At 42.7% G+C, this 492,823-nt stretch overlaps 5 protein-coding genes and 1 long non-coding RNA gene across 18 annotated transcripts; 3 read left to right on the top strand and 3 right to left on the bottom strand.

Annotated features, from left to right (window-relative positions):
- The first annotated feature begins 40,381 nt into the window (after nucleotides 1–40,381).
- On the top strand, nucleotides 40,382–130,336 carry PRKAR2B (protein kinase cAMP-dependent type II regulatory subunit beta). 3 transcript variants are annotated; one of them, XM_053255361.1, is made up of 12 exons: nucleotides 40,384–41,060; nucleotides 72,497–72,532; nucleotides 98,585–98,637; nucleotides 102,165–102,248; nucleotides 109,296–109,402; nucleotides 110,025–110,178; nucleotides 110,920–111,021; nucleotides 115,222–115,296; nucleotides 121,393–121,458; nucleotides 121,639–121,777; nucleotides 125,427–125,566; nucleotides 126,786–130,336. In XM_053255361.1, the coding sequence occupies exons 1-11, from the start codon at nucleotides 40,682–40,684 to the stop codon at nucleotides 125,558–125,560; spliced, it is 1,329 nt and encodes a 442-aa protein (XP_053111336.1). In that variant the 5' UTR covers nucleotides 40,384–40,681; the 3' UTR covers nucleotides 125,561–125,566; nucleotides 126,786–130,336. The 3 variants fall into 3 exon arrangements, with proteins under 3 accessions (XP_053111337.1, XP_053111336.1, XP_053111335.1); XM_053255360.1 differs by having other exon boundaries at nucleotides 40,385–41,060; nucleotides 125,427–130,336; XM_053255362.1 differs by lacking the exon at nucleotides 72,497–72,532 and having other exon boundaries at nucleotides 40,382–41,060; nucleotides 125,427–130,336.
- LOC128327107 (uncharacterized) lies at nucleotides 128,568–134,895 on the bottom strand. The gene is made up of 3 exons (XR_008308471.1): nucleotides 134,766–134,895; nucleotides 130,915–131,070; nucleotides 128,568–128,700 (listed from the first exon to the last, which is right to left on the bottom strand). It is a non-coding gene; the product is annotated as an uncharacterized LOC128327107 (long non-coding RNA).
- HBP1 (HMG-box transcription factor 1) lies at nucleotides 134,355–161,499 on the top strand. 6 transcript variants are annotated; one of them, XR_008308470.1, is made up of 12 exons: nucleotides 134,355–134,492; nucleotides 137,505–137,697; nucleotides 138,848–139,082; nucleotides 142,531–142,663; nucleotides 143,526–143,637; nucleotides 143,723–143,835; nucleotides 144,447–144,603; nucleotides 148,233–148,377; nucleotides 149,451–149,777; nucleotides 152,519–152,660; nucleotides 160,567–160,643; nucleotides 160,783–161,499. XR_008308470.1 is itself a non-coding variant. In XM_053255356.1 (12 exons), exons 3-12 carry the CDS (start codon nucleotides 137,529–137,531, stop codon nucleotides 160,576–160,578), a joined length of 1,545 nt encoding a protein of 514 aa, XP_053111331.1. In that variant the 5' UTR covers nucleotides 134,476–134,492; nucleotides 135,997–136,120; nucleotides 137,505–137,528; the 3' UTR covers nucleotides 160,579–161,499. The 6 variants fall into 6 exon arrangements, 5 of the variants coding, with proteins under 5 accessions (XP_053111329.1, XP_053111330.1, XP_053111331.1 ...); XM_053255356.1 differs by adding an exon at nucleotides 135,997–136,120 and having other exon boundaries at nucleotides 134,476–134,492; nucleotides 160,567–161,499; XM_053255354.1 differs by having other exon boundaries at nucleotides 160,567–161,499.
- A 187-nt stretch (nucleotides 161,500–161,686) lies between these two features.
- COG5 (component of oligomeric golgi complex 5) lies at nucleotides 161,687–432,252 on the bottom strand. 4 transcript variants are annotated; one of them, XM_053255351.1, is made up of 24 exons: nucleotides 432,077–432,252; nucleotides 431,329–431,528; nucleotides 430,669–430,808; nucleotides 420,420–420,477; nucleotides 408,311–408,365; nucleotides 408,157–408,226; nucleotides 402,023–402,143; nucleotides 312,157–312,287; nucleotides 254,090–254,255; nucleotides 252,297–252,409; nucleotides 252,127–252,204; nucleotides 232,369–232,450; nucleotides 228,059–228,263; nucleotides 226,453–226,614; nucleotides 220,418–220,517; nucleotides 191,859–191,969; nucleotides 189,894–189,956; nucleotides 189,034–189,137; nucleotides 183,928–184,165; nucleotides 173,789–173,865; nucleotides 171,065–171,191; nucleotides 170,205–170,284; nucleotides 163,572–163,671; nucleotides 161,687–162,245 (listed from the first exon to the last, which is right to left on the bottom strand). In XM_053255351.1, exons 2-24 carry the CDS (start codon nucleotides 431,414–431,416, stop codon nucleotides 162,207–162,209), a joined length of 2,508 nt encoding a protein of 835 aa, XP_053111326.1. In that variant the 5' UTR covers nucleotides 431,417–431,528; nucleotides 432,077–432,252; the 3' UTR covers nucleotides 161,687–162,206. The 4 variants fall into 4 exon arrangements, with proteins under 4 accessions (XP_053111326.1, XP_053111325.1, XP_053111327.1 ...); XM_053255350.1 differs by lacking the exon at nucleotides 432,077–432,252 and having other exon boundaries at nucleotides 431,329–432,017; XM_053255352.1 differs by lacking the exons at nucleotides 163,572–163,671; nucleotides 432,077–432,252 and having other exon boundaries at nucleotides 431,329–432,015.
- On the top strand, nucleotides 376,131–382,039 carry GPR22 (G protein-coupled receptor 22). Of its 3 annotated transcripts, none has more exons than XM_053255363.1 (3): nucleotides 376,131–376,578; nucleotides 377,584–378,615; nucleotides 380,368–382,039. In XM_053255363.1, the coding sequence occupies exon 3, from the start codon at nucleotides 380,393–380,395 to the stop codon at nucleotides 381,695–381,697; it is 1,305 nt and encodes a 434-aa protein (XP_053111338.1). In that variant the 5' UTR covers nucleotides 376,131–376,578; nucleotides 377,584–378,615; nucleotides 380,368–380,392; the 3' UTR covers nucleotides 381,698–382,039. The 3 variants fall into 3 exon arrangements, with proteins under 3 accessions (XP_053111338.1, XP_053111340.1, XP_053111339.1); XM_053255365.1 differs by having other exon boundaries at nucleotides 377,584–378,288; XM_053255364.1 differs by having other exon boundaries at nucleotides 376,136–376,273.
- A 2,995-nt stretch (nucleotides 432,253–435,247) lies between the features above and the next one.
- Nucleotides 435,248–477,973, bottom strand: SLC26A4 (solute carrier family 26 member 4). Its single transcript, XM_053251632.1, has 21 exons — nucleotides 477,926–477,973; nucleotides 476,773–476,935; nucleotides 476,501–476,640; nucleotides 475,746–475,856; nucleotides 473,824–474,008; nucleotides 472,926–473,090; nucleotides 468,789–468,941; nucleotides 468,611–468,693; nucleotides 465,506–465,653; nucleotides 462,478–462,591; nucleotides 461,134–461,211; nucleotides 460,758–460,853; nucleotides 457,939–458,045; nucleotides 455,866–455,935; nucleotides 452,814–452,906; nucleotides 451,169–451,264; nucleotides 448,680–448,910; nucleotides 445,871–445,925; nucleotides 441,162–441,307; nucleotides 439,018–439,098; nucleotides 435,248–438,158 (listed from the first exon to the last, which is right to left on the bottom strand). Exons 2-21 carry the CDS (start codon nucleotides 476,925–476,927, stop codon nucleotides 438,135–438,137), a joined length of 2,331 nt encoding a protein of 776 aa, XP_053107607.1. The 5' UTR covers nucleotides 476,928–476,935; nucleotides 477,926–477,973; the 3' UTR covers nucleotides 435,248–438,134.
- Nucleotides 477,974–492,823: the final 14,850 nt, after the last annotated feature.

Genomic DNA, 492,823 nt, shown 5'->3' on the forward strand with positions numbered 1-492,823 from the left:
ACAGACATAACAACTGTACACGATAAAAACACACAGAAGCAGCAATAAAACAACCATTTAAAGGCCGGAATAAAAAGCCAAGATGTAACAAGCTTTCTAAAAACTGTGACTCCAGTCTGAGGAGCGAATGACCACTGGGAGAGCATTCCAAAAGTCTGGGGGCAGCAATGGAGAATGCCCTGTCCTGTGTGCATGACAACCGACCCTCCCTCATTGTCGACAGCCAGAGTTGTCTTTCGCTAGTCAGTGTTGAATTACTTGGTTCCTGTGATAAAGATTCCTGAGAGGTATCAAGGCTTGCTGCCACTGCAGGGAACTGGTGTGTCTGAGTTGCCAAATTACTATTCTAGAGGATTGAACCAGAAGAGGGCATGCTTCTGCCCTCACAACTCTTTCCCTATTGTTAATTACATGTATATCCCACTCTTCCTCCAAGGAGCCCAGAGCGATGTGCTACATACTTGAGTTTCTCTTTCACAACAACCCTGTGAAGTAGGTTAGACTGAGAGAGAAGTGACTTGCCCAGAGTCACCCAGTTAGTTTCATGGCTGAATGAGGATTTGAACTCGGGTCTCCCCGGTCCTAGTCCAGCACTCTAACCACTACACCACGCTGGCTCACTTGAGCTGAAATCACCAGGCTGCTGAGCCTCAAGTTGGAACTCCGGATGGTGAGAAACAGATTCACCGAGCTGTATCACTAGCTTTGTGCATGCCTCATGTGCGAAAACTGCTGTGCTGCCCTGGTCATTCTCAGCATGGCAACCCAATTACTCCACCTTCCCAGGAGTCCTGAAAGACCAGTGTGCCCTGAAAGAAAGGCATGAAAGGAAGCGCACAGGCCAGGGGAGAGCATAACATCAGCCCCCATAGAGACTGGCCTGTGAGGTCTGTTGGGGCAGCCCTCACACACCCTGACACACACCCTGCCCCGCCCTGCTACCTTCCCAGGAATACTGCAAGACCAGTGTGCCCTGAGAGGAAGGCAAGAGAAGATGCACCCAGGCCAGGGAGCTCTTGTCCTCAGCTCCTGAAAAGACCAACAGCCTGAGACATTTTTATTAATCTTCTGTAATTTGCTTCTTTTAATATTGTAAACCACTTTGGGTGCCTTTGTCAAGGCAGAAAGGTAGTATAAAATGTAGTAAATGAATCTTTGAGATACTCTGTATTGGATTCATATAAGATTGTTCTTATGCTTTGACTACCTGAGAGCCCAGAGACTCCCTGAGTGGAGAGCCTAGAGAGAATCCCTGAGTGCAACCCGCAGATAGAAACCTTGGAGGCTAAAGCGTCCCCAAAGTGGGCCTTGGGCCTTCTGTAGAGAACCAGGCCTGATTTGTATGCTAAATATGCTTATGAGCTAGCATACAAAATTAGGCCTGTTTCATCAGTGTCACAAAGTGACCAGTTCTTTTATACGGTGACCATGTAGGATCTGGGTGCAAGGAAGAAAGGAGATCAAAGCAATCCTAAATGATTCAATGGGCTTTATCCTTCTATAATAAAAGCCTTGGTGTCCGTCTGTGTCGCCCAGGCATGTGTCCGTGTCTCCCTCAGCTGTTCTGGGCATGCGCGGAGCGCATGCCCAGAACACGCCGAGGGAGACATGACCAGGTGGCCATGTTGGAAGGAAGGCCAGAGGCGGTGGCCGCGGCGGGGCGACTGACCCTGATGGCGGCCGCGGCAGTGCGGGCAAGGCGGTGGTGGCCGTGCTGGGGCGACTGGACCTGATGGCAGCGGCCGCCGCGGCGGGAGTGCAGACGCGGCGACGGTGGCCACGGCGGCCCGGCTGGCCCAGCTGGCGGCAGCTGCCACGGCGGGACAACTGGCCCCGATGGTGGCGGAAGTGGCCGCAAGGAGACTGGGCCTGCTGGCGGCAACCGCCACGGTGGGAGACTGGGCCCGCTGGCAGCGTTGGCCGCGGTGGGAGGACTGGGCCTGTTGGTGGTGGCGGCCGCCGCGGGAAGCCCGGATGCGGCAGCTGTGGAACCGGACCGCCTGTGGGAAGGGTAAGGGAGCCCTGAGGTGGCGGGGGGCCTGAGGTGGCGGGGGGCCTGAGGTGGGAGGCCTGAGGTGGCGGGGGGCTTGGCCCGGCCGGGGAGGCTGGCGGCGGCCCCGGATGGCGCCGGCCCTGGCCAAAGGAGGCGGTGGGAGGAGGCGGTGGTTGAGGGCGCAGACTAGCACCCGTTAAATTAACAGGCTGAAAAATACTTGTTGAGTATAAAAGAGTAACAACATCAATCTAACTGAGCAGAAAACAGAACAAGCTATCAACATTACTAACCATATTTCAACCCTGGCCAGCAACAACATTCACCCAGTGTTCCTAACTAACATATGTGTGTGTATTAAATCTTCCTAGATCCTAATATAATTCAGATATAGGCAGGAAAGGGGGCTTAATCTTAATCCCATCTTCTGTTAGCTGCTATCTTGGGGAGAGGACCCAAGCAAATCTGCCTCTCTGAGCTGCAAATGGGCATCTTCTCTTGTCCCCAGATTTCCCGGCCTGGTCCCAGAAAGTGTTAAAAGGTGTTAGTACAAGGACTAGGGGTGTGCATTTTGGAATTTTCTTGTTTTGATTTGTATCCAAATCGAAACATCCCCGTTTTGTTTTGTACCCAAATTTTCTGAATCTAAATCAGCCCTGTTCTGTTTTGTAGCCAAATTTTCCGAATCCGAATCCGAATCGATTTGGATTTTTAAAAAGGGTCCCAGGGCAAAAAGAGTGGGTGGTGGTGGTAGTGTCCAATGGGTGGAAGCTACCACCCAAATTTCAAAGGGATTAGGCAAAGGGCTGATTTTTTTGTGTGATTTTTTTTTTAAGTTTACACATCTTTAAGAATTTCCCCATAGGGAATAATGGGGATTCCAGCAAATGTATCACTTCAAATCAAGGGGAAAGGGATGACCCAGAGCAGAGTGTGGTGGGTGGTAGTGCCCAATGGGGGCAAGGAAACTTCCAGAATTATTTCAAAGGAATTGGGCAAAGGGCTGATCTTTTGTGATTTGTTGAAGTTTACGTGTCTTTAAGATTTCTCCCATGGGGAATAATGGAGGTTTCAGCAGCCCCATAATTCCACTTGGGGGGCACTGGTGTTGCCCAGAGCAAGGGGTTGTGTAGTGCACATAGGGTGCCAACCAACCCCATACCCACAAGCCTGTGGGGTACTGGGTTTTGTTGTTTCTGAGGTGTTCATTGTAAATTCTCTGGTAGCATATGAGATTTTCAGTGAAAAACAAGAATCCACTCTCATATGCTACCAGAGAATCTACACTCAGAACACCACAGAAACAGCAAAACCCAGCACCCCATAGGTTAGCAACCCTTTCCCTGGCCAATGTGGGGTCAGTAAAGAGTGGGAAGAAGCAAAAGAGCCAATGAGGAACAAGGAGGGAATTGTCAGCAGGTCAGCCCATGATTTAGGTCACTGATCAGAAGGCTGGAAGGGTGGGAAATTCAAAGAGATGTCAAACACAAAATGGAGACTGACTCAGAGATCACCACAAAATGGAGGTCCGAAACAACAAAACATTTTGTAGCCGAAACAGGGACGTTTTGTTTTGTATACAAAACTTTTGGATCTGGAAAATGGGTGTTTTGTTTTGTCTACAAAACACCCGAAAGAGGCTGTTTTGGGTATAAAACGTTTTGTATCCGAAACGTTTCGCACATCCCTAACAAGGACTAAATCTACAGGTGTTTTCCTAGAGTGGAATTTCTATGGACAGCAACTGAGTATCCCCTTTGGGCATAGCAGAGCAATCACTGACAAGGATTAACATAGACTTCTTGCAACAGGGAAGGGGAGCTCAGCCTCTGACCTGTTCCACAGACATTTTCTGATAGTGAGTTACATTTTAGTATATTGATAGCTCAGGCCTAGCCCTGTGTTTCTGTGAGTGCCCATTTCACAATACAATGCTGCCTCACAATACAATGCTGCCTCACAAAGCAGTTAGCAGAGGCAGTCATGAGACCTGGGTGTCAGTTCACCTTGAGTTCAGGCTTTTAATTGAACTCTTAATAAAATGGAATCAGACACAGGCCTGAATCCTACACAACTCTGGGTTGGTATTCTGGGTTTAATGTTGGGGGGGTGGTCCTCAACACTTCCACAAGCTAACCCCCCTGTGCTTAACCGCCTGGGGACTTTAGTGTTTTCCTAGCTTGCTGAGAGCTTGCATAGAGCCATAGTCTTGGATGGTGTGCCAGCACCATGCTGCACCAGCAGAGCCTAACAAGGGACCCCAGTTTTCCCTTCCCCATGGTGGGAAATGTCTTTTTTGGCATCACACACAACAAAAGACTAAGGAAAGGTAATAAGGTTTATATATAATAGAAGTACAGTGCAAACAGAAGTATTTGCCAACACAAGAAATAGAACAATTCTCAGGGACTTTTCTGAGAGGAGAAGCAGGCCTAAAACAATAGTTACGCAGGCCTAAAATAAAATGGAACAGGGGAGAGAGGGGAGTAGAGGCCACCGTTTGGAAGAGGAAAGAAAGTTCAGCGGTTTTGTGTTTTGTTTCAAAAAGCCTTATCTCTGAGTTTGTCGCTTCTCTGAGGTACTCTAACATTGGTGTTTGTCTGTGTCCAGACTTACAGTATGATAATGATGCCTAATCCTTTGTTATGCATCCTTTCAAGTTTAGTTTCTAGAGCTAATTTCCCCCAACTCTTTTTTAAAAATAGATTCACACATGAGTAGTGCACATGCACATGTGTCTTAACAACTGTAGTAACAGTACGGGACACTGGGACTCTGCTCCTGACTAGTAGAAATCCTATTCATTTCCTCTGATTTATTTGACCCCTGAGAGGCACCTTTTCAACATGATTCTCTTTATTTAGCAGGGGGAGAGTAACTGGCCCTCTCCACCCCCAGCACAGTACTTCCAGTGACTGTTGCTGGTGTCTATCTTACATTTCTTTTTAGCTTGTGAGCCCTTTGGGGACAGGGAGCCATCTTATTTATTATTTCTCTATGTGGTTTTTAATCTGACTTTTTAAAAAAGTTAATTTTATTACTTTTATTGTATCTATCTTATTGTTGTGAGCCACCCTGAGCAGTAGTGCACTGGACGGGCAGGGTATAAATATTTTAAATAAATAAATAAATAAATAAAATAAACTCAATCAATCTCTTTATTTCGGTCAACGACCAGCATGGAATTAAAACAAATGTAAAAGAGAGGACAATCAAACTTCTATTGCAAACAATAACACCAGATAAATTTTTAAAAGTCCTCAGCATACTAAAAATACTACTAAAATAATTGGAAATAAAAGAGGCAGCAGTATTTCCTACTTATGAGGCTATTACACAAAATCAAAACTCAGCCAGTTGCCTTCTCGACTCCTAAATCTGAGGGGGGTTAAACAATACAGGAGCTCTGAGAAATATTGTTATTAAATTTACAGCCGATATACAGGTGAAACCAGTACCTTCGTGCCCACCTGCAGCTAGCCACATTATGGCTACAAGTTGCTCTGGCCTAAGATCCATCGCCTATTTTCCCATTACTAAGTTCTTCCGCAAGCGAAGGGCTGCACTGCAAAATTTAGCTACCTGTCTGGTAGCGCAGGAATTGCTTCCTTCCAACAGCCTGTCAGTCATCTGAGGAGAATCAAGACCTGGGCATTTAGCTATCAAAGGGTAAATAAGATCCCGGCGCAGGTCTCTATAGAACAAACATTCCAATAGCACATGGGTGACTGTTTCCACTTGACCCTCAATCTTTGTAACCCTATGGCCTAAATGCTAGAAACTTGGATTATACACACACACACACACACACACACACATTCTGATACTCTAGTGGTAAAATTTGGTTTCGTAGGAGTAGTGACTCCATGTGATTGCTCCCTCTTACATAGTTGCATCATATACATTCTGACTACACCCATATGGGTTTATACCGCAGAAAAGCAGTTAATGTGCCATTAGCGACATATGAAAAGGTCTTTGACTAAATTTAAAGTGAAACCATCTAAGAAACCAAAAAGAATGGAATAGTTTTAAAACAGGAGGAAATGGCAAAGCAGGAGATAGCCAACAACAGTAACAGCTCTGCTGCAGAGCTGCGAAAGCAAATTTTGCATAGAAATAAAGAGTTTTGCATATGCGCTCACTGGGTGGTCTTAAGTAAGTCTCTCTCTGCTGTACAGAGACATACACGTCACAGGGAGGTTTAAAATGTATTCAAATAAATATTTAACAATACATTTGCTAAGTATTATTATTTAGTTCCATACATGGCTACTCCATATCTGGCAAATAATTAAGGTAAGAAAAGATAATGGAAATTGGGTCAAAAACAAGAACCATCAACTACTGTGTTTTGAGTTTGATATCACAAATCTAAGTGCTCAGACATATTGTCAAATCTATTATATCCCAACAACAAAGGAGGCTGTCTTTTAAGGGACTGAGCAGGTGTTCATGGCAAGAAATTTAGGCAGGGAAAATTGCTGCTTTGTATAAAGAAAATCTGTCTTCAGGAAGGAAGCCATGTTATTTTTAACAGCATTTCTACTGTTTGACGTGTCTGTGTGACTGAGGGACTGACACTACGTATCTAGGAAATCTACAAAAACTGTAAGATGCAACAACTCCAGACAGATTACCTGGGGAAAACAAAAGAAGACAAAGGCAGTTTGGAATTGGTCTGAGCTGAGACAGGGTATGCTTTTGATTATAAAAAGATGTCTTAGTGTAGTACAATGTGTCTTCTCTGGTAAACACAAAGCAGGCACTGAGCTGATTTACATAAACAATAAAGCACAGATGTGCAAATGCTTCCAGGGCAGCACTGAGCAAAATTTTCCCAACTGTTCTTGTTTTATACATGTATGAGAAAAGTGCTTTGGGGCGGAGGGGAACGTGTCTCAACAGATCCTTTTCTGCTATCTGGCTTTTCAACCATTGTATATGGGTCTAACCAATAATATGGTTAGTAGTGTAGTACCTAACTATCTGGGGAGGCCATGTAACTAAAAGCCATCTAAATATCAATGCATCTGCCTTAACCTGTTGTTTGTGCTCTTAACACTGCTCCTGGCCCAAGGGTGGAGCCCCCATTGCTCAAATGGGTTCAAAGAACCCAGGCTGCCACCTTTCAGGGGTTGCGCCTCACCCCCCAACTATGCCCCCCTGTATCTGACACCAGACACAGGGGTGTAGTTTAGCTTGTAAAAGGAGCCACACAGCCCCCTTTGCGAGCTAAACTAAACCCCCTGCATCTGAAGTCAGATGCAGGGGGCATGATTAACCTCCGCTCCCTCTGTCTGACATCAGACACTTATATCTGATGCAGGGGGTGGGGCTCGGGAGGTGGCAGTGGGCTGAACCGAGGCTGCCTCTGGCCTCCTTCCATACCTGTCCTGGCCTGCCCCAGTTGTTGTGACTGGTCCATGTGCCCGTATGCTCAAAGGCCTAATGATTGATTGATTGATTGATTGATTGATTGATGAATTATCTTTATTTGTTAGCCACCCCATAACAAATTGTTCTCTGCAATGAAAGCCTAAAGTATTTGGGGCTTTCCCCCCCTTTTTAAGAGGAAAGACAACTACATAGAGACAGGATAGGGGTTGTATGCAGAGTGTGGAGAAAGCAGAGGGGAACTTTCTCTCTCAGGACTACAGGGCATTCAATAGGAATGATCGGCAGTAGATTCAGGACAGATGAAATGAAGTACTTAATGAAATACTTCCTTAATTTATGGAATTTGCTGCCACAGAATAGGATGATTGCCGCTTGATTTAGATGGTTTTCAAAGAGGATTAGACAGATTAACTGTGGACAGATTGATCAACCACTAGTATGAACTATAATAGATAAAGGGAACCTCCAGTTGCAGAGGCAGTATATATCTGAATATCTGCTGTTAGGGGGCAAACGTTGGGACAGGGCTTTTGCCTTCATGCTATCCCTATGGGCTTTCCAGAAGCATCTAACTGAATGCTGTTGAAAACAGAATGCTGAACTAATGCCTTTTAAATTCAGATTTTTAAATTCAGGTTTTCAAGTTTATTCTGATTTTAAACTAATTTTAAAATGAGTTTTTAAGCTGTTTTGTATTGTGTGTTTTTTAACCTTTTGTTTTGGTCTGTTATGATTTAATGTGTTATGTGTGTTTTTATTGTATGTTTTAATCCTCTGTTGTGAGCCACCAAGAGAACATTTTGTTATGAGACAGCTAAAAAATAAAGTTGTTAATGTTGTTTATTTGTTTGTTTGTTTGTTTGTTTACACAGTCAGACAGGTGTTATTGACTGCTTTGTTTTATCCAGACACCGAGTCCTTCCCAAGGACCTGGGATGTCAGAATTTTATTGTCAATTGTTATAGATATCATTGCAGAATATAGGCTGTTCCCAGTAAAGCTGCTTTTTGTAATTGGCTGATGGTGATTTCTCTGGCCCCTATGGTGTTGAGGTGTTCTTCAAGGTCTTCTGGAACTGCACCCAATTACCACTGGGATTATTTTGGTCTTTTCTGCCACAGCCTTTCAAATTCAATTTGTAGATCTTTGTATTTTGTCATTTTTTCTATTTCTTTTTCTTCTATTCTGCTATCCCCTGGTATTGCTATGTTGATTATTTTGACTTGTTTTTCTTTCTTCTCAACTACAGTTATATCTGGTGTATTGTGTGGCAGATGTTTGTCTGTTTGTAGTCGGAAGTCCCATAATCTTTTTACATCTTCATTTTCTTCAACTTTTTCAATTTGATGGTGCCACCAATTTTTGGCTATAGGTAGCTTGTATTTTTTGCAGATGTTCCTGTGTATCATACCTGCAACCTTGTCAACAAGCCTAGTGGCAGAGTGTGGTGAGTTGCTGCTTGGGACATCAAAGGTTGGGAGTTTGATTCCCTGCCGGGGTAGTGAAAAATTAATATTATTATTTAACTAGAGGGACCCTTGGTCTGATCCAGCAGGATTTTTCTTTGTTGTTTAATTCTAAAGCTGACAACTCTAGTATCTAAGGAAATCTTGGTAATTGTATTGACTCTAAAATGTGGAATGTTAATTACAAGTGCTGTATGTTGGCCACAGTCTAGCACAGAGTTAAGCATGTTCACAACCAAAATAATGTGGATCTTCTAGGGTGCAGATGCGATTCTGGCTCATTTATCAAGCTCTGGTAACTCTGTCCCTGTGCTGTTCGAAAGCTCGGAGCTTACAAATATGAAGAAAAATAATGCCAGGGGGTCAAATCTGGCAGCCACATTCAATAATACCCTGCAATTCTATCCCAGTTGCTGAGTTTCCAGGGTATGTGCAGAGTGGGGGGAACACAAGTAAAAAAAGTGGGGGAATGTCCCTTCCTTCATTTCAGATTCTCATTTGGGATGCCCCAACTTGCAATTCCAATTTCCAAGCCTGGAACTACTCTGTCACTGAAAACTCACCTTTGAGAAATCCCCCTTTCTCCTATCCTCCTCCTCTTCCTCACCCTATGTTTTGTTTTTGCAAATTTAATTTAATTTAAATTTATTGGTATGTGTTCCACATGGAAAAGTAAACTGCTTTAGCTTATGCACTGTTTCTCTTCATTTTGCCAGGAGCAGTTTAAGGCTGTATAGGCCCTAGCCAATTATTTTCTGCCTCCCTGAACGAACGTGTGAAAGAAGAAGAAAGAAGAAGAAGGTCGAAAGGGTGGGGGGTGAGTAGAAAATGTAGCATGAAGCAACATGGGCCACAAATATCTAGAGATTGAGGTACTGAAAATGAACTTTTAGAAAATGAGGGTAGTGGGAAGGATATTTAGAGCCATGCAATTCTGTTATGCAAAATAGTCCTCTGTCTTTAAGGTTTTTTTAAGCTTCATACTTGCTGAATTCCAAGCTTCTGGAATATGCAATGCACTTCTGCCTTCGTACCAAACTATAAGGTAAAGGTAAGGTGTGCCATCAAGTTGATTTTGACTCCTGGCACCCACAGAGCCCTGTGGTTTTCTTTTGGTAGAATACAGGAGGGGCTTACCATTGCTTCCTCCCTCGCAGTGTGAGGTGATGCTTTTCGGCATCTTCCTATATTGCTGCTACCTGATACAGTAGCAGCAGGAATTCGAACCAGCAGCCTTCTGCTTGTGAGTCAAGCATTTCCCCACTGTGCCTCTTAAGGTGGCTTTATGTTAAAAGATATGTGTCATTGGAACAGCTGCAGAGGACCAAATCTTGATCAGGACAATGGTGTGAGGGAAGAAGCTTCCCTCCTGGGGCAATTTGTACTAGCCTCCTGCTGATGCTAATGGGAGCTTCCCTCTTAAGGCAAATAGCTGCCCTGCGTGGTGGGGACATGATTTGGAACAGGATTATGGTTGGGGCAGAAGGTTAAAGCTTCTCTCCTCCCATGCTATGGTCCTGATCTGGATTACCACACGACTCTGTAACTGCATTTAGCTTTTGTTTGTGTTTAAGTTAAGAGCATCAGGGTCAATTAGGCATTTAATGTAACATGTAGCTTGGCCCTTAGGAGGTTTACTTAAATAATTTGTGCAACTTGAATTTGACCAGGACAAGATAGTAGTTTGGTGGCTGGTAGACAGAAGCAGTGTAAGGAATTCAAAGCTGCTGCTCTTGCTACTCATCTGATGCTCGTACCAAACCTGTGTGCCTGCTTGCCCAGTACTTGCTTAACCTGTATATCTGTAAGGAAACAGATATTACAAAACTTGGAAAGTCTCCAGAGTTCTCTTCTCCAAATGAAACGGTTCCCATAAAACTGCCCCTGGAAATCCCCACTGTGAGTTACAGAAAAGGTAGTAAGAGCAGAAAGTACAGATCACATATACAGGTGAAACTCGGAAAATTAGAATATCGTGCAAAAGTCCATTAATTTCAGTAATGCAAATTAAAAGGTGAAACTGATATATGAGACAGACGCATTACATGCAAAGCGAGATAAGTCAAGCCTTAATTTGTTTTAATTGTGATGATCATGGCGTACAGCTCATGAAAACCCCAAATCCACAATCTCAGAAAATTAGAATATTACATGGAACCAAGAAGACAAGGATTGAAGAATAGAACAATATCGGACCTCTGAAAAGTATAAGCATGCATATGTATTCAGTACTTGGTTTGGGCCCCTTTTGCAGCAATTACTGCCTCAATGCGGCGTGGCATGGATGCTATCAGCCTGTGGCACTGATGAGATATTATGGAAGACCAGGATGCTTCATTAGCGGCCTTCAGCTCTTCTGCATTGTTTGGTCTCATGTCTCTCACCCTTCTCTTGGCAATGCCCCGTAGATTCTCTATGGGGTCAGGTCAGGCGAGTTTGCTGGCCAATCAAGCACAGTACACTGTATACTTTTCAGAGGTCCGATATTGTTCTATTCTTCAATCCTTGTCTTCTTGGTTCCATGTAATATTCTAATTTTCTGAGATTGTGGATTTGGGGTTTTCATGAGCTGTACGCCATGATCATCACAATTATAACAAATTAAGGCTTGACTTATCTCGCTTTGCATGTAATGCGTCTGTCTCATATATCAGTTTCACCTTTTAATTTGCATTAATGAAATTAATGGACTTTTGCACGATATTCTAATTTTCCGAGTTTCACCTGTATGGTAGGGGAGCCCCAGAGGAGCCAACCCAGTTAAACATGAGACAAGGTTGTCAGTCGAAGTTAAGGAAGTATTTATTCCTGGTGTTGCTCCTCTCTTTCTGCTGGCACCATGGTAATTGCATCATCCTTCTTCTCAAGCCACTGCTGATGTGTTTTGATCCCCCATTACAACAGAGTAACAACTACACTTCCCTGTAGAGCAAACCACTTCCTGAAAAGGCCCACAGATATAGTTCCTGATGGAATTAATCAGAATGTCCTTCGACACAAAGCTGAAAGCAGAACTGTATATATGAGCAAATGCAGAATTTGAGATGTTCTCTGGCTTTATATTATTTGCATTCTTTAAATCCATTTATAATATAATGCTGCATTATTTTTATGGCTTTAAGGAGCCCTTCTCTTTCTTTGGAAAGCTGGGGGGAAATGTAGGTTGTCACAGTGACAGTAATGTCTGTTTTCATTACCTTGGAAAGTGCAGGTGTATACTAATTCTGCTGTGTAAAATAAACTGGCTTTAACAATGTTCATCTCCATCGCTGAGAAACAGGAATATGCTGGTTTACAATCTCTTTCAGATGAAGAACCTCTATACAAAATATTCCATTACATGATTTAATCATCCATACATATCTTTCTACGGAAGAGTGTGTTTGCTTACTTAAACACTGTGGGCAACATCCAAAGTTCTTTGGTGGGGAACTTTGTCAAAAGCTTTTTGGAAGTCCAAGTATACTATGTCAACTGGATCACCCTTATCTACATGTCTGTTGTCACTCTTAAAGAACTCCACAAAGTTAGTGAGGCAAGACTTACCCTTGCAGAAGCCATGCTGGTTCTCCTTCAGTAAAGCCTGTTCTTTTATGTGTATAACAATTTTGTCTGCAAAAATTTTGTCTGCAAAACAAATTGTCCCTGTTTTGGCTTCGAAAGTTTTGTTGTTTCGGACCTCCGTTTTGTGGCGATCTCTGAGTCACGCTCCATTGTGTGTTTGATGTCGATTTTAATTTCCTGCCTTCCAGCTTTCAGATTGGTATAGGAAAGCATGGGCTGATCTGCTGAGAATTGTCTCCTCATTCCTGGATGGCTTTTTTGGCTCTGCAAACTGCAAAATGACCCCTTATTGGCCAGGGGAAGGTCGAAGAAGGGGCAATGGTGGGGGCCAGTTCATGGAGGGGTTTTCTCAAGGGTATTTAAAGGGGCAGCGGGCAGCCATTCTTTCTTTCTGTCTCATGGGAGAAGAGAGAGAGCTTTGCTTTTTGCTTTGCTGCATTGCTGCCTATTGTGTTCTGCCTTGCTGCCATTGTTCAGCCTTGCTGCCAGCCTGCCTTGTGCCACCCACCCAGTCTGCCTGTGCCATCGTGGGGTGGATTCTTTCCTGCATTAATTGCTTCCCTCCCCCCTTTTTTTCTTTTTGAGAAAAAGAGAATTGGAAGAAAAGATTTATTATTTTTATTATTTTTTCTGGGCTTTTCACCCTTCTTCCTGCTACTGAAAGAATCACTGCCTGCCTGTGCCCAGCAGCAGCCACCACCAGCCCCAGAGCGCCTATAGCCACTGGCAACTTGGCCAGCCAGCAGCCACCCCCTCCCCCTCCACCAGATTTTCCAGGTTTTTGAGGATTTTGCCCCATCTGAAGACTGAAGAAGAAAGACTCTCAGAGACCAGACCACAGAAGTGGAATACCAGACCCAATGTGGGCGAAGACCTAGACTGAGTGAGTACCCAATTTATTTTAACACACACACACACACACACCCCTCTGGAATGGTGTATTCTATTCTTGGGTGTGTGTTTTTCCTGTTTGGAGGGAGGTTTTGGGTTCCAACTGAATTTAAAAAGTTGTGTGCTATTTAGAAGAAGTTTAAATAGAGGTTCTGTTTAAAGTTTAAATAGGGATCCCCGTTAGCTAGCTAGGTGGTTAGAAGGGTAGCGTAGCCTTGTGGTTTAATTTAAAAAACAACAACACACAATTCTTTCCCCCCATTCCAACTTTTTGTGTGTGCATTTTTTTTTAAAAAAGAAGCCTCTCCTCCAGTGCCCATAATAGATAGTATTATTGATATTCTCTGCCGAGCAGCAGCCTACAGGCTCTGCCTGTGAGCTCACGCTCTTTTAGTGTTTTTTAAAAACAGAAGCCTGCTCTGCTCCATCCAGCCCTCTCTTCCCATATAGATCAGAATCTCTGACCATTCTCCGAGTGGGCACACGCTCTAGCCTAGCCTCCTCCCTGTGCCCATTATTTGCAGCCCTTAAGAACAAGGCCTTCATAAGTCCAGCAGCTGCCTATATTGTATCTTGTTCCGTAGTTCCCTATTGTATCTATTCTGATACCATTCTCAATCCCTAGTTACAGTGTATCTGTTATTTTATTTATATATTTATTTTATTGTTAAATTTTATACCACCTTTTATTAAAAACAATCCCAAGGTGGTTTTCAAAAGTTTTTTTTTTTTTTTAAATGACAAAAATATTAAGCAAGAAATATGAAACAAATCTGATTTAAAATATATAAAATACAAACATAAAAATGATACATGGGTAAAACACACAAAAGCAGCAATAAAAACAATCCTGGATAAAAAGCCAAGATTTAACAAGCTTTCTGAAAACTGTGATGGAGTCCAAGGAGCGAATGGCCACTGGGAAAGCATTCCAAAGTCTGTCTTATTGTATCTATCTGGTCCCCAGTTACTGACATTGTATCTGTTCCCTAATTACATTGTATCTGCTGTTCCCTACTTCCCAGCCTACAGGCTCTGAGTGGGCAGCACACACTCCAACCTAGTCCTCACTGTGTAGTGCGCATTTATTTAGTTTACCCCACCACCCACCCCCAACTGCAGCCTTAAAGAAAACCGCAGCAAAGCAGCACCACAGACCATTGGCACTGGGTAGGGGGGCACACTCTGCTGAAGTCAGCCCAGCCTCTGTTCCTGGCCCTTCTCCCGACTGAGTGTCCCCTGCCCTGAGACACTCACTCCTCTTCTGCCCCTCGCCCCCCAATTCTTTTTAAAAAGATTTTTTTAAGCCAGGGTTTTAAAAAGAAGTCCCCAAAGAGATGGCTGGGAGGGGTGGAAGAGTGCCAGGTAGAAGGAGGCCCCTTTTTTGCTGGTTGTGGTGGGGGCCGTGACAGGGGCCTATTCCCTGAGTCCCCCTGCCCCGCCCCTACTTCAGCACACAGGCTGGACTTCTCTCGTCTGCCTGGCCCTACGCCAAGGCCTGCGGCCGGGCAGCAGTTAGGGGGGAGGGCCTCCCCTGCCAGTGAAGAGGTTTTTCCCGTGGCAGATGTGGAGGTAGTGCAGGTGGAGCCAGCTGCCAGTCCAGCCAGATCTACCTTGCTGACCTACCCACTGGTCCCTGTGGGGGGTGGGGGCCCCAAGGTTGCATCTGAGGAGGCCCAGGAGGAAGCTCCCGTGTTTCCTGTCCCTGGGACTTCCCAGGCCAGCTCTGAGGGCAGTGGTGGTGGCGTGCCCCAGAAGCAACCAGCAAAAGCACCACCACCCAAGTGGCCCCGTGTCACAGGAGAGTCTAGCAGTGTGGTGTGGGATCACTTTGAGCTTTGCCCTGGTAATCCCCACCATGCTGCTTGAATCCACTGCAAGGCACTCGTTAGCAGGGGCAAAGACCCGAAGCACTTCAGCACACCAGGTCTGCTGTTGCACCTGTGGCGGTGGCACCCAGGTGTCCAAACCTCTGCTGGCAGCGGCACTAGGCCAAGTGCCTCCACTAGTAACAGTAGCAGCAAGTAGCCAGTGGTTCCTACTCCTAGGCAGGAAAAGCTGACTGAGCGGTGGGTGCACCCTCTGGAAAGTGGTCTTATAGCCCAAAAAACACATTTCATTACCCGGGCCATTGGGGAGATGATGGCTTTGGACGATCAGCCTTTTAATATTGTGGAGAATGTCAGCTTCCGCCCTTTGCTCCAGTTACTTGCTCCAGAGTACAAAATCTCCTCACGCACCACCTTCAGTAGGAGGGTGGTGCCCTCCCTGTACCTGTGTGCAGGGAGGCTATGTTGGCCCGGTTGCATGCAGCTGGGCCCAGCATCAATGTGCACTTCACTGCAGATCTCTAGTTGAGCTGCAGTGGGCTGCACATGGCCTTCATATCATGACAACCCACTGGTGGGGGCATGGGGGTGAGGGGACATCAGGCTCCACTGGAGCTGTATCCATCTTCTCCCATGCAGGCAAGCCTTCTAGGGCAGTGTTGAATATGGAGGTGATGGACACAGACCACAGGTCGGATGAGTTGTTGGCAGTCATGGACCAACAGGTGGGGAGTTGGCTAGCCGGGGAGCCAAACCTCTGCCGAGGCTTCATAGTCACTGACAACGCAGACAACATTAGTAAGGTGGCCAGGCAGGTTCAATTTGTGCACATCACTTGCATTGCACACACTTTGAAGCTGGTGGTGCAGGATGAGCTTGGGCTTAAGGAGGTGAAGTCCAAGCACCAGCAGAGGTTAGGTTTAGTTCCCACCCCAGATCCTGCTGCTTCCATGGCTGCTCTTGTGGACCAGTGCTGCAAGATTGCTGGCCACTTCCACCAGAGTGAAAAGGCAAGGCACCTGCTCAAGGCCAGGCAGATTGAGCTGGGCCTGCCTGAACACCTGATCCCCCAGGATGTTCCTACCTGGTGGAACTCCACCTATCTCTTGCTCCAGTGCCTGCAGGAGCAAGAGGAAGCCATCTGCAGCCTGGCAAGGCGTAATGGCTTGGATGTGTGCAAGCTGTCCACTGCAAACTAACAGCTCATTTCTGAGCTGGTCTTAGTACTCGAGCTGTTCTATGCTGCCACAAACAGCTTGTGTCAGTACACAAGCTGTTTGTGGCAGCATAGAACAGCTCGAGTTCAGTAGGCAGCTCTCCTCAGTAGGCAGCTATGCTGAGCCAGGCTTTGCCCACCGGTCTTCTCCTCATGAAGACCATGGGTAATCTCCAGGCCACTCTGACCACTGGGGACACAATTGCCCTGGCAGGTTAGCTGAGGGCTGGGTATTGGAACGACTCACGACACCCTTGGGTGTATCTGCATGGCATGTCCTGGCATACATCTGTGACCCAAGGATGAAGGGCAGAGCTGTCACCCTGACCTGCTGCCCAGGTGGAGGGACTTCCTGGTCGAGCATCTTAGGCATGCAGAGCAGAAGAGTCTAGGTGTAGGTGCAGACGACCAGGAGGAGAGGGCTGGTGTGCAGCCTGGCAGTGCGCATTCCACCCCCACCAGCACTGCCACTATCATCACTTCTTCCCAGTCCAGCAGCGTGGTTTTTTCTGGCAGTAGCACCAATGGAGCAGCCAGTGCCACCTCTGTGTTCCACCCATCGGTGGTTCATGGAGGGCTTCCTTGGTATCTTGCCAGGGAGACAGGAGGAGCCTGACGCTCCCTGCAGCTGTGCTGAGCAGTCTGTTCTGCTCTACCTGCAGGAGCTGAGGGGCAGCCAGGAGATGAACCCATGTCAGTTTTGGGCAACGCATTGCCAAGTCTGGCCAGACTTGGCAACCGTTGCTGTACGGTTTTTCTCATGCCCGCCAACCAGTGTCTCGAGCGAGAGGTTGTTCTCCATGGCCGGGGACGTGGTGACCCATCTATGCTCGTGTCCAGATGCTGAGTTGGTTGAGCAGCTGGTCTTCTTGAAGGCCAACCTCCCCCTGCTGGGCTACCCTGAGCTGGCTGTGGAGGGTGAGTGACTCGCGTCATTGCACAACGCAGCACCTCCCGCACCAAGGCAGCTCATCCTGACCAAGATGGGTCACAGCTGCTGATACATCCAACAGACACGCACACAGGTACTGCCACACTGCCAAACCGAGAATGGTGAGATGGGGCACTGCTGCTGTCTGCAGTGTACACTTTGTATTTGCCCAGAAACATATTGGCAGCCAGTGTAACTCCTTCAATACAGGAGTTATATGGTCTCTCCGAGATGACCCAGAGACCAGCCTGGCTGCCACATTCTGGACCAACTGTAGTTTCCGGACTACGTACAAGGGCAGCCCCACGTAGAGCACATTGCAGTAATCCAGTGTGGAGGTTACCAGCAGATGTACCACTGCTTTGAGGTCATTCACCGCAAGAAACAGATGTAGCTGGCATATCTGCCGAAAGTGATAGAAGGCACTTCTGGCCACTGCCTCAACCTTGGAGACCAGGGAGAGGCTCGGATCCAGAAGCACCCCTAGACTGCGTACCTGTTCCTTCTGGGGAAGTGTGACCCCATCCAGAACAGGCAGAGCAAAATTGTCTCTCAAGTTCCGAACCTGCACAATGAGAACCTCCGTCTTATCTAGATTCAGTCTCAGTTTGTTAGTCCTCATCCAGCCCATTACCGCCTCTAGACAGGCATTTTTAGGAGGTTATGCCTTCTCCCGATGATGCTGACATGGAGAAATAGATTTGGGTGTCATCAACATATTGATAGCACCCTGCACCAAATCTCCTGATGATCTTTCCCACTGGTTTCATGTAGATGTTAAACAACATCGGAGACAATATGGAGCCCTGATGCACACCATACAAAAGTTCAGATTTTGAAGAACAGCAGTTTCCACCATATGGAACCTGCCCGAGAGGTAGGAGTGGAACCACTGCAAAGCAGTGCCTCTCACTCGATAGTATGGTCACTATGGTCGATAGTACTGAAAGCTGCCGAGAGGTTCAAAAGAACCAACAGAGTCACACTTCCTCTGTCCATTCCCAATTGGAGATCATCCATCAGGCCGACCAAGGCAGTCTCCACCCCATAGCCAGCCTGAAAGCCAGTTTGAAATGGGTCAAGATAATCAGTTTCATCCAAGACTCTCTGGAGCTGGGAGGCCACCACTCTCTCAATTACCTTGCCCAGCCACGGGAGGTTGGAGACAGGCCTGTAATTGCTCAAGTCCGAGGGATCCAAGGTAGGCTTCTTCAGAAGCAGTCTAATAATTGCTTCCTTAAGACAAAGAGGCATCCTACCTTCCCTCAGAGATGCATTTATAATCTCTACCAGGCCTTCTACAACAACCCCCCTGCCAGATAATATAATCCATGTCAGGCAAGGGTCAAGAGAACAGGTGGTAGGCTGCACCATTCCAATCAGCTTGTCCACATCCTCAGGAGTCATAAACTGGAACTGTTCCAACCTAATCACACAAGAGGAGTTGCTGGACACCTCCACATCACACTTACTGTGCTTGCTTGTTGCTGGCTGCTGCTGTTACCCTGCATTGGGAGGGGGTGCGTGGGGCAGTGCATTTCATTGTTGTTGTTTTACACTGTTGTGTGTGTAGATCAATTGCATTTCTGGGTGGGGAAGATGGTAGGACACAGTGGATATGGTGAGTAACACAGTGGATGTATGTGACCTTTAGAAACTTTGTTCTTTGCAAAGCTCTGGTTGTTGTTGTTGTTGATGATGATGATGTGTGCTGCTGCACCCACCCTACGGGACAATGGAGACAGACAGTGCCCATTTCTGCCTGTGGGTGCCTCCTAGAAGTGGCACAGTGGGTCAGGCTACCACCCAGATTTGCCAGGAATTGGGCAAAGTGTTGATTTTTAAAGAATTTCTGAAATTTACATGTCTTTGGGGCAGATTCAGGGCAGAAATGGGGCTTTAGGGCAGAAGAGTGGGTTGGGCAGTAGTGCCCCAATGGATGCCTGCCACCACCCAGATTTGAAAGGAATTGGGCAAAGGGCTGATTTTTAAAGAATTTTTGAAGTTTGAGCATCTTTTGGGCAAATTAGGGGCAGAAAAGGGGCTTTGGGGCCGAGGAGTGGGTTGGGTGGTAATGCCCCAATGAGTGCCTGATTCATCCAGATTCCAAAGGAATTGGGCAAAGAGCTGATTTTAAAAGAATTTCTGAAGTTTGTGTGTCTTTAAGCTTTCCCCCATAGGGAATAATGGGGGTTTCAGCAGCCCCATAACTCCACTTGGGGGGCACTGGAGTGGCCCAGAGTGAGTGGTGGCATAGTGTACATAGGGTGCCAACCACCCCCATACCCACAAGCCCATGGGATACTAGGTTTTGTTATTTCGGAGGTATTCTGAGTGTAGTTTCGCTGGTAGCAAATGAGAGTGGATTCATGGTTTGTCACTGAAAAGGAGGAGTGTTTTGATTCAGGTACAAATTAAAATGAAAAAAATTTGTGCACACCCCTATTGGTTATCCTCTATAATAAAGAGCCTGTGTGTGTGCCCGTGTCTCTGCGCCCATGTCTTCCCTGGCCGTTCTGGGCATGCGCAGAGCGCATGCCCAGAATGTCCGAGGAAGATACGGCCGCCGGCACCAGGCAGCCATGTTGGCCGGATGATCGGCCCAGCCGCAGGGAGGGGAAAGACGGTGGCGGCGGGTAGGCGAGACGACGCCAGCCGAGCCGTTGCTGAATTCAACTCACCATTTTGCAGCGTGTGGTGCAGCAGCAGCAGCCTGAGTAAGAGCCACGGCTTCTTGCCGGGAGGGGTGAGCCGCTCACGGCCAGGGGAAAAGTTTGCTGCAAAGTGGGGGGTGGGCTGGAGAAGAAGAGGTGGCAGCAGCAGCCCCGTCTGCCAACTTTCTCGGGCGAGAGACAGCCAAGGGGGTCTTGCAGCTGAAGGAAAACTACTTGGCTGGCGGGATCGCACCCAGCCAGTCTCCGCGAAGGTGGTGGGAAAAACCGGCGGAAATTTTCCTTGCCCACCCTCGGGCCCCCTTCGGCGCTGTCAGTCAGTCTAGCTCATTAATAATAAGGCTGTGGGCGGCCCCCCTCCGCAGCCGCCCTGAGTTGCCATCCCCGGTGGTTTTGTCAGTAAGAGCGAGGGGGATCAGTCAGTCACCCCTTATAGAGGTTGGGGTGGGGGGAGCCAGCAAAAGCCAGGCCTTCCCTCAGAAGACAACCACCGCAGGAGAAGGGCAAGAGGGAGTGGGGCAGGGGGAGGGGGAAGGGCAAGAGGGAGTGGGGCAGGGGGAGGGGGAAGGGCAAGAGGGAGTGGGGCAGGGGGAGGGGGAAGGGCAAGAGGGAGTGGGGCAGGGGGAGGGGGAAAGGCAAGAGGGAGTGGGCAAGAGGGGGTGGGGCAGGGGGGAGTGGGAAGGGCAGGAGTGAGTGGGGCAGGGGGGAGGGGGAAGGGCAGGGGGAAGGGCCAGAGGGAGTGGGGCAGGAGGAGGGGGAAGGGCAGGAGGGAGTGGGGCAGGGGGGAGGGGGAAGGGCAGGAGGGAGTAGGGTGGGGGGAGGGCAGGATGGACTGGGGCAGGAGGCTGAGAGGGAGGGGAGGGTAAGAGAGAGGGGTAGAAAGGGGGAGGGAGGGCAAGAGAGTGGGGTGAGAGGGAGGGGAAGCCGCCACCTCGCCCAGAGGAGGACCAGAGGACGCGGTGCGGGTGAAGCGGCGGCAGAGCCCAGAGGAGGGCCAGAGAACGCAATAGCGGTCTACTAGTGCCCGTTAATTTAACGGGCTTAAAATTACTAGTAACCTATAAAGCCCTAAACTTCTTAGGCCCTGGGTATTTAAGAGAACGTTTTCTTTGCCATGAGTCCTACCGCCCATTGAGATCATCTGGAGAGTTTCATCTGCAGTTGCCACTGGCTTGTCTTCTGGCCGCACAGGGAAGGGCCTTCTCTGTTGCTGCCCCAAGACTCTGGAATGTGCTCCCTGCTGAAATAAGAGCCTCCACATCTCTGATAACTTTAAAGAAGGGAATTAAGACATATTTGTTCACCAGGCTTTTAATTAGAGTTAAAGTTTTTAACATTGTGTTAAATTTTAATTAGTTTAATGTTTTAACATTTTGATTTTGGTTTTATTTGTATTGTTTTATTGTAAACCACCCAGAGTTTTGGGTGGTATGTAAATATGCTAAATAAATTAAATAAGTCCTATTGAATTTAATGAGATTTATATTTGTCATGACTAACTTTTCTCATTGATTTCAATGTTGCTTACAATGAATGTAACATGCAGGGGCACCCAGTGTGTATCCTGTGTGCTTATAGATACGTCTTCCATTCAAATCAGAACACATACTGTGAATCAGTGGGAGCATGATGCACCTGCCCCTAAAGTAACCTAACTAGTCTAGATGCTAGCCATCAGGGGTGTAGCGAGGTTCCCGGTGGCTGGGGGACAAAGTTGAGCCAGGGGGCCACATTTGTGTACGTAAAACATCCGTGCGCCCCAGGCCATGCCCCTGCATCTGACATCAGAAGCAAGGTGGGGGGGCAACGTAGCCCACCCAAGTCTTCCCCTCTCCTTCCCATTTCACTGAACTCACCAACACTGTTTGGTGAAGAGTGGGAGGGTGGCTGCCACCACCGTGGCCAGCAGCAGCGCTGGCTTGATGGCACAGAGCTCCGTGTTCAATGGCACAGAGCCACCAGGAGCCGCCATCCTCCTCCGTTGGGGCACGGTGGCAGATCAGGGCGGAACAGTCCCTCCTCCAGCGGCTAGGGGGCAGAGCAGCAGCAAGAGGGAGGAGGAGGAAGCGCAGGAGAAGAGAAAGCGCCGCATGCCCCAGCTGCAGGGCACCACAGCCCGGCATGGTAAGGGCGACGGTGGCAGCAAGGCGCATGCACCCCAAACCTTTTTGGCCCCTTGTGGGCCCCCTAACCCTCCATGCCAGGCAACTTTTGTCGTCCCCCCCCCCTTGTCCAATGGACACTACACCCATGCTATCCATTATTATTTAAGCATACAGTTCTTATGTTTTGGGACCTTATGTTCAGTCTAAATGGAAGAAAGAATCCCTAACACACACACAAAAACCTCCAAACCCGACCAATTCACATATTATCAATATCAACTTTGCCACTTATCCACTGAGTGTCCCCAGTAAACTCTCATAATGGTTGAAAGGAAGATTAATATTTGTAAACAGATTGTAGACAGATGTCAGAAAACCATTTGTATCAGATATGTATCAATGGGAGCTTCCCTCCTGGGGCAAATTAAAGCAGCCATGGGGGCCTTAATGAGATCAGGAATGTGGCTGGAGCAAAGGGTTCTGGACCCCCTTTCTCATTGCTGTAGTCCAAATCCAGATCAGGGCCGCTACACCTAGCAAGAAAAACAAGCACATCAGGGCTAATAACAGAATGAATGTAATATGCAGGGACATCTGTTTATAAATCTCTTTTCCACTTCAAACATTACTCTGTTTTACCAGAGCACATACTGTGGATCAGAGGGTGCATCTGCTAGCTAAAGTATGACTTGGCCCTGAGATTCTGCCAAACAGGTCGTCTTCAACTCATGAAAACTGCTCTAGGGAAGGGAAAAAAAAGATTACCCCATCACAGCCATTTTCCCAGCAAGTCAGCTCCACAGTGTGAGTACTAAAAATAACCTAACATTGCCATGCCAGCTGGAGCTTCTTAAATGATAAAATAATGTGCCCTTCATGAAAAGCGATGGGTGCTATGTTCAGGCAACAAGCCAGGAAAATATCCGCAACATAATGATGTATGTCCACTACCAGCAAATGAGTTTTTCAGCTGAAGCTTGCTAAAGAATATTTTGGCAAGCAGGGCATTGATATAAGTATTCTAACTGTCTGGGAATACATGGCACCTGTTGGTTATCATAGTCTTGTTTTTCTTCTGTAAAAGAACAACAAAGTGTCTTGGGGTACCTTAAAGGTTCTTATTCTTGCTGCAATTGACAAATATAGCTATTCCTCTGAAAGTCCCCCGTCCCCTCACTTTTGATTCTTGGTGCATCTCTGCTTCTCTCATCTTTGCTCTGCCTCTTTACTTCCTTACCTCACATCTGCGTCTCTATCTTGGTGGTCACATAGCTGCATGGAGCTGGAATGGTCCTAGGCTTGAGGAACACTCCTCAGCTGCAGCCAGTCTGAACAGCTTTCAAACTTCTTCAAAATTGGGGAGCAGATTAAGAATACATAAGGTATAGCCATTCACCTGATGGACTCCATATCCATCTAGTCTCCATATGACTGGATATTTGCCCTCCCAGTACCTGGTGGTTGAAAGGCAATGGTCCACACCATAACATACTGGTTTGTATGCACAAAGCAGTTAATTAACTTATCAGTGATAAGACCCAAGTAATAGGAAATCATTCTTTGTTAACAGCAGATTTCTTTTTAATTTGTAAACAAGGGACTGGATATGCCAGTCTTAGTTTTATGTTAATTGTACAGAATTAACTTGAAGAAGAAAGGTTTGGAATAAGCAGTCGGCATTGGGAAATAAAGTTCTGGCAAATACACAAAATGGGCGGGCATTTCCCATAAAACTGCATAAAAATAGATCTTGCTGGCAACAACACTAAGATAACTCGGGACCTGACCAACTCAATATAGCTGGCCCTGTTTACATTCTGTTATACAAAAGTTAAAGTCAGAATCTGAGGAAAGCAGTGTGATTTTTTTAAAAGTATGTACTATACACTCAAATTATATACTATAACACACAGTACTTTTAATATGAAAGTACTGAAATCAACTTAATAACAATGAGCACAATCCTATCCTTTATGCATGCAGAACAGGATGCAAAGACTCTGCTCATGGAGGCTTAAACATGTGAAATCCACATTGCGTGGAGCAATACATGAGCAGTTGTAGAAAGGAAAGGAGTCGGGCTGTCTGGTTTTTTGTGCCTATTTAAATATGCAGTGTCCAAGGATATTATGGTGCAAGCTGATCAAATGTGTGGGCTGTCTTGAACAGAAGCTTTCTTGCTCTATTCCCTGAGGTGCTGGTCTGCCCATACCAGTGTGTTGACCTTGCAAGCAGATCCCTATATAGGGGGTGGGGGTGCAACCACAAAAAGGAATTCACAGCCTACCTGGCAAAAGCTGTGCTGGCTGGTCTGGGCAGAGGGTCTGCTGCAGAACTCTGCCTGCCTCCTCCTTCCTGGCTTGCTTGGCCTGCCGAGTTCAGGCTTCAGGGAGGCCTACTCGGAAGCCCTGCCCACCCGCCAATCAGCTGAGAGGCGGGGAAAGAAAGCTCTGCAGTTTGCAAGCCGCTCTCATCCTAGGCCTTGTTGCCGATTCTAGGCGCCAGTTGAAGGCAAATGGCTGAGGAGCCCTGGGGCTGGGCAGGTGGGCAGTGTGGGGGGGGGGCAGGAACTGGCATGGCGCCCCCTCCTCAGTGGCACCTAGGGCATGTGCACTGCCTGCCCCCCCCCCCAGTTCCACCTATGCCCTTAGGTTGCCATGCTGTGGCTGGTACATTTCAACATGCCCAACATGACTGCTGTAGGGAGGAGTGACGTGCACAAGAATTGTAGCCTCTGCTCCCCACTCTCTGTGCAGTCCAGTTTAGGCTGGAATCCTACATACACTTACCTGGGAATAGGTCCCATTGAACCCACTGGACTTACTTCTGCATAGGTTTGCACTCTGATAGATGGCAGGAGCCGAACATAAAGTTTTGCATACCATTATTCAGATTATCTTGAAAAGGTTTCCAGTCATGTGCTATTATTTTTGCTTAGGTTTGCAAGCTTTAATCCATGGATTAATCAGCTAACGCTTTATTTCACAGGGCTCATTTTAATTGTAGATAAAAATATTTAATTAACAGGACTGCTAATTAAGAACACGTAACTAGCACATGCTGCCTTATTTTTATTAGGTTATTTTTTATGTCATGTGTAGCAATAAGGAATGAAAATAAAATATTAAAAATGGTCTTTCATTCCAGCAAAAGGTACCTTAAATTTATTAAACTATATTTGACTTTAGACTTTCTTGAGGATTGAAAAAAAAAGCTACAGTGAAGTTCCAATAATATGTAATAACTGAACTTACTGGAGGGAGAGAAAAGAAAATAAACACTGTCAGACAGCAAACACTGCCTGAAAAGACAGGGGGAGAGCTTGCTTGGCTTCGGAGCCCGAGTCCCACCCCTGTGCGTGGGATGTTATTGGAAGGGCCACCGGCGGGGCCAGAGACAGACCACCACCACTCCTGGTGCTTTAAAAGGTTAAAAAAGGAGGTACTCTGCCCTCCTCACCCCCCCTGCAGCCAGCTGCCAACACCGCACCCCATCCTGTCGCCAGCAGCGGTGATATTTATAGGCACATTTCCCCCCTCTTCCCCCACTGCAGCTTCTGCCTCCCCCAGAAAAGCACAGCAAAATTTGAGGGGTGGCATGTTTTGCCACTCAGATTTTGCCACCATAGGCAGATGCCTTCTCTGCCTCTGCCTTAATCCGCCCCTGACACCACTGCACTACCAGGAGCAATTGCCCCACATTCTGTTGCCTCCTCATGACAGAGGTCAGGATTTCTGGCATCCTCTCCTGATTTTGCTGACTTGCACAGCCTTGCTTGGTCTGTCACAGATGCATGAAATAAGACATTTTTAATCCACTTCTACAGTGTCAGAGAGATTCCAGTTGCTATCCCCAAAATCTCCCTGCTAAAGCCATAAAACAATCTCAGATCTGCCAAGGAGCAAGTGACACAAGCAATGAGAATTGCCTTTCACCAGGGAAAGGTCGGGAGGGCCCATTAGCCTGGCTGAGGTATGTGCACTTCTGTGCTGTTTCAAACTGAAAGCTGAAGGCAGACATTTTTGGCTGTTCCCATGAGTGAATCACCAGAGTATTCTGATCAGTTAATCTGGAGACTTGTTATGTTCAACTGTTCCAACTCCGACATCTTTTATTGGTTTGTTTGTTTGTTTGTTTGATTGATTGATTGATTTCAAATAAATGGCTTCCAAAATGGCTCAGAGCAGTTTACAACATGGCAAAAACAATTAAAACAAGTTAACAGTTAAAATCAAACTATAAATACAAATAAAACCAATTAAACAATTCAAACAGCTAAAAAACCCTCGTAAATCAGGGCAACAATTTAAAACAGTTTTTCAGTCATTTAAAAACCCTGGAAGGCCAGGCCAAACAGATAGGTTTTAAGGGTTCTCCTGAAGGACAGTAATGATCTCAAATTATGGATTTCTGCCGGGAGTGCATTTCACAGCCCAGGAGAGCTACAGAGAAGGCTCGCCTCTGAGTCGCCACCAGACAAACCGGTGGTAACTGGAGACAGACCTCCTCAGATGACCTTAATGTGCGGTGGGGATCATGTAGAAGAAGGCGCTCAGACCTAAACCGTTAAGTGCATTAAAGGTACTAACCAGCACTTTGCATTTTGCCCAGAAACATATTGGCAGCCAGTGTAACTGTTTCAAAACAGGCATAATGTGGTCTCTCTGGGTTACCCCAGAGACCAATCTGGCTGCCGCATTCTGAACTAACTGAAGTTTCCGGACTATGTACAAAGGCAGCCCAACATAGAGCGCATTGCAGTAGTCAAGCCAGGAGGTTACCAGCTGATGCACCACTGTTTTGAGGTAATCCTCTTCAAGGAATGGGAGCAGCTGTCGCATCAGCCGAAGCTGATAGAAAGCACTCCTGGCCATGGCCTCCACCTGAGATACCAGGGTGAGGCCTGGGTCCAGGAGTACTCCCAAGCTGCACACCTGCTCCTTCTGGGGGATTATAACCCCATCCAGCACAGGAAGATCTAACTCACCCCTCAGATTCTGAGCCCCCACAATGAGCACCTCCGTCTTGCTTGGATTGAGCTTCAATTTGTTCTCCCTCATCCAGCACATTACGGCCTGTAGGCAGGCATTTAGAGAATGAGTGCCATTTCCTGAAGATGAAAAGGAGAAGTACAGGTGAAACTCGGAAAATTAAAATATCGTGCAAAAGTCCATTAATTTCAGTAATGCAAATTAAAAGGTGAAACTGATATATGAGACAGACGCATTACATGCAAAGCGAGATAAGTCAAGCCTTAATTTGTTATAATTGTGATGATCATGGCATACAGCTCATGAAAACCCCAAATCCACAATCCCAGAAAATTAGAATATTACATGGAACCAAGAAGACAAGGATTGTAGAATAGAACAATATCGGACCTCTGAAAAGTATACAGTGTACTGCGCTTGATTGGCCAGCAAACTCGCCTGACCTGACCCCATAGAGAATCTATGGGGCATTGCCAAGAGAAGGATGAGAGACATGAGACCAAACAATGCAGAAGAGCTGAAGGCCGCTAATGAAGCATCCTGGTCTTCCATAATACCTCATCAGTGCCACAGGCTGATAGCATCCATGCCATGCCGCATTGAGGCAGTAATTGCTGCAAAAGGGACCCAAACCAAGTACTGAATACATATGCATGCTTATACTTTTCAGAGGTCCGATATTGTTCTATTCTACAATCCTTGTCTTATTGGTTCCATGTAATATTCTAATTTTCTGGGATTGTGGATTTGGGGTTTTCATGAGCTGTACGCCATGATCATCACAATTATAACAAATTAAGGCTTGACTTATCTTGCTTTGCGTGTAATGCGTCTGTCTCATATATCAGTTTCACCTTTTAATTTGCATTACTGAAATTAATGGACTTTTGCACGATATTCTAATTTTCCGAGTTTCACCTGTAGATTTGGGTGTCATGGCATACTGATAGCACACAGCACCAAATCTCCTGATGACCTTATCCAGTGGTTTCATGTAAATATTTAAAAGCATTGGTGACAGAATGAAACCCTGGGGGACTCCATATAACAGCTCCCATTTTAAGGATCAACTGTCACCAAGATCCACCATCTGGAATCTACCCGAGAGATAGGAGCGGAACCACTGCAAAGCAGTGACCCCTATCCCCAACTCCCCCAGGCGATCCAGGATACCATGGTCGATGGTATTGAACGCCGCCATGATATCCAGAAGAACCAGCAGATCCTCACTCCCTCTGACGATTCCCCAGTAAAGGTCATCCATCAGGCCGACCAAGGCTGTCTCAATCCCATAACCAGCTCTAAAGCCAGTTTGAAATGGGTCTAGATAATCAGTTTCCTCCAAGACTGCTTGGAGCTGGTTGGCCACCACCCTCTCAATAGCCTTGCCCAACCAAGGGAGATTGGAGATTGGCCTGTAACTGTCCATCAATCCAGGAAAGGATTCTTTAGGAGTGGAAGCAATGCATTGGTTAGCAAAAGCACTAACCAATGCCTCCTTCAGACAAGGGGGCACTCTCCCCTCCCTCAGTGATGCATTTATGTTATTAACTAGGCCATGTCCAACAATCTCCCTGATAGATAGAAGCAGCCAAGTCGGGCAAGGATCCAGAGAACAGGTGGTTGGTCGCACCGCCCCAAGCAGCTTGTCAACATCCTCAGGAGTCACAGATTTAAACTGATCTAATCTAATACTGCAAAAATTTGCTTTGAATTTCTCTTTCCTTTGGAGTGAAATTCTCTTTGTGCATTCATTGTTGCTTTCCTGAGAGCAGTGTGGCTGGCAAACCACCAATGTTCCTCCGATTGGCAGATTGCAGCCAGTAGCTATGGAGATTGCCTTTTCACCAGGGAATCACTGGGAGAGTCCATTGCCCAGGTGGTGGCAGGCTCAGGCCTCAATTGTGCTCTGTCCAAACAGCCAACTACGCTGCGGCACAGCTATTGCCTGTTGTTTTGTTTGGCAAAAGCCAATGTCAGAGCTGGGAGAGGTCAAGCTCTGACCCGATTCCCTGTCTCTCTTAGCTCAGTTTACCTGCTATTTGCCTGTTTCAGACTGAGGTGGGGGGCAGGTTGCCTGATTTACTTCCAGAGACAAAAGTATGGAGTGCTGTACAAATAAATATAATATAATAAATTTTATGTGCAGGTGATTTCTTGTTGCACCTGGTAGCTGGTGCACCACTGGGAGGAGGGAGGGAGGGTGGTCCTAGCCCCACCCATTGGACCCAGGTGCAGCAAGGGCCACACTTGGATAGCCCTCTGCAGGCTGCTGCCCTCCATAACTCTTTGGCTGTCAGATGCATGTGCTGGTAGCCTCTGGGCTTGACTATTGCAATGCGCTCTGCATAGGGCTGCCTCTGTATGTAGTCTGGAGACTTCAGTTAGTGTAAAATTAGGCAGCCAGGCTAATCTCTGGAATAACTTGAAGATACCATGTTACCCTGGTTTAAAAACAGTACACCGGCTGCTAACATGCTTCTGGGTGAAATATAAAGCGCAGCTAATCTATAGATACATATAATTGGATGTCTGTTTGTCTGTCTGTTCCCTATAGATTCCCACACCCTTTGTGTTATCAGGACCAATCTTTGCAAAGTGACTTCATAGGACCCTATGAGTAACATAGGGTACCCGGGAACCCCGACAACCTCCCTGCATATACAGACAGATGGATATACAGCAGGTATATCCATAAAACAATGGATGCAATAACAAAGAGTCATATTTATGGTGAAACTCACATTATAAGCCCGAGCAATGCCGAGCACTTGGTTTTCATTTGGTAGAATACAGGAGGGATTCGCCATTGCCTCCTCCCTTACAGTATGAGATGAAGTATGAGATGGTGCCTTATTATTATTATTATTATTATTATTATTATTATTATTACATTTATATCCCGCTCTTCCTCCAAGGAGCCCAGAGCGGTGTACTACATACTTGAGTTTCTCTTTCACAACAACCCTGTGAAGTAGGTTAGGCTGAGAGAGAAGTGACTGGCCCAGAGTCACCCAGCTAGTATCATGGCTGAATGGGGATTTGAACTCAGGTCTCCCTGGTCCTAGTCCAGCACTCTAACCACTACACCACGCTGGCTCTCAATATGAGTGTTTCCCATAGTCTGGGAAACATACCAGCAGGGATTTGCACCAGCAACCTTCTGCTTGTTAGTCAAGCATTTCCCCGCTGTACCTAGTTACCTATAAAGAGTGAGACCATTAATATCTAAGAAAACGCCACCTTCTATATCAGGGGTGGGCAAACTTGGCCCAACTGTTGTTGAACTTCAAATTCCATCATTCCCAGCCACAATTTATTGTAGCTGGGAATAATGGGAGTTATAATTCAATAACAGCTGGACAGCCAAATTTGCCCACCTCTGTCATATCTATTAGGGATGTGCATCCCTCCGAACCAGTTCGGATGGGCATGGGGTGTGTGTAGCTTTAAGGGCGGGGGGGTAGTACTTAACCCCGCCCCCCCGTCGCTCTTCCCCCTCCGGCGCTGTAGTTTTCGTAAAAGTTTCTGGGGCGACAGCGTTCCTCCCTGCCGCCCCTGGCCCAGTACGCTACATGCATGCGCCCGTTCTGCCATGCGTGCGCACTTGCCGCCGCCACATGCATGCTCTGTACACATCACACGTTGACGTGTGACGTGTACAGAGCGCACGCGGCGGCGGCGAGTGTGCACGTGCGCCAGAACAGGCGCATGCGTGTAGCGTACTTGAGCTATGGAAGGCTAACGACGGGGCCAGGGGCGGCAGGGAGGAACGCTGCCGCCGCAGAAACTTTTACGAAAACTACAGCGCCGGAGAGGGAAGAGAAGCGGGGGGGGGGGTAAGTACTACCCCCCCGCCCTTAAAGCTACAACCCCCCTCCGTGCCGAGCCGCCGGACCAGCTCGGAACCGGACCAGTTCGGAGGCCTCCAGCATGGCCTCCGAACCGGTCCGGGCACACTCCTAATATCTATCTATCTATCTATCTATCTATCTATCTATCTATCTATCTATCTATCTATAACATATGTGTATACCACCCACTACTGGTGGTTTACAACAATAAAACAAACTAAGAAATTTTAAAACAATGAAAGCATATCAAAAGTTCAAATAAAATATCCATAAAAGCTGCTAAACAGCTAAAAAGCTTGGCTGAAGAGATGTGTCTTTAGTTGTTTCCTAAAAGCCAACAGAAATGGGGCAGCTCTAATCTCAGCAGGAAGTGCGTTCCACAGCTCTGGGGCAACTACAGAAAAGGCTTAACTCTGAGTTGTCACCAGCCGAGCTGGCAGCACCCTCAGATATAAACTCCACTGATTATTGAGGTCATCTGGAGAGGCCTATCCACAGTTGCTGCCAGTTTGGCTGGCAGCCCCTCAGAGTTGGGCCTTTCATGTAGCTGCTCCTGAATTCTGGAATGCACTCCCCACCAAGATGCAGGCTATGACTTTTTCAGCCTTTCAGAGGGCCTTAAAATGGACATTTGGCCATATGTTTGTTTTAACTGTTTTAATTTTATTTGTTAGTTTAATCACTTGTATACTGCCCAGAAGAGACTAATATAAGAGGTGGGGATAAATGTAATAGAATGTCCTGTAGGTAGTGGCTCAGAGGTCCCCCCCATAGCTTGCTTTTTCCTTGGGTCTCCCCAGTTGGTGTGTTGCACCCACACACCCTCTTCTCTGGAGATAGAAAGGCAGTTGCCTACAGGACTGGCTGCTTGCATGGTTGGCTGTTTCCAGGACTGAATCACCCTTAGCCCAATCCATTCACTAAGTTCAGAGATGTGAAAGTTCAACCATTCCTTTTAAACATGGGACGGACCTTGTCTGAGCACAGAGTCCCAGCATTCCAGAGCGCGCCCAGAAGTACTGCCCTGGGTGCCCCCAGCACTGATGTGCCCGAAAGTATTACTCTCCTTGCACTCTTCCTGCTTAAGGCATTTGTCCAAAGAGGCAAACACCATCAACATGATGGCAGGCATTTCTGCCCAGCCTTGTGATCACAGAAATGCCTGCCATCATGCTTATGTCGTTTGCCTCTTTTGCAGAAAATTGTAAGCAGGAAGAGTGCGAGGAGGGTGATGGTTTCAGGCACATCAGTGCCAGGGACAGAACTTCTATGCATGCTCTGGGAGGTTGTGCACGAGTTCAGTGTCCCCCTTTCCCCCCAACCTCTGAAGAGGGCTCCTATCTTTCATTTATCTGCTTTGAAAAGTGCCTCAGTTAGCTGTATGAAAGCCTGCTGCAGGAACTAAATTCGAGTCCTACCAAGAAGGATTTCAGAGGGGACACTCAAGGGAGAGAACAGGAGACCCTGAAAATGCATGCTTCCTTTGGATGTGTGCAGAACAGCAGCCTGAGGAGTACTAAGTGCTTCTCTCCCAAAAGTACTTGGGGAAAGGGGTTGGAGGTATTCCACTCTTCCCCCAGATGGTGCAATGGAGCATCCTTTTACTGTTGCAGTCTACCACCCTTTATCAGAAGACTGTGGGTAGGATTAGGCCTATCCACTCCCCAAGTCTCTCTTTTTTTTGTGGGGGGGGGCAGATATTTTTACCAATATTCCCAATTCTGGATGGTTCCAGATGGGATAGTTTGAGGGTGCAGGGCCAAGGTAACCCCACACTAAGCACCCCCAGTGTATGGTTGCTGGGGGGTTGGCCCCCCAAATGCTGATTTGGGTGTACATCACTTAAAAATTGGGTCTGGAGGCAGATTGGAGACAAAGTGGACCTGTTTTGACACAGCGTGAAACCTCAGGTAGATGAACCTGTGGTTAATCTGTGAACCCAGGAATCATTCCACAGATTATCGTTCAACCATGGTTTTGCAACCCCTGGCTTCTGGGCAGAGGGATCCCTCCCTTTTCCTGGTCCATCAAGGCTGTATCCCAGCAAGCTCCATTCTGTGCATGTTGCCAGACAAGACAAGGCATCAGGATGTCAGTAAAGCGGCAGCGATTGGCTGATCTTCAAAGAGGCGTGCCCAGTGTGATTGTGCCTTTCCTGCATCGATCACCCTCCCTTGGCAGTGAAAAGGCATTTTAACCCTTTCCTCACAGCATTTGCACCACTGCCCTTGCAAGAGCCCTGGAGCCATACAGTCCCTCACAAGCACATTTACTGGTACCAGAGAATGAAGAGGGGCACTAGTTTTCTGTTATTCTGGGAGGGATCATGATGACTTCCTAGGAGGGAAAATGTATATGAGAGCAGGCAAAGGATCCTGGGGTTTGGTCCACTGTGATAAAGAATGCTCTTGGACGAATAGACCTGGGCCAAGCAGTCTAGGAAGCCCATACACACTCCTGCCCCCATGTCGACTTCCCAACATGGGGAAGATTTCTCCATTCTTCAAAAAAGGCTAGGGCCAGCTAGGGAGACAGATCCGCACCTCCGAAACTCTTCCTGATAGGGCAATGTCATCAGAAGCAGCAATACATCAAAAGCAAGGACAATAGTTAATATCAGTAAATGGGGCGGGCTGTGTGTGAGAGAGAAATATTTGCTATCCAGGGACAATGTGATTCCACATTGTGTCATCTTACCTTCACAAAGCAGAGCAGATAATTGGTGGAGGGGTTCCCCTTCAGCCAGCCTTTCAGCATGATCTCCAATTCTTCTGCAGCATTTCCCCTGAGATGCCAAAAGGAAAAAGGCACATAGAATGGAGTTGCTCTCGCTAGCCTCTTCTAGCCTTGTCCACAGCCACAGTTCCACCCACCCACCTACCCAGCCACCCACAGTGTTCCTGAGCTGGATGAGAATGTACCTGGTTGATGTAGCTGTCCCTCTTCCCCTCCACCAAACTGGTCAGGAATTTTGTGAGGAGGCTGTCGTCTATGTTGGGCTTGAGATGCCTGTCAGATTGAAGAAAAAAGATGATGGCAGGTGAGGAAGGGAAAGTGAACCGGACAAGCTTGCTCCTGACAGAAGGCCAGGGATCTGCAAAAGCCCTGCAGAAAGGCTGCACTTGGACACAGTCCCTTCAGACTCCCAAATCAGAAAGTCGGGGAGATCAACACAGAACTCACTGCCAAGGTGAAGATTCCCCACTCTGGGTGGAAGGAAATCACAACTGGGTCTTACTAGGCACTCATGACAAGTTGCTCAAGGTGCTGAGCTACCTATGAGAAATTGCTAACAGAGGGGGGAATGGAATGCTCCTCTCTGCCCCCTCACAACCAAGGCTTTCCCCTTCTTTCTCCAAGGCTTGTTGAGTTGACCACTGGCTGGGCCACTGGGGCACTCCTGTCTCTTCTCCCTTTTTGCTTTGTTTTGGTTTTCCTCTCCTGGCCCTTCCTTATACCTCCCTACCCTGCCATTGCCCGATTGCAGCACAAAGCAATTCCCCTCACACCCTGTGCTCCCTCTAAAGGAGAAGTCCCATCCTATTTTGTACATGGCCACCATGATGGCTGTTATGATCTCTACACCATCAACACTGGCTGAGGCTGCCTCTATCAGTGCTTGCGAGAGAGCAATGGAACAAGGGAGCAGGTGAAAGTCAGTGCTCCACAAAGTCCAGTTGGGCTGCTCCAGTCTTTCTCTTACACTTCCTTCCCACCCTCCCCATCCAGTGGCAGCAGGCTTTCTTGGCACTCTTTTTAGAATAGGAAATAGAACGCCCCAATCAATTCAGCTTTCTTGAAAATGGGTTCAGGCCATTTCCTTCCCTTCCCTCCTCAGCCACATCCATCCATATACTTCTCTACTGGGGGACTTTCCCCAAATCCACTGCCAGGACTCCCTTCTTACTGGCATTTGGCACTTCACTCACTGTGATGGCCTCAGGGGCGTTGCTCGGGGAGAGGGGGCCTGTGTTCACCCCCTCCCTGGCGGCCCCTCAGAGTGAGGGAGATAATGAAGGAAATAGGGAGGGGTCGAGCTGGGGGGGCCCTCAGGAGCTGGGGGGCCTGGGTTCTTTGAACCCATCAACTCAATTACAGCTACACCCCTGGATGGTCTTGAAGAATTTTCTTTTTAAAAAAATCCTCGGGCTCTTTTTCCACTTTCATCAAATTTTTGATGAAATTTTTTTTTCTCAATGAGAAAAACTCAGTTATCAGCACAAGGCTGATGTCATATGCATCCCAAAAATCTCAAGGGATAAGCTGTTAGTTTGGGAAGGACGTTTCCCTTTTGTATAACACCCCTTCCTCAGTATGAGGCTTTCAAGCACTTCTTCAGTGCTTGGAAGGGCTCCCCTCCCAGTGCTCCCCTCCATACAGCTCTCCCCACATCCGGTGTGCCACCCTGGAAGTCACTGGGGTGGTGCAGTGCTGCTTCTGTGTGGTGCTGTTCATTTGGTGCAGATTACTCGGCTCTAGCTACTGTACACTGAAGCAAGGCCTGGTTACCATCTTCTCTTGAGACACTGACCTGTTCTGAAATGTTTTGTATTTCTGCCACTGCTGTTCCACCTTCACTTTATCAGGTTCTACTATGACGACAAATATTTATATACCGCTCTCTTCAACCAATGCTGTTTGCTTTTCCTGTGGGTGGGAGGGAGGGATAGAAGAGGACACGAGGGAGCAAAGAGAGATTAATAGTACCTTCTTTATGCAAAAGTGACCCAACTTCTCACCAAAGCCCTCTTCAGAATTGGAGAACTGACACAGTACAGTGGCCAAGAAACTGTGCTAATAAGACGGAAGATCCACCTGGAGAACATGGGCTATGCAACCAGATGGATAATGTGAGGCATCTTTGCTAGTGCCAGGCACTTCATCCTCACCACCTTGAGCTGGGCCGTAAAGACCAAGAAAATTGGGGGTGCATAGAAGGTGAGCACAATTGTAACAGTTGTTGTAAGCAAGGACAATTTGTGACACATTGCACATCATCAAATAAACAAACAAACAAATAATCACATGGTCTGTCCGTTAAAGCATCAGCCTTAGGTTCCAATTTCCCAGCTTTGTGGAGCTTGGATCAAAATGAAGAAGCTTTTTCTCTGACCATAAGCTGGCAGATTTTTTCTCAAAACATAAAATGTCCATAGTTTGTTAAAAGAAAACCTATCGTTGCAGTGCTGTCAATTCAATACCCTCTCCCAAAGTAATATTTAGTGCTGATTCTAAAAAGACAGTAAATTGCATTATATAATATATATTTCTTAAACAGTTGTAGTATATTCTGCATTATAGTACAGCTAGGTAATTTTGGAGTCTGGACCTAGTGAGCTTATGGGTGGGTGGAGGGTTGCAAAATAAGCATCGTCTCCATGCATGCACGGACACTAGCCCCATGGTTCCACACAGCATTTTTGAGTGCACACAAAGCCCACTGGAATATATTAGTGCATCTGTGCACATGGGAGAGAGAGCTTCCTATTGGCACAGGCAGGCAGGAAGGCAGGCATAGCAGGTGTAGAGCCTGACCGCTGGTGGCCCGTGTGCGGCCGTGGCGGCGGCCCCGCTGACCCCGCCCCCGCATCTGAGGTCAGACATGGGGGGGCGTGGTCTTGAGGCTCCCTTCAGGAGTTGGAGTTCAACTCCTGAAGCTAAACTAAGGCTGGCGCAGCTTTTGCAGCACAGCCAGGAGCGGCTCTTGCCTGCAGGGAAGAGCCGCTCCTGGGTGCACTGCAAACGCAGCACCAGCCTTTTAACTCCTGAAGGGGCCGCACAGGAAGAGCCGCTCCTGGCTGTGCTGCAAAAGCAGTGCCAGCCTTTGTTTAGCTCCTGAAGGGGCCGCGCAGCCCTCGCTTGGGAGCTAAACCAGCACCCCCGCATCTGACATCGGACGCAGGGGGCGTGTTGGGGCTGCGAGGCGTGGCCCCTGATTGGGCGCGGCCTGGGATCTTTGAACCTGTTGGCCCAGTGGTGGCATCACCCCTGAGGCACAGACTGAAGCAGCAACAGCACACAGAGCGCTCTGCCTCAGCCAGCCCCTCCCATCTGTCGAACAGATGAAAGATCCACACATGTTCTTGATCATTGTCATAAACCAAACCAAGCATGTCCTTGCTCCACAGTTCACATACACACCTGGATCACAAACCAACTTGGACAAATAGTGCATTTATAAGGGAAAGCATTCAAATCACAACGCATGCCCCTTGCTTCACAGTTCTCACACAGACCTTCTGGATCATAAACCAACTTGAGCATAGTGCATATATATATATATATATATTTAAATGGGTGTTTATTTGGATGTTCACTCTTAGTTCCACTTTCACTATGTTTGAAGTAGTTTATGGATATACTTTCTGGCAGCTTTACTGCAGTAGGGAAACATTCATTAGAAACCACAGGATTGATTCCACATGGGGTGGAATGGTAGTCCAAGGGGGGTCTTCAGTTCCAGAAGTTTTTGTAATTTTGTGCCATGAAACAAGCCACCTACACATCTAACAATAATAATTAATAAATGAATTGACTGATCCACTTCAAATTCAATACACAGAGTCCCCCCACTACTGCCCTACATCTGTGCCCAATATAACAGCTCTGTGCCAAGCCATTTCAGGAGATCTAAAGGTTTAGGCAGAAAGGTGAGGAGCTTTACGCTTTTTTATGAAGGCAAAGGGCAGATTCCGCAACATGGGGGGTGGAATGATGGTCCAAGGGAGAGCTTCAGTTCCAGAAGTTTTTTTTAAATTTTCTGCCATGAAATAAGCCATTTGTAGGACTGTTTTGAAATTATACACACACTCAAAAGATTGAACAATGGGCTTCAAATTAAAGACAGAGTCCCCTCATACAACTATGCCCCATATCAAAGCCCTTTGCCATGCCAATCAGGAACTGGAAAATTGGAAACTGGAATATCAGGAAAGGGGTAGGGTAGAGAGAAATAACCCACACAAGCCCCATATTTCCATTCCTGGGCAGCACACTGCAAAGAGGCAGTGGTGGCAGCAGAAGGGCAGGGCAGAGATCCTGCACAGTACTCTGACCTGGGGCAGCCAGCGCTAGCCGCTCTGCCTCCTTCCTTTTGGCTGCCTGCAGGCAGCCTACCAGCCCATGCTGCAGAGCTTCATGGAGACAGGCAGAGAGGCCTCAGCAAGTCCTGCCCAGTTGCTGGACAGCTGATTGTTGGGTGGGGGGAGCTGCAGCAGGCAGCCTGCCCCAGTGCGCAGGGAGCCTCCCGGTGGCCAGTGCCATGCTGCTGGCATGCCAGTGCCCACACCCAGTTGCGGGGTGAGGAGGAAATTCCCGGCATTGGTGTGGAGCTGGCAGTTGCACTGGGCCCTGCAGGAGAGCAGGTGGCAGGGCCTCAGTCCTATGATGCAAGGACCAGGCCTAACAGCACCCCTGAGTCTTACAATCATCATTGTGGTATACTACAGTATATACAACAGTATCTGGGAAGGTACACGCTGGCGAGGCTGGCGGGGGGGGGGGAAGCCCAGTCAGCCAGTGTTTCAATGAAATGCTGACTGGGGAGGATGGGAGAGGGTCCAAATGGACCTCTCCCGGGCAGTGGCCATGCCCCCTGCATCAACGTTAGATGCAGGGGGTGTGGCCAGTACCCGGATGGGGCCAGTCGTCCCCTGCAGAGCTTCCACAGTCAGTGGTTTCTATGGAAGCTCTGCAGGAGCTGACTGGCCCCGTCCCGGCACTGCCACACCCCCTGCCTCTGACATCAGATACAGGGTGTGTGACTTAGGATGCACACATACTTTGCATGCATGCTTGGCAGTCACAGCTGAACAAGTACTCCCTATGCCCCCACTCCTGATCATTGTAGGTGTACTTCAGGGCTTTAAAAAAAGAAAATTCAGAGCTGCACAATGGTACGTGCATGTAATTCACAGGCATATTGTGCACCACTACACCACCCACCTGGGCATTTCCCTTATCCATCCATACATCTTTTGATGCCTAGAGTCACATTCTGTGACTTTGAGAAGCCTACACAGATCGGAGAAGTTCATAGCTGAGAATTTGGCAGGACTATTACAAAATAGGGGTGTGCAGGGAACCGGTTTGAAATGCTGGCATTTGAGGTGGTTTGGAGGCTGGGGGGGGGCGTTAATTTAATAGGCAGAGAGGGTGTGCCTCTTACCTGTCCATGCCTGCTCGCTGCTTTCTCCCTGCTGACCCTCTCCCAAACAGGGTGGGTGTGGTTCCTCCTTGCAGCCCCATTCAGTGTCTCACGCATTGGCCATCTGTATGGCGATGCTAAATGGGGCTGCAAGGAGGAATGCTGCAGCCTCACACCCATGCTTTTTTGGGAGAGTGCCAGTGGGGGGAAAGGGGCGGGTCAGGGATGGGCAGGTAAGAGGCACCCTCCCTGCCCCTTAAAGTAACATCCCTGCCCTCCCGGTAGTGCACAGAATCAGTTCCATGCACATCCCTATTACAAAAGAGTGTTATACTCATTGAGGAAGATTCTGTGGGGAGTAGCAGTGGAGTCTGCAAGAACTCTAGCCCCTGTACCCATCCCTGCAAGTGTGCATGAGGTAACCACCTTACCCTGCCTCAAGGAAAGGGCTACGCCACCCCTAGGAGAGGGATTTTTCAGGGCTTTATTTGAACGAGGCTGGTCCAAAACATGCCCCGCTTTGAGAGGTGTGTCTTAAGATCTTTTAAGATGCTGCTTTCTACTCCTCCCTCACATCCTCATGCACCTAGTGCTTCATTTATATGCACAAATACACCCAATGCCAGCCCTTTCTCCTAATCTGGCACGGGGGTGGGCTATATGTAATGGTAGCCAACTAAACAGAATAAAAACAGGCTTGGGGCTGCTCCCCTGCCTTTAAGAGCAGTTTGATTTGCAATGCAGAAACCAGCAGACGGAGTTTTTCAAGGCCCTTGCACTTGCAGACAAAAGGGCGGGGAGCACTGAAACAGCACAGTGCAATTACGGGTGCGCGAGCTGTGTCCTACTCCCACATCATGTTAGATTTCTGAAACAGAAATGGGAGGGCAGGGCAGGCAGGCTAGGGGGCAAACTACAGGTCTGAGGGGGCTCTCCCCGCTCCTACCCCAAGCCACCCTGAACTGCTTTTAAAGGAATGATGACAAGGACCTGCGCTCTCTTTTATTTTATTTTATTAAAGTGGGCAAGCCTAAAGCTGAGGGGCAAGAAAGGTACGTTGCTGCAGTGCACATACTCAAAAGGGACACTGGATTCTAGCGCTGAGAACCGGTTGCAGGGCGAAGCCCTGCCGCACAGCCCGAGCGCGGCTTCCTTTCTCTTTCTTTGTTCCGTTCAGTGAGGTGGGGTTTAAGGTTCCCCACTGCTGCCTGCCTGCCTGCCTGCCTGCCTGCCTGCCTGCAGCCCAAGACCGGGCGGGCCTTGTGTTCGCCAGACTGCGAATCCCGCAGCAGCTCGCGTGGCGGAAGGTTGTCATGGTTTCCCAGGTCACATGCGCGCGAGGTTTCCCCCAGCGTTGGGGGCGGGAGATGCGCGGCTGCAGTCACCGGCAGGGCTGGCTTTTTCCTTGCTGCCGCTGCTGCGCCTCCGAGCCGGGGAAAGACCGGGAGGGAAACAGCCGCGACTGCACAGTGCTGCGTGGTTTGATCGGATCTATTGGTGTGTAACTCGCGCTGGGCATTATCCCCGGGCCGAAGCGGAGGGGAAGGGGGAGCTTCGGGACCCTGCTGGGCTCCCCCCTTCCGCCTGAGCCCTGTCCTGCCTCCTCCCCACCCCGTCTCCGGGATGAGCATCTCCATCCCGGAGGGGCTGACGGAGCTGCTGCAAGGCTTCACCGTGGAGGTGCTGCGGAGCCAGCCGGGGGACCTGCTGGAATTCGCCCTCCAGTACTTCGGGCGCCTCAAAGCAGAGGCGGCGGCTGTTGCTGCGGGTCAGGGGGCGGGTGAAGGAGCCGGAGGAGAGGAGCCGGGCGAAGACGAGGAGGAAGCAAGCGGCCGCCAGCCCCGCTTCAATGCAGTGTCGCCTGGCCGCGAGAGGGGGAGCCGCCTGCAGCTCCGGAGGGCCCCCTCGGAGAGCAGAGGGGTCAACTTCGCCGAGGAGCCCATGCAGACCGACTCTGAGAGCGGGGAAGGGGATGACGACGACGAGGCTGAAGAATTCACGGGTAAGCCCAGCCCAGCCTCCACCTGAATGCTGCCCCCGCCCCCGGTTGAAGGCTGCTCTCTTAGCACCATTTGCTAGAGAGAAAAGAGACGGCGTCGCCCTTCAGAGGTATAAGAGGAACCTTGCCCCCCCCCCGCCCCTTCGAGTAGGGCGCCTACTGTCCTATGCCTCTATCTAACGGCTGCATAACACGGAGGAAAGGGAGAGCTTTGTCCGCGGATTTTCTACCAATGAATCCATGCGTGCACATGTGGCACCTTCAAGATGAATGGATTCATGGTGGCATCTCCCATCCCACTTAGTCAGATGTTTGCCAGTAAGCAGACGCCCAGCTGCTGATTTCTGACGGTGCTGTAGCTATAGTACAGGCACAATAATCCTGTTAGGGGGGAAAGTTGACAACAACATTGGGAGGCTCTAGCAGTGCATCAACCAGGTAGTCAGGACCACAGAGTACTAAGGATTTCACTGTGATGGGACACTAGTAGGGTTGCCAAGTTTTTGGACCAGCTCCTGATCCATGCCGTTAGCAGTTTGATCTGCAGACGTTAGCAGGTGGTGACATTTCCATGCTGTGAGAAGCTTCACCTGCAGGTCAAGTAGCTATTAAAAGTACAGAAGGAGGCTAGGGCAGTTATTTTCTAATCAGTTAATAATCCTAGGTTATGAGCATTTGGGCATGCCTAAGCAGTAATTTCCCCAGAACTTAATATTGGGTTTATGTGTGTTATTTTCAGGGGATATCAGGTGAGATTTGTTCTGAAGCTCCCCTTGCCCCTCCCCCAAGTCCACCTCAAGTGGCAAACATTTTCCTGGACTGCACCACCTAAATGTTTTCCCTCTAAAAATATTCCTGCCCACAGAAAAGTATTGTGAAAGGGAGAGTTGTTCAGGCCACACACTTTATTCCTGACACACTTTATTCCTATGTGCACGGGGGAAGCTCCTGCTTTTGTCTGTGTTTGGGTTGTGCGGGGAGGAATATTCAAACCTGGAACCCTGTCTCAGCCTGAAATGATGAAATCCAGGAAAAGCTTCACAGGCCCCAACCCTCATCTGTTGTTGGGCTTCTGCAACTCAGTAGCCTTTTGTTGTTGCTAGTGGATGGAAGTCACCAATCTACATAAATATTTCTAATTTTAAGATAGTAAAATCCATCTCCTGTTGTTAAAGCTTTTACATACACACACACTCACTCTCTCTCTCTCATACACACACACACACACCACAGCATCTTCAATCCCTGGCATCACCAGGGAGCACTGGGAAATATTTATGCCTGAAACCTTGGTGAGCCACTGCCAGTGAGTGTAGATGATACTGAGTTAGATGGATGAATGTCTGTTTCATTGACAAAACACCTTCCTCAAAGAACCATAATTCCCTTGCTGTCAGGTCCATCCAAGGACACACCTACACCCAATTTAGTACATTTTAGAAAATTTAAAAGCGGATTGGACAAATTCATAGAGAAATTGAGGCCTGTCACTAGCTGTTAGTCATGATGGCTATAATGTGAATCCTTCAGATTCAGTGGCAATATGCTTTTGAATAGCACTAGTTGTAGCCAAGAAGTTATTCATATTCTCTCTCAGGCAAGTGGGCAAATAGAACTTACTCCTACCAAATTGCAAACAATACAGGCAAATAACTACCACCAAATTGATTTCAAACTATACCTGGAATCACCTCAGTTTTTTAGCATTTAAGGGCTTCTGTGGTAAGGCATATAGGCATCTTTAAAAACAATTCCACATGATTCATATTACAAGATCTTATTTTGATGCAAGTATATAAGAACAGACCACAAAATAATATATTTTGATGAGGGAGGGGGAAATGCTTAATTCTTAGTTTTGCAGTCTGTAACCCCTTTGCAAAAGAGTGAAATACGGTGGGTATTTTATTCTACTATGAGTTTATAAAAACAAACAATATGTAAATGCTATCTATATGCACAGTTATAAATGTAGCACTTTAAAGAGAAGACTTTTTTATTTTTAGGAGAGCCATTTAGGGACAGCCAACCATTTTCTCATTCCTTTGGCTGTCTAAACTGCTCTGAGAAGGGTTTAGTGTGTGTGTGACAGAGAAAAGCAGTATATAAGTATATTAATAATAGTGATATAATAAGTAAAAAGAAATGGGCGTGGGAACAGACCAGTTTAAAACCCGTAGACATGGGATTCACTCTAACCTTCATATACTTGCATGTGATAGACAAGGCAGGAGAACTAAAATAACAACAACAAACAACTTTGCTAGCTGCAGTGTTTTCCTTCTCCATGCACACACTTTGAATCCACAGGGGAAGGAGTTTTAAAGAGACACTAGAGCAGACAACTTTACTATAGGAATTACTCTCCTCCCCACAAAAACCCCATAAAAGAAGAATACGCAAAATGGAATATCCCCCCCCTGCAAAAACAACAACAACAAATAATAATAATAATCCTCAACAACCGAGGCAGCTGCTGGCTGGGAGTCAGACTTTGAGTTCCAAGTCCAGCCAGCCTGCCCAGTGTCTAAGATTTTTTTTTTAAAGGTTTTTTTAAAAACCCAACTATCTCATGCTCTCCTGTAGTGGTGACTTGGTATGGATCAAGGAAGGGCAGTGTGGATCAGAGAAGGGCAGTGTGTGGCCAAAACTGTCTCAAAATTTGTCTGGCATAAAAATGTCTGAGTTCATTGCTTCCCATGATGTTTAGTCCAACAGAATGGCTGGAATCCCACATATAGGGGAAGGGGGGAAATGAGGAAATTAGTATCTCAATTCAGGTGTTCATTGGCCATTAAAAGCCATTAGCCTAACACAGAGGTTCCCAGCGGGGGTACTAGTATCCCTTGAGGTACTTAAAGGGCTCTCAGTTAGTATTCAGAGCCCTCATGCCTCTACATGCTGCAGCCATGCTATTTGCTACACAAGGGAAGGAAAGAGGGTGAACACCCTCCTCCTTTGCTCATAACTGGCTGGCAACATGTAGGGATGTGCATGGAACTGTGCCTCCGCTGTTAGAGAAGGTGGCAAAGGTAGCGCTCTAAGGGTGGGGGAAGGTGCACTCACCCCTCCTGCCGCTTTCCCCTCACCGGCGCTTGTTACTTACCAAAACCTTCGGGGTGGCAGCCTACCTCCCGGCTGCCCCTTCCCTGTCCTTGGACGGAAGTGGATGGAAGTACCGGGTGTGTGCATGTAACGGGTGCATGCGCGCCTGGTACTTCCGGCCACTTCTGGCTGAAAACGGGGAAGGGGCGGCAGGGAGGTATGCTGCCACCCTGAAGGTTTTGTAAAGTTACGAGCACCAGTGGGGAAAAAGTAGCAGGAGGGGTGAGTGTACCCTCCCCTGCCCTTAAAGCAGTACCCCCGGGGCCTTCAAACCAGCCCCGGGGTTCAAACCTGTTTGGAGGCCCGTAAAAGGGCCTCCGAACAGGTTTGTGCACATCCCTAGCTACATGCTGAAGCTCAGCATAACCCTCCCCTCATTCTGACCAACAGGTTTAAAACAATTAGCACCTAGTACTCCCATTGAGAACCACCTAATAGCACAGCGGGGAAGTAATTTGCCTAGGGAGCAAGAGGTTACTGACTCAAATCCCCACTGGTATATTTCCCAGACTATGGGAAACGCTTATATCGGGCAGCAGCGATATAGGAAGATGCTGAAAGGCATCATCAGATGGCAATGGTAAACCCCTCCTGTATTCTACCAAAGCAAACCACATAGCTCTGTGGTCGCCAGGAGTCGACACTGACCTGAGGGCACAACTTTACTTTACTTTACTCCCATTGAAATCAATGGGAACTTGTTCTATTAATTTCCATGGAAGTACTCATGAGTAACTTAGTCTGGATGTAAACCAGTGGCTGGAGTAGCCTGCCTAATAACTGTAACATTTAAAATGTGTGTGTGTGTGTGTGTGCACAGAAAAATATCTTTGGGGTACCTGAGTTGAAGGTTTGCATCAGAAGAGGTACACTTATTTTAAAAGGTTTGAAACCCCTGGCCTAACACAATAGAAATCTGCCAGGCTAAACTTGGCCAGCTGGTTTGCTAGTTCTTCTCCTTGTTATAATCACAAAGTGAAAGGACATTCAGTCCAACTACTCAAACACATGACACTTTGTGACAGTGTGAATTGGCAGTCTGTTGGGCCTAGCTGAGGCCCTGTCCCACAGCCCCAGAGTATCATAGGATTTCAGAGGGTTGGGTTTTGTTTTCTTTTTGGACCAAATTCAAGAGGTATTTTTAATGTGGTCATAGAGAAATTCACTGTGCCTAAGCTACTGCATACAAAACCCAGAGAGAGAGAGGTGTAACGTACATTTGTGGACATCTCTATCGTTCCCTACTTCTGAAAACAGCTTTATGAATAAAACTGTCGGCAAGTGCTTTATCATACCATGATAAACATTTTGGTACAGTTGTCAAGAAGAGCCAGATAAAAGTGCTTCAAGGGCTGGTTTTAACCTGTTGGCCATCCATGAACATCGGCATGGTGCCCCTCAGAACTCTGTATTGTCTCTGATGTTGTTTAACATCTACATGAAACTGCTGGGAGAGATCATCAGGAAATTTGGTGCAGGGTGTTATCAATATGCTGATGACACCCAAATCTTTTTCTCCATGTCAGCATCATCAGAAGAAGGCATAACTTCCCTAAATGCCTGCCTGGAGGCAGTGATAGGCTGGATGAGAGGTAGCAAGCTGATGCTGAATCTAGATAAGATGAAGGTACTTATTGTTCAGGGTCGGAATTCAGGAGATGATTTTGATCTGCCCGTTCTGGGGTCACACTTCCCCAGAAGGAACAGGTACGCAGTCTGGGGGTGCTTCTAGACACAAACTTCTCCCTGATGTCCCAAGTTGAGGCAGTGGCCAGAGGTGCCTTTTATCAGCTTCGGCTGATACGCCAGCTGCGTCCGTTTCTTGATATAAATGACCTGAGAATAGTAGTACATCTGTTGGTCACCTCCAGACTTGATTACTGCAATGCACTCTATGTGGGGCTGCCTTTGTCCGTAGTCCGGAAACTGCAGTTGGTCCAGAATGCGGCAGCCAGGTTGGTCTCTGGGTCATTTTGGAGAGACCATATCAATCCTATCTTAAAAGATCTACATTCATTGCTGATAAGTTTCCGGACAAAATACAAGGTTTTGGCTATAATCTATAAAGCCATGAACAGCTTGCATCCTGGGTATTTAAGAGAACGTCTTCTGTGCTACGAATCACACCGCCCATTGAGAGCATCTGGAGAGGTTTGTCCGCAGTTGCCACTGGCTTTTCTGGTGGCTACTCGAGGACGGGCCTTCTCCTTTGCTGCCCCGAGGCTTTGGAACACACTTCCTGCTGAAATAAGAGCTTCCCCCATCTCTTACAACACCCAGGCTTTTAATTAGATACTGTTTTGTTTTTTTAATAGTTTTAATGTGTTAAATTTCAATTGTTGTAATGTTGTAATCTTTTTATCTGTTTTTATTGTTTTGTTGTAAGCCACCCAGAGACTTGTATTTTAGGCGGTGTATGTATGTGTGTGTGTGTGTGTGTGTGTGTGTGTGTGTATATATATATATATATATATCGCCTAAAATACAAGTCTCTGGGTGGCTCTGTAGGCAGGTTTGACCCCAACATCTAATTTCTAAAGCTTAGTCACTAGTTAGCCTTTTGCCTGCCTAAATATTGAGATGGTAGTTGTATACTCCTTGACATCGTACCAACATTATGAAAAGTATAGGGAAGTACTTCTTCCTTTGAGTAACCATGGTTAGCATCAAGTTGACAATTATACAAGCAGTCTTCTTAGGAGATAATGCAAAAAACTCAATTGTTTTCTTCTTGGAAACACAGGAGTTCATCATGTGTAGTAAACTTCTTAGAAACAAATACCTGATAGGTTACCACTTCATTATCCATTTTTATAAACTTATTACTGTAATCATTTTGTTACTGTGAAAATGGACAATAGAAGCCTAAAAAGAGGCTTGGGCTTTGAAAGGCAAATGACATGCAAAAGTAGAGACCATAATGAAAAAGCTGAATTGCTGTGTGGGAGTGGGTGGGCAGGGTGTGTGTGTGTGTGTGTGTGGGAGGGCTTCCCGTCAAGTTGCTAGAGAGCTTCAGTTGACTACAGGAGAATGAGGCAATATTTGGCATATGACTTGTCTTGTCCTGTTACTCATCCAAAAATGATTAATTTGGTGACTCTTTATCTGGAGTTAAACATCCTTTGTTCCATACAGTTGCAGGTACCATGGCTGTTTGAAAATTAATTCTCACTTGAACAGGGTAATATTGGAGCAATTGATTCATGTAAGATTGCTGCTCCTGTTCCATTTACTGGAAAAATGGCAAAATGAGACTTTCCACTTAATGGGATTGGAGCCAAACGTTTTTATGAGATTGCAGCTCTTGATATTGAACTGCTCACTCAAGTTAGACCACTTGCATGAGCAGTTGTTTGTGAAAATGGGCTGGTGGCTGATTGTGGGGATAAACTTCTATTGTATTGGATGGGGCTATAACTCAGTGGTAGAACACATGCTTTGCATGCAAAAGGTCCCAGGTTCATTCCCTAGCATCTCCAGGTAGTCCTGGAAAAGACTCCTGCCTGGAACCTTGGAGAGCTGCTGCCAGTTAGTGTAGACCAGTGGTGCACAACTCCTGAAAATAGACCCTTTCCTTGCTCAGTCACTGGGGCACCTAGAGTGTGTGCCAGTCCCAAACAAATGCCCAGTCCTCTCCTCTCCCTAAATCATTACTGGTGGCGCAGTGGTAAAACTGCCGCCCTGTAACCAGAAGGTTACAAGTTTGATCCTGACCAGGGGCTCAAGGTTGACTCAGCCTTCCATCCTTCCGAGGTCGGTAAAATGAGTACCCAGAATGTTGGGGGCAATATGCTAAATCATTGTAAACCGCTTAGAGAGCTTCAGCTATAGAGCGGTATATAAATGTAAGTGCTATTGCTATTGCTATTATTGCTTTCAGGCTGCAATCCTAGGCATGCTTACTTGGGTACACTGTCAGGTATCTTTTTTAGTAAACATGCATAGGATGGTGTTATAAGGCAGTTTCCAGAGAGGATGGCCCTCCTCAGAGAAGAGGGAACTAACTAAAAGGGTTAGTCTCTGCCTTTCTGGGCTGTGCTCTGCCTGTGCCCACTTGATGCCACTATTGCTGCTGTTTCAACCCACTCCATGCATCACCACCACTGCTGCTCAAGAAGCAGCAGCTGACTCACGTGCTCATCAGTCCATTGCGGCCATATGCATCTTGTCTGGTCTTAAAATCCCAGCTGCATTGAGCTGCTGCTGCTCATCAACTGGACAAGCCAGGAGCTCTTCATGGCTTCTGCTGTTGCTACAGGTTATTCCTACCTGGGGGCCAGCAAAAAAGTCCCTGCCAGCCAGATCCGGCCCCCAGGCCTTACGTTGTGCAGCCCTGGTGTATGCAATACTGAGCTAGATGGGCCAATGGTCTGACACGATATAAGGTTGCCTCCTGTGTTCCTATTCATGTTTCACATCATGTCAAATTCAGGTTTGTCCCCAACAAACCTGTTCTCTGGCTCCATGACAAAGATACTCTTATGATACTCATGTTTGTTGCAGTCACACGTTTATATTTTTAAGTGGATAAACGAACTTCCATTATACAGTACACCTAAAACGTATCAAGCAGCATATAGCTTGTGAGGCAACAAGGTAACATCTTTAGAATCCTGCAAACTGGTGGATGAGGGAGAGTGGGCTCATTGATGTTTCCTTTGACTCATCCACCTTGCACTGTGGGCTCCTTGAAGCACAAAGCCTTGCTTTCCATACCCAGTACAATCTACTAGATGGGAGGAAGGGTGGGACCAACATTTGTTTAATTCCATATATAAAAGAAGCCTCACTGTAAATAGAAAATTAAGACAGCAGGGAGTGAGCTAGGTTAAAATAATATTTCTTTCTGATCTGCTGGTGCTTTGACTTGCAGAAAAGTTTTTTTACATGAGGAAGCATTCAAAAACGGTATTCTCTGCCTACCGTCAGATGTGGGGTAATGTCTACTCTACCAACTCAGGGCTTTATCACCTCATTATCTTCCACAGGTAATGTAGACTAGGCCTAAGAGCCATTCTATGCATTTCATAGAATGAGAGGGTAAAAGATTCTGGGCTGTACTACTGCAGGTGAGGTAATACCTTTTATTGATATTTTCTTACATGAAAGCTTCCTGAATGTTGTTAACTATCACATTTGCTAAACCACCCCACCCTGCAACTTCAAGAGAGAGGCGGGGGCAAGGGTTCCCTCTCATCATCCTTGCAAGAGGGCGGTGGAACATCTGCCATGGTAAGGGGGGGTGAGTGGAATCATGGCATTTTACGATGTAAACAGACTTGATATTGAAGGAATACTGCATTCTTGGAATAAGTGATCATGGAAAAACTCCAGTGAACTATAAGATTAAGACCTAAGCAATGCTTTCCTTTAAAAAAAAAAAAAATCAAGTACAAAAACTACTTGTTGCAAAATAATACCTGAAGTCAACTGTGGATTGCATGTGGTGTGCATTTTTGTAACCAGATTTCACCTCAAAACCACCAAAGCAAGAACTGTATCTTTTCCTGATTAGTGTTTCTGCTTTTACTTAGGGAAGTGTAGAACTGTCCGTGGGAAGAAATTGGCTGTCTTGGGTGCAGAAGATGGGAGTGGGAGGAGGATTCTTGGTTGAGAAATTTGTCATTGTTACAAAAATGCATTCTGTAGAATGACTGGGAGAGGTACAAAGAGCTGAAATACAAAAATAGTTATAATCCTTCAAGGGTGAACCAAAGAGGAAGAAAGAACTGTTCATATTTTCTGGCATTCTGCAGTGGCTTAGAATGGGTTAATAGTATTTTCCCAAAACATTTCTAACCAGAAGGCTCCCTTCTTAAAACATAGTCTGCTTCTCCCGTTCCATAGGATGAGACAGCATATAGATTTGACTGCAATTTCCTTTATGTTTAAGTTTAAAGCAGAATTGCAAATAAATATTCAGGCCCCATTGCTGGTGTCTTTTGGCATCTCTCTGTTCCTGATAGGAACTGGCTTTATGCAGGCATTCTTTTAATGCCTATATAAGCAACATATACACACATGGACAAATGTGCTGGTACCCCTCCACGAAAAAAGAAGAACCCACAATTGTCTCTGAAATAACTTGAAACTGATAAATGTAATTGGCACCCATTATTGTTTATTCTGCATTTAATAAAAATCAGACTTTGCTTTAGAGTTTTTATGCAACAGATTATTTCAAATAATAACACAAATGAAAATGGCATAGACAAAAATGATGGGACCCTTAACCTAATATTTTATTGCACAACCTTTAGAGGCAATTATTGCAGACAAGCGATTCCTGTAGCTCTCTATGAGACTTCTGCACCTGTCAAAAGGCAGTTTGGCCCACTCTTCCTGAGCAAACTGCTCCAGCTGTGTCAGGTTTGAAGGGTGCCTTCTCCAGACTGCATATTTCAGTTCTTTCCATAGATGTTTGATAGGATTCCAATCAGGGCTCATAGAAGGCCACTTCAGAATAGTCCAATGTTTTGTCCTTAGCCATTCTTGGGTGCTTTTAGCTGCGAGCTTTGGGTCATTATCCTGTTGGAGGATTGACCTGTGACTGAGACAGAGCTTTCTGACACTGGGCATTATGTTTTGCTCCAGAATGTCTTGATAGTCTTGAGATTTCATTGTTTCCTGCACAGACTCGAGGCACCCCATGCCAGATGCAGCAAAGCAGCCCCAAAACATAACCGAGCCTCCTCCATGTTTCACAGTAGGTATGGTGTTCCTTTCTTTGAAAGCTTCATTTTTTCATTTGTGGACATAGAGCTGATGTGACTTGCCAGAAAGCTCCAGTTTTGTCTCATCTGTCCAAAGGACATTCTCCCAGAAGCATTGTGGCTTGTCAATATGCATTTTAGCAAATTCCAGTCTGGCTTTTTTTAAAATCACAAAACTGGAGCTTTTTGTGGACATAGAGCAGATGTGACTTGCCAAAAAGCAAACACCATACCTACTGTGAAACATGGAGGAGCCCTAACCCTAACCCCCTGCGCTCGCAGTTTCAAACCGCTGCCTCATTCCGTTACACTTTGCAACACTTTAAGCGTTTCAAATCTCGTAGTCCGGAAAATGCCAGGGGGAGCAGCAGAGCATGGTAAGAAGCCCCCTCCCCCTGAAAGTTGGCCAATTTTCAGCCAACTGGGAACCTAAGTCCGTGATTCCATAGCCCCCAGTGACTTGATATTCATGGTTTTCATTTCTGCGGCTGCAGCCCGGGATAGAACCCCTGCAAATATCGAGGTTCTCCTGTACTGTGCCTGCTTATCTTGAAGAAGATATATCAGGAGGAGAAATTAAAGGAGGTTTGATTTTGTTGTTTTCTTTTCTTAGCACTGAGGATAATATGCTGTGCTGTTGCTTCTGTAACTGTCTGGTGGTTTTCCTGGATCTCAGATTGGCAAAGGCAGAACTTGGATGCCTGCCTTCCTTCAGTTGTGGTTTGTTAGTGAGAATGGTGTTTTGGCAAGAAATTGACAGTGGTAGCTGTGTGTGTTTAATATTTCTTGGTGATTGCTGTGATGAGCTCCATGCCTGGCCTTGAGTCAAAATGTGGCTGAAATTGCTCTAGTTGAGCTTATAGATATGCTTGCTGCTAAGTAAGGGTGCTGGTGTGGCAGCTGGTGCAATGGCTAGGAAGTAACATAAGAGTCATAATTGTGTGTGAGAGAGCAACTTGTGCCAATGATGTTTCTGCAGCACAGGCAATGCAGCTGGCAGTGGATTCTGGGTCCATGATTCTTTTTTGGTCATTTTTGGACTGTGTTTGAAATATGTGTTCTGTATTGGGAGGCACAAGTTCCCTTTTACTGTGTGCTTCTGTAGTGTTTTTCAAGCCAGGTTTGCAAAATGCATTGCAAATTGCAATGCAAAATAGTGTGTGCACTCTGTGAGTTCAGCTTGTTCTGACCACAGGGAACAATGAGGAAACCTGGAAAACCCCATTGTTCCCCTTGAGTATGTCTTAGGGACACGAAAATGAGTTGTATGGTAGGGCATAATGTGTGCTACTTACCACCCAACCTACAAAAGAAATGGGCAAGTGGGTGATTTTAAACTAATTTTTAACCTTTCCCCCAAACCCTCATAGGATCCTACCATGCAACCCACTTCGGTGTCCCTAGGACCTACCCATGGGGAACAATGGGGTGTTTCAAGTTGCCCCATTGTTCTCTATGGCCGAAACACTCAAAATGTTTTCAGTTTGTTGTGTTGAAACAACTGGTTGTGCCGGTTGTCTTGACAAAACAATTTCTTTTGGCCATTTTTTGTTTTTTTGTTTTGAGCTTGAAACAGAACGCAAAATCCATTTCATGCACATCCCTACTGGAAAGGAGAATGGGGATGCATTTGGGATACAGGCAACCATGCAAATGGCTAGTTGCAAGCTTGAGTCTTCAAAACATATGTAATGAAATAAGGATAAAATATCACATGACTTTCTGATTGCTATTGCTATTTGGTAAGGCAAGTCATATGCTTTATTATTGTTCCAGTTTGTATGTTATAGCTAATGGTTGCATGGAGAGTGCAATCAGTGAAAATGTGTAGGTCTTGATTGGACAGTGCAAATGTACACAGCAGCTTTTAACTCTCATGAAGCCAGTTATATCGTGTGGGGATATGCCTCTACTTTCACAGTGCTTACAAGCTGAGAGGGAGAGAGTTAATAGGAATGGATTAAAATATCCTTCAATCTTTGATCCTGAACATTATGGCTGTCAAGCTTGGGACTTGCTGTAATTTTCAGTCAGTTCATTTAACTACTGGTGAGTGAAACCCTGTCACATTGTATTTGCGATAGTGGATTTTATTTCATTTATATGTTAATATCGTCCTGTAGGAGTTTATGAGAGAGCTATCTAAGAATTGCAAGTTTGTAGCCCTGAGTTAATACTTTAGAAGGTCAAAATTTTAGAGAACGGTTGTAAATAATGCATTCATGTTTCACAACTATTTTAAAAATAAAATGTTAAAATGATGTTTGAAATAATTTGTTTTTATTGTTTTGCTGTAAACCGTCCAGAAACTTGTGTTTTGGGTGTTATAGAAATATGTTACATAAGTAAGTAAATAAATAAATAGCTTCCCTATAGACTTCGAATATTGTATCAGTATTTCTATTGTGGAACAAGTGAATTTGTTAAGCATCACAGGAATGTGAATGCCTTTTGGAACTGTCTTAATCAAATCCCCAATTTCTTTAAAGCGTTTTATTATAGAAACTAGTGACCTGAGCGTGTGTGAGAGTTAAGCCTGTAGATTTGTAGACAGCCTATAACAAAATAATGCTTATGGAATGCTTATTCAGGAATGCTTAGGTATAGAATACAGGATTGTTTTATGGGGCCATAATGAAGGGTTATAATACAAATTGCAACAGTGCAACTATGGCTACTTGGTATATATTTATCTTCATTGGTGTATTAGGAGTCATACAGAAGCCTTTTTATGACAATTTATGCCTTTCCCATTTTTAAAAAAAAGCCTTTTGTTTTGCAGTGAGTGCGCACGCTCTCTCTCTCTCTCTCTCTCTCATCTCCAGATCCAGTTCCTATTATTCTTGGATATATTTTATGCCCCCTTCTAGTTTCTCACTGCATTGCTTTATTCAGTAAACATAGTATAATTAATTCTTTATGTTGTGTTCGAGAGATCCCAATATTGGATTCTTCCCCCCACCACACAAACACTTTTAAATGATTGGATTCAAATGAGAGAGTATTATACTGTACTTAGTTTTACAATTTAATGCTTACTATCTCATAGATACATAAAACAGCGAGCTGAAACTCCAGAAAAAGAAATAACTTGATTAATATTACAATAAAGTTCTATTGTTGAGAGAAAAAGAAATTAAACCTAGGATCCCTAGTATGTAACCATACTTTTAGTTACAAAAACAATGCCAAAATTATTATACATCGAACTGGCATTTTATTCTGAATGGGTATATGATCCTCAATCCAGCCTGGAAAACCCATATTCATAAGCATTCTTTCATGCTTGCGCATCTTCATCAGTTATAATTAGATATGCACCCCTATCCACATCACAGGGCCCCATTAAAATGCTCATATGTGTCTTGCAGGTATTTTACAGATTACTAATAATTATAAAATAGGTTGTAAACATTAGTGACAGTGCTCCCTGTTAATGATGGTAACACATTGCACCAAAACTGTTAGGATATCTGTCCTAGTAGATTAATGAAGTTCCAATATATCATAAAACAAAATGTTTAAAAAACAACCACCAACAACCTAGAGAGAAGAGTTGGATGGAATAGAGTTCTGCAAATTGCCCCCCATGGGATTTATAATGCTACAAATGAAGCAATATTGGGAGAAGGCTACAAAGAGATTGAGTATTCACCACCACAAAGGGCATAATAAATGGAAAAATTTCCTCTGGAATAATTCTGCCATAACTAATATCCTAGGAAATACCCTTTTCCTTGAAAAGCTACTGAGGGAAAACCATGCTTGTGGCTGATAAGTGAAGGTGCAGTAATTATAAGTATGAATTATAAAACAGAACAGTTTTCTTTTGAGTGTTTGGATCATGGATTGCTGTGCCTTAATTATTTCAGTGTTTACAGTAAGTGGTGAGAAGCAGAACATAAGGCAGTGACGTTAACAGAGCTAAATGTTAGCGATGGGTACAGCTGAAGTTGTACTGTTCCTGCATCTGTTCCTGCATCTTTCTATATGTCTAGAAAGGCTTGTGTGAGGCTCTGTCAAAAGGACAAATAGTACAGTAATTACTGTTTCTTGCTTAATGGAAAGGTAGGGAAATTGTTACCAAATATGTATGGTTCTATTTTTTTCTTTTTCTTTTTAAGAGAATACTGTAACTGGTTTGCCACTCATAACTGTCCCAAGTATTTTTTAATAATTACTTTTTCCATCATGCTGCATGTCTTAAAAACATATTGCTTAATTTCAAGGAAAACATTTTTGAAAGATTTTAAGTACAGGCAATAAATAAAACATCTGAAGAATGAAGGGGAGCTGGTCTTGTGGTAGTACACATGAATTTTCTAAGCAGGGTCTGCCCTGGTTTGCATTTGAATAAGAAACAATGTGTGAGCACTGTAAAATATTCCCCTTAGGAGATGGGGTTGCTCTGGGAAGAGCATCTGCATGCGTGCATGCAGAAGGTTCCAATATTATTTATTATTATTATTATTATTATTATTTATTTGTTAGCCACTCCATAACAAATTGGTCTCTGCGTGGCGCACAATGGAGGATTAAAACATACAATAAAGATTCATACACATTAAATCATAACCGACAAAAAAGAAAAGAAAGTACAATACAAAGCAGTTTAAGAACTCGTTTTAAAATTAGTTAAAAATCAGATCAAAACTAAAAACCAAAGTTTAAAAGACCTGGGTGAACAAAAAGGTCTTTACCTGGTGTCTAAAAAAAACAAAGTGATGAAGCCAGGTGAACCACACTGAGGAGGCTATTCCATAAATGGGGTGCAACCACCGAAAAGGCCCTCTCCCTGGTAGCCACCCACCTCACCTTGTTCGGCATGGGCATTCAGAGGAGGGCCTCCGAAGAAGATCTTAGGATTTGGGTAGGGACATATGGGACAAGGCACTCTTTCAGGTAAGCCGCTCTCAAGCCATTTAGGGCTTTAAAGATTAAAATCCATGTTCCCTCTCTGACATCTCCAGATACGGCTGGGAGAGACTACTTCTTGTAACCTTGGAGAAGCTGCTGTCAGTCTGTGTAGACCAGGCTTCCCCAAACTGCGGCCCTCCAGATGTTGCTGAACTACAATTCCCATCATCCCAGCCACAATAAGTTGTAGCGGGGGGTGATGGGAATTGTAGTTCGGCAACATCTGCAGGGCCGCAGTTTGGGGAAGCCTGGTGTAGACAATACTGAATTAGATGGTCTAATAGTCTGACTTGGTATATGGCAGCTTCCTATGATCCTAATGATCTCATTTGAAAGAAGCCATCTTCTCAGATGTGCATCTGATTCTATTTGTTCTGACTCAAAACGTTGATTTTTCTAAGTACTAAATTTTCACCAGAGCTATACTGATCCATTGTAAATACAAAGATTTGGCCCTCTTCAAGGAGCTTCTAGGTTGTTGTCCAGCCATGTGGCAGTCTCTTGGGCATGGCCCAATCCCATTTAGGCACTGATCACAATTCATTGATTTCAGTGGGGGAGCTGAGCATCTCTCCCGTGTTAATTGTGAATGTAAGTGGTTATTTGTGGACAGATTGGTCTCTTTTCTAGGGAACATATTTATTTATCTATCATATGTCTATACCACTTGATATGTACATCTCTAGGCAGTGTACAAAATCTAAAATATTTAAAAATTACTAATTAAAATACATGACAATAAAAACAACAGAATAAGACAGATATTAAAACAAGGTTTTAAAATTATTAAAATTAATCTAATTAAAAGCCTTCGAAAACAGGAGAGTCTTGAGGTTCTTCCTGAAAACAAACAGAGAAGGAAATGCTCTTATTTCAGTAGGGAGCATATTCCAAAGCCCTGAGGCAGCAACAGAGAAAGCCCAGTCATGGGTCACCACCAAATGAGCCGGTGGCATCCAGTGTTCTGTCTAATTTTTTTTCATATGTGTGCGGAATTTTGTTCTGGGCAGTGGTATCAAGGCAGTGTGTGCACACATAATTTTGTTCTGGGCAGTGGTATCAAGGCAGTGTGTGCACACATGCACACAGAATTTTGTTCTGGGCAGTGGTATCAAGGCAGTGTGTGCACACATGCGTTCAGGGTAGGATCTTCCTGATTCAATCTGAGTGGAATCTAAAATTAACTGAGTGGACATCAAGAAACGTGTGAGCACATGCACACTTGCACACCTTAGAGGGAACACTGGTGGCATCCATAACTGGACCTCTCCAGAAGATCGGAGCAGGTGGCAGGGTTTATGACAAAGCTCTCTCTTAAATAGCCTGGACCTAAGCCATTAAGGGCTTTATAGGTAGGAACCAGCAGTTTGTCTTTCACCCAGAAACACAGCGACAGCCAGTGCCATTCTTTCAAAACCGGTGTTATGTGGTCCCTTCATGTTGTCCCAGAGAACAATCTGGCTGCATTCTGTACCAATTGTAGTTTCTGGACTACGTACAAAGGCAGCCCCATGTAAAGCGTATCACAGTAGTCAAGCTTGGAGGTTATCAGCATATGTACCACTGTTTGAAGATCATTCGCCTCTAGACTCTGCAGTAACTGTGGAATCCTGCTTGGCCCAAATTTGAGATATTTTATCTGCAAAAAAAGTCATTAAAAATGTCACAGTGACTGACTGATGGTAATTTAAATTCACGGGGGAGGGGTACATACTAGCCCTCTCACAACCCTAGATAACTCAGCTGGACATGAATTTGTGGAAACAATGCAGGCAGAAAAGAGCTGCTTCTTTGCCACCCACACTGCCAGAGCACAAGTCTTCAAATGTGCTCTATGTTGTGCCCGATCAGTCTTGCGCCAAGCCTTCCTCCACTTGTACTCCAATTGTCTTCCTCACTGCTTCAGCTCCCATAACTCATCCGAATACCACGGGGCTGTCTTTAAGGAAAGTTGGAGAGGATGCTTTGGAGCTATTGTGTCTACTACTGTAGTGAGTTCATTATTCCATTTTTGTACCAGAGCATCGACAGAATCATTAGCAGAGCCAACCCTAAACCCTTCCAAGACTTCTTGGAATCCTATTGGATCCAATAACCTCTTTGGGCGGACCAATCTAACAGATTCTTCAGCCCTGCAGAGATGGGTCATGGTTGTAAGTTATACCTTAACCAGATGGTGATCCGTCCATGACAGTGGGGAGATGATAGGAGTCCCCACCCACTGAACACCACCCTGATCAGAACAAAAGACCAAATCAAGTGTGTGACCAGCATCATGTGTTAGACCAGAGACTAACTGGGATAGGCCCACAGTCGTCATGGTCGCAATGAACTCTTGAGCCACCCCTGACAACCCAGTCCTAAAAGGAACATTAAAGTCCCCCACCACCAACAACCTGGGTGACTTCAATGCCAACTCAGCAACCAGGTCTGTCAGCTCAGTTAGGGACTCCACTGGACAGTGTGGAGTCCACCAACAGAAGTCCCAGTCTATCCCTGGTCCCTAGGCTTAAGTACACACATTCAGTATAAGCCAAATCCCTGACAGGGATCCTGGTAAGGGAGATGGTATTCTTATAGACCACAGCCACCTCGCTTCCCCGACCACATCCTCTCACCTGCTCTCACATTGAAAGTGTGGGGATCCTTTGTTTGGACTGAAAAGCATACTGCTACTACTAGTAATCTTTATTACAGTCACAGACCAGAAAAACCACAATGCAAACAGCTGATAAATACATTGTGGAAGAGCAATCGACTCTTGCTGAGTCCTACAAGCAATCAAGCAAAACTTGGCAACGTTTGAAGAAATTACATGGTTTTGATCAGAGAGTAGATGCTGAAGATAGAAGAGGTTCGTATGGCCTGGAAAGTTAGTTAATAAGGTTGTTATATACTAAACATGACTATTTTTATAAAAGTCACAACATAGTAAAGCCTGAGCCGTTGTTTCAATGGCACCCACGCCACATGGGCAAAGGTGATCAACATAAGGAATTTTCTTAAATTTTCCTTCCAAAACAACTGTGGTAAAATATTATAATGAGCTTATGTTAAAGCCCTTGGATGTTTCAGCACCATGATTGGGTTTAAATATCTGGCTAGCCTAAATAAAAAAGATTGCCCAAAAAGACATCTCTAGGTGTGAAGGACTGCTTTATTTGCTTTTCCATGTCTACAATTTGTTGTCTGAGTGGTGTTTTAGCCCAGTTAAAACCCAGTGCTAGTAAGACATCCAATGTAAATCCATAGGAATGCAACTTCATTTGGAGAGATATTTTCCAGCTTGTGTCAAAAGTATCAGTTAGAACCAATGGCGCTATTACTGGCTGGGGAGGGGTGTGTGTGAATTGGCCTTAACGAGTAATCAAAATACTTATCCACAATCCAGTCATCTTAACTGCACCTGCTTACTGATGGAGAACTGCATTGGGTGCACAATGGGCCACTTAAAATATATTTCTCAAAAATTTGGATAGAACAAGGTTCATTTCTCAGGAGTGAGTTTTTTGCAGCTGTATACAGGTAATAGTTTTTTTATAAACTTGGAAGAGGTAATGTACAGCCTTTGCCTATAGTCTACATGCTAACTTTTCATGCTCATGGTCTCTGGTCAAACTAGTTATGAAGATGGTCATTGCAATTCAAGCTGTACTCCAGAAAAGGCAAAATTTTCTTCTGGAAGGATAGCCTTGTTGCAACAGATGTGTATGTTTTGATGTGATTATTGCAGGAATCTCTTGCAAGAGTTTCTTGCTGACTCTTTACCAAGGTTGCTGGTCAGAGGAAGGAATTCCAGAGAGTTCAAGACAAAACACTGTCACCACAGCCCAGCATTCTCCTGGCCCTCCAAATCAGGTGACAATAGAAAACTAGCAATATGCTACTGACTACTATATCCTCTCAGAACTGCTGCTCTGAACAACCACTTGCTTGAAGCCAGCCAGCTTTTCTCCTAGGCCAAAAGGCTAGCTGACCACATGCCTGCCTGCCTGCCTTCCTTCCTTCCTGTCATCTTCCTAATAAGCAACCATTTACAGGTAACTAGGGGTGTGCATGAACAGTTCAATAGCAAACGATCCACTGCAAACCGGGCCAGTTCAAGGGTCTGATCATGAATCGGACCAGCCTTCAGGAATGATGGGCCAGTCTGAGATAAAATCGAATAGGCCCTGGTTCAACACGAACTGGTTTTCCAGTTTGAGTGGTTATAAAATTGCTTGTAAAGGGGATAAAGCTTAGGGCAGTCTCTGTGCATGGAGGCCAGGTAAGTGTGTGTCAGGAGCTGCTCTGGCTGCTGAAGGCGGTGGGGGGAGCACTGCTGAAGCTTCCAGGAGCAGCACTGCACTGGTAAGCAGCACCTTCTTATTTACTTTTAAAGGTGCCTTTCGCTGCCACACCCCTGGCACTGCTGCCCTCACCAGCCACCCTAAGCTTATTCCCTTTACAAGCAACTTTATAGTTGCTGGAACCGGCCTGCTGCAGGGATGTGCATGGAACTGACTGGCCTGGTACCCCCTTGAACCCCCTTCACCCGGTCCGGAGCAGTCCAAGGGGGGTTCGTGATCTTCTTTATTTTTTAACTGGAATTTTTTTTAAGGCACTTACTCCCTCTGGGGTAGTTGTTGGAGGCTGGCTGGGGAAGGGGGAACCTCCGCAGACCCCACCCCCCGCTGCCTTCAACAACTACTCCAGAGGGGGTAAGTGCCTTAAAAATTTTTTTAGGTTAAAAAAAAAAGAGATCACAAACCCCCGAACAGTCGAGGGTGGGGGGATTCGGTCTGGGGTTGGTCCAGAGTTGGACCAAACAGGGGATGGTTTGGTTCAACCACAAACCAAACCAGTTCAACATCGAACTGGCTCAATGTCAAGCCAGTTCGCACATCCCTAGCCTAATGGTTCAAGCTGGGCTGGTCAGTTCAACAAAACCAGTTTGTGGACTGGCAGGTTGGTCCAAATTCGGCCTGAATTTGGACCGAACCACGGTCCGTGCACACCCCTACAAGATGTACTCTTGTTTTCCTGAATTGCCTGGAGCTACTTAAAAAAAATCTATTTTACTTTGCAGTGCCCCCCCACACCCCACCCAGGTATACAAGAGAGTGTTATCTAGTAAGCAGGCCAAAGGTTTTTGGTTTTTTAAAAATACATTTGAAAAGGGTCACACAGAGGTCCCAGTCTAATAAAAGTTAGTCTCACTTAAGTCATATTGAACTTAATAGGACAGGTCAGTTATGACTGGCTGAGTTCAAAAGGACCTAAGCACAACTTTGACTGGATTTGACAGACTGAATCAACTGTCTTATCTGCTTATTGCCTGAATAAAGGTGAAATTGAGGGAGGCTCACCAAAGGATGAAAACCTGTGGAAAAACCCATCCTACTATGGAAGATTGAGCTTGGGCAGAATTTGTTTACCAGTCAAACAAGAGACCTTATAAATCTGGGAATCTTTCATTGAAATTGATGCTCTGCGATACCATGAATAATGGGGAGCTCAGTTGACGATCTTGTAGCAAGTCACTGTCTCTCTACCTAACTTTATTGTTGTGGCTTATTTTTAGACTGCCAGTCCAGTTACTCAATATGGTGCCTTGTATGTGGATCAGACATATAGAAAATATATAATAAAAAGGTAGTAGAACCATCAGACAACTAATAGTGGAGGCATCCAACTTGTATAGAGTGGAGGCATCGGCATCTTCCTCATAAATGACCACTAAAAGCAAGTAACAGACTGAAACTGATCAAGTCCTGTTTAGGAAAAAGCTAAACTTCTGGCAAGCCTGAATACATTCAAAAAACCACATGACCCAAAATACATTGTGCCGGGTCTTAAAGCTTTCTGATTAGAAGGTGTGGGGGGAAAGCATTTTAAAAACACAAACTGGGAGAGGGGAATGCTGCTGCTTATCCTTTCATCCACCACTCCATAGGGAGCGAAGAGGAGGGCATTGTGCTTGCTGCCCCTAGGGAACCTGAGTAAACAAGGGAGAGGGCAAGGAGAAAGGGTAGGGGGAAGGAATCGGGTGGGATGCCGACATATTGTTGGTAAACTTTCCCTTCTCTTTTTTTGACCCCCTGATCCTTGGGAGAGGCCCATGTCAGCCTTCCCAACAATTTTCATTTTCCCTTTGATCTGAGCAGATCTGACTGTGCACTGGCCCAATAGATAACACAACCTTTGTATGGAGAATAACCAGGTATGTGCTACCAGGCATAGTTTCAGTGGGCTGGAAAGATGAAATGGCAGCATGGAAGAAATTAATTCTGTGCAGTGTTCTTGAGTACAGTGTAATCAGTCAGCTTTGAAATAATTTGAATACCATTATGCTCTATCTGCCAGTCCTCATACTATATTATACTATATCTAAGCCTACGTACATGAACATGAAATAATCACGTATTTCATCCCCATTTTATCTCTGTTTCCACTTCCTCTACTGTCTCCCTTGTGTCAGTTTTAGATTGTGAGCCCACTGGGGCAGGGATGTGTTTTCTCATTAATTGTAAAGTGCCATGATATTCCTGAGTAGCACTATATAGATAATGATAGCTAGTGTCCTGCTTTGGAAGCACTATTCTTGGAATGAATGCAAAACAAACAAAAAGGTAGCTACAGTTGCTTTTGAAGTTCTGTGTTGTCAGACCCTTTGACAAATGTGCTAATATTACACATGAATACTGTGTACTTTCAAGGTGTGTAGCATGTTTATGGTTAAGAGCATAAGAACAGCCCTGCTGAATCAAGCCCAAGGCCCATCTAGTCCAGCGTCCTGTTTCACACAGTGGCCCACCAGGTGCTGCTGGGAAGCCCACGGGCAGGAGCTAACGGTATGTCCTTTCTCCTGCTGTTACTCCCCTGCAACTGGGGGAGTGGCAAGTGATGGGCAAACTGCAATAGTACAGTTCAGCTTTGCAAATGTCAGCAAAAGTTATTAGCCCATAAATGTTTTTACTAGCCAGCCAATTTGCACAAATCTGTGACTCTTCCCCTACCCCCACCTCACCTTGTAGCTCCAAAGAACTAACTCCACCCCGCCTCCCGGGGCTTGGTCACTTGAAGGTTATTCTGAGCCATTAGCCTGGTGACCTCTGGTAAATATTTTCTGACCTTATATAACACCATGTGACTCCGAAGGAATTCGGAGAAAAATAATGCTGTGGTGATGGTTGAGCTCTCCTCAGCTCCCCTTTTAATTAATTTGCTTTTTTCCCCCTGAGCTTTTGTGGAGGAAGGTCCAGTCAGTCTTTCTTGTTTCCCCCCCTGAGAGAGCTTAGAAAAGTCATGCATCAGGAAGCTTTTTCCTCGGCTCTTCCTACTAGTTATCACCCCAAGCAAATACCATTCCAAAGTGGGTGGGAAGGGTCACTGCAGACAAGAGAGAGCCTTAATCTTTAAGGCCTGGGACATTTCTTGCAGTGGTATAATGGATTTGTAACTTTCTCTGCCTCTTGGCCTAACTTATTGAATGAGGAGGCAGAGGAAACTACAACTCCCATGCATTCCAGGAGAAAACGTTTCTCCCAAGTAGGGATGTGCTGAAACGCAATTTGGCATCCCAATGGTCGGCACAATCCCTTTAAACATCAGGGTTTCTACAGCCCGTTTAACAAGGAGGAGAGCAGGTCCATACCTGCCCTTCCTCCCACTCACAGCCACTTCAGCAATCCTTGCGCTCCTCCTGGATATCTTTACGTGCTGGCGGGGCATCTCCCAGCTACCCCTGTGCAAGACTCCAGCATGCATGGTGGCCATTCGCATGGTCAGCAAACCATTTGTGTGGTCAGCAACCATTCTGACCACGCAAATGGCCACTGCGCATGTGCGGAGGCCATGTGCGCACAGGGGCAGCTGGGAGATGCCCCACCAGCACGCAAAGATATCCAGGATGGGTGCCGGCATTACAGAGATGGTGGTGAGTGGGAAGAGGAGCAGGTGTGGACCTGCTTTCCTCCTTGTTAAAGGGGCCATGGAAGCCCTCATTTTTAAAGGGACTGTGGTGGCGATTTGGATACCAAATCGCGTTTTGGCACATCCCTACTCCCAAGTCTGGCCTAGAAGGCCTCTCCTGTCACCAGAAAACATGCCCTGCCACTGATTTTCCTGTTTTGCATGGGTAAATTTGCTTGGAAAGGGAAGAGAGGGAGACAACAGGCAGAAAGGGCTGGTTGGTGGTGAATTCGATATGAGCCAGGCCCAAACTCCAGAGGGAGTTTCAAGATATTTAGAATGTATAGGATGACCATCTATTAATTAATTAATTATTTTTATTTATTATATTTATATCCCGCTCTTCCTCAGAGGAGTTCAGAGTACATGCTTATTTTTACCCTCACAACAACCCTGTGAGGTAGGATAGGCTGAGAGATACATGACTGGCCCAGAGTCACCCAGTGAGTTTCGTGGTTGAATTGGGGATTTGAACTCAGGTCTTCCCGGTCCTAGTCCAACACTCTAACCACTATACTATGCTGGCTCCCCCATAATCTAGAGGGATTATGATGCATACATGATATTTAATATTGGTTTTCAAAGTCAACAAAGCCTTTGTATGCAGATCCACCATTGTGGGATTAGGGAACTACTGCTCGAATTCATGAGTAATATCATTTATATTTTAAAAAATGCTTTCTGTTTGAAATAATCACTCTTAGATCCAGAAGCCCTATCATATGGCAAAACCAAGCTGTAGGAACTTATAAGAATTAAGACTGATATAATAAAAAGCTGCATTAATACTTACATCCTTAATATATTCATATTCGCTAATTGCCTATTAATTATGCTCATAGAGTGTTTCTCTGCAAGAGTTCCAGTTTCTCTCTCTCCAGTTGCCTCACTTTTGCTCTGACCCACTCCTGCCGCCTTTGCTATTGTCCTAGCCATTGCTAACAATAGTCTTCAAGAATGCACTGGTTGCCTGATATTTCTAGTTTGGTCCTTTTACTTGGGTGCTGTCATGTTTAAGGTGGTACCAATCTAGATGAATTGAAGTGGTGGCCACTGTTGTCTGATAAAGGTTGTTGGTCTGGCACTAGGGATGTGCATGGAACTGGCAGGGGCCGGTTCAATGGTGGGTATGTGTGCAGCTTTAAGGGCGGGGGAGGATGCACCTACACCCCCCACCCCACGACGTGCACACATGTACAGGCGCATCCGGTACTTCCGGGTACTTCCAGAAAATGTAGCGAAGGGGGCAGCAGGAAGGTACGCCTCCGCCCCGATGGATGTTTAAGAAACCGAGCGTAGGCAGGGGAAACACAGCAGAGGGGGGGGGAGTGCATCCTCTCCCGCCCTTAAAGCTGCACCCCCAGCGGCAATCTGGTGGAACCACCTGCCGTTCGAACCGGTTTGGAGGCCCATAAAGGGCCTCTGAACCGGTTCCATGCACATCCCTATCTGGCACAATATGACTTATCTCTTTCTATTCATTCCGTGTCGATCAAGGAGGAAAAATTACATTTGTGCTAGGTATGTTAAACACTAAATGGTTAAATACTTAACTGTTAAAATGAACTTCACTGATTAACAATTTCATGTTCAACCAAACTAGAGTAATCGATAGTGCTCATACAGTGTTGCTGCCTTCTACCTGAGGACTGCCATCATGGTTAATTTTCAGAAATTACAGTAGTGTATGGGGTGTTCCTACGTGACATAATTTCTATAGTGATGGCAGCAGAACAGAATTGATAGAAGCTAGTGCTCTATTCATTTTTAATGTTCTCAGGAGAGGTGCTTCTTAATGTTGACATAACTGAAATGCGTGGGCTCCCCCCATCCCCCCACAATTGGAGGCTGCAGGATTCTCCACCCCAATCCCAGTGGGGGTTGGTGGCTTTTTTAAATTGCAGCTGTCCATATTAACAGTTAAACAAACAGTAAGACTTCAGTTTTAAACATTTGATTTATTGAATGGATGATATTTACATCCTTAATGTGTGCAGCCTGAGTGGGGGAACCCCCCTCCTGTGTGTTCTGCAGAGCAGAAGGATGCTCCATCCATGTACAGACGCATGCCACCCAGGATGGACACTTTTTCTGTCTTGGAGCAGTTTGTGAGAAGTGCTTCCTCCTCCTTCCAGATAAATCCAAACAAAGATGGTCTTATCTTGTCAAAAGAGTGAAGAATTAATAAAATAATTTGGAGCACTATTAAACCAAGACGTTGAAGCTCTTTACAATTAATAAAGACTTGTAAAGGTCAGGAATAGCCTCTGTGGGCTGTTGGTATTTTAATGGCTTGCAAATTGACAACTTTGAAATTGGCAATTGTAGATAAGTATTTTTCTTGGGTTTTAGAAATGTCTGGTATAGAAGCGAAACTTTGGGGAACAGCCAGTAATTGTCTTTTTCTTTTTCTTTTTAAGGGTCACATATGAATTTCCCAATTCAGGAAAATTGCTTCTTTTAAAAAGGCTGTGGGAGGCTGTGACTGCATCCATTTCGATTTTTTTTTTAAATATATGCTCTCTGTAGGACAATAACAAGTAGTAAAGTACTCTAGCCATGTATAAAACTCAGTGAAGGCAGGCTGGATAATCTTTCAGGTTGAAAGTTTATTCAGAGTAAAGAGCAGTAGGATAAAAGTATGCATATCAAATAACATACAGTGATAGTTGCTGAAAGATATTTCAGTTTTGTGTGTGTGTTTGTGGAGGTGGGGGGGCAGGGGTTAGTTAAAGTTCCAAATACATCTAATATTACACTGTGCAAATGATATCATTTAAGATTCTGGCCATTAGTTTCTATGTTTCTGCCAAATTTCAACTTACATTTAGCATTACAGCTGTAGAAATTGAGTGGAAATTTCCCTGACAAATAGGTAGACTTAAGCACTATAGCATTATTAACCTTTTATCAAGCAATAGTGATACTTCCACTCTAAATGAAAGAAAACTGGGATGACAACCCAGTGACAAAAACTTAGCTACAGCTACTACCACCAATTGTACTTTGACAGGAGAAGTGGCAGAAAGTATTCTTCAGTGGCAGTGCTTATCTCTCTCATTCCATCTTGACAGTAGTGCTGTCTGTGCTTCCACCCTGGATGTAGTTGTGTGGCCTCTTGGATATCTGGCAGAACAGCTGATGTCATTAAAGAGGAAGGGATATCCTTAGTTTTCTTCCCAGTTATGAAGTACCTCAAATGTAGAAAGAAAACCTTGCTGCTGCTGATATAATGTTGAAAACCTAATATTTGCCCTAAACAAACTGGATTGCCCAAAATGTGTTGAAGTGCAGATTAAAAGTAGCTTCAGAAATGTCAGTTACTACTTCAGACTGTACATCCTGGTATACATTCTGCTTTCTCTAAGTAGTGTATGTCCAAATTACATGTTTCTGGATATTTCCCGTATAAAGATAATATACGGCTAAAAGAAAAGCCTGCACACAGAGATAGAGCTGTGGGCTCTAATGTACTAGAAATACATCTGGAGCTTCTAGAATTTCAAAGATGCATCTTTATAAATTAGTTTTCCTCAAAACATACTGTTACTACACTAGACCTCATCGCTCCTGTTGTCTTTAGGAAGAGAAGCTGGATGCAAAGAATTCTGAACACCTGACCCCCTTCATTTAGATGCTGCTTGGGTGCATAAGTCTTAAGGAAAACATGGCATATTCATAGGTACAGAGTACTTCTGATGACGTCAGTCAGTCTCCCTAGCAACGAAACAATAGCTTCTCTTTATCCCTTTTACAAGCAACATACTTATAATAGAAACAGGGCTGCTGGGACAAAAAGATTTTCTAGGCACAATGGTTAAATTTCGAGGTGCCATGGCTCCTTGGTGGTGCCTGAGACTTGTCAAGTCCAGCACAGGGAAAAGGAGAACAGCAGCCATCTTTAGTGACGGTAAAATAATACTGCTGAGAAAAATCAATCAAATCATATGACGTGTGCTACAGTGAATGCCATGATTTGATTGCCCTATTATAATGGGAACTTCAAAGACTAATAGTTCAAGAAATAATATACTTTTCTAAAACAAAGAATCCGTACTCCTCTATGGATCTGAATGTTGGGATACTTAAAAAAAAAGAAAAGAATGTTGTGCTCAGCTGAATATAGGTTGCTTACATTTGAAAACAGCTTCCTAGGAGCTCATTATCAAACTCGGCCATTTCTCAACAAATCTTCATTAAATTTAGATAGGTGGTGGTGCTTCTCACCTAGTTGCTCAGGGCCAAATTTCAGGCAGATTGACAGATGGCTTGGATTTTGACTGAGAAATATTCAGAGTCTTTAATTATAAACAGTTCATCTTAACTATGTAGGCAATACTTTACCTGTATAATTTCCAGGTCATCATCTTATCTATTCTGAAATTCCTAGGAAAACTGTAATATGTAAAAAGTTCCTTTCTACAAAAGAGCATCAATCTTCTCTGGTTAACAGATTCTATCCAGTACAGTCACTGACAGTTTGCTTGAAAACACAACTTGCTGTGACAAATGGGGGAGTATTTTGGTCCAGAGGGAGCTACTTTCTGTCCTGCCTGAAAGGAACCATGACATCTTGCAGCATAAGACAGAGATATGGATGGCAACAAGGGAATATGCATGGTAGTCAAACCATCCTCTGCCGTCGCAGCTTCGCCTCTAAACAAAATCATTCCCAACATTATAAGAGAGAAAAATTCTGTAACATTAGTACTATATTAATTTAGAAACCTTGGAAGATTATTAGATTATATATTAGATATAAATACAAAATAAATAAAGAGGCTTCCAAGTATTCTGATAATGTCAGAGCAGTCCCGAAAAAGTGACCACACAGACAACTTAGTGGGCAGAGAACGTCAGCCATCTCAGAATGGGGAAAGGCAAGGAAGCAATTGACTGCTTTAGATACTGGTGCTTGATAGCAACTTGGGCTTGATTTTGTTTTAATAATTGTTGACTGCAGCTAATTTTATAAGAGTGACTGCTATGATGGACTAGAGCCCTTAAGATGGACTGATGGCAAGTTACATTGCCACAACCACCACTCCCTTCATCACTCTTGCCTCTGGATTGATAACTGGAAGCCAACTGATATTTCTTCAGGGGGCTAGATTCAGCCCTGGGGCCTATAACTTCTGATGCCTGCTTTAGACTAGAGGGAGGATTCTTTGCCACCTGGTGAAGGATACAACAACAAAAGGAAGACCTGTTTCATGTACAAGAGTTCAGCACTACACAAGGCTGGCTGCAAACATCTGCTGCCATACAAAACACCTGGCAGGCAATCCCAGGGTTCTTTGTGATATTTCAAGGGATACTGTATTGCACCTCTTCAGACTGTATGTTGATTCACTGGTACTCACCCCACCCCACAGTATTACTGCCTCAAGCACAGCTTGAATCACACCAGGATCAAACTGTTTGTGCAGTTCAGCCCTGATCCAACACATGATACAATTCTATATGAAATCAAGTTTTTTGTCTGAACATAAATTTACATAGGAAAATAGCACATTATGCTTAATTCACTAATTAGCATAATCCATATTGTAAACCATTTTCTTTTAACACAGCATGAACCCTCTTATTTTGATTCTTAGAAGTCTTCATGAATACAATATGGCATGGATATGAGGAGGAGAGCTGGTCTTGTGGTGGAAAGCATGAACTGGCCCCTTTGCTAAGCAGGGTTCACCATGGTTTGCAATTGGATGGGAGATTACATGTGAACACTAAGATATTTCTCTTGGGGGTTGGAAGAGCATCTGCTTTGCATGCAGAAGATCCCAGGTTCAATCCCTGCCAGCATCTCCAGATAGAATTGGGAGAGGCTCCTGCTTGTAATCTTGGAGAGCTGCTGCCAGCCAGTGCAGACAATACTGAGCTAGATGAACCAATGATCTGTTATTGGAATTGAGCTGGCGTGCTGCTTCAGCCTCTGTAAGTTTCTGCTGGGTTCTAATGAATGCCTGTCTCTTCCTAGGTTGAATGAACTCATTTTTCAAGTCTTTTAAAAATCTTTAAAAATGTGTACTCGTTTAGTACACTTCTTACTGATACAGCTGATCTTACAGTTAAATGTGTAGTATTTTATATTTCTAAGCTATAGCAAGTGATTCAGGAAGCTGTACCTTTTGAATTTCTATTTGGACTCATCCCTTCCCATCCCAATGTTGAACTGAAAGACCAAGGCAAAGCATAGGTGCCTGCTGTAACTTTGCAAAGACAGCATGATATGAAACTCTACCAAATCTTTAGTGCATGTATAGCACACAAGTTAAGGTGACCATCTTAACTTGAAATTTCCACGTTGCTTAGAGCATGAGTGAAAATTGTAAACACCTTTACCCTCATCTTAAATCCTTAGCTTTTGCCTTAATCATGTAAATTTATACTCTGCATTTATGGCGGCTGTAAACTGGGAAGTATTAATAAATTAGGAGTTGAAAAAGACTCTGTGATTGTATGAACTTGGAGTTTAGTGTATATTTTAATGGGTTTTCTGATCCTTACTTAATTCTATTTGTTGCAATGTTGTTGCAGCTGTCTATGTTCTGACTCTCAGCCTTGAAGGACTGAGAAGTAGCTTGGCCAGCTTGTGATCATATGTGTCTCTTCCCAGCCTGGGGTGTTCTTTCTCAGTATTCAGCCTGCATTGGCAAACAAATAGCTGATCACATTCCTGTGTGTACATATTCCAGCTATGAGAATGAAATAATTGTACAGTATAGGCAGAGAACAGGCAGGGGAACTTTGGAGGCTGAGCTAGAGGGTCAAAAGCGAAGTGAGGTCAAAGTAGCAGCATATGGGATTACTATGAATGTGTGAAAGTCAACTAACTTGAGCTCTAACCCCTGGAAACTTTGGCTGCTTAACTCTACAGGTGAAACTCGGAAAATTAGAATATCGTGCAAAAGTCCATTAATTTCAGTAATGCAAATTAAAAGGTGAAACTGATATATGAGACAGACACATTACATGCAAAGCGAGATAAGTCAAGCCTTAATCCTCTCTAATAAAACGCTTGGTGTCTGTCCGTGGACGGACACCAAGCGTGCGTTCGTGCCTGCCTGTTCTGGGCATGCCCAGAACAGGGCAAGGGAGGCACGAACGGCAGAACCCGGCGGCCATGTTGGGGCCGGGAGAAGGAGAAGTGGCCGCCGCCTACGCCAGGAGGAGAGTGCGGGAGAGGCGGCGGCGCAGCCGTGGCCACGGCCAGAGGTGGCGGTGGCCGCGACGGGGCAACTGGTGGCGGGAGTGCGGGTGAGGCAGCGGCGGGGCCAGAAGCGGCCGCCGCAAATAAAGGAGAGAGGCGCCGGGGGAAGAGGCAGCGGGGAAGCTGGCCGAGGTGGTGGCGGAGCCGCCGCCGAGGCCTGGCGCCGCCAGTAAAGCCGGGCGGGGGGGGAAACTTTGGGGCCCGATCCCACCATTCCCGTCCCCCCGCCAAATTACTAAGGGCCAAATTGGCCCTGAAAAATGCCGCCGCCGAACCGCCCTCCCAGCTGCCCGATCCCACCATTTGTACAGGAAAGAGGAGCTCGCTAGCAGAGCTCCTCTTTCTGCAAAGGCTCTTCTCAAACTGGCGCTTTGAGCGGAAAGGGCGTCCTTTCCGATCAAAGCGCCAGTTTGAGAAGAGCCTTTGCAGAAAGAGGAGCTCTGCTGGCGAGCTCCTCTTTCCTGTACAAATGGTGGGATCGGGCAGCTGGGAGGTTCGGCGGCGGGGGCTGAAAGCATTACTAGCGCCCGTTTTTCAACGGGCTAAAATTCACTTGTTTGTTATAATTGTGATGATCATGGCGTACAGCTCATGAAAACCCCAAATCCACAATCTCAGAAAATTAGAATATTACATGGAACCAAGAAGACAAGGATTGTAGAATAGAACAATATCGGACCTCTGAAAAGTATACAGTGTACTGTGCTTGATTGGCCAGCAAACTCGCCTGACCTGACCCCATAGAGAATCTATGGGGCATTGCTAAGAGAAGGATGAGAGACATGAGACCAAACAATGCAGAATTGCTGAAGGCCGCTAATGAAGCATCCTGGTCTTCCATAATACCTCATCAGTGCCACAGGCTGATAGCATCCATGCCACGCCGCATTGAGGCAGTAATTGCTGCAAAAGGGGCCCAAACCAAGTACTGAATACATATGCATGCTTATACTTTTCAGAGGTCCGATATTGTTCTATTCTTCAATCCTTGTCTTCCTGGTTCCATGTAATATTCTAATTTTCTGAGATTGTGGATTTGTGGTTTTCATGAGCTGTACGCCATGATCATCACAATTATAACAAATTAAGGCTTGACTTATTTCACTTTGCATGTAATACGTCTGTCTCATATATCAGTTTCACCTTTTAATTTGCATTACTGAAATTAATGGACTTTTGCACGATATTCTAATTTTCCGAGTTTCACCTGTAGTTCCATTCTGTTTCATTATGAAGTTTTGATGGTTTTATTTTGCATTTTTATATTGCCTATTGAAAAATTCTCTAGATGGTTTTACAAAATAAAACATACCATTAAAATATCAAAATTAAAACCATTTGAAAACATTAAAGTAGACACCATTGACTATTGTATCCATGTACAACTTCAGAATTCCGCAGATCTTTGTGTAAACTAATGGTGTAAATGTAACATATTAATGATCTGGTTCAAATATTTATTATGTTATATATTATGTGTTTTCTTTTAAAATTGAGACTTCTCTAATAAGATCTCTTTTCCCCCCCACTCTTAGCTCCAGTGATAAATCGCTTCACTAGACGGGCTTCAGGTTAGTATGCTGATTTGCATGTTTTCATTGGCTTCTAACTGTTCAGTTATTATTTTGAGTTTGCTAATATTGGGGAAGGCTCAAAGGTTCCCTTCATCCCAAGAAAGGGAAACTTTTGGATCAAAACTATTGTTATACTCCTACAGCTCTCCAATATGGTTCCCTAGATGTTGGACTGCAGCTCCCATAATCCCAAGCCACAATGGCCGTGTGGATAAGGATGTGCCCGGACCGGCAGAGGCAGCTGCGGGTGGGGCAGGAATTGGTTCCTTTGTAAACCAGATGAGCAGGTTCTTACCTGCTCCTCCGCCACCCCACCACTTTTCCAGGTGGTATGTGCACTGTCCAAAAGGCTGGGTGTGGCTGCAGCTCTGCTCCCAAGCAGCCTGTGTGTGGCATCAGTACGAATATGGCCACTGCCACGCACAGGCTGCTGGGAGTGTTTAATTGGTTTTTTAAGGAAGTGATCCCCACCCTGCCCGTGGTGGCCCTGTGCATGCTGATGCCTCACACAGGCTGCTGAGAGCAGCCCTACAGCTGCCCTCGGGCTTTTGGACAGCGAGCGCCACACCTGGAAAAGCAGTGGGGTTGCAGAGGCGCAGGTAAGGACCTGCTTATCTGGCTTTTAAAGGAACTGAACCCTGCCCCGTCAAACTGGTTTGGATGCGGGCACCCGAGCTGGTTCAGTGCTTCCCTAATTGTGGATGAAGGGAGCTGTAGTCTAATTACATCTGGAGTCCCAAGTTTGAGAGCCCCTCTCTCACCAGTTTAATTAGCATTTTTTTAACTAATTATAGCCTGCAATAATTATTAATAGTTTCTAGTAATTTTATAGAATTTCTATAGTACTCATCTTGCAGTAACTGTAGATTGCAGTAATTTTAATGTAACATGACTTCATAATTTCTATTATGACCATAGCGCTTCATAAATGCTTTTAATCATGCTCTACTGTACTATCTTCTGCTGTTCTTGGACCGTAATAAAATGATTGATTGATCATACAGTTTAATTCTGAGATTAGTAGCTTAATCTATGGTGCTTTTTAAAAAGAAAACTTTGAAACAGTTATGTGATGACAAACACTTGTGTACTTTGTAAACATGGAGGTAGAAAGCCGTTCTTGTCTGAGAATCATTAAGAGTTTTGCCTTGGCTGTTGGTGGATCTTGCACAGAACCTCATATATATGCCCTTTGTCTCACATAGGTATTCATCCCCCCCTACACACACACCCTCCCTCTAACATACACAGAAATGCAAACACATTTTGCATATGTGCTTTCATATACAAGATTAAAAATTCTCTTTAAACACTTGACATAGCTAGCTGTGTTCTTGGACAGCTTTAATGGTCACTAACAAAGCTTTTGGGGGGAAAGTGCAATGGCAGACTCCACACCTGACTAAGCACATCTGTTATAATACCTGAGAGAGTTTGGGTGTTACAGTGATCACACATAGGCTGGAATGAAACCTGCTGCTACAGTGTCACTCCCTACCTCCACAACGGGTTTGTTTGTTTGTTTGTTTATACATTTTATATCCCACTCTTCCTCCAAGGAGCCCAGAGTGGTGTACTACATACTTAGGTTTCTCCTCACAACAACCCTGTGAAGTAGGTTAGGCTGAGAGAAAATGACTGGCCCAGAGTCACCCAGCTAGTATCATGGCTGAATGGGGATTTGAACTTGGGTCTCCCTGGTCCTAGTCCAGCACTACACCACACTGACTGCCCTGCATGCCTTTATCATATCCAGGCTGAACATCTGTGAAGGACTGAAGGTGAAATTGACCACAACAGAAGCAAAAATGAGAGTTTTCTAGGGTAGGAAGGATAGAGCTATACCTTAAAATCCACACCTCTCCTAAAATTGGGACTGTGTTGGGACTTTTGGCTGGGAACCATGCATAGAAACTTCGCAGAGGAAGTTAAAAAAAAAAGTCCTTGCATATAGAAAATTAGAACTTTAGATTACCTAATGATTACCTCAAATTATCCACTTTCCTTTCTGTCTTTTGTCTTTGATCTTTCTATTGTTTTCAAGGCACTTAAAGGTGTCTTGCTTTTTCTTGGCAGAGCTACCAATTAAATAGCCAGAGGTTAATTGGAGAAGCACCTGCTGTCAATAATGTGGGCTGTTAATTATTTAGCAGCTATTCCAGCCAACATGCTGTGACTATTAACATTTTTTATCTATTTATTCTGCATAGCCATAATTGGTCACAGCAGCTGTGATGGCACATTTCCACACAAATCAATCTTCTGCAAATCTATATCTTTCACTCAAGCTGCTTTCTTTTCAGCAGCTCTCGTGTCAACCCCAGCGCCTCTGAAAATGCTTTCTGAATTAATAATAAAAAATAGGGATGGGACTCAGAGGGAGGATCTGCTGATAGGGAAGTATTTAAAAGTAACTCTGGAGCATTGTATCATAGCCCTGGGTTACGCCTGCCAATGTTGAGATTTTTCCAATAACTGGCCAGGTCTTTCATGTATATGTATCCACTTCAGAAGAAATATATTGTTGAATAAATGTGGTTTGCTTATAAGTTGTGCTTTTAATATCATGTTTATGAAAATAACATGGTCTAGTGAAGATTTAATGCTTCCAGTCCCTGATCATGGTTAAGAGATTGGGGCATGGGAAAGTGTGCTCCTTTTGCCCTGCCCTCCCCCTTTCTTGCACAAATTCCAACTGCACTTCCCCCAAGGACCTGAACTGTGGTTAAGGATCATGTCTATACTGATCACGATCATGAGCACACTAATCAACTCAACATATAACCAGGGTCAGCCAACTCTTGTTGCTAAGGAACTTGGGTAGCATTAACCATGCTCAAGACTGGTGCAGATATAATCGCTAACTATCAGAAGAAGGGCAGGGAAAGGGGAGGAACTGGGGGAAAGTCCATGAACCTGCTCCCAGTCTCTTAATCATGGTTAGAGATTGAAAAAATTATATATGACACTAGTCACCATACTTTAGGCAGGGCCCTCAAAACTGCATTGTATTTTCTGTGGTTTGCATGCTGAAAAAGTTGCTTGCAGTTACTGTAGACTCCAGAACCCTTGTGTCAATGTCAATGTTTTCCTCTCCTAATCACTTTTTGATTGCAAAGGAAGCTGCACACTATTTAATGGTGGAATATTTCTCAGCCTGCATCCACACAAACTAAGGTGAAAAACAGTTGGTACTTCTGAAAAAGGAAATTTTAACGTACTTTATTTTTGTAGTATTCAGGTGATCATTATGTGTAGTGGCACATTATTCACAGTAAGAGCTGTGCTCATGTAATTTCTGTGAGGATACTGAAGGCCACACTAACCACACTCCTTGACCCATAGTGCACTCTACCAGTGTACTAGTTATATCATACTACTATGGGAACAAATATTTCTGCATTGGGCTAGTATAACCTTTCATCTTATTTGCAATATAATACAGTGAGTTGTATCAGTCTGACTTCTAATGTATAACTAATAAGCTATATGCACCCTTCAGAATTCCTTTGACCTGGGGCCTCAGGAATTGTTAGTTCTTGAGGACATCATAGATTCTCCTCTGCTATAGTTGCTAGCTGAGTGGTCTTTAGTGCTTAATTATGTAGTACTATAACAAACAGTTCAGAAATAGAGGTATGTTTTCTCCTGTAGCTCCTCTTGCACTCACTGTTATCTCAGTGAGGATAAAATTGAAATGTGTTAAGAATTTGTTAAAATGAAGTGCTTGTTAAAGAGCTGCTTTCTACAGGTTTGGATACTTTATGATGCTCAGTAGGCTTGTTCATTGGCAGTGCTAAAGCAAGATAATCTGCACACTCGCATTAGTACTGCGCAGAGGTGGCTGCTTGCAGTGTAGTAGTCTTCACATGCAGTGCAGTGCACTTCTGGTGCAGGCAGGCCTTCTTTACAAGAAGCAGAGCCTTGTACTGCCCCTGTGATGGTTGGGATGGCACACAGGAAGTGGTGGGAGGTGTGCGCAGTGAGTGTTGGCAGCCTGGGTGCCCTTCAAAGTAGTCCTTCAAATAGGAAAGCACTTGGAAGGACTAACCCTTCCAGAGCTCTCTGCACACACCCCTTGCCATGCACTGTCCCTGCTGTTGCTGGGGTGGTAGGGGGCTCTGCTTCCTATAAAGGACTAAATAAAGGACTTCCCATAAAGGACTCCACTAAAAGCATCCAGTACTGTGCAGAGACAACCATGCTGTGAGTGGCCACCTCTGTGCAGTACCACTGCAATGGTGCAGAGTACTTGGCTTTGGTGCCACTGAAGCACAGGCCTAGTGCTCACAAATTCTTCTCCCAGAACCTCTGCCCTGGCTGTCTGCTTGCTCTGAGACTGGAAAGGAGTCCATGGGAAGTTAGCTGCAAAAGATAAGTAGTGGGCAGGAGAAGGGTTAAACACTATGTCTGCACTTTGGGATTGCCCCCCCTGCACACATGCCACATTAACTGTTTGCTGGCAAAAAAAAAAAAAGTATACTTTTCCCTAAAGGATTATCATTGCTTTCTTCCTCTATGCGATGATTCCATTTTTGTTTGTGTGAGCAATAGAGTGTGTGAAGCAGATCAATTGATCTGATCTGTAGACTGATATATATATTTTGAACCCTCCTGTTTTGGATGGGATTGAAAAGAACAGAACTGATTCAATCTATATTATTATTTCTCCTGGGGGAGCCTTCAGATGTGCGTCCCGGCACCCAGCCTGATTGGCTGGGTGGCGGAGGTGCCTGATTGGCTGGCGAACCCAGGAGAATTGGCTGGCGGCGGGCCCGGCCGCAGAGGCGGCACTCCGCCCAGCAGCCTGGGCCAGTCCCTGCCCGGAGACTGGGGCAGAAGGTGAGGGTGGGGGGAGAGGTAGCTGGCCCCAAAGAGGCCGGCTGCAGAGGATGGCAAGTGGCAGCAGTGGGCCTGGCGGGCTGTGGAGGCAGCACTTGGTGCGGTTGGCCCATCCGCAAAGGTGGCACTCGGCCTGGCAGCGGAGGAGGGACTGGCCACTGAGGCCAGGTGCCCGTGGGAGGCTGGGGTGGGAGGGAAACGGGCGGCGGGACTTCCCTGTTCGCGCCCAGGAGAAGGAGCAGCAGCGGGGCCCTTTTTCACTTCCTGCTCCCCAGTAAGGAGAGTAAAATGGGGAGGAGGGAAGGGGGAGGAGAGAGAGGGGGGCAGGGGGCGAGGGCAAGAGAGCGGGGGCGAGGGCAAGAGAGCGGGGGGCAGGGGGCGAGGGCAAGAGAGCGGGGGGCAGGGGGCGAGGGCAAGAGAGCGGGGGCGAGGGCAAGAGAGCGGGGGGCAGGGGGCGAGGGCAAGAGAGCGGGGGGCAGGGGGCGAGGGCAAGAGAGCGGGGGCAGGGGGCGAGGGCAAGAGAGCGGGGGGCAGGGGGTGAGGGCAAGAGAGCAGGGTGGAGGGCAAGAGAGTGGGGGAAAAGAGAGAGTGGGGCAGGAGAGAGGTGGAGGGGGAGGGAGGGCAGGAGAGACTGGGGCAGAGGGGAGGGAGGGCAGGAGAGACTGGGGCAGGAGGGTGAGAGAGAGGGGTGGGAGAGAGGGCAAGAGAGTGGGGAGGGAGAGAGGGGAGGGGGCAAGAGACTGGGGAGGGAGAGAGGCAAGAGTGTGGGGCAGAAGGGAGGGGGAACAGCCGGCCCCAAAGAGTGCACAGATGTTCTGTGCGGGTTGGCTAGTTAATCAGTTAAAACTGAACATGTTTGCAGGTAGGGGGAAGTGGGCTAATCTGATATTAAAAAGCAGAGAAGAATGGTGTAATACAAAATAGAGTAAAAAAGCACAGCAGTGTTGGTAGCTGAAGAGGAGGGAGAGTGTTCCAGGTAAATTATTCCAGAAGCCTCTTCCCTGTAAATCACAAATTTAGCTTGAGACTACATCGAGAGATGTCGTGCCCTAACATTCTGCAAAAGTTCAGAGGTGTCACTTAAAAAAACAACCCCCAAAACTCTCTACTTTGATGACTTTACCAGTTTTGACATAGTAGATGGACTTGCAGGATAGGTCTAGGCTTATTGGATATCCATTCAAAGAGCCCCTGAGTGGCTGCCTTCAGAAAATTCATGGCAGAGGCAATCTAAGATCCAAGGGCATCTGATATTGCTAATTGGGGTCAGATCCTGGATGGGCGATAGCATGGAAGCCCCATTCTGCACTATCCTGAAGGAAGTATAGGAAGTAAACCAAAAACAGCAATTATTTGTTGATTATTTTCTAAAAGATATTCCCTTTTCCAAAGAGTGGAAAGTATAATCAAGAGAGAAATTCACTGATCAGATCAACTTCTATAGATGTGTTAGCCAAAAGGCAAAATTTGTAGACAGCTTTAAAAAAATTACTTACTATCTATCCCTCATAAAAATACTACTTTCATTCTATTGTCTGTTTTGATAAAATTCTGTCTTGGATACTTAATTGCACATAGAAGTAACTGAAGCTGATGTGATTCAAATAAAGTGTATCCAGTCAGGTGGATAAATAGTGCATGTGATTTGTAAAGGGAGAAATTCTCAAGATCAGTTAGCAAGCTGGTCTGTCAAATTGTATCTCAGTTGTGAAACCTAGAAAGGTTTTCTGGTATACTTTTATTTTTATCTGCCTTGTATTAGAACCAGGAAAGGAAGGGAGAAATCCTTATCTGAGTGTTCTAATGACAAAAAGTGAAATCTGTGCAGCAGGAGGCTTTTCTCTCTCTCTCCAGTTCTATTTCTCTAGTAGAAAATAAAAAACCTAATTAAACAGGATGAGTGTGAACAGCTTTTGAGGAAAAACTCTGAAATCAAAACAAACAAGAAATGGAAGCCAACATTTCTGACACAGTAAATATAGTTGCTATTTCCCATCAGTATTTGGTTTGCAAGTGTGTGTCAGTACTATTCAGCAATTCATTTATTCTAACTAATGTTCAGATACTAATAATTTGCTACATGAGCACTGTGTACGTTTATATATTTACATTTCCCCTTTACCTTAATGAGCTTCCATGTAATCACCTCAAATCTATTTGTGTTCCATAACAGTGGGCACTCAACCTTCTGTGATTACTAGCCCTTCTGCCCATCAAGTAATTTCTTATGACTTAAAAAAAATCAAAAATCTCTAATGTATTATATACTAGGAAGCTTAATTATTTTCCTTTAGATTTCCTGAAAAGCATATATTTGTGGTGGTTAAAGCTGAGCTATACAGAAGTAGAGCATATGCTTCAATCCCAGATTCAGTCTCTAGAGAATCTTCATTTAAATGGAGCTTGAATAGCAGGGCTCTCCTGGGCCTTGAATAGCTGCTGCTTGAGTAGATGGTACCAGGTTGAATGCCAGTGGTCTGACTCAATATAACCAATCCCCCCCCTTGATTGGCTCTCCAGCTGCACAACTTTGGCCCTCCAGCTGTTATTGGACTACAGTATCCCCAACTACAGTGGCCAATAGGGATGATGGGAGTTGTAGTCCAGCAACAGCTGCAGGCCAAAGTTGTGTAGCCTTGCAATAAAAGGCATATATATTTTTTCATATTTACATATCTATATTTCTTAGCATGTGTCCTCATTTAGTATACAACTTTCAGGATTTGTTTTTCCATCACTGAAAGAAGGACATTTCTACTTTTGCTCAGACCCTTGTCCCATACATTTGCACACTTTGGTTGTATGTGCCCATGGCTGCAAAACCAACTCTGTTTTCTGGAAACAATACTTTGAAGGTGGGGGAATTTCTCAAATACTAGGAGACCTCTTTACAGCAGCCAGTTCTGACCACTCTCTCTCTCCATTAGAGTGAGCACCAACTAGCAAGTGGGAATATTTATGGATCAGTTCTGAGCAGTGAAGCATCACCCTAGAGTGCCCCATAGGGGCAAACAGAACCAGGAGGCAATAACCTTTCCAAAAAAAAAGAGGAGAAATTATTTTACAAATGTACAACTCAATAACTGGGTATTCATTACTGGCTGCAGTACCAAGATTAAAGACTTGTCCTGAGAGAAAGAGGGAAGCAAGGAATGACCTAGTCAAGCCACTTGCTGGAAGAATGAAAGCAAGAATGCAAAAAGGAGGAGGGGGCGGAAGAGAGAAAAAGAGAGTGGTGGGTATCTCTCCTGGTCTGTTGCAGTTGAGTTGAAGAAGGGGATGGATTTTAAGTGGGGAGATCTTTGGTCCATGCCACAGTAAGACCTTTTCTGAGACCTTGATCTAGTCGTCCAAAGCATTTGGGTTCCAGTTTCCATTCTGGCCTTAGGCAAAGCATGTGCCACAAGCCACACTGAAGGAGTAGGGGTGAGTGCAAAGGCAGACACTCAGCTTGGAGGTTCCAGACAGGAATGGGCAAAATGTCCAACAGCAGTCCCATGCAGTGTTCTCTCTTAAAAAAAAATTTCATCTGTGTGTGGAATGAATTTTGTTCTGGATGGCAGTATCTCAAGGCAGTCTGTGTGCACATGCATTCAGAGTGGGACCTTCCTGCTTCAACCTGAGCGGGATCTAAAATTGACTGAATGGACATTTAAAAAGTGTGAGTACATGCACACGCACCTGCCAGAGGGAACACTGGCCCCATGTCTGCAACTGCACTGGGCTCTTGATGGCTTGAGTGGGTATGGGGTTTTGAATGAAAGAGAGCAAAAGGACACGAGTAACTTCTGACTGGGGAAATTCAGCAGCTAGGAGTTGCTGTGATCATATTAGTGTGTAACTGGTTGATCTATTGGAACTTGTCCATTGTCCTAAGACCCTTCCCTGCCAGGCTGGCAGTTCAGCCTCATCAAAAATGCAAGAACACTAAGTGCAGTTCCCTCCTTTCCCAGGCTCAAAGCTCAAGTCCCTGCCTACATGACTGTCTCATGTGCCTGAAATGGAGTTACTCTCAAAGCACAAGTACCAATTCATGAAGCAATTTGTCAGGCTGAGATGGAGGCTAAAATCCCAAGATTGAGGGGAGGGGTGTGCTGACAACAAGGGGGATTTGAAATGAACAATATAAACTAACTGGAGATATTAAAGAAGAGTAACTGGTCTTTAGTGTTCAGAGGAACACTTTATGGTGATGAAAGCAGTTCTTTTGATTATGTAGGCAGTCTGCTATACAAAACATGTCCTCTAATAACATAAAGATGCTATATGCTTGTATAGCATGTACTGAAAACTTCCATTTCTTGAAACAAACCATTTCCTATCATCTGAGAAGATGAATCTGCCTCTCTGATTGCTTGGCAAAATGGCAGCAGTCATTTTTCATAATCAAACTGTTTCTATCCAAGTAACCTAATTACTCTACTAGATATTTATAACAAATGAGCATGTTGGTCTGGGAACATCTCCAGTGGAAATGAATGGGAGCCTTCAAAAAGCATATCCGCTATGTGTCCTTGTACCATTCCCATTCTATTGAAAGATGCTTGTATGCTTGTTCAGGAGTGGGGCGTGTGCACGGCTGCTGTCCATTCCTGATCAATTAAACATGGTTAAGAGATTAGCTGCATTATGTTTGCACTGTGCCTAAAAGTGAGAAGTCTAGCTACCATCTATTGTCTGACTTTTCTGTTGTAGACTCTGTGCCAAAGATTTGCAACTTGACATTGCAAATACATGTTGGAGGAAATGTAGTGCTTGCCAGTTTGGAATTTATTTACTACTCTGTTCTTTATCCTACCTCGCTAAATTACAATTATGGCAACTCACAACACCCTAAAGCAGCAAGTAACAAATAAATTACAGACGTCTGAGAAGTTGTTGCATTTATTTGCAGACATGGTTGTTTCTTGAAACCTGAAGGTTGACAAGAGTGCTAGTGAAGATGGGAAACATATGGAATTGTATAGTAATCTGGTAACTTTCAAACTACTTTTTCTATTAAGCTTTAGACTCTGATTTCTAACACCTGGAACCAGTGTCATTTAAGTTACACATATGCAGGCCTTGAAAATCTGTATGGGCCGGTAGGAAAATGAAGGGATGGATCAATACATCTCTAGGTCCCCTCCTACATGATGTGCTGCAGTTTGTCACATAACGTTTGTCCTCTTACCAAAAGTGGGCATGTATTTCAGTAGTTTGCAAGAATAAAAATGTTGCCTAGCCCTACTATCCGTAGGGATGGGCCCGGACTGGTCCGGACCTGGGTGGTTCGGTTCGGGGGTGGAGGGTAGCTTTAAGAGCGGCGGGAGGGTTTACTTACCCCTCCCGCCGCTTTCCTGCTCTGGCGCCGTAAAGTTACGAGTAATTGGGGTGGCAGGATACCTCCCTGCCGCCCCTTCCCCGATGTTGCTTTAAAAAAACCTCCCAGTAGTCCTTTGCATGCGTGTACGTCAGAGACGCAAAGGACTACTGGGAGTTTTTTTTAGAGCAACAGCGGGGAAGGGGCGGCAGGGAGGTATCCTGCCGCCCCAATTCAGGGGCGTAACTATAATAGGGCAAGGGGAGATAGTTGTCTGTGGGCCCACTGCCTTGGGGGGCCCCCCCAGAGGCAAGTTACATGACTGACTCCCCCAGCCACGCACCTGCCCAGGCTTCCTTCAGTTGTATTCATCTTCCGAAACTGATGTGAGTGTTAAGACCTGGAGCTACCAGAACAGCATGTCTTTATCTAGTACCATTACATGACTTGCATCGTCCACAATTTACAAAGCCTTTAAAAATAATTTAGGATGATGTTCTGTTGTGGTACATAGGGTGTGTGTGTGTGTGTGTGTGTGTATTATTTTATTTATTTTATTTACTTCAGTGAGTGGGGGCCCATTTTAAAATCTTGTCTCTGGGCCCACTCCAACCTTGCTATGCCCCTGCCCCGATTACTCGTAACTTTACGGAGCCAGAGCAGGAAAGCGGTGGGAGGGGTAAGTAAACCCTCCCGCCGCTCTTAAAGCTGCCCCCCACCCCAGTGCCGGACCACAGTGTGGTGGTTCTGTGCATACTCCTAACTATCCGAGGTTTCAGAGGACTGCCTGTATTGAATTCAGAGTTCCCCTTGCATCTTTTCAATTATGTGTGCACTCTAATAGAGGTTTCTAAAGAGATATAAAAAAATGTTGTAAACCAAAAATGATGGTGCGGGGATTTACTGGAAAACTCAGCAAAATGTATTTTCTGCATGCATTTCTTAAGTGGAATATTTTAGACACAAGGTATACCTGAAAATCCCCACACAAGATGTTCCAGTTAAGAAATGTATACAGAAAACACATTTTGCTGAGGTTGTCATTTTCAGGCATGCCATGGGTCTGAGGTGGTACAAGTGGCCCTCGTTATTTGCAGGGATTCCGTTCTTGCCTATAGGTGCGAATACTGAAACTGTGAATAATGAGACCTTGTGTCGTTGGTAATTGGTGGGGTTAGGTTCCTGGCCAAAAAAAGCAAGGAGGCAGAAATAAGATAAGGACAGTACCCGATTCTCCAGCAATCACTGCCAAACCCCTCAAAATGCAGATTCAAACCCCCCCCATTTTTTAAAAAGAGAGAGTGATAAAATGGCTCTCTGCTGGAAAATGGTGCCTGGAAATGATATTGGAAGTCATTTCCGGCCACTCAAAACCACAAATAGGCAAATTTAACCTATTTTTCTACCTGTGGATAAGAGAAATTGGGAAATCTCTAAGACCCATACGTGAAACAGCGAATACGGAGTCCATGGATAACAAGGGCCATCTGTATGTACCTTTCATTTCGATTTATAAGACTGAAACAATTGTAAGCATGGAAAGTCATGCCATCAAGCGAAAAGTATTTGATTCCCTGGGTCATAGGGGCTCTCTATGAGATGGCATCCATCAATTTGATAAGGTCTTCTATGCATTACATAGGAAACTGCCATATACTGAGTCAGACCATTGGTCTATCTAGCTCAGTATTGTCTTCACAGACTGGCAGCAGCTTCTCCAAGGTTGCAGGTAGGAATCTCTCTCAGCCCTATCTTGGAGAAGCCAGGGAGGGAACTTGAAACCTTCTGCTCTTCCCAGAGCGGCTTCATCCTCTGAGGGGAATATCTTGCAGCGCTCACACATCAAGTCTCCCATTCAGATGCAACCAGGGCAGACCCTGCTTAGCTATGGGGGCATAGGAACATAGGAAGCTGCCATATACTGAGTCAGACCTTTGGTCTATCTAGCTCAGTATTTTCTTCACAGACTGGCAGCGGCTTCTTCAAGGTTGCAGGCAGGAATGTCTCTCAGCCCTATCTTGGAGAAGCCAGGGCGGGAACTTGAAGCCTTCTGCTCTTCCCAGAGCGGCTCCATCCCCTGAGGGGAATATCTCACAGTGCTCACACATCAAGTCTCCCTTTCATATGCAACCAGGGCGGAACCTGCTTAGCTAGGGGGACAAGTCATGCTTGCTACCACAAGACCAGCTCACCCTCCATTAGAGTTGGAGGGTGGTTGGAGAGAGAGAGTCTCATAGGGAAACCATTTTTGGCAGCATTATTATGAGACACGATGTGCTCTGGTTCTTAGACCTAGGCTCAAGTATACTCATGACTAAAGAAAGCTTCCCATCAAAGAAATGGAAAGACATACGATTATAGGCTTAACACATATTCTGAATAAATAACAGGGAGGAGAGGTTTGAAGACTCTGATGGAGGAACAGTTGCCCATAAAAATTACCTAGATGTGTCGTACAAAGGAGGAAGGGATTATAGTGCAGAAGATATCTCTTCACACCTGCAGTAATGTGGTGTTTTGGTAGGATTGCTTTGAGTCTACAGTATAATATGTTTCTTTTTGTTATGCAGGTGAATTCATCTGCCCAGTTTAGGTTGAGAGGAGACTGGACATGATGTCTCCAATACCTCCAATTATAGTTTCAGCTATATGTTTGCAGTAAAAATGATTGCAGAAACCAGATGCTCAAAATCTACCTGTCTGGTGCAAATAGGTCAGCTTCTTATTAACTCAAGCAGTACGGCATGGGGCACAGTGGGAGAGGGAAATTTCCCTAAGTTGAGTGCACACCACCATGAGTGCAGAAAATGCCTACATGTAAATCTTAAAATGGGCTGACTTCTTCCTTCTTGCAGAGCCATTTCCCTTAAAATAAATTTTACAAAATATGACTACCCTAGAGAGGACTGTGTAGGAAATAGAAGTAAATTGTTTTGCTTGGGTCTCAAGGGAATTCTTACAAGAAATTTAATGATGTTTGTTTTTTGCTTACATCATCGATAAAACATTTTGTTGATTTCTTCTGAGCCATTGTTTCTGTTTTTAAGGGTTTCCCTATATATGACATAGTTTGGAGTAACTCTACTGTGTAAAGTTTTGCAATGAATTATTGCAGTAGTAATAAGATTCTTCTAAGGGCTGTGAATACCAATTAGTCTTGTGTTTCTGAGCAGGCAGTAAGGACTATGTATGTACAAATATCTGCTTAATCAAAATGAAATCACAAAACTGATATGCATATAACACATTATGTGGAAAATTACAAGATGCTGCTCATTTAGAGTAGAAAACATGTTAAAAGTTACCAAAACTACTGATTCCCCACTCCACCAAATGTGTACTTAATACTATACAAATGATGAGATGCTTATTGACTAGATTTCTGTTCCTATATTTGTAGACTAATGAATCTTCTGATTATGCAAGTGATCTCATACATTATTTATTGGGCATTGTAATTACCTTAATTTTTCATTCCATTGAGAAGATGAGTTACAGTATGAATAACATTACCTTTTTTGTGACCTTAAAGCCATTTATTTCCATCTTGATTAGATTCTAAGTAATCTAATCTTATTTCCATTTGTTTTTGCAGCAGAAGACCTATTGTATTACATTGATTGATGTAGTTGTTTCTGAATTTCAGCTTACACAAATCATGTCTGCTAAAACCCCAACTATATATACACCTTTGCTCTCAGCTTTGCATCTTTGGTTTGTAATAAATATTAACACACACCCCTCCCCCGCCGCCCCCAATATTTAGAATAACAGAATGTTAGAGTTCAGAGGGACCCTGGAGGTCTTCTAGTTTGACCACCCGCTCAGTGCAGGAATCTGCTACAGCATCCCTGACAGATGGCTGTCCAGCCTCTGTTTGGAAACCTCCAGTGAAGAGGAGCCCACCGCTTCATGAGGCAGACTGTTCTGCTGCCTACATTATCCTATATTTATAACTTCAGCAGTTGCCTACATTAGATTTCCAAAATGTGATTTGTTTAAATAGACTTTTATGTATGCAACAAAAACAAGGGGGGAAAGTAATTGGCGGTTTGCTTGTGGCTGGGCAGGGCAGGATCCATACTGAGTCCCATTGAAATTAATGGGACTTAAGTTAGTCCTGATCAACTTGATTTCAATGGATGTTGCCCATTGTATTACTTGAAGACTGCCCTCAAACAAGTACTGTCCTCTCTAGCTCTCTTTAGTGGGCCAACTGGCAATTCTGCCTTAGGCAAGGCACAGAAAATCTTCCAAATTTTTCCTTCTGGAAACAACAGTCTGTAAGATGCTATTTAGGCTAATATTTTCTAGGGCTGTGCATGTGGGAAATAGTCGGAATTCCAGTTGGGAATTCCCAGCCCCACCATCAGGCAGTGCCTCATGGGGCAAGTGCTCCAGGGTAGGAGCAGGGTGGTGGGGGCTTTTAAAAAGCCACCAGCACAGATGTGGAGGTGGCTGGCCAGCACATCAAAGTATTGGTGCTTCAGCGGGTGGGAGAGAGAGTGCTGCAGGGCAGCCTGCTGGGGATGGTAGCTCTAAGCAAAACTACCATTCCCTGGCCCGCATGCAGCTTCCTGTCAGCCCTGGGCACTTCCTAGGCTACAATGTGGCACTCTCTCCCCACCCCACTGAAGCACTCATACTTGGCTTCTCACACCAGTGCTGGGCGGCTTTTAAAGAGCCCCCACCACCCTGTTCCTACCCTGGGGAAATTGCCCCATGAGACACTGCCTCCTGGTGGTGGAGGCTGGGAATTCCAAACTGGAATTCTGACTATTTCCCATGTGCACAGCCCTGTGGTGTTATGTAGTTACAAGTGTGGCTTACTGAGCACAACATTGAACACTGTGTTCAGGGTTTACATCTCAGCTCTGCACATTGGCCAGATATGGTCTCCACTTAAGCATCTGGTGGGCCACTGTGCGAAACAGGATGCTGGACTAAATTGGCCCGATCCAGCAGGGCTGTTCTTATGTTCTTGATTTATTTCAGTACTTCAGCTAGAATAAGTTAGATCATCAGGTTTGGATATTCTGACAGATCCTGGCTTGCTGTAAATCAGTGTCAGAAGTAGAATCATTTTCCAAACATATATGCAAAGGTGAGAGCAAGCACAAGCATCCAAGGCTAGAGGACATTGTGTGAAATTAAGATTAAATCCTGGTTTGAGAGGATGGTAAAATGTATGCATCCCCATGTGTAAAATACCCAGTCCTGCATATGGTCAAGAATTTCAATAACTAGAAATAGAGCATTTCTGTAGCAAGTAACTTTTTTTTTTAACCGAGATGGTCCTGATTCAGTGTTATCCAGATACAAAGTGGTTTTTTTTGTCAACGTGGAAAATTGCTGGCTGAACTTCTATGTTATGATGTATTTGTAGTCAGCTACCAGATGTGAGATATAAGCAAAGGATGACAATTCTGGCTAATAACTCAGGCAAGTCAAAACAGTTTGAGTAACATGAAATTTGGTATAGTTTCCAAAATGGTGATTCTTCTATAAGAAAATGATTGGTTAGAGCAAACCATTATGACTTTAAACCACAGGCACGGTTACGGGGTCCCATTTTTTGACTGTCCGCACCCCTGGAGCATTCCTACTAGAGGTGCTGGGCATGACTAGACCTGTGTCTGAGAGCAACAGAGTCCTGGAAAGAAGCTGTGTTCGGCACTGACGGTAAAGAGCAGCCTAGGGAATCAGATATAGAAGGAAACATGTCTATTGCATCTGATCTCTATGGAAGTCTGTAAAAGGCTACCCGACACCCTAAACCCACATTCCCACATGGCCACTCTAAGGCATTTCCAAGCTGCACATGCCAGGTCTCCAAAGCCTTTCAGTTCCCCAACACACTTTTCACATTCTGCCTTTAGGTGCTACTGCCGCTGAGTCATCTCCTCTGGATCCTCCCAAGCCCGAAGGCTAACAGAATAACTGCCTGGAACCAGTATTTTGTTATCTAGATAAGCCTATCTTTTTGTCTAGCTTGCTTTTTGAAACCATTTTTCTATTGTTGCATATGGGAAGCACTTCAGGTAATGAATAACTCACCAGAGAAATAATTTAGTGGCCTTTTTTTACCCTATAAATTGCTGCTAAGGCCCTCCCAAAACACACAATTTTTGGGATCTATTCTAGAGATCATTAGCCCCTCTTCTCCAACATTGCACCCCATTTTAGGAGGAGGAGGATGTGACTTCTGAGGATGTGGACAAGCTGATTGGAATGGTGTGGCCTACCACCTGTTCTCTTGACCCTTGTCCGACATGGCTTATATTATCTGGCGTGGGGTTGTTGTAGAAGGCCTGGTAGAGACCATAAATGCATCTCTGAGGGAAGGTAGGATGCCTCTTTGTCTTAAGGAGGCAATTATTAGACCGCTTCTGAAGAAGCCTACCCTGGATCCCTTGGACTTGAACAACTACAGACCTTTCTCCAACCTCCCGTGGCTGGGCAAGGTAATTGAGAGGGTGGTGGCTTCCCAGCTCCAGACAGTCTTGGAGGAAACTGACTATCTTGACCCATTTCAAACTGGCTTTCGGGCAGGCTATGCGGTGGAGACTGCTTTGGTCAGCCTGATGGATGGTCTCCAATTGGCAATTGACAGAGGAAGTGTGACTCTGTTGGTCCTTCTGGACCTCTCGGTGGCTTTCGATACTATCAACCATAGTGTCCTTCTGGAGTGTCTGAGGGGGTTGGGAGTTGGAGGCACTGCTTTGCAGTGGTTCCGCTCCTACCTCTTGGGCAGGTTCCAGATGGTGTCCCTTGGAGACTGCTGTTCTTCAAAATCTGAACTTTTGTATGGTGTTCCCCAGTGCTCCATACTATCTCCAATGTTGTGTAATATCTACATGAAACCGTTGGGAGAGATTATCAGGAGATTTGGTGCGGGGTGCTACCAGTATGCTGATGATACCCAAATCCATTTCTCCATGTCAGCATCATTGGGAGAGGGCATAACCTCCCTAAATGCCTGCCTGGAGTCGGTGATGGGCTGGATGAGGGATAACAAACTGAGACTGAATCCGGCTAAGATGGAGGTACTCATTGTGCGGGGTCGGAACTCAAGATATGATTTTGCTCTTCCTGTTCTGGATGGGGTCACACTTCCCCAGAAGGAACAGCTATGCAGTCTAGGGGTGCTTCTGGATCCGAGCCTCTCCCTGGTGTCCCAGGTTGAGGCGGTGGCCAGAAGTGCCTTCTATCAGCTTCGGCTGATACGCCAGCTGCGTCCGTTTCTTGAGATGAATGCCCTCAAAACAGTGGTACATCTTCTGGTAACCTCCAGACTGGATTACTGTAATGCGCTCTATGTGGGGCTGTCCTTGTACGTAGTCCGGAAACTACAGCTGGTCCAGAATGTGGCAGCCAGGCTGGTCTCTGGGACATCTCGGAGAGACCATATAACTCCTGTATTGAAGGAGCTACACTGGCAGCCGATATGTTTCTGGGCAAAATACAAGGTGCTGGTTATAACCTATAAAGCCCTAAACAGTTTGGGCCCTGGGTATTTAAGGGAACACCTTCTTCTGCATGAACCCCACCGCCCACTGAGATCTGCTGGAGAGGTCCGTCTGCAGCTGCTACCGGCTCGTCTGGTGGCCACTCAGGGACGGGCCTTCTTTGCTGCTGCCCTGAGGCTTTGGAATGCGCTCCCTAGTGAAATAAGAGCCTCCCCATCTCTGACAGCTTTTAAAAAGTCTTTAAAAACACATTTCTTCACCCAGGCTTTTAATTAATGTGGTTTTAATGGTTTTAATGCTGTTTTAAAATATTACTTTAAAATTTAAAAATTGTTGTAATATGTGTGTTCTCCCCCCCCCCTTTTGTCTTAACGAATGTTTTACTTTGTTTTTATTCTGTTGTAAACCGCCCAGAGACGTAAGTTTTGGGCGGTATAAAAATATTTTAATAAATAAATAAATAAATAAATTTTATTCTCCACTTGAAACCCTGGCTTACTTCTCTCCACATCAGATAGGTTATAGGGAGCACACCCTGCTTGCTTCCTGCTTCTGAAGATTTTCTCTTTCATCCCCCAACCTAAGCTTCTCATCCTGAGTGTATGTGTGTGTTAGTGAATGCAAGAAGGCAAGATTCCAACTAGCTGGCTGCTTTTCAACAAGAGTGTTGGGTAAGGGGTCCTGCCCCTTTCCTTGTGGGGACAGCTGTCAACTCCTCTCTGGAATACATAGAGGATCCCCTTAGGGACCCTTGACCAAATGGTCAGTCCCAAATGAACATAGCCTCATGAGAATTGGATCCATACAGTCAAACTCCAAAGTTGAAAAACATCCATGCCAGCTGGATCAATTCCTAGAGTTCAGCCCTGTGATGATAAGCTCTCCAATGGACTGACCATTCTCTCATGAGAGTGCAAACTGTGGTCGTTTAGGTTAGAGGGCTAAAAGCCTGGATAGAATGGATTCTGGACAATTTTTAAGCCAGAAGTGTTGATTTGATGCCTTTATTGGTTAAAGTGACTTTAGCTGCTGGAACCCCTTTGCCATCCCATTGTTTAAATCTCCATAGTTTCAAGCCTGTCATTCATTTCCCCCCCTAGGTCCCTGTGTCCCTGGCGACACAGGGACCACAAATTCCTCAAATTTCATCTTCCAAGATGCAATGTTCCCCTGTCATTTGCATAATTCTGCCACGAAGTTCATCCTGTCGCAGGGAAGCTGTGCTGCAGCCTTCCCTCAGTAGAGCAAAGCTGAGTCTCACTGACCTTTTCTAGTCCCTTATACCCAAGTCTATTTGGGTTTCCTTTCCAAATTTGCTCGGTTGTTCTGACCAGATGGGTTTGATCTGCTTTCTCTCCCTAAATTCATTCAGACGTTTGCTTGTTCTGTCCCCCGCTTCCTTCTCCAGTCTCAGGGACTGATTTAAAACCCTTCCTTCTCCCTGATTCTGCCTGGATCCCCTTGTCTCTATCCCCTGCTGGTCCTTAGACCGACCCCAGTTTGCCTTCTCTTCCCAGACTTGTTTGGGTCTGTCCCCATCCATTCTTTACCCCCTCTGTGGGTCCTTTTGCCAATCCTGCTTTTCCTCTTAACCTGATTTTTTCTGGATCTGTGTCTGTCCCTCTCCCCCTTTCACACATGCTGGATAACATCACAAACTCTGCCATTGAAGTGTCCCTATGTGTCCCTACAACTGTACCCAATTTGGTTCATATTGGTCCAGGCATTGCAAAGTTGATAGGAGAGAAACACGGACTGACATTTCCACCCCCCTGCTCTCCTAGATGATTTCATAAGCTTACTTTCCTTAAGGAAAGTGGATTAAAAATGAATTACTAAAAGTTGGATGGCAGGTGTAATTGTACAAGACACCCAGTCTCTCTTGCGCAGGGGGGAATTCCTCTTAAGATGGTGCCTATTGCAATGAGTGCTAGTTATCTAAAGACAGTGTGCTTTTTTTCTTCATTATTATCTTTGTATGCAAATTTGTGCAGATTTCATTGGTCAAAACCCTTCAACTGATGGTTTAACTGGATAAGCCTGTGTTACTTTTAATACTGCCATACTAATTATTTAATGTAAGATGCTGAATAGATATTTTTTGATGGGATCTCTTCTCCATTCCTTTCATTTTATATTGATGATTTTTAAAACAAACAAACCATTAATCTTAGCTGTAAAAAGATGTTTAAGGTGAGTTTCACTCATACCCTGTATAACCTATGCACACTTTTCACACTATCCTCTATTATTATTCTTTTATTATTCTATCCATCTGCCCACATTTTGCCTTTATCTTTTTACTTTCACATTTATTTTCAGACTTGTATGCAACTGAATGCTTTCAGCAGGTATACAAAAAAAACCTCTTCCTATACATCATGGTTGTGAATTTCTGACCACCATGATGCCATGTCTGCTAACTTGGCAAAGAGGCACCTTTTAATGTGGTGATTCTCGTTATTTAGCAGGGGGACAGTAACTGGCCCTCTCCACCCCCAGCACAGTACCTCCAGTGACTGTTGCTAGTGTCTATCTTATGTTCCTTTTTAGATTGAGAGCCCTTTGGGGACATGAATCCATCTTATTTATTTATTATTTCGCAGTGTAAACCACCCTGATCTAGGGCGGTATAGAAATCAAATAAGTATTCAATGTCTTCCTCTGCTGTCACTACATTGGTTCCTTATTTCTGCTTGCTCCTCTCTAGAGATGCTGAGCCATTAATTCTGTCACCTCCCCTCTCTTCCTAATCTGTCGGAAATAGAATCTGACATTGTCAGCAACCACACGGTCCCTCAGTCAAATGTTGGGTGAGATGCCCAAGTAACTGAGAGAGTGTACCCTTCCTCAACCATACTTGATCAGATTTTTGACTAAAATGTTGCTGTAGGCTCTATAGTACAATGGGTAGCTTCACATGTAATGCAGCAAGTACAATTGCACAAACTGCTGGTTCCTAGAGCACATATGGAAGCCCAGCTTCCAATGTTGTGTAAGCTCTGCTGATACTGAGCATGTCATCTGAACCTGTCTATGCTGGTATATTCTACCATACGTTCCAAACCCATCTATAACCTAGATTTGAAGTCTGTTATAGATGCCAGGTTTGGAACTGCAAGTAGGATAGAATTTGCTGACATTGGTGGATTTAGAAGACACACCCATTGTTGGCGTTGCCTTCCTGACACTGGAAGTCAGGCTCCCACATTCATTCTGGAAACCAGCAGTTTGTGGCAACCTTACTTGTCACATGGCATATGAAGCCACCTGATGCGACAGAAGTAGGAGAGTGCACAGAATGGCAAGTGCCATGTATGGCTATGGGCAGAAGACTGACCTCAGTAAAATCAGCTTGCTGAACTAGCCATGTGCAGAATACTTCCAAGGAGTAAAATAGGATGTTATAATGACCATTTCAAAGACCAAACAAAATGAAATGACAACACCATGTTGTGACAGAATCACATAGTTGATTATGGACTCGAATTATAGGGAAATTGTTGAATTACATTTCTCTCATGAATCATAACCAAACTTGAAAATTGAATAGTGATTGTAACCTACCAGCTAGTTAAGACATTTTGAGGATAATTGGTCAAACAGAATTGGGGAAACAGGAATTTTACATAGGAAAACAGCCAATTTTCTTTCTTTCTTTCTTTCTTTCTTTCTTTCTTTCTTTCTTTCTTTCTTTCTTTCTTTCTTTCTTTCTTTCTTTCTCTGAAGCATTTAATATACTGCCCATTCTGAAGACTCTGGGCGGTGTACAAAAACGTACAGAGCAAGACAGCATTAAAATTACATTCTAAATTAAAAATGAAAGTAACTAACAAAAAGAAAAAAACCAAATAGGTAAACTACAGGGTAAAAGCCTGGCGAAAAAGAAAAGTCTTCAACAGAGATTTAAAAATCAATAAGGAAGGAGCTAAATGAATCTGAAGGGGAATTTTTGTATCTCATGTTAAATATAGAGGCACTTGTGCCTCTGTTAAATTTGTAGACATAACCTTTTTCTTCCCACTCAAAGTAATCTTTGGAAGGTGATGTGATAAAATGCCTAGTTGCTATCCTGTTAATGTCTGTAAGAAATTAAAAGAAAGGAGGAGGAAATGCATGCTATCAAGGATAGATCTTGGGAGGCCTTTTAGGAATACATACTACAAGAAACTGGTAGCATCACAATTCTTATGCACTCTTGGTATTCTTGCTCACACAGAGAGGTAGAAACCAGCTGCAGAAAGTGAAGTTGTAATATTTACAGTATACTACGATGTGCTAACTGTTTAAACTGCAGCATTCTTGCTGGTGGAGTAAAGTGCTTACTCCCATTGGAGATTAGAGACTTCCTTGGAAAGCCATCATCCTTTCTTCACTAAACTTAAGTCTCTAAAGGTCAGGACTCCAGGCTAAATTTGCTAGAACCAGTTCAGTGTGTATGAGGATTTGACTTGGCACATAAACACAGTGGTTTCGAAGTGAAGGCAAGAATGCCCTGGCAGGAACGTGGGTGGGTGTTCTCATTTTTTTGTGAGGAGCAGGGTGGCAGCAGCTTTTCCAAGCAAGATAGGCAAGATTATATGTTAGTAGACAATGAGGCTGTTCACACAACCAGCCCAGCCCAGCCTGGGTTGGGCTTCTCTTCTGGAGTGCCAGGATTGCTCCCGATCCCAGTGCTTCCACCCCCGCTAGCCCTATTTTAAACCCCAGTCATTTAACTGGGGTTACATGAGCGTGCCCTCAACCCCAGGTCATGTGTATCCTTGGGCTGCAGGCAGCCCAAGCATACACAGAGTCAGGCACCTAGAGCATCTTGCTAGAGGGGAAATCCCTCAATGCACCGCACTGCTCACATGATGTATCTTGAGATCCCATGAGGCTGGGACTCATTTCCCCAGCCTCCAGAGATCTGCGCTGTTCAGAGAAGATAACACAGAAGAGGATCAATCGTCTGGGGGCGGGGAGGTAAGCTCGGTCTTGCCTTCCCTCTGCCAAAAATGGCCATGTGCACACCCTCAATCAGGCGCGGATCCAGGACGCGAGCGGCCCATGCCCAGCTGCGGCACAGAGGCCCCTCTCACTCCACTCCTGTGTCTGATGTCAGACGTGGGGGCTAGCCATGCCCCCATGTCAAATGCAGGGGGCGTGGTCTGGCTTCCGAACAGAGCTGCACGACTCCGTTCGGGAGTTAGAGCCAGGCAGCGCTGTGTTCGCAGCGCGGCCAGGAGCAGCTCTTTCCTGCCCTAAAGGCAGGGAAGAGCTGCTCCTGGCCACGTCACGGACGCAGTGCCGGCCATTTAATTCCTGAACGGGGCCTCATGGCCCTGCTCGAGAGCTAAACCAGCAACCCCCCCCCCGCATCTGATGTCAGGTGCGGGGGGCGTGTCAGGGCCGCGAGGCATGGCCCCTGATTGGTGGCGGCCCGGGTTCTTTGAACCCGTTCACCCAATGGTGGCTCCGCCCCTGACCTCAATATATGTTGAGGTACAACGCAGGAAGCTTTGCATTACACAGAACTCTTTATTAGACAGGGTTAAAAGACAGTTAAATATTGTAAGGCAGAGGTTCTCAAACTTGGGTCCCCAGGCTGGGAATGGTGGGAGTTGTGGTCCAATAACACTTGGGGGGTAAAGTCTGAGAACTCTAGTCTTAAGGGGTTCATGACTGACACTCCAAATCCTTTCTAGTGTGGCATTTTCTGCTTTGCCTTGGTTAGGAGTTCAGACTGCAAAGCAAAGTAAAACACAGTACATGGTCATAAGTCACTACTGCAGAATGTGTCTGTGTTTTGCAAGAATCCCAGCAAGCAGCAGATGCTAGGTATTCCAGCAGAAATTGTTTGGACAGAGATTTGGTGGACCACAGTCTATCTTCTATCCGCCTTGGGTTCAGAACATTAGACATTTGAACAATATTGGTTTTTCATTTGAGTTATTGGCCCAAAAAAGCAAAAGCAAGCACCTCATGCATAAATGGTCCTAATAGCCTCTGTAGCTTTTAGCATCTAGATGGAATTAGCCACAAGGGGGTTGCAGATTACTGTAATGCTACAAGTGTACCAAATGGTTTGGTGTTTCAGTTCAAGACTCTCTCTTTTGGCCTGTTCATGGTATGTTTTACCATTTCTGCTACTGAGAGCCAATGTAGGGTTTCTATCCCCCTAAAAATTGGAGCTTTCAGTATGGTGCTGATACACTGAGGCAAAAGGCTGTCACTAATAAGACCAGGATAGGCAATCTTTTGCTCTCCAGTTGTTGTTGAACTAAAATTCCCATCATCCCCAGGCACAATAACTTGTGGTTGGGGATGATGGGAGTTTTCAATAACTGGAATGCGCAGTAATGATAGAAAAAGTTTGAGGGGAGGGCACAGAAGGGGGGAAAGTGCTGGGTGGGTAAGCTGTGTGCCATGTATTAAATCTCTAAAGCAGAAATGGGGAACAGGTGGGGGGGCAAATGCCTTGACTGGGGGGGCACGATCACCCTTACTGCCCCCCCCAGCCACCCCGGGAGTGGCAAAGGTTGTTTACCCCTGAACTCGGCCATATTAGCAGAAAAACCACATATGAAATTCATAAATTCATAGAGAACTCTGCCTAGCACTGCTTAAAGCATTGGTTGGCATCCAGACTAATGTAGCACAATTAAGAGGGGAGGGGTAATTTTTTCAGATCTCCCCTTCCCTCTGCAACTGATGGTGCTTTCCAAAAATATGTCCTTGAGGATTGCAGGACCCTTGGGGACATATTTTCAGGAGGCACAGAAGGAAGAGAGGATTGACAAAACCTCCCCCTTCCCTGCACATTTAAAATGTTTTTTTGGTGTGTGCAATTTTAGTCATTTATACGAATGTCTGCCATTGTATAACTTTTAATAAATAATAAACTATTAGGAGTGCTGTGTCCAGTTCTGGGTGCCAAAATTTAGTTGGATAACTTTGTTTAAGCAAAGATCATTGGTATAAAGTTGTGCAGAAGAAGAAAAACAAAATACAGATGGACCAACATAAGTACATGGGCAATGTTCTTTATGGGCAAGAATATTAGTTTTAACTGCTGCCATGCCAAATGATGCTGCCTTCCTGTTGAATTTATCAGTAACTAGAAGAATAATTTATGGAAAAAGCACAGTGAAAAGCCATTCTCTTAAGACTACCAGAGAACAGTATTATGTATGCTACAATTAAGGCAGAGGTGTTTTGTTTTGTTTTTTGGGTTTGTTTGTTTTTTTGTAATAGAAGGGCTTCCTAAGAGAGTTAGAGGCTTGTTTCATAATAAGTTGAGGCTGCCACCATGCTCTCCATTTTGTGATAACAGGCATGTGCAGTGCAAAATATGTGCAATTATGGCACCCCAGATTTTGTATTGGATGCATCATGGCAGTTGTGTGAATAGCCTCACAAAAAAGAGGCCTTGGCAGAACCCTCTCTTGAGGCACCTACAGATCCACTTGCCAGCTCATCAGTGGCAAGTGCTCCCAGCCCTCTGGCAAGCAGGGCACATAGCACCATACAAATCTCCTTCCTAGTGGTCTCATTTCCACTGCCATTTTTGAGAAGGTAGGAAACATCAGGAATCCTTTCTGGGCAGTAGGAGAGGGCTCCCACTTTTTCTTACCATCTCCATATCCTAATGCAAATGACAAAAGTTGTGCTTCTCTCCTAAGACCTCTGTCTTCATGCCAGAAAAGAATCTGAGGGAAGAGAGTGGACTGATGGTGACCATACATAATGTCTGGCTAGTGAGCTAAGCGTAAATTTGTGGATCCCTGCCTTTATGAATTAACTGTTAATTCCCATCTGTCAAGATGCAAGGCAAATGATAGTGAGGTACCTAACAGAGAAACTTCCTTTTCCGAAAAAGGGTTAAAGAGGCCTTTGCTTGTGTCTTGGGTTGTATGTGAGGGATTCAGCTGGGAAAACCAATGCTGCTGGCAAACGGCTCTTCCACATGAGCATTATTGGGCAGTGGCCTGGCACACTCTTAAGGTACTTGCATGAAGACCTGGATTTGTGTGAGCCAGGCCAGAGAAATCAAATCTAGAAAACAAATTGTGTAGAGAAGGATTCAAACAGTTGAGTATGTGGACTTAATGAAAGGAAGAAGCTCTATTTGCATAAAGGCATTCCTTTTTCTACTGATACTTCTGGAGTTTGTTTATTTTGTTTGTTTCAAATGCTTATATTCTGTCTTTCTGTTGGGATACTCAAGATGGCGAACAGTAGCATTATAAAGGGAAACCAATATTGTTTAACAATTTTATTTGTATTTAACTGTGTTGTGTTTTGGTCATGGACCATAAATAAAAATATGTATGTATGTAAAGTGAAACCAAATAAAATAATAATTTAAAAAAAACCATTGAAAGTTAATCTGAAGTGAGAATACTGAAATCACATGGCTATTTGAAAATCAGTTCATATTTTAATTGTTTTTAGTATGCGCAGAAGCTTACAATCCTGATGAAGAAGAGGATGACACTGAATCAAGGGTATGTTTTCGGTAGATGAAGTACATTTTTATTATTAAAAAACATATTTTAATAATGCAATAATTGAGTGTAATTTTTATGTTATATATTCACACTGTATATTTTTATAAATTAAAAATAAAACACACTTCTCAAAATAACCCTTATTGCATGTTACTTTAATAGCAATGGAACTATTCTTTTTAGATTTTCTTTCCCTTATTTCTGTGCTAGGTGTTTTTAGATGTGAGATTTAAAATACTGGAGTCCTCAGTTATTCCCTTGGCAGTATATAATAGCTTCTTGAGACATCTTTGAGGATGAAGCTTGAGAGTTGGGGAAAAATGAATAATTGTATATTCATCAAAGACCATGGGCTGACAAATTATGGTAGATTAGGTACAGTTTTAGAATAGCTTCAAATAACTTTAGGTAGAGTGGAAGATCTAGAAAATACAGCACAGGTTGTGCCCACAGTCACAGGACATTGATGCACATGCATATTAGTTACATTGATAGAAACGTTATTCAGGTGCTTCATTGGAACTACCTTGGGATGGTTCAGGGCAGCAACATTTCAGCTCTTCAGAATCTTTCTCAAAATCTCCAACTCGTGGTTTTCTTCTTCAGAATATCTTTTAGTCTTCTCAGAATCTCCTCTCACAAACCCCCCCCTCAAAACCCCACCCTTCTCTCCAGGGCCAAAAAGGATTGCTAGGGGCCTATTATTAATTAATTAGTTAGTTAGTTAGTTACATTTACAAACCGCCCCATCCAGAGGCTCTGGGCGGTGTATAAAAACTTTTTTTAAAGACATAAAACCCACAATTCAAACACAATACTAAAAATATATATAAAAACAATTCAAAAATGATTAAAAACAATTAAAACCAATTAAAATACTTTAAAAAACAACAACACTTTACAAGTCTTGGAAGGCCAGGCCAAACAAATAGGTTTTTAGGGCTCTCTTAAAGGCACCTACACTGCTCCATAAGATTACATTTTGTTAATGCCCCTGTCATGACCCTGGTCTCTCCACAGCCATTCTCTTGTTTTTCTTCTCCCTCTAACCTCCCCCAGGCAGGGCCTCAGAGTTTTTGAGGGGAGGGGGTTTAGTTCACCCGAGTTCTCCTCCTCTAGGCTCCTTGGGGTCACTGTGGCAGTCTCTCTCTGGAGGCCTCCACCACTCATCCTCCAACTGTTCCTCATCACTGGCCGAGCCTGCCTTAATGCCCTCCTGACAACTGATGCATCCCACGGCCCCACTGATTGGACCTCCACCCTGCCATATCAGGTTGCTCTCACCCTTATCCCCCTCAGCCTCTGTCTGCTACTGCCTCCTCCCTCACTCGCCCCCACCCTTCCCCTGGACTCTCTAGCCCAGCTCCTTGTTCTTGCAGCGTCTCAGCTGGCTGCTTGTCAGGCTGCTCTGCCTGGCTGCCTGCCCCACCCGGGGCCTCTCTAGCCTTGGCTGCCAAGGGAACATCGGAGCCGGTAAGCCTGGTGGTGGTGGGGAGGGGTGCCAGACAGCTCTCAATCTTCTTTAAACAGATGAAAATCTATGTGTAGAGCACCCCAGCTCCAATACCAAGGATCAGGGTTGGAAACACTTGTGCACAAGCACCTTCTTTCCAACTAGCCATTCACATTCATGCATGCATTCATTATGTTCCTCCCACCATCCACACTCCCCAGCTATTACCTGATGCTGGATAAGACGAGGCTTAAGGTGTATGGGCCAAGTGGTCCAAACTATCATGTGGTTTTGGCACCCTATTGCTTCTGCCACTGCCTGTGACTGGCCACCACAAAATGTGATGCAAGCAACTGGTAGTTAGGCACTCTTTTCCTGCCTTCTGCTATTCTCCCAGAGGCTTGCCCAAGGGGTGGGTGGGTGGCACTGTTGGGAAGCTACATGCTGCCGTGTAGCTCTATCAATTTGCTGCCATATCACCATTCTACCTTTTCCTATTTTTCCAAGCCAATTGGAAGGAGAGGAGGAGATGGAACAAAGGGGCTGCCAGGGAAGGGAAGGCAACAAACAAAGCAGCGTGGTGGTGCCATTGCCTTCTGCCTCATTGCCTGTGGATGGTGTCTGGGGCTCAGGGACTTGGCAACCCTAGTCTTCTCCATGGTGTTGGTAGCAGCAGCAGTACCCCCCTGAGTCAGGTACCACTAATTTAAGACCTCTGATCTAGAGACTCCTCCAGAGGTGAACCTCTGCTTCTCTGTAGTAGTGACTCAATCCATCTTATTTGAGTTATTATTAGAATACATCTAAGAGAACTCCCACCCAGCCTACTCAGGTTGGATGCTCATTCCTGTGGAGTCTGGCTGGGATGTTTGTTGCTAGAGAAAGCTTTAACACAGGGAGCTATTCTCCCTTGGTTCCTGTATAACTCCAGCTACACAGCTGGAGACTGAGTGGCTACAGCTTCTCTACTCTGGTCTCACAGAAGGGGTAGTACAGACCATGTTTTCATAATGCCACCTGTCTACCACAAAGATATTGAAGCCGATGTGGAAACTTTTCAAGCATTGGTATAAGCAAAGTCCCTGACACTTGTCTTTTTATCTAGAACTTAGTCTAGAACTTAGCTCACAACATGCTTCAGAGGCAAGTCTGCCTACCCACTGTACATAGATACCTTATATGGGACTTATTATTGGTACTCGAAATCCTCACCAGTCCTCTATTCAAACTTTTCAGAACCATCCCACTCAAGGAGATCATTTTGAATATGGTATTCCTTTAGACTTGACTTCACCAAAAGGATGGGAGAGACTGGAGTGCTCTCAGTCAAGAAGAAAACTGTGCTTTTTTCACTATAATGGGGACATTTTACACTCTAATCGTGACCAAGATCATTTCCATTTTCCATACTGTCTGGGAAATTGCCCCTGTCCAACTTTTGCCCATCCTAAGGAGATATTCATCCTAAGGAGATACAGTGATGCAAACTGGATTTATGTGGGCACTTTTGTGTTATGTTGGATAGGCTACTCATGCGTGAGTGCATATGCATCTTGAATAAAACAAAGTGGTATTGATACGATTGCATCAAGAATCCATTTTGTACTGTTTCTATAAATTACATATGCACTCATGTGCATTGGTAGCCTATAAGGCAGAAATCTGTGGTTAATTGCAGATGTGCTGAGTTTCAAAATTTATTTTAGAAATTTTAAAGTAGAACTGGAAGACCTGTGGTGGCACATGAGGCAGAGTCAACTTGCAGGACATCTGTTTATCCCTATTTACAATATTGAAGTGTAAATTATTGTGAAAGACTTCTTGATGTAACAATTTATGGCATAACAAAGTAATTTGTGGGTCATTTTACCATAATATAATCTGGGATAACTTCAAATAGAGCAAGATGATTTATGTGACTGTAGCCAAGTCAGCCAATTTGCTAGTGTGTAAAACTTCTCAGTAGTGTTAATTTGCATTGTCCTTTTGTGAATGGGTCCTTCTGTGCTAATGCTTTTCTGAATACTACCCTAAGAAAAGAGAAAATATAAATTGTAATGATTTTCTCCAGATTATTCACCCCAAAACAGATGATCAAAGAAACAGACTACAAGAAGCTTGCAAAGACATCCTTCTGTTTAAGAACCTAGATCCGGTAAGAAGTGGCTATTGCTTGCCTAAGTTGGTAGAGAGACCAGTAACCCCTTTTTGTCTACCTACAGATATTTTTCCTCTCTTGCAGATGAGAATGTCAAATTGCTATCAGAGTTTGAGGAGTGGTGTGTTCAGGAGATGCTCAACCTTGTGCATTGCTCCTGACTGCCTCAACACCAGATACCAATTTGTTGTGGAAATTTGGCACAGGGCAGAGTTCTGTTACAATTTGTGGGTGGTGCTAGTAACAGTGGCTTCTTACTCATTATACTCCTGTAATGTTTATGACCACCAGACATTGAAGATGCATCACCATTAGGCCATATACCCATTCAAAGATATTTAACAGCACATCTGTTTTACAGAAAATACTTTCTGCATTATCTTCTTGCTTGAAAAACTGTGCACAGAATGTAGCTTCAGATTATTGTGTGTGTGCATGTGCAGTCATTTTTATGTAGTACTGTATGGCATTTTGAAATTAGCTTGTGTGAAGATGAATTCTTTATAAACAAAATGCTGAAGGTAATTGCCTTCTTCCATGCTGAGACCAAATCTTGTTTAATTTGAAGCAAGCAAGCAAACAATGCTGCTTTGTATAAGATGTTTCTTGGAAAGCAAACAAATGGTGACTTCCGGATCAGTCAGAACTATTTTGCTTCAGTGTGCAGTGTATTTGCATAATATGGGAACAAAGCATCCTTTATACTGAAAATGTGCTAAAGGATTTTGTGGTAGCAGCAGGAATGATAAAGCTTCTGGCACAATTTCGTTGAGCTGAGGAAGTATTTACAAAGTGCTGTGAGGGTGAAACTGGCAAGGTAGAATGTTTGCAGATGATCTACAACAGTCTGTGAAGAAAATGGAAGGTTAGTTTGGCTGGCACTAAACCTCACATTGCCTGGAGATATAGAAGGAGTTGTGTGGGCAAGGTCTGGAGGAATGAGAATTGATCCCAGGAGACAGGGAAGCTAAGCAGCAGCAAGGTGGTCAGGAGGGAAGTGGAAATACCAGGATTTGGGGGCAAAAGGTCAAGGGGGCATAAGATGCCTGGGTCAACCCCTTGAGGGCTCCTGTACTTTTAAGAAATCCAGGGAAGAGAAAAATCTGTCAAGCACAGCCTTTCCTATCACTGTACCACTCTGATAGGACAACCCTTGGAGACATAATTCTTAGGGATATAGTTAACTGGCCTACATTTGATGGCAAAACCTGACGCAGGGCAACCTAGCATCCAAATTGGATGAATACAGTGGATAGAAAAATCAGTCCTTGTAGAAAAGTGGATACATCTGGCATGTGGGTGGAGGTGTGTGTGTGTGTGTGTGTTTTGTTTGTAAAATTCCGTGGCTAGTCTACCAGAAGGTTAAGCTAAAAGGACAAAGTATCTGATCTAACATTGCAGTTCTTACATTCTTAATTCCAAACTCTAAACTAATGAATAATTAAGTATGATCTTATTGAGAGAGTAATTATTAAGTATTTTATCTTAAGTGCCTTATTGCAAGAAACTGCTTTTCTTTTTAGTCATGGCTCATATGTTGCTAGGCCCCTCAAGTTCCTTTCACTGCTGGTGGAGCAGGCATATGCTTCTCTTTTCCTTTGCAATCCTTCTGTCATGTGACAAAAGGTGTGGGTGTATGGTCATATGAATGGTGGCACAACCTTTAAGATTTTTCTCCCCCCGCCAAAATAAAATAAAATAAAATAAAATAAAATAAAATAAAATAAAATATGGCAGCAGTGGGGAGAGAGTGCTAATTGGGCCATTGTGCATATGTCTGGATGCACAATTACCTTGTGTCATACGTTATAGGAGGTACATAGTGCTGCTACCTTGGAAGTAGGAATGAAGTTCTGTTTCTCTGTGCCATTCTCCCCTCTACTCATATATAATGTCAATAATAATGTACAATCTTTTTTGATCAAATATCAAATACAGAGGTTAAGAACAATAAAAAGAAAAAAGTTTACAACCAAATAAATAATGACTGAACCAATTGTTGTGTTTTCTTTAATTCTACACAAAACTTAGCTACTCTATAGATTGTGGTTTGATTATGTTAGAGAGCAGTAGATTGGTATAGAAACCCTCCCATCTATCCAGAAATCTCTGCAGTAGAGGTGGGTAAATATATCTTGTAAAGCAGTCCTTATAAAAAGGGCAATATATAATGTCTTGGGCTCCCAGCCTTGGTTCAGTGTACCTTGTGGGGTATCTGGGAAGTATCCAGTGATTGGTGGAACTTTATTCAGTCCACTCAAGAAGGACCACGATGGACCACTGACTGGCTGAAAACCACATTTAAGTGTATGAATAGTGTACTGCATGGATCTGAAATTTACTGTGGTATTGGAATAAAAGCTTTAGTGAACAATTTTACTACATTTTAAGCTCCCACAACATTACTTGTTTTTTATTTCATTAAAAAGTGAATTTTGATGTTAGTTTTGAAATTTAGCTAAGGGAATGGATGTACTTTTCATTTGGCTTAAATAGATAAATCTCAAGGAGACAAGGTTTAATGAGTGCTGAAAGCTTTGGCAAATGTTAGTATTAGAGCATTAGAAAACCTGACCATCAATAGCATTGCTTCTCAGGATGTATTGTTGCGGTTTGAGCAGAATGGAAATAAACGTTTAGAACAAAGTGGTGAAATTGATGAAGATTGATATTTTAAATAGTTTTTAGATGTCCATTCTTTAAAAATAAAGCCTTCTAGTTGTGAATTGTTACAATTGATAATTTAGGAAACAAAAATTGAGTGCTATATGTCAAAAAGAGGAGACCTATAAATGTTACATAATCTTAGCTTAGGTTTTTGTTTTCAAAAGTATAGTGATGGTAGAGAATATTTCAGGTGTGTTCCTATAAAGCAAGTCAAAGACTGAGGTGTGATCTGGACACAACACTGTTTGTCAGCTGTGGTTAAGTGATCAGGAGCAGTCCTCACCCCTCTCTAGTGTGAATTTCCCCCTCCCTTCCCTTGTAATGATATACCATGATTAATTCTGACACTTGCATTGGTACTAACAAAGTTTAGCTTTAACCAAGGCTTGTATTAGAGATGTGCCCTTAATAATCATATTTTGCAATTGGATTTGAGCTCTAATCAAATCACAAAATACTCACCGGCTGTTTTGATTAATCAACCTCATATCAATTTGAGTGATTTGGCCATAGGGAACAATGAGGAACTTGAATCACCCCATTGTTCCCCAAGGGTAAGTCCAAGGGCCACCAAAGTGGGTTGGGTGGTAGAGCATGATGGGTGCAACATACCACCCAACCTACAAAAGAAATGAGCAAGCAGAGCCAGCATAGTTTAGGGGTTAGAGTGTTGGACTAGGATTGGGAAGACAAGCATGAAACTCACTGGGTGACTTTAGGCCAGTCATGTATCTCTTAGCCTAACCTACCTCATAGGGTTGTTGTGAGGATAAAAATAAGTAGGTACATGGCTCTGAGATCCTCGGAGGAAGAGTGGGAAATTAAATTAAATAAAATAAATAAATAAATATTTTTTTTGGTAATCTTTCTCCAAAAAAACCATAGGAATCTTTGGGGGTTTTTTTGGGGGGGGGAGGTTAAAATTTATTTAAAAATCACCCCCATTTCTTTTGTGTGCTGGGTGGTAGATAGATAATAGTACTGTGGTGGTACTGCCAGGGCTGCTGGTTCATTCGGCAGGTGGGGAGGTACTGCCACCACTGCTGTCCTCAGTCCGGGGCTGGGAAGGTCCAGGAAGTGGAAGTACATCCTTCTGCTCCGATCTCAGATGGGGGTGGGTGTGTGTGTGTTGCACTGCCAATGGGGATTGGGGAGGATGGAGAGAATGATCTGGCTGGGCTAGCAGCCAATGACACCTCCTCCTCTACTGCCACAGGAAGAGCTTCTTCCCTGACAAGGGAGGCCCTCCCCACTAATTCTACCTCAGCTGCCACAGGCAGCTGCGCTGCATGATCAGGCTCCTGCAGATGGGCACCACAGCAGTGGGGATGACTTGGGGAGTAGGCCCGTCTTGCTTTCACTCACAATGACCAGCAGCATCAGCCACCCTCTGCCTGGCAATCTGCTCCTGGCTCTGCCTTGCACCCTCCCAGACATATTGTGGTTTTTAAAATTGAAGGGGTGTGTGTGTGTGTGTGTGTGTGTGTAGTGGGGGGGAGAGAAGCCCCTTTAAAGTGTGTATTTAAAATGGATGCGGGGTCAGGGGTGGTCTATTTATGCTGTGTGTGCCACACACAGTGCAATCTATAGCACTGTAGTTCACACACAGAAGCTAGAAAGAATAAATCCCCCCCCAATAAATAAAGCAGGCTTTATTGGGGGTTGGAGGGGAGTGAGCAACAATGGGGCAAGTCGTAGGGAAGGGAAGGCAAATGGCAGGGGATTACTATGGCCTCTAACTCAAATCCACCCCTCTTGTCCTACTTCCTCCCTTCCCCAAACTAGGCCTATTTAAAGAGCTCTGTTTTATACCCTGTCCTAGGCATGGCAAAGTGGGGCGCTCATTTTATGGCATCTTCTTCAGTTGGGAGCTTCTGGTGTCTTTAGCTGGAGTCTGCCAGGTGTTGCTCTTGCAGACACTCTTGGGCCGAGCAGGCACCAGGACTCCATAGCTGGGGGTAGGCACCCACCCAACCCCCAAAATCTAACCCCCCCCATAAAAAGGGAGACTGAGAGATCCTGGCAGGCTGAGCATCAGGCAGAAGTCAACATACTAGCCTACAAAAACAAACAATGAATCCAGGTAGGCACACAGCAGCAGCAAAGGTGCAGTTTGGGGTTGCAAAAGGGGTGAGGGGGAAATCAGCACAGCACCCCAGTTATTAAAGCCACTGGGGCTGGCTACAAGTAAGAAGAAAACAATTAAAATAAGTGCGGAAATGCAAAGCAGTATTTATTTATTATTATTTTATTTTATTTTACATTCATAGCCTGCTTTTCCTCTGAGGAGCTCATAGCAGTGTACATGCTTATTTTTATCCTCACAACAACCCTGTGAGGTAGGTTAGGCTGAGAGATAAGCGACTGGCCCAGAGTCACCCAGTAAGTTTTGTGGTTGAATGGGGATTAGAACTCGGGTCTTCGCGGTCCTAGTCCAACACTCTAACCACTAACAAATATAATAAGAAGTTGGGTTAAGGAAAGAAAAAACAGATAAGCCATAGGCAAAAAAACCCACAATAAGCCAGCCACAGGCCACCACCATTGCTGAGATTCTGCAGTCTCTCTCTCGTCCTTCTTCTGTCCTGAGGCACAAAATGACTCTCTGTCTTTCCAAGCAGTCCCTTAAATACATTTTGAAAATCCCGTCTTTGCCCCCCCCTCCTGCTTCCCCCCAGTCAATGGGAATACAGCTGCCCATTACAACACTTGATTTGTACAGTAACAAGCCAACCAAGAAGCAAGGAGATCTCAAGCCAATTGGAAGTCAGTGCCAGAAAACCAATCAGTAAGGCAAAATGAGAGACAAAATGGTGCTTAAATCACTCAAATCTATTTGAGCTTGAATCGGGATCAATTTATTCTAAGGGCAATTTGATTAGAGTTTGAATCACTCAGATTTCCCCAATTCAAGCTCAGAATATTATTCATATTATTCATAGTAAAGGAAAGTGTGAAAAAGTGAAAGTGGGGTCATGAGAGTTGTTTAATTGAAAAAAATCTCATTTGCTATGACAGAATGAGAATTCACACCTGAGGTATGATATGATAATAATATGAGGAAGTAATCAATTTAGCACACTTCACCTTATGAAGACAAACCTCATAAAAATAAATTCACCAAAATTCACCCCCTGCCCAATCACTCTTAAATTGGGGATGGGTGGTAGCCTCCACCTATTAGACACTATCTACCAGCCCACCCCACTCCTTTGGGGCAGATCCACTTTCTGCCCCCAATCTGCCCCAAAGACACCCAAACTTCAAAAATTCTCAAAAAATCAGCCCGCTGCCCAATCCCCCTGAAATTGGGGTGGTAGCCTCCACCCATTAGGCACTACCACCCCACCCCACTATTTTGGGGCAGATCCACTTTCTGCCCCCAAACTGCCCCAAAGTCACTAAAATTTCAAAAATTCTCAAAAAATCACCCCTTTGTCCAAACCCCCTGAAATTGGGGTGGTAGCCTCCACCCATTAGGCACTACCACCCCACCCCACTATTCTGCCCCAGGCCCCACTTTCTGCCCCAATATGCCCCAATCTGCCCCAAAGACATGAAAATTTCAGAAATTTACCAAAAATCAGCCCTTTGCCCAATCCCCCTGAAATTGGGGTGGTAGCCTGCACCCATTAGGCACTACCACCCCACCCCACTCCTTTTGCCCATATCCCATGCTATGCCCCCAAACTGCCCCAAAGTCACTAAAACTTTAAAAAATTGCCAAAAATCAGGATTTTCCCCAATCCCCCTGAAATTGGGGTGGTAGACTCTACCCATTGGGCACTACCACCCCACCCCAAAATTTTGCCCCTGGGCCCCTTTTTACCCCCCGAATCGATTCGGATTAAATCCGAATCCAAACCGAATCAAGGGTGATTCGGGTGACCCAGATTCGGGCACAAAACAGAACAGGGGTGATTCGGTTCGGGTCCGAGCCGAATCACCCGAAAACCCGAATTGCACACCCTAGTAGTTTCTTCTGTATATCTACAATTGATCTAAGAACCTAACAAAAAAAGCACAGTCTGCATATATAGCTGCTTACTTTATACTGACTTGGACTTGATTGCAAGTCAAATAATAAAGGAAAAGCCTCAAAATTATGTCACAGTGAAACTATTTATTGGAAGATTCCCAATGTGTATCACCACCTTCAGGGACACTTATTGTACTAGTTCATTCTCTTTTTTGTTTTCCAGTCTCCGTGGTGCTTCCTTTCTCTTTTTCTGTAGAGACTAGTTTGACCATAAAAAGTTAGCCTAGTTTAAAAAATAACAATAAAAGCCAAACCAATGGTCATGTAAATCAGCCCTTAGTAGTTTGAGCAACACTTAAAAAATATAGGAAATAACTTTTGTATTCTTAATTTAACAGGAACAGATGTCTCAAGTACTGGATGCCATGTTTGAAAAACAGGTTGAAGGAGGGGAGCATGTCATTGATCAAGGTGATGATGGTGACAACTTCTATGTAATTGATCGGTAAGTTATGTATAGAAGTAATGGGGTGGAGGATTGAGAGGTTGCAGCCTTACAATGGAGAGAATCTACACTATTGGTATTATGTACACATGTGTATGGCAGAAATCCAATGCGAAACAGATATTTTCTATGAAGGAGGTAGTGGACACAATCCTTTGAATTGAGGGTGCCATTGAGCTCTTGATTCATTCATTTCAAAAGATTGTGTCTAGTAATGGACACACAGACACACAAACCCCATGAACATGCATCGGTGCATGAACCACTTGGAATGGCTTTAGTCAGTGTAGTATGGTAGATGGTAGAGAATAAACTCAGGGCATAGATTTAAATCCGTGCTTTGCTGTGGATGAGCTTGCACATGTTGACATTTCTGCTGGAGTTATGCATTGCATAGTAGAAACAAAACTAAGCAAGAATGTTTGAGGATAAAAAGGTAAATATTGCAAAAGTGGTAAATGTTTCAGCCTGTTTGGAAAGGTTGGCTTTATTATTATTTGTCGGCTTGTGTGGAATGAATTTTTAATTCGTGTTATAAAACATATTCAGTGTTAAGCTTCTGAACATTTCATCTTTCAAAAGATGGTTTACCCAGTCTTTCTTCACTTCATGTATTTTACAGAGGGACTTATGACATCTATGTGAAATGTGATGGTGTTGGAAGGTGTGTGGGGACCTATGACAACCGTGGGAGCTTTGGTGAATTGGCTTTAATGTACAATACACCCAGGGCAGCTACGATCATTGCTACCTCTTCTGGTTCTGTGTGGGGCTTGGTAAGCTTATTACTCTTATTCCCTCCCATATCCTAATTTTGCAAGGCAAGTAACAATATGTTTAAAAACACATATAAACTATCTTTTATGAAGGTCCAAGATGGCCAGAAGTCAGCCAGATGCATTAAAATCAACTAGCCGACCCCGCACAGAGCATCTGTGCACTCTTTGGGGCCAGCAGTTACCTCTCCCCCCTCAGTCTCTGCTTCCAGGCCCAGCCACCTCTCCTTCCCACTGCCACTTCTGCCCCCCCTTTCTTTCCCCACTCTGGGGCCTTGCCTCCGCGGCCGGGCCAGGCCTGCCACCCCTGGCCTCCACGGCTGGGCTGCCACCATGGCAACCAATCCTCCTGGGTGTGCCTCAGCCAATCAGGCGCGTCCACCGCCCAGCCACTCAGCTGGGCTCTGGGACGCACATTCCAAGGCACACCCAGGAGAATTAATATAATAGATAGATGAGAGCATTGTCCTTAGTATGAGGTAAATTGTGTTCAGTGGTTGTAGCCAGAGAGGGCTATATGGAATCTGAATCTATAGGTTGTTTTATATTGCTGACTTCAGTTTTAAAATAATGCATTCTAGAGATCAAGTTGGTTCCTTGATCTCTGAATTACAGTGAACATTATTAATAATATGAAAGCATATAACATTTTCTATCTAGCCAATTGTTATACAAATTGAGCCCTTCATTCATTTTATAGCTCTTGAATTTTAATAGTTTCATATTTTTTTCTTTTTATAGGACAGAGCAACATTTCGAAGGATCATTGTAAAAAACAATGCCAAAAAGAGAAGAATGTATGAAAATTTTATTGAGTCGTTGCCCTTCCTTAAATCATTAGAAGTAAGCCTGCTTGCTTTATCTCAGTAATTTTAACCATTTTTTTCTGTTTAGCCAAACCCTTAAAAGCATTTTGTTGCAGTATTTTCAAAATCTGAAATTAAAATGATAAAGTAATGCTACCATACCTTTATATATGTACTAGATATAATGTGTTCATATGCTCCAGTGGGCCTTATTTACCAAGGACAGTCCCTGTTTTCAATATCTGTCCTTTGTAAGCTATTGTCCCTGTATTTTGTCATTTGGGGTGCATTTTAAGAAATTTGTTAATGTGTACATGTGCTCTAAAGTAGCTGCTCTTCAGCTTTCAGTCTCCTCCCCTGAGTCTTCAAAATTTAAATCTTTAAATGGGTGAGGGGACATATGCATCTTGACACTAGTGCATATGCATGTAATGTACTTTGTACATTCTACCAGTTCATATCCTGCAGCTAACAATGAGGTTCATTTTAACTGTTACGTATGGTAATATGGGCAGTTCAGTACTTTATAACTTTTGGTCAACCTTTATTTCTTACTTTTGCGGTTTCAGGACTCTCTGCTAAGTCTAGTTTGACTTTGAGTTGTTGACAAAGTATAAAACAGATTGTCGGTGTATGCAAAATCAGGCAAACTCCCATTTAAAGGAACAAGGATGACATAAGAAAACAATGGATTTCACTTTTTTCTAAATGTGGAAAATCCATATGGACAAGGAACAGCTCATAATCCTCAAATAGTGCTGTACTTTATATTTATTCTGAACACTGTACAAGAATCCTGAATTACCAAATATTAGTCTGAATATGAATCCAGATCAAGCAGGAAGCTGAAGCTGCTATTATAACCACTGTTTTTGCATTGACACAAGTCATTGCAGCCCAGGTCATCACACTTACAGCCATGTGAATTTCGGCTGCAACTAGTTCTGCAAATAACTCTCCCCCTGCCCACCACATTTCTTGTAGAACCTCCAAAGTGCAATATATTGAAACCAGTTGATTATCTGCCAACTGTACTCAGTTGCTACTGGTGGAAGGGTGTTGGTTTCCTTGAACTTCTCCAGACGAGTGCCATGCAATAAGCTCATGCAATATTTGTTTACACTGTCCCTTGAATTAGTGTAGTTTTACCTTTCTTCCCAAATATAGCAGAAACTATCCAGCACATTTCCTTCAATGCTAAGATGCATGTATTAACTCTTTTATGCAAGAGGTGTACCATTTTCTACAGCAGATAAAAGATGACACCAGGTATATTTTTGGACATCCCAAATAGAATCAGTGCTTGAAATATTGCATTAATTGTTTTCACAAAGGCTTTACCACCTTCTTTGTTGCAAAAGATCCAGTATTACCTATTCCCTTAAATGCATTTCTTTGATCCTTGTTTGATACAACACATTTATATGACATCATGTCTGATTCTTGCTTTCAGAGCAAGCTGAAACTTTGGCAGAGGAGAACGGGGCACAACTAACACAGCAAAACACATTGGTATTGACAGTTTTGTATCTAGGTCATTCTGACTGACATAAACTACATTGAGGATAAACTGATCATAGAGCAGGCATACCTCTTTCAGTCTTCGTGTTGGCAATTTCTGAAAGGGGGCAATTAGCCTTCATGACAATGTAAAAAAGCAACCTGCACCTTCTCTTGCCTATTACAGAAATGGACAATGACTTTCTCACTAAAATATTTTTAATTATTTCAGCTATAGTTTTCTGGTTGGCTAGAAAGTCTTTCATTTAACTGACCTGTATGTCATCATTTACATACACAGCAAAAAGAACCTTTACATAATACAGACTTCATCTTGGCAGTTCTCTTAGTAGGGGTTGTTTCCTTAAATAACCTCGCCAGGTACTGCTCAAAAAGAGCCTTCACTTCATCATTGTCTCTACCTAACTTATCAAGTATACTCAAACTTTGAGGAAAAGTTGTTTTCATTGACAAGTTCAGGAGCCTGGGCTTGAAACCATTTGAAACAAGACAGATGGCATCAACCAGAAGAACTCTGCAAATGCTTTCCCTGAGGTGAATCTACTGAAATATTCTGCCTGGTGATACTGGTAATTTGTGCTTCTGTTTAACGCTAGGAAATATTCACAACCAGGGCAAGAGTAGTACTTCCCACTAAGCATAAGTGAACCATTAGGGTTGAAGTTAAGTGACGGGAATCACACTGAACTCTTAATTCCCAACCATTTCATGGAATACAAACTGTGAACAACTCTTGGTGAATACAAGCATCTTGGAGAGCTATGTTTGCTCTTTGCACACTGTTGTGAATGTTCTTGGAGCTTTTCACTGAGAATTTACTCCAGTGTCCTTGAAATATTTAAACGTGTTTTTCCTTTGTTTTAAAATATTAATCTTGTTTTCATTCATTCATTGATTAACTTGTCAAAAGCAACTGTTTCAGCATCATCTTGATTTTGGGCACATTGCATGAATTTGATGCAAGGAACCACAAATATGATCACTTTAAAGAAATCATCCTTTCAGAATGGATTTCCTTGCTTGGTGATAATACTGGCTGTTCTTGCTGCACCTTCCCTATTTTTATATCTTTTTCCAAATGAGAATTTGTGGTGTAGCAACTTTTGTGCTATGCTGATGACTTCTCTGTCCATCTTAAAATCTTTGGCAATTCTAAAGCAATGATGACGTGTAAACAGTCCTGAGCTGTGATGCTGATAGAGCCTCCTTTGTCTTTTATTTTCTTATGTTCATGCTCTATAGCCTTTTCAGGGTTGACAGATTTGAAAAGTATATCAGGTTCTGTGAGGGTGAATTTTTCTTCCTTTAGGAAGTCCCATGTGATAGAATCTGTAACATACAGTTCTAGCATGTCTGTCATGTATAACTGTCCATCTCCATTCTGTTGATCATGGGCATGAAAGGAATTGCACATTGCCTTTGTGGAAGCAAGATGAAGTTCCCAGTTATCTGTCTGGTTATTATATCATTGAACGTTACACTGTTGTGATTTTTAAGGAAAATGTTAAACAGAGAGAGAGCAAGAGAAAGAGAGAGACTGACACACCAACAAGTAAAGATCTCTATATGATGTAAGCAGTGCATTATAAGTTTTAAAAAAACCCCAAATGGGCCAAATGTATTAAGCATATTAGCAATAGCAATAGCAGTAGCACTTACATTTATATACCGCTCTATAGCTGGAAGCTCTCTAAGCGGTTTACAATGATTTAGCATATTGCCCCCCAACAATCTGGGTACTCATTTTACTGACCTCGGAAGGATGGAAGGCTGAGTCAACCTTGAGCCCCTTGGTCAGGATCGAACTTGCAACCTTCTGGTTACAGGGCAGCAGTTTTACCACTGCACCACCAGGGGCTCTTATGTTTTTTTCTTATGTTTATATTGAATGAGGCAATTGCTTGGACTATTTCCCCCCTATTATATTTTTAACCAAAGGAACAATAATCATATTTGCTTTTGAATCCTGTGCCCAAACCCAAGTTTCGGCTAAATGAATTATCTAAATACAAAATGCTAGTCACTGCTTCTCTTCCACCACCACTTCTCCATATAGATGCTTATCCTGATAGTAAATGTATTTAAGTTGTAGCTGCTCTCTCATGACAACTATATCCACCATGTAATTAATTCCAGAGGGGAATTAATTGTGAGATTAAATATTTAATTATTAGATTAAATACCCTATTTATCATAAGGTGTTTTTTTAAAAGTTCAGTTTTCTAACATACTCTTTCAGTGCAGGACAGGCTACTGCAGAATACAGACCAACATGCTGAGCAGTATACCGCATGCGGAACAGCATACTGCATGTGGAACTGTTGCACTGGCACAAGAGGGTGTCATAATTGTGCTAAAAATGTGTGCTGTTGAGCAAAAGTTCCCATTAACTCAAAGGAGGCATGCCACAGTTGTGCAGCTGTTGCACATCCACAAGCAAACTTAAGGTTGTGCACCACTAGTCAAGAATACAAGCTGTGGACATTGCACTAGCACGACTCCTCCTGCATGTGATATGCTGCTCAGCATGTCAGCCACAAAGTATAGCAGCTGCAGAAAATCTTTAAGTGATATGTATGTGTGCAAGGGTAAGGCGGTGCATGAGCAGAGACCCTTGCTGTGAAAATAAGATATATGCACATGCATCCCAGTTTTTAATCTGTGAAATGTTGGAGGGCATGTACGTTAACATAATCTGTCTTCGCTTTTGTTAAAGCTTTCAGAACGGTTGAAAGTTGTGGATGTGATAGGCACCAAAATATACAAAGATGGAGAACAAATAATTGCTCAGGTATGCCATTAGTATTTTTTTTAAGTTGATTTATTTGCTGGCATTTTTAAACATAAAACCATCCCAGACAAATCATTTAGTAGAATAATGTCTGAGGCTAGTATACAAGAAATGGGATAGGAAATGATTGTGGAACATAAAAGATGGCTTGCAGTGAAAACTGAAATTCCGGAAGATGAATACAAAAGATAATTTGAATGTCAAGAAATAAACAAGTTATTGGAGGTGAGTGGCTTGCCCCTTTATTGTATTGTATGCAAGCATATGATGGATAAGCTGCAGTCTTGTTGGTGCTATGTATCCAGGACAGCAGTGTTAATGTGTTAAGCATTGGTTTACACAGAGCTCCTATTTGCCTCTCTGTATCCCTTCTTGCCTTCTATATTACCACACCTATTAGGGCCCTCTTTTTGTCTACTTCCTGAGATAATGTAAGGCTCCCATCTCCCTTCCTGCTTTATATAAGAAATTAAATAATCCAAAAAACTTAAGTCACTTCAATGTATGAGTTAAGGTACTTTAAATTTTTACTCATGCTCTAAGAAGTGTGGAAATTGAAAGTGTAAGGAGCCCATCTTGACTTCTACACCATACAAGAGCTAAAGACTTTGTACAGACTCATATATTATGTTGACTTTTAGAATGTTGGTTACCCTTTTTAAATTTTGATATCACAAAACCTGCATATACAAGATTGGAAAGACTGAAAATTGTTTTTATTTTATAATTGTATTTTAAAATATTCTGAATACACTAATAATCCAAAAAAGAGTGTTGTACTTGCTCCTGAGGTGAATTGTATATGTTGTTTTTTGTAATTTTTTTTGTACATTGCTGCAAAAATTAAAACCTTACTATGGGTGTCATTTGGGGGGAGCTCTGTACCTTGTAGTGATGCATCAGTCAGATTTAATCACAGATTATCTCTAGCAAGTGATTGGGGGTGCAGCTGTTGAATTTCTGCCTGGCTGCATTCTTCCCTAGCCAATACTGAGCTGAAAAACAAAGGCAAAGTGTGGGTTCTCACTTGTAAAACCAGCATAATATAAGAGACTACAAAGCCTTTACAGTTTTTATGGCATGGAAGTTAAATTTTGATTCCTTAACTTCCAATTTCCACACTTTTTAGAGCACAAGTGAAAATGTAAAGCACCTTCACTCTCATCTGTAAACGGAAGTTTTTGGATTAGTGAATTTCCATGCTTTTTGAAAAGACAAATCTGGCTAAGCACTGGTGGAGGGGTGGATGTTACAGTGGTTGGCTCTTGTGCAGGATAAGTGGAGTCCCCATATTCATAGATAGTATATCTCTGATGTTGAAAGTTAATGTTCATAAGAAGAATTCTAGATGCTCATAGGGGATAGTAGAACCTCCATGTTCAAAAGTAGCCCACCACCACATTGTGTTCCCTGCTACTGTGCTGCTGCCTTGTGTACTCTCATACATCCATTTGCCACCTTGCCCTGCCTCATATTCCCTCACATGGGCCATTGCAGCCAACTTGTGTTCCTTTTTGAATGGGCTGGAAGTTTTTCACACCTGGCTTTTATTTATTATTTATTAGATGTATATACTGCCCTTCCAAAATGGCTCAGGTCGATTTACAACATGATAAAAACAATTAAAACAAATTAACAATTAAAATCAAACTATTAAAACACAATAAAACCAATAAAACAACTAAAAGCCCTGAAAATCAGGGCAACAGTTTAAAACAGTTTAAAACAATTAATCATTTAAAACTCTGGAAGGCCAGGCCAAATAAGTACGTTTTAAGGGCTCTCTTGAAGGACAGCAATGATCTCAAATTACGAATTTCTGCTGGGAGTGCATTCCATAGCCCAGGGGCAGCTACAGAGAAGGCCTGCCTCTGCATCGCCACCAGATGAACTGGTGGCAACTGGAGACGGACCTTCTCAGATGACCTTAACGTGCAGTGGGGATCATGTAAAAGAAGGCGCTCTCTTAGATAACTTGGACCTAAGCCATTCAGGGCTTTAAAGGTAATAACCAGCACTTTGTATTTTGCCCGGAAACATATCGGCAGCCCGTGTAGCTGTTTCAAAACAGGCATAATATGGTCTCTCCGGGTTGCCCCAGAGACCAATCTGGCATCTTTAGCAATCTTTAGCATGTCCTCCAGAATGGAGGGGGTGTGTTCACATATCCACCAAATTTACCCCGAAGTCCCTGCGAGCTATGTTAAAGACCAGGCCTGATCTATATACCAAACATGCTTATTAGCCAGTATACAAAACAGGTCTGGACCATAATGTCACCAACGTGACCTTGTTCTTTTATATTGATGACCATGTATGATCTGGATTGCAAAGAAGGAAGGAGATCAAACTAGTCCTCAAAGAGGTTCAATGGGCTTTATTGAACATAAAAGGCTTAACAACAACCTAGCAAGCAGAATTGCTAACAGTATTAAAACAGAACATCTAGCCAGTACCAATATTCCACCCAGTGTGCCTAACTAAATTTAAGTGTGTGTAATTAAATCTTCCTAGAGTCTAGTACAGTTTAGATACAGGCGGAAAAAGAAAGGAGGGGCTGGCATGGTTTTTTGGGGATCAGAAATTAGTAAGGAGACGAGGGGAAGGGAGCAGGAGACGGGGAAAAGATGAAGGGAATTCCCAAAGTTTGTAGCATATTACCAGGATCCGAGGTTGGAGGCTGGAGAGAGATGAATCACTTCAGCTGAAGCAGTGAGGTGCTGGCGGAGACAGGAGTTGTGCAGTTGCTTCAGATCATAGCTGAGAGCTCCATGGCTGGGGAGCCTTGACTTCTCACTGCGCAGTGAGAGTCATAGCCTCTGAGCACGGGCAGAGTTCCTGCTTAGCCCCTGCGGCTGTGCAGCAAACTCTAGGAAAGCGTGTGAGCAGACCTTGTTGTAGGCACGAGAATGCTAGCATGTGAGCAGAATGCCCGTAGGCACAGAACTGCTCAACTGCCATGTCCAGAGACTCCTTCTTATAGTGGTTCCATCCTTTGATGTCCCTTTTTAGTCTTCTGGATCACAAAAGGCATTTATTCCTGCTATCCTTCGAATATTGTCTTTTAATTACCAAAATTAGCTCAGGATATTTGATCAGTCCAGAGAGATCTCACTCTCATCTCCTGTTAGCTGTTATCTTGAGGAGGGGACAAAGTCCAAAAAGCAAATCTGCATCCCAGATGTGCTAGCCTGGTCCCAGAAGGTGTTAAGAGTTAGCAATTAGTGAGAGGGAGTTAGTTCTGTTTGTGTGAGACATTATTTCTTGTATACCTCTATCTAGTGTGTATTTGCAACAAAAGAATATTCAAAGTATCATCAAAAGGGTAAGCATGAGTGAGGCAAGTTAATCAACACATTTGACTTAAGGCAGAAGCATCCTGTTACTGGACACAGGTTAATTTCAGCAGTGTGAGACTGGTAATTAAGCCTGACCCATTGTCTCAGTGAGTTTCCGCAAACCCTGATAAACAATGCTAGATTACCCCTGCCTCTACAAATCATTGACCATGCAGTCATGAGATTCACCTCCAGTTCAGACATTGAATTGAACTCTTAAAATAAATCAGACACAGGCCTATATTTCACCATGCTTCTGAGTTGGTACCTCTGGTTATAATTTGGGTTTTTCATCATGCATTAGAGTGTAGCCTGATTTATATCCGGGTTAAAAAAACCCACTTTTTGCATCAGTTTTTGGGGGCAACTTCGAACTCTCAGTAAAGCCTCACAGAAAACCCACAGTAAAGCCTCCTGTCTGGGAAAGCGCCTGCTGCTTCAGGGAAAGGAGAAAAGAAAAGCCCATAAAAGGAAAAAAGTGGGGAAGGGAACATTTGTTTAACTATAGCAATGCCAAAGTGCTCCTAGATTCTCCTTATCAAGCAGCTTTTCTTAGAACCAGGAAGTCACTCTCCAGAACTTGGCAGGACTTGTGCCTTGCAACTCTGGCTTCAGAACTCTTAGTGAGCAAAATTGCTGGTCTGATCCCTTAGTTGGTTTTACATTGTTACCAATGTTGCGACTTCAGTCACAAACACCTCAGGAAATACTGGTTGGATCCACCCCCACTCCCCGAAGCACAGGATTATGCTTCAGCATATACCTGAATTTAAAAAACAGAAAAGAAAGGGGAAATTTTTTTTAAAAAAAAGATGTTATCTGATGGAAAAAAATATAGCCAATACACTTCCTAGAATTTAACGGTTAGTGTTTATATTGATGCATCTTAGGCATCATACATGAGAGCGGCACCAGATTTGGTGGTGTCACTTGTTACCTAGTTGATGCCTGCAAGTGTTCAAGCACTTACAGTGTTCAATGACATAGAGTTTAGATGTTATGAGCAATAGAATATTCTGGCCTTATTTATAATGGTAGAATTTTGAAACTACAGCACTCCTCTTAACTATACTGGCACTACTGCACCATTATAATACACAAGCAGTCTTTTAGCAACATCTTGTTCCCACACGCCCAACTGGGGCTCAGTGAAATGGTCTTTATAATCATATCTCATCAAGTTGTATAGATGTTGTAAAAATTACTATTTATAGCTGCAACACCTGCTTTGTATCATCCCTGTTGCCCTGGAGAAGTAGTCATTCTTTGTTCTGAACAGGATGGACAAAGTAAACTATCTTTTTCTTGTCATAGTCCTTAAGAACAGTTAGCAAATAAATGTGCAGAGAAGGTCCTAGTTGAAACAGCCCTTCTGTGCCTGTTTAATTTTTTTAGCACCTGAAGGAATCTTACTGTTAGTACATGGTTTACTTCCACTAATTCTGAGAGTGAACACTATGAACAAGAACCTTCCGGAATAGTGCTCAGACAGCTGAAGCTCTGGCAACCTGCTATAGTGTTCATTCTCTTCAAACACTGGGTACTTCCATTTCTGCTTCATCCCAGATTAATATTTGAAGATTGGCTGGATTAAATACATATTTGAAGATTGACTGGAAATAACTGAATTACATATTACTAGCTTAACCCACGCAGAGCATCTGCGTGCAAGTACTTGATTGCTCCCCTTACCCCCTGCCACAGCTCCCTTCATCTCAGAGATCACTCCACCCTCACCTGAGCCGCACTCCTGCTCCTCTTCCATCCCGTTGCTTCCATCCCCCTCACCCTTCTTGGTCATTCCTCCATCCCTATACTTCATCCCCCTCACCCCTCTTGATCACGGCTGCAGTGTTGCTGGTACCTATTGGCCAAGCTGCAGCCCCCTATCCCCATAGGCCTCCTCACCTGAGCCCCGCTTCTGCTCCTCCCCACAGGAGCAGCAGCAGTGGACCAGGCCCTTCCTCGCTGCAGCCACTGCCATGGCAGATCATTCCCCACAGGCCGCTGACAGGCCAGGGCCCATCCCTTGCCTGCCTGCCTCCCTCTGCCAATAGTCTCGGTAGCCCCAAATAGCAGCAGTGGTTGACTGAGCCCTTCCTTGCTGCTGCCGCCACCGCCAGCATAGCCGCTCGTTCCCCTCAGGCCACTGACAGGCTTGGGCCCATCCCTTGCCCTTCCTTATTTCTCTCTTCCCTTTTCTTTTTCTTTCTCTCTCCTCCACTTGCTCTTCCCCTCTGTTTTTCCTCCTCCTCCTCTCTCTCTCCGCCCCCCTTCCTGAGTTAACAGATCTTGTTCATCTTGTTTTCTCATCTAATTCATACAGTGGCAGCCTCCTTTTCCTGAAGGGGCTCTTTCCTCCCTCATGACCTCTCTCTTCGTGGACCCCTGCCCACTACACACACACACACACACACACACACACACACACACACACACACACACACATTTCTGCTCGCGAAATCTTGCAAGAGCTGCCACGCATGGGATTAGCCATGGGTACACCTTAGAGAATTATATAGATAGATAGAAGATGGGTTTGAAATGTTACACAGAAACACACCCAACAAACCTGTTAATTATCCTTGGTTTGATTATTCGGGATGTGGGAGCTACTCCGTTGTTTGAGAAAATGAAAAGATAGCTTTGAACTGTGTCTGATATTTTGCTTTTTTTAATTGCACATGTGCTATTTTGTTAATCGTAAGACTGCTAAATAATTATATTCATATCTTGCTAAATTTCTTGATTTTAACAGGGAGACATGGCTGACTGTTTCTTTATTGTTGAATCTGGAGAAGTGAGAATTACAATGAAAAGAAAGGTACAAATTGTTATAAATTAACATCACTGAAAAATATTTTTGCATGGTAAAGATTACTCATACAACTTTGATCACATATTGTGTTTTATTACAAAAGCTTGGTTGTAAACCTCTGTTCCTAAATGACTAGGTGTATTCTTTTTCTTTCTTTCTTTTTTCCCTACCTACCTGATATTTTAGAGTAAAAAGGATATAGAAGAGAATGAAGCAGTTGAAATAGCCCGGTACACTAGAGGGCAGTATTTTGGTGAACTTGCCCTTGTAACTAACAAACCTCGAGCTGCCTCTGCATTTGCACTCGGCGCTGTCAAGTGCTTAGGTAATGCTAAATTATATTTTGATATTTGCTCTGTGTTAAAAGAATGAAGCTATTTCTGTCAGTAATGATACACATTCTTATATTACTGTATATTTCCATATATTGCAAATTCAGATTTCATTAAATGGCCACATCTGTTTTAAAAAAATGCTAGAACTTACTATGCCCATTATTGTGGTGCTTAGTGATATCAGAATAATGACTTATTGACAACATCCTATCAGCTTCTCCCTCCCTCCTCAACTCTGTTGAGGAGCAGGTGCGGGGATGTGGGTGGGGAAGTGACGTGGCTATGGTCTATAAGAATAACATCTTTCTTACCAGGATCCCTGTTGGTCATATTGAGTGTGTGTACTTAAGTCTGGGGACCAAGGACAGATTTGGACTTCTGTTGGTGTACCAATCACTGCACTGCCCAACAAAGTCCCTAACAGCTCACAGACTTGGTTGCTGGGTTGGCATTGGAGTCTCCCAGACTTGTTGTGACTTCAGTGTTCACTTTGGGACCAATTTGTCTGGGGTAGCTTAGGAGTTCATATGACTATGGGCCTATCCCAGGCAGTCTCAGCACCAACGTATATTGCTAGTCACATGCTCAATCTGGTCTTTTAGTCTGATCAGGGTGGTGTTCCATGGGTGGAGACTCCTGTGATTTCCCCATTATCATGGATGGACCTCCATCTGGTTAAGGTTGGACTCGCACTCACATCCCACCTCCTCAGGGTTAGGGGCCTATTAGAATGGTCCTCTCAAGAAGATTATTGGATCCAATAGGATTCCAAGAAGTCTTGCAAGGAGTTAGTATTGGCTCTGCCAGTAATCCTGTTGATGCAGTGGTGGAGAATTGGAACAGTCAACTCACCAGGACAGTAGACACGCTTGCTCCTAAGCATTCTCTCTGACCCGCTTCAAAATTGACCCCTTGGTATATGGAAGATCTATGGGTGCAGAAGTGGCAAGGTAGTCAACTGGAGCGTAAGTGGAGAAAGACTCAACTCGAATCCAACAGATTAAGTCAAAGAGCACATTTGAAGATCTATGCTCTGGCAATATGTGTGGCAAAGAAACAATTCCTTTCTTCCCATATCGCATCCGTAACCTCATGTCCAGTGGAGTTGTTTAGGGTTGTGAGGGGTTAGTACACACCCCTCCTTCCCTGAATCAAAATTTGGAACTATAAATTACCTGCTGCAACTCTTAAAATGAGTTCTGTGTGGACAAAATCTCTCGTATTCGGGCTGACTTAGACTCAGACCACACAATTACTGCAGTGTCTGATGCGGAGGTGTCCAACAACTCCTCTTATGTGGTTAGGCTGGATCATTTTCAGTTTCTGACTCCTGAGGAGGTGGACAAGCTGCTTGGAGCATTACAGCCTGCCACCTGTTCTCTTGGCACTTGTCCAACATGGCTTATATTATCTAGCAGGGCTGTTGTGGTAGAGGACCTGGTAGAGATTATAAATGCTTCTCTGAGGGAGGGCAGGATGTCTCCTTGTCTTAAGGAGGCAATTATTAGATCTCTTCTGAGCATTGGATCCCTCAGAGTTAAGCAACTATAGGCCTCTGTATAACTTTCCATGTTTGGGCAAGATAAAAGAGAGGGTGGTGGCATCCCAGCTCCAGGCAATCTTGGAAGAAACTGATTATCTAGACCCATTTCAAACTGGCTTTGGGTGGGTTATGCGGTGGAGACTGCCTTGGTCTGATGGATGATCTCCAATTGGGAATTGACAGGGGGAGTGTGACTCTGTCGGCCCTTTTGGATCTCTTGGCAGTTTTCGATAGTATCTACCATAGTATCTTTCTGGAGCTTCTGAGAGGGTTGGGGGTGGGAGGCAATGCCATGCAGTGGTTCCGCTCCTACCTCTTGGATAGATTCCAGATGGTGTTGCTTGGAGACTGCTCTTCTTAATGTGAACATTTGTATGGTGTTCCCCAGGGCTCCATACTGTCTCCAGTGCTTTTTAACATCTACATGAAGCCGCTGGGACAGATCATCAGGAGATTTGGTGCAGGTTGTTATCAATATGCTGATGACACCCAAATCTATTTCTCCATGTCAGCATCATCAGGAGAAGGCACAACCTCCCTAAATGCCTGCCTGGAGGTGGTAATGGGCTGGATGAGGGATAACAAACTGAGACTGAATCCAAATAAGACGGAGGTACTTATTGTTCAGGGTCAGAACTTGGGAGATGATTTTGATTTGTCTGTTCCGGATGGGGTCACACTTCCCCAGAAGGAACAGGTGCGCAGTCTGGGAGTGCTTCTGGATCCACAACTCTCCTTGGTATCTCAGGTTGAGGTGGTGACCAGAAGTGCTTTCTATCAGCTTTGGCTGATATGCCAACTGTGTCCGTGTCTTGAGATGAACAACCTCAGAATGGTGGTACATCTGCTGGTAACCTCCAGACTTGATTACTGCAATGCATTCTAGGTGGGGCTGCCTTTGTACATAGTTTGGAAACTGCAATTGGTACAGAATGCGGCAGCAAGGTTGGTCTCCAGGTCATCTCAAAGAGACCATATGACTCCTATATTGAAAGAGCTACACTGGCTACCAATATATTTCTGGGCAAAAACACGGTGTTGGTTATAACCTATAAAGCCCTAATCAGCTTAGGTCCTGGGTATTAAGGAGAACATCTTCTTTCCCATTGAAATAATCTGGAGAGGTCTGTCTGCAGCTGCCACCAGTTTGTCAGGTGGCCACGTGCAGCGGGCCTTCTCTGTTGCTGCCCTGAGAGTCTGGAATGCACTCCCTGTTGAGATGAAAGCCTCTCCATCTCTGACAACTTTAAAAAAAATCTTTAAAGACCTACATTTCCACCAAAATTTTTTAATTTAATTGTGGTTTTAAACCATTGTAAGTTTTTTGTTTTTATATTTTAACTTTTTATCTTGTGAGCTGCCCAGAGTCAGAAGTTTGAGGCGGCATACAAATTTGATAGATAGATAACATGAAGACCCCAGTGTAATTACAACCTCTCTCAAGAATTTGTCGAAAGTGATTTGGTAATCATGTATGGACAATGTGCTTGCAGTCTTCTAGATCTGTACTTTATTTGACAAATTTATATTGGGGGACTCATAAGAGGCTTCAAGAGTTTGTATATTTTCCAAACAGTAGCTCCATAGGTAAAATCAACTGAGTGGTTGTTGGTTCAAGATAGCCCTTATGTAGTTTTAGATCTTGCCTGCTTTTCAGTGCTGATTTACGTATGGGTCTTTCTATTATGATCGAAAACTCAGCACAATAAATGTCAGACTTCTTCCCACCCATAACTTTAATATAGTAGCTGCGAACTCATCTGGCAGCTACTCGGGAACGGGCCTTCTCCGTTGCAGCCCCTGGACTTTGGAATGCACTCCCTGTTGAAATAAGAGCCTCCCCATCTCTGGCAAGTTTTTAAAAGGCACTGAAGACACATTTATTCACCCAGGCTTTTAATTAGATTTATAGTTTTAAATAATTTTAATACTGGGTTTTAAATGTTTTTAATCTTTTAAATGATTTTAATTGTTAACTTATTTAATGTTTTAAATGATTTTAACTGTCCAGAGACGCAAGTTTTGGGCAGTATAGAAATATTTTAAATAAATAAATAAAAATAATATATGCTATTACTTCTTCTTTTAAATTTTAGTTATGGATGTACAGGCATTTGAAAGGCTTTTGGGACCTTGTATGGAAATTATGAAACGAAACATTGCGAACTATGAAGACCAACTAATTGCTCTGTTTGGAACAAACATGGACATTTCCGATCCCAGTGCATGAAGTAAAGTATGAACCACAAGATCTGTTAAGAGAAATAGCACAGAAGTGGTTAGTCCACTGAAAATGTGTCTATCTTCCTGTAGATGCTAAGCATTTTTCTGTGATTTTACAAGGGATTGGGTTTATTTTTGTTTTTTTCAATTTTTATTTGCCTTATGTATACATTAGTTTGGCTGTATCAGTAAATGGAATAGAAACCGCATACTGTTGCCCTATCTTGGAGGACTGTTGAGCCACCAGCACCTCAGCTTCCGGGCAACAATCCTGAGAATCCATCCTATAGATGAGTTTGTGGGGATTTACAATCTTTGGCACTTCTAAATTTTTAAATATAGTTATGATTACAAGTTTCATTTTAAAGACGTCCATGGTTGCAGTTTAAAACAATGTGTGCACACCAGCATGTCTGTCTTTTTCTTTTTAATTCTCTCCCCCACCACCATGCCCATGACCACAGGTCTTTGCACTGTACAAAAAGTCACTCTTAAATTTCGTTTCTTCTTTGGAGTGGTGTGCTTGAAGCATAGCAGGGATTGCTCTCAGAAGGAGAGTCCTGCTTCACCTGAATCTCACTGTACAATCCTTTGGATTGCCTATGTGTTGATTAAAACACACTCCTGCTTGCTAAATAGTTAATGGTTTCTGTAGAATATCAAGGAATAAAAGGAGGAATCAGTTGATGTCACTGGAATAATTGCCATTAACATTAACCAAGCTGGGTCCCCCCCACCCCCACCATATAGTCAAATAAATGTGATATATTGAAAGTGTCAGTGCACCCAGTGTTCACAAGTATCTAGTATAGAAGGCTGCACAGTACGTATTTGGTTTGTAGGCTGTTTGAAGCGCCATTAAAGTGGCATTCATAGAAGTTGTATTTTTAAAAGCCCTCCAAACAATAAAGCATGGCTTTGCATTCTTGGTAAACTTTAGGAGTCACATAATAAGCTTAACCTTCTTGATTTTGTGTTTAAAGTCCCATTTATTTTACATAAGACATCAGATTACATTTAAGTCTGGACGAATGATACTGTAACATCTTTAAAATGTGGAAGGTTTTGTATGTTGTATATTACAGTATGGGGTGGTTTTCTTTGCACTTGTTTTATATACTTTTTGATTTCTTAAATTTGTGTCAGATGTTCACTAGCTAGAAGAGTGTAAAAATTCACTTTGATTCAAAAGTCATAATCATGTTCTACTTACTTGCATATCATTTGCATAGGTGTTCTCAGCAGAAGCAGAACTTTATTCTAGTTCCATATGGGATTCATTCTAAAGATTGCATCTTCGGTCTGATTCAGAAGCCAGAATTACTTTGATTTGGGGTGTTCACAGTGGTGATGTTTCTATTCCTTGTTTGCTTTTAATGTTAGTTTGAGTGTACCTCTGTTTAAATTGTTTTCCCTAGTTCAATGAATTGGGCACCCTGGCCCTATGAACTGGCTTCAGCGGGCAAATGGTGACTTTTCTTACTGTGGTTAAAGCCAGATTTAATCCTGCCATGCAACCCTGCCCCGGCACTTCTTCCTTGTAGTTATAACTGGCACAGTGATGCACTGTCTTCCAAAGGGGCAAAGAAACTTCAGGCACTTGTGCAATAGAGTCACAGATGGAAAAGGCTGCAGGGGCAGAGGGCAAACACGCAAACATCTGTACCCAGCACAGCAGCTGCTAGATCTGTATTTCATTTTTGACCACTGAGATCAGACTCTACTACCAAAATATAACTAGCATTGTTTTAGAATAATAGGGTAGAACATGATTGTGTGAGTTATAAAACATAGTGTAGTTTTCCCTGGAGCAATTCAGTTAATGAAGGTGCCAGTATGTGCTTTGCTCTTTAAAGACCAATCCCCTCACCCCTCAACATAAAGGATTACACTTTCAGCAGACATGTCAGAGAGTTATTTCTTCCATCTTGGACTAAAGTGAAAGTATTACGTTACAATGCGTATGTATGTTTGCATAATGATATATCACGGTTAGTGAATGGTACATGGAAATCTATACAATTACATTGAAGACATTTATTATACAACAATGCTTTTAGTATTATATATAATTTATATCATGCACTGTGATATAAAGGATAATGTGTCAACATTTTTACATAATCTTTCTGGTAAAATTCCTATGAGTGAAAACGTGATTGTATCGAAACATCAGGCAGCAGACTCCATGGCTTGGATCCAAAGAACTATGCAACCAGTTTCACATACTGAGCGAAGCTTTATACTTGTGTTTATTGAACACAGCCACTCCATATCATGTGGTAAGACTCCATTTGGAAGCAAAGAAATTAAAAACAAACAAACAGATGGTGATGTACCATGAGAACAAGAAAAAAAGTCAGAAATTGCACTGGAGATACTCAAGTCTTTGGATGCACCTAAAATAGTTGTTTGGATCCCAGTTCACGACTTTTGTTATGTAAACTGATTACAGTTAAATATTATGAATTAGTTCAGTGTTGTTTAGAAAAGAGTTAATAATTACACATTTGAAAGTGACTGCCAATCAAAGCCAAGATAAACATCAGTCTTAATATTGTATATTTAAAATGCCATACACTAATGTACACAGTACTATTTGACAGTTTAGATTTTCAACTTCTTTGAACCAATACAAGTGGATTTTGTATTCTTAACCTTTCTATAGAATTACACTACTGATTGTAATGGATATTAGGGCTGCAATACTCATACACAGTGACAGTAAATGTAAACTGGTTTACATCAACATTACTTCTGTTGATGAGAAGATTTGAGAATTGAGCTGAGGATGTTGCTTGACCCTTGCCATTAGCAAGAACTGATCACTTAGTAAAGAGAAGAGCAGTCTCCAGGGCAGAGAAGGTTTCTGCATGAAGATCTAATATACACCAGCACAAAAGGCTGCTACAGGGGGAAAGGATCTGTGAACAGTAGTCTTGTGTTGTATGTCCAGTATCCAACAGATGATCAGCACAGTTTGTTTGATAATACTGTCAGGCAAAGGCCAGGGAAGCAGGCACTCGATTTCAGGTATCTTTCCTTCAACCTGCCTAACCAGGTGATCTGTGTTGTCGTTTATCACAACTTGGAAGAGGTCCACAAGCACAGCTTGATGGTACAGCCATTTACATGGCTGCTGGTTTGCTGTATGGGGACAAAATATGAATTTGAGTAGCTTTGCTTACTGGTGATCAAATATAGAGAAGCTTTGCTCACAGATGTCCTATAATGTGATTTGGAGCAAGTGGTACAGACAATAAAGTTTAGTGGCACTAGCAACCCTTGACAGGAGAGCTTTGAGCTTTGTTTTGGCAGAGAATCATATCTGCACTTGTTTGCCAATTTCCATACTTCATATCTTCGGCTCTTCCCCAGATATAGCCAGTACAGTATTAGACTTTACTTCATCCAGGTAGATCAGGGACTACATCCTAACTCAGCTCTGAAGCCATGCTGCTTCATGGGATACTGGTTTTTCATAAATAAAAACATGCACCTTCAGAACTTTAGGGCAGCGAGATGTAATATGAGAAGCATGCTGTGTCCTGTGACATATTCTTGCGTGGAGAAAGAATGCCACACATCACATCCCCCCACTTTACTTCCTACAAACTTCTGTATGTAAAAAGAACCCTTGATTTTGTTTTTGTTTTTAAATTCCTTTTTCCATAACAGAAAGTGCATACAGTCTGTGTGCCATCTCTGGCTGTGCCTGCAGCATTCCCTGGGCCACCTTGCTTGACCACATTAGATGTAATGTCATGGAATCTACACACACACACAGACCCAATCTATTTAATTTTTACCCCTTAAATTCAGGGGGCAAAATATATTGGACCTGCCCAGGCCTCACCAAAAATGGTGTGCTAGAACCCACTGAAACATTTGGAAGTGAGATGCATAGAGAATGGACTCTACACACTTTCAGGTACATGCAAGGGCAGAGAGAGGCCAGCGGCGGCCTCCGCGAGCCCTGCCCCCTGCACCTGATGTCAGACACAGGGGCATGGTTTAGCTCCCAAACAGGGCCGTGCAGCCCCATTTGGGAGTTAAACCGACATTTGCAGCATGGCCGGAGTGACTCTCCCTGCCTTTTAAAGGCACTAAAATTAAGGACTTAAATAATCCAAATGATGGAGTCACTTAGGTGGGAGAGACCATGGCTCACTGCTAGTGCACATGCTTTTCATTCACAAGATATCATCCCTAGATTCTCTAGTAGCAGTACTGGGAACTGAGGCTTTGAGAGCTGCTTCCATAGTACTGGACAAGATGGATCAATGGTCTGACTCTGTAGACAGCTACATTATGTAACTTCTCTACAACTGTACCACTTCTCCCCAGAGCATTTAGCTAAGGCCCAAACCAATATATCTTCCTGCAGCATTACAGCACCTTCCTAATTCAGATGGCCTTTAGTGGCCTGGATTAAACTAGTATTAGGTGAAAGAGGATGTGTGGAAGTAATGGTTGTACTTTAATGGGCATTAGGAGAAGGAGTTGTTTTGAAGGGTATGTGTATGTGTGTGTGAACTTTTTATGTTTTGTTCTAAAAGCATTGTAGCTTGTTCTGAACCTTTTGGATAGCACAGATTTTTTTTTTTTTAATCTAAAATAAGGACATATTTTGTTTTGTTTCTCCCCCCTAAGCGAATTTGTGCACCACTTCCCTTTCTTGAATGTTAATCTTCTGTATTTTTACTGATGCCTCTTTTTTATGGTACCTATAAATTGTGAAAATTTACAAGTGTACAAAATTAATAAATAATTTTCAATAGAGGACACTGTCATGAATCTGGATTGAGTTACAGTTGGTTCAGACGCGTCATATGTTTATTTGCTGTTTTGGATCATGATTTTCTTCATGGATGAGCAAGATACTAGTGCTCCATTTGCTGTACATGATTTCTGTGATTGATCAATTTCAGCAAAAATGTTTGAATCCATATCTTCTATTCTGAAACTTCCTGAGAATTGAGGGTTTATCACTTGTTGTGTCCATACCTAGATTTGGTCCCCATGTCCCCACATGGCTACTCTGATATAAAATGCACTAAATATTATGAATAAATGTTTGGCACCAGGGGCAGCCCTTTTATTAGGAAGGGTGAAGCAGCCGCCTCAGGTGTGGATGTGAGGAGGAGTGCAGGGGGCAGCAATTGCTGGGCCCTTGCCACCATGGATGTTGCCCTGCTTTCCAGTGCCATTGCCCTTCCTCAGCCCTGCTGGAGCACACTGTTCACTTTCCCCTCACTGGGGAAACACCTCTTCTTTCCCTCCCCTGGCTTGAGCTAGGAATGCCCCTGGCACAACTACGTAGCCTGGCAACTGCATCACCTGAGAATTCTGAGCCCCTACCTGTAGATGCGGAGAGGGGGGCATCACATTGTTCTTTGCCTCTGGCAGCAAAACGTCTTGCACTACTCCTGTTCGGCACCTCATTGTTGAAGAGCCTATTTGAGGTGAAATCTCACTGCAACTTATTTAAAGAACGTGGAGGATCACCATGTAAACCTGTTTAAAATATTTCCTTTCTTTTAGATGCCTTTCAACTAGGTTGCTATAGAATATAAATACTGTTTGTACCAGTTCAGCCAGCTGACAACAGAGTATGACAGCTTTTAAAAGAGAAATAATCCCCTCCCAGATCTGTATGCCAACTTCTCACATTATCTCAGAGGTGTGGATAAATTTGTGTGTGTGTGGTGAGATTCCACATCACTGAAGTAACTGTCTGTCTGAATATCAGAACCATGTGGGCAGAAGCTACAGGTGAAACTCGGAAAATTAGAATATCGTGCAAAAGTCCATTAATTTCAGTAATGCAAATTAAAAGGTGAAACTGATATGAGACAGACGCATTACATGCAAAGCGCGATAAGTCAAGCCTTAATTTGTTATAATTGTGATGATCATGGCGTACAGCTCATGAAAACCCCAAATCCACAATCTCAGAAAATTAGAATATTACATGGAACCAAGAAGACAAGGATTGAAGAATAGAACAATATCGGACCTCTGAAAAGTATACAGTGTACTGTGCTTGATTGGCCAGCAAACTCGCCTGACCTGACCCCATAGAGAATCTATGGGGCATTTCCAAGAGAAGGATGAGAGACATGAGACCAAACAATGCAGAATTGCTGAAGGCCGCTAATGAAGCATCCTGGTCTTCCATAATACCTCATTAGTTCCATAATACCTCATCAGGCTGATAGCATCCATGCCACGCCGCATTGAGGCAGTAATTGCTGCAAAAGGGGCCCAAACCAAGTACTGAATACATATGCATGCTTATACTTTTCAGAGGTCCGATATTGTTCTATTCTTCAATCCTTGTTTTACCCCGCTCTTACCCCGGGTGCTCTTACCCCGGGACGTCCAGGCCGAAGTCCAGGGCCTCCACAGCCCGTCCCCCACCCCGAATCCACTTCAGTCTGTCCTGAGTGGTGTGGTCACCCAGCTGAGCATGATGATGCTTAATTGGGAGGGGAGCCTCCAAAGGTCTTTAGGTCCAGGCTCCAAAATTACCTAGCTGGACCTCTGGATCAAGTAGCAGTGCAGGAAGAAGGGCCATTCCCAGTCTGTACACCTAATCTTTATTGGGTGCGACTGCATCAAGAACAAATGCCCCTCCTCCACCTGGTTTGTAAATGTGTTTATTATTCTGTCTTGTTAGAATGGAGCTTCAATTTGTTATCTCATATTGGGCACCTGCTCAAGGAACATGCCTTAATTGAATGAAAAAGAAATGTTGAACTACACCTTCCATAATCCCCAGCTGATGATGGGAGTTCTAGTTCAGCAACAGCAGGAGAGCCAAGGTTACCCACCCCTGGATTATACACAGGCAGCAGCTTATAGGTGTTAAAAAGCACTGGGGATAAGATGTTGCAATACCCCTTTAGAATAAATGCTATCATGAAATGGCAGAAGTTGCTCAGTAGTACCCTCTGGTGCCAATCCATCACCATGCTCTTTAACAGTTCCAAGGAGCCTAATTTTTAAATTGTGCTCAGATGTCAAAGAATACCTATAGGCTCACATTCTTCCTTTTGAGTTCCTGATGCAGATTCTGGCAAACCTACCGATACAGCTTCCATTCCAAAACGGAACCCAAACCCTGCTGGATATATCGGGGGGGGGGGATTGATCTCTCCAAGAATCCCAGCAGCTGCATTAGCACATAAGACTTGTTGGATCATACCAAAATGTTGTTTTAGTCTAAATCCTAACTTAGTCCAGCATCAGGTGTGATGGGTGCAGAGTGCCACCCCCATCACTGCCAATTTGCTGCCTGAAGCAGCTGTCTCTCCAGGCTTCATTGCCCTGTTGGGGGAATTTGTTTTTGGTTGGGAAGGGGTTAATAGTACATGGACCCCACTTCTAAAATATTGCTTTTATGGGTTGCTAGTGGGGAAATGCTTGACTAATAAGCAGAAGGTTGCCAGCTGGAATCCCTACTTGTACTATATCGGGCAGCAGCGATATAGGAAGATGCTGAAAGGCATCATCTCATACTGCCTGGGAAGAGGCAATGGTAAACCCCTCCTGTATTCTACCAAAACGACTTGACAGCACACTTTACCTTAGTATATCCTACTGTTTTGTGCACAGTAATTATAAAATGGTCATTTTGAATGTTGCATTTCAGATTGGTCATCTCTATATTTACTGTGTAACAGGAAATCAAGTGTATCATATTATCCTCCTGTGTTTCTAACATACCCTACTGTTATTGCATCCATTTTTTCCAATAAGAGACCGTGGAAGAGTGCAATTTATTTCAGAATGAGGCAAGGAACATACTCTTGAATATGTTGCCAAGGTTATCACAGGTAAAGGTAAAGTGTGCTGTCAAGTCGATTTTGACTCCAGGCATCCACAGAGCCCTGTGGGTACTGTATTCTTTTGGTAGAATACAGGAGGGGTTTACCATTGCCTCCTTCCAAGCAGTAAGAGGTGATGCCTTTCACATCTTCCTTTATCACTGCTGCCCCATATAGTACCAGCAGGGATTCGAACCGGCAACCTTCTTCTGCTTGTTAGTCAAGCATTTTCCCGCTACGCCATTAGGGGGGGCTTGATTATCACAGAGACGCCTTCAAACAATGAATTGCTGATCATAGGTGCTGCTTTTAGCACAGTCGAAAACGAGATTTGATTAGGAAAAGTGGATGGGACAAGTTTGCTGTCTTCTGACGATAAGACCACTGAACAAACGGCCCAGCCATATACAAAGCGGTAAATGCCTCTGCATTCAGTGCCACTTGTTATTAAGCAGGGATGTATAGCTGCGTATCTTACTCTTAACGAGCTAAATTGTACTCTTAAATGGAGTGTGGCGGATATGCACGTTCTTTAATCCCCTATAAATACTATGGCTGCCTACGTTTCTGAGCTTCAGTTAGGTATATTATTTGCACTAACGCCTTTCCAAAGAAGCTACAGCAGCAGGAGAGAAGAGTGAAAAACCTTCAGTTATTGTACTGGTGCAACGGGATCTACGCAGGGCCACAGTCTGGGCGACGCACAAATACACGTGTCCCTAACCGTATTGTTTACCATCAACCGAACGCCTTGTGGGAACTGCTGTTCTTCAGCTCTCTATTTTGCTCGTCTATAAGGATAAGAGAAACAACAACTCCCATAAGTCTCTACGGCTTGAGGGGCTGGTTAACGCCCATCGAAAATGTTTCTTTTATCGTGACTGGCATAACTTTCCGTCCAATCGACAGCGCGAAGAACATCAAAACAACTCTGCTTTTTACGGACGAATCATGACAGGCATTAGGACTATCCAGTGAGAATAGAGAGCTGCGTGACGGATGTTCGTTTTAGCCATTAAAAGGCCAAGCTTAATAAGGTGGGCGGGATTTCTAAGAAAAGGGGAAGGGGGGGAAGTCGAAGGGAGTCTTGTAATGGCGACGGGTTTGGTAAGTACCTCAGAAGTTTTAGACTAGAGAGTAAGAGCGCTAAGTGAGGAGACTTGGGGTGAAGAGTTATTGGGAAACTACTAATTTAAGCTTCCCACCCTCGCCCAGGAGCCGTCATGATTTTGGAGTGCTCATCTTGGGGCTCATTTCATGGGGAGGGGGGGGGCGGCGGCTGTGACGCCAGTGGGCTCATGTTTTCCTGATTCTCCAAAAGCTCAAATCAGGACGCATCGCCATACATGATACGGTCGCCAGCTCCGACGACTCCTTTACCTTTCTCTTTGTGCTTGTCTTCTGCCTGCCATTCATCCACACAACTCCCCCCCCCTCCCCTCCCCAGGTTGTCGCGTCGGGTTTGTAATGAGCCGCTTTGGGGGAGCAGGGTAAATTTCGAGTTCTGCCCATTTTCCTCTCAGCTGTGGGGCAAGAGCCCCTCCCCCACATCTTCTGTTGTTGTTACGCACTTCTGAATGAATGGGCCTTTGGGCGCATGCGCCCTGCACCGAGAGAAAAAGTTTATAAACAAGGACCTTTTCCAGGCGTGGGCCACGTGACTCGAAAAGGGAAGGGAGGGATTCAGAAGCGAGCTGCTCGAAGCTTTTCTTCCCTCCCCTGTGGAAGGTACTAATCAGAGCTCCGCAGCTCGCACTCTGGCGCGTGCTTCAACCGCCTTCTGCCTCGCGGAGCGCGTGACAGAAACTTGGCGCGAGCGTCTTTTGCTCTGCTCTCCCCCGCTCTGTATGTGCGCGCGCTCTGCTCTTGCTTTGTGCAGACCTTTAGACAGTGGGGAGCAGTACCCGTGCCGAAACAGACCACATCTATGTGTGTGACTGCTCTTCCTCTCACTTTGCCTTCTGCAATATGGGAAGTGTGACTTAGGTAACCGCCACTGTATATGGTGCTTCTGTCTGCTTAGGGAATTAACTCTGGATTAAAAATCTTGTTTCTGTATGACTCGGTCCTTAGATAGTAAGTGAATAAGAAAGGCCACTTAACCAGTGATGAGAGAGAAAATGTGTCTCTCTCTCTAAAAAGGCATATATTTGCAGTAGGGATACCTGGCAAGTTGTTGGCTTCTTGACAACACTAGGATTTGTGTTTTCAGTACATGAATGTGTGGTCCCTCTCCTGTTATGATTTCAAGGTATATGCTTAACGTATCTTCAGGAAAATAATGTATATAGGAGAGAAGATTATTGAACAATTTTTACCTGTGTGCTTTATTTGCATTTTCTTCCTGAAATAGATATATAGGGTACATACATATCTAAAAGCTGTAGGGGGCTTCTCTTTCTGGTGAGGTGAGTCCAGCTAATTCATATCTTCACACCCTAATTGATAGAATTCTTGCCTCTGTTTTGAAGACTGAGTTGTTGATTTGGGGGGGAAAAAAAGGTTTAAGCACCAGTAGTACATTTATGTTGTTAAAAGTTCATATGGTATGTGTATTACTATTTTAAATCCTCAATTTTAAGTTGCAAAATTGTTCTGGGTATATGGATAGGTTGTGACATCACATTCATCAGATAGTCAACACTCTGCACAGCCAGCTTCTACTTCCAACTTGCATAAGCTGTTTTCTCTAAGTTTGGTCATGGAAAGGAATAGGAATATCTGATGACAACATTGTAAGTGTGCTTCCAGAGTATGGTAGCTTTGTATATATGGGTTACTCTATACATGTGAATTAGAGATGTGGGTTTTCCAGAAAATTTTGAATTGGAAAATTTCCCGATGAAGATTTTCAAGTGGGTTCATTTGGCAACTTGGGCTTCTAGTTACGGCAGGGCTTGACAGTTCTCAGACACCAACTTGCCATGGGATTTGGATACTTTAAGCATGACATCTGAGCCAAGTGATGGACAAAGGTGTGAATAAGCAAGGTTGGGGTGGGTTATTCCTTCTTCTCGGTTGTATTTGTCCATTGCCTACCTGAGCCACGTGGATGTTACTTGTAGAAGGAATAAGCAAGTGAGGTGAGGTGTCCCCCTTCCATGGAGCAGAGGGCATTGTCTGAGGTGAGCAGTGGCTCCACTCCTCACAGGGGGGCAGCTTGGATTCTAGTCAAATAAAATTTGTTAGAGGCCTGAATGATGGAACGCATGTATAGAGGCATAGCATTAGCATGATACATACTAAAAAGCTCTAACATTTATGTGTGAAATAGCTTTGCTTGTTATAATTTAAGCACTTTGTGGGCAAACCTTTTACCACAGCTTGTTTAAAATTAGATAGGGCCATCCAGGGACAAAATGAAATTTGCATGGGGTATGGATTTGGTTTATAGAGCCACAGGTTGAGCTTCCCTTATCTCATGGATGAATTACTGGATTGATATATGGGTTTGATGTGTGCTAGTATACATTATAAGTGTAATTGGCATACTAATCAGTAACTTCATGTTTGCAGTTCTTGTATTGCATAGGTTGTCTATAAATTAATCTTGTTGTTTAGACTATTTCTTTATTTCAAGATACCAGGGTGCATGTTTTTTCACATAGGAGTATGGAAATTGATCTAACTGATCTGTTGTCTTGATTTTAATTTGTAAGTTACCCCCTGCTGTGTTACATGTTCAAAAGCCTTATGGTTGTTTGGCTTAGTTCACTGTTAGATGAAAGACTAGCTAATGGATTTATAGCAAAGGAATTATTTTCTAGGCTGTGAAAATAACAGCTTTTCAAAACAGCAGCTTTTCAAAATAACCATTTCAAGATATCTTGAAATCATTTAGAATATCCCTTTTACTTTAAAATGTATTATCCCATCATCTTAAGAAATTAAGGAACCAAATTGTCAACCTGATTATATCAATATGATACTTTACTATATTTTACTTACTGTATTTGTAAATATTATGCTAATACTAGAGAAAACTGAATATAAACTTTGGAGACATTTTAAATAAGTAATTTTTTGAGGGAGGTGAGTTAGTGGTGATAGTTATACCTCAGGTTGCACTGTATTTTCTACAGCTCAGAGTATTAATGCATTTAATAATTTCTTTTAAAGTCAGATAATTTGAAGCACCCTACAATGGTCTGGGAAGTGAAAACTAATCAGATGTCTAATGCAGTACAGAAACTTCTGTTAGTGGTGGATAATAGAACTTCAGGGATGAATGAATCATTGGAATTACTGAAGTGTAATGAGAACCTCCCATCTTCTCCTGGATATGCATCTTGTGATGAGCACATGGAACTTGGTAAGCCATTTTGAGTATCTGTACCATTCAGGGAAATTCTTACAGAAGTATGTGGCTGACATAGGACACAGAGATCCATCCATCTAAGAGAGGGGTGTGTGCACTGCTGCAATGCACTCTATAGCCCACCTGTGCTGCTTGTGGAGGCAGAGCTGCTCCATGTTCTTGTAGTTGCCGTGCTGCTCTCATCATTCCTAATGGGAACTAGGCCAGATAATATCTAGAAATAATCCTTGTCCTATTAGTTTATGAGACCAAGGTTGACAAGGAATGATACATCTTTGGAAAATCAGATGCTGCAGAAATTGCATCCTTGTAAATTCTGTTAATCTGATGTGGAACATTCAAGCAGCTATGTATGTATGTATTTAAAATATTTATACTTTATATTATATTTATATTTATTTTATCTCTTTTTACTGAAAGGTTTATAGACCTTATCAAGTTTCCCCAGACTTGCTTGCTCTAGTGTGTCCTGTGTTTTGGGCTCAGTGAGATAATATATATTAGGGATGGGCCCGGACCGGTCCGGAGCTGGGTGGTTTGGATTGGGGGTGGGGGGTCGCTTTAAGAGTGGCGGGAGGGTTTACTTACCCCTCCCGCTGCTTTCCCGCTTGCCGCCGTAATCTGTAGAGTAATTGGGGCGGCAGGATACCTCCCTGCCGCCCCTTCCCCGACGTTACTTGCAAAACCTCCCAGGAGTGCATTGCGTGTGCACACACGTCACAGAGACGAGCGCGCGCTTCACATCTCTGTGACGTGTGTGCGCGCACGCAATGCACTCCTGGGAGGTTTTGCAAGTAACGTCGGGGAAGGGGCGGCAGGGAGGTATCCTGCCGCTCCAATTACTCTACAGATTACAGCGGCAAGTGGGAAAGCGGCGGGAGGGGTAAGTAAACCCTCCCACTGCTCTTAAAGCGACCCCCCACCCCAGTGCCGGACCGCAGTTGGCGGTTCCGTGCACATCCCTAATATATATATTATATGCAACATGCTATGGATTCATGTTTGTGAATTTTCTCAAGAGGATGCAAATGTGGGGTGAGTTGGGGATATGTTGTGCAGACCTGAGCACATCTGACTTTTTGTGCTCTTTTGTGCAGACCTGAGTAATAGGAATACATCTGACTTTTTGTGCTCCTTTTTGCAGATGATCTTCCTGAACTGCAGGCTGTTCACACTGATTCCACACCCCCTGCACTTTTCCAGCTGAATGCAAATGTCTCACATCAGGAATATTCAAGGCCTTCATGGAACCAGCATACCTCAAGCAACAGTTCAGAAAGTGCTTATTCTTGTGAGAATGGAGTAAACTGGTTGACGGAACTGGCAAATATAGCTACTAGTCCACAGAGTCCTCTTATGCAGTGCTCTTTTTATAACAGGTATAATGTAGTTCTGCAGTTCTTTCCATTTGAGAAGTTGTAGCGTTGTTCACTTTGTTTGAAAAGCCTTGTTTTGCATTGAAGCTTGGGGAATGATTCACTTTTTCTTTTGATGATGAATCTTTTCCAGCTTAACAGCTGGAATCTTCTTGCATGGGTGGTTGTCTAATGCTGATGCAGCTGTTTTAAACTATACGAGGGGTGATGTGAAAAAATACACTCTCTCATTGCAAAGAGCTTAGATAATGATCTGCAGTGGTAGAATGAGAGTTAGAAGGTGTAGCGGATTACAAGCCTTTGTCTCAAAGCAAGCCCATGTGAGAGGAAGAAAAATGCTGAATCATCCCCTCTATGCTTTCCTAGCAAAGGCTCCTCCCCAAACCTTCCTATAATCTTGGTAGGATCTAGGCTGCTGCCACCACCCACTTATCAACAAAGTTTAAATCCTCCACCACCCCCCGCTGCCCGGCTTGGGTGGAAATCCTACTTTTGCTATTGGAAAAGTATACTAAAGCCTTTCACGTGCAAACCTACATGGGAGAAAAATAACAGCTGCTGAGCTCCTGGGGTGTGTGTGTGTGCACCAGAGTGAGGCCCCCTTCCAGCCCCCTTTCTTCTGTGTCAAAAATCCACTCAGTGGCTTTTAAAATACAGTTAACAAAAAGAAAAGAAAAACCTTTATTCAAAATACTACAGACAGCTTCCATCTGAGGCTCTCTCAGCTTTTAATTACAGGTAAACAAAAGCAATACTAAGTGATTACAAGAATGCTTCAAAAAGCACCCCAGCTTATGTTGGGGCAGCACACTTTAAAAATCATGGATATAAGAAAATACAAAAGCACCTTTAAGAAGCTTACAGAGTCTTTTGCAGTGCCCTAGCTGGATGGGCACAGGCTTAGCTTAGTTACGTTACAGGTAAACAACAATAGAATGGTTTCAGGGATATGCAAAGCATACGAAAGCAAACAAAAGTCTAACGCACAGTCTGACTAAATATACTTTTCCGTAGACTAACTTCCATAAGCCAAAGTCCTGGCTTCCTTTTTGAACTCACGAAAACCATGGTAGAGGATTCAGGTTTCTTGCCCTCCTGGCTTTCCCTGGACCTGCAGAAAGATTTTCCTGCAGCTCATGGCCACTTGTTTTCCTCTCTGCACTCCCAGCCAGCTTCAACTAACACAGAGACCTCTTTCTCCTCATGGGTTCCATCCACCTGGTGTGCTGGTTGGCTGATCCCTGGAGTTCACCAGCCTGTCAGGACAAGGTTCACTTCCGGTTACTCTTTTGGGCTGGTCAGTGACTGATCACTACAGAAGGTGACCAACTTGGTTTTACAGAACGCTATTGCTTACCTTGTAGATCGGCTTGAAATAACTCTTCTTAGGTTAATGAATTTAGTCATTTATATCTCTTGAAAGTTTTATTTCCTAATATTACAGTGAACAAATTGGCATACATTATCAAACTCTTGGTCAGAAAACCTAAACATATTAATCATTTTTTCCTGGTATGTTAAGTTTCTTAAGGCAATCTGATCTGGAAAGTATTCTAATTTGTAAATTCCTTCAAATTATTTATCTGAGAAACTCTGGCTAGCCCTCTCTGTTTACAGTATTCAGCTGCAAGTTGAAGTCTTTATTTTCAGAGACTGGTTATTTCCCTATTCTCAATGTTTTCTGCTGCTGATTGTCATTTTAACTTGCCACTCGGCAGTTAACAGTGTTTTAATGACTTTTTTGCTATTTATTTCTATTTGACACGTTGAATCTTCCATAAGGTAGAAAAGTGACTTAAACTTTTTAAATATAAACTATTTATTATTATTTATTTAGAATATTTATACCCTGCCCCTCCAGTGCACTCCTGCTCGGGTTGGCTCACAATAGCAATACAATAAAAGTAATAAAATTAACCAAATTGAACAAACAAGTTAAGCCAGGTTAAAACCACACTCATGATTAGGTTCAAATTAAAAGTTATTTTAAAAACTAAAAACTGAAAACTATAAAAAGCTAAAGAGAACCTACCAGGTATAATGTAAAATTGAGCATTAAAAAGCCTCCTTAAAAAAGGTGTGTAAGTGGTTTCTTAAAAATACTAAGCATGGTGAAGCTCTTCACGGAGGGTGCTCTAAAGCCGAGGGGCCACAACCGAAAAGGCCCTGTCTCTAGTCCCCTCCAACCAGATCTCTGTTAGTGGCGGGGCCATGAGCAGGGCCTGCAACATTGAGTGGTGGGCCCTGGCAGATTCATATGGGCGAAAGCGGTCCAACAGGTACCCAGCCTCAAGCTGTGTAGTGCTTTAAAGGTCAAGACCAGCACCTTGAATCTAGCCCGGAAGTGGACCGGTAACCAATTGCTGTACCTTCAGGGTCAGAGCCTTTGTTCTGAGATACTCAGGCACAGCCTATAGAAGGGAGGGTGGCAGAAGCCTGGAGCATGTTCCTGAGCTGTCTTATCACTAAGCAGGCTGGAGCTAAGGGCTCTGGGTACTTGTACCGGCAATTTCTCTGTATCCAGCTACAGCCTGAAATAAGGGGGGCTGCTCTAACTTACTAAGAGTCTCCCCCCCACTTCCTTGTAGTAGTGTCCTATGGTTATTATGCTTTGTCAAGACCCAGTATTCCTTTTGTACCCCTTTCTTCAAGGACCCTTCTTTTGCTGTTACCCAGAGAGTAGCCTGGCAGGACTGCTAGAGCTGGTGTTCTTTCCTCCTGCTCCAGGAGTTGTGGGCAGCAGCACATTGATCTAGATGATAAAAGACTGTCTGGGCTTCTTGACTAGCTTGCAGTTTCCAGCAGACCCCAAATGCTTTGGTTCTTGAGTTTTGAAAGTACATTAGTCAGCACTATGAATTTGGAAGAAGCCTGTGAAACTAATCATGCAACCAATACAGAACATATAGAAAGTATTTTGTGAGTTGTAAAAGTCTAATGGCCTGGACTAGGTAGGTGTTAATGCAAATAATGTATAATCTAGGTGTGCTTTCCACAGAAGAGCATTGAACTTTCACAGGGCTTAGGAACCCTAGAGTACCAGCTATTCTGATATGTAACATTAGTTGAATTATTGGTGTCTTTCCCATCAGTGTTTTTGTAAAAGGAGAAAGAAGCAATAAAGCTGTCAGTCTGAATATCTGAGTAAAGCATGTGTTGATAAAAGCAAATCACTTGATAAAAACATTAGCAACATGTGTTTTCTGTCATCAAAATTTGCAGTAATATATTGGTCCAATGTGTTTCAAGTCTTGTAACGCTTCTTCAGGGGCAGCTGATGTGATCCATTCAAAAGACAACTAAAGCAGTCTTGCATACTATTTCAGACTTATCAATAAACTGTTCTTATGTACTTTTTGATGTCTCTTCACCTTTTGTCTTTGTATTGGTGCCTTGCCTTCCTTCCATCCTTGGCCCAAAACTGCTTATACATTTTTTTAAACATTCTTAGATCATCTCCTGTTCATCTAATAGCTACAAGCAAAAGTTTACATTCCTATGCACGCCCTCCACCAGGATCCCCTCAGAATGATTCTGGTTTTTCCAAGCATTACATGGATGAAACGTCAATCAGGCATGAAAGGGTGAGTAATTGAATTGGGTGAAGATGAGAGGGAAGATGAGTGTTACTTTTTAAGCTACTCATTTTTAATTTGTTCCTCATTCAGCACTGATGGCAATCTATGTGGATATGGAGTTTACAGTCAAAGAGATGTAGAGTGAAGTAGGAAAGGCCAAGCTTTGCAGTGTTCACTCTTCTATGCTTGCTTTTAAAGCCTTGTTTAAAAGTACCAAGTAGATCAAAACAATAGAGAAGCTGGGGACGGAGAGTGAAACCCATAGAAGATTGTTTCCCAGGACTGTCAGTTAACAAGAGTTTGAACTCTGATTCCTATGTCAGTCAAAACACACAAGGCTTGGGAAAGAGCATTAGCCTTCCTTGTAAGTTTTTCATGCCTGCCTATTATCAGTCATGCTACCTGAAGTGTGTTTTTGTTTCCAGTGTCGTTCTTGTCAGTTGCCTCGCCCATCAGTGGGATGGAAAATGGCCCTATAGCCTTAGATGTGAATAAAGGAATAGAAGCAGCACAGGAATGCTTTCTATACTTAAATTTTCAATGAAGTAGGTCGTGACTGAAACATTTGTTCTTTGGCAGAAGTATGGTAACGATAGTGTCAAAATATGTACTGTTGAGTGAACTTTGAGAAAGACATGGGAATGCACAGGGGCTGACATCCTGACTAAATTTACTAGAGGAAGTCCTGTTAAAATTTAATAGTCCCTTTAGAGTAACTCCTAAGTAGTATTATTGAGTAACTTATGTACATTAGCCAGGGAACTCTAAGAAGCCTCCTGTTGCAAGGAATAGCATGAATAAGCATTTGTATGATCAGCTATCGAAATATATATCTAAAAACATTCATATGATTTTGTTTTCTCCATAGACAAATAGTGAATCAGAGTCCGGCATTTTCTGTATGTCATCACTGTCAGATGATGATGATCTAGGATGGTGCCACTCTTGGCCTCCAACGATTTGGCATTGTTTCCTTAAAGGTAAAATACCATACATCATGTGGTAGGGTTTAATAATCAGGCTTGTCCTTTTTAGATACTAAATTACTTCTCTTAAAAACACTAGGCACACGTTTATGCTTTCACAAAGGACGCAATAAAGAATGGGAGGATGTTGAAGATCTTGTTAGGTCCACAGGATGTGAAAATGAAGCTGATGAATCAGTGGGTACTTGCAAAGTAAGTCTTGTCCTTTTTATGCCTTTTACAGTGAAGACCATAACAATTGTTTGGGGGTTTTGTGTGTGTGTGGCAGTTGTTATGGCAAAGGATCTTAATTCTTCTGTTCATTTGACCTGATACAATATTTGCAATTCCCATCTGATATAATCTCTCGAAGAGAGCAAGGGGAAGAATTTATATGCAACCACCTTTTTGCTATACTGTATTATTCCAACTGAGGAAAGGCACAAATTCCAAGGATAGTGTTGCAGTGGCAACTGGGAGGAAGGGGGAAGCAGATGTGGTTTCCTACTTGGGTTGGTACAGTTGCTACTTGCCCAAGACAGCCAGACAAGTGGCAACATTCCACAGCTACACTTCAAAATTCCCTCTCTTGAAATACTTCATGTGCAGGCAGCAGCTTGCAGCACATCCTGTTCCTTGTAGCTTATTCTATTATATGTCGTGGGCATATAATAGAATATAAAGGGGCATATACAGCACGCTGATGTTTTTGCAGAGAGGAGAAAGTGGCTGACCCCAAATAAATTTCCCATTCCTGTTTGTACTAGGTTGAAAGTGTTTGTCATGTCCATGGGTTCAATAACCAAAGCCGACTTATTTTACAGGGATATGGTTCTGATGGTTTGAAGTTGATATCACATGAAGAAAGTGTTTCATTTGGCGAGTCAGTACTGAAATTGACTTTTGATCCTGGCACAGTGGAAGACGGCTTGCTTACTGTAGAGTGCAGATTAGATCATCCTTTCTATGTTAAAAATAAAGGTAAGAAACTTTAAAAAAAGTTGCTGCTAATAATGGCTCTAATAAAGATGAAATAATAATGGTTCTATCAAAGATGAAAACCTGTATTACCGTAGGGTATACTGTAGTAATTCATAAGCAACAGCCTCGTAGTAACATAAACCTCCATACTCGTTCTTAAGAGTACTCTTAAGTTCTTAGGAGTCCCCCTTAATTTGTCTTGTCTTCCCACTCTACTCACCCCCTGGATTCCAAAGCATGAACAATTGACTTGCTATTGGAGGCAAGGCATTCTTGCAATTATTATTTTCATAATATGTATGTCATAACTGCCTCACAGTCTTTTCATAACTAGGGGTATAAAACAGGTTCGAATCTGAACCGGTTCGATATCAAACGGGTTCAGTTCGCTCAACCCTGGACCTCCTCCACCCTGTTCAGGTGTTTGTTGAACAATTTTGAAGAATCCTCCCCCTCTTTTTTAAAAACCTATCCCCTCCAGGGGGCTTCTCCAAGGTGGCAGGGGGGAAAGGGGTTCCATGGAGGTTTCTCCTCCCCTGCCAGCCTTCCTTTTTGTATGACCCAGGCCATGCAGGGTCCCTTTGTGCAGGCGTGGCAGCCTACAAAATGCTGCCACATTTTGGCCTAGAAATAGGCCTAGAAAGGGCCAAAGGAGAAGCCTCCCGGAGGGGTTAAACAAAAAAAAAAATCCCCCCCAACTGCCCCCCCCAACCAAACGGGTTTCAAAGGGGGCCAAAACCAAACTGGCCCGATGCAGTTTGGGTTCAGTTCAAACTTGAACTGAACCAGGCCTGGTGCTTTTGTGCACACCCCTAGTCATAACTGCAGCAAAATAAAACAAGTTGTTCTAGTAAGAATTAATCTGTCTATTTTGCCTTCACTATCCCTAAAACTGGAATAAATTTGGTCCAAATTGGTTAGGCAGTTCACAAGTTAGCTCACTTGCGCCTCAAACATTCATGCATCTGCCATTTTGAATTGGGGTGGATGGCATCACAAACTATATATGTGAGGTGTCCCTATGTGTCTCCACAACTGTACCAGATTTGGTCCAAATCAGTTCCCACTTGCCCCTCAGATGTTCATGTGTCTGCCATATTGAATCAGGGTGGATAACGTCATTTCAAACTAAGCCCTTGAGCTGTCTCTACACCTGTAGCAAATTTGGTTCAGATCAGTTAGGTGGTCCACAAGTTAATCCTCCTGTGCCTCAAACGTTTGAACTTCCACCATCTTGAGTCAGGGTGGATGACAACATCGCAAACTACGGCATTGAGGTGTCCCTACAGTTGTTCCTGATTTGGTTCATATTGGTCCAGGCATTGCGAAGTTGATGGTGGGCAGGGACACACACACAGAATGCTGGGTGATCTCATAAGCCTACTGGAAAGTAGGCTAAATAAGTTTAAATATGGTGTTATATTGAGACATAGATTAGATAAAATTTGTGAGTTAATTACCATTTGTAGATGATGGGGCTGATTCTTGTGCACACTTAAAGAGAATACTTATGACAGTTGCTATTAAATATAACCCCAGATGACTGAAGTAGCATTTGTAAACACTAGAGAAAAGAGACCTTAAAAGATATAGTTTTATTTACCAGTTGTTGACATTATTTTATTTTGCTATAAGATAACTAGTGTTTAAATTTATGCACTTGAAAGGTTTCTCAAATTTTGAATTTGTCCAAAGAATTACCTAAGTTGGAAAAGAGCTGCCCTAAGCAGTAGTGTACTGGAGGGGCGGGGTATAAATATTTTAAATAAAATAAATATTGGTGGAAAGTGTAGGTAGCTGTCCCAGGTTGACAATAAATACATTCACTGGTGTTATTGCCCAAATGAGTCAACTGGATCCTGTTGAGTAAGTTATGACAGAGAGTCTAAGAGATAATCACATCTGTAAAAAAATTTCTGCAGCAGTTCATAATGCATTGTGTTTTGGACAGTACCAATAGTTTAAATAAATCATCAGCTTCATATTCAGAATGGATAGGTACTTTGTTTTCTTTTGCAGTGTAACAAGAGTAAACCCTTTCTCCAGTCCTTCGCAAACCAGTTTTTTATTTTTTATGTCATCAGAATCCAATTGTCACCAGTAAAGTATTCATATTATTAGGATCCACATTGGGAGCATAATAAAGAATAGTTAACAGTAGTGGAAAAACCTAATTCTTGTACGTATATGGCCATCTTTCCCAATCAGAAATCAGCTTTCTAGTCTCCTGGGCTTCTCCTACCAAAGAGAAGCCTTGATTATGATTTGATGCATGACCTCATGTTGCTGTAGGCAACATGTGCAACTTGGAAACCTGGATGTAACAGCCACTTGGGTTGTATCTCTTGAATTCAAAGACTGGCGGGCCTTTTGGGATACAGTTTGTGTGTGGGGGCACAATCTTGTCATAAATACCAGCAGGGAGAAGGCCAACAATGGACATTGTTTCTCTCTCTCAGCTTGCTGGTTGTAGCAACTGCCTGGATTGTTTCTTGCCCTTTCTACTGGGTTGCAGGGAGTTTGAAAAGAGAAGGCTTGTAGTGAATGTTGGTTCCTGATGGAAGAGGTGTCATGGGGACACATTTAGGGCAGGTCACAACATAGGTGTAATTATGCATACTTTAAAACTTGTGATCTTTGACATGGTAACAACAAAAAAGCAACAAAAGTTCATGTATAGCCTTATTGTGAATGTTTAGTAGTAGAATAACTGCCTGAGTGGTGATGTACTAGAGCAGGCCTACTCAACATAAGGCCCGTAGGCTGGATCTGGCCCATGAGGACTTCAGTGTTGGCCCACAGGAAGGAATGTTCTGCAGCAACAGCAAGAACCATGAAGAGTTCTTGGCCTGTCCCGCTTGACAAGCGGCAGTGGCTCAACACAATTGGGTGCTTGAGAGCAGATGCCGCTCACCTGGCTTGCTGGTCCCACACCCACTGACACCATCCTTCTTTCCCCTCACCTTTCTGCCTGACTCCAACCCTCTGCTCCTCACTTTAATATTCTTAATTAATTTTAATGCAATTATTGATGTGCTGAAAATTGACCTCACACCAAGACATGGTTCATTCTGGCTGGCCCACTGGGGCATTTGCGTTTTTCACCCCTGTACTAGAGTATTTATTTGGTTTATGCTGTTTTGATTCCTTGTATTCTGGCATAATATGTTTTAAGATTGGATTGCAAATATTTAATTCCTTCGATGATTTTGATGTTGAAACTCCCAAACCTATCAGGTTGTGCTACTCTTTAAATATATGGAATTTCTCATTGTAAATTGAGTTGCTATATCAATAAATGCTACACTTGTGTTGGTTGGTTGTGCTGTTGAGTTGATGTCGACTCCTGGCGACCACAGAGCCATATGGTTGCCTTTTAGCCCTGCTTCACTACTGCCCCGCTATGAGTTTCCCATATTTTGAGGAACACACCAGCAGGGATTCAAACCAACAGTCTCCTACTCTCTAGGCAGGTTGCTTCCCTGCTGCGCCATTAGGTGGCTTACATTTGACTTAGTTTTTAGCTATTTCAAATTCACTTTCGGTAATCTGTTTGTACTTACATCTGTATTTTGACAGACCAGTCAGACTAGCCATACTACTAATCCTTTATCTATTTATCCATCCAGGTTGGTCGTCTTTTTATCCAAGTCTGACTGTGGTCCAGCATGGCATTCCTTGTTGTGAAATGCATGCTGGAGATATATGTCTACCTCCCGGACACCCTGATGCAATTAACTTTGATGATTCAGGGGTATTTGATACATTCAAAAGGTAACTTTTTTAAAAAGTCAGCTTTGTATATATGAGAGTTAGAAGTTGAGAAAATGGTTATGAAATTTTACCAATAATAAAATGTAATACTGGAAGGAAAGGGAAATTACCTATGAGAAAACAGTTGTTATGAATTGGAATCCTGCAGTAGACTAAAAGTAGGAACAAATATAAATGGATGACAAATTTGAAATTGCCTTTGCTCATTTGTTTATGATTTCAGCAAACATTTCCTTCAATTTTTTGGCTCGAAGACGGAATGTCCAGGTTCAGTTAAAAAACCAAATGCAATGAGAGCTTTTCTCAGTTCCTGTGAATTTCTGCTTCTAACAATATTTAAGCATTGAGCAAGCAGCAGCACAGATGATGGCAGTCCCAAACCTTTGGAATTCATTAAGGCATTAAGGATATTTTAAATATTGGATTTAAAAAATATATTTTGGAGTATAAGAATAATAGTTTAGCCATTTATCTATTGAGCGTTGACTGTATAGCTTTACATGTAGTAGCAATACAAACTTAGTGAAGTAGTAGACTTCTTCCACTAGGTGGAGAGAGACTACCAGTTCCAAGCTGAGTAAATAAAACCTGTGTAGTCGTCATTGGACTGAAGTGCTTTTTAACACTAGTCTCTGCAACGAGTATGGCCTTGTTCTTATTGTTGAGTTTAGAAGCAAGCTGTGACAATTGTCAAGGTTACCTTCAGAAAGTTTTATAACATTTTGAATTCTGTATTTTGTAACTGCTATATGTTGAAGCATTATTAGACTTTCCAAGGCATGGATATGTTCTTGATTGGTATGTGGATGTTTCCTAGGCACCCTTGCACCTCTCCTTTGGGTTGTCTGTTTAATGGTGATAATTATTCCAAATGCTTTAGCGTAGAAATAAAACATTACTTCCAGGATTGAAAAGATTCCTCTCTCCTTCCGCAAATTCAATTACATTGAATGTTATCAAGATCAAACAAACTGGAACATTGTTAGGTGTTATCTGAGAATAAATCTAGGCCTAGAAAGCAAGGCTTGTAATTTTTTTTGTTTCCTGCCTGAATAGATTTTTCTCCATTTTAGTTATGATTTTACACCAATGGATTCCTCTGCAGTCTATGTGCTAAGCAGTATGGCTCGTCAACGCCGTGCTTCGTTATCTTGTGGAGGATCAGGAGGCCAAGACTTTGAAAGATCAGAATGCAGTACAAACTGTGGGCCTGCTCCATCATCGCAGATTTCATCCAACTCTTTGTATAGTAAAGTTGGCAAAAGCCACAGCTCAGGGACTGCAAGTACTGTGAGTGCCACTTCTCCCAACAAATGCAAAAGACCAATGAATGCCTTCATGCTTTTTGCCAAAAAGTACAGAGTAGAATATACTCAGATGTATCCAGGAAAAGATAACAGGTAATGCTTATCTTTTAAGTAAAGTTCTATTTTTAAAAGATTGCTTGCCCTTATGCTTGTAAAACAAAAACCCTTAAACAGGTGTAGGCTAGTGCAGCAATCTCTGTAAACTTTTTGAAAATGATTGAGGGACAAATGTATGTATTGCTCAGCATGTGCACACTTAATATTAACTAATTCTATGTGTTCTGTGCATCTTTGAATGGGAAGCTGGGAGGAGCATAATACATGTGCCACAATTGCCCATAATTATTTGCTTGTCTGGTAGTGTCAGCCAGTGTTCTACCTAGCCAGCTACACATTTTCATGATTCTGGGAAGGCTTTTGAGGATGTGTTTTCTATCCCTAGGTTCCCTCTCCCCACTTTTAGGAGGGCACACTTCTAAAGGGAGGTATAGGTTAGATACACATGAGAATATGTGCTTTCTATTAGGGAAGTAATACACCAACAAAGGGAATAGATCTCAAACATTTTTCTCTTTCAAGCATGTAAGGTTAGCTTTGCTGGTTTCCTTTTGGGATCATAACTCCAAGCATCAACTAGCTTATGGCAAATGCTCTTGCACAACCCTCACTAAAACAAAGAGGCTGCAGAGTAGCACTGCTCCTTGTACAGGGGAAGTCACTGGTTTACAGCCAGATTAATTTATTCATGAGTAGTGCTAATTGAAGTTAGTGGGACAAGTTTACTTGCCCTGTTGATTTCAGTGGGAATATGCATGAGTAACTTAGTCTGAATGTGAGCCAGTGACTGTAATAGTCTTATAACTCTAACATTATATGTGTGTGTACACTCTCTCTCTCTCCCTGCTTTATAGGAAGGGAACCTTTGGATTCTACTCACATTAATAAGTTAAATAAGGTTTAGGATAAGTACAGATTCTACATTGCAGGTAATATTAATGGGAGCTCTATGGCCTGTAAATATTACAAAAGTTTGACTATTCTTTTGAACTAGAGGCTGCACTTGTAGTGGCCTTGTTTTTCGGTGGTATGTTCCAATTTTTGTGTCTACGTCTACTACTGCGAATATTTATATACCGCTCTTCAACCAAAGTTTACGAAGAAAAATAAATACATGCCCTGCTAACTTGGCAAAGAGGCACTTTTTAATGTGATTTTCTTTATTTAGCAGGGGGAGAGTAACTGGCTTTATCCACCCCAGTACCTCCAGTGACTGTTGCTGGTGCCTGTCTTATGTTTGTTTTTAGATTGTGGGCCCTTTGGGGACAGGGATCCATCTTATTTATTTAATATTTCTCTGTGTAAACTGCCCTGAGCCAGTTTTGGAAGGGCAGTATAGAAATTGAATAAATGAATGAATATAAGCATCTCTCTTGAACATGCCTTTACAGGAGGCCCTCATTATCTGTGGATTGTGGTTTCATGCATCTGTGGTTGGGTCTTAGAAACCTGGTTTCTTTATCTGTGGATAGAAAAATAGGCAAAATTCACCTATCTGCTGTTTCTGAGTGGCCGGAAATGACTTCTTGTGTCATTTCTGGCCAGCATTTTGTAGCCTGGAGCCATTTTGTGGCTCTTCCCCACCCGAACCCCAAGAGACTTGTTTTCTGCAAAAATTTGGAGGATTTGGGGGCCTTGCTGCATACCTGGAGAGCAAGGCATTGTGCTTTATCAGGTATTGTGCATTTATTTCTGTGCTTTTAAAAAAAAAAAAGTTAAGGAACCTAACCCCTGGATTCCCATAGGGGTTAAGTTTCCATATTCACGGTTTCAGGTGAGAATGGAACCCCATTAATAAAGAGGGCCTCCTGTATACCTGTAGCTAAGCACAATCATTGCACTCACACACACACCAACTTCCAAAGTCTGTTAACTTCCAGCATGTCCCTTAGTGAACTTGCAAAACACACTGACCCTAGTCCATCTCGTTTATCCTGACAACAAGCCTATAAGATGTGTAAAGCACCTAGCACAAGGCTAGACAACTTGGGCCCTCAAGCTGTTTTTTACTAACTCCCATCACCCCTAGCCACTGTAGCCAATAGTGAGGGATGATGGAGTTGCCCAACATCTGCAGGAAAGCTGAAGTTGTTGAACCCTGACTTAGCAGAATGAAAGGTGATATAGAAATTGATGATCAAATTGTGAGCTTTAATAGTTGCCTAAGTGAAATTTATTCTCAGTTCAATTTGACTAAGTCATATTAATTTTAATTAACTGCCATGTTATCTAACCAGAATGCCATGGAACTCTTTTTTAAAAAAAAAAACACTCCACCTAGCTTGGAAGGGCCAATGACCACTTGAATGTTTTCTCATATCCAATTGTTTTCATATGCTGTCATCAAAAAGGAAAGAGAAATTAGCAAATGTTAGTGGCAATCCAATAGAAGCTTTATATCAAGGAGATTAATGGTGGGTAACCAACTATTGACTAGGAAACCTGCTAATTACCTAGATAAGCTTACAGTAACAAAATACCATAGAGCCTTTACACTAGTATGCTTTGACATTAGCTATCTTTTATCTGGTAGCGATGACAAAATTACTTATGCAGTTGCTAAGTTTTGTCTTGTTGCCATTAGAATTCAAAGTAAAAGTGTGTCTGCATATAGTTAGATTTTATAAGGTTTACAGATACCTGGATTAGTTTGTTCCAGTTTGATCTGTATGTATATATTTTTCTGGTCAGTGAACATAAATAAACAGAACTAGCAAATGTTATGTAATCTATTGCATTCTTGCATTGAATCATTATTCTAAATATTTATTCTGTAGAGCCATAAGTGTGATACTTGGTGACAGGTGGAAAAAAATGAAAAATGAAGAAAGACGCATGTACACATTGGAAGCCAAAGCCTTGGCTGAAGAACAAAAACGTTTAAATCCTGACTGCTGGAAACGGAAACGGACAAATTCAGTAGGTTTTCCTTTATTTTAAACATTTTAGTACAGATTTTGATACTTAGTTCTCGCGTAGAACATTTCATGGCACAGAGGAACAATTTAGGCAGAACTCCCACATTAGCCATGAAATAAGAAACTTCAGTTTTCGTAACTTCCCACTTTGATTACTCTCTCATTGAAAATGAGTTCCCTTTGTTGTGACCTTGTTGTGTAGTAATGCCATGATTACATCAGAATAGGACAGAGAAAAATCTCAGTTGTGGCTGTTCCTCTTTAATTTCCCTATGTACTTGTTAACATCCCAACAGGAATATACCGGAGAAACCAAGTATATACATAAAAGCTATAATTAGCTAAAGGATGTTCTTAGGGCAGGGAATGGGAGGCCTACAAAACAACTGATGATACACTGACAGAAATCCTAAGCAGTCACTACCATAGTTCAGAAACCTATTTAATGGCCAGTATATTGAGACTGATGTGGGACTTGACTTAATAATATTGGCTGATATGCCATTCAGGCTTACAAGGATGGAGCAAGAGCTTCCTAGCAAGCAGCTAGGAACCAAACACAGTACTGGCTGGTTTGGTGAAATGAGATTGGAGTGTAAATAGTTGAAAGTTGTCCTGATGTGAAGGAGTTAAAACCCAGTAGCTGAGTCCAGGACATCCCTGAACAATTGGCATTCAGTTATTCAGTTGGAGCTGAAGCTTCACAGATTGTGTGTCTGAGATACAGCCTGGAAGATGGCTAGGTTGAAGAGAGCCAGGGAACGTTCAGAAAATATATAGTTGTAACACTATATGAGCTCTGGGAGGAAAGCGTGTGTAAAACTAGAAGTAAATGAAAGAGTACTGTTCTGTACAAGAAACCATTTTGTAATCAAGCAAGAGAACTACCCTACTTTCCAAGCAGAGAAACAAGCAAACCTCAGCAACTGTAAAATTAATAAATATTTGATCTGGATTGTGATCCGTTGCAGCCATAAGAATGGGTTTTGTGTCTGCACAGGATCATTTGGGCAGAACTGACTAGCTCTTTGAAGCGCTTAGCCCTGCCCCATGGACGTGGTGCATTTCCTCAGTTTGGGAGGGCTAGCGTTTTCTCCTCAGTTCCTTTCTGACTACCATTGTGTCAGCACCTCAGACCGGAACAGTGTTCTGTTAGGAAAAACGTAAAATTTAGTTTATAACATGTTACGACCTCTGACTAGACAAGACAATTCTTATTCTAAATCCCTTAATTTTGACAAAAATGAACACACACTTTATTCAGCTACAACTTTGGACTGTACTCTGATTTCGAATGTACACCTGTGTATTTAAAATCCTTTATTTCCCAATCCTATAATGGATAAGAAAAAGACTTTTAAACACTGTGTTTGCTGCAACGCTAAACTCCCGTCAGCGGATGATCATGACTTGTGTTTACTTTGTTTGGGTGAAGAGCACACCACCTCCACATGTAAGATCTGTTTAACTTTCTCTCACCAAATGAGAAAAAAACAGAGCGCTATGACTGAGGGCAGTTCTTTATGATGGAGTGCTTCACCCTGGCATCCCGATACCAAAATTTCTCGTGCCCTCGACATCAGGTACAGTGTCGAAGTTGGCATCAAGCGCAGTGCCGAAGCTGGTGTTGGGGACTGCCGCCGCACAGCCTAAATCATCGACCTGGACTTCTGCAGCAACACCTATTGAGACTTTTAAGTTGCCAAAGCTGCCTTCATAGTCTTCCCATAGGAAGAAACATAAGTCCCGGCATTGAGCCTCTGATGCTGAAGGGCAGCCACCATACAAGAAGCACCGGGAGAAGAGATCAAAGACCTCCACTGAGACTACATCCTGTGCTACTCCTCCGGCACTCCAGTCAGTGCCTATGACGCCTTAATCTCATCCTGCGACCCCTAATATGATCCAGGATCGTCCATCCCCCATGGATCGGCACCAAGCTTCAACATCTGTGTTGGCATCGAGGGCAATACTGACTATGACGACATGGAAGCCAGCTTGTGAGCAGGCGATGCCCAGTGATTATTGAACTTATTTTACTCAAGTGAAAGCACACCTTTGAGCTCTAACTTTTATAGGATTTTAAGCCATGGGCTCAATGCCGAAGACGATGGCATGGCTTTGTCGATGCCAAAGAAGCCAGGGGCTTTGATTTCATCAGTGTTCCAGCCTTTCTATACAGCGAGCTGACTGTCAACACCTCAGCCTACAAGCCCACATATCTGGAGGGCAACCAGAGAATACGTAACCACTCAAGGTTTACTTCCTGAGGGGGGTGGCGGAGATGCTACTTACTTCAGACTACCAGGATTAAAAACTTTGGAAGTAGTGATGTCAGCTATTGACATCGATAGTTCCAACGGCACCCAAGTCACTCCTCCTCCAGAACTGTGTGCCCCGATCACCTCGTTGATCTCGACATTGACTCAAGTCACCCCATTATCCATGTCAACTTCGGTTCAGACTTCGATATTGACCCAGGTTACCCCTCCAATTCTAGAAACAGATACAGTACCGAGGGGTCCAATCTTACTTTCCTGCATATCCACTCAGACCACAGAGATGTCTCGACCTCGACCCCTTAAAAGCCAACCAACCCAAATTACAGTCCTTGACGTGACTTGCTCCACCTCTCAAATGGTGTCTAAAAAGAAGGCCCCTGCCCCTTCTGAATTTTGCATCGTGATACTGACAGCGGATTATGACTCTTGACTCTTCCACTTCTTCGACTTCGAGTTTGTCCAATAATCCTGACTATCCACCTCTCAAGGTGGTACTCTCAGACAGTGTTTCTCCGAACAAAAAGATATACTGACAGATCTCTGAAATGGCATTGGCACTTGGACTGGAACTAAAAAGGCAAGTTCTTGACGTAGAGGATCCAGTTTACAAGATCCTCAACTCCACAGCTTCAACCCAGCCAGTACATCTCCCTATGCTGCTGTTGATACTCACAGTTGCCAAATCTACATGGCAAACCCTTCAAACTTCGGCTCTGACCTCTACGTGGCTGGATAATTTGTATAGAATTCAGGAAGACGAGGATGATTTCCTCCTGAAACATCCCCTCCGCCAAAAAAACCCCACCTCAATTGTGGTAGATTGCACATCCTCCTCTAAATCTGGCAGATGACACACTACCTCAGGGGACAAAGAAGGGCACAAGTTATACGTCTGAGGAAGAAAAATTTATTCCACGTCTTGTCTTTTCCCTACCTGTATGACTGGCTTTTGACAGGCAGACAAAAAAGCGAGTTAGCTTCACAGGTCTCGTTAGTCCTAAATTTACTCGAAGAACTAGGCATTCAAGTCAACTGGTCGAAGTCCAGACTAGAGCAAGCCAAGCACATGGACTATTTAGGGGTGGTCCTCAATACATGGTTGCAACGTGCATTTCTGCCCGAGTGCTTCCTCCACATCAAGGCACTGGTTACTTTGTTCATGGGCCAACCCACACAAAGAGCCCATGAAATACAGAAGCTGCTGGGACTCATGGCATCATGCAACTCCACTGTGCATTACACCAAATTGTGTCTCTGAGGTCTCCAACTTTGGTTTTGCTCTGTATTTCGTCCAATGTTGACAGTGTGCAGATGCTACTAATGATTCCACTGCCAATCCTAGTGTCCATACAATGGTGGACAAAACAGACCAACTTGCTGTCTGGAGTTCCCTTCCGGGTACCCCAACCTTCTGCATGGCTCACGATGGATGCGTCCTTATACGGCTGGGGAGCCCATTGAAGGGATATTTGAGCTCAGGATCTATGGTCTCTAAGCCAACGCCAGATGCACATCAACTTCTTTGAACTCCTGGCAATGTTTTAGGCTCTCAAATGCTTTCAGCCATCCCTGATAGTCAAGCACATCCAAGTCAGCCTGGACAACACTACAGCTATCGCCTACTTAAACCATCAGGGAGGGATGGTCTCCCACTCCCTCTGCATGCTTAGCCTGCAGATTTGGAACTGGGTTCTACCACGACAGATAGGCCTTGTCGCAATCCACATCAAAGAAGTGGGGAAACACCTTGGCGGACCATCTCAGCAGGTCCTCACTTTATCTGCAGCAACACGAATGTGAGGTCAACCTTCAATACCTCTGTCCGTTGTTCCGGGCCTGGTGTACACCAGAAATCAACCTGTTTGCTACACCCATGAACAAGAAGTGTCCCCAGTATTGCTCGAGGGCAGGCATCGGTCATGGTGCAAGAGGAGATGCTTTCCAGTTCAACTGGGGTTGATGGTTTCTATACATCTTTCCACCCTATCCTCTACTAAACAGGGTACTAGCAAAAATCCTTCAGGAGTCTCCAGACTGCATCTTGATTGCACCATGGTGGCCCTGATGGCCTCGAGCCATGGTTTTCAACAGGCACTCAGACTGTTGAAGAGTCGCCACAGGCATCTGCCCCAGTGTGAGAATCTTCTACAAGAAAGCGGAAGGCTACACCATCCTGACCTAAAAACTGAACTTGACGGCGTGGAGGATAAGATCTTGAATGACACCCTCCTTAATGACCTAAAGAAATCTATTTGAGTAAACTACAACAGAAAGTGAAAGCAGTTCAAACTTTATGCTCAGGAACACTGTTTCCTGCCTAGTGCCACGACTTCCCGAGAAGTCTTGCTCTACCTCACATCTCTGAAGCACAGTAACTTGGCCAGCGTCTCTATTGAAGTTCACATGGCTGCTATCTCTGCTCGGCATCCCGGATGGGATGGGCAAACCGTCTTCTCTCATCCAGACTCAGTGATCCCTTAAGGGGTTAAACAACCTTTACTCACCTTTCCGGTGGCCTACTGATCAATGGAGCCTATTCTTTGTCCTTTCAGCCCTGACTGAGCCCCCATTCAAGCCCGTCTATGGCACCTTCAAAACTGGTGACTCTCAAGACAGCCTTTTTGTTAGCCACAACATTGGCTTGCCATGTCAGCGAGCTCAATGCACTACATATGATGATGATCAATTGATGACTACAGAATTATTTAATAAGGCATGGTACTTCTACAGCACTAACTTAAAGAGAATTTGTTTTGAGTAAGTATATGGTTACCTTTGCTATACAGGCACTGCTTTTACTGCTTTTTATGCCATGCTGGAGTGACAGCATTAAAGTTCAGTCTCATGGGTTTGTATGCTGACATAGCAACTGCAGGACTGATGAGAAGAGTATCAACTGATGGGCATGACCGATTTGGGCCCGGGATACCTGAGGGACCGCCTGCTCCCAAGGGTTTCTGCCTGCTTGACGAGATCATCTGAGGAGTCTCTGTTCCAGGTGCCAACTATGAGGGAGGCTCAGTTGTCATGCATGTGGGACAGGGCCTTCTCTGTTGCTGCCCCCAGGCTTTGGAATGCTCTCCCAGTGGCCATTCACTCCTCGGACTCTGTCAGTTTTTAGAAAGCTGGTTAAATCTTGGCTTTTTATCCAGGCCTTTACATGATTGTTTTATTGCTGCTTCTGTGTGTTTTTATCCATGTATAGTTTTATGTGTTTGTATATTATATTTTTTAATATCAGATTAGTTTTTATATTTTTAGCTAAATACTTTAAACTATGCAAGTCGTCCCAAGCTGTTTAGGGCTTTATAGGTTATAACCAGCACCTTGTATCTTGCCCAGAAACCTCAGCAGCCAGTGTAGCTCTTTCAGTACGTTAGTAACATGAGGTCTCCGAGACGACTCAGAGACTAACCTGGCAGCCGCATTCTGGACCAACTGTAGTTTCCAGACTACAAACAGGGGCAGCCCCACATATAGAGCGCATTGTAGCAATCCAGTCTGGAGGTTACCAGATGTACCACTGTTCTGAGGTGGTTTATCTCATGAAATGGACACAGCTGGCGTATCAGCTGAAGCTGATAGAAGGCACTTTTGGTCACTGCCTCAACCTGGAACACCAGGTATAGGCTTGGATCCAGAAGCACCCCCAGCCTACATACCTGTTCCTTCCGGGGAAGTGTGACCCCATCCAGAACAGGCAGCTCAAACTCATCTGAGTTTCGACCCTGTACAATGAGTACCTCTGTCTTATCTAGATTCAGTCTCAGTTTGTTATTCCTCATCCAGCCCATCCTCCAGGCAGGCATTTAGGGAGGTTATGCCCTCTCCCGATGATGCTGGCATGGAGAAATAGTTTTGGGTGTCATCAGCATACTGACAGCACCCTGCATCAAATCTCCTGATGATCTGTCCCAGCGGTTTCATGTAGATGTTAAACAATATCAGAGATAATGTGGAGCCCTGAGGGACACCATACAAAAGTTCAGACTTTGAAGAACAGTGTCCAAGGGACACCATCTGGAACCTGGTGGAGAGGTAGGAGTGGAACCACTGCAAAGCAGTGCCTCCAACTCCCAATCCCTTCAGACGCTCCAGAAGGATACTATGGTTGATAGTATCGAAAGCTTCCGAGAGGTCCAAAAGGACCAACAGAGTCACACTTCCTGTGTCAGTGCCTAATTAGAGATCATCCATCAAGCCGACCAAAACTGTCTCCACCCCATAATCCACCTGAAAGTCTTATGTTAAGCATACTACACCCACCTCCAGATTGACACTCATTAATCACCCATTCTTATGGCTGCAACAGATCACAATCCAGATAAACAGGTTGCTCATGAGTAACCAATGATCTGGTAGTGATCCGTTGCAGTCGTCAGATCCTCCTGCTGGCCCCGCTGCGGTATGTGAAGTATCAACATGTATGTTTGCAGAGTAAAAGAGACACGACTTACCTTGTGGAAATGTACACTGCTGCCACACAACATTTGGTCTCCAATGTCGGTCCTCCAGGAACTGAGGATAAAACGCTAGCCCACCCAAACTGAGGAAACACACCACCTGCAAGCGGCAGGGCTAAGCGCTTTGAGGATTCAGTCAATTCTGCCCGAATGGTCCCGCACAGGCACAGAACCCATTCTTTTGACTGCAACGGATCACTACCAGCTCATTGGTAGTGAGCAACCTGTTTTGTGTGTGTTAAATAACCAACAAGAGTGTCTCTGTATCCTCACGCCTACCTTCCTGCATTAACCCAGTAGAGAGTTGTTGATTAATATATGGTGGCAGCAAAACAAGATCCTGTTGGAAAGATTAGGAAGTAAAAACACACAAAATATCCCCCCTCTCATCACAGGTAGGCGGGAAGAGGAGTCAATTTTCTCTTCTCTCCCCTTCCTGCAAAAGCCCTTTTTGTGTCCAGGATTATGTCTGAGAGGGTTGTGCAAAAACTGCTTTTGCAGGAAGGGGAGAGAAGTCAAAATTACCTCTCTCTCCCTCGCATGAAGTTTTCCTGGCCGCTTGTGAGGACTAAGTTCTTGCTCTGCCCCCATAAACCTGCATGGTGTGTCAAGCAACACATTTTGTTGAATCCCCATTGCAACCCTCCTCTTAGGGGTCTGACTGCTCCTTAATATCTCGATGCCATCACTGCATCCTTATGCTTCAGAGGCTAGAGAAAATTATTTCTCAACACTAGGTGGAGCTGTGTACGTGTTGAAGTCGAGACAGATTTGGTTTGATTCATGACTACTGCTTTCATAGGTCTTTAAAGACTGACAAAAAGTGTTACATGTACTACATGCTGAGCAGCCTCTGAACCCACCCTTGAATAAGGAATACAAGTGCTTCTCCTGTCCTGCAGTAAAGGGAACACTTCTCATTTCCTGAGCTGGCTGTTCTAAAGCTCACCAATTGTATGGAACAAAACAGGCAAATTCTCTATGCACACAGTTATTCAGCAAATACATTACAAGATTGCCAGCCAGGGCTTTACAAGAAGGCCACAAATTGGTTTTCCTGAAGAAGATCCACACATGTGGCAGCTTAGTTCCATGCACAGATTGAGCCTTCTTTCTTTGACTATTGTCTGCTATTGTCTGAGTGTCTGCTTTTTATTTACAGGGTTCACAGTAACATCAGAATTCTTCTGTAAATACATGGTGGAAGAAGACTTGATGATCAAGGTTTCATAATTTGCTGTGAGTGTGACCATAAAATACTGGCAGCATTGAGACATTAGGAATGAAGATTTGCTTATTACATTAGAGCATTAAGCAAGCTAAAAACTATCAACATTTTAAACCAAAATGCCTTATTTTTCTTCCAAATTGCATATAGGTCTATCAGGTGTAATAGGCTTGAAAATGGATATCCTGTGGTGCTAAAGAGTAGTAGGAAGAAGAGGAGCTCTGTATACATGTTTATTTTTTAAAAAAAACAATGCACAAAAAGGGGAATCTTTAAAATATGTAACATCTGTTTATACATTGATTCTTATTGCTGATTAATATGTATTGCACAAACTATGTAACTACAAGTCTGGGAGCTGGGATTTTCTGATGTAACACATGAACTTCTAGTCTGCCCAGTGCCAACAAGTTACCAGAATGTGTGGCAAAGTGGATAGCATAATATATAATATATGTAGCAAGGTTGTTGTCTGGGAAGGTGTCACATTAAAACTTTGAGGTGTAATTTCTTCCCAGTGGAAATAAAAGGCTCACAGAACTGCCAGGGCTGCAGAGAATGGCCCAGGATTAAATTCATTAGTACCATTGCATTATCCCAAAAGAATGGTGCTGTTGTGTCACAATTTTATTTTTTTTGTTTTGTCTCCTATGCTGCATTTAAAAAAAATTATTTGCCATAAGACATCTTTTATATTGGGGACAAACTTTGCACTTTACTTTTTTCCCTCCAACTATCTATAAAAGTAGAACAGATATTAGATTTATAGCTACTTTTGCTGTGAACATTTACAATATAGCTTTTAATGTTACTAAATAAAGAGTGTGTTTCTGTTTAAGAATCACAACAATAAATTTCAGCACCTGACATGTCTGTCTACATGATGTTGCTCCTATGATTTTGCACACTATATTCATGTATTTCAAATAAATTTGTAAAACATTTTATTGTATATTTTTATGAACATATGAGACATCACATTAGTAGTGTAAGTGTGACTAAATACCATTATCTAAGTGATTGTTTAACACAAGGAACACTTGGACCAGAAAGATCAAGTAAATGTGTAATGTTTTTAATTAAATAGATTTCCAATTAGAACTTTTACATAATGAGTTCAAGATCAGAACATTGTATGTAATTCTTTTACATGTACATGGAAGTCATATGAAAGATAAAGCAAGTTACTTTAAAGCTTTAGCATTGTTATTGAAAAGCAATGATGTATTTTGCATGCATAAAAGCATTTTCATTTGTAAATGGAAAAAGAACATCTATATACATACATGTTTGGTTTTTTAAGTTCAAACTTGTTTGAAAGAAAACACATCAGAAAAGTGTGCACTTTTAAAGGAAAGCTGAACTATGCAGGGAATATCTGGTTTAAGTGTGAAAATGTGATTTTTGCAGTAGGAGATTAAAAAAAATAATTCTAAAGTATTATCCTACCAACGCTGATGAATGCATCATAGGATTCCCAATGCCTTCAAAAAATGTTTTACTGAAGAGCAGACATTGCTTTCTGTAGAAGTTGTACCATTATGGGATAGACTGGAGCAAATTCCTTTCCTTCTCTACTTCTTACTGATTGAACATATGCTTCCAAAGCACCTCTGTTTAAAGAAAACATATTTATTAGACTCAAAAGCTTTTATTGTGATGATGTGAACTTTTAACAACATACCCTATACAAGTTTTGTTGCCCAGACTTACTTAATCATTCACCTCACTTACATTAACAACATTCACTCACCCAATCAATGTCATCCAGTAACGTTGTTCATTAGATTAGTTCAACAGATGGAACTATTAAAGGAAACACACCAGGTTTTTTGTTTTTTTTAAACCAAAAAAACTTTACAGCTAGTGCTGAGCTGCAGCAAAGGTGGGTGATTTTCATGAACTTTTTGTTGCCCCCTGAAAGAAAGCATCCCTTCCCAGCCATTTCTCACATATCTTTCTGAAAGCATACAAAACTTTTGAGCAGCAGGCAACTGGTCTGTGGTCCCTTGTCAAGATGCAGTTGTGCATAGTTGAGGCAGGATGAGGATATATCTCAGACTGTACACATTCTGCCACTAGACCTGCTTTGCTATTTGTGACTCGATCTGGATTAGAGGAAAAATCTTGTCTTGAAACCAGTGAGCATTATCAGAAAGCCCCTAGCACATCCCAGCCAAGATACAGAGCATCAGCCCAACTGCTTAGAAAAAGGCCATATTTCTGTTTTCACTCAATGAGTGCAAGCAGCCACATTTGATTGCTGGCTGCTTGCACTCATTGAGTGAAAACAGAAATATGGCCTTTTTATGTTATGACTTTTTCACTGATTTTTTTAGTGAAACTCATAACTTTGTTATGACTTTTTCACTGATTTTGGAGAGGTGGGATTGTACAGTGAAGAAGAAATAAGCCCTACAAAGGCCACCAAAGCTATAGTATATCAAATCTACAAGGAGACACAATACTCTGAGGCTTCTAAAGAGGGCTGTATGTTTTCTAAAGGGATTTCAGACCTCTAAAAGCCCACTTTTTATCTTGAAAATTCAGCATAGCACTATTTGAAATCCTTCCCAAACATATCATGGATACATTTCAGTGTGGGCATCTGATTTCAGCCAGTGGCTGACATCGTGACTAATGAAGCAATGCATAAAGAGGGACTGTGGGGATGCAGTGTATGCAAGTGTCAAGATAGCTCTCTGTGCTCTGGCTGCACTGCTTCCCCCTTCAGGTGTTAAAACACACATGGCTGACATCCTGACTAAATTTACTCAAGGACATTCCATTGAAATTAAAAAGCAAGTTAGGCATGTGTAATTTGTCCTTTTCATTTCAATGGAACTTCCTTGAGTAAATTTAGTCAGAATGTCAGCCAATGCTAACAGATGTTCTTGCACTCCAGAAGCAATACATAATCGTCCAAAGATTATTTTAACCTTGTGATCTTCACTCTCACAGTGGAAGATTAACACGTCAATTTTGCTGCACAAGTGGGTTTTATGTGTGGGTTTCTTTTTTGTTTTGGTACGTCTTGTACTGTTAAAAAACATCAAGGTCAAATAACAGAAGGAGAGGCACTCATGACAACTGTTTAAAGCAGGCAATTACACTGTATATAAAACACATTAGTTAGTAATCATTTGGATTAAAAGAACAGAGGCTCAAAAGCTACGTATATGAAAACAAAACATTGGGAGAGCCAAGAGCCCATTTCGAAGGCAGCAAGTTCAGTACATCAAGAGAAGTCATTTCAAACTTGTAAGTTTGTCACACCCTGCCTGCCCCCCCTGAAAACATCCGAACATTGCTGTGCCACACTGATGTCCCTGTGCCAGTGCCGAGCGGCCAGTTAAAGGGCCACCACCACCAGCGTGATACCCAGGGCACTTCCCCTGCACTCTGATGCCTGGGGGCGGGGGCGGCGCTGGGAATTCTAACATCTGAATTCCCATTTTTCCTTATGGTGAACAAAGGCCATCAGCTTACTATGGGTCATCACATGGCTCGAGACAGGATAGGGTTAAATTTTTTATGAAGGCTAGCAATGGTAACCCCCCTCCCCCCATATTCTACCAAAGACAACCACAGGGCTTTGTGGGTGCCAGGAGTCGACACCAACTCAATGGCACAACTTTAGCTTTCTGTTGGGCAGTAGGTAGCTCCAGAAACCCAGTTCCTGTCCTGTCTGGCTCAAAAGGCAGTGATTTTCAAGAACTCCTACTAAACTACTAAAAAATAAGGCTAGTTTGTTCCTCCCCAACCCCTCCCCTTACCTGCTTTATTTCTTCTCATGTGCCAGGGTGGGAAGGGAGTCGCTTCATTTTGTTCTAAAAATCTGCTTTATGTTCTAATTTGGACTGTTGGTTAAAAGTGCTGAGTTCCTTTCAGTTTTGCCTTGGTTAGCTTTTTTATGCCTCCCCCCCTCAGTTAGAGTGGCCCCTCTAATTTTTTTCATCTCTGTGCGGAATGAGTTTTGTTCTGGGAGGCAGTATCAAGGCAGAGTGTGTGCACCAGAATTCAGAATGGGGCATTCCTGATTCAACCTGAGCGGGATCTAAATTGAACTGAGCAGACATCCAAAAACTTGTGAGCATGTGCACGTGCACACGCCTTGGAACAGTGCTCGGTTACCTCCCCCCCCCCCCCCCCGTTTCAAGCCTATGGAGCCTATCTCTCAGTTGGAAGAGGTGGTAGTGGGCTCCCTCTCGGAAGGTCCCCACTCAGACCCAAAGGAGGAAAAGGCTTTTGTTTTGTTTTAGAAAAGCCTTTTCAGTTTTAAAAAACAAACCCTACAAAAAACAGCCTCTCTCCTCCACTGTTTACCAGAGTGAGCGTATCCTGCTTCAAGAGCTCTGCCTGCAGAAGCAGCCCAGATGCCTACCTCCCATATCGCCCCAAGACAACACGGGCAAAGGTGCACAGCACAAGGGTGCCATTTTAACCAGATATTTCTGCTGTGGAAGTGGGGGAGGGAGCTGCAGCTGTGCCGTTTTCACTCCCCATATCCCAAAATGCCAGGCTTCCTTCTGCACTAGAGATCAGGGCTCTAGCTTGCTAGTCTCTGACGCTATACTAACTTCACAGAGCTCCACTATGATGAATAAGACCTTGCCAGGGGGCAGTAAAAATAAATGAAAATCCTTTGCCAGAAGACGTGTTTCAATGGCTAAAGGAATTAATTTCAACTGAATGCAGGACTCTGGTTTCATATGCCAATTCAACCTGCTTTACCCCAACCGGTTCCAACCTTTAGGGCTAGACCCACAGGGTGATAGAACCTGGGAACCTACTCCTCCTCTCCAGATTCCAGTCATTACGGCGGGCGCATTTCCCACATAGAGAGAGGGTGCTTCAAGCCTTGGGCCAAGGCACCATGAGACAAAAGAGAAGTCTATTTGGGGAAACCCCACCCCCTTCCTCATCGGAAGATGAGGAACTGTCTGAGAAGGACTCCACATCACAAGTACCAAGCTTCTCACACCTCTTCACACCAGCTGACGAAGTCTTACTGGCAAAGCTACGAGAGTCAACAATTATGTCTCCACTCCAGATGCTCCTCGACCTTCTCCTGGCCTAGACCTACAAGTCTCCTCATCGGAGCTGGTCCTGACAGCCAAAGTACCATTCTCACCACTGTTCAAAAACACTATGGTGGCGGAATGGAATGTCCCCGTCTCTTCCAGACCTTCCACATCATTCCCTAAATTATTATTTAGCCTCTTCCCTGATACAATGGACCTGCTCTCAGTCGCCAAGGTGATGCATCAGTGGCCCAGTTAGTTTCAGGAGCAATCGCGTACAAAGAAGTTTAGCAACAGTTATAAAACTCCAGAGGACAAAAAGTGTGGTTCCCTCCTAACAAAGGCTGATGAGGCATCAGCTACAGTAATTAGAGCATCCACTACCACTTCAGTCTTTGCACGTGCCTCCATTCCATGGGCAAAAGAATGAGTACAATACATTCCTTCAGAAAATAAAAAGTTACACCAGGACATTAATAAACTAGCCAAGGATGCCGCACTCATGACTGACTCCAGCCAGGATTCTATCCAACACGTATCCAGGGCTGTGGCTTTGGGATGGCAGTGCATAGGAGCCTCTGGTTAAATCAATGGAATGCAGATACATCCAAACTCAACCTAACAGCCTTCCCCTTCATGGGGACCAAGCTATTTGGTGAATATCTAGCCCATCATAGTTGAGACTAGGGGTGAGAAAAAAGCTATTCCCCTAGGGCACCAAGATTAACAGAAGCCCTTTCATTTCAGTAATAGTTTATTTCATCCCAACAGAACGTTTCCTAGAAATACAGGATTCTTCTTCAGAGATCAGAGACCCACAACCAACTAACCTGGTTGGCATCCCTAGCGGCAGCAATGCATATGGGGATCTTCCAGATGACAACAGTCCAGATGATTCCCCTCTGCCCCCAATTACCAAATGCGTAAACAATGACTCCGTTCCTGTCAGGAGCAGACTCACCCTACACTTGCGGGCCTGGTGGGCCTCCACTACCAAGTGGTGGGTGTCGGACACAATCCCAAAAGGCTACGCATTAGTCTGAGATGCCTCCCCACAACCACACCAATCCCCCAAAACTGATCCAAACAACTACATAACATAAGAACAGCCCTGCTGGATCAGGCCCAAGGCCCATCTAGTCCAGCATCCTGTTTCTCACAGTGGCCCACCAGATGCCGCTGGAAGCCTACAGGCAGGAGTTGAGAGCATGCCCACTCTCCTGCTCTTACTCCCCTGCAACTGGTACTCAGAGGCATCCTGCCTTTGAGGCTGGAGGTGGCCTACAGCCCTCTGACTAGTAGCCATTGATAGACCTCTCCTCCATGAAGTTATCCAAACCCCTCTTAAAACCATCCAGGTTGTTGTCTGTCACCACATCTTGCAGCAATGGATGCATTAATGACAACATGACCCCCATGGCTTTCTAGATGTGCTTCCCCTGATGTCCATTATTTGGAGAGTCATTCGAAAAGCACTGTTAGAAAGGGCAGACCTGTTCATCTTTGCACCTTATTGGCCTTGGAGGCCATAGTTTTCCGACCTACTGAGTCTCTCAGTTTGGCCCCAATGGCATCTTCCTCCATGACAAGACTTTCTGTCACAGGGCCCCATTCTCCACCCAGACCCTCAGTGGCTCCAACTCTCTGCGTGGAGATTGAGCGCTCAGCCCTAGCTCAAGTGGGATACTCACTGGAAGTACAAAATACTATTCTAGCTTCTAGAAGATCGCCCACCAGTATAATTTACCAATCTACTTGGTCAGCCTTCTCGTGGTGGGTGCGCCAGAAGCACGTATCTCTGTTGACTGCAGGGGTCTCTGAAGTACTGGCTTTCTTACAATCTGGTTTGGAACTTAAACTATGACCTAGTACACTGAGATGTCAAACTTCAGCCCTCGCCTCAGTGCTCAAATTGCCCCAGAAGCTCCATCTTTACTCCATCCTCACCATATGAGGTTCCTTAGGGTGGCTGTCAGTATCTCCCTGGCACCTCAATAGGGTTCTTAATGCACTCACTAGAGCTCCCTTGAAATGCTCCGTTTGGTATCTTTTTAAACTCCTCTCATTCCAGGTGCTCTTCCTGGTTGCAATTACTTCAGCACAAAGAGTATCCAAATTGGGTGTGCTCTCGTCGTAAAGAGCTGTGCACATTACACCAGGATACAGTGGTGCTAAGATTAGACCCTACCTTCTTCCCAAAGGATAATTCTAACTTTCACCAGAAAGTCCCTTCTGCCCTTCTCCAACACACCCCAAAGAAAAATTATGGCACTCTCTAGATGTGCGCAGGGCACTCAGAATTTACCTAAGACATACTGCCATGTTACACCAAACATACTCCCTTTTGGTGTCATTTCTTCTTTCATCCCTGCATATCAGAGTATCCAAAGTCACCATATCCTGATGGATACGGGCAACTGTCATATTAGCATACGAATCTCTAGAGCCTGCCACTCCAATGGGCATTACAGCTCATTCCACTCATAGTGCTTCTACTTCAGCCGCCTTTTCAGAGAATGTCCCTCTCACAGAGATTTGTAGAGCAGCCACCTGGGCTTCTGTTTCTCCATTCATTAAACACTATAAGATCTTTTCATTCCATGCAGCCCAGGTGGTGTTAGGCCGCACAGTACTACAAAACGTGGTCTAGACCACCCACTCCCTCCCTTCTTCATTCAGCTAGCTTGGATATGTCCCATACTAAACGGATGCCCTTCGTCCACTGTAAGGAAAAAGAAACATTGGTCTTACTGTGAAGGGTTATTTTGTTAGGTGGACGAAGGTCATCAGACCCACCCGCAGATATAACTGGCATTTGGGGTGCCAGTTTTAGGTGTAGGGTAGTGACCCTCAGGGACAATTGAGTTGTCTATTCACTATTCTGTCTTCCTAGTATTTTCTTTCTCACCCTGTATGGATAACTGCTTTGCCTCTGTTTCCCCATGTGCATCAACTACTTACATTGAACTGTGTTTGACATTTTGTTGCTCACTCACCCAGTTTGGAGAGATCCTTTTTGAGCTCCTCACAATCCATTTTGCATTTCACTACCCTGAACAGTTTAGTGCCATCTGCAAATTTGGCCACCTCGCTGCTTACTCCAACTTCTAGATCACTTATGAATAAATTTAAAAAGCACAGGTCCCAGTAGAGATCCCTGGGGGACCCCACTTCTTACTTCTCTCCATTGTGAAAACTGTCCATTTATTCCTACCTTCTGTTTCCTGTCTTTCAACCAGTTACCAAATGGGGATGTGCACAAATCGATTTTTTTCTATTCGTTTTATACCCGAAACGAATCACCCCCCATTAGTTCTGGGTCTGAATCTGCCCCCGCTTCACCCCAGATTAGATTTGTACCCAAATTTTTCAAATTCAAATAGATTCATAGCAAAAAAGGGGTTCCAGGGGTAAAAGAGTGGGTTGGGTGAAGCTACCACCCAAATTTTAAAGAATAGTGGAAGCCCAATAGTGGAAGCTACCACCCAAATTTTAAAGAAATTGGGCAAAGGGGTGATTTTTTATTTTTTTTAATTGAAGTTCACGTGTCTTGAAGCTTTTTCCCATTGGGAATAATGGGGATTCCAGCAGCCTTATAACTCCATGTGGGGGTAGGGGGAGTAGATTCTCTGGTAGGAAATGAGAATGGATTCTTTCTAAGTTTATTCATCATTTTGCACCAAAGAAGATTATGAATGAATGAAGATGAGCAGTGATAGTAGATTCTAAGTTAGAATCCACTATCACTGCTCATCTTTGTTCTTTCATAATCTTCTTTGTGCAAAATGATGAATAAACTTGAATAAACTTAGAAAGAATCCACTCTCATTTCCTACCAGAGAATCTACTCTCAGAACACCTCAGACACTGAAAACAAAAAGCTCAGTGCTGACCCACTCTTCTGCCCCCAGAACTTCCTTGCACCCATTGGGCACGACCACCCACCACAACCTGCTCTGGGACACCCTGGTGCCCCCCACATGGAGTTATAAGGTTGCTGAAATGCCCATTATTCCCTATAGGAAAAAGCTTCAAGACACGTGAATTTCAAAAATCCTTTAAAACTCACCCCTTTGCCCAATTTCTTTGGAATTTGGATGGTAGCTTCCACCCATTGGGCACAACCACCCAAACCACTTTGGCCACAAAATGGAGGTCCAGCTCTCCAAATTTTTCAGGTCTGAATCTGGCATGATTTGTTTTCTACCTGAATCAGGGCAAATCACCCAAATCAGCTAGATTTGGGTACAAATCGTTTTGTACCCGAATCAATTCGCACATCCCTAGTTACAAAACCACAACTGAAAACCTACTAAAAGATCTGCTTGCTGATTTGGAGTCCCTTCTCTAAAAAGTATGCAGTTATAATTGTCTTCAGTGAGGCACAATATATAAAAGAGGTGTGGGGTTTTTTGGAAAATGTGCAAATAAACCACATCAGTACCTGCTTAGACAGCATGCTGTACAACCCACTGACAAGAGAGATTATTTTCATGTTAAGATACTGCCATATCTTTAAACTAAACTGAAAAGTAAAAGGCTTCTTACCTTATTAAAATGAGTCTGTCCTTCTCAGAGGGATGGTCATCAAGCCATCGTGAATAACGGGCAATGGTCCATTCAGCTCTCTTACATGGACAAAACCAACAACATGGGATATCATTTCTAGAAACTGTGTGTATATTTCAAAGCATAGCCTTGCTATTTCCACATACCAAACAGAAGTTAATAACAGCAAATGAATGTAAAAGATGAAGGAAAGAGCAATTGGCAATACTAGCAGACAGCTACAGGTAATAGAAATCTTTGACAAAGTTCAGTATGCTGTCAGCACCACTCCACAGCACAGTGGTTAAAAACACTGGGATCTGAAGAGAATTGTTTCCCCAAAGCGATTTGATAGTCTCTGGGCAACTGCTCTGGAAAACGCTAGAACAGCAGCTCAATAGCTACTAAGTGGGTCCCAGGCTGAAGGGCAGTATATAAATGCAAATAATCAATCTCTGGTAGATGTTACTTAAAGAGGGCTGAACCCCCCTGTGTTAATTTGCCCTTTGATTGTTGCAACCCATTACCTGATACTACTTCCAAGTCTAGAATTCAGGGCTTCCAAACTTCAGTCCTCCAGCAGTTTTTGGATGACAACTCCCATCATTCCCAGCCACAATGGCCAATAGTCAGGGATGGTGGAAGCTGCAGTCTAACATCTGCAGGAGGACCAAGTGGTGCAGTCCTAAATTAGATGCACATTACAATTTTTGAGGAAATTACTTTCCATTACTTCTCAACTTTATTTTGTTGTTGCTGTGCTTTGAGTTGTGAAGTATTAATATGAAACTGAGCAATGGGAAAGTTCATATACTTTGTGTTGTCACTGACAGAATATTTAGCAAGAAACTATACATTACCTGGAAAGGGGATTTTAATTCAGGTGGTGCTCTTGTAAATAAAAATTGAAGAATGGTGCTAAATGGAATTATATCTCCCACAGCTGGGCTATTGGCCATATGTTCACTAGTCTGGAACAACATTGGTCTGGGGTGGGGGGAAGAACCACAAGATATGATATATTTAGAAGCTGCTCCAGTAAGAACTAATCTGCCTACTTTCCTCTCATTATCCCTATAACTGGACTAAATTTAGTCCAAATCAGTTAAGCAGTTCACAAGTTAGCCCACTTGCGCATCAAACATTCATGCACCTGCCATCTTGAATTGAGGTGGATGACATCATCATCAACTATGCCCTTGAGACAATCTTATGTGTCCCTACACTTGTAGCAAATTTGGTTCAAATTGGTTAGGTGGTTCACATGTTAGACCAATTGCGACTCAAATTTTCATGTGTAGATGACGTCATCACAAATCATGCTGTTGAGGTGTCACTGTGTGTCACAACTATACAAAATTTGGTTCAAACTGTTGTGTGGGGGGTGAACTGAGTGGTTGGAATGAGGTGTTTGAGGAGGTATAACCCTCATAACTCCTCTAATTCCAGGGCTAAAAGTTGTGTTCCCAGGGATACAAATGCAAGAACCTCCTTGTTCCCCTCTGATCTTTTGTGGGGCAATAAAGGAAGGGAGGAGATAGAATACCCATGCAGGACAAGAAGCAAAGCATGACAGCTTGTCACAATGGGTGGGTGGATAGTCTGTATTGAATCTCTTCTGTGGATCTGTCTCAGTGAATCATGCAGTGTCAAACGTAGGGGCTAAGTCTGGACACACAGGAATTTCCCCAAATGCAGTATTTTACTTCCCCCCCATAGGACTAAATAACAGCCATACATTGTACATGTACACCTTTATTTTCTTCCATATCAAACAGCATTGGAATGGAATCTAAATCTACTCTTCAGTCTTTGGTGGGAGCAGGTTTTGCCGCCACCACCCTGCCGCCCCATAGTAGATTGTATCCAAAGATCTCCTTCCTACTGTGTAAGCTCCTTCTGTTTGTGGAAGAGAACCTCTGGATACAACGCAGGGTTGTCTAGAACAACCTATTTATTTTGTTCTGTGGAAAAATGGGAACCATGCATAGCCCTACCATGGATTCAATTTCTTGGTCACACTACAGTGTGACAATGAGCTAGAGCCAAGCTACTGACTTTTATTCCATTTATATTTGAGAAAACTCAGCATCAGAAAAAACAAAATTGTTCTCCCTATTTGTGGGCCTTCAGTGATCCAGGTCTCTGGAGTGCTCTCTGATCTGTCCCATTGGGGGCAGGCTCTTTTGAAGAAACACTTGCTCAGACTTGGGTTAGGAAGCACCTCCCACTTCTCTTTCTTCTGTTGTGCACCAACCAGTGCACCCTGTTAGTAGCATCAAGTCCATCCAGGATATTACTGCAGCAAACAAAGAAGATTCTTACTGCAGTCAGATTTGCGGGTGACTGACTGGAGACCACATGGATAAGGTTGTGGTTGAGGTGCTGGACAAATCCAAGAGGAAACTTGTTCCATGCAGCCAGAGGTCCATATACAAGACTTTCAGAAGTGACAGCTACACCCGACAACATACCAAACATCAGAGCTCTCAGCACCAACACAAGCCTTCCAGGCCATGCAAAGCTCTTCATCACTCTGGAACAAGGAACTATGCAACTGGAAGGTGGCCTACCTTCTCCCCTCAGAAAGGGGCTACCCATAAGCATAAATTACTCCAGCACACAGGCAACCCACTGATCTAGACAGGTGGATAATTTCTCTCAACTTTGGGATCACACCACTTCAGACCAGTAAGTTTAGTAGGAGGTCTGCCTTGGGTATTTCTCTAGGGCTCTGGACAGTGCCACAAGACTGATTTCTAACTCTCTGTGCTCTCTGGTTCTGCTGGTTCAAAATAGAGATGCTGGCCTCTACATTCACAGCAATAAGTCCAGGCACATTTGTGGTATTCACAAACCTCAAGTTCGCTTACATACACTTTGCCATCAGGCCCAAGCACTGGAAATTCCTTGTTTTGCCTAGAATGGCTGCCATGACCAAAACCCTGTTGCTTTCATTCTGTTGCTTTCATTGCTACATTATTACAGACTGATACCAGAGAGGAAATGGGAGATGCTTTCTAATCCACATCCAAGCAAGTCCTTAAAAGAGCCTGCCTCTTGGTGGATGGACTGGAGAAAGCCCCAGAGTCCTGGTCCACTGTTGGGTGAATAGGTAGAAGAAGAATTTACAGGTAAGGGAAATTATCTGCTCTGTGCCATGCAGTTGCCTGCTACTTTGTTTTGCAACCTTTGTGTTCCTCTATTATTGAATTTGGTAGGTGATCATTTGTATTAGCAGCTTATTAATATAATTAAACAACCCCCTAATATTTCATTGTAAATTTTCTGTTTTCTTGGGGGGGATTCTAGTGCAACTACACAGTTCATTATAATATGAAAGAAAGGGAAACCAAAAGCAGAAAGGTGCAATTTAGCTGACATTTGCATGACAAAATGATCTAAGTCATAGTTACATTCTGAAAAGAATGTTAAAGGGAAAAATACTCATTTGTTGGCAATTTACATGTGGTGCTGCCAGAAGGTTTTAATTAAGATCCTAAACAAGAAGTCAGCAAGTTAATTTAACGAAAAAAATTCAAATCCTGTTGCCAGCTGTTAAAGATATTCTAAACATAACTCACCTGAATGATCTCAAAAGCCTATAATATTTTCCCAGATCAGACACCCGCCTGCAGAGGGGAGCCACTGCTAACTCCATCTGTAACAGGAAACAAATTGTATTTCAGTCACGTATTCAGAATCTTGGGCCATAGTGGATCATCAGCAACGGCGGAATATGGTAGGGGAGAAGGGCAGAACTTCAGCAAGAGAATTTCACAAACTAGAGCAGTGATCTTCACTATTTCTCAAGCAGGGCCACTTTGGCAAAACAGCAATAGCAATAGCAATTTGGCAAAATACCCTTCAATATGACCGCCATTTCCCACTGTGCTGTCTTCCACACCGTACTGTGCTTTTCTCAGTGCTAGGAGGGCCCTTTAAGAGAGAATGAAACCTTCCTTTAAAGCTCTGTGGGGAAAGCACTAGGATGGGCTAAGCTTACCAGCACTCCAAGATGGTGCAGCAGTTCAAGAGGGCTCCATTTCCTTAACAGGAACCCCATTAGCACTGGATGGTAGAAACGGTCACCTCCACCAGATGCCAGGGGGAGTGTGCAGAGTATTCAGCTTCAGCCAAAGGTTTCCACAAACCCAATAAACAATTACTCGGGGAGTCACACTTAGGACTGATGGGAGCCAACACTGGCTCCTAGGCCTTACAATGAAGAACTCTGTACTAGAGTCTGTTTTCACCCGATTAATTTCTGGCTCTGGCTGTTAGAATGTGCAACTATTAGTACGGTGGTGAAGTGCCAGAAATGGAAGCCAAGCACGCCAATTTCCTGTCAGCTAAGGAAAGGCAGATGTTTACCATCCAGGAACAGCAAAATGGCTAACAGGCTGTTATCCCTATTAGCACAGTGCTGATAAAGAGGATGGCTGGCAAGCTGTGCATTTAGCGTAGAGGGGACTGTATAATTCAGGGGTGTCAAACTCAATTACATGGTGGGCTGGATTAGATTCCAATGCACCTCTAGGGGACCTTACCACCTTACACCAACTTCTTGCACCCGCCTCACTTTCTGTATTCCTTCTCCTCCACTCTCCCTCTCCTCTTTCTCTCACTCTCTTCCGTTCTTCCTCCCTCTCCCCTCTTTTACACATTAATATCCATGACCTGCAGATAACAAATTTTGCATGGATAATCTTGCCACTTAAGTTAGCACACTACCTTTTGCACTTGAATATGCTCGGGGTGTGTGTGTGTTGAATTTGTTTTAATTTTTTTTGGGAAGAAATTCTGAACATGCTTGCAGATACCTCAGCCAGTCAAGCAAGTCAGCCAGCTTGCCAGCTCTCCCTCCCCACCGCCAAGGGTCTGCCTCAACCAGCCTTAGGGAGGGAGGGAGCCGAGTTGACAGTGGCTGAGGCACAAACTCCAGCAGCAAGCAGGCATTACCACCTCAAGTTAACTCCATTGCAGCTGCCATGTCCTGCTGCCATCACCGTAGCTCCAACATGTCTGGTTGCAGTCAGCCTCTCCTCATCCTGATGCAAGTAAAGGAAGCTTTTAAATCAAAACGGGCCAGAGCAAGTGGGGGGAAGGCTGGTCCCTCCACCCCAGCTGGTTGGCAACTCAAACTATGACACAGGGCTGTGCTCTCACTGGCCCTTTGAGTAATCGCCCAAGCGTCTGAAGGGCCCATCTGAAACAGTTGCTGCATACAGAAGTGACAGTGGGAAAAGGATTTTTTCAAAAGTCAAAGTATTCCTGGCATTATGTACTTAAGTAATTTGTTTACTGGTTGGATAAATTTGAAGCATCATGATTACTTTAATCCTGTTCCTCAGTGTCACTCTGCACTACAGTCTCAGTCAAAACACACTCAATGATCATGGAAATGAGACTAGAAACAAACTGGCTAGGAGCAGGGAGGAGGACAGGGTTGAATCTTATCTACTGTGTTTGATTTCAGCAACCCTTCCTACTACCAAGCCTCATTTGAAAATGGGAAATATTAATATAGTCTTTTCATGGAAAGACTATATGTGCTATATCTGCACATAGAGTTTTTGAAGCCATTTAAAGTGTACATGAAAGTTCAGTGACCCTGATCTCCCTCATCGTCACTACAGGTTATATGATCTGTCACTTAAAGCAAAGCATATAGAGGGCACAAGGGTTGGGTTCAGGTTGCACAGGAGCCCATGATATTAGCAAATGGTAATAATGTTGGAGTGTTGGGGTCAAAAGTCAGCTGTACAAGACTCAAATAAGAACCAATAATTTAAAAGTATATACAGATTCAAGAAAACAAGACCAGGTTTCAAGCTGGGAGTAAGGTGACTGCTATAACCAAGTGAACAGAGCTAGAAGTGATTAGAAGAGATCTAATCAAGAGTCAGGCAGCAAAAGTAGAAGTGGGAAATAAGGGAGAAGGGGTCCAAAGAAGAATGGCAGTACAAACACAGCAATAAGAGAAGATACAATGATACTGGTAGCTTTCTAAGGGTTCTCTGACAGGCAGCAAGAAATAGGCCTGCAGCCGTGACTGGTAAAATCACCGCCACCAACTGGACTTCATCAGTTGAAATAGATTAATACAGAAGATCAGACTTTGAATATTAAATCCAGAACCTCACAGGAAACCTGCAACCAGGATCAAGGTTGCTTTGCAAACCCACTCAAATCTTTCTTCCGATTTCACTCTCCTAGAGATAGAATCTGAACTTGTATTTTAGGTGCCCTTTTAAAAATAGATTACAGCAGTGGCAGGGAAGGAACTTTCCCAAGGCTTCACTCCACAGCACCGCTGTTAACATTTAAAGGCCCATTGAGCGGCCAGAGCTAGTCATATGGGTCCTGCACATTTGCTTCCTTAACCCCAGGATCCTGGGCTTCTAAATGTTATAGCAGCACCATGAAATGAGACCAGGGGAATGTGGCTTCTGCAGTGCACTGCTGCTATAATGTATACAGAGAACCACATTCAACTATATTTGAACCACCACAACAAATCCCACAGTAAAACTACTTCTACTGACCAATTCAACATCTAGCAAGGCAAGAACATATAATCTATTCATTTATCCAGTTGAGATAAATCTCTCTCTCTCTCTCTCTCTCTCTCTCTCACACACACACACACACACACACACACACGGAACAAACAGCACCATCTTTCCCCCAAATACATCAGTTCCTTCACTGGACCTTAGGAAGATCACGAGAAGTTGTTAGAAGCAATAGTTCCATTTTATTCTGCACCAATCAGACCTCATCCAGAGTACTGTGTCCAGGTCTAGGTGAGAAGGATGTAGACAGACTGGAAGTGGGTTCAGAGGAGGCCAACAAAGGTGGTCGGGGGTCTGGAAAGCCAGCCCTTTGAGGAATGGCTGGATATGTTTAGCCTGGAGATGAGAAGGTTGAAGGGGGACAGGACAGCACTCTTCAAATATCTAAAGGATTGTCACACAGAAGTTGGCAAAGATTTGTTTGCTGCTGCTCCAGAGAACAGGACTAAATCTAACAAGCAGATTTCAGTTGAACACTAGGAGACATTTCTTAACAACAAGGGCAGTTCTACAATGGAATTAATGACCTTGATGGGGTGGGGGGCTCCCCCCCATGAGGTAATCAAGGTAAAACATGCCTATTTTTCTCTCTGCTGATTAGGGAGGTGCACAAACGGCTCATGCAGCTGTGGGCGGGGCGGGGGTCAGTTCCTTTAAAAGCAGGTAAGCAGGACCTTACCTGCTCCTCTGCCGCCCCACCGCTTTTCCGGGTGCAGAGCTCGCTGTTCAAAAGGCAACGTGCAGCTTCAGCACTGCTGTCAGCAGCCTGTGCATGGCGTCGGCATGCACATGGCCACCACAGGCCATATGCGTGCCGACGCCACAAGCAGGCTGCTGGGAACAGTGTTGCAGCCGCACATGACCTTTTGAACAGCGAGCTCTGCACCCGGAAAAGCAGTGGGGCGGCAGAGGAGCAGGTAAGGTCCTGCTTACCTGCTTTTAAAGGAACTGACCCCCACCCACTGTTCCCTGAAAGAGGGATTTCCAGATGTTGATGACTACAGTTCCCATCATCCTCAGCCAAAGGCCATTGCAGCTGGAGATTCTGGGAGCTGTAGTCAACAATATATGGAAATCTCTCTGCCCCCGCCCTGCCAAACCAGTTTGGCATTTACCTAAGGAGGCGCTGAACTGGTTCAGGCACATCCCTACTGCTGATCTCAAAAACCGTCTTGTTTTTGTACTAGATACTGAAAAATCATTGCTTTTTCTTTATCATTGTCTGACTCCATCATGTTCACATTTAAGTCTCTTAATCATACAGAGCCGTATAGCATTTAAAGGGCAAAATATCACTCCCATCTACATATCTTTGAATGCAACCTAAAATACTCCAAATTACAGTAACCTCAGTGCTCTTGGCTTTGTTATGCAGCAACAAAGCTCTACATAATGAGTAGGTCAGAAGGTACATAAATTCCCAGATGATACCTTAAAGTTTTTATAAATGTCAGGAAAATGTCATTTAAGAGTACCCCACTGACCCCAGCAAATCTTTTCCAGGCTAGTCCTGAGTAGTGAAAATTGAGCCATGTGTTCAGTATAAGTCATTATTTTCACTTTTTAAAAATGGACAATATCTTAATGAGATGCATTGGATTAAAAACAATTTTTCGGAACTTGCATGCAGGGGAACTAATATTGATCTTGTAAGCAAGCACAACTTGCCAGCAAATTTACAATCTGCATGAAAGGTGGACGGGAATACAAGAGGAGTAGGTAAGTTGCTGCAAATATTTCTCCAGCACAGTTCTCTACAGATGTCTGTGTGACAGCCCAGTACATCTCAAAGAATTAGCAGCAGCAACCGCCGCCACCACTACATCCAGTACATAATAGGTCAAAATGTGAAATATGTTTTAACTGTATTATTTTGTGATGTGGCAGACATCATTATGCTATGTGTAAAGAAGCTCCCTGCGCTCAGTTCAGTGGCACTGTCCAGTTTCTTTGGTCTTTAACTTCACACTAGGAAAATGTTACCATTAGTTTTACAGGAAATGATGGGCCTGTATGTAGTAAAGGAAGGCTGCATTCAGCAAATGCAAATATATGCTCCTCACTGTCCCTGAAAGCCCATCCCATCACAGCCGGCTGGAGGGATGAGAGAACTTTCACATCCTAACAGTCCATCCTGTGTGTACTTGGGCTTGCTCTGTGCTGGAAGGCAGGTCTTTGTCACAAGATAAAAACTTCATATCCATATGTTACTCATTAGGTTCAAACAAATATCTCACTTTCATAGTAATTATTTTATTTTTGATTCTATTTCTATCGTATCCTTCTTGCAAGGAGCTCAGGGTGGCATTCATGAGCCCCACTCCATTTTGCTTCACAACCACCCAGTGAGGAAGATTCGGCTGAGCAAGTTGGCTCAAGGTCACCCAGTAAGTTTCATGGCTGAGTAAGGCTTTGAAACTGGGACTGGGGCTCTGGTCTAACTCCTTATCTACAGGACTGCATCAGACTGAGCTCTCCAATTTGAAGCAACACTCCCCCCTGCCATTCCCTTTCTAGGTGAGATTTCCAAGTGTCTCTAGCCCTAGTCGCACACTTTCAGTACATGTACAATCTGTGTAAGGTGTACACTTCTAGAGGTATTCACACATTATGTTCAATGCACACACAGCAATGTACTTCCTTAGTGTACAGAGGCACTCTTACCCCCAGACATTGGGGCCCTGGCCCATGGCCTCCGAGGTCTCGGGGGGGGGGGCCTCCTGCCGCTGCGGCGAGCCCCCCACTGCAGCCGCAAGCCACCACCCCTGCCACCGCGAGGCCAAACTGTCAATCTTTCAAAGTATTCTAGCCGCCATGTGCGTGGCCGGGCAGCGGGAGTGAGCCAAGCAGGCCTCTTCTCCTGTGGTGGCGGCAGCAGGTGGCTTGCCAATCAAGTCATTTCTCCGCTGCACCATTAGGTGGCTCATATTGTATATAAATGCAATGTAATGTCTAAATAGGGCTTCTCTCACACTTTTTTTTAGTAAGCATAAGAATCTATCTCTGCATGCCAAGTTTCATGTTTCTGATTAGTCTGGAAATACCTCAATTATTTGGGTGGGGGGGATTTTATGTCCCTGTTTTGAAGGAAAGGCATAAAAATGTAAATTTTCCAGATTATTCTACTACTACTATGCATATTTATATACCACTTTTCAACCAAAATTTCCAAAGCGGTTTATACAGAAAAACAAACATAAATAAAATTGTTCCCTGTCCCCAAAAGGGCTCACAATCTTTAAAGTGAGGATTACTTAAATTCTAGTAACTGTGGCATTTTGGACTATGTACTATAGCTGCCAGGGTTTCTATGACATTGTTAAGTAAAAGCCAGTGAGGGAGGAAAGTGTCAAAGTGAAATCAACAGGTAAAGGGCAAGGGAGGTGCAAGGGAGATGCATGTTGTCCAGGATGGCCAAATAGTGCCAGCTAGTTTCCTTTTAACAAAGTATAGTGTGTTGTTGAGTCGGTGTTGACTCCTGGTGACCACAAAGCCCTGTGGTTGTCTTTGGTAGAATACAGGAGGGGTTTACCATTGCCTCCTCCTGCAAAGTATGAGATGATGCCATTCAGCATCTTCCTATATCTCTGCTGCTCAATATAGGTGTACCAGCAGGGATTCAAACCAGCAACCTCTCGCTTGCTACTGTACCCCAAATCAGGAAAAAGAGGATCATGGAGTAAAGGAAGAAACAGGGTAAAACAGACAAAAATATTAACAGAAGGAAGAGAAAGAACTCAAACTAGACATTTTCATAATAACATCCTTGCTGAATCAGACACAAGACCCATTTAGTCCAACATTCTGTTTCATACAGTGACCCACCAGATGCCTCTGGGAAGCCCACAGGCAAGAGCTGAGGGCATGCCCTTTCTCCTGCTGTTACTGCCCTGCAATTGGTATTCAGAGGCATCCTGCCTCTGAGCCTGGAGGTAGCCTATAGTCATCAAATGACTATAACCATTGATAGATCTGTCTTCCATGAATTTGCCTAAGCCCCCTTTAAAGCCATCCAAGCTGGTGGCTATCACAACACCCTGTGGCAAAGAATTCCACTGATTAATTATGTGCAGTGTGAAAAAGTGCTTCCTTTTGTCAGTCCTAGATTTCCTGACAATCAGTTTCATGGGATGACACCTGGTTCTAGTGTTGTAAGAAAGGGAGAAAAATTACTCTCTCCATACTCCACTCTCTCCACACCATGCATAATTTAATAGACCTTTATCATGCCACCCCTCAGTCACTTTTTTCTAAATTAAAGAGCCCAGATGTTGTAACTTTGCCTCATAAGAAAGATGTTAGCAGTTTGATTTTCAACCGCCTTCCTAATGATTCCTAGCATTGAATTAGATTTTTTCACAATTGCCGCCCATTGAGTCGACACTTTCAACGAGCTGTCCACCACGACCCCAAGATCCCTCTCCTGGTCAGTCACCGACAGCTTAGATCCCATCAGCGTATATGTGAAGTTTGTGTTTTTTGGCCCAATGTGCATCACTTTACACTTGCTTACACTGAACCGCATTTCCCATTTTGTTCCCCAGTCTCTCAGTTTGGAGAGATCTTTTTGTAATTCCTCACAATCCGCTGTGGATTTCACTACCCTAAATAGTTTAGTGTCATCTGCAAATCTGGCCACTTTGCTGGTCACTCCAACTTCTAGATCGTTTATGAACGAGTTAAAGAGCACTGGTCCCAGTACCGATCCCAGGAGGACCCCACTTCCTCCCTCCCTCCATTGTGAAAACTGTCCATTTAGTCTTACTCTGTTTCCTGTCCTTCAACCAGTTACCAATCCACACATGAACCTGTCCCCTTATTCATTCAGCTTCTCTGCAACTCATTCAGCTTCTCTGCAATTTCCATATCCTCCTTAATAATACCTTTCACTCCGTCATCATATTACAGTCCACTCCCTGGCAGGTTACCTGCTGTATTTAATACATTCTGAAGTATTTAAAAGAAGTTTTTATTATTCCCCTCAATGCTTTTAGCCATATATTTCTCAGTTTGCATCCCTTATTGTCTCCTCACATTTCTTTGGAAATAGTTTGTGTTTCTTTCTATTCATTTGGGCAGACCACCCATTTTCTGAAGGAAGTCTTCTTGTCCTTTTTAGCTTCCTTAATTCTACTTGTTAGCCACACTGGCCTGCTAGTACCTAGGGGTGTGCACGCAACTGCTCTGGGTGGTTTGGTTAGAATTTGAACCGAACTGCCAGTCCGAAAACTGGTTTGTTACAACGGGGTGGCAATTCGGTCCATGCACTTGAACCAGTTTGGCCCAATTTGGGGTGTTTGTAGAGAGGAATCTGGTAAGGACTCCTCTTTACAAGCATCAGGGATCTCTAGCAATTTAATTGGGTTGAAAAGGGCAAGCGGGCAGAGCGGGGGGCGGCGGCGGTAACCTTACGCAGAGTGAAGCCATTTTCAGCCTCTACACATGCATGGAGGCCATTTGCTTGACCACCACGCTTGCATGGGGGTAGCCCAAATCGGGCCCACGCTGATGGGGTGGTGCTCCCACTGCAGAGCTGCCACTGCCATGTATAAGGTGACCCCCCACTCCCCCTTTTCAACCCAATTTAATTGCTAGGGATCCCTGATGCTTATAATCTGCAAATCATTACCTGATTCCCCTTCACAAGCATTCTGAATCAGTTGAACCAGTTCAGCTCTAACTTGGACCGCCCCCCCCTTTTGTGGGGACCAGTCTGGTTCAAGCTCCAAATGGGTGAACCGGGCCGGTTCAATTCAAACCGGTTCTGCACACCCCTACTCTTGGTACCTATCCCTCAGGACCAGCTGCTCTCCAGACAGCCATTTAGTAAAGGCATTTACAGGTTTCATTACAATTTACCTCCCAAGACATAACAACACTGATATTAGAGACCTGATGTTCATTCTACTAAGTATTCAATAGCTACAATAAACACAGTGGGAGAAATAGAATACCCCTTTAAAAAGAGATAAAATGGTGCCACTATATTTTTAGATAAAAGACAACTTGAATAATAAAAAAATTTCAAAAGGTAACAAAAGGACTAGTTTTATGGTTACATGTATTCAGAATGCTCTGCTTTCTTGCATTAGATGAAAGCTTATTCCTGAAACAGTCAGCTTCAGAGAGCTGAACTGTTAAAAATTTGGGTCCAGTTCACTCACTTTGAAAAGTGGTTGAGTAACCATTTCAGACACAGACACATTGAATTGGTTTTGAACTAGTTTATATATATATAATTTATATATATATATATAATTTTTATATATATATATATATATATATATATATATATATATATATATATATATAAATATATAAATTATATATATATAAATATATATAAATTATATATTAATACAGAATTAATACAGACTTTCACTGCAATGAATATAACTATTTAATTTTAGGAAAAAAATGTATGTTTTAAAACTGGTTTTGAATTTGTGTAAAGTTTTATGAAAATACATACTACAGAATTAAGAAAACCAGGAAAACAGAACATTAATTGTACAATTGAAATAATTAATGGCTTCATAGCCATCTCACAGAAATGGGTCTCTGTCATAACAACAGTCTCCCAATAATTTGGCCATGTCCCTGTTTTGTAATGGCCACAAATGCCACTTTAAAACTTCTTATTATAAAAATAACTTGATGCCAATGGCCGACATGAGGAAAATTACTCAAAGTAGTCCCATTGAATTAAATGCTTAAAATGTCTTTTTTAATTTCAGTGGGACTACTTTGAGTAATTTTCCTCATGTCAGCCACTGTCTTTGAATCAGAATCATTGTATTCACCAGCAGCTCTCTAAAGCTTTGAACTGCCATAATGAAGGGTTGGGAAGTTGGTATCTTTTCAACAGTGACAGCCAACATCTCTAGGATTCTGCTCTCAAACTTCAATTTAGTCAAATTTACTTAATTCTCCTAATATGTTACAGTCATAAGATCTGCTTCTGAAAAGAAGCAGAAGCAGGTTTTTTAGGTGGTGGAGAGGAAAAGAATGTGGGACACTGTGTGTGTGTGTGTGTGTGTGTGTGTGTGTGTGTGTGTGTGTGTGTGTTTGCTACAAACATCTCTAACCTAATGAAGACTTCATTTATTTATACAAAATTAAAAAGTCAGTCTCCTTTCATCTACCTGTGCAAAGTCAGCAGCAAGTCGCATTTTCCCACCTTCACCCAGGGGTCTTAGAAGGCTGGTATGACGAATAAAAAGTTCAATCGCTCTCTGAGCAATGACTTCAGTGCTCTCATAAACAAAGTCATAACATTCAAAGTGCCTGAAGTAGTCATTCATTACTCTTGCTATGAAGCCCTGCAACTCTTTCATGTAGAGAGAACAAGGGACATCAGGCTTTCCTGAAGTGGGCAGTGACCTATCAGGAGAAACAAAAAAGAAAAAATAATGTTAATTTCCTGTCCACATCAACGTGACATTGTTATTTTGCTCTTTCTCCCTAATCCTGGGAAAGATGACTGAAAAGGCAGCATGAATTATATCATCTTACTTTGACCTAGATAAAGTGCCTTCTGGAAGCTATGTCCAAAGGATCTTCTGCTCACCTTTTCCTGCTGTTCTGAGAAGACAAAGCGAACACTCATCATTTCCTGGGCATTCCTCCTGCTGCTGATTTTCATCAGCTGGAAGCCTAAAGCTTTAAATCCAGCCCCTAAATTTAAATGGCCCAGCTGTTGGTATAATTCTCTAATAATAGATCACATCATACCAGGCCACATGGCACAATGTTAACAGTACAGCCTGGCCAAACTCTCACTCTGTTCCTGAGTTGATCTCAAAAATTATTCTAATTCCACATCCCAGATTATACACACAATTGCAATCAGTGCAGAAGCAGTCCAAGGCTTCTTGTAGGGTGTGGCTACAAGCAATTGTGTCAGGCTGCAAGCCAAGGTCATGTATAGTTGGGCCCTTTCATCACCTCAGGATGCAGATTATTGGGGCAAGATGCCCCCTGCTGTTGCCACTGGAGAAGCTGTTTGGGACTGACTGATTGAAAAGTTTGCAAGAAGTACCTCTGACTCTTGCAAATTTTGCAAGAAGCATGAGGGAGAGGCTAAGGTGACGGTGGCTTCTGGCTACCTTGCATTCTCCCTGCCCTCTGCACCACTTTCAAAGTTTGTTCTGAAAACTTTGAAAGGGGCCTGGTTCTGAAAGGGGCCTGGCCCCCATCAGGGGCATGGGGCAGCATTCTGCGCCTCACCTCAGGCACCACAATAACTTAGGCCACCCCTGAGTACATGGCATCCAGCAACCTGTAGGATTTATACTACAAACCCATGGATGTCTATTCAGAAGTAAGTCACATTATGGTTAAATGGAGCTTACTTCCAACTAATTGTACACAGGATTGCACTCTGTATGTGCAAAAGTGCACAGGATTGCACAAAACGAGTCAACAGTCCAAGTTAGATATCTTCAAGTCTTCTGAAGAGCTCTCAACATCTTTTTTTTTTTTTAGGTGCCACCATTACAGAAAGGATTGAGGAAACACAAACACACTTGTGTTTCGATCATACTTAGTGAAGCCAGAACATTTTCCAAAAGGCAAACTTTTCCACTGGATTCATTTTATTTAGAGAGAAAGATGAGTCATCTGAGCTGAAGCAGAATAGGTTGGAGTTAAGACAAACTCCTTCAACTTGGGCACTCACAGCCACATTACAATGATTCATAGAACTGCTAAACCTTTATTTGAAAAACCTTTACAAGATAAGATTCAGAGGAGATCCCAAATATAGCAACATCACCTTATATAGTTTCTCACCTTAGTGATTTGAGAAAACCAAGCCAAGGGCAAAGGCCCCCATTGTATTATAGAGGTGGTTCTCTATTGTTTTGTGTGTAGCTGTGTGGCCCATTCAACAGTAAATTGTAATATATTATTACACTAACCCACAAAGCAGTGCATCAATCACCCACTAAAGTGCAATGAAAGAACCAGGTTTTAATCGAGCGCCTAAAAGACTTCAATGTTGCGACCAATTGTACTTTTAAGGGGAAGGTATTCAAAGAGTTGATGCCATTATTAAGGTGGCTCTGCTCTTAGTGGATGCCCACATCACCTAAGATGGCAAGGACTCCCCAAACAGGGCCTTGGGTAACTACTGGAGCATATAGTAAAGCATATATGAAAAGGTTCCTTCAAACACCTATGTCCCAAACCATTTAGGGCTTTCAAGGTAATCACCAGCACCTTGAATTGAACCTAGAAACAAACAAAGTGACCAAGAGTGCAAATTATGCAATATTGGGGCAATGTGCTTCCTCACATTAAAAGTGTGGCTGCTGCATTTTGCACCAGATGACATTTCTGAAAGCTTTTTATGGAGAGCTCCATATAGAAAGCATTGCAGAATTTCAACCTGCAGATGACAAGAACATGGATGATGAACCAGATCAGACCTTTCTAGGAATGGCTGCAGCTGGTGAACCAGCTCAATTTAGTAAAATGCACTCATCACAGAGCGTACCTGGGATAGGAGGAGAATAAAAATTAGAGATGTGCAAATTGATTCATGTACAAATCAATTTATACCCGGATTTAGCTGATTTGGGTGATCTGGAGACAAAACAAATCACCCCTGTGGTCCATTGGCTAGATTCGGGTACAAATCGAATTGCACCTGATTCGATTTGAATCGATTCAAGATTTAGATCCCTCCTATTAATTCCCCCAGATTCCCAGCTTTCTTTCTTTTCTTTTCTTTTTAAAAGCTAAGCTCTAGCCTCTGTACAAGTGGAATTATGGAGCAAAATGTGTGGTCACTATTTTTCAAGTGTTTGGATTCTTTGGTGTATAATAACTTTCCCCTCAATGAATCCCTATGAGGATTCATTACACACCTTCATTTCTTCTATTCATTTTGACTGTCTTTTCGACAGTGACAACTGTCTACTGCCAAGTGCCAACTACACCCCACTCCCACCCGCAAGGCAGTGGAGTACTACTCAGTTTATGTTCTAGGATTTTTTCCACTGTTTAGGCTCTTTGGTATCTAATACCCTTTCCTCATAATGAATCCCTATGAGGATTCATTACACACCAAAGACTTTAAACACCTCAAAAATTCCTAAAATATAAACTGAGTACCCAGTGGCTTGTGGGTTGCAGGGTAGTTGGAACATGGGATGCCACTAATTCCCCACTCCCACCTGCAAAGCAGTGGGGGTCAAAATGAACAGAAGCAATGAAGGTGTGTAATGAAGACACCAAAGAATATAAATGCTTTAAAAATACCTAAAAAATAAACTGAGTTCCGCAGTGTGTGTGGGGTGGGGAGCGGGGCGGGATGTAGTTGACACACGGCAATTGACAGTTGGAACTGTCCAATGATCTTCAAAATGAACAGAAGAAACAAAGACGTATAATGAATCCTCATAGGGATTCATTATGAGGAAAAGTTATTAGACACCAAAGAATATAAACATTTCAATATTCCTAAAAATTAAAATGAGTACCCCACTGCCTTGCAAGTGGTGGTAGGGCAGTGCAGTTGGCACGTGGCAGTTGACAGTTGGCACTGTCCAGTGACAGTCAACATGAACAGAAGAAATGAAGGTGTGCAATGAATCCTCATAGGGATTCATTATGAGGAAATGTTATTATGCACCAAAGAATCCAAACACTTGGGGGGAAAAATGACTGCACATTTTGCTCCATAACTCCATTTCTACAAGGGCTAGAGCTTAGCTCTTTTTTTAAAATAAAGGCTGGGAATCCGTTTTTGGGTTAGGATATGGCAACTTCGAATCTCCATTGTTTCCTATGGAGGAAATATTCAAAATCAGTAAAAACTAAAAAAAAATTATTAAGTGTCCCGCTGCCTTGAAATTTGGGTGGTAGGTGGCACCCATGGGAACCTACCAACCACCCAAATTTGGTGCCTCAGGACCTTGTTAAGTGGTCCGAATCAGTCCGAACTGAATCAAAGCAAATACAAATCGAATCTGTGGTGATTTGGAGGGGATAGATTTGGATACAAAACAAATCAGGAGTGATATGTTTTGGGCACAAATCAAATTAAAAAAATTAATTTGTGCACATCCCAAATAAAAACCAGCAAGTACCCTCAGATGGCAAACCTAATTCCTAAGGGGGAGTGCAACTCTATATGAAGAATACGCAAAACACCATCTCCCAGGCCAGTATTTCATCCAACAAGCAACTCTGTTGTGTTTGGATTAAGTTTCAGTTCTTCCCAATCAGTCCTGCAGTGGCACTCTTTGGACTTCAGAGACAAAGTATAGTCCTCAGCACAGGGAGGGGTGCCTCCAAATGTCCGGGGGGGGGGGCGCCTCCGTGCAGCCCCCTGCCGTGCCATGCTGCCCGTCACCACACCAATCTTTTTTGTGTGTGCCATGGGGTGGGGCAGAGATCGGAGATAGGGGACGTCGTCACAGGCTTGCAATGCTCACGACTCACACTGTGCAGGAACATGGAAGCAGGTTGCCTGCTCTGGCCTCTGGCAGCGGCCCAAGCTGGAACCATTGGCTTATCTGCCACCATGGAGGCCCGCTCAGCTGAAGATCTCTGTCCCCACCCATGGCATACAAAAAAAGAGATCAGTGTGACATGGCGCAGTTGGGGCAGGCAAGGTGGTGGGCTGCAGGGAGGCCACCCCAGGACATTCTGAGGCCCCCCAGCATATTTTGGGTCCTTGGAGGCCCCAGGGACAGGAGAGTGGCGGGTGCATTGCACAAAGTGCTGCTCAGTGGGTATCTGCCTTCAGAATTTTTTTTCCCAGAGGAAGAAAGAAGAAGAAAGAAAAGTAGTAGTGGTAGTAGTAGTAGTTTTCAACTTTCCACAATGTGGGGGTGGGCCCTCACAGGAGAGGACCTCCTCATCCTTTAGGTCCGAGCTCCTGAAATGCCTACGTGCGCAACTGCAGTCCTGCAGAGAGCTGCCCAACTAGGATTCAGGACTTCCACAGCCTCCTTAGGTTCCAACATAAGTGTGACATAGAGCTTGGTGTTATACATCCCAACTCTACAGACAACTTCACTCAATGGTGTAGAAAGCTTGTCTTTCTAGACAGACAAATAACAGAACTACAGATTGTTAAGCAGCAAGAATTGCTGGTATTACTTCCTTCTTTACTAACAGACTGGAGTATAGCTAGGTTGCTGAGACAAGCACTTCTACTGTAAGGTCACTGGGGGAATGTAATACAGAATACTATCATATGCATGTCTAAGACAAGACTAAAGTAGTATCTTCATTACCCAGAAAAGTCCTCCTGATGCATAGTGATGATAATAGCCTCTATTGAGTCTTCTACTGAGTTCAGTAAAGGTTGCACAGCATTTCCCATCAAATCATGGATTGTCTACAAGAAAAAGTATAAACCACACAGTATCATCATCATCATCATCATCATCATCATCCAAACAGATAAAATTACAATATGTTTACACTATATGAGTTCCACTACATAATGATAAGAAGTTTCATTAATTAATTTTGAACAGTGTTTTGTGCCATAACATATTATAGAATAAAACATACTGTGCTTCTTAGTTGGAAATCTTCCCACTCACCTTATGCAGAGCAATAAGTTGAACATGGGTCAGTAAGGAGAGGCACTTATTATAGCAGAAATTCTCCAGAGAATATGATTTGACAACCATTTCTAGAAAGAGCTTTATATAACTGAAATATCTGAAAAGTCATCATCCACCTGCAAGTTTACTCTCTTTTTAAAAATAGTTATTTCATTTTATAGGAACATAGGAAGCTGCCATATACTGAGTCAGACCATTGGTCTATCTAGCTCAGTATTGTCTTCATAGACTGGCAGCAGTTTCTCCAAGGTTGCAGGCAGGAATCTCACTCAGCCCTATCTATTTTAAAATGAAGGAAAAGAAAACAATGACTAAGATTCAAACTTAAGTCCCGTTAATTTCAAGGAGACTTAGAGCAGGATCCAAACTAAGTTAGTCATTACTATGTTATGACTATCCCTAATTCATTCCTATAGAATTTAAAACAAAATGCACGCACGCACGCGCGCACACACACAATAAGCTAATCAATGTTATTTTTAAATGTGGGGGAAATCTGTGACTTATTAATATTCACGTACCTTCAAGGCTGTGCTAATTGTTTGCTCAGAAGCTACTGGAAACGCACTCTGGCTGGAGACTACCTAAAAGATATGCAGAACAATATTAATCTTATATTAAAGCCAACACTCATTTATTACTACTATGTTTACATGGTGCAAGTCCTTTCCAGTGCAGGCCCTTGATACTGACAAATGTTTGTGTCTCAGTTCCACCACATTCTAGACCAGACTCTGTATGGGACCATGTTAAACAGAGAGAGATACATAGCACTTTCTGCCTGCGGGATTACAATTCCCCAGACAACAATCCAGGAGAGAGGAATTTCCCTTCATAATGGACCTTGGGATTCCTTTTGTCTACTTGTAATGAAAGCAACAGAACATTTTGTAAACCTATCTGCACATGGGTGATTCTAATTGCATGATATATACCAAAAGGCCAAAAAAAATATTTTTAAATGGAACCTTAACGAACTCCACCACCTAAATATAATTCACATCTTCCCCTGCTAGGGATGTGCAAGCTGGCTCAATTCAAACTATGATTCGAATAGAACCGGCCCGGTTTCGCAGGTCCAAGGTTAGGAACATAGGAAGCTGCCATATACTGAGTCAGACCATTGGTCTATCTAGCTCAGTATTGTCTTCACAGACTGGCAGTGGCTTCTCCAAGGTTGCAGGTAAGAATCTCTCTCAGCCCTATCTTGGAGATGCCTTGGAGGGAACTTGAAACCTTGAAACCTAGATGCTCTTCCCAGAGCGGCTCCATCCCCTGAGAGGAATATCTTACAGTGCTCACACTTCTAGTCTCCCTTTCATATGCAACCAGGGTGGATCCTGCTTAGCTTTAGTGGTGGAGACATCAGAGGTGGTGGCTCCTCCAAGCCCCCCACCAGCCTCCTGAATGACAGCCCAGGCCAGCTGTGGCTCAGCTGGGGACTCTGCATACACGCAGAGGCTATTTTCATGACTGGGGAAGGCCATTTGCATCACAATGCGAATCGTGTCACCACCCAAATCCTCATTTAGCCATCAAACTCACTGGGTTTCGGCCAGTCATTTATCTCTCCACCTAACCCACTTCACAAGCTCGTTGTGAGGGTAAGCTCAACCATAAAGATCACTCTGAATTCTTTGAAGGAATTATTTAAAAATACATACATACATTTTTACAATGGGGCTTTGAATCTAAATACTATGACTTGAATCCAAAGAGAAACATAACTAGTTCTGCACCTTCAGGAGGCTTTAGAATGTGCCTTTAAAAACAAAACAAAACACCTGTTACTATGTCATAACGGCTAGAGCAACACTAGTTCAAAACTGAAGGATGTTTTCAAATGCAGTTAGTGACATGGCATGTGGGTCTGCTGTTCAAAGTTGGGGGTGGGAAGTAAAAATCATCTCACCAAGTATGCCCAAATCTTGAAGCACACCTTAAGTAGCTCTTTGGATCCCAAGTCACAGTACAGGAGAACCTCGTTAATCACGGATTCACTATCTGCGGTTTCACATACCCGCAGTTGGGTAACAGACACCCAAGCTCACTATATGAGGGGGTGGTGGTGAAAAAAGGGTTAGATCCGTGTATCCATGGGTCAGGGATGACCGAAAACTACCTCATGGAGCACATTAGGCCACCCCTCTTGCATTTAAAAGTCTTACAGCAAATATGCAACAATCCATAATTTACAGAATTATGTATTTTCTGTTTAATTATATTACCGTTTTCTAAATTATCAGAGCACATGAAAAAGTAGTAAGTGCACCAATAAACAAAGAAGAAAATGATAAATAATTATATTACTAAACTATTCACTAATAATATAACATTATTCAGATGGATATGACAAATTGGATTCTATGCCATTGCTCTAAGAAACCATTTCAGAAGCATTTATACATCACTGCCAGTTCAATTAAGAATGAATGCAGATGCATTATAACAGGAACTTAACATGCTTAATCATCAATGGCACTTACTTTTAGCACAGACTGGTGTAGCTTGTACAGTGAATTAACTACAGCTACATTTCTTCTTTGTCCTTCTGTTAATGGCCCAATCACTTGGCTGGCCTCTCCTTGTGTGGACAGCTGCAAAAAGGACAAATATAATGTGAATTATCTCTTTTTAAGTATATAAATTCAAATTCATAACATTCTGTTCCTTAAGAGCATCTGAAAAAGAAAATAATTTTACATTTAACTTCAATTCCTAGCAAATGTTTCTAGGAACTGCATTTTTCTTTTTCTTCTATGGAAGATGGCAACTTGCATTTTAACTTTCAGGGTTTTTTGGTCACCTCACATTTTCTTATCATAGGATAATTACCCAGAGCTACACCTATGTTTATACAGCTATATAAAACCACTGAATAATTAATAATACAGGCTCTCCAACAGACTCAAGAATTGCAGCATTCTGAAAACCACTCACAGGCATGCCTAGGTGCTCCTGAATCTTCTTCAGTCAATATTATACAAAAGCATGGTGAATGCAGAACAGTATCACACCACATTTCGGGTGTGCATCTTCTCTATTCAGTGAAAGGGGCAGAGAAAATATTACCTCTCATATCAGTGGCATGTATCTGAAGCCACTCAATTCAATGCTACACTTCCATGTGTACTCAGCTCTGGGAATGCCTTGTGGAACTCATTCAGTCAGTAAATGTAAATGTAAGCTGAGAAGCAGCCCTTAAGACATAGTCACACCATTCAAAGGACCACAAATTCAACCAGGATGTATTCCAAGACATTAGCGCAGACCACACGACCAAGAATAGGGTACGAGAAGCCTCCTACCCTAGGTTCAGGAGCTGGGCATGCTCCCTGTATTTGATCACTTGTCAGATAAAAAGCAAGTCAGAGGCGCTCTCTGTGACGATGTACTAATCACCAGCTGAGTCGGAGGGCTTTCCCTCCTATTTCATTCAGCAGCTGGGTAGAGTGGATGTCACGCAAGGTGCCTACAACCTTGCTTTTCAATTGTCAAACGATTAAATATTGGGAGCATGCGCAGCACCCCAACTAAGGTATGAGGGCCTACACTATTCTTGATTGTGTGAATTGTTATTAGATATAATGTTAAATCACCAAATAAACACAAAACCAATGTTAGGAACATAGGAAACGGCCATATACTGAGTCAGACCATTGGTCTATCTAGCTCAGCATTGTCTTCACAGACTGGCAATGGCTTCTCCTAGGAAAACATTCTACAATGTTTACGAAGTTAAAATAATTGTAAGCACAATCTCAAATTGTATTGAGACCATAGTTCTAAACAGAGTAAGTTACCCTAGACACCACCTACATCTATCAAGCAACTGAGTCACAAGTTAAAATCAAACAAAATTTATTTTCATAAAGAAAACATGAAAGGCAGGTTTCTTACCTGTAACTATAGTTCTTCGAGTAGTCTTCTGTACATCCACACTTAGGTTTGCTCCTGTGCAGAGTCAAATTTCGGACCTTTCTAGAGCTTTACAAAATAAGAGGAGAAGAGCGGGTGGGGGAGGCTCCTTCTAGCTGACAACCTACCTCTTTCCCTCAGCCTGAGCGATCACCACATACCGGAAGCACTAAGTAACAGCACCCCAGGCTGCAGCAGGGAGGTAGAGTGAGTCATGTGAATGCACAGAAGACCACTCAAAGAACTACAGTTACAGGTAAGAAACCTGAATTTCTTCTTCATGGTCTCTGAGTATCACACTTGGGATAATAGCAAGCATCCTTACCTGGATGGAAGGTGCAGTCTTACTGGAGAGTAGAGCCCCAAACTGAGGCACCAAAGGAAGCATGAGCCCTCGAATGCAGGTCTAGCGCATTGTGACTGATGAACATGGGCAGATGTGACCATGTTGCTGCCTTGCAAATGACTATCAGGAACAAATCCTTGCAAAAAGCTATTGATGTTGCCATGGTCCTTGCTGAATGTGCTCGAATAGGTGTAGGTAGTGGCTCTGAGGCAAGTTGGTTGGACAACAATATAGTCTCCATGACCCAAGAAACTATGCTTTGTGCTGAAATTAGTAGACCCTTTGAGGGTTCCGCATAGGAAATAAACAAGGACTGTGACCTGTGGAAAACTTTAAACCTGTCCAAGTAGAAAGTCAAAGCTCTCCTGACTGGAATGGTAAGTTCAAGTCGATATCTAGATGGATACGACGGCTGTGGTTCCCAGTCAGCAGAGAATAATAATAATAATGATGATGATGATGATGCAGAATCAATGGAAGGTGAAGGTAAGTTCTTTGTGACAGTCATAGAAAGGTGGCATTCTTGGCCACCATAGAGCAATTATGATGCATTTGGCCTTGTCTAAAATGATCTTCTGAAGAACGCTTAATATGAGAGGAAACAGTGGGAAGATGTATGGTAGTGGCAAACCCCAGTGCCAAAGGAAGGTATCTCCCACAGACTGTGGGTTTGCCCCTGCTCTTCTGCAAAATGTGACACATTAAGTCTTTGGGGTGGTTGCAAAGAGGTCCAAGCAAGGAGTTCCCCATTTTCAGAAGACCATCTGCAAAACTTTGGGGTCCAGCTTCCATTCATGGGAGAGTTCTGTCGACTCAAGGCATATGCCAGAGTGTTGCTTTCCCCCTGAATGTGAACTGCTAACAGCCATATTTTCCAATCCAGGCACCATGACCAGAGAAGCATTGCCAAGCAAAGCAGTGACCTGGACGCCATGCCCCCTTGACGGTTCATGTAAGACCAAGCCATAGTATTGTCCTTGAGGAGAAGAAATGGGTTTCTGGCTATTCAGTGGCAGAACGCCTTGAGTGCTTTGAACATGGCCAACAATTCCAAGTAGTTGATATGCTGCTTCTGCTCCATTTGGGACCAAGTCCCAGCAACCACTAGGACTGAAGTGTGCTCCCTCCCAAACTAAAATGGAAGCAACCATAGTGATGGTTAGGTTGGGTGCGGGCCTGCGAAAAAGGGTACCCTGGGCAAGGTTGGATACCTTCGTTGACCAGAGCACAGCATTCTGAACCCTGTGGGGCAACGGTAAGGTTTTGTGTTGATAGTGCCTCTGGGGATGGAAGTTGCTGAGGAACCAGAATTATAAAGTCAGCACACGAAGGCGGACAAGAGGTAGCACCAGTGTCGATGAGGCCATCAGGCCTAGCAATCATTGCACAAACCTCACACTGTGGCTGCATGTGGTGCAGAGAGTGAGTGCAGCGAGATGTATTGATTGAATTCTCTGGTGAGGAAGATAAGCGAAGGTGGCTTTTGAGTCGAGGAATGGGCCCAGAAACTCTTATCGACTGAGCAAATATTAGTTTTGATTTCTTGTAGTTTACTTGCATGCCTAGAGAGTTGAGAAGGCAGAGACTCAGTCTTACGTGAAGAAGAAGTTGCCTCTTTGATGATGTGATCAGAAGCTAGTCATCGATGTACGGGAACACCCTGACCCCTTGAAGTCAAAGATGACATGTCTGTCAGCCATGACAGACATATATTTTATGAAGATACGTGTGACAGATGTTAGTCCGAATGGGAGGATAGAATATTGGTAGGTATGCGAATCTTTACAGAACCTCAGATAGTTTATGTAGTGATTCACGTCTCCCAGGTCGAGGGTGGGTCTTAACCTCTGTCCTTTTCGGGGACTGTGAATAGTGGAAGTAAAAACCTGCACGTTGGTTGTGAAGATGTGCCCTCTCAATAGCTATCTTTTGCAGAAGGGATCGGACCTCCTGCAAAAAATCGGGAGAGGAGGATGAAATCTGAATTCCTGAATAGGGCAGTAGGGATTGGAACTCAGTTTTGTAACTGTTTCGTGTAATAGCCAGAACCCACACATCTGATGTTATAGCAGCCCATGCCTCATAGCATGTTGATAGGGGCAATATGGTGGCATCATTGCCTATTTAAACAGGATGTCCTGGATTTGAGAGCAGCTTGAAGTCTAGAGGCGGAATTGGAATTGGTAGGCTTGTAGTGCTGGATTGGTTATGAAAGGAATCACTAAAGTGATATGATAAGTGCTTGGATTGTGAATAACGTGGCCAGAACTTCTTCATTTCAGAAGGCGAGGTCGATGATGAGGACTATGAGAAACCCATTGATCTTGCAGTAGTGGGCAGTTTTTGGACCCTTTCCAGAGTGTCATCAGTCTTCTGGCCAAAACATGCTTCCCCATCAAAGGGCAAGTCCTCAAGTGCTTCTTGAGTCAAGGAGGATGACCTTAACCATGCATGTCTCCTCAAATAAATTGCTGTTGACACAGAATGGGATCCACAGTCCACACAATGCCTAGAGGAATGCAGTTGCTGTTTGGCCACACAAAGACCCTTGTTTAGGAAGACCAGGGCCACATCCTTTTGGTCCAGCTGAACTTGCTTAAGAAATGGTGCCAACTTCTCCAAGAAAAAGTGTTGATAACATGCCAAACAGTCTTGGTGGTTTGCAACACGGACAAGACAACTAGTGGTGGAGTAGACCTTCTTGTCCAATTTCTTTCTTTCTCAACAACTGAGTTGGGCACAGGGTGTTTAGTTAAGAAGGTGGTGTCCTTCTGTTGGAACCTATATATATTCTCCAGTTTCTTGGAGGTTGCAGAAACTGGTTTTAAGTCCCAAGCCAGGCACTTCTAGGTTGTTGGAGCCATATCTAAGCTGGGTCAGTGGCTTTAGATCAATCTTCAACTGGTGGCAGCTACCTTGAAGAAGTGGCATGCTCCTAGATTTTGGATCAGAGCAATCTCTCTATGAGGATAGATCCCAGGAAAGCATAGAGTAACCTCTGTTCATCACAACTGGGCAATGCAAGCTGCTGGTCCTCAATGAGGTTTGGTGGAGAAGAGCAGGGCTTCTGGGTCCCTAGGTGCCATCTCATTGGAGCTTGCTTGAGCCTGGCTGCATGTGACCACTGACACAGACATGTCGGGGAACACAGTTGCTCAGATAATTTCCAATCAAAACAGGAGTTTTTAAGTCCTTGTGCACAGTAACTGTCCAGGCTGGCTTCAGGGGAGGAAGAGTATCTCGAGTATTTAGAACCATGTTTATTCCATGGGGAATAAGACTGCCCCTAGGACCAATCCCTGCAACTCTTGATCCTCAGTTTGATTACCTCAACTTTAGTAAGTTTACTAAATTGAGTAAATTGCTTTTAATTTTTTGGGGAAAAACTTGTTCACTGATGTGTGTTGTGTGGTTCTTAAACTAAGCGAAGAATGGGAAATGTGGCTTGTGTGGTGGCAAGGTGGGAACAAAAAGGGATGAGGCTTGTGTGATAGCAGTGTGGTGGTTCTATATGGGTATGAACAAACCCTGGGTGTATTGGGGGTGGGCAAAGCCTGGGTCGGTTCTGAGGGTGGGGGTTGGAGGACCAAGGGAGGGCTGGCTAGCTAGAAGTGGTGCAGTGTATGAGACTGGATCCCCCTCTCACAGGAACGAAGGTATATGATGCTTTTTTCATATTTACGATCCCTCCACCCACCCCTGGATGTTACAATGAAACTGCTGGGAGATTTGGTGCAGAGTGCTATCAATATTCTGATGACATCCAGATCTATTTCTCCATATCAACTTCATCAGGAGATGGCTTAAACTCTCTAAATGCTTGCTTGGAATCAGTAATGGGCTGGATGAGGGAAAATGAACTGAAATTGAAACCAAACAAGATGCGAGGTACTCGTTATGGGAACATAGGACGTGGTTTAGATCTGCCTGTTCTGGATGGTGTTACACTCCCTCTGTAAGATCAGATATGTAAGCTTGGGAGTAGTTCTGGACCCAAATCTCTCCCTAATAGCTTAGGTTGATGCAGCAGCCAGGAGCACTTTTTATCAGCCTCGACTGATACTCCAGCTACGTCCATTTCTTGAAACAAATGACCTTAAAACAGTGGTGTATATGCTGGTAACATCCAGGCTTGATTACTGCAATGTGCTCTACATTGGGGCTGCCTTTGTACGTAGTTTGGAAACTATAGCTGTCGCAGAATGAGGCAGCCAGGGTGGTCTCCCGGGTCACCTATAGAAACAACATTACTCCTATTTTAAAAGAACTACACTGACTGTCAATTAGTAGGGGTGTGCAATTTGATTCAACCTTGAATTGATCTGGGTTGAGTCAGGGATGATTTACAAATTCAACCCTGAATCTAGTCACCCTCAAAATGGAGGGCTTGATTTGGGGTCGAGGAGAATCACCCCCAATTTGACCTGAATTTATTTGGGTGATCTGAACATCATTTTGAGGCCCATTTTGCTGGGGAAAAGGGCCTCAAATACCACAACATGGGTAGACCAGTTTCCTAAGGTGGGTTGATGTGTGAAGTCTGAAGTGGAAGGCTGGTCTACCCGCCAATCCCAATTGGTAGACTAACTCTTCCCGGAAAAACGGTGCCATTTTGAGACCCGTTTTTCATGGGAAAATGGGAGTCAAAATGGTGGCCGAATCACTCGAATAGATTAGAGTGATTCAAGATTGATTCATCAAATCCATTTCAGTTTTTGCAATTCAATTTGAGCTTGAATCGAAACACAAACATTGATTCACACACACTCCTATCAATTAGTTGGGAAAATGGGAGTCAAAATGGTGGCCGAATCACTCAAATAGATTAGAGTGATTCAAGATTGATTCATCAAATCCATTTCAGTTTTTGCAATTCAATTTGAGCTTGAATCGAAACACAAACATTGATTCACACACACCCCTATCAATTAGTTTCTGAATAAAATACACAGTGCTGGTTATCACCTATAAAGCCCTGAACGGCTTGGGCCCGGGGTGTTTAAGAGAATGCCTTCTTATTCATGAACCCCACCACCTATTAAGATCATCATGGGAGGTCTGATTGTGGTTGCCACCGGCTCACTCACTGGAGACCCAAAACCAGGCCTTCTCTAAGGTTGTCCTGAGGCTCCGGAACACACTCCAAATGAAATCAGAATCTCCCCATCTCTAGTTGTTTTTAAACGACTTTTGAAAATACACCTGTTTTATCAGGCTTTTAGTTTATTATGTTTTAAAGTTTTATTTATGGTAATTTTAATCTGTTTATATGATTTTAAGTTCACCACCACCCTGAGATTTTATACTATATTGATTTAATATATAAATGCGATACATAAAATAAATTATCTGAATTCTATTTTCTCTTTACTACTATCTTGGTGATAGTTGGGCAGGCTTTGGACACAATTTCCAGCTTCATACGGGGAAGGCTGTATCAGCCTCCAAGCAGAGTTGTGTGATGGTTGGGAGGAAAGAGTTACTTTGTCTTTGCTCTGCCCAAGATGATCGCCAGTTGATGAGAAAATATGATTGATTCTTGAGTGTAATGTGCATGTCCCTGTTCACAGCATAGCCAATGGTTTCTGAGTGAGTAACGTGCTGATGCCATGCCCACAGTCTGGCAATACAAACAGTGCTGTGAATGCTGGGATTGCGTTAGGAAAGGCTAGGAAGAGGACGGGACGACTCTAGCCAGTGGGCGGAGATAACAAAATTGCAGTTATTGGATCATCTGTGGCACAGTTCTCAGCTTCAGCAGTTAACCTCAGATAGACCTACCCACAGTTTGGCATTATGTCTGAATTGGCCCACTATGTATTGCTTCCAGTGGGGTTATAGTCCAGTGACCTGGAAAAAGCATGAGATCAGGGGTAAGTTTTCTTTTGGAGTGTGTGGGGTGGGGGTGGATTCCCACTACCTAAATGTATTTGTTAGCAGTCATATGAACACTAAACAAAATCTCCATTTTGGGATGGGATCCTCCATCTAAACTACTAGCTCTATTAACCAGATGGCCCTTCCCTCCTGTTGCCCAAAGCAGAGATAGCCTAGGAGCAATGCCAGTTAGCCACCACAGCATGCCAAGCCTGGGAATGGAAGGAAGGCCCATTGCCCTCCAGATCCTTGCATAGATTGGTGTGATCCCCCATTACCCACAGCAGCAGATTTATATGATAAACCACTATCCAATTTAAAAAGTGAGTGAAGAAATATAAAACCACATTGTAGCAATGGAATACAACCAAATTGTGCTTTAAAAACTACAGTTGAAAGACTCATCCTCCTGACAGTCTCCCTGCTAAAAGGATCTCTCTTCAGATAAAATAATAAGAGTAAGAGCTAAAGTCAAGCGCTGTGTGTGTGTTACAAGACAGATGGGAAAAGGCTGAAGAGACTTAAGAAAACCATTAACTGAAGGACTGCCTGAAGATCCAAAAGCCTGAGAACTGTATAAGGGAAGGCAGGAACACCTGTTATACTAATACATATGGAACAAGAAGATAATCCTGAATATTTCAGATCCTAGAGACGGTCAGTGTCTGCGGCATGAACAAATGAACAACAGCCTCAGTTTGGAAGCCAACAGAATTTTTATAACTCATTTTAAAATAAGGATTCCATGTCACATGGGTAGACTCATGACAGAGGATTCGGCCCTCTTTTGGGAATTGGTAGTCTGGACACAAGCCCATGGATCTCTCAGGGTTATAAGGCTTTTGACTCTAAACATCACCCCAGAATGGCCCATGCTGACAAAACTACTGAAATTACTGGGTTTTTCCTTTAAATGCAGAGGAACAGAGAACACAGTTGGAGCCAGTGTTCCCTCTAAGGCGTGCACACGTGCGCACGCTCACAAGTATTTTCAATGTCTGCTCAGTTAATTTTAGATCACACTCAGGATCGTTGAAGCATTTTGTATTTCTAGTAAAGAGTGGACAGACAAGATTCACACAGTGATCAGAATAACAGTTCTTTTCTTAAAGATGCTTCACATACACTCTCTCAGTCATCCATACAACAACCCTGTAAAGTAGGTCAGTGCACAGCCAGGCCAGCCCGTGCAAGTTTCAAGAGCAGCAGACCCCGCTCTGCTTTTAATGATGAGTACGCTGCACATGCCTGGTGCCTATATCCACTGTTATTATTCATCGTTACTAAAGGGAGTTGAGATAGACCCAATATTTTAGCTAAGACCACCAAGGGGAGTAACTAGCTGATGAAATGTGAAACAGGCAGGCACCCTACTCAAAGGTAATTATTTTAACAACCATAGTAACTCTTTGCTTGTAGTAGCTCAACGCTTGCATCATTCATAGCACCATCAACTGCCTGTGAGGGGGAGGAAAAGACGGAAGAGGCAGTAACAATAACGTTTCATTGTTTTGTTTTTTAAAAATGCTTTTACTGATGTTGTAAACCAGGGGTTCCCAACCTGTGGTACTCCAGATGTTGATGAACTACAACTCCCATAATCCCCAGCCACAATGAATTGTAGCTGGGGGTGATGGGAATTGTAGTTCAGCAACATCTGGAGTACCACAGGTTGGGAACTCCTGTTGTAAACCACCTTGGAGGTCTGACAAAAAGCAAAAGCAGTTTATAAACACAATAATTTAAAAAAGCCAACTCTATGCTTCAGACTGAATCTAAATAAGAAGATTTGAAGAAAAGTGTAGTAGAATTTTAGATGTTTTAGAATATATGTTCTAAAACACCACTGCAGAATTTAACAAGCTACAGATCATTTCGAAATTCTCTAGTTGCGAAATTGGATATTTCTATACATTTATTTTATTGTTAAATTTGTATACCACCTTTCATTAAAACAATCTCAAGATGGTTCATTGAAATGTAATGACCAAATTAGCAGAATTTCTTTTAAAGATTGTTCTGTGATAGATGCTATCTGTAATGAAGCTATGTCATGAGGCATGGGGTAGTATGTTCTGAGCCAACCATCCAGAATGGGAAGGTTCCCTTCGAAAGTGAAGCCATCAGCTCTCTTTCTGTGTGTGCATGCGTGCACGCATTTGTGTGCACGCACCCCCCCACTAATTGGGTGAAGAGGCACCTTTCAAAGTGGCAATGCTCTTTATATTAAAAGGAGGAGAGCAATTGGCCCTATTCAACCCCAGTGCAGCATTCCTTCAACATCCCTCTACCTTGCAATTATTTTAGGTTGTGAGCCCTTTGGGGATAGGGAATCGCCTTATTATTATTACATTTCCCCCTACAACTGCTTTGTGAACTTCTTTGGTTGAAAAGCTGTGTGTGTGTGTGTGTGTGTGTGTGTGTGTGTGTGTGTGTGTGTGTAACTGCCCTATCTTCCTTGCTTTTGCAGCATAAGCTTTTTATTTCCTTTACACCACTTAAAGCACCCCTGGAAAAGACTCAGCTATAAACATCTTTGAAATTATAATATAAGTATTAAAACTGGTCAGTTAACTCTCTTTAAGGTTGGATCTTCAAAGAAGGTTCTCTCTTTTAACCCTCTGGAGCAAAGAAATTTGCTTCTGCCTATCTGAATTATCAGTTATTTTGATCATCCTGAAATTCATATTTTTACTATCCAATGTTAACTTTTCAAGTCCATAATCTCATATGGCAGTTATGATTTAATAACAACATGCTTTCATATGACATTTAAATCAGCATTAAGGCATCCTTTTAATATGTCACTTATTGAACTCATACTCTTGTCGTTTAACATTTAAAATTGTGGTTTTCATATCTTAAACATGCCAGGACTTCAAATTAAAACACAATATATAGTATGCACACTGAAAAATTCATTCCCCAGACAAAAGGAGGGGCAGAAGATAATGGCTAGATGGCATTAACTTGTGGCTCAGCTGCTGCCCTGCTGTTTATCTAAAGCTTCTCTGAAAATGTCACTTTTAGGATCATTTTTTATTATTTGCAAGCTTATTAAAATTTTATTGTTTCTAGCAGTCCACAGTATTGGACATTGGCAAGAATTAGGTATATTTTCCTGGAGCTGAGAGACACATCTCACTGCAGGAATACAACTTGAATAATGATTCATCCCTGAACTTAAGATATAGTTTAAACTTTCTTTCCTTAAGAAACAACAACAACCCCCCCACCCACCAAATAGTAAAAGCAACTATCTTACTTTATTTTATGCCATGCTTCCTAATGTCATTAGGTAAGACCATTAGGTAAGACCATTAACGAATACCAATTAGGTCTTACGTCTATACATCCAGTAAAAACGCAGTCTCTAATCCTCTATAATAAAGAGGTTGAGTGTGCGCCCGTGTCCCTGCCCGTGTCTTTCTCGGCCGTTCTGGGCATGCGCAGGGCGCATGCCCAGAACGTCCGAGAAAGATACGGCCGCAGGGACACGGCAGCCATGTTGGCTCCCGGAGGGAGCAGGGAAAAGGGAGAAGCGAGCAGGGAAAGACGGGGCAGGGAAAGTCGCAGGGCAGGGAAAGACGGCGGCAGCGGCAGGACCGGCCTGACCGCGGGGGGGGGGGGGAGACGGAGGAAAAAGGCAGCGGCAGCGGAACCGGCCTGACCAGAGAGCGGGCGGCCATGTTGGCTCCCAGACTGGGAGAAGGGAGCAGGGAAAGACGTGGGGCAGGGAAAGACAGCAGCAGTTGCAGGACCAGCCTGACCGTGGGGGGGGGGGGGGAATGGCTGAAAAAGGCAGCGGGACCGGCCCGACCAGAGAGCGGCCCGACTGGAACGAGCGCGGGGAAGGAGGACAGAAGCGGCCGACTGATGAGGAGGGCAGAGGCGGCCGAGGAACAGCTACGGGGAGGGCAGAAGCGGCAGCTGGGGGGCCAGGAGGCAGAGGCGGCCACGAGAGGACCGGGAGGGCAGAGGGGGCAGCGGAGATAAAGGAGGAAGCAACGGCCATAGAAAGAGGGGACCGGGAAGGCAGAGGCGGCAGCGGCGGAACTGGCCCTGCCGCTAAAACAAAAAAAGGCACCGGGAGGAAGAGAAGCGGGCGGGGGCGCGGAGGTGGACGGAGCCAAATGGTGAAGACGGCGGGGGCGGACGGCACTCTTGGCGGCGGAACTCTCCCCTACTAGCACCCATTATTTTAACGGGCTTGAAAACACTAGTTTATTCATAAAAGAAAAAGCTGAAACTTGACAGATTATTTGAATGTTTTTCCTCCACTCTAAAAACTCAGTTCTATAATCAGAGGAAAAATTGATTGCAGATAGAAGTACAGAAACAAAACCTAAAAACAAAGAACATAAACAAACCTAACAAAGAAATGACACTTCGAGAAATTCTCCAAACCAAGCAGACATAAGTGTAAGAGACAGTCTGAACACCAGTGACCAGGAGCAAAGAGAGCAATCCCCCAAAATAATGTTCCCCAGAACTAGGTTTGCCGTATGACCTGGTTTTCCAGATTCCAGACCAGGCCACCCACAACCTGTTTGGGTCATTAGCTGACTCAGATTCCCAGCTTTCATTTAAAAGCAGCAGCTGCCGCCGCCAATCTCTAGATCTTATAGAACCAAAGATATGAAGCAAAATGTGCAGGCAGTATTCTTCCCATTTTTTTAATGAGATGTTTTCCCATAAAGGTTGCCACATTTGTCAGAGAGACTTCCTGAACAAGAATTCCTGGACACAACCATCAAAGGGGTGTATGTGTGCAAATTAAAAAACCCTACTTTTTTGACCGGGATCAGAAAGTACACTGAACAGTGGAGCTTGGCAGCTGTTTCACACATTTTCCTTACAGCTTTCTTTGCACAGGAGAGGCTTATTGAGTGTTTCACCTCAACAGGCACAATCAGATACATGAGGGGTGACAATAACACAAGTGCAGATGAGAAATGAAAGAAACCTGTATTGTTCACTTTGTTTAATAACAGATTATAAAATGACCATTGTTTAAATACAGTTGGACTTGGAACATTTTATTTTAAAAAATTTTTTCTTCTATACTTGGTATCCCCTGCCTTCAGCAGATCCTCAGTAATTCTAGAAATGACTCAGAAATGAAGGAAAGAGATTTACTGAGCCAGTTGGGCAGCTCTGATGCTAGAGCAAGGGTAAGAAAATGGGGCTTTAAAACATTGACTAGACACACAGTAGCTACAACTCCTGGAGAGAAACACCAGAGTAATGGGCAAAATTCATTAAAGTGATCTTCCCACTCCAATTCCTGGACATTTTATGTCCATGACAAAACTTTTCCTACAGGTACAATTCAGACTAATCCTGGACATATAACCCTAGTTCCCACCTTCCCACCTTAAAGGCCAAGTTGAAGACAGATCATGCTGGAGAGAAACTATCTATGTGGTCGCTAAGAGTCGACACTGAGTTGACGGCACTTAATCAATCAATCAATAACTGGGCAGCAGTGTACCCTTCTCCAATCAAAGAAAAGGTAGCAGTATAGACAAAATTTCATGCTCTTTCAAACTTAGGTCCTACATCATGTTAAAATGAACGTTTTAAGAATTTTTTTAATATTTACCAATGGCCTGTCAGTAACAATGGCAATGCAGTTCAGTATCCCCATATTGCAGGTGGGGGACAAGGGGCTGTACTTGAAACAGAGTGGCTTATATCAGCTCTCCAATGCAGTTCACTGTTAAAATGGAAGGTTATAGATGGGGCTGAGGCTGGTTTGGATTTTCAGCAAAATAAAAAAATTTAAAAATCCCCATACAGAACACCCATTGGGCTATAGAAAATCTACTTAAATTGCCTCCTCATGACCATCCCAGCCCAAATCCAGCACTCAACTGCATACAGTAAGCTTGTGCTCCATTTGTTTACATGCAAATGTGAGGCACTTTTAAATGATTAACTTCTCCGAAAAAATACATTTTTTCATACAACTTAAGAGTAAATTTGATGAAATTTGTGAACAATTAGGATAGTATGTAAATCAGACTGCCCAGATTTGGTAAATAAGAGTATGATGGGCAATCCAACACAGGCCAACAGCTGAATGCAGAAGTAATCATGCACTGGCTGGCTATAGGGGTGTGCACAAAACCGGTTTGCCTGGTTCAGTTCGAGTCTAAATTGGACTCGAACCAGACCAGGCATGTTCAGTTTTGTCACCCTGAATGAGGGGCCGGGTAGGCTCGAATTCAAGCCAGTTCAGGGGTTCTAGAGTGGTGGTGTTGTTCTTTTAAAGAAAAATTGTTTACTTACACGCAAATGGCTAGGGTGCATGCAAGGTGGCCTCCAAAATGGCCACCACAACCTCAGAAAGGGTTGAAATGACCTGAAAATGGGCCAAAATGGCCCTTTGGAGCCCAGGGGGAGGCCAGCAGGTGAGGGGGAACTGCGGCAGCATCCTGAAGCCGCCAATGAAACTGGTGGTAAGTTAACTTTTTAAAAAAACAACCCACTTCCAGAACCCCCGAACTGGCACAGGTGTTCAGCTGTACCTCGAGCCAAACTGGGCCTGGTTGAAGTTGAGCCAGGTTGATGTTGAGCCAGTTTGCGCATCCTTAGCTGGCTATGAAGAATTGTCAAGACAAAGCTGCCTTTATTCATTCTTTGCAATATTCCTGTTGTATAATTTCGAAACAAAAGTGTTCCTTGAGAGCAATGGTATGACTGTTTCAAAGAAAGGTAACTAGAACACCACACAGAGTCAATCTTAATAGACAGCTTCATAATGTAGCTTGAGAAAGGAATAATTTGATTGTCAGAAGGGATCTCCCTTCTCAGATTTTACAGGAATTGATAATAATACCCTCCTTGCCTTCTTAGAAAATGTTATCACCTGCCAATTTTTTAAAAAAAGAGTTTGTATATTGCAGCATAAGCCTCACAAAATATTATTGTTTTGTTGTTTTTTGTCAAATGATTAAGATAGGTATTGTAGAAGGATGAAAAGCAGCCTTTAGGAAAGTCAAGTCTTTTTCCTAAAAGACTCTAGGAAAGGATAGTAATGATAATCTGCTTTAAAAGTAGTGTGAAAAGAGAAATGATGGTTCCCCCCCCCTTCCTTGAGAAAATTAGTAAGGGTTTCTTAGATTCTAAAGGAAAACATTCCTCATTTCTAGACAAGTGAATTTTCATTTTCACAGCACAACACATTTTATCTATGTGCAGCAGGTGGGCATGCTAGTGTATTTCAGTCCACCCACATGCGAAGCTTAACAGAAATAGCATCAAAGTAAAAGAACATACAGTACTTCTATTACCACTCACACACTGTGAGCTAACTGCAGACATAACTCAAAATGAAAGATTCATTTTTTTTAAAGTATCATCATTTGGGGGAACAATCTTTCATTGACAAAGATAATTTGGATTATTTATTTGGTATATTTTGACACTAATTTTTTTTAAAAAAAGAATTAAATTTGCTCGCAGTGTTTCTGCTGTATTAAATAACATGTTTCAAGTAAAATGTAGAAGAGGTTTCCTAAACATTGCAGCCTGTGACTGACATCCCACTAAGTTCAAGAGTCTGTGCATCTAATATCCCTTGCGTTTAACATAATAAACATCTTCTCACGAATGTGTAAATTTTCCACGAGGGAGATCTTGTCATAACAGCCCTAGTAAACACATGACCCTCCATCCATCACAAGGCGATACGATCACATGAAAAATGTATAATGTGTACTCCTCTGCAATACTGCATTAGGATAGCAATCAGTCATACTGTATTCCAATCATTCATTTGACAGTATGTGAAGTCTTAGGCTGTGGTCATAAGAATAGTTAGGGAGATAATCTCTCCAGAAGCTTATTCACACAAACAAAAAGCCATCTATATACTTTATACTACAGCACTCAAAGAAAAACACTTATTTATTACCACATGTTTATTCCACCCTTCCTTCAAAGAGCTCAAAGCAGCATGCATGGGTAGTTACCTTCTTTATTTTCATAGCTGTGTGGTGTAGGTCAGGTAGAGAGAGAGCCTAGCTAGGCCCACAGTCACCCAGTGAGTTTCATGGCTGAGGAAGGACTTGAAGCCACATTTCCCTAGTCAAATTTCAACATTTTATCCACTGCACCACACTAGTGCTGGAGTTCAGGTATCAAGGAGACAGCAGCGAAGATATACTCTAAATGTACATAACATTTACAATCCAAGCCATCCCTTGCCAGAGAGGAATGAGCAAAAGCTCACACTAACAAAAAGCCATTTTTGCACAATTGTAATTAAATTGGCACAATTGTGCTAATTTGAAATAATTAAGACATAAAACCCATTTGGAAAAGGGCAACATTTGGCAACTATCAGGATTAGTCAACTGAAAATGAACTTTTGGTAGTGTAACTTGAGGGGCAAGCTTGAACAAAAAGCATGTAAAGGCTACTCCGAGCGTGAAACTCCCTGTCTCCAGAGATCCCCAAAAGCCTAAATCCATGTATCTTCTGTAAGCTGGCTTTCTAAGTCTCATCTCAATATGGCTGCTATCACTTAGCTCCATCAACACTGGCTGAGGATACAGCTACTCCCAGAGGTAAATGAAAGGCCTACTTGCACAACAGTAGGAGAGGAGGGTGGTTGGGTGGGTGAAGAAACTTGTGGAGCAGCTGGGTAACAGATGCAATGGCAAAATTCTTCAGTGCTTGGAGCCTTTTAAGAAACATGTGCTATCTCCCAGTGAAGTGTTGGCGATCCTAGCCATAAGCAAAAATAGGACTTTTTATTTGGCAAGCAATTAGAAGATTATTTTAATGACAAAATAATTGCATACTTTAAAGCTTTATTACAAATGGCATTACTTGTTCTTATTTGTGGAGTGGGGAGGTAAATACCCAATAAAGTCAAAAACCAAATGAGCAGGGCTGAAGAAAGGGCACAAGCAACCATGTTTCTACTGACAACACTTCCCAACAAAAGCTACCTGACAGCAACCGGTTTACAGATTGGGAGGCATCAAGTAGCTCAGGAGGCAGCACATTTTATCATTTCACTTTTGTCATAGCAACCACTATCTACACATACGGCTCACGGACTTGTTATTGGAGAAGAGGCAATTAGAGAAGCTGGCTAGTCACAGAGGAAAAAGTGAATGTTACTAATTTCAACATGGCAAAAAATTTTTTTTTCATAATAGGATGGCCTCCTGGTTACATGGTTGAGCCAGATGAATTTAGAGTATTTAATATTCTCTTTGGCTTGCTTTAAAGGAGAAAATCTGCAGGGGGCTGGCAAATTCTGCAGAACTTAGCACTTACTATATATAAGGGACATCTACAACAATATTGATGAATACCAGAGACACATTACAAAGCTCAACAAACAGGGTGCATGGTACTGACAGGATTAATTTCTGACAAACATATCATAAAAGCAGTCACAACAAGGCTGGGTTCTTAATTAAGTGTGCACACTCAGAACGCAAGCGACAAGCTTAATTAAAACCAGATCAATGAGCTACTGTGCTCAAAGAAAATAATATATTAGGATGCACAAAGAATGAGTTGAGCAAGCATTAATATTTGAACTGGAAGGCTTATGTGCTAGTTGCTGTGTCATTGGAACACACCATACATACACAAACAAATAACTCATACAAAATAAATGTGTCACCTTCCGTATGCATAAATGGGCACTAAATGAAACTAAAAGTAACATATTTCAAAATGGCAGAAGACAATTATTCTTTCTATTCATGACCCTTACTGCCAGCCAAAAGCATGATGCCCAAGAACTTGCTAAGCTTTTGAAACAAAAATGAGACTTTTTCTTACAATCTGCACACTAACGGTTTTTAAGAAGGATTAGATACAGTCACAGAGCATAGGTGTATCAACTGCTCTGAATTGAACTTTCATATATGGATAATTCTGAATATCAGATGCTGGAGACTGAGAGATATTTTTCTTACTTTTGTTGGAAAGAGAATGTTGAATGAACTGAACTGTGCATTGATCCATATGACTTTGTGTACATACAACAAATGAGTTAAATGTGACAAAAAAGGAAAAATAGATATCAAGCCTGATTGTTAACGCAAGGCATAGGAACATAGGAAGCTGCCATATATTGAGTCAGACCATAGGTCCATCTAACTCAGTATTGTCTACAAAGACTGGCAGCAGCTTCTCCAGGGTTGCAGGCAGGAATCTCTCTCAGCCCCATCTTGGAGATGCCAGGGAGGGAACTTGGAACCTTCTGCTCTTGCCAAAGCAGCTCCATCCCCTAAGGGGAATATCTTACAGTGCTCACACATCTAGTCTCCCTTTCATATGCAACCAGGGCAGACCCTGCTTAGCTAAGGGGACAAGTCATGCTTGCTACCATTAGACCAGCTCTCCTCTATACAAGACCAGCTCTCCTTTCCAAACAGTAATTTATAATATTTACCACAAACATAATTTCCTCCAGTTTAATATCAAGGATCTTACATTGCCTTCGACATAATTAGCACAGCTGAAAAACAGGTTATTGGATTAAACACACCAGCTTGAGAATTTAGAAAAGAATGTGGTCATTAGGAGCTAGCATGGGTTCCTCAAGAACAAGTTATGCCCAGATTAATCTTATCTCCTTTTAAAATCAAGTTACTAGTTTAGTAATCATAGAAATGCCATGGACATAGTATACCTGTATGTCAGAAAAGCGTCTGACAAAGTATTTAATGGTATCCTTGTTGATACGATGGTAAAATGTGGGCTGCATGATACTGTTAGATAGAGTCACAACTGGTTGAACAACCATACCCAGTGGGTGCTCATTAATGGCTCCAGGTTAACCTGGAAGGAGATATGAAGCAAAGCGCCACAGGGCTCTGTTCTAGGCCTTGTACTGTTCAACGTTTTTACAAATATGTTTTGGATGACTAAGTAGAAAGGATATTTATCAGATTTGAAAACTACAGTTGTAGCAGATATAAGCCCAGCCTTTGTCTCAAAGCAAGCCCATGTGTGGGGAAGAAAAATGCTGAATCATTCCCTCCATGTTTGCTCAACAAAGGCTATTCCTTTAAAATTTAAACTATTCCTTTGGTAGTCCAATCGCTGCCACCACACCCACTCTTTAACAGAGTTTATTCCCCGCTGCTGTGGGTGAAGTTCTTGTGAAACTCTCGTTCTCTTTGCTAATGGAAAAATACAAAAATCCATCCACAAGCAGCTTCCACGTGGTGGGAAAACTTGATACGTTACTGAGCAATTAATATTGAGGCATGTTTGCACCAGAGGCAAACCCCTTTTCCTGAGTTAAAAATCCACTCAGAGGCAGGTAAAATACAAAGAACAAAAAGAGAAAAACGTTATTCAAAATATTACAGACTGCTTTAGTCTAAGGCTCTCTCAGTTTTTAGTTACAGGTAACAGAAACACTCAGTACTTGCAAGAATACTTCAAAAACTACCCTCAGGTGATACTGGAGCGGCACACTTTAAAAATTGTGGTTACCAAGTTGCAAAGAACATAAATGTACAAAAATACCAAAAAGCACCTTTGGGAGTCTACAGAGACTTTTGCAATGCCCTAGTTGGAAAGAAAGGGCACAGGCTTAGTTTCACTTAATTTGTCACATTACAAATAAAAACACAATAAACCAGTTGTAAGGATTTGCAAAGCACAAAAAGAAAGAAATCTAACGTGAGCTAACAAACTGTTCCCTTGCTAAACCCTTCAGAAGCCCCAAAGCCCTGACTTCTTCTTCCTTGAAACTCACCCCAAATTCCAGGAGAGATTTCATGCTTCCTGCAATCCTGTCTCTCAAGGTTATGCAAATGTCCTTCCATGAGAGAATTCTTCAGGCTAGCTTTTGACCATGAGGCAGCAAAAGCTCCATTGCTGCACCTCACTAAGCCTTCTGCCCATCCTCTCTCATCCCCCCCAGCTCCTTCTGAGAACAAAGACATGCTTCTCTTCCTGGGTCCTGCCCGCCATGTGCTGAGTGGCTGTTACCTAGCCTGTCAGTCAGGATAGGGTTCACTTCCAGTTCACTCTTTAGCGTAAGGGAGAACCGATTGCTACAAAAGTATATTGAATCATTCCTCTTGAGTAATGGAAGAGGTATCACAAAGCTAGGGGTGCAAATAACTAACACCTTAGAACACCTGGGGATAGCTAACACCTTAGAAAACAGGATCAAGATTCAAAATCTGGGCTGGATCAAACACTAGGCCAAAACCAACAAGATTAAATTCAAAAGCAGCAAATGCAAAGTCCTGCATTTAGGTATGAAAAATAAAATGCACAAATATGGGATGAGGAGACCTTGCTCAGAATCAGCATATGTGAAAAGGATCGGGCATCTTAGCGGACCACAAGTTGAACATGAGCCAATAGGGTGATGTAGCTGCTAAAAAAGGATAAATATTGGGCTTTGAAGCCTACTCTGGGAAGAGGAAGAGAAGACCTGAGAACATAGACTGCTGGCACTTAAAATCAAAAAGGTTGCAGAACAACTTTAAAAATGATGCCTGGGGGATAGTTGACAGGAGCTGGGCAGTATATGGTTTGGCAGATGCCATCCCTTAAGATGATCTCTCCCCAAAGAGATCAAATGGCCATAAGAACGATAGCACATACCAGGAAGGAGATTCAGTGTACAGGTGCTTATATGTCAATGCCAGAAGCCTCCAAGCCCAGATGAATGAGCTGGAGTGTTTGGTTGCTAATGAAAACCTAGATATAGTGGGCATAACAGAAACATGGTGGAACAGTGGGAACCAATGGGACACTGTTATTCCTGGTTACAAACACGACAGAAAGGAAAGAGGGGGCGAACTGTGGATGGAGTAGCACTGTATGTTAAAGAAGGGATAGAATCCAACAAGCTAGAAAACTTAGGAAGAGCGGAGTCCTCCACAGAAACACTGTGTATGACAATATAAGGCCTGAAAGGAAACGTGTTACTGAGAACATACTATTACCCTCCTGATAAAAACAGTGACAGTGACTAGGAGTTGTAGAAGGAAATCAGGGAGGCATCAAGGAGAGACAGAGCTTTAATAATGAGTGACTTCAACTACCCACACACATATCGAGTAAGTTCACATAAAGGTAATGACAAAGAGGCCACATTTCTAGATATGTTGAATGACTGTGCCTAGAATAGTTGATCATGGAACCAATCAGAGGGAAGGTGACCTTGGACTTGATCCTGAGTGGTGCACAGGACCTGGTGTAAGATGTCCGTGTCATGGAATTTTTAGGAAACAATGTGATCAAATTCAGCATATATGTGAGGAGAAAATCACCAAGGAAGTCACAGACACTTTGAACTTCAGAAGAGGAAACGTCTCTAAAATGAGCAGTTTGGTGGAAAGAAAACTGAAAGGGAAAATCAGGAGAGTCACTTCTCTCCAGAATGCATGGAGTTTGTTTAAAACCACAATGATAGAAGCCCAGTTAGAATGTATGCCAAAAAGGAGGGAAAGTACCAAAGTCCAGGAGGATGCCAGCATGGCTAACAAGTAAAGTCAAGGAAGCTATGAAGGGGAAGAACACTTCCTTCGGAAAATGGAAGGCCTGCCCAAATAAAGAGAACAAAAAGAAACACAAACTCTGGCCAAAGAAATGCAAGGGGACAATAAGGGATGCAAAAAGATACTTTGAGGAACATTTAGCTAAAAGCATCAAGGGGAATAACAAAAACTTCTTTAAATACATCAGAAGAAGGAAACCTGCCAGACAGATGGTTGGACCATTAGATGATGAGGGAATGAAAGGGATTATTAAGAAGGATATGGAGATCACAGAGAAGCTGAATGATTTATTTGCATCTGTCTTCACAGCAGAGGATACTGTGCTGAAGTATACAGATAGAAGTGATAAGATAGATAGATAGATAGATAGATAGATAGATAGATAGATAGATAGATAGATAGATAGATAGATAGATAGAGGTGATAAGAGATGATGTTCTGAACTGTCTGTGAAAAATTTAAAAATCGCCAGGGCCAGATGGCACCCACCCAAGAGTCCTTAAAGAACTTAAATGTGAAGCTGCCAACCTCTTTGCAAAAATATGTAACATCCCTACAATCAGGCTCTGTACAGGAGGACTGGAAATTAGTTAATGTAACTCTGATTTTCAAAAAGGGATCTGGGGGAATCTGGGAAATTACAGGCTGGTTAGCTTAACGTCTGTTCCAGGTAAATTGATGGAAAGCATTCTCAAGGATAACATTGTTAAGCATGTTGAAGAGCAGGCCCTGCTGAAGGGGAACCAGCATGGCTTCTGCAATGGTAAGTCTTGCCTCACCAACCTTTTGTGTTTCTTTGAGTCAACAGATGTGTGAATAAATGTGATCTAGTTAACATAGTACACTTGGACTTTCAAAAAAGCTTTCAACAAAGTTCCTCATCAAAGAGTCTTGAGAAAACATAGCAGTCATGGGATAAGGTGACAGATTCATGTGTGGATTGGTAAGTGGATGAAGGGCAAGAAACAGAGGGTAGGTATAAATGGACAGTTCTCTAAATGGAGGAAAGTAACAAGTGGGGATCTTTACTGGGACTAGCAGTTTTTAATTTATTCATAAATGATCTAGAAGTTGGGGTAAGCAGCAAGGTGGCCAAATGCATTTATTTTATTTTATTTTTACATTTTATATCCCACTCTTCCTCCAAGGAGCCCAGAACGGTGTACTACATACTTAAGTTTCTCCTCACAACAACCCTGTGAAGTAGGTTAGGCTGAGAGAGAAGTGACTGGCCCAGAGAGACCCAGCTAGTTTCATGGCTGAATTGGGATTTGAACTCGGGTCTCCCCGGTCCTAGTCCAGCACTCTAACCATTACACCATGCTGGCAGATGACACTAAACTATTTAGAGTAGTGAAATCCAAAACAGACTGTGAGGAGCTCCAAAAGAATCTCTCCAAACTGGGGAATGGGGAACAAAATGGCAAATGCAGTTCAATCTTAGCAAGTGATTTGGGCAAAAAAGCTCCAACTTCACATGTACACTCATGGGATCTGAGCTGTCATTGACTGACCAGGAGAAGATTCTTGGAGTTGTGGTGGACAGCTTGTTGAAAGTTTCAACTCAATGTGCAGCAGCTGTGAAAAAGGCCAAATCCATGCTTGGAATCATTAGGAAGGGGACTGAAAATCAAACTGCTAGTATCATAATGCCATCATAAATATCTATTGTGTGGTCACATTTGGAGTACCGTGTACAGTTCTGATCACCTTACCTCAAAAAGGACTTTGGAGAAATGGAAAAGATTCAGAAGAGTATAACCAAGATGATCAGGGGCCTTGAGCACCTTTCTTATGAGGCAAGGCTACAATACCTGTGGCTTTTTAGTTTAGAAAAAAGACAACTGAAGGGAGAGATGATAGAGGTCTGTAAAATTGTGCATGGTGTGGAGAGAAAGAAATTTTTCTCCCTATTTCACAACACTAGAACCAGGGGCCAGCCCATGAAAATGATTGCCAGGAAATTTATGACCGACAAGAGGAAGCCTCTTCACGCAACACATAATTAACCTATGGAATGCTCCGGCATAAGATGTGGTAACAGCCAACAGCCTGGTTGGCTATAAGAGGGGTTCAGATAAATTCATGGAGGACAGGTCTATCAACGGCCACTAGTCTGAGGGCTATAGGTCACCTCCAGCCTAAGAGGCAAGATGCTTCTAAATACCAGTTGCAGGGACCAACAGTAGGAGAGAGGGCATGTCCTCAGCTTTTGCCTGTGGGCTTTCCCAGAGGGATCTGGAGGGCCACTGTGTGAAACAGGATGCTGGACTAGATGGGCTTTGGCCCAGATCCAGCAGGGTTGTTCTGATTGATTGACTGATCAATTAATTTTTATACTGCCTTTCATAAAACACCGCAAGGTGGATTACAAATGTTAAAATTCAATAAAACTCCACTAAACACATTTAAATCTTAAAACAGTTAAACAGTAAAAACCACAATACACCAAAAAACAACCATCCATATATAGAGGGGGGGGAGGGGGGGAGATATATATATTCTCTAAGGCGTACCTGTTGCTAATCCCACGTGTGGCAGTTCTCGTGAGAGATCGTGAGTGAGCTGCTGGCAGAGGGGAGGAAAGTGGCAGCCCCAGACAGCCTTGCCGGTGAGGGGTGAAAGAAAATGGTGGCGGCTGGCTGGTCTGGCAGGGGAAGAAAATGGCGGCGGGCGGGGAAGAAAACGGCAGCGGGTGGGGGAAACAGCAGTGGCAGCAGCAGGCAGGGAAGAAAACGGTGGCGGGCGGGCAAGAGGGCGGTGGTGGGTGGGCAGGTGAAGAAAATGGTGGTAGGTGGGAGGGGAGAAAACAGCGGGAGGGGGGCTGAGGTGCAGATGCTTTGCACCTGGCCCAGTTAGTTATCTCTTATGTTCCTATGGACTGCATTAACAGAATCAATCATCGTGTCCATTTCACAAGACAATGACTCTAATGAAAGAGGAAAGAGAAAAAGGCATATCTCATGTAACCTGGAGAGGATAGGAATGCTTGGAAGGATTTATTTATTATTTATTTATTTAACATATTTTAATACTGCCCAAAACTTACGTTTCTGGGCAGTTTACAACAAAATAAAAACAGAAAGTAAAACATTACTTAAAAACAAAAAGTGTAAAACATTACAGCAATTTAAAAATTTTAAAACAATATTTTAAAACAGCATTAAAACCATTAAAACAAAATTAGTTAAAATCCTGGATGAACAGATGCATCTTTAAAGACTTTTTAAAAGCTGTCAGAGATGGGGAGGCTCTTATTTAACTAGGGAGCGCATTCCAAAGCCTCGGGGCAGCAGAGGAGAAGGCCCGTCCCTGAGTGGCCAGCAGACGAGCCGGTGGCAAATGCAGACGGACCTCTCCAGACGATCTTAATGGGTGGTGAGGGCTCTGCAGCTGATGCCCTGGTGGAGAATTGTAACAGCAAACTCACCAGGTCAGTAGACATGATCGTTCCTAAGCGTCCTCTCTGACCCACTTCAAAATTGGCCCCTTGGTATACGGAAGAACTATGGGGCTGAAGCGGCAAGGTATACTGGAGCGCATGTGGAGGAAGACTCAACTCAACTCTGACAGATTACAACATAGAACACATTTGAAGCTCTATGCTCTGGCAATATGGGCAGCAAAGAAGAGATTCTTTTCAGCCCGTATTTTGTCTGCATGTTCATGTCCAGCAGAGTTGTTCAGAATTGTGAGAGGTCTAGTGAGTGCCCCTCTTCCCTTGAATCAGAATTTGGAACCATCTATTACTGGCTGTGACCTGTTTGATAAGTTTTTTGTGGATAAAATCTCTTGTATTTGGGCCGACTTGGATTTAGACCCCACAATTACTGCAGTATCTGAATCTGAGGTGTCCAGCATCTCCTCTTATGTAATCAGGCTGGATCAGTTCCAGTTTGTGACTCATGAGGATGTGGACAAGCTGAGTGAAGCAATGCGGCCTGCAACCTGTTATTTTGACTCCTGACTGACATGGCTTATACTATCTGGCAGGGAAGTTGTTGTGGAAGGCCTAGTAGAGATCATAAATGTTTCTCTGAGGGAGGGCAAGATGCCTCCTTGTCTTAAGCATGCAATTATTAGAACACTTCTTAAGAAGCCTGTGTTAGATCCCTCAGAGTTAAGCAACTATAGGCCTGTCTCCAACCTTCCATGACTGGGCAAAGGTAATTGAGAGGGTGGTGGCCTCCCAACTCCAGGCAGTCTTGGATGAAACTGATTATCAAGACCTGTATCAGACTGGCTTTCAGGTGGGTTATGGGGTGGGGCACCTTGTTTGTCCTGATGGATGATCTCCAGTTGGGAATTGACAGAGTAAGTGTGAGTCTGTTGGTTCTTTTAGACCTCTCGGCAGCTTTCAATACTATCAACCATAATATCCTTCTGGAGCATCTGAGGGGATTGGGGGTAGGAGACACTGCTTTGCAGTGGTTCCACTCCTACCCATCAGGCAGATTCCAGATGGTGTCCCTCGGGGACTATTGTTCTTCAAAATCTGAACTTTTGTATGGTGTCCCTCAGGGCTCCATATTGTCTCCAATGTTGTTTAACATCTACATGAAACTGCTGGGAGAGATCATCAGGAAATTTGGTGCAGGGTGTTATCAGTATGCTGATGACACCCAAATCTTTTTCTAAGTGTCAACATCATCAGGAGAAGGCATAACCTCCCTAAATGCCTGCCTGGAGGCAGTGCGAGGTTGGATGAGAGATAACAAGCTGAGACTGAATCCAGATAAGATAGAGGGACTTATTGTGCAGAGTCAGAAATCAGGAGATGATTTTGATCTGCCAGCTCTGAATGGGGTCACACTTCCCCAGAAGGAACAGGTGCGCAGTCTGGGGGTGCTTCTAGACACAAACCGCTCCCTGGTGTCCCAGGTAGAGGCAGTGGCCAGAGGTGCCTTTTATCAGCTTCGGCTGATACGCCAGCTGTTGTCCATTTCCTGAGATAAATCATGTCAGAACAGTAGTACATCTGCTGGTCACCTCCAGTCTTGACTACTGCAATGTGCTCTATGTGGTGCTGCCTTTGTCCGTAGTCTGGAAACTGCAGTTGGTCCAGAATGCGGCAGCCAGGTTGGTCTCTGGCTCATCTCGGAGAGACCATATCACTCCTATCTTAAAAGATCTACACTGGTTGCCGCTAAGTTTCTGGGCAAAATACAAGGTTTTGGTTATAACTGATAAAGCCGTGAACAGCTTGCACCCTGGGTATTTAAGAGAATGTCTTCTGTGCTACGAACCACACTGCTCATTGAAATCATCAGGCGAGGTTAGTCCACAGTTGCCACTGGCTCGTCTGGTGGCTACTCGGGGACGGGCCTTCTCCACTGCTTCCCCGAAGCTTTAGAACACACTTCCTGCTGAAATAAGAGCCTCCTCATCTCTTACAACTTTTAAAAAGGCATTCAAGACACATTTGTTCACCCAGGCTTTTAATTAGTTTTAATAGCGTGATTATTTTTAAAAGTTTCAATGTTTAAATTTTAAATTGTTGTAATGTTTTAACCTTTTTATTTGTTGTTTTTATTGTTTTGTTGTAAACCGCCCAGAGACTTGTGTTTTGGGTGGTATACAAATATGTTAATTAAACACACACACACACACACACACACACACACCATGTCTCTATTAAGTGAACAACTGTAGAAGGCCAGTTACTTGGGTCTTGAAAGAAGCTTCTGTCACATTCTTCAAACACCTTGCTAAGAACAAGTTAAAAAAATGTTAGTGGTCTATCACATGAACTTCCAGTTGGTGGCTTAGATAGCATTCACTGTAAAGAGAGGATGTTGTTTATTCCAGTATTAAACAGTGTGCTGTGTGCTGTATATGGTTTTGTATGGGCACCAGATAAGAATAAATAGCTGTGGGTCCCTATGCCATGCTGAGTACGAGTTGCTCAATCCTACCTCCTAACCCCTCCCCCAACCCACAAGGATTCAGGGTCCTCCCCACCGCCGCCCCTCTGACAAATTCTTCAGGTTCAGTGATGAATGTTTGGCAGTTAAGAATTACAACAGCTTTGAAGGCTTTAATATACCTCACAGCTAGCCCTTCAGAACACACCCTGTCTTTGATTACTGAATGTAAAACTAAACACACACACACACACACACACTCCTGTCATTATATTTCAACAATTCATATTTATCCTGAAACCACTTGCCACTTTGAACTCACATTTCTTTTTGAATCAATCTCTTCACCATTCTGAACACTAGATAACAGATATAATATGAGACTCCAAGGACCCTTAGGCCTTAAGTAATTATGACTGACATGCCTGGTTTTACAACTCACTGGCTTATATTTAAACATATTTGCATTACATAAATGAAAAGCCACTTATTTAATTGTACAAAAATAAGTCCAGGTATTTAGGTATATTTCTTACTTTTTTTCTAAACATGAAAGGAACAGAATGTTGTTACAAATAATTACTGCAGAAGTATACTGAGTTATAGCCTCCATTATCCATTTATTATTAAACTAAGAGAAGCACGGCTCATGTCACCCTCCTCTTACTACTAAAAGCTTCCACAGTTCAGCCACATTCTCTCCCTAGTGAAGTCTCATAGCCTTAAAGTGGGTCAGAAAGTGAACAGTTAATCTGAGCTGTCTGAACTGTTTTAACCTGACTTCACTAAGAATTGTATGGAGGAAAAGTAACTAGATCCCTTGGCTCTTCCTTAGCTCTCAAAGGATGTCAGTTGCCCCCATCCTATGACAGAAGTGGCAATTTCATTCACTCAACTTATAAATGCAGCAAAAGGAAGTTTCCCCCTTTTCTGGCTAGAAGAGGCCAGATGGCCACTAGTGCTGACAAACAGATGGAAAGAGGCTCTCCATGAGTGAGTAGCAACAGTCAGAAATAACAGCTGCTGCAGTTACCTAAATGATTCTGACCACACATAGGCTTAATGGGCTTCTATATGAAAAACCCCTGCACCTGGTTTAAAATTCTAAAACATTTAAGAAAATACATTTTAATTTATTTTGATTTCTGAACATAAAGTACGTTGTGTAATCAATTTTTCATTTTTCTTTTCTTCACAAACATAGAAAAACTTATAACATTACAAGTCTCATGAACACCAGATCATCACGGAACTATAAAATGATGAACGTCTCAGCCTTGAGTTGTGCCCTCAACTCTTGCTGAGGGCACATTTTCACTACTAGCAAGTTTTACCCAAATCATTTTAATATTTTTATATATACACACAATTGGAAACTTTAATATTTTAGCTATCCAAACTACACAGCTATTGTAAAGAAGAATTGGTGACCAAAAAATTACACATTTAAATAATACAAACATTACACATTTTATTAATAATAATAATAATAATAATAATAATAATAATAATAATACAACTGAGTTACTTACAAGCTGCTCAGACTTTACACCATACAGCTGAATGGTTTTTGCCACATTTTTTGATACAGCCAAGCTGAGGTTTGGATCCACAGCAGCAACATTTAGTTCACTAGAAACAAAAACAGTGCTAACTTTTAAATACTGCTATTGTATTTCAGCTGTGATCCCTGCCATTTTAGTTCACAGGTAAGGGAAAAGTACATTTCTTTCAATATATTGTCACAATTCACATTACATGAGATATACTAGATTTAAGAGTTCTATTTTCATTAGACATTTAGGACCATTCACAAGGTTACTTTCTTTACAAGTAGCCACATACTGGGTTTGGTATATAGGATTACAGCTGAGGGCAGGCCTCAGTTGCTTGTGTGTAGGCAAAAATAACTGCGTGAACTTGCCCTAAGGCTGCTTTAGTAGAGCACTCTCCATGGAATATAACAAAATATAGCCAACACACCTATCTTTCTTCTACAGATTCCAGGACCAGGGACAACTACAGGTTACTCACCTGTAATGTTGGTTCTTCTAGTGGTCATCTGTACTTCTACACAAATGGGCTATGCGCCTACGCAGAAAACACGTCGGAATTATACAAGCTCGATTTCTCCTGCTTTGGCAGGAACCTCACCGCCAGCCGCTATATGCAGCTGCACCACTCCTCATCCCCTCAGTCACAAGAGTCAAGCTTCAGCGACCCAAGCAGGGAGGACGGGAGAGCGTGTAGAAGTACAGATGACCACTAGAAGAAACAACGTTACAGGTGAGTAACCTGTAGTTCTTCGAAGTGGTCTCTGTCTTCTACACAAATGGGCGGATAACAAGCAAGCACCCAAGGAGGAGGGAAAACAGAGGCAACAGGTAAACAACCAGGAATATCTTTATTTCAGGACAAGCATATCAACTGAAAATGGACTGCAGGACACTCCTGCCAAATACAGCATCATTACGTGCTCTAACATCAATAGCATAAGGCTGCATAAATGAATGGGGTAAAGCCCAAGTAGCTGCCTGACAAATAACGTCCAACGGGATCACCCGATCAAAGGCCACAGAGGACGCAACAGACCTAACAGAGTGAGCCTTTACATTAGAAGGCAACTGCTTATGTGCCAACTGGTAACACAACTCGATAGTGGAGACGATCCACCTGGACATAGACTGGGCCGATACTTGAAGTCCCTTTCGAGGCCCATCATACAGAATAAACAAGGAGGGACACTTCCTCCATTCAGCAGATCTCTGCCCTACACTCATCCAATGAAGGATTTGGAAAGAACACAGGTAAAGTGAGTGGGACGAATGGTGAAACATGGACACCACTTTAGGCAGGAATTAACATCCGTTCTGAGGACAACCTTGTCCTTATGGAAACACAGGTATGGTTGGTCAGCCCGCAGGGCCCGCAAATCACTAACCCTCCTGGCGGAGGTAACTGCCACCAAAAAGATTACCTTCCAGTTCAATAGACCAGGGTCCATAGAAGCCAGATGCTCAAAGAGTGGCAGGTGAGCACACCAACCGAGCTCTGACGCCTCTGTTGTCACTACTCAGGAGTGAAGAGGCACCTGGAAAGGGGCACGAACGCTTATGTGCCAGACACCCATCCACCACTGAGTTATCGCCCTCATCTAAGGAAGGGGCGAACGCTGGAGATGACCTGGATCTCAAAGAGGATCGAACACGTCCAAAAACCACTGCTGAATGACAAGCATCCGAAGACGTGCATGAGGCAGAACATAAACGCTAGATGCCATGTGTCCCAACAGGCGCTGGACGGAGTGCATAGTTTGCGGGCCTCCGGCCAAGGTGACCACCAGTCTCTGGAGAGTCGTGATGCGGGCCTTGGGAAGGAAGACCTTTTCCAGACTTGTGTCGAAAATCAGTCCGATGAACTGAATTCGCCAAGTAGGCTCCGAATGGGACTTTTTGAAATTTATTTGGAACCCCAATCCCTGGAAGATATTGATCACAAATCCCAGGGCAATCCGAGTAGCCTGTGGGGTACTTGCCACGATCAACCAATCGTCGAGGTACGGCAGGTCTTGTAGGAACAACACCACTTGTAGGTGGTGTTCCTGCTCTTGCAGGAACACCACCACCAGAGCCAGGTACTTCGTGAATACGCAAGGCGCGGTGATGAGGCCAAATGGCAATGCCTTGAATTGATAGGTGATCACACCTATCTGAAACCTTAGGAAGCGCGATGTTGAGGCCTTATGGACACATGATAATATGCATCCTTTAGGTCTAATGAGACCATTCACAGGTTCCTGTGGAGGATGACCATGATGTTCGGTACCAACAGCATACGAAATCATTTGTAAATGAGATGCCAACTCAGAGCCCTTAAGTCTAAGATAGGGCGTTGACCCCCGTCCAGTTTCGGTACCAGGAAATACCGGGAAGAGAACCCCGGGCTGCTCAGATTTGACACGACCTCTATTGCATCCTTCTCTAGAAGAGCGGTGACCTCTTGATCCAATTCTGGTGTGCAAGGGGTCACCACAATTCTGGATATCGAATGCAGTCCTTGAAATTCCAGGGCATAGCCCATGTGTACCACCATCAGGACCCACTGATCCATGGTCATCCTTTCGCAAGTCTCTGCAAAGGGGCTCAGGTGAGCCCCGAAGCGCCTCGAGTCATTGCTTCTTAGGTGGGACACTTGCACAAGGCTTCTGGAAAGTCTGCTTACTGGGCTGACCGCCTGACTTGAATTTGGCAGGGAACTTGTTGGTCCAAAAAGACCGTTCCGAGGATGGATAACGGTACGCCTGGGACTTCTGAGCCTGATGAGGCGACGACACAGGAGGCTTTTGTGGCTTAGATGACTGAGAACTGTAGGACATGGAACGTGCTGTGTTCCTTAACTTTTGCACCTTCTGAAGCATATCATCGGTCTGCTCCGAGAACAGGTTCGAGCCCTCAAATGGCAAGTCCTCCACCCAGGCACAAGCCTCAAAATGCAGGCCTGAAGATCAAAGCCAAGAATGACATCTCAGTGCCACCAATGTGGCCATGACCTTAGCCGCACACTCCATGGAGTGATGGGCAGAGTACAGTTCCTGTTTGGACACTTGACCCACCTCCCGAAGAAAGGGCTTTGCAGTGTCCCGTTTGTCCTGGGGAAGAAGATCCAAGAAGGGACCCACTTTCTCCCACAACAAGTGGTTATATCGGGCATTGTAGGCCTGATAATTGGCCAATCTGGAGTGTGAGGCAGCAGCAGAATAAAGTCTTCTCCCAAAGAAGTCCAACTTCTTGACTTCTTTCTCACTCAGGGCGGATTGAACATGCCCCAATATTGCTGCATAGAGGCCTCCACCACAATAGAGTTGAGGATCGGATAACTCTTCAATAAGGCCATGTCCTCTTGAAACTGCAACCTGTAGAAGTTTTCAAGGTGCCGACTGGGTTAGGAAAGGGTATTAGGTCTTTTCCAATGTGCTTTGACCACCTTCAGTAGCGTGGGGTTAAACAGTAGAGCCGCTGGCACCTTAGCTTCAGAGTCAATTAGGCTAAACAGAGGGTCCAATTCACCCTCTTGTGGGTTACCCAAGTTCACCCCCAATGTCAAAGCCATATGAGTCACATAGGCTGTATAGAGTTTCAGGTCCTCTGAAGGGGAGACTGGCTTTGAATCCGAGTGGATATCGAGGGGTGACGATCCCAGGGAAACATCCTCTGAATCTGGGGAGCTGTCCTCACTGTCCGACGCGGGTTGCAAAGGAATAGCCAACTCCTGGGTTGCGGGGGCCAAGCCTGGCTCCTGGCTTGAGGGGGAACCAGGCTCCGAGACAGGAACCAACACACGGTGCCACATCGATGAGGTTAAAGGCAGAGCTTCACAATTCTCTTGATCCCGAGGGGAATGACGTGGAGAACGGGAACGTGGTGACCCAGAGAGTGAGAAGAAGGGGGCCTCTCCGGCCTAGGAACCGAGGACTGACCATAAGCACAGTCTTCCGGACAGCGTGACCCATAGCAGGATCTGGCATATCCTGAATAGTCCAACATGCTGTCTGATCGGTATCAGTCATACGAACCGGAGTGCAGATGCCAAGAGTTATACGCATGCTCAGCGTCCACCAAGGAGGAGCAATAGTCCAAAGTGCAGTACCGATCCCGACAATCCCATGAAACACCCTGATGGTACGACAAGGGACGATCTTCTTGATATCGACGCGGAGGAGATCGACGGCGAGGCAGCCACGAAGAGTGTTCATCAAACTTGGGGTGGGGGGATTACACGTCCTCTCCCAAAGAATCATAGTCCTGATCCCCTGCTGTAGCCACATCTAAGGCTTCTGACGGTTCGGGGAAGGCCGCTCTTGCCACGTAGGCTTTTGCAGCTGGTCCTGTTGGACGGTTCTAGCCTTCTTATGGGCTGAGGCTGAGGAAGCCGAAGCACCCGACGCTTTCCTCTTCGGAGGGAGAGGTGGCTCCCGATCCGCCGACGAACACTTGCTCGTCATGGATCTCTTCTTCTTGGCTTTCAGCTGCGCTTCTGAGACCGGCGAAGTCCGAGGCGCCACCTGTGGCTGATAATAGGGGAGCTCCTCTGAGCGCGCCCTTTCCTCCAATGCCGAAGGCGTGTGAGTGTCCGAGTCCGACGATACTGGTACTGGGGTCGAAGGTTCGATCCCTCCAGCGGAGGTAGCCGGAGGTATTGGTCGGTCCACCAATACTGAGGCAGCCATTTTGAAGGACCGTTTGAGTTGTAGGGCTTCTGAAGAACGGAGAGCCAAATCCCACAGGGCTAAGTGCAAGCGAGAAGCCCTATTACCATGAGCCTGCTTAGTAAACTACTGGCAATGTGAGCAGGTCTCGACTATGTGGGACTCCCCTAAGCACAGGAGGCACTCCGAGTGCGTGTCTGGGGAGTGGAGCTTTGCTCCACAAGTAATGTACTTCTTCAAGTTCTTCATGCCCGGCATGCACGCCGAAGGCTGGCCGGCCAGCCAACACGCTCTGTCTTAGCCGGGAATGGAGCTAGAAGAGAAGACCAAGGAAATTAAACGCAATGCAAAGGAAACACCACTGCACGAACTGAAAAATAAAAAAGAAGAGGAAGAAACAGGAGAACAAAAACAACCAGGATAGGCATAATCCAACAGATTGTTGAGCTGAAAGACTCAAGATGTTTGCTGAAGCGCGGACGAAGAAAGACTGAGGGGATGAGGAGTGGCACAGTTGCATATAGCGGCTGGGGGCAGGGTTCCTGCCAAAGCAGGAGAAATCGAACTTGTTAGATTCTGACGTGGTCTCTGCGCAGGTGCATAGCCCATTTGTGTAGAAGATAGAGACCACGTCAAAGATATGTGGATACCATTCTGCTTCTGATCAAAACACAATCTATGAAAGGAAACCAATTCCTTTCAAAGTATCAAGGGTCCAGTGCAGTTTGATCAGCATATCTTCTTCAGAATCCCAAGAAACGTTTTAGTTCTTCCGAAAACATTGCAGATTTTTCTCCAGACCTAGGATTGGTCTGGACTCTCTAAAAATCGGCAGCAATCTCCAGATCACTACTGAAAGCAATCCTGCAGATTTTAATGGCTTGATAATGTGAAAAAAATGATAAAAGAACTGTCCACAAATAGTTTCAGTTAATGCTTTGCCCATACTTTCTCATGCCAAACTCCTGCAATGATCCTAGGCCAGCATGTGACTGGAAGCCATCACACACCCCTGCAAATGGGTATCTTTCCCATTTCCACTGCCTTTTGTATCACAGCAAGAAACCACAGTAGAAATTTTCACAACCACAACTGTATAATAACTATGGGAAGTAAAATTCAACACAAGCAGATTCACAGAAACAGGTCTAACAAAAATATTCAGGGTCTTCCCCCAACCCCATTTTGCATTATAAAATACATAGGATAACATCTGATTTGATTTGATTTCATTTTAATTATTTGTATAATTAGTGAGTAATCCATTATTTAGCAGTAATGAACTTTCATTTCTAACATTATAACTTAGGGAGGCAAAAATTCATGTTACACATTATATATTGAACTATATTACAAACACACCTTGCAATGGTTTTGATGATGCTGTCAAGTTCATCGATTGAAGGAGGATTGCGACCCCCAGGTGGAAAGACGAGGTTGATTGGGTCAAAGAGTCGTGATAATGACTTGGACAAGTAGGCAGCTTCATAAGGTTGCAGAGAATCTTTCAGGGCTATTTCTGGACTGGATAATGGAAGAAACTCGTTAAGAAATGTTTATTTCCTTTTTTCAAACCAAAAATATAGCAACATATTTTTAGGACTATGGTCCACATTTTCTTAGCTCTTGCAGAATGTATGAGTTCTGAGAGGTTTTGCACCTCACCAATATCCTAAAGGAAACTGGGGATTCTTTAAAAGAGCTTCCAGATGGGACAGTGCACAGAAGTCCACCTAATCTCAGATCCAATAAAGCATATAGAATGCACAGGAATACTTAAAGGCCCTAAACCAGTAGAAATGTATGCAGCACTAAGGAATTAATTCTGCTCTAATAAATATACAGTTCAATAAGGCATCTGAAAAAATTAAAAATGCTCCAGTCTATCAATTTTCTAAGCCAAGCTATTGCTAAGATATGTAATGTAGAACAATAGAAAAAGATCTCCTAATTTAAAACAAGGGTTGCTGTAGCTACATAGGCAATAACTTGAAGCTCCAAATTAAGGTATATATATTGGTTTAGTTTAGTATTTATTTACGGTCTTTGACCAAATGCATATATATTGGTTCTATCTTCTGATGCAAAAATGAAAACTGCTTGGAACCAATATTCTGTATCTGTGCTGCTGACCTATCCAAACAAGGTCTTCTTAGGAAACACTGTTACAGAGCAAAGTGTAAGGTGGGCCTTCTTTGGCAGACACATTGGACTGCCAGGGTGGTCTGCACTTTTTCCTTCCTTACTTGGGCCAGGAGACGGAATGCAGTACTACTGACTGTCTGCACCATCCCTCATTATTACTTGCTTGAGTATTCATGAGACAAATTTGGTTAAGTTTTTTCCTTCTCCAAGGACTCTAATGGGTGCCAGCCCTCATGCAGCTTCATGCTGCCTATTTTCCTCAGTCCATATTGCCCCCAGACCGAGAGAAAGAGTTGGTATACTCAGGTGAGTCATCTTATACTTTGCTTTTGTTATATCACAGTCTCCACTAGTTATTGCCTTGGGGAGGCTTACTAGGACACAGCTTAAGAACTCTTAATGTAGGACAATCAAAGTTGGTCTACTGATCCAAAACTTCACAGATATGGTATCTTATTTAAGCTTGTTTCGATACAAGTTGTATGCATTTCAAAGTTTAAGTTTTTCAGTTCTTCTTGGTGCGAGAAAATACACACCCTCAAATAACTATCCCAAAAACTGGGTTGGTGAGAGTTTAATGCTAAGTGCTTTTTTGATCAGCTGTTGACCAAACCAATGGATGCTTTCTTACGTGAATATCAATTAAAACAGATTCCATGGGCTTGCTGAACAAAAACTGTAATCATTTCATGCAGCAAAAAATGCCACAATGTACACGATCATATAGCATGGATTCTTCATACTCTTGTTGCAGGAGGGAGAAAAATACTGGGGTCTGGGATTTGCTATTCTCTAATTATGCACATCACATGCATACACATACTCATAATCTTGTTTCTTTTGCATGAATATGTCCTGTGAATCATCTTCTATCTGTTGAAGTTCAGAGAAGTGTTCCGCACTTTCATTTCTATTAAAATTTCTTTGAATATTTTCACTGTATTGTTGAATGCGCTTCCACAAATCATTATAGAGTCTCAGTAATTTAGGATATTCCCCTTCAAAAGCTTGCTTCAAAAACATGGATGCTGTAAGACAAACCCCATAAATATTACTTGCAATGCAGCACATCAGTTTCTGGAATACTAATCATTCTTGCCATTTAAAATCAACAGAAAATTGAAATGTAATATTCAAATAAATGCAGTGTTTGTAACAGGGCTTGTTTGTATGATATTTCACGTGTGGGATTGTATTCAGGAGCAGATCAGGTCCCTTGCTTGCTCCCCTGTCTATGGAGAGAAGTGAATAAAAGTGGGGTGGGAAATCCATAGTGTGTTAGTGTCAGCCAACTTTACACATTCTCTTCTAATAAAATAATTTGTCCATTCCCAATACTGTGCCCTATCCTATTTTGCGATCCAGTTCTGCATTTTTACAGCCAAAACTGCTACTTATTTCATAGTTACCAACAATACTATGATAAATGATTTTCAGTCTTGTTAGCAAAGGTAATTTGTCTAGTTTTACAACAATCTGCCTTCTAGCTATTGTCACTGCCTTCCTCTCAGGGCTCAGTCTGTGCCATGTCTCAGCCCTAGCACTTATTGTCAGTGCTATAACTCAACCCTAGAATAAAAGAAAATATTACAGTGTCCAATCGCACCACGGCTGTAGTGGCCAGTAGGAGCAGTGTGGGTGGGGCAGAGAACAAGCCATTGCTGTGGGTTGTTCCACTCTTCTCATCTGTTCTAGTTGCCTCTCACCCTCTTTTGCCTCAGCCCACCACAGCATTAACCCCAGGTGTGAAAGCTGGCCACCCCCCTGCTAACTTGGCAAAGAAGCACCTTTTAACGTGGCGATTCTCTTTATTTAGCAGAGAGAGAGTAACTGGCCCTATCCACCCACAGCACAGTACCTCCAGTGACTGTTGCTGGTGTCTGTCTTATGTTTCTTTTTAGATTGTGAGCCCTTTGGGGACAGGGAACCATCTTATTTGTTTATTATTTCTCTGTGTAAACCGCCCTGATCCATTTTTGGAAGGGCAGTATAGAAATCAAATAAATAATAATAATAATAATTTGCTAGGTTCCCTAACCTAGTGAATGACCAGACCACATGCCTGGGGTTAATGCTACAGCGCCAGCCCCCACCCTCCACTACTGGCCACAACAGCCACATGGGTTTGCTTAGACCAGTCTGGGGTCCAGATAACATTATCACATCTACCATGGTAATATATGGGAAACATGAACAAATCCTAGATGGTTTTTACCCAAGTCTTTCTGCAAAGACTGTGCTGCTGGTATGGGATCGATATAAGAATGTTATTTCATCAGAAATTTCTTCTTTGACCTTTAAAAATGTATAATAAAAAATTCCATTTAGGAGGCAATCTTTCTTTATGACAAGAATACTAATTCATGATTTTTCAGGATGTACAGTAATGTTAAACGACAATTGCTTTTACTGGGCAGAAATCTCCGGGGAAATGAATACTGAGACACTTGTGGTTTCAGTTTTTTCAGTTATTAAGTTTTATTTCTTCAGATAATAGGAATGGAATATTGAGAACAGAATTCAGAACACTGTTTTATGTGTTAGTTAAAAAGCTTAAAGGGGCTTTTAGCAAAGATGTATCAATTATTGATGAATTCACAAGATAATTTGCATAGTGGATTTAAAGCATGGTGGTCTAGAAAACTTGGTATAGATTTGTCTAAAAAGGTTGTCTGAAAAGGAGTGGGCTTTTGTTTTCACAAAAGGTCCAGCCTCTTATCTTTACAAGAGAGCTATTCACAACTTTGCTATATTTTTCTAACTTTGAATGCACCAGTCTATTTTGTTAACTCTGACAGATTTCTTTGCAAATTGTTATCCCCTTTATGTTTTCAGATTTTACAATCCCATAGCAAAGTCAGCGATGTCTATGAGAAGGCCTTTCCATCATACTGTTTATATGCAAGCCTGGCTTGTTATTAATCAAACACCTTAAAATTACAGGAACAGGGCCAGAAATTTCGAAGGAGAAAGCACACAGGCACCGTAAATATATTACAACAAAGTTTCAGAAAGGACCAGCAAGGGACACCACATCAGGAAAACAAGGAAAACAAAATAATGATTGAAAGGAGATATGATGTGCCCGGCAGTATTTAGTTTTGAAAATATATGAGGAGGGAACGGATAAAGTACAAACTTGGAACAGAGAAGCTATAGGGTATCTTGTGAGATGTCATCACAATTAAAGCAAGTGATGTTCTGGTCCTTTCTAGTCTTATATTGCTAATAATCGTGCAGCTAGTATTTGGTAGTCACTTGAATGAAACCAGCTTCCAGATCACTTGGTTACTTAGCAACTACACAGCAGCTGCTCACATACAAAGTAATATCTGCAGTTTTTCGAAGGGAGTTGCAAGATAGCTGAAACCACAAATAATTGCTATTTGCATGTGCAAAGGAATAGCAAATCCACAGAAGTATTGTTTGTGTGGGTTCTTCATCATCTCCATCATCAGAAGAAAAAAAACACTGCACACATTCTACAAGGTTCTTTGACAAAATTATAAATAATGCATATATAATATAAAAATATATACCTTCTTAGTTCACTATTTAACTTATCTATCTATCATCTTTTTATTCTGTCCTTCCCTCATGGAGCTCATAAAAGTCCATTTTATTCTCACATCACACCTGTGAGGGAGTAATAGGCTGAAGGTTACTCAGTGAGTTTTATGGTTGAGGCAGAGTTTGAATCTAGATCTACCCCTCAGTCCAGCTAGCACACCACATGATCTGTCGCAATACAGGAGAACCTCGTTAATCGTGGACTCGCCATGTGCGGTTTCACGTATCCGTGGTTGGGTAATAGACACCTGACCTTGGCATATGTGCCGGAGGGGGAGGGGGACAGACTTACATATCCGCAGATCTGGAGTTGGCCACCAATATACTTGAATCCAGCAAGGATTCCTCTTTACAAGTAAAGGGCTTGGGTTGAAGGGGGGCAAGGTGAAAGAAGGCAGCATTATACATTAAAAATAGTCACAGATGGCGGTGGCAGGACTGTGGCAGCGTATTTTATCTTTACCGCAGAGGCAACAGCAACATTGGGGATCGGATAGATCCAGCAGGTGCATTTTGTCTTTTTAAATTGCCGCAGAGGTGGCTGAGCAGCAGGGATCCCGGAGGAGGCACCAATGGGGACTCCTTCTCCCTGAGCTCAAGAAGGCTTGAAATGGGCTCCAGACCAGCACCCACAGTCAGTTTGAAGAGAGGCTTGGAGGGGGAAGAAGTCCTCGTTGCTGCCTCCACTGGGATCCCTGCTGCTCAGCCACCTCCATGGTGATCTAAAAAAACAAAATGTGCCCACTAGATCTATCTGATCCCTGCTGTTGCTGCCGCCTCTGCAGCGATTTTCAAAGATAAAATGCCGCCTCCACTGCAATTCCGCCACCATCAGTGGCGATTTTAGGTTTTTACCTGATTTTTGGCCATTTTTTGGCCAATTTATTGAACCACCATGAAAAAAACCCAACCCAATTTTTGGCCCACCCACCCCTCCATGAACCTAACCCCCGTGGTCCCATAGCCCCAATGACCCAGTATTCACAGTTTTGGTAGCTGCAGCACTAGCCGGGAACGGAAGTCCCATGTATACAGAGGTTTTCTTGGATCCCTTTTCCTCCATCAGCTTTTGATTCTTGGCACATGGACAGCATACACAAAACCAGTGCTCTTTCTGAACAACATGCTCTGTTTCTGGAAACAGAGAATTTCAGCACAGCCAAGAATGGAAGTACCAGATTATCTCCAGTATTAGATCTTTGAAATAGCTTCTCTTAGCAGAGAGGCACACCTCAGGAAGCCAGTCCTTAGAAAAAAAAAGAGGAGGAGGAAGAAGAGGAAAGATTGTGCCGTCAAGTCCGTTAAAGGGACCACATTAATCTTGGATGTCTTTCTGACCTTCAAAGGAGATCCTGACCAACCCATCACCACTACAGCTAAACATGCTCCAGCCTGTAAATTAAAGGAGGTTGACTGTTTGCAGAAGAAGGGGGTCTTCTCCCATCACTTCCTTTCTTGGCCCATTATCCAGTGGGAAATGGCTTCGGCAGGTACTAGGAGCATGTTTTACAGAACAAGCATACTGTAGAAGGCACAATCACACATACTGAATTTGATACTTACAGTCTGTTGCAGTCTGAAACTGGGAGGCAAGGGTTCGTGTCACTGCTGTCCAAAACATGTACAAGATGTCCGACTGGCCATACTGGGGAAACAGAACTAAATCCCTCAGTACCATTATAGTTAATTACTGAAGGGCTACATTGATTTGAGTTGATGAGCTGGTCACATTTTAATATTAAAAGGGTTTTTAAAAGTTTTATAAAATGGCTGATGCTGTTAATTAACTTAGTCCATAATCTAAACTGATATAAATTGGACACGATTGAGCAAATTATAAAAAACAATCACTAGAAAGTGCTATTTTTTATAATAAATATATCATTGTGTTGTGGTGTAAGTCTTGAACAGTTTCTAAAACTGTTAGGCTGAAATCCAATCTTCTGTGATGCATGCTTACATGATTTCAGTAATTGCTAAGCACTCCCAAGTGTGGGCTACCTCACAGCCTTCATTTCCAATAATCTTATAATATAATTTTTCATAACTTTGAGTATAACGATCAACTAAAATGTCCCTGCTTTGCTCAACAGCAACTCAACAGGACCAGGTGGAAGTATTAATGAAGACAGGAAGCAATCCCAAGTCAGGAAGGAAGGTCAAAGCCATAAAATCAATCTGGGAGATCTGTGGCTGGGAGAAGAAGATCTAACAAGGGAAGATGTGACTTAGATGTGCACCAGTGAAACAGGGGTTAAAGAGAGGACAAAAGCTAGGAGCAATAGCTCAAAGTGATGGCTCATTGCAGCAATGATATTGGCCCCAGCTGGTACTTATTTATTTAGGCATGTTTTTACGATCTTTCTAAATTTAAGGCTACCTATTGTTTATAACTATAAGAATATCACTATAAAAGGCAAACACTTTGCATTTTTTTGAAAAAGACTCACACAGCAACAAAAATTCAAATACATCAATCGTATAATATCACTGAAGGCCTATCAAAACAGAAAGCTTTTAACAGATTTCCTAAAATGTGGAGGCCTGGGAAGATTTCACTGGTCAAAGTGTTTCACACAAAAACGCTTCACTCAAGCAAGAGCACTTCACTCAACCAAATTGCATAACAGACTGGGTCCACTACGAGCTGCTACAGATGGGCTCCTAAGCCTCACTTTAAATCAGAGTTGCACAACTTCGGCCTTCTTGCTAGATGGTGGACTACAACTCCCATCATTTCTAACTACTGGCCATTGTGATTAGGGAGGATGGGAGTTGTCCTTCAACAACAGCTGGAGGCCAAAATTGTGCAGCCTGCTTTAAATGAACCAATTAATTCTGTATCTTATGCAAAGTTCAGAGTAGCTTACATGAGTCTCTCAGGAACAGCTTCTCAAATCCTTCATTCTTATGGGCCTAGAGCAGGGGTGCACAATTCAAATGCCACAGCGGGCCAGAAACAACCATGACCTGATGTGTGGATAGCTGAGGTAAATTTTTGGTGCATTATTACAGTAATATTAATTATAAAGATATTAATTAAAGCAATTAGTAGTTACTTGTGAGTCTTTCCCTCCCCACAAAGACTCCCAGTTTTAACCAAGGATAGTGGCCAGAAAATAAGCCGTGTCCCTGCTCAGTCAGTGGGGCACCTGTCTGTGCCAGCCGCACAAAATGCAAGGTTCTTTGTGGCTCCTGTTGTTGCTGGCTACCTGTGGGCCAGCAAAAACATCCCCGCGGACCAGATTTGGCGCATGGGCCTTACGTTGTGCAGGCCTGGCCTAGAGAATGTTTTGAAGGCACATATTGCTGTTGCTTTGTTAAAGCTAAGTAGCTCTCAGCTTGATCAGTGTCTGAGAGCCCAATGAAAGCTACTTTGAACTTTGGGTAGGATACAAGATTTATTTATTTAAATGAGGCTTATGATCTCACCATAGAAGCTCATAGTTGACCCAGCCCTGCATGTATCTTGCTTTCATGCGGAACATGAAAAAGAAACCATTCCGGAAGAGGTAAGCAACCATATGTGCTGCACTCCAACTGAATAGCCTATAGTACAGTGGGTATAGGAAAGAATCACCCCCTTTGATAGACCTTAAATTCTGGTTCCCTTACATCCTGAAATGAAAACACAAAGAAAATTCCCTTCACCAGCTGTACTTATCCAATGCAACCTATAACATCCAACTGAAAAACATCACAATTACTGTCCAGAAAAAGTGTCAGAAATAAAAAACAAGAATTACTGAGATTGAAAAAGGATCACCCCCCCCCCCCAATGTCAATATTTTGTTGAACCACCTTTTGCTTTAATAACAGCCTTGAGTCTGTTGGGATACTTCTCTATCAACCTTGCACATCTAGACGGAGCAATATTTGCCCACTCCTCCATACAGAACTGGATTACATCATATCAGGATGTAAGGGAACCAGAATTTAAGGTCTATCAAAGGGGGTGATTCTTTCCTATACCCACTGTAAAGGTAAAATGTGCTGTTGAGTTGGTGTCAACTCCTGGTGACCCCAGAGCCCTGTGGTTGTCTTTAGTAGAATACAGTAGGGGTTTATCATTGCCATCTCTCAAGCAGTATGAGATTATGCCTTTCAGCATCTTCCTATATCGCTGCTGCCCCATATAGGCGTTGGGAAACATACCAGTGGGGATTCTAACCAGCAACCTCTGGCTTGCTAGTCAAGTCATTTCCCCACTGCGCCATTAGGTGGCTACCGCACCTCAGCTTTACTGGTATATGTTCATAAATGAAAGATAACGTATTAAATGTATTACATCTATTTCACTAAGTTTGTTATGCACAAATGAAGAAAGTTCCATCATACAAGGGGGGGGGGATCACACTTTGAAATGCTTTCTTTGAAATCTAGTAACAGACAAATTATTTTGTAATACAATCCTCTACTAACAAAATAAATAATGGACTGCATCCGATTATCTTTTCAGCTATGTGACAATCATTTCAATCAAATTTCTATCTCTTGAAAAGCAACACAGGAAGAAGAGCACATTAAAGGATTAATAACTTTTTAATGTTATGCCCAATGAGTGTATTTTAAATATGTTTTAAGCACATGAGGACTTTATGCTGAATCAGATTCTAGTCTTTCACTTATCTCTGAGCATGTTCTCTTCTGCCAGCATTCACAAAAGGCCACTGCAAAAGATACAAGTACATAGTCTCACTTGCTCCCTTTTATATGTCTCATCACACCCTATTCCTGCCATTCTCCACAATATAGAGAACTTTTTATTCCTTATGATGTTCATGTGGGCAGTATCCTAAATATTCTGCTCCCCTATACCATGTCATCATTCATAATTAGCATGTGCTGAAATGCTTAGGTGTATTTATGAATACAACAAATATTTATATACCGCTTTTAAACAAAAGTTCCCAAAGGGGTTTACATAGATATAAATATTTAAATAAAAATGGCTCCCTGTCCCCAAAGGTCTGACAGTCTAAAAGAGAACATAAGACAGGCACAAGCAACAGCCGCTGGAGGGATGATGTGCTGGGATTTAAGGACCATTAAGGTTAGTATCATCTTATGAAGTTATTAAATGAATTATATTTGTACATATATTCATTCTTTGACCTCTTGACATGAATTATCTCACTTTTGACTTTACAATCAAATATTTCAAAATGAACTAATATTCATTTATATTTCACTGTATGTGGATACTGTTCTTTTAATTATGGAACGATGGACTTACTCGCTTTGTGAAAGCATAATCATATTTTTTGTGGTTCAGTACATACATATTTATATTGCTGAGTTCTCCTCAAGTAGATGTAAGTCTCCCTAACATGACAATGCTTGGGTGGCATGCCATCAGTGGACGACTCCAAAACTAGGCTACATCACTGTAGCTTTTTGACCCATTACATGTCCCAATCAATAGTGCAATAAGTTCAAAAGGGGCGCATGTTCAAGAACTGCACAGAGCCCCTGCTTTTGGGGTGGCACCCATGTCACTGCCAATTGGGGGAGGGCTTTTTCTCCAACCCCATGATCAACGCTGCAGCAAGATTTGAAGATGGCCCCTTGCCTGCTTTTGCCACTCGTTTGCTCACCTGCCTGCTTTCACCACCTCTTACCAGGGATGTGCATAAACCTTGGTTTGAGCACATTTTGTCAAATTCAACTAGGAACATTAAAAATAGGAGAGCAGGTCCTTACTTGCTTTCTGCTGCCCCATTCAGCTTTCTGCTGGTGCGGCACACATTCCCCTGTGCGGCACCAGCATGCACAAGGCATCCACGCATGCACATGTGCTGTTTGCGCAGTCAGCATGGTGTTACTGACCACACAAATGGTGCCCATGCATGCGCGGACACCATGTGCATGTTGCCACCACATGGGAGGTTATTGGGATGTGTGCTGCCCCAGCAGGAAGCTGAATGGGGCAGCGGAGAGCAGGTAAGGACCTGCTTTCCTCTTAAAGTTCCCAGTGGAATTTCCTAAATGTGCTTGAATCATGGTTCAAACTGCAGTTCGTGCACATCCCTACCTCCTGCCTGCCTTTAGTATCCCCCTCACCTACAGCCTCTGCAGTGGCCCCACTAAGTAGCCGTGGCAAAGTTGGTCTTGCTAAGGTTTGCTGGGTGCAGCATAGTACAATGACATCATGGCCCAGCACCTGTCATGCACTGGGCTGTGATGTCATTATACCATGCCACAGACAGGAAACCTTAGCAAGGTCAGCCACACCATGGCTACATGGTGCAGTAAAGGCTTACCTGCACACAGATAGCAGGTGAGCGTGACTTGGTGGCCCCCCTTTTTGGAGCACCCAAGTTGGCTCGTGTTCTTGAAACATGTCTTCTCAATTACAGACACAACATGGGTCCCAAATTTAAGATCATTTCCTTTGCAATAATACAATTGTTTCTCGCTGGTTTGAAAGTTTTATAAAATGAACAAAAACAACAGGAAGAAGGATGTACAGTCATACAGTATTTCTGAATTATACAATTCAATTTTGATTATTTTACACAGTCCATTTCCAGTCTTAACTTCCAAATAAACCGGAAACATTGCATCTATTGCATGCGTTACATCATGAGTCCACAGATGCTCAGAGCCAACAATACAGGCTCCAAATTTAGCCTACTGCTGGCTAGTCACAGGATTAGAAGATTATTCCTAGAGGGGAAAACTGCTGGTAGTGACAGGCCCGTGAATCTTCTTGTTCTCATTAATCTTGCCTGACAGCAATGTTCAAAAGTATAACCCAAACCCAGCACTGTAGTCAATTACTACCAAAAGAATCAATGAATTCTTCAAAACAAGCCAAAACCTGGTATGCATGCTGTGTCATCTATTCAAACAAGCTATGACATTACAGCTGCAATCTAAAAACTTCATTTCAAATTATTCTTTAGCAATAAAACAGAGTAGGTAGCCTATTTTTAGGCTAGACATATTTATCTGCTCATTTAGAAAAGTCACTAGCTTGCTGCCAGTATATATAACCACCTGTATTCTGCAATGAATCTATATTTGAAAGTAAAATTTGATATTACTGATGTTTCTTCTATAAGGTCTTCTTCACAAGCAGATAATATGAAAGAGGTGGGTAGTGCCTTTCACAAGTTTAACAGTATGCAGGTATTAAGTCAATTGACAATGCAGATCTTCCACTGTGATTTCCCCCTCGTGCTCAGTTAAAGAACATGGCTGCTTGTACTATGCATCTACACTAACAAGTTGACATCGCAGGCTCATTTTGCCCCAAGGGTCAACTTTGGGTATCTATCTATCTAACTATCATGTGTATATACTGCCTGGTGTGTGTACCTATAGTTGGTTAGCAATTTCAGCGAGGCAGAGGCAAAGGCAAAGGGTTTGAATAGTGCCTCTTTGAAATAAGTAAGTACTAAAGAAAGGCTCCATGGTTCTATAGATTTTCTCAATGGGGGGAAACAAGTTGTTAGTATCTCTTAGGAACCTCTTGAAGTCAGAGTGGGAGAAGCATGTTTTAGCATCCCAAACTGAGTGAGCAGCTGAAAGAGCAACCATGTGGACTTTAATAGAAGACTCAGAAAGTCCTAACTGCTTCAGGGAAGTAAGATAAAGTAAAACTTGTCTTATGGAAGCCCAATAAGAGTCAAAGTTGTTGTTTTTAGAATACTGAGTGAATCGTTTCAATATGCAAGAGTAATTGCACCTAATGGATGCTTTACTTTCATTCAGTAAAACGTCTAGTAATTTAGTCTCCATGCTGTCAGTTTAAATATTGTGGTGGAAGACACGGCTGTTCGCTTGAGACAAGAGATTTTGTCGCTGAGGAAGACAGTAGTGGATTCCCTTGGAAAGTCAAAGCAGAAGGGGAAACCACGGTTTCCTTGGCCGCCACAGGGTGAGAATGATGCATTTTCATTTTCTCTTGTAAGATTTCACTCAAGACTCTGCTTAATAGCAGGAAAGGGGGAAACAGGTAAAAATAGTGGTGCTTCCCTGGTGCTTGGAAGATGTCCCTGAAAGACCTTTACCCTAGGCCCATTTTTGAACAGTATTGCTTGCACTTTTTGTTGGTTGAAATTGTGATGAGATCTATGAGTGGGTCCCCCATTGTTGGAATAGTTTGTAGAGAACTGAGTGGTTGATTTCCCACTTGTGCTGCTGAAAAGGATTTGTTTTTCTGCTCAAGGCATCAGTTAGAGAGTTGTCTGTGCCCTTTAGATGGAGAACTTTGGGTGAACTATGTACTGAATGCTTCACTCCCAAAGCTGGATCTCCAATTTGCACAGGAACCTGGAAACTGTCCAGCCTTGTTGATTGATATAGGCAATCACTGTTGTATTGCCTAGTAATATATTAATCATAAGATTTTAAATCATGAGCAGAAAGGACTTTAGACCTAGGAAGACCACAAGGAGTTCCAGGAAGCTGATATGGAGAGTTGACTAAATTTAGGAATTCTACAGACCCTGAGCATGTAAGTTCAGGCAGTGAGCCCCATCCACCCAACCTTTGAGATAGGCACCGATTATTACTATGAGAGTAGGAGTTGGGGGACTGAAAACGAACAACCTTGGAAATTGAAATGAACGCCCTCCATCATTGAAGAGACTTTAGTTCAGGTTGAGGGATGATCAGCCATAGGTACTGACTGTACACATTCAGTTTGAATACTGACAGAAACCACATCTGAAGCCACCTTAAAAGTAAAGTGTGCTGTCAAGTCGATTTCAACTCCTGGCGCCACAGAGCCCTGTGGTTGTCTTTGGTAGAATACAGGAGGGGTTTATCATTGCCTCCTCCCGCACAGTATGAAATGATGCCTTTCAGCATCTTCCTAGATCACTGCTGCCTGATATAGGTGTTTCCCACAGTCTAGGAAACATACCAGCAAGGATTCGAACCGGCAACCTTCTGATTGTTAGTCAAGCATTTCCCCGATGCGCCACTTAGTTTACTGTGGCTGTACAAGATGCCATCAAACCATAAGAGTCTTTGCATAGTTTTTGCTCTTGGATTGGCTCTGAAAGCATAGGTCAAGTTTACAATTAAATGCTGCCCTTCCTCTGAAAGAAAGACCCTCTTCAAGTATGTACCGAAGAGGCCTCCTATAAAGGAAATGTGTTTTTGAGGTTGGAAAGTGGATTTTTTCCAGTTGACCTGGATTCCAGGGCAGTGTCAAAATGTACTGGATGTGTTAATTTAGGGAGTCTTTTGTTGTGCAAGTCACCAGCCAGTTGTCCAGGCATGGGAAGTTGGGATACACCTTGAGTTCTCAGATGGGCAATGACAGCACTCATGCACTTTGTGAAATACAAGGTGCAGTGGAGAGAATAAAAGGTTCTATGGTAATGCCAGATTTGCACATTACAATCAGTCAAGAGCATTCTATAGAATGTTTGTGAGAGGAGAGAAAGGGAAAATCTCACAGAGGGAGGCTGAGGTACCTATTTTAAGGTCCATATTCCCCCTCCCCCCCCTCTGCTTGTGAATGCATGCTGAGATACAAGTTTCTGATCTTTGGACAGATGAAGAGAGGCAATAAGAGGGAGAAAACTGATCGTTAGAGTCAACAGAAGAATTACAGCCATGAGAGAAACAATTATACTCAGCTGGTGAAGAACGGCCGACAAATCTCTTGGTTCTGCAGTATAAAGAGTTACCTAAGCTATCACACAGGGTCATTGTTGGGAAAAAGCAGCAAGTGGAAGGGAATCACATAAATCTCTCAGGCCAAGCTACCTCACCGTGTTATTGTTCAGGATAAGTTGTAGGTTGTCAGCATACAATAGTTAACATATTCTAGCACTTCATTTTTTTAAAAAGCCACAACTTTATTTGATGCTTGTAAAAAAAAGTTATGGCTTGTTTTAAACCCAAGCACTCACGCCTCTTTTTTATGACTGGCAATGCTAAAGCAGTATTTTCAACTGAACACATTTGTATTAAGTGTGGTGCATACGAGATCCTCTGTTTTAAAAAGCAAGGAAATTCAATTAAAGCAAAACCAAAAAAACTACCTTTGTTTTACAAAGTTAGTTATAGATATGGCAGCTCCAACTAAACTGCAAAAAGTGAGGAAATTCAATGGCGCAAGATGTCCACATCATGGGGGTATGAGACATGATATTCAGCCTATACTGGACTTCAAAATAACGATATGGAAACACAATTTGGCTAGGTTATCCATGCTCCAATCCACTACCTGCATAGGCTGGTGGCAACCATAGGGATCTACATATTGCTGGCTAGAACATGAGAGGTTATACTAATTTTACAGTAGAGAATACCATCGTTCTATGTGTCAGACCCAATGACAGGAGCAATCCCTGTAATCATACTCTCTCTATTCCAAACAAGACTGTGGTCTAGGTGATGCTGACTGATTAGTTAGGTATCAAGAGTCTGGGGAGCAGCTATACATCAGCAGGCCTGAGAAAATGGGATGGTGACTTCACCCAGACTCCAAAGGTTATCTGGAGGACGTTGCTCTGCCAGGTGTGGTGTGTCCACAGGAACTGGTGGTCGGGACTAGTCAGGAGCTGGTGTTTTCTTCTTTTTAGGCCGGGAGAGCTCATTTTGAGAGTCCAGAAGCACCTTCCTCTTTGGGATTTTTGGCATTTCCCAGTGGGTAGAGGAAGGGATGGTTTGGATGCCTTTGGGTCCTGGATGGAGGCTTGTGCAACCTTCTTTTTTTTCATCAGTGGAAATGAGTCCTGCTTGTGGTGCTTGGATTGCACAACTGAAGCCAATGGTCCTGATGAGGTACCAGGTTGCGAGAGGGGAGGCTGTAGTTGCCAAAGAGCCTCACCCATGGGCTGTGCAGAAGTTCCTTTACTGTCCCCATCTGGGGTTGGATTAGCACCTTGTGGTTGGGTTAGTGGTTGGTTGAGTTGCTGGGGCTTCCCAAGGCTGACATAGTCTGGTTGTTGCTGGCTTCTGAAGCTTGTGAAGATCTTAAGGCTTGCTCCCAAATAGAAGAGCAGAGTCTGGACACTCTGTTTCTTCTTGCCTGCCAAGTAAACTTGTGGTAATGAGGGGAAATCTCTACCACATGTGCCTCACCCAGACAGAAGAGACAGTGGTTGTGTCTGTCACTAGTGGGGATTTTGGCCCTGCACCATGTACACTTCTTAAAAGTAATTTTACCAGCCATACACTATAGGAAAAGGCTGTTTCCTTCTTTCACCTGGTCAGGAAAAAGGCAAGAGAGGGGAAATAGGAGCTCGGAAGGGATGGGTGGGGGGTTGCGAGTCAAATAAAGACGCAAGTAGAGAACGAAAATACAACCAACTAAAATAGAAGCAGAAAGAACAGAAGAGAAAAAATAAATCAAGGTTTTGGTTTTTCACACAGAAAAGCTCAGGACAAAGACCCAACGAAGTCAACCACTGAGGAGAGGGAGGTGCGGCATGTGACATGACCAGCAGTGGGGGTGGGCTTCCTGCCAAAAATAGTTGAGAAGAAGCTTGGAAAGTTCCTGATGAGGTCTCTGCACATGCACACAGCCCACTGATGAGAAGTACAGAGACCACATCGAAGAACAACGGAAACACAATTTGACTAGCTCCAATCCTATACTTGCATAGGCTGGTGGCAACAGCAAAGCTGGAGAATTTAGTAATGTGTGCTTCTGAGTATTAAGGATGTGCATGAATCAATTCAGCTCACCCAGTAGGGATACACCTTACCTGCTCCTCCGCTGCCCTGTCACTTGTCCAGGTGTTGTGTGGTGCAGTGCGATGCAGCGCTGCTCAGAAGTCCGCATGTGGCCACAGGGCTTCACCCAGCAGCTGTGCGTGGTGGTGGGACACACATGCCCACCGCATAAGTGCAGTGGCCATGTGTGCCCCGCCACCATGTGCAGCCTTCTTGGTGAAGCTTCACAGCCTCACACAGACTTAGGAACATAGGAAACTGCCATAGTCAGACCATTGGTCTATCTAGCTCAGTATTGTCTTCACAGACTGGCAGTGCTTCTTGCAGGTTGCAGGCAGGAATCTCTCTCAGCCCTATCTTGGAGAAGCCAGGGAGGGAACTTGAAACCTTCTGCTCTTCCCAGAGTGGCTTCATCCCCTGAGGGGAATATCTTGCAGTGCTCACACATCAAGTCTCCCATTCATATGCAACCAGGGCAGACCCTGCTTAGCTATGGAGACAAGTCATGCTTGCTACCACAAGACCAGCTCTCCTCTCCAGACTTCTGAATGGAACAACACCTGGAAAAGCAGCGGCGGAGGAGGAGCAGGTAAGGACCTGTTTTACTCATGCTTAAAGGTACTGCTCCTCGCCCCATCGAAATGATTCGGTGCATCCCTTCTGAACTTATGGTGAGTGCTATCACTTTTTAAAAAACTAATTGTGCTGATTGTAGTTGTGCCTGCTGAGATAACAGCACTCTCCATATGCTCAGATACACATCAACAAATTCTTAACAAATTAATCTTAAACTCTGCTATAACACTAATCCCCAATTATGATTTTGTATGTCAATACAATACCTCTGACTTGACATCATGTTTCATATCCCCGTCATGGGTCATCAAAATCAGTTGGAGCTTCCACATCCATAACTATCCCTGGATATCTTGGGGGGTGGGGGGTTGCTTTAGTTGATAGACAATCAGTGTACTCATAGAATAATTGGGGGTGGGGAGGTTAGCCAAAAGTTGCCATCTTTTCAAAAAGAACCACTCATGAGCAAGGTTAAGAACAGTCTTTGTAAGGCCCAGGGAGAGTGGTAACCCCCATCATCCCTAAGAACAGCTCCCTGGCTAATTGCTTGGTTTGTGCAAAATTTTGGCCATAGCTCCATACTCTGCACAGTCCCATGACCATGTGGAGGCAACTGTTCCTATTGTGATGTGCTTTGCCCGGGGTGTTGAGGCAGAGGCTTAAGGGAAACAGAGCCCACTTGAGTAGCTCCTAGTGATGTTCACAAACTGGTTCAGAGATGCGGTATTTGGACAGTTGGGTGGCAGGGGTGGTTACCTTTAATTAGCAGGGAGGTTGCCCATCCCCCGCCACGTTTTCCCCTCTGGCGCTGGTGCCAAAAATGCTGGCAATCCGAACACCGGTTCGTGCACATCCCTAGTGCCTGAATCATCTTGGAAGGCATGCACAGAATGCTGAGAAGCGTAGCCCTTCCCAGTGCTTTCTTCCTGAGCTCTTAAGAGAGAGTTCCATCTCTCTTAAAGGGCCACCCAGTACTGAAGAAAGTGAGTACTACACAGAAGTCAGCACAGTAGGAAATGGCTATCTCATTGGAGGGTTTGGGTTTTTTGTTTTTGTTTTTGCCACAGTGGCCTCCGCTTAAAAAAAAAAAATGAAGCTCACTGGTTTAGAATGTAAATTTAAAATAATCTCCAGTCTGAATTATTAAACTGCATGTGGTTCAACAGTACCATTTATATATTAAAAAATACCCATATCCACTATGACACATTGATTCCAAACTTTGTACCACATCACAGTCTCTACCTCCAAGTGATTTTGCCTTTCCAAACTTTAATAATTTGATTAAAATGTGAAAAAATATTTATTGTGAAATCTTTTTGAAATGTAAAATGATAGAAAATATCGCTATGCAGTCATTTTCTGCTGGTTCCCAAAACAAAGCAGGTGGTGTGGCTCGGGCTGAGAATACTAATGCGGACAATATTCTTTTCTAATCCAAGGCCCCAGACAGATTTTTAGAAAAACATTCTGAACACAGGCGGCCTTTGAAGTACAACCCAAATATTTTGAAACAACAACATAGAACTGCAAAAGATTTAATAATTCTGTAGTGCAGGGCCTCATAGGACTGAACCTAGGAAGATCCATACATGTTATTTCTATAGCAACGTAATTGCTTTTGTTCAGAGTCTAATACTTGGGGCAATCATTTTCACTAGTAAAAATTTTCTGTACATAAACAGACATGTTCTCAAACCCTCTGAATATTTATTAAAGTTGATTTGAAAAAGATTTTTAAAAGTTGCCTTTTTTATTTCTGATATTGTCTATAACTCTATAATGTATATTGCAGGGACATTTAAAAAGAACAACAACTTCTCAGCAGGGAGTTCAACCATCAAACAATGGGTTTAGTTCCAGCTCAGACTCATCGGTATTTTTTAAAAATTCTTCAATTAAGTTTCATTTCAGACACTAACTTTAAAAAGCAGTTCAGTAACCAACTCAGACATTTTAACAAGGTTTAGATAGACTTCTTGAAAAATAATATAGAATCTTTTGCTTGCAGTCCAAACCTATAAAATAAATACAATATCTTTTCTCAAGTAAAATAGTAGTTTTTAGATTGCTTATTTTATCTATATAAATAAAGTTGAATGTTTGTCTGTCCGTCTGTTCTCTAAACATTCCCATACTCTTTGAGCTATTGGGACCAAACTTGGCACAGTGACTCCCTAGGACCCTACGAGTAACATAGGATACCCAGGAACCCTTACAACCACTTTGCACTGAAAGACGGATATGCAGGGGCAGGGCTACCATTGTGCAAATGGGTTCAAATAACGCAGGCCACCAATGGGAAGGGCCGCCGAAGCCTGCAGGTGGTGTAGCTCGGGCTCTCTAAGAGCCCCAAGCGAACTCTCCCCACCTATTGCCCGGACTCTGACGAGCCCTGAGCCAGCTCTGCCCTGTCATTTCAGGCAGCATTTGCTGCCTGAAAGCTTCTATTTCCCTTTCTCTCTCTCCATCGAGGGAGAGAAAGGGAAATAGCTGCTTCCAGGCAGCAAGCACTGCCTGAAATGAAAGGGCAGAGCTGACTCGGGCTCGCCAGAGCCCGGGTGGTGGTGGTGAGTTCCCTCGGGGCTCTTACAGAGCCTGAGCCACGCCCTGTGCACATGATGGCACGGGACATCTCTTGAGGGGCCACCAGACAGGACTGGATCCAGGCCACTGTTCAGCTGGCTCCACACCTGCGGATATGCAACAGGTAGATCCACAAAACGGAGATGGATGCAATAACAAAAAGAAACCTGAGCAATGCCGAGTATTATTATAAAAAATATTTTACAAACAATATGCACAGAACAGGGTTAAAAAAAAAATCAACAGGAAAATAACTTTTTTAGGATGAATAGGGGAATGACAGCAAGGAGGAAATGCAGTGCCAAGAAAAGACAAGCAGTTTCCAGCTTCCATTAGGGAATCCTACCCAGCCCTTCCTTGACTGCCAAGCAATCTTCTTCTTGATCCAAGCCTTTCCTTGAACCCAGGAAGGCCCTCCCTACCCATCTCTCCAGAGCAGATAGCTCACTGGGAAACAGAAGTTCTCCAAATATAGCTGAAACAGAAAGGAGCCCTCACCACCCTCTAAAATAAATCTCCAGAGTGCCCAATTATTGAATAAGTTTTGAATGGGTTACAACACTTTGTGTTTAGGGGTTCAGTCACAGCTAAGGCTCAAGGCAGAGAAGAAGTTTTAGGTCTAGTTCACTTGAAAAAAATAGCCTCAGTGTTTGCTTCAGCTCCCTGCTTCCCAAAGTAAAACAAGAAGGTGAAGGAGGCCAGGGTTTTGTTTTGTTTTTTAAATTCATGTGCAAATAATTTTTTTTTTTTACATGGAAGTAACATCTAAAACTTGTCATGTAAAATGAAACATCTAAGCCAACAAAATGGAACAATTCCTCAAAACACCCTCACAACATAGGTCTACATATGTATATAAAAGAAAATAAATAATTTTGCTACTGGGGAGATGCTGGAACTGATTTTTGAGATCAATTGTTTCATCTGCACAGTGCAAGATTTTTAACATATTCTGACAATACCATAATTTCAGATAGAAACACTGTGGCAGGTATGTTTTTAAAAGCTATTTTCGCCGCCTGCGGTGTTTATGCCAATGTGGCATTTACATATGAACAGAGGCAAAGGAGGCTGCCTAGGAAGAGGAGGCGGGGCTGTGGAGGTCAACAATAGGGCTCAACAAGGATGCTTTGGCAAGGCTGGGCTCAGCAGCCTGTTTTAAGGTCGACTCAGCAGTCTGTTTTAAGGTGGCACCACAGGCCATGGAGGACGAGTGGAACGGGAGCAAGGAGGATCAAAGAGTCCGTTTTAAGGTGGCCCACCGCAGACTATGGAGGAAGAGTGGAAGAGGAGCAAGCTAAGGGAAGAGGAAGGGGAGGGGTGGCAGCAGCAGCAGCAGCAAATGAGCTGGCCTGGCAGGCAGCATGGCAGCAGCACAGCAGGGCCCTCCAACCAATGACCGGTTCTGTGCTGCAGAGAGGGCCCCAAAGCAAGAGAGTTTCCCCTGCTTTGGAGCATATTTAATTGGTTTAGCTGGAGCGTTTATGGAGATGCAGCGTTTCTGCTGGGCTTCTGCAATTTTCCAGCCTTTTTTCCTTAGTGTGGCTTTTACGCCGATACGGCCTTTCTGCCAAAAATTACGGTACTATATGTGAAACCAGTTCATGATACGTAACAGTAAGAATAACACGGATATTCTAGCCATTCATGCTGCAACATTAGAAGTATATGGAGATACATGTCTGGCCACCGTATTGTCAAACCTCATAAGGTCACAGCCAGGGATCCTCAAATTCAGGCTTAGCACACTAGCCAGCTATTATTTGTGGTTACCACCAATCCCCTTTCCCCTCAGATCCTTTTGTGGCACACAGGTAGAGGACTTAGGTTCTGGGATATGGAGATGGTAAGAAACAGTGGGAGCCCTCTCCTACTGCTCAAAAAGGATCCCTGCTGTTTCTTACTTTCTCAAACATGGCAGAGAAAATGAGACCTCTGGGGAGGAGATCTATGTGGTGCTGGGTGTCCTGAAAACCAGAGGGTGAGAGTGGTCACTCACCACTGGTGAGCTGCCTGGTCACAACCATTCTGCCTACTTTGGTCCATGTTCTAACATATAACAGCAAGTATGGTCTGGATTTAAAGAACCACACAACTAGTTCTGTGTGCTCAAAGAAGTTTTGGACTTGGTTCTCAAAAAGCACTGCACCATGGCATGGCATGCAACAAAAACCAATTTTGAACTGAGGAGATTTTCAAAATCACATTGTGAAATAAGCATGGGAGACTGCTGTTCAGAGGGAAAGCGTCAAGAGGCCCACCAGGCATGCTTAAGCTTTTAAGCATGCCTAAATAAGCTCTTTGGATCTCAGCCTATATAAAACTGTGAGTTTTATTTTGAGTATATTATGCACTGATGCCTCCAGATACTAGGCAACAGAAAAAATGAACTATCTTATTGATGCGTGTGATCAACTGGCAAGCAAGTATGCAGAGGAAGGCAAGGAGGCGGAATAAGGGAAAGCATGGGAAAGAGAAAGTCTTGTTCGAGCAGGAAGATAAAACAGCAGATACAATTAAGAAGTGAAATCATGGGCAATTTTTAAAATCATCAAATATTCTCTTATTCTTAAAGGGCTCATGCTCTGCCTGGCTGAGTCTCATCTCTACAATGTTTTCAAGGATAGGACATGCACTGCAGAGTCACCAAGGAGACAGATGGACATCTAAAGTGGCATTGCAGCTGTTGCGGAAGATGAATGCAATGATAGCATTGACCTCAGTAACAGTAATTAGCAAACAAATGTAAAATGCAGGGTTCATGTTCCCATCTCCTGTGAGAGTGGGCATACTGCTCTTTAAAAATGGGCAAATGTTTGTATGTTTTGTTGTTACTAAGCTTGCTAATGGGGACACACAGCAATTCAACGTCTACTCCTCTCCTAGAAACATATATAGACCGGAATACAATAGTATCATATGTGAAACTGTTTTGGCTTTTTATTTAGTATTATAGTGTCCATGATTTTGTCATAAAGTGACCAGGTTATTCACAACTACTGTCATGCATTCCTAAATTATAGTAGTTAGGCATTTTCAAAAGTTCCTCCTGTGACAAAATGTTACACAACTAAAACACACACACACACACACACACACCAGAAAAAGGACCTTTCTTCAATAAAAGCAAAAGGAAGCTTGATCTGCACACATCTACATTCATACAGTGAACTCAATAAGTGAGTGGGCACAATGTTAAGGCACCAAGAGTCTTGGCTTGGGGTGAAAATTAAACTGCAGTCTCTGTAGATGTGAACTATGAGTCTGCAACAGTATGTAGCGGACATTTTTGATGTTTTTCCCTTGTCTTTAGAATTCTCTTCCCCCACAGACTTGTCTTTTTGGAAACAGTTTTTATGCAAACTAGCATTTGGTAGCAAGGTATAGAGAGAGCTAAAGCAGAGTAAGAATATAAACCCTGCCAGATCAGGGTCCATTTAGTCAAGCAGCCTGTTTTACACAGTAGCCAGTAAGATACCTCTAAAAAGCTAGAAGCAGGGTATAAAGCCCCAAATGCCTCCTAATGAATGTGCAACAACCCCTTGATCATTTTAGTTGCTCTTTTCTGCATGTTCCAGCTCTGCAATTTGAAATGGCGAAACAGAACAGAACATACACCACAGATTTATATAAAGACATTATGATATTGGCAGTTTTACTTTTAGTTCTTTTCTTAACAATTCCCAGCACTGAATTTATTTGTTTGTTTGTTTCCCACTGCCACAGCACACTGTTGATATTTCTATGGAGCAAATCACCACAACTCCAAGATCTCTTTCCTGATTAGCCACTGCCAATTCAGAATTCACCAATGAAGTCAGAATTCTTTTGGCCCCAATATACATTACTTTACATTTACAAGGACTTCATTTGTGATTTTTCACAGCATTGGCTTTCTAATTTTTTTTAAAAAATCTACTCTGTCAGGAGAAACTGCAGAACAGCCAAGAAAAACAAGCTCTGTGTCACATATTCACTGTTTAATTTTAGCATTGCAAGTGATTTGCGTATATCATCTTTTCTTTTCATTTAAAAATCCAAATATGTGGGAATTACTAAACCAGCTACATGGAATTGGAAACATTTCATTTTCCTTTTGCATAAAACCAGAACTTAAACATGAGGGGGAGAGGGGATTCTCCTTCACACATGACGACAGATAAATGTTTTTGCTAATGCTGCTCTAATCTTTAGGGGAAATCATCACTCAAAATGTTCTAAATAAGAATATAAAACAATAAAAATGAATGGGTGAGAACTGATAGTCATATCAGAGTTACTGCAGGCAAAGAACAGCAGTGATTGTTTTTCAGAGAGGAAATTTTTTTAAAAAGCAGAAAGAAGCAGATGGCTGGATCATGCTACATACCATATGAAGAAACATTCGCTTACTAATGCACAAGATTAATTAGTCAATCTACACAGCATTACAGGGAAAGATAACCTTGATCATTACTAGTGACACGTAACAATATCTTACTTTCAAATAAAACAAAAAACCATCATCACAGTAGTTGGCCCCAACACATGCCATGCATGAGCAGAAGATGCTTCAGTGGGGTTCCTGATTCGTCCCATGGCTGCAGTCCTTTGCATCCCTTAAAAGCTGCTCCAGAGGTTCCCCTACTAGGGCTGTACACAGAACCAGCGGTTCTGCCAGTTGGAAGGCAGAGGGGTTGACTTTGAGGGCAGGGGAGGATGCACTTACCCCTCCCTCCACTTTCCCCCTGCCGGCGCTCCATTTGCAAAGGGTCTGTCGGGGCGGCAGTGTACCTCCCTGCCACCCCATTGCCTTATCAGACCCTATGACAGAGGAAGTACCTGATGCACCTGCATGCGCCAGCGTGTGCGCATGCACACCGTGCTCATGCTCCCGGCATGCGCACTCGTGAGCACGCACGTATGCATGCAGGCCTGTCGGGTACTTCTGCTGACCTAGGGTCTGACAAGGCAACGGGGTGGCCGCGCCAGCAGGAGGAAAGCGGAGCGAGGGGTAAGTGCACCCTCACCCTCCCTTAAAGTCAACCCCTGCCCCCACCTTCAAACTTCCCCCACCCAGTTCCAGGCACATCTTTATCCCCTACCTTCAGAAAGGTTGAGGTAGGGAGTCTTGCCAATGGAAGGTGGAAAAGTCCCCTTCACAATCAGAAATAACCTCAAGCTATTCTGGTAGCAAGATATTTTGGACCTAATGATGCAGTGGGAAATGACTTGCCTAACAAGCATGAGGTTGCCAGTTCAAATCCCTGCTGGTATGTTTCCCAGACTATGGGAAGCACCTATATCAGGCAGCAGCAATATAGGAAGATGCTGAAGGACATCATGTCATACTGCGTGGGAGATGGCAATAGTAAACCCCCTCCTGTATTCTGTCCAAGAAAAAATATAGGGCTCTGTGGTCGCCAAGAGTCGACACCGACTAGAGGGCACACTTTACCTTTATTTTGGATCCAAGTCTATAAGTAGAGGGCCTGATTTAAATGTGACACCAGGTGAGCAACAGCTTACCCATGTGGCACAGCATGTGCTTGGTGCCTTGTTTAAATCAGATCACCTCATCTGCGCATGAACTGTAAGCTTCCCAGAGATCTGTAGCATAGGCAAACACTACTGCATTATTTCTTAAGTGTCTAAGAAATGTTTTTAAGTCTACAAACATGAAGTAAAAATTTAAAAGACACAGGAACATAGGAAGCTGCCATATACTGAGTCAGACCATTGGTCCATCGAGCGCAATACTGTCTAACAGATTGGCAGCGGCTTCTCCAAGGTTGTCCCCAAGTTTACAATCTAAATACACCAGACATATAAAGAAAAATTATAGCAGCTAAAGACCTAGTTTAGACAAGATGCCAGGCATATCAATGGATAATTTATTTTTGCCCAACTGTTACATGATTGCACTGAGCCTGTGCCTGTAGTCAATAGATTTAAATTTATTTTGAACCATCTATCAATACGCTTTGTTATTAGGGACGTGCACGAACTGAGATTTGTGCACTGGTTCAGCGTCAAACCAGTTTGGATAAGGTCCAAACTGGTTTGGCGCTGCAATCCTGCTGCGACAACACTGTCCCCAAGAAACTGCACGCTGCCCCCAAGAACACCATGCTGATCATGCAAATGGTGCACAAGCATGCATGGATGCCATGTGCATGCCGGTGTTGTGCGCGGGTTCTTGTGAGCGGTGCCATCGCAGCAGGAAGCTGCAGGCAGTGGTGGAGAGTAGATAAGAACCTGCTCTCCTCTTTTTTAAAGATTCCACTCACCGCTCCTCTCCCTGTGGCACCAAACCGGTTTGGACCTTTTCCAAACCGGTTCTTGGCCGAACTAGTGCAAGAACCTCAGTGCATCTCGGTTCATGCTCATCCCTATTTATTGTTCTAGTCTCCCTATCATCACTGTTTCATCAGTTTCATTATACAGTTAGAACACTCCCTTTTTATGCAACAAAAACTATTAGCTGCATTTCAAAAATGAATTTAGCTAGAGGTAAATGGGAAATGACATCACCTTTGCTAGCTCATCAATGAAGCACACATGTGTAACAGGATCTCTCTTCTTGGACAATACTTTCTGCAGGTGTTGCACCTGAAAAAGAGATGATATTCAAATTATTTACATATTTTCTAGTACTCTCAAAACCATACCAAGTGAAAGAGGAGATTTAAACGACTAAATACCTGCCCACAAGCTGCACAGATCTGATCCATCAATTTTTCCATGTTGGTCCACAGAGCTGCTCTGAAAGCTGCCGTGTTTCCTGGTGTTGGCATAGTTGCTCTGCCAGGGCCACCTAGAGGTGTTTTAAGAACAATCTACATCAACACTTGAAATCCCACCACCACCACAAGGGGCGTAACAAGGTTGGAGTAGGCTCTGGATCAAAAAGTGAAGACGGACCCCTAGGTCCCTCAATGCTTTCTCCCTGCCATCGCCATGTTTTTGCTGCAGAACAACAATGAGGTCATGGCCAAAAAGGACAACCCCCAAACATTCTTGCTATGACCTTTCTCTCACTACTATGCATACTCCCCATGCTTGCTGACACTTACACACACACACACACACACACACACACACACACACACACACTTTTCCTTGATTCAGAAACGAAAAACAACAACCATATATACCTACTACAATCACCTCATATTGCCATACAACATCAACAGTGAAGAGTGAAGAGTGAGCTGTCACCCAGATGATGGGTCCCTCTCCCTCAGGCCTAGGGACATCATCATCATAGAATCAATTTCTATACTGCCCTTCCAAAAATGACTCAGTGCGGTTTACATAGCACAATTTGTAATCACTACAGTTAATTTAAGGCACAGAATTATTCAGATAATTAAGTACAGGTGTGCTAGTATAGATAGCTAGTTGGAGTTGGACAAGGAAGGCCTTGGTTCAGTAGTGGCTACAGTCTTGGATCTGTACCAGAGAGACCTGAGTTCAAAACTCCAGTCAACTATGAAGCTCCCTATCAAAATGGGTTAACTTCTATCTATACCACCCTGAGCTCCTTGGAGGGAAGAAAGAATACAAAAAGGAGTACAAATAAATAATAAATTTATTATTTCAGATATGGTGGCTTTGGATAAGTAACTCTGTCTCCACATTCTGTCAACTATTTATGCACCATAGATTTCAATGGGAGTTAAAAGAGCCTAATAATGTTTGGAGTGTGTCCATAATGTTTTATAACTAAGATGAATTATGCCCTACAATAATAATTCAATATGTTGGATTTAACAATACTTGTACAACAATGGCTCCAAAAACATAAGAACAGAGACAAGTACAGAAGTTATTCCACTTTTCCCTTGCCAAGTTTTTATATTATTTTTAAGGATGTGGGATTATTAGCCATTTTCAGCACAAATGGAAAGAAAGTCTCTTAAGACCTTTATAGCACAACATGCCAGAACGAAAAGCAGAAGTCAAAATTCTAGCAAAGTGATTGTTCACTCTCTAAAATCTTTGTTTCTAATTAATAATACCACTGCAAATATATGGCACACTTCAAGAGCTCAAAGCCCTTCCTACACAGTGTCTTTGTAATCCTTACAACACACACCTAAAAAGTAAGCCAGTGTTGTTACTGCAGAGTTTGCCACCTAGTTAATTCATAGTGAAGGACAGAATTGAAGTACACACTTCCCAGTTCACACTATTAGTTTCTTTGCTACACCAGCTGCTGGCATGAGTTGAAACCTGGAGAGTATCAAGCTGCAATATTAAGCACAACACATTTGAACTAAAATGGTTTGGAAAAGAGCCAACTCATTTACCTCAATGTGACTTTTCCACTTCATGGCTTGCAATGTCATCACATAAAAAGAAAACAGCTTACCAAACAGTAAAGTGTGATGAAGACTGATATGAACATGCAGAACTGTGCTATATTTTGTTTATAGAGATATTATGTCAAATTACCAGGCATTGTTTTGATACTGACAAAAAGGTATAGTACCTCTAACTACTGTTTGAGAAGGCTGAGTCAAAACCTTAATATCCAAGGCGTTGTTGATGTTTTCTTCCAAGGATACACAGTATCCATCCACAACATTCGTTATTGTGACTTTCAAAGTTCCAAGATTATAGAAAACTTGAAGAGCAGTTCCTACTTGAGTAGGATTCTAGAAAGAGGTGGGAAAGAAAACAGAAAGGAGAAAATGTCAGTAATTTCTAACTATGAAATATCCTTCATGACAAATATTTTAACAGACTTTGTCTTACAATTTATTCTGCTTCATTTTGTTTATATCTGATTTACTAGGGCTGACTATGGTTTAATAAAGAATTTTCACTGAATAATCATAATCAAGTCATTAATCAGTGTATTACTAAAACCTCAATATAAGTGCCTTTTTGAGATACTGAAATACTTCTGAGATAATCCACAATGCAACTTACAATATAAAGAACAAAAGCTATAGTTCATTGTTTAAAACTGAGGAAAGGCCACTCTTTATTTTTTATATTAAAAACCCTTAAGTATTTCACGTTCTCAATACGAACAGAATCACTGTTAATATTTACTTTTTCATTCCCTATAACAGCCACAAATAGCCACAAAAAATTAAATGTTTCTTAATACACAACTAATCCTCCAAAATTAAGAACATAAGAACAGCCCTGCTGGATGAAGCCCAAGGACCATCTAGTCCAGCATCCTGTTTTACACAGTGGACCACTAGATGATGATGATGATGATGATGATGATGAAGAAGAAGAATTCGATTTCTATACCTCCCTTCCAAAAATGGCTCAGGGCGGTTTACACAGAGAAATAATATATAAATAAAATTGATCCCTGTCCCCAAAGGGCTCACAATCTAAAAAGAAACATCAGATAGACACCAGCAACAGTCACTGTGCTGGGGGTGGATAGGGCCAGTTACTCTCCCCCTGCTAAATAAAGAGAACCACCACATCAAAAGGTGCCTCTTTGCCAAGTTAGCAGGGGTGCTAACTGGGAAGATGCTGCTGGCAAGCCCACAGGCAGGAGCTGAGGGCATGCCCTCTCTCCTGCAACTGGTATTCAAGGCATCCTGCCTCTGAGGATGAAGGTGGCCTATAGCCCTCAGACTAGTAGCCGTGGATAGACCTCTTCTCTATGAAGTTATCCAAACCCCTCTTAAAGTCATCCAGGTTGTTGGCCATCACCACATCTTGTGGCAGAGAATTCCACAAGTTGATTATGTGTTGTGTGGGAAAATACTTCCTTTTGTTGGTCCTAAATTTCTTGGCAATCAATTTCATGGGATGACCCTTGGTTTTAGTATTATGCAAGGAGGAGAAAATTTTCTTTCTCCACACCATGGATGATTTTATTTTATCATGTCTCGCCGCAGTCTTTTTTTCCTAAACTAAAAAGCCCCAGGTGTTGTAGCCTTGCCTCATAAGGAAGGTGCTCTAAGCCCCTTGGCTGCCCTCCTCCGCAACCTTGGTTGCCCTCTTCTGCACCTTTTCCAGTTCTACAATGTCCTTTTTTAGGTATGGTGACCAGAAGTGTATGCAGTACTCCAAGTGTGGCTGCACCATAGTTTTATATAAAGGCATTAAATTATGAGCAGTTCCTCCCCACATCCCCTTCCTAATTATAAATATTTTAAATATATAAATAATAGAAATATTTTAAATAAACCAACAAATAAATATCCCTAGCATGGAATTGGCCATTTTCATATTTGCCGCACATTGAGTCAACACTTTCAACAAGCTGTCCACCACAACCCAAAGATCCCTCTCCTGGTCAGTCTCTGACAGCTCAGATCCCATCAACGTATATGTGAAGTGGGGGGGGGGGGTTTGCCCAAATATGCATCACTTTACACTTGCCAACAATGAACTGCATTTGACATTTTGTCACCCATTCCCCCAGCTTCTCCTTAAGCTCCTCACAATCTCTTTTGGATTTCACTACCCTAATAGTTTGGTGTCATCTGCAAATTTGGCCAGCTCGCTGCTTACCCCAACTTCTAGATCATTTATGAGTAAATTTAAAAGCACTGGTCCCAGTACAGACCCCTGGGAGAACCCACGTCTTATTTCCATGCAGGCATCCTCCTAGTCTTGGTGGTACGTTTCCTCCTTTTTGGTATACATTCTAACTGGGCTTCTAGTATTGTGGTTTTAAATAAACTCCATGTATTCTAGAGCAAGGTGACTCTCCTGATTTTCCCTTTCAGTTTTCTTTTCAACAAACTCCTCATTTTAAAAAAGTTTCCTCTTCTGAAATTCATGTCTGTGTTAGACATCCTTGGTGATTCTCTCCCCTAACCTATTAACTTTTATTTATTAACTTTTATTTATTAATAGGCCAGGGCCAATTTATTAAAACTGTCCCTGACCTATTAATCAACTATATCTGTAGTTTAATGAACCGATGTATAACACAATCCTACAATATTTACTCAGAAGTAAACCCCATTAAGTTCAGTGGGACTTATGTCATGTAAGTGTGTGCCTATAACCTTAATGAACTAAAGTACAAATTGATTAATCTCTCAAATTTATTTAAGCTTGCTATTCTGAAACGTAACGGCTAACTTCCAGATTAATGTTGCATGTTACATGTATATGCAAAGTGGAAAGAACATTTTTTCACCAATCCTTCCCTCCCTCTGTGCCTCCCCAAAAGAACAGGTTGCTTATCTGTAACCAAAGGTAAGATAATGTCTTCCTGCATTTTAGCAGCCCTTTCTCCCTGAGAAGAGTTTTCCTCCATCATGGAGACTAAGGAGGCCATAGTGTTTGTGGCTGAGGAACTGGCCCGAAATGCCTTCTCCAACAAGAACGCCATGAGATGGGATGCCCTATTCCGGCATGCCTGTCTAGTAAAGCTTTTGCAGACCTTACAGGATGCTCTATGAGCCTCCCCCAGGTAAAGGAGGCACTTAGCATGCCCACCCAATGACAGGATTTTCGAGAGGCACTCAGCACACCGTTTGAAAGTAAACTTAGCTGTTGTGGCCATAAGGCACTTGCAGCCTGCAAGACTGGGATGAGAGGGTCGGGGTGGGGTCTCAATAAAAATTAACATGCAAAACAAACAGGAAGACACTGTTTACTGTTTATTTGTTTATTTCGGCCCAAGGCCAGCATATTAAAAAAACAAACAAACAGCAAGAATAAATACATAAAATAGATTAAATACATTTAACATAAAATGGATAAAACATTAATGGCTCCCGATACCGCACATATAGTCAATTCCATTCAAATAAGCCAGTCAATCTAAAGTGCACAGCCCAGCATATTGTGCCTCCATCATTCTAAATCGAATCTTACTTGCTATAAATAAGAATTTTGCTACCCTCCTGTAAACATACTCTGACTTGGCAGCAACCAAAAAAAGAACCTTGTCCCTACCAGAGGAACAATTAGAATTGAGATGAATTAACAGTGGGGAAAGAAGCTTTCCCCTTAATTCAATATAAAATCTACACCTCAGCATCAGGTGTTCTGTGGTCTCTCCTTCACCATTCTGGCATGGACATAATCTTTGATTGTAGGGCACCTTCCCAAAACGTCCTTCCAATACTGCCGTATGAAGGGCGTTAAGTCTGGCCGCTGAAAGAGCCCTACGATGGTCCCCGTTAGAGGTCCTAAGTAAATATTCAGCAGGAAAATAATTGCTGATTTGGTCTCCTAAGAATAGGTCCGGACCTATTTGGGCAACATCCCCCTGCTTCATCATGTCCCAAATACGTTGGGTTATAGCAGTTTTGGACTTGCTATGGCCCAAGGCTCTAATTAGAGGCAGGGAAAACAGGGAGACACTATAAATAAATAAAATGTTAGCAGGGAGAAATAAGTAGTGTAGAATTAAAATTTGGATTAGACTTACTGTTATCCCACAATCCCACAGAACAAGCAGAGGAAAATTCTGAGACCTGCTCAAGCAGCAGTCAACGAAAAACGGAGTTAAGGAGGATAGTCAGCCAATAAGTGGATCATTTTCCTGCTCTTTTTTCCTTTGAATGATAAACTGGAATGTTAAGAGTTCATGGCCCAGAGATCGTAAAAAAGAACATGTCCATGAGGGATCCTAAAACCCTCCAGGATTTTTTTTTTTTGGGGGGGGGACAAGTGGCTGCAGAGGGAAGTGGGGGAAATGGCCTTCCCCTGTTCCTGTTGCACAGACAAAATGTTATGTGCACACAATGTTGGTCTGGAGGTTGGCCATTGTAGCTACTACTTTCCTGGGAAGCAGAAAGGAAGAATAATTCAGCAGAATGGGTGGACAACAGACATTATTTACCTAGGACTTCAATTGATCTATTAATAGAAAATATCTCAGAGGCTTATAAGGCCAATAAACATATCTACATCTGATAAAGTGGGCTTTAGTCCACATAAGTTTATTCTCTAAATTTGTATTGAAAACAAAGACAGTAGTTTTTGCTGCAATATCATGGCTAAAGTAAGGTGTGTCATCAAGTCGATTTCGACTCCTGGTGCCCACAGAGCCCTGTGGTTGTCTTTGGTAGAATACAGGAGAGATTCACCATTGTCTCCTCCTGTGCGGTATGAGATGATGCCTTTCAGCATCTTCCTATATCGCTGCTGCCCAATATAGGTGTTTCCCATAGTCTGGGAAACATACCAGCAGGGATTTGAACCAGCAACCTTCTGCTTGTTAGTCAAGCATTTCCTCACTGCGCCACTAAAGGTGATCATGGCTGACTGATTAAGTGCCGTCAAGTTGGGGTCGACTCTTAGCGACCACATAGATTGATTCTCTCCAGAATGATCTGTCTTCAACTTGGCCTTTAAGGTCTCTCAGTGGTGCATTCATTGCTGTCGTGAGTCCATCCACCTTGCTGCTGGTCATCCTGTTCTTCTCTTTCCTTCAACTTTCCCCAGCAGTATAAGACTTCTCAAGGGAACTGGTTCTTCTGATAATGTGTCCAAAGGATGACAGTTTGAGCCTGGTTGTTTGTGCCGCCAGTAAAAATTCTGGATTGATTTGTTCTATGATCCATTTTTTTGTTTTCCTGGCTGTCCATGGTATCCGCAAGTCTTCTCCAGCACCAAAATTCAAAAGCATCAATGCATTTTCTATCTTGCTTCGTCAAAGTCCAGCTTTCACATCCACAGAGTGTCACGGGGAAAACCATTGTCCAAACGATTCTAATATTTGTAGGTGAAGACACGTCATGGCATCAAAATATCCTTTCCAAGGCCTTCATTGCAACCCTACCAAGTGCTAGTCTGTGGCATATTTCTTGACTGCTGGATCCTTTACCATCCTTTACCTTTTAGGATGGTCAATCCTAAAAGGCAAAAGCTATCCACCACTTCAATGTCTTCATTGTCAGTTCTGAGACTGGTTGCTGAACCTGTTGTCATTAGTTTAGTCTTCTTTACATTTAGTCGTAGTCCCATTTTTTCACTGTGCTCCTTGACTTTCATTACTAGAGCTTGCAGATCATCCATATTCTCAGCTATCAGAGTGGTGTCATCAGCATAGCACAGGTTATTGATGTTTCCTCCTCCAACTTTAAAACCATGCTCACCTTCTTCCAATCCAGCTTCTCTCAGTATACGTTCAGCATATAAATCGAATAAAGAAAGAGAAAATATACAGCCTTGTCTTACTCCTTTGCTGATCTGGAACCAGTCTGTTTCACCATGTTATGTCTGGACTATGGCTTGCTGCCCTGTGTATAGGTTTCTCATGAGAACAATGAGATATTCTGGGACACCCATTTCCCTAATGATATTCCACAACTTGACATGGTCGACGCACTCGAAGGCTTTTCTATAGTCAATAAAGCACACATCGACTTCTTTCTGGTATTCTTTGGCTTTCTCAATTATCCAGTGTGAATCAGCAATGATGTCTCTTGTTCCTCGGCCTTTTATGAAACCAGCTTAAACATCCAGCATTTCCCTTTCCATGTAGGGCTCTAATCTGGGTTGGGTGATCCTGAGAATTATTTTGCTAGCATGTGAAATTAAGGATATTGTCGATGGTTTGCGCAATCGGTTACGTCTCCTTTCTTTGGTATGGGTATGTAGACTGACCTCTTCCAATATGTTGGCCACTGTGTCATTCACCAAATTTGCTGGCATAGTTTGGTTAGAGCCTTGACTGATTCTTCTTCTGTTGCCTGCCATATTTCTGTAGCTATTCCATCAATTAGGTAATGACCAGAGTCATTAATGACCGGAGTGCTGATCTAAATTCATCTTCCCATACTAGAGGTTCTTGCAAGTAGGGAATAATTTCTAGAGTATCTTGTATGTTGACGTCCCTGCTGTACAGATTTTCAGTATACTCCTTCCATCTCTGTTTGATCTTCTCTGAGTCAGTTACTATCTGTCCTTTGGCATCCCTTAACATACCGATTTGAGGTTGGAACCTCCCTCTGAGTTCAAAGATCTTTTGGGAAACTGTACTTGTTTTTCCATGTCTATTTCCATCCTCAAGGTCTTTACAGACGTCATTGTAGTATTGCTCCTTGTCTCTTCTAACACCTTTCTGAAATTCCCTATTAAGTTCCTTCCTGAGATTTTTATCTTTCTTGACTTTGGCTTCTCTTCTCTTCTCTTCTGGGCAATTTCCATCATCTGCTCTGACATACATTTTGCTTTCTTCTGTTTCTTGGTCTTTGGCAGTCTCTTTTCACATTCATCCATAAAAACCTCTTTGATTTCATTCCACAGTTCCTCTGGTTCCCTATCAATGAGGTTCAGAACAAAGTGGTTCCTGACGTTCTCCTTGAAAATGGTGGTACATTATCAAGATCATATCATGGAAGCTGGGTAGTTTTGTTTTTCTGCTTTAGCTTGGCTTGGAACTTGCACATGAGCAGTTCTACAGTTGGCCCCCACCCATGTCTTTGCTGTTATAACTGAGCTCTTCCACCTTGTTGTGCCACTAATGTAATCAATTTGATTTCTGTGTACTCCATCTGGTGATGTCTATGTGTATAGGTGCCATTTTGATTGTTTGACGAATGTGTTAGCAATGAAGAGATCATTGGCTTGGCAGAAATGAATATGTCATTCTCCTGCTTCATCTCTGTTTCCTAGGCCATATAGGCTGCCTGGGTTTTCCTCCTTACCTTTTCCAACTTTGGTATTGCATCTCCAACCACCAGCATCACATCTTGCTTGCATGTTCTGTCAATTTCAGATTGAACTTGAGCATAAAACTCATCAACTTCCTCTTCTTCTGTATCAGTTGTTGGAACTTTCATGTTAAAGGGTTGTCCATGAAATCTAATTGATATTAGTTGGTCACTGACCGCATTGTACCCAAGTATTGTCATTGCTATATCCTTCCTGACAATGAAAGCAACAGCATTCCTCTTTTGGTTTTCGTGTCCTGAGTAGTAAACGGTATGATTTTCTGACTGAAAGTGTCCCATTCCAGTCCATTATAATTCAATGATACCCAAGATATCAATCTGTAGTCGATTCATTTCATCTTTCACTGTGTTGAGCTTTTCCATATTCATGCTTCTTACATTCCACGTTCCCATTGTAATTCTGCCTTTGCAGCTTCGGATTTTCTTTTCCCGCATGACAACATCAGCTGCTCGACGCACAAAAGGCTTTAGTCTAACCACATCACAAACACCATTGGTACTGCGAGAGATCCTCAGCTCTTTCTCAGTAGCATGTTGAGTACCATCCTACCTGAGGGGCCCATTATCCGGCACTACATTGACAATAATTCCATTTTGTCCATCCATGTGGTTTTCTTAGTTTACCACAGGAGTGGTTTACCATTGCCTTCTCCCACGCAATATGAATGATGCCTTTGTTGTTGTCCCTGAAGTGATCGTCCACCTCCAGTACCTTCCTATATCACTGCTGCCCGTTATAGGTGCCTGCTTGCTTTAGCTGGGCAGCTGGGATAACCTTTGTGCTTTAGGTGATCCTTTGGGAGGCTCCGCACAAAGAAGCCTCCCTCCTCACAAGAAAGCCTTGCAAAGACACTGGAACACAGGATGGAGCAGCCCCCAGTCGTGATTATTGGGGTGTCAACAGGGCAGCAAAACCCCCACAACCATGACCTTACCTGCCACACCACTCAGCAAAGAGCTGTTCTAAAATGGTCCTTCTCCTTCCACTCTTGCTCTGCTAAAATGGCAAAGGGAACAGAAGGAAGTGGGCTGGGCCAGTACTGAGCTTGTTGGCTTAAGCATTTCTTCCTTCCTCTCACTTTCCTGGCATTTCAAAACTCAGGTTGGGAGCAGAGAAGATAGTTGGAGGAGAGTGAGGGAAGCTCTTGTTTGCATGTGCTGGTGGCAGAAGTAAGTGGGGAATCAAGAATTCAATGGGCATGTGTGCATGCACGCGCACACATGGACATGCACACACAACACACACACACACTCGGTGAAGGGTGGAAGGAGAGTAAGAGAGAGATTGGTGGTGGCAAACTTTGGCTGTGTTTCATGCACCACAGGAGGTGGCATATCACTTCCATATCTCATATGCCGCCGGGGCAGGATGCTAATGGTAGGACTATAACAAATAATGTCAATACAAAGAACAAGTTGGTAAAACATAATTCAACTGGAAGAAGTGGCATGTCTAGATGGCGGAGTTCCCATATCCATAGATAGATAGATAGATAGATGGGGGGGAATGCACTAGCTCACAAAGCAAACTTTTAACTAATTCCTACATGAGAAATATTTGATTCTAAGAATGAGCTATCCATTAATCTAGTAAAGAGCTATTGATTTTGTTATTTTACTCATATTAATTATTTACACCAACATAATTTAAAAGAAATGATAATTACATTAAAACACTTAAAATTATTTATTTATTTTATTATTTATTTATTTACATTTCTATCCCGCTCTTCCTCCAAGGAGCCCAGAGCAGTGTACTACATACTTAAGTTTCTTGTCACAACAACCCTGTGACGTAGGTTAGGCTGAGAGAGAAGTGACTGGCCCAGAGTCACCCAGCAAGTATCCTGGCTGAATGGGGATTTGAACTCGGGTCTCCCCGGTCCTAGTCCAGCATTCTAACCACTACACCACACTGGCTCCTAATGTGGCATCCTCATTATGTAAGTCCATTTTAAGGTTTTTAACTTTTCACACATTTTAATTACATGTCATGTTTTCCTTTTTCTGTTTATGTTTTCTAGTTATTATTTATTCTATATCTGATGGTCAAAAAAACCTGTTGGTTTAAGATCAGAATTAAGGCTATTATATTTTGGCTCAAGGTCCACAAAACCAAGAAACTGAAACCTAAAGCCAATGTCTTAACAGACTGGCCATATGATCAGTAATGAAGTTTTGCAATGTCACAAGTTGTGCTAACTTCCAACGTGCTCACTTCCAACTTGCTCTCCATGCACTTACACTTTCCCTTGGTCTTTGAGGTCCAAATTAAGATGGGGAGGATGGTGTGCCTGGCACCAGGCCCATGTTGTCCTGCTCTGGACTGCCTTGTGAAGAATCTGGGCCTTATTGCAGGGGTTTTCAAACTTAGGTTGCCAGATGTTTTTAGACTACAACTCCCATCATCCCAGCCACTGTGGCTGAGGATGATGGGAGTTGTAGCCCAACAACCTCTGCTTGTGTGTTGTATGCTACACCTCTTTTTGTGCACTGCGTCTATGTGAGTTTGTGCACTGCATCTGCGTTTGTGTGATTGTGTGCTGTGTTGCACCTCTGTTTGTGCATTGTGCACTGTGTGCTGCAACTCTGTGCATTGTGTCTGTGTGTGTTTTGTCTGTGTTTTGCGTTTGTGCACTGGATCTCTATGCATTTGTGTTTCTCATCTGTTCGTGTGTGTTTCTGCAGCTGTGCTGCATGCATTTGTGCGTATGTGTTGTGTGTGTTTGTGGCATGGTTGTGTGCTTGTGCTGTGTGCATTACATCTGTGTTTGTGCATTTGTCTGTTGCATCTGTGTCTCTGTGTTGCATCTGTGTTTGTGCATTTGTGTTGCATGCGTGTTTGTGGATTGGTGTGTGTTTGTGTTCCATGTGTGCATTTGTGTCTTTGTGTGGTGTGCATGCATTGGTGTTGCGTGTTTGTGAACAGACAGTAAATAGATGAATGTAGCTGAGATTACCTCAGTGTTTGGGGTTTTAAATATAAAACAGGTGCAGATAAAAGTAGCCCTGCCCACTGAAGCCAATAAGACCTTCTTATTGCAGAAAGCAAGTGCAGTTCTCCTGTCAGCATTATGACAGTGGGGGATGGCAGCAGGACACTGTCAACTGAGAAAAATGTGAGTGAATTCTGAAGAAGTGTAAGGGAGCCGCTCTCTGCCTGACAGATTAGAGAAGATGGAGAGGGGAGAGAAAACGATGCTGCAATAATAGCCAGGCTTACTCAGAAACAATCCCACACACTGCTTCTTCCCCACACTGCCCTAACTGCCCACTTGGCTTTCCCAATATGTCTCCCCCTCTCCCACTTCCCTGAGAGTTCACATTCCATCACTAACAGAACAGGCATTGCAGCACCTGCAATAGAAGCAATCCCCCTGCTGATGTCAGAAGACTGGCAAAACGTGTCAGCATTCTAGCTTTATTATCAAAACAGTCATGTTCTGCATAACTTTGCCAGTACTTGCTACCCATAGGCTTTTATGGGGCAGAAAAACCATAACTTAACATAACTGGTTTGATATAACTGGTCAAAACTTCACCAAGTCAACAAAGGATTGCCTTCCTAGACAAGCCAACAGATTTCATCAGTCATTTTCATCAAAATTTGAAAGACATATGATAGATATACAAAAAGAAACACAAAGTAGACACCAGCAACAGTCCCTGGAGGTATTGTGCTGGTGCTGGGGGTGGATAGGGCAGTTAGTCTCCCCCTGCTAAATAAAGAGAATCGCCACATTAAAAGGTGCCTCTTTGCCAAGTTAGCAGGGGTTTTGGGCTACTTGCCTTAACTAAAGGGGCAGTTGTTGTTTTTACCTTCCAGAGGTAACTTTTAACTTCCATAGTCCCTAGTCACAGTGGCCAGTGGTCAGGGGTTATGGGAGTTGCAGGCCAACTTCTGCAGGAGGGACCAAGTTATGCAGCCCTGCTCTAGATACAACCAATTATATCTATAAGAATCAGGGGCAATCCAGGCTGCCAATCACAGAAGTGCCTGCCATCAGTTATTGAGTTTCCCTATGCAGACAAACTCAGCTGTAACCATGAGCTAAGAGGGCGAGAGATGCACTGAGGGCGAGTGATGCTGGCACTTGCAACCTGCTTTGGCGCTGGTTTTTTTTTTTTTTTTTGCATATCCAAATAGGGCTAAGTCTTGCCAATTCTTGAGCAATTTAAAAACAAAACATCCCCTAGGTTCTCTTATCTCCCAGGCCCATAATATGTAGTATCCAATGGCTTGTTAATTACTTATCTAAAATATTATTCTGAAACTAGTTGGGCCAGACGCAGAGCATCTGCGCCTCTGCTGGCCTGCTTCTCCTCCCCTCCCCGCCCGCTTCTCCCCGTCCACGGTTTCTGGCTGACAGGCCAGCTGGAAAGCCGGTCAGCCACTTCCTCCCAGCGTCCAGTCCGCTGCCATTGCCTGTTCCCGGCGGCCGGCCCACTGGCAGCCACATCTCTATTTTCTCCCCATCCCGTCGCTAATCAGCAGCTGCTTGCGAACTCTTGCAAGAGCTGCAACACATGGGATTAGCGATGGGTGCACCTCTAGGAGAAATAAATATATAGAAGAAGATGCTTTTAGAATAAAGTGTTTACAAACAGTGAGAAGAAAGACTGCTACTGAAATCAAATTGAATCCAGACAGCCAACTTTTCCCTTTAAAAAGGACCCAGCTTCCAGGTGAAGCACCACACAGCAGCAGTGCAGAGCTGATCAAGCTGAAAGCCTTGACAGTTCTCATACAGCCTACAAATCTCAAAGTACTCACCCCTGAGAAATTCACACAAGACTCATACCAATTAAAAAAAACAACAACCCCCAAACAAGGCACCATGGAAGAAAATACTAACTTTAAAAAGAGATATGTGACAGTTGGGTCTTCAAGAATTTAGCTGTTTTGATCCCCACCATTAACTTGATCCTCAACCTGTCCAAATGACAAGTTGACTTTCTGAAAACCACTGTGCAATGAAGCAATCATTCCACTATTACAGTTGCATTATCCTGTTCATGCTACCCTTTGTACTTGCTTAACATGCTCCCAGCTATTACACAGAGCCAACTGAACATCTGCTTTCTGCAGCGAAGCTTTGTAGTACTCTTGGTTCCAGTCCTGAACCACAGCTGAACTGCTCAAGACAGGCATCCATGAATGTGGACTATCAACCCACTGAGGCAAAAAACAACCCCAGAAAAACATTAGTCTGACAGCCAGATTGATCTACAAAGAACAGACTCAGCTGAGAGACTTCTCTTAAGCTTATCTACAGTTTTCAGCGAAGCCCCCTCCAATTCATCAAAAACTTGCATCAACAAACTTTACACTGAAAGCAAGAACTTACAGGAACTTTCAATCTGCCTGAAAATTATACTGGCACAGTCATGCCAGTATAGTTAAGATGGATAATGTTTTCAACATTCTATCATTATAAGCCCTGGACATTCTATTGCTTATAAAATCAAAACCATTTGTTCAATCTGCATCAACACACATCAGCTAGGTGACAAGAGACACCTCCCATGCAAATTTGGTGAAGATCCATTGAAAAATGGCTTAGAAAGAGCAACTTAAAGTTTTCCTCGATTCAATAGGGGTATAAACTGCTGGCAACGGTTTTTTGGACTGAAGTCATAAGTGATTTTAAGGTCTCTTTAAAGAGTTTAAATTGTAGATTCTATGCCAGAGAAGTGCCTTTTATGTATATATAAAAAGAACCCCAACATTGATATTTTATAATAGTTACCCATGTTTGCAATTTTCAAGGCAAAAAATGCATCCTTTCTCACTAAAAGTCTGCACGGTAGCACTCTTGAAGTCAATGTATCTACAGCTCTGCACACAACCAATGGTGGCTGATACACTGTTCTGCCCTTTGGGCCAGGTAGACCCACTCCTCTGGCTGATGGCCACTCACTTCTCTCAGGTCTGCACTACTGTGCTGGCCCCACTGATGGGGCAGCGGCCTGGACGCTGCTCCAGTGCCAACCTGCAGGGCAGACACTGCTCTCCCTGCTGGTGGCCTCTCTTCAGGACCGCTGTTGCCCCAGAGGTATACTGCCCCATGGGAACCTAGAATCTTGTCTTTAGCATGAACGATTATACCCAAGATATACTGCCTGTGAATGCGGACGCTCCACTTAACCAGCATGGGTAAAAGGCACTATTCGCTTTTTCACAATGCCCAGGCAAATTTTTCTTCTAAAAAACCCTGGAGATGCAGTAATTAAAAACCTCAGTTTTCAGATTAGAGTTAAGATGTGCTTACATTTTCATTCGTGTTCTAAAAAGCATGGAAATTCCACGTTAAAATGCCATCTTAACTCAACATCTGCACTATATAAGCTGTAAAGACTATGTAGAGTCTGGTATATGATGATGGCTTTATAAAGTGTGGGATGGTACCCACATTTTGCCTTGGTCTTTCAGTTGGACATTGGATTGGGGAGGGATGCATCCAGGCAGACATTTAACAGATGCAGATTCCCTAATCACTTCCTAGAGATGCTCTGATGAATTTCTGCCTGATGCATCTCTGATAAAGGGAAAGTGTGTGTGTGCGGAGCCTCATTTCTAAAGGCATCATCATATACCAGACTGCCCAGAGACATAAGTTTTGAGCGGTATATAAATATGTTAAATAAATTAATTAAATTAAAATACACCAGACTGTACAAAGTCTTTACAGCTTATATGGCATGGGAGTTAAGATGGGCACTTTAAAAAGCATCGAAATTCCACATTACATGAATGAAAATGTAAACGCATCTTAATTCTCATCTTAAAGTGGATTCTGATTCTAATCCTAGGGTTGCTATATTTAAAGAGTACAATTTGAAGGAATAACAATGATAGTCAGAACTGCAAATATTAAGATTTGAAGAACCATGTGTGTGTTTTTCCACTACAAAAAGGAACTGTCCTGTTTGGTTTGGAACAGTAAATTCCACACACACACACCCATCATATCTAGCAATCAGGCTGCATTTTGTATTCCTATTAATTCTTCACTTGAGTTCTTTAAGCAACATCCTGTCCAGGGTGGCTCCGGAGGGGCAATGCACGGTGGCAAGCACCCTCCAGCTGCCCCCCATTTCTGTTTCAGAAATCTAACATGTGGGACACAGCTGACCCACCCAGAAATGCACTTGCCCGCTCTGTGCCCCTCCCTAAATTTCTCCTAGTGCTTCCACTGATCTTAGCAAAACTATACTCTGAAATTTCACTGTCAGAAAGAGTCCTGTGTGACTCAAAAACTCACTTCCAACATGATATTCATATAATAACCTAGTCACTATGCATGTGCACAAAACCACCTGGCCCGGTTTGGTTCAAGTTCGAACTGGACCCGAACCGGACCGGGAGAGTTTAGTTTTGCCCCCATTGAACACACACACCCCGTTTGGTTCAGGGGGGAGGGTTCATCAAACATTTTTTTCAAAAAATCTTTTTTAAAAACTTACCCCCTCAAGTAGTGGGGGGTATGCTAAGGTTCCCCCTCCCCCCACCTTTTGTAAAATTCACCCAGTTCAGGAGTCTTCGGCCCTTTCCAGGCCTATTCCCCAGCCATTTTACATTCTATTTTGTATATTCTATTATGGAGGCCATCACGCCTGCACAGTGGGACTCTGCGTGGCCTGGGTGCCTGGAAAGAGCTGAAGATGCCCAAACTGGGCAATTTTTACAAAAAGGAAGGCCAGCGGAGGGAGGAGGAAGCTCCACGGATCACCCCCCTGCCACCTCGGAGAAGCCCCCCAGAGGGGGTAAGTTTAAAAAAATAAAAGATTGATCAACCCCCGAAAAGGCTTGCTGAACCCCCGAACTGGGGGGGGGGGTAATTCGGTCCAGGGTTGAGTCGAACCGGGGGTGGTTCAGCTCAACCCCGAACCGGTTCAATATTGAACCAGTTTGGATTCAAATCTGTTTGCACACCCCTACTAGGCACTTAAGGCTCTTATTTGGTAATGCAAATACATTTCAAATGTGATTTGAGATTATCACCACTTGATGGGGTTATTAAAAATGTCATTGGAATCCATGTACATTCTATTCTATATGGCGCTTTAACACATTAATCCCTGCTCCTCACAGAACCAAGCCCCCAACAAGATATAAAACCTCAACTTAATGAGGGTAATTTCTTACAAAAATCTTAATGGGGGATTTTGTGTAGGAACAATTGTATAACCTTTTTATTCCTCAGCTGCTTCTTATTTACATTTATTGAATTATTTGATTTATTCTCCACCTTTCTTGACCAGAGTCTCTCCGAAGCAGCTATAATTTCTCCAAAAATATCACATATAATTCTATAAAACAACCTCAAAGTCTTTAAACATTCACTAAAATCAATAAAACAGAAGATAAAAGCAAATCACATTTTTATTTAAACAAACATATTTATATAACACCCAAAACCTGCATCTCTGGGCAGATAAGACACACATTTATAAGACTAAAGAAATAAAAATGTTTCTAGCTTCCACTTTAAAAAAGGAGAAAATGAGTCTCTCTTGAGAGGGCATTCCAAAGTTGTGGAATCTGCTACCAAAATGCCCATCAACCAGATCTCTTGCAGAGACAGACTTGAAAGGAGGGCCTCTGAGGGCAATCTCAGAGCTCTGGCAGGTTTGTATGAAAGGATATGATAAACTACAAGACATGGAGGGCTTTAATGGCCAAAGCCAGCCCTTTAAATTGAGCCCCAAAACAAACTGACAGCCAGTGCAGTTGATTCAGAATAGGTGCTATGTGAGTAATCGTGCTTGCTTTCCTCCAGCACCCTGACAGGTACAGTTTTCCAAGTCATCAAAGGCAACTCCTTTACACTGCAGTAGTCTACTCTGGTTGTAACTAAAGCATGCGTCACTGATGCCAAATCCTTCTGACCCAGGCTGGACTGGGTAAAAAGCGTTATAGCTTCAGGGAGGCAATGGTATTTTTGTGATATGGATGAAAGGGGTGCAAATTGAGGAAAATAACAATAGTTTCTTTTAATTTATCTCATAATAATAGTACATTCAATATTACTGCTTTAATATTTTGTTTGTAAATTATTGTTTGTAAATTAAATACAAATGAAAAAACCTGAAAAAGTATTAATCCCTATGGGCAGTCACAATTAGTAACCATTAAATGCCCTGCAACCACTCTTTCAGTCAAGGAAATAGAACAGGTGGCTTCCCCCCACATTGAATGAATCCTTATGAGAGAAGATGAAGCTGAGATTTAAATCTGAATTAGTAATTTGAGTAAATAATTGCTGCCATAATCATTAATATGACGCAGAAAGATGTAATCTTGTGTGTGGCATACATTTCAGCATGAGCACTTCTGCTTCAACGTGCAATTATTCAGAATTTAATGAGCAGCCTAGAGAGAGAACAAGATGGAGAACCTATAGATCTAAAGGGGATTAAGCAGTAGAAGAAATAAGTAAAATCAGATTATCTACCTTAGGGGGGAAAGGAAGAAGAATTATATTAGGTTTCCTTCACAGGACCTCAAGGGTCGTCAGGCAGAATTTTGACTCTGCTGTACACAGATGTGGTCTATTAATGCTGTGTATGTATTCATAGCTCACATAATTTAATTATTTCAGAACCTGTTAACAATCAACAGTCAACAGCACAACACAAAATGGAATTAGAAAGACTAGGAAAAAAGAATTTAACCCAAATGTATCTTATCAGGAAGGAATCAGCTTAAATTATTAACTTTATTTTTCAAATGAGCCACAGAAATACAAAGTGTGCCATATTAAATAGTTGGCATAAACTATACAGAGATATAAATAAAACACATATGAAGTCAAATTCCACCCTTTATGACCCATGGAGGGAGAGGGAGAGGGAGCAAAGTACATTTTGGGGGCAAGGGGGGGAGCAGGTTTTATCCCATTAGATTTCTAAAAGAGAATAACAGGATATTTCACATTAACATTCCCATCCTAAACATTCCTACTGGTTTTGATAAAGTTCACATTAAAGTAAGTGTGTTTAGGATTAAAGCCTTATTTGAAACTCACTGGGTGACTGTGGGCCAGCCATGTATCTCTCAGCCTAACCTACCTCACAGGGTTGTTGGGGGGGGAAGCATGTACATTGCTCGGAGCTCCTTGGAGGAAGAGCAGAATATAAATGTTAAATGTTAAAAAAAAAAAAATCAATTTCCAATGTATGATTCAGCAATGAAGTGGGGTAGCTACGGGGGCGGGCACTTGGGAGGGATGTGTGGATCTTTTCAGGTACAAAACCATATCCACCCGCAGCACAGCACCTCCAGTGACTGTTCCTGGTGTCTATCTTATGTTCCTTTTTAGATTGTGAGCCCTTTGGGGACAGAGATCCATCTTATTTATTTATTATTTCTCTGTGTAAATTTATTATTTCTGTGCCCTGAGCCATTTTTGGAAGGGCGGTATAGAAATCAATCAATCAAACTAACAAACAAAATTATTTATACCTGAATCTGGCTGATTCGGGTGACTTGTAGACATAACAAATCACCCCTGTGCTCAATTGCCCAGATTCAGGTACAAAACAAATTACCCCAGATTTGTGGTCAAAGTGGGTTGGGTGTTAGTGCCCAATGGGTGGAAGCTACCACCCAAATTTCAAAGAAATTGGGTAAAGGGGTGGATTTAAAAAATAAATTTGAAGTTCACACATCTTTAAGCTTTTTCCCATAGGGAGTAATAGGGATTTCATCAACTTTAGTTATAACTCTGGGGGGGACGGGACCCAGGGTGGCCCAGAGCAGGTTGTGATGGTAGGCAGTGCCCAAGGAAGCTACTACCCAGATTTCAAAGAAATTGGGCAAAGGGGTGTTCTAAAAATATTTTTGAATATTTTTCAAATAGTCTGTCTAGTCTTTGAGGCAGATTCAGGGCAGAAAAGCGGTTTTGGGGGCAAAAGAGTGGGTCAGGTGGTAGTGCCCCAATGGGTGCCTGCTACCACCCAGATTTCAAAGAAATTGGTGAAAGGAGTGGTTTTTAATTTTTTCTGAAGAAGCTTCCCCCCAAAAAGGAAATAATGGGGAATTTCAGCAGCCCCATAACTCCACTTGGGGGGCACTAGGATGGCCCAGAGTGGGTTGTGGTGTAGTACACATAGGGTGCCAACAAACCCACAAGCCCATGGGGGACTGATTTTTGTTGTTTTCAATGTCTGAGGTGTTCTGAGAATAAATTCTCTGATAGGAAACTAGAGTGGATACTTCAAAATAAAAATTAAAAATCACCTCTTTGCCCAATTTCTTTGAAATTTGGGTGGTAGTTTCCACCCATTGGGCACTACCACCCATTCCACTCTTTTGCCCCCCAAACCCCTTTTTTGCCCTGAATCAATTCAGATTCTGAAAATTCAGGTACAAATAGAATCGGGGGGGGGGAGCAGTTTTGGACCAAACACAAATCAAGGATGATTCAATTCGGGTTCAAATCAAATCAAAAAAATTGATTCATGCACATCCCTAGCTCTTGGAGAGGTACCTCTAGGTGGAGCATAACCTAGGTTTATGCTCACTAAACCAGTAGGATTACATTTATTAGGAATGTACACGAACTGGTTCTGAAGTCCGGAGTTCAGGCCGGTTCAGCAGCAGCAGAGGGGTTACCTTTAAGGAGCAGGGAGGGTGAACCACCCCCGCCGCATTTCCCCTGACAGCGCCATCTCCAAAACTGCTGGTGTGGGGCAGCAGCATACCTCCTTGCCACCCCAGGCAGTGTCAGATTGGAAGTGGCCAGTGCATGCACACAACTAGAACGCTGTAATTTGTGGCATGGTCCTGGTTTTCAGGGCAGGTACAGGATATCAAGCTGAGTGAGCAGGTGGGTGCTACAGAGGGGCGTAGCAAGGTTGGAGTGGGCCCAGAGACAAGATTTAAAAATGTCCCCCCCCCTGCTCTGAAGCTCAGCTCATGAAGTAAAGAAATCTTAAATGAGGCTGAACAGTGGTAACAAAAGGCTATGGTAAATAGTGGTAATAAAAACCTATGTGGCACAATAGAACATCATCCTAAATTATTTTTTTTAAGGTTTTGTAAATTGTGGATGATGCAAGTCATTTAATGGTACTAGAGAAAGACATGCTGTTCTGGTAGCTCCAGGTCTTAACAATCAGATCAATTTCGGAGAATGAATACAACTGAAGGAAGCCCGAGCAGGTGCGCAGCTGGGGGAGTCAGTCATGGGACTTGCCTCTGCCGCCCCCCATGGCAGTGGGCCCCCAGACAACTGTCTCCCCTTGGCCTATTATAGTTACGCCCCTGGTGCTACAATTGAAACAGCCACCACTGCCAATTCATCCTCACTGCAGTCATTTAAAGCAGCAATAAAATACAGAAATGACTGGAGATGGGACATGACCCAAACACAGCATGTTAAAAGTATTGACCAAAAAACCTAGCAATGTCAGTGTAGACCTAAACATACAGTAGTTGACTCTATAATTTTGCTATATGCTCACCTTGACTGGGAAGATGAAGCAGGGTATAAGAAATGAATTAAGACTGCAAATCAATATGAAGCAAGTGAACAGACCTGCCACATGTGCTTCCCTTAGGATACCAAGCAAGTTACTAATTATGCTTCTCTTTGAGACTGAGTTGTGATTGTGGGGCGTTAGTAAAAATCTCATTTCATTGGAAATGCAGCTGCATATCTAAAATTGTATTCCATTTAATGCTAAGATGATTATACAAACTTGACTTCATGAATAAGCTGAAAAAATATATTTGTTCATCTATCCATAAATAGAAACTACTCATGGCAGGCTTTGTGGGTTTTTTTTAACATCGGGCTTTGTGCTTGTAACTTCTAGATCTAAAAGAGATCTACTTTTAACACTCTCTAAAGAAATATCTAGCTCAAAGTCAGTCTGTAAAGCAATATTTCTTAGGAAAGCTCTTAATATCTTCTGGGCAGCATGCCATGACGGTGCCGATGAACCCCTGAAAAAGCAAGGCAAGACCAGGACATGGAATGACTAGATATTTAAAACATTACTCAACAAGCTCCCCAATACTCATTGTTAAATTGAAAAACAAAAAACAGATGATTCATACACAAATATTTCTAAAGTCCATGGCTATTTCTAACCACAAAAATATATGAATGTTGTTAGTCTATGATTAGACTACAGAAACCTATCTTGTAGGAGAGGGAGCTGCTGTAAAAATAGAAGGGATTTTTCGAGCCATAGTGACAATACATTCTTAGAGATTAATACTGGCATGTAAAGAGCTACTTAGTTAAGCAGCATGGAAAAGCAAAGACCTGTATTTGCAAATGCTCCATTCTCCACTCACTAAATCTTTAGTTCTAATTTTGCATTTATGAGTCAAACACCTACTAACTCAGACACACAAACCATGTTTCTCCATTTGCGGGCGGTGGGGAAGTGACATAAGGGCTTGGGTGTAATAGGATGGCCAATTTCACTAACCTAAAAGAAAAAAGTATTGCCAAGAGATGCAGTGCTTGTCATTTACATTACACTGTCTATGAAATCAACAAAATGCCCCAGGTAGCAAACAAATGTACATACAAGAAAAGCCTTTACAGAGTGGCCATAGGTAGACATTAGATTGGATGACCTTAGAAGCTGTTCTCAGTTTCAGTGTGTGTCACTATGGACTGGCTTTCCCACACAAATAGGTGTGATCAGGATTCTTGTTATATTGTTATCAAAATTTATTTCTCATTTCTGTGTTATTTGTATAGGATGAAAATGTAGCCAACAACACTTAGCCTGAATGCCAAGGTTTTTGACAATTCAGTCAAAGGATAAGTGTATGTTAAGAACCACCTCCTCCCATACGACCCAGTCCAAGAGATGAGGTCAACTTGGAACACCCTGCTTGATCTCGGTCTCTCCACCACATGGTGACATAAGGCCTTCTGTGTTGTGGTGCCAAGTCTGTGAAACAGCCTCTCAAATGAAGTTTACCAAGCTCCATCTCTGCTCACAACTCAGCAAGCAATTAACACATACCTCTTTCTAGATGTATTCTAAATTGCAGATTTAGCTTAAAATAGACAGATACTTCAATGCACCATTACAATGCAACTGTTTAAAATTATGAATGATGCTCTTAAACTACATTTGTTGGTGAAAATTTTTAAGCCGGTTATAGCCCATTTTTAAAAAAGGCTTTCAGTATCCCTTTGGAATAGAAAAACAGAGTATACATGCTTTCAAACAAACAATTGCAATAATGGGACTGTGACTGTGTGTATAAAGTCAGTTTCTAAACAATGCAATTTTAAAATAATATATTATCAAAGTTCAAGAAATGATCTAAAATTATTTTCTCATGTATTTAAGGCATCTCACATATTGAAATTTTGAATCTGAACTATCATCATCTATGGATGTTTCCAAAGTCTGTTTGCTGAATCCACAGTAGTTCAGAAGGTAGTAGCTTTGAGAGAGAAAAGATGTCCATTTAGTGTACTTTGGTAGCTTAATTACAAATACTAGTAACACTATTTAATATTTCTTTTTTAGCATAATCACTGTGCTTGCTACTGTACACAACACAAAAGTCAATAATTTGTAAATGAATGGATAAACTAACTAGAATTCAATACCAATTCCACTTTTCAAGTACAGTACTGGGTGTAATTATGCTCAGTGAGATATGATATCTTCACTAATTATTTGCAGGGAAAATACGTAGTTAGTAAAATACTGAACCTAGGAAGAACACCTTATGAGTTTGATCATTGCTTCTTCTAGCCCAGTATCATCTACAACTGGCATCAGCTATCCAGGGTCTCTGGTAGAGGTCTTTTCCAGCTCAGCTGCATGCTACTACTGAGATATTAAGGTGACAAACCTTAATAATCTGCGGAACAAACATGGAATCTACAGGGCAGCTGAGTGTCAAAGCAATATTTGATGTATGTATTATACCAACTTTTTACTGATCAGTTAATTGTGATCTAGTGCTAAAGTCCATGTGTTTAGTATATAAGCCAGTAAAACACACTAAGATTGCACTATTTTTCTAAGATTATTTCAGATACTGATCTACTGGTAATCATGCATCACTGGGCCTCAGAGGCACAAGTCATTGAACTGTTCTCCTTATTTATAAAAGCAGATTGAATCATTTTAAGTCCAACCTAACATGTTTTATGGGTAATTAAATGTGTTGGAACACAAGTTCAACTCCTTTGTTAAATTTCATTGAAAAGGGAAGAAGTTATCAAGAAAGTATACCCACCAGGACCTTCCTATTCCTTTCCTCCTCCTCTGTCTTTACTGTCAGAGTTGATACTGGAAATCTGGCAAACAGTATTACTTTTTAAACAGCTCATGATTCTCTTTCGTTTGAAATGCTGTTGTCGTGACAGGTTTCTGTAGTACTTACTTGCAACAGTCGCTGCTTTCGCCTTCTCCATTTCTATTTTAAAAATGTAACTTGTAGCAACAACAACAGAAAAGCCTAATTAAATTGTGCAGCAGACTGCTCCACCAGTACAATGAAATCAGCAGGGAAATGGAGGAAACCATTTCAAAAATGCCAGAATAAGCTGTTCACACAAAGTCCACTCTTCTCTTATTGTAATTTATAATGCAGTGAAGTAGTTTCCAAATCCATCAGATTGTCTCCATGTTTTTAAGGGTCTATTAACATATCCAAAATGTAGCAGAGCTTTTGCTGAATCCAGTGACCATGAAGGAGAATCACATTTGTCTCAAAGAGAATGTCAAGCATATTCTATGTGGATGTGGAACAATTCATACATTTTGGACTGAGTAAAGAATTAAGACTATAAAATTAGTTGACGTTAATTGCTGATTTATGAGATACATGTATTGTAAAGCTTTGGAGACGTGTTGGAAATACATAAGGAAAGCTTTGACTTCACCAAACTTTGCATTTGCACGGATAGAAATCACTTGTCAAAGAAAAAAACATTCCCACTGTAACAGGAACGAATTTAATACAAGGGAATGAATGGACAAGAAGCAGCTCATTCCTGCTGCCTGACTCCCATCAGGGCTATAGCAATTACAGTAAATGAATTCCAGTCCCCAACTCTGCAGATGGGTACTATTCAGAGATGGGGAATGTTACATCTGAATGTGTCCCACCACACCCACACCCCACACACCCCAGCAGTCCTATTTCTCCCATCATACCATTTAAAAAACTGCCTGAAAAGCTGTGGCAGCATCTATCTAACTTAGAGACATACTTGAAATATATGGTGATGAGGGATTTGAAGCGGCACTACATTTTTCATGTTCAGGGAATATGTGGTCAGACAGCTGATGTGTCTATGCCAAGGAACTTTTCTTTTTCGTTCTGACAGATGTTTTCAGTGCAAAGTCAGAGCAGATTTTGGGGAACAGGAAACAATATGTAATGACAAGTCAGCTCTAGGATACTGTCGATCTAATGCAATAGAAGGCTCCTTGACTGAAACAGTTCTTCCTTTCCCTAAATCTGAGAGGCCACCAAGTCTCTACCTCTGTAGTATAAAATCCCTTCATATTGTTAGGGAGACAGGAAAAAGATGGGAGGAAAAGGTAGTTGTGGTTGATACTGCTCCTGCCAAAGGCATTGCAGCATTGATGTAAAGAAATAAATGACATATTACACCTTTAAGACATTTGTCATCCTAAGATTAGCAGTGTTTCTTGGTTAAGTAAATGAAAAAAATATATATAAACAGCAATATGACTACAAGAAACAGAAATGTTGTTCATATGACATCCAAGACTAGGGATCAGCAGCTGGAGCTCTCAGAGCCCTCTGAAAGATACCAGTTGCCAATATACAGAGAGGCAAGAATAGTGCATGGAGGAAACTGTGACTGTGGCAATAAAACTTTCTGGCATCCCACACGGGTGTTGGCCTGCCCACCCACCTCTTCAATGCCATAACACCAGCTACTTATCAGGGCCTTAAGCATTCAAAACAAAGACTAACTTTCGCGAGATCTCTACCAAAGGAATTTTGCAGGTAAAGAATTTTCAAGGGAGAAAGCTTCTCCCCTGCAATTGGGAGGACGGAGCCCCAATATTTCTCGGCTTCTCTGGCTGTTGGGTTGGGCATGGCCATGGCGGCTGTCATGGAGAGCGCCTTCATTTGCAACTACATCACTGTCCACAAGCACTAAAAGCCTTCAGCCTCCTCTAGTTTCCTACCTATTTTTCCACAACTGAGAGGATAGGTAAGTAATCTGTGTGGCTTGTGGCACCACAGTGGTTAGGCAGCTATTGGTGTGGAGATTTCATGGGAGTCAGTGAATGGGCAAGGGAATTACATTCTACATATGCCTTGGCTTGCTCTGGCCTCCATTGTGAGGTAAGAGTCATGTCCTAAATGTTGTCTGTTAGATGGAACGAATATCCCATTTTCAGTCTTTTCTAGTAATTGGGGAGTCTTGAATAACATGTGTATCAAGTTCCACTGCTTTCTAGCTGGTAATGAGATTTCTTAACCGTTTTTGGATTGAAGTTGTGTCATTTAGAGAGAGAACTGTATTCTGTTTTCAGTATTCTGTTTTTAGAGATTCTGTATTCTGTTTTTACGTATTCTGTTTTTAGAGATGTATGGCAATCAGGGTGTCTTGGATTGTAAGTGCACCAAGTTTACATTTTCTGGGTAGTACAGAATTACCCTTACAATTCTATTTATTTTGTAAAATTGTGTACGACCCTTCAACAAATATTCCCAGGCTAGTCCACAAGATAAAATTTTGACATTCCTATGAGTGAACAACTCAAGTGAAGCTGATGCCCAAGCAACATTTTATTATAAAATAGTGAAAAGATCCTGTCCAACTTCAACATGCCGTGAGGTCGTTTCAGGTGGGCCTTCTCAGAATTCCGGGCCCAAGGGAGTATGTGGGGCCCGGGCTTGTGGGAGGGCCTTCTCTGTTGCAGCCCCCACCCCCCTTATGAAACACCCTGCCTCTTGAGATTTGTAATGCCACCTCCCTTCTGGCCTTTGAGAAGCTTTTGAAAACTTATTTATTTTGCCAGGCTTTTAGTTTTGTTTGTGTGTGTCTGTTTTTCCTTTTTTCCTCTTGCTTTCGTTGTTGTTTTAATTTATGTAAACTGCCTCGAGTCTATGGAAGTAAGGCGGTCAATAAATTTGCTAAATAAAATAATAATAAAAAGACGAAAAATATCAGTAGCTATTTTTACCTTTAGCTTCTATATTCTATAGCATTTCTCTTTCACAATATATTATCTAGGAAACATAGACAGCAGTTAGTGATAAAACTCCTTTCTTCTCATTCCATTTCTCATTTAATAACTACCTGAGGCAATTTACTTCCTTTAAGCTTAACTAATTCGAAAGTGAGTAAAGATTTTCTAAGAGCACAAAGGTTAATATTTGTCAAGGTTGACATCTTCCAATAAAAGGCATGGTTATTAATGCTTGTGGGTAGCTCAGACTTATTCCTCTCAAAAGGTCTTGTCACCATTTTCTTCTAGGGAATATGTAATTCAGATATTTAACAAGGTTTTTAACTAGTTCATTGTAATATTATAGATGCTAAAAAGTATCATATTTTATTTTAACCAGACAAGGTTTCAAGCCAGATTAACGTTATTTTGTGGAGGTGGACATTAATGATGGCTGCTGTGACTCATGGGACCCAACACATTTTGTCTTTTAATCATTGAAAATATTTGGTTGTTAAACAGTAAGAGCAGCTTGATGTAGTGTAGTACATATGGCTATATATAAATGTAAGAAACAATTTGCTCATCAACCACAAGGTGTTAGAAATATAAGAAACTGGTATATTAAAATTCAACACTGATTTGTTTTAAATAAAGCAGATTTGTTCATGTATGATGGACAACTGTTAAAATAATGTGGTTCACACTAGCTGACATCCTAACTAAATTTACTCACGGAAGTCCCATTGAAACGAGGGCATACCAAACTTGTTCTTTTAATTTCAATGGGACTTCCTCAAGTAAATTTAGTCAGGATGTTAGCCACTGGCACAATTCTTATAATTTAGAGTAGGAATTATTTCCAAGACCACCAGCACTATGAAAAACATAATGAACAGGTAAGATAGCATGGCTTTCGAGGTAAGAAGATGACCTTTCAATCAACCTTTACACATATGGTTAGGGAAGCACAAATATGTACTGCACAATGATCCCATACCTATCTTCACGCACGAGGAAGGGAATATTATATGGCAGGAAGTGGGCATCTCCCAGTGACGTTTGTACAAGACTGATCAGACAATGGGAACTCACCAAGCTTCATTTGAGATACTTTGAGAAGGCTAGGTTGTGATCAGAGAGTCCAGGTGTGCAAAGGCCACACCTGACCCTATAAAAAGCATGCCAGTCTTTCCAACCTTGTTCCAGACATCAAAGATGTCCTTATACATCCTGGTGAACCCCCTCTGTTCAGAGAGATCTGAAGAGAGTTGTCAAGAGTTGCCTTTCTTGTCAAGAGTTGTCAAGAGTTGCCTTTTCCATTATGTCCCTCCTCACAATAGCAACCTTTTCATCCAGCAGGGTATTACTCAAATCAGGGCCTCTGGATCCTCTCTACAGTCCAAGCAACAGAAATATATGTGCAAGGGCTAGGTCTGCTGGGAGTCCAAGGAGTGGCAGCAGCATACAAAGCCTTTGCCTTCCTGCTTGAGGTCAGGAATGGAACTTAGGGATGTGCATCCCTCCGAATCTGTCCGGATGGGCACGGGGGTGGTGGTGGTTGTAGCTTTAAGGGCGGGGGGGGTAGTACTTACCCCCCCTCCCCCGCCGCTCTTCCCCTCCGGCGCTGTAGTTTTAGTAAAGGTTTCTGGGGCAGCAGCGTTCCCTCTGCCGCCCCTGGCCCCGTCGTTAGCCCTGCAGAGCTCCAGTAGCCTATACGCATGCGCTCGTTGTGGCACGCGTGCGCACTCGCCGCCGTGGCGCACGCGCTCCATATGCATCACACGTCGACATGTGACGCATACAGAGTGCGCACGCACGGCGGCAAGTGCGCACGCGCACCACCACGAGCGCATGCGTATAGGCTACTGGAGCTCTGCAGGGCTAACGACGGGGCCAGGGGTGGCAGAGGGAACGCTGCCGCCCCAGAAACCTTTACTAAAACTACAGCGCTGGAGGGGGAAGAGCGGTGGGGGGGGTAAGTACTACCCCCCCCGCCCTTAAAGCTACAACCCCCCTCCGTGCCAAGCCGCCGGACCAGCTCGGAACCGGACCAGTTCGGAGGCCTCCAGAATGGCCTCCGGGCCAGTTCAGGCACACCCCTAATGGAACTACCAGAGGGACTACATATTGCTTCTCCCAGGAGTTTGATGGAGGCAGACACATTACTTCTCCTACCTGCTTCTGTTTGCTTAGGCAAGCATGAAGCTTTACACATTCTGTGGGGACTGGATTGTGTCCATTGCCTGATGTTTGGGAACATCATGGGAAGCTAGCTTCACAACATTTAGATTAAGAACGAGCTCATTTTGGACAAAAGCGGCAAAGATCTCAGTCTATACCAATATTAAGAAATGTCAATTCAAAACTCACCAGTACATCATGCCATTCAAGCTCTACACAACACCAAACTAATGACCCTCTCTGTGGAAGCATTAAAGATGGGCATGTTCTTCCATATATGGTAGAATGTCTCGCAAAATAGAAATTTGATAGGGAAAAGCGAAAGTGGAGATATAGGCAAAACAATTAATGCTGCAATTTTAAAAGAGTAAGCAGAAAAAGCAGCAGCTCAGTCAAGATTAAGCTTAAGGAAATGAGAAAGCATATAGTAGAAAATAGACAGGCTAACACAGACAGAATAAAATGATGAGAGATCAATGACAGACAACAGGGCCAAAGACTTTGCACACAGAAGTGATAGTAAATAACAAAAACAGGCTGAATAACTGGGCCAAGAAATAGAATAAAATCTTTCAGATTATTCAGCCATGTTTCCTCATTACCAGAGATGCAAACATATTTGCAAAACTTAGGAGCCAACTTGGAAAGAGGCAGAGACAGAGAACAGAGTATGGCAATGAGATGAGAGATCATGCTTTTCATGTATCCTGTTCTCCCCTACCCCATTTCTTTCAGACTCCTTAACTGAGAGAAACCAAGGCTCAAGCCTATCTTAAAAGAATAGTCTGTGATTTGGAAGCCCTTCTTCCAGTGACTTAGCTGCTTCGTGGCAATTAGAGATTAAGAACAAGAGAAGGATGAGGCCAAGTACCACCCATATGTGTGTGCCAGGAAGCCCCACTGACACCACCTTTCACACCACTCTCCTGTCTTTATGATGTCAATTAGGCAGCCAGCTGGCAATCTTTAGTTGAATGTGACCCTAGAGCCTCCAGTTGCTGATACCTATCTTAAAGACTCTTCTGCAACCACGCCTTTCTGCACAGCTCCCAAGTGCTGATCCTCCTCAATAATGTAGGACAGGAAAACTTTGATTTTATCTGTAGGAGAGAGATTTCTTAAAAGACTGCTCATCTCCCACAAGCTCCTGTTGTCATTCCCTTCTTCCTCCCCCATCCAATTGTTCCTCTTGTGCTTTCACTCTTTCACCTTCTCTTAACACAACACCCATCTCCTCCCCCAAAATTTCCCCCTCCCCCACTCTATATGAATGGAGTGCTCAATATTCATAATTAATTCTGCCTATAGCATTTCTCACCATTTGGGATCTCTTGTCGTATAATGCTATTTTGGCATCAAATATGCAAGGCTATGTTTACACAATAGTTTGTGAATAATCTCCAGGAGAAAAAGAAACAAAATCAGAGAGAAAGAGATGTGCTGGCTTGTGCTAGATCCCAAACTATAACATTTATATTTGAAGCTTTGGCTTGTAATTGGTATGCAACAAACTCAACAAAGATTTTTAAAATCAATGTAGGAAACATGTCACATCTGAGAACCATCAACTTAGAGAGCCATGATGAGCCAACAGCTTAGAGGGGTTTTAAGAAGAATCAACAGAGTTAAGGAGGTTACCAAAGTTACCAATCAGCCGCTGATAAGCCTGGATAACTAATTGAAACCTCCATGGTGAGAAGTAGTATAGCTTTAAGAACCAAGCTGTGGGGCAAACACCATGGAAGGGCTATTATCTTACTGCCGCACTTGTGAGCTTCAGAGGCATGTTGCTGAGTGGTGGTATGAATGCAGAGCATAATTGATCTTTGGAATGATAACAGCAGCCCTTTATATTATACCACTATATTTGTTTGTTATAGTTGTATGCCACCTTTCCTCCAGGTAGCTCAATACAGCATACACAGCATTCCCAGGCAGTCTCCTATCCAGGCATTGATCACACCAAAACCTGCTTAGCTTCACCAGGGTTGTTCTGTCATGTGCCTTCATACCATGCCCTTGCTTATTCTGCATAAGAAGTATCTTCTTTCCACAAAAATAACTGGAAACTGTCTGAAATCGAATAGGTCTGGTTTTAGTTCAAAATATTGACAGAGTCACACTAATTAAAAGGAATGAGGAGCAAGTGAGAAAGGACTGAAGGAATTGCATCCAATCTCCACTGATCCATTTGGTTCTTCCACTTCAATTAATTCTTCTGATACAATATCAATTAACTATAAGTTCCATATAGTTACAAACATAGTACGATCTGATCGCATCTAAATCAAAATCTATACCAATTTTTATAGATGATCTACAATTAATGCACAATATGCCATATTTAGAAGCAAATTTCTAAATAAGAATGATAGGTAATTTTTGAACACCTATTCCCCCTAATAAAATTAGTGTATAAATTGTAGCTGCTATGCAAACAGAGCAGGAAAACAAAGATTTACACACTTACTAATTAGAATTAATAGCAACTATCTAAAATGTATTTTTTAGTCTTTCAACAATATAAAGTTAATAAGCAACCCCCCCCCCTCCAAAATTTATTCTACCTTCTTCAAGACTCAAACATTCTATCATCAGTTCCTATGGAAACTGAAAAGATATTCTAGGTTATATCACTATCAGCTGATTATACTGCAGAGAAATCTGTGGTTTATTTTAAACTCTAGTTTAGAAAGAAATGTATTTCAGTACATGTTAGTCTGATTCTAATGCCCATGCACAGCATCTCACTTTCATCAGAATGAAACGTCAAGTTTGGCTTTAACAAAATTCAGATTAGAACAGTAACAACCAAATCTTATAATGTCTAATTAAGCCCTAAGAACAATACAGTCAGAGCTCTTTATAAGCAGTATGGGTGAAGTCCTGAACACACTTCATTTTATTCATCTAGGGATTTATACGCAACCTTTCAACCCCAAAAAGGTCCCCAAGGTGGCTCACAATAATAAATACACATAGCAAGAACAACAACTTTTACCACAGAATTGTAAAAGGAAAAAGGGGAATAAGGACAAACAGTAAAAACAAGTTGACAATCAAGTCAACTGAAATACCTGTGGAAATACGTGTCTTAACAAGATAACAAAAACTCTACAAAGCAGAGGCTAGAGCTCCATGATCTGGTGACTACAGCCCTACCATGTGTCTCCTCCACATCTGAAAGTGGGAAAGCATGAAGGAGGCTTCAGATGATGAACAGAGTGAATGGACAGATTCAAATGGAGAGAAATGCTCCTTCAAATATCCTGGTCTCAAACCACAAAGGGTTTTAAAGATAACTAGCTGGCCCTGCACAGAAAACCTGCATGCTAGTAGGCTTGAGCCCAAAACATTTCGGAGGCCATTATAGAGGCCTCCAAAATATTTCAGCCACCGGGCCATTTCAGCGTTCCGGCAGAAGTGGGGTGTTCCCTTAAGGGTGGGGGAGGGTGCACTTACCCCTCCCACCGCATTTCCCTCGCCAGCAGCATACCTCCCTGCTGTCCCGTTGCCCTCATCGGCCAGAAGTGCATGCATCAGGCGAGCATGTGCGCATGAGCACAAAAGACAGGCATGCGCAGACACAACGGGCACACACGCGCCCAGAACTTCTGGCCACTTCCAGCTGGTGAGGGCAATGGGGCGGCAGAGAGGTACGCTGGCGCCACAAGGGGCTTTGCTACAATGGAGCGCCAGCGAGGGAAATGCAGCAGGAAGGGTAAGTGCACCCTCCCCGCCCTTAAGGGAACACCCCCGCCAACACCGGAATGATTCCAGGAACATCCCTATACCCTAGTTCTCTGTCTCTCACCCCTCCCCAGAAAATCCGGCACCCTGCCCTGCCCTCCCACCTCCCCCTCCTTAAGCCACCCTCTGCCATCCAGGATGACAGTGGAGGTAGTGAAACTCCACCCTCCAACAGCTCGCTGGCTGACTCACCCTCACCTGCCCCTCCCCCCCCAGCTTGCTGCCTGGCTTGCTCTCACCCACCCTAACCCCCCCACAGATCCTGCTCTCTCGCTCTCCTCCATCCCTCAGTTTCACCCCTCCCCTTCCCAAGGAGAGCAGCATCGCTGGGGCCTAGGTCAGCTACTACCACCAGCCTCTGCGCCCTGCTGAGTCTCCTCACGAGGAGGTTGGCAAATTTGGATGGGAGAGTACACTGAGGGCCGGCCACCCTCGCCCTGCCGAGCTGCCTCTCCCTAGGCCCTCCCTCCCACCCTCCTCCTCAGCAGCTGCCCCTCCACCCAGCGCTCAGCCCTACTCCGTGCCTTCTCTCTCCTCTGGACACCTCTCATGAGATCTGGCACGTACCACGAGATGTGTGACATAGGTCCTAAGGCTTTTAAATATATAGATTATCAACACCTTGAATTGATCCTGGAAACACACTGGTAACCATCGGAGAAGTGAACAGAGTTGCATGCTTCCAAGCATGGGTCCCAACAAGGATCCTTGCTGCTGCACTGTATACTCTTTGGTTTCTGAATGCTTTTCAAAGGTAGCCCGACATAAAGCATTTTGCAGTAGTCCAACCTTGATGTGACTAAAGCACATGTAACAAGAGTCAGAGCTGCCTTCCCCAGATGGCACACCATCTGAAGCTTTGCAAAGGCACTCCTGGCCACAGCTACTACCCAACTATTCAGGAGCAAAGCTAGACCCAAAAGGCTTCCATGGCTGCTCACTGATGCAGCAGATGCAGCAGGTGAGAAGTGTCAGTAAGGTGGCACAGGATCTGCCCCTTTAAGAACTTTCGCTCTGCAGTGGTGCTGTAAGTCAGAACCAAATGACATAAGAGAACTCTGCTGGAGCTAGGACAAGTTCTCACTATCCAAGGTCCTGCAGCTCTGACCTGCTTTGCCTTCATCTGCGATGCCACGTCATTCTTTCTAGGTCCCTGTGAGAGACTGGGACAGAATATTTACAAATAAAGATGGCTAGGATCAGTATCTTAGTATGTTCCAGAAAAAAACATTAGTGGCTATGTGGAACAGACAGTGAATGAGAGTGTGGTTCACACATACACCTAAAGCAACCCCTTCATACATGTAATGGGAAAGCACGAACTCTTATACACTCCATACTATCTGTAATATGGAACTCAGTCTCTTCTTCCTCCTAAAAGATGATCACAATAGGAAGAAAGGAAGTTCAGATTTGATTGACTGATTGATTGTTAAATTTATATACCGCCTTTCATTAAAACAATCCCAAGACAGTTAACACAGAATTTAAAAACAAGATTATAATAAAATATTAAGCTAAAATATAAAAACAAATCTGATTAAAAAGATTTAAAATACAAGCATAAAAACAGAACAAAAAACAAGAAGCAGCAGCAAAGACAATCATATAAAAGCATGGGTAAAAAGCCAGGATTTAACATGCTTTCTAAAAACTGTGATGGAGACCGAGGAGTGAATAGCCATGTGGAGAGCATTCCAGAGTCTGGGGGCAGCAACCGAGAAGGCCCTGTCTCACGTGCACGACAACCTAGCCTCCCTCATTGTCGGCACCTGGAGCAGAGCCCCCTCAGATGACCTCATCAAGGCGGCATCAACCCTTGGGAGCAGGTGGTCCCTCAGGTATCCCAGGCCCAAACCATTAAGGGCTTTAAAGGTCAAAACCAGCACCTTGAATTGGACCCAGAAACGAACTGGCAGCCAGTGCAACTCTTTCAAAATGGGTGTGATGTGCTCCCAACAGGCAGCTCTGGATAAAACCCTAGCTGCCGCGCTTTGCACTAGCTGCAGTTTCCGGATATTCTTCAAGGGCAGTCCCACATACAGCGTGTTACAGTAATCCAGCCGTGACGTGACTAAGGCATGGGTAACTGTGGCCAGATCTGCCTTCTCGAGAAAGGAACGCAGCTGGCACACTAACCGAAACTGTGCAAAGGCACCCCTGGCCACTGCCTCCACCTGAGCTTCCAAAAGCAGAGCCGGGTCCAGTAGTAACCCCAAGCTGCGTACTTGCTCCTTCAAGGGGAGTGCAACCCCATCCAGAACAGGTAAAAACTCCTCATCCTGATTGGCTCTCCTACTGACCAACATTACCTCCATCTTGTCCGGATTCAGTTTCAGTTTATTAGCCCACATCCAACCCATCACGGCCTCCAGCACCCGATTGAGGACATCCACTGCCTCCCTAGGATCAGGTGACAAGGAGAGGTAGAGCTGAGTGTCATCCACATATTGTTGACAACTCAGTTTTCATCCCTTATCAGTACTGTAAGATTTGCCATCTCAGCATATTCCAAAATTTTTACCAAGCAATCTTCTTTTGAGGGCATTTCATTGTCCTTCCATTTCTGCGCATATACTATTCTGGCCGCCGTGGTTGCATATATAAAAAATGTTAAGTTTCTTCTGGAAAACTCTCCTTGCGTTATTCCCAGCAGGAAGGATTCTGGCCTCAGGAAATGCCATTTTAAAAATTTTCTTCAACTCATTATATATCATATCCCAAAAGGCCTTTGCCTTCCCGCAAGACCACCACATATGAAAAAAAGTTCCTTCACAATGTCCACATTTCCAACATTTGTTTGGAACATTTTTATACATTAATGCTAATTTTTTGGGTGTCAAATACCACCTGTACATCATCTTGTAATAATTTTCTTTTAAAGTATAACATGCAAGTTCAGGCACATCCCTAACAAAAACTGGAGTGGAAAAGAAAATAATTTATCATATTCTCCAACAATATAAAAACTTCAGGATTCTGAGGACAAATCCATCTATTTTCCCACGCATTGAATGAAAGTTGTTGCTTTAAAAAACATTGTTAGATTTTATTAATTTGCATGCTAGAAAAGAAGAGATACAGCCATGTATCTTTGGACTGAGAAAGAGTAAGCCAAAATTCTAGTAATCTGTGTCTGCCTGCCTCATGACCATACTTCTGGGGGCGAGAGGCAGGCTCACCAAGGTGGTATAGTCAAAGCTGAATGAGTTAACAGAAAGCCAAAACGATCTCTGCCACCTCCCAAATGCAAAACAGGGGGCTGTGTGTGCACCCATCAAAATCGCCAACATGAATTTGGATTTATTTTTTATTCATTATTAATTATTATAACATTTATATCCCGCTCTTCCTCCAAGGAGCCCAGAGCGGTGTACTACATACTTGAGTTTCTCCTCACAACAGCCCTGTGAACTAGGTTAGGCTGAGAGAGAAGTGACTGGCCCAGAGTCACCCAGCTAGTATCATGGCTGAATGGGGATTTGAACTCGGGTCTCCCCAGTCGTAGTCCAACACTCTAGCCACTGCACCACACTGGCCCATTTAGTATGATCTTAAAGGCTGGCTGCTGCTGCTAGATTAAGTGCAGGGAAAGCAAGTATTTCCTAGTCTCATCCCATGGGAATGTAGATTCCTATTTCAGTAAGCTGTTCCACACAGTATGCTTTTTCTAGATATGAAGCAGAAGACAATTAGTGGATGTGGGCTGTAACTGTAGCATGGTTACTATAAGGGAAGCTTGGGCAGTTTTTTCCCTTTGACAAAGGGAAGTTCACTGTTACAGTTAGAAACGTTTTCCTTAATGCGAATACCGATACGAGTTTTCCAGAAAATGTTGATCTGGAAATTTCCAACCAGAGGGCAATTTGTTATGGAGCAGCTAGCAAATAAAGTGTTGTTGTTGTTGTTGTTGTTAATTTCTCTAACGTAATTTTTCTTCATTTGCATAGCATTTACATGGGAATTTTTTTCTCAGAAAAATTTACTATGCAAATTTCCCAAATGTCTACATAGATTGTGATCTGACTTCAAATATTATTTGCAGTGATGTGGGGGAGAAAGGTTTCTGTGCAAGAATTTGGTAGTGGACATATTTCATTTTCAGAAAGCTTTCCACCCTACAGCACGGGCAAGTACTAATAATGGATAAGAGTGTGATTTAAAAATAAACAAAGGAAGCAGTATGGCTTACATCCAAGCAAGATGGTCACATAAGCTGACATCTCAGATATCATTGGGCCTATCATTTTAAAACTAGCGGTAAATAAAAGAAGATGTTCCCTAAAACTACGCACAGTGTTCAGGGATAAGCTTTGGTCATTCAATGAAACGGGAATGTAGTCTTAAATCATATCTTTCTTTTCAAGATCCACTGAGCAATTCAGAGGCCTCAGAGGGTGAAGATAGTTGCAGTATGGCCCAGGGCCCTGGAAAAAACTCAACAGACACCAAAATGGCTGGGAGCAGTTCTGCAGAGAGCCACTTAACTATGCAGATTAAGAAGGGAAGGTATGATTTATCTGAATCTGGCTTCAGAGAATTGTGGTGAGGGATAACTTTTTTAATTGTATAGCTGGCAGAGGATCTCCTAAGCAAGGGGTTGACCTGTGTGGGCACTATGAGACACAACAAGCCAGACATATTATTATTATTATTATTTTACATTTTATATCCCATTCTTCCTCCAAGGAACCCAGAGCGGTGTACTACATACTTAATTATTATACTTAATTACATACTTAATTAATTACTTAATTGACATACCTCCAGAGATGCTACTACGTTCACAAAGGGACGCACTGTTATCTGTGTTTGGCCTAGATAGAAGACATTGGTACTGTGTGTACCCAGGAAGTTTGTGCCAGGACAGCTGACAAAAAACCAAGCAAAAGATGTGTTGATTGTGGGTGACTGGCCTGTAGAATGAACTTGACCAGCTCTGAGGTTGGCTTTAACTTACTCACAGTGTGTCCTTTCAGCTGATATGCTGAGAATTGAGATGCTGAAGTATGGATCCTCACTAGTGTGGGGTTTGAAATGTTCATTTTTTCTTTACTAACAGCTCACATTCTCAGTGAGTCATGCATGGCACAAGGCACCATGCTTGGGATGTGGGGGTCACCGCTGCACTCCCCTGGAGTGAAATGTTCAATTATTGTGGGTTCTGTGGCCTGAAAAATGTTGGGGGGCATCCAATGTAACTACTCAGGAGTAATAAATACACATAATAAATATTAGATACACATGGAGACAGATAAGAAGCATGACTTATATGATGTTTGGAGAGAGCACAACACAGGGATCAGAGACTATTCCTGTTAATCTAATCGGAACAAAACATATTCCCAAACTGATCTTCTACTCTCCTCAGCCAAAATATTACCTAAATTCCAGGACACTGAAATAGATGTTATTTCTGTCTCAGATCATGCCCCTATTTTGGCTTCACTAGCTCCAAGAGATGCAGAGCTATGTTCTCCAATGTGGCATCTTAGCCCTAACCTTCTTCTTTAAAGTGTGGTAGTTAACAAGCTTTGAGAGAACTTACATCACATTTTCAGAGAAAATGAGCACCCCACCTTATTACAAGCATTATAGTGGGACTCGATTAAAGCAGCTCTGGGGGTTACTTAATTCAAGAAGTTAGTTTTTTGAAAAAGCGTTGAATCGAAGCTAAGCAGACTTTGTTAAAGGAGATAGGAAAAGCCCATAAAAGTACAGGGAATCAGAAAATCTATAGGAAATTGTGTGAGAAAAGGGCAGAACTAAAAGAATCAGAAATAGACACAATACAAACATCTCTAGCATATATAGATCCCGTGTTATGAATTTGGTAATAAAAGTGCTGAACTTTTAGCAAATGCCTTTAAAAAAAGAACATGGAATTTCATACCCCAAATAATAAATATAAGAGGGCCTTGTTATTTGTAGGTCCAGCACTAATGGTTTCACACATCTGCAGGTGGATAATTAGCATCTGGCCTTGGCATACCATGAAAATACATGGGGAGCAAAGGGATAAACCCACATATCTGTGGGTTAGGAGTGGCCAGGAATGACCTTGGAGATCATTTCTGGCCGCCATTTTGTATTTGGGAGCCATTTTATGGCTCATTTTAACAAAACCTGGGACAAAAACAGCTATTTTCGGCTGATTTTTGGAAAGGTGGACTATTTGAGAGCATAGTTGGGCACTTTGGGGGGTTATTGGGGGTTATTTGGGGGGACTTATTTTCGGCAATCCGGGAACCTAACCCCAATCCATCATTTGCAGATTCACTATCTGCACCCGTGTTCTCCTGTACACAAGAGAAATGTTATGGCATACTGAAGATATTAATGTAGCATTCACTAAACATTTTCTTTTTTCTTTTCTTTTTTTTCAAATTCAATTTTTATTGATTTTAACAATAGTAATATTATCATTAACAAATAAACAAAAGTGGACTTCCCGCACACATCGCTTTGTGAATCATCAGCTATAAAATTTACCCTTGCTATTTCACTAAACATTTTCAATTATTATATTTGTCCACTAATCCAATCCTAAACCACACTGAAGTCTTGTTACAGAAAACAACCACCACCATAAAACCACTTACTAATGAACATAACCAGTCTCTCAATATGCCAATCTCCGAGACAGAAGTCAAAGCTGCAATTTATAAGCTAAAAAGAGGTAAAGTACCAGGGCTAAATGGCTTTGGATTTAAATTCTACAAACCTTTTGCTGAAATTCAATTCCCTCATTTCAAATCTTTATTCAACAACATTATGAAGGGAGAGGGTAATCTCAGGAACTTGGAAACAATCTAAAGTAGTTTTTACTATACCTAAGCAAGCCTAAGACCCTTCATCCCTGGGATTCTATCGCCTCATAGCATATTATACCAGCCCAGGACCACTGTTCCCTCTAACAACGCTTCCCAGATGTTGTTGACTACAACTCCCAGAATCCCTAAGCAAAAGCCACTGCAGCTGGGGATTCTGGAAGTTGTAGTCAATCACATCTGGGAATCCCTCTTGTGGGGAACAGTGTCTAGGACATAATGGTTTTGACTGCTATCTTGGCCAATCAGATCAACCTTCTCCCCACAAACAACATCACTGAGGACCAAACAGGCTTCATGCCCACCTAGTAAATAGTCAATGCAGATCGACAAATGCTGAGTGTAATTCATTATGGAAACAAGAGCAAACTGCCCATTTGTCTGATGTCTTTAGATGCTTTTAGACACTTTTTAAAAGATGCATCTCAATAGCTTGGAACTGACTTTTTTGTCAAGTTATTGAACAAACTCAATTTTGGAGATAAATTCTTAACCAACATTAAACAATTATATGCCAAATAAAAGGCAGTTTACACAAAACTCAGACTCAGTACCGATCAAGCTATATCGAAGCATGAAGTACGGCTGCCCCCTCTCCCCAGTGCTCTCTGCCAATGCAGCTGAAGTATTAGCTGGTTTAATTAAAAATTATACAAAAATTAAGGGAATTCAAATCAATTATTGAATATGTCAATAAGGGATAGTCAGTTTGTAACCATCCATCCACTCAAAATAAATTTTGGAATGATGTTCTTTCTTGAATTTTGTTTTCAACTGCCTTCCATCAAGTCGTACCTCAACAACTGACAATCTTCTCTTGACACTTAATTTGCATATACAGTAGTCTCAAAAGGCTCTCAACAACAATTTTTGTTCTTTGTTCTATTGTTACAGCTTTTACACAAGTGCTATATTGTTTGTTGAAAATAAAATAAAATATTGTTTTAAAAATCAACAAAAAAACCTTAGATCCTACATTTTTCCTGGCTGCTGAAGGCAAGTTAATAGATTTAGTTGAACTTTGCAGTTTCAGAGTCCAATAAATTAATCCAAATGCCACACATTCTTTGACCTACTCCCTTTTTCTCCGAGGGATGATTCATGTAGGAAAAATAGATAAAATAAATATGCACATCACAATATATGTAACACATGCTTGGCTATTTAACCACAGTTACATATTCTGTCTTTCTAACATACATAAAATTACAGCACAATGGGTGTTTTCTCAGTGTGAAGCTTTGTAGGAAAAGTGTCAAGCAGGAAGCAGTCCTGAGCTAACAAGAACAAACTGTTACAAGCACACCTTCTAGCAGGTTCAAACTGGTGTCAGAAATATTTGCAGATAGGCCCTATACAATGTCTAAATCTTTTGTCATGTTACTGGCACTAAATTGAGACAGCTATTTGATTAAAAGTATCCCCTTGAGAATTGTTAGCCGAATACAGTAAGTTGCAACCACTGCTGCTTAATGAGCAAATCATTGCCAACATTTCTGATAGTGTCATGGAGTTAAGTGGCACTTAACCAGGTGTTTTAAAAGGTGTAATGCTCTGAACTTTCCATCTTTTAAATAGGAAGTGCAGAAATGATGGATGTTAGTGAGTACCATTTTTATTCTTGAGTCTCTATTAAGGAGAACAATTTATTTTAATCCAAGTCTTTTCAGACTTTATGAAGTGTCCTATTCTCTCCAGGAGGACAATAAGCTGCTTAGCAGAGGCAAATTAAGAGACTTCTATTGTATGACAAAGTGAAACAAGTATAATAGCTGCAGTGCTACAAGGATGGAAAAGTGCTTTGTTGATAATAGGCCAAGCGCTATTCTGGTGCATGTCAGCCCTTATACTGTGCAATTGGGATTGAGTCCAATTATATTGATTGCTAATAATGTGAAGGCAAGTTAAGCACACATCTTGTGGTTCAGCCTTTGACCAGGATTGCAGAATAACGAGCGGGATATGGAATGTACTGCATTACATAAGTCTGAAGATGGAAATATTTAAAGTCTGTGAAGTTAATAAAGGTAATATAAAAATATGATAGTAACTTGATTAGTCAGCCTAAGCCTGTAATGAAAATGGTATCAATATATTTTACGTATTTCCCCTTTGTCCTCTTCTGTTTTAATATATACTAATGCATAACATATGTCACAAAGTTACTTTGCCTTTTCTTTTAAAATCCAGCACATTAAATATACTAGCAAATATACTATAGTTAAATATACTAGCAAATCTTGCAGGAGTGAAGTATATGGTAAAATGCTGTTTGTTTACAATCATAGCAAATGTTTTATTAAAGAGAAAACTCAGATTTTATACATCACTTACTGTAAATCATTCCTGTTCTTAACTTCCTAAATAAAGGGAGGCAAGGAGAGAGAGAGAGAGCACCCACAGGTATAATGTTCCACCACATTAACAAAATAACCTTTCATTTTCATCATCACATATCGTATCCTGTGCTAACTCCAGGTTTATGTGGGCCCTGACCTTCCCCACTACATATAAACATGAGTAAGTAAGGCAGAGGAATTGCTGAGATACTGAGCTGGGCTAGGGCACACTCCTCCCCCGCCCTCTTATGCCAGCAGCTGAGGCAGGTGCTGCTTGAAAGTAACAACCTTGCTGGGCTTCTGAGAGGAAAACACAGCAACTGGTTTCTAGTTTTAAAGAGACAACCGATTGCCATTGCAACATGCCATGGCTGCCCCTGATGGCTGTCCTAGACGTTACTAGGGCAACAAAGTCAAACAAAGGCACTCAACTCTTGTATCCATGAATGTGTCTGAACCTGTGCACAAAGCCAACCAAAGATGGAGCTGATCAGCAGCATTTGTAACATTACTTCTAGCAGTTTGTCTCTACATGGATGCTGGCAGCTGCCCAAAGCATGCTGACCGGTGTTCCCTCTAACAGGGATTCCCAGATGTTGTTGACTACAACTCCCATAATCCGCAAGCAAAATCTACTGCTTGCCAGCAATGGTGTAATGGTATAGTGGTTAGAGTGCTGGACCAGGACCAGGGAGACCCGAGTTCAAATCCCCATTCAGCCATGATACTTGCTGGGTGACTCTGGGCCAGTCACGTCTCTCTCAGCCTAACCTACTACACAGGGTTGTTGTGAGGAGAAACCCAAGTATGTAGTACACCGCTCTGGGCTCCTTGGAGAAAGAGCGGGGTATAAAATGCAAAATAATGATTTAAAAAATAATAACAACTAGTGGACTCGGGAGCAGAGCATCTGCGCCTCTAGTTGGGCCCAGCCATCCCCCACCATGCCAGCATGCCCGGCTTTCTGGCTGGCTGACCGGCCACTCCCCCCCCACACACTGCCATCCCCCGGGGCCAGGCCATCCTGCTGCCGCCGGCCCAGCTAGGCTGGCCCACCGCTGCTTCCTCTATGCGGCCAGATAAGGGCCCACTGCTGCCGCCGCCGCACCACCCCAGTGGGTCGGCCAGGGCCGGGAAATCCCGCCGCTGCCTCCCACCTCCTCCTCCCAGCTGATGGGGCTTTGCCCGCCATCTGCCCGCCCACCTCCTCGCCACCACCATTATTTCTCCCCGCCATCACCTCCTCTTCCTGGCCGGTGGGGCTTCGCCTGCCGTCCGCCCACCTCCTCTGGCCGGTGGGGCTTTGCCCGCCGGCCCTCCGCCTCTGCATTCTGGCCGCTGCCATTATTTCTTTCCACTTCAATGATGGAACTCTCGCACGCTTTAGAGCATCTGTGCGTAAGTACTTGACTAGCCGACCCTACAAAGAGCTTCTGTGCACTATTTGGGGCCGGCGGTTACCTCCCCCCTCCCGCACCTTCTGCCCCAGTCTCTGCTTCCTAACCACGGCCGGCCCGTGCCAGGCCCAGCTGCCTCTCCTCCCCGCCACCACTTCTGCCCCTCCCCCACTTTCTTTCCCTCTTCCTAGGCCTTGCCTCCACAGCCGGGCTGGGCCTGCCACCGCCTCTGGCCTCCGCACCCGGCTGCCACCGCCATGGCAACCAATCCTCCTGGGTACACCTCAGCCAATCAGGTGCCTCCACTGCCCAGCCAATCAGCTGGGCACTGGGACACACATTCCAAGGCACACCCAGGAGATTTAATAATATAGATTGCTCCCCTCACCTCAGAGATCTTCCCACCCTCACCTGAGCTGCACTCCTGCTCCTCCCTCCATCCTGTTGCTTCCATCCACCTCACCCTTCGTGGTCGTGGCTGCAGCATTGCTGCCGCCTATTGGCCAAACTGCAGCCCCCTATCCCCAGACACCTCCCCACCCTCACCCAAGCCCCGCTCCTGCTCCTCCCCCCAGGAGCAGCAGCAGTGGTTGACTGGGCTGTTCCTCGCTGCTGCCACCACCATGGCCACTTGTTCCCCTCAGGCCGCTGACAGGCCCGGGCCCATCCCTTGCCTGCCTTCCCCCCTCTGACAATGACATTGGTAGCCCCAAATAGCAGCAGTAGTTGACTGGGCCCTTCCTTGCTGCTAGTACTGCCATGGCCGCTCATTCCCCTCGGGCTGCTGATAGGCTCAGGCCTGTCCCTTGCCCTTCCTTCTGTCTCTCTTCCCCCTCCCTTCTTTTTTTCTCTCTCTCTCTCTCCTCCATTCACTCTTCCTCACTCTTTTTCCCCACCTCCCTTCATGTTTTCCCCCCCTCCCTCCCTCCCTCCCTGAGTTAACAGATTTTGTTCATCTTGTTTCCTCATCTAATTCACACAACGGCAGCCTTCTTCTTCTGAAGGGGCTCTTTCCTCCCTCACGATTCCTCTCCTCTACAATCAAGAACATCTTCTGACCAGTAACAGTTGCATTCCAACTGACCTTAACCATCACAGGCTCTTCCTCATCTGCATATGGAATCCCCACTGCCCAATCACCATGGTGCTTCTGCTCTCACGGGCTCTTTCTCCCTATCTGCATATGGAATCCCCACTGCCCAAACAGGTGCTTCTGCTTGCAAACTCTGTCAGCCAATCGCTTCCTTTCTACCACATCCCCACGCATGGCCCGTCTTGGAGAATTAATAATATAAATAGTCAACACCATCTGGGAATCCCTGTTAGAGGGAACACTGATGCTGACCTCTGATGCTAGTCCCACCTTGAAACCCTGAGCCTGACATAACACATTATCATCAGTATTAATGTCTGCATCAAGAAGGTACTGTTTCTGAAACACTCTTGCGTAGAGTGGGAATCAGATAAAAAGCTAGTGCTGTGCAGGTATGCTGGTTTCCACCTTTCTGGTCTTCTGTAGAAACAAGAAACATTTGTTGTCTACTATTCTGCAAGCTCAGTAATACCAATGTGATTAGAAAATCATGTAACATTACTTGTCTGAAGAGGAACGCTTACTGAAGAAGCTGGAAAGACTATTTGCAGACTGGAAAGTCACAAATACCTGTAAAGTATAACTTCCTAAGCCACTCCTCTAAGACAGACCCTCGATATTATGGGATACATAGCTGGAAGAACTAATTACTTCTCAAATGCAACATAGAAGAAAAATATTTATTCAGAGATTATAAAAAAGACGTTGCTAATACCTATATGGGTGAGCAGGCTCATGATACTCTCCAAGTGTGAACGATAATCTGAAAAGTGTAAACTCTCTTTGCAAAATCAAGCCCAGACAGGTTTACAAGTTAAGAACTTAAGAACAGCCCTGCTGCATCAGGCCCAAAGATTATCTAGTCTAGCATCCTGTTTCACAGAGTGGCCCACCATATGCCTCTGGGAAGCCCACAGGCAAGAGTTGAGGGTATGCTCCCTCTCTTGCTGTTGCTCTCCTGCAATTGGTATTTAGAGGCATCTGGCCTCTGAGGCTGGAGGTGGCCTGTAGCCCTCAGAGTAGTAACCACTGATAGACCTGGTCTAAGTTGGTCTAAGCCCCTCTTAAAGCCTACAACTTCCATCATCCCCAGCCACAAGGGGTGGAGATGGTGGGAGTTGTAGTCCAACAGCATCTGGCAATCCAAATTTGAAAACCCCTCCAGTAATGCTCAGATGCTTCATAAGGCAGTACAGGAGCAGGACAATATGGGGCATCTTTGCTGGTACCAGGTGTCATGAACAATGACACTGACAAGTCCCAGGATGAAGGGATCATGACCCCTGAGCTGGACCTCGAGATGAGTCGGTCATGCCCCTGTGCCTGGCTCTGACCAAAATGACTCACAAGATGAGGCAGAGTTCAAGGGGCTCTTCCCTCCACCAGTGGAAATGCCAGCACCTGCTGACCCCTTCAACATGCCCTTGCCTGTGTCATCTGAGTTGGAAAATGAAGCAGAAGCACCCCAATCCCCACCAATCCCAATCCCCACCAGCAGCCAACCAGCTAGGCAGCAACCAGTGCTTAAGAAACATGGCACAGCCCCTTTAAGACACTGCCAGCTTGGGCAGGGCTGCATTGCTGGCTCTGTATTGAAGGCTTCAGTTTGCCTGAAGCAACTTTGTTGTTGACGTGTGATACTTCATTCCTATTCTTGTTCCCATTCCTCTGCTCTTGGATTTCTCAACTTCTGACCCTTGCTTGTTTGGAATTAAACTGTACCTGCTCCTAACAGATTGATCTGTGGCTTCTGACCCTTTGCCTATTGTGACTCTGACCTTGCCTGCTCCTTAATAGACTGATCTTTGGCTCCTGACTTCCTGCTTTTTTGACTTCAACTTGCCTGCCCCAATAGACTGATTTCTGGCTTTTGACGACTTGCTGATTTGACTTCAGCTTACCTGCTCCCACAGTGCACTTCCTCCCACACCTGACCCACCCAGGTACGACACCAGGCACTCCATCTTCCCACATCTTGATTTGAGCCTCAGAAACCAACAAAAAGTGTGAGTGCATGGAGGGCAAGATGGAAGCAAGAACAATTTGTGACACTTATTTATTTATTTATATTTTTTTAAATTTATTATTAAAAATTTTATACCGCCCTTCAAAAAGCTCAGGGCGGCTTACATTAAAACACCATTAAAATCAATTAACAATTAAAACAGAAATTATAAAACTGCATAAAATAATAATTAACAATTAAAACATCATAAAACACCAATTAAATAGCCAAAACAATTTAAAAACAAATTTCTAAAAGCTGAGAAAGCTTGGTTGAAAAGATGTGTTTTCAGAAGTTTCTTAAAAATTGCCAGAGATGGGGAGGCTTGTATCTCAGCAGAGGGCACATTCCACAGTCTTGGGGCAGCAGCTGAGAAGGCCCGTCTCTGAGTAGCCACCAAGCGAGTTGGTGGCAACTGGTGACGGACCTCCTCAAATGACCTCAATGGGCGGTGGGGCACATAACGAAGAAGGCATTCTCTTAAATACCCAGGGCCTAAGCCGTTTAGGGCTTTGTAAGTTATAACTAGCACTTTGTATTTTGCCCAGAAACCTATTAGCAGCCAGTGTAGCTCCATCAACAGAGGAGTAATGTGGTCTCTCTGAGATGACCCAGAGACCAACCTGGCTGCACAACATCATTACTGATCACATGGCATATCTTGGTTCCAACTTTCTGGCTTTGTGGAGCTTGAGCCAGATTTAGATAGCCTTAAATCTGGTGGTTTTTTACCACTTAATAACTGTTTAAGGGCCTGGATGAACTAATTACATCTCTAATACCATGTAGAGGAAAACATTTATTTAGAAGTTGCTTATACCTGCATGGGTCAACAGGCTCATGAAACTCTTCAAGTGTGAACTGTGATCTGAAAAGTGTAAACACTTTTGACAGAATCAACTCTACTACCAACAGCTTGCAATGCTGAATTATTTGATGTTTTCTAGAGAACATAGCCTCAGAAGTGCTCATTCATGGGAAAGTACAGTGGCTACATTATGGTATGACTATCATCTTGGCTATAGTGAGCCAAACAAAGAATAATGTACCAGGGAAAGGGTAAAATCTGAAGAGGTATATCCACAAAGATTACAATTATTCAACATGCTCAAAACTACAATAAGTCAACAGTATAGAGAGCACAAATATCCAGCTAGGCATCTTACAATGCATCCTGGTATCCAGTTCATTCAAACATACACATCAACAGACCAAAACATTCAGTTGTTATATTTATATGTTTAACCATCCAATAAAAAATGGAAATGATTCAATATCTGGCAATTCTTGTTTCACTCCTCCTAGCCCCTCCTCCTCCCAAAATATTATCTACAGGTTTCTCAGAACAATAAGCAAATAACCTACTATTTCATTCATCAGCAAATCAGGAAGCAAGTCCAGCACTATTTTATCACAATACTTTAATCTTCCTTTCATTCCAGATACAATTAAACACTAATAAAGTTCTTCCAAATACTCCTTGGGTTGATTGGAAACAAGTCATTGTCCATGCACAGCCGGCATGTATACTAATAATTGCATGATTATTTTGCTATACAGTTTAACATAAATGTCAATTGTTCAAATGAAGCAGGAATAATTTTCCAGGGCTTCACTTGTCAGTTGCACTCCAACATTTAATAGAAAGGGGGAAATGTTTGACCTTGTCTTACATAGTACAGGTAAACCTTGTTATTCGTGGGGTTTCCGCTTCTCAACTACTACCGTGAGAAACAAGGCATTGTGCATATGGGATGGGGGTTAGGTTCCAGAATTGACAAAAAAAGTTAAAACAAAGTCAGCAGTGAGCAAGCAGGGGGAGACTAAAATCATTCCAATTGTTTACTTTACCATGCTCCATGGGATCTACATGTGCCCAGGAATGCCCCCCAAACTGCAAAATGCCCCCCACAAACCATGAAAAAGCACAGAAAGAATATTTTTTTAAAAAAGAAATGAGTCATAATATGACTCCACCTTACAAAATTGTGGCCAGAAGTGCCCTCCGCAGTTACTTCCAGCCCTCTAGGAACCGCAGGTGTGTGTTTTAACCCTTTCATATCCACAAATAATGAAATCCACTTAGAGATGTACATATCAGACGGTATAAAAATATGATAGATAGATAGATAGATAGATAGATAGATAGATAGATAGATAGATAGATAGAAAGAATCGGGTGCCAATTAGACACCTGTGAACACGAGGAACTGCAGATAGTGGCTCTGCATATAACAAGGTTTGCCTGTACATGAAAAGGGCACAAAAAGCATAAACGCCTTAGATATCTACAAGTTCTATAACTAAAAATAGTTCTGTCCTTTCACTGCTAGGTTTTCTTTTGTGGGGTACCAGAACAAATGGAAATTATGTGCCTAGAAAAGCCAAACTCAGTGGCTGATATTCAGAGCAACAGATCACTTGCAGAAGGCTGTTGGGCTGGCACAAAACTGTTTTGCTAGGTAGCTGCACTGAGTCTGGAGCTTGTGCTCCAGACTAGTGTTGCACCTCCACAAGCATGCTTGTAGTATTGCAACAGCTATGTAACTGCAACACACCTAATTTATTTTAATGGGGACATTTGAGCAAGTGCACTATATAAAGCACTACTAAATAGCACCAATCTGCAGATCCCAGTTTTTTAGCTCAACTAAGCTAACTTCTTGTGCTAGTGCAAATTTGCTCACTCTCCCAGCAGTCCATTGCTGTGAATGTTGGCAAATGTTCATACAAATTCAGTGCTCAAACAAAACAAATTTTAAAATAGCTTTTTTTTTTTTTTGCATAATTTAGAATGAAAGAATTGGAGCAGCCAACAGCAAAGCCGGAAGAGTAGTGGTAAACAGGACAAAGACTGGAAACTGGATATATGGGGTGCGGGGGTGGGGACGGGGGGGAGACAATGGGATCCCTGAGCTGGGCACTGAAACTTCATTCACATCTCCAGTTCCTGACCAAATGCCCTGCCCAATGTTTGTTTACTGCAGAACATGTTTACTGCAGGGGATGGAGCTGCTCTGGGAAGAGCAGAAGGTTCCAAGTTCCCTCCCTGGCTTCTCCAAGATAGGGCTGAGAGAGATTCCTGCCTGAAACCTTGGAGAAGCCGCTGCTAGTCTGTGAAGACAATACTGAGCTAGATAGGCCAATGGTCTGACTCGGTATATGGCAGCTTCCTATGTTCCTATATTTTCAAAAACATATTTGCAAATATATATCTATAACCATGATAACTAGACACTTGCTCTTGAAAAACAATGGATGCACAGATTCTAAGGATGCTCAGTTTTGTGCCACTACATGCTTACAAGCACCTGTCATGCGTTCAGAGAGTACACACAGTCTGAAGTTTGTTCTAGCAAGGAAAACCTGTCCATTAATTCTCTAAATATTTGATACAGTTTTTTATATATTCACACTGTACATTCATGTAGGGGCAGACACATACACTCACCTCTTTAGTTTACTTTAGTAAACTAAACTACTTTAGACTTAGTTTAAATTAGGATACTGATCTTAGCTAATGTAAGCAAGTCTATTTTCTAGAGCAAATATTTGAAAAATACTTTGCATCGTATTTTCCAACATCCCAGTATATAGTCCAGACTAGATTAGATGAACTAATTACAGTCTTAAATTACATTAGACTAGATACAGGAAGCACTCCAATATTGCAGGAGTTACGTTTCTGCAAACTTTGAATTCTCAATATTAGAGTGCTTAATGGTAAAGTGTGCAGTCGAGTCAGCGTCAACTCCTGGCGACCACGGAGCCCTGTGGTTGCCTTTGGTAGAATACAGGAGGGGTTTACCATTGCCATCCCCCACTTTCAGCATCTTCCTATATCGCTGCTGCCATAGTCTGAGAAACATACCAGCGGGGATTCAAACTGGCAACCTCTGGCTTGCTAGTCTTTTCCCCGCTGCACTGTGAATTCTCAATATTAGAGTGCTTAACCTAATCCAAAAAATGGGGTTAGGTTCCACACTTGGGCAGCAGGAGTGGCTGGGACACTAAAAAAGTGTCCTAGACAATCGTGCACTTCTTTAAGCCTCCCTGCCCGCCAGCTGGGAATCAGAGAGAGAGTGGTGATTTAATGGCCACTCTCCCCACGCCCCACCTGGATGAATGTGGAGGCATTAAGAAGTGGCACGTGTGGTTGGGAAAATTTGTTATTGTAGGGGTAGACCACTACTAAATAAACATAACTACCCCCGAGGATAACTAAATTGGTATACAGGGAGGTGGTCTGTGAGCAAGTGAAACCATGTGAATTAAACCTTTGAATATTGAGGGCCACCTGTTCTATATTACAACCCAATGCAATGTATCCTTTAAGTGAAATCAATTCTACTTCTTACATGCAGCCCCGAGAGCAATACATAACATTTCATCCATTTACAGGTAAGACTGATTTTGTCTGGGTTAGTGGATTTTTTATATCTAGGTGCATGGATTGATGTACAGTGAGGGAAATAAGTATTTGATCCCCTGCTGATTTTGTCCGTTTGCCTCTGACACAGAAATGACCAGGCTATAATTGGAATGGTAGGTTTATTGTAGCTGTGAGAGACAGAATAACAACAAACAAACCCTCAAAAGCCCAGTGCCCAAAAGTCAGCGATGGATTTGCATTGTAGTGAGGGAAATAAGTATTCGATCCCTTCACAAAAGATGTCTTAGTACTTGGTGGCAAAACCCTTGTTGGCAATCACAGAGGTCAGACGTTTCTTGTAGTTGGCCACCAGGTTTGCACACAACCCAGGAGGGATGTTGTCCCACTCCTCTTTGCAGATCCTCTCCAAGTCAGAAAGGTTTTGAGGCTGATGTTTGGCAACCCGAACCTTCAGCTCCCTCCACAGATTTTCTATGGGATTAAGGTCTGGAGACTGGCTGGACCACTCCAGGACCTTCATGTGCTTCTTCTTGAGCCACTCCTTTGTTGCCCTGGCTGTCTGTTTTGGGTCATTGTCATGCTGGAATACCCATCCACGACCCATTCTCAATGCCCTGGCTGAGGGAAGGAGGTGCTCACCCAAGATCTGACGGTACATGGTCCCGTCCATCGTCCCTTCAATGCGGTGAAGGTGTCCTGTCCCCTTAGCAGAAAAACACCCCCAAAGCATAATGTGTCCACCTCCATGCTTGACGGCGGGGATGGTGTTCTTGGGCTCATAGGCAGCATTCCTCCTCCTCCACACACGGCGAGTTGAGTTGATGCCAAAGAGCTCGATTTTGGTCTCATCTGACCACAGCACTTTCACCCAGTTCTCCTCTGGATCATTCAGATGTGCATTGGCAAACTGCAGACGGGCCTGTACATGTGCTGCCTTGAGCAGGGGGACCTTGCGGGCACTGCAAGATTTCAGTCCTTCACGGCGTAGTGTGTTACCAATTGTTTTCTTGGTGACTATGGTTCCAGCTGCCCTGAGATCATTGACAAGTTCCCTCCGTGTAGTTCTGGGCTGCTTTGTCACCGTTCTCATGATCATTGCAACTCCACGAGGTGAGATCTTGCATGGAGCCCCAGACCGAGGGAGATTGACAGTTATTTTGTGTTTCTTCCATTTGCGAGTTATCGTGCCAGCTGTAGTCACCTTCTCACCAAGCTGCTTGGCAATAGTCTTGTAGCCCAGTCCAGCCTTGTGCAGGTCTACAACCTTGTCCCTGACATCCTTCGACAGCTCTTTGGTCTTGGGCATGGTGGTGAGTTTGGAAGCTGAGTGATTGCTTGCTTCTATGGACAGGTGTCTTTTATACAGGTACTATAACAAGCTGGGATTAGGAGCACTCCCTTACAGAGGATGTTCCTCAGCTCGTTACCTGCATATAGTGAAAAGACACTTGGGAGCCTGAAATCTTGCTGGTTGATAGGGGATCGAATACTTATTTCCCTCACTACAATGCAAATCCATCGCTGACTTTTGGGCACTGGGCTTTTGAGGGTTTGTTTGTTGTTATTCTGTCTCTCACAGCTACAATAAACCTACCATTCCAATTATAGCCTGGTCATTTCTGTGTCAGAGGGCAAACGGACAAAATCAGCAGGGGATCAAATACTTATTTCCCTCACTGTAGGTGCATGGATCTGTTGTATCAGAGGCATAACTAGATGCTGAGTAAGGATTTTAAAAAGTCATATCCACTTCATGTACCTACCTGTGCACCTGGCACATCTGTTGGAACGAAGCAGTAGTTTGGGCACATATATCCCTAATGGGAGAATTACTGGGAAGGTATTCATAGAAGCTCTTCAAAACATCAGGTGGTGTATGGACTCAATTGTTCCTTTCCTTCCTATCCTATCAGTAACCAGCACATTAACCATCACAGGGGATCTGGGAGTTACTTTGCCAGTGCTCAGCCAGTCACAGAGCAAACACATAGCTATAATAAGAGCAGGCAGTGGGGCTGCACATGCACCGCTGATGCCTAGAAACTGCCTGCCACAGCCTTCCACTCCCCCCTGCCCCGGATGGCCGCCTTAGCCACCCTCCCTTTGCCAGACTGTGGCACAGTCTAATGACATCACTGTGCCAGTACCTGTTCTCACTGGGATAAGGTAGAATATGCACACCAGCGCAATGAAATCATTAGACTGCCACCTGGCAAAGGGAGGCAGGCTGACCATGGCCAGGCAGCAGCTGCCTCATATCTTGCCCCACGGCTCTCCTCAACATCACTGGACTGGAACTAAGAAAAGTGTCTGCTCTTCAACCCCAGCTGTTCTGTCAGAAACACAAGTGCTGCATCAGGCACACAGCCCTTCTGCTGCACTCAGTTATCCAGTTTGTAGCCATATCATCAGGTTTTCAAACTGAAATCCAGCATAACAATACAATGCAAATAAGCTTAGTGAGATACATAATTACAATCCATATTTACCTATTACATTTTCAAAAGACTGATCTATTCAATTCGTAATGAAGGGGCTGGCCCTTGGTGGTAGGACTGAGGACTGGGACAGGACCTCCTGATAGCTGTGTATTGTTGCCTTCATATTTGTTGTGTCTGGTACAGGTATGTGTCCTGGGTTGTCCAGAGATGGGGAGTGACTCTGGGGTGGCCATACCAATGTGGTGGGGAATCAATGAAGACATTTTAATCTATTTATTTATTTATTTGCTTGCTTGCTTGCTTGCTTTGTATACCGCCCTGCCAAAATGGCTCAGGGCGGTTTACAATTAAAACAAACCACTAAAACAGTAAAGAGCTAAAACAAATTAAAAAACAACATAACAATTAACAATTTAAAAACATTTTGAAACAATTAAACAATTACAGTGATTAAAAACCCCAAAATCGGGTTTTGAATTTTAAAATAGACCAGATATTAAAAACCCCAAAATTTAGGAAGGTGAGAAAGCTTGGGTGAAAAGATGGGTTTTTGGGTGGTTTTTGAAAACTGACAGAGATGGGGAGGATCGTTTCTCAGCAAGGAGCGCATTCCACAATCTCGGGGCAGCGACCGAGAAGGCCCGTCTCTGTGTAGCCACCAAACAGGTCGGCGGCAACTGGAGACGGACCTCTCCAGATGACCTCAAGGGCGGTGGGGCTCATAATGAAGAAGATGCTCTCTTAGATACCCAGGGCCTAAGTCGTTTAGGGCTTTGTAAGTTATAACTAGCACTTTGTATTTTGTCCAGAAACCTACTGGCAGCCAGTGTAATTCCATCAGTAAAGGAGTAACATGGTCTCTCCGAGATGACCAGAGACCAACCTGGCTGCCACGTTCTGAACCGACTGAAGTTTCCGGACTACGTACAAAGGTAGCCCCACGTAAAGCGCATTACAAAAGTCAAGTCTGGAGATTACCAACAGATGTACCACAGTTTTGAGGTCACTGATCTCGAGAAACGGGCGTAGCTGGTGTATCAGCCGGAGCTGATAGAAAGCACCCCTGGCCACCGCCTCAACCTGAGAAACCAGGGAGAGGTGTGAATCCAGAAGTACTCCCAGACTGCAAACCTGTTCCTATTGGGGAAGTGTGACCCCATCTAGAACAGGCAGATCGAAATCGTCTCTAGAGTTCTGACCCCACACAATAAGTACCTCTGTCTCATCTGGATTCAGCTTCAGTTTATTCTCCCTCATCCAGTCCATTACTGCTTCCAGGCAGGCATTTAAGGAGAATATGCCAGCTCCTGAAGAAGTTGACATGGACAAGTAGATCTGGGTGTCATCAGCGTACTGGTAACACCCAGCTCCAAATCCCCTGATGATCTCTCCCAACGGTTTCATGTAGATGTTAAAAAGCACTGGAGAAAGTATGGAGCCTTGAGGAACACCATACTTAAGCTCAAATTTTTAAGAGCAACAGTCTCCAATTGACACCATCTGGAATCTATCCGAGAGGTAGGAGCGGAACCACTGTAGAACAGTGCCTCCCACCCCCAATACCCTCAGATGTTCCAGAAGGATACTATGGTCGATAGTATTGAAAGCCGCTGAGAGATCCAAAAGGACCAACAGAGTCACACTTCCTCTATCAATTGCCAGTTGGAGATCATCCATCAGGCCAACCAAAGCAGTCTCCACCCCATAGCCCGCCCGAAAACCAGTTTGAAATGGGTCTAGATAATCTGTTTCCTCCAAGACCACCTGGAGCTGAGAGGCCACCACCCTCTCAATGACCTTGCCCAGCCATGGGAGGTTGGAAACAGGCCTATAATTGCTCAGCTCTGAGGGATCTAATGCAGGCTTCTTTAGAAGAGGTCTAATGATTGCCTCCTTAAGACAAGGAGGCATCCTGCCCTCTCTCAAAGAAGCATTTATGATTTCTACCAGGCTGTTCACAACAACCTCCCTGCTACATCCAACAAGCTATGTTGGAAAAGGGTCGAGAACAAGTGGTAGGCCTCACCTCTCCAAACAGCTTGTCCACATCCTCAGGAGTCACAAACTGAAACCGATCCAGTCGAATCACATAAGAGGAGTCGTTGGGCACCTCCAGCTCAGACATCAAATTAATTGTGGAGTCTCCATCTAGGTCGGCCCGAATCCGAGAAATTTTATCTGCGAAGCACTCTTTAAACACATCACAGTGGGTAACTGATGACTCCAAATTCTGGTTCAAGGGAGCGGGGGTAGATACTAATCCCCTCACAACCCTGAACAACTCCGCTAGACATGAACTCGCAGAGGCAATATGGGCAGAAAAGAACCACCTCTTTGCCGCACGTATTGCCTGAGCATAGATCTTTAGATGTGCTCTATGTCGCAATCTGTTAGATTCGAGTCGAGTCTTCCTCCACTTGCGCTCCAGTCACCTACCTTGACACTTCAGTCCCCGTAGATCTTCCGTATACCAAGGGGCCAAATCTGAAGTGGGTCAGAGGGAACGCTTGGGAGCAATCGTGTCTACTGCCCTGGTGAGCAGGTTGTTCCAATTCTCAACCAGGGCATCAACAGGATCACCAGCAAAGCCAACATTAAATCCCTTGAAGGCTTCTTGGAATCTTAGTGGATCTAATAACCTCTTCAACCATTCTAATAGGCCCCTCGCCCCTGCGGAGGTGGGAAGTGGTTGTAAGGCCAACCTTAACCAGATGGTGGTCCGTCCATGACAATGGGGAAATCACAGGAGTCCCCACCCACGGAACACCACCCTGATCAGAGTAAAATACAAATCAAGAGTGTGACCTGCAAAATGCATCGGTCCAAAGACCACTTGGGATAGGCCCATAGTTGTCATGGCCGCTATAAAATCCTGAGCTGCCCCGGACACATTGGTCCCGAAGTAAACATTGAAGTCCCCCAGCACTAAGAGTCTGGGAGACTCCAACGCAAGTTCTGCAACCAAGTCCATGAGCTCAGTAAGGGATTCCACTGGGCAGCGGGGCGATCGGTACACCAACAGAAGTCCCAATCTATCTCTGGTCCCCAAACTCAAGTACACACATTCAATATGGTCTGATACCCTGACAGGGACCCTGGTAAGGGAGATGTTTTCCTTATAGACTACAGCCACCCCACCTCCCCGCCCACATCCCCTCACCTGCTCCTCTACAGAATATCCTGGAGGAAGAAGCTGGAACCAAACTGGACCACTAGCCTCCCCCAACCAAGTCTCGGTAATACATACGAGGTCAGCCCCTTCATCCATGATCAAATCATGGATGAGTTCAGGACTGACCTGGTATTACAGAGGAGCAGGGAAAGGCTGTGTGGATTGTTGGCAGTGCTCCCTGAGGTCAAAGAGCTGGCAGGACAGCTGGAAGGGGAAACAGCTATTAAATTTCTGACTACCCTTCCCCTGGAACGGCCTGCTGACCTGCTAATGTTACTTCTTCTATTCCCCACCACCACCGGGATAGCTGCTCCATAGTCAACAAAGGCGCCCCCTGTCCCCCCATCTTTAGACGAACCCAGACACAGTATAGCAACTTCAATCCAAGTCTAAAACAGCTTAAAATTAATTAAACAGAAGCCCTCTAGCCCTTGCCCTCGTTCTCCCCCCAAGTGGCTCCCGCAAAGGGGCGGCCCCCTTTGGTGTCGCCCCTTCGGTGGCGGGCCCGCCGCCACAAGAAGCCTTCCCATAAAGCCCAAAACTGAGCAGGTGACCTGAGGAACAGCTGAGTCACTCAGCATTGGTATGTCAGCATGGCATTGGTATGTCAGCAGGCCACTGCAGGGGAAGGGAAATCAGAAACTTAATAGCTGTTTCCCCTTCTAGCCTATCATCTCTTTGTTTCCCCTTCTGGCCTATCATTTCTTTGACCTTGAAGAGCAGTCAATCTCCCACAGCAGTGCCAATCTCCCATTACTTTATAATGCCAGGTCAGTCTAAAACAAGCTGGAGATCATCCATGATTTGATTTTGGATGAAGGAGCTGACCTGCTATGCATTACAGAGTCCTGATCGACGGAGGCTAATGGTCCAGTCTGGTCCCAGCTTCTCCCAGCAGGATACTCTGGTGGAGTAGGTAAGAGAATGGGCGAGGAGATAGTGTGGCTGTGGTCTATAAGAACACTGTTTTCCTTACCAGGATCCCTGTCAGGGAATTGGCCCATATCGAGTGTCTATACCTATGCCTAGTGACCAAGGATAGATGGGGATTATTGTTTGTGTACAGGTTACCCAGTTCAACCAAGACCCTAACTGAATTGACGGACCTGGTTACAAGCTTAGCATTGGAGTCACCCAGACTATTGGTGGGGGTGGACTTCATTGTTCACTATGGGACCAGGTTGTCAGGAGTGGTGACCATGTCTATGAGCCTATCCCCAATAATCTCTGGATCGACGCATGTTGCTGGTCACATGCTTGATCTGGTTTTTTACTCTGATCAGAGAGTGGTGTTCCGTGGGTGGGGACTCCTGTTATTTCCCCATTGTCATGAAAAGTCCATCATCTGGTTAAGGTAGGACTTGCAATGACAACCCACTTCTGCAGGAATGAAGGACCCATTAGGCTGGTCCATCCAAGAAGGTTATTGGATCCAATAGGATTCCAAGAAGACTTGGAAGGGTTTTGAGCTGACTCTACCAATCATTCTGTCGATGCTCTGGTGCAAACTTGGAATAACAAACTCACTAGAGCAGTAGACAATCGCTCCTAAGTGTCCACTTCAACCTGCTTTAAAATTAGCCCAGTGGTATTCGAAAGAATTAAGGGAGCTGGAGCAGCAAGGTACACAACTAGAGTGCAAATGGAGAAAGACTCGATTCTAATCTGATAGGTTACAACATAAGAGTATATTTGCTCTTGCAATATATGTGGCAAAGATACAATTCTTTTCTGCCCATATTGCATCTGCAAGCTCACATCAAGCAGAGTTGCCTAGGGTTGTGAGAGAGCTAATACGAGCCCCTTCTCCCTTGAATCCAAATTTGGAACCATTGGTTACCCACTGTGACATTTTAATGTTTTTTTGTGGACAAAATCTCTCATATTTGGGCAAAGCTGGATTCTATAATTAGAGCAGAGTCTGTTATGGAGGTATTCACCAACTCCTCTCATGTGGTCAGACTTGATCACTTTCAGTTTGTGACTCCTGAGGATGTGGACAAGCTGTTTGAGACTGTGCATCCTACCACCTACTCTTTTGACCCTTGCCCAACTTGGCTTATTTTATCTAACAATCGGATAATCAAGGAGGGTCTGGTAAACATCATACATGTCTATCTAAGGGAGGATAGGATGCCTCCTTGTCTTAAGGAGACTATCATTAGACCATAATTGAAAAAAACCTACACTGGACCCCTCAACTGATTATCAGGGCCTATTTCAAACTGGTTTTAGGGCAGGCTATGGGGTTGAGACTGCCTTGGATCCGAGAGATGGTTTAGATCTGCCTGTTCTGGATGGCATTACACGTCCTCTGAAAGATCAGTTACATAGCTTGGGAGTGCTCCTGGATCCCAAACTCTCTCTGGTTTTTCAGGTTGAGGAAGTGGCCAGGAGCACTTTTTATCAGCATCAGCTGGTATGTCAGCTATGCCCATTTCTGGAGATAACCTTACAACAGTGGTTATAACTGTAATGCACTCTATGTGGGGCAGGCTTTGTAGTCCAGAAACTACAATAGGTACAGAATGCTTTATCCAGGTTGGTCCCTGGGACAACCCAAAGGGACCATATAACATCGATTTTAAAAGAACTGCACTGGCTGCCAATATGTTTCTGAGCGAAATACAGAGTGGTGGTGATTACCTACAAAGCCCTGAATGGCTTAGGTCCAGGGTACTCAAACGAGTGCCTTCTCTGTCATAAACCCTACCACCTATTAAGATTATCTGAGGACGTCCGGTTATGGTTACTGCTGGCTCGTCTGGTGGTGACTCAGGGCCAGGCTTTCTCTGTGGCTGCCCCAGGGCTTTGGAATGCACCCCCTCTCAAAATAAAAGCTTCTCCATCTCTGATTGCTTTTTAAAAGATGCTGAAGATACACCTGTTTTCCCAGACTTTTAATTACAACTAATTTTAATTGGTTTTATTCTGAGAAATTGTTTTAATTATATTACTCTGTGAATTGTTTTTATTCTGTGAAAGTGTTTTAATACTTTTTTTTAGTATATATTGTAACTTGGGTTGTGTGCACTACTGAGAGATGTATATATCAGGCGGTATATAAATATGATAAACAAATAAATAAAAGGGTAAAAAGGATAAAACTTAAAATAAAAGGGTAAACATTTCTTTATCTGCTGCCAAGAGAAAGCAAACATATTTTTACCTGAGTTTCTATTCCTTGCTCAAGCAACCGTTTAGCCTGATTTTCCACCTCAAGTCGAGCTCTTGCCATAAAAAGCAGGTCATTTTCAATTACTTCTATTCCAGAGAGATCTATTCCTTGAGAAAGGTAATCTATAAAAACATAATTTTGATATATTATAAAAATTCTGACAACAGTGATAATGAAAAACGTTCAAGCTTCTAGGTATTATTTCACATGTCACATTTTCATACAAAGACTCCACATCAGCATGCATTCTCATGATTTCTTTTACAAGGGGCAAAAGAAAAACTGTTCATCAAGATATAAATATCCCAACAGCAAATTAGTGCATTTATTTCTTAGCTTCCCACTAGAAAAGGCATCATAATTCTAATCAGAGTACAGGAACAGTGGGTTGGATCCAAAGATGCTCTTCCACATGTAGATGGTGTCTTCGCACTTATGTTGTATACCTCATGCTAGATTGCTGTATGAGAGAACTGAAACGAAACCTAAAGACATTCTTTCAGTGGCACAAAGAGAACCATGAGAATGCTATATAATATGTCTATTACAATACTATGTGAACTTTTCTCTTGGTACTAATGCAAGCCTTCATGGAACAGTGCTAGTAGTTATTTTCCTGCTGCTCGGGGTTCTTTGGATGCAGCCCAATGATTAGATTAGATTAGATCTGTCCCATCAAGGTGCTTGTGGCAAAAGCTGTATTGCAATTGTTTTATGGCACAGAATTGTGTTTGTATCATAATTATGGCCCCCCTTAAAGTTGTCCAATCCAAATTTTTTAGAGCTATTTTTTCAGTCCCATGCTGTGTTTCTAATGCAGCCTTGCATTTGGAATCAGGCTTAATTACAATTAGTAGTGTGCATGGTTTTGGTTCGGCACAATGGAAAAGCCCTCCGGATCGGTCCGGAATTCCGGAGGTCCGGATGGGCGGGGTACTGTCACTTTAAGCGGGGTGGTGGTGGTACTTACCCCCCCCACACCGCTCTTCCCCCTCCGGCGCTGCTGCTTTTAAAAATCTTCTTGGGGCAGCAGAGTTCCTCCCTGCCGCCCCTGCCCCCGTCGTTGTCCTACTAAGCTTTTGTTGTCCATGCACGCTGCTAGCTCTTCATCGTATCAAGCTTAGCAGGACAACGACAGGGGCAGGGGCAACAGGGAGAAACTCTGCCGCCCCAAGAAGATTTTTTAAAGCAGCAGCGCCGGAGGGGGAAGAGCGGCGGGGGGGGGGGGTAAGTACCACCACCACCCCGCTTAAAGTGACAGTCCCCGCAGTGCCGGACTACGCTTCTGTAGTTCCGTGCACATCCCTAATTACAATCGAGACCGGGGCCTGGCTTCATATTTTTAATTTTTGGCTTCAATTAATATTACCTGTTCACACTGTTATAAAAATACGTGTTTTAAATAAAATTAATAACCTGTAAATTAATACAATGAATCTTTTTCTGAAACCTAAAATAAAACTCATAGTTCAACACTGGGAACAGAAATAATAGTGTAGAATACTAACAAAAAAATTTAATTCCAGAAACCAACAAGAACTAAATATGAAGCAAGAACTCAATATCTGGAACTTAATAATGCAGCAAAGTTAAAATAAGGTTAAGAATACACATTACATAGGATATAGGGCTCCTGCCAAAAATGCCAGCTTGCATTGGGTTCTCCCCTTCCTTCTATTATATGTACAATTAGCTTCCATGTGCTGTCAAGTCCTCATTTATGTTGACCACTCCCTGCCAATGGTAGTTAACGTCATCAGGCAGGGTCAGGGATTTGCACTTTGCAATGATATCACAACACAGGGTATGTGATGCGACATGTCACAGGGATGAGTTCAAGAATGTAGAACGGGAATGCCATTTTCAGCAATAGTGCCAAGCACCACACTATTGTTCTGCACTATGGCAGTGTGAACTAAAAGTTTCCTTTAAAAAAAAAAAAAGGACAACAGTACTGTATTTGAAATAAATATGATCTACAGATATTTCATTGTTCATGTAGAAAAGTGGACTGGGAGCATTCTTGTAGGTAAGGGCTGTGAAGCATGCGGGATGAAACTGCACTCCAGCAAATGTTAAGCATGTACAAGTGCCACTGCATTGAGACCTTCACATGCTTAACTGCCACAGGGAAGTCAGAGAACCAAAAAGAACATCATCATATTGGAATTTTACTGAAATTGCACTTCTCATTTTTTAAATACAGTGGTCCCTCTACTTACGAAATTAATCCGTTCCGAATGCACATTTGTAAGTCGAAAAATTCGTAAGTCGAAAAGCGGTTTCCCATAGGAATGCATTGGGAACGGATTAATGCGTTCCGGAGCCTAGAAAAAAGACCCAGACCCCCAGTAAGGCTTGCAAACTGCACAGGAACATTTCTTTTCAAGAATAAACAGGCAGTAAACAGGCAGGCAAGTCAAGGAAACCGCATGTAAAATTCGTAAGTCGAGGAAACCCCATCTAAAAATTTGTAAGTCGAGGAAACCCCATCTAAAAATTTGTAAGTCGAAAAAAACGCATCTAAAACCGGATCTAAAACTGCCGTTTGTAACTCGAAAAATACTTATGTCGAGTAGTTTGTAAGTCGAGGGACCACTGTACTTGTAAAGTACCCCAGCTTGATCCTCAAAAGCTACCACATTTCTTGCTCTCCTCAATTTTCTTGTCCTGCTCGAGTGTCTCTTTCATTCACAAAATAAATGGCCATAAATACAAAACATTCAGAATATTTGTTTGTTTGTTTGTTTATTTAATACATTTCTATACCGCCCAAAACGCAAGTTCTCTGGGTGAAGTATTCCAAGCCCAATTCTCCACTTTCCATTCCAGATAGAAATATTATGATCCAGCATTTGGAGCATGAAAATAAATTTCCTCTTGCTCAACAACACTAAAAATGGATGATAACTGGATATTGCCTGTTGCTCTAAAGGCGCTGAAGTGCATCATAGCCTTAATAGCCTTAAGACTGGCAAAAAAACCCCAAAAAAACGCAACCCTAAGAGCAGCACCTCTCCCCCACAACCATGTCACAGCTACATTTCTTCATATCATAGATAATATTTTTCAAACCATAAGATACCATTTAAAAAATATTAGTCACTCCATCTATATGTTCACAGTATATTAATATTGTATGCTTCACCAGACTGTGAAAATAGACTATTTACCTTCAAAATGTGTGTCACCTTCTGCAAGCAGATATTGTGCTTCCACAACAAAACTGCAACCTGCCTCCTAATCAAAGCTTTTTTGCTAAAAAAAAGAAGCAAAATTGTACCACCAGTTTTCCTGTGAAAGCAGGCAGATTTGCACAGAAACAGAAGTTGCACAGGAATAATATGTGCGTCTTTGCAACTGGAGACATTGCAGTCTTTGAGATTGTAAACAACCATTCATCTCAAACAGCCACATTTGCATAGCTTGCCCTCGCCTTTTGTTCAGAAGAACCCACCTTAAGTGACCAAGTCCATGAAGCAATGGATCTTGCTGTTTTGCACAGAGCAACTTGCCCTCCAGAAAAGAAGCCACCTGATTAAGTCAATAGGGCATGTTTTGGGGTATAAATACCCAACCAGGCCACAATGGCCTCAGATGCTGTTTGGAACCTGGTGGGACTCTGCCTAGATTCCACCAACCCACAGATTCTCACAGGTGAGCTGGGACTGCTGCCCCCTCACTCTATCCCCACTTCACCCCATGCTTTGCTCCAAGAGGCACGTTTGCCCTGTCATCGTGTAACCAATGCACCCAGGAAGGACAGGTAAACTAATATCTCATCTTTCCCATACAACTTTGTTCACCTTCCCTTCTGCTCCCTTCCCCGCTCTCAGGGCACATTTTATTGCAAGCCTCTATGTAGGCTCCTATTTAGGACTTTAGCCAAATTATCGCAAGCATCTGACCAAGACTCTCATTTAGAACCTTAGCTAAATCATTGAACTGCCTGACTATTCTCCCTTTTTGCCATCTGTTACCCCCATTTTTACCCTTAATAAAGCTTTTAAACTTTACCTACATCTCATCATCCTTTTGAAGTACATCAGAACTGCTAAATTCATAATGGAGCCAAACTGCTCTCCAATCCAAGCTAATTTCCCCATTTTAGCCAAAAACATAGCTGGAGCACCCTAGCTAATCACTCCAGAGCAGCTTGGGTAACAACAGCAAGTGAATAGGGAGACAGGAGCTGACAACTACCTGGCTCCTCCACTGCTCATAAAGCTGAGGGCTGACACAGCAGTGGCATTTATTTGGCCAAGAGTCAGCTCTTGGAGACAAGCTTGTTGCTTCTGACTGTTCTTGGTCCTCAGAGACATACTGTAGCCGAAGCTCCTGCCTCCCAACAGCTCCCTCCTGACTTCTAACCCCAAACTCCAAACCAACTTTAAAGTTGCTTGCAAATCCCCACGTGGTCCTGATCTGCAGTTTGAGAACTCCTGCATTAAACAGTAGCAAACCCATATTTGCTATTGACAGGAAACCAGCTTCTTGACAAATATACCTCTATGATGTATTGTAAACATTGGCAAATGTTTGTTTGTCACTTGCACACTTTATATGAAGTCCTTAAAACATGTTACGAGAACACCTAATATAATGTGTGAAGTGGCTGACAAATGTTTTGTTGAAATATAGGGTGTTTAGACAACAAGAACAGCCACCATGGGCGTAGCTTCCATTGGACAAGGGTGGACAATTGCACCTGGGCCCACATGGCTTGCGAGGCCCAAAGGCAGTCCCCTCCTTGTCAATGAGCCGCCACTGTGCTCGCTGTGACTTCCCATCTTCGCCGCTGGGGAGCAGTGGTGGACAGGCTTCCCCCCACTCCACTACAGGCCAGCATGCAGGTTTCCCTTCCTCCAAACAGCGCATCTGCGCTGTTTGAGTATGGAGGCCGCCGTGTGCTGTGACGCATCCATCCTTGGGAAGATCCATCCATGGATCTTCCCAAGTACTAATCAGTCTTATTTCATACCTTCATAAGCTCCCAATTAATTTATTATTATTATTATTATTATTATTATTATTATTATTTTGATTTATGGATATTCTACAGAATGATTTCAGTATTACAGAGATCTATCAACATAGACATCAAATTCTGGTTAAGCTTCATGGATCACAAACTATCTATTTAAGTCACACTAAATAAAGTGTTCCCACTGCATTGATAAAAGGAACTTAAGCCATCCGTTTTAATATCCTGTGACCTGTTTGTTCTATCTGTGTTTTATTTGATAGGTGTAATGATCTTGCTTTGTTAATCCTATTCAGGGCCAAAGATAACTGGTCTGTAATCATGATCAATGTACAAAAATTTCTATACAAACAAAGTTAAAATTAAATTGTGTTGTGACATAGCTCACAGTTTCCATTCAGAACATTCTAGAGTCTCATCCACAGATGAGATGCAAGTTGATGCCACAGACTCTTAGTATTGTGGCAAGACCAGAGATGCTGGACAGAACAATGCAATTACCATAAATTTTGAAGTATATGTACACATGAAAAGCATGGCAGAACTGCCAAAGTACAAGCGCTAAATGGCACAAAGCCATAAATGTGTAGACTGAAAGGGCTGTAGCTTGTAGCTTATTTAGATTAATACTGCAGAAATCTTCTGGGAACAAAAGGTCATCCAGTTGTTCTAAAAAAAATGAACAATAGCATCTCTTATTTGTTTTCACATTGAACATCTCACAGTCTATCTTAATTGTATTCAGAATATTGGTTTTCACTGTGTCCATTAATTGTATTCAGAATATTGGTTTTCACTGTGTCCATGCATGAGATAGCTTACAGAAGATTTCTTACTCTTGAAAAAATATTCTTACAAAATTTAATAGCATAGATTCCCAGAGACTATTATGGAGAAAAACCCCTCCTACTTATTGTAGACACATGGAAACCAGATTTCCCACCTCTCATTTACGCAATTGTACTTTCACATGGTTCACATACTTTTGGAAACTTCAGCCCATAAGAAACTTGGAACATGTTGTCATTGCTGCCAGGGGCGTAACAAGGCTGGAGTGGGCCCAGAGACAAAATTTTAAAATGGGCCCCTCGCTGATACACACACTTCACAATATATAGTCATGTGACTTGCCTCTGGGGGGCCCCTCGAGGCATGAGGGCCCCCAGGCAGCCGCCTCCCCATGCCTAATAGTAGTTACGCCCCTGATTGCTGCATGTTAAAAATCAAATTTTCATGAGAGCCACAACATTATAAAGCCAAGACTGGAATTTATAACATTTATTTATCCAGGCATCTAATCACAAGGAGGATTTGAATTAGATAGCAAGTTAATGATTTATTACTTATGCGTAAAATCAATAAACACGATTTTTCGTGTTACACATGAAAACAAAATGTAAGATATTCATTCTGCTGCTGCTTTGGAATCTATCTCTCCTTGGTTCAAAATGGATGGGAATTTGGAAAGGAGCTTTGAGCTCAACCTCACTGGGTCAAAAGTCCCTTCCACATTATCTTTCAACCTACCTCTTGCCCATATAGGAATAGTGGCAGTGGCATTTTGGTCTGGATTGATTTCCAGCCCCACAGCTGAGCAGAAAAGGGAGAGAGCTGATCAGCAGCAAGTGCATCACAGTTTTACAAAATGCATAAGTAGCTGCTGCTACAACTGAATCCCCCTCGTAAAAACAGCCCTGCTGGATCAGGCCCAAGGACCATGCAGTCTAGCATCCTGTTTCACACAGTAGCAACTCCTCTGAAACCGGTAGTTAGAGGCATCTTACCCCTATGGCTGGAGACAAAATGCCTCTAAATACCAGTTGCAGAGGAGGTGGCCTATAGCACTCAGACTAATAGCCATTGATAGACTTGTCCTCCATGAATTTATCTAAACCCCTCTTAAAGCCATCCAGGCTGTTGGCTGTCACCACATCTTGTGGCAGATAATTCAATAGGTTAATTATGGAAGAGATTCATAATTTGAGATCATTGCTGTCCTTCAGGAGAGCCCTTAAAACCTATCTGTTTGGCCTGGCCTTCCAGGGTTTTAAATGATTGACTAATTGTTTTAAATTGTTGCCTTGATTTCCAGGGTTTTTAGCTGTTTAATTGGTTGTATTGTGTTTTAATAGTTTGATTTTAATTATTAACTTGTTTTAATTGTTTTTATCGCGCTGTAAACTGCCCTGAGCCATTTTGGAAGGGCGGTATAGAAATCAAATCAAATCAATCAATCAATGTGTTGTGTGGAAAAGGGCTTCCTTTTGTCGGCCCTAAATTTCTTGGCAGTTTCATGGGATCACCCCTACTTCTAACTTTATGAGAGAGGAAGAAAATTTTCTCTCTATCCCTCCACCCATACTAAAGCCAGAGAACACATGTGCATGTACAATAGGGGGAAATGTTAAATATTATTTATTACTAGCAGATCCAGTGCAGAGCGTCTGTGCCCTCTTCCCCCGGGCGTCTCTCTCCGGCCCACTTCTCCGCCCCGCCCCGCCCCCCGCCCACAGTTTCTGGCTGGCTTTCAAGCCACCCCATCCCCTCCCCTCCTGCCACCGCTGCTTCCTCTTCCTGGCAACCCAGCTGCCTCCTCACCCTGGCAACCGGGCCCACCGCCACCTCCTCCCCGCCACAGCTAGATATAAAACCTATTTTAGCATCATATATTTAAAATCTATTGAAATATTTAAGGCCTATTAAATCAATAATGAATATCTGAAAGGAGCATTTTCATATAGTAGATTTCTTGTTTAATAAGGTTACGCTGGTTTCCTTATGCTATAGAATCAACATGATAACAAATGCTTATATCTATTGAATACAATAATGCCTATCCATCCATTTTGAGAGCAACATTTAAAGATTACAAACTGTCACATTTTATAGTGTCTACCACCATATTTTTACTGTGGCCTTTATTTAGTAATACCTTTCATTAAAAACAACAACAACCAGAAACTTGGCAACTCCATTAGTTCATGTACAATAGAAAGAAATGTCATGAGGATTTTGCAGGGAAATGACTAATTATACACATATAATCAAGAGATGTATGATATATGCAGGCTTAGAAGAAGAGAAAGAAAATCCCAGTGTTTCCTAAAGCTACTCATTTTACATTAATTTTTATTGTGATTTTTTAAAAACAGTTTTAGAAATATAAACAGTTCCCTTCTTCAAACCACTCCCTTGCCCTATTTCCTTCTCCTGTAGGGAAAATGCAGATGTTAAGTACCGAATTAAACAAAGGTGTTTTTTTAAATGAAATTTAATCTACTCACTGCATTTACAAGGGGATGATACAGAAGGCGAGAACGGCCCAAAGTCATTACTCCCCCAAAACATACATACATACATTTATTTTTTTTAAAGTTGATTGCTATTGTAAGTGCTGCATTGAAGAATTTATTTCTGCATTCACTTCTAGCAGATATATTAAACTCATTGAAGTAAGGCCTACTACCTATATGTATAATGTTGGCTTGGCTAAAAGTAGCAGTGGAATAGAACAACTGCAACACCTCTGGGGGCATATGGTATACCAATAGTATCCAAGTCAAGAGCAGCTACAATATGATTGAGTTGAAAATACTGCCAAGTAAGGGAGATTAAATTGTTTGGTGGCTATAGGCCACCTCCTGCCTCAGAGGCAAGATGCCTCTAAATACCAGTTGCAGGGGAGCAACAGCAGGAGAGAGGGCACGCCCTCAACTCCTGCCTGTAGACTTCTCAGAGGCCTCCGTCAGTCACTGTGTGAAACAGGATGTTGTACAAGATAGGCCTTGGGCCTGATCCCGAAGGGCTGTTATGGTATTTTTAAAAAATTAATTCTGGAATTACCGAAATGGCAAGAATAAAACATGCTGGATATTCAATGGGTTAATGAAGGGATTCCCTCGGACATTAGAACATAAAAACAGCCCTGCTGGATCAGGCCCAAGGCCTATCTAGCCCAGCATCCTGTTACACACAGTGGCCCACCAGATGCCTCTAGAGAGCCCACAGGAGATATGTGCATACCTTCTTTCCTGCTGTTGCTCCCCTGAAACTGGTAGGGCTGCCCCAGGAGATAATTAACTGTTCGTAAAAGCTTCAAATTTGAGTTACATGGTTAGTTATTTCCAAGCTTGTCCAATAGCCAATAAGGTACAGAAATACATTTCAGGAAGTTTTAAGTGGGTCTTAAGATCTTAATGCCCACTATTATTTAGGATTGTCAGAGACTGCATTTCAAAGTCTGCCCATTCATTCTCCCAAATCTCACCTTTGCTGCTAGGTAAGTCTTATGGCAGGGGTGGGGAACCTTGGCTCTCCAGCTGTTTTTGAACTACAAGTCCCACCATCCCCAGCCACTAGTTGTAGTTCAAAAATAGCTGGAGGGCCAAGGTTCCCCTCCCCTGTCTTATGGTATGCTCCAAGGCTGAGCAAATTAAAATGACCGTGTTCAACAGGTAACTAACTTTTTAAAGGCAATGTGCAGACTCTCCTCAGGTCCTCACAAAACCTTCCAGAAGATGTGGTCAGTCCTCTTGAAGTGACATGGTAATTCTCAAAACACATTTTAATCAGTTTTCACCATAAGTGGATGAAAATGTCACCCTTTTAAATTTAATTCTATGTCTATGTGTGTAAAGAATCCAAGTTAAGTTTAACAGTCCTTTAAACATTTCCAGTAATAATTAGTTTTTCAATGGAAGAAAGGACTATTTCATCTTGTTCCTAAAGAAATGCAGCTAATGGTCATTAGGGATGTGAATGGAACCAGAGACTGCTGGTTCGAAGCGGGGGGCGGGATAACTTTAAGGACTGGGGAGGGTGCTCTCTCTCTCTCTCTCACACACACACAGCCGCCATGGCATTTCCCCCACCAGCACTGTTCCCAAAAATGGTCCGTCCCCCCCGCCCCGGGGCAGCATCGTACCTCCTTGCTGCCCCGGTACAAACCAGGAGTGGCCAGAAGTGGCGACAGTGTGTGCACATGCAGTGGCCATTTGCATTCACGAAGTACCAGGGTGACACAGAGGTATACTGCCACCCTGGTGGGACTGTTTTGGGGAACAGCGCCGGTGAAAGAAATGTGGGAGGGGGGAAGAGCATACTCCCTAGTCTCTAAAGTTACCCCCCCCCAACCTTTGAACCGGCCAAACCGCTGATCTTTCGAACCAGTTCCGTGCACATCCCTAATGGTCATTGCCTCAGATTTAGTCCAATTGCTTTTGTAGTCTGAAATAGCACCATCTCTAAGAGTTTTGTAATTTAGAGACTGCTGCCAAAAACCAAACATCAACATATCAAAGCCATTACTATTCCTGACCACTGCTTTTCAATTCCCTTGATTCAGAAATAGACCGCCATGAGAAGGATTTTGGGGTCATGGGGGACAGCTTGTTGAAAGTGTCAACCCAATGTGTGGCAGCTTTGAAAAAGGCCAAATAAAACTGCTAATATAATACCCTTCTACAAATCTATGATGCTGCCACATTTGGAGTACTGTGTACAGATTATTATTATTTGTTTGTTTGTTTTATTCAATTTCTATACCGCCCTTCCAAAAATGGCTCAGGGCGGTTTACACAGAGAAGTAACAAATAAATAAGATGGATCCCTTTCCCCAAAGGGCTCACAATCTAAAAAGAAACATAAGATAGACTCCAGGAACAGTCACTGGAAGTACTGTGCTGGGGGTAGATAGGGCCAGTTACTCTCCCCCTGCTAAATAAAGAGAATCACCACGTTAAAAGGTGCCTCTTTGCCAAGTTAGCAGGGGTTCTGATCACCATACCTCAAAAGGACAGTTCTGATCACCATGCCTCAAAAGGACTTTATACAACTGGAAAAGATACAGAAGAGGGCAACCAAGATGATCATGGACCTGGAGCACCTTCCTTATGAGGCAAGGCTACAACACCTGTGGCTTTTTCATCTAGAAACAAAAAGACTGAAGGGAGACATGATAGAGGTCTATAAAATAATGTATTGTGTACAGAGAGAGAAATTTTCTCCTTCTCTCATAACAATATAACCGGGGTATTCCCATGAAACTGAATGCCAAAACATTTAGTCCCAATAAAAGGAAATAATTTTTCACACAACACATAATTAACCTAATTATTATAATATAATAATTAATTATATAATAATTATAATATAATTATTAGCCCCTGGTGGTGCAGTGGTAAAACTGTCGCCCTGTAACCAGAAGGTTACAAATTCGATCCTGACCAGGGGCTCAAGGTTGACTCAGCCTTCCATCCTTCCGAGGTCGGTAAAATGAGTACCCAGAATGTTGGGGGCAATATGCTAAAATCATTGTAAACCGCTTAGAGAGCTCTGGCTATAGAGCGGTATATAAATGTAAGTGCTAAATGTAAGTGCTAAGTGCTATGGATGGCTTTAAGAAAGGCTTAGATAAATTCATGGAGGAATTAGCCAATGGCTACTAATCCAAGGGGTATAGGCTACCTCCAGCCTAAGAGGCAAGATGTCTCTAAACACCAGTTGCAGAAGGGCAACAGCAGGAGATTGGCCATAGTCCTTTTTTGCAGGCTTCCGGGAGGTATCTGATGGGCCAATGTGTGAAATTGGATGCTGGACTAGATAGGCTTTCAGCCTGTTCCAGCAGGGCTGTTTTTATGAGGGACTGCCTTATGGTGCAGGTGAGAGGTTCAATTGCTCTATTAAGGAAAGGGAGCAACCCTTCTTGAAGAATTCCTTTCTAACCAGCATGGGATTAGCAAATTGCTTACATCTGTGAGAGTTGACCATTTCTCTAATCAGACTGTGGGCCAGGGGTGTATACAGAAAGGCCTAGCTTTTGGCCAGGGAGCCAGTTGTACCAGGGAAGAGAGAACATGGAAGGTAGGAGAACAACCCAGGAAAGCTCAGGAGCTAAAGAAGCTGATATTGCTTGAAAAGACAGGAGAAGGTGAGCAAGAGAAACTTCAGAGCCAAAGTACCAGGAAATGGTTCCATTGCCCATCAGCAACAGAGAAAAAAAGGGGATTCCTCCAGTAAGCATCGGGGGTGGGGGTGAGAAAATTGTGTCCTGAGGCAGGACAAAGAGGACTGTCAAGATTCAAATCCAAGCTCTATGAGTCGAACCAAGGTGGAGCAAGAACAGAATAGGGAATTGACTCTGTGGTGGAGATTTTTACAGGTTAGAGCAGGGCTGCTCAACTTCGGCCCTCCTGCAGATGTTGGCCTACAACCCCCATAATCCCTGGCTATTGGCCACTGTGGCTGGGAATTGTGGGAGTTGTAGTCCCAAAACATCTGGGGGGGCTAAGTTGAGCAGCCCTGGGTTAGAGAGTATATTGGTAAGAGAGTAATCAGACCTAAGTGCTGGTTAGAAAAGGTTCCATACCAGATATGGATTACCTGTGTCCTGCAGCTTTTTCATGCAATAGTAACAAGCAAGCTCAATATCTACATCTACATCACCAAAATATTATTCTAGTTTATAATAAAGTTCATTTATTTTGGCTTTCTTCATCCGTGGCTCTGCCTGTTAACAACACCCTCAGGCCCACTTTGCTGAGCTATCAGGGTTTTCTAGGTTTAGAGATTCTATTCAAGGGGTGATAAACAGTGGAAATTGATTAGATACAGAAAGATAATTTGGGGGATTTTTTTTTCCTTAGAGGAAGATTTGGGGCCTGGGGTATGAGCAACCTACACAGGTCACTAGCCCCCCATCACACCTTCCTAATACCACTGTGTAGTGGATTAAAGTCTTTGTCTCAGAGCAAACTCATGTGAGGGAAAGAAATGCTGAATAATATCTGTGAGCTTCAGGACTAGGCTTCTCTTAAAACTCTTCTGTATTTTTGGTAGGTTCAAAAATGGCTTCCGTCACCCACCCCCTCTTCATTATGAAGCTTGAACCTCCCTGGGCTTGGGGTGGAATCCCAGGGAAAACTCTCTTTATTTTACTATTAGACAAGTACAAAATCTTCCACGTGCAAGCCTACACATGGTGAGAAAACTGATAGCTGCTGAACGCCTGAGGAGACATGTCTGCACCAGAGAAATCCCCTTTTAGCGCCCCCCCTTTCTTGAGTTAAAAACCAACTCCGAGAATTGTAAAAGAACAAAAAGGAAAACAGTTTAGTTCAGGTACTACAGACGGCTTCTGTCTGAGGCTTACTCAGCTTTTAGTTACAGATGAAATACTCAGTATGTTACAAGAATACTTCAAAAGCACCCCAAATGATGTTGGGGTGGCACACTTTAAAAATCTAGCTTACCCAGTTGCAAAAAACAGGTATGTAGGAAAATGCAAAAGCACACTTAAATGCGTACAAAGTCTTTTGCTACGCCCAAAGTATATGGAGCGTAGGCTAGTGATTCTTATTACAATTACACTGTAAGTAAACTAAGCTAACTTGGCAAATAGGCACCTTTTAAACATGGTGATTCTCTTTTATTTAGCAGGGGTAGAGTAACTGGCCTTATCCATCCCCAGCACAGTACCTCCAGTGACTGTTGCTTGTGTCTAACGTGTTTCTTTTTAGATTGTGAGCCCTTTGGGGACAGGGAGCCATCTTAATTATTTGTTATTTCTGTGTAAACCGCCCTGAGCCATTTTTAGAAGGGCAGTATAGAAATCGAATAAATAATAATAATGATGATGATGATGATGTTTGGGCAATTTCCTTTCTTCCAGTTGAACAGAAAGGAAATTGCCCTAACACCAGAGGCACAAAAGACCAGCTGCTGATTGACAAAATGATTTTAGAAAACTGCAAGAGAAAAACCAATCTAAGTGTTGCATGGATTGACTACAAGAAAGCCTTTGATTCATTGCCTCACACATAGATACTAAAATGTTTAGAAACAACGGGTGTCAGCAAAAACATTCAGATATTTTTTTTAAAAAAGCAATGAGCATGTGGAGTACAAAGTTAACAATCAATGGCGAGACACTTGGACAGGTTAGCATTAGAAGAGGCATTTTCCAAGGGGACTCACTATCCCCTCTGTTGTTTGTAATCGCCATGACCCCACTTTCACAAATACTAAACAAAACAGGCCTCGGATACCAAACAACCTAAAACATCAAGTAAAATCAACCATCTGCTGTACATGGACGATCTGAAGTTGTATGTAAAGTCCCAGTCAGAAATCGAATCACTGCTAAACACTGTCCGTATATTCAGTAGCGATATAGCAATGGAGTCTGGACTAGACAAGTGTGCTGCATTAATAATGAACAGAGCAAAATAACAAAAACAGAAGGAATAGAACTGCACAATGGAAGCAACATCAAGAACCTGGAAGAGAAAGAACATTACAAATACTTGTGCATTCTCCAGGCTGATAACATCGCACACACTGAAGTTAAAAGAAAAATTGGAAGTGAATACATCAGGAGAGTTAGAAAAATCCTCAAGTCCAAACTCAATGGCGGGAACACCATACAAGCCATAAACACCTGGGCTATACCTGTTATCAGATACACTGCAGGAATAATAGACCGGACCCAGGCAGAGCTAGAGACGCTAGATCGTAAGACCAGGAAAATCATGACCATCAATCATGCGCTGCACCCCTGCAGTGATGTCGATAGGCTATACCTCCCTCGCAGCTCAGGTAGAAGAGGAATGCTGCAAGTCCATCAAACAGTAGAGGAGGAGAAAAGAGGCCTTGAAGAATATATCAAGGACAGTGAAGAAGATGCGCTTCAAATGGTCAATAATGCGAAACTATTCCACACCAATGAAACAAAGCAGGCCTACAAGAAAGAACAAGCCAAGAACCAAGCAGAAAAAATGGAAAAATAAGCAACTGCATGGTCAATATTTGCACAATATAAGTGGAAAATCAGACATCACCAAGACCTGGCAATGGCTTAAGAATGGCAACTTGAAGAAAGAAACAGAGGGTTTAATACTGGCTGCGCAAGAACAGGCACTAAGAACAAATGCAATAAGAGCAAAAGTCGAAAAATCCACCACAAACAGCAAGTGCTGCCTTTGTAAAGAAGCAGATGAAACCCTGGACCACCTAATCAGCTGTTGTAAAAAGATCGCACAGACTGACTACAAACAAAGGCATGACAAGGTAGCAGGGATGATACACTGGAACATCTGCAAAAAATACAAGCTACCTGTAGCCAAACATTGGTGGGACCATCAAATTGAAAAAGTTGAAGAAAATGAAAATGTAAAAAGATTATGGGACTTCCGACTACAAACAGACAAACATCTACCACACAATACACCAGATATCACTGTAGTCGAGAAGAAAGAAAAACAAGTCAAAATAATCGACACAGCAATACCAGGGGATAGCAGAAGAGAAGAAAAAGAAATCGAAAAAATCACCAAATACAAAGATCTACAAATTGAAATTGAAAGGCTGTGGCAGAAAAAGACCCAAATAATCCCAGTGGTAATTGGCGCCCTGGGTGCAGTTCCAAAAGACCTTGAAGAGCACCTCAACACCATAGGGGCCACAGAAATCACCATCAGCCAATTACAAAAAGCAGCTTTACTGGGAACAGCCTATATTCTGCGACGATATCTATAACAATTGACAATAAAATTCTGGAATCCCAGGTCCTTGGGAAGGACTCGAAGTCTGGATAAAACAAACCAGTCAATAACACCTGTCTGACTGTGTAAACAAGAAATAATGTGTAGACTGTCAATAATTGTTGACTGTGTAAACAAGAAACTACAATAGAACAGTATCAGGAATGTGCAAAACACACACACAAAAAGGACTATAACTTTTAACGTAAAGTCTTACTAAATCACTTTCTCCCGCTCTAAACTTCCAAAGCCAAAACCCAGGCTTCCTTTTCTTGAATTCACCAAAACCTGGTTGAGAATTCAAGATTCCTGCCCTCCTAGCTTTCCAGGACCCGCAGAGTCATTTTCCTGCAGCCATCCTTCCTGGCCACATGTCCTTTTCTAACAAAGAACTGCCTTCTTCCTCCCAACAGCTCTCTAGGTCCCACCCACCTGGTGTGCTGATTGGCTGAGCCCTGAGTTAACCAGCCTGTCAGGACAGGCTCAGAACCCAGGACAGGGTTCACTTCCAGCTAATTCTTTAGGAGGAGTGGGAGGCTGATGACTACACACTGCCTGTTAGGGTGGGGACAGAATTACAGCCATCAGTAATAATAAAGGATGTTGGTGATCTGTACAGTAACTGTACCTACAGGAGGAATTCCATCAGTATGCCAAATCTACAGAGTTGCTATTTTAAAAAATCTCAGCAGATGCTATGAAGGCCTTCTCTGCATTCAGCAATATCATCAGCACAAGAAACCTTGTTCATTCACTGCTGTTTGAGCAGGATCACAATATGATGGTCTATCCACTTGACATTTAGGCACAGAACTCCTTACAAAGGTCCAGCAGAAACAACAGGAGCACACACACCCTGTCCAGTTCCCAGCATTAAGCTGATCAAAGCAGTTTTTGTTCCAAACCCAGCACAGAGGCCAGGCTGAAAAGGGCAAAGATTATCTCTATCATTCAAGAAGACCCTTTGTAGCTGGGAGATTACCACATAAAAGCCCATAAATATAGCACCATTCTTGTTGGTGCCCATAACATGTATTAGTACATTAACTGAGGTTATTAGAATCAACTTAAAGAACAATAGTTTCATCCTGTTACAATCCTGTTACTAAGAAGCAAGCTAAACCAAAGCAGACCAGCCAATGGCATTCAATAGCAAAAAGCAAGCAGAGAGCAGGGCAAAGAGGAAATTGTGAGGAGATCAAAATATGAGAGGAGAGGAGACCAGGAACAGCAGGAAAGTGGCTCAGCAGCACTAGCAGGCTATGGGATAAGAAGACATCACTAGGGATAAGAAGACATCACTAGCAAATAGCCTATGTGTGCTCCTGAGCCACCTTCCTCCTGCTTCTTCATGTTTGGTGCCTACAGCTGAAAATAGCAGTATTTTTAAGACTAGATACTGAATTCATTCATGTACAAAAATATTATAGGCTAAAGCAAGATACAGCAAACCCTGGGGATTAGTGGTATTTATAATCTACATCAGCCTGTGAAAGGGACAGGACTTTAGTTCTCTTAAAGGGAAGAGATTTTTGTCATTAGAATTGCAAGTTCCTTGATTTACTGAAGCTAAACGGCTTTTTAAACCTACCAGCAGAGCTTCTGCTTAATGATCTGTGTATTTTAAACCAACATTTCAAAGGTAGTTACATAACAGCTTTAGCTGATGGAGATAAAGCTAACACCCATACAGCAGGTTGTATAGTCAGACAGTTTTCTGAGATGTCAACTATCTGGATTTCTCTAAAACTTGCAACTTTCAACTTATACTTAGCACAATTATGGCCTCAAATTCCATACCATGATTATCTGATATATGCAATTGTGGTAAGAGGGACAGAAGGCTAAGTAAGGTAAAACAAAAGGTCTACACTGTAAATAATTTATAAACATCATGCACATAATTTTTTTTTTAACACACAATGCCAAATTCCATATAACCCCACTGTTCTGATAGGGACCAGTTACCAAGACTCGTTAGTTATTTCCTTGTGTATTTTTTTCCCATTAGGACAGCACAACTGTTGCTAAATTACAACGGATCCAAATGACACTTGAAAAACTAGTTCTTCTGTTATTTTCCAAGCAAAACCCCACAACATCGAGGAGCTTCGAAAAAATGTCACCTCCCCCTCCCCCTCCACACTCATCACAGAATAGTATGCAGTGTAGATTACAGTTGCAAGAGGCTCAAGGACACTATTAGCTTGTGCTTGCAATGTCACTAATGACGAACTAATAACCGATACCCAAAGTGCTGCCCACTTTTTCCTTTTGTTGCCCTTTTTAAAATATGTATTGTGTGCTCCCTCCAGCGTTGGAGAACATAAACATGCCATCTAGCTCTGCAGAGAACTCCCCAGGCAGCCAGAAAGAGGAAATAAACTACTGGCTCTCTCTGCATCTCCTTCCCATTGCTTCAGAGTTTCTTATTCTCTAGAACTGCACTAGTGGCATTGTCAGGAACCCCTTGACAGGCACCAACAGAAATTCCAGCCACAGCAGAACTTTCCCCCGCATCATGTGGGGACTAGGTATTGGCCATATTCAGACTTGGCAACAAGCCATGGTTTGTTACAAGAATGTGCTGGGGAAAGCCTTGGACATTCACGCTCCCCCCTCCCCATTCCCCTGACTTTGCATGCAAGAGAAAGACATTCTATATTCTAGTTTGTTAATTTAACTGTGGTTTGTAGAAACTATCATTTCCCACATATGGATTTTATTTATTTATTTGTTTGTTTGTTTGTTTGATTTATATACCGCCCTTCCAAAATGATAAACTGTAGTTACACATTTTAAATGGAAGCCTCAAATTTCCTCCCTTCAAGTAAAAATGAAGTAGGAGTGCATGAGCCCAAAGACTGCAGTGATGCATTCTTATAAAAACAAAAAAAGAGTTTGTTGTTAGGGTTGAACAAGGCTATTTTGTAACTGCCACAAAATCAAGGCTAGCACTAGTTTAATGCTAGTAAACTCACTTTTTAATTGTTGACTGAAAGCATTGCATACAGATAGCTGCACCAGAAAACTTATGAATATCACAATATAAAAGTATTCTGCATGGCTGACATTCTAAGAAAGGGATTATTATGTATGTAAAAAACTACATCTGGTATTTAAGTAATACATAATCTGCTGGGGGGAAAGCATGACAGACTAAACTATTGTCAGGCTCCTAATACACAAGTGGTCTTGAATGAGATAAAAGCCACTAATTGTTGAATTTATTGAGATCTAGAAGTCACACTAGATGTGACATTTTCTATAAATAATAGGCTTATTGGAACTACGAAATTTTCATATTTTAGAGCTTGGTTTATTTAGCAGAATTCTGGTTCATTTGTTTGAGCTATCAGAGCAATCTTTCAGATGTATCTTGATTCAGTTGATTAATACTACTACTACTACTACTACTACTACATTTATATCCCACTCTTCCTCCAAGGAGCCCAGAGCAGTGTACTACATACTTGAGTTTCTCCTCACAACAACCCTGTGATTTAGGTTAGGCTGGGAGATAAGTGACTGGCCCAGAGTCACCCAGCTAGTATTATGGCTGAATGGGGACGTGAACTTGGATCTCCCCAGTCCTAGTCCAGCACTCTAACCACTACACCACGCTGGCTCTGATGACACACTGAATCACGTGGGTTAAATCAGGAGAAGGCTGTAAAAAGTCTTACGGAAAGAGTTGTTCTTTGTACCTTTCTCAAACCACATGCTTTTCATATTGAATTCCATGCATTCACCATTTTCCTGAACTACTCAGTGGAAGAGCACTTGTTTTGCATACATAAGGTGACACATTCAATCCCTGGCACCCCCCATTAATCTTCAGCTTGAAACTCTGGAAAGCCACTGCCAGTCAGAGTCAAAAATATTGGACCAAATGGATCAACAATCGAACTCAGTTTAAGGCAGCTTCACACATTCATGTGGGTCTGCATCTCTATTCTTCTCTAACTTTCCAATAAATCATCATCATCAACTTCTAGATCCCAGACACACAGAGCCAAGGCAAGGGATAGGCAAGCAAGGCAGCTACCTGGGTGCTATATATATATATAGGGGTGCAACAAATGACATTTTTAACTACTTTGCTATACTGAAAGCCTTTTGAGGGACGGTAAAGTGTGCCGCTTAATCTGTATCGATTCTGGAGATCACAGAGCCCTGTGGTTGTCTTTGGTAGGAGGGGTTTACCACTGCCATCTCTAGCGCAGTATGAGACGATGCCTTTCAGTGCTGCTGCCCAATAGAGGTGTTTCCCATAGTCTGAGAAACATACCAGCAGAGATTTGAACCGGCAAGATCTGGCTTGCTAGTCAAGTCATTTCCCTGCTGCAACATTAGGTGGTTTTAATGGACAGTTCCACATGGATATTTGGTGGTTTGCGGTGTGGAGGAGGGAGGGGTTACCTAAAGCATTACAGAAAAGGCAGGCAGATTACTATCATTATTATATTTGTATATCACCACAAACTTGTAAACTTTGGGCAGTTTACAACATAAAACAAATTAAAACAGAAATGAAAACCTTCAGATGATTTAAAACAGGGCTGCTCAACTTCGGCCCTCCTACAGATGTTGGCCCACAACTCCCATCATCACAGGCTACTGGCCACTGTGGCTGGCGATTATGGGAGTTGTCATCCAAAAACATCTGGGAGGCCAAAGTTGAGCAGGCTGGATTTAAAACCACATGTCTAACGTGAGTGAAAAAAAGGTTTCTTTAGAGACTATTTTAAAGTTGTCAGGGGAGGCTCTTATTACAGCAGGGAGAACATTCCAGAGTCAACAGTGTTATACTGAGTCTATATAATTTCAGTGAGAAACAAGAATCCTATCCTCCTTTCAAGAGTAATTCACTAAACCTACAACCTGAAGTCTGTGCAAAATCTGACCATTTCTCAAGAAAACTATGAATATGTTGTTTATGTCAGGAAGGAAGAGCAGGACCCTGTTATATATACACATACACACATATATACACTAGGGATGTGCATGGAACCACGGGGGTCTCCCCGGCCCCCGTTATTGTCCGAAAATACCAGAAGTAACAATTGCGTGTGTGCCTGCTTCCGCGCATGTTGCATGCTCACGTCACGAACGCAACGGGCACGCGCGGTGGCAGGCGCACACAAAATCATTACTTCCGGTATTTCTGGACAATAACGGGGACAGGGGCGGCAAGGAGGAACACTGCCGCCCCAAAAACCTTTCACAAAAACGAAGCACCGGCAGGGGGAAAGCGGCGAGACGGGTAAGTGCAAACCCCCCGTGCCAGCGCTGGACCGGCCCAAGTTCACACCTGTTCGGAGGCCTCCATAATGGCCTCCGGACCGGTCGGTGCACATCCCTAATATACACATGACCACCAGAGGTTCCCAAGGAGCATGCACACTCAGAAGACATATCATCTAAACCTTGCCAACCTCTGATTCCTTCATCAATTCCTGACTTTTGCCTGAGATTTTCTGTTCAGCTTCAAATGTCAGACCACTTGTGAGGAGAATAGGAACATAGGAAGCTGCCATATAGTTGAGCAAGATGATTGAGAGGGTGGTGGCCTCCCAGCTCCAGGTGGTCTTGGAAGAAACTGATTACCTAGACCCATTTCAAACTGGTTTTCGGATGGGCTATGGGGTGGAGACTGCCTTGGTCGGCCTGATGAATGATCTCCAATTAGGACTTGACAGAGGAAGTGTGACTCTGTTGGTCCTTTTGGATCTCTCAGCGACTTTCGACACTATCGACCATAGCATCCTTCTGGAACATCTGAGGGAGTTGGGGGTGGGAGGCACTGCTTTGCAGTGGTTCCGCTCCTACCTTTCTGGCAGATTCCAGATGGTGTCACTTGGAGACTGTTGCTCTTCAAAATCTGAGCTTTTATATGGCGTCCCTCAGGGCTCTAAAGTGTCTCCAATGCTTTTTAATATCTACATGAAACCGTTGGGAGAGATCATCCGTATATATGGTGCTGGGTGCTTTCAGTACGCTGATGACACCCAAATCTATTTTTCTATGTCAACTTCATCACGAGAAGGCAGATCCTCCCTGAATGCCTGCTTGGATGTAGTAATGGGCAGGATGAGAGATAACAAACTGAGACTGAATCCAGACAAGACAGAGATACCTATTGTGCGGGGTCACCACTCAGAAAGCGATATTGATCTACCTGTTCTAGATGGGGTCACACTTCCTCAGAAGGAACAGATACACAGTCTGGGGGTGCTTCTGCATCCACACCTTTCCATGGTTACCCAGGTTGGGGCAGTGGCCAGAAGCTCTTTCTATCCACTTCGGTTGATATGCCAGCTGCGTCTGTTTCTTGATGTTAATGATCTCAGAACACTAGTACTCTTCTTGGTAACCTCCAGACTTGATTACTGCAATGCACTCTATGTGGGGCTGCCTTTGTACGTAGTCCAGAAACTACAATTAGTACAAAATACGGCAGCCAGGTTGGTCTCCGGGTCATCTCTAAGAGACCACATTACTCCTGTATTACAGGAGTTGCACTGGCTGCCAATAAGTTTCTAGGCAAAATACAAAGTGTTGGTTATAGCCTATACAGCACTTAACAGCTTAGGCCCATTGTACTTAAGAGAGAGTCTTCTTCTGCATGATCTCCATCATCCACTGTACTGTACATCAGGGGAGGCTCGTCTGTGGCTACCTTCATGTCACCTGGTGGCCAGCCTGGGAGTCTGTTGTCGCCCCGAGACTTTGGAATGTTCTTCCCGTGGAAATAAGAGTCTCCCCATCTCTAGCGGCTTTTAAAAAGTGTTTGAAGACTCATCTTTTTACCTAAGCTTTTTAACTTTTTAAATTTTAGACTGTGTATTGATTTGTTTTAAATTGTTTTTAGAATTTTAACTGATTTTAATGTTTTGTTTATTGCTTTGTTGTGAACCACCCTGAGACCTTGGTTTCGGGCATTAAATAAATAATACATTAAATTAAAATATGTTAAATAAATATATATAAAAATAAACAAACAAACAAAGTCAGACCATTGGTCTATCTAGCTCAATATTGTCTTCACAGACTGGCAGCGGTTTCTTTAAGGTTGCAGGCTGGAATCTCTCTAAGCCCTATCTTGGAGAAGCCAGGGAGGGAACTTGAACCTTCTGCGCTTCCCAGAGCCGCTCCATCCCCTAAGGGGAATATCTTACAGTGCTCACACATCAAGTCTCCCATTCATATGCAACCAAGGTGGATCCTGCTTAGCTTAAGGGGACAAGTCGTGCTTGCTACCACAAGACCAGAAGTTGGGAACCGGTGGAGAACCAGTTTTGAGAGGTAAAATTATGTTCTCCATATTTTCACGGGGAGCATAATTTTTCAAACTTTGCCTAGAGCATACAAATGCCTTTTCCTGGCTGTGCCCACATACCACTCTTTCTTGAAATGCAAGTCCTTTGGAAGACATCATCACTTCTATACCCAGTATGTTGATGGCAAATAAATATTAAATTATAGAAATGATGGACTAACAGGAGCAAAACGGAATATGATCAGTTAGTGACTGAAAAATAAATGTATGAAATATGCCTGTTAGAATAGAAGAAGGGAGGGGATATAGTAGGTTGAGATATTCAAATACAAATCTAAAATCAGTACTGTATGTACTGCCTGGACTTATCAAGCAAGAGTCATATATAACATGTCATTTTCCACTTCAACAGTTCCCTCCTCCAGATAATCTAGCAGTCTCTATTACTTGCTAATATCTAATGCCCACTATGTTCCCACTCAAACTTCAGATGAAGAACATCTAAAGAATGATAAACAAAGCATCTCAACAAAACATTTCTACAAAGCTGCAGGTAGATATTACTCAGAACTTAAAGATCCTTGCAGAGTACCTGTAGAAATATTTGTTCAACTCTACCGCAGAGGCATTCTTCCTAAAACCACTCATATAAACATTAAAATGAAAGGAAAAGGCTTATCCACATCTGTAAGAGACTCCAGTTTATCATCTATCTATAAACCTATAAGTAGCAAAATATGAAGTCTATCTAAATCTGATTGCTCTACTTGAACTTAAAGCTAATATCCTTTTTTCAAAAACTAGACAAAGATTAGAAACTAAAATATGTATATACCAAGAGGTATAAATGGAGACAGTTGCTTTTCTTATTGGCATTTAAAAGAACAGGCAAAATAAGATGGGAAAGAAAGCACTGGCCAGCAGGCAACACTGCAAAAATAGTAAGCAAATGGTGCTCTATGTCTGGCCAGAACACTGAAACTTGCTAGGAGGGATGCCGAGTTCCTTCAGAACCCAATGAGTCCATCTGAAGCCTGCATGAGAACCTGTTAAGTAAGGTGGGAGCTTAAAAAGAAATTTAACTAACCAAAATATGGAAATATCTTAGCTACCTCATGCCCAGAATACTGTAATGTTCTTTATTACAACTTGAAGGCAACTTGGAAATTACAGCTGGTAGAAAATATAGCTGCTAGGGTTTGGGCAGCAGCCAGACACCCTACAACTATAATACATCAACACTGTTTCAGCTACACTGGCTTGCCAGTGTGTTTCTTGGTGCAATTCAAGGTATTGCCTATAAAGCCCAAAATGGCTTGGGGTCAAGGTATCTGAAGGACTGCCTCCTCTCAAATGAATCTGCCTATCCCACAAGATCTTTCAGAAAGGTCCTCCTACATCTTCAGCCACCATCTGAGGGTTAGGTTGGTGATGACACATTAAAAAGTAAATTATTTCCTCCTCTCTGTGGAACTCTCTGCTGTATGAAGTTTGTTTGGTACCTTCGCTGCCAATCTTGCTGTGTAAAATAAAGATCCTACTCTCCCCGGAGACCTTCTCATTTTTTTTTTAATTTACTAGTCTGCTTTTATTGGGTTTTACACACACTGCTCTTGATATACTATGCTGCTGCCTGTTCTTGATTGTTTTATTATTGTTCTATGGAACACTGTCACCTGCCTTGGATCCATATGAAGAAAAGTGGGATGAAACAGTTTTAAATAAAGACCATAGGTCATATGTAGCCATACCTCTCTATCTCTCCCCCATCCCGACCCCCATGCTCTTACAGCAAGGCTACAGTGGCAGCCCAAGACCTCAGCATGCCTGAAGCAGAGTGCTAAATCCATTTTTCTAACTTGCACTCAAACACTTCTCTTCCCAGACTAGTGCACACCCTTCTACCTCCATTGCATGTGGCTGCCAGGCCAATAATGAAAAGGAGAAGGTAGCAGAAGATGAAATGATAGAAGGGTAGAAGAATACAGAAGACACTCTATAGAGCATCTCCTGCACTCTACTGCATAGAGTACTGATGACATTCTGTAGAGCAGTTTCATCACTTCCTTTTCTACTTCCTTCCCCTTTTCATGACTAGCATGTCATAAAGGAAATAGCTGGGTGCACACCAAGCCAGAAGCAAGAGAACATAGCAGCAGAGAACCATCTTGGAGCAGCTCTTTTGCTGCCACCACTCAGCAGAGGGAGGCAGGTGAGGTGGTAGGAGACATCTTGCCACCCCTCAAAAATTTGCCAGGAGGGGACTGTCTTGCTTCATGAAAGGACTGCTCTTGCAAGACTATCAAACAATCACAATTACTAAAACATCAACATAAGTGTGGTTCCGCAGTGGTAAAGTCTGGAATATATTCAGGTCTCCAGATATTCTTCAATTGACAGTAGTTCCTGGTATGCATGGAGTCAGAGAAAATACCTACAACTGAAGACACTTATCAACTTTTCATAAAAAGATTCCTCAACCAGTGCTAACTTGATTACTACTTTGTTTATCTTTTTGATGTTTTAATCAAATTAAAGACAATATTGTTCGTTTAAAAGTACAAGTTGCTCAAAGGACCTTGGAAGATAAAATGCAGATAGCACTGATAAATACAGATTTCAAACATCTTCTGTAGCACAGGCTCTAAAGTGGTCGCACCATCATGCTTAGGAGTTTAGGATATGTATTTATTTTGCAGACGTATGCCTCACCTTTCAATCAAATGACCCTCAATATATCTCAGACAAGAAACTCCATCAATGATCTATTGCCAAGAATACTTAAAGATCTAAAAGAAATTGAAGACTTCCCTGTTGGGAACTGCACCAAAGTGAAAAGCATCTAGAAACCACCTAACAGTTGCTCAGTTCAGACAAAATGCCAAACCATGGTCTGCCACTACATGAATGAGACTGAAACAAGCTCAGGTGTTTCCTCCATCTTCAATATGCAGCAATTTTAAAAGCAGGTAAGGAGCTCCTTACCAGCTTGTCTCTGCCCAGAGGTTGCAGGAACAGTGTCGTAGCCACGAACAACCTTTTAGAGACCGGGCACTGCCGGTGGAAAAGCCGTGGGGCAGGGTTGAGCAAATAAGGAGCTCCTTACCTGCTTAAGGGAACCGCTCCCCATCCTGCCGCCATCTGCACCAATGGCTTGTGCACATCTCTAGTGGCAAAGCAGAGCATTTAGGGTCAAATAATTATTTCTGCTGGAGACAGGAGAAGAGTGTGTGTGTGCGCGTACGCACAGCAACAAGGGGTAAAATAATCCTATGGCTTAATTTACCAGAGTCGTCATATAAAGATATAGAGCAGGAAATAGATTGGGGGGGGGATGTTGGTACTGGGAGCACATCCCGATAGAATTAGCATTTTCAACTTAAACATGAAAAAAGAAACTGAATTTCAGAAAGAGGGAAAACAGACCAAGCTACAGGAGGGGAATAGAAAGGAATGAGGGAATAGAAAGGAGTGCGTGCATTCGTGCGTGCATGCGTGAGTTACTTTATTCAATATTTAACTGGCAGGGAACATGCAAATGTTTTCAAATAAAACTGTAAGGGCTCCTTCTGCCAACAGCTTAGCAGCATGGGAGCTGCTGCAACAGGTGTCCTCTCCACACTGCTTCCAATAAAACTGGAAGCCCCAAGTCAAGAGGAAAGAACTCACAACATGGATCTCTCTTACAACATCCCTCCTGCTACTGGGAAAAGGGACACTAGTATGGTAACGATGCCATAAATTGGAGAGCGGGAGGGAAACTAAGGCTGGGAGAATATCCGCTTTGCTAACTTAAGATCTTAATTGGTAACTTCCAGGTTCCCAGTTCACGCTCTTACTGTGTCTTACAGTGATAAACTATTCTCATACATTTTTAGCTTGGGGCAGCACACCAAAGGCTTCTGAATGTTCTCCTAAGAATCTTGCTTACAATTAGCCAAATTATATGCAGTCCATTAACCTCACATAAATTCAAGATGTCAGGTTCATTCCAAAATGTATGCATTTCACTGACTTCTTAGATCAGGGGTGGAGAACCTTGGCCCTCCAGCTGTAGCACCAAGGTTCCCCACCCCTATCGTAGATCTACAGCATCAGTGCCAGCTGAGGCAGCAGCTAAAACATGCAGCAGCTATGTGGGGCAGAGCTGCTGCAGCCACGGGTTCTCAAGTCATTTTAAAAGGGGTCCAAAACAACTCAGGAGAGAGTTGTCAGAAGGGCAGGGATCTTACCTGACATGTCCAAGGTGCAGAGACAGACAGGGCAAGGGGAAGCAGAGACAGAAGCCAACAACCACTTGGCTCTTCTACTGCTCATGAAGTCAAGGGAAGGCATAGCAGTGGCACTTCTTTGGGTGACAGCCACTGGAGAGGGGGAGTTCCTTTTCGGGAGACACTCACTAGAGCTCCACTAGTGAGTGGCCAAAGAAGTGGCATTGCTGTGTTGGCTTTGTGAGCAGCAGAGGGTCCAGGTGGTTTCAAGCTCCTGACCACCTCCCCATGCCTTGGAGAAGTTGGAGCTGCTCTTCACTTTATATTCTCAACAGTGTCTCTGCCTGAGTTTTGGATTAGACTTAATATAAAGTATAAAGAATTAAGTGAGAAAGCCAAAAATACTGATTCCCTTTGCTTGATTCCTATTTCCATGAATCACTGTTTTCAGAAGTTACTGCTATAACAAGTATTTTGTTTGTTTGTTTATTCAATTTCTATACCGCCCTTCCAACATTGGCTCAGGGCGGTTTACACAGAGAAATAACACATAAATAAGATGGATCTCTGTCCCAAAAGGGCTCACAATCTAAAAATAAACATAAGACAGACACCAGCAACAGTCACTGGGGGTACTGTGCTGGGGGCGGATAGGGCCAATTACTCTCCCCCTGCTAAATAAAGAGAATCGCCACGTTAAAAGGTGCCTCTTTGCCAACTTAGCAGGAGTAGTAAATACGTAGTGAAAATAACTTGGAGTCTGAAATTAGATTGGCAGTCTCAAGCATAAAACCCAAGTTTGAAAAACTTGGGAGCACCTTCTTCATGAACCCAGCCACCTATTAAGATCATCAGGGGAGGTCTGGCTACAGTTATCACTGACTCACTTGGTGGTGACCCAAAATTGGGTCTTCTCTAGGGTTACCCCAGAATGCACTCCCAAATGAAAACAGAACCTCCCATCTCTGGCTGTTTTTAAGCAACTCTTGAAAACACACCTATCTAATCAAGCTCCTAGTTTATAATGTTTTCAAGTTTTATTGATGGTTATTTTAATTTGTTTTATATGATTTAATGTTTTAATAGTTGCGTATTTTAATTTGTAAACTGCACAGAGATTTTATATGGGGTGGTATATAAATGCGATAAGAAAGGAAGCAGGAACAAGCAAACTCAATCTCATTTAAAAAGGTAAATGTGCTTTATTTATCTCTACCTAATGAAATCATTGCTGACCTCTTGATTAACAAAGTGTGTGCACTCCTAACATCAATGAAGCACTAGCCCCTGTGCTCGTCTGCCATGCTTCCAAACCGTGGGCACCCTTCCATTCTCAAGCAAGAGTGCAAATACCTTTTGGAATTTTTGCCTACATTCAAGGCGCAATTGACCCACAGCAACATGTTTTTGGCCCACACATCATTATTCAAGATGTCTGCCAGTAGCTTTAAACCGGGGGGTGGGGGGTCATGTAACTTTATATATTATTTTAGTGGGTCACAATATCAAAAAGTTTGAGGGCCCGCACTTTAAGGAATAGTTCTGTGGAAAAAATGTAATGCTGGGCTGTCAGCAGTTTGGCCAACATTTGAGGGCAATACACAGGTTTGAGGTATTCATTCTCTTTAAAACAGAATTAGAAGCTTTCCATGGGGTATACCAGAATGTGAGTTATACTCATCTGTGTGATGTGTGCATGGAAATATGGTAATATTCACATTATATTACCATTACCATAATATTCACATAATAACATAATAGGTTATTCACATAACCTAATCTGTATCCCTCATGTCCAATTCTTGTGAGTCTGCTCTATGAACTTTTTTTTAGGGAAGAGAGCTGGTCTTGTGGTAGCAAGCATGAATCATCGCCTTTGCTGAGCAGGGTCTGCCCTGGTTTGCATTTGAATAGACTACATGTGTGGGCACTGTAAGATATTCCCAAAAGGGGATGGGGCCACTCTGGAAATAGCTTCTGCATGCTTGCCTGCAGAAGGTTCCAAGTTCACTCCCTGGCATCTCCAAGATAGAGCTGAGAGAGATTCCAGCCTGCATCCTTGGAGGAGCCACTGCCAGTCTGTCTAAACAATATTGAGCTAAATGGACCAAGGGTCTGACTCAGTATAAGGCAGCATCCTATAGTCCTATGTAACTTACCTAGAAATGGAGCTCTCAACCCCTTGTAAGAGCCATTCCTACATTCTCCTGATCACATAATGCAGCTAGAAACAAAAGCACTTCTGTGTAATCAATTTTTTTCTTCCCAAGACCAAAGTTTTACCTACTTTCCATACTAACATGCTCTCTCTCAATGAAAAATGTGTTTGGGCAATGTGTAAGGTCACTTGAAAAACCTTAATTGGCCAATATAATTGCCTATTAACAAAAAATAGTTGGGAGGTACAGTGGCATTATTATAGTTCTGTAATGATTTTGCAGTCATGAATACTAGCTGGTCTACTCTTTTGTTAGGCAACCTGAGAAGAGGGGAGAGGTGTGTGATACTATGTTTCTCCATGAGATAACACAGAGATTGAACAAGTTGTTCTAGAGAGAACCAATCTGCCTACTTTCCTTTCACTATCCCTATAACCAGACTAAATTTGGTTCAAATCAGTTAGGTGGTCCACAAGTTAGACCTCTTGTGGCTCAAAAATTCATGCATCTGCCATCTCGGATTGGAGTGGATGACATCATTACAAACTACACATTGAGGAGTCTGTATGTGTCACTCACTACAACTGTACCAAATTTGGTTCAATTCAGATGGTCCACAAGTTAGCCCACTTGTGCCTCAAATGTTTACACATCTGCCATCTTGAATTGGGGTAGATTACATCATCACAGACTACACCATTGTAACTTCCCTATGTGTCCCTAAAGCTGTAGCAAATTTGGTTCAAATCGGCTAGGCAGTTCAAAAGTTAGCCCACTTGTGCCTCAAAGTTTTATGTGTCTGCCATCTTGAATTGGGGTGGATGACATCATCACAAACTATACCACACCAAGGTGTCCCTACAAATGTACCCAATTTGGTTCATATTGGTCCATATGAAAGTTGAAGGGGGGGGAGGGGAATGGATGGAGACACACACACACACGGAATGAGTGATTTCATAAGCCTACTGGATAGTAGGCTAAAAAAAAAGAATTCAACTTGAATCAAAGATTTTTATAACAAATTGCTCACTGCTAGGGTGGAATTGCAGGAAGTCCGCAAATTAGATACTCATCATCTGCATCACATAGTTTAGAAAGGCTCAAATAAAAATAAAGGAATACTAAAGTCATCATTCAGTAGGCAGAGCATTTGATTTGGAACAGATAGACCTGAGTCGTAAAGTTCCAGAGTGCTCTCAGGCCAGTCAGGTAAGTCTTGTAACCTAACCAATCTCACAGAGCTATTGCAATGAAAGAAGCGGGGGGTGGGGGGGTGGGGCAGGGAGAAAGAAGTTATACCACCCCAATTTTTAAACCAATAAGAGAAATGCACAATAAACCAATCAAACATTATTGCTAGAAACCAACTCCACAGTTTGAAGGGATGAGGGAAGAAGGCAGCACCAACAATCATACTTAGTATGTTTCTATTCAGCAGAAGCAATGTCACTGGAAATAATTTGATATATGCAACTGCACCTTGAAGAGCATTGTTATAGCAGCTACTACAAAAAGAAATGGCAGCTTGTTAGAAAATGAAAATATGGTTCTACTCCACATTGACGAGAATCATCATTACTTTAAGCCTGTCATTCTCTTGTATTGTAACCAGCACTTTAAAAAACAAACTTTTACTTGAAACACAGAGGTATGGATACCACACCGAGGCATGGATATGGTATCCATACACAGAGGTATGGATACCACACATAAAAAGGAAAGTTATCACCTGGTATCATCACTGCATGCCTTCATATGTAGTTCGGAAGCTTCAGCTGGTCTAAAATGCAGCATCTAGATTGGTCTGCAGGGTTTCTCAGAGAGACCATATTATGCCTGTTTTAAAACAACTGCATTGGATACCAATAGGTTTCCGGGCAAAATAAAAAAAAGTGCTGGTAATTATCTTTAAAGTCCTAAACGGCTTAGGACTGGGTTACCTGGAAGAGCGCCTTCTTCTGCATGATCCCCACCGCACATAAAGCTCATTAAAAGAAGTCCATCTCCGGATGCCACCAGCTCATCTGGTAGCAACTCGGGAGCGAGCGTTCTCTGTAGTCGCTCCTCGGCTGTGGAATGCTCTCCCTATAGATATTTGTGGCTTAATGTCTGTATCAGCCTTTAAAAGAGCCCTTAAGATGCATTGTGTCCCTCAAGGCTTCATACTTTCACCAATGATTTTTAATATCTATATGAAACCTCTGGGAGAGATCATCAGGAGATTTGGAGCTGGGTGTTACCAGTATGCTGATGACACCCAGATCTACTTCTCCATGTCAACTTCTTCAGGAGTTGGCATATCCTCCCTAAATGCCTGCCTGGAAGCAGTAATGGGCTGGATGAGGGAGAATAAACTCAAGCTGAATCCAGATAAGACGGAGGTACTTATTGTGCGGGATCAGAACTCTAGAGACGATTTCGATCTGCCTGTTCTAGATGGGGTCACACTTCCCCAAAAGGAACGGGTTCGCAGTCTGCGAGTACTTCTAGATTCACACCTCTCCTTGGTTTCTCAGGTTGAGGCGGTGGCCAGGGGTGCTTTCTATCAGCTCCGGCTGATAAGCCAGCTACGCCCGTTTCTCGAGATCAATGACCTCAAAACAGTGGTACATCTGTTGGTAACCTCTAGACTTGACTTCTGCTATGCGCTCTAGGTGGGGCTGCCACCTTTGTACGTAGTCCGGAAACTTCAGCTGGTTCAGAACACGGCAGCCAGGTTGGTCTCTGGGTCATCTCGGAGAGACCACATTACTCATATACTGATGGAGCTACACTGGCTGCCAATAGGTTACCGTACAAAATACAAAGTGCTAGTTATAACTTACAAAGCCCTAAACGGCTTAGGCCCTGGGTATTTAAGAGAGCGTCTTCTTCACTATGAGCCCCACCGCCCATTGCGGTCATCTGAGGAGGTCTGTCTCCAGTTACCGCCAACTCATTTGGTGGCTACACAGAGACGGGCCTTCTCAGTCGCTGCCCCTGTTGGGGCACATATACGGGCACAACCTTAGTCTTAAAGGTACCAACTCAGAAGTATGTGGAATTGAGGCCTGTGTCTGATTTCATTTTATATTAAGAAATGAATTAATGCCTGGGCTCAGGGTGAATTGACACCCCAGATCTCAACTGGTCTGTGAGGGAAGAGGCGATCCAGCATTGTATTGTGAAATGGGTACTCAAGGAAGCACAAAAGCCAGGCCCGAACCATCCAAATGCTAAAATGTGACTCACTATCAGATAATGTTTATGGAAGAGGCCAGAGGCTGATCTCCCCTCTCCTGTTGCAAGAAGTCCATGTTAATCCTTGTCAATGATTGACTCAATTGCTCTCTATAGAAATTCAACATAGGTAGATGCATACAAAGAAAACACCTATAGACTTTAATTCTTACTTTACTAACATCTTAACACCTTTTTGGGGTCAGGCTGGCAAATCTGGGAAGAAGCCCATTTGCAGCGCAGAAATGCAGATTTGCTTTGGGCAATGTTTCCCCCCCTCCCTTTCTAAGCTCACAGTTTACAGAAGATGGGATCCAGATTTCTCTGGACTGGCCAATATCCTGAATAATTAAAAGACATTATCCAAAAGGTAACAGCATTGTCACCCCTTTTTGGGGACCCAGGAAAAGGTGGAGATTTGAATAGACTCTATGAGAGATCAAAGGAAAACACAACTATAAAGAATGAGGCTACTGGACAGAGAGCTAGCAATCTTGTGCCTACATGCAAGATCTGCTCACGAGCAATCCCAGAGTTTGCTGCTAAGCCGTGGGGCAACAAGCAGGAACTCTGTCCATGGACAGGAGCTGTCTGTGACTTCTACTGCACAGTGAGAAGTCAAGACTTCCCCAGCCTTGGTGCTCTGACTCTCAGCCGTGCTCTGAGCAAACTGCATGCTTGATCCAAAAGCTCCTGTCTCCAGCCAAAAGCCTCGCTCCTTCAGCTGAAAGATCCACTGCTCTCAAAGCCTCTGATCCTGGTAATATGCTGCCCCTACAAGCCTTGGATCCCGTCATCCTTTCTCCTTCTCCTCCCCCCCCTTCCCTTGGCTAATTCCTGATCTCCCCAAACCATGCCAGCCCTCAACCTTCCTTACCCTTCCCCCTTTTCTGTCTATATCTGAATTATATTAGGCTTTAGGAAGATTTAATACACACACATATGTTAGTTAGGAACACTGGTTGAATATTGGTGCTGACTAGGATGTTCTGTTTAAATACTGTTGGTAATATTGATAGAGTTTTCTGCTTTCTGCTCAGCTAGATTGATGTTGTTATTCTTTTATACTCAATAAAGCCCATTGAATCATTTAGGATTGGCTTGATCTCCTTTCTTCCTTGCGCCCAGATCCTACATGGTCACTATATAAAAGAACTTGGTCACTTGGTGACACTATGGGACAGGCCTAATTTTGTATGCTAGCTAATGAGCATATTTAGTATATAAATCAGGCTTGCACCGTAACACCCCGAGATTGTGGAATGCGCTCCCTGCTGAGATACGATCCTCCCCATCTCTGGCAACATTCAAAAAACACTTGAAAACCCATATTTTCTCTGAAGCTTTCTCAGCTTCCTAAATTTTTAGGTTTTAATTTCTAGTTTATTTTTGAACTGTTAAATTGGTTTTTTGTTGTTTTTGTATATGTTTTTAACTTGTTTTATGCTATTGTTAACCGCCCAGAGATGAATGTTTGGGGCAGTATTAAAATAAAATAAAATAAAATATGTATGTATGTATGTATGTATGTATAAATAAATAAATAAATAAAATATTCTTAGTCCGGCTTTTAGTAATCTTTGAATATTTTAAACTGTTTAAAATCATGTTTTTGTTTGTTTTATTGTGTCTTTGTTGTATTTATTGTTGTGAACCACCTAGAACTTTGGAGTTGGGCGGAATAAAAATTAAATACACACTCGCACACTCACACACCTCACCACACTCCAGAAATACTAGGCAACACTTGAGTAAAGGGAGCTGAAACTACAAGGCAAAGTAGTGTTGGAATGGGGTTACTACTTACAAAAGAACAGGAGTGGATTATACCAAATTTGGAGATGAGATATGTTCTTTCCATTTTTTAGAAGAAATTATTTGATGCGTGCAGCCAGGAAACTAGAAATTAGTATTTCCATGACAACCATAAAGACTGCCTCTTCATTTTCACAGATTACAAAAGAGGGTTCTGATCAGGTGCCTTTACTTCTTTCCAAGTCAGTTTCTTCAATGCATCAAATGGTTTTCTTCCATTCCTTTCCATCCCTGTTTGTTACACTATGTCTTGCACATTAAAATGGTATGGGCTCATGGATAAAGATATTAAAGAATTGTGGTTGGCCCTATCATTATGGAATTGTGCACTCTTTTTGAACTATAGATCAACCATGTAATTATAGCCAAAATCCTAACAATTCTGGATAAGACACTAGATCTCATTTGCACATGCCCGGAGTAGATTGCAGAGTCCATTCCAGATGCTGCAACAGACTGGAGTTTTGGGACAACAAAGCAGATTCCTCACCTTGATCCACCACAATTTTTGGAATGGAACATAGTAGTTCCACTCATCTCTTCAGTTTAGGCATATGATCAAACCCTGGAAGTTTTCTGTCTCTCTTACACTCTCATGGGGTATGCATACATGTGTTCTTGGAGCTTTACCAGTGGAAGTGAGACCTGCAACATTATCACACTGCTAGTGAAAGAGAATGAATTCACTATGTAATGCATTGCAGATACTCATGAATTTAGTACATTGCTGTGTGGTCTGGTGGTTAGAGTGCTGGACTAGGACCGGGGAGACCCAAGTTCAAATCCCCATTCAGCCATGATACTAGCTGGGTGGCTCTGGGCCAGTCACTTCTCTCTCAGCCTTACCTACTTCACAGGGTTGTTGTGAGGAAAAACTTAAGTATGTAGTACACCGCTCTGGGCTCCTTGGAGGAACAGCGGGATATAAATGTAAAAATAATAAACAAACAAATAAAGATTGCACATATAACACACTTTTAAAAGCCAGAAAAGGGGGGAAAACATTTGAGATTACATTAAGGTACAATATGTTGCAAAATTTAGTTCAAAATTCTCCCAACACAAAATCAATCTGAGCCCTGTCACAGCTGCTATCCCTACCTATACGGTCTCTGCTGATATAGGCTGATAATTTTTCTTATCTTTCTCAAATACATACAATTTAATTGTCCATTTTCAATTTAATAATATTTCAGTGTAATAAATACAATTTTAAGATTGCCCTTAACTATTTTAGATTCCTGTAGAAATCACTCTTAACGAGACACAGATTGTGTCCAGTTAGGAGCAATGTTTTACTGGAATCTGAAACACAGTTTAAATAAAAACTTAAAACTTTACTTTTTATCAAAGAAAAGCATGCAAAGATATAATGTAATGAGAAAACTAGATGTACTTAGAACAATTGTGCTATCTTTTATCTTTAACACAGCTACTTCTCTCACCCTCGACACAACAGATTTGTAATAAAAGAACAGAATCCTGTGTGGGCTATAACTCTCAGGAGTGAAACCCACAAGTGCTCGATGACCATCTGTGTCACCAATTTCTTTCCTAAGGAAGAATATCATTTCATTTTTCCTTGGGTAAATTTGTGTGAAATGATATTTAGTGGGGTGAGGATTACTAATTTGCCACGGATGTTACCTACAGACACACTGAAATGTTTAGAGTTTGTTTTTGTTTTTAGCAGATAATACTGTGAATTGTCGTTCATATTTGGCTTTAGAACAAAAATTAAAAACCCATTACCACAGGGCTTGACAAATTCCAGGGGCCAGGGAACCATGGTACCTAGCAATTTAACTGTGGTGCCTTAGACTAGGATAATCAGAGCTAGAGTTATTTAATAAAGTCTTAATTTCTCTCAGGTAGCGGTTTCTGTTCTGAGTATGTCATTTGCAAAGGCTTGATAAAGCAAAAGCAATTTACACTCACCCCTACAATGTCCATCACTAAATCCAGTAATTTTGCCAAATGTCCATTTTCTAGCTCATAGAACCAAAGAAAATTTGCCAAACCCTGCATTATCATGTAGCCTTTTATAAGGCTCTCTGTGTCTACCTTAAATTTGATGCCATTCTGCAACTGGTGGCTCAGTCACACCTTAGTAGACCACAACCACCACTGATGGCATCTCTAAGGATAAGTTCACATTTCAATTTTAGTAGCATTTAAAATCCATTAACTCCTACTCACCTGAGGTCCAATTCAAGTGTTTGGGCAGAGTTGCTGGAAAAATCTATTTTTTTGGCCAGGACTTCATACGTGTGCATTTGACTCATTTCCCACAGGGATCCACTGGATAATTTGAAAAATACTATGCACATCATCCACAATTGTCCTTAGTCTGGAACTAGAGTCTTTACTCTGGAACAAGCCTCCTTCACTAAGCATAACTCTGTGCACAATTGAGGGAATCCATGATAATCAGGGTATACTTGGACTTCCAAAAAGCTTTTGACAAAGTTCCTCATCAAAGACTCCTGAGAAAACTTAGCAGTCATCGGATAAAGGGACAGGTTCATGTGTGGATTGGTAACTGGTTGAAGGGCAGGAAACAGAGGGTAGGAATAAGTGGACAGTTCTATAAATGGAGAAAAATAAGAAGTGGGGTCCCCCAGGAATCTGTACTGGGACCAGTGCTCTTTCACTTGTTCATAAATGATCTAGAAGTTGGGGTAAGCATTAAGGTGGCCAAATTTACAGATGACACAAAACTATTTACGGTCTTTTGGAAATCCAAAAGAAATTGTGAGGAGCTCCAAAGGATCTCTCCCAACTGGGGGAGTGGGCAACAAGGTGGCAAATGCAATTCAATGTTAACAAGTGTAAAGTGATGCATATTGGGGCAAAAAAAACCCCATCCCCCATATACACTGATGGGGTCTGAGGTATCAGTGATTGACAGGACAGGGATCTTGGGGTCATGGTGGACTGCTCGCTGAAAGTGTTAACTCAATGTGTAGCAGCTGTGAAAAGGGCCAATTCCTTGTTTGGAATCATTAGGAAGGGCTTTGAAAATAAAACTGCTAGTATTATCATGCCCTCATACAAAACAATGGTGTGGCCACATTTGGAGTACTGCATGCAGTTCTGGTCACCATATCTTAAGAAGGACATAGAAGAACTGGAAAAGGTAGAAAAGAGGACAACCACCCAGGGACTTTTTTGTATGGAGTGGTATAGAAATGTAAGAAACGAATAAAAACAAGATGATTAGGGGCCTAGAGCACCTTCATTATGAGGCAATGCTACAGCTTTTGGGGCTTTTTAGTTGAGAAAAACACACAACTGAGGGGAGACATGATAGAGATCTATAAAATTGTGCATGGTGCAGGGAAAGTTGATAGAGAGACATTTTTCTCCCTCTCATATAACACTAGAACCAGGGGTCATCCAATGAAACTGACTGCCAAGAAGTTTAGGATCAATAAAAGGAAGTACGTTTTTTCACAACATATAGTCATCCTATGAAATTCTCTGCTACAAGATGTGGTGACAGCCAACAGCCTGGATGGCTTTAAGAGAGTTTCAGATAAATTCATGGAGGTCAGGTCTCTCAATGGCTACTAGTCTAAGGCTATAGGCCACCTCCAGGCTCAGAGGCAAGATGCCTCTAAATACCAGTTGCAGGGGAGCAACAGCAGAAGAGAGGGCACAGAAGAGAAGGCATGCCCTCAGCACTTGCCTGTGGGCTTCCCAGAGATATCTGGTGGGCCACTGTGTGAAGCAGGATGCTAGACTAAATGGCCCTTGGGCCTGATCCAGCAGGGCTGTTCTTATGTTCTTAAAGCTGGTGTCTGCCTTATGTTTCTTTTCAGACTGTGAGCCCTTTGGGACAGGGAACCATCTTATTTAATGTATTCATTATTATATTTCTATGAAAAAACAATTTGAAAAAAAATGTTGAAAAGCGGTATATAAATATTCATTGTTAACAGCAGTTCATTGCAGATCAAAACCAGTCCACAGTCTAAACTCATCTGGATTTTGTACATAAGGTATGGACAAAATGTAGATACTGAGTCTGTACCTAGGCAAACAGAAAATCAAGCCAGATATTTCAGGGCTACCACATGCATTATCATTTCTGAAGTGCAGCATAAGAGTTTGCTTGCCAAGGTAAAACAGCCGGAGTAACGAATTTGCACAACATCATGCAGGTTAGCATCCCAAAATGGACTAAGTCATTAACTTATCTTTGTAGAGGCAATATGTCTGATCAGAAGATATGTGCTTAAATCAATATCCAATCAAGAGTCTGGGATCCATCCTGGTACTGATTTATATTGCCTTTAAATCTTAGGAGACTTTGAAAGTGCCCACGCTACTCTATTCTCTTATTATTCTGCAAGCTTTCCAGTTCAAAATAAGACATGTGTGCTCATTGTAGGGAGCCAAAATTCAGGAAATGGGATAGATTTACCAGTTCTAGATGGGGTTACACTCCCCCAGAAGGAACAGATTCACAGTTTAGGATTACTTCTGGACCCAACTCTATCTTTGATATCTCAGGTGGAGGCAAGGTCCAGGAGTGCTTTTTATCAGCTTCAGCTGATGCACCAACTGCGCCCTTTCCTGGAAGAGTGTGACCTTAAGACAGTGGTGCACATGCTGGTCACCTCCAGGCTTGACTACAGCAAATGCACTATGTGGGGCTGCCCTTGTACGTAGTCTGGAAACTGCAATTGGTTCAGAATGCTGCTGCCAGGTTGGTCTCCAGGTTGTCCCGAAGAAATCATATCACTCCTGTTTTGAAAGAACTACACTGACTGTCAATAGGTTTCCGGGCAAAATACAGAGAACTAGTTATTACTTATAAGGTCCACAACAGCTTGGACCCAAGGCATTTAAGAGAACACCTTCTTCGTTATGAACCCTGTCACCTATTGAGATCAGCAGGGGAGTTTCGTCTAAGGGTGCCACCGACTCGTCTGGTGGTGATTCGGGGGAAGCCTTCTCTGTCGTTGCCCCAGGGCTGTGGAACACACTTCCTGCTGAGATTAGAGCTGCTCCATCCCTGATGGCTTTTAGGAAACAACTGAAGATACATCTCTTCAGCCAAGCTTTTAATGGAAATGTTTTTAAAATGATGTTTTTAAGATGAATGTTATTGTTTTAGTTTTAAATTTTATATATGTTTTAATGTGTTAAATTTTTTGATTTGTTTTATTGTTGTAAATCACCTAGACACTTTGGTAGTGGGAAGCATATAAATATGTTAAATAAAATAAAATAAATATATAAAATGTTGTTTAGACCATAAATATTGACCAGAACCAGGGAATCTGCAGGGTTTTCTGGCCATGTTAATTCATTGTAGTTTGGTCTACAATGAATGCAAAGTATTTTGCAGGAAGAACAGCGTGGTGTAGTGGTTAGAGTGCTGGACTAGGACAGGGGAGACCCGAGTTCAAATCCCCATTCAGCCATGAAACTAGCTGGGTGACTCTGGGCCAGTCATTTCTCTCTCAGCCTAACCTACTTCACAGGGCTGTTGTGAAAGAGAAACTCAAGTATATAGTACACCACTCTGGGCTCCTTGGAGGAAGAGCGGGATATAAATGTAAAAATAAAATAAAATAACTACCTATAAAAGTAATAAAAAATAAGGTTTTCACCAGAATTAAAATGGCATTAACTTCACGTTACGAATTCTATAGATATATTAGACCAAGATTCTGTTTCAAAGAGGGCCATTAATTTTTAGCAAATGAATGTACTTTCAAAAGGCTGAAAGATCCAAGTAAAAAAGCATGCATTCATACTGATGTGGGCACAATGAAGAGTTAGTGGACGTGATTTTCTTCTTCCCGCTTTCCTCCCTGCAGACTCCAGAGCCTTCAGAAAAACCATTCCTGAGGACTGAGGGACTTTGCCAACAGTACTGGATACTACAAGAGTGGCTGCAGTCGGAGGAACGCGGACACACTTTCTGTTCCACTAGCAGAAGAGAGCACAGTTTCTGGAGTTTTACCCCTCTCCAGCAGCATTGCATTTATTGATGTTCCCAAGAGTCCCTCAACCCTCAGGAATGGCTAAAGAGTGGATGGGCAGAAAAGAATTGCTTCCAACTCTTCATTCCACATGCACTGCTGTGGAAGCTACCCAATAAGTACAGTTTCTTCAAAACTCTCAGGTCTCTAACTCTACTTCTAGTTATATACACTTTTTTATTCAAAGCAATGTCTCTCTTGCAGCTTCTGACATAACTTTAGGCCCAATATTTCTCCCAGTAACAGCAATAGCAAAATGCTCACTACATCTAATGGATGAAAATATTCATCCTACATATACATAATATTTATTCGGTCCTTGACCAGCAGTATTACAAAAACAGACATACAAACATAAACTAAACATTAGCACGTATTTTACAAAGAATATAACAGTATTTAGCCACGGTTCTAATTTTATCTTCATCACATAGAGAAAATAAAAACATCATTAAAACATCATCTGCTCTTCCATTAAATTTTATCAGAAGGCGAGAAAGTAGCTTTCCTCTGGCTTCATCATAGAAGCTACAATGTAAAAAGGCATGTGCTATTATTTCAACACATCCCTTATCACAAGGACATAAACGATTTGCCAAGGGAATTCCTGCATATCTACCAAACAGAACTGCAGACGGAAGGACATCCAACCTGACCAGTGTCATGGCTCGTCTATATTCAGAAATCATAACTACCTGGAGATAGAGGGCCAAATTAAATCCACTCAGTTGGTCACCCAAGAATGATCTTTTAGATATCTGGGAAATTTCATATTGCAACTCAATATCCATTAGGCATTGAATAATTTGGATACAAGCTCTGTCATAACCAAGCTCCTATATGGCCTCTAAGGAGTATCCACAGCGGGCCAACTTATCAATGGCCTCAGTGTGCCATCTAAATTTAAAGGAGTCCTGTTTTATAAAAGCAACCAAACCCTCCTGCAAAAAATAAATTTTTAACCAGTAAAGAATAATGGCTCTCCATAAGCATGTCTGAAGCCTAATCATTCCGACCTCTCTTCTCAGAGCCACCGTGGGGGCACATCTGGGAACAGCCAGTATAGCTCTTAAAAATTTTGACTGCAGTGCCTCCAACGGATCAAGATTTTTAACTATGCCCCACTGAGCTCCATAAAAAAGTTGAGGCAAAACCTTTGCCGAGAATAGTTTGACCACGGCCGGAACATAGGATGCACCCTTAGTGTAATAATAAGAGAGTATTGATTTAACTACTGGTTTGGCCTTTAAAAATGCCGAATCGAGGTGAGGTTTACGTGAACAGGAAGAATGAAATAGAACTCCTAAATACCTAAAGGACTTAACCTGCTCTATCCTATGTGAGCTTATTGACCACTGATGCCCTCTGGGCCGGTTAGCAAAGACCATGACTTTTGTCTTTTGATAATTGATCTCCAAGTTCTCCTGTGTACAGTATTTATCTAACAGAAGGAGTGCACGCTTTAGGCCAATTGGTGTTAGCGAAAGAATCGCCATATCCTCCGCATATAATAGAACGGAGATATGCCTATTCGCGATCTTGGGAGGATGCGTGGAAGGGGAGGAAATAAAACAAACTATAGAATTGATATACAGGTTCAATAGTGTAGGGGCCAGTATACATCCTTGGCGGACCCCTCTATCTGAGGGGATGTATACAGTCAAAGCCCCTAGGAGGTTGTAACACACCTTTAGAGTGTAACCAGAATATAAAGTAAAAATTAACAAGAGCGGTCTTTTCTCGATGCCCAAATCCCAGAGTCTTTTCCAGAGTCTTTCTCGAAGGATAAGGTCGAACACTGATTTTAAATCAACAAAGGCTGCAAAAAGTCCTCTATGTGGCTTCGTTGAATACTTAGCCGACAGAAATTGAAGAACCAGGGCATGATCCAAAGTGGATCTCCCCTCTCTAAAGCCCGCCTGCTCTAGAGCCAGGATATCCCTTTCCTCAAGCCAATCTTTTAGCTTTAACTATAGATGTTTAGCATATATTTTGCCAATTATGCTTAGCAAGCTGATTGGACGATAGTTTTTTGGATCGCTCCTAAGTCCTTTTTTATAAATTGGGACCACTATAGCTACTTCCCACTCATTTGGTATTAACGCTGTTACATCTATAGCCGTGAAGAAAGAGGAGAGGAGCAGGATCCACCAGGTCATATTTGCTTTAAGAGCCTCTAAAGTGATACTGTCAATTCCAGGGGCTTTCTCCGAAGGGAATGAACTAATCAGCCTCTCCGCCTCTGCATGTGTTACAGGGGTGCACACCCAAGTATCCAAAGTCTGGAGTTGCTGTTCAAAGTCAGTGCTACCACTGACTTTGATGGCTGGTTTTTGATACAACGTACGAAAGTGGGCTTCCCAGATTTCAACAGAAATACATGGTGGGAGACAAGGTGTTGATTTATTTAATGCAGGGGTCACCAATTTCCAAAACCTAACATTCATCCTATTTTATGCAAGTAAAACAAAGAGGATGTAAGAGTTTTTAAGACTATGTAAGGGGGGGGGAGATACATTGAATCATACAAGCTAGCATCTTGTGCTTTAACACAATTTACCACATCACAAAGGAGGCCCATACACAATGACAACAGACGCAATTATTCTCAGATCTCAGTGTCAACATGATCATTTATATGCCACTTTTCAACAAAAAAAGTTCTCAAAGTGGTTTACATAGAAAAAGAACAAGAAGGTGGTCCCCTGCACCCAAATAACTCAAATCTTTCTTCTTTTTTTAAAAGGTAGACACCAGCAACAGTCACTGGAGGGACAATGTGCTGGAGCTGAATAGGGTCACTTGCTCTCCCCCTGCTAAATATAAAGAGAACCTCCACTTTAAAAGGTGTCTCTTTGCCCAATTAGCACGGGAATGAGTAATAATTTTACATTTATCACTGAAATAAAGTAGGCCTTCCGCACTTCTTCCGGCATTTGACTATTGTTTTCAATGTGTGTGTGTGTGTGCGCGCGCACACACACGCACACACATAAAAGGGGCACAGCAAGGTTGAAGTGGGCCATGGGGAAACAAGTGAAAATGGGCACCTCAACCCCCTGCTTTCTTCTTCTGCCCACTCTGACATATATTTGCTAAACGAGAACTATATGGACATGGTGAAAAACAAAGAATTCTTGGCATTCTCTTTATTTCACTCCTATGCAAATAATATCACACACTCCAATCAGGAACCAGCAGCCTGCCAATGAGTCAGGGAGGTGGGAGAGGAGTGCGAAGAGTGGGCCATTTCCCAGCCAGTGGGCGGCCCCTGCCTCATGGGCTCATGGACATTTGTTCCCACCACCTTGCTTGCTCAATTGTAGGTAGGTAGGTAAGGGTGTGTGGTGCATGTGTGCGCGCGCACACACACACACACGTGTAAACACACACTGCTACAGAACATGTTTTCTGACATACTTTAAGGACTTTTTAAACTGACAGTTACTTGTGCATCAGAACAGGCTAAGGGGAGACATGACTCGGTAACTTTAATTAAATCTAGTTGTTTTATTTGGCTTATAAAGAATGAGAGGTCAGTTTCATCAAGAAAACAACCTTAAAAACTAATCATTAAATTCTAAGCAACAATCCTGGGCACAAAATAAATACAACACGCAATTGTTTTAAACAGGGTAACATGTTTTGGACCTTATCTAAGCCTTTTTCCTTTCTTTTTTTAATTTAGCCAGTGCTCAGTCCTCAGTCCTCTTTTATAGAGTAGGATTGCCCTCTCTCCTGCAACTAGTACTCAGGCATCCTGCCTTTGAAGCTGGAGGTGGCCCTCCGACTAGTAGCCATTGACAGACCTCTCCTCCATGAAGTCATCCAAACCCCTCTTAAAGCCATCCATGTTGTTGGCTGTCACCACATCTTGTGGCAGAGTTTAAGTAAAATGTAATCAATCCCAACACAAATATATAAAGGGCTCACACTATTTATAATTCATTAAAACCCCATAAGCCTTTATCAAAATGTTGAATTATAGGATCATTTTTATATGCAATGTCATAGTGCAATCAAATTCAGCATACATGCGGGAAGAAAATCACCAAGGAAGTCTAACATGGACACTTTGAATTTCAGAAGAGGCAACTTCTCCAAAATGAGGAGTATGGTGAAAATAAAGCTGAAAGGGAAAATCAGGAGATTTTACTCAAAATCACAATACTAAAAGCCCAATTAGATTGTATACACAAAAAGAGGAAAGGTACCACTAAGTCCAGGAGGATGCCAGCATGGCTAACAGGTAAAGTCAAGAAAGCTATAAAAGGGAAGAAGATGCACACTGGGACGAACTACCCCCAGCTTCCAATACATGTTGATAGAATCTGAGCTGTTGGTAACTGACTAGGAGAGGAATCTTGGGGTTGTGGTGGACAGCTCGTTGAAAGTGTCGACTCAATGTGCGGCAGCTGTGAAAAAGGCAAAATCCATGCTAGGGATCATTAGGAAGGGGATCGAAAATAAAACTGCTAATATAATGTCCTTATACAAGATTATGGTGCGGCCACACCTGGAGAACTGTGTACAATTCTGGTCAGGAGATCTAAGAAAGGAAATTGTAGAACTGGAAAAGGTGCAGGAGAGGGCAACCAAGATGATCAGGGGCCTAGAGCACCTTTCTTATGAGGCAAGGCTACAACACCTGGGACTAGTTTTAGAAAAAAAGACTGCAGGGAGACATGACAGAGGTCTATAAATTCATGCAAGGTGTGGAGAAAGTGGAGAAAGAGAAATTCTTCTCCCTCTCACATAACACTAGAACCAGGGGTCATCCCATGAAATTGATTGCCACAAAATTTAGGACTAGCAAGAGGTGGTACTTTTCCACACAATGCAAAATCAACTTGTGGAATTCTCTGCCACGAGATGTGGTGACAGCCAACAACCTGGATAGCTTTAAAAGGGATTTGGATAACTTCATGGAGAAGAGGTCTATCAACAGCTACTAGTCAGAGAGCTATTGGCCACCTCCAGCCTCAACAGCAGGATGCACCTGAGTACCAGTTGCAGGGGAGTAACAGCAGGAGGGAGGGCATGCCCTCAACTCCTGCCTGTAGGCTTCCAGTGGCATCTGATGGGCCACTGTGTGAAACATGATACTGGACTAGATGGGCCTTGGGCCTGATCTAGCAGGGCTGTTCTTATGACCACAATGCAGACATATATATATAACTCTAGGTAAAGTATTAGTGCAACAATAAATACAGATGTAAACACATGGAAAATATCATATTGAAACTGAACAGTCATGTGTATTTTTCAGGGAAGATCAGTGAGGTGGACATGATATAACTTGAAGTTCCTGTTCTTCTGGAATTCTAGTTCCAAGCTAATAATTTCCACCTTCATGCATCCATGTAAACTAGGTGATCAGAGCATCTGTGCCCCTAGCTCGTCACTGCTGCCTTCTCCTCCCACCCCGCTACCGCTTTTTTGCCTGCCCGCCCCCACCCGTCGTCTTCTCCCTGCAGCTGCAATCTTCTTCTTGTTCCTTGACCGCCACTTGCCCCCCCCCCTTTTGTGCTGCTCGCCCCTGCTTCCTGGGTGTCTGCCTGCCGGCCGGCCAGCCAACCAGCCACCAATCATGGCCGCTCAGCCACTTGACCGTCACGTTTTCTTCAGCCAGCGACCATCACCACCATATTCTTTCTCTGGCCTGTGCCGTGGCTGTCTGGCAGCTCTCCAAACTCTCGCAAGAGCTGCCACACATGGGGTTAGCCATGGGCATGTCTTTGAGAATTATATAGAATGAAGATACTTGCAAAAACAGTCCCATGGAGGAACACCTTACAATTAGAACTTACTTCATGTGCCATACCTGTAGATCTATAGCACTGTAACTGGTACATTCACTGTTATTTCTTACTTAATTTCATTCACTGGATTTCTTACTTAATTTCTCAAATCTTTACCATATTTACCCGAATTGAAGATGACTCTGAATTTAAGATGATCCCCTTTTGACAGGAGAGGTTAAATACAGGTTAGTTAGAGGTTAAATACAGGTCAGTATACAGGTTATACCTGTATTTACTCAAAAGGAACTGGCACTGAATTTAAGGTGACCTCCTGAATTCTAATATCAAAACACTTGGAAAAAACCTAGTCTTGGATTCAGTTAAATACAGTATTTTTTATTTATTTTTTATTTTTTTGCTATAGCAGTCAGCAGATGTAGCACCATCTATTTTCTTTCAAAGCCCTATGAACATAAATTAGGTTCACTGCATAGAATGTATATATGTTTTACTTCTATGAAGTACACAGGGCAACAGACACACAGCACTCAGTAGAAAGGTACTGTTGCTGTGGTTCCAAGAATATTGCATGAGAATATTACTAATAAATACGGATGAACAAGCTCAGATTTCAACTGGGCACAAGGTCTGATGGATAGTTTTAATTACCTTTACTCATCAGTTAACAGAAGAAAATAACCTCCAATAAGTTTTATTTGGTTGCCTAAAGTAAAGCAAGGCACGGATTTGTCATTGACAGATATGTGCAAATATATTCCTCATTACCATTGGTTTAATCACTGAATCTCAAGTGTTAATGCTATATGTTTTTCACATGCATTCCTCATATGTTCCAATGGAAACCAGAAAAATCAGCAACTATATGTATATACTTGGGTTTGGTGCTTCTACTACAACACACAGAGTTGAGCAGCCCAAGTTACTGGGTTTGTGGCAAATCAGCTAAAGTTAAATGATACAAGAATTATAGCCTCCATACAACTGTAAAAAAGGTGAAACTTGTATTACCAAATAATGCTGCCAAAAGTGGGCCAAGGTCTCATCGACCTCTGGTACAGAACTTCCTCCACATTACACTTAAAGTAAAAAAGAGTTCTTTCTACTCATCAGTTACTGAGGCTCTTCACACGAACAGTGTGAAGAACCTAAAGGGGGTTTGTGGGGAGAATGTGTTTGACCCACTATCCCCACAGACAATCAAGGAGCCATCCCTGGACGGCCAAATCAACCACCCAGATGATTACTGACTCCGTCACAGAGCCAGTTGGGGCAACGGAGTTTGGGGGCCTCCTGGCCCCCGGAAATCACATAAGGCACCACACATCCCCCCCCCCCGACGCGGGGCCGCTTGTTGTAGCCTCCTGATGAGAGCCACACAGCAACAACACACGATCAACACACGACCTGCTTTCTGGGCACTCTTGTGCCCAAAATCCAGGTTCAGTGGAAGGCTCCGCAAGCAGGCTTGCCACCGAGCAGCCACCGGGAGCCTTGCCGCTCCCGTTGCTACTGACGATCAGGAGAAATCGGCTTCCCCTAGTCCAATTTTTGCCAACCATGAGAATGGCCTCACTGACTGATCTGAATGCACCACATTGGCATGGCGTAGGAAGAGGAGAGAACTGGCAAAGGAACATAAATCTCTTGATTTCTCACCCCATGAATTTTATTTTATTTTTACATCTATATCCCACTCTTTCTCCAAGGAGCCCAGAGTGGTGTACATGGTTATGTTTATCCTCACAACAACCCTAGGTTGGGCTGCGAGATATTGCCCAGAGTCATCCAGTGAGTTTAATGGCTGAACAGGGATTTCGACTCAGGTCTCCCCAGTCCTTGTCCAACCCTCTAACCACTAACACCACCACAGTAGCCAGTAGAAATGTCTATCAGTTATCAGGCACCATAAGTGTAAACATGTTCTTCTCATACACAAAAAGAAACCACATTTTTCAGTTTGTAATTCTTAAATAAAAGCATATATGAAAGTAGAAACTCATCACTACCACAGTTACGTCTAATGCCAACTTGAAAGATTAGGGTGTGTGTGGTTTGGTTTTTTAAATGAAAACCTACATTTTGAACACATCTGAAGTGATTTAATTGCTTAAAGAAACCAAATAATGTACAAGCACACATACATTTGCAACACAAATAGTTATTGCTTTTAAGGCTCTGAAGATTAACTTGTTGCTAAAAACATTAGATTAGACAGAACAAGTTTCAGTCATCATAAATAGACATCCCTCTTCTGTACTGGAAGGCAAATACAGAAATATCTCAATGGCAGAAAGGCTTTCCTCCTGTGACTCTGGGGAGGTAGAGACCACAGAACATGTACTTCTCCTCTGCCCTTTTTATAGAGAAGTTTGGGCCAAGCTTATTTCTCCACTGCTTTGCAAGTATCCTGGGCACCCAAACCATGTCTACACCCAAATGCTACTCTCTGATGAAGTTCCGGCCTTTACGTTTAACAACACCAAGTTCTGCGTGGTAGCATGTAAGATCCACCAGATTATGATAACCAGGACCTTGCACCAACTCTGAATAGTCTTGCTCTGTTGTTGATACAATTCGCTGGTGCTCCTTTAGTATACACTTGGTTTTAGTCATGCATGTCAGGATTTATAGTAATTTTATAGTTTGAGGGTAGCAGTTTTTGAGTATCATATAATAGCTTTTAATATAAGAATAATAAGATAGTTTTATGGTTCCATATGTAGTGATTTATATTGACTTTATAGTATTGAATTAGCTTTTTAGTAGTTTTACAGTCATTTCTATAATAGTTTTTAGTATTTATAGTCGACAATAATTTTTAATAGTTTCAAGTATTTTATCATTAATTATATCATCATTTACAGTAATTTTGATCTATAATAATTTTAATGTTGATGTTACATGATTTTATTTTTGACCATGCCATTTTATGATTACTTTTTGATGATGCTCTACTGTACTGTCTTATGCTGGTTAGGGATGTGCACAGAACCGCAGAGCTGCGGTCCGGCACAGGTGTGTGGGGCTCTTTAAGGGCGGGGGAGGGTGTACTTACACCCCCCCGCCGCGTTTCCCCCGCTGGCACGTTCATGTTTAAAAGCTTTTGGGACGGCAGGATACCTCCCTGCCGCCCCTTCCCCCAGTCGTCGGCAAAAGGCTTCAAAAAGCCTTCTGCGCGTGCGCACGTTGTGCGCACACGTCACATCTTTGTGACGCACACGCACACATGACACAGAGACGTGTCGTGCGCCCGCACAGAAGGCTTTTTGAAGCCTTTTGCTGAAGACTGGGGGAAGGGGCGGCAGGGAGGTATCCTGCTGCCCCAAAAGCTTTTCAACACGAACACGCCGGCAGGGGAAACACGGTGGGGTGGGTAAGTACACCCTCCCCCGCCCTTAAAGAGCCCCACACACCTGTGCCAGACCGCCCTCATGTCCGAACTGGTCCGGAGGCCTTCAGAATGGCCTCCGGAACAGTCCGGGCTCATCCCTAAAGCTGGTCTCAGACCATAATAAAGTTGATTTGATTTTGATTCATAAATATACATGCTTGACATTTTACTAAACAGAAATGGTTTAGATCCATTCTGCAGCAGGGGCAACAGAACACCAAGGAGTCACAACTAACTTTAGCTAGATTGGGTCCCAATTCCTATCTTTTTGACATTCTGTACACAGTGTTGTGTGCAACACTGTACAAAGCAGATTAAAAGGAGTACATTTGCACATTCATTACATGCAATTCAGTGTGACACTATAGCCACCAGATTATCAATATCTGAGAAGAAGAAACCTGCTCACATAAACTGGCCACACTTCAAACCACACACAACAGATTACTGCAGATGTGTTTTTAATTCTATCTAGGATTCTAAGAGTTAAAAACACCCATCCAAAATTCCAAGTGCTTCATAAGTACTAAAAACTCACATTAATTAAATTACAGTTGTTGAGAGTCTATAGAGCACTTAACACAAGGTCAAACGCACTCCATGACAGAGAAAATGGTTAAATACAATGTTGGAAAGCCTGAGCACTACATTGCACAGGGACGGCTTTCATAATAGCAATGTTCAATTAATCATTTATAGCAACAGGACAATATTCAATATAAAGGTTTTAGAGGGAGCACGGATTTCCCCACAGAATTTGGCATCAAAAAATCCTGTCCTACAAGAACGATGTTTTACAAATGTATACTAGAAGGTAAGTAATCATATTGCCTGCATCTGAAATGTTTAGGTTTTGCATGCAAGCAGGATGGAGTAACAAATTGACCTGTGGTACAATGTACTTTCAAGAGCACTATTCACCAGTTTTTCACATGAACATAACATAATAGAGATCTATCATCCATTTAAGCTACTTCTGAGAAAACAGGGATCATTCATGAAGTAGGTCAAAAGATGAGGTTTAAAAAAAGGATGAGGTAGAAGCTCATTGTAATGTACTTCTCATTCTTGCTTCTACAGCAGAATCATTCACATGACTTCAAGCTGACTTAGAACCAAGTTTCATGATCAGCATGATAATTAAGTGATGGAGCGCTAGCTGGACTTTGTTCACCTCGGATAGTAATTGGGGGTAATCACGCATTAGAATGTTCCCCCATATAAAGCTGCATATGCATATCTGGGGAAACAGTTTTAACCTAAACTTTTGCTTCACAAACTAATTTTCTATGTAAGGGGGGATACTGCACGAAAAACCATCTAGTATATAATCCTCCACCTGCCATCTGAAGAAGTCCAGTGTAGCAAAAACTGCATTCATTTAATTCTGTTGATCTTGGCTCTTAATATTTGCTTGTCTTCCTCTCTTCTTTGTCCCCACATTCTGGTTTTGGCAAATATAAAAATATTTTATTCTTGATTTTCATTGTTCCCCCTCTATTAATAAATATGAAATCAATTTAGTTGGGCATTACAGACATTTAAAGTGTGACAAAAATTCAGTGACACATGACAACTAAATGATGGGGGTGACAAGTTATGACAATGTGGGAGTTAAGGAGACAAAAGAGTTTCTACAACATGGAATATATGGAGTTGCCTTACAAGCCAAAGTGTAGCCTAACTAGCCTAGTATTGTCTACGCTGCCTAGCAGTAGCTCTTCAGGGATCTTTTCTGGCTCTTTGTTGAGATCCTTTTAACTAGGGATTGAATCTGGAACCTTTATCATGAAAAGCAGGTGCCATTGAGCTGTAACACAGCTCTTTATAGCTGATAAGGAAAAAAGGTTTCATTTTCTAAAAATATTTTTCTTTCTAGATTTACATAAAGAACCATTCTGACAGCGAGTGAATGCATGTGTGAACTTTGTGCTTTTCAAGACAGTTCTGAAGAGTTATCATGGGTAAGTACTCTCCTTCAAATAAAAGTTGGCTCTATCCAGCCCCAGCACAGTACCTCCAGTGACTGTTGCTGGTGTATATCTTATGTTTCCTTTTAGATTGTGAGCCCTTTGGGGACAGGGATCCATCTTATTTATTTATTATTTCTCTGTGTAAACCACCCTGAGCCATTTTTGGAAGGGCGGTATAGAAATCAAATAAATTAAATCAAATCAAAATAAATTAAATTAAATCAAAATCAATTAATTAAATTAAATTATATTAAGTTATTCTAGGCAAGAAATTAGAATGTGAGCTTGATTATAACTTTGAGACCACACACACACCAAGTGTTATTCTTTCATTTACTACCACTGATGGAGCACCAGCACCAGAAAAAGCTCTTCCTTTCCAAGAAAGAGGAACATACTGCTCAAGGTTCAACAGATGTTTGCATAACAGGTCCACATGTTTTTGCCACAACAGCCCTGTTCTGACATCATAATGTACATACACACAGGTGTCAATACACTTGTACAGTGTTTGTATGACTGTATATCATTTTAAAAGTGAATCTGGCTATAGCCCCCCTCAGATGTAGGAAATGTATTGCTGTATGTGGTGGGCCACTGTGGGTCACTGTGTGAAACAGGATGCTGAACTAGATAGGCCTTGGGCCTGATCCAGCACAGATGTTCTTATGTTCTTAACATAATCTGCAAATAAGTGCACATGCATTGAACATAACATATGAAGAAGGCCAGCATAAATTGAGATTTTATAGTTGTGTCACCTTACAATGACTTTATAAAGATGCAATGAGTAGCAAACTTCAGCAACATAGGAGGCTCTGCCATAGCTCATAAAACCTTAACGACAGACATGCTTCTTAGCCTGGAAGTTTTAAAAGTGCTTAGTGAGTTTCCAGCCATATTATTAAGGAACAGATAATTGATTATAACAATTCCAAAAGGAAATAAAGATCTCGGAGCAGAAAAAATATGCCCTTGCCTTTATTTTTCATTTAGACATTTCCACCATTCTTTGGATATGATTTCCATAGAACACCAGGGATCCTGAGGACCACACTTATTTCCACCCCCCAGAGAAAATTCTGGTGAATCATATAACATAGGCCCCGTTCAGACAGATGCCAAATCATGGGTAAACATGCAAGAGGTTTGAGTTTGTGATCGTCCAAAAGTATGAAGCTGTGATTTCATCATCCAACCACGGCTCAATTTTTTCTCCCAAACCTGAATTTGAACCCTCAGTTTGTAGAGTTTTGCTGCTGAAATCTGAGCTTGGAAGGCAGCATTGGTTGTCCCAATTCTGCCTCAGCTATAACCTAGGATTTGTGTGCAAGCTCCCCCCACTACCATCATGTAGCCAGCTCAGAGCAGCCCAGAAATGTGTCCATTCTAGGGTGGCCGCATTTCTTGCTGGCCACGTCTCAGAGCTGCTGCCCCACCCTCTGCCATCTCCTTTCTCCTGCTGCTGCTGCTGCTGCTGCTGCTGCTGGGCAACAGGGATGCCACGTCCCTGGAGTTGATGCATTTAAAGGGGCAGAAACGTATTGGAGAAAGCCCACTTTCCCCTGCATGTTTTGGACCTCAAGTGTTCCTCAACAAGAAAAGGATGGTAGAACAAGGCTCTAGCAGGGAACTTTGGCTCTTCTTCCATGTGCTCAGAGGGCATTGGATGTTGAAGGGACTCCGATTGTGTGTTGTCGACTTCCTCATCAGAGTCAACTGAGTACAGTGCAGACTGTATTGCTTCTCCCCATGCATCCAGAAGCTGCACAAGAAGAGGTGCACTGTCCTCTCTGACTTCATGGGGAAGCTTCAGTGGCAGCAGTACCAGCTGTGTGCACGACAGGAAGGGGAGGCACACATAATTGGCTGGGCATCCAAGAGCAGCTTGGAACCTCTGTGGCCCGGGCCTGTGATGTGGAAATGGCTGAGTGCAGAGCCATGGCTGTGGCTGCCATTGGACCACTTGTATGGGGAGAGGAGGTTTGGGTCGCCAAAGCGGTGGCTGTAACAGCCCACTATAGAAGGGGCCTGCTGCTCCCTAGCATGCTGGTTGGTACCATCATCTGGCTTGCCCATTGACTCTTCCCAGGGATGTCAACTCCCAGCCATGTTCCTGGCTGTATAGGAGGACTGAAGCCAGCAGGCTGCACGCATAAGGTACACAAAGCATGCTGTGGCCACCGGCACATTGACTGATTGATTGATTTACTGATTGATTAAGTGCTGTCAAGTCAGTGTCGACTCTTAGCGACCACATAGATAGATTCTCTCCAGGATGATCTGTCTTCAACGCAGCCTTTAAGCGCTCTCAGTGGTTCATTCATTGCTGTCGTAAGTGAGTCCATCCACCTTGCTGCTGGTCATCCTCTTCTTCTCTTTCCTTCAACTTTTCCCACCATTATGGACTTCTCAAGGGAACTGGGTTTTCACATAATGTGTCCAAAGTATGATAGTTTGAGCTTGGTCATTTGTGCCTCGAGTGAAAATAATGACCAGCTTGGTCATTTGTGCCTCGAGTGAAAATACTGGATTGATTTGTTCTATGATCCATTTGTTCTTTCCTGGCTATCCATGGTATCCTCAAAGGTTTTCTTCAGCACCAAAGTTCAATAGCATCAATGCGTTTTCTATCTTGCTTCTTCAAAGTCCAGCTTTCACATCCATAGAGTGTCACAGGAAAAACCATTGTCCAAACGATTCTAATATTTGTAGATATAGACACATCATGGCATCTAAATGTCCTTTCCAAGGACTTCATGGCAACCATACCAAGTGCTAGTCTGCGGTGTATTTCTTGACTGCTGGATGCTTTATTTCTTTACTGCTGGATGGTCGATCCTAAAGGGCAGAAGCTATCCACCACTTCAAAGTCTTCATTATCAATTCGGAGGCTAGTTGCTGTACCTGTTGTCATTAGTTAAGTCTTCCTGACATTTAATCGTAGTCCCATTTTTTCACTGTTATCCTTGACTTTCATTACTAGAGCTTGCAGATCATCCACATTCTCAGCTATCAGAGTGGCGTTATCAATGTAGAGCAGGTTATTGAGGTTTCTTCCTCCTACTTTAAAACCATGCTCATCTTCTTCCAGCTTCGCTCAATGTATGTTCAGCATATAAATTGAATAAAGAAAGAGAAAGACAGCCTTCTCTTACTCCTTTGCCAATCTGGAACCAGTCTGTTTCACCATATTCTGTCTGGACTGTGGCTTCCTGCCCTGTGTATAGGTTTCTCATGAGAACAATGAGATGTTCTGGGACACCCATTTTCCGAAGCATATTCCACAACTTGACATGGTTGATGCAAATGAAGGCTTTTCTGTATTCAATAAAGCACATACTGATTTCTTTCTGGTATTTTTTGGCTTTCTCAATCCAGCATGCATCAGCAATGATGTCTCTTGTTCCTTGGCTTTTTCTGAAACCAGCTTGAACATCCAGCATTTCCCTTTCCATGTAGGGCTCTAGTGTGTTGGATGATTCTGAGCATTATTTTGCTATCATGTGAAATTAAGGAGATTCTGCGATGGTTTGTGCAATCTGTTACGTCTCCTTTCTTGGGTATGGGTATGTCAATCAATCTCTTTATTTCGGTCAGCAACCAGCATGAGATTAAAACCTGCTGAAGCCTGCTGGAGAAGAAGAGAAGAGGATTCCATCTCCCCCAGGGTGTGAGACTGGGGTGTTTGCCTCTTCTCTTCTGCCCTCGCTGGTTGCCATCTGCCTCCCCCAGGACTGCTTGTGGAGAGGCTTTGCAGGACTGGGGTTGTAAGGGAGAATGGGCAGTTTTTTTCCTGGTTCCACCTGCTGAGCTTACTGCTCAGCCTATATAGGAAGACTGCCAGTGGCGGCGGGGTCGCCACCGAAGGGGTCGCCACCGAAGGGGCGACACCAAAGGGGATTGCCCCTTTGGGGGAGCCAATTCAGGGGAGAAACGAGGGCGAGGGCTGGACACTTTGTCCAACCATTGTATAGAGGGAGGCTTCTGTTTAATCAATTTTAGGTTGTGCTGAGGTTGGGTTGAAGTTGCAATGTGTGTGGGTTTGTCTGGAGATGGCGAGCCAGGGAGTGCCTTCGTTGAAGGTGGGGCAGCTATTCCTGTGGTGGTGGGGAATAGAAGAAGAAACGCTGGCAGGTCAGCAGGCTGTTCCGGGGGAAGGGTGGTCAGAAATCTAATAGCTGTCCCCCTTTCCGGCTCTCCTGCCAGCTCTTTGATCTCGGGGAGCACTGCCAACATCCCACATAACCTTACCTTGCTTCTCTGCAATGCCAGGTTGGTCCAAAATAAATCAGAACTCATCCATGATTTGATCATGGATGAAGGGGCCGACCTGATGTGTATTACTGAGACTTGGTTGGGGGAGGCTAGTGGTCCAGTTTGGTCCCAGCTTCTCCCGCCAGGATATTCTGTAGAGGAGCAGGTGAGGGGACGTGGGCGGGGAGGTGGAGTGGCTGTGGTCTATAAGGATAATATCTCCCTTACCAGGTTCCCTGTTAGGGTATCGGACCATATCAAATGTGTATACTTGAGTTTGGGGACCAGGGATAGATTGGGACTTCTGTTGGTGTACCGATCACCCCGCTGCCCAACGGAATCCCTTACTGAGCTCACGGACTTGGTCGCGGAACTTGCGTTGGAGTCTCCCAGACTTTTGGTGCTGGGGGACTTCAATGTTCAATTTGGGACCAATTTGTCCGGGGCAGCTCAGGAGTTCATAGCGACCATGACGACTATGGGCCTATCCCAAGCGGTCTCTGGATCAACGCATATTGCAGGTCACACGCTTGATTTGGTCTTTTATTCTGTTTTAAAGAAGATTGGAAACCATTCTTGTTGTATCTAAAGAATTACTTTCCTACTATGGGCTTTACAGCAGGGTTTGAAATTTAGTAAAAAACTGCAGGTTGGGTAGATTAGCTATGTTTGTAAGGGTTTGAATTTATGTTTTGAATTATTATTATAGCAAGGGTAAACTTTATAGTTGATAAATCACGAAGAAATGTGAGCGGGAAGTCCACCTTTTATGTGTGTATTTGTAATGAATGATAATATTGTTATTGTTAAAATTAATAAAAAATCACTTGGGGAAAAAAAAAGATTTGGTCTTTTATTCTGATTAGGGTGGTGCTCCGTGGGTGGGGACTCCTACGATCTCCCCGTTGTCATGGACAGACCACCATCTGGTTAAGGTTGGACTTACAACCACTTCTCACCTCCGCCCGAAGAGGTTACTGGATCCAGTAGGATTCCAAGAAGCCTTGGAGGGATTTAATGTTGGCTCTGCGGGTGATCCTGTTGACGCCCTGGTTGAAAACTGGAACAACTTGCTCACCAGGACACGATTGCTCCTAAGCGTCCCCTCCGACCTGCTTCAAAATTGGCCCCTTGGTATACGGAAGATCTACGGGGGCTGAAGCGGCAAGGTAGGCGACTGGAGCGCATGTGGAGAAAAACTCAACTCGAATCCGACAGATTACAACATGGAGCACATTTAAAGATCTATGCTCAGGCAATACGTGCAGCAAAGAAGCGGTTCTTTTCTGCCCGTATTGCCTCTGCGAGTTCACGTCCAGCGGAGTTGTTCAGGGTTGTCAGGGGACTAGTATCTGCCTCCCCTCCCTTGAACCAGAATTTGGAGGCATCAGCTACCCACTGTGGTGTGTTTAATGAATTTTTCGCAGACAAAATTTCTCGGATTCGGGCCGACCTAGATGGAGACTCCACAATTAATCTGATGTCTGAACTGGAGGTGTCCGACAACTCCTCTTATACGATTCGGCTGGATCAATTTCAGTTTGTGACTCCTGAGGATGTGGACAAGCTGCTTGGAGCGGTGAGGCCTACCACTTGTCCTCTTGATCCTTGTCCAACATGGCTTGTTCTATCTAGCAGGGAGGCTGTTGTAGGCGGCCTGGTAGAAATCATAAATGCTTCTCTGAAGGAGGGCAGGATGCCTCCTTGTCTTAAGAAGGTAATTATCAGACCTCTTCTAAAGAAGCCTGCGTTAGATCCCTCAGATTTGAGCAATTATAGGCCAGTTTCCAATCTCCCATGGCTGGGCAAGGTAATTGAGAGGGTGGTGGCCTCTCAGCTCCAGGCGGTCTTGGAGGAAACTGATTATCTAGACCCATTTCAAACTGGTTTTCAGGCGGGCTATGGGGTGGAGACTGCCTTGGTCGGCCCGATGGATGATCTCCAATTGGCAATGGACAGAGGAAGTGTGACTCTGTTGGTCCTCTTGGATCTCTCGGTGGCTTTCGATACTATCGACCATAGTATCCTTCTGGAACGTCTGAGAGGGTTGGGGGTGGGAGGCACTGTTTTACAGTGGTTCCGCTCCTACCTCTCGGATAGATTCCAGATGGTGTGGATTGGAGATTGTTGCTCTTCAAAATCTGAGCTTAGGTATGGTGTTCCTCAAGGCTCCATACTCTCTCCAATGCTTTTTAACATCTACATGAAACCGCTGGGAAAGATCATCAGGGGATTTGGAGCTGGGTGTTACCAGTATGCTCATGACACCCAGATCTATTTCTCCATGTCAACTTCTTCAGGAGTTGGCATATCCTCCCTAAATGCCTGCCTGGAAGCAGTAATGGGCTGGATGAGGGAGAATAAACTCAAGCTGAATCCAGATAAGACGGAGGTACTTATTGTGTGGGGTCAGAACTCTAGAGACGATTTTGATCTGCCTGTTCTAGATGGGGTCACACTTCCCCAAAAGGAACAGGATCGCAGTCTGGGAGTACTTCTGGATCAACGTCTCTCCTTGGTTTCTCAGGTTGAGGCGGTGGCCAGGAGTGCCTTCTATCAGCTTCGGCTGATACGCCAGCTGCGCCCGTTTCTTGAGACCAGTGACCTCAAAACAGTGGTACATTTGTTGGTAACCTCCAGACTGGACTTCTGTAATGCGCTGTACGTGGGGCTGCCTTTGTACGTAGTCCGGAAACTTCAGTTGGTCCAGAATGCGGCAGCCAGGTTGGTCTCTGGATCATCTCGGAGAGACCACATTACTCCTTTGTTGATGGAGTTACACTGGCTGCCAGTAGGTTTCCGGGCAAAATACAAAGTGCTAGTTATTACTTATAAAGCCCTAAACGGCCCTGGGTATCTAAGAGAGCGTCTTCTTCACTATGAGCCCCACCGGCCACTGAGGTCACTTGAGGAGGTCCGTCTCCAGTTGCCACCAACTCGTTTGGTGGCTACACAGAGACGGGCCTTTTCAGCTGCTGCCCCGAGATTGTGGAATGCGCTCCCTGCTGAGATACGATCCTCCCCATCTCTGGCAATTTTCAGAAAACACCTGAAAACACATCTCTTCAGCCAGGCTTTCCCAGCTTTTTAAAATTTGTTTTTAAATTGTTTTGATTGTTTAATTGTAGTTTTATGATGTTTTTAATTGTTAATCATTGTAATGTTTTATAATTTTTATTTTAATTATTAACTGATTTTAAGGTGTGTTAATGTAAACCGCCCTGAGCCTTTTGGAAGGGCAGTATAAAAGTTTTAATAATAAATAAATATAAATAAATAATAAAACAAATGTAAAAGAAAGGACAATCAAACTTCTATTGCAAACAATAACACCAGATAAATTTTAAAAAGTCCTCCTCAGCATAGATCAGGATACTAAAAATACTACTAAAATAATTGGAGATAAAAGAGGCAGCAATATTTCCTACTTATGAGGCTATTACACAAAATCAAAACTCAACCAGTTGCCTTCTCGACTCCTAAATCTGAGGGGGGTTAAACAATTCAGGAGCTCTGAAAAATATTGTCATTAAATGTACAGCTGATATACAGGTGATACCAGTACCTGCATGCCCACCTGCAGCTAGCCACATTATGGCTACAAGTTGCTCTGGCCTTAGATCCATCGCCTATTTTCCCATTACTAAGGTCTTCTGCAAATGAAGGGCTGCACTGCAAAATTTAGCTACCTGTCTGGTAGCGCAGGAATTGCTTCCTTCCAACAGCCTGTCAGCCATCTGAGGAGAATCAAGACCTGGGCATTTAGCTATCAAAGGGTAAATAAGATCCCGGCGCAGGTCTCTATAGAACAAACATTCCAATAGCACATGGGTGACTGTTTCCACTTGACCCTCACCACATGGGCAGAGCCTCTCCCCATAGGGAATCCCTCTATATCGGCCCTCTAAGAGGACTGAAGGCAGGGCATTGCATCTTGCCAGGGTAAAAACTCTTCTAAGAAGGGGCACCTCCAAGACAGTGAGGTAGGATGCTGGGGCCAAAATATATCTGACTGAATCCTGGCTGTGAAAGTCAGGTACGTATGGGTATGTAGACTGACCTCTGGCAAATTTGGAGAACAACACAGTTGCCAACAGATTGGAAGAGGTCAGTCTACATACCCATACCCAAGAAAGGAGACGTTTGTTTAGAGCCTTGACTGATTATTCTTCTGTTGCCTGCCATATTTCTGTAGTTATTCCATCAGTTCCTGTAGCCTTCCAACTTGGTAATGACCGGAGTGCTGGTCTAAACTTCATCTTCGCATACTAGAGATTCTTGCAAGTAGGGAATATCTTCTAGAGCAGGGATTCTCAATGTTGGGACCCCAGATGTTCTTGGACTTCAACTTCCATAAACCCCAACCAAAGGCCACTGGGGCTGGGGATTATGGGAGTTGAAGTCCAACAACATCTGGGGACTCAACGTTGAGAATTCCTGTTCTAGAGTATCTTAGATGCTGATGTCCCTGCTGTATGGATGGATACTCCTTCCATCTCTGTTTGATCTTCTCTGAGTCAGTTACTATCTGTCCTTTGGCATCCCTCAACATACTAATTCAAGGTTGGAAACTCCTGAGTTCAGAGATCTTTTGGAAAACTTTTCTTGTTTTTCCATGTCTATTTCCATCCTCAAGGTCTTTACAGATGTCGCTGTTATACTGCTCCTTGTCTCTTTCAGAAATTCCCCATTAAGTTGCTTCCTTAGGACTTTATCTTTCTTGACTTTGGCTTCTTTCCTCTTCTGGGCAATTTCCATCATCTGTTCTGACATCCATTTCACTTTCTTCTGTTTCTTGGTCTTTGGCAGTCTCTTTTCACATTCATCCATAACAACCTCTTTGATTTCATTCCACAGTTCCTCTGGTTCCCTATCAATGAGGTTCATAACCTCAAAGCGGTCCCTGATGTTCTCCTTGAAAATGGTGGGTACATTCTCAAGATCATATTATGGAAAATGGATAGCTTTATTTTTCCGCTTTAGCTTGACTTAGAACTTGCACATGAGCAGTGTGTGATCTTTTCCACAATCGGCCCCTGGCCAAAATTTTACTGTTTATCAAAAATAGTAAATCCATAGCACAATCAATGTCTCATCTTAAACTATCATGGAGAAATGTGATAATCTCAACAGTTCATATGTCATCTGAAAATAATGCTATTACTTCTTGTGTAGTTATAACAACAGAAGACAATATCCCCCAGGTACGTGACTTGCTGATAATAAATGTGAAATACTGTATTATCAGAACACCTTCAGAGAAAGTGCTGAGGCAAAACTGACAAGTGAAGCAAAGGGTCACAGCTGTGAAACTCAACAGACACAAATGAAAAGGTAATCCAAAAGTTATCCTTCATATTTCAGTATATTGAGAGAGAGAGAGAGAGAGAGAGAGAGAGAGAGAGAGAGAGAGAGACGGATCTTATGAAATACACCTGAAATAATTCCAAGGACTGCAGTCAACAGAGTTTGGTATTCATTACCAAGGGAAAGGGTTAGACACAAATAAGATTTATGTAGCAAAGGCTAAGCGAACAAGTTTTTCCAATATGTCCATAGAGCTACTGGTTTAAGAGGCAAAAGAAAAACAATTTTATTCTAAAGTAAGGTAGGAATAGGGTTTATTTAGAGGCAAGGATGATCCAACAAGGTACATTAAATCATGGCAATTATGATCTTGAAGTCTAAGATGAATTTTATTTACAATAACACTTTTCTTTGCCTCCACACATTCCAAACACATTACTACACAACATAATAAAGAGATTCATATAGGGATTCATTCAAATAAACCACGCAATCACATGTTCCCATAAGGGAAGATCAGCAAAAACACAAGGCCCCAAAATATTGGGCTAGGTTACTGAAGAAGATATTCCCAGCAAAGTAAGTTTGCTGGGAATAAGTTTTAAATAAGTGTTTACCAGTCCACCAATGCACTCACCAGTGGTGAGAACAAACTTTTAACCTGATGAGCACATTTGTTGCAAGCACGAAATGAGAGATAGGAGAAAGGAAGAGGGGTTGTCCCTGCAGTCATGGGAGACTTCTGACTGCTTCCAAGTGCTTCCCTGGCCCAGCACAGAAGCCTGATGAAAGACCCGTCATCCAAACCTCATGATTGGGATAGCAGGCAGGATCAGTGACAGCCACAAGAGTTGGTTGAAAAGGCTGCTATCAGTTTCCCAAATTTTCTATGCTAAGCTATACCTTTCGGTAAACACTGGCAATACCAGGAAGAAACAAGGTACAAAACTGATTCTTTGAAAAAAAATGTATTTGTACAAATGTTTGTCTTTAACAACTACATCTATTATAAATACACACAACCTGAAAAATCATTTTACCGTAGAGACAAAAATTGAAAAATTGGCTTAGAGGTGCTTTGACACATTTATTATTTCTCAATTTTCCCAACCATTATGACTGTGATCTAAAGAGGGCATTTATGTTCATGCAAGAATATTCTCTACACTGTCAGGTCTATCTTTGCAGTTTTCACCATTACAGCTGCCAACTGAGAAGGAATCAAATCACAAGTTAAACTAGACAGTGCTTGCCTGCATTGTAGATACAGGTTAAGTATCCCTAATCCGGACATCCAAAATCCAGAATGCTCCAAAATCTGGAAACCACCACGGCGTGCGCCCACAGCACTGTCTTGTTGCCTCTGATCGCCTCGTAACAAAACAAAAAACCAAATGCCTCAGCTCACTCGCTCGCTTTGGCACTAGAGATGAAGGCGGGCGGGGGAGAACAAGTGCGGCAGCTGGAGCAGCAGCCACTGCCGCCGCCAAAGTGTAAATTGAGGACGGGAAGGGAAAGGAGCGGAGGGGGATGAAATCTGAATTTCATTGCAACCTAAAATGCCATGTTTGAGTCTAACATGACTAGCAACATTATGGCGTTGAAAAATTTTCTCACAATTAGTTTTCATTACATTTATAGCTACCTGTAGTTATCGTAAATTCAGTGCTTATTTGTTTTTATACTTTAAATAAAACCTAAAAAAATAAAATACAATGTACAGTAACCTTTCATATTTAGACTTGGATCCCATGCCCAAGATATCTCATTACAGTATGCAAATGTTCCAAAATCTGGAAAAGTCCAAAATCCAGAACATTTCTGGTCCCAAGCAGTTCGGATAAGGGATACTCAACCTGTACCCCCTTTGGCTTGAAGTTTACATCTATATGCACCTATTAACACAATATAATTTTGGACTAATTGATCTTTAAAACTAACAAAAGCAGTGTTCCCTCTAACAAGGATTCCCAGATGTTGTGGACTACAAATCCCAAAATCCCCAAATGCAATGGCATTTGCTTGGGGATTCTGGGAGTTGTAGTCAGCAACATCTGGGAATCCCTGTTAGAGGGAACACTGAACAAGAGGCAATTCCATAAATTTATCATTCGTAATCTAGATCGAACAGAATATCCAGATTGCATAGCTTAATCTCTCATTTACAGCTACCATCAATAATTTCCTTACAGACAGATAAAAATTGAGAACAAGTTACTTTAGTGAAGAAAATACAAGATGCTCAAAAAGAAAATTGTTCAGAGATAGCTTTTAAGATCAAAATATACTTATTCAATGTTCTAGCCCCTCAAAAAAGAAAAATGCAGCAACCACATTAGTTAGACATGATTAAGCACCAATGAAACTAATAAGACTAATTTGTCCTTTTAATTTCAACAGGACTTATAACTGTCTTAGTCTGACTACTGCCCAGTATTTATACATTTTTGATAATAATTGCCTTTCTCACTGGAAACATTCAAACTGCATTAAGCCAGGATTCGTGAAAAACACTGGTAGAATGTACAAATCAACTAAATGCAACTGATCTTCCCTTCCAGTATCATGAATACTCTAAGAGAATTCTAAGCTCATTTTGCAATTTCTATTTATCATGAAGACAGTATTCAAAATAGGCACACCACAAGCTGACCTGCATATAAAAGGCAGGATAAGATTGAGTTTCATCAGCTGCAGGCAATGACAGAGTATCATCCGCTGAAAAGACACGTTGGATTTGCATCAGAGGCAGCTATACAACCAACACACTCCTCAAAATATAATATTTACAAATAGAGGCACACTTACACCTGTTATCCCCTACAAGTGTGATCTCATGTAGCACATGCAGTACAACCCAGAAAAAAAACACTCTGAGAAATGGCAAAAACTAAAGCCAACGTTCTTAATATATTCAAGAAATTCTATAGAAATCACTTTTAAAAATTTAGCCCTTTAAGAAAAATCATTCTTTAAAAAGAGAAAAAGAAAATTCACTCCCATATGCATGAAGCACAGTTTAAGCCCAACATCACTGACCAATCAAAATTAGTGAATGCACTGCATCTCTCTGCAGTGAAGAGAAGCAACAAGGTAGGCTGTCATTCTGCACAGGCTGCCCAGAACAAGCTTTTCTAAGCAGCAAAGCTGCTCCTCTTCAGAACGGCTGAACCTCAATGTTGTCTCTGGAGACAAGAAGCCTTCAGTATGTTAAATTACTTTCATTATGCATTTTCAGCTGCTTATTGATTCTACAATAGGAAGTGGGAGACTGCAGCAGGCTCTAAAAGCAGCATTACATGCTGAACGCATGAGCAAAACGCTGAAACAATGGCACAGCACAAACACAAATTTTCATTAAGGTCATATTTTGGAGAGATGCTTTTTACCCTCTTTCCCCTGTACTCTGCTAACAAGTGAGAGAGAAAAAACCTAAACCAAAAAACAATGAATCTCTCCAAACTGGAACTGCTCTACCAGCTTCGGGAATTTATCCAATCCTCAGTGGAGGTAAGGTACATTCCTTATTACGATACAGAGCCTAAGCAGCATCTAAGGAAAGGCTGTTTGTGAAGGGGAAGAAATTACAGGTTCAACTTAAAATTCTGACTTTGACTTTCTGTTCTTATGTTTGATGACACACACAATGTTGCTGTTCAAATATGTTTTCTTCCATTTGAAAAGGATGCAGTCCTTAATAAGTGTTTGTCTGTAAATGCATAAATGTAGAGGATTACCATGTCTGTGCCAAAAAGCTTTTCTTGGAGGTGCAGCATAAGTTCCTGCTGCTAAAAAAAAATCTTAATGCAGTTTAAAAGGTTTTTAATGGAAGCCATTTGAAAAATAGCAGCCACATATGTTGCAAATAAATGAAAATACTCCATAAAGGATCATAGATGTTGCTGTGTGGAGGATGGGTTATATGACTAATCGCCAATTTGCTCATGGGAAAAAATGATCTTTTTTCATGCTATGATGTTAAAGGCTTTGCTACTAAAGATATGTCTGAATAAATGTAAATACGCTCACACAGAAGTAAGGAATTCAAAAAGCATGTGCAAATTAGGCTAGCTGTAATTCCCATAAAGCAGCTGCGGCTCTTACATGATCACATGAAGTCAAAACAGTAGTGTGTGAACTACCTATTCATTAAAGCACACACACACACAAAGTACCAACAAATGCATTTAAGAAAGTATTTCTGCAACGTTTTTCCACTTATCTTCATATGTTTATGTAATTGCCTGTGGTTTTAACAGAACATTAAAAAGTGTCCAGTAGGAACTGATCCAACTGAAAGGGGGGGGGTGTAGAGGGAGACCTACCATATTTGGAAAGGCTTAAATAATCTAGTTATATTATATACTTGCTACAAAAAATTATTTTACATTGTCTGACAAGAGTTGTGTTATTCAAGGTGCAATCATATGAAACTAGATGAAAAGGTTATCAATAATGACAGAAATAAATTCTATAATTTCTATTTTTAATATTTTTCCCTTTTTCTTTTCAAAGATGAACATCATTTAATTCAATTTTGTTACTGACAACATGAAGAATACAACTGCCTGGGGTCCTTCATAGCTGTCTGTCTTACATTCTTCAGGATGAGCTTATAACATCTCTTTTAGACAAAAAAGGAATTAGACAAACTGGAAGACTACACCACCCACTAAAGTTATGTCAGCATACACAGAAGACTATAGGTACTTGCTCAAATGTTTAAAGAGAAAAGATTAACTCAGTGTCTTATTGTTAAAGAAAAATTGTGAGCATCTCTTACAAATGGATTTATAATGTTAAAATGGGATTGTGGATATGGCTGATGAAGGAAGAAATGGTTAGACGTGACTACCTTGAAGGAACATCTGTATATCACCAGCAAACTAAAATGGGGCTGTAATCAAATTTTAATACCACTACAGAATATTATTTATGTCCCTTGCTATAATGGCTACAGTTTGAAGAAAAGCATAATCCAGCTGATGTAGTTCATGGCTTCAAAGGAAAACACAGAAACTGGATTAATATAATATGCAGCAACAACTTCTGTGACAAACCCTTGACTCCAGACTTATGCGCAAGAAAACAATATATAGCTGTAACAAGAGGACATCTGACTACATCTCTGAAATCAGTTATTCAGTGTCAATTTTTATTTTGCTTTGCCAGATAAAAGTAAAGGAGGAGGGGGGAATGCTGCCAAACCACACAAAAGGGGTAAGAAATTATGAACCACTCACAAAAGTTTTGCTTTCCACTGATGATCTGAAAAAGATAGATAACTCACATACATCAGGTATTAGTCTGCAGAAAAATATCAGGCAATTAAATCCCTTTATTCAATTTTTTAAAAATCTGCTGCTGAAGTGCTGGAACAAAAAAACCAAAACCCAACAAAAATATTCTGCAAGGCAGGAAACAGATCGCAGCCATCACTCTGTTGCCAGGTGAAAACGCATGTCAAAATCTGTCAGTGACACCATGTATGAATTTATGACAAGCTGCTACAGCGAGCTGAAAGGCCCTTGAGGCAACAGAAAACAGGTAGGTCAGAAGCTTCATGCACCCAACCTCTGTTTAACATTTACAACAGAACAGAGCACAGCTCTGGAGATGCATTTCATTTTAATTACCCTCCCATCTTGACATTTCTGCTTTCATTTAAACGAACATCTAACCGACCAATGCAACATAGACCTGATGTTTAATATGTCTGTCAAAAAGTTGGCACATGGAACATTTTCCATTTTTATAAGATCTCAGTTTGCATGTTCATGCAGCTTACTCTTGCGGGATAAGCAAGAACATCACTTGTTTCAGCTTACCTACCCCTCCACTTTTTGAGTTTTCTTAATTAGAGCAAAGGAATACAATTTATAATACACATAGAATGGCTTCTAAAACATGCTTTTAATGAAATAAGACCACAGTCACAGCATGAATTACTGTCCGGAAGCTGATCAGAAACTTGCATATGGTGAAAGAATAACTAGTGTTTTTTTGAAGTGTTTTCTGCTTTATTTCATATCAAAAGCTACTACTGTTTAAAAATTGTTTTAAAAAACACAGAGCAATGACAAGCTCAAAACCCTATTATTGATGTTTCCAACTGAAATGATTTATTAGAGTGAATATTTTAACACACATATGGCCTCACATTTGCTATTTCTTTTAGCTCATTTTTAACTTTAAAAATATTATTTTATGAAAGCTTGAGCAATTGTGGTGTAAAATCACCAAAACATATATGTTTCTCTGTCAAAATCTCTCTCAGAATGCCTTCCATGATGCAAAGTGTTTGCCTTTCAGAAACAGTATATTAGCAAGCATCTCACATATATATTTCATATTGGTATTATAAAACTGCTGAGGGTGTGGTCATAGCATAAGTCACACTACTGCAATTAATGCTAGTTTACTAAATAGTGTGTCTCCATAACTGGAGGAATAAGCCTCTTTCCCAATATTTCAAGGAAAAAATCACCCACACACATACATACACACACACAAACACGTAACTGATTTAGGTCTGTCCATACAAGTCTCTCGTAATAAATATGCATTCAGTCTAACTAGAATATGTTGTGATTAAATACTCTTCCAAGTCAGTAGCTGAATATGAAATTATTCTATGCTAGCAGCCAGAATATCTTAGAATGGAAATATGTGAAATGCTAGGGAAACTCCACATTTAAAATATGCAGCATGTGTACACATGCATACATACACACTTATGCATGACAAAACAATTACACACGCATGTACAAATAAATGTTCCACATACTGATACACAGAAACACACACAAAGTAAGCAACTTCCAAGTAGATAACACTATAACATTTCAATAACGTTAGAGCTGCTAGTCAAGATTGGATTAAAATTGCTATGTGGCTTCAAAATAAAGCCTTCAGTATGAGGTTATTATCCACAGGAAGAAGGCAACATCTCTATCTCTTTCAAATACAGCTACCTCCTTTTTCTTCTTCTTCTTCCTTTTCCCCCCTTTTTCAACAAACACAAAAGCCTTGTATAAAATAACGGCTTAATTTTTTAACAAGCATGGAGGCCAAAGCTATGCATGCACACAGTTTACATTGCAGTCTCTCTTACGCCTCAAAAGAAAAACCTGTCTTTTTTAAATACTCTCAAATTCCCACAAGCCAAATACAATTCCAAATTCAATGTCTGTTAAGCAAAGTGTGATGAATACCAAACACCTGCTTTTCTGTATATATGCAAATGATTAGGATCATCCAAAAATCAAACAGCTTTGTATCTTCTCTCTTATCTTTCAGGACAAAACAAACTTCCAACAAAAGAATGTGTTTCTCTTCCATTCCAGAAGTCAACATGCAGTCTGAATCTAACATTACAGTTCGAGATGCCATTGATGACATCAGTACCAATATGTACCAGCCACTGTCTTATCCATTAAGCTTTCAAGTTTCTCTCACTGGATTTCTGATGTTGGAAATTGTACTGGGACTTGGCAGCAACCTCACCGTATTAGTACTTTACTGCATGAAATCCAACTTAATCAATTCTGTCAGTAACATTATTACAATGAACCTCCATGTTCTTGATGTAATAATTTGTGTAGGATGTATTCCTCTAACTATAGTTATTCTTCTGCTTTCACTGGAGAGTAACTCTGCACTGATCTGCTGCTTCCATGAGGCTTGTGTATCTTTTGCAAGCGTTTCCACTGCAATCAATGTCTTTGCTATCACTCTGGACAGATACGATATCTCTGTGAAACCTGCAAATCGGATTTTGACAATGGGAAGGGCTGTGATACTAATGACATCAATATGGATTGTCTCTTTTTTCTCATTCTTGATTCCATTCATTGAAGTAAATTTCTTCAGTCTTCAAAGCACAAATACTTGGGAAAATAAGACACTCTTGTGTGTCAGTGCAAATGAGTATCACACAGAACTGGGAATGTATTACCATCTTCTAGTACAAATTCCAATCTTTTTCTTCACTGTTATAGTAATGTTAATTACATACAGCAAAATATTGCAGGCTCTTAATATCCGAATAGGCACAAGATTTTCTACGGGGCAAAAGAAAAAAGCAAGAAAGAAAAAGACAATTTCTTTGTCCACACAACATGAAACTACTGATGTATCACAAAGCAGTGGAGGAAGAAATGTCGTCTTTGGTGTAAGGACTTCAGTTTCTGTTATAATTGCCCTACGGCGGGCTGTAAAGCGACACCGTGAACGAAGGGAAAGGCAAAAGAGAGTCTTCAGAATGTCACTGTTGATAATTTCAACTTTTCTTCTCTGCTGGACACCAATTACAGTTTTAAACACTACAATTTTATGTTTGGGACCAAGTGACCTTTTGGTAAAGTTGAGATTGTGTTTTCTAGTCATGGCATATGGAACCACCATCTTTCACCCTCTACTGTATGCATTTACTAGACAGAAATTTCAAAAAGTACTGAAAAGTAAAATGAAAAAACGAGTTGTTTCTATAGTGGAAGCTGAACCTATCCCAAATAATGCTGTAATACACAACTCGTGGATAGAGCCTAAGAGGAACAAGACAATAACTTTTGAAGACAACGAAGTAAGGCAGAAGTGTTTAGTAGTACCTCAGGTTGTCACAGACTAGAATTCAGTATTCACTTAATCATCAACGTAAGAATGTTGGTGTAAATACTGCCAAATAAGGATCTTTTGAAAAGAAAGAAAGAAATGGCTAGACTGTAAATGTTTGACATGTGTTAAATAGACTAGGCCTGTATTCTCTATTTCTTCATTAGTCAAGATGTGTGTTGCATGGCAGTTTATTAGAGTAATTCCATGGGTATATTTTGTCAATATTCTGTCTAATATACAGCTAAGTAAATATTTTCTAGAAAAAAGGGGGGGAAAGAGCAACAGCCTTAAAGCAGTGTACACTTTTAATGAATTATATTTGAGTTGCTGTAAATATATAAAGCTTTGTTTTTAAGCTTTCTGCTTCAAAAATAATGTATGGATTTGCCACGTAAAAGCTGCATCACACCGAGGTTTTTAAATCATACCAGTGATAACTTAATATACACTGTTCTGTCAGTCTTAACAGCACACTTCTTATACCACGGTTAGAAGCCTAAAATTGTACTTGTGTCCAGTGAACCACAGAGATGTTTGCCTTTAACAAGGGTTAAAAAAGCAGAACACTCACAAAATCCCAATTTCCTAAATTCAAACTAAACCTAAGGGATTTTTTTAAAAATGTAAAACCAACCATGCTATAGCCACTTCCATGTTGAAAGAGTATTGCATGAGTACTCTGAAAGAAGTGGGAAGTAAAATGGGCAAAGGGTGTGCAAAATGGTACCAAGGATATACATAACTATAACAATTCTAAATTTCTTCTAGAATTCTGCTTAAACTATAACAATTATAGTTATAGAATAGAATTCTGCTTAAACGATAATGAAGTTAAAATAGATGCATCAACTTACTCCATATTCTAAGGTATGTCTCTCAAGTATACATACTTCTGTTACAAGCTTGAAACAGTAGATTTTTTTAGTCACTGCTAAATGCTTGTTTACATGTTTGAAGCTACCTGAAGTACCCGATCAGTTAGTCAGTAGCCCTCAAACCATAGCAACAAGGAATTCCAATGCTCATCAGTGGTCAGTTTCATTTTTTTCATCTCTATGTAGAATGAGTTTTTTGGGGGCGGCAGTATCAAGGCACTGTGCGCACAGATACATTCAGAGCGAGGCCTTCCTAATTCAACCTGAGCAGGATCTAAAATTAACTGAGCGGGCATCAGAAAATTTGTGAGCACGCACACGTGCACACGCCTTAGAGGGAACAATGATGCTCATCAGCTACACCCCCATACTTAGACCATTACAACATCACTGTATCTGAGAGGTGAACTCTACAAATTTCTAGAATTCAGAACCCCATCACTGTTTATTGCCACTTTCTGTGAAATAGAAGGAAAATGGTCAGGAAACCACAATGTCATACAGTCACCCTTTAAACTGAATTTAGGAGTTATACTCCCAGGCTAAGTAATCACATAAACAAACCCTAACTTGTATTATGTGGTAATAATCTTTTCTTCCTTCCAGCCCTTCCTACTAACTGCAGTGTGTGATTAAAATGTCAGTGCTCAGACAATTACTCTGCACAAATGCATCACAGGGCAATATCACAGACGTTATTATGAATCCATCCAGACAATCAGTTTGTAGTTCAGCATTTGCTCATTTGTTTTACTGGATCCCTCAAGGAAGTGCTAGTCTTTTGGCGATGTTGTATTTTCCTATTTCTCAAACTAGCACCCCCTCAAAAAGAATAGAATTTTGCCAATAAGTAGCCAGGTAATGACTATTTAGAATGAAACATAGTTACATGAGCTGGATAGTGATCAATAATGTTGATCACTATCCAACTCTCTCCTCACCACACTCACTTTGTTAATACCCAACACCTGTGCTGGCCTGTGAAGAGAGGACTCTCAAAGGAATCCCATATACCTTTATCATTATGTTCATGCTACTGACAGCCTATTCTTAAGTAATGAGCAGAATAGACCATCATTTAAAACTAGCTGACCTGTCACAGAGCATCTGCGCCCCTAGTCCTTCCCTGTCTATCCTCCCTTCCTTCAGCCCCAGTCCGTTCTCCCCCTCCCAGTCTGCTTTCCCTTCCCTCCCTACCTGCTGGCCTGTACTGGCTGGAGCCTGGCACTTTCCCTCCCCCGCCTGCTGGCCTGGCTGGTACCTGATGCTTTCCCTCCCCCGCCCACCAGCCTGGCCGGCTGGCACCCAGCACTTTCCCTCCCCCGCCTGCCGGCCTGGCTGGCTGGCACCCAGCGCTTTCCCTCCCCCGCCCACCAGCCTGGCCGGCTGGCACCCAGCACTTTCCCTCCCCCGCCTGCCAGCCTGGCTGGCTGGCACCCAGCGCTTTCCCTCCCCCACCCACCAGCCTGCCTGGCTGGTGCCGGGTGCTTTCCCTCCCCTGCCCACTAGTGTAGCTGGCTGGCGCCCGGTGCTTTCCCTCCCGCGCCCACTTTTCCCTCCCCTGCCCGCCAGCCCACAGGCAGTGCTTTTCCCTGCCACCCGCCGGCGGCATATCCGTGGCTATCTGGCAGGTGCTTGCGAACACTCGCAAGAGCTGCCACACATGGGATTAGCCTTAGATAATTAAATATATAGACCAACATCTTCTACCAACATAAATCTTGTAACCATATGAAACCAAATGTAATGTTGCTGCTAGCCACTTCCACTGCTATAATATTTCACATCCATGATGCCACAGTTGTAGCAATACTGAGGCCTGAAAATTCAGAACATGCCAGATTGTTATGTTTGTCTGGACCAAATGCAATCTGAAGATCTTGACAATGTGGACAAGGGTTGCTTGGGGCTTTCAAAATTAGTGTTGTAGTTTGAATCATTGTTCCTCCAAGTTAATGAAGGCCAACTTCAGTAACTTCTGAAGGGAGCAGAATGAAATCTTCGCTGGAAAAAAGCGGTTTTCTGGCTTCATCTTCAATAGCCTATTGTGCACAGATGAGCCAACCAGGATTATCTTGATCATCTCTTTTTGAGCAGTGGTATGATTGAGCAAATGCTGATGAAGCAACTCCAGGCATTCTTGGATGAAATATCTTATATCTATTTAAATTCCACACTGAAACTAGCTGGGTATAGATGCTACAGAAATAGCATCAACAGGCCTGCTGATTATTCTTCATCTGGAAGCTGGCAGGAGGAATTCCTCATTGCCCTCTTGATACCACTGCTGGATTTGATCTGATGTCAGAGTGGACCTTTATCACTCTTGCAAGAGAGACAGCTACCTGGCTGTAGGTCTGTTAGCCTCTTTGACATACAAAAGCCTGATGCAGGGCCAAGGTGTCATGGCCATCTGGTTACTACTGGCTCAACTACTAACTTTGATCATACTGACTTCAAAGCCCAGGCTCAGGCATCTGACTACTTAGAGGGTCTGGGGAAAATTCAAATTCTGACGTCCATGAGGATGCTACCTAAAAATAAGTCAGCTCATTTATGCCATGGGTTTCAAATGACACTTTACAAGTATAGATCAGTCAACGGACCTCAGTCCTCCTATCCTAACTGTAAAAGACAGACAACCCTTATAAAAAAATAGGATTCCTCTTCAGTATAAAATAATACAGTCTATCATACAAGATATCACAGTATGGGAGACTTGCAATATTAAGATTACTCAGATGCACACTGCAAACACCTAAACACTGTCACTTGCAACATGGTTTGAAGAACATTATGAGTGGACAGTATCACACATTAGCAGTAGCTGCTTAAAAGCTTTCTTACTTTGGTCCATGCTATGTCAGGATGAGGGGTTTTTCTGTAGCCTGTAATCATATGGTTAAACCCAGCATTACCTCTGCTCTGCCCCTCTGAATTTCTGCACATCTGTAGAAGGGTAGCAAGCTCAACAAAGGGATCAGTTACAGATGATCACATCCCTGTTCAATTACAAATGCCACAAATGAAAGCTTTAAGCAGTCGTCTAAATCCATACAACGTTTCAGTATGCGATACAGAGTACCATAGAGACCAAGCTAGACAATATGCCTACTGAGTGTTTGGAGTCTGGTTTTTAAAAGTCAAACATTTTAAGTGAAAATAGCACCTATGCAAGGCTCTGATCTAGCCCATAGTGAGGGGCTTTAACCCTTAATCTTCACCATGGTACTGATATGGATGGGGGGCCCTGCCACTGGAATTTGTCCAAGAAAAAATGCTCCCAGTGGTGTCAATTGGAGTTTTCCCCCTGGGGCAAATAACAGCTGTAGGAGCTCCCAATCCAGACTGCAACCATCGTAGAGGCAAAGGGCCTCCTTTCATCGCCACAGTCCTCATCCAGACTGGGGGACCTGCATAGCTGCTATTTACATTAAGATAAATAAATATCAGGCTGCAGTCATGCAATAGGTATATCATCTAGTTCAGTATTCACATGAGTTACAGGACAACATGAGTACCATAGGAATCTAACAAGGATGCGATGCGGCCATATGGATTATTTATTTATTTTATAAAACACCTGACTCCAAAGGCTCTAGGCTTTAGGATTCTAGGAGGCTCCAAAGGCTCTAGGCTTTAGGATTGCTCCATAATCCGGTTATTTTCTTAATTATTCTATAAATTTATAAATGTTGCTGTTACACATACACTTGGAGATTCTAAAAAATTTGAGATTATATAAATGCATCAAATAAATATAGAGCATATTTTCTGAATAACAGCTGGTACTATATCAAGCAAGCATGTGTGGCCTGTGCCCACCAAACCTAACACTAGCCATATACAGTAGCCTAACAGGTGCTTGACAACTTCTTGGTTGTCACATAGGTTGTCTATCAAGGCAGTGATAGGCTGCCATACATGGTTGGTGAGTTGCATTCAGATGGGTCATGCATAAGCTGTGCAGGCCTGCTCTAAAGCAGTGCATACAAATGATTTGTCCAGGAAGGGGGTAGTCTAAAAGACAAGGCCATTATTGGGCAATGGCAGCAGAAATTATTAATAAAATAATAAAAATAATAAATCATTATTATATTTGGCTGGTAAGTTTCTATGCCAGTATTTTAAACGCCATAAAGCTAAAAATCAAAGAGACAATGTATCATTGTCACTTGCGAGCTGGCTTCTATGCCTTGAGTTCCCCTGATTATGCAAGGAACACCAAGTAGGTTTTAGTATATACCTACAAAACTAAGATAAAATTATACTGGAATTTACGTGGCATATTCCATGTGCTTTAGTCCAACAAACTGATCAATTCACATTTTTTATTTGAAGACCAGTCACCAAATATCTATACAACCAAAGAAGTCCAAACTGTTATTTTAAGAAATAAAATACAATGACTTAATCATTATGCTAGTTATTAAAGCTGTAGAAAGATCATTTATAACTAGGCCTTCAATGACAAACAAAATAGATAAAACAATAATTTAAAGATCAGCTTCCATCAGCATACACCTCAACCAGCTTGACAGTAACCTGAACACTGAAGACAGCATCTGTATCAGATGTATAAAAAGCAAGGCTACATATAAGTGTAAAACAACTTTGGTCATTTGAAGTCTCTCTCTCTCCATGCCTCATCATATTATAACAAACAAACATTCAATAACTGGCAGTTTGAATAGCTAATTTGTATGGCTTCTCAAAGAGATATAAACCCAAATAATTATATCTATAATCTATCATACATACTTTGAAATTGGCCTTCAGAGTAGGTTTGTATTTAAGGCTGATCTGTCAAGAATACAGTAATATAATAAAAATTCTAATGTTTCAAAAGTAAACAAACAATTCCTATTTAGACCACTACTAGTACCATTACACTAGGCCTTCTAAAGACATTTTATAGATTATTAATTACAAGATGGCTAAAACTCTCACAGCTTGCAAACTCATCCTCTTAAGCAAAAACTGTCCACATTAGAAATCAGTTAGGAATTTGAGCAATGAAAATGCCAATTTATTTTTTAAAAATACTCAACATATTAGAAATGTATGGTTAATTTAGCAAGACATTAAGTGCTGTGAACTCTTAAAAAGATAAAGGAAATCTGATTATAAATACTTTGTGAAAAATGTTCAGATGAAGACCCACCTCACAGAAGAGTAGTTAGAAAATTTCACAAAATATTATTCGATATCAATCATACATTTTAAATTGCCAGGAACCAAAAAGAGTCCCTTTTCATGCAACCAAACACTTCTGTTTCTTATTGTTGATCCCTGACTTCTTCCTACCATCATAGTTCCTTGTGATGGATCACAAACAGCTCTCAAAACTCTCCAAGGTTTTGGTAGTGGCTTCTTGGGTGGTGCAGGGGGGACCCAGAAATCCATTTTGGATCCTGGTTTATATGCACGTGAAAAATATTTTTTTTGCTGCAGATTCTCTCTGTGTTAAGACCTTAGATGGTGCAATGCTGCAGTGTGTGTTAAAAAGCACAAACAAATAAAAGGACCCGGCATTACATGTTATGTTACTAAAATACTAGATTTCAGGCTGACAGCCTCTTTAAACATTTGATAAATGTGTAATGTTTGCAGTATCATTAGTTTATTCCAATACTGCCTTTGCATCAGCAACACTGCAGTCACTCAGGGTGAATGATACCTACATCAGATAGTATGTCCTTGTTTCTCTTATCAGTCACATTAAGGAAATGCTTGATTGTTCTTTACTTATCTTAATACCATATTTAATTTAAATGTCCTGTCCTCCTCAGATGGATGGATTTAACTTCATAGTGTACAGCCAATACATATCTACATTGTACTAATACACAATATTGTTTTTAAAAAACCATCTAGAACTGCACTGGGTTATTTTGAATAGCCAATTTAGGGCTAATTTCCTATTGTGTCAGCCTTTGATCACCAGCAAACTGAACACTGTGTAACCAAGACTGTTTGCCCTCAATGGATTGGTTCAGATGCAGTGTCAAACCATGGTGTGGCATTACATGAATGAGCCTGGTTCTCCCATGTCTCACCTTCCCCCACTTCATGCGCTCCACTTGATTAGTTACTTGAGGGAGGGAAGGATGGAGAAGTATGGACAAACTAGTTTGCCATTATGTCCAAATTGGAAACCTGTTTATGCAAGCCCTGCAAACCAGGATAACAGACCTTCATTTTAAGTTGATCAAAAAATGGTTGCACCGTCCTTTTAATACTGGAGAACTAGAAATGTGTTCCTGAACACCTTATACAGCAAATAGTATGATGGTTGCTCCCTCTCTTATCACATGAGTTCTTTTGAAGCTTGTTCCGACAGCATTTCCCCTGGAAGTATTACCCTAAAACTTTCACTTTCAGCATGGCTCAGATTTTTCATTGATCCCTCAAATAAATAGAACATTTAATTGAATATGGGATGTTCGGCATCTCACAGTTCAGTCTCTACAGGTCTTTGATCCCACATTCAAACATACATGGTCTCTCCTCCCAGAGGTACTCTTACCCCTGGACTTGGGGCCAAAGTCCAGAGTCTCCAAACTCCTTGGGACCCCCAAATCCTCTTTAGTCTGTCCTGGGTGGTATGGTTGCCATGCCACTGACCCATGCTGTACCAGGCGGTCAAATGTGATTGTGACCTGCACCGGGTGCTTTAGAAACAGAGTGGGGAAAGAAATATGTGGGATGGGAATATGTTAAGTTGCATGTTGAAATGTTTCAGCTAATGCATATTTGCATAAATATACCTGTTTTATATTCTTACATTCTTATGAGTTCACTTGCTTTTTGTGACCTCAAGAACCCACATGTTAAAAATACTGCATGTGTCCCAGTATGTGAGTGTGTGTGTGTGTGTGTGTGTAGGGGATGATGATTAACTTGCTTAACTGGCCTTTAGGTCCAGGCTCCAAAATTACCTAGGCACACCTCTGTCTCCGCCTTTAGATGTTAGGTTTTATGCATGGTGAGAGGGAGGACAGAGGAGGGCAGACACAAGTCCAAGGCCCAATCTTAGTGAATGCAGAGGTCCTGGATGTATTCTCAGAACAGACTTTTGGAAGCATTATAAAATACCATTTCTTCTCAGAATAAAGGTAAACAACCAGAAAAACTAGAGAAATTATATTGCTAAAAAGTAGTAAAAATATGGTATGGCAATTAAGCAGCTGACATTATTGAGGTTGTTTGACATACTACCACTGTAGTACCACTCAATATACTACCCCCCACCAAGTCCTGCTATGCTGCCTCATCGTGGTGGTGGTGGTGGTGGTGAGTTCCTGGGAGGAATGAGATAAGTACGCCGGGAGGTATACTCCCAACAGGGTCACCCAAAGCGAGAAGGTCATCCCAGCTGCCCAGCTAAAACAAGAAACACCTATATTGGGCAGCAGTGATACAAGAAGGTGCTGGGAGGCAGAAAACCACTTCAGTGACAATGACAAAGGCATCATTTCATACTGCGTGGGAGAAGGCAATGGTAAATCACTCCTGTATTTTACCAAGAAAACCACATGGATAGACAAAATTGAATCATTATCAATGTAGTGCTGGATGATAGGCCTCTCAGGTCAGATGGTACTCAACATGCTACTGAGGAAGAGCTGAGGATCTCTCAGAGTAGCAATAGCATTTATGGTGTGGTTAGATTAAAGCCTTTTGGACATCTAGGGGCTAATGTTGTCATGAAGGAAAAGAAAAGCTAAAGCTGCAAAGAAATAATTACAATGGGAACGTGGAATGTAAGAAGCATGAATATGGGAAAGATCGACACAGCGAAAGATGAAATGAATCGACTACAGATTGACATCTTGGACATCAGTGAATTAAAATGGACTGGAATGGAACACTTTCCATCAGAAAATCATACTGTTTACTACTCAGGACACGAAAACCAAAGGAAGAACGGTGTTGCTTTCATAGTCAGGAAGGATATACAAATGACAGTACCTGGGTAAAATATGGTTAGTGACCAACTAATATCGATTAGATTTTGTGGACAACCCTTTAACATGACAAGTCTATGCCCCCAACAACTGATGCAGAAGAAGAGGCAGTTGATGTGTTTTATGCTCAAGTTCAGTTTCTGCCACGCCAATGAACTCTTCATTGCTAACACATTCTTCAAACAACCAAAGTGTCACCTATAAACATGGACATCACCAGATGGAGTACACAGAAATCAAAGTGATTACATTATTGGTGCAAGGAAGTGGAAGAGCTCAGTTATAACAGCAAAGACATGGCCGGGGACCAATTGTGGAACAGATCACACACTGCTGATATGCAAGTTCCAAGTCAAGCTAAAGCGGAAAAACAAAGCTATCCAGTTTCCACAATATGTTCTTGAGAATGTACCCACCATTTTCAAGGAGAACATCAGGAACCGCTTTGAAGTTCTGAACCTCATTGATAGGAAACCAGAGGAACTGTGGAATGAAATCAAAGAAGCTATTAAGGATGGATGTGAAAAGAGACTGCCAAAGACCAAGAAACAGAAGAAAGCAAAATGGATGTCAGAACAGATGATGGAAATTGCCCAGAAGAGGAGAGAAGCCAAAGTCAAGAAAGATAAAGTCCTAAGGAAGCAACTTAATAGGGAATTTCAGAAAGATACAGGGAGCAGTACTACAACGACATCTGTAAAGACCTTGAGGATGGAAATAGACACGGAAAAACAAGACAAGTTTCCCAAAAGATCTCTGAACTCAGTGGGAGGCTCCAACTTCGAATCAGTATGTTAAGGGATGCCAAAGGACAGATAGTAACTGACTCAGAGAAGATCAAACAGAGATGGAAGGAGTATACTGAAAAGCTATACAGCAGGGACATCAACATCTCAGATACTCTAGAAGGTATTCCCTACCTATAAGAACCTCTAATACAGGAATATGAAGTTTAGATCTGCACTCCAGTCATTACCAAGTCAGAAGACTACAGGAACTGATGGAATAGCTACAGAAATATGGCAGGCAACAGAAGTAGTATCAGTCAAGGCTCTTACCAAACTATGCCAGCAAATTTGGAGAATGAAACAATGGCCAACATATTGGAAGAGGTCGGTCTGCATATGCATAATGGAGACTGAACAGATTGTGCCAACCATCGCACAATCTCCTTAATTTCACATGATAGTAAAATAATGCTCTGGATCATCCAATGCAGATTAGAGCCCTACATGGAAAGGGAAATGCCGGATGTTCAAGCTGGTTTCAGAAAATGCCAAGGAACAAGAGATATCATTGCCGATGCACGCTGGATAATTGAGAAAGCCAAAGAATACCAGAAACAAGTCAATATGTGCTTTATTGACTACAGAAGAGCCTTCAATTGCATCGAGGATATCAAGTCGTGGAATATCATTGGGAAATGGGTGTCCCAGAACATAATGTTTGAAACATAAATAATGTTTCTTTTTAGAATGTGAGCCCTTTGGGGACAGGGAGCCATCTTATTTGTTTGTTATTTCTCTTTGTAAACCGCCCTGTGCCATTTTTGGAAGGGCGGTATAGAAATTGAATTATTATTATCATCATCATCATCATCATCATCATCTCATTGTTCTCATCAGAAACATGTACACATGACAGGAAGCCACAGTCCAGACAGAATATGGTGAAACAGACTGGTTCCAGATAGGAGTAAGACAAGGCAGGGCTGTATACTCTCTCCTTCTCTATTCAATTTATATGCTGATTATATACTGTGCAAAGCTAGATTGGAAGAAAATGAGTGTGGTTTTAAAGTTGGAGGAAGAAACATCAATAACCTGTACTACGCTGATGACACCACTCTGATAGCTGAGAATATGGATGATCTGCAAGCTCTAGTAATGAAAGTCAAGGAGCACAGTGAAAAAATGGGACTATGGCTAAATGTCAAGAAGACTAAATTAATGACAACGGGTACAGCAACCAGCCTCAGAATTGACAATGAAGACACTGAAGTGGTGGATAGCTTCTGCTTTTTAGGATCAACCAACAACAGTAAAGGATCCAGCAGTTAAGAAATACGCTGCAGACTAGCACTTGGTAGGGTTGCAATGAAGGCCTTGGAAAGGATATTTAGATTCTGTGACGTGTCCATACCTACAAAGATTAGAATCTTTCAGACAATGGTTTTCTCCATGACACTCTATGGATGCCAAAGCTAGACTTTGAAGAAGCAAGATAGAAAAAGCATTTTGCTTTTGGACTTTGGCGCTGGAGAAGACTTTTGAGGATATCATGGACAGCCAGGAAAACAAACAAATGGATCACAGAACAAATCAATCCAGAATTTTCACTCAAGGTACAATCAACCAGGCTCAAACTATCATACTTCGGACACATTATGTGACGACCCATCTCCCTTGAGAATTCTATAATGCTGGGGGAAATTAAAGGAAAGAGGACGACCAGCAGCAAGGTGGATGGACTCGATTATGACAGCAATGAAGGCACCACTGAGAGACCTTAAGGGCCAAGTTGAAGACAGATCATCCTGGAGAAAAATCTATCTATGTGGTCGCTAAGAGTCAACACTGACTTGACTACACTTAATCAATCAAATCACAGTGAATGCAAGTGCCATCCAAATGAGCTCTGGAACTGCAGAAGCCAAATAAATAATTCAATCACATTTTATGACAACCAGTCTGACTCTACTGCCTGCTACAGCAGGCAACTTGATTTACCTACAACCTCATGCAACTCCACCTTTCCCCCAGCATACACTCTGTTGATCCAGAGCCCTTAGAATTAGAGCACTTCCCACCTGAAGGTCAGCAACATGTTTCAAATCTTGCAGAGCCCTTCTGGAGAAAAGGAAATGTTCCTAACTCTAAGGGTTCTTGCTCAATAGTGTGCATGTAGGGGGGAAATGTGGAATTACGCAAGGCCTCTCATCATGCTCCCACAGTCCCTCACGGTATGCCTGCTTTGTCAGTCATGATGTCAGCCACTCATTACTGTAATACAACATTCATTGTGAAAAGCATGAACCACATTGTCAAAGATGGCAACTCTTAAAGCACAGAAACATATTTTGATTTGCTATCCAAAAGGCGCTTGATGAAAAATACTTTTTTAAGTTGTGGGGAGATAGTCTGAAAAAGTAAAGAAGGTGATAACAGTTTGAAAGAGAGACCTATTCAAATTGTATAGGTAAACTCAACATGCAAATTTGAGAAATCTTTGATTAGGTAATAGAGATTAAGGACTTTCATCTTTTTAGTTGGTAGATTCATTTGATCTTTATAAAGATGCAATATAGTACAAGACAACAGTCCCTAATACATCACAGATATCAGAGGCAAGGCTGGTTTTCCTTCATTTGGGGTGGTTTATGTGCATAAGGGGAGGGGCAGCTTACACAATACAGAACAAACATGTCAAAAGGAAATACATGTCTTATTCATGGACGTTTCCATGCAGCCTTTTGAATCATAACATTAATTAACCAACAGATCACGACTACATTTTCCAAAGCACAGTGGAAAATAACTGTAGCCATGGGCAAAGAATCTCCCCACTGAAATAAAAACAAAAAAAGAGATGCCACAAATGTTAAGATGCTAATTATTGCAGAGTCAAATCCAATGCCATACAGAATACAAACAGGCCTGACTCGGCATGATTTGCCAATGTAAGCAGCATGTCTTCTAACCTGAGGATTCTAGCACAGGTTTCACCGGAGATAGCTACTGCTCTTCTACTTAAGACAAACACAGGACTTACTAGCAATTCTCAAGTGTACAAGAGCTTGGTCTGACACTCTGAAGTCCGAACCATTCAATTTTTAGGTCAATTACATCCTAACACTTACAATTCACAAATAACTTCTGATTCAGCTCTCTTCTAGTTATTTGTAAACCTTTCTGCACTCAGCTATGTGACTGGTGATCACTACTGTAACATTTCTACTCAGCTAAAATGTCAATCTGTCTTGACAGCAATACCTATGAAGAGTGAAACTCTACCTTCCTCAACATATAAGATTGTGAGGTTTCATCAGTGCACAAAGAAGCTTTCCCCTTAAGAAACCACTTTTCAATTTAAGCACCTTAAGTGTGTGCATATATCTACCAGACTAGAACACAAAGAGTGATTTACACAATGGCACAAGTTAATTTAAAACAATGTATCTTGAATCAATATATTTTGCCAACAAACTAAGAACATCATGCCCAGAGCCCCTTTAAAACCAACCAAAGCAAACTGACTCAGCGTCACCTTGAATATTCCCTGCAGAGCTATTCAGCTGCTCTGTGTGGTTAAACATAAGCATCCACACCTTAGGGAATATTTACAATAATGCTTCTTTCAAATCCTTCAACGTACTCAACACACGCTAGTATGAAAATGGACTTTCCAGCAGTCAAGCACAGAACCACTATCAGATCAGACACAGTTTTGAAATGGCTCAAGGATAAAACTAAACCAAGAGCCAGTCTCATATGCTATCTGCAATACAGTAATTCTATTGGTTACCCTGAAGAATTCAATAATGGTGACAGAGAAACAGAGACTTTGTCAGTCAGGGATATGTCCCTTAGAGAGAATGAGAAGTTTCAAAGAACAGTATTCTTGCACTTATCTTAACAAATTACCCCATCTGTGGAATGTCTCATACAAGGTGCTTTAGCACCTTTCATATTTGAGAGTATACACACACTCTTACAACTCATTGAGATTCAGTGAAATTTTAATGTATTAAATATTGTCGTGCTGAAAAACACAGAGCAATTTAAAAGTTTCTTCTGAGATTTTCCAACATAGCCACATGAACAATAAACTGTTAGACTACATTTTCAATCACTCAATCAATCAATCAATGACGTATGCGGCGTGCTTTTAGAAAAGTCCAGCACTGGAGGGGGAAGAGCAGTGGGGGGGTAAGTACTACCCACCCCGCCCTTAAAGCCACACTCCCCCCCCCCCGCCGGACCGGCCAAATTCCGGACCAGTCCAGAAGCCTCTTGCATGGCCCCAGACCGGTCCGTGCACATCCCTAATCAACTACAGATTGAAATCTTGGACATCAGTGAATTAAAATGGACTGGAATGGGACATTTTCAGTCAGAAAGTTATACAGTTAACTACTCAGGACTCAAACCCAAAGGAGGAACGGTGTAGCTTTCATAGTCAGGAAGGATATAGCAATGACAGTACTTGGGTACAATACAGTCAGTGACCGATTTCATGGACAACCCTTTAACATGACAGTTTTTCAAGTCTATGCCCCAACAACTGATACCGAAGAAGAGGAAGTTGATGTGTTTTATGCTCAAGTTCAGTCAGAAATTGACAGAAAATGAAAGCAAGATGTGATACTGGTGGTTGGAGACTGGAATGCTAAAGCTGGAAATGGAAAAGAGGAAAACTCAGTCGGACTGTATGGCCTAGAAAACAGAGATGGAGCAGGAGAACGACTTATTAGTTTCTGCTAAGCCAATGATCTCTTCATTGCTAACACATTCTTCAAACAACCAAAGTGTCGCCTATAAACATGGACATCACCAGATGGAGTACACAGAAAATCAAAGTGATTACATTATTGGTGCAAGGAAGTGGAAGAGCTCAGTTATAACAGCAAAGACATGGCCAGGGACCAATTGTGGAACAGATCACACACTGCTCATGTGCAAGTTCCAAGTCAAGCTAAAGCGGAAAAACAAAGCTATCCAGTTTCCACAATATGATCTTGAGAATGTACCCACCATTTTCAAGGAGAACATCAGGAACCGCTTTGAAGTTCTGAACCTCATTGATAGGAAACCAGAGGAACTGTGGAATGAAATCAAAGAAGCTATTAAGGATGGATGTGAAAAGAGACTGCCAAAGACCAAGAAACAGAAGAAAGCAAAATGGATATCAGAACAGATGATGGAAATTGCCCAGAAGAGGAGAGAAGCCAAAGTCAAGAAAGATAAAGTCCTAAGGAAGCAACTTAATAGGGAATTTCAGAAAGATACAGGGAGCAGTACTACAACGACATCTGTAAAGAAGACCTTGAGGATGGAAATAGACACGGAAAAACAAGACAAGTTTCCCAAAAGATCTCTGAACTCAGTGGGAGGTTCCACCCTCGAATCAGTATGTTAAGGGATGCCAAAGGACAGACAGTAACTGACTCAGAGAAGATCAAACAGAGATGGAAGGAGTATACTGAAAAGCTATACAGCAGGGACATCAACATCCCAGATACTCTAGAAGGTATTCCCTACCTATAAGAACCTCTAATACAGGAATATGAAGTTTAGATCTGCACTCCAGTCATTACCAAGTCAGAAGACTACAGGAACTGATGGAATAGCTACAGAAATATGGCAGGCAACAGAAGTAGTATCAGTCAAGGCTCTTACCAAACTATGCCAGCAAATTTGGAATGAAACAATGGCCAACATATTGGAAGAGGTCGGTCTACATACGGATAAAGGAGACTGAACAGATTGTGCCAACCATCGCACAATCTCCTTAATTTCACATGATAGCAAAATAATGCTCATGTGAAATCATGTGAAATCTCCAATGCAGATTAGAGCCCTACATGGAAAGGGAAATGCCGGATGTTCAAGCTGGTTTCAAAAAAAGCCGGGGAACAAGAGATATCATTGCCGATGCACGCTGGATAATTGAGAAAGCCAAAGAATACCAGAAACAAGTCAATATGTGCTTTATTGACTACAGAAGAGCCTTCAATTGCATCGAGCATATCAAATTGTGGAACCTCATTAGGGAAATGGGTGTCCCAGAACATCTCATTGTTCTCATCAGAAACATGTACACATGACAGGATGCCACAGTCCAGACAGAATATGGTGAAACAGACTGGTTCCAGATCGGCAAAGGAGTAAGTCAAGGCTGTATACTTTCTCCTTCTCTATTCAATTTATATGCTGAATATATACTGAGAAAAGCTGGATAGGAAGAAGATGAGCATGGTTTTAAAGTAGGACGAAGAAACATCAATAACCTGCACTATGCTGATGACACCACTCTGATAGGTGAGAATGCGGATGATCTGCAAGCTCTAGTAATGAATGTCAAGAAGCACAGTGAAAAAATGGAACTACGACTAAATATAAAGAAGACTAAACTAATGACAACGGGTACAGCAACCAGCCTCAGAATTGACAATGAAGACACTGAAGTGGTGGATAGCTTCTGCCTTTTAGGATCGACCACCAGTAGTTAAGAAATACGCTCCAGATTAGCACGTGGTAGAGTTGGAATAAAGGCCTTGGAAAGGATATTTAGATGCTATGATGTGTCTATACCTACAAAGATTAGAATCTTTCAGACATTGGTTTTTCCTGTGACACTCTATGGATGCCAAAGCTGGACTTTGAAGAAGCGAGATAGAAAAAGCATTGATGCTTTTGAACTTTGGTGTTGGAGAAAACCTTTGAGGATACCATGGACAGCCAGGAAAACAAACAAATGGATCAAAGAACAAATCAATTTTCACTCGAGACACAAATGATCAAACTATCATACTTCGGACACATTATGCGAAAACCCAGGTCCCTTGAGAAGTCCATAATGCTGGGGAAAACTGAAGGAAAGAGAAGAAGAGGGCAACCAGCAGCAAGGAGGATCGACTTGATTACGACAGCAATGAATGCATCACTGAGAAACCTTAAAAACCAAGTTGAAGACAGATCATCCTGGGGAGAATCAATCTATGTGGTCGCTAAGAATCAATACCGACTTGACGGCACTTATCAATCAATCAATCGGGCCCTAATTATGACCTTTGGGGGCTTGTAATACTAACCTCAGAGAAGAGGTAAGTTATGAGCAGCAGGAGCAGAATTCCCTTCTAAGCTTGGTTTTAGGATTAGCCCAAATTCTGCTCTTGCCTTCCATTGATACAGATCCGATTGGTGGGACCCAGGTGGTGGCATCACAGCTTCGAAACTCTCTCTCCGTCAAACCCTTTGTATTCGTCAATGCAGTTAAGATTTTCATCTGACCTTTAGCTGGTATTTTTATTCGACAATGTTTTGCTCTCTTTTTTTCAATTGTCATTTTATTGCATTTAATTGCTGTTGATTGTCACTCTGTAAGGTTTTTAGCCTGAAAGACAGGGTATAAATTTTTTAATTAAATAAATATTCGTGATCCCTAAAATCGCCATTTTTTTCCAGCTGCACAGGACCTAGGAAGCATATCTGGACATTAGTCATGTAATAATGTCTTTGGAATAATACACTTTGGCTCACACAAAGTTCAACTGAAGGTCTTTGAAGAATTTCTTTATCTAAGATTCCTTCAGAGTGATAAAACAACACTTGCAAATCTTATCAATATGTTTTCTAATCACAGTATCTCAAGATACAAGCATGTCATTTGGCATTGTTCCAAACCCTCACATGTATATCCTAAGTCTTCTATAGGATAAAGGAAGGACTGAGGGCAGCTTAGAAATTGACATATAGATTACTTCCTAATAAAGGAGATGTCCTTGTTTTTCATACAGCAGCCTGGCTCTCTAATCAGAAACCACACAATGACCCTGGCATATTTAAAAAAACAAAAATGAACTACAGTTTTGGAATCTGTTAGACATCTTTCAAAGCAGAAAACATTAAAAGTAGTGTGTAGGGCCAACAGCAACTGTACCTCTTGAAATACTACCATACAATACCTTCTCAAAGGGAAAACTGCAGGTACATATATGAGCACACTGATGTAGATTTCGGCATAAGTGATACTGATAAAGGTAGACAGGCATTTTCTGTTAAGTACAGCACAATCCTATGGATGTTTACTGAAAAATAAGTCCCATTGAGTTCAGCGGGCACTAGATAAGTGTGCACAGGCCTGAGCTTAAATTTATCCAGACTTTTTTTTATTATACTAATCAGCATCCTCCACTAAGAAACAACTCTAACATATTCACATTTCAAATCCCCCTCAGAAAGACACCAGTGGTAGAGCTTCTAGGCTTATTCAAGAACTTTGAAACCCTTGTTCCATTAATGCCAAACAAAAGCCAAAGAATTTTCTGATAAATAATTAGAGAGTGTACAGGTTTGTTTCCTTTACTTCTTTCATTTTTATTCAGCATTACTGCTTCTTAAAATCCTTCTCTGGCTAGGCAAAACTGAACATTCATATTCCACCAAGCACATTAATCAACAATAAATCCTTTTGGGTCATTATAGCAATCATATCCAGAATTCAGCTGCACAAAGAATACACTAGCTAAGCCAGCAAATATTATTCATGTGATAATCATTGCATATTACAGACATCACTGTAGTTTCAGTTCGTTGAACTACTATTAGCAGAAGCCTAATTTTTACACAATGTTACCGTACGTTAATTTCGTGGTATGGTTGCTGTTATTTCCTAGGATCTAACAAAACTATAATGGACATTTTATTGGGCAAAGTGTTGAGTACATCTCTTGTGTTTGTTTACAATGGCTCCTACTGGGGTTTATGAATCTAAAATGTTTGAATGGAGGAGAAAGAGGCATGGTATTTGAGTGCAAAAAACAAAAAGAATTTAATGGGGATACACATAGTGGGGGGGGGCTGGGGAATCCATAGCTTATAGAAAACATAGCTCCCAAACAGGTTTCATAAAACATAAACCTAATTAAAAGGAATTTGCCATTAAAATTGGATTTTTTTATTATTATTGGTTAAATTTCCATCCTTTTTTTTTTAAACCAAGAAACTCAGGGCAGCATCCTCCCAACAACTGTGAGGTAGGTTAGGCTGAGAAAGTGAAAGAGTGTAACTGTTCCAGATCACCCTGTGAGTTTCATGACTGAATGGAGATTTATTTGACCCCAGGTCTTTTTGCTCCTAGTCCAGTTCTCTAAGTGCTATGCCACACTGCCTCATTTAGTTTCAACATCACCTCAACCAGGGCTGTGCAAAGGGCAGGTTGCAGTTTCCAGTGAACTGCCTCGAACCTGCTAGGATTCTTGCAGTGCAAAGCATAGGCCTTCCTTCGCCATAAGCTGCCCTTCTTCTTAGGTAAACTAATTCTGTTTTACTTTGGTTGAGAGTTAATATATTTTCCTGGCTGGACAGAATTGTGTCTGTCCTACAACCACCCCCAAACCTATCCACCCCCAGCACAATATCTCCAGTGACTGTTGCTGGTGTCTATCTTGTGTTTCTTTTTAGATTGTGAGCCCTTTGGGGACAGGGAGCCATCTTATTTATTTATTTCTCTGTGTAAACCGCCCTGAGCCATTTTTGGAAGGGCAGTATAGAAATCTAATAAATAATAATAATAATAATAATAATACATACATACATACATACATACAACCATTTTAGAGGCTAGAAACAGATTTGCAGTAAATGAAATGTGTGCTCTGGCACTTCAAGAAAAAGGAATATACAAATTCAAAGAAGAAATAGAACCTCCATGTTTAGAAGCAGTAAACCCGAGTATCAGATTCTGGAGATAAACAAAAAGGTTGCATAGCACGCTCATGTCCTGCTTATGGGCTTCTTAGAAGCATCTGCTTGGCCATGGTGGGAGACAGAACGCTGGACTAGTCAGACCTTGGCTTGGTCCAAGCAAGAGAAACCAGAGAGCAAACTCAAGACTACTTAACAATGATCAGCTATGCCTTAACCATGAAGAGTTACAGAATATGCATTCTTGCACTGGAAATTTAAAACATTCCCATGGTAGGAAAGAGAAATAAAGAGACCAGCCCTTCCTAAAGTCAGTCCACTCTAATATATACTTTTGCCTCTGTTCTTACTCTTATGTCTAACCACTTAACACAGTTTGTGCTGACATAACTTAAAGTGGGGTGCTATGCCAGGCAGACAATCCTCTGCTATGTAAAGTAAGAATCCTCTGACAGTGCCTGGTTTGACAGATTTCTTTCATTTAAAAAGAAAAAGAAGAGAGAGACAAAACAATGCAACACTTCCAAAGCATGGGATGGGATGTTAAAGGACTGAAAAGAGTTTCTGAGCTCCTGCTCCCTACAGCAACCCCCAACACCCCCTGAAGAGCCACTAATGATAGCTGCGGAACTGTTCAGCACTATATCCACCATAAAGCAAGGAGCTATAACTGAAAACAAAAGTTAAGTCCCATGAGCATGCAGAAGCGTTTTAGGCATATGCACATGAAAGTCTTTGGATCTTAGCCATACTAGCATCCCACTGATGTGGTTACACTGTAGTGTAAACATGATGCGGACTTTGGAGCTAGAAACAAACTTCAAAAGGGTATCTGAAGCTGAACTGCACAAATCCAATTCAGCTGCAGCCACTGAAAGCTTAAGAATATCACCACCCCAGGTGTTTCCATTATTCCTGGATATAGCTGACTTTAAAAGCATCATGTTTTCCATGTGGTTCATTACTCCTCTAATAAATGGGAAATTAGATTTCTGATATTAAAACGTTTTAAAAAGCATTTCACATTAGCAAACAGAATGCTACTAAAATGACCGAGTAGACTCACCAAGCTCATTGAGACTCTGAGCAGCTTTTGTTATCTCTCTGCTTCCTCCCTGCAGCTGTCCTTGAAGTCTCTTGCTGAGATACAAGATGCGTATAATTCTCCGCAGCAAGTCACAGGCAGCCTTTATAGAAAACATGGCTTAAGAATATATTCAATATATTACATTATTATACAGTTTGAAGTATCTACTGAGGAAAAGCTGCACACATTTCTGGGTTTACAATACAAGCTTGATCACATTACAGTTCAGATGAAGGTTTGATATCATCTAGCAAATACCAGCAACTGTAGTAAAAAAAACATGTCACAAAAGGTTGTAACTACAAGCTACCCTGTAGGGACATAAGGGCATTTAGTCATAAACACACAACGAAAGAAAACTTCAGATAAAGGTTGCAATTCTGCTCTATTAAACCCAAACATTTACAGTTTCTCTGGCAATAACCAGATGTGTTCATATTCTGATACAAAGCTCCAAGGTCTATGCCAAGAAAAACTGGATTTTGTACACAGAATTTCACAAAACAATATACAAATTAGCTTGCTTCACAGACTGGATGGGGCAGGAGGGAGATTTTTAAAGCAATTGTGGTGTTTTTAATAAAAAATAAATTTAAATTGTTTTATTTTAAATTCTATGAAATGAAATGCCCCTTAAAATATAACCAGGCTTAAAAATATATCTGAAGGTAAAAACAAAATGCATCACTATCAATACAAAATATACTTCAAAAAAATGTTAAGGGTCATGAATCTAGAGTTGAGGAAATGCCCTCAACTCCTGCCAGTGGCTTCGAGCGGCATCTGGTGGTCCACTGTGTGAAACAGAATGGTGGACCAGATGGGCCTTGGGCCTGATCCAGCAGGGCTGTTCTTATGACCCTCTATAATACACAGTAGTGGGCATCCATATGAAATTACTCCTGAGTAGGCCTACTGAAATTAGGTAATCATTTAGAGCCATTTCTGAGTGAAATTATTTAGTCTGGATATTTAGCTCAGATGAAACACTAAATCATAGTTTAGCACTATGTGAAGTAGCCCAAGAAAGCAGCAGTCTCACACACTCACCCTTCTTCTCTCCTCCTCCCTTCACATGATAAAAGAGCAGAGGAAGTCCATTCCTGTGGCTCACTAAGGCTCATTCATGCAGCACTAAACCATCTGAAGTGGGACACTGAGTTAAAACACTACTTTTATATGTGTCAGAATGAAGCGGTGGGGGGGGGAGGGATATGTGACTTTGGTCTGCAAATATAAATTTTATTTATTTATTTATTGCGCATATTATAAATTCTTAGACTGTAAACCAAACACCATAGACATTTGGTTTCCCTGTTGTAGACACCTGCTCACATAATGCGCAGAGAAACATTGACAAGCAAGAGAGATGTTTGCACTGCTGTGAGGCTCTCCAAACAACAACAGCACTCCTGCGGAGGCCAGCTGCTCTGTGCCTCCTAAACACTGCAATTGCAGCTGCGATGCTATTTCCACTTGGAATCATGGAGGTAGTGTCGCAAATGTGCAAAGCATAGTAAGAATGGAATGGCCCACCTGCAAAGCAACACCAAGGCACTTTGGTGAGCCTCACAGGAGCATCACTTGCCCATCAACATTTCTTTGCAGAATACGTGAAAAACTGTCTAGTCCAATAATTGCCAGCTCTTGCTTCTAGAAAATGGTATGGATTCAGGTATTCAAGTAAGTGATCTTGCTTAGTATTTTTACATGTGGAGAGAGAGAACAGTCATTTCTGAATGACAACATGTAACCACAGCTATACAAATGCTTCTAAAGAAATGAAAGCCAGGACTTTGCTGATTCCTATTTCAGATTCTCTCCGATCACATCCATATTTCTATACATGGAATCACAGAATATCAAGAGGTGTGGCAATAAATAACCATGATAAACCTTACTAGATGAACAAAATTGATTATTAATTTGAGGCCTAGTGTGGGGTTAGGATGATAGGATCTATAACTTTGATCCAAAAGTGTTGTTGTACTAATGGAAAGCAGAAGGCACCACACACACCTCCAAAAGGCTGCTGCTGAGAGATGGCGCACCCTCTGGAACAGCATGGAATATGGCGCAGCTTTGCAGTGGGTAGAGGAAAGTAGTGAAAATCAGGAAGCTCACCTGGCATGAGTGGAAGTGCTTTCTCATCACATATCACCACCTTTAGAGCCAAGCCTATGTGTTTTAGGCTGCTGCTTATAAAAATATACTAGAACTTAAAAGGTGAGACCTGTTCTTCATCTACAGGTGAAACTCGGAAAATTAGAATATCGTGCAAAAGTCCATTAATTTCAGTAATTCACCTGTAGAGAGGACTCCAAGGGGTACTAAGGAGTAGGGGGCGCTTCCCCCAAAAAATATTTCCCACTACCCCTTTCGCTCTATGATTCACCAGGCTGAAACTTTACAGCAAAGTGTCAAACAATACAGTTACAATATATGACAATTCTGTAGGTTGAATTAATCTATATATTTAATTCTCCTGGGTGAACCTTGGAATGTGCGTCCCAGCGCCCAGCTGATTGGCTGGGCAGCAGAGGCACCTGATTGGCTGAGGCACACCCAGGAGAATTGGTCGCTGTGGTGGGCCGGAGGCGAGGCAGCGGCAGGCCCGGCCCCAGCATTGGGCCCGAGCCGGCCGGAGACTGGGGCAGAGGGGGGTGGGAAGAGGTAGACGGCCTAAAGAACGCACAGATGCTCTGTGTGGGGCTGGCTAGTTATTTAAAATTGCTTCCATTGTTTAAACAAGCCTTATTCACTCACTCCTTCACTGCAGAACAAGAGCAGAAGCCAGTGCAGCCAGGTAGGTAGGAGACTCCTACCCCTAAGATCCCTGCCTGGCCAGAAACTGGTAGGAGGGTGCAGGGTCATCTCCACTACAGATTTCAGCTGGCCTGGTACTCTTCTCTTTCCCCATCCCAGTCTTTCCTGCCACATGGTCTTGGACTGTGGACAGGAAGAGAAAACTAACTTGGAAAGCAGACTGGAAGGTTTGGCCTAAGCCAAGAAGTCAGCATTTTCTAAGAGGAATCTGACCCATTTTCTGAAAATGCCAAGCAAGCTAAAGTAAACAAGCTAACACTGATTACCTTACCTCTGTGAGTATTTAATTCATTGTAAAATCCTTGTTCATTATAATAATCAGGGGTGCAGAAATGTTGGCTCAGTTCACTAGCCGGACAAAATTTTTACTAGTCAGTTGATTCCTCAAGCTACATCAGTTGATTCCTCAAGCTATGGTGGAAAGTGCTGGGAAGGGCTACACTTCCCAGCACTTCATATATGCCTTCCAAGAGGGTGCAAGGGCTCAAGAGGGCTTCATTTCTCTTAAAGGAGCCCCCCACTGGCACTGGGCAAGGCACAGCGCAGTATTAATGGTTGTCTCCATGTGGTGCCTGGAGGGCTGTATTCAGTATTCAAGCTTCACACAGGCCCAATAAACAGTCTGGGGCCTGCACTTAGGATTGATGTGGGCTGCTTTTGGGTCTTTCAATGAAGAACACTGTGCTATAGGGATGTGCATGAACTACGGTTCGAGCACATTTCAGGAGCGGGGCCCGGGAGCTTTAAGAAAATGGAGAGCAGGTCCTTACCTGCTCTCCACCCTAGGGATGTGCACACGGTGAAGCTACACCAGCCTGCCACATTGTATAAACGCATTAATTCAGACCGAGACTAAGTTAGTCATGACTAACTTGTCTCATTTCATTTGTGCTTAGTTATGACCTGCTAGTCTGCATGCAGCTGCTGATTATTACTACAATTTTCTATACTACCTTCTCAACAAAAAGTTCACAATGCAGTTTAAATAGCACATTTTAAGGGTTTCCTGTTTCAAAGCGCTCACAATCTAAAGTCCCTGCCTCTGTATCTATATCCTAATCATAATCCTAATACTAATCAACAGTACTGCATAACTATGAGAACGAATCGGAGGATTTTTTAGGATGATTCACAGCAATGAAAAGAATCCTATGTTTTTTAAACCATCTATGGTAAATGCTTGTTCAAGGTAGCTTTATATACACAAAAAGAAAGAACATAGACCTGAGAAATCCCTCAGTTTCTTAAATAAAGCCAGTGTGGCACAGTGAGTGTGGATTTCGTTTGTGAAGATTTATGTTTGAATCCTGCTCAGCTATGAAGCTCATTGGGCAACCTTGGTCACCTCCCCACCCTCTCTCATCCTAACCTATATTACAGGGTTTTGTGAGGAAAAGATGGGCATTGCCCAGAGCTCCTTCAAAGAAGATAGACAGATATGAACCGCTTGTTATGAAAGTCTATACTATGAAATCGTTGAACAGTATTTCCCCACACATACCACTATAAAAGTTATTAGAATTGCTTACGTAGTAAACTCTAGTCTAAATAAACCAAGGCAATCTTAAAGAAGTAACCAAGGAAATCCAGCAAAGACCTTTAGCGGTAATATCAGAAAACACCTCCTCCTTTCACAACCAGCAAACTGATTAGGACGATTCACAGTAGTCAGTGGGAAAATCGGGTCTCCTAATCAGGCTGCTCTGACTGAAGCAAGTTCGCCACCTTTCTTCCCGCTGCTACATCAGAGCAAGAAAATCGGCTCTTCCGCTCTGCCACTGGCAGGAGCCTACTGGAAATGTTCTCTCTCTGGGTGTCTATGTGAAGAAGTTCACTCTCTCGGTTTCTTTGTTGTTGGGGGTGGGAAGAGGGGGCTTTGCTTTAGACTGGCCAGCCAATGCTCCACATGTTAGACCCACTGGCAGCCCAATTTTTCTACCATGTGAGTGCAACTGGGAGAACTGGGATCGGTTGGTTGCAGGAGAAAGACCCCTCCATCGCTCCTGCCCCCAGTCCATCCCATCCTCCCACAGGAAGAAGCAGCTTGTTTGGTCTCCGAGATCGCTAGACCTCCCCATTAGCTGAAATCTGCTCGAATAAGGCAAACAAGATGGGAGTTTAGTGGAGGTCTCACACTTCTTTCCTGGTTGCTCTGCTGCAGCTTGGCACTACAGCTCCCCCACTCTGCCTCTGGCAAGAGCCTACTTGGCAATGGGTGCACATGCGCCCCAACACCACTATTGAGACATGCATGCACCTGTCACCATTTTCATTAGGTGTCTTGCCATAGCCAGAGCAGGAGAATTGGTTCTCTCGCTTGCACAAGAAAACCAATTTTCCCACTCTGGCCATGACAAGAGCAAACACGGTGGTTGTGGGGGAGAAAGACACTGAATGAGAGAGAGATGCAGGCAAGGACAAGGCAAGGGAAAGACAGTATGCTCTGATTTTTTCCACTCATCAGGCAACTATTTTCACACGTCCCAGACGAGTATACGAGTGGACTTCTGCAGCCTTGATAATAATGTTGTTCTTTGCACCCCAAACTAGTTCTAGAGTTGCCCCTTCATTCAGGTCTTCGGAACATTTTATCAAGCAAAGAGATTTTAAGGAGTGTTTGCATAATTAAACATCCTTCCATATTTGGTCTCCTACATGTCTGGAAAACTGCATATTTGAGATACTGGAATGTATAGGAATTATTGAGACATAGTCACTAACTCTTGATTAAGGATGCTACTGTGAATACCCTAGTCAAGTTAATCCCATAAAAGTTACCTTGACTGAAATAAGCAATAATAAACTCAGGAGAGAGACTATGCAGGGTACAGAGGTACATCTTACAAGTCTGTAATGAATAGCTCTGTCCCACTTATATTTTTACTTTATAAAGATTTTTGAAATTTTCAGCCAGTACACATATCCTATGGGTTCAATTATTTATTCTGGGAATGTGTTATTGGAGGTTCCCACCGCCAACCAGTAACCATAGCAACACTCTACATATATGTAGGAGAAGACTACAAAGTTATCTGTAGCCATCATTAATTCCTGTCAAAACATCAGCTCATATGGTGAAGTTCAGAAGGAAGGAAGGAAGGAAGGAAATCAAATTCCCAAGAAACAGTTTTGCTGTTCTCACAATATCTTCCTTTCTGCAAGATGAAATCCTTCCTTACAATATCACATAGCTCTTTGAAATACCACAGCCCACATATTGCATTCTTTGCAATCAAAATAAAATTTATTTCTGGAGAATAAAAGAAGAAAGACATGATGTGACTTACCTGAAGCCTTGCTAACTGTGCAGTGCGAGACACTATTTTGTTGTATGGATCAATAATTTTGGCCCTGATTCTAATAAAAAATGAAATATGTTTTACAAATCATGGTAGTAGGTAAACACTGTAAACTTCTGATTACATTATATTAATGATTTACCTGTCAACAGTACTTTGTAGGGCACTAATTCTGGTCTGCATCATTTGAAGAACACCTGCATTTTGTTACACAAAACAAAATCAGTATTAAACAACACAGATATGACATAAAGGCAGTTTTTCTAATTAAAATACAGCAAATGAAGAACAAAAGAAGAACTTTTAAAGTACTGTAGCTTAAAAAAATGTAAATTATTTCTACAGCATTTTCCAGTTAAATAAGTACATTATTATTGTTCTTATTAAATTTACAAACTGGTCCTAAACATGTTGGCTCAGAGAAGTCTCACTGAGTTCAACAGGACTAACTTTCTTCTCAGTAAGCTTAGGACTGCAGTGCAGCCTTAATGACACAAGGAACACTGTAAGGGAGATCAGGCTGAAAAGGGGAGACTTGCCCAACATCACCCACAGCTGAGTGCAAAGTTCAACCCTGCTCTCTCACAGCCAGACCCAACACTGTACCTATAACACAAGTCTAGTGATTGCTTGAGTGATCTAGTCTGAAACATAGAGAAATCTGAAGCTAATTTCTCAGAACTGCCTAGTTAGGTTGACATTTCTGTAATTCCTAATAGTGCATGCTACATTTACTATTGGAAAACATTTCCTAGAAAATCAATCAAAGCTACTACACAATGAAGTGCTAAGAGAAAAGATAACTGGTCCAAAGCATACAGTGAATATTGATCCCAATGTTGCTATAATTCAAGATATCAGGACCTCCACGGTTTTGGGGTGTGGGTGTGTTTGTGTGGTGTTGTTTTTTTAACTTGCTCCAAAAATGTCATTTGGTCCCAGTACTACTCTCCAGATTATAGAGTCAGGAAATCACCTAGATGTTGTTAGTTTACAACCCAAGTTTTCTTAGAAGTAAGCCCACTGAGTTCAGTGGCTGACATCCAGACTATATTACTCCTGAGTAGTCCTATCAAAATTAAATTGCCCTTTAGAGTAGCTACTGAGTAACTTAGCCTGGATGTCAGCTAGTGTAAGTATATTTGAATGCAGCCTAACAAAGACATCTCACTGAATTCAAATGGACTTCCTCCCAGATAAGAGTACACAGGAGTTCAGACTTCAAGTGCAATTAATTGACCACTCACACCAATACTGCCCAGGTATATGCAATATGACCGCAGCAGTACAAGTGAGTTGCCCATTTAAAACAAGGCAATCCAGCAGTCAAGAAATATGCTGGAGACTAGCACGTGGTAGGGTTGCAATGAAGGCCTTGGAAAGGATATTTAGATTCTGTGACATGTCTATACCTACAAATAATAGAATTGTTCAGACAATGGTTTTTCCTGTGATACTCTATGGATGCCAAAGCTGGATTTTGAAGAAGCGAGAAAGAAAAAGCATTGATGCTTTTGAACTTTGGTGTTGGAGAAAACCTTTGAGGATACCATGGACAGCCAGGAAAACAAACAAATGGATCATAGAACAAACCAATCCAGAATTTTCACTAGAGACTCGAGGCACAAATGACCAGGCTCAAACTATCATACTTTGGACACATTATGTGAAAACCTGGCTCCCTTGAGAAGTCCATAATGCTGGGGGGAGTTGAAGGAAAGAGAAGAAGAGGATGACCAGCAGCAAGGTGGATTGACTTGATTACGACAGCCATGAATGCACCACTGAGAGACCTTAAAGGCCAAGTTGAAGACAGATCATCCTGGAGAGAATCTATCTATGTGGTCACTAAGAGCTGACACTGACTTGACAGCACTTAATCAATCAATTAGACCATAAACTGTATGTGCTGAGCAATTGAATTGGCTAGTTTATTACAATAATTAGCTAAGAAAAGCCAATGGAGAAACATGCCCATTTAACCGAAACAAGCATGCTGATGCTATTACAGACATATTCTTCCAATTCTGAAGGGTGGAAGCCTTAGGTCAGTTCCCGGCCATTTTTCTTATGCATGTGACTATTCCTTGGGCCATTTATTTGAGATTGGAAACAGCTTAGCAGGTGACCATTCTGTGGCACAGTAGGGATGTGCACGAACCTCAGTTCAAGCACCATTTCATGAGCGGGGCTTGGAAGCTTTAAGAAAGAGGAGAGCAGATGCATACCATGCGGGACTTCTAGAGATGCGTGCCACTCGAGCAGGAGGCTGCATGGGATGGTGGAGTGGGGATGTGCATGGAACCGTTCAGCGCTCCATTCTTTTCCCCCGCCGGCACGAAGGGCTGTAGCGTGCCTCCCTGCAGCCCCAGTCAGCATTGCGATGGAAATGGTTGACACACATGCATGCCATGCGCACACGTGTCAGCCATTTCCATCGCGACTAGGGCTGCAGGGAGGCACGCTGCAACCTCACACGCCTGCTTTTTGCGAGAGCACCGGCATGGCGAAAGTAGTGGGGTGGGGGCTGGCAGGTAGGCAGCACCTCCCCTTCCCCTTAAAGAAACCCACCCACCCTTCTGGGAGTGCACAGAACCAGTTGTGTGCACATCCCTAGGGTGGAGAGCAGGTAAGGACCTGCTCTCCATTTTCTTAAAGCTCCCGGGCCCCGCTCCTGAAATGTGCTCGAACCGTAGTTCATGCACATCCCTATAGCACAGTGTTCTTCATTGAAAGACCCAAAAGCAGCCCACATCAATCCTAAGTGCAGGCCCCAGACTGTTTATTGGGCCTGTGTGAAGCTTGAATACTGAATACAGCCCCCCAGGCACCACATGGAGACAACCATTAATACTGCGCTGTGCCTTGCCCAGTGCCAGTGGGGGGCTCCTTTAAGAGAAATGAAGCCCTCTTGAGCCCTTGCACCCTCTTGGAAGGCATATATGAAGTGCTGGGAAGTGTAGCCCTTCCCAGCACTTTCCTCACAGAACTCCTAAGAGAGAGCTCCATCTCTTAAAAAGTTCTCCCAGCACTGAGAAAAGTGGAGGTCAGCAGAGAGGGTAAATGCTCTCACAATGAAGGTTAGGGTTGGGTTTTTGTTTTGCTTTTTTGCCAAAGTGGCCCCCACTTGGGGGGAAAGTGAAGATCACTGCTGTACCCTTCATCATAGGACACAAAAAAGGCTTTCATCAAAAGGACACAAAAGCTTGGAACAGTGTTACTACAGTAGAAGAGCGAGCCATCTCTAGCTGCCAAAATGCTAATTCTTCAATACTTGGACCACTATATTCTATGAATTTTTTAAACTATATAAAGGCCTAGGGGCTGCAGCTACAATGTGTACTTTACTATTCTTGTAAATCCCACTGACTTTAATAATTGGTAAATGACTTACAGGTAACGATTCACAGGATATTATATAATATTGGCTCATAAAGAATTCATGCTGTAAAATTACCTTTACAACAATTAAACTAAAGCTTTCACAGCTAGAAGAAAGTGTTCCCTAAGAACAGTTTATAAAATCCCAATTAAGGTGAAAAATATACAAGCATAACTGAGGAACACTAATGTATTTGTGGTGTTGTGTTATCAAAATGGGGATCAGTACATCCCTCCTCCCCAACAGAACATTTTAGCACCCCTTCAACATATTTAATGCAGTGTTCTTTTTTTATTTTAAGAGTGCATACCACAACTTAGATTTTCTTTACACTTCAGTTAAAACTCGCGTACAAAATCATAAGCTTGTAGGAGTCCTATTCTATATATGTAACTAAGTAGGCTTAGCATACTAGGGTGATGTAATGAGAATATGTCAACCCACATGTTTGTCAAGGCTTAGTCATCTATACATCAAGAAACTATAATTCAAATACAATATATCACGTGTTATTTAATAAGATGGGGACATAATGGAGCTAGGGTTGCTACCCTTTCAATATTTGTAGGGACGATTTGTATTTTGAGTTATGTCCAAATTTCTATTATTAAACTAGGGACTTTACAAAACATGAGTTATTGACAGGCGAGGGGGGGAGGTATTGCCCCATGGGGTGTGTGTGCAAATTTTAAACAGCATAATGCATCCAGCAATTGGCTCTACCACTCAAATTAGGAACCTATCCCTAGCAAGTAGTTTAATACAAGCCATAAATCCATTCCTCCCTATCCTCACAATAATTCAGGGCAGCCAGTGTTAAAAACATCTTGTTCTGTCAAGCTAAATTTTTGTACAAACTGCCATTCAGTTACTTTCATCTTCTCAAGCCACCATTTTATGACTAATTCTGCTTCCCCAAGCCCAGTATCTTGGCTTGTGCTGTTATCTCCCAAGGCTCTGTCAAAAAAACAAAAAACAAAACAAAAGGGGGGGGGTAACTCCTTAAATCTGACCATCCCTGCTTAGAAACAGGACTCCAAGACTATAATTAGGGTAGGGCTCTATTTCGGGTACCAATTCAGATGCTGGAAAACATTGAGAAGAATATTTTTTTCCTTTACAAAGACCAATTTATTTCCCTCCCTCAAAAACTTACTATTTGATATATATAATCGTTTTCACAGTACTACAAGTTCAACTGAAACTTTAAAAAGAAATACAAAGGAAGCAATCTTAAACACACTTACTAGAAAGTAAGCATCACTGAACACAGCAGGATTTACTTTTGAACAAACATGTATAGGATTGCTCTGCAAGGCTGTGTAAATTGACAGCGGAAAACAAAGTTGAAGACTGACTGCGTTTCCAGCCTTCCCACGGTGCTGTACATGTTATTTCTTCTATAATTACTCCATCAAACATCCAGAGATTCTGGCATCAAGCTATTAATGCAGTCCCTGTACTTTTATGATCTAAGGAAGATTCTCTCAGACACTGCACAGAAATTATACAATTAAAATATTTAAACATATGATGAAATACAGAGAAAGTAACTAAGAATAATCATATGCACAAATATTCAGCTAATTTCCAGTTTCTAGTCTCTACTGCTTTGAGTACAAAATTTAGGTCCTTTTAATGAACAGCAGATTTTAATGCAAAATATATTCATTTGTTTCCCATTTGCTGCTCACAGACCATGTTCATAATACTGCAAAAGTTAGGAATGCATAAGCTCTTCTGATCTCTCTCATGGTTGTACTTTTGTTGCACGGATAGTAAAGAAACATAACACTGCAATTTAAAGCAATTAGCATAGGAAGTCAGATCTATGCAAAAGCACGTTAGAATAAAACAATGTTTTAGGGATAAAGGTAAAGTAAAGTGTGCCGTTGAGTCAGTGTCAGCTCCTGGCAACCACAGAGCCCTGTGCTTGTCTTTGGTAGTATACAGGAGGGGTTTACCATCTTCCATGCAGTATGAGATGATGCCTTTTAGCATCTTCCTATATCGCTGCTGCCCGAAATAGGTGTTTCCCATAGTCTGGGAAACATACCAGTGCAATCACAACCAATCTTCCATGCCTAACCCATTCTGTAGCCCTTTTATTTATTACTTTTGCATCCCACCTTTCTAATGGTTTCCCTCACAACAAACTGTGATGTGGTTCGGGCTGAGAGACAGCAACTAACGAAGAGTCACCTGGTGAGCTTCATGGCTGCACAGGAATTTGAGCCCAGGTCCAAGTCCTACTCCCTATGCAGGCTGTAGTTCCCTGCTGTGAAACCCCATATCAGATGGTAAAAAAGAAACGTACTTCAAAAGGTTCACAAAGTGTTTGTTAGGAATGTGCACAAACCAGTTTGGAGGCAGTTTTGATGCAAGAGGGGTGCCGCTTTAAGGGCGAGGGAGGGTGCACTTACCCCTCCCACCGCTTTCCCCCCACCAGCGCTCGTTGCCGGTAAAAACCTTCGGGGTAGCAGTGTACTTCCCTGCCGCCCCTTCCCCCTCCTCAGCCTGAAGTGGCCAGAAGTACCGGGTGTGCACGCGCACATCGCATGCTTGCATGTGCACATCTCACGAGCATGCACGTTAATCCAGTACTTCTGGCCACTTCCGGCCAAGAAGGGGGAAGGGGTGGCAGGGAGGTACGCTGCCGCCACAAAGGTTTTTACCGACAACGACTGCCGACAGGGGGAAAGTAGCGGGAGGGATAAGTGCACCCTCCCCCACTCTTAAAGCGGCACCCCCGCCGGAATCGAACCGCCCTGCCATGGTTCTGTGCACATCCCTAGTGTTTGAACCTCCTGGGAGTGATGGTGGGAATATTCTCCTTCTTCCATCTTTCAGAGATACTGAGCTCCCCCACTGAAACACTCCCATGGGAACACTCCTGTGGGGTAATACACAATGGAGGATCAAATAGGATCATAGCCAAGCCAATACATCCATTTGGAGGTACAGTATGTTCCTTGCAGGAGCATCACAAAATGACAAAAATATTCTGGTAGCACATTTTCAGACATCACAAGGAGATAAAAAAGGCACAGACAGTGATTTTTCTAAGGGGTCAAAAATTGTTACTACTCAATACTGACAAACAGGTGATGGCATCATGGAGAGAATAGGAGACAAAATTAAAAAGCAACAGAACACCGCTTGGGAACTACAAAGGAGCCAAATGCAGGGAAACATTTCACCTGTTTAGTTACATGAACTCAACCAGAATTAATACTAAAGGACAAATTTCTACAGTATACAGTATGTCTTTAATATTAACAATTTAAATATTGGGGGGACGCAGGGACTGTAATATTGAGTGCCACAGCTGGCAGGGATGTCTAGACAGTAGTAAGGAAGTACTTACGTTCACACACACACACACACACACACACACACACACTTTGACTAATGCCCAAGCAAAGACCTTGACAAGAAAACATTTATAGTCAAGCCATATCAGGAGGAATCTTTGGGCTTGAATGCAAGTTATTCGGCGAATCACATGATCTTCAGATCTGGGAAACTGGGTAAGTCATGAATAAGATTTTTCCAAACACTTTTTCCTTTGGTTAAGATTGGTTCAAATACTAAACATGCCATATCGAATTGTATTTATATTATTTCAATTGCTCCAAGAATCCTTTCAATTAAAAACTTTTCTAGTTAGCCCAGTCAGCAGTTTATTTTACTTAATGACTTACAAGCCTGCCGTGTCAGTTCTTCTCCATTTAAATAATGCTCCTGTTTACCCAGAAAATGGACTCTAAGAAATATAGTCTATGAACAGCTCCACCTACTGACAATTTAAGAATGAACATTACAATGACAACTGCATCAGTAACAAATTAAATCCACATATTAAAAACTATGCAATTAAAAAACCAAAACAATTCCAGATGCCTTGCTAAGTTTAACAGAGTGAAACTTCAGTCTCTAGACATTACATGCAATATCTTTCCAGTACAGCACAAGATGTCATACATCAAGCAGGGTGACTAAAGTGACAAGTTCCCCAATTCACCATTTTTAGCCTTCTTTCCTTAAGGAAAGTAAGCTTATGAGATCACTCAGCAGAGTGAGCGTGCATGTGCGTCACGTGCCTCTATCAACTTCCCCAATGCCTGGACCAGTATGAACCAAATTGGGTAAAGTTGTAGGGACAACACAACAGCATAGTTTGTGATGATGTCACTCAGCCCAATTCAAGATGGCAGACGCATGAATGTTTGAGGTGCAAGTGGACTAACTTGAGAAATGCCTAACCGATTTGAACCAAATTTGCTACAGTTATAGTGACACATAGGGACACCTCAATGGCGCAGTTTGTGATTATGTCATCCACCTCAATTCAAGATGGAAGGCATGAATGCTTGAGGCAGAAGTGGGCTAACTTATGAAGGAGGTAATTAACAATTAACAGTATAGTGAAAGAAAAGTAGGCAGATTAGTTCTTACCAGAACAACTTGTTCAGTGTTGTGATGTTTAAATATAGTGCACTTTACTATATAACAAAGATATGTTGATTTACCTGAATGACTGGGTCAACCAAGTTTTGTCTCTCAGTGAAGCTGTCTAGAGTTTCTTGTAGGCTTTATTATTATGGCTGAGACCTAAAGACTAGTTATAAAAACTAAGAAGGGTGTGGGCTTGTGTTTATCAAGCAGCAACTGTCCATACTGCATGGCAAAGCATTCTGAAACTGAGGAAAGGTTCAAAAGCAGTTTACATGGCATGAGGATCCACTGTTCAAGATGTTTATGGTGGGAGTGGGGAGGCAATAATCCTAGAAGGCTAAATGGATATGAAAGGTTGTTTTTGCTTTTACAAGCTTAAGCAGACTTGTCTAAAACATATGATTTTAGCAAAACTCCAGATATAAATTACTGCATTCAGGATAAAAGGGAGAGAGATTTTCAGCTATTGCAGATGGACAGTACATTTCCATATCTAGTTTAGAACCTAGCTATTCTACAGGTGCAAGTTTTAAAAAAAATTATAAAAATACTTTACCTGTGATATAATTGCAGAAAAATATACAGCAATGTTAATTCTAGCTATTGCAGATGTAACAAATCAGAAACAAATTTAATCATATTTCACGGATGTGTAAAAATATTTTGGAAGTCTATGATAACATTACTGACAGGACTAGAGACAGGGCCTAACATCTTAAAATGCACCTTTTTAATGAGGCTTTTTAATACTCCATTATTATTATTTTTGTTATATCTGGTAGGTTCTTTAGCTTTTTATAATTTTCAGTTTTGATTTGAACCTAATAATGATTGTGGTTTTAAATCTGACAACTTTTTTTTGTTTAATTTAGTTAATTTTATTGTATCTTGTGTCTATCTTATTGTTGTGAGCCACCCTGAGCAGTAATGCACTGGAGGGGCGGGGTATAAATATTTTAAATACATACATACATACATACATACATACATACATACATGTTGTGAATTTTCACTTGATTTAGACATATATGGGATACATCCTAACATAAGAAAAGTGCAGCGAAATTTAATTGGAAGTTTGTTAGTAACTGCTTAATTTTAAATCCAAAATATACATCTACCTTCACTGGAGGTGTGGTAAGAGAGATTTAAGCTACTATCCAATGCTTAAAAATCATCAGACTGAAGTAGCATAGGGTCTGGTATAAGTCCCCTACACTGGTGTTTTTTGAAATATTTATTTATTTGATTTATACACTGCCCTTCCAAAAATGGCTCATTGCAGTTTACATCAAAATAAAAACAAAACAATTAAAATTAAAACTAAATCAATTAAACAACTGAAAACATTTAAACCCAAAATTAAAAATTTGAAACCATAAAACTAGTTAAAAGCCTGGGTGAACAAATGTGTCTTCAGTGCCTTTTAAAAAGTTGCCAGAGATGGGGAGGCTCTTATTTCAACAGGGAGCACATTCCAAACTGCAGGGGCAGCAATGGAGAAGACCCGTTTCTGAGTAGCCATCAAATAAGTTGACAGCAACCACAGACGAACCTCTCTGGATGATCTTAACAGGCGGTGGGACTCATGGTGAAGAAGACATTCTCTTAAATACCCAGGGCCTAAGCTGTTTAGGGCTCTATAGGTAATAACCAGCAACTTGTATTTCGCCTGGAAACGTATCAGCAGCCAATGTAGTTCTTTCAACAGAAAAGTTGAAAGAACTACATGATCTCTCCTAGATGACCCAGAGACCAACCTGGCCGCCACATTCTGGACCAACTGTAGTTTACAGACAGCGAAGGCAAGGCTATGTGGGGCTGCTTTAAAGGCAGCCCCACATACAGCACAATGCAGTAATCCAGCCTAGAGGTTACCAGTATATGTATCACCGTTTTGAGGTCATTCGTCTCAAGAAACAGACGCAGCTGGCATATCAGCCAAGCTGATAAAAATCGCCTCTGGCCACCACCTCAACCTGGGACACCAGAGAGAGATTTGGATCCAGAAACACCCCCACACTGCATACACACGTGGACAAGTGTGTTGGTACCCCTCCACACAAAAAAGAAGAACTCACAATTGTCTCTGAAATAACTTGAAACTGACAAACATAATTGGCACCCTTTATTCTTTATTCCGCATTTAACAAAAATCAGACTTTGCTTTAGATGGAACAGAATATTTGATGGAACAGAATATTTCAAATAATAACACAAATGAAAATGGCATGGACAAAAATGATGAGACCCTTAACCTAATATTTTGTTGCACAACCTTTAGAGGCAATCACTGCAAACAAATGATTCCTGTAGCTCTCAATGAGACTTCTGCACCTGTCAACAGGTAGTTGGGCCCACTCTTCCTGAGCAAACTGCTCCAGCTGTGTCAGGTTTGAAGAGTGTCTTCTCCAGACTGCACGTTTCAGTTCTTTCCATAGATGTTCGACACGATTCAAATCAGAGCTCATAGAAGGCCACTTCAGAATAGTCCAATGTTTTGTCCTTAGCCATTCTTGGGTACTTTTAGCTGTGTGTTTTGGGTCATTATCCTGTTGGAGAATCCATGCCCTGCGACTGAGACAGAGCTTTCTGACACTGGGCATTACGTTTCGCTCCAGAATGTCTTGCTAGTCTTGAGATTTCATTGTTCCCTGCATAGACTCAAGGCACCCCATGCCAGATGGCGCAAAGCAGCCCCATAACATAACCGGGCCTCCTCCATGTTTCACAGTAGGTATGGTGTTCTTTTCTTTGAAAGCTTCATTTTTTCATCTGTGGACATAGAGCTGACGTTACTTGCCAAAAAGCTCCAGTTTTGTCTCATCTGTCCAAAATACATTCTCCCAGAAGCATTGTGGCTTATAAATATGCATTTTAGCAAATTCTAGTCTGGCTTTTTTAGGACAAAAAAAATTCCAGACTGGCTTTTTTATGATTTCAGAGACAATTGTGGGTTCTTCTTTTTTCGTGGAGGGGTACCAACACATTTGTCCACGTGTGTACCTGTTCCTTCCGTAGGAGTGTGACCCCATCCAGAACAGGCAGATCAAAATCGTCTGACAAGTTCTGACCCCACCCAATAAGTACCTCTGTCTTATCTGGATTCAGCCTCAGTTTGTTATCCCTCATCCAGCCCATTACTGCCTCCAGGCAGGCATTTAAAGAGATTATGCCTTCTCCTGATGATGTTGACATGGAGAAATAGAATTGGGTGTCATCAACTTATTGATAACACATAGGAACATAGGAAGCTGCCATATACTGAGTCAAACTATAGGTCCATCTCGCTCAGTATTGTCTTCACAGACTGGCAGCGGCTTCTCCAAGGTTGCAGGCAGGAATCTCTCTCAGCCCTATCTTGCAGATGCCTGGGAAGGAACTTGGAGTCTAGATGCTCTTCCAGAGCGGCTCCATCCCCTAAGGGGAATATCTTACAGAGCTCACATTCTAGTCTCCCTTTCATATGCAACCAGGGTAGATCCTGCTTAGCTTAAGGGGACAAGTCATACTTGCTACCACAAGACAAGCCTGCACCAAATCTCCTGATGATCTCTCCTAGCGGTTTCATGTAGATGTTAACATCGGAGACAATATGGAGCCCTGAGGGTCACCATAGGAAAGTTTAGATTTGGAAGAACAACAGTCTCCAAGGGACACCATCTGGAATCTGCCTGTGAGGTAGGAGCAGAACCACTGCAAAGCTGTGCCTCCCACCCCCACCCCCCAAATATCTATTATATTGAAATAGTTCTGGAGATATTCTACCATTGGTGCAAAGACCAACAATGGCTGAAGATGGGGCATGCTATTGGCAGGGGAGAAGTAGACTTACAGGGCAGGTTCATGAAATCAGAAATATCTCCAATAAATGTTAAATGCCAGATTAGCATGGCATGTGCACTCCTGGTTTCTAGTTGTGTGAACCTGGAAATTTTTGATGATCTAGGGTGGCAATGTGCTATCCTGGCATTTACCCAGGATCAATAGCTGTAGATCTGATCTACAGCTACTGATCTCAGGTAAATGTAGACTCACCACATCACCCCCACATGGCCAAAAATCTCTAGGTTTACACAACTGGAAATCAGGAGCACAAACACCCTCCCCCGCCCTTAAAGTGCTACCCCCGTCAGCGTTTCGGCGCCAAAACTGCCCCCAGTGCCGAAACATTTCGGAGGCCTTCATAATGGCCTCCGAAACGTTTCAGGCACAAGCCTACACAGGAGGGAATACAGTTTCTAAGTCATGCCTAAAAGCAAAAAGGATTTGCTTCAAAAATTGTGTTTTGTCTCCACTAAATAGACTAAAATTGATATAATTAATTGACTCAAGTATATTTAAATGGAAACAGCCCTAATACTTATTGATAAGAGATTTTTCATAATTTAAAAATATAAATCATGCTTACCTTCCAGAGATTCTATGCCAGTTGCTTGTGCCAGTAAGTCCTCATGCCTTGCAACTACCTATAAAGAAAGACCACCAGTTATCATCTGAATGTCAGTTTAAATCAGAAGGCAATTTGGCATGGCATGGGAGGATGCTGATTGAGGCATACAAGTCCAAAGTCCTTTTGGAAGTGCAGAATTCATTTTGTGGTTAATGTTTGTTTGCCCTAGCAGCACAGGAGGATATAAAATTTTAGGGCAGCTATTTATTGGGCATAACCAGAGCCATTTCAGTAACTAACAGCCTACCAGGCTTCCACTTAAGCGCCTAACCCCAAAGGTATACAACTTCACAGAAAGGCAAACAAACTTAGCTTGTGGCTAAGTTATTACGAGTTGAGTTTCCCATGACAAAGAGGACTTGACTTATTTCAAGAGTGATTGCTGACTTTCATGCTTAGAAGAATTCTACTACTCTGGCTGGAAGCAGAGTGCAATTATTCAACATGAATACCTCGCCTCAGCAAAATCTGATTCACCCAGCAATTTCCCCAACAGACTAATGATAGAATGCTGGCAGATATTTAAGAAGGATTTTGAATGAAAATATATGTGAAAATAGGAAGCTGCCTTCTATTAACCAAGACAACAGTCCATCTGGCTCAGTACCTTATTAGGAGATGCCAGGGACTGAACCTAGGACCTTCTGGATACAAAGGATATGTTCTACCACTACGCTACAACCTCTCCTCTAGAACAACATTTGTACCATCTTTACCCCTATATAAAGTGTGCTGCAGCTAATATTGAATTCTCCCTTTTTCTTTCATTCAAACATCATTAATTTCAGATATTTAATATCACAAAGAATGACTTCTACAAGAGGGCATCTTCATCTAATAGATCTTGGGTTGGGGCTTGATTTGATGAAACTACTACTACAATCCAATAGTTAACAGAAGTAAGTTGAAAAAAAAACCAACATTCCTATCAAAATCCTAAGAGTATGAAGCAAATACAGTAATTTATCATATGTCTACAATATTTATTCAAAAATGCACATTACACAAATTAGCGTTGTACACTGCATGTTACACATATGGTCATAACTAGTGGTGCCTACCACCATAACTAGTGGTGACTACCCCTGCTAACTGAGCAGAGAGACACCCACTAAAGTGGTGATTCTCTTATATTTAGCAGGGGGAGATCAACTGGCCCTATCCAGCCCCAGCACAGCATCCCTCCAGTGGCTGTTGCTGATATCTGCCTTATGTTTCTTTTAGATTGTGAGCTCTTTGGGGACAGGGGGCCATTTTATTTATGTATTTTTCTTTGTAAACTGCTTTGTGAACTTTGGTTGAAGAGCGGTATATAAATATTCATAGTTGTTGTTTAAGCTTTTTAGTTGATTATTCTGGAAGGGGACTAATGGTGGTGGTGGTGCTTTTTGTTTTTAAAGATTATTACCTCTGCTTTCTTATGCTACAGGGATACAAATATCACACACAGAGAAAAAATTCTGAGGACGGATTACTTAAAGCAATGTTCTTCATTGCGAGGTCCAGCAGTAGCTCCCATCAACCAGCTCCCTGACTAATTGTTTATTGGGCCAGTGCAAAGCTTTGACCAAAGCTAAATATTCTGCACTGTCCTGCTCACACCATGCAGAGATGACCATTCCACGATACAGTGCTGCCCTTTAGGAATGTGCACGAATCGATTTGGCATGGCAGGAAGTGGTACCTTTAAACATGAGTAAAGCAGGTCCTTAGCTGCTCCTCTGCCACCCCGTCGCGTTTCTGGGCACCGCACTGCACTGAAGTCTGCGTGTGGCCGCAGGGCTTCACCCAGCAGCCTGCGCACAGCGGTGGGACACACATGGCCAGCAATGCCATGCTGACCACGCACATGGCCACCGCACATGCACAGTGGCTATGCAAGTCCCACCACCACGTGCAGGCCGCTGGGTGAAGCCCTGCAGCTGCACAGACTTCTGAGTGGCACCATGTAACGCTCAGAAAAGCAGTGGGGAGCAGGTAAGGACCTGTTTTACTCATGCTCCCCACCCCACTGAAACATTCATGCACATCCCTACTGTCCTTTGCCCAGCAGGGAGTGAGGCTCCTTTAAGGGAAATAGAACCCTCTTGAGGCTCTGCTGTGAAGTGTAACCCGTCTCAATGCTTTTCTCCTTGAGCTCTTAAGAGAAGGAGCTGTCCCTCTTAAAGAGCCCTCCTAGTACTGAGAAAAGTGCAGTACTATGCGGAAGAGATCACAGTGGGAAATAGCTTTCACAGTGAAGGTTTTTTGCCAAAGTGGCCCTAATTGAAAAGTAGTGAAGATCATTGACTTAAAGAATCAGCTGTCTTGCCTTGGAAATTCTTTCTCAACTAGCAGAACAATACATGATTTGTCATTGTAAGAACAATATCAACTACCTGTAAATTTAATTTTATTATTGCAAACTGCTTTGAAAGCATTAATGGTTGAGAAGCAGTATACAGATATAGTTTTTCTTTTATTTTTTTTAATGAGGTAAACAAGCAGAAGTTTTCCTGCTTGCAATCCTGACAGGATCACTACTCTATGCTTAGATAAGATCCCAGAAAAGCTCAGGAATTTATTCAGCAAGTAAAGCTGTAACTCTGGAAAATTTTTCTTTGAAAACTTGTGCATATCCAATATAGACAGACAACTCCAAAATAAATCATGTGGGTTATTCCTGTTTCTATGAGAAAAGCAAATCAAATTGTAATTGAACATGCTATGTGACCAGCAATACATATTAATTTTTACATCTACATCTTAACTTTGCATTTTTAAAAAAAGTTATTTAACATATTTGTATACTGTCCATAACACAAGTCTCTGAGCAGTTTACAGCAATACAATAAAAACAACAAATAAAAAGGTTAAAACATTACAATGTAAAATTTAAAAAGGTTAAAACTATTAAAAAACCAAACAATTAAAACAATATCTAATTAAAAGCCTGGGTAAACAAATATGTCTTGACTGCCTTTTTAAAAGTTGTAAGAGATGGAGAAGCTCTTATTTCAGCAGGAAGTGTGTTCCAAAGCCTCAGGGCAGCAATGGAGAAGGCCCATCCCTGAGTAAACACCAGACAAGCTAATGGCAACTGCAGACAAACCTCTCCTGATGATCTCAATGGGCGGTGTGGTTCGTAGCGAAGAAGACATTCTCTTACATACCCAGGGCCCAAGCTGTTTAAGGCTTTATAGGTTATAACCAAGACCTTGTATTTCGTCCAGAAACTTATCGGCAACCAGTGTAGATCTTTTAAGATAGGAGTGATACAGTGTCTCCGAGATGAGTCAGAGACCAACTTGGCTGTGGCATTCTGGACCAATTGCAGTTTCCAGACTACGTACAAAGATAGCCCCACATAGAACACATTACAGTAGTCAAGACTGGAGGTGACCAGCAGATGTACTACTGTTCTGAGGTCATTTATCTCAAGAACAAGAACATTTTTAGGAACTTGAACAATTATGCGTTTAGCACCTGTATACCTCTGAGATCGCCTCTCTCAGCCAGTTGTATATCAACCTGTGAGGTCTTCTCATTGGCCCTCCTTAGTGTCCCAGGCCCTGGTATAGTGCGTAGTGTGTAGTGCCTGGGCCCATAGGAGGGCCTTCTCTATGGCCGCCCATGTTCTTTGGAACACTCTTCCCCCCCAGATTCATTCAGCCCCCTCCCTGGATGCTTTTAAGGCCCTTCACAAGACCCACCTGTTTCGCCAGGCGTTTAACCATTATTATTATTATTATTATTATTATTATTATTATTATTATTATTATTATTATTATTTCTTGTTTACACAGTCAGACAGGTGTTATTGACTGGTTTGTTTTATCCAGACATCGAATCCTTCCCAAGGACCTGGGATGGCTGAATATTATTGTCAATTGTTATAGATATCGTCGCAGAATATAGGCTGTTCCCAGTAAAGCTGCTTTTTGTAATTGACTGATGGTGATTTCTGTGGCCCCTATAGTGTTGAGGTGCTCTTCAAGGTCTTTTGGAACTGCACCCAGGGTGCCAATGACCACTGGGATTATTTTGGTCTTTTTCTGCCACAGCCTTTCAATTTCAGTTTGTAGATCTTTGTATTTGGTGATTTTTTCTATTTCTTTTTCTTCTATTCTGCTATCCCCTGGTATTGCTATGTCGATTATTTTAACTTGTTTTTCTTTCTACTCGACTACAGTTATATCTGGTGTATTGTGTGGCAGATGTTTGTCTGTTTGTAGTCAGAAATCCCATAATATTTTTACATCTTCATTTTCTTCAACTTTTTCAATTTTATGGTCCCACCAATTCTTGGCTACAGGTAGCTTGTATTTTTTGCAGATGTTCCAGTGTATCATCCCTGCTACTTTGTCATGCCTTTGTTTGTCTGTGCGATCTTTTTACAACAGCTGATTAGGTGGTCCACGGTTTCATCTGCTTCTTTACAAAGGCGGCGCTTGCTGTTTGTGGTGGATTTTTCGACTTTTGCTCTTATTGCATTTGTTCTTAGTGCCTGTTCTTGTGCAGCCAGTATTAAACCCTCTGTTTCTTTCTTCAAGCTGCCATTCTTAAGCCATTGCCAGGTCTTGGTGATGTCTGATTTTCCATTTATATTGTGCAAATATTGACCATGCAGTGGCTTATTTTTCCATTTTTCTGCTCGGTTCTTGACTTGTTCTTTCTTGTAGGCCTGCTTTGTTTCATTGGTGTTGAATAGTTTCGCATTATTGACCATTTGAAGTGCATCTTCTTCACTGTCCTTGATATATTCTTCAAGGCCTCTTTTCTCCTCCTCTACTGTTTGATGGACTTGCAGCATTCCTCTTCTACCTGAGCTGCGAGGGAGGTAGAGCCTATCGACATCACTGCGGGGGTGCAGAGCATGATTGATGGTCATGATTTTCCTGGTCTTACAATCTAGCGTCTCTAGCTCTGCCTGGGTCCAGTCTATTATTCCTGCAGTGTATCTGATAACAGGTATAGCCCAGGTGTTTATGGCTTGTATGGTGTTCCCGCCATTGAGTTTGGACTTGAGGATTTTTCTAACTCTCCTGATGTATTCACTTCCAATTTTTCTTTTAACTTCAGTGTGTGCGATGTTATCAGCCTGGAGAATGCCCAAGTATTTGTAAGGTTCTTTCTCTTCCAGGTTCTTGATCTTGCTTCCATTGGGCAGTTCTATTCCTTCTGTTTTTCTTATTTTTCCTCTGTTCATTATTAATGCAGCACACTTGTCTAGTCCAAACTCCATTGCTATATCACTACTGAATATACGGACAGTGTTTAGCAGTGATTCAATTTCTGACTGGGACTTTCCATACAACTTCAGATCGTCCATGTATAGCAGATGGTTGATTTTACTTGATGTTTTAGATGTTTGGTATCTGAGGCCTGTTTGGTTTAGTATTTGTGAAAGTGGGGTCATGGCGATTACAAACAACAGAGGGGATAGTGAGTCCCCTTGGAAAATGCCTCTTCTAATGCTAACCTGTCCAAGTGTCCCGCCATTGATTGTTAACTGTGTACTCCACATGCTCATTGCTTTTTTTAATAAATATCTGAATGTTTTTGCTGACACCAGTTGTTTCTAAACATTTTAGTATACATGTGTGATGCAATGAATCGAAGGCTTTCTTGTAGGCTATCCATGCAACACTTAGATTGGTTTTTCTTCTCTTGCAGTTTTCTAAAATCATTTTGTCAATCAGCAGTTGGTCTTTTGTGCCTCTGGTGTTCGGGCAATTTCCTTTCTGTTCAACTGGAAGCTGTTTGTTAGTTAATAAGTGTTGCATCACTTCATCTGCTTTTATTCTAGTTAATAATTTGCAGGGACATATCTAGGGTGGGGCAGGCAGGGCCCGGGCGCCACTTGAAGGGGGGCGCCATTTTTAAAAATTAAAAAAATAATAATAATAAATGGCCACCAAAACAAAATGGTCACCATGCATACTCTAATGGCCTCTGTGAGGCCCTAGGCCATGCCAGGCCTCACAGAGGCCATTTGAGCATGCACAGTGGCCATTTTGTTTTCAGCGGCCATTTAAAAAAATTATTTTTAAAAATGGCCACTGCACATGCTCAAATGGTCCCTGCGAGGCTCTAGAGGCCAGCAGGGGGAAGGGGAACTTTTGCAGACACCCCCCCCCCCCCACAGCCTTTAGGAAGCCCCCTGAAGGGGCTACAGATTAAAAAAATTTTAAATTAATAAAATATGTCACTGCACACATATTTAGTTTGGCACGATGTACAGAGAATCAGGGTTTGTGAATACTGAGCTGAAGCTTATGAGCTAGGATTGTATTCATTTGCTCTACTTTGCTTCTTGTGATAAGTGAGTTAAATGTGATGTCTTAATAATATGACTATTAATGGTGAGTTTGTCTTTGAATCAGTGTGAAATCCTTAGTATTAAGACCCACTGGGAGTTTCTTGCTCTCTTTCTCTCATTTTAACTGTCTTTCTGAAAGACTAGAATATATTCCAAGCAGTGACACAGTTTACTCTGCATATCCTTTAATTATTTTCAGAGTATCTGGGAAAAGTCAAATTCTCCATTTATTTTTAAAACTTATGTAATAGTGATGCTACAATGCATAGTGCAGCATTAGACAGGCACTTCTGTTTAGTTTTCCAAGTACACCTCCACATAGTATTTGGGTATTTCATGAGCCCCAGCATACTGAAATTTGTCATTTTCTGGCATTTTTTGGTCTGGCTATGTCCACTGCTAAATATTTTTTTAAATTTTAAAAGATTAACGAGCTTGACTTGTATTTTTCAGCTGATATTATGGTAAAGTTATCTGAAAGATGGGTGTCAGATGTTTGGATAGGGGGCGCCATTTCAGTGCTTGCCCTAGGCGCTATTTTCCCTAGATACGCCTCTGATTTGAACATGGTTGGCAGACAGGTGATCGGTCTATAATTACTTGGAACTGCACCTTTTGCTGGGTCTTTCATGATGAGATGAGTTTTCCCAGTTGTTAGCCATTGTTCAATATCACCTCCTTGCAAAATGTGATTGAACTGTTTTGATAGTTGTTTATAAAGGCTTGTTGGGTGTTTAAGCCAAAAGCCATGCAGTTCATCGTCGCCTGGAGCAGTCCAATTTTTAATTTTCTTTGCTCTTTCACTTATTACTTCTGGTGTTATTATTAGAGCTTGCATTTGTTGGTTACATTTTTCGACCTCTTTCATCCACCCTGCTTTTTTATTATAATCTCTTGGATTGTCCCATAATTTCCCCCAGAATTGCACTATTTCTTCTTTATTTGGTGTTTCTAGGTTTCTTGCAGTTTCTCCTGCTATGCTTTGGTAGAAACGTCTCTGATTCGACTGGAATTGGAGATTCTGCCTGTGTTGTGTAGTTCTGGCTTCATATCTGCTAATCTTCTTTGACACTGCTGTTATTTGCTGCTTTATTATTTCCAGGACTTCTCTAATTTTCCTTGAATCTAGGTGGTATTTTTTGATCAGATACTGTTTGGTGTTTTCATTCTTCAGCTTCTTGTCTTTCATATCTTTCAATTTACTAGCATCTGATCTAAGCCTGGAGATTTTATTTTCTAATCTAGTCTTCCATTTAGGTGATGTACTGCTTTCTATTTTAACAGGTCCACTGATCTTATATCCGAGCTCTTGTGTTGTTATTGTTGCTGCACTGTACATTAGTTGGTTTGTTTCTTGCAAATTATTGGTTGTTATTTCTGCAAGTGCAGCACTGACATCTTTTAATACCTGAGCAAGTTGTTTTTTGGCAACTGTTATTAGAACTGGAAGTCGAACCCTGGTGGTTGTTTGGTTCATGTGCTCAGTTATTTTTTGCTTTAGTTCTTGTTGCTTTTCTGTTAAACGGCATTTGGGTTTTTGAGGTGAAGGCAAAGGGGAGGTTGCCTGGTTTTGATTTTGAAACAGTTCAGCAACGGTGGCATCCTCTATTTCCAACAGCTCCTCCACCTGCACCTGAGCAACTGCTTCTTTTGGTGGTAATTCTTCTTCCATGTCTTGAGCCTGTGCTGCTCTTTGCAGTTCTTCCAGCTCAACTCCTGTGAATACTTTATTTCTTATTATGAATCTTCTCTGGTCTGCTAGCCTTTGTTCTGTTATTTCTGTATCTGGATGCTTCTCTTTCCAAATTTGGTACATTCTTTTAAAATAACCTCTTCTAGTTGGACTAGACTTGTAATAGCAGATCATTATTTCCTTGTTGGCATTTTTTGTATATTTTTAGAATAGAACAATATCGGACCTCTGAAAAGTATAAGCATGCATATGTATTCAGTACTTGGTTTGGGCCCCTTTTGCAGCAATTACTGCCTCAATGCGGCGTGGCATGGATGCTATCAGCTTGTGGCACTGATGAAGTATTATGGAAGACCAGGATGCTTCATTAGTGGCCTTCAGCAATTCTGCATTGTTTGGTCTCATGTCTCTCATCCTTCTCTTGGCAATGCCCCATAGATTCTCTATGGGGTCAGGTCAGGCGGGTTTGCTGGCCAATCAAGCACAGTACACTGTATACTTTTCAGAGGTCCGATATTGTTCTATTCTACAATCCTTGTCTTCTTGGTTCCATGTAATATTCTAATTTTCTGAGATTGTGGATTTGGGGTTTTCATGAGCTGTACGCCATGATCATCACAATTATAACAAATTGAGGCTTGACTTATCTCGCTTTGCATGTAATGCGTCTGTCTCATATCAGTTTCACCTTTTAATTTGCATTACTGAAATTAATGGACTTTTGCACGATATTCTAATTTTCCGGGTTTCACCTGTAGACCACTGTTCTGAGGTCATTGATATCAAGAAATGGATGCAGTTGGTTGTATCAGCCAAAGCTGATAGAAAGCACCTCTGGCTACTGCCTCAACCTAGGACACCAGAGAGCAGCTTGGGTCCAGAAGCATTCCCAAACTGAGTACCTGTTCCTGTGTCAAATTCTGCCCCGCATTTTAAGAAGTACATTGATAAACTGGAATGCGTACAGAAAAGGGCAACAAAGATGGTGAGGGATCTGGAAAGTAAACTAAGTCCTACGAGGAACAGTTGAAGGAGCTAGGGATGTGCATCGGTCCGGACCAGTCTGGACCAGCACTGAGGGGGGGGTCTACCTTTAAGGGCGGGGGGGTAGAACTTACCCCTCCCACCGCTCTTCCCCCTCCGGCGCTGCAGTTTAAAGCGAAGTTTTTGGGGTGGCAGCGTTCCTCGCTGCCGCCCCAAAAACTTCGCTTTAAACTGCAGCGCCGGAGGGGGAAGAGTGGCGGGAGGGGTAAGTTCTAACCCCCCCCGCCTTTAAAGGTAGACACCCCCCCCCAGTGCCAGACCACCGGACCGGTCCGGCTCCGAACCGGTTCGGAGGCCTCCAACATGGCCTCCTAACTGGTTCGTGCACATCCCTAGAAGGAGCTGGGTATGTTTAGCCTGGAGAAGAAAAGACAAAAGGGAGATATGACAGTCATCTTCAGAAAGGCTATCACACAGAAAGAGCAGACTTGTTCTCTATTGCTCCTGTGGGCAAAACCAATGGGTTCAAATTACAAGGAAGCAAGACCTTAGGAAGAATTCCTAACTGTAAGAGCTGTTCCACAGTGGAACAGTCTGCCTTGTGCAGCGGTGGGCTCTCCTTTGCTGGAGGTTTTCAAACAGAGGTAGACAGCCAGCTGTCAGGGATGCTGTAGTACGGGCAATCTACACAAAGAACTATTTTCTTCACAAAACCAAGGAGCAATAGTCTAGAAGGTCTCGATACTCTGGCGGTCACAAAGAAACTGAAGAAAATGGCACCCCAAATGCCGGAAATAACAGACACACTGAGCTCATGCAGAGTGGGGTGGGGGCGTTGAGAGGAGCTGATAAGTCTATCCACGAGGACCTTGCACAGGCACAGTAACCCATATATCATGAATGCCAATGGATCATGATCCAGATTTCTATGATTTATTCAAGTACTTTCTGCAGGCAGCAAAATTTAACAATCAGTTCCTCACAAGCATATATACTAAGAAGAAGTATATTCAGCTAGTAAATATAAGATTACTTATCTACAGAACATGGGTATATTTAACAACAATGCAATTCAGGTCTCAGATATATTTATACAGATTATTATAGTTACAAATATTTACATACTGCTTTTCAACAAAAGGTTCACAACATGGCTTATACATAACAAGAATAAGATGATTTGCTGTCCCGAAAGGACTGACAATCTAAACAGAATGCATGGCACTTACTTGCAAATGGAGTTCTTTATCCAGCTGACTGATCCCTTGAGCAAGTTTTGCTAACTGTTCAGCTATTACAGCTTGATGAATAGATTGTGAGGTGTATGCCTTTACATCAAAGTCTTCCTTTAAAAAGTCAGCATAACATTCTGGAAAAGACGGAGGAGGAGAGCTCAATTTCTTTCTCCCTTACAAACTTTGAATCAAGGCTCATTTCCAGTTGACCTCTACTTGGACAGAAGCCTCCACAACATCAAACCTGGAAACCAAGTAGTTCCCCAAGCTTGTCTGTCATGTAGATGAATAGATGCACATTTTTTATAAGTTGTCAGGAACTCAGGAAGTCAACTTGTAGCAATAACTGCCAGGCATCCAGAGCAAAGAAAGTACACGTGACCCTTGTAAATAACAGAGACAAGTCACAGAAACTCCCTGGCTGCCCAAGCAGAAATGAACGCCCAAGAAAGCCTCCATGACCCCACAGACCTTTATCTGTTCCAGCACTATGTTTCTCAGTAGTTGCAACTATTCGAGCTGGGGGAAGGCAGAAATTTAGATAGCACTAGCATGAAGCACTTACTTGGGAGCAAACTCCACGTAGAACCTACTTTTGAGGATTAGAAGTGTACCAACAGACCTGCCCGCCCCGCCAGGAAACTTTTCCCTTACCGTCTCCTAGTAGCTCCCCAAGAGCCGGGTCCTGCTGGGGGGCTGCAGTTGCCGTTCCAAGACTAGCGGCGCCCCTTTCCTCGTCCATGCTGGCACAGAGACTCGAGAAGCTTCACGATGACGCACTAAGCCGGCGACGGCGCTGTCTACGTTGCTAGCTTCACAGTACTGTATATCAGACCGGTCTCAAGTGACAATCACTAGAGATTTTTAAAAAAGAAGATGCGAGTCACCGTAGACTTTAAAGAGTCTTTCTATCTCTATCAGAGTCACACGTCATCGCAATTCTTATTGCTACTTCCGGTCTAATAGTGAACAGATTTTCCACTCTTAACTTCCTATGCTGCCAAACATATTAATCCACTATAGAGATGCGAAGGGATAGAGCGACACCATTCTGACTACTTGGAGAATTACGGCCTATGGCACCTTTCCGTTTTCCCCGTACCGTGTGTATTTCTACTCTTTTTCTATCTCTTTGGAACAAAAACTTCAGCTGAGTTTTTCTGTTGAGACAAAAAACTGGCTTTTTTCAGACAAATATAGTTGTGGAACATTGGCCCTTTTAGAGGCAAAAGAGTCAGCAATAAAACATAGACTTTCAAACAAACTCATCTCTTTCTGTCTCTGTGCAGTAAACAGACATTCCCGCTTCCGTATCAGTGTTTAAAATACATTACTCAACCTTCCGCCCCTAAAATAGCGACCCTTAACTTATTCAAAGCGTTGGTGTTTCTAGAACACTAACAATTGTTTCCTATAGCTAGGGTCCGCTCCTGGTGCAGCTCCAAGTGAAGAAACAGAAACCTATATTTTTGTTCCGCTTTTCAGTCTATCGCTGTGAACTCTAGAGACAATGGGCAGCACGGGACTTTGCTGCATGCAGGGAATTGTAGTTTTCTGTATCCACACAGCGCCAGGGCCAGCTGGATGCCGAGTGCAATGACCGGCCAGCGTTGCGTCGTTGTCTTGGCAATGGTTACTCAATTCAATTGGGTGCGAATAATACGCTCGGACCTCCGGTAGAGTTCTGGAAGCTGCGCTGTAGTTTTTGCAGCCTTGAACCCGCTGATTCAGGCCGCGGCGTCCAAGACTGCCACAGACATTGGGAAAGAAACCCACTAATCGACATGCATGTTTCTCATGGATGCTTTATGCATGTTTTAATATTCCTTATTAGTCACGGTTTTTCGGAGTAATACCTTTCTACATTGCTGGATAGTGCTTAGTTATCGGGAATTGTTTTTTTTAAAAACACTATTATTTGAGGGGAGGCTTTGAGCAGCTATGAGTATAAATCCCCCTGCTAACTGAGCAAAGATGCACCTTTTAAAAGTGGTGATTCTCTTTATTTAGCAGAGGGAGAGCAACTGGCCCTATCCACACACACCCACACCTAGCACAGTACCTCTCCAGTTACTGTTGCTGGTGTCTATGTTTCTTTTTAGAATGTGAACCCTTTGGGGACAGGGATCAATCTTTCTTACTTACTTATTTCTCTATGTTTTGGAAACTTTTGTTGAAAAGTGGTACATACATATTTGTTGTAGTTGTTGTGCATGGAAACGGCACCTGCCGGTTCGAATGTGAGGAGGGGATCTCTTTAAGAACGGAAGAGAGTGCTTTGTCCCTCCCACCGCATTTCCCCCACCGGCACTGCCTTATAAAACTGGCGGGGCATACCTCCTTGCCACACACCAGTGTGGCGTGCGCACATGCAAAGGCAACTTTCAGTCACTTCTGGTCCAAGGATGCACTGGAGCGGCAAGGAGGTATGCTGTCACCCTGCCAGACCATTTAAAAAGGCAGGGCCGGCAAGGGAAATGCGGAGGGAGGGGCAAGAGCACCCTCCTCCATACTTAAAGAGATCCCTCCCACCTTCACACCAGCTGAACCATCAGTCCTTCGAACCTGTTCGGAGGTCCATAAAGGGCCTCCGAACCGGATCCATGCACATCCCTAGTTGTAGTTGTAAAAGAACGGTAAATGGCTGTGCATGTGACAGCATGTGAAAGCACTAAATGACAAGTTAATATGGCCACTAAACAGTATAAAGCAAATGTGAACGATGGAAAGACTGCATTTTTATCTAGAACCAGCTATAACCCCTTCCAAACAACTTTTGTTAGTTCAGCTATCAGCCTCAGATTCAGGGGCGTAACAAGGCTGGAGTGGGCCCAGAGACAAAATTTTAAAATGGGCCCCTCGCTTATACACACTTCACAATATATAGTCATGTGACTTGCCTCTGGGGGGCCCCTCGAGGCATGGGGGGCCCAGGCAGCCGCCTAATAGTAGTTACGCCCCTGCTCAGATTCTTACAAATGTTTAAGTCAGGCTGTTTGTTTGTTTGTTTGTTTATACATTATATTCCACTCTTCCTCTAAGGAGCCCAGAACGCGATACATAGTTATGTTTCTCCTCACAACAACCCTGTTGTTTACATGTGTGTGTAGAGACAGAGATACTCTCCATAAGATCTAAAGTTAGCATACCAAATATAGTTTAAATGTCATTAATGTTAGTATCGAAGCCGTTGGTTTGACCATCAAGTAAGAAGTTGATGAGCATTTTTAATTGGTATTGGTTAACAGCATCATTTTGTTTTAAACTGTTGTAGATTACGCAGGAAGGAATGACTACTTCCTGAAGTACAGTGCCATCTCCCCTTTTCACCTGTGTTTTCAAATTCCATGTCTGATTGTGCATCTGGAGTACATGACTATTAATCAAAAAGTGGGATATACATCATACATAAAATATTCCTATCATATGGAAGATGGGAGGAGAGCTGGTCTTGTGGTAGCAAGCATGAATTGTCCCCTTTGCCAACCAGGATCCACCCTGGTTTGCATTTGCATGAGAGACTACATGTGTGTGAGCAATGTAAAATATCCCCCTTAGAGAATGGGGTTGCTCTGGCAAGAGCATCTGCATGCATGCATTCAGAAAGCTCCAAGTTCCCTCCTTGGAATCTCCAGATAGGGCTGAGACTTCTGCCTGTAATCTTGGAGAAGCCACTGCCAGTCTGTGTAGACAATACTGAGCTAGTTGGACCAACAGTCTGACTCGGTAGAAGCCAGCTTCCTGTGTTCCTAATATTACTCATCACGGAGAAGTAGTATCCGTCTTTGGAGGGTCAATACTTGTTTGAACAAACTTTTAAAATTGTGGCATTGGGAAACAAGCTAAACGACCAGTGTAGTTTTGGATTAGATCGCGTAACTTGCAAAAGAAACATTACAGTGTGTATACCTGAAATATGTTGCCAACATGGAATTCAACAAGCAAAAACAAAATCACCCTGAGAGCTAAAGGATGATTTCACCTTTTACCCAGTTGGATTATTTTTATCTTAAAATACATCTATTTGCATTACATATGTATCAGATAGACACATGTCCCCAAAATGGGGAGTTTGAATATTGTTTTTCTTGTTAGATGGGCCATATGTTTTTGACAAAAAAATGAGGCTTTTCACACACACATGCAACACCAGGCTAAGGGAACCCAGCCGAGTTTTGCACGCGTATGTGAACCACCAGGATTGGCCATGGCGGCAAACCCACCTACGAAGCCTACTCTCAGAATGAGGTTAGGCTTAGAAGAACACTTTCCTAACCCAATTTTTTCACTCGTGTGTCAGCCCTGGCTGGCAGACAAGGGGAGGGGAGGATCCCCATAATGCACCCTGCACTCATGTGGTGCATTATTGGAGCTGGGGGGGGGGCAACATGGCAACTGCTGGCAACAGCTGGTGCTCATCTGGGTGCACGATCATTCCAGGGATGGCAGAACGATCATCTGCAGGGAGGTAAGCACTTTCGGGCTTCCTCCCCACAATCTGGGTAGTCCTTTCTCACTGCTGGCGAGAAAGAGCTCAGAGTCTCTTAAGAGTCAGAAGAATTAAACTGAGAAGAAAATGTGAGAATATATTTATTTCATTGTGGATGTTTGCTTTCAAAACATTCTTTCAAATACAGGCATTTCAACTGATAATGTTTAACATAATATGAAGGTACAAAGATCCAGTTTTAATATTTACAAAATCCAAAGAAAACACAATGTCTTTTTTACAGCAAAAAGTAATCGGATTATTTTCATAAAATGATTATTTTCCCTCTATGATTTTAGCTTTTTTAAAGACATCTAGTGTAGATTGCTTCCTTGATATAATACCAATATTCTCTTTCTGTGTGGCAATTATGGAATTGTTTTAAATAATGAATGGTGTTTAACTTCAGTAAATAAGAAAATGAATTTGTGCAGATGAGTATCATATGCATTTGCTAATAAACTAAGAGCAACAATAAGCATGATTTGTCTGCTTGTTAATGCCCAAAATATGCATGAATATGCATTTGTACTTTATACATTTGCTGGTGTATACCATGTTTCAAGTAGTTATTTAGTATGTTGCACTAGTTTCAATATATCACTTTCCATCTGACATGTACATTCAAGGTATGCATATAGGAAAATGGTCTGCTAAAGTCAATGGGACTTAATCAGTGGGATTTGGTGACTGCAGCATATGCTTGGTGGGGGCCACTGGACATAAATAACAGATGAATCCCTTTCATGAAGAAAAGGCACCTCTAGGGATTTGCCCATTATATACATAGACTGGCATTGGATGCTACTACATGCAGACAAGCTGAAAGGGCAAATGAAGAAATGGATTTCTGGTGGTCTATGAACATGTTCATGGTACTATGTATGAATGCAGTGTACACAAATAAGCTTAAAACAAACACTGTTAAGTGTGCACTTTCTAATGCAAAACTGATGAGAAATGCTTAATTTCCCCTCTCTCATGAGTTTGCCAGTGCACCATGGGGAGTACTGGAGGGGCTTTAGCCATTTGCCTGCAATATGGTCCTGATCAGGGCCCTCCATAGCTGCTTTCCCCCCCCAGAGAGAAAAATATCCCATTTGATGCAAATCCTCCTCTGTGAAGAAAAATATTTTATTTTGTCAGAAGATCCCATGATTTCCTATTATATTTCATTTCTTAGTGGGGGGAGTCGCAAAAATAATGTACTTTGTACAATTTTATTATTTCCTTAATATAGAGATGTAGATATATAACCAGGGGTGATATTGCATAGAGAAATGTATTCACAGCTTTTTCACTTATTCGGTTTGGTTTCATTCATTCTGTTAATGGGTTAACCAGCAGGCCTATTAATTTGGAAAAGAATATTCACAGAGTAAGGCACAAGTTAGTGCAAGCATAGCACTTTAAATCAGCTACAACTGATTCGCGGCCTAAGGAATCTATTATTCTGGCCCTCAAACCAAAATCTCCATTCACTTACATAGGATATGTCTTGCTAGAAACCTTTGTGATTAATAGTTATTGTTTTTAATTCCATTAATTATTACTAGTTGTTATATTCTAAAAACAGTATTATCAAATCAACATCCAAATCCTAAACTTTTAATCATATCTGCCCTCAGCACTAATATAATATCATGGTTATAACTATGCCTAGTGCAACAAACTCCATCATAAGGATTGAGTTGCAGGGCATGGAAGCAATAATTCAAAATAGCATTATAACAGGAATCTTCAAAATAGCATAATGAGCAATTATTTGTCTGAATAGCTTCCATTTGTATTAATAGTTGTAAAAAGCGCTAATTTACCTGCCTGCAACATGGGTGCCAAAACTGCTATAGACAATAGGAGTTTCTGCAGCATGCTCGGGCAGGAGGAGGGCCTCCCTGAGCCTGGTGATGACATAGAGTCAGGCTTCCATTTCTACCTGCCTCTCCAGTCAGAGGCACTCGTACTCCTGGACTTCGGTGCCCAAGTCCAGGGCCTCCATAGCCCCTGCCCCCCCCAATCCTCTTTACTCTGTCCTGCGTAGTGTGGTCACCCAGCGGAACATGACGATTCTTAATTTGGGGGGGGGGGCTTCCAAAATTACCTAGGTGCACCTCTGTCTCCAGTTCAGTGCTTCCACCTGCTTACCTGTTACTAGACAAGAGGCAAGACCACCCCAACATGGCAGGGTGGGGTGGTGTTTGAGGCTGCATATGTACCAAAATGCACACTAAAGTGGCTCTACCTCATACTTTAGATAGACCATGTAGCACACTTGCCAAAAAAGTTAGCCACCATTTGATTTAAACCTTGCAAGAAAATCAGGCATTTGAATATCATCTGAAACTATTATTCACATGGTGAAGTCATTCTTCTATATTTCAACTTATTAGTTCTGAAATAAGTGATTTCTGAACTGTATATCATATATCTTTATGAATATTTTTGTGTTAGCAAATCAAAACCTTACATCTTCCAGAACGCTGTTTTGCTTCCAGAACTTAGGTTCCTACTATTTATTACTATGGTATTTATCAGTCATGAATAGTGTTGCCATTGTGGCAGTAGCACCAAGAGGTACCCTGAGAGACGGAGACATCACATTCTACTTGGCATTGTACAAACAGAGTCTTAAGCATCTTCCCAGTTCATACCAACAAATAGCTTGCTTTCTAGTAAATATAAACTGAAATAACTTTGGACTTTAAATGCAATGATGCATGTAATTATAATTTAAATGCAATTATGCATGTAGAAGCTAATTTCCCCATTAATTTGATTTTGAGCAACTTTACCAAGTAATTTTAAGTACATATGCAAAAAAAAAAAAAAAGGTAGGTGAACCTGAGACATCTGTAGTACAAAATAAATGTCTTCTTGTAGTGCAAAATAAATTGTCCCAGTGATGAAACTCCTTGAGATATTGGTGTGTGTTTGCTACAGTTCATAGATATGACGAATTCAAGTCTTCCTTTTATGAAGCAAGTCTTCGCATCGCCTAGTGAAAAAAGGTTTAAAAGGGAATGGGAAAAAGGAATTATTTCTGAAGTCATAATCTGTTTTTCACAACTCTTGCAATAGCCAGGAGGTTGGTGTTGATTTTTACCCTATTAGCAGCAACTGTCACCCTCTGTCAATGCAACTAGCAGCAACTGTCACACTCTTTCCTCCCTTACTCCTTTCTCCCAGTTCTTTCTCTCACCTTTCTTCCCCCAGACTTCCAGTATTATTGGCTGTGCCCTGTTGATTGGCAGGAGGAGGAGAACCTCCTTACAGAACCTTTGTTCAAACATGCTATGGCTGTAAACACATGTATTCTCTGTTTCTTCAGGGGTGGATTTGTTCCGGGTGGTAGATCCAGGTTTTCTCTCAAAAGCTAACTTTTGGGATATGCGTTGTCCCTCCCAATATCCCCAAATGAGCTCCTTAACAGGAGCTTGCAAAAGCTCTCTCTGTCCACAGTCAGCAAGTTATTAATAGGTTAGCTATCATCCCTTAATGCAGCTTTCATTTATTTTAAATCTGCATTTGATTCAATCTCTAGGGACTGACTCTAGGGTAAGCTAGAGACTTCCTCCATTGATTGGCGGCTACTTCTACTTATCCATACACTTCACACAAAAAACACCACATTAAGGGTAAGATGTAACACACAAGGCCAGTTGTCTGATGCAGTAATAAAATAGCTATATCTTATGGGTAATAAACCTCTTTAAGATGGAAATTCATAGGGGCTGGAAGGAGATCCAAGATCAACTAGTCTGTTTCCTAAATAGCTCTGTACATTTATCATTATTTTATCTGGAAAGGATAAAAATACAAATGGTCTGTAGACTCTGTACTAAATAAAATTATACCTCTTCCTGAACATCAAGCTCTTCATTCTGGTCTGCTTCCGTGAATTCTAGTGGTTCTTTTGACTCCTGCATCAATGAAATCTAGACCAAAAGGTTAAGAGATGTTATGACGGTGTACATAGGAAGTTGATCATAATGCAGTTGATGCTATGCTATTAATGAATTATCTGATGCATGCTCAGAATTAATTCAGGCTTTTTATTTAAAAAGGTAGATATCTGCGGCTTTTAATATTAATCAGAATTAAATAAAAACTTAAATAGAACTGAGTATTAATAATCAGTGGCTGAAATTCTGACTAAATTTACTAAAGAAGGTCCATTGACATTTAGTAATCTTTAGTAATCCTGAAAAAATGAGTCTGAAGTATTAATACTCAGTTCTAACCCAACTAAAACCAAGAGTACTTGCATCAACATAGCAATCTTTTTTTCAAAGTTGGTATTAAATATCTATTATTGATATTTATATATACACAGAAATAGACTATCATATTTTCTATCAAGTACAACAAGCATGTATGAACACATTAAACATTCTGTTCTAACTATTTCCACTTCTGGGAAGGGTCATCAAGACTAAAGACCACTTCTAAGAAAACAGAATTAAATGGAGCTTCATACTTAAGAGAAGTGCAAGACAAATGTAATGTATGCTCTGCTAAAATGTGACTGTGGCAGTAGTGAAACTATTTGTGCATCCTTGCGCCTTTTCAAATTCCCAAGATTATGGGGCCAAGTTTAATTATCCAACCAATAATTAAATGTATTTATTTAAATAAGAGATTTGAGTATGTGCTTAACTATTCTATTGAAATAAATGTGTTTGTTGTAAACTGCCCAGAGACTTGCATTCTGGGCAGTATACAAATATGTGCGTGTTAGTTAGTTAGTTATAAATAAATAAAAATGAGATTTAACATTGCATTACTTGGCTAAATCATGCTTATGGTTTCTCTTTCCTTTTTATATGTTTTTGTTCAAGTGGTGCCACATACATTCATATCTTAGTTCCAGTGTTGGGATCCCCAAGATTGAATCAGATCTCCAGAGTGGGCAATATTCAGAGAACACTATGAGTATTATTAAGATCATTATTATAACTTTTGATTTCCTTTCTGATCAGGTTGAAGTTAGCCCAGAATAAGTAATGCCAAAAGTCAGATCATTTACATGTATTTTACCTTCCTTTTAATATGTGTGTCGGGATGCCATGTTACCTGGTTGCTTGGGTGGCCCTGTGGAGTCTGGAGAAGGGCATATTATCCCTTCTGTGAGACTTTCAATCCCTTCAGGGGGCAGTAGGGATGAGAAGGGTCCAAGCTGGTCAGATCCCAGTGGAGTTGAGAGGACAAGTCAGGGAGAGCTGCAGGAAACAGCTCCAGGGAGACAGCTAGGTTGGGTGTAGCAGGAAACAGGATGGAAGCAAGGTCAGGGAGGGGGCGGGCTGCAAGAAGGCTTTAAGCCCTGTCAGCTTTGCACTGGGGTATTTAGACAAAGCAGCTGATGAGGAGGAGGAGCTGCTTCTGAGTATGAGAGCCAGAAGTTCTCCAGCAGGAGAGGGAAATGGCTGAATGCAGCAAGCCAGGAGGAGGACTCAGGTGACAAACTAACCTCCTCACCTGGCTGTTTCTGAAGCTGACCCTTTTTTGGTGCTGTCCCAGTCATTCCGGAGTCCAAGAAGGGATAGGAGCCCACCCCATCCCCCAGGAGTCTGGCAAAGTGCATCAGGGACTTTTAGATCAAGACTGAGTTATTCTTTTTTTTTTTTTTTAAAAACCCACACAGATGCAGTTGAATCCAAGGAGCGATTAAATCCTGAAATGGTCTGTGACAATACCAGCAATGGCCAGAGGAAATATAGCATGTAAATAAATGATGGCAGAGGGATTTGTACTGTCTGGAGAAGACAAACAGTTTTTATGATATGCTTATATTATGCAGATAATTTATTGTACATAAAACAAGGTTTGCATTTCACATTTTTCTGCAGGAAACAACCAAGGTTAAAAAACAACAACAAATGATATATTTTTGGTCAAAAATACATCTGTTGGTTTTTTTTGTGATTTTTGTACTTTTGTTATAAAGAAAGATTTATTTACAGTATGTATAAATCAATGAAATCAAAACTATTGAAACTACCTTTTCAAATATAGGGTCCTGTATATCTCTGTACAAGATCTGACTCTGTATGTGAAGTACAGCATCATGAACAGTCAGGAAAAACATGTCTTTTTGGACATCATCATCAAAGAAGGCACAGTGTTCTAGTGTTTTGATAATGTGGTCTGAAAAGAAAAAAGAATGAAAATGTGCAGTAATACAAAAGACAGATAAAAATGTACATATCTGGGTTTATTGAAACAATGTATGCAAAAAAACCTATTTTAAATTATTATTTTTTATTTGCATGTTTTAGCAAAACTATGTTTACTTTGCTAAAAATAATCAGAAAAATATACCAATAATCAATAACCTGATAATAAGCCAAAGTTATAAAAACAGGTTGCTCACCTGTAACGTTTGATCTTTTGGTGATCCGGTATCATTCACAAGATGTACTTTGTGCCTGCACAATAGTCCCCTCAGAAGATTTCAAGCTCTTCATAGTGCTCTGAAGCTCCACCCCTCACACATGGAGGGGACTATTGCGCAGGCGTAAAGCCTGCATTGTGAAGGAGAGGGGCATAGCAAGGTTGGAGTGGGCCCAGAGACAAGTTTTTAAAATGCCCCCCCCCCCACTGAAGCTCAGCTTATGAAGTAAAGAAATCTTAAATGAGGCTGTATAGTGGTAACAAAAAGCATAGTAAAATTTTTATATATAAATCCTATGTGCCACAATAGAACATCATCCTAAATTATTTTTTAAAAGGTTTTGTAAATTGTGGATGATGCAAGTCATTTAATAGTACCAGAGAAAGACATGCTGGTCTGGTAGCTCCAGGTCTTAACACCCACATCAATTTTGAAGGATGAATACAACTGAAGGAAGCCCGGGCGGGTGTGCGGCTGGAGGAGTCAGTCATGTGACTCGCCTCTGGGGGGGCCCCAAGGCAATGGGCCCCAAGACAACTGTTTCCCCTTGCCCTGTTATAGTTATGCCTCTGGTGAAGGATACTGGATCACCATTAAGATATAATAGTTCTCAGAGGGTCCTGTTTTCTCATCCTGTACATTTTGCACTGTTTTTGACTCCCTCGTTTCCCCCATCATATGCTGCTCCAGTTGCACTGCACAGATCTTCCCCAGATGCAGTATTAATAACAGCTTTAATTAAATATTGTGAGACACCCTCCTGCCATAATTGATAAAATAAAAGTATATGATGATGCCATTGACACAAAGATACAGAAAGTTGGTTCAAGATACAGAATAAATAGATGGCAATGCCTTGAACTTCAGTAACAGATAACTAGTACTACTGCATAAGAAATGTTTTGCTTGAGATTGCAAATAGCTGTTGATAACTAGCTCTAAAAACAAAAGAGCTAAGGGTGCAAGTAGACATTATGTTGGAAGAACCATGATCAGCTCTCCCCCTGTTGTTTAAAAGATTGGACTAGCTGGCTGAGTAAAGACTGCAGCACAGGAAGGAGGGGCTTCATCCTTTTGGCATTTTTGTCTGTACCTATGGCCTGATGGGGCGTGGGGAGTAGATCTGGTTTGCAAATCAAGGCTGAAGTGGGAGCTGAGATGCAGAAGCAAAGAGACAAAGTGGCTGGATTTCATCTGCAATGGGTCAGGAAGTTTTTTCTACATTACATTCCTTCCATTCAGTTACTGGATCATTAATCCATATGTTGCTAGAAGGCTGATGTGGTCTTTAGTTATGTACATTGGCCAAGTCTCAAAGGATCTTCTAACTAAACTAAATTTTCTAACCCCAACTAAAATAAGATGCTGAGAAATCATTTGTCCCTTTCCAGGTCTTCGTTAACTAGCGTTGTACCAGTTAGCCAGTCTTTAACAGAGATAATCTATTTGCTTGTTTAAAAGCATAAATTCTTTTTTCAAACTGAGTTAACTAAACTAATGTTTGTAAAATACTTTGCAATTTTCAGAACCACGAGGAAATCCATGGGTCCCTGATTCCTATATGAACACGAATTTGCCATGAATCTGCTATAAATCCTCTTCAGATGTTAAAAAAGGGTGATGCTCTACTGTTCAGGGACACTGTCAGGCCCAAACCTTGGGTTGCAGGTCTGGGGCCCCACCACCCGCTCTCCTGGAGGGCCCCAGTGCACCTGCCAGCTCCCTCACCCCAAATCGCTGGGAATTTCCTCCTCACTCCTGCAGCCTGTATGGGCTTTGGTGATGCACTGGCCATCGAAAGGCTCCCCGTGCACTTGGGCAGGCTGCCTGCTGCAGCTCCTCCCACCCGATGATAAGCTGTTCAGCGGGTGGCAGGACTTGCTGAGGCCTCTCTGCCTGCCTCCCTGAAGCTCTCCAGCATGGGCTGCTAACTGAGCAAAGAGACACCTTTTTAAAGTGGTGATTCTCTTATATTTAACAGGAGAAGAGCAACAGGTCCTATCCAGCCCCAGCACAGCATCCCTCCAGTGGCTGTTGCTGGTATCTGTCTTATGTTTCTTTTTAGATTATGAGCTCTTTCTGGACAGGGGACCATGTTACTTATGTATTATTCATTTTTGTATATAAACCACTTTGAGAACTTTGGTTGAAGAGCAGTATATAAATATCCATCATCATAGTAGTAGTGGGCTGGCAGGCTGCTTGCAGGCAGCTGAGAAGGAAGGAGGCAGAGTGGCTAGCACTGGATGCCCCAGACCAGAGTGCTGTGCATGCCCACTGTCCTACCCTGCTGCTGCTGCCACTGCCTCCTTGCAGTGTGCTGAGCCTGTATCTGCACAGAAATGGAAAGTATGGGGCTTGTGTGCGTTATCCCCACCACCACTTTCCCTGATTTTCCAACTTCCAGTTTCCCCTTTACCAGTTTCCTGATTACTTTGGCAAAGGGCTTTAATATGGGGCACAGGTGTAGGGTAGGATTGGTGGACTCTGTGTATTTAATTTGGTCAGTCTGTTTTTAATAAATTTTAAAATCTTTCAACTCTTCAGTGAGCAGGAGGGGCTGACTGAGGCAGAGAACTCCGTGAGCTGCTGCCTCAGTCTGTGCCTGCCTTCCTGTTCCTGTCTGTGCCAATGGGAAGCTCTCTCTCCCACATGCATGGATGTGCTAATATATTCCAGTGGGCTTTGTGTGTGCTCAGGAATGCTGTGTGGAACTATGGAGGGGGGTGCGTGCACATGCACGTATGTGTGGAGAAGATGCTTATTTTGCAAGGAGGTCCCCTGTACACTCCAAAATTACCTAGCTGCACTCCTCCTACTGTGTACAGCATCCTGGGAGCCACCCACAAGCTCTGCACACCCCCAGTGCTGATGTGCTCAGATGCCTCATCCCCACACTCTCCATAGTTACAGCATTTGGCTACAGAGATAAACACGTGAACAGATTCATTCCATGATCAGAAGGCTGGTCTCAGTTACCCTACTAACTGAGCAAAGAGGCACCTCTTCATATGGTGACTTTCCTTTACTTAGCAGCAGGAGAGCAACTGTCTCTGTTCAGCCCAACATTGCATCTTTCCCAGTAGCTGTTGCTGATGTCTCCCTTCTGTTTCATTTTAGACTGTGAACACCTTTGGGATGGGGATTCATCTTCTTATTCCTTTACTATGTAAACTTTGAGAATCAGGGGCAGAACTACCAGTGTTCCAAGATGGAACACTTGGTACACAAGCCATGCCACCCCGGAGGGCCATCTTTCTCGCCTCCCCTTCCGGCTAGCTGGTTGGCCACTCCTCCTCCTGCTGCTGTCCACCCAGCTGCCACTTCTTCTTCTGCCATCTGTCCCATCCTCCTCCTCCTCTGCTGCATGCCTGCCTCCTCCACCTCCGCCGCCACCCATCTGCTCCTCTACTGCCTACTTGCTAGCCCTTCCAGTTCCCAGGCCAGAAGCTGGAAGGGCTGACAGGCAACAGCAGCTACAGGCTGGCAGGGCCAGAGTCAGGAGTGATGTAGCCATGGGCAGCCGCGGGCAGCCAGAGTGGCAGGAAGGTGCCACTGTGGGTGAGTGGGGGTTACATAAGTACCACCGCAAGAGGACAAGCGTAGGTCCCTCTCCACTGTTACACCACTGTTGAGTATGTTTTGTTGAAAAGCAGTATATTTAAAAATTATTCTAAATAGGAATAATCATAATAAATACAGTGTTCCCCTTTTTTAACATCTGAAGAAGGCTTTAGCCAAGCCATTGAATCATCTCGCCCAGTACTTGCTCCAACTTGCAAATGTTCTTCAAGATCTCCGGCAGAGTTCGATTCTAACCTTACTACCCTTTTTAATGGAAGATTTGTTTTATTTAATTTTTACATTTATATTCTGCTCTTCCTCCAAGGAGCCCAGAGTTACATAGTTAAGTACATAGTTGAGTTTCTCCTCACAACAACTCTGTGAAGTAGGTCGGGCTGAGAGAGAAGTGACTGGCCCAGAGTCACCCAGCAAGCATCATGGCTGAATGGGGATTTGAACTCGGGTCTCCCTGGTGCTAGTCCAGCACTCTAGTCACTACACCATGAGGGCTCTCCAGACACAATGGCACCTTTAAGGTCTGGACACTCCAGGCATGGAAGTGAGGCCTGGAACCAGTGGTCTAAGTCAGAGAGTGTAGCTATAATTGAGTGAATGGGTTCAAAGAACCCAAGCTAGGGATTACCATGCCAGGGATTCTACATACAAGCAAGTACTCTACAGCTGATCGGTGGCTTCTCCTCCACACTTTGAACACTGTCCATTAGTAATGAGGGGTACAGTTCTATACTTACCTAAATGTGATGCAATATATACCCTCACATCAATCCTCTCAAACTCTTTGACAACCTGGGGGGGGGGAAAGCATAGGGTTTATCTTAAATATATTCTTCAGGGTATATTATTACCTATTTTTACCTATCTAAAATTGACAGGTAGGCTATTTTTAGAACTAAATTATTTAATTATCTTAAATCCAGTCTACGGGAGAATTATGCCAGAGTTTTAAGGTTTTCGCACAGATTGAAGGATATTGTCATGGCCTAACCTGTCACCACCCACCCCCTTCCAGTAGTGACTCAGAATCAGAGACTGAGGGAGTTGAACTGGTCCTGGCCTCCTCACTGGATCCAACCAACATAGTGGACAGTAGGGAGGCTGATATGGACCATGTCACTGAGTGGGAAGCTGAGGATGTGCTAGGGTAGGAAACCCCCAAGGAAGCCCCTTCAGGGTCATAGGTCCTGGGGCAATACTGGTGGAACCCAAACCTGCCACAGAGCCGGCCTCTCCTCCATTACCACAACCCCTAACATCAGTACACTTGCACCACCAGAAATGCAGGGGAGAACAGCTAGGATGGAGGAGGAGCTCCAGACACAATGGCCCCTTTAAGATCTGGACACTCCAGGCATGGAAGTGGGGCCTGGAACCAGTGATCTAAGTCCAAGAGTACTTCAGAGCTCAGTTTGCCTACAGACACTGGTGAATCAACTTGTTCCCTGTGGCCTCTCTAGGGTAACCATTCTTGCCTCAGCATGATCCCAACCTCATCTTGCTTTGCCTCAGCTTTGCCTCTGTTTGATCCCAACCTCACCTTACCTTTCCTCAGCCTTTGCCACAGCGAAACTTCAACTTCACTTTGCCTCACCTCAAGCCTTGAAGGCACCAAGAACAGAACAGAACAGGATAGACATAATCTACATGAATGGCTACTATACAGCACAAGAATGCACCAGTGCAGCAAGAGAGCAACCTAACAGAACTTCCCAGCGAATATGTCCCTGGTGTCATGCCCTTGATCTCAGACAGCGAGGAGGAAGGGGAAGCTGTCAACTTTCCAGCCAATGTAGGAGTGTCTGAGGGGCAGAGCCAGGCTGTCAGTGTTCATGAAATGGCTGTGGAGATCCAGCTAATGATTCAGAGCAGGCACAACAACCTGAGACAGCAGAAATTGTGAAGGACCAATCCGAAGAGGAGCTATGCAATCAACCTCCACTGACTCCACAACAGCGGCGTTTTACAAGATGCAGGACTCAACTAGAGACTATTAGGAGGAGCAAACGCCTCTTGCAGAGGGCTGATAAGCCTTGAATTCCTGCCAGCTGGGAGCTCTCGGCTTGCACTATAAATTACGTCACCAGCTTTCTACTCACTGCTGAAAAGCAACATTTGTCAACCTCCGTGTCGACAGCATGCAGCCAAGTCTGGTCAAGACGAACTTTCCGAGCCGTATCCTGTTGCAGCAGCTCTGTTTTGTCCCGTGATCTTCCCTGGCAGTTGGCCAGACCCTGACACCTGGGGGTTTCTCAGCCCTCAGGGACATATTTTCAAATGGTACAGAGGTCTTCCTGGGGAAGGGAAGGGCATAAAAATTGCTGCTTCCTCGCTGCTCTGGTGTATTCAGATGAGAAGTTCTGTTAGACTGCTTTCTCACTAAACCAATTCATCCTTGATCTGTATGTCAGCCCACATTAATAGCACAGACAAATGTATGGACCAATATATACAATGGTGGAAGCACTGGTGATAGCACAGCTCTGCAAAGATACACAGCTACAAGTTGTAGTGTTAATTCAACACCTACTCTAACATGCAAACAAACCACATGAACAATGATCAACAATAGAGTCCATCTGCATGTTGTGAAAAAATCAGAACTTCTGCATGCAACATGTGATAAGAGGTATTGTTAAGGGTTGTGCAACAAGGAACTAGAATGATATGAACTGCTGCCAGTAGCACAACATCTTGTGTTAGCAGCACTAATCTGGAACAGAAGTATATTTCTTTGTACAAGAAAACTGTGTCAGGATCTTATGCTAGTGCAACAGCATTTTCAGTAGCATAAGGAAACACTCTACCATAGGTTCTACTTAGAGCATGGATTCATGCCAGTTTTTATTGTGATAAGCCACCTAATGGCGCAGCGGGGAAGCAACCTGCCTAGAGAGCAGGAGGCTGTTGGTTCGAAACCCCACTGGTGTATTTCCCAGAATATGGGAAACTCCTATATCGGGTAGCAGCGATATAGGAAGGTTCTGAAAGGCATCATCTCATACTGCATGGGAGAAGGCAATGGTAAATCACTCCTGTATTCTATCAAGAAAACCACATGGCTTTGTGGTCACCAGATGTTGACACAGACTCTACAGCACAATCTCTCTCTCTCTTTGATTATGATAAGGGACAAAGATATCTCTATGACAGACTTACCCACCAGCTGAATGTGTACAAGCTGGCAGGTGTGACAGATAAATACATATTGGTAAAATAGTAAGAAGCTTAACCTTATGTTTCAGTCCAGAATTCACCTGGAGAAAATATGACTTTTTTTTGCCCTTGGCATATCTGCCAATATGCAAATAGTTCAGTCTTTTACATTTCAGAGTATGTGTACAAAGAGTACATATAGAAATAAATGCCAATGGTTCAGATTTATCATATGTGCAATTCATATGTGACTTTTTTTGCAATGTGATTGCAATTCATATGCGATTTTTTAAAATTTCATGTGTATACATTACAGAATGATCTAGCAATTAGCAATAAATGCTAATACATAGGGTTTTTTTAATTAAACAGGTGATAAAATACTCTTACCGTTTTTATTGCTCTCACTGCTACTACATCCACGAAGGATACCGCTGCAAAATCAAAAATGAGACTATGGAGAGGCACTTTGGGGACATTGACTTTGACTGGGAGTTCTGAATTCCAGTCCACCTGGATTTCTACTTCTTTAGTTGGAATGTCAAGTTCTGCAGGATCTTCTGGGTCTTCGTCAGGTTCAAAAGCTTCATTAGTAGTACCAAATTCACTGATTATGCCATTCTAAATAGAACATATACATAGTATCTTCAATATAATACTTATTTTTAAAAATGGAAAAGAACTGTGAATTTCCCCTTAAAATATAATACATTAACAGATAAGCTCCCCTTTCAAATTTCCTTTATTATTGTTGTTTGTTGTTGCTACGTATACTCCCCTGCTAACTAGGCAAAGAGGCATCTTTTTAATGTGGTGATTGTCTTTATTTAGCAGGGGGAGAGTTACTTGCCCTAACTACTGGCAGCACAGTACCTCCAGTGACTGTTGCTGGTGTCATAGGAACATAGGAAGCTGCCATATACTGAGTCAGACCATAGGTCCACGTAGCTCAGTATTGACTGGCAGCGGCTTAAGAATATAGGAACATAAGAACAGCCCTGCTGGATCAGGCACAAGGCCCATCTAGTCCAGCATCCTGTTTTACACAGTGGCCCACCAGATGCCTCTGGGGAGCCCATAAGCAAGAGGTATCTCCAAGGTTGCAGGCAGAGGATGCCAGGGAGGGAACCTGTAACCTTCTGCTCTTCCCAGAGAGGCTCCATTCCCTGAGGGGAATATCTTACAGTGATCACACAACAAGTCTCCCATTCATATGCAACCAGGGTGGACCCTGCTTAGCTAAGGGGGCAAGTCATGCTTGCTACCACAAGACCAGCTCTCTTCTCTGTGTCTATCTTATGTTTCTTTTTAGATTGTGAGCCCTTCGGGGACAGGGAGCCATCTTATTTATTTATTATTTCTCTATGTAAACCTCTTTGGAAACCTTTGTTGAAAAGCAGTATATAAACATTTGTTGTTGTTGTTATATATTGCTTTTCAAAAAAATGTTCTCAAAGCAATATACACAGGAGAAGGAAATATGGTTCCCTGTACAAAAAGAGCTCACATTCTAAATAGAAACACAAGGTAGACACCTACAATAGTCTTTGGCTGGATGCTGTGCAGGGGTTAAATAGGGACAGTTGCTCTCCCCATGCTAAATATAAGAAAGCTGCCACTTTCAGAGTTGCCTCCTTGCCCAATTAGTAGCAGTTACATATGACATGACCACACATTCCCTAATTTTGTTTGGAATAGGATTAAGGCTGCAATTATGATACCGCATTACGTCTATGTGTGCAATAGCCACATGTAATATCCACACTCACATAAAAGCCCTGCTGTTGTCTGTACTCCAGATCATTTGGGAAAATAATTATTTGCAGGATGGAGGGAGAGGGAGAGAGAACTTCAATTTATGTGTCAAGAAGAAATTATGGTAATGTGCATGATTTAAAATTAATGGAGATTCTAAGGAAGGTGAACTCATTCTACTACGGATTCCATTTATCACTTTACATGGTGCACAGGTAGATGAGTACAATCCTGCCTCTAATCTTTTAGTTACTCAAAAGCTCTTACACCAGATTCTACTCTTTAACCAGCAACTTGGAAGTCAACAACGATCTCCCTTGTCATTTTAATACATCTCCAGCCCTAAGAAGGATGTTTATCCTTCTGTTTGAGCTCTGTCCTCATCTTTGATCCTCACTCTGGTCACCTCTGATCATTAGCCCTGGCTACCTATGCTTGCTTCTAAGTCATCTTCCAGCTCAGTTTAATTCTGTGCTCACTGCCCTCAGTTTCAGGTCCTGGGATCTTTTGTACTATCAACTTACTTCTTGACCTTATGCCAACCTGAGTGCTGGACTTTCCCCTCCCAGTTCTTTTAGAACTCCAGCACTCACTAAAACCCTCTTGTTATCTCTTTGGCCACAAGCAGGGGCAGCCCTTTTATGAGGCAAGATGAGGTAGTCACCTCAGGCTGCAAGTTATTGGGATAACAGCAGGGTGACAAAATGCTGAAGAGGAAGCTGCTAGCCCCTTCTCCCTGCCCCCCCCCCCACCACTTTCAAAGCTTGTAAGGGCTGGGTTTTGAAAGGGGCCTGCCCCACCCCATCAGGGGTGTAAGGGAAGGCAGCATTTTGCAGCTTGCCTCAGGCACTGCAATACCTTGGGCTGTCCCAGCCACAGGTCCCTGCCTTTCCTTCCAAGACTAAAAGCAGCATACACAAATGTGTGTGACATGCACAGTTCTTCAGAAAATCTCCTTGGATGTACTGTATTACATGTCACACATTATTATTCATTTTAAAATGAAACAGAAATGTAGATCCCTTGAGTGTATACTGAAACAAAACTAGCACTTATGTCTCAGTTTTTTACTTGTGATAAAGACCCTTTAAGTACAAAAAAGAGAAGGAAGGTTGATACTTTACTTTAGTTGCTTTTAATTTCCCCTTCTTGATTAGCTTCTGTATCTTTCTCAGGGCTTTAAGCCTCTTGTTGTATACACGAACAGCATCAAATCCCACCTGCAGAAAGCAGAATTGAACAAAGCTATTGTTTGTTTCCCAGGTACACTAGGGGAATAAACACTCCAGCTGATATCCACAAGTAATCTGAGTGAAACTAATGGGAGAATTTAGTCATCACTAACTTGTTCTATTAATTTCAAGGGGACTGCTTGGAATAATTTAGTCTAGATGTCAGCCACTGGCCACAACCCATTTAAACAAATAGGCTTAAGTACACAACTATGTCTTTTATTACATTTACATCCTTTCCTTTCTTGCATGGAACTCAGGGCTGAATACATAGGATTGCCTAGCAGCCCCTCATCCAAGTGGTGCTGAGCAGATCCAGCCTTGGTTAGTTTCAGCAAGGTTGATGCAACATATGCCTTCTGTCCATGCCATGGGACCATACCATAACTTGGATTGTGGCCAGTGGCCTACATCCAGACTAGTGTTACACTAGTATAATGTTGTTGCTCTAGTGCAGGGCTGCTCAACTTCGGCCCTCCTGCAGATGTTGGCCTACAACTCCCATAATCCCTGGCAATTGGCCACTGTGCCTCGGGATTATGGGACTTGTAGTCTAAAAACAGCAGAGGAGACCAAAGTTGAGCAAGCCTGCTCTACTAGTGCAAGGACGTAGCACAAGGACATTAAACAAAGAAAGGAGAATCTGTTCCGGACTAATCCTTGTGCTAATGGAAGATGTTGACAAGTTGCACAGCACTTCCAGCCAAGGAAAGGGAAGGGGCAGCAGGGAGATATATCTGACATCAAACGCATGGGGGGGCATTATTTCACTACCGAATGGGGCCGCACAGTCCCATTTGGGACCAAAATCAGCCTACACTACATTGGCAGTATGGCCAGGGTATTGCAATGCATTGGCAGTATGGCCTTTTAAAGGTAGGGAGAACTGGCAACACAGCAGGGCTGATCTTCCTCCCAAATGGGGCCGCACGGCCCCGTTTTGGAGGGACACCATGCCCCGCATGTGACGTCAGACACGGGGAGGTGGCTAGCTGACCCCTTGCATCTGATGTCAGATGCGGGGGGTGGGGCCAGGGGGCCTAGCCCTGATCTCTTGGTGCCTGCCTGGAGTCACAGCTGTGCTCAAGTGGGTCTCTTGCTATAACTCCTGGACTGGCCCAGCCTGACTCCTGCATGTCTCCTGTGACCTTCTCCAGCTATTCCCAGCACTGGATGAGCCCCCTGAGCCAGTCAAAGCCTGGGACTTTTACACACAGCAGGCTTTACCATGAGTTTACAGGGAGGCTTTACTGCGAACTCAAGGTTGTCCCCAAAACCCGAGACAAATACTGGACGCCCCCCCTCCACCAGATATAAATCGGGCTACACTTTAACACAAATTGTGTGTGAACTGCTCCCCAACAACTTGCAGGGACTTTGGGGTAAATCTAGCTGAATGTGAATGCACCCCCTCCATTCCAGAGGAGATGCGAATTAAAGGGCTTTAAAAGCCCCAATGTAAAAACACTTCCTGGTGCTTGACAAGATGCCAGCCACTGTAAATTGAAAACATTTGGCAGCACTGCAGACTACTCACAGTGGATTTAAGGCTGCTTCTCAAGCCATCAATGTTAGCATAAAATATAGGACTTGAAAATCTGAGAATCTTCACTCCTTCTGGTTCAATGATCTGTTGTGAAAATAATTTTGAATTGAAATAAGCATGCATGAAGTAAATATGCTCTATTACTGCCATGCTGTCCATGCTGGGTTGCTAACCCCTTTCCTTTCCCTTCAGTATTTACATCCTGTGTTTAGCCACTCCACTTGACTTGCAAATCTTTATCACACATGACTTACTCCTGACAATCTACCATTCCTCAGTGTCCACACACAGATCCCATCTCCCAAACTTAGAGCATGTTGTCAACCACTTTTCTTGAAAGCTGGCCAGGATCTGAGGGATTAAAACCAGTCATGCATTCAGGGACAGCAATAGCAAACCTGCCAACATGTCTGTATTTTCCCATTCATCTGCATGGGAAAATAGGGACATGTTGGCAGGTATGCAATAGCCATTCTATCACAATTGTACATCTGTGAAAGTACACTATATTACAGAAGTACACATAAAAGTACACCGTATTACAGAAGTGAGGCTTGCACAGATTTATTTCTTCTTCTTCTTCTTTTTTAAGAAATAGGGATACCTGTAACTCTTTAAGTGCAGGGGATAGAAACATTTTCCCCTCCAAGTTGCACCTTCTTTGTACAACACTCAAAGCACAATTCAGGGTAAAACATGAATTCAAGCTAGGAATGTGCCCGGAACCACTCCTCCACGCTTTGGAGGTGGCAGGGGTGCCCCCTTAAGGGTGGCGGAGGGTGCACTTACCCCACCCGCCACACTTCCCCCGTCAGCACTCCATTGTATCAAAGCCCCACGGGGCGGCAGCGTATCTCCCTGCCGCCCCTTTGCCGTCCTCGACCAGAAGTGGCCGGAAGTATCAAGCGCACGTGCATCCGGTACTTCCTGCCACTTCCAGATGACAACAGCAATGGGGTGTCAGGGAGGTACGCTTCTGTAATGGCCTCCAAAACGTTTTGGACACATCCTTAATTCAAGCAACTATGTATATTGTATGCTAAGTTTTTTCCACTCACTCCAGCAGTAAACTAAACATCTCAGCAGTAAACTAAACATCTCCCAATTATTTTGGGAGATTTTGTGTTTGGTGTTTATGTTTGTGTGTGTGTTTGTGTGTTTGTTTAAAGGGGACAATAGGCTCTACAACCACCCCGTAGCAAAGCTAGCCCCACTAAAGCAAGACTTCTCTCTTTCTGTATTACATTTTAATAATTACCATCCTATGCCCACAGGATCAAAGCTAAATTAGTGTGAGCATAACAATAGTGAGAGGCAAAAATAGTGTCTGTACAAGCTATAGTGAGAAACCTAGAGGATTCAGAAGTAATTGCTCAGAATTAAGGATGTGCGAAACGTTTCGGATACAAAACGTTTTGTACCCAAAACAGCCTGTTTCAGGTGTTTTGTAGACAAAGCAAAACACCCATTTTCCAGACCCAAAAGTTTTGTATACAAAACAAAACGTCCCTGTTTTGGCTACAAAACGTTTTGTTGTTTTGGACCTCCATTTTGTGGTGATCTTTGAGTCAGTCTCCATTTTGTGTTTGACATCTCTTTGAATTTCTCACCCTTCCAGCCTTCTGATCGGTGACCTAAATCATGGGCTGACCTGCTGACAATTCCCTCCTTGTTCCCCATTGGCTCTTTTGCTTCTTCCCACTCTTTACTGACCCCACATTGGCCAGGGGAAGGGTTGCTAACCCATGGGGTGCTGGGTTCTGTTGATTTTGTGGTGTTCTGAGTGTAGATTTTCTGGTAGCATATGAGAGTGGTTTCTTGTTTTTCACTGAAAATCTCATATGCTACCAAAGAATCTACAATGAACACCTCAGAAACAACAAAACCCAGTACCCCACGGGCTTGTGGGAATGGGGGTGGTTGGCACCCTATGTGCACTACACAACCCCTCACTCTGGGCAACCCCAGTGCTCCCAAGTGGAATTATGGGGCTGCTGAAACCTAAACCTCCATTATTCCCTATGGGATAAATCTTAGACACGTAAACTTCATCAAATCACAAAAGATCAGCCCTTTGCCCAATTTCTTTGAAATAATTCTGGAAGTTTCCTTGCCCCCATTGGGCACTATCACCCACCACACTCCACTCTGGGTCATCCCTTTCCCCTTGATTTGAAGCGATACATTTGCTGGAATCTCCATTATTCCCTATGGGAAAGTTCTTAAAGATGTGTAAACTTAAAAAATTCACAAAAAAATCAGCCCTTTGCCTAATTCCTTTGAAGTTTGGCTGCTAACTTCCACCCATTGGACGCTACCAGCACCACCCACTCTTTTTGCCCTGGGACCCTTATAAAAAATCCAAATAGATTCGGATTCGGAAAATTCGGCTACAAAACAAAACAGGGCTGATTTGGATTCAGAAAATTTGGGTACAAAACAAAACGGGGGTGTTTCGATTCGGATACAAATCGAAACAAGAAAATTCCAAAATGCACACCCCTACTCAGAATGTCAGTTTGTTCAATTTACTGATTTATTTAGTAAATGTACATACATTAATTAGTTATAACTAATAGGGGTGCGCAAGGACAATCTGGCGCAGTTCAGTCCGAATTCAGTTCAAATTTGGACCAAACAGCATCAAAGTGAACCAGTTTGATCAAACTGATCAGCTGGGCCAGTCAATTCAATGAACCAGCTCAAATTGGTTTGTGATGGAACTGCTCCAACCGGCCAGGTTCACAGCAGTCCACTTCGGAAGTGAATCAGTTCTGCACATCCCTAGTAACTAATTCATATATAGGTTCTGCAGTCCAAAGTCACACATCATAGTGTAAAATTTAGCCTGACATGCTTCATGCAGCAATTAACTCCTGGCTAGTATATATTATTTGTTCCACTCTGACTCTTTTAAGTAGCTGAGGAATAGATGTCTATAGATCATTTTGTATTGCAGATTGCACTTCAGCCAACTTTGTAAGAAACCTTAAAGCAGCACTAAAACACTTTTGTGAAATATTAACTTGTTGGAAAGTCTTACATTTTTGTATTCTTTGACGTTCTTATATAGGTCTGTGCCAGGAATGTTGCCAAGGCTCCCCCAGGAGGGACTGACAAAAACAAAATAAAACATTGATCAAAGAAAATATCCAAATGTTCATGATCAAAGTACATATCCAAATGTTCAGTAAATGCATAATACAGAACAGTTTGTTGCATGTAATTTCAACTGCTATTAATCACCTAATCTGTGAATTGCCTAGCAAGAACAGAAGGTATGGAAACCACTTTTGTGCTTATTTGCACAAGATTAATTTGGTAATACAATGGTTCTCAAATGTGGTTGTTGTGGAAAACCACAATTCCGATTTGGTTATTCTGTATGGTCCATCATATGGTCTTACCTTATGACCAGTTATAAGGAAAACTGGTTGAAAGCTTCAAAATATTGGGGGAAAGGTACTGAATCCTCCTTTCTGACACACTATGAGGCTATTCTCCCAGCCCAGTTTTGCACACTTGTTAAAACCACCAGGCTCTAGGCAAGCCCAGTGGCTCCTCGGTGGCAAGCCTGCCTAAATAGCCACCCTCTTAAATGAGGTTAAGGGAGCGAGCACTCCCTTACCCTCATTTTGTTGACCGTGTGTCAGCTGTGGCTACTTGCAGCCACTGCTGGCACACTCAGAGGGGGAGGGGGCTCCCAATAATGCACCACACACTTGTGCGGTGCATTATTGGGACTCGTGGGTGGGTGTGTGCCATGCGGCGGTGCTTCCCTGAGCCCAGCCCCCAGAGTGGCCAAGCGAGGCGCGGGTGGCCTGCAAGAGAGCTGCCGCTTGTCTGGGAGAGTGATCCGCCCGCCTAGGGAACTGCTTCTGATCATCTGCAGGGAAGGTAAGTAAAAAACCCCTTCCCCGCAGATAACCCACTAGCTCTTCACACGGATCATGTGAAGAGCTTCTCTATCTTTACATGGAAGGAGTTTTCATTTGGGGAGAAGCATTCACACGCCCTCAAGTGGGACAACTTTAACGAGAACAGTCCAGGAAAGTCTTTCCAGAGCAAAGGGAGGGATAACCTCAATTCTGCTGGATACATAAACTGGGTGTGAAGGAATGAGGCCTGAACCTTCTCTTTTTGTATAAAGACTTCTGCTGTACAATTGCTTTGCTTACTCTCTATGTTAAAAAGCTGAGCCAGGGTTGAAAGTTCATTAAAATGTATTGTTTTCATTTAAAAATCTGTAGCTTCTGTCTGTTTTTTCTCCACTCCATGCCTAAAGCCTTTACCACACTTCTTAAATTTTTAATACAACAGAAGCTGGAATGCTGGTTTCAGTAGACTCAGCCAGAGAAAACCTAAAAGTCTACTTGTTGGCAGTGGTTAAACTTAAAAATCACAGGGCAGGTTCAGACCGGGCTGTGACATGTAGTGGCAGGCAGCATGGTGTGATTTGTGACACTGGGCCTTAAGCATTCCACTTCATTTGCAAAGCTAGGGGTTTCTTGGAGGTTTGCACTGCATCCATTTGCATGACTAAAGAAGCATGTTGGCTTTTATTTTTAGGGGATTGCCTCTTCAGCATATGGTAGAAACTTGAAGGAAGTTTCTGTCTCATCAGCATCTTCCAATATGGTTTTCACTGTGGTCTTGGAAAACACCCAAAAGTGCAAAGACCAACAGAAGTCCACAGACCTCATTTTAAGAACTACTGGATTCACAACATTTATATCACAAGCCACCTATACTTGATGTATTTGCACTTAAACTACCTGTCTACTGCATCTACTGCAACTAAGGCTGTGCCTACACTGTAGCATTTTTTCCAGTTATAGCTTATTGTGGTGTTGGTTCAAACTATTTAAAGTGTGTTGCCCTAATTCTGTCTGCTCCTCCTCATGTTTTCATATCTGAATATACATTTTTTACTGCTTGTGTTAACTCATAATGGATTATGCTAAGTAACTCCAGATGTGTATGGTGGAACTGGATTGTCTTTCATTCCCCTACAACAGCCTTAAAAAAATACTCTAGTGCAATAATACCTTGTCACCCTTTTGTTTTTGTTCATGGAATACAACTGCAAAATATGTCATGTTGATATGATACTTACAATTGAATTCTCAATACAACAGTCAACAGTGCAAACACCAGACCAGCAAGCAATCCCAAATCAAGTCCAAGAATGATTGATGCAATACACGTGAAAACCCAGATCATCTGGAAAAGAATTAGCAAAAAGACTAGATCCCTTCACATACATTGCAGTATATAGCCTGTTGAGGTGGGCAAACCTCTTTCTGGTCTATACCACTTCATATGAGCCATTTTTGGAGGGGCAGTATATAAATCAAATAAATAAATAAATAAAAATAAATATTGCAGCTACACATGACTGAAATCTTCATACCAAACAAATTCTTCTACATAGAAAGCTAACGTCGGAGAGAAGGTTTCCTCTAGCCTTCTCACTGACATGTTAGTTTACTATGTACAAGAAGGATCCTTTTTTGTGGAAGAACATTCAATCTTATGTAAACTTGTAGTCTGAATTACCACTTTAGACAGCCTCAGGTGGTACTGCCCAGACCACTTGAGGCTGTTGAAAGTGGTAATTCAGACTATAATTCAATATGTTAGGTGGCTAACTGTAGGAAAACCCAGAATATTTGGATGATTTTAAGTTATGTGTGGCACAACAAGCCTGTAAAGAATTGCTTTGGCATTTACAGCACATATTTTATGTTTTTATTTATTTATTTATTTATTTTAATTAGATTTGTTTTTATACTTTTTAGCTCAAAATTTTAATGTGTCTTTTTTATAATAGTGTTTTTAAATTTTATTGCGAGCCGCCTTGAGATTTTCTTAATGAAAGGCGGGGTATAAATTTAACAATCAATCAATCAATCAATCAATCAATCTTCATTCCTTGGATCCTCAGTGCTCAGAAATCTGCTGAAATAACCAAAGAGTCTAACATTGTAAATTGCTGTGTTTGTTCTATGTAGCATGTTGCAGTTTTTTAAGTGACATAAGAATCTCAGTTATGTATCAGTTATTCAGTGAATATTGTGCTCCAACTGTTGAGATGATATTTGAAAGTATATGCTTATTTGCCCCAGTCCAGAAATGGGGATCCATGCTTCCATACATGCAACTGGTACAGATGTACATCCACATTGCATTGTTCATCTGGACTACACTGAATCAACTGGATGTAGTTTTCCTTTATCACTTCCAGGACCATTAGCTACTACATGCAACTAGTTGTGCACAGCTGGAATTATCTCAGAGCTCTGTGGAGCCATTTTGGTGGGATACACATTTCAAAAATAAATGAATGAAATATATAAATTGTCTGCCTTAGAGGCCAGAGAAGAGCTATATGGGCGTTCCTTTGGTCATGGCACAGAACAGCTGCATAGGGCTATTGTCAAGATACAAGCTATTTGAATCCCTGTGACACCAAACAGCATACCTGTGTGCAATAGGTAGAGTGTCCTCTGTGTCATGCTGGTTCTGGCCAAACAGAAATACACATTTGCAAAAGTTCCTACCTTGTTTTTAATGGTCTTGCTTCTCTGTGTTCTGTTTCATGGACTAGGGATTTGCAGAACCGTTTCGCTTGTGAACCGGACTGCTGCAAACTGGGCCAGTTCAAGCAGTTCATTCGCAAACCACTTCTGAACTGGTTTGAGCTGGTTTGTTGAACTGACCTTTGGCATGGTTCGGTCTGAATTAGGACTGAACTGTGCCAGTCCATGCACACCCCTATCATGGACTTGTTCCTCTGCCTTCTTACAGCAGCACCTAGAACTTTTCTCACCACCTATCCCTATAATCAGAAAAGCTTTATTTGTTGAACTTCTTGTTAGGCTGCTGTTAAAGGAACAGGAGCAGATCCAGTAAACAACCACAATAACAACAACAACATGGCAAGCATGCACTTTCCTCACATTCTCACCAATGAACCAAAAGTGGGGGGGTTTTATAGCAAAATTAAAAGGCTGTTGCAAAACCTCAGATATACACATGCAACAGGAATTTGGGTATAAAGTGCCTGCACCACACACAGCAGCAGCTCTGACAATTAAAATGTCCTCACTGCCTATGAAGTTTGGTCAGATAGGGATAAAAATAGTGTCACAGGAAACAGGTGAGATTTCAGTTTAGGCCATGTTGCATGAGAGGAGGATGCAGGTACTGAATGTGTGTGTGTCTACATGTGCTTACGAGTAATCTGTGGGGTGTATGTATTATTGTGTGTCTTCTGTCAATGTTGTGTCTGTGTCTGCAGGCAGGTGTGTGGATTTGTGTGGATTTTGGAAAGAATTCAATTGCTGCAAGCCACCTTGAGCAGTAGTGCACTGGAGGGGTGGTATATAAATATTTTAAATAAATAAATAAATAGCCTGATGAATGAACATGTGAGAAGTGAGTGAGTGCCCAGATGCAGTCAGAATGTGGTACATGAGGATTTCTTTGTGCCTAATCTCAGTACTATAACCATAGCATGATGGAAAGAAGGAGTTGGAAAGAAAAGTGTATCTTAAATTACCTTTAGCATAAAGAGCAGGTTGGATCACACATTTAAATACAAAAATAATTATCACAACATGGTGTGAAGACCAGCAGTTTATGAGTTGTAGTCATATGTAGTCAAACCGGCAGTTTATGATCTGTTTTTCACTGGCTGCTTGTCAAACCTTTGCAGGAGTTAGGGAAACTGCACTGAAGTCTCCATTAGGATCAAAGCTTAGGTCATGCAGTAGCTGGCCCAAAGTGTCTCTTCTTTGCAACAATATTCCACAGGCTAAAAACAATGTCTTGAGTTTATGCTATTAAGCACACAGAAGAGAGTATTAAATATGATAAGAGTTTAATCTAAAATATGGCTGACAATTAGGAACAAAAAATTAAGGGACTTACAGCATCTGCCTTGCTTTGCCTCCACAAACGAGGGACATCACACACTTGCATGAACATTCCTTTCAAGTTGGCAATGACAACAGCTGCTAACACAGACTGTAAAGAGAGAATGAATAATTAACTATGCCATTACTGCAGAATGTATAGGTATATGTATGAGAGAAAGACAAGAAGGAATAGGAAGAGAAAAAGGAAGAATGTTATGTTTATCAGGGACAGAATGAATCTGTTATACCAATCTTGGAACAGCACAGCAGATAATTTAATCAAATTACTTATTTACTTATTCATCATTAAATAATTATGTTATTAAATAACAAAATTTACTAATAAAAAGTAATTTTATAGTGTGACAATAAGTACAATAATAAAATACCTTTTGTAAAGGTTCGAGCAGTTTCCCCAAAGCAACAATGGCAATCAATACAATTCCAGCAGAGATTATGCCAGCAACCTGAAAAGAAGATGGTGTAGACAATAAAAAAAATTAGGTTTTTTGTTAGGTACTGTTATCAACTATGTATAGGTTAAGTGCCCTTAGCAGCTGTGTGTGTGTGTGTGTGTGCGCGCGCACGCACGCGTGCGCACTCGTGCGCATGTGTGCAAATACCATGGGTTTTAAAAATCTCACAAGGACTATTTACAGTACAAGCAGTTTTGTCTAAATGGCATTTCAGCTATCACAAATGAGATATTTAAACAAATATTACCTTTCATGTATGTGTTTCCTAGGCCTAATTACTCTCTCTTTTGTTAGTTTTGATTCAATATGGAGGCGGTGATCTGAGCACTCCTCCAGAAGCCCAGATTCATATTTAGTGTTATCTCTGAAAATTATCTTTTGAAAGGTCCTGAAGGGGCTTACTCATTTGGTATCTGATGGGGCAGAGCTATAATTGGGCAGACATGTCCAAAGACCACAAGCCACCCAGCACCTGGGAACTGCCCACTCCTGCCCGACTGCCCACTCTCAGCTCGTTGCTGCCTACCCCACCACCAGCTCTGCTGTGTCACATGCAGCTGATTCTTGGGCAGTGGGAAAGGAGGAAAGCCCTGAATAGGGGCTTCCTCTTTCCACCCGGCCCAGAACCGGATGCAAATAAAGGATATGCATACCACATAAACAGACATGGTACTTTCATGCACCACCACTAACCCTTTCAATATGGATTAAATAATGATGAGCAAAATTGCTACTTCTGCTAGCTTCGAATCATTTAGGCAACCTGTTCACCATAGGCAAAAGGCTGCTAGAGGAAATAAAAGCAGTCACTGACTTGGAGAGTGGCAGTCATGTCCTTTGGCTCTCATGTCTCATCAGAGTGTTTGAGATGTGCAGTCTAATCCTGAATCTGCCAGCTGCAGTTGTAAATGGCTGTTCTTAGGCCAGGGGACAGGATAAAGGAGACTAAACAGAATTACAAGGGTGAGGGGACGAGATTACCTCATTCTTTCCTATTTTAAAGTTCAGATAAGGGAGTTTCTGTCTGTATCCAGTATAAGTGGTACTATTAGGTGAGTTTAGTCTTCTCTTTTTGTAAAATCCTGACCTCCTTTACTACATGCCAGAAGAACTAGGGATTAAGGAAGTCAATGAACATTGGCTTTTTGCTCAAGAATGCCACCCAGAAATCAATCAGGGTAATTTCAGAGAACGGTTATGCACTAAGCAATACAGGAATTAGACTGATCATTAATAATTCTGAACAAAGTATATTACCTGGGTTTTTCCACCAGTGCTTTCCTGGACTGCTGTCCGAGACAGAGCAGTAGTGGCAACAAAACATGAGAAAGCTCCTGAAAAAATATTGCTGATCCCAAAGGCAATAAACTCCTAGAAATAAACATTTTAAAAAATAATATTTACAGTACAAATAAACAATATTTCTTTCGAGAATTGTAAAAACAGAAGTGTGATAGGCAACTCCAAAAGCTGAATTAGATAAAGTACTATTTGAACTGTAGCTGCATATTTTCTTAACAGAATGTCATTATTAAACAAGTTCCTTTTAAAGATTACATCCAGGCAGAGCTACACAAGTTTCTACATAATACTTGTTAGAAATAAAAATGCTGCAGATAAACAAATGACATAGACACAGACATAGACAGACATCCCCTGCTAAATGGGCGAAGAGGCACCTTTTGCTGTGGTGATTCTCTTTATTTAGCAGAGGGAGAGTAATTGGCCCTATCCACCCCCAGCACAGTACCTCCAGTGACTGTTGCTGGTGTCTATCTCATGTTTCTTTTTAGACTGTGAGCCCTTTGTGGACAGGAAGCCATCTTATTTATTTATTTATTTATTTATTAATCTATGTAAACTGCTCTGAGCCATTTTTGGAAGGGTGGTATAGAAATTGAATTAATAATAATAATAATAATAATAATAATATACACTGGGACATCTGCAAAAAATACAAGCTACCTGTAGCCAAGAATTGGTGGGACCATAAAATTGAAAAAGTTGAAGAAAATGAAGATGTAAAAATATTATGGGACTTCCGACTACAAACAGACAAACATCTACCACACAATACACCAGATATAACTGTAGTCGAGAAGAAAGAAAAACATGTCAAAATAATCGACATAGTAATACCAGGGGATAGCAGAATAGAAGAAAAAGAAATAGAAAAAAATCACCAAATACAAAGATCTACAAATTGAAATTGAAAGGCTGTGGCAGAAAAAGACCAAAATAATCCCAGTGGTAATTGGTGCCCTGGGTGCAGTCCCAAAAGACCTTGAAGAGCACCTCAACACAATACGGGCCACAGAAATCACCATCAGCCAATTAAAAAAAGCAGCTTTACTGGGAACAGCCTATATTTTGCGACGATATCTATAATAACCAACAGTATTGATGATAAAATTCAGCCATCCCAGGTCCTTGGGAAGGACTCAATGTCTGGATAAAACAAATCAGTCAATAATACCTGTCTGACTGTGTAAACAAGAAATAATAATAATACTAAATGGAGTAAAGATAAAGCTGAAAAATAAGTGAATTGGTAAAGAAAAGGAGGAAATTCAACAATGTACTAAAGCAACATTGTTTTAAGAGGGGGAAAATGTACAATTTTAAGTTAACATTGTTGCATTTGTTCTTTAGCTATGTATGAGATGGTTCCAGATGCTGAATATGGAATATTGCAACAGAAACAGCCATCATGCTACACACTATAATATAAATTATGCTCAATGAGTAATCTAGAATAGATCAGTAGAATCATCTTCCCAAAAAGCAAGGGGAACAAGAAGAAGAAATACCTCTCCTTCCAATCAATTAGTGTGAACTACACTAATTGCTTGGAAGGAGTGAACTGCAAAAAGTCACAGTACTATTGTGCATCATAAAATCCATTCACTATTGCAGACAATATGCTTTACCTCACCCCCACCCATGCATACATGAAAACAAGTGGGACTTGCAACAAAATGGTGCATTTTTCCAATCCTAAAACCCAACTCCATTAGATGCCAATTCCCTCCTGGCCCCTAATGCTCTCTTGTTATTTTCTGGCTGGACATCTATCTATCTATCTATCTAACATATTTTTATACTGCCCTATATGCAAGTCCCTGGGTGGTTCACAATTTGAAAACACAACCACAATTAAAACAGTTTAAAAGACAGATAAGAACTCTAAAACTTAAAACTTTAAAACTAAAAGCCTGACTGAACAGGTATATTTTCAGGTCCTTCTTAAAAGCATTCCAAGAAGGGGATGCTCTAATTTAGTTAGGAGAGATCCATGAAACAGCCTTAAGCAAGGTCAAGATGTATTAAACATGTACATAAAGGATGTCTATAAACATCCTAGCCACGGCTCTCCCCCAGAGAGGCATTAATGATCTTAACAAGACCCTCTCCAGTGATCTCACTCTAGATTGTATAAACCATGTTAGGCAAGGATCAAGAAGACAGATAGATAGTAAGGCAAAGTGTCCCAAGTAGCTTGTCCACATACTTGGGAGTCTCAAACTGAAATTGATTCAGTTTAACCATACAAGGAGAGCTGCTGGACAACTCCATAGTAGTCTCTGCAGTAACTGTAGAGTCTAGTTCAGCTTGAATATGAGAGATTTAATCTGCAAAAAAATCATTAATAATGTCGCAACAGGTAACTAATGTATCCAAATTCTCATTCAAGGGAGGAGGGGCAAGTACTAACCCTCACACAAGCCTAGCCAACTCCAATTGACATGAACTTGCAGAAGCAATGCGGGCAGAAAAGAACTGCGTGCATTGCCAGAGCATAGATCTTCAAACATGCTCTGTATTGTAATCTGTTGGATTCGAGCCAAATCTCTCAATTTGCACTCTAGCCATCTAACATCAATATTCTGTGGCTCTTGGGAGGGATTCCCTAGGGATTCCCTTGGGTATTTGGGAATCATTTCCTTATTTTGGAGTGGCTCCACTTGGTTGTAACTGAATGCCGAGACGTCTTGCTCAGAAAAACCAGCTATATTGAATAATCCCACATAACCAGGATTCTAAAGACAACTCTCTTGCCAGTGTACCTGTGCTCAGTACTGGCTAGTTCATGTAAAACGCTTCCCCGATAAGTAGCAAGAAGAAAAACTGTTGACATGTTTCCAGAGTATGTCCACTCTATAGCTCCAGATATAAGAATTCTTGGGGTGACAAGAATAATGCAGTGCATACTGCATAGATGAGTAATTAAGATTTAGCTTATTTATACTTCATTATTTTTAAGAAGCACTTTGGTTCCACATACCTGGTTTCCATCAATAGCATAGTCATATTTGGTTGCATACACTTTGCCTACAGATACAGCAATTGCGTAGCCAACAATAGCAATGGAAAAGGCAGAAGCTATCATCTCTCCAAACATGCTGACAGCAGGAGGTTCAGGAGGCAAAAATCTAAATATGTTTAAGAATAATATATAGTCACTTGTGTGTGTGTGTGTGTGTGTGTGTGTGTGTGCGCGTGCGTGTGTGTGTGTTATCAGCAAATACTATAGCTACAATGTGAACATTATTTAATTAAGACATTTCTTAAGGAATTTTGTTACTTCACAATACAATATAGCAACAACTGCAAAAAAGTACACAATAGACCCTCCTCCCTGCAGTACTCCCTGCAGAATTTTATACTTCCTTTCTTGTAAAATTTTATATTGCAATAGAAAATATTCTTTAATATAGACTTCACCATATTTGGTCAATATTTTAACCATAATACTTTACCAATATATGTGTACATGTGTGTAGGATGAAACATGTTCACCTGCTTCGTTGTCTTCATGAAGATTTTTCAATGTGTATCTAAATTGTGTAATTCTGTTGTTTTTCAGCACTTACAGTATAAATGCAGTAGAATAGATTTTTGCTTGATGATCCTCATACATTTATTTAATTAATTCAAATAGTTGTATCTTACCCCTTGAGTGCAATGCTGCTCAGGCTGACTCACAAAAACAATAGATCACAATAAAACAAAAAATAATAAAAGTAGACAGGCACCACAGCAGTATAAAATTGGGCTAAAAATTGCTAAAAACGAAAATCTAATTAAAACTACATTTAAAGCCCAGCAGATGCAGAAAACAGATAAAACATTTAAAAGCCTGTCTGAAGAGGAGGGTCTTGAATTTTTTGTTTGTTTGTTTTAATCTTAAGAGAAGGAACCTGGTGAAATTCATTTGAGAGGTCATTCCAAAGCTGAGAAGCCACAATGGAAAACACCCTGTTCCTAGTCCCTGCCAATCAAATCTCAGTTAGTGGAGGGGCCGTGAGCAGGGCCTGTAATGCAGAATGGAGGGCCTGACAGATTTGCATGGGTGAATACAGTCTGAAAGATAAACCAGCCCCAAGCATCATAGGACTTTACATGTCAAAACCAAACACTTTGAATCTAGCCTGAAAATGAACTAGCAACCAGTGAAGCTGCCATAGAATGAGTATAATACTCATGAAGTGACTAGTGCCAGCAGCATTCTTAACCAGCTGAGGCTTCCAAACAGTCTTCAAGGGTAGCTATACAGATAGGCCTCATTATCTATGGGGGTTCAATTCCTGCAGATTACCACAGGTAACAAAACCATGGATAATGAGTCACTGAGTCTATGGGAACACAGGGTTTTGGTTCCCAGACTAAAAAAACCCACCCTAAAATCATGAAAATGGGCCAAATAAAGTGCCCTACCATGTTCCACAGGTCTCCTGCCATCCAGCAATGCCCCCCAGATGACCCACAAAAGTCCCAAATGGTCCCAAAAGTCATCAATATCCCCCCCCAAAAAAGAGCCACAAAATGGCTCCAATGGACAAAATTGCAGCCAGGAATGATCTCCATGGTAATTTCCACCTATGAACCATGGATATGTGAGTTTTAACCCTTAAGTATCCACAGATAAGGAGGTTGGGTGTCTATTTGACACCCACAGATACACGATTCTGCAAATAGAGAGGTCTGCCTGAATATAGAGAACATTGCAGTAATCCAATGGATGTAACTAATGTTTAGGTGACTGAGTCAAGTCTGATTTCTCCAAGCAGGATTGCAACCGGTGTACCATAGCTTATAAAAGGCACTCCTGGACACCATCACCACCTGAGTTTTCAAGGACAACATCAGGTCCAGGAGAACCCCATGAGCTGTGAACTTTGTCTTTCAGGAGGAAACCATCCCTATCCAAGATCACATTCTCCTCACCACGGGGATAATTGGTTTTGCTAACTCTGAACACCTCTGTCTTATCTGGATCCACTTTCAATTTGTCTGCTCTCATGCAACCTGGAACAGCTTCCAAACCCTGGTTCAGGACATCCACTGCCTCACTGGTATCTGCTGACTTAAATGATAGGTAGAGCTGGGTGTCATCAGCATACTGATTACATTGCAGCCATACCCATGGATGACTTTCCCAGTGCTTTCATGTGTATATTAAACAGATTGTGGTACATAAGGCAATGACAAAGGAATAAAGAAGGTGTCCCCTAGCATTGACTTCTGGATATGACCCCCAGATAGGACCAGTGTATAACAGTGACCTCAAGTCTCAATCCAGAAAGGCAGTCAAGAATGTTAACATGGTTGATAGTATTAAAAGCCTTTGAGAGATCCAGGAGAATCAACAAAGTTACACTTCCCCTGTCTATCTCCTGGTGTAGGTCTTCCACTGGGGCAACCAAGGCAGTTTCTGTCCCATACCCAAGCCAGAAGATGGACTGGAAAGGATCTAAGTAATCAGATTCCCAGATGCACCTGGTTGGCCACTTAATGAAGCAGGATGCTAGAGTAGATGGGCCTTTGGCCTGATTCAGTGGGCTTATTTTTAAGTCTATATGTTCTTATATTCAGTTTCATCCAGAGCTGAAACACCCTGCTCATAAATGGGAGGTTGAGCAGTGGGGCCCAAAGAGGGCTTTTTCAGGAGGGGCCTAATAACCACTTCCTTTGGCAGGGCACCACTACCCAATTCGGGGAAGCACTTATCACCCCCACTACCCTCAGTCCCAGCCCCTCCCTGACCTCCTTCATCAACCATAAAGAGCAAGGATCAAGTGTACAAGTGATAGGTCTCAGACTTCCAAGCAGCCTGTCCAACTCCTCAGGCAACCCAATCGGAAGAGTATCCAATCTAACAAGACCAGATAATGCATTATCAACATTCTGTTCTGGTTCTACAAAAACTTTAGCATTCAAGTCAGCATGACTGTGTGTTTTTGTCTTCCTACACCCATGTACACCCATGTGTTAAATGACCTTACTCTTGCCATGAATGGGAGTATGCATTCAAAATGTAGCTGCATGTGATTTTTAAAAAACGTTTTCATATTAAAAGTCACATTTGTTTTAATAATTTTGGACTCACCCCCTAGGAATTGATTTAACAATGCCTGCATTGTATTTTTTCTCCAGGTCAACACCATACGAAATGCCAGTGGCTACTATTGTCTGAAATCAAAAATAAACAACAGTTTGAATATAGAAAAATGATCTTCTTCTACTTCCAGTCCACCCTCCTGTGTTTCTTAAAACTGTTGGCTTACCACAATCACTTCTATAGGAATAGGAATAGGGATCTTATGTCTGAACCGATCATTTATTTCCTTGACTGCCATACAAATAACAATGGTCAGCAGACCAGCAATGAGATCAGCTATGTTGGTGGTTCCAATATTTTCAAATATTTCTATAAGGGTCTAAAGAAAAAAGAGAAGACAATAAAAATGCTTCAGTTCAAACAGAATAATTGTTAGAATATGGCCTATGCACACCAGCAATGAGATCAGCAGTGTTGGCGGTTCCAATATTTTCACAAACATGATTACTAATCTCTGTCAATTTAATCTCAAAAATTAATCTCTGTCAATTTAGGGAGCTAAAGTTGCAATTCTATCCACACTCCATGAATGTAAATTCCATTGAATGCAGTGGGAATTACTTGTTAGTAAATGAATTTTTTAAAAGCTACAAATTCCAAAAGGATTTAGTGTTAAATTTATTGTTACTCTTAAATACTGCTTATATGCATTTGAAAACATATGCATGCACCACTTGACTCATATACCTGTGGTAACACATTACAACCTTGTTTGCCTCTTTCTTGGCTCTGTTTTTGCTATTCCTGCTTTTGTTTCATGAATGCTCACTTAGGATTTTTTAGCCTCTCATTTTAAAAAGTGCAACTTCAGCCGCTAAAACCATCATTTTTCTAGAACTGAACTAATGGAGCAGTGGTCTTTCAATCCATTTGCTTGAAGGAGACAGTGCGCACAAATGGCTTTGGCTTAGATGTATTTAAAGGTAAAGTGTGCCGTTGCGTCGATTTCGACTCCTGGCACCCACAGAGCCCCGTGGTTTTCTTTGGTAGAATACAGGAGGGGTTTACCATTGCCTCCTCCTGCACAATATGAGATGATGCCTTTCAGCATCTTCCTATATCACCGCTGACCGATATAGTACCAGTGGGGATTCAAACCGGCAACCTTCTGCTTGTTAGTCAAGCATTTCCCTGCTGCGCCACTTAAGATGCCTGATTAGATGTCTTTAGTTAAAATTATAATTACAATTTCACTGCATACAGGCATAGTAAGGTTGAAATGGTCCTGGGACAGGTGTGCAAGCTGCAAGGAGAGAGCACAGAGGTGAGGAGCTGTGCCATTATCACATGATCCAACTGGGTAGTTGGGAAGAGGCCCTCCCTGCAGCCTTTTGAAATATAAGCACAATAGTGATGAATGACTGAATGATAATCTGGCTGGAGGGCTCGGAGGAGGTGAGGTCTGGGCAGGCAGGCCAGAGGCTAATGATGCAGCATGCAGTGGATGAGGAGGAGTGCTGAGGGGCAGAATGGTGGTGATAGCACAGTAGTAGATGGGAAATTTGGAAGGGGGTTCAAAGGGGGTATTTAAGAGAATGTCTTCTTCGTTGTGTCCCCCAAAACCCATTGAGGTCACTTGAGGAGGTCCGTCTCCAGTTACCGCCAGTTTGTCTGGTGGCCACACAGAGACAGGCCTTCTCGATTGCTGCCCCGAGATTGTGGAATGTGCTCCCTGCTGAGATACGATCCTCCCCATCAATAGCAATTTTTAAAAAAACATTTGAAGACCTATCTCTTCACCCAAGCTTTTTCAGCTTTTTAAATTTGTAGGTTTTAATTTTATGCTGTTTTTAAATTGTTAAACTGTTTTAACCTTTTATATTTGTTTTAATTGTTTTTATGTCACTGTTAACCGCCCAGAGACTAAAGTCTGGGCAGTATATAAGTTAAATAAATAAATAAATAGATAGATAGATGGATGGATAGATAGATAGATAGATAGGTAGGTAGGTAGGTAGGTAGGTAGATAGCCTTCTTAAGGAGGCTATTATTAGACCACTCTTGAAGAAAGCTATGCTGGATCCCTCAGAGTTAGCTAATTACAGACCTGTTTCTAATCTTCCATGGTTGGGCAAGTTGGTTGAGCAGGTGGTGTCCTCTCAGCTCCAGACAGTTTTGGATGATGCAGATTATCTAGACCCATTTCAAACTGACTTTTGTGTGGGCTATGGAGTCGAGACAGCCTTGGTTGGCCTGATGGATGATCTCCAACTGGCTATCAACAGAGGGAGTGTGACTTTGCTGGTCCTTTTGGATCTCTCTTCAGCTTTCAATATCATCAACCGTGGTATCCTTCTGTACCGCCTTGGGGAGGTGGGATTGATTGGCACTGTTTTGCAGTGGTTCCGCTCCTACCTCTCTGGCAGATTCCAAATGGTGTCACTTGGAGACTGTTGTTCTGCTAAGCGAGAACTGAAGTGTGGAGTCCCACAAGGCTCCATACCGTCTCCAATGCTTTTTAACATCTGCATGAAACCGCTGGGAGAGATCATCATGAGGTTTGGTGCAGGGTGTTACCAATATGCTGATGACACCCAGATTTACTTTTCCATGCCAGCCTCATCAGGAAATTGCATATCTTCCCTAAATGCCTGTCTGGAGGCACTAATGGGCTGGATGAGGGATAACAAATTGAAGCTGAATCCAAATAAGATGGAGGAACTGACTGTGGGGGGACTGAACCCAAGAGATGGTTTAGATCTGCCTGTTCTGGATGGGGTTACACTCCCCCGGAAATCAGGTACAGGGCTTGGGAGTGCTCCTGGACCCAAAGCTCTCTCTGGTTTCTCAAGTGGAGGCGGTGGCCCAGAGTGCTTTTTATCAGCTTCATTTGATACATCAGCTACGTCCATTTCTAGAGGTGAATGACCTTAAAACAGTGGTACATAACCTGTAACCTCCAGGCTTGACTACTGTAATACGTTCTATGTGTGGCTGCCTTTGTACGTAGTCCAGAAACTACAACTGGTACAGAATGCAGCAGCCATATTGGTCTCTGGGACAACACAAAGGGACCACATAACACCAGTTCTAAAAGAACTGCACTGGCTGCCAATATGTTTCTGGGTGAAATACAAAGTGCTGGTTATAACCTATAATACTTAATGGCTTGGGTCCAGGATATTTGAGAGAGCAACTCTTTTGTCACAATGCCTGCCACCTGTTACGATCTTCTGGAGAGGTCCAATTACAGTTGCCACCAGCTTGTTTGGTGGCAACCCAGGACCAGGCTTTTTCTGTGGCTGCCCCAGGGCTTTGGAATAAGCTTCCTGCTGAAATAAGGGCATCTCCTTCTCTGTTTGTTTTCAGGAAGAACCTCAAGACTCCTGTTCTCTCAAGCTTCTAATTAGAATTAATTTTAATAACTTTAAAAGTTTTTAAAAACTTGTTTTAATGATTTTATTCTATAGTTTTTATTGTCATGTATTTTAATTTGTGGCTTTTAAATATTTTAAAGTTTGTACACCACCTAGAGATATACATATCAGGTGGTATTAAAATATGATAAACAAACAAACAAATAACCCATTGCAGCATTGCTAGTTCAACAACAACAACTGTAGGGGGAAGGGAGAATAGTGGGAGGTGGCCCTTCTCATCAGTGGTCCAGGGATAAATGTATCACCTTGATAAATAATTGTGCCCCTGCCACAGCACTCTGTGTGTGTGTGTGTGTGTGTGTGTGTGTGTATAAACACACAAGGAATTCAGTGATCTAATAAATAAATTAACTTTTCTTCCAGTCAGTTTTTCTGACTTGAAAGAAGCTGCTAGTTGTTAACTTTGGATTTTACTCTAATCTGTTGTGTTGTTTCATTTAAGTATAGATTGGTCCAACTTGGTATTTTGTCCTGGGTTACAAAAACCCTGCGACAGTACCAGATGAAATCTTCATATGTGAACTCCTAAACAATTGGTCAATATAGACAGCAATCTTGCATGGTGCCTCCTCCTTCAACAGGTGACACAATGCCAGCCAGCTGCCTGAAGGATGTATGGGCTCCTGGTACTGTGCATTATGATCCATGGATTGCAATCAATTATTATATTATGAGTTGGTCTGATTATATTATTAGTTTATTTAATGTAGCAATTAATATTCAGACTTTCAGGACAATAGATCTTATGCACTTTGATCAAATTTACAACAGAGATTGAATGGGAATCCAGACAGCAATCAAATCTGTTTTATAATCTGTTATACAGATTGCTCCTATATAAAATGGTTGTAGGAGATGGTAAAATCATGCCTATAAGGATAATATGCTATGTCACAAAGGCCGCCTTAGTAAGGTACACTTACATAGATTATGGAAAGTATCCCGTTGTAATTTTTGGTTGAGACATTTAAGACTATTTTCAGTTGTGAAACAAGCACTTGGAAAGCTGCTGCGGTTGTAAAACCCCCAACCAGTGGATCAGCAAGGTATCGCACAATGAAACCAATCTGAAGCGCTCCAAACACCAGCTGAAAAAAACAGCACCACATAATTTCCTGAAGAAACAGTATGAATTAATTAAAACATACAATTTTCAAAATTCAGGATTTAGACCCTCTATGATTGGGTGGCTATCAAAACACATTGGTATACTAAGTTTTTATATATACATTTTCCCCAAGTAATTTAAAACAGATCAGAAACTCCAATTTAAAATAGGAAATCACACACAACAATTAAAACAGAAGCATAAAATTAAAAATGTTAAAAGTAATATGGAATGAAAATAATGTAAGGGAGGGTTATTTTCCCTCCTTGCCTTAATTTTCATCAAAATTAAGTGGTAAAGCTCTTCCTGACAAAACTTCAGGTTGCAGGGATATATGTGTGTGCATATTTTAATGTTTCGTGCTTTTTTAAAAAAGCAAAACTTTGCACATAGATAATTAAAATGCAGGAAGAAGGCTTCAGTTTTGTTTTATCCCTATCAAACTATTTTTCCAGGTGCAGAGATTTCCACCCACCCACCCCAAGGACCAGTATTCAAAAATTATTCCCCCACTTTTACTTGAGGTGGTACAGCCCAGAATAAACTTTATAAATATGAGGCAAGTGAATATACATTTTATATTTTGACTACATTTCAGCTCTAGCTGTGGAGAATAATGACATTAATTTTTCATTATTTCATTATTTTCTCAGTTATATGATAAAACTATAAGAGCACCAACATTTTGGTTCAGTTTTGTCCTATCATATTACCTGGATAATGCCAACCAAAAAGGTGACAGTGCTAGCAATCAGCACTCTCTCTGCATCTCTGGATTCAGTGTCTATCATCGTTTTGTTCAGCCCTGTCATGTTACTGCTAACCATGAGGAATTTTTCATCAGGTGCCATGCTTAGTACTACCGACCCTACCATCAAACTGACCACAGGAAAAGGTCCTGTTGAAAGGAATTATATATATATATATACATCAGTTTAACAGCACTTCTTAATAACATCCTTGAAGCCATCAACAATAAAATAACGTGCAAACACTCAAAAAATTCAAACAAAACTTCAAAAAAATCATTTTTGCAGTTTAAAACACAGTTACCACAGCAGAAATAATTAAGTTTCAGCTTGCCATATTTATCATAAACTGGTGTTCCTAATGGTGTATATTTTCTACATTAATGTCACATGTTCCTGTAAAGTTTGTGTCACACAGAATTAGTGAAAGTATTTATTTATTACATTTTATATCCTGCTGTTCCTCCAAGGAGCCCAGAGCGGTGTACTACATACTTAAGTTTCTCCTCACAACAACCCTGTGAAGTAGGTTAGGCTGAGAGAGAAGTGACTGGCCCAGAGTCACCCAGCAAGTATCATGGCTGAATGGGGATTGGAACCCAGCACTCTAACCACTATACCATGTGGTTAGTATTCTACTATTAAGTCTGGACCTTTAATCTAGCTGATCAATTAACAGCAACCAAATGTCACATAACTAGTTTCTGCTTCTGATTGCTGAGAACCAGTGAAGGAAGAGGCTATGTGGATGTAAAGTATCGATGAAAGTTTTCCCCCAAGATAGCAAGTCCTCAGACTTATGACACAATTGGTTCCTGAAAACTGTTTCTTAAGTCAAAGTGTCTTAACATGGAATCTGTTGTCCCACAGCAAATAATTATTAATGGGAGGAGGAGAGCTGGTCTTGTGGTAGCAAGCATGACTAAGCTAAGCAGGGTCTGCCCTGGTTGCATATGAATGGGAGAACAGAAGTGTGAGCACTGTAAGATATTCCCCTCAGGGGATGAAGCCACTCTGGGAAGAGCAGAAGGTTCCAAGTTCCCTCCCTGGCTTCTCCAAGATAGGGCTGAGAGAGATTCCTGCCTGCAACCTTGGAGAAGCCGCTGCCAGTCTGTGAAGACAATACTGAGCTAGATAGACCAAGGGTCTGACTCAGTATATGGCAGCTTCCTATGTTCCTATGTCCCTGAACCAAAGCCAGATACCCTATTTTGTTTTCTGCTCCTTCAAAGCTGGTGATGTGTTAGTCACAGACATGCAGCAGAAAGTAAGAAGAGGAGGAGGAAAGTGGCAGGAGCATCTTGATCAGGCACATCACCCAATCCTTCCACTGCAGGGCTATACAACTTCAGCCTTCCTGCAAATTCTGACTACCATTCCCCAAATCCCTAACTGTTGGGCATTGTGGCTGAGGATGATGGGAGCTGTAGTCCAGAAACAGTTGGAGGGCTGAGGTTGCACAGCTCTGCTCCACTACCTCAGATGCTGCTGCAACAGCTGCCACAAGGACTGCCAGTCTTGATAACAATGTGAGCCTAAGCCACCACTGTCTCCTCCTTTAGCCCATACACCAGCAACCATCTAATGGAGCCTTCTCTCCTGTGGCAAGTGTTGTAAAGCTGAAACAAGGTGGCAATTTCACACATCTTAAGTACTATAATTCTAACTCAGAGTGTCTTAAGTGGAGGAGTGCCTGTAATCATTTGTGTGGAAATATGGATAGGTGTGAAACTGCATACAGCAGAATTCAAACAAAAAGGAATATGCCAGCATAAAAACCTGTTACTGCAAACTGGATTCATCAAAATGACTGTCTCACATACATTATTAATACCTATTCTGGAAGAAGTAATTGGCTGATACTAAAACGACAAGTATACAGTTACCAACTGAGATGTGTTTTGATGTTCCCAAGAAGAAGTATGTCAGGATGGGGAAAAACGCAGAGTAGAGGCCATATCCAATGGGAACTGCAACCAGCAATGCATATGCCAAACCTGGAATGGTAGATTTAAAAAAAAGTGTATTCCTATCTCATAACAGATTATTTTTACAGCTACATCCAGCTGCAGTACATTATTAATTGTACATATTTTCTTTTCTATACAGGTACATGATTTGTATTTTATATCTGAGCTGGGTTTTTAGGTTGTGAACCCTTTGAGGACAGGGAATAATCTTATTTATTTTTCTATGTAAACCACTTTAAAGAACCTTTTGTTGAAAATAGTATATAAATATTTGTAACAACAATTTAATTAATTAATTAATTAATTAATAATGTTAGATAGTATACATCTGAATTGAACATGTTAGATAGTAGAACATTTCAGCCTAATCCTAACTATGCTTCTCAAAAGTAAGTCAGACATCCCAATCCTAAGTATGTCTAAGACTGGAGAAAAGTCTGGAAAAATGTAGTCCAATTAATCTGGGCTATATTCCATAATCAGAGAAAAACTCAGGCAAATTAAATCCTCAAACAAGTTCACCTTTCTGGAGTGTGTTGGTGGGAAGTCATGCACTGTTAACAAGAGGTAGCGATGCATAACTGCAAAACATGTTTTCATCAGTCCCAGCACATTCCCGTTTTTTCCTATGTAATAATAGCTCCATAGGAAAATGTCTGTATCTCTCTTACCTTGCAAAGTACCCACAAGTCCTGTACTGATGCCAGAAATTATGTCGCTCATTAGCCATTCCTTAACCCTGTACTTAGGTAGCCATTCCAGGATAGGAAAAAAGGTCTTGGTTATCTGGAAGGCCTTTCTTCTTGAACAACTGCCAAGGACAATGTGTTAAATTGTTAGAGTGACATTGTGAAATGCTCCTGCTCTCCCCCCACCACTGCCCACCCCCATTTGATCATTTCAGTTCTTTGATGCCGATCTGCGCTTCATGCCAGACAGTCACCTGCAAGCTTTCTGGACTCGTTCCCGGAGCGTTTTGGACAGCACCAGTTTCCTCTCATTCTCCTCTTGAAAAGTTGGTTCATTGTATATGGGTCGGGCCACCACATAGCGACTGAGATCGGGGAGGGCTCCATCAACCCCTCCACTTGCTGCCATGCCCCTACCTACAGGTGCAAACAATGAAGAAGGGCAGCATTTCCAAAGCACACGATCTCCAAAGGCAGCCAGCCATCAAGTACAATATGCCCTCTAAGCTTAGCCTACACCTGGAGTAGCCAGGTGGGTTCAGCCTGTGGCAACAGGGCCTAGTGCCAGCTTCTTCCCACTGCATCATGGGCTGCAAGGACAGCCCACTCCTTCTCCCCAGGAAGCCTACAGCTGAGCCATCAAAGAGTCCTACAGCAGTCATTTCTTTTGTCCTGCGGGAAGAACTCCGTGCCAGCTTTTAAGACTGCCACTTCTTAAAATAAAACCAAAAAGCCGAATGGAAGGTCCTGTGCCTTTAACAGCTTCAGGAGGAGCAGTGATGTAGTTGCAACTTCAGAAATGCAGGCGCTCTCCATGACAGCCCCCATGGCCATGCCCACCCCAACAGCCAGAGAAGCAACGGCACTCCGTCCCTGCGCGGCCCCCCTCCACTGCACCCCTGCATCCGCAGAAAGGGAGAATCCACCGAGGACGTTTCCCCTCCCTCCGCGTGCAGAAGCCGCGAAAAGACCACCTGCTCACTTTCGGACGCGCACGCAGCTGCCAAAGGCGCCCGCCAACTCTGCTCCCTCTCCTCGCGATTTCTAACGCCGCGCCCCCTCCCTTCCTGTGATGGGAAGCCACGCTTTCCCTTTATATACAGCAGCCTGTATGCGTGTTTCTGCGCAGCCTACCTGCCCGCTGGGGCTCAGTGAGCTCCACTTCACCTCCCCTCAAGGCAGCAGCACCCGCCTTGCCGCCTCTCCCCGGTCCCGCTCAGTTCCCTAGAACCGGGCGCCAGAACTTTCAGTCCCTTCTCGGAGCCGCGCTAGACAGCGCTGTCCGAGTCCTGAAGCACTTCGCTTCTCCTCGGAGCGGGGCTGCCTCTGCTGCCGTGGCCGTTGCCTTCGCTCGCTCCTCCACTCCTTTGAACTGGGTGAGGGAAGCCTGAGCTGCCGGATCCTTACCTGCGACAGGCCCCGCAGTGGGCAGAGCGGGTGACCCCCCAGCAGCATTTATACGCCCATCCTAGGACCAGCCGCTTTCCCTTTATTTACAGGCAAACAGAAGCGCCCGCTTGCGGCAGCCTATGTGGCAAACCCGCCTCTCCTCCTGTCACACCGCCTCCCTCCCTCTCTCCTCCCTCCCTCTCCTTTGCACAGCCCTGCTGCTGCCCCAGCCGTTTCTTGGGTTGTGTCCCCCGCGCCTCGCAGCGCAGTGGGCAAAGGGGCAGGGAGAGAAGTGGGGATGAGCCCTTGGTAAGGAAGGCGGGCGTCCCTTCAAGGTTAGCAGGGGACTTCTTAAGCCGTCTTCCCCCGGGGGACCTCACAGTTCCTCCGAAGCTTGTCGGGGCCTCTCCATGAGGACGTCGGTGATGGGAGACAAGCTTCCCTGAGAGACAACTTCACCAATTACCCACCATTATTGAGCTTCTCCCACAGGACAGTGAGGGGGAATTGCTGGGCAAGACTGCCCTCCTAGGGCAAAACTAGACGTGAAGAAGCTGAAGACCCGTCAGTGGATCCCCGGTTGTATGAGTCTTTTGCTTAAAAGCAGCTGCGAGAGTGGCGGGCTTGTAGGGGCACAGCGAGGGGAAAGACGAGTTTGACCTTCTCCCCGGGATTCTCCAATGCAAATCATACACCCTGCAGGCTGCTGTGGGGAGGGGAGGGGCAGAACATACAGACACTTATCTTGTGTCCTCATGTTTGCTGCTCCTCTGTCAAGAACCCCTTCAGGGGAGCAATTTGGATTAGGGCAGTACAGTAGCATAGCCAGGGTAAAGGGGCCCGCATTTGGGGTGGCCTCCCAGATGGTGCATGCGCCCTGGTAGCACATGCCTCCCCTGCTCATATCAGTGGTGGCCCCTTGCTGCAGCTCCTGCTGCCCACTGCTGCTTGTCAGTCGGCTTGGGGAACTGTTGGAGAGAGGAAAGGGGCCTCCGTATTTCAGACCACCAGCCTCTTAGCAGGCTGGCTAGTGGAGGAGGCAGCAGAGGCAATGGGCAACAGCAGGCGACAGGAGCCATGGCAGTGGCAAGCAGGGGGAGCACCTTGGTGCTCCCCTTTAGGTGGCCCATGTTCTTTGGACATGGCTGAACACTGGTGGCTCTGCCCTTGGACCAGGGCCAGCAAGCCACAGGGGAGGTAAGAGACTCCTCTCCTCTCCAGCACCATAGCAACGAAACCTAATCGATCTGGCCACTGCCTCAGTGCATTTGGTGGCTTTTTTTTTTCATTTTGCCAGTTCATTGGTTGCTCAGCCTCCCATTACAATTTAAAATTAAATGAAACACAATAAAATATCATATAAAAGAATACTAAATGGAGTACATGGCCTAAAGTATGTCTCAGAATCCTTTGCACACCAGACTACCTCCAAAGATGTTCTGTGGTAAACACATTGATATGGATCGTATTCTCTGGTAGTATGTTTGAAAGCCACTATATGATAATTCAGGAATGTATTTTTTAATCATTTTCCCCTCCAGGTAGTTAAGATATCATTTGTCATAGTTCACCCTTTGCACTTTTCAAAACATACAGTTCAGACACAAATATTATTGACAATTTTGTTTCTAGTTAATCCCTAATTATTCCCTGAGCTTCCATAGGTGCATCAGGAGACAGGTCAGAGAAAATTATTTCTTAATGTGTGCCACTGCCAGTCATAGTAACCCTCTTTGTCATAAGATAAGGCCCTGATAAGGCCCAAATGTCCTTGCGTACTTACTGCTCAGTATGCCAACTTTCCCAAGTTCTGTTGAAACTAGGATAGTATGTACTGGAGCTCAATATCCTTTCTATCTCTTCTAATGTTCTAGTACTTTTGTATGATACCACTATACAGTACTGGTGTCCATATTAGTTTCAGACTGGGTCCAGACACCGTGACAATACAGCTTATAATGATAGTGCACAAGCAGAGATACTTACCAAATCTCCAGAGCAAACTAGAGCTAGAGTCATAACTGTTTTATTAGGTGTATGCTTGACTAACAAGCAGAAGGCTTCCGGTTCAAATCCCCACTGGTACTATCTCGGGCAGCAGCAATATAGGAAGATGCTGAAAGGCATCATCTCGTACTGCGCAGGAGGAGGCAATGGTAAACCCCTCCTGTATTCTACCAAAGAAAACCACAGAGTCGAAATTGACTTGACGGCACACTTTACTATTGTCTGCATGTTACTTGTCTTAGTTTCTCTTTCAATTTACAAACCCTGTTCCTTTTTCCTCGACACACAGCACATGATAGTGGGTTTTGTGTAAAACATTGTGGTTTGGTTTTGTTTGTTTGTTTGAAAAAGGAAAATCAACATTTCCTTGACTTGAATAGCAGACTACATACGAGGCACTGTAAGAGATTTGCCTTAGGGGATGGAGCCACTCTGGGAAGGGCAGAAGGTTCCAAGTTCCCTCCTTGGCTTCTCCAAGATAGGGCTGAGAGAGACTCCTGTCTGTAACCTTGAAGAAGGCACTGTCGGTCTGTGTAGACAATACTGAGCTAGATGGATCAATGGTCTGACTCAGTATAAGGCAACTTCCTATTTTCCTGTGTTACCAATGTTATATATTACTATGTGTGAGCAGAAATTGTACATAATGAATTATTACCAGTCACTATGTATATGGGGAAAGTAAGAGAATACACCTTTAGACTATCAGAGTAACTTGAAGGCACTGTGGCATCTTAGGCTTTGGAAAATACCCTTTGGATTTTACCCCCAAACAGATTGCCATTTTTATTTCTTTGTGTATTCTCTATTATACTAATCTTTCCAAATTCATTTTTCCCATTAACGATTGCCTCAGATTTTAATTTAACAATTAAATACATTAGAGTTAGTCTTCTTAAATAGCATAGGTGTTAAGCACAGGAACACTGATTTCATACTTCATCCGCTGGTTCTGGATGGGGTCATCTCTGGCAACTTTTAAATTTGGAAGGGCGGTTTATCAATCAATCAAACAAACAAACAGACAAACAAATAAATAAAGTGGAAGGATTGCTTGCAGCATTATCATGCAAAACATTTTCACATCGACATACAGGTTCAGCCAGTGAAGGTCCATTATTGGGCATATGACTCCATCCCTCTTCAGGATTTGTAAGTATCATAAATAAATGCTCATCTGACTGCAAGCCCAATGTACTGGAGATACCACCTTCTTCTCCAACAGTGCTGTGACTTCCTCCATCAGCATGAATGTCTTGGGAGTGTATTTTATCCCCGTGAACTCTGGCAGAGTAATGAATTCTGTTTCATATCTGGTCTGGACTATTCTTAAGACCAACTGGTCTGATGTTATATGGTGCCATGCTTGCACATGACTTGCCAGTTGGATGTTCTTCCCAGCGTATGGCAGTGAGATGTTGGTTTTGGAATTGATGGACTGTGTTGTAGTTGTGTTGTTTTTGCTTGATGCCAATGGTACAAGTGGGCGTGGCAATCGATCAAAGATATTGCTTGGCTGGTTGCATGGTCTTATTATGGCTTGCCTGATTCCCTTTTTTCTTTGTCATGAATGGCTTTCGATTATACCTCTGAAAAGCCCTTCTAAAATTCCTGAGATCATTTTGTTGGTACAAGTTTTGTCTATGTTGGTATAGCTGATATCATGTGGCAGTAAATCTGGGCGTTCTTGATGTGAAAGATTTTGCAGTATTCTTGCATTTCTTCCATTTCCCCATAGAGGAATCTATCTTCTCACAGAAAAGTCCCTTGCCACCAAATGGCGGAGCTTCTATTCTTTCTCGCATATCCTGTTGTAGGTTCATCGAAAACAGCCAAGTGTGCCTTCTGAGCATGATTGTCCAAGTCAAGGTGCGCGATTCAGACTCAACAAGATGTTTTGAATTGCTAAGTTGTTGTTGGGTAGCCATGGTAGCTTTTACAAAGGTGCCCTCAATTTTCTTCAAAAATCCTCAGACAACAATGTGGCACATTCTTCAAATAGTGTTTCCCTTAGGGAATATGTGTACTTTGACAGGCATGCCATATAACTGGCGATTTTAATTGAAAGGCATGCAGTAGCATAGGATATTCATCCTAATACATCCAATTTACTCCCCTCCTTAACAGCTGGTGTTGTGGGGCATTTCCAGCTGTTTGAGGTAGAGGCTCAATCTATAACCAAAGAATTTGGCACTGGATGTTTCATTAGATATTCATTCTCTTCTTCTTGAATCCTATACAGTGTCTCCAATCTTTTTGATGTTGGCATCGAAATTTGGATGACCTCCCAAGCTGACTTCACTGCCTTTGTGATAACTGGCAACATGGGTAAGTATAAGGGTTGCATACCAGTCTTTTTCATAAAGTTGTATACTGGGTCATCTAGTTCATTAGTGTCATGGCTCAGACTTCTGACTCAGAAGAGTCAGAGCAGGAACGGGAGGATTCGCCTGCAGGTGAGGGCTCAGAGGCACAGCAGCAGGACTTGGCAGGAAGCAGGGGCATATTTATTGTAGGTCAGGCAGGGCAAGTGCCCCGGGCACCACTTGAAGGGGGCGCCATTTTGTAAAATTAAAAAAAATTAAAAATGGCTGCTGAAAACAAAATGGCCACTGTGCATGCTCATATGGCCTCTGTGAGGCCCTAGGTCATGCCAGGCCTTGCAGAGGCCATTTGAGCATGCACAGTGGCCATTTTGTTTTCAGTGACCTTTAAAAAAAAGATTATTTTTAAAAATGGCCACTGCACATGCTCAAATGGTCCCTGTGAGGCCCTAGAGGCCAGCGGGGTGAGGGGGAACCTTTGCAAAAAAAACCCCACAGCCTTTAGGAAGCCCCTCAAAGGGGCTACAGGTAAAAAAAAAACAAAAAAACCCCCAATATAATATAAGACACTGTACACATATTCAGATTGGCACTATGTACAGATAATCAGGGCTTGTGAATACTGAGCTGAAGCTTATGAGCTAGGATTGTATTCATTTGCTCTTACTTTGCTTCTTGTGATAAGTGAGTTAAATGTGATGTCTTGCTAATATGGCTATTAATGGTGAGTTTGTCTTTGAATCAGTGTGAAATCCTTAGTATTAAGGCCCACTGGGAGTTTCTTGCTCTCTTTCTCTCATTTTAACTGTCTTTCTGAAAGACTAGAATATATTCCAAGCAGTGACACAGTTTACTCTGCATATCCTTTAATTATTTTCAGAGTATCTGGGAAAAGTCAAATTCTCCATTTATTTTTAAAACATATGTAATGGTGATGCTACAATGCATAGTAGAGAATTAGACAGGGACTTCTGTTTAGTTTTCCAAGTACACCTCCACATAGTATTTGGGTATTTCATCAGCTCCAGCATACTGAAATTTGTAGTTTTCCAGCATTTTTTGGTCTGGCTAAGACCACTGCTAAATAGTTTTTGAAATATTAAAAGATTAATGAGCCTGACTTGTATTTTTGAGCTGATATTATGGTAAAGTTATCTGAAAGATGGGTGTCAGATGCTTGGACAGGGGGAGCAATTTCAGTGCTTGCCCTAGGCACTATTTTCCCTAGATACACCTCTGGCAGGGAGCCCAGACTCTGGAGCTGAGGATTTGCAACAGCTGCCAGACATGATTTCTGATGGGGAGGAGCCTGGGATTTCACCTGTCTTGAGAAGACGGCTCGAGAGAGGCTCAGTGGACGTCATGCAGGCGCAGGAGATCACTAGAGAGGAAGCCGAAGTGCTGACTCAGGGAAGACTGATTGGCTGCTAGTTCTCTTGAGCCATATATATTTGGTAGTCTCTCAATTGCTCAGGTGCTGTTTGCAACGTTCGCTGGCTGCAGACAGTGTGCCATTGAATTCCCAAACTTTGTCCGAGTTCCAGTTTGCCTTGTTTATGCTTCCTGCTTTGTTCTGTTAATTCCTTGCTTCTGTTGTCCTTCGCTATTTTCATTCCTTTGCTCTGTGTTTTCTTTCACTTATTACTCAATTATTGTTAGAGGGGGGTACCTAGTGCAGTTCAGGGGACTTAATTCATTTACTGTTTTTCTTTGTGAGCCTTTTATTTTTCACTCATGCAGTTCCGCTGCCGCTTTCCGTTAACTCACCGGGGAGTGCTGAAGGGGGTTGTAAATCCTGTTGGGTTAGCCGAGCTAACAGATATACGGCAATTAGTCTTCTGCTTAAGATCCAGGCCCAGCACATCAGCCATCTCAGCAATTTGTTGATGGTAGGAATGCATCTCCTCCATTGGTGATATGGAAGGAGTGGTTGGACATTCTGATTTGTTATGCTCAGTGGACTCATCATCTGAGGTTTCAGACACATATAAGATCAGATATCGGAGAGGGTGAAGAGAGGAAGGGGCTAGATTCTGTCAGCTTCCTGACCTCTCCTGATGAACAACAGCCGTCTCACCCTGCCTGCGCATTCCTGTCTCAACTGAGGAGGTTTGTTTTTGCAGCCCCAGACCTTCTGAAGGACCGGCTTGGGGCACCTGATTGCTGCCCTATTCCACCTGTGCCTTCTATCTGAGTGCTTGACTTGTTGCACCTGTCCCCAAGGACCAGAGAGCTCTTGTGAGAGGAGAGATTTCTGGAGTCCTTGGCAGTATATATTGGAGGGAGGTGTGCCATAGGCATGGCCGATGGCATAGCTGGCGGGCCACCTGTAGGCGGCCACCAAAGCCAGCCGCCAAAGCCCTTGCTGCCGGGCTTTTGGTGTGGGACTCTGGTCTGGGAGGGAGTTATAAGGTGAGGTTGGAGGTCTGGGTTGTATGTTGTTAGTCCTCCCTTTTATTGGGTTGTGCCAGGCCTTTTGTTGTTATGTTTTTGGGTTCTCTTGGGCAGAATGATGTTGGGTGTGTGTCCAGTGGCTCTGGGGCAGCTATTACTGTTGTGGTGGAGAACAGAAGAATTGGTGTTGGCAGAGCAGCTGGCCATTACAGGGGAAGGGAAACCAGTAATTTAATAACTGTTTTCACTTCTGGCTGCCCTGTCAGTTCTCTGGCCTCGGGGAGCATTTCCAACTTCCCACAGAACCTAGCCTTGTTCCTTTGCAATGTCAGGTCAGTTCAGAATAAGACCAAAATCATCCATGACTTGATCATGGATGAGGGAGCCGACCTGGCTTGTATAACTAAGACCTGGATGGGGGAGGCTAGTGGCCCAGTTTGGGCCCAGCTTATTCCACCAGGTTACTCTGTTGTGGAGCAGGCTAGGCGATGTGGGTGGTGGGCGGGGTGGAATGGCTGTGGTCCATAAGAATACCATTCCCCTTACCAGGGCCCCTGTGCAACAGTTGACTTACACTGAGTATGTCTTTCTGAGGCTGGTAAATAGGGATAGATTGGGGATTCTGTTGGTATACCGTCCACCCCGCTGCCCAACTGACTCCTTAACTGAGCTGATGGAGCTGATCTCGGAGTTGGTGTTGGAGTCACCCAGACTTTTGGTTCTGGGTGACTTAAATATCCATTGTGAGGCTGACCTGTCTGGTGCAGCTCAGGAGTTCATAGCAGCCATGACAACTATGGGCCTATCCCAACGAGTTTCAGGACCAGCTCATGTTGCCGGCCACACACTTGATTTGGTCTTTTGTTCAGATCAGGGGGGGTGTTCCATGGGTGCGGGATCCTGTGGTTTCCCCATTGTCATAGACAGACCACTAGCTGGTTAAGGTTGGTTTCACAGCCACAACCCTGCAGGGGTGGAGGATCTATTAAGATGGTCCAACCAAGACGGCTGTTGGATCCAGTAGGATTCCAAAAAGCCTTGGAGGGTTTTGATGTTGGTCCTGCCAGTTATTCTGTCGATGGCCTAGTGGGAACCTGGAATAGGGAACTCACCAGGGCAGTAGACAAGATCTCTCCTAAGTGTCCCTTCCAATCTGCTTCAAAAGTGGCCCCTTGGTATACAGAGGAGTTACGGGGTCTGAAGCAGCAATGTAGGTGACTGGAGCGTAAGTGGAGGAGAACGTGGCTTGAATGTGACAGGATACAGCATAGAGCCCATTTGAAGGTTTATATGGAGGTGGTGCATGTGGCAAAAAAAAAAAAAAAGGTCTGTGCGCATTGCTTCTGCAGATTAGTGTCCAGCAGAGCTGTCCCAGGTTGTGAGGAGTTTGATTCAGGCTCCTTCCAATTCAAACCAATCCCTGGGGACTTTGTTCTGCTGCGATGTTTTTAATGGGTTCTTTGCGGACAAAATCTCTTGTATTCAGACCCACTTGGACTCCACTGTTCCTGCAGAGTCTATTAAGGTGGTGTCCAGCAATCCCTCTTGCAGTATTAGATTGGATCAGTTTCAATCTGTGATGCATGATGACGTGGACAAGCTGCTTGGGGCAGTGCGGCCTACCACTTGTTCTCTGGATCCTTTCCCGACTTGGCTGCTTCTATCTAGCAGGAAGATTGTTGTGGATGGCATAGTTAATATCATTAACTCATCGCTCAGGGAGGGTAGGATGCCTCCTTGTTTGAAGGAGGCAATGATTAGACCACTTCTTAAGAAGCCTTCCCTAGATCCCTCAGTGATGCATAGTTATAGGCCAGTCTCCAATCTCCCATGGTTGGGCAAGGTGACTCAGAGGGTGGTGGCTAACCAGCTCCAGGCGGTTTTGGAGGAAACCAATTATCTAGACCCATTTCAAACTGGCTTTAGAGTAGGCTATGGGGTTGAGTCTGCCTTGGTCGGCCTGATGGATGACCTTTACCAAGGAATCAACGGAGGGAGTGTAACTCTGTTGGTTCTTTTGGATCTTTCGGTGGCGTTCGATACCATCGGCCGTGGTATCCTTCTAGATCGCCTGGGGGAATTGGGGATAGGAGGCACTGCTTTGCAGTCATTCCGCTCCTATCTCTCAGGCAGATTCCAGATGGTGGAGCTTGGTGACAGTTCCTCTTTAAAATGGAAGCTATTTTATGGAGTCCCTCAGGGCTCCATTCTGTCACCAATGCTTTTTAATATTTACTTGAAACCGCTGGGTGAAGTATCAGGAGATTCGGTGCAGGATGTTATCAGTATGCTGATGACACCCAAATCTATTTCTCCTTATCATCATCATCATCATCATCATCATCATCATCATCATCATCATCAGGAAATGGCATTCATTCCCTAAATGCCTGCCTACAGGCAGTAAAGGGCTAGATGAGGGATAACAAATTGAAGCTGAATCCAAGCAAAACAGAGGTGCTCATTGTGGGGGATTGGAATTTAAGGGATGAGCTAGATCTTCCTGTGTTGGATGGGGTTACACTCCCCCAGAAGGAAAAAGTGCACAGCTTGGAAGTGCTCTTGGATCCAGGCCTCACTATGGTATCTCAGGTGAAGGCTATGGCCAGGAGCGCTTTCTATCAGCTTCGGCTGATTCGACAGCTGTGTCCATTCCTTGAAGAGAACCATTTCAAAAAAGTGGTGCATCAGCTGGTAACCTTGTCAGCAAAAACATTCAGATATTTATTTTAAAAGCAATGAGCCTGTGGAGTACACAGTTAACAATCAGTGGCGAGACACTTGGACAGGTTAGCATTAGAAGAGGCATTTTCCAAGGGGACTTACTATCCCCTCTGTTGTTTGTAATCGCCATGACCCCACTTTCACAAATACTAAACAAAACAGGCCTACCAAACATCGGATACCAAACATCTAAAACATCAAGTAAAATCAACCATCTGCTGTACATGGACGATCTGAAGTTGTATGGAAAGTCCCAGTCAGAAATCGAATCACTGCTAAACACTGTCCGTATATTCAGTAACGATATAGCAATGGAGTTTGGACTAGACAAGTGTGCTGTATTAATAATGAACAGAGGAAAAATAAGAAAAACAGAAGGAATAGAACTGCCCAATGGAAGCAACATCAAGAACCTGGAAGAGGAAGAACCTTACAAATACTTGGGCATTCTCCAGGCTGATAACATTGCACACACTGAAGTGAAAAGAAAAATTGGAAGTGAATACATCAGGAGAGTTAGAAAAATCCTCAAGTCCAAACTCAATGGCAGGAACACCATACAAGCCATAAACACCTGGGCTATACCTGTTATCAGATACACTGCAGGAATAATAGACTGGACCAGGCAGAGCTAGAGACGCTGGATCGTAAGACCAGGAAAATCATGACCATCAATCATGCTCTGCACCCCCGCAGTGATGTCGATAGGCTATACCTCCCTCGCAGCTCAGGTGGAAGAGGAATGCTGCAAGTCCATCAAACAGTAGAGGAGGAGAAAAGAGGCCTTGAAGAATATATCAAGGACAGTGAAGAAGATGCAATTCAAATGGTCAATAATGTGAAACTATTCAACATCAATGAAACAAAGCAGGCCTACAAGAAAGAACAAGTCAAGAACCGAGCAGAAAAATGGATAAATAAGCCACTGCATGGTCAATATTTGCACAATATAACTGGAAAATCAGACATCACCAAGACCTGGCAATGGCTTAAGAATGGTTACTTGAAGAAAGAAACAGAGGGTTTAATACTGGCTGTGCAAGAACAGGCACTAAGAACAAATGCAATAAGAGCAAAAGTAGGAAAATCCACCACAAACAGCAAGTGCCGCCTTTGTAAAGAAGCAGATGAAACAGTGGACCACCTAATCAGCTGTTGTAAAAAGATCGCACAGACTGACTACAAACAAAGGCATGACAAGGTAGCAGGAATGATACACTGGAACATCTGCAAAAAATACAAGCTCCCTGTAGCCAAAAATTGGTGGGACCATAAAATTGAAAAAGTTGAAGAAAATGAAGATGTAAAAAGATTATGGGACTTCCGACTACAAACAGACAAACATCTGCCACACAATACACCAGATATAACTGTAGTCGAGAAGAAAGAAAAACAAGTCAAAATAATTGACATAGCAATACCAGGGGATAGCAGAATAGAAGAAAAAGAAATAGAAAAAATCACCAAATACAAAGTTCTACAAATTGAAATTGAAAGGCTGTGGCAGAAGAAGACCAAAATAATCCCAGTAGTAATTGGCGCCCTAGGTGCAATTCCAAAAGACCTTGAAGAGCACCTCAACACCATAGGGGCCACAGAAATCACCATCAGCCAATTACAAAAAGCAACATTAATGGGAACAGCCTATATTCTACGACGATATCTATAATAATAACAACAACGATATTGATAATAAAATTCAGCCATCCCAGGTCCTTGGGAAGGACTCGGTGTCTGGATAAAACAAACCAGTCAATAACACCTGTCTGACCGTGTAAACAAGAAATAATAATAATAATCTTCTTCTGAAGAAACCACTAACACACTCACATGTATACTTGTCGATGTGTTTGTCATGAGACAGTGCTCTGGCATACAGGTTCGGTACGGTTGAGTGGGCATGTAGTCCTTTCATTACTTTCCGATGAAGAAATGGCCATATTAGAAAGAGCACGATCAGACTTTGAGTTATTGTCAGAAGAAGAATTCGTCCTATCAGTAATAGCCTTATCATTGCTCCATCATTGCTGTTTGGGTTGCAATACTACGAGGAAGAGATATGGTCTGTGTACCCACGGCATGTACTGCCCTTGGTCCAGCAGGTGTTTGAGTTTGAGTTTGCGTGTACATAGCCACATGAAGTCACAGTGGTGGAATAGTAGGTGGAGGTAATACATTTGTTTGTATAGCGCATCTTGATTTCCCAACTGCGGAGCTTGTTGAGCAGTAGTCTGTACTGAGGCATCCTGATTGACTAATTTAGTAGGTGTAAGCTGAGCCACTGTCATGAGCCCGCCAAACTGAATTAGCCAATCATGAATTTATGACACAGTAGCCGGTTGTAAATGCATCTCTGGTTTCAACTTTACTGATAAGCAACAGGCTTAAGCACACAGCCTCACCAAAAGTACAGAAGCAAATAGTCAAGGCACAAAAGTCCCAATCAGTATCCAATCAATTGATCAATCTAGCAAAATTCAAACGTCTAGATTCCAGGGGCAAAATCCACAAGAGAAGAGTCACAAAAGCTGATTAGATGCATTGTTTCCAGCGATCTGCTCAGGGCACAAATTGTAGAATTTATAGCTAACATCCAGGTGCAAGCAATGTTCTACCCCCACTAGCTAGCTGTTACAAATTCAGTCAGTCTCTTGCTGCCTTCTTGCTGATAACCGGCTGCTTCTTCTCAACTCCATAACCTGCCATTGACGCTTCGCTCGCCTATGTTCTCTGGGAGACAATGGCCACTCAATCTCCTACTCGGACTCCAACCCTTCCCTCTGATGACCACTCTGCCCCATTGGCTCTTCCCACGACTACCGTGTACCCTGGCCCCTACCTACTTGGATCACGGACCTGACCCTCCTCAGAAGTCTCCGTGTTTCCCAGTAAATCTACTGTCCCCCAATTCCTCTTGAGAATCCTCAGGTGGAGGCAGAACAGTCAGCATCTGCACCAAGTGAGGAGTCACTATTCTTTGCTTTGAAATCTTGAATTGCTTGTATTCCTTTGATAAAATGGTTGTTGTGGTAGTAGAAGCATCTCCCCAACCCCCACACAGGCAGCAGCCCATGCAGTGGGGTGGTATCATATGCATATCCTGAAATTATTGATGGTGTCTTTGGTACTGGTGGTATATGCTCCAGTTCATCAACATCCTCCACATCTAGCCCATGGCTGAGGAAATCTTTGAAAGTGGTTGTGGTCAGTGTATTTTTGCTAGAATTTAGTAGTGCCATCATGTTGTGTGCCGTTGTAGGCTCTAATGCCAGTATTGGCATTAGTATTGAGTTCAGTGTTGAATGTAACCGGCAATCGACCTCCAGGCTTCGATGCCAAGAATGTTGCTGTCTATCACAGTTGATGTGGCATCGACAGAGACTACTGTAGAGTAGGCATTTGGCATCGAGGTATTGATGTTGACGCGTTGTCCATTGCGACATTGCGATGCCCAATCAATGTTGACAGCTTCTTGGAAGATGACGAGGGGCATTCAGGGGAATCCCTCAGATGTTTCAACCCAGTTGGAGAAGGACTAGTTCCGCTTGTTCTTTGTGTGGTGCTTGGAAGGCTTATTGGATTTATCTCAATGCTTCTTAGCTGGCGGTGCATTGGACTCCTTCTCGGCTTTCCTTTTAGGTTTGTCCCTATGGGAGTGAGAACCCAGAGCTGTAGGCTTCTTAAAAGATGATCCCACCTTCGGAGTTGCAGACTCCGATGCTGAGGATTTAAACTGCATATTCATAGCAGACCTTCACGTCAACTTTGGTGTCGAGCCCAATGTCAGGGGTGACTTTGGCATAGCTTTTTCCAGGCTTAGTGCATTCTCCAATAACGCAACTTTTAAGCGGGCAACCCAATTTTTCAAAGTCTGTTTGGAAAATGAATTACAGACTGAACAGGACAGTGTGCTATGCCCTTCTCCCAAACACAGCAAACACAACTCATGTCCATCTGTTGAGGGGAGTTTACCCTTACAGTTTGCACACCTCTTAAAAGTTGGTTTTTTCTCAAGGAGGTCTCGTACTCATGAGGTGACATGAGGGGTACACATGAAAGAACAGATGATATCCATTCTTAATTTTAGCCAAAATGTCCACCAGATTATAAAGTTGAAATTGTGAAGCACACACAAGTCCGTTTATCTATCCTTGTATTCACTGAAAATAAATTTCTGAGGAGTTGAGAAATCTGAAGAAGTGATTGTGTTGGCAATCAGAAAGAAACTGCATAGGAGGATGCCAAACCGCTGATAATAACAGGTGCGGAGCATGCACAACCGGCAGCTGGAGGTGTTTCGAGGAGCTAACAAGTTTTACCTGAAGCGGTTTGCGCAGGTGCAGAACCCACTATTTATGACTGTCACTGGATCACTATCCAGATCATTTACTTATTTAATAATTTAAAAGGCAGATGGTTAATCAACTACAGATTATCTATTAGGTTAAAAGGTCCTATAACAGTTTGGCACAATATGTCAAGTTTTCAAATATTCAGCATAAGTTCAGATTCTATTACTTGTGCAATATCACACCAACACAAAGGAGTGCTCCCTTTTATATTTCTGTAACTGATATGGCGGTAGTAGAGAATGGGTTGACAGAAATTCCAACCATACTTTTAGTGAGAGCCTTGTATTTTGGGAAGTAGGGAATAGTTCACTTCAGCTAACACTATAGATTAATTTCCGTTGTTCTTCTCGTAAACCATGCAATATATCATATAACTCAGGGCTGTGTTTAATACGAAATGCTTACAATACTCCAGATCCATGAGTCACTTTGCATGATCAAATACAAGGCTGATTGAGAAATGTGTGCGATAACCTGTGTCTGGATCAGCTATAATTAATTCATTACCTTGACAGAACTGTTACTAACTTAAGTCCAGTATCTTTCAGTGGATAGGTCTCAAATTCACCAGCCATAAAGTTTTGAGTAATACACTTTTTAAAAAGACCATATAAATGTTTGTGTGAACTGCTCCCAAAGTTTCAAAGATTTTTCTTAGTTTCTACTTTGGTACTCATCTGGGTGCATGAGAAAACTGTGCTGCAAAGATTTCTGACAGTACATTTATTGCAGTCCATAGATTGGTGGTGAGGGTGTGGAATCGAACAATTATGACTAGGCACCAGATATGGCAGTAGAACAACATAACAACTCATTTACCAGACACCAAATATTTATGAGACACCCAAGGTAACCCCCACCCCATTGGCATGCCTTCCGTCAACATCAGTTCACGAGTTACTTCCTCATTCTAACAGCGATTAAAGTCACCCTTGAAAATTTATCAATCAATCATATGTCAAATATCTATTGACAGATAACATTTTAGGGGTGACCTTAGCTTTGGCTAAATTCTTGTCAGTCACTGTTAGAATGAGGAAGTAACTCATGAACTGATGTTGATGGGAGGATTGTTTAATGCCTATGAGGTGGGGGTTACCTTGGGTCTAATCATA

The sequence above is a fragment of the Hemicordylus capensis genome, chromosome 5, assembly GCF_027244095.1.
Source record: "Hemicordylus capensis ecotype Gifberg chromosome 5, rHemCap1.1.pri, whole genome shotgun sequence".
NCBI classification, from domain to species: Eukaryota; Metazoa; Chordata; class Lepidosauria; order Squamata; family Cordylidae; genus Hemicordylus; species Hemicordylus capensis.

Excerpts from the sequence above, each read along its gene's own strand:
- PRKAR2B (XM_053255361.1), top strand. The coding sequence starts at position 40,682 with ATGAGCATCTCCATCCCGGAGGGGCTGACGGAGCTGCTGCAAGGCTTC. Across the intron at positions 115,297-121,392 it reads GAGAACAAATAATTGCTCAG|GGAGACATGGCTGACTGTTT; the intron begins GTATGCCATTAG and ends TGATTTTAACAG. Across the intron at positions 121,459-121,638 it reads GAATTACAATGAAAAGAAAG|AGTAAAAAGGATATAGAAGA; the intron begins GTACAAATTGTT and ends CTGATATTTTAG.
- HBP1 (XM_053255354.1), top strand. The coding sequence starts at position 134,385 with ATGTTCGTTTTAGCCATTAAAAGGCCAAGCTTAATAAGGTGGGCGGGA. Across the intron at positions 143,836-144,446 it reads AATCAGTGGGTACTTGCAAA|GGATATGGTTCTGATGGTTT; the intron begins GTAAGTCTTGTC and ends CTTATTTTACAG. Across the intron at positions 148,378-149,450 it reads GTATTTGATACATTCAAAAG|TTATGATTTTACACCAATGG; the intron begins GTAACTTTTTTA and ends TCTCCATTTTAG.
- GPR22 (XM_053255363.1), top strand. The coding sequence starts at position 380,393 with ATGTGTTTCTCTTCCATTCCAGAAGTCAACATGCAGTCTGAATCTAAC.
- COG5 (XM_053255351.1), bottom strand. The coding sequence starts at position 431,416 with ATGGACGAGGAAAGGGGCGCCGCTAGTCTTGGAACGGCAACTGCAGCC. Across the intron at positions 173,866-183,927 it reads TTGCTGCTGACTTTGCACAG|ATGGAGTTAGCAGTGGCTCC; the intron begins GTAGATGAAAGG and ends TTCCTGTTACAG. Across the intron at positions 163,672-170,204 it reads GACAGACTCATTTTAATAAG|TACAAGACGTACCAAAACAA; the intron begins GTAAGAAGCCTT and ends GTTTTTTAACAG.
- SLC26A4 (XM_053251632.1), bottom strand. The coding sequence starts at position 476,927 with ATGGCAGCAAGTGGAGGGGTTGATGGAGCCCTCCCCGATCTCAGTCGC. Across the intron at positions 448,911-451,168 it reads GGAAATTAAAAGCAACTAAA|AATGGCATAATCAGTGAATT; the intron begins GTAAAGTATCAA and ends TGTTCTATTTAG. Across the intron at positions 445,926-448,679 it reads CAGTGAGAGCAATAAAAACG|GTTGTCAAAGAGTTTGAGAG; the intron begins GTAAGAGTATTT and ends CCCCCCCCCCAG.